At 42.3% G+C, this 576716-nt stretch overlaps 15 protein-coding genes across 27 annotated transcripts in view; 8 read left to right on the plus strand and 7 right to left on the minus strand.

Annotated features, from left to right (window-relative positions):
• Positions 1 to 753: 753 nt before the first annotated feature.
• ngfra (nerve growth factor receptor a (TNFR superfamily, member 16)) lies at positions 754 to 31404 on the minus strand. Its single transcript, XM_041956887.1, has 6 exons — positions 31097 to 31404; positions 27650 to 27812; positions 19340 to 19702; positions 11401 to 11641; positions 9678 to 9886; positions 754 to 4595 (listed from the first exon to the last, which is right to left on the minus strand). The coding sequence occupies exons 1-6, from the start codon at positions 31133 to 31135 to the stop codon at positions 4543 to 4545; spliced, it is 1068 nt and encodes a 355-aa protein (XP_041812821.1). The 5' UTR covers positions 31136 to 31404; the 3' UTR covers positions 754 to 4542.
• A 14449-nt stretch (positions 31405 to 45853) lies between these two features.
• si:ch211-214j24.15 (GTPase IMAP family member 8) lies at positions 45854 to 50415 on the minus strand. The gene is made up of 5 exons (XM_041956409.1): positions 50391 to 50415; positions 48724 to 49410; positions 47911 to 48621; positions 47133 to 47759; positions 45854 to 46566 (listed from the first exon to the last, which is right to left on the minus strand). The coding sequence occupies exons 1-5, from the start codon at positions 50413 to 50415 to the stop codon at positions 45854 to 45856; spliced, it is 2763 nt and encodes a 920-aa protein (XP_041812343.1).
• A 1672-nt stretch (positions 50416 to 52087) lies between these two features.
• LOC121621374 (migration and invasion enhancer 1-like) lies at positions 52088 to 54037 on the plus strand. The gene is made up of 4 exons (XM_041957813.1): positions 52088 to 52138; positions 52832 to 52929; positions 53090 to 53166; positions 53267 to 54037. Exons 1-4 carry the CDS (start codon positions 52110 to 52112, stop codon positions 53333 to 53335), a joined length of 273 nt encoding a protein of 90 aa, XP_041813747.1. The 5' UTR covers positions 52088 to 52109; the 3' UTR covers positions 53336 to 54037.
• A 2332-nt stretch (positions 54038 to 56369) lies between these two features.
• On the plus strand, positions 56370 to 58102 carry LOC121621235 (migration and invasion enhancer 1-like). Its single transcript, XM_041957628.1, has 4 exons — positions 56370 to 56501; positions 56726 to 56823; positions 56953 to 57029; positions 57127 to 58102. Exons 1-4 carry the CDS (start codon positions 56473 to 56475, stop codon positions 57208 to 57210), a joined length of 288 nt encoding a protein of 95 aa, XP_041813562.1. The 5' UTR covers positions 56370 to 56472; the 3' UTR covers positions 57211 to 58102.
• Positions 58103 to 63797: 5695 nt separating this feature from the next.
• Positions 63798 to 72390, plus strand: slc4a1a (solute carrier family 4 member 1a (Diego blood group)). The gene is made up of 21 exons (XM_041957647.1): positions 63798 to 63931; positions 64912 to 64987; positions 65194 to 65249; positions 66030 to 66124; positions 66212 to 66258; positions 66362 to 66527; positions 66612 to 66747; positions 66831 to 66900; positions 67009 to 67051; positions 67137 to 67321; positions 67440 to 67647; positions 67899 to 68102; positions 68194 to 68342; positions 68432 to 68626; positions 68745 to 68990; positions 69093 to 69182; positions 69967 to 70133; positions 70227 to 70468; positions 70565 to 70734; positions 71004 to 71177; positions 71270 to 72390. Exons 2-21 carry the CDS (start codon positions 64961 to 64963, stop codon positions 71345 to 71347), a joined length of 2748 nt encoding a protein of 915 aa, XP_041813581.1. The 5' UTR covers positions 63798 to 63931; positions 64912 to 64960; the 3' UTR covers positions 71348 to 72390.
• A 986-nt stretch (positions 72391 to 73376) lies between these two features.
• Positions 73377 to 84525, plus strand: ubtf (upstream binding transcription factor). Of its 3 annotated transcripts, none has more exons than XM_041957649.1 (21): positions 73377 to 73922; positions 76346 to 76404; positions 76735 to 76907; positions 76992 to 77075; positions 77179 to 77334; positions 77424 to 77488; positions 77610 to 77736; positions 77832 to 77942; positions 78042 to 78175; positions 78265 to 78406; positions 78486 to 78527; positions 78660 to 78770; positions 78941 to 79096; positions 79229 to 79375; positions 80242 to 80352; positions 80449 to 80537; positions 80640 to 80829; positions 80915 to 80962; positions 81068 to 81121; positions 81204 to 81344; positions 81433 to 84525. In XM_041957649.1, exons 2-21 carry the CDS (start codon positions 76368 to 76370, stop codon positions 81556 to 81558), a joined length of 2244 nt encoding a protein of 747 aa, XP_041813583.1. In that variant the 5' UTR covers positions 73377 to 73922; positions 76346 to 76367; the 3' UTR covers positions 81559 to 84525. The 3 variants fall into 3 exon arrangements, with proteins under 3 accessions (XP_041813583.1, XP_041813582.1, XP_041813584.1); XM_041957648.1 differs by lacking the exon at positions 73377 to 73922 and adding an exon at positions 74413 to 74578; XM_041957650.1 differs by lacking the exon at positions 73377 to 73922 and adding an exon at positions 74413 to 74578 and having other exon boundaries at positions 81436 to 84525.
• A 2224-nt stretch (positions 84526 to 86749) lies between these two features.
• Positions 86750 to 92868, plus strand: atxn7l3a (ataxin 7 like 3a). 2 transcript variants are annotated; one of them, XM_041958014.1, is made up of 14 exons: positions 86750 to 86979; positions 87757 to 87796; positions 87900 to 87999; positions 88128 to 88260; positions 88356 to 88527; positions 88619 to 88716; positions 88827 to 88849; positions 88959 to 89004; positions 89689 to 89726; positions 89833 to 89901; positions 90014 to 90057; positions 90685 to 90756; positions 91843 to 91979; positions 92071 to 92868. In XM_041958014.1, the coding sequence occupies exons 3-14, from the start codon at positions 87949 to 87951 to the stop codon at positions 92292 to 92294; spliced, it is 1107 nt and encodes a 368-aa protein (XP_041813948.1). In that variant the 5' UTR covers positions 86750 to 86979; positions 87757 to 87796; positions 87900 to 87948; the 3' UTR covers positions 92295 to 92868. The 2 variants fall into 2 exon arrangements, with proteins under 2 accessions (XP_041813948.1, XP_041813949.1); XM_041958015.1 differs by lacking the exon at positions 90685 to 90756.
• A 2330-nt stretch (positions 92869 to 95198) lies between these two features.
• On the minus strand, positions 95199 to 98997 carry tmub2 (transmembrane and ubiquitin-like domain containing 2). Its single transcript, XM_041958016.1, has 3 exons — positions 98924 to 98997; positions 97155 to 97786; positions 95199 to 96435 (listed from the first exon to the last, which is right to left on the minus strand). Exons 2-3 carry the CDS (start codon positions 97769 to 97771, stop codon positions 96042 to 96044), a joined length of 1011 nt encoding a protein of 336 aa, XP_041813950.1. The 5' UTR covers positions 97772 to 97786; positions 98924 to 98997; the 3' UTR covers positions 95199 to 96041.
• An 821-nt stretch (positions 98998 to 99818) lies between these two features.
• asb16 (ankyrin repeat and SOCS box containing 16) lies at positions 99819 to 104069 on the minus strand. Its single transcript, XM_041958013.1, has 7 exons — positions 103727 to 104069; positions 102149 to 102490; positions 101809 to 102076; positions 101044 to 101452; positions 100806 to 100889; positions 100220 to 100330; positions 99819 to 100134 (listed from the first exon to the last, which is right to left on the minus strand). Exons 2-7 carry the CDS (start codon positions 102483 to 102485, stop codon positions 99949 to 99951), a joined length of 1395 nt encoding a protein of 464 aa, XP_041813947.1. The 5' UTR covers positions 102486 to 102490; positions 103727 to 104069; the 3' UTR covers positions 99819 to 99948.
• hrob (homologous recombination factor with OB-fold) lies at positions 103316 to 116398 on the plus strand. 4 transcript variants are annotated; one of them, XM_041958009.1, is made up of 11 exons: positions 103316 to 104056; positions 104631 to 105810; positions 106967 to 107017; positions 107173 to 108171; positions 108454 to 108537; positions 109512 to 109646; positions 111146 to 111254; positions 112241 to 112326; positions 112402 to 112524; positions 112617 to 112842; positions 114853 to 116398. In XM_041958009.1, the coding sequence occupies exons 2-11, from the start codon at positions 105754 to 105756 to the stop codon at positions 114906 to 114908; spliced, it is 1926 nt and encodes a 641-aa protein (XP_041813943.1). In that variant the 5' UTR covers positions 103316 to 104056; positions 104631 to 105753; the 3' UTR covers positions 114909 to 116398. The 4 variants fall into 4 exon arrangements, with proteins under 4 accessions (XP_041813943.1, XP_041813942.1, XP_041813945.1 ...); XM_041958008.1 differs by having other exon boundaries at positions 103316 to 105810; XM_041958011.1 differs by having other exon boundaries at positions 103316 to 105810; positions 109512 to 109634.
• Positions 116399 to 124059: 7661 nt separating this feature from the next.
• Positions 124060 to 469437, plus strand: asic2 (acid-sensing (proton-gated) ion channel 2). 2 transcript variants are annotated; one of them, XM_041956982.1, is made up of 10 exons: positions 124060 to 124632; positions 443451 to 443601; positions 452851 to 452978; positions 459202 to 459352; positions 459639 to 459695; positions 465386 to 465539; positions 466001 to 466092; positions 466859 to 466938; positions 467593 to 467661; positions 469336 to 469437. In XM_041956982.1, exons 1-10 carry the CDS (start codon positions 124060 to 124062, stop codon positions 469435 to 469437), a joined length of 1557 nt encoding a protein of 518 aa, XP_041812916.1. The 2 variants fall into 2 exon arrangements, with proteins under 2 accessions (XP_041812916.1, XP_041812915.1); XM_041956981.1 differs by lacking the exon at positions 124060 to 124632 and adding an exon at positions 366173 to 366865.
• A 15545-nt stretch (positions 469438 to 484982) lies between these two features.
• mpp3a (membrane palmitoylated protein 3a) lies at positions 484983 to 500954 on the minus strand. Its single transcript, XM_041956898.1, has 18 exons — positions 500918 to 500954; positions 500683 to 500801; positions 499807 to 499884; positions 499310 to 499390; positions 498991 to 499128; positions 498806 to 498887; positions 496514 to 496599; positions 495704 to 495778; positions 495308 to 495504; positions 493677 to 493741; positions 492764 to 492784; positions 491708 to 491749; positions 489171 to 489326; positions 488906 to 488986; positions 488721 to 488814; positions 488524 to 488632; positions 488138 to 488266; positions 484983 to 487075 (listed from the first exon to the last, which is right to left on the minus strand). Exons 1-18 carry the CDS (start codon positions 500952 to 500954, stop codon positions 486896 to 486898), a joined length of 1770 nt encoding a protein of 589 aa, XP_041812832.1. The 3' UTR covers positions 484983 to 486895.
• An 18911-nt stretch (positions 500955 to 519865) lies between these two features.
• On the minus strand, positions 519866 to 539351 carry si:ch211-198m17.1 (mucin-2). Of its 6 annotated transcripts, none has more exons than XM_041957970.1 (16): positions 539214 to 539351; positions 529971 to 530606; positions 529173 to 529490; positions 526225 to 526938; positions 525325 to 525423; positions 524722 to 524820; positions 524493 to 524602; positions 524345 to 524403; positions 524096 to 524235; positions 523871 to 524005; positions 523107 to 523149; positions 522903 to 522940; positions 522732 to 522819; positions 521665 to 521848; positions 521176 to 521208; positions 519866 to 520855 (listed from the first exon to the last, which is right to left on the minus strand). In XM_041957970.1, the coding sequence occupies exons 1-16, from the start codon at positions 539263 to 539265 to the stop codon at positions 520727 to 520729; spliced, it is 2877 nt and encodes a 958-aa protein (XP_041813904.1). In that variant the 5' UTR covers positions 539266 to 539351; the 3' UTR covers positions 519866 to 520726. The 6 variants fall into 6 exon arrangements, with proteins under 6 accessions (XP_041813904.1, XP_041813903.1, XP_041813901.1 ...); XM_041957969.1 differs by having other exon boundaries at positions 526621 to 526938; positions 527454 to 529490; XM_041957967.1 differs by having other exon boundaries at positions 527454 to 529490.
• Positions 539352 to 548282: 8931 nt separating this feature from the next.
• znf281a (zinc finger protein 281a) lies at positions 548283 to 557748 on the minus strand. The gene is made up of 7 exons (XM_041956975.1): positions 557629 to 557748; positions 555515 to 555968; positions 553142 to 553243; positions 552689 to 552815; positions 551402 to 551485; positions 551176 to 551294; positions 548283 to 551085 (listed from the first exon to the last, which is right to left on the minus strand). The coding sequence occupies exons 2-7, from the start codon at positions 555917 to 555919 to the stop codon at positions 549487 to 549489; spliced, it is 2436 nt and encodes an 811-aa protein (XP_041812909.1). The 5' UTR covers positions 555920 to 555968; positions 557629 to 557748; the 3' UTR covers positions 548283 to 549486.
• Positions 557749 to 564186: 6438 nt separating this feature from the next.
• kcnj19a (potassium inwardly rectifying channel subfamily J member 19a) overlaps positions 564187 to 576716 on the plus strand; it is a 15016-nt gene continuing 2486 nt past the window's right edge. Inside the window, exons 1-2 of the mRNA XM_041956688.1 lie at positions 564187 to 564852; positions 574423 to 574639. Of these exons, the coding sequence (XP_041812622.1) occupies positions 564187 to 564852; positions 574423 to 574639 (883 nt within the window). The remainder of the gene's footprint in view (positions 564853 to 574422; positions 574640 to 576716) is intronic.

Genomic DNA, 576716 nt, shown 5'->3' on the forward strand with positions numbered 1-576716 from the left:
CTGGGAAGTCGCTGGCACATAATGTCCGTAAAACGGAAAGTTATTGTAGGTGATTGTAGGTCAGTTTTTGTAGGGACTGACAAACAACAATGGTTCTTTTGTGTAAAGATCCAGCCAATTGCAAACGATTGTGCAGATGACCGGCTCTTCCTATAACGAGGTATGCTGCTTCAGTGTGCAAGTTTGAAAATAGTAAATGGCCTCAGTTTAAAGATAAATAGCCTAAATGTGAATATAGATACCCGAAATATAAATATTGATCGCTTAAAACAGATTGTCTGAATGTATATAGTTATTTATCTGGATAGATATAATAAAAGGCCTTTTCTTGGAGAACATCTGGGCACATCATTTGAAAAATATGCAAAATATTATTTTTCTGGGATATTGCTGTCAGTTCTTGAGCTTGAGCAAGGACAGTGCTTCATGCTGTGGTCCCAATGTGTTTTCCACCAAAGGAATGATAAGAAATTTAAAAAAAGGAGATAAAATGTGTAAAATAGTGAACTTTAAAGGACCTTCCTCTTTCTACTCTTTATGCTAAGCTAAGATAACCGGCTGCTGGCTGTACCTTAACATTTACTGAACATACGTGAGTAACGATTTTCTCATCTAACTCTCAGCAAGAAAATGAAGTATATTTCCCAAAATGAAGAACTATTCCTTTGACTTGTCTGCACATGCAAATACAGCCAGTCGTAGCTTAGCTCCAAAAACAAACGGGACACATAATGCAATGACATCTCTGTTTATTGTATTATAGATGTCCACTTCATTTGCACACATTTTCTTTTTTTTTACATTTTATTGTGTCTTTTTGTATCTCGTATCAACTCTAAGAAATTCACATTTACACAATGCATTTTACATTAGTAGGTAAGTACAGGTGACAGTCAGCTTTTTCGGGAGCAGGTCCTGATCTATCTGGATCATGTTTGTAATAATAATATCACAGTGAACCCCCCCCCCATAGATTTCATGTTACGGCATATTACAGGTCGTGTCGCCTCTGAAATGGAGGGAAGTGATGAAACTTACTGTACATGCAAAACTCTGTACAGTAGAGCTGATTTCTATTGACTACTAGCATATGTGAGTTTTAGAGTAGAAGTCTTAGGTGACATGTATATGTTTCGTACTGCTACATGACCATATTAGTTACCAGTATTTATAGCATGTTAACATACAGTATGTGTTCACTGGCAACCTGTTTGTACTGTAAGTCTCTCTATACTGGTGCCAGGTTTTATACAGTTTGCTTGAGTCTCCAAGGTTCATCTTTAGCTCTGACTTCTGTTGGCTAAAAACCTTCATTAGCTCTCAAAATATCAAAGAAATGCGCATAAAATCATAAAATAAGAGGAGTAACTGCCAAAAATATAGTCAAACTTCTGAACTTAAAGACACCTGACACTGTACACAGGCACTTGAACTGTGGTACACTCTTTGAGTGCATTCATTTTACATCTAATAAGTGCTACAAAACAACATATCAGTTAGAAAAAATACTGACTCCAAAAGTGTAATACTATTCATAATATAAATCAACAGGAGAATGTAAAGACAAGAACAATTTACAACAACAGAATGTGGGCAAATTTCAACCATTTCCTTGAATGTGTCTTGCATATTTCTGTTTATATTCGGGTTGTACATTCTTACATTGTGGGTCTCATTTCACAAGCTGCTAGAGAGAGGGAGAATAAGTGGGTTCAGGGTAGATGAGTGCACTGCTGGAGGGCTGATTGGGCCTCGGGGGGGACAGAATCAAGCAGTATGCTGTTTCGTTCTTTAAATCAACACTCCGGTCAATCACGCTGTAGCAGCGTCTGCTTTAATGTCGCAGCCACAGCAAGCATCAGGATGAATCATGCCGGCTCTCTCAATAGAGGAGTGAATCATACACTGTTGCTGTGTGTGTGTGTGTGTGTGTGTGTGTGTGTGTGTGTGTGTGTGTGTGTGGTCACATGTCCACACTGCATGCCCACATCAACTGAGGAGCTGTAAGCAGAAATACAGCAGCATTTGATTCGTTTCCATTCAGAACGCTGCAGCGATACAGGATGAATCACAAGTGAAAAGAGCAAGAAGTTTAATTGTCTCGAGATGTTGGTGACCATGTGACCGCTCCACGCGGCATCGCACAGGATACCATGACTCACTTTCTCTGCCTGCCTGACATTTCTTATCCAGCCTATTGCTCACTAAACCCGACAAACTCTGCACACAAGTAAACCCGTCTCATTTCTCCTTTAAAGTAAGAGGTTGTATACTTCTTTACTTTCTTTCCAAGAGTTAAATGACAAGAGAGATGCTAGTTATATATTAAACAAATGTGATGTAATGTTTTAATTAGAGAACTTTAAAGGTCCTGGTAGGCAGATTTTGGTACTTTTGGACAAAGCCAGGCTACCTGTTCCCCCAGTTTCCAGCCTTTATGCTAAGCTAAGATAACCAGCTGCTGGCAATAGCTTTATATCTACTGTACAGATTGCAGAGTGGTATCAATCTTCTCATCTATGTCTTGGCAAGAAAATGTCAAAATGTCAAACTTTATTACTTTAAATCCGTCGGTGTCTGAATCATGTTAGCTAGTCTGCATGTCGACCCGTATCTTTCTACATTTTTCAGCTGCTTTACATCTTTATATCAGCTGCTTTACATCTCTAGCTGTCTACCTACTCCTACATCTACAGATTGTTTACAGAAATCCTCTACAGATCTCTTGCTATTTGTTTTAGTCACACCACAACAAGAGGGACCCTGAGAAAGTACCCCTATAGGAATGAATGCTAAAGCGCCGCAGTCAAGCTCGGCTCCGGTAGACCTCTTCCACAAGATATCTGTGTCAACTGCTTTTGCAGTTCCTGCAAGCAGCAGGGGGGCAACATAAAAGCGGTCCTGTGTGATAAAAGGTGCCACCCAGCCTTGCGGCTAAGTGCTTTTATATCACCATGGCGATATAGTAAATGTCAGTGGCCCCGGACTTGGATAAGGGATCTGTAATGTCATGTTGAGGCTTCAAAGAGAGCCGTGTCGCCCCTCTGTCGTCCGCAGCATTAATCCCGATGAGAAGCGGCCGAGCCGAGCCTAGCAGAGGGTAAATGAAGCTGAAGCCCTGAGGTAATTACTACCTGCCTGTCAGGACGTCTCTCTAATGGTCCCCGCGTTGACGTGAGCGCCGCCGCCGGTGCATTAGCGCCTCAGCCCTGTTTATCAGGCTCTATCATGCAGACAGAGCTGTAAGCAAGACTGTAATAGTGAATGTGGAGGGTGGGGGTGTGCTGAGGATAGTGAAAACAGTTGAGGGGTGTCCCAATTTTCCACTCAGTGAGTGTAATGACAATGACAGATGGGATTCCTTTGCCCGTGTTTTTTCAGTACCAAAATTCATTTAAGCATCTGTGTAACGAGCAGCTCTGTATGCTGGGTCACTGATGGCGTCACAGCTCCTGTTTTGGTCATCTTCGCTTCCCCTCAGACATGTCAACTCATCGCAGTGAGTCAGCAGAGCTCCACGGTCCAGAGGCGTTTCTCTCATGTCGCACATCCGGGCTCCATCGAGGACCGTGGAGGCACCCTGCTGAATCAGCCATGCAGCCGAAGCCACAAAATGCAAGTAATGCACCACAACGGGAGACAAACATTTGGGGTGCGTTGCATTATGAGCATGAAACTGCTGAAACACAATCCTGTAAAGGGGGTCTACGCGAGAGTGATAGATAGAGAGTGCAGGTAGAAAAATAGCTGATTACCGAGTGGACAACGCGGCGATTGACCTTTCTTCCCAAATATGAGTCACCTGCATCAGTCGGCTCAAACAATGAAGCAAACATTTTACAAGACGACATGCCATGAAATGCATCTGTGATTACATGATAAAAGAAACTTCAGATGAAGCTGGGAGTGACTCACGGCTCCCCCGCTTCTTTTTGTATCGCTGATGACGGCGGGGGTCTAATGGAGTGAATCCTACGGAGAAAGACTAGGATCATCTGAGAGCGGGACGCCACAGAGGAAGAAGTGACGGAAGAAAGGCGTCTTTGATGCACAGGGAAAGGAAAGGGGAGATAATGGACAACCTCTCTGTCTATTTACCTTTCAGGCACATACGTTTCATGGCTAGTGATCAAGGAATTAGAGGGAGAACGGAAAGCTTAGAAAGGTTACTAAATTGGCAGTTAGTGAGAATTTTGCCAATATTAGATACTGGAATAGTCAGTTAATGGCATATATCTATGGTTATGTATCTGCAGTGACATTAGTCCCGATCATGGTTGATATTGCCGTAGAGGTCGTGTCCAGGCACACTGATAGATAGAGTTGGACTCTATATGCAGGGATGAAGAGTCAAACTGTGACCCAAAGGTGCTGGGAGGTCCACACAAGTCAAGTCTGTGGCTACGTCACATACAGTATGAGTCAGAGTCGGTTTTACATTCCCACACGGGCCCCCCTGCTTTCATTCTGGTCCACGGTTCAAGTCCTCACTCTCTTCTCCCTGTCTTCAGCTCTGTCGCCTCCTCTCCTTCCCCCTCTTCCTCAGACTTCAGGGGGAGGCGTGTCAGGCTGGGGTCCGCCATCCACCCTCACCACTGCAGAGAGGGAGAGGACAGAAATATGTCAGCCTCTGGAGGAAGACACGGGTGATTTGTGGTGATATTTAAACCAGCGCTGGTTCATTTTTTAATATGAACCTCTTTCTCATCCACACAATTAAGCAGATTCTCACTTGTGTTCACAGTATTCTTGTGTTTCCCACTTAGCAGCTTCTCTTCAGTAAGTCGTTTGATTAAGTGCACTTAGATTAGTTTCTGATTCAATGTTTTTAATAACATTACAACTTCATATCCACCAAAACACCCACACACTCTAAGTCCCTCTGCATGGAAAACCCCCTGATAATCACACTTTTCCCTGCAGGGGGCCCTGTGGTGTCACTCACTCATCCGAACCTGTTAAACCGGAGTCATTAGCCGGATGAGGATGGGAGACAAATGCTCCCTTTTCCCACAAACCTCTTAACCTGCTGTCAATTGAGGAAAGCCATGGAAACGCCTCGGGAATGCAGAGGCGTTCCTGAGAGGACCCCCGAGTCCGGTGGGTGTATTCTCGTCTTTATAAATGCATCCTTGAGCCGAGGAAGTGTCGTACAAGAGGGTTTATTTTAAAGCTTCAGAAGAGGGGGCTTCTTTTGTCGACTTATAATGTCATATACTACCACTGTTTTCATCCCTTTTCCCTTTCTAAAAACATTTTGCACCTATTTTACTGTTATGAAGTACGCTTGGACTGCTGTGTCCTGCCTGTCTGCTCACTGTTTCTGACACCACTGATTCTGTCCACCGATGGCCGCAGTCCACAGCACTCCTCTCCCTTCCTTCCTGTTTAAACAGACACTCTACAGGTATTATCAGTGACAAAGAGCAGAGAGGCACTGATGCCAGCCAGTGCAAAGCCATCTGTAGCACAGTGGTCTGCACCTTCTGCCTCAGTGCAGCTGAGCCTGAGCTGGCAATGCAGCGTTGGTAATAATGGCCACGTGGAGTTCTGATGTTTCAAAGAGTCCAACCTCATTCCAAGAACCACCACCAGCTGTCTTTCCTGAACCAGCTCAAATCGCAGCAAAGCTTGTGTCTTCCTCCTCCTTTCTTTTTTCAATCGGCACATTCAGGCCATCCTGATTGGACCCTGAGTCACAATAAATCTTTCAAATTTGCCGATTGGGACTGATTTCAGGTGGCTTCATGGTGGTCACGAGAGCACCCGGAGAAAACTTACGAGATATTTGGATTGTTTTACTAATTTGAAAAACACATTACTTGTTTCTCATAATGCTCTTTCACTTGTCTCTCCCTGAGGGCAGCGGTCCTTTGCACAACTTGTTTAATTGCTTTTGCATTTAAACCCCAAATTGCGTGGACAGATTATGAGTAGTGGGTCCTGTTGCACCTACATGTAAATGCCCCTTCACTGAGTCATTTTGCATCTTTTGCAGAGGTGTTATGAAAGATAACTTTGACTCTTAAAGGCCCTGAAATCGTGTCTTTTCTGTTAGCCACTACACTGAGTGATGAGATACTATAAAAATTCATACAAGAGATTCATGCACTTCTTCTATGCTGTGGGAGGGGCTCAGTGGGTAAATTGCCATGTCACGTACTTCCGTGCACCAATAAGGATTGTTAAATCAGACGCTGTGTTCAAATGCTATGCTAACGTGCTGCCTGCTACACACTCAATCAGTAAGTACTGCATACTGCGTACTAAAGTATGCTGTATGCTCTCAACTAACACTTGCCTGCATCACATGACTGTTTCGATCACAACATTATCGGTCCGAGCTAACGTTGAATGAAAATAGTTTATCACATATGTAAATCAATATTACGTCTCCCACTCAATCATATTTTCCTGTATCATTTTAAGGCAATTTAAAGAGAAACTGGTTGAGTCGATTTTGACTGACATTTGCCTCGACTCCATTTTGTGTCGACTGTGAGGTCGAACACGGGACGGAGATGCGTGGATGGGTGACGTGAGGGCTTAGAGTTTTGTTTAAATTTTAAACACATCCGATATGCACAACTCAGAGGGGGAAGCAGGCAGCAGAGGAGGTTGTGGGGGGCAGGGAGGGCTGCTGCACAGATAGACGGCTCTTTTTCATGGAGATGAGCAGACAGAAATGAGGCCGAGCACCCTTCATGTAGGAGCTCTCACCCCTCACCAGTGACTGGTGCAAGGAATACCCTCTCTGAATGTTGTCAGTCAAAACACGGGACATGTTCATTGCTTTCTTTCTTTTTTTAAAGGCTTATTTGACTTGTTTTGACTGGAGGTGTTCCCATTATTTTAGCTGCCAGTAAAATATGGTTCATTGGAAACAGGAAACCCCCTGCGACTATCGTGGATTTATTGTGCATATTCTCACCCTCTCGCGTATTTTAACAGACCCAGTTGGTTGTGGATGGACCACCGACCCCCAGCCTGGGGGAATTTTCTGCCTTTTTAATGCCTTCCACACCCGCAGACGGTGCAAATGCCAATTAGCAGGTGCTAAACACTGATGCTGGTTTAGATTTTGAAAGGCAGTGAGACCAGGCCTGCGTCCCATCTCATAACACCTGCTAATGAGCCGATCAGTTATAGAGGCGACGGGGTTAACGGGGCAGTCATCTTCTCAATGAACCAATCCCGAGCTGTTCCCCCAAAAGAAATTCCTCCTTTTCTTCGACATGCAAGCAGGCTTTACATTTGTTCAGCGGAAGAATGGAAAGGGGGACTCAAACAAAACACAAAACAAAATAAGCTTTTCCCAAGCCTCATTAGAATGTAATGGGTATCCCAGAAAAGACACAGTGGTGGGGATTGTTCGAGGGAGGATTTATCAGCTGTTTGGCTTGTTAGCACATTATTATCCCCATATAGCCATTTTTTAGGCTGTACAATAATTCACAGTAAGACTTGGAAGGAAACATATGAGATCCTCACAGACAGGAGCATGAATGACTAAATGAATAACAAGATCATGACTGAACCCGAGACTCTGTTCTTCAGGTAAAAAGCCTCTCAGGTTTATGAGTATAGATCGAGTGAGAACGCTGGTTTTATCTCTGTACCGTAAGTACATCTATTCCCCGCAGCACATCCCTCTGTTCTCCAGGATGTTTAAAGGTTAGCCTCTTATTGTCCACCTCATTGTTTGTGTGTTGGCATTGAGTGTTGGCCAGTGACTGAAATCCCCTGATCACATACATTAATTACTAAAAGATGTAAACATTTCAACCAAGTAGTTTAAAGAATGGTGCTGATGTAGGTTTTTCCTCTGTGCGAGGCACCTCCACAGCTGTCCCAAAGCTGTTATTTGGATTTTGAGTCAATCCCACACACATCCTGACATCACAAATACTCATTAAAGCATCAAATGTGTTTTAATCTGTGGTTAAAAATAACCTCCAGCAAATGCATTTCCTCTGGTTTGAGTAACGTTTGCTAAAAGTACAAAAAACTACACCACCAAGCCTACCTGATTAAACTATATACTCTGGACCCATTTTGAAAATGCCATGTTCAGTAGGAACCAGTGGCCTTAGCGCTGAGACACATTGTTGGTTTTGCTGTTTTCATGGGATTTATTGACGATAACTTTCAATACAAGTATATGATTAATTACAAGAAATTGGGAAATTGTGCAAACTATCATCTTCATGTAGCACTGAAAGAATGGTAATAAAAAAAATAAAACTAGACGTTGTTTCTCTCTTAGTGCACTGCACTGAAAGAAGTAAATTAAGCTCATGGTAAATTGCTTTATAATAGATCAGTAAAGTGCATAATGTTGTTTTTATCCCTCCAAGCCAGACATGATCTACTGAGTTAATCGCACGAAAACGTTTAGATTTTGTCTGGCTTGCTTCTACGTGGCAAAGTCCTGCAGACATGCCCCCAAAATACTTCCTGAGTCCAAGAGAGACAAATATAGATACATGGTAAGAGCAGCAAAGGCAATTATAGATCAAACATATGCAGTTACATGGTCTCCTTATACATTACAACTCATGTACTGTGCACTAAGATAGAGGGTGTGTTAAACTGTGTCTGTCAGCAGTGAATATTTTAGCCTCATTTTGATGATGGACCTCAACATTTGTGACTAGGAACCATAAAGTCAAACTAATACATAAAGCATACAAGCAAAATGAGTTGAAAGTTCGGTACATGCCTCAAACTGATGCTACTGCAGGGCCTCACAATCATAATCCCCACATTCCTAGAGTCTAATACATCATGAGTGCGTTCGAGATTTGGCCTCACCTATCTGCTCTTGGCAGCGAGGTGTTGGTCCTGCTCACAGGAGATATATATTGTTTTTGATCTCAGTCCCCAGAAATGCGTCTGTGCTCTGAGGAAAACCACCACATGTGTTCACAAGAGCTCAGCAGAGTATCCTGATGTAATCGATAATGGCTTTCTCTGGCAGCTAGTACCACAGTGTGAAGCAGGAATAGATTCAGACTTGGGTCAGTGCCTTATGTTCAGTTGGAATTTCTCTGATGGATATAAAGTCGTGGGTTAAGGCCAGTTACCAAATGTATTTATGTTTAACAGATACTAAATGTAAATAGGTCGACAAACCATAGGGTTTGAGTAACTGACGCTTGGTATGGTTTTCCTATATCACTAGTGACCACTTTATTAGGTACACCTGTACAGTCTAATGTAATGCTACACAGCAGCCCTGTCCATCTATGGTTAATAATGTTCAGTTATACTGTATGTTTATTACTGAGTCATAGTTCAAGCTGGTGTTGTACTGGACTACATCATATTAAGAGGTGTTTCTAATTTTTTGTCCCTCCTATCTACATGCATGAAAGGTGCACTAGCAACGCCTCTCAATATAATGCAGTCCAGTACAACACCGCCAGTGCATTGCACTGAGAGGCGTTGCATTAATTTGTACAGGTAATCCAAAAAGGTGGACACTGAATGTATAAAACAATATGTATATGCATGCAAAATGTCCATATAAAATATTCAAACTGAAGATGGATGCATTGATTACACTAAAACCTGATCCACTTCAAATTGCAATGTATTGTGGCCCAGCCTTAACTAATGTGTGAATTCACACGCTTGTGTTTATCACAAATATAAAAAGTGTGCTCTCGGCTTACCTATCTGCTCCTGTGTGTGTGAGTGCGAGGGCTGAGCCTGGACTTCAGCCTGGGCCTGCTGCTGCTGCTGCTGCTGCTCCTGCAGACTCTGACTGTCCACCGAGATGCCGCTGTCGCTGTGCAGCTTCTCGCCCTCCGGCGTCACCATCTGGTTGTTTGTAGCCGCACGGTTATTAGCTGCCTGCTTGTTCTGCTTGCAGCTATTCCACCTGTGGAGGAGTGGCACGTCAGAGGAAGATAACAATCTGCCCAAAATGACACAGCTATGTGATGCTATCTGAGTTTTTCCAATCAAATGTCAAGCCAAATGTCTTCACAGCTACAGTGACCAGTGGCCCTTTGCAGCAGCTATACGAACATTCTCTCTTAGGTTAGGGTTCACACTAAACAATGAATGAAACTAGTTTGATACTTAAGTTATGTTGAAGTTTGGTTGCACCACTGAAATGTAAAGTTCGTCTTCACTGCTCTGGCATAAAGTTCAAGTTAACCAAAATGTTATTGCAGAAAATGATGTTGTCACTCACTGTGGTCAGTCAGTGAAAAACACTGTTCTTAATGCTGTGTTTATTACTGTGTTGTCTCCCATGCCCAATTGGTTTTGCTACGTAATAGCGATGAGGCTAACAGCTACAAATAGCTAAAGTTAATCACAAAACAACAACAAAAAGGTATGTAAACATAAGAAAAAGGCATAAGTATATACTGTTAGTATGGAGCATTTAAAGCTGGTTCAAAACAACAGTCACACTGGTTGATGAACACTGATTTACTCATGTAGCTTTACTAGCAATGTAACATACTGTAAAGCCATGTTGGCGTTACAGGAGAAGTTTGTATCATCCTCCAAGTTTTACCACCTTTCCAAACGATGCACCATCGTTATTTCACAGAGGACTTTACACTTACTGAGGACTAGAGGTAAGATTTAAGTTTCAACAACTGTTGAAATTTCTGTGTATTTCAATGGTAAATTGTAAACTGCATATGTGCCACATAAGAGCAGAATCTAAAACTATAATAAGATGCTCTAAAAATGTTCAGCAAGGATGGAAAAGCTGTTCTTAAGAAGATGAATCACTCATGAATCAATGACTAAAATATTCATGAGGCACAGAGTGGCACAGTTAACACCTCTAAGTGTTTACTTAGAAAATATTGGGTGTTGAAGGAAGCCACATAATGCTGTTCATGCATGACGATACGGACATGAGGAGCACCAGCCAGATGTGTGCGTGACTCTGCTGACGGGTCTGGCACTTGAGCTTCCTCTGGTCGGCACTTCTCAACAGTCACGGCCTCTAATGAGCTTGTTTACTTGCTTCAAATGTGTTTTAGCTGGAACTTGTATCTGTCTGTGTGAGTGCTTGCATGTGTGGTTGTGTGTACTCTCTAATGTGTGTGTGTGTGTGTGACCTCTGTAATGCATTAAGTGTTGTGACCTTGTTATTTTTTTTTTTTAGCAAAAACTTATTGTGGTACATTTGAGTGATTCTCTAGAATTGGGTCAAAACCTCTTCAACCATGGCAGGCCTGAATATTTCACCAACCTCGCTGCCATTTTAGCCCGGGGCACCATCCGACACCACCCACCACACCATCATTTCCATCAACCTCTTTGTCCTAGATTACATTGTGGCTGAGGTGCAAAACTCAGTGGCGCTAATGCAGGCCTACTGACGCACAAAGCAGCTTTTCACCTCCTTCTTTTCTACCAACTGACCTCTTAAAAACAATGTAAGCCACCAGGCCCACCACCACGGCGGCCAGGATGGAGCAGTAGATGGGAATGAGGTTTTCGTTGAGCCCGTGGCCGAGGAAGCGAGGAGAGCCGGCGCTGGATGTGGTCGTCTCTCCTCCTGGCATCGGGCTATTGGAGCCATCCGGGGGGAAGTAATTGGTGAAGGAGGGGGTGGATGGACTCATATCTGAGGTGGAAGTGAAATATGTCGGGAGGAGAGGATCTGCATGGGAGAGAGAGAGAGGAGCATCTGTGAGACAAGAAACTAAGAATCTACAGTCATGCTAGCAGCTCTGTGAGGCTGTGTTCACCGTTTTAGTTGAGTGTGTTAACATGCTAACATTTGCTAATTAGCTCTAAACATGATGCAGAGATGAGGCTTTCACTAGTTTTAGGAACATTTAGTCATCAAAGTATTGGACAAATTGAAATTGGACCTGATGATGAGAGAAGTTAAGAGATCACCAAAGGTATTATAATTCATCCTTAGGAACATTTTGGGGCAATTCTTGGACAGTTGTTGACAGTTTTACATGAATATGTACCAAATTTCAATCCTTCCAGCAGCTGTTGAGCTATTTCAGCCTGAAATAAAGACCAACAGCCCGACACAGAGCCAAGCTGCTAGCCTGGCTAAGAAGCACGCCCATCATGACGAGACACTTTCATATCTTATCTGTGAGAGCTTGTTTGCTGGGATGTAGTCACCAAGTCCCCGGCCAGATGTCTGATACACTGCACACATGCGGCAGCTGTTTCTGATAGACAGATGGGTTGTGGGTGAGTTGCTGTGTGCAGAGAGAAAAGGAATGCTCCTCGATGAGGGGGGCAAATATCTGTCACCCACCAGCCCACCACGCACCAGGCCTGGGTCCTGCACACCAGGTCCCTTTTCAACACGTCCCCATCTATGTGATCTCTGCACATTGCATGACATTAAGGCCATATGGATCTATGCAGAACAAAGTCCGGAGCTTTAAGGAGGTCATCACTTTGAGTTTAGCCATTGCCGAGGCCAGAGAGGCAGGAAGGCTCTGTGCTACTGGATGGATCTGGTTTCTATCATAGCAAAGCCTGGAGAGAGGAGTCATTTTCATAAATTGTCCTATTTCCTCTTTCTTTGTGAGATCCATTAATGATTCAGTGTAATTCCCCATGCTGCAGCAGCACCATGCCCACTCTGATGGGCATGACTTGTCCTGACAACACAGTTTATCCATCAGGTCTCTCCTACAGACCTGTCATATCATGCTTCTGTTTGGAAAAGCGCTGTAAGTAAGGCTGCAGTGATTCCGTCAGATGGCGGAAAAGCTCAAAGGGCTGTCATGCAGATTATTCCATCCCTCAGGGCATGGTACAGCAGGCTGAGGAGAGGGCCTGTCCAGCCAAAAACCAAAACTCCTCTGAGCTCAGCAGCCTGGTGGGGATGGAGAATGTGCAGCCTGGTTCAGATCTGAGCCTCTAATTCCCAGCAGAACCTCAGGCTGCTCCTCATTAGCTTCATACTGGTGCTCACAGGATTAACCCTGCGGAGACCCCTGAGGCTTCCTTCAAGGCCAAAGACTGGGACACTCTATCCCGAAAACTTTAGGGGTCGTCCTGCTTTACCATTGTTCAGGTTTTGATGGCTAAACCCAATACGATGATTACAGTGAGTGACTCAGATTGCTTACTGGTTGCCACGTATTGTAACTCGATTCAGCTTTGACTCCTCGCTGCTGATGCAGTACACTTAGTCATTTTGTACACCTTTGCTCACTGAGAATTAATACATCTATTACATGTATTAATACGAGGTCACATCTAAGTTAGTAATGACTCAAACGGTCAGTTCTCCGAAATAAAAATAATAATTTAACTCCTCTGACATCTATAGAAATGCAGATGCTTTTCTCTTTATTTGTCCAGGTTTCGAGAGATCCACCTCTTAAAACTTTGCCTCTGCGCCAATTCACTGGAGGTGAATGAAATTTCATTTGTGCTGCTGACAGCATTGAAGAATTACATTTTAATAATTCACCAGCAGTGTGTCTTTCCAGAAACTGTGTCGCGGTTACTCTGGATAATCCACAGACCTCACTGTCTGTCACAGCGCTCGTTGGAGCTGCTTTAAGCCAAAGAAAGAGTGTATGAATAGACTGCGGTTGACAGTGTTATTATCGGAGGTATTTGAGGACACTGCTTTTGCCAAGATATGTTGCTGTTTGAGTTTTTAAATGTCACTTTCACTGCTTTTAGCACCTCCACCTCAATGGAGCAACAACATAAATCTTGGATAAATAAACCATAAACCACTGACAAAAATGCTTTTATAACTACATTTAAGAGCTGTCACCTTATTTTTGTTTACCTATTAAGACCCTGAGAAACTCATTTAACTGTTTTTTTTAACCAGCTGGAAATCTACCAAAAATTAAAAGAAGAATTTTGGGAAGAAAAACTGATTAACTGACTTGTTTGAGCAGTAATGTGGTCATAATAAAGACAAAAGAGTTATTCAGTGGACCATCACAGATAGACAGAAAGACTGTCCACACATATATCCTCTTTTCACTGACATGGCAGATAGTCAAGTTTCTCCACATTGATTTGTTGCATAATTTACACACAGTTACTCACTCTAATAGTCAGATGGGACCTTGATGGGCAACTTATGTGGACATATTAGAAAAACCTCTGTTGGTCGTTAAGAGTCCACGTTGGTCTGTCTTTCTGCATGGTGATGACGGGGCATTCCTGCCTCCCGTGGGGCGGATTGGTTTACGGATATGGTAGAAAATATCTCTCGCGGACAGAAAAAATACAACACATGTGCGTGCCATACTTAGAAACACAGAAATAATGCAGAGATCTATTTAAAGCAGTGCTATTGATTCGGATCGGTCTAAAAGGAGGGCGCGTCCAGAGCTGTGGAGCACGGCTGTCTGTATTACAGGCGTTTCTTGACCTTTCCTGGGATGTAGTCAGGTTTCCTCAGCTCCGCCATACATCATCCAGCTAATGCAGGGCTGGCTAATGGTATTAGCAATGCAACACGAGCTGGCAAATAGAATAAATCGTGAATGGAAGGTGTGAAAGTGAGTGAGAGTGTGCATACGTTCTGGCCTTATATACGGTTCGTCAAATAAGTTGCAATCTTTACGGCCTTTCCTTTAGCCAACTGGGCTATCAGTCATCGTGCACTACTGTAAGTGCCTCTCTTTGCTGCGATGAATGTTCTCTCCATGCAGACGCACACATGCAGGAGTCGCACCTCAGGACTCGCTGTAAATTGTCTCTCTCGTTCTGAGCCAAAATGACAGCTCTCCTGAGAGTCTGCTTCACATAACACTGACTCAACACAGAGAGCGGGCGCAGCTTAACTACAGTACACTACCTCTTTATTGTAACTCCCCCTCTTTCTCTCTATTTCTCTGGGCTGATGCAGAAAACACGTCTGGCTGCAGACCAGAGGATAAACCCGGGGCTCCAGAGGCTGCATACCTCAGCTGGAACAGAATGGGAGCTTAAAGGCGGCGGCGGAGCTTTAACAATTTCATTTTGGCTTCGGTGGGTTTAGAGCACTCGTGAAACAAAATAAAACTAGCCCAGGTCTTTATGAGCGCTGGGCTGTGTGCAGGGAGATGTGTTTATTGGAGGGGTGTGGATGAGAGGGGGAGAAAAAAAAGATTTAATTTTTATGAGCCATTGAGGTCTTTATGGTGAAGTTAACCCCAGGGTCTCGCGCGGAGGTTGATGTCTTGGCTTCTGCCAGGTCAGGGTGGAGATGAGCAACTATCAGGCGCAGCACATGTACAATGAGCTCTTTATCAGCCGCCGAACACTCTCCCTCTGTCTCAGCTCGGCCTCTATCTCAATCTTCCTCTGTGTTTGTCGCCTGGCGCGCACACATCCATCAAACGCACACGTACTACAAATTATTCAAGTGAGCTCTCTGTCTTCTGTCAGGGAGGGTTAATAGGGAGAGCGGATGGAGGGGGGGGGCAGACAGAGAGGCAGAGTGTTAGGAGAGACTGGGGAGGGGGTGCAGATGAACAGAGAAGCTGCTGTAAAGTGCTCTGATTAGCAGGAGTAATTATACTGCAGCGGTGAAGGAACTGAATGCGCACTGGCCACCTTCCACCACTCTGCTAGCCCAGCCACTCGAGGGCCGCTGTGGGAAGAGATAGAAAGAGCAAATGAACAGAGACGGGGGGGTGGGTGGTGATGAGCGGAGCAATAAAAAGAAAAGAGGTCTGCCTTTATCTGTTTTTTTAATCTTTCCCTCTCTTGTTCTGGAGGACAAACACTCGAACAGACGCTCGACACTTCACTTTTGATGCAAATCTTCTCGACCGGAGATTGAACGGCACCTTTCGGAAGAGCCCTGCCGAGGCCGGGCGGACAGAGGCCGTCAATAAAAGATGCAGGAGGTGTTTTCAATTTCGGATCAAAGAGTTTCGCACATGTGCGGTGTCCGGAGTTTAATGAAAAATGTAGAAGTTAAAGCACACTTGGCAGGGGGACGAGCTTGCATGTGTCGCGTTAGCCTGCTATCAGCGGTATTGATTTTGGATGCTCATAAAAAGTGCTTGTGTGTATGAAGCTGGAGAGGGTTAGGCTATGCTTGTGTGTGTGTGAGTGTGTGTGTGTGTGTGTCCTGCAGTCGAGCGTGGGTGCTCATAGAGGTCATTCAGCGAAACCTGAGCACGAGCAGGAGAAATCCCAGGACTCGTATCGACCCCTCAGCATAGAATACCAGCACAGCGCATATGCTGCAGCTCTGCCTGTCTCTTTCCATCTCTATTTCTTCCTCTCTCTCTTTCTGTCTCTGTCATTGTATCGTGTAATTGACACTTGGTGACAGCTGGATATGAACTGGGGACTTAGGGAGTTGAATATACCCCCAATCATATCTTTTTTTTTCACCACGCGCAGAAGAGGGAGAAAGACAGCAGGATGGGAATTAAAAATTATCTCCCTTGCATAAGTAATACCCAGACTGGATGTTTGCTGCAGAAAACATATCTGAATGCAGACCCACCATGGACCACCATGGAGGGCCTGGAAACATCATCACCACCACATGTGACTACAGCCATTACCCACAGGCCCACTGTGACAGGGCTCTCCTTTCAGACAGACGTCCCACAAGATCACTTATCGTGCTGTTTCTAGTTGCCGCCGTTGCTGCCGCTACATAACTATTACTCAGGACAAGCCGGGTCAGAGGTGACACCAGCTGCATGGGTGGGCGCAAAATGGGCAGCAAAAGGCTGTATTGTGGCCTACTGTACGCCAGACATGTGTAGAATACAGTAGATGTTCTGGGGGTTTCAGGGGGTATAGGGTGCAGTTTGTTTTGCTGTCACATTAAAGCCTCATGAGTCTTTCCGAGTGGACACGGCTTCCTCCATCCCTGCTGGGGAACAGTGTTAGACTTGACTGATTACATTCCTGTGCGGTGTACGTCTAAGTTAGCATCTCAGCATGTGGAATCTGGTTCAACACTTGTTTCCCAGACTGCCGTCTTCTGCAGAGCTTCCAGCTTCAGACTCGTTGCATGATGCAGGAAATGTTAACACTGCAGGGATGTTTTTTTCCTCCCCCCCTCATGTCTTTGCTTCTATTCTGTGTGATTAACAACAATCAACAAGGCTGAAATTTGATCTTAGCTTGAGCTGGCACAGATGTGGACATCGCCTAGTGCAATAAACATCTGTCCACGCTCTGCAGCGAGAAGAAAGACAACAAATATTTGATTTGTCGTTGCTGCGTCACTTTTCCACTCCGCTCAATCATGTCAAACTGTGAACAGAACCGAGACCATGCTACCAGCTGTGAGCCTGTAAATAAGCATGTGCTAGCATGTTAACATGCTAATTGGCACAAACCACACAGTACGGCTGAGGCTGATGAGAATGTTATTAGTTTGTTCCAAAGCTATTTAACAAATGGAAATTTTGATTTTTTGTTTTTACAACTCATCTGGGGGTGACATTGATGTGTGTACAAAATTTCATGGCAATCCATCCAATAGCTGTCAAGACATTTAACTCCAAACCACAAATGTCAAACTCATGCTGGCATTAGAGGAAAAGTCAGGAGAACGCCAAAGTCAGAGGGATTCATCATCTGGGGACCATGAATGTCTGAACAAAATGTCATGACAATTTTATTCTAAATTACTGTGGTGGTGATGATTTATTGATGCTGAAAAATCTAAATGCAGCACCTTTGATGGTGTTTGGTAGACGTGAAAGGAAAGGTGGTAAGTTCTTCAACCTCATCTACCTTTCCTGTACTTATCTTTCCCCAGTCCACTTTTCCATTGCCTGTCAGTGCTAGTACAGTCTATTAAAACAGGAATTTGCTCCCTCCGTGTGGTGCTACCACATCCGCTGCTCTACAACTGGGTGTTGATTTTTGAGGTTCATTGACTTTGTGGCACCAAATACCTGCCAGCGTCTGACGCTCTGAAATCCCAACCACCCCATCCCCAATGAGAAATATCGCAGCTCAAAGCTAAATCCCACCACTCATATCAAAAGCCATCATAAAACTGTTCATTTAAAAATTATAATGTACACAGGAGATCAATAAAAGGCCCTGCATTAGCAAGTGCACATGCTATTAAGCGCTCTCTTAGAAGCATTTAATCACTCCAGAACGTAAGTGCCTTCTTGGTCAAAGTTTGTATAAAGAAAAAATCCACATGGAAGGAAAAGAGCAGTTCCCAGGAACAGACAAGGACCACAAACTTCTCCCGAAATCAGCCTTACGTTGACGGGAAAAGGTTGTTTTTGGGAGTTCTGAAGAAATCTTCACAGTCGTCACTTATCTGATGTTTTTTTAAAGAAAGATAGCAGACTTTGATGAAGGAAACTGATAGCAATGCCGCCTAAGACTTTCTACCTCCCAGATTCGAGCCTTGTGGCTCCCTGATGAGGTTGATTTCATGCCTCGTCCAGCCTGAGAGAATTTACAGCTTCCTTGGTTACGAGCTTCCTCAACAAGCTCGACTCTGCTCCTCGCATGCTGCCTTCCGCTTTGTGGGAGAGCAGGTTATTCATTGCCGTTGTGTTGACACTGCAGCAGTCTTTGACCTTTTAATGCTAAAGCTTTCAACTTCCTGCCATTTGAAAACCCGACCAGCGACGACCTCTGACTGCGAGTGAGACATATATGATGGCTCCAACACAGCTTTGAAATTCCTGGCAACCAGTGTGCAGCATGCGGGCTGTAACTGGTCTCTTTTTTAATGTGCTTTCACTCCTGACCTGTTTGATGCAGTTCAAACACTGTCACCTGAGCTCTGATATGGACCAATCAGCTACACCAAGCAACACGTCTCATGGCAGTTACTCACAAAATCCATCTTTCATGTCTGCGCCATCGTTCTCATTCCATGATCGAGCTCCCAATAATGCATAATGAAAATGCAACATCTGGTTAGACTTTCAAAATAAAGCTTGCCGAGAAACATTTAAGGTGATGGTTGCAGTTTGGTCAGGCCTAGGCACCAAAACTACTTGGTTAGGTTTCACAAAGGATTATGGTTTGGTTTAAAATAACTTCTTCCTTAAAACTATCAACACTGACTATATATTCCACACAGGAATCAAACCAAAGTCTACCGAGTTAAAATTCTGTCTTTGACCCATCCATCCACCCTAGTCACCACAATTAACTTGATTTTAATTAGGGCTGCAGCTGATGAATGTCGGAAAAGAGTAAAAGGCCAGAATTTTTCCTCAATTTTAAATGACTATTTTTGCCCAACCCAACGTTTCCCCAACGTGATGAGTCTGTTGGGGAAGGATGATGTCAGTCAAATGAGTCATGTGAAAACTGAAAGACAACAATATATGTCATTCTTTGGTCTGTACCGAGTTACCTGAACTAAAGGTGTGAAAGCGACCTGAGCATGTGGCAGACTTACTATGACAGACCGAGTCACTGGTCGGTGTGCACACAGCCATCTGTATCTCAGTTTCCTCATCACAGATGGTGCAGGGCAGGCAAGGGTCGAGGGAACTTTCCCGGTCAGAGAAGGTATCGTCCAAACACTCCTCACACACGGTGTCGTGATTGTGTTCGCAGTGCGCGAACACACCCTGGCCTGCCGGGCAAACCGTACACGGCTGGCACTGGCCCGACATCGCGTCGAAGAAGTAGTTGTAGTTGCAGACGCAGATGGCGTCGTTGGAGTCGGTGCAGGGCGTGTCCATTCGCATCAAGCCGGTACACTCGGTGCAGGGCCTGCACTGCTCCGTGTGACTGTAGTTCTCTGAGAAGGTCTCACCTGCAGACGAAAGGACAGGTCGAAGGAGACGAGACAGAAAAGCGAGAGGGAGGAAATGAGAGAAGGGGCAAAGAGTGCAGAGGTTAGAAGATGAAGAGAGCAGGAAATACGAGGAGATAAACAGGAGGATAAACAGTGAGTCTAATGACATTAATCATGTTTACTGCACATTCATTAGAAGGGAGGACACATTGATCCACTGGGCTCTTACTGATTTGTGCTCCGGGACAAGAAAGGTGCTCTTGTTGGGGAGCGAGTCAAAAGCCTGCTGTGCTCATTACGATATCGATCCCGATGTGTTTGTGCTGCGCTGAGTAAACTGCTTTAATCTCAGTTATACACACAGAGTGAAGTGCAGATGCATCGACATGCTCTCACTGATGCAGACATGGTGAAAGCCTCTTTAAAAGTGATCAAGAAATCACTTGGGTATATTTAAAGGCTGGAAAGAGTTTTAACGAGTCATTTCTCAGATACGTATGAATAAAATTTGTGTACATTTGTCATTCACGTTGCCCCATCAAAACTCATCTACACATAAATAAAAAAACTGTTTAAATCATGATTAATGACTCGGATGAAATTGATCCAATGAATTGTGTTCCTGAATCTATGTTGCCATTCATACAAAAGATAAATATTTGTTAAAATCATGTTTTGCATTGTTTAAATTGGTAATAATAACTAGGTTTTTTATTTCATAAGGAGCAGTAATGGCCTCAAAGAACTCTTGCTTATGATCTGTTAATACTTCATCAGTTTGGTTGAAGCTCAGGAGCCTGGAGACACTAGTCTTTGACTTTGCTTAACATCTTTGTTTATCGTGTTATCATGCTTCACTTTTAAATGAACTTACTTCAAGAACGAGCACTACAGACTTTTAAAGAAGTCCTCATCAACTATGTGCTATGATTTAAAGGAATTCTGGAAACTCACCACTATATAAATTTGCATGCTAAATATGAAGCTTCAGCCTGCACCAGGCTAGCTTAGCTTAGCATGAAGACTGGAAACAGAGGGAAACAGCTAGCCTGTCCAACGGTAACAAAATGCAGATGCTAACCTGTTTGAGGGCAATGAAATTTTCTGTCTTTCAGGGTTTAAAATGTTCGTTGACCATTCAATTAATCTGTATTTCAAAGAATATGGAATAATGTCTTATTTTGTTTAAGTTTTTAAAGCAAGAACCACCTGTCATCATTTAGACATTAACCACGTACACAAGGTAAGATGTCGACCCTGTGCTCATGAGCATTAACAGGTATCAATGCTGCCACAATTGATGTGTGTGAAAGCTAACAAGACTAAGAGTCTGCAGCCATGCTAGCACCATGCTAACATGCTCACAATGAGTCCATTGGCATGCTAACATTTGCTAACTAGCATAAAACAGCTGAGGCTCACGTAAATGTCATTTGCAGGCATTTATTCCTAAACCAAAATTACCATCCCACAGTGTCAGTGTGGCTGAAAAAACTTATTTTGCACTTCTTGTTTTGCACTTCTGTTGTGAATAATGCATCTCAAAGAACAACTCCATTGCATTACATTAATGTTGTGAGCGAACGAGATAGAGCACAGTTGAGTTGTGTTGACCAAAATTTGAGATAAAATCTGTGCTGACTAATTGCCTGCTGCTTTTCAATGACTTCAGACATTTCAAATTTGCTCTCCAGGAACGTTTGCATTAGGAGGGTTTGAGAGAGTTCATCGCTGAGGAAGTGATGACCTCAAATAAGCTTAGTCTTACACCGAGAGTTCCTAGGGGCACAAAGTAATCTATTAATATTGCATGTTCATATAGAATTATTTTCAGATATAATTGGATGCCTGCTGAATTATGCATACAGCGAGGGGGGGGGTGTCGTACGAGTGCGTTTTAGCGGTTGAATGAGATGGGGGTGCAGTAGAGTACAGCTCAGATTCCCTACAGAGGCAGCTTCACTGTTCTCCAAATCCCATTTTACTGTTTTTGTGGCATGATTAACATGAGAGCGGTCACCTTGCAAGTTCAGACAGAAATGGCACGATGTGGGCCGTTTTTCTCCCCGCTGCATGCAGAAAACACTGGAGGGCTGTCAGAGCGCTGCAGGAAGTTTAGCATCTATCCATCCAGCACAAACACTTCACAAAATACGATTATGAGACAAGAATGCATGTCGAAACAGCTCTGTAAACTCTTAAATTACCACCAGAGACTGCCTGTTTCTTTCTTTCTTTCACTAAATGAAGCATGCAGCTGGTTTAAACGCTCCTCGGCGCTTGAATGCCTTGTGTTGCTTACTGAAATAAATCATTGCGACTTGCCGTTAAATGTAAATAAAGCCACACGGATGCGTGCACAGCTCTTATCTGCATATGCATATGTCTGAGCGTGTGTGTTTTTCATCAGAAGTGCTTAGTGGGTGTCCCGTTGAGCAACAGCATATCGTCGGTGTGAAAAGAACTTCAGCAATGTCCCAGCACTTGCTTTGCGCTGTAAACACTGGCACAGACTGAAGGTCTAAACACCTTGTAAACAGCAGCACAGCTAAGAAGCCGTAGACCAGGGCTGTCATATTATACAGGCGGCCTGAGTGGAGCGGGCGGAGGTAGTGATTTAGAGACAGGTAGGGAGTGTGCAGATAGCAGGCTCGATTTGCTTGAATGAATCACTGTTTGTTTGGGGCAGGCTTCGAGGGTGGTCCGGTGAGTCCGACCTGAGACTGAAACACATGATTTAGAGATGAAAGTGTCGAGGAAGTGCTGATGTACGACTGGAAGGGGAAGGGTCAAGGGAAACGGGGGAGTCGGGGATGTAAGTGAGTTCAGTTTCCTTCTTGGATGGACACATGCACCGCCAGGTTCAGTGTTTTTTCTTTTCTCTGTCCGTCGTCACTCCGTGCTCTTATTACTGTCCGGAGGCAGAAGCGATAGAAGAGCGTGACGCTGACTGATCGATCCCGACCCAGACGAATAACAGACCTCAGGTCGAATTTGTGAGCTTGGAGTCTTTGTTTTCTTTGCAGTCAGGCTCAACCGGTAAAGCTCTCCTCATTCATTTCAATTATCCCGCAGCGCGCAGGCTTCCTTGCTAATTTTAGCTTGCATGCATGAGCCCCTCTCCGGGCCTTGTGCGTAAACACGTCTAAACGCGACCATATGCACCGAGCGTTCGACAGGCGAGGGGGAGGAGTGTGTGTGTGGTTTGTGCGTGTCTAATTTATGTGTCAGCGCTTTCATCTCGGAGCTAAAAAAAGGAAGTAAAAGGCCATCAAGAATCAGGTAGAGAGTGTCTTCTTTAATAAAATATGATCCTTTTGCTAATTGTCCCCAATTGAGCAATGATCAGTCTCAGATCTCAGCAATCGGTTCTCGCTTCGGCAGTAAAAATGGACGTTGGTAAAGGGGGGATGTGGCTGTGTACCGGGGGGATGACGCACTTAAAATGTGCCACTTCAGCCCGTGAGGACCCCCCTCAAAACACTGATGTGCTTCTGCCCCATTAGTGTCATCAATAATGTAGCTCTGGAGGGCCTTGAAACTGCCCGATGATCTCCACAATCAGCACTTTAGGTGTAAGCTTTTAGTGAGGATGGCCATTTCTCCCACTCCACAGCGCGTCAGCGTCCACGTTTCAGCCGAGACACCATTTTCTCCCTGACCTTTCGCTGACTGTGGATAAATTACCAACATTTGAAAAGCAGCGTGACGGCTTTATTTCTCTTTTTCAGCGTGCAACATTTTTGCGTGTAATTATCGCCCCGCTTCATTGGTCCACTTAGCTTCCCTCCTAATTTCAAACAGGTGTTTTAGGATATTAACAAAGCTATTATTAAGAGACCAAAGGAGGGAAGTTGTAATTTAACAACCAACAGTTTCTCTCATATCGTGTGCTGGGCTTTTGTTATTTGCCTTGTTGGGCTGCCATGTAGGGAGAAAGCTTCCACCGCTGCCGCAGAGGACCTGCCAGAGGAATATCACCATTTCCCCTTTCTTCATCCCTCAAGATCCAACGCTGGAAGCCATTCTCGGTGCTCTGTGTCAGCCTTCACCAGACGAGGCTGTGATTGTACTTTCCTTCCTCCTGTAAATCCCCAGTGATCCCCGGTCCAGTCAGCCAGCGGGGCTCTTCTTAAACGCCGCATTGACTCGCGAGGCTCGGCCTTTTTTCCTCTCAGATCTTCAATCAGTTTGCGGGGCGACTTTTTTTCTGAATGGTTCACTAAGTGAAGCAGGTCCGGTTGTCTTGTCTCCCATGACAGCAGAGAAAAGTGGAGGAGACTGATAAATATTTCAGCGCTGCTGACGCTGGCACTCGTCCCAAGTCGGGATCGCGAGGCCGTGAAGGAGAGGGGGGGCGTTACACGGGCAGGAAATGGGGAATTAAGGGGGGTCATGGTAAATAAAGATTCACCCATATTTACCATGAAACAGGAAATGGATGTGTTGAATTTTTTCTCTTCAATTATTCATTCCTGTACTTTAGAAAATGTATTTATAGCTTTAGTTTTTTGAGGTGAGGTCAGTGTTTCAGCTTCCATATAAATCCCACTCAGCCTTATGTTACTGTATGTGCTCCTGTGGGCCTCAGGTACATTAAGATTTTATCTGCTGAAACAAAAACAATATTGAAGCCAATGAAAATGCATTCGCACCGGAAATTAAGTGCGACCTCGTGGAGATTTGAGCTTAATTGTTGAGTGTTTATCAGCAGTGAATACTGTTCCTGTGCTGCAGAGCAAGATAATTGTTCACTGTTAGAGGCACAATAGGCTTTTCAATATGGTTTAATTAGCTGGATCAAATGAGTAAAGATGCACTGATGTAACAGTATGCATGATGAATGAGCAGATCGTGCCCTTTGGTGCCTGGCTCTCTAATACCATTTCATCCCCTAATACCGACGATGAGTCATAGGAACAGGGAGGAGGAGGGGAGGAGGAGGGGGATGCTGGATGAGAAAAGCACAGGATGGAGAAAAGAGGAGGCACGACAGGAGTTGGTGGGATTCGCTGGTGTGGAGGGGTGGGGGCGAGGGGAGGGGGGATGCTCATCAGAGCCGCAGTCCTGAGGGCCTGCCCACAATATAGGAAGCTGCGGTTCACCATGTACGCATCGCCCGCCACTGTTTACGACAGGAATATGAAAAGGAAAATGACGTGCGAGACAAACTCTCGGTGACGTCAAACCGAAGATAAAGTCCAGACGCTTGAGACGCTGCGACATGTTTCTCTAAAGACTCCAGGCACCTCCACTCCACCAATTTCCTGCTCCAGTCTAGCAGCGTATGATGATGACTATTAATTACCCTGCTCAATCACTCCTCATCCACCGGTGTGACTGGATTTTTAACAACGCTGATGCAAAAGCATGAGAAGTCCACTTTAATTCTCTTTTATTTTGCACACAGACCCATTTTTGTCAATTTCACGCGACTAACTTTTCTAACATTGGACTTTTTGACAACGTTGGTTTATGTGAAATTGACTTGAATTTTATTCACCCGGTGGCACTGTCGCACTCTGGAGGTAGAGAGCTGGCTCCCTGCCCCTGGACCCATTGCTGCAGCTCTCGAGTTCCTTGAGGCGAAGAATTAAAAACTTCAAAGGGGTGAAATCAGCCAGACTTGATAACATAACACATCACAGAGATTAGCATCTGTTGTTTAAAGAAGTTCACAAGTTCAAGGATAATCACAGTATCAGTTTTCTCTGGACAGAAAGCATTCCTGCCAGTCTGCAAACATTCCTCCAGAATTTAATAATTTCCCTCAAAATTACATCCAGTTCTTGTTTACATGCACCATTTGCGAGTGTTTACATGTGTTGTCTGACTGGATTAATGCAGTTAATCAATGTTCAGCAGAGAGTGCACTCCAAATGTCTAAACCAGGCTAATTTCAGATTTCTGCTCTGTCAGTCCCAAAGTCTCACACTGCCACAGTTTGCACCTGCATGTGCTTTTAAAAGGTAAGAGAAGGTAGCTCTGCAGAGTCCCGGTTCTTCAGCTGCTCTTGAACTATGCAGCGATTTTGACCTGTACTTTGCCGTTGCTCTGACATCGTTAAAGGGCAAAAAGAGCTGCAGGAACATGATGCAGAAAGACCCCTGAGCTGAGAAGAACACGTGTGTTTGTAGCATTGACTCTTCTGCTTCTTCTTCTTCTGCTTCTTCTTCGCCATGATGTTGAGTGTTGGCATCTCTCCCAACTCGGGCCTGTAGAGCGAGTGCTAATGGTTCGCAGCCTGAGCTGAGCTGTAACACATTTGGACCCACTTACAAGCATCAAACATACGAATTCCAGCCTCATTTCTCAGGACACTTGATAAAGCCAAAGCAGACACTTCATACAAATGAGAAAATTGGACGATACGAGTTTGTTTTGGCTTTAACAGCCTTTTTGTTTGGAGTCAAGGCGACGCACCCCCATTAAAGGCACAGAAGAAGAAGTGGATGTGTAAATACAGAAGATCCAAGAGCAGAAACTTTGCGTGGATCGGTCTGAGTGCGTATCATAGCGACAATGACGTGTCGTTTTGCAGCTGTTACATGTGTTTATACTGTATTTGATTGTCTCCAGATCTGATTTAATCCTTTTACTTTTGACAGGAAGTGAGAGTTTCTGCAAAGTCAAGTTTTAGCATTTTGGTGTTAAAAGTTACTCCTCCAACCCATTAAAGGGTCGCTTCACCCAAATGAACGAAATAAAAAACATATTTTGACCTGAGTGTGGGCAGATTGGAACCACATTGTAAAAGATGGGAACTGTTGCCAGTGAAGTCTGTTGGCAGGTGCTACGTTTGTGGAGAGTTTGTTGAAGTGAGATCATTTTACTTATTTCTCAATGAACAAGTTGTTTCTAAGATTTGACTGAATGAAGTTGCCATGGTTGTATACTCTTACAATAATGTGTAGAGGGGAAAAAAATGCTCTTTAAACTGAAATTGGGATGATTTGGGAGCATTTTTGTGCAGCATGCTATTGTGAATATGTAAATTAAAGTTGTAACTAAAAGCTTTATTAAAGTTTAATAAGTAACCTACTATCATTTGAATTTTGTTCAATTATTAAGTCATTCATAAAGCTTTCAGGAAAAATCCCTTTGGCTGGTGTCTGTTCAGTCTTTCTATTTGGTATAAATGTTGTTATGTTAATGTGAGTTTCTCTCTTTCTAATAAACCATCATGTCCGCAGTAATAAATCATAATAAATCATAAATGAAGAGTTTGTACAATATTTAATCAAGTCTTTAGTTGTAAATGTTAACAAAATGTCAAATGTGGTCTGTGGTCCAAACTCTTCGCAGGCATTTTTCACAACCTGGCAACCCGAAGGTGTTTATACAGTCCTGATTCGAAAAAAGTTGGGACGCTGAGTAGAACATAAATAAAACAGAATGCAATCATTTGCAAGTTAACTGTGTTTACTGACAACAGTTTTCCACAGTGTTCCTGAGCTCATGTAGTAGCATCTTTTATCCAATCATGTGTTCACAAAGTATTGAACCTCGCTCCATCCTCGCTGTGAACGGCTGAGCTTTTCCAGGATGCTTCATACCCAATCATGATACTATCACCTGTTACTGAATACGCAGATATTTACAAAAATTAATGAAGTTTATGAGGTAAAACATTAAATATATTATCTTGAGTATATGAGTATAAGTCAAAAAGGAAATCCTCACATTCGGTTTGATTTATGTTTTACAGTGTCCAAACTTTTTTGGATCAGCGTTACATGAATGGCTAATAACTGATCGATAAAGCAATATTTAATCATTTATTAAGCGTTAAGCCAGTTTATGCGACATATAAACCCTGTGTAAAGCTTTATAAGGAAGTGGTACTATGTTTGATTTGATTAATGTCTTAAGTTTAACAATTTTGAATTGAATGAACTGAGTTTGAGCAGTTTAGTGCACGTTCACGTACAAATTACATGCAAACAATATAAAATCTCTACTCACTGTCCAAACACTGGGCACAGACCGTCTGCGTGGCGCCGCATTTCTTCACCACGCCCTCTCCAGGTGGACACTCCTGGCAGCATTCTCCACTTCTGGTGTACTCGCCGGAGTCACAAGGGAGCAGCACCGCCCGCTCCGTCTTTGACGCCAACATTAACGCCACCTGGCACACCGGGACAGCGGTGCAGCACATCAGAGCAGAGCAAACTTTTCACACACATACAAACACACAGCGCGGGGCCAGTGTGACTTTAAACACACACTGCAAAACAAATTGATGAAAATTGCTGCCAGGTGTCCAACCTGTTCCTTAAATCCAACCGCTATCAGGATTCATCATAAATCATATTGTCTCCACCTATATTAGACACACTTTGAACACAGCAGCCGTCTAAACTGCCCTAATAGCTCCCCTGAAGGCACATCAGCCCTAATAGTAAACTTATGACAAGCTACGGCCGAGGCAGTTACCATAAAATGGTGTGTGCACGACATTGTACACATGCCCGTCCTAATTACTGTCTAAAGGTGAGAGTGGATGTGAACATCAAGCCCTGCTTCCGATCTGCACTGACACACACACACACACACACACACACACACATTCCCTCCGACCTCACTCCTGACTTCATCCATCACACTGCATGCTCACATTCATCCATTAGCCTAAATGTAACTGTAGCCCTAAATGCTAAAAGAAAAATGGTAATCATCTAACTGCACCATTTTCCAAAAATGTCCTCAAAGTCTAACACTCAAATTGGTCCTCACAAAGACAGAGACAAAAATATTTTTTGTCACTTCGGAGGACATTGCTTTGACTTATCTTAACTTTAACCAGAAAACATGTCTTAATAGTGCAGTTTAATGGTTTGCTTGTTTTTTTAACATCAATTGGAGATGAGTCCCCATAACGTGATTGTGTGCACAGATATTGAGACATTAATAAAAGTGCACATGCACACTTTTTTTTAGCAAAGCAAACCTTCACTGCTGAGGTGATAAAGCTGTTTCACATCAGATAATAAGACTCTCTATAGCTCTGTCATAATTAGCATATCAATCACAGCTACACATTTTAACTTTGCCTTAAATACCTGCAGTGCAGAACTCCCCCTTCTGGCAGTGAGAGGAAATACACACACACACTGTTGACGCGCCTTTGACGCCATAGGCTCCACTGTAGAGTTAGCTGCCGTAGACTACTCCGTCACTATGGTTGCTCCCTCCTTCAGCTCTGACAGACTAATTTTTTCTGGTTGATGTAAATCACATCATTACTGGTGCGCCAGCGTGGGAAAGTCGCCACAGACACCAGATATAAAAAACTCTAGTATACTGCGAAATACAGACAGATTTACTTGACGGTGACAGGCTTAATTAGCCTTTGTGGAAACTCATTTGGTGGGGGCATGAATGTAGCAGGCGTTCATTTATATGTAAAAATCCTGCGCTCCAGCTTTAAATACCTGCAGCACGTAGCCATTGTACTGTACATACGCATCCATTTGCTATTTAATTCATAATTAATTATCCCTCATCCTCTCTATCTGTGTAATCTACTCCAGTTGCCACCTTCTGTCTCTGCCTCCTTCTCTTGTTGCATCCTCTCAGTCCTCTCTGATATAAATGCCACGCAGCTCTGCTGGCATCAGAACTGAGGCTTGTTCCGCTGGTGTGTCTACAACAACGTTAAACAAAAGGAATTCATATCCTGACGTTTCGGAACAAAGAAAATGATTATACTGAAACACTTTTATGCCCCGTGGCTCTTATTATGTAACGAGCAGGGGCTCATTTTCACTTAATTCACATTTGCTGAGGCATCAATTCAATCTTTTCTGTCTTTCTCTCTCTCGTTTGTCCCTCCTCTCTCTGCTGGCCCTGCTTTCATTCAGAAACAGATGTACTGAGCAGCCAGCAGCTCTCTCACTCTCACTCCTCTTGCTCAATATTCCCCCCTCTCTGTCATTTCACTTTTCGCTCTCGAGGTGCGTTTCATCTCTCCCGGCTCTACAGCCAGTTATTCTAACATTTCTGCACAAACCATCCTTTTATTTGAGTGTATTATCAGCATTAAAGTCATGGTTTTATCTGTAAAAATGAACTCTGGATGCAGCCCAAAACCTCAAGAGGGTTGCCTCTTGTATGTGCAGGAAAAGGATTCATGTCCCTGACTGCTGCGCCAGCCCCCTTTCCTGTGACATCTCCCTGGAATATCACTCAGCTCAAACACAGATTAATGGCAAAATCAGCAGGAAATTAGTTCACCAGCAGCAGAAACATGCTTCTGCACGCACACACACTCGTACAGTGACCCTGCTGGGATATGCTTGGTTTGTGTTCTCCTCAATTTCATGCTCAATTTGAGAGTTTATTTCTAAATTTAATTCTACCAAAGTGCACCCGACCGTCACCGCCCTTTAAACCAGCTGTCATAACAGAGTGTCCCCTCACATCCAGGGCTGTTCACATGATGACTGAGCTGCCCAATTAGACCAGCTGCTGTGGACATACCAGGGCGCTGGGAGGATGCGCCCTCTGCTTCGTGCTTTATCGCCACCGTCCTCCACAATCAGCTTCTTCACATTATTAGAATAATCATGCTTTAAACTAGCCAAACAATTTGCAGCTCGTGTTGGATAAGAACTTAATGAATCAATTTACTTTCCATTATCTGCAGCATCTTTATCTCTTCTTATGTTGAAGTAACTAAAAACTAGAAGCAAATTACGTCTACTCATTAGTGCTATTAAACTCTGGGTCAAGGCGCCTGTCAGCAGACGGCTCCTGGATGTTTGGATGCAGCCCAATGTGAAGCAGAAATCTCAATTTTCCAGAAACGAATCGCAGCAGGGCTGTCTAACTTTTCCTTCCTGGATGAAAACCAAGAAGGAGGTGTGTGTGTGTGTGTGTGTGTGTGTGTGTGTGTGTGTGTGTGTGTGTGTGTGTGTGTGTGTGTAGGAGTGTGCATGCAGGGGCATGTGTACACGGGATATAATATAGCCCGGGCATAATAACAGATGCAAACCAGTTGGTGTTGCATGCAGTGCCTACATGTTCAGCAGGACAAAATGGCATATCAGTCCTTTACTGGGGCATTTTAGAGGGAAACATCACAGCACTCGCACAGCACACACTGAAACCCTGCTCACAATATTGGAGAAATATAACAGGCATCACAAAAGGGATTATAAACGCCATGAAGAGCTCTGAAGTCAAGGAAAACTCACGACAAAAGTCTCTGCAGGATTATTAGTTAGCAATATCAAAGGGTCCCTTCACACAATCTCAGCTCCAGCTGGGACATAGAAACATCAATGAAAGGATATTTAAGAAAAATAATATTAAGTGCAAAAGGTCCCTAAAACTCAGAGTACAGAGTAATAAAGCAGTTTTATAAGAATATTGCAGCAACACACACTAGTTATTGTATAGGCTACTTACCAAAGCGCACAGAATCACCAGTGATAAGGGAGTAGTCATCCTGTGTCGCCTGCTGGACTCACATAAAACAGATCTTGTGCAGAGAAGGCAGCGCTATGTGGAGGAGGAGAGAGTAGCGCTCATTTTAATTCCAGCGGCGCGGATTTTATCAATGAGTCCGCACCATCACGCGTCCGCCCGGGACCTCTGGGCTGGAGTCAGATGCGACTGTCGGTGCACCCCCTCCGCGGCAGCACCGCCACCACACACCACCTCAACAACACAGAGAGAGAGAGAGGAAGAGGAGGAGGAGACCGTCCTGTCCGGAGTGCTGCTCAGCTGCAAGTGCACTGCGGAGGAGGCGAGAGGAGAGAAGAGAGGGGGCACGTCCACCCTCCAGTTTATTACCCCTGATAGAACTGCAGTAAGACTATACAACCTGCTCCTCTCTCCCCCCTCCCCCTCTCTCTCTCTCTCTCCCTCTCTCCTGCTTTGAGGTCTGATTCAAAAGTGACATAAACATGATTTAAATCTATTGTCCAACATTAATGTCTGACACATCCAGCAGCATCACACCCCCTTCCGCCATCCCCTCTCTTTAACGCACGGAGCCAGCCTGCATTGTTTGCTGGGGACGAACTGAAGTGGGCTGCACGGATCCCTGACCCTCAACCCGATCCGGCACCTTCGGGATGAAGTGAAACGTCGGTTGCGAGCTCGAGTCTCATCGCCAAACACCAGAGGCTGACTTCACCAATGCTGCTGCGGCTGAATGGGAGCAAATCCCTGCAGCCAGATCCCAAAATCTGGCGCAAAGCCTGAAACCAGAAGAGTGGAGGCGGCAACAGCTGCAGATTAGTGGAATTACAAGTGTCCACATACTTTTGGCCATAAAGTCTGTCACCTAATCTGGATGAATTGTTGTGCACTCTCTCTCCCTCTGCACGACTGAGGATGGATTGCATTATCATGACATGTGTTTCAAATATTGTTTTCCTCTCTACATATGCAAATGAGGCAGGCAACATATTGCGAACGCCTTTCCATAAAATGCACTACAAAACAAGACCACCAAAAGCACAGCCACAAAACCCGTCCCGAGAATCAGGTCAACGCACGAGCACCTAAAGGAACCTAAATGAGTGCAGGGACAGCAGGTGTTTCTATTTTTCTGTCGACCTCTTCACTCTCCGTATCTGATCAATCTGTTGCACAAAATCTCAAAGTTTAAACGAACTTTGTGGCTTCATGTGTGCGCAAAATGCTAATTACCAGGCAACATCCAGGTCCGAGCGTCCTCATGTCAGTTTACAAGGTGCGCTGTCGTCATGCGCCACAAGAGGGCGACTCAGCTGAGCTCAGATCAGCTGCAGCTCACTCTGACTGTGTCTGCTGATCATGAGCTCAGCAGTGAAGGATGAGATTGTTCTTCACCAAAGAGGAGTCAACATGTTAGTGTGTCACACTGCTACACTTTTGTCCCTGCATGTATGTGTGGAGATCCAGCAAAATGTAGACCAGGATTATTTTCCTACATTTATCTTTTTTATTTGATTACAATCACTGACTCATTTATATTTTTGTACTGTTGTTTTCTGGAAACCTGCTCAGCATATTGAGGTTTTGAACCGCGTGCATCCATTAAGCATCTGTCCGCTGCATCACGGTTATTCTTTATTTATTTGCTTACTTTCTTAAGATGATACTAAATTTGGTGCGACCACTCCAAAACCACTAATGCACGTCTAAGCGCTGTAATTGTGTTTGGTGCTCGTCGAGGTACTCAGCCTTTACACTTAAGGAAGAGCCAGTGTTGATGGATATTGATCCGAGAAGATGCGACGATGAGTAGCTACCAAAAAAAAATGTACAGCTTTATCTGCGTCCAGCCTTTTCCAGGATCTCCTCCCTGTGCAGTCCTCCCGCCACTTCCACCTTCTGCACCCGATCATGAGCTCAGGGGACGCGGAGGCCGCTGCCCCCAAAGAAGCAGCAGCAGCCACAAGGTGATTCAGTTACACTGTTGAGATCCAAATGCTCTCCAGTATTGATCTTGGGACACATCAATTTTCCCACTTCCTACATCCTCCTTTGAGATCACCCCTGCAGCACCAATGACTAACCCCCGTTCTGATGACTCTGACAGCTCTCCTCTCTGTCAATAGCCATCTCTGATTTTGTGCTCACATGTCGAACCCTTTGAATCCACCGTTTAGTGTCCACCGCAGTCTTGAGTAAAGCCTCCAAGTCCTTAAATAAATGCTACTCATTAACATCAACAGCCACCTTGTTTGATTCGGACAACGCTGTCGCAGAGATGTACTACAACTCCAGGCTGAAATGTATCCAACCAACAGCCAGAAATAGAAAAATGTCCTCTTAATGTGAGCTCTGTTAGTTGTGTTATGGATCTATGGATATGTGCTGACGGGGCCTTTGGCGGGATACATGTATTTTTCCAGCTACGTATCACATTTCCAGCCATATGACTGGTCAGCGAAAGGAAATGTCATGTCAGTCTGCAAGGTCACCAATAAAATCTAATCTCGATGCGGACGACTCTCGACCCGGTGGAAGTCGTTGAGGAGAGTGAGTCAAGCGCCTTCGTGGGACGCTTTCTTCCTTTGTGAGTGTGGAAATGAATTTTATCACTGCTGTCAGTTCATCTTGCATTTAGACTGCGTTTCTGGCTGCTGCAAATACTTATTTTGAAAAGTGAAATGTAAAAATTAAAAAGGTGAAATGTTGAGTCTGGTCGTAATTGAAGTGTTTTAAATGTTAATGTTTTGCTTACTTTGCAGCTGTTGATGTTTAAACACACTTTAAATACCTTGATTCAACCTTTACACAGCGAGTTAAACACAAGTGAAGTCTTTTAAGTGATGGAAGAAATAAACTGTGTTGCTGTTTCACATTTGCTGTATTTCTCTTTAATCTGGTGCATCTCTCTCCTGCTGTGTGCGTTGTGTGTTCTGCGTTCTTGTGAGTCACATTAAAGACACGTTTCCATCTCTTGTTGATGTTTCTTCTGGTTATGATTCAGATTCTTAACATCTCTACATTGTTTGATTAGCCGCTGAGCTGCCTGCAGTTATGTCTCCAGTGTGGAGCATTTGGACACGGGCACAAAACGTGTAATGACTTTCAGCTTTGAGGGTCTTTGAACATGTTCTCATCCATGTTGGGTGACCAGTGGAGGAATCATGGGCCTTTGTATACATATGCCCTCTAATTTTCAGTTCATACTCCACTTTAGGCGCCTCAAATTAAAGCTGAGAGTCACATATTTATCCTGAACTGACTCACTTTCTCTGAAGGATTTTCTTTTTTTTGGCCAGAGCGTGGATGATCTACATAATTGATCACTTCCTGGTCGCTCACATCCTGATTGCAGGAGTAAGACAAACGCCTGCTTCATTAAAAACGTGGCTTGAGATCTGAAGGAAACCAACTGAGGATTCGAACTGGAGGAATGTTTTTCTCCTCTTTAATGCTCGTCTTGGTGCATAAAACACAGATGTTGTCCTGTTCAGACACAGATAAGTGGAGTCAAGACAAGCAGCTTCTCCTGCAGAGCAAAGACGGTGGCATGATGTTACAACAGTGCAGTGATTTCTTCTGTTTGTGCGGTTGGGGTGACAGTTTGGGGATGATATAAGAGTTGGATGACCACTGAATGAAAGTTATGGCCCAGCATGCATTGAGGGAGCTGCTGGGAGAGGCGCGTAGAGTCAAGAGGGTGGACACCACATGTGTTTGAATAGTCTGCCAAGCAGGGGAAAGGACGTCACCTGTGACTGGTTACGCATCTAAAAACAAGAATTATAGTTCCCGTTAAAGACAGAGGAGGAGTTGAACTCACCCGTCACAAATTGCCCGCAAATATAAACCGCGGAAAGCACTCGCTGAAAGCTGGACACGAGCCAGAGCTGTAGGGGAACGTACACTTCACTCCTGGCAGGCTGTCTTTACACTGTCATATCCATGGTCGGGCTTTTTTTCTCCCTGGTTAACTTTAGCTCTGAAAGATTGCCCATGTCCAGAATGTTAAGCTCAAGTATCGGAGGTTCAAAGAGAAGAATAAAAAGGGATTTTTCAGCAGCTGATCCCATCAGGGTCGTTTAACTGGCCTTGTTGCCGCTTTATTGCAAGAACCGGAGAGCTTTTCTTACAACAATGTCCTCATATATTCATGAAAAACAGATACAGATGCAAAGGCATTGTGAACGTTTCCATCTCTGAATTCGCAGACAAACTCAAGCTGTAATCGATGCTTTTGAATATTTGGCCACTGGCCGTGGTTTCTCCTTCCTGTGGCTTCCCTACAATGACTAACATTTCCTGCTGATATATTCATCCTGCCAGCACTCGCACAAAAGGCTGCGTTACATGTTCGAAGACACGTTACTGAGCTTTTTTTAACCAGCTCTCTTCACTCTGAGCAGTGCTAAGTGAGTTATTTAAGCATAAATTAACTCGCCTGCTAATTACAGTATGTGAGTGATTAAAGACTTCCACTGCGTCTGGATCCACTGAACAGGCCGAGCCCTAATTTCTGCTTATGTTATTTTCATGTGGAGGGTGTGTTTCTGTGTTTGTGAAGGAAACTGTCCCCCTGGGTAATGTGCTTCAATGACTCATGTTTACTCTGCATTTCTACAAAGCCTGATTTTTCTCTCTGAGTTCAAGAGCAATTTATTGGAAACGCTGCTCTGCGCAAAATCAAAGCGGGGAGTCGACATTCAGGACTTTTCATCACGCAGTTTCCCTCTCATCTGTTGTTCTTGGATGTTCAAAGCATTGTTTTCAGCTGTGTACGTCCAATGCACATTCCATAGTGAAGGAGCGGGAGAGCTGACCTGCAGCCAGCCAGACCGCTCATGTGGGACGCCAGAAAGCCTGAGCAGGATTAACAGCGTAACAGTTCGTATAGAAGATGGAATCAACTAACGAAGCACCAAGTAGCTCCTGAATTACAGACTCCAGTAGAACATGTTAGTATATGATGATCAGTTCAGGGTCAGCATCGACACATCGATATGATCTGCTAAACAAAAGCTCGGTACTTGGTACTTGGCAGCATTGCCACTTTGAGCATGATAGCATGCTGACATAGCATGTAGTTCACAATACAGATGTGCTTAAGCGTTCACAGATCTGCTTGCAAGCAAGGCCGTCGACTCTTCGTCTTGATGTCTTGTGTCATTCATTCCCAGGAGCAAGCATAAGTCCCCTCCCAGCATATGTGACCACTATATTAGCGTGGCTGATTTTCCAGCTTGACACAGTAAAATTAGTGCTTTGGGGCTGCATAAACTCATTAAAAATCTGGCTTTGATGACACACAGTTTATATACATACATCTGTATTTGTGTGTTTTCTGTTGAATGCTTTTATTGGGAGTTATTTTTCCAATCAGAACAATAATTCCGACTACAGTTGATTTACTCCAGCACAACTGCACACCAGATCCCCAGAATTTGTTCTTTATTTCAGCAGGAGACCAGAGGGTGTTTTGGAGCAAACTGCTCATTTTTCAGCCAACTTTCTCAGTGTGAAATGTGTTTTTTTTCCCAGTAAAAACTCTCTGATCCCCTGCAGAAAAAAATACTTCCAGAGATCTGCTGTGAGGTGAGATTACAACTTCTAAAACAATAGTTATAATAAGACTTTAATCAGTGTTGCGTTCAGGTAGCATCACTGATTGAGAGCAAATTACCTCAAGTGGCAAGTGTCCTGGCCACCATAATCACAGGACATTAATTTAGCAGCAGTTAATTCCTGATTTTCTTCCAACTCAGTGTAATTTTTAAGTTTTATATTTTAATTACAGGTCCCACATAAGCACCTCCATCAGAGTGGTACTTATGACCCTGATCCACATGTGCAGGATGACTGTATCTTGCTAGAAAGCCGATATTTCTTTACATGAGTGGGTGTATTCTCTGCAGACTCCAGAGGCTTGTGTTCTGAACTCAGCCACATGCAGCAGAGGTGCAGTAAAGCATCAGGGTCCAGCCTCAGCCTCGTCACAGTGCTGAAACCAGACGAAAGCAGACAGGCACATCTTTGAGCAGGTGCACCGTCGCATTCCCGGACAGCTGTAAAAAGGACACCAGCGCTCCTCTTGCTTCTTTCTCCACATGGCCGGTGGTCGGAGCATGCCCACCTCCTGGATCACCCTCAGATCCCCCCGCTGTCACGGCGTGGAGAGGCAGTAGCATGAAAGCAGCAGGTTGTAAAACATGTGACCCCCTCAGAACAAATGACCCTCATGTACCTGGGAACCAGAAGCTGAAAGGTGCAGCAGAACAACAAAGACAGGTTGTATTTACACAGGTGACGCTCGGGAATCATTTCACCGACACACTCACTGCAAAAAAATATCATTTTTTACCACTCATTTCATCGCATGTTTAGTTTTTAAATTATTTTTCTTGGTACAAGTGGAAAATCTCTGTCAGGATGTTATTCAGATGTTTCAGCAGTGTGTGTTTTAGACTAAAAAGAAAAAGGAGACTATTCAAACATTATTATTCAGGTGAATAATTAACACAACTGATTTTACGAATATCAGGAAAATGAGACTCAGCGTATCAGTTCACACCGTGTGAAACCAAAATGAAGATTGATTGAGTTAATGTTTTCAAGCCAAACCATGATTTTTTTTTTCTAAACCAAACCAAGTAGTTTTGGTGCCTAAACGAAGTGACCATGTGACAGGGCTAACCACGGCCAGCTTCATTATGAAAGTGTAACCAGACCATGCCAAGGGGTCCTGACCAACCGTCTGCATTGGTTTGGGGTTTTATGGCCTCATAATAGCCGTCATAGCCACAATAGTCAGGATGATACTTGGAGAAATCTGCCTTTTTCGCTGTACAGGTGAACTGTCCATTTAACACTCAGTGGTTAAAGCTGGGGGCCACACAGACATTGTTCTGCTGCGCTGTAGCTGGATGCAGATTCCCTTTTACAGTAAGCAGAAAGGATCATATACACAGATCACCTCCACAGATAATCAAATCCAATGAGAAAATCATTTAAAAGGTTCTGACGGGAACGTTGTGTGGAATTTCCCAGTGGCTAAAAGAGACTTTTTATCGTGCGTTAGATAAGATAACCTACATAAAACAAGCTGGATTAGTCTGTCAGAAGCTGGACTTGTATAAGTTTCAGTGTAACAGCAGATGACTGATCTGATACTGAACAGAGACCAGAAGATGCTTTAATTGTCGAGCTGCCTTTTTTCTTTTTTTCTCTTCCTGTATCTTATTAACTTTTTGATCATTGCTTCGTTCTATTATCCCACAGGGGTGCTTTACCTTTAATTGTCATATTTTATCATCTAATTGTCTGAGTTGCTGCCTTGATCATTTGGTTCCTCTTGAAAACGACAACAAAGATGAGTTTTATGAGGCGGTTTAGAGATCGCCCCTTCGTCTGAAGTAATAAAACAGTTTCTGTATCCGTCACCCACTCCTCTCCGGGGAGTGAAGTGAAGCACTGCCTCAGATAAGACCATTTATCCGCTGTAATCGAGAGAAGTAGTTCTTATCTGCTGTCGTTCCTCTTTTCTCCGTCCTCTTCATGGTGACGCTTCAGCTAACCTCTATAATCAGCCAAATGGATGAGCTGCATCACTCAAGGTGATGGTGATGGAACATTGATGGCGCTGTGTGATTTTAAGCCTTGACGTCTATCGGGACATTATTCCCTGCTCTGTGAGTGCATCAGGCACCTCACTGGATAAATGCTGTCTTTCCCCGGCATCAATCAGAAGAGCTATATTGTTATGATGCTCCAATATATTCAAATTTGAGAACTGCAATAATATTGGAGCTGTTTCCTCAAATAGAAGAAATTGGACATCTGCATAATACCCCTGCAGGCGGAGACATTTACATTTCACTTGCCTTGCGCACATTTTGTCTCATGCGGGCACAACATCCTGGGATCAAAGGAGTTTAATGTCTGCGAATAAAGCAGGACGTTGTTATTTTAGGCTTCCTTTGGTCTGCAGGAGCGTCCTGGGATCTCACGGGCCACCGCCGTTTTGAGGTCTACGGCACCTGGAGGGAGGCAGCCAAGGTGGAAGGAGAGGAGAGAGAGAGGCCACGAGTGAAATCGAAACAAATGAAAAGAGGTGTTAAGAGCAAAGAGGAGGCGAAAAGTGAGAGCAACCTGAGGATGAGTATTGACAGCGGGGCACAGAAAGGGGAGTAATACGATTAGCTGGTTGGATGGTATTGAATAGCAATCATAGATAACTTGATCCTCCTCCTCTACCTTCCTCCAAGCATCCTTTTCTTCCAGAACGTGATCATACTGAGCTCCGGACTTCCACAAACAGCTCAATACTATCATCGAGTAGTGAAGGCTTTAATTCAGATGCTTAATCACCTTTTTGTGCGCGTGAATCCATGCGTGCATCTCGACAGGATTTTATTTCAGCGTGCAGCATGTAAAGTTGCTTTCCGTCTCACCGATCAAAGGCCGTAACCTTGCGTGGGTCAGTCGCGTTCGCTCAACCAGCGTACATGGCTGGCTGCTAATGTCCTGGAAATCCTCGACACAACATAAACCTTCGCAGTGTGTGTCTGTGAGCTGTAAGTCTCAGCTCTAAACATGAAATCTGCATTCGCTTGCCTGCCTTTCTTTCCTGTTCTCATTTTTTTTTTGTTTTATCTTGTTTCCCAGCGAGCACCATCGCATATCTGCCCTTACACAACATGCATCCCAATAAGCTCTTTACATCCCTTCATGTTGTTGTCATTCAAGCCACAGAGCTCAGCTCAGCCAGGCTTTTCCTTCCAGCGGCTGCAGCATCATATAGCCACAGCAGATTAAAGTCAGTCAACCAGATATAATGTCAAGGATTGTATCAACGGCAGACTAAATTCATGGACCCTGCCATGTATAAAATAACCCTGATTATCATATTAATGGGGCACAGCAGAAAAATACATGCACAGCCTATGAACCACTTCTCAAACTTTTTGGCTTGTGACCATTAAAATGAAGCAATTTATGACTCCGTGGCACACTGAGAGAGTTCTCGCAGTTCTTGGTTGAAATATGTTTGAACGCAGTTCAGCCATAAACTGATTTTACCTCCTGAGACAGTTTCATTTGAATACATTTGGCGGTTCGAAGAGGTAAAACTGTGCAGCATTTCCATGAAAAGTGCAAAGATTCGAGGAAAATCCGAGTGAATCCATCAACCAGAGCGTCCAGGTTGGGAAACACGGTGAAAGTTCAAACAAGATGAGGAGTCTGCAACCACGCTCGCAGCTCTATGGGAGCTTAGCAGTGAAATGCTTTCTGCCAGGGAAAGAAAAAAAACTTACTATAGATTAAATAAAACTATTTTCTGAAAAGGTTTTGACTTTCTTCATGAAATGTTTGACTTTTAAAGTAACATGAGTGCAACAATGCTAACATGCTGATGTTTAGCAGCTATAATGTTTTCCATGTTCATCATCTTTGCTTATCCAGTTAGCATGCTAAATAAATTAGCAGTAACACAAAGTACGGGTGACACTAATGGGAATGCTGCCTTCGTCTGTATCTGAATAACTGAAGAAAAAAAGAAAATACAAATGTGGATCAGCTGGTGGCGCTATAGAACAAGCCGAAAAGGTCTGGGCACTAAAATCGTCCAAACAACTTCATGATAATCCATCCAATAGTTGTTGAGATTAATAATCCAGCGCTATACGCTGCTATCATGGCTACTGATGCGTCTCTCGGTTGGAAAACAAAAAGTAAAACCAAGGTGGTGTTTCTTTAGTGTGTTTTTTCTTCCTCCAATAACTGGAAATTATCCGTTTTTTCATTTATACTAAACTTTCTAATTGGTGTTTTTTTTATCTTAAACTGAATAAATTTATTCCATTAAGTCGACATTAAATATTTCCTTTCTTTAAAATGATTCAAGTTTTTTCTTTTTTGTTTTTTTTTGCTTAGTACAGATGTTTAGATTCTTTATGATATATATCTTATTTAAGTGCAGTAATAAAATGCTGTGAGGGCATTCTGCCTTTGATGGGAGCTAAATGTCTGAAGGTGAAACCGACTTCAGGGTCAAACCACAAACCCAGTAAGCCTCCATTGATTTGCAGGGGCTCTCCTCTCATCCCTCCCTGTAATAGCTCTTGTAATAGCCACTTGCAAAGCAGATGGAGTCTAAATTTTTCACATGCAACCGCGTTGCTTTTCCTCTCTTGTGGTCTCCAGTCGTGGGGTTAATGATTTAACGAGTGAGAAACAGACACATATTCTGAATGGAACTGGAATTCGGTGCGCTGGTGTGCAGTTATTTCCCTTAATTGTTTCCTGAACTTTGCCCTTGAGGTTTTCCCTGACCCGGCATATCCTGACGGGGCTCAGTGACAGACGTGGATTTGGGAAGATGGACGAGTGTGTGTGTGTGTGTTTGTGTGTGTGGCTGCTCTGGTCTGGGCCAGGTGGCAGACACTCCTCCGTCACCTCCGCACTTGAAGTCTGGACTTATTCAGACTATTCCTCAACCATTCCACTCAAATTGTTCCCAACAGACTAAATGTGACGTTGTAATGGGGGCTCAGCGAGACCAGAGGCTCGCACATTAATGCCTTGTGTTTAGTTGATTGATAATAGTTTGGGATCAGAGCTGAACTGAGACTTTGACTTGAGTCGGACTTACGTCACTAAAACAAGTATTGACATGGCTGCTGTGATTTACACCCGTCTCTCAGTCCGGCTATTCTCTCAGGGGTAACGTAGACCAGAAGTCTTCCCCTGAGGGATCCAAAATGTACATATACAGAAGTTCTAGACTTGAGATTTGCACTTGAGTCAAACGTAAATCAGAGGAATGAGGACGTGGACTTCACTGCTGTAAAAGCTTCAGTATGACTCAAACCATCCAGGTGGCAGCAGGTGTCATCCAAACATGATGTTTATACCTGTTCCCTTGAAGATGAGGGAAAAGCCTGCAGCTGTAGAGAGCGGTGAGGGCTTTCAGATACTCTCTGTTGCACTGAGGAATGATAGCTTGAGAGAGGAGTTCAAAGCCTTGACAAAAGGTGAGTGAAGTGGGCTTGACTGTCGATTTTAGAAAGTTAAAATAAAGATCAGCATCGGCACCAATTCAAATATCCTGGATGATCTGACAGGCACTTATTTTAAAGCCGTATAACTTACTTGAGACTTCAATCTCAAGATTTCAGACAAAAACATTCAATAAAAATACCTCACACTGGCCCACACATTTATTAGCTCTTAGAAAATTACTCTTAACATGGCTTCAATGTGATGCTAACGGTGCAGCATCCACAGAACTGGAAGGCTTGAAATTTGCTTATGAAGACTTGTGAGTTCTGGACTTGCCTTTAAGGACTTGAGACTCGGCCCAGACTTGACCACAAAGACCCCTTAACGACCTGGAAACACCCAGTTTTTGCAAATTACTTGAGATTTGACTTGATCTGCCCCAAAACCCTTGACGATAAAGCTCTGGTTGGAGAGAGCTGTCGACAGGTGAGACTGGAGCCTAAAGAGAAAGAATATGTTATTTGTTAGAAGAAATATCCCCTGAACAAACAGAGTCCCTGCAGCATCACCGAAGCCTCCCTCAGTTCTTTATCACAGCTTTGACCTGAGTTTAGTTTCAGTCTCAGTCATGATTTGCATCACCTGATCTCTGTACTGTCCTCCGTCTGTTTTAGCCTAAAGACTCTTGTGAAATCTGTAAAACTGTGAGGTCATGATGCAGACTGTCTTTATGGGCTGGAAAGGGCAGAAAAGTTCAGTCCTGCCGCTGAGTTCTACACCGCACCACGTCCCAGACATCACCCCCGGGGGACGTCATCGTATCGGAGCGCGGAGGGAAGTGGAGGATGGATGATTCCTATGTTTAAATCATCCCTTTCTTCCTCTTTCTGCATCCTCGTTCCCAGCCTCTGCCCATCTCTCCGGCTGGCTTTCGTTTTCCACCTGGAAAAATAGCAGGCGGTGAAACGTGATACAGGGCGGCGGATTGGGGCGGGGGGGGGGTCGTGCCGGTCGCTGCGTTGTCCGGCTAATGGAGATGGATGCGGGCTCAAAATTGTCTCCCGAACAGCCTCGACGATGGAGAGGGAGAGAGAGGAGATCCATTTCTCCTGAGCTCCCTCCCCCGGGCTGCAGAGCTCTGAGGAGGGGGCTGAGCGCTCACGACTTGATTTGAGAGGGGGGAGGACGGCGCAGAGAGAAAAGACATGGGGAGAGTCAGAGAAGGGAGAATGAGAGAAAAGGAGGAATGACATGTTCACAACAGAGGAGGATGGATGATAAGACAGCAGGGAGACGGGGGCTGATGGAGTAATGACATCCAAAGAGGTGTAATGCAAAGAGAGAAAGCCCCGAGATGAAGACCGACAGAGATAAATAGACCATGATTGCCTACAAATCACCCTTTTGCTATTATGCTTCCTGTAAGTCCATCCTCAGTACGTCTCCGTCCCTCTCCTGTGCCCCCACAGCTGAGATTTCTCTTATCTTTTATCAGTCCTCTCAACATTTTGGGAGTTTTTGGGTTATCAGTCAACAGCAGTGCGGATGATAAGAAAACCTTACTTGTACAGCAGGAGGAGAAATATACTAAGAGCTGAACTTCAAGGGTTTTATCTCAAAATACAGCTGTAACAGTCACATAGTGAGAACGAGTGTCCAGTCCTGAATCCACATCATCTCAAAAAGGTTTTTTTCTGGAGCCAGGTTCCATTTCAGCTACAGCAGCAACAAAAACAGAAAAACATGGTGAATAAAAATCAATATTCTTGACATACAGTTTCACTTCCAGTCCAAAAATAAAGCTCATTCACTTTCGTTTTGACTTTAGAAGTGCCAGTGCCCGCCTGTCTGTCATCTCGGATATTCTCCAGATGATGAATCCTAATGTGGTAATCCACAGATTTTTCCTCAAGCGCCACAGTGAGATTTTTTTTGACATGTGTTAGAAACGGAAACAACAACAGTAAAACTACAATATGGAGACCTTTTAATCTTTTGACATCATTTTGCAAGCACACAAGGTGTGTCCAAATACTTTTGGCCATATAGAGTACTACTCAACACACAGCTTTATCTCTGGATTGTTGTTGAAGAGGACACATATTTTCTTAAATTATTCCATCTGTTCACCACCAGGATAAGTGAAACAGGTGTGGAAAACAGAGCCAGAGTGTAGCCAGAAGAAGATTTAACTGACAGCGGAAGGAAGACGTGGCTGTACCTCACCTTCACAAACATTAAAGCCTCGAAAGTTAACTGTGTTCATCTGTGCAGGAGAGTCCACATGTGTGTTTCTCCAAGTCTACAGCCAACCACTCTGAAAGCGCTTTGATGTAGTTGAAATATCTGAAATATGAAAGCACATTTTTGTTTTCAGCTGTATCTTGGCTCAGAAACATCATCATGTTCCCTTTGAGTTTATTAAAGCTGCATTAGGCAACTTTGCACGTCTGCAGCGAGAGATAACCGCTGGAAAAAGTTCAACCTAAATAACCTGATTGTCATGAAAGGTGATGTCACACACAGTCTGCCTGCATCGTGGTGCTTCATGTGTTTGATTCACTGCTGCTCGGGAGTTTGCAGGGTTTTGCTTAGCTGGTCCCTGTGAGCACAGAGGTTTGCAGAAGGAAAACAAAGAGGAAAAATTAGGAGTGGCAAAAATTAAAAAATACGCAGGGTGAAATCTTATTGCACCAATGCTCTTGTCGCTGATCAGGAGCAAATCCCTGCAGCCAGGAAAGCCTGAAACCTGAAGAGTGGAGGCTGTTATTGTAACAGATGAACAGCCATTGTTCTGCCCACAATCACACATGGGTGTCCATATACTTCTGGCCGTACACTGAATGTCTCTTCATCACATCATCTAAATCTTACTAGTTGCTCACGGTGTGCCAAAAGCTGTGTTAAGACTGTTCATGGAGTTGGACTGCATTATGTTTCTCACATTCTTGCTTCTCCACTACATGCAAACAAACCGGCCAAAATATTAGAAACACCACAAGGTTCAAAGCTTAAACCACATTAGGGTCAACACAGAAACAACTGAAGAAATCTCAACAAAGACGAGAGGTGTAAAGTTCAAATGTAAATGTTAAATGTCAGACTTCACTACATTTATTTGATAATAACTCTGCAGATCGAGGTACAATCATAAAACATAATAAATACTTTTTTATTCATTACTGCAGGTTAAGATAAAGCTTTATTGATCCCCCGGGGCTAATTCACAAGATACCCAGTAGTGTATAAAGTAATTCAAATTAGTCACCCCTTTTAAAGCTGCAACATTAGAATGATGGAAACATTAATGCATCAACAAATATAATCCAGTAACATAAATTACTCTGGAAAGGGACGCTCTGCATAACATGTACTTTTACTTTTGGTATTTTAAGTATATTTTGATGCTAATACTGTTGTACTTACATTTTCAATGCATGACTTTTGCTTGTAACAGAGTGTTTCTGCAGTGTGGTATTGCTACTTTTACTTTAAATGTAAATGATCTGAGTACTTCTTTCTCCTCTGCAGAAGTGTGACGTTTCAGTGGCCACGTAATATGATTAACCTACTCCTATACAACAGCTCCCCCTTGTGGTGAAGTACCATAACAACACTGTTGCCCAGCCAGTCAAAGGAAATGAACTATCTACTATTTACTTCCTGAAATTAACTAATGGGAAAAATATAATTAATCTATACCTCATGAAGATAAATGACTCCATGATTATTTAGCCTTTATTAACATGCATCATCTTGTTTACTTCTTTCTCTGAGTTCCTGTATGGCCTTCCGGTTGTGCTCCAGACTGGTCCTCAGCTCTGCCAGATCCCTCCTGATCTCCTCAAGGAGGTCCAGCTTTGAAAGCCTTCTGTCAATGGATGAGAGCACTTCCTCCTGTGCAGCTTCCTCGACGGCAGCCTCCTGCTCAGAGGTGGGACAGTCGGCCTCAGCGGTCTGAAACAACCCCATGGTTTGCCCCCAAACCATCTCAAAGTATGAGTCAATGAAGGCTTCCAGCTCCTCCAGGGTTCTGTGGTCCCCCTGGTCGATCAGGGCCTGCAGACCTCCAGACCCACTGAGCCTCCTGAGAGTCCGCTCTCTCAGTGCAGGATAGCCGAGATCATTCACACTGATGAGTTTTTCCTCTGCAAGCTTCCTGCTTTGTGTTTGAGGTAAAGCCAGAAGCTTTGCTGGATGTCTGGGTGAGAACAGAGGCACCCGGCTTTCACTGCTCAGTCTCAGGTGAAGATCATCAGCAGAGAACCAGACGGGCAGATTTTTAGTCCACCACAGTCCCTGTCCACCAGAGAGCATACAGGACATGAAGCTGTCTCTGTCCAGGATGAGTCCAGTCCGTCCTCCTCTTCTACCTGCTGGTACTGCCACCATCTGACCACCATCATCTGAGCAGGTTAGTGACGTCTGAGCAGTGAAACTGGCCGATTCAGCCACTGTAAAGGAAATAAAGTGTGACTTCACGTGAGCCATAAAATTCCAACCATCTCCACCCATCTTAAGATACAAGCCTGCTTATCTCTGGACTACAGATACTGCTACCCCACTGTTTAAAACCATAAACCGCTTCTCACCCCACACCCTTCTTTTAGCTTTGCTGTGTGTTGCTCACTCTGTGCTTTCTATACTTCTCTATTACATGTTTTAATCAGCACCTGATAATAGAGCATAATGCCATTTGTAAAGTGCATTCTTGAATTCTGCATGATTGCACCCTACTTCAATAACCAATCTAATTTCACATTATTTATGACTTAGCGACAATGCAACATCTGCACAGGGACTATATTTACACTCATAAACATTGTTTATTAATGTGCACCGCCCCAGTCAAATAAGCCAATAAAGAAATAAATCTAATCATCTGATATTTGCTTATAACAGATAAATCAGTCCACATGTTGGCAGTTGTGCAGACAGATGTGTGTGTACTTGTTAAATAGGTTTCTGAAGTGACTGTAAACTATGTTGGGAAAACCATCGGTGAAGGAGGTCTACTTACAGTCATTAGGCAGCTGGTGTCTGCAGCTCATAAGCACTTCTAGATCTCTTCTGCACAGCGTCACTGTGTCTGCCTGCTGCCCTCTGTGAAGAACAGCCAGCCTTTCTCCTACCAGCATCTCCTCTATCAGCTCGATTAGCTCGTTAACCTGCGCCCCATCCCCGCCGTGTTTGTTGTCCAGCACGTGATACCTGCCTCCACACCGCTCCACCAGCCTCTGCAGCGGGCCCCCTTCGCTCTCAATGCGCTGCTCGATGCTGGTGTCGCCCAGCCAGTCGCCGTGGCTGAACAGGACCGCAGCTCTGCTCCACATCTGGCCTCCTCCTGCCTCCAGCTGTTTTTCCATCGCCTCCCTGTGGGTGTCTTTGAATGAGGAGCTCGCATTGACAACCAGGAGGAGAGCGCAGGGCAGCACGAGGAGGTCAGAGGTCACAGAGAAGCAGCCCGGTGTGTCCAGCACCACCACCGTCTTCCCGCTGATTTTGGCTCGTCTTTCGGAGCAGGAAGTGGTTTGTGTTTCTGTCTGGAAGCTCTCTTTGCTCAGGATGGTGTTTCCGCATGAGCTCTTGCCTGTTTTCCTGCCGCCAACGAGCACTATTCTCAGCTCTGGAAGAGGGTTGAGCTTCTCTGTTGGAAAGAAGTTTCACAAATCTGTTAGAAACAAACTCTTTCTGGTTGAACCGTGTCCAGAAACCAGCTGAATTAAATAGTGTTTATTAAAGAAGTAAGACAAGAAGACGGTGACATTGTTTATCACTTTTAAATGCTTCTAACTCACCCAGCTGAGACCTCGCCATCTGCCTTTGTTTCTCCTTCTTCATCAGTCTCTCCTCGGCTCTCTCCCTCTCTCCTCTCATCTTGTCCTCCATCTGTTCCATCGCTTTCCTCTCTATTTCGTAATGCTGGCCACCGCTGCAGCCAACCAACATTTCCTCGATCTTCCCAATCAGCTCTCTGACTTGAAACCCATCCCCTTTGGTTTTGTTGTTCAGGACATGATACCTGTTGCCGCATCTTTCAACGAGCCAGCGCAGAGGCTCCCCCTCGCTCTCGATGCACTGCTCGGGAGTCGTGCCACCCAGCCAGTCCCCGAAGCTGAACAGCACGATGACGCGACTCCAGATGTGCCCGGCGATCAGCTGGAGGTGCTCCTGCGCCGCTCTCCTGTAGGTGTCGGTGAAGGCCCTGTCCACACGGATCACCAGCAGGAAGACGTGAGGCCCCGGAGGACACAGGGACAAGCTGACCAGCAGCTCCCTGCGGTCGAAGACGGGACTCTCGTCACAGAAGTAGTTCATCCACCAGCCGGGTGTGTCCACCACCGTCACGTGTCTGCCGAACACCACCCCTCCTCGCACCTGGCACTGGGCGGTTCTCCTCGGCCGCTCGGCGCTCTCTCTGCTCAGGATTGTGTTCAGTGTGGAAGTTTTCCCAGAACCCTTTGCTCCCACCAACACAATCCGGATATCAGTAACAGGCCGCAGCTGCTCTGAAAGTGGAAATATGGACATTTTTTTTAGTTGCTCGAGTGTTTATTCAGACATTTTGAAAACATTCACTAAAAGCGTCTCAGATATCATAATGAACTCACCTCTCATGAGCGATCTGTGCTTCTTCGTTCTCGTAAACCTCTGCCGAGCCCTCTCCTCCACCCCTCTCTTCTCCTCCTCGATCGCCTGTAAAATCTCCTCCTGCATCTCAAACACTCTGTGTCCATTTTCTGTGACAAGTTTCTGGATTTTCTCCAGCAGCTCTGTGGCTTCAGTGTCATCGCTCAAGACAAGAGAGTGACACCTCCGACTGCACCTCTCAGTGAGCCAGCGGAGGGCCTTCCCCCCCGCCTGTACGAGCCCCTCTACCCCTGTGTGTTTACCCCTGTCAGCAGAGGTGAAGACCACCATGCAGTGACGCCACACCCTCTCGCCCAGCAGGGCCACGTGCTCCTCCACGGCCCTGCGACGCTTCTCCGAGAAGGCCGAGCTGGCCTTGACGGTGATTAGAAATACGTGTGGGCCCGGCGAGCACAGAGAGACGCTGCTTATGATCTCCCTCTTCACCAGCTCGGACGTGTCCTGAGCGCTGAAGTCGCACCACCAGCCGGGAGCGTCCACCACCGTGAGCCACCGTCCGGCCACCACGCCCAGCCTCCAGGAGCACGAGGTCCTCTCTTTGGTGTCAAACTCCTCTTTGCCCAGGAGTAAGTTCCCCACAGAGCTCTTTCCACAGTTTCTGCCGCCAAGAAGGATGATTCTTAGCTGTGATGTACGCCGGCCGTCCCCTGACAAAGACAAAGAAATGAACAGACGGGAAAAGAGGGAAACAAGGGTGAGAAGGGTTAATATTAAAGCTACGCTGCTTAAAGGTATACAGTGCAGGATGTTCCTGGACAGCAATGAGTAGACTCATACAGAAATAATGCCTGTCAATCATCACTTCTGACTCACTGAAGTGGATTTAAGACCAATGGATTCAAATGGATCAATTCTCACTTCAAGAGGAAAACAGCAAATGTTCTCATTCCATGCAAACATCAATCAAAATGTATAAAACAATCAAACATTGATTCATCTTTTGGTCAATTTACTGAAAATTAAGCAGCAAAAATTCTGATAATTGATCGTAGCAAAACTGCCAAGACTTCCCTGATTTCAGTTTCCCACACTGGAATATTTGCTGGTTTTCTTTAAATGTATTTGACAGACAATTAAGCAGCAACGATTCGATCATCTATCTTTCATGTTGTGTATCTTTGTGTTTTATGAGCAAAAGTCAAAAAAATTCACTCGTTTAAGCTTCTGAAAAGTGAAAATTTGTCTCTTTTACAATGGTAAATTCATATGTCAGCTCGGTCTCTGTTGGACTGTAATCTTCTGACATTTTATAGGCCTAACAAATCATTGAGAGGCAGATTAAATGATAATGAAAATCATTTTAGTTGCATCCCTAAAAATCTACATCAGTGCCCAAAAATGAACTACAAAAGGCACACACATGATTCTACTTTGACTTATAAATTTTATAAAGTGAACAAATTATAATATTTCCTTAAATCCTTCCATCTAAAATCATGTAACACTTCAAAGAATGCTTTGACAATTATATAAAAACAATAAATCTATTAAATTACAATGCACAATAACAACCACATAGCCACTACAAGATCAAAGCTGTTTGGGTTCTCATTAAAAGACCTTTAACAATCAAGACCTGATCATGACGTAATGCAGTTATTATGAGACATCAGGAATCAGAACTTACACACTGACGGCTCGCTGGTCGCCATCTCACATCATCTGTGAGCAGGTAGATTTTAAAACAGGCACCCTTCACTCACAGGTCACGTCTGTGTTTTCCGTGTTCTTCGAGAAAAACGTGCACAAGCAGAAGTTCGTGTTTTATGCGTTTATGAGTCTGAAGGTTGTGAGTAATGAGTAATCAGACACACATGCAGCAGAGAGGAAGAACCACCCCTCTCAGCCGCAGGTCGACAGTCCACTCGAGATTTTATCATTTACCAAACACAGACAGAGCAGACGGAAACTTCATGGTCTTCATCAAGTGAATTTACAACCAACACTGAATGAGACACTGGATGATTGATTAATGACTAATTTTATAAAAGTAGTTAAAACTGCTTTACTTCAGCCTGCTACAACATTTTACTCGTGATATGTTTTTACATGAAATGGTGTATTTTTACCATTTCTTGCAGCTGTTCATGTCTTAAATTACAGCAAACTGAATCATTTCGACATTTAGACTGTTGTTCGGACAAAACAAGATGTTTGAAAGGTGATGTTTTGAGCCCTCGATAATTATTTCTCACCTATTTATTGCATTTTACAAATAATGCAAAGAAAATAACCATCAGATTAATCCATGATGAGAATAATCATTAGTTGCAGCAGCCCAACATGAAACACTAAAATTCTGCTTAAACATGAATGCATGTTAAAATAGTATACATATATGGTCTGTCATACTTTATGTAAGCCTGATGATACTTAGGTTGGCAGTAACATTTTCAATGCAGGATCTGTAAAGGAGTATTTTCCCAGCCTGGTATTAGCACTTTTGCTTAAATAAAGGATCTGAACACTTCCTCCACCACTGTGTAACAGACATCCTCAGCTAGTCCACTGGTAGGGGGCGTACCAGTAGGTGTTACACTCAAGTGTACTTAAAGTACAGTTAAACGTACAAAATACCATAATAGTAACCTAGCAGTATACTTTAAAGAGCAAAATAATATATAAATGGCAAACTATAAGCATGATGTTAAGTTCACTTAAAGTATACTTGCAGTATAAAAACCATTGAACTAGAAGTTTACTGAGATTATACTTCAAAGTGTACTCTCATAAACTGAAACAACCATTTAAGTAGTACACTGACAAGTATACTTGGGAACTATACCTGAAGTTTAGTTAAGTATTCTTATGTATATGAACTTGAAGTATATTTTTTATTACTTTGTAAGAGATGTTATGTTTCAGCTTTTAGTTGAAGTGTTGGAAGAAGTATTTAAATCATTTAATTGAGTAAAAGTAATGATACCACACAGTAAAAATACTCCATGTTAAAGTTCTACATATTGTTATCAGCATAATTTAGTATTATAGTATTGTATTTTTCTAGGTAGTAGATTTTTTTCCTGAAAATCCAGGGTTTCTTTAACAGCCTGCTTCACTTAGTTTAAGAAGTATATAATACATGATAATAATATTGAAGCCATAAAGGAGCCCTTCAGTTCATCAGAATATTTCTCATATAAAATCAGTTTGTCCCTTTAACTCCCTCACTGCAGGTTCCGGTCTGACTACTGTCAGCTGTCTTCACACAGCTGACTAGTATCAGCTGTCTTCACCGAGTTTAAACTCCGCCCAGCTCGGCGGCCCAGACAAAACAGCAGCAGCGAACGCACCGAACCGCACCGAGCTCAGACCGGCGGAAAGAGCAGGAGCGACGGAGACAAGGATGGTGGTGACGGTGAAAGTCGAGTACTGGTATGCAGAGCTGCTGTTATACTCTTTTTCATTTTGTTAACGTTTTTAGCAAACCTGTTAGTGTCTGGGTCCGTCCCATAAATCCTAAATTGCTTTAAAACTGTTGTTATGTAGATTAGTGCTATAAGCAAATTAAGCTAAGCTAAGTGATTGACAGTCCCGTTTGAAAGGTATTCTGCTGACCAGCAGGCAGTTGGAGGGGGGGGTGCACGCCTTGTTCCCCCAGCTTAGCCTGCCATTAACTTCACTTTAATACACAGATATACAAAAACACAGTTATATTACAGAGAGAAGGAAGAAAACAGGATACAGCTGAACTATATAATTAGAAATGTCACTGTTTAAGTCCGGGTGTTCCTCAGTATTGTGCTTTGGGAGGTGTGCATGGGTGTGTGTGTGTTTGTTGGTGGGTGGTGTTGGGGCAGGTGGGTGCTCCCATTGGGCCACTTGTCATTTGTGATTTTGCATTTACAAGAAACATTTTACAAAAACATACCTTTGCTCTCACCACAGACTCAAGTCACGTATATTTGCAGGTTAGGACTGTTTGATCCGGATTAAAGCAGCTGCAGACGTAGAAAATGGGCGATAGAATCACTTTTTTGGCTTGACACCCACGATAATTATTAACAAATCACAGACTGCTGCTGAAGTATGTAATCGCAGCTTATCTGAATGTGTTTTTCCCCGTAGTGGCAGATGAGGATACGGGCCCCGCTATCAGGAGCTCGCCCGGGTCGTGAAGGATGAGTTTCCTGATGCGGAGGTGTCAGGCTTTGTGGGAAGAACAGGTACATAACATTTCACCTGAGTGAGCAGGTAATTGAACTCTGGCCAGCTGCTTGCCCTTGTTTGATCTGATCTGTATCGTTAATGTGACGCACGGGTTACTTAAGATAAAATTCACTCAGCAGAGCATGAAGCTGATCCTGCTTTGTTTTCATTCTGCAGGCAGCTTTGAGGTGGAAATCAACGGGCAGCTGGTCTTCTCCAAGCTTGAGACCAGTGGCTTCCCGTATGATGATGACGTGAGTAACATGCAGGCTGAACACACAACAAACTGTTCAATAAAAGTAAATCTCAGCAATAACAGTCTCTGATTTATGCCTCTCTTCTTGCCTGCTGCAGGTCTTGAACACGGTCCAGGACGCCCACGATGGGAAACCTTTGCAGAAGATCACCAGAACACTCGTGTAGCTGTGCGCTGCCGAGGCCACCTCTGGGTCCCAGCCCTGCCTCAGCGGGCTGGGATAAAACCTCGCTTCATACAAACCCAACAGAGATGCACGATGGCCACTTGCTGCTTCTTTCGATGCAGATCACCACACTCTGCTCTGCCTTTTGGCTCCCCTCTCTGTTGTCATGGTGGTGCTCCAGGCTGTTAATGATTACTGTAGCCTAAAAGGTTAAAGGTTGCAGTCTGATGAATCCAGTCCTGGAGCTCCCTCCTTATAGGAGCTGAGACAGGGAGAAGATGTTGCAGAAGCATTGGAGGGAACTCACTTTTTATTTTCCTACAGCCTCATTATTCTCTAACTGCCTTATTATAACAGTTTTCTTTCGAAGCACGGGCCGTGCACTGCGGTTGCAGATCATTTTTAAGCATGAATGCAGACTCTTTGTTTCTGCCTCTGCACTGCTCGGTGCTAAATTATCTTTTAAAAGTTTTTTTTTTCTGAGATTTAGTACCCATTTCAAACGCTGATTACTGGAAAGCAGCGTCATGTGATTTGTGGTTTGTGAGTTCAGAATTTGGCTTTTCTTTTTTAAAAGATGTCAGACTGGAGAAGTTTTAAACATAAAAATTATTTTTTTTGTTGCTGATGTCTCATCTCAATGAGCTGTTCTGCTGTCAGGTTTCTTTTAAATAATAAACTCTTCTCTTATTGAAAATGGTCAGAACTAGAGTGATCATCCTTCCTTAAATCGTTGTTTAAGTGCTGATCGTGAACGTATCGTGAAAACCAGTAATGCTTTATAATTGCTCTGTGACACGCTGCCTTTTCCAGTTTGACCTGTCTGTTATGTTAAACACACACCTTTTTTCTAAGGATTGCTAACTGGGTTTGGTGATGCTATGCTGCCTTGTGTAAGAACTGGCCACCTGCTGAACTCACCTGTTGTGATTTTGGAATTGAATCTGTTCATTTTTCAGACAAAAAAAGTTAAGCGAGTTTGTGAAACATAACAACCTTGCGTACATCTCCCATCTGAAACTACAATGGGCATTACTGTCGGATTATTTACCCTTAATGGGCCGCAGCTAGCTGGTTAGCATCAATAGATATCTGCAACACAATGCATGGAAGTTTTGACCCAACACCAGAGCTGTTGTTACTTCTTCATATTCTGCTGATAATGAAGTTTTTGAATGTTTTAATCTAAAATGTTGGCCATATCTTAGACACTGCACCTCTAACATAGAGCTGCTCCTTCAGGAGGCATCATAGGTGACAGGATGAGTCTTTGCTAATGTTGGCCAGCAGCTACTCGACCAGAATTCCAGCTATTTTACTGCACAGGTTTTGTCTTTGTACTGCCAGCAGACTGCATAACAAGTGAGATTCAAAGAACGCTCAACATAAACGACACTGCTATTTACATGCTTGAGATCCTTTCACCCAAATCAACTGACATGCTGTGAACAAGGGACATTTGGGGCCCTTTAAGACTCGAGCGAATTCAATTCTGGGTATTTCTAGAAAACACAATTTACACTTTAATGTTGCTTGAGTCACGTGATGCCCATCTTAAGGTAAGCTGCGATTGCAATGACAAAAAGCAGTAACGGGGGGATGCTGAGATTCCACAAACAAATGGAGTTCCCATGTGAGTTTAAGTGTGGCTCTCCACTCGTCTGGGCCCCCCCTGATGAGGTCTTTCCTGTCGCTGAAAAGGTTTCAGCCGCAAGGGGTCTTTCATTGAAGTGCAGATTGTCTCAACACAGAACTCATTGTCAAGACAAACAAAGGCAGGCATTTAATCGAGGAACACAAAGATCAACAACATCAAGATGTGAACTAAAGGCAAAAACTTTGACATTTTCTTTTAGTTCAGTTCGCTGGACTCTAAGTTTGATGCATTTTTGGTACGGTGCTGTGACTGAGTGCATTTCCTCAAGCACAGTACAATTTGAGGGTATTTGCCCTTTGCTCTTTATGCTTGTACTCCAGCTCACTTCAGAGGGAAGGATGCTGTGTTTTACTCCACTGCATATACTGAACAGCTGCAGTTGATGATCATGTTATAAGACATGATAGATAAACTAAGCCAGCAGTATACAAAGTAGTTTAAACTTGCTGTTAGTCAACCTCATAGAAAATTAAAATGTTGCTCACACACAATAATAATCCAATACTACATACAGCAATATAGGCCTGACAGAAGCCATATACTGCTGCAAAATTATTACTTTTATGTTTGATACTTGAAGTAGATTTTGCATGTAATACATACTTAAACTTTTGATTTTGAATGCTGAACTTGTAATTGAGTATTTCTACTACGTGGTATTGAAACTTTTAGTTCAGTACAGGATCTGAGTACTTGTCCCAGCACTGGTATATGGCCCAGTTAATGTTTTCATAATCCTGTTACTATGCGTAAATATAAAAAAGAGGAAAAACAGACGAGGCTTCCGGAGGCGCATTTCAAAATAATATACGCTTGAAAACAAAGTTGAAAATTAAAATCACATTTAAATGAATTCAACAATGTCACTCATTAAAATGGAATTTTTACTACAAGAAATTTCCAAATGATAAAATGATAACAATAACGAAAAGGATCTGAATACCTCCACCACTGCTTAACACATATCCACAGCTAACATTACATCTCTGCATTGAGCGGCAGTGTTTGAAGAAGTATTAAAATAATTTACTTGATTAAAACTGATGGTACTGCATGATGGTGAAAGTACTTCAGTTCACATAGGAATCCTATATTCAAAACCTTAATCAAAGTCTAAATAATAAAAGGTTTTTCTCTCTTTTTTTCCAGATGTTCTAAGGTTTTCTTATAATAGTTTATTTGAATTGAGAAGTAGGAGAATTTTCTGAACCCATAAAGTAGCAATTCATCCAAGTTTTCAGACACATTCAAATTTAAAATCACCAAATCTGATACATGGTTTTCACTGGACAGGAAGGGTTAAAAAAATTTGTAATCTGAAAAGTTTTTCACCTTTTATACTGTAAATGTTTCCCTCACTGTAGCTTCCGGTCTGACTAACGTCTGCTATCTTCACGGATTTTAAAATCCGCCCTGCAGCGAACGCACCGAACAATACCGAGCCCCGTCCCGTTAACACAGACGGAGCCACAACAGCCACGATGGGGGTGACAATTAGAGTCGAATACTGGTAGTTACAGCTTTTATAATACTCATGTTCAGTTTGTGTGAGTTTATAGCGACCCTGCTTGTGTTTTCCGTCTCCGCCCGTCCCATAAATCAGCGTTTAAAGACGGGCGGTGCGTAGATTAGCATCATTAGCCCGCAGCTAACATAAGATTAGTGAGGGCTGGTAGTAGCATTAGCATGTATCCTGCTAACGATGCTTTAAGTGAATGTGTTTTTCCCCCGTAGCGGCGGATGAGGATACGGGCCCCGCTATGAGGAGCTCGCCCGGGTCGTGAAGGGTGAGTTTCCCGAAGCGGATGTGTCAGGCTTCGTGGGAAGATCGAGTAAGTAGCGTTAGGCTGAAATGTCATGTCCGTACTCTAAACTTGACCGACGGCTATATGTTAGCATACGTAAGGCACAGTTCACTCCGCAGAGCATGAAGCTGATCCTGCTTTGTATTTATTCTGCAGGCAGCTTTGAGGTGGAAATCAACGGGCAGCTGGTCTTCTCCAAGCTTGAGACCAGTGGCTTCCCGTATGAGGACGATGTGAGTAACATACAGGCTGAACACACAACAAACTGCTCATTAAATTTAAATCTTAACAATAACAGTCTCTGGTTTATGCTTCTGTTTCCTGCTTCAGGTCTTGAACGCGGTCCAGGACGCCCACGATGGGAAAGCCGTGCAGAAGATCACCAGAAGCCGTGCGCCATGTGTCATCATGTAAACCTCCCTCTGTCCTGCTTTAACACCAGCAGCATCGATACAGACTGGTGCAGATGTGTGCTGCCGAGGCCACCTCTGGATTCATACAAACCCAACAGAGATGCACGATGGCCACTTGCTGCTTCTTTCGACGCAGATCACCACACTCTGCTCTGCCTTTTGGCTCCCCTCTCTGTTCTCATGGTGGTGCTCCAGGCTGTTAATGATTACTGTAGCCTAAAAGGTAAAGGTTGCAGTCTGATGAATCCAGTCCTGGAGCTCCCTCCTTATAGGAGCTGAGACAGGGAGAAGATGTTGCAGAAGCATTGAAGGGAACTCACTTTTCAATTTTCCTACAGCCTCATTGCCTGGCATTCTCTAATTGCCTAGTTGTTGTTATCTTGTTTTTCAAGGCTTTGTTTATTGATCTCATATGCACTTAACAGTTTTCTACTGATGCAAAGGCAGTGCGAAGTGGTTATGCATCATTTTAAAGCATAAATGCAGACTCTTTGTTTCTGCCTCTGTGCTGAATTATCTTTTAAAAGCATTTTTGTTTTTGAGGTTTCATGATTATTTCACACACTGATTACTGTACGGGTCATGAATACTGAAAATCAGTCTCATCTAATTTGTGGTTGGTGAATGCAAAACTTGGCTTTTCTGTCTTGATACATACCAAATTGGAGTAGTGTTAAACATTAGACTGGTTTTCACGCTGCAGTTGTGTGCAGCAGCTCCTCTGGAATTCAAACTGGTCAGTACTAGAGCGATCATCAAGAAGTGCTTCTGAAGACCAACACCCACTGGTTTGTCGGCTCACGCTAGTTAGATGTCAGCTCATTTTCCACAACTCGTCTCTTATTGTTTCCCTGGGTGTCAAAACTGTCGACTTTGAATAAAAATAATGGTTGTTCAAGTGCTGTCGTCACTTTTTCATGATGTCACAGTCGCTAACTTGGAAAATACTGAGAGTTGTCATGCAGGAATCTTTGGTAATAGCTCTATAATTTGGCTTCTCTTTTAGTTTTGCATGCTAGAGATCTGACAATGTTGAAACAACACAGTTGTTTTCTAAGAACTCCTAACCAGGTTCAGTGATGCTGTGCAGCCTGAACGCAGATCTGCTCCTGTGGGAGGCATCCATGGGTTATTAATAGGATGACTGTTGGCCAGCAACTACCAATTATCTGCTGCAATAGTTTTTGTTGTGTCAACAGTCTGCATGGCATCAGTATCAATGGCAACACTGCATGTGAACAACAGTGCTGTTTGTATGCTCGAGTTGCTTACTGCGGCTGAACAGAAATGACTTTTCAGACGATGCAAATGTAGATTAAAGTCAGACTTTAATGTCCAGTTGTCAAATATTTAGTTCAGTTGTGTGTATGAGCTTTTAACTCTTTTACTAAATCTTAAATTTACCACTGCGGAAACAAACTAAACTCTACTGAGTCAGTATTACAAAGCAAGACAAATGGAGGGAGATCATGATTTTCACAAACTTTTGTCTTGCAGGTCATGTGTGAAGCAGAGCAGACAGTTTTTGTGCCACATATTAGTTCCACTAAGGGGCGCCAAATTCTGCAAGGACTGCTGTCTTCCGTATTTGTTAGACTTCTGGCATCCCCTCCCTCAGAAACAAGATATCGTCATAGTGAAGTCAAACAGAGAGAGCTCAAATGTAGACACGAGTACGCGGTGGTCTGAAAAACTGCTACAACCCTGAAGGGTGTTTTCCACAATTTGTTCTCATACAGAAAATGATGAATTTTTTTTTATTTATTGTTGTTCATGAAATTTTGTTGCAACTCTGAAGTCACATGCAGGTTGTAACTGCATGCTAAAACTTAATCAGTTTTACTAAAGTTGTAGTTTTTCCTTGTTAGCCCACAGAAGTAAATCATTATTTCTGCAGGCAGCTTCAGTGGCACAAAACTTAGAAAATAGAAAACAGGAGTAATCGGTTATTCTAAATTTGATCCCCTTCAGTAAATGAAATAATGGTCAAACGCACTTTCCATGTAGCTGAAGTGAAGTCAGAGTGAGCCACACTGTTTTTGCTCCGTGTTAATGGGTTGTGTAGTTCAGAGTAATACACTGTGACTAGGTGGGTCTTTGCTGTTGCCTCTGGCCCTCAGTGATAACTCGCACCAGCCTGCTTGTTCTTGCTGATAGAGACCGTCTGTTCTGCCTCAGTGAGTTTTTAATTAGAGGTTTGAAAACGTACAGCGCCTATAAAAAGTATTCCGTTTGGACCTTGCAGATACGGCCGTATTTATCCTGCACTCAGTCCGTTACCACACGCAGGCGATTTCCAGTGATGATTTAGATGTGTCTTATGAGAGGTGCTGAATGCTTATGCAAACATCTATTTTGTATCTGCAAAACATTCAGATCACTGTGTAGACGTCAGCATTCGCTCCAGGGATCTGTGAGAAAACAGCCACATTAAATTAGTTTCCCTCACATCCTCTTCCTGTTTTAGATTCTTAATAAGCAGGTAAAAAGTCCACCTCACTTTTTATCCACATGCCGTCGGTTGTCAGTCATGTCCTTTAAAATAGATTATTCTAACATATCATATTTATCACATTGTCTGTTCTTTTACACATTTTCCAAATCATGCATTCTGTAAGAGATTTCCACTGTGAGCTTTACGTTCCCCACAACTCCTCAGATATTGTGTTAAGACTAAAGATTAGAAGCGTCTGTCTGGGTGAAAATGGCTATATGAAGACTGGGAGTGTCTGTAAACTTTATGTTGAGACACATGGACACGGCAGATAGCTTCCACACCGGTGATAACCGGCCTGTGGCACAGTGACTTTAGCTGGGGGCCCACCGTCCCTCACTCTGGGGTCTATGTATGTATTTTCTCTGTGTGGTAGATGGTGCCTCTCTATATGTGGACCATGAGGTTGATATTTCTGTTTTTTTATGAAAGTATCTCAATTATTATTGGATGGATTGGTACAGCTATCCCCAAATGATGATTTTTTTTGTTTAAAATTGTCCAACATTTTGGTTTGTGACCAAATAGCTGCAAAACTAATACATGAGCCTCAGCTGGACTTGTGTTTGGCGTTAATTAGCAAATGTTAGCATGCTAACACACTCATAAAATGGTGAGTATGGACATGCTGATATTAGCATTTAGCTTGAGGGATCAGTGTATCTGTGCAGCCTCACAGAGCTGCTAGCATGAGTGTAGCCTGACTTGAAGATGTTTCCTCATATTCTGTTTTAATTAACTTCCCTAAACAAATATCAACACCCACAAAACACCTGTTGCACTGTGAGACACATTGTTTGCCTGTCTGTATTCTCCTCTAAGTCATATATAATTACTTAAAGAGACTAACAAACAACTTTTATCTTATCAATTCCTCCTTCCTCCCGAAAACTGTGAACTTAACAGCATCAAACTCATGACTCAGGCTCGTTCTCCAGAGCTTCTCCAGATTTAAAGACAAGTTGGAATAGACGTAGACCGAAGTTACTATATCTACAATAAGACCCTGCAGCGCCCCAACAGTAACATCTGCCAGAGGAGTAGCCAAGGAGTTTCCTGTTGTGACAAAAAGTCTTCTTCACTGGAACTGAACACGCAATCAGCCTCTTCACAGTAAATGACCCAGTACAGCAAACAAAGCACATATGACTGCATGCATTCTACAAACAGCCACATGTCTGCATGCACATACTGACCGTTTCATCCATGCAGCACAATTCATAACGTGCAACTGGAGCATGTGACCTTACTGAAAGGCTGAAATGGATCATGAAGGACGTCCAGTTGGATTTCAGCGGCAGAATGGAGGCTGTTGTCTGTAAGAAGCTTTTAGAGATCACATTATACACGCTGCTGTGTCCTGATGCTGGTTTTTTCCAGAAGCTCTGACAAACCAGATCTCACTGACTCAGCCAGAGGGTCAGCACCCCCAGAGGATCCCATGATGGGTCTGAGTGGTCACAAGATGGTTAACCCTTCAGTGCATACATGGGTTCATACATGGAATTCCTTAATTTTTTAATTCAACTCTTTTATTTTAAATGAAAATTAAATGAAAATTAAATGTTTGTATCATTTCACCTATGCATATATATTGGTATTCTACATATATATTTACTACTATGCAACAGCGTAAATGCTGTACTTAAATTATCCATACCCACCATGTGCAATTTCAATCCATGTGGAATTTCTGTTAAAACTGTGAATATTCTATACAATGCTTGGCAGTATATATTTTTTATTTTTATGGCAATATATCTGCGGCAATATATATATTTTACATATTTTTATAGTTCTTTGTATAAAATGTACGTATATAGTCCGCTTTTATTTTGTACTTTGTATTTCTCTATCCTATTGTTACTTTCTTCTACTATTGCCTGCTGCCTGTAACACTAGAATTTTCCCGGCTGGGGATTGACAAATTCTTATCTTATTTTATCTTATCTTATTACCCCAATTTCCAGTATGTTTATGGGGCCAAATCTCCTCTATTTCCTCTTAATCAGTAAGAACAGAAAGACTATTTAACAGACATATGTTAAATAAATTTTCTATTCTTTTTTTTCCACAATTAATGTGGAAGAGTATCAGCTATTATAATCAAAAGCTAATATTAGTGTAGTTTTGAATTAACTTGTGATAATTAAGTAGCTACGCTAGTTTAGCAGCTAAGCAGCACAATTTACAGACTGTTTATTTGACCATTGTGATTACGAAAACAACAAATAAACATGACAAACATTAAATAAGGCTGTAAATAATTAAGATAACTAGAAAATGACAAAAAGGGAATATACTGTATTTATTTTTGGTTCTATCCCACTTATGGAAAATAATGCTCATTTTAATTTTTTTTCTCTCATTTTTGCTTTTCTCTTGTGAAACATTAAATACTTTCACATCTTTAGGCCTGTGAAGGAAAAACTAGTTCTCAAATTGCTTGGAAAGATGACAAGGTCATCAAACACCCCCCACACGCCCTCTGTGACAACTTAAAGTGGATTCCATCAGGATACGTTAACGATCGTTTGTGTAAAAACGGCGGTTTGGTTTTATTCCAGAAGATGTCAGACTTGTGAGCAGCTGACATCACATACTGATGTCATGTGTCAAGAACCGATCAGCAAAAAATCACAACAAATGCAAATTTGAATGAGAAAAATACAGATGCCTGCAGGTTATAATAAAAAATGGAGATTATGGATCCAGGAGGACACTGAGCAGCTTCCGGCATCACAGACAGAACACACAAACACAGAAGAGACAGCCCAGTATTCACACACACAGAGGGAGAGAGAGACCTGATAGCATGCAGAGAAACAAGAGACGAGGAGAGGCTGGATCGCCTTGGGGGGGCGATGATCCAGATCCAAACTTTTGTCTGACAGCCGGGACAGAGAGATTCCTGGAGAGCTGATGGTCCAGCACAGAGGAGGAGAGTGAAAAAAGAGGAGGAGGAGGAAACGAGAGGTGGAGATAAAAGAGAGAGAGAGAGAGAGAGAGAGAGAGAGGTTGGCAGCTTGTGGGAAACAGAGACAAAACAACAGGAGGTTAGAAAGATTCAGTGGTTATCAAACAGTTTGCACGTTGTTTGTTCACTTCTCGTCAGCAGGATAAATATGGACCATAACAAATAAAGTTAATCAGCTGACTGAGACTGAGACCAACCCGCCGTAAAGACGATGTTAACGGGGACAAAGGTATTGAAGGATGAGCACGAGGGCAGAAAGCTGAGTTTTTAGGCTGGATTTAAAGACCTTTTAACTGTCGAGTCTGAGCACAGAGCACGGGATGGGATATGAGGTCTAATGAAATCAGACACATCTGAAGGGGCGAGACCATTTCCAATTCCAAGTCATCAGAAGCACTTTAAAGTCTGAACTGGCGTGACAGGAAGCAGATGACGTGCAGCTGAAACTGATGGTCAGATTTTCTAGTTTTAGTTCAGGGTCAAGCTGCAGTGTTCCGACCGTCTGAAGAGTTTTTATACCAGCATGTGGCAGACCAGACAGCAAAACCTGACAGGAAGCAAGTCTGCATGAAACAACGGGGTGAATAAAGGTCAGCCGTGCGCAGAAAACACCTCGTTTCAGGAGGACAAAGGTGATCTGATGCTCGGAGGAGAGCAAACTTTGAGGAATCACACAGTCGTCATGTCACATGTTCCAGAGCCAAACACCAATTGAGCTGGAGGGCTGTAATAAAAAAAGAAATGATAATCAAGGGCAGAGGAACCCCCCCCCCCATCATGAGGGAATCCCCAGGACGTAAACATGATGACGTACTAAGATGTTCTCCTCCTGATACTCTACGTTGCCCCTTTTCCTACCCTCTTTACCCCCAGTGTGGCCCCCAGACAGGACGAGGTTAGGCCTGCTGGTCCAAACAGGCCCAAAACTCAAACCTGGTTCATGCTGGGAGGGCGGAGTGGGCAAACTAGGGTTGGGATATCCCCGTCTCAAGGTGTCTACGGCCGATAGGGCTGCTTCTCTGTCACGCAGGCCTTATCTCCCCCCGCCCCCCGCCAGGTCGCTCAGCAACCACAGCGGTTGTGGGGTACAGCGCTTCTTAGGGTTGACGTAGTTTCATATGGGTGTTCCCGCTCCTCTCGTTCTCTCTCTTTTCGCTTGTCCCAGGTCACTTTATCACCGGTGCTCGTCCAGGCTGACAGACGTCGTCCTGTTCCCGGCGCCGCAGACCAGGTGGGAGGACCTGCATGCAGGTAAGGGTGTGGCCTCCTCTGGACAGGGCTCAGACACACTTAATGGCACAACTGGACAAGAGGGTAGAGGTCAAACAGGACGGACATCCGAATGTACCCTGGCAGGAGCACATTCTAGCCTTTTACGTCTCTGCCATGTTTGTTAGATTTTCCTTCACTCCAAAAATCATTATAACATTTACTTACAAAATGTTTGTTGCACACATTTTCTGGAAAGACAATTCAAACATCAGTGAGGATTTGGATCATGTGCTGCGCTTTTAGAAATATTTCACCTGTTTATTTCTAAATATCTGCCAATTCTCAGCGTTACAGAGTCAACAATTGTTACCACTACATGGCAAAGTGTTACATGACGTACCGGCTATATCTGTAGATTTGTTTCTTATAAATATTGCAGTCAATCTTATCAAATTTTGTGCAACTGTAAAGGGAAAGACTATGTTTTTCTACTGAAGTGAGTGAGAAATATATTCAAATGCAATTTTACAAAAAAGTGCAAAGTTTGTTCAGTTGTTGCTGAAATTGAGATCTTACATTATGAGAAATAATATTATCATATTGTTGTGAATTTTGAATATTTGAGTGTAAAGGTGAAAGAGAACAGAGGAGTCTGACTGAAGGAGGGTGTAACCCAGAGATAAGACTCTGTACATCTTCTATTTGAACTATAACGTAGTTCACATTCTCAACGGCTAATTGACTATCTGCCCTGAGTGGTGGCTCTGCAGGCGGACTCAGAGCAGCTGTGCGATGGTAGATGGCGGTATCTTCATCAGCGCTGCCTTAGAAACTTGTTCCTCAAGAGCAAAAACACCTGCACAAGTTCACAACAAAATAATGGAACCTTTCTAGTGGGAATGATCTAAATTTATTCCAAATTCTGTGCTGTGGCTGCTGTAGCTGCACTGTCTGCATCAAAATGTGCTAAAACCCACAACAAATCACCAGAAAAATAAAGAACTCTTCTTCTGTTTTAGGGGATGAATAAAAGTAGCTGAGACATTCATCAACATCTGAAAAACATCAATGGAAAGCAACTTCAGCTTTGAGGAGGTTGGTCTTTTTTCCTTTATCATCTTAACAGTGCGGCATCTTCAATATTAAGATTCAGTATGTTTATTTTGCCATAAGAGAGATTGTAAGACTGAAGCTCCACAGTTGTGTGCTCAGATAACAAAGGCATCCTGGAACATGGAGACTGTGGGGTTTGATGTGCTCAGTATCTTCTGTTAAATATGTTTCAACTCCCTCTTGTTTAGGGCAGCGACATGTCCTATGAAGACAGTGACTCAGCCTTCCCCTCTCCAGTGAGACTGTGAGTCCCTTCTCTTGTTTAGGCCTCTCTCTTTCAGCACCGCTGGACACTGTACAGGCTGTACTTGTATTCCTACCGCCGCTGTGTATATGTGCTGTAAATGTGTGTTTGTCATTAGTGTTTTAACAGTGTGAAAGGGGTCGCATGCAGTGATGAACCCCCAGAGAATTATGACAGAGTCTGCGGTTCCCTCCAGCTCTACGAAGCATTTTGGCCTCTCTCAGCTCATTGTTTTGGTTTTGATTTGACTCAAAACAGCTGCAGCAGGCAGGGAGTTCACCACAAAACAGCAGACTAGGTCATGAACACATCAGCTTAACCTCAGCTAAAAGGAGAGTGAATATTGCACTTCTCCAAGCGAGGCAGTATTTTTAGTCAACTTGTAGTAACATACCTGAGTCTAAACACAGGGCACAAAGATCCTCGCTATGAAGCGGTCAAAGATAAGAAATAGCTTGAGCAATCGTGCCCTCTTGTGGCCAAAGAGAGAATGGCAGAATTTCACAGTAATGGAGAACCTGATCAGCCTAAACTGAGGCTCCTTCTTGGCTGGATTTTAAGAAATTTGCGAACTACAGTCACAGAATTCAAAGTAATTCAACCTACAGACACAATTATGTGCATATGCATTTTCCAAGAAATCAAAATTTCCTCTCTCTTCTGAGATGAATCACTTTTCAGGTTGTCAGAGAAGTTTGTAAGCTCTGGTGAGACATTAGGAGGTGTTGCTGAGGAGCACTCGTGCTCATCCCTAATGTTTCTGTTTCTCTACATCATCAGCGGCATGTATGACCTGGAGAGGAGGAGGCAGGAGGAGGAGGAGGAGCAGAACAAGCAACATGTGGAGGCCATCGGCATCCCCAGCAATTCAGAGGGTAGGTTCCCCTCGCAGGCCCTGCAGCTGATGGTGATCTGACCTTTTGTATCTGTACACAAGTCATTTTTCTGTCTCTTTATTTCAGCTTATCTGAATGTGAACACCAATGCCACCACAAGAGGGGACGCCCAAGTTAGTCGACATTCTTCACTCACATCAGATATAAAAGTTCATTAACATAAGTCAACATTAACTGCTGGTATGCTTATTAACAAACCGCACTGCATTATCACAGGCCTACGTGGAGCTGAATGAGCTCCAGGGCAGCTGCTGGCAGGAGACCGGCCGCTGGGTGGGCTATGAGGAGAACTTAAACCCCGCCACAGGCAAATGGGGTCCCTCTCATGTCTCCTATCTCACCTTTAAGAGCCTGATCCAGCTCCGCAAGATCATGAGCACAGGTGCCTTTACAACCTATAACGAAGCAGGAATTCAGAGTATGTTTGATGAATTCGTCCAATTAAAAGCAACTCAAATGTACTCAGGTGCCGTCATTCTCGACCTGAACGCCAGCAGTCTGTCTGCTGTGGCTGAGAAGGTGGCCGATGAGCTGCTGAACAAGGGCGAGATCCGCGCCAGTGATCGGGATGGCCTGCTGAGAGCTCTCCTCCTGAGACGCAGGTAATTCAATTCTCCCTTTCTTTCTGCACGATGACGATGCCATGGGAAAGTGTGCACCATGCTCATTTTACTTGTCCTTCCAGTCAGTCTGAAGGACCGGTGGTTACTCCCTCTGGAGACATTGAGATGAAGACCTTTTCTGTAACCAAGACGGTATACATTTTGGGTTTTTTATGCAGTTTTATCCATTTTCATGCTTTCATTAATATCATGTCTTAACATAACAGAGCTTACATTATTGTACTGCTGTTGTTTGTGCAGAGAGACAGCAGTGACAACATGGAGGCCTCAGTGGTCCTCTCAGGTATGTTCATGTTATTCTGATGCAGTTACGTGTCATTTACGCAGTCATGGGGCAGATGTGGTTAAATGAGGGTTATTTTCGATAGGGGTCCTGGACTTCCTGCAGAAACCAGCGGTGGCTTTTGTGAGGTTGTATGACTCTGTGGTGATGGAGTCTGCCCTGGAGAGTCCTGTTCCTGTCCGTTTCGTCTTTGTGCTGGTGGGCCCCAGCCAGAGCGGAGTAGACTACAGGGAAAGTGGCCGAGCCATGGGTGCCCTGATGGCCGATTGGGTGAGAGAGAAGAGAAGTGCTGCTTTAGCTATGACCTCACACTGTCCCACCAGTGAAAAGTAGCTTTGCCTTGTTTGGTACAGGTGAGGAAAATCTTCCTGTGTGTCTGCTCTCACAGGTGTTCTGTCTAGAAGCCTTCTTGGCCCAGACTGACAAAGATCTGACCAATGCCATCGCTGACTTCATGGACTGCAGCGTTGTGATCCCTCCCACTGAGATCCAGGATCAGGGACTGCTTCAGCCAATCATCAACTACCAGAGGAAGATGCTGCGTGACAGACTCCGTCCCACCGACAACCGTCTTGCCTTTGGCGACAGAGTCAGAGGTCAGCATACAGTGACGTACTTACAGTGCACAGCAGCCTAGATTAACATCTTAAATCTTAGTTTCATCCTCCAATTGTAAGACTTGTGTGTCTTTGTACTGCTAAAATGCATACTGAAAATGATTTCAATCTATAAGTAACTACACAAATAATTACACTTTTTATGATAAATCAAAAAGGAACATTGGACAAAAAGAGGCTTATTTAGTACAATTAGTATGAATGTCGCTTTTATTTGTCTGCTTGTCCAGTTGAGAAACCTCCAGAGGAGCCTCGGGAGGACCCTCTGGCCCGAACAGGCTATCCTTTCGGTGGGATGATGAAGGACCTGAAGCGCCGATACCGTCACTACATCAGCGACTACACAGACGCTCTGAACCCTCAGGTCCTCGCTGCCGTCATCTTCATCTACTTCGCTGCCTTGTCCCCGGCCATCACTTTTGGAGGGCTTCTGGGTAAAAGAGAGTTCCGTACAGAGAGATATGCTTTGCAACGAGTTATTGACCTTTGATATTATCATTAATTCTCTCTGTTGTTTATCTCAAGCTGACAAAACGGAGAAAATGATGGGCGTGTCGGAGCTTATGATCTCCACCAGCATCCAGGGCGTCATCTTCTGTCTCATCGCCGCCCAGCCCGTCCTTGTCATCGGCTTCTCCGGCCCACTGCTGGTGTTTGAGGAAGCTTTTTACTCTGTACGTATGAGTTGTCAGGTGTTGAAACTGCTGAATAAACCTTCATCAAGCTAGTTTTGCTTCATAACTTTGATTTTCCTTTACTCTAGTTCTGCAAGTCCCAGGACATCGAGTACATCGTGGGCCGTATCTGGGTGGGGATGTGGCTGGTGGTGATCGTGATCATCATCGTGGCCGTGGAAGGCAGCTTCCTGGTCAGGTTCATCTCCCGCTTCACTCAGGAAATCTTCTCCATCCTCATCTCTCTCATCTTCATCTATGAGACCTTCAATAAGCTCATCAAGGTTTCCTCACCTCATCTCATCACCCATGTCTCGTCACAGATATCATTTCCCTTCAGCCACAACTGTAAACGCCTCATTTGTCGTCCCTTATTTTGCTCCCTCTGACTTCTGCTCTCAGATCTTCAAAACCCACCCTCTGATTCTGAACTACGAACACCTGAACGACTCAGTTGACAACCCCTTCCACCCGGTCATCAAGGAGCACGTTGAGTACCATTCAGATGGCAATGTGACCATTCATGAGCTGGAGATTGAGAGGGCCTACCCCAACACTGCCCTGCTGTCCATGTGCCTGATGTTTGGCTGCTTCTTCATTGCATACTTCCTCCGCCATTTCAAGAATGGTCATTACCTGCCCGGTCCGGTAAGATCAACTCTGTGTGTCTGGACATCGTGCAGTTTTGAAAAACCCATAAGAAGATTCTGTGACTTTGACCATTGGGTGTCCTTTGCTGTCTGTCTCTAGATCCGTCGTTTGATTGGGGATTTCGGCGTCCCCATTGCTATTTTCTTCATGATTGCTGTGGATATCTGCATTGAGGATGCCTACACTCAGGTGAGTGTTGTTTCATGATGAATGAAGTCATGTCAGATAAGAATGTTCATACCATTTTTTTCTAAAATCAAAAAACTCAAGCCTCACATCATGTGCATTGAGATATATCTGAATGTTCTGCAGCTGAAGGTTATAAAGTGCAGGTAGTTGGAACAAATATAAACATGTCATGATTAAGGTAACTTTCTATGATTGTTTAATGGTTTGGAGCACATCTAGTTCACTATTCAGTGAACTTTTACTCTGTGCACTCAGGTTTATAATGCACACATTAGCTTTTTCAAATGTTTTGGCCATTTTTACACAATATTCCTGAAGAAACAAAACTCCACTTCAGCACTTTTTCATAGTTGATGAAAATGTGTTTAAATACACGAACCGATTCCAAAGAAGTTGGAACGCTGTGTAAAATAGAAATAAGACAGAAGATAATACATTGCTAATCCTAGATGATGGTATCATGTTTGGGTATGACAAGGGGCAACCTGGAAAGGCTCAGTTGCTTTTATTTACGCTTTCCACAGAATCTCCACTTGTTTGGAATGGGGCATGTATACGTATGAGCAAATGTACATTTTTAAGAAGATCTTGACTGTGGATAACATAACTGCTTAATGTGTTTAAATCAAGGACAGATTAATACATAAAACTGATAAAAAATCTCAAATCTTCATTTGAGAGATGCTATTTATTGGCATGTCTAAAAGTCTTTAAAAAGCTTTTGTCTTTGTGTGATTTTTTGGTTATAAATGATCTGACTGAATATCATCCTGCCCCCCTGCAGAAACTGGTTGTGCCAAAGGGTGTTGAGGTGACCAACCCCAAAGTCAGAGGCTGGTTCATCAACCCCATGGGAGAAAAGAAGCCTTTCCCCATCTGGATGATGGGCGCCTGCTGTGTGCCAGCACTGCTCGTCTTCATCCTCATCTTCCTGGAGTCCCAGATTACTACGTGAGTGACATTATAAATAATCGTATGTTAACTATCAATATCACTTCATGTGAAGTTGAGATAGGACTTTCAATGCTCTCTGTGAACCGACAGGCTGATTGTGAGCAAACCTGAAAGGAAGATGATGAAAGGATCTGGTTTCCATTGGGATCTGCTCATCCTGGTCACCATGGGGGGCATCTCCTCTATTTTCGGGGTGCCCTGGCTGAGTGCTGCCACTGTGCGATCCGTCACCCACGCCAACGCTCTCACTGTCATGTCCAAGGGTCCGAAACCAGTGATTGAGAAGGTGGTAGAGCAGAGGATCAGTGGCATTCTTGTGGCCATCCTGGTTGGTAGGTGCTGCCCTCTACTGTGCTGCTGCAGACACAGCAGGGTCACAATAATTTACCTTTTTACTTTATTAATCGTTCACATTCTGTGACTTCCAGGTGTTTCTATTTTCATGGAACCTATTCTGAAGATGATTCCCATGACAGCCTTGTTTGGCATCTTCCTCTACATGGGTATCACCTCTCTGAGTGGAATCCAGATGTGGGACAGGATGCTTCTGCTGATTACACCAAAGAAATACTTTCCCCCTGATGCCTACGCCACCAGGGTTCGTAGCCCCCTCAAATATAGTTCAGAACTTCCCTCTAAATATTTATATATTTTCATGTGGAACATGTATGTTTGGAGATAAGTCATTGTGAAAATGCAGTGTTATATCCACATATCTGCAAGTGCTTGCACGCTGTTGCTGTATAGGCATAAATATGGTCTCTTTGTGCTTCTCTTTTTGGTCACTTTCCTTGTTTTAGTCCTAATATAAATTTGCATTCTGTTCATTTTCCCTACTAACGCTCTCGCCTGTTGTCATTTGTGCAGGTGTCGACACTGCGGATGCATCTCTTCACTCTGATCCAGCTCGTGTGCCTGGCTATCCTGTGGGTGGTGAAGATCAGTCCCTTCTCTCTGGCACTGCCTTTTGTTCTCATTCTCACCATCCCTCTGCGCATGCTCATGACCGGCAGGCTCTTCTCTGTCATGGAGATGAAATGTGTAAGTAGCTTTCTGTGTTTGTTGCATTCATACTCAAGGTAAGGCACACATTATCGTGTCATTTGATGTGTAACTGGGTGTTTGTGCTGCAGCTGGACGCCGACGATGCCAAAGTGACGTTTGAGGAGGAGCCGGGAAAGGATGTGTACGATGAGTCCCCGCTGCCGTGAACAACACCGGATCACTAATGTGTCACTCACAAACTTACAAATGAACTCAATTCTTGACTGCCAGTATTTAGGTGTCTTTAAAAATCTGTATTTAGAAACACATACAGTTTCAAACTATTCTGTTATCTTAACAGAAATTTACCTCTCATTTCAAGAATGCATCCATTATTCATGCAGCTGAATCTGTTTGTGACCATGAAACACAACAGAGAACCAATAATAAAGTCCATAATGTCATTGAGATATAGAACATGTCCCCAGCCCACATTTTTTCCCCCACATTTCATACTACTACTACATTTTAAGTGACATTAGTTTGAGTATATTTACAGTGCTTCCCTTTTGTTTCTTATCAGGCTGCTTAGTTATTTCATGACGCAGGGGAAACATTTTATTTCTTTAAATGAGAAGTATTTCCCTTCAGATGTGAGATAAATCCATTTATATTGTTTTTCATTTAGTGCATCACTTCACTATAGCTTTAGAGTGACTGCCGAATATAATACTATGATTCCACCTAACCACTATTTTACTACTTAAGTTAAGCAAATTTGATCTATTCAGCTCTTTAGACATGCACAAATTAATGATTTTTTGTGGGATTATCACATCTGCCTGCGCCCCATACAGCAGCCTTTCCTGTTTAGTCTCAAATTTTGTTTTAAATTGTGTTACTCAAGTTTGCCTCATTTGACATATTGTGTATGGTTTACTGAACAGTTTGGTCTTTCCTGCTCAGTTGACCTCTTTAGAATGTGTATAGAGAGATGTGAAATGCACTTATATCTTATTTTAAGCGTGTAATTACTTTCATCATTATAAAACGGGATGAGCAGTAATGGGTTGATAGTGGTTAATGAGATATTTGTTTGAGCCGATTGTTGTAGTAATGATGTAATCAGGAAAAAACGTATTTGTAAATGTATCTTATTATGCCTTTTCATGTTGCCTATCATGTGATTGTGTGCTTGAAACACTGTACATGCTTTGGATTTTCATTTTATTAAAAATAAAAACAGCCTTTAAATGTGTTTTTTTAATTAATGCATTATAATACAATATATTTCACATCACTCGCAGCTCACTTTTATCGCTTTATCCTGAGTAGCAGGAGAGGGGTGTTCAATGGAGGAAGATGCCTGCCACTCCGCTGTATGCCACTTTCAAGGTTATCAAGTAAATGACATAATTTACTTTGTGCTTCAGCTGGCAAAATTTGCTCAGATGTGCATTTTTTTTTGTTACTTTAATTAAATCAGATATGATTAAGTAAAGATTTTGCATTACAAAACAGACTGAAAAGGTGCAATGTTACAAATTATTTTCACAGATACTAATAACATATCCAAATACATCATACATATAGAGGGCCACAGCTCAGAAATGAATAAGACATCATTAAATAATCACATAAATAACTACAGACAAAATATACAACATAATGGAAACTGTGAGAACTCATCTTATTGTTATGTTATTTCATTCTGCTGTTCTGATTACCATTTATTATAATTCTATTTCATAAGGCTTCTTTGATCAAAAAGTCTTTAACCGTCAATCAAAACAGAGGCAGAACCAAATACTGTATGACTGTTGCTTTGATCTGAAAGAGAACTCAGACATAATGAACTATAATAGAAAGAGTTTTTAAAAAAGATATTAAGACACATACTTTGGAAAAAAATATTCTGAAATCACAAACTGATAGAATTTAATAAATAAAACGACCAGATAAAACTCTAGATTGATAGTGTTATTTACTTCATTATGTCTGAGTGCTTATTTGAACACTTGAACACACCAGCCTTTATGTCTTGTGCAACGGTTGATACATTTCCGACAGCAAGCGAAGGCAGCACTGTTTAACAAGGCCGAGTGGCTGAAAGTCATTTGTTTCCCTTGAATCGGACGGACTGGATTGGACGGCCGCGGGTTCCGCCCACAAACACACAAGGTGGAGTTGAAAAGAAAAAACATGCTGGGCTAAAATGAAGCTGTCAAACAGGCTCGTACAATTTGCTAAATCAGGAATCGAGCAATGTGAAAATGCATGGAGGCTACTTCCAGGACATTTTAGATAGTTCTCTCTAAAGTGGAAACTGACATCGACAGGGGCAAATGATAAACTTTTGAAAAACAAGATTTTTAATGTTAATTATATTTACAAGTTATGGGAGTATGTGAAATAAGATGGTTGCACTTAAATTAAACAAGAATTGGCACAACTTTGGTTTCCATGAAACGTTCAGATACCTGATCAACTATGGTGGTGCAAACTTCGGCTGGATATCTCACAGGGTCCGCTACGGGAGTAAAATAATCGCCGTCGGTAGGGTTCAGAAACGGCGGTGCGAGGTCGGAAAAAATGTGGATGTCTCGGCGTAGCGAAATGGTTGGATGGAGAGAGAGGAGCTGCTGCGCGTTGAGTGGAGGGAGACGGCGAGTGAGATGGAGGCGGGGGGGAAGGACCATCTCTGCGGGGACTGGAGCCCAGGACCGACGGCGCAGTGCTGGCTATCGTTCAACCCTCCCCTTCTTCCTCCACAACGACACCGAGGCTCACGCCGAGAGACAGGTAAGCCAACCAAGCAGCCGCTCGGTTTCATAATACGGCGAGAGTACTCGATAAACAAACCCAAATAACCTTCTAAAACCTGCAAAATCGACCTTTAATGCTTGCTTTTGTTTTCATATAAAGCGGCTCGGTCCGGAGCCTCGTTGTAGTAGCGAAATAAGCCGACCGTTGTGGCAGGGTGCAGACGAGGTCGGCCATAGCCGAATTTCTTGTCCTCTACAGCGGGGAAGAAACTTGATGTAGGACCCGTAGGTAAATGTGGTATTTGCTTAAAAATACTCCAAGCGGCTATTTTATGTTAATTCCCTTCATCGAAACTCGACTATTCGTGGTGTAAGCGGGGTATTTGCGTGGGGGAATTAGCGGTGGTTTCCGCGCCGAGACCTCCATGCGGCTGTTGTCGGAACAGCCAGCCGCCTCTCTCGGTTAGCCATCAGGGATCTCGGTTTAATATCTCACCGTGCAGAGACTCGCCCTCTCTCTCCCCTCTCTCTCTCACTGACTATACCAGAACCACCGACGACCGAGCTCCGAGTACCCGCCTTCTTGATCTCGCTTGTACGCTTTTGGACCGGGGGAAGGGAGTCTGCAACGCCCTGGCTTTAGTTTTAAGCTCCGTTTTGTGTGTTTGCAGTGCGCCATTGGACCTTGTCACGGTAGGTTTCCTTGTAGAGCAGAGCTGAAGCATGGCGGACCTGGAGCTGTTTGTCGCGCCAGTGAAGCTGCTCTGCCTCGGACGTTAACATGTTTCCTTTGAGCACTGGCGGTAGATTTAGATGCAGTTTAGCCGCGAGATATCGTAGCCGAAACTGCTAACAGCCGCCGTTAGAGTAGCCTCTTTCTTTAAGTATGGTCGAGGATGTAACGTTTGGCCGTTAAAAATATTTTCCATTTTCTTCTTTCTTTCTGCGCCTCCGCAAGTGCTTCCAACCCACCACCATGAAACGTATCTCGGGCATTGTTACAATACGTTAAAGCGTGTTTTACCGGAAACCCGCCGCCGTCTACAGTAAACATTAAAACGCTTGACGTTAGCTAAAATTACAGCCGTTAACTGTTTAAAATGATTTGTTGTAAACAGTACCGTTAACTCCGGGTCTAAGTTCCCCTCTAGGACACGGGATATTCTTATTAATGTAAGTTTTAAAGTTTTGTATCAAATGTTAGTGTTTGTTAAATGTATGGCAATGAATATTAGATAAAAGTCCTATTTAATTTTCATTTGTCGTGCCAAGTCGCCCTTGGCCATGTAATGCTTCAGCTCCCAATTTTTCATCATCCATATGCTGTATTATTATGTATATTATGATGAAATTCAGGGTGTATTCGGTGCTCTAACGGCTCCAGGTACACGATGTGGCGGCTCTTTAGCTCCATAGATGTTGATAATGAAGCTTTTGATGCGGCTAGGTCACACCGTGGACACCACAGTGAGCTGGGGGCCACCAAGGACACGTTGAACAACGAGCAGCCGCCATCATTGGATCACAGCTCGGCTACGCCTCGCTGAAGAATGCACATGGTTTTGCTCTTAAATCGCAACATTTAACGCCAAAAACGTGAATAAAGCGGTCTGTACGCGCTCTAGGAACACATTTATTAACTGCGAGCGAATACTGAATCGATTTCCTCGCCCCAGCCTGAGCAAACGTTTGAGGAGAAGATTATAGGGTTGCATGGCGGAGCTAGATCCGCGTCCATCGGTGATGAGGCGCCTCTGCCGAGTGGCGCATTTGGCTGCAGTACTTCCAAGCCACCATTCCCCCTCGTCGGAGACCGAAAGCAGATCCCCCGTCCGTGGTCAGCTGGTCGCCTACAGCTGCCTGTCCGTCCACGTCCATTCGCTTCCTCCTTCCGTGTATCCTCCCCAACCTCCATTCCGACAGAAAACCCTCCATTACCGAGCGGAGCGAGCGAGAAAATGGTCGCTCCTGCGTGTCCACAATACTTTAGTTGTGGAATAAGGACGGCACTAATACGCCGAATTCCGGCTGGCGAAATTTGCTCGACGGGGACTCCTGTAGTCGTAGCTAGTTGTGCTAGTTGAAGCCCTCCGCAGTGTTATTTGAGATTTGAAGCCGTCACAAGCAATAGCCTATGTCTCACCATGGAGCGTAAACGTTTAAGGGGCGGTGTAATGAACATAAACCATTATGTCGAGGCAAATTTAAATGACTCGACTTTGAAGCAGACTTTTACTTTCAGATCACAAACAAACAAATTTTTTTTTAGAAATCCACGTCGAGCATATGAATAATTTACACATTAAAATAACATTATCATTAAAATGCCGTAGTTTAAAAACAGATTTTCTGGTTGGAGGAGCCATGTACGAACGTACATATTTGTGTATTTTAGTGGGTTTTTTTTCTTTTAAAGTTAATTTTACCGGTTTCATAACTTGATTTTTGTTGCTTTTGTAGATACAAGACAGTACACCCACAAATGAATGGAGACATGGAGGCAACGGCCCAAGTCCAAGGTGGGGGTTTGTAACAGCTTTGATGACATGTATCACACTTTTTATTCATGGAAATAATTTAATTATTGTTGTTTTTAACGCTCCCACAAACTTAATATATTAACCCTATCATGGCACATTTCATTACAGACACCCCGTGGGATTTAAACACATGCCAGAATGTATGATTTGGTCCCTGAAAATTAAAATTCAATACAAGAATATAATATTTTTTCTCAGGGGAAGCATTATTGCGCATTATTTTAGGCACGAAAAGTGATGTTGTAGCTAGTGTTGTAACCCAGCAGATGGTTGCACGTGGTAATTATCTTTTTTGTGTCCTTATCACAGCGTGGGCACAGGATGACCTATTAAAACTGCTGGAGGCCATGAAAGTGGCCCTGCCTCAGAAAGACCTGACTAAATACAAAACATCAGAGTCCCACCTCGACTGGCAGAAGGTGGCTTTCAATTCCTACACAGCAGAGATGTGTAAGCAGAAGTGGCAGGAGGTCTCTAAAGAGGTGAGAGATATTTAGTGATATTCATATTGGTTGTTGTTTATCGTCTTTTTTGTGCTCCACTTAATCTGTTCTTTGTCTGCCCAGATTCGTAAATTCAGGACCCTAACAGAGCTGATAGTCGACGCCCAAGACTACATCAAAAACCCTTACAAGGGCAAGAAAATAAAAGTGAGTAAAATTCATAGTTCACACAACTGTTGAAAAACAAGCCACCTGAGTGGCGCCTGAGTCTCAAGTCTTTTTGCTCCCCCTTTTTCCCTGCGACACACAGAAACACCCAGACTTCCCCAAGAAGCCCTTGACTCCATACTTTCGCTTCTTCATGGAAAAGAGGGCCAAGTATGCAAAGTTGCACCCAGAGATGAGCAACCTAGACCTAACTAAAATCCTCTCCAAGAAGTACAGGGAGCTGCCTGACAAGAAGAAGGTCAGTCAAAAACTAATGCCACCACGAGTACGCTCGACCGTCTTGATAGGGCCTCTAACAAAAATGTTGCTTTCTTTTCACTTCTACAGAAAAAATATGTCGACGACTTTCTACGAGACAAAGAATCTTTTGTGCAAAGCATGATGAAGTTCAGGTGAGATTACTAGCATTCATAACTGTGTGTTATAAAGGCTTGGGGATATTGGGCCTGCATCTGCAGCAAATTGAAGGATGGCGATTGTGCTTAAATGTTTGTTTGTTGTGTGTAAATGTAGGGAAGAACACCCAGATCTTGTGGAGAGCATGACCAAGAAAGGCTCAAATGTACCAGAGAAACCCAAGACACCCCAACAGCTGTGGTACAACCATGAAAAGAAGGCCTTCCTCAAGACACACCCAGACGTACGATTAAACATCTACAACACAACCAACAAAATGCAGCCCCGTAAACTGCAATTGTGATACCACAGATGTTAATTTTCTTTGTTTGACACCAGGCGACCACCAAAGACATTAAGGACAGTCTTGGCAAACAGTGGACGCAGCTGTCAGACAAGAAGAGACTCAAGTGGATCACCAAATCTCTGGAGCAGAGGAAACTGTACGAGGTGAGACCGAGGCTGTTCCCGTAGAATTGTGAAGCGCAACGATGACGTACCGTCCATCTTTCGCCAGTGTTAACCGTGTTTTTGTCTGCCATGTTCTAGGGGACAATGCGGGAGTACATTCAGCAGCACCCAGAGCTAAACATGACCCAAGACGATATCGTAAAGTCCACCCTGACCAAGGCTGAGAGACACCTGAAAGACAAATCTGACGGCCGACCTGACAAACCTCCTCCGTGAGTCGCAGATGCACGATGCTGGTTGTGGGCCGCTGACCCGTGAGCCAGTTAATTAATCATAATGTGGTATGTGCATACGCTTTCAGAAATGGTTACTCGATGTTCTGTGCGGAGTTGATGTCAAACATGAAGGATGTACCCAGCACAGAGCGTATGGTGATGTGTAGCCAGCGGTGGAAGCTGCTGAAACAGGCAGAGAAGGACGGCTACCAGAAACGCTGTGAACAGGTGAGTTCAGAACCAGCAAGTCATACAAAAAAAAAAAAAAAATCTACTTGGTCTAAAAATGTTGTATTTGTCTTTTCAGAGGAAGAAGGAGTATGAAATTGAGATGAACAGATTTCTCAGTGTAAGTCTCATTTGTTACTTCATCATATGTTTTTGTTGTGCACATAGTCTGCACGTCACAGCCGTCACTCTCCTCATCTGTGTGCTGCAAGACTTTCTTACGTATATTTCCCTCTGTCATTTGCATCTGTAGAGTTTGTCAGAGGAGGAGCAGCAGCGGGTTTTATCTGAGGAGAAGATAGGGTTTAAGAGGGGCGGTGGGGCCAGCAGTCCTGCCTCCAAAAAGAAGAACTCTAAAGCAAAGGTAAGACCATGTATACCGCAAACATTTACTCACATATAAACTTTGATTTCCAGTACGGAATGTCATATTGTACTTTTAGACTGTCAAGGTTCAGTATTTTCGAGGCATTTAATCGTTACTTAGACGTTGTAGTGTCCTTTTCTGATATCCCATTGTTCTGTAACTTGTAGGCCAATCCAGAGAAACCCAAAAGGCCAATTTCAGCCATGTTCATCTTCTCTGAGGAGAAGCGTCCTAAACTGCAGCAGGAGCGTCCGGACCTTTCCGACAGCGAGCTCACAAGACTCCTGGCTCGCATGTGGAACGAGCTGCCGGATAAGAAGAAGGTAACCTGTCCATACAGTGTAGTATTATACTGTAGAAGAAGTGTCAGGACAGTGAGTGGCTCACAGGAGCCAAATCACGCTGATATGTGCAGTTTTCTTATTTATTTTTCTCATGAACTTGCTGTCATTTAGGAGAAGTACAAACGTCTAGAAACAGTCCTGAAGGCAGAGTCAGAGAAGAAGGAGAAGGAGGATCGTAGTCGTCTGCCGGACCCACCCAAGACTGCACAGGACATCTGGCAGCAGAGTGTCATAGGAGACTACCTGGCCAGATTCAAGGTGTGCACGAATCCCTGTTCACACAGGGGATGAATATTGGGTCTAAATGTGTCGCGATCGGGTCTGTCTGACCACATCTGGAGGTAGTCTGACTTGAACTGTGTTCGGATGTTAGGTCGGTGTAAATGCAATCTGTTCAAAGTGCTCCGTTCACAGCAGGCAGATATTTGTTTTTTATCCATCATAAAATATAGGTTGTTCAAATTTGAAGAGCGAGCAAGCCAGAAGCCTGAAAGAGACACAGCTCAATTACTGATTATGTGTCTGTTCTGTGGCATAAAATGTGCATTATTCAACACGATGGTGTAAAAAATAAAAGCAATACAGGCTTGAAGTGAATGAAACACAGTGAGAAATAACTGTGTTCTGCACTCATCTGTGCATCTGATCTGCTGTTAACGAGGTGTATAATTTATGGAGTCACAGAGTAGCCTACACGCTGAGACAAACTGACACAGTATGTGTTAAACAAAGAAAGGAATAACGAATCTACAGGAGGGATATAATAAGATTTTTTTAAATGTAAATTTCCTGTAAATAATAACAGACCTCCTCACATATATCCAGCCTCGCAACATCTTCTGTTGAGTTTTATCCTGGCTGTCCCTTTCCCCATCACATGTTAAATGGAAATGGCTGAATCCTCACTATACTGCATCGTAAACTAGTCCGGGATCACTTGTTATGCATTTAGGAAGTGGATCTTTTTTTTCTTTTGTGTTTGTGTGGGTGTGGCTGCAAAGATTTCGCAGCCTGGCATGATGAAACATTACCAGAAGAAACACTGCTGTAATTGACAAAATCCTTGAAAACTGCACATCAAATTCTCACCACAAGTGGATTGAACGTGAATCTGTGCTTTGCAGAGTGACCGGCCAAAGGCACAGAAAGCTATGGAGGCAACCTGGAGCACCATGGAGAAAAAGGAGAAAATTATGTGGATCAAAAAGGCAGCAGAGGACCAGAAAAGATATGAGGTTAGTGGCAATTCACTGTCATTGTCCAGTATAACTCCACAGCATCTGTACACAGTACCAGAGAGAGCTAACAGCTGACCCAACTGTCCTCAACAGAGAGACCTGTGTGAGATGAGATCACCTGCTGCTGCCATTGCCTCAGGGAAGAAGATGAAGTTTGAGGGTGAACCCAAGAAACCACCATCGTAAGTTTGTTAAGTCCAACTCCTCTGTGCTTCCTGTCACGTTATGTGTGGATTCTATTGAAATCTTAACGTTGCGATTTCTGCACACTTTGGTCTTTCTAGAAACGGATATCAGAAGTTCTCTCAGGAGATGCTGTCCAACGGAGAGCTGAATCACCTCCCGATGAAAGAGCGGATGGCTGAGATCGGAAGCCGCTGGCAGAGGTTACCGCTGAAGGACAAGGACCGCTACAAGAAGATCGCCGAGGAGAAGCAGAGACAGTACAAAGTCCAACTGGAACAGTGGCTCGCTGTACGAAGTGTTTGTTGGTTGTTTGAGGGAGGTTAGTCAAGACATCTTGTCTACTTATCTAACATACGCTTCCTTCTTTCCACAGAGCTTGTCTTCACAAGAGAGAAACACTTACAAAGAATACAATTCTCAAGTAAGTCTAGTTATTTCACTGCTCTGGTCGGCACTGTGCTGCCACAAACTGCATAGAAATCTCTCATTGGTACATTTAAAACTGTTAAATTGCTTGATATTTCAGAAAAGACGAACCACAGCAAAACCAGGAGGCCCCAAGGCGAAGTCCAAGAAATCTGTAAGTGCCGACTCTGTCGTTCGTCTTTTTCTTCGGCTGTAGTGATGCTGTCAGTCACACCTGAAAACGTATCTCCCTACAGGACACAGAGGAGGAGGAGGAAGAGGAGGAGGAGGAGGATGACGACGACGAGGATGAAGATGAGGACGAGCAGGAGAAGGCTTCCTCTGAGGCAGACTCATCCAGCGAGGATGACGATGACGACGACGATGATGACGATGATGTGAGTTGCATCTCTGTTGCCACAGAGATAAAGACTAGAAGCAGAAGCTGATTGTGCTAAATCCACTTTCTTTATTGTTTGGTTGAAGAAGGAGGGGGACGACGACGATGATGACGATGACGACGACGATGAGGCAGAAGACAAGGAGAACAAGTCGGAGGACAGCAGCAGCGAATCGAATTCACAGGGGTCGTCGGACTCTGATTCGGACTAAAACGGGCCGACGTCGCCGGACGAACTGAGCAGCGCTGAGCTGAGCCATGAGTCAAGGGAGCTCTGCCACTGTGCCAACCCTGCTCTCCTCCCACCACCAGGGGGAGCCACTGCATTGCCTCATCCACTTCACACTCACCCATTTTGTGTTGCTGCATTGGTGATCTTCTCATGGAGGTACCCTGCCCTTATGTCCAAAATCAGTTTCATTCCCTCCCCGGTGTGATGGTCGTCTGACAGCACGGGCGTGACGTAATGCCAAAAACAGCATCCCACTGGTTTGGTGATGCCGTGAACATTTCTGCCGCTGGTTTCAATCTCGACCTACAGGTTCAATGGTTTAAGGTTAGAGTTTTAATGTCGAGGGTAATTAATAACTCTGTGATGTTTATTTTATTGTTCTGGTAATTAGTTGAAGACAGGTGGCTTCATAGAGCCAAAGAACATAGTATGGTGGATCACTTTAGGGAGGGGGTGGGGGTTGAGGTTCAGGGTACTGAAAAATTGCACTCTTCAGAATGTTTCCATTATTTTTTTTTTCCAGAACATTGTCGCGTTGTTCGCTATTCTCAATTTATGATGTAGATTTTATCATTTGGTTCTTAAAGAGGTGGTATTTTTTCAGGAAATTAAAAAACAAGCCATTATGAATGTCTTTTTGTTGCTGGAAAATTTCAGAACTGTTACTCACCCATCTTCTCATTTAAAAGATAACCTACAGAAAGTGTTCACCAGCTCTTGGACTTTTTCATGTTTTGTTGTTTTACACTGTTGAGCCGAAGTGGATGTAATGAGGCTTCAGCGCTCATTTAAAATGTCTCATTAAAGGACTGTTGCAACATTTAGGTGATTAAATTAGCTGAAAATGACTAATTTGCTGACCTGTCGGGCGTGTTTAAAACCGCAGAAGATATTTCAACACAGAACTGAAACTGAGGCTGATCTCAAGTGATCGTCAAGACAAGTTCTCCTGCAAAAACAAATCTTGACAAACGTATCTAAAATGTGAAAAACATTAAAAAAAAAAAAAAAAAACAACAAATCAGTCGATAATGTACATTTTCCAGTAGGAACCCCTTTTGGCAGCAGTTACAGCTTCAGTCTTATGTGGATCGGTCTTTGCAGCTTCGCCCATGTGGACACTGTGTTTCCTCCCATTTGTTTGTTGAGGTGTTAATGGACTGTGAGTGAGCAGCGGTTTCCTGCCACAGATTCTCTATTGGCTTGTGTTATTAGCAGTATTCTTTACATTGACCTGTTGTCTGCAGACTATTCTGTGCCTTGAAAATCTTCTCCTTCGCTTTCCTGTCAATTGCAGGTTTCAGTTAACTTGTTACATGTTTTTCAGAAAGTTCCTTTCTCTGCACCGTGTGTTCTTTAGTAGAAAATTAACAAGCTGTTGGAGCTTCCAGAAACTTTTAATTACACACGTGATCTCCATTCAACTTATGTGACTTACAGAAACATTTGCCTGCACCAGTCAATACTTCTGTCATCAGTCATTTTCGCTTTATATTCTGACTTAATTTGGACCAGTTTGTGAAGATTTCATGTCTGATGATTTGTGAATCCTGATTACATCCACTACCGTGTGCTTCAGAGCTGTGAAACAAAAAAGGAGATGAAGACTTCTTGTAGGATCCATTGCCATGTGTCTGTCATTTAAAGTGTCATTTAACTTAACTGACATGTCTTGTACACAGAAATCCATCAGTCTGAAACAATTCTGTGTGACTCAGCAGTTTGTTCTGGCCTGACAGTAATAAACAGTGTTTATTATGTGACCAGAGCAGTTTGTCGTTGAAGGGATAACACTTGTTTTCCGCATTTAGAGCTCAATGTGACTCGTTTTTTTTTTTAAAGGATAAGTCACACAGTTGGTGCATGTTTCTTCTCTGAACCGTTGTTTTACGTTTCATTTGTGGTTCATTTGAATTGTTAATAGGTTTGTTTTAATTGTCGTGTTCTGATCCATCTGGAATCATTTGTGGATGTCGAACTGAATGGTTTTCATCTAATTCTTTTTTTCAAGTTCGTTTTGAAATTTTAATGGTATTGACTGCAATCCGTATGGATTTTAGTCTGATGCTTATCCCAAAAAAGTGTGCACTTAACGTAAATCTGTCCCTCTGTGTGAGTTTGTGTGCATGCATGCACAGAACTGTGTATATATGAGGGTGTGAGTGTGTTTCTTTGCTTTAATGTGTGCTGTTTTTATTGTTTTTGTTGCATACCATGATGTGACTGCAGCATGCATGTTTGTGCCTGTGTGGGGACATCTTACCAACACCATGAATGTAGATATTGTTAAATTTTTTTTTTTTTTTTTTTTTTCCTCCAAAGGTCTTTAGTAATTTTTCTGCTCAGCGCTGTCGTGTCATTGGTTACCTGAAAATGGACTAATGACAAGACTTCCATGACTGTCATTTTGGGTCCACAGACAGATGAGTACATGGCAACTATTAATAATCTGTTAGCAACGGACTGATTTTGATCCTTGTGAATCTCATCACTGTCTGAAACAAAACCAGCGTGGACTATTTAAATAATTTGGGGAGGGACAAAGAAAGCGATTGCTGATATTGATCAATGGGCGTTTGTAAAAGGGATTCGTGGAACTGAGTTGCCAGAGGAATTGGGGTTAAAAACTTGTAATTTTTCTGTAAATACTGTTTTTGTATTGAGCGCTTATTGTTTTGTTAGTGCTTTAAGTTTGCAAACCCTCATCTGTGACTTCTGAGGCCAGTGAGTTTTTCACTCACGGGGGAGAGTTTTTGGTTTAATTCACCCGTTTTAGTTGTTTCTTCTCTCCCTTTTGTTGGTTTATAGAGATATCTAAGACAGCAAAGCTTTACAAGTTTGTACTGCTGATCATTTGACAAAATTTGATGTTTTCTATAGCTGAGGGTGTTCTTATGTCCTTGTAGTTCAAGTCTTTGGGCAAATAAAAAATGATCTTTAACAGTTAGAAGTGTGTGTTCTTTGCAGCCTCATCCAAGCAGACATCAGATCAGCACCGTGACGTGTGGGAAAATTCTCTGTATCTCAAAACGGCTTTTGGTTTTGGACAAAAACAATTTGTGTTGGTCGAATTGCTTTAAGAGAAATTGCAACTGAGCATTATTCACTTTTTTCTGTCATTTTTTAGGCCAAATGTTATATTAACAAATTAGTTTGATTGACCGCATGAACTTGCCACAAGGCCAAAAGCGAGCTAATGAGCCCATGTTGACCTCCCATTCCTCAAACTCTGCAACGTGTACAGTTTGTCTTTTATGATTATTCCCTCTTATTGTTTATTTTGAACAACTTCAAAGAAATAATCAGGGAAAATGGGGGAAAAAAAATACAATTTAATTTAGAAAATGTTTTTTAACTTACTCCTACGTTCATCTTGTAGCCACTTTCGGAGTCTGCTCAAGCCTAGGCCTCAAAATGAGGAAATAAAGCAGGACCCTAACAGTGCTGCAGACTCACAGTTCTCAAAATATAAAGCAAAACCATGTGTCAGCACAGGGGCTGTTAAAGTTCTGGGGTCCCTGGGACGGTTTCCCGTTTTTCCCTGGTGATAATGCAGCCTTGATAGTTTGGGGAGTGTCCTTTCCTGTTTCAATAACACACAAAGCCACGAAGAAGCTCAAAAACAAAATGCTTCTCCCAGTGTGGAGAGGAAGAACTTGACTCAACTCCATTTGGGATGAACTGGAGCAACAGCTGTGAACCAGGTCTTAACAGCAAACACCACACTTGGATCTCAGTATGCTCCAGTTGCTGCCTGGTAGAAAATTCCAGCAGCCAGGAACCAAAATCTGGTGGAAAACCTTCGCAGAGGAGTAGAAGCTGTTACAGCAGCAGATCAGCACACGTGGTTTTGGAATGAGATGTGTTGCAATTAAATATGGACAAGGTGTCCACATACTTTTGGCCACACAGTGCGCATTATTGCTACCGATGACCTCATTCAACCGCTCAGGCACAACTAACTGATCACAGATAAGAAGATCGCAGATAAAATCTCTTGTTCATTTATTGACGCCTTAAAGTGGATGGTGAAAGTCTCAGGCCCGCGTCAAGTTCGTCTGCAGTACCGGAAACACGCTGCTTGTCCCTTCAAAATAAAATCATCAATAGTGCCCTAGCTGCGTCACACAAGATCTCCTAGCAACCACAGCTTTTACTGGCTGGTCTTCAGTATCATTGGATAAATATAGATGGAGTGAGGCTAGCAGGGTGATATCTGAAAAGCATGTGTGTAGGATCCTTTTGGTAACATTAAAATATGTTGGTATGGTAACAGTGGGGGAAAGATTTACATAAACATCCACATAAAACAATACTACAGCAATATGATTCAACAGGAGCGTGCAGTTGTAGTGGACTGAATCATCTTGATAGATGTTTATTTTTCACTTATGTAGGACACAGAACATACCTCTTTTAATGGGAGAGATTTTGACAACGCAATGGCTGAATTCCATTTTGCTGCTTGGGTTCCTGATGGTGTGCATGCTGAATTACTGTCATGTTAACTTGCAGGGACACTTGATGTAGTAAAACCTGTGCTTTTCCTACTATTACAAGTTGAAATGTCTGCTGTGGGCCTATGTGAGAGACATGTGAAGCAACACCTTCCTGATGCATTGTGAACAAAGGCTTGATTTTAGTAATGGATAAAAAAAAAATCACTTTGACGTACAACTACAAATCCTGTCAAATTCTCCCCAGTTCTCTGGAGCCAAAAAAATACTTGTTACACTGAAAAATGACCCATATGAGCAATAATGACCCATTAAAATATCACTGCTGCTTTAATGTGATTATTGGTTATTTAATGTTGCAGCTGGCAGTTTGGCAGTTCACTCCATTACAATGCATCATCTTTTCTAAACTGATTCTCATTCTCAAAGGGACCATTATGCTCAACGAGCACTTTTACTTTTGATATTTTAAGTACACTTCGCTGATGATAGACTGCTTATCTTGAATGTAACACCTTTGCTTGTCACAGAGTATTGCTTCATAGTGATATTGCTACTTTTGCTTATATGAGTGCTTCTTCCATCGCTGGTAATGATTTGCATTAGACACATTTGTCCATCTCGCTTCACATTTGACAGCTCATCTCTGGAAGCAAGGCTTTTATTTTTAAGGTTCAAAGCGGAAGTCATCTTTATTTTCTGTTTGGATGGACGTTGGTTCGTTTGGTGCGCCTGGTTCTCGGTGTCAAGCGGGTTTGTAACGTTGATTTAATCGACACCTGCGACAGCAAAACACTTAAACCGAGGATTTTGTTTTACCGGCGATGAAAGGATGAACGTCTGCCAGGCTTCTTGTTAGCGCATTTTCTGTTGACTGACACGGTGATGTTGTTGCCTCCCTCACACAACCTGCCTGGCTCAGGCTGAGTTTTCGGTATGGCAGGGTAAGAGGAAATTGTTTTTTAGTGAAAATAAAAACACATTACACAGTATTTACTATCAATTTGCCACCTACACTTTTACTTCAGCTAGCTAGCAGGGCAGCAGCACGAGCTAGCGAATGCTAACAGTGAAAAGTAATGACGGTTGACGTCAAACGACGTTGAGTTTGCTAACAACTGTTACCTGCGTTCATATCGTGTCTGCTCTCCGCTTCCTGCTAACGTTAGCACGGCTGTTTGTGTTGGTGTTTCATGTTGTAAATTAAGCTATTCTTGCAGCGTTTGTAGTGTGAATAAAATCTCATTGTGTCGCCGTTAATCTCACCTGACGCATTAAGATGTAGCGTTAATGTAAGGGTTGCATAGCATTGATTTAAAAAATCTGCTGTAACAGCATGTGATGTGTCTAATAACATGTTAATCACTATTAGTAGGTGCATACTTAGTGCTGAGCTCAAAATTAGAGCTGCAGCCATTAATCAATTAGTTATCAGCTATGAAATTAATCAACATTTTATTGATAATCGATTAATCATTCCGAAATTCAGTGATTCCAGCTTCTTAAATGAGAATATTGTCTTGTCTCTTGAGTTGAGGAAAAAGCAAGACATTTGAGGGCGTGATCTTGAACCATGGGAACCATTAATGGACATTTTCTGACATTTTATAGACTAAACTAATCGATTACGCGAGAAAATAATCAGCAGATTCATCAACAGTGAAAACAGTTGTTAATTGCAGTCCTAAATGTTTACTTACATGTTTTCTTCTCTTCGACAGAATGGCGTATCTGCAACAAGTGTCGGTAAATGTTTTAAAAGTAGGTATTTCGCAGTCAGTTTGATTCATAAACCGGACCCTTGATTTTTGCCTTTTATCTGATAACCATGCTGACCTTGTTTTTGTCTGTTAAAAATTTGCAGGTCAGCATCTCATTACCTCGTGATCAAGATTTCCCATACAGATTTTCAAATGAAAATGGAGGATATGCCCCTGTCAGGCCCAGACAACACCAAGCTGGAGGTGAGTGAATGTATACTTTGTAAGTCTTCCTTTAACTGTCACCCAGACGCCGACGTTATGGGTTTCATCTCAAGTGACATCCAGTTTGTATTTGTTTTTGAATGATCTTATTATCTCTCCTGCTGTAGGCCTTGGTCCATGACATCTACTCTGAGCTGGTGGAAGACGCCTGTTTGGGCCTGTGTTTTGAGGTACATCGTGCTGTGAAACAGGGCTATTTCTTTCTGGATGAAACGGACCAAGAGAGCATGAAGGAGTTCGGTTGGTGCCATGACTTCCAGTTTGTTTTGGTCCACTGGTCGTCTCATTCGTCTTTGGTGTGTTTGCTTACAGTATTTTCTTTGTGATTCATCCAGAAATCGTGGATCAGCCAGGGGTGGACATATTTGGCCAAGTGTACAATCAGTGGAAAAACAAAGAGTGCGAGTGCCCAAACTGCAAAAGATTGATAGCAGCTTCTCGCTTCGCCCCACACTTGGAGAAATGCCTTGGCATGGGGCGCAACAGCAGTCGCATCGCCAGCCGCAGGTCCGTCAGTAAAGGTCATTCAGGTTTTGCTGATCCAAAATGGGTTTGAACAGCTGATCAGATTGTTTGTTTTGTTTTTACCTTTTAACAGGCTCGCCAGTAATAATAACATGAGCAAATCAGAGAGCGATCAGGAAGATAACGATGACCTCAATGATAACGACTGGTCGTACGGGGCAGAAAAGAAAGGTGCGCAATTACAAATAGTTTAACTTTAATTTACACTTGATTATTGTCTGTGAAGGAAAACTCCAGGTTGCTTCCACATAATGAACAAACTTCTTATTTCCATGTTACAGCCAAGAAGAGGAAGTCAGATAAGGTTTATTTCTTCTTTTGATTTACCTTTTGCAGATGATATAAGAGTACATTTTCTGTGCTTTGAAGTGTGTAATAAGGTTAATCTAATCTGAATGAGTTTTTCTGTGCAGAATCAGAATTCCCCAAGAAGATCCAAATCTATAAAACATAAAAACGGTGAGTCTATCTGGTATTTAGTTTCGTATTCGTGTCGTACAGATGATGTTTTGGTCCATGTACTGCACTGAAAGTGGTGTCAGTGTCAGGCTGATTCTGCTGCTGGACGTTTAGTTCTCTGCTCTGTTCAGCAGGCTTGAAGCTCAAGGATCAGGATGTTCTGTGTGCGCAGTAACAGGAAGTAAAATATGGACACCTGATATCTAATGTCAACCACAGTGTAGTGTAGAGAGGTTGTACCAGCAAAAGGTTCACATTTTTGTTATGACAGGTCCAGGCCCAAAATGTCAGCGTAATGCAATTCTTATGCAAGTCGTGGTGGCAACAGAATAACTTGTGAAACAATTCACTGTTCCTGTGCTGTTGAGTAAAAGGTTCAGGTTTCACATGATTTGTATTGTAGTTTTAAGGGAGGGTTTTATGGAGCAAGATCTTGCAGGAGTGTTGTGTTTGTAAGGGAGGAGGGAATGATCTGATGAGCGTTCCAATTATAATTGTTGGAGTGGTCGGGAATCCTCTTGATAATGGCAGGCAGTCATCTGCCCTGACATCATTTTTCTTCTACAATCCAGCTTTGATGATGATGTAATGATTTTACCTGCAGTGTTCAGATCATTAAAATAAATAAAGAAGATAAAAAGTGGTACAGATAAAGAGGATCAACAGTTCTGTTTATTTTTCCAGGTGAGCTTGTGAGCAGCGTCAGTTCAGAGTCTTACAAGGTGACAAATCCTTTTGCTCTTTTGCCTGTAAGACCACAAAGTTCTTCATCTTCTACTGTGCAGTGCAGAGTGTTGACGATGGTTCTCGGTCTGTCTTTCATTTCAGTACAACTATAATACTGGCATCAGTTATGAAACTTTAGGCCCTGATGAAGTCAGATCCCTTTTAACAACGGTGAGCAACTTGCATAAATGTGACCAGACATGTCAATGTTTTTCCTGTTTTTACTGTTCTCCTGTTTTAATCGAATAGATGTTGGTCTTTAAAATAGTGTTTGTTTCTACAGCAATGTGGGGTGATCTCTGAGCACACCAAGAAGATGTGTACCAGGTAATTATTGTATAATCCACTATCACACAGAGTACTGATCAAACTTCCCCTTTTGTCGTGCTAATGTCTGGATGATGCAGAACAGTTTCAGGTACTCTAACACGTGGCCTTAGGATGGTCTCACTTTGTTATTTAATCCAAATTCTGAGGTCAGAGTCGTCATGTCCCTCAGTTCAGCCCTTCTCTCAAACATCATAAACTGATTCTGGAAACATGATCAGCTTCATCCGTGTATTTATGAAAGTGATCACGTATGTCGGGACTAACTCGGGTACACAGGTGGCAACTCATTGTGTTTCATCTGGACCACTGATTGACTTGTTTTTCTCTCCAAAATGAAACCTCAAAATTCTGCAAAGATCTCTGAAACAACACTAATTACACACAGAGCCTTCATTGATTGATTGATCTGATTTTAATCTGATCATAGAGGACCCAGTCAGTGACCAACTTTAACATTTAATGCCTTTAACACCTCATTGCTGCTCTGCCCCATCTGATTGGTTACTGATTGTGTCCGCAGCCGTCCGTCCCACTGTGGCCGTACCCATGTAGGGAGGGCGTGAAGCTGTGTGCGGTGGACGGCCATCAGTTAGGGATGTATAATGCCACCTTGTGTCCCACCAGGTCTCAGAGATGTCCCCAGCACACGGACGAGCAGAGGAGGGCCGTCAGGGTGTTCCTCCTGGGGCCGTCCGCGTGAGTGTGCCCTGTCCCCTTCCTTGCCCCCTCCCTCTCGTCCACGAGTGTATTTAACCTACGTCATGTTTGAATGAGTGTTGTGACCCTCATGGTGCAGGTGTTTGCTGATACTGTTCACTGTTTCCTGATCAGTTTGCCTTTGCCAGAGATCTGAGCAGAACAGTGCTGCTGGTCAGTGTTGTGAATCCTCTGAAAGGCAGAGTTGCGACGATTCTCTAACAGAGGTGTGAACCCTGCAGCTGAACGCGGACTGAGTGTTCGGTGGCCTTTTATCGTTAAAGAAGGTCATCCGTTACCTCCAGTGTTTTCCCTGGACCATACCGGGTCTCAGCAGAGGAGCATATGTACTAATCATTATGTGACACATGATTCATAAAGCTCTGTGCTGATACCTGCATATTTCATGAAGGCAGTTTTATGCCACCTGTACATGTAACTTTCAACCAAAGACCCCCACATCATTGTCCAAAGAGAAGTATTCATTCATTATTATCATATGGTTGACATTTTGGTTTAAAGTGCAAGCCATGTACCGAAGATTACAATAACACTGAAACTAATATTCACAAGAACAATAAGACAAACAACGGTAAATATGTAATTATTAATGCATGAAACAACTGGTATGCCAAAAGGACTGAAGATTAAAAAAAATAGGTAAAATTAATTAAATAAAGGAAAAAAATAAGGAAGTACCAAATATTTTCTTACTGAGTGTAAAGCATGATGTTGTGAACCCAGTGTCCATGTAGTGGTGGCATCAGCTGAAGGAGAGAACAGATTTGGACCCACTCAAGTCAACATCAAAAAGTCAATGAATGGAAATGGCTCAAATTATTAATATTATTATTATTATTTTAATATATATTCTTGAGAAAGTGTTGAAGTTGTGGATTTGTAAAGTTGTGGATTGTCAGTCAGGTCCAGAGTGATTGAAAATGCAAGTAGGTGAGGAGCTTTTGTCAAAAAACGCCAATTATACGTAGAGCAACTCTGTGCCAGGAGCATTAGAAATATGTAGACATGTTTGTTCCTTTGTGTTTGTTCTCAGTTTGTTTTCTCTGTCTGGGTTTCATGTGATAGGCCGTCGCTGCCTGATGCGGACGCTGCCGTGGAGAACGACAGCTTCGACATTCCAGATGGACAGGCCCTGATGAGCCGCCTGCAGTGGGAGGACTCCCCTGATATTTCCCCCACTGACTCCGCCTCATCTAAAGCCAGTAAGGAAGCTACAGGCATAACACTGAAAGTCGTTTATTGATAAACCCTAAACACAGTCGATAGATGGGACATTTTGTGTCTCTTCCACAGGCACCAACCATTCAGATTCTAGAAGGCCCAAGAAAAAGAAGAGGACGTCTGTTGGTTTGAACAGTGGAGGAGGAGGAGGAGGAGGAGGAGGAGGAAGTAGTCTGACTGGAGGTGGCGGCGGCAGCAGCAGCAGCTCTCAGAGTAATATCAGCTTATCGACCAAAAAAAAGAGGCCCAAACTCTCAGCACCTTCTATTTCCAGTATCTATGATGACTTAAACTAGCGTAAACCCTTCCTGTCAGACCAGCTCCTGCCTCCTCTGTGAGGTCCCTCCTTTCATACAGTAACAGGCCTCAACAGGGATGAAACTTGACTTAGTAGTTCTTATTCATCCAGCCTTGCAAATCAGGCAATTTATTGAATGTTTCTCCTTCTGAATTATGAACAAAGTGATCTAAAAACTATTATTGGTCACAGAATCCAATCAGAGTATCTGCAGGAACTTACTGGGAAAATTCCACCCGAAAACTCGACCAGCTTATTCTGGTGGTTTCGAAGCGGTTCAGCCACAAGACCATTAGTGTGGTCATCACAAAGGTGTTGGATGGGGTCAGGGGTCTGTGCGGCCCGGTCAAGTTCTTCCAAAACCAGACAGGGAAAAGCATTTCTTTAAGGACCTGGTCTTGAGAACGGGTTAAATACCATGTGGAAACAGGGAAGGGCTGTTCCCCAAACTGTTGTTGCAAAGTTGGAAGCACATTATTAGCAAAACAAAAACAAAAAAAAAGCATCATATCACCATGAAAAACAGACTACACGTGCGGGGGTGTCCACATACTTTTGGTCATGTAATTTAAGCAGCTCTAGGATTTGTCTCAAATGAGTCAGTTCACACATTATAACTGAGCTGTATGATATAATAGAAGTAACATGAATATTGTTTGATGTTTGTTGGCCCCAAACTTTCTGAAACACAGAAAAGTGTTAAACTTGGCTTTCTGAGCCCTGCAGGTACTCTGTCACTGTTGGTGGTCCCGTGACCTGCCCCTCTTTCTAGACTCTGTTCATGGATCTGTTTTTGAGCAGACATGTGGACACTCGTTCCTACCCTCACCTATGGTCATGAACTTTGGGTCATGACCGAAAGAACGAGATCTCGGATACAAGCGGCTGAAATGAGTTTCCTCCGCAGGGAGGCGGGGCGCTCCCTTAGAGATAGGGTGAGGAGCTCTGTCACTCGGGAGGAGCTCGGAGTAGAGCCGCTGCTCCTCCACGTCGAGAGGAGCCAGCTGAGGTGGCTCGGGCATCTTTACCGGATGCCTCCTGGACGCCTTCCGGGGGGGGTGTTCCGGGCATGGCCCACCGGGAAGAGGCCCCGGGGAGGACCCAGGACACACTGGAGGGACTATGTCGCTCGGCTGGCCTGGGAACGACTCGGGGTCCCCCCGGAAGAGCTGGAGGAAGTGTCTGGGGAGAGGGAAGTCTGGGCTTCCCTGCTTAGACTGCTGCCCCCGCGACCCCGCCCCGGATAAGCGGAAGAAAATGGATGAATGGATGGATGTGGACACTCAACGTACTCATCAGTGGCTTTTTAATTCTAGCATTGTATTGCACAGTTGTGTGTGAGTGCCTCTGTATGCCGACTCGCATTCAGTGTGAACGTCACTTTTTCTTGTGTGTGTGTATGTGTGTGTGTGTGTGAGAGAGAGAGAGAGATCATCTGTATTTTCAGAAAACTATGCATCCTTGAATGTGACATTTTTGTGAAAGTATCTGTCATTTAAAATATTTAACTTTCTTTTGTTTACATCAACAGTATATTTAAGTTTTTATTGTCAGTGCCTATGCAGTGCTACTGTTTGTATATTATTTGTGTGCAAATGCAGACTTTGATATTCGATGGGCCAGTAGGCTTTTGGGGCACATGTACAGAACATGATGTGTGAGATGGAAAAGCGATCATGAATGCAACCCACCTTTCTTTCCTCATCACAAAACCTGTGTGTTTTAACTCGGTTTCTGCTTATAGATCACATCGTACGTTCAGTAGGTCAGTGCTGCAGTTCTGCCTGTTGTTCATGATTATGAGTGTTAAGTCTGTAACCAACAATGTCTAATGTTAAAGTTGTAAGATTTATGCTTTTCGCAATCGATGTCTTAGAGAAGCATTTTTGTTTCTCTTAGAATTTGGCTTCACAAACCCAAATCTTCAGTGTGGCAGATAGAATTGTAGAGTCAGCAGTGCAGAGTTGAGAGCAAAGATCATGTATTGTGTTTGTATATCAGGACGTCAGTGTAAAACTTAACAACTATATGAAAGTGATTTGGGGTTTTAAGGTGCCATTGTGCTTCCTCAGTTGCTGTGGAACCCCCCCCCCCCCTACAAAGCGTAACCCAACCACTACGCCTTATTCTGAAAGGATGGGTGACCTAATTTTTTTTTCATCCCAGATTATATTTTATTTCATTCTTCTCGTGATATTTATTGTTTTGTTTTTTTTTAAAGGTGGCTTGTAAAGGTGCATTTGGCGATATGTCTCTGTATCAAGGCTTCATTTGGTGGCTGAAATATCTTTGTGGAGGAATATTGAATGAGGTAAATAGTCATCATGTGTTCCTTTTGTTCCAAGTTAAAGGGCAGGTCCAGGGAGCGTGAAATATAAAGAGTCAACCCACCTCCCCACCCCAATAATCTTCATACAGTCCCTAAAGTCAAGTGCATTAAGCTGTATGTCTCAAATGTCATATTTCATTTCATTGATCATTTCCAGTATGATTAATATTTTCACTTTTCTGTTCAGGTCTGTAGTAACTTTGAACGTGCCCTTTTGAATCTTTTTCAGTAAAGTCTTGTGATGTGCACTAAAGGTAAATGGGCGGTTATTGAGATACTTTGGTAGATATGGTTAGATTCTTAAGTCACCGTTAGCAGATGAAGCTAACAGCTGATGTTCTCTGTGTATCAGTGCAGTACGAGTGCAATAACAAAGAACGCAATTTCGTGACTTTCCAATTTTTCATGCACACGCACAAATCTGTGCATGTGTGAATGATTGTTGTGTATGAACATAATGTGATATATTTTTCTTCACTGCCATGCATACTGGTGTTTGTATATAAATAAACACAAACCCCACCCAGAGGCTCAGCTGTTTAGACTACAGACAGACACTGAAACAGGTTTGGTTTGAAATGCTTTAATTTGAGACATCACTGAAGCCAGAGCAGTCCAGCATAATCAGGAGGGTTGTGTCCCCCCTCCAAATCTTTAAGTGCCAGATGCAGGTTCATCTGATTCATTCTATCATTTTATTTACAGAAAATACACAATATATTTACAATATCTTCTCAAAAAAGTATATTTTCATGTCTAGTGATTATTTAAATTAGCCTATTTCTACATAGCAACGGTTTTTGAGCGACAAAATTGGAAATTTTCAGCATAACACTGAGGCAGCCGTACAGTCCTTATTTGCTTACGCAGAGCTTGAATCATTCAGATAACACAAAATAATGGTAAAGAGTTAAACTGGCACACACAGCACAACAGTGACTGGTTCCAAAAGATTTTAGATTCTGGTATCTATCAGTTAATTGTAGTTTTTTAACACAGAAACAATGGCTTCAAAAACAATGCTGCACAGAAAAGTATCTTAAATCTTTAGCAACAATACAAGAGTAGACAAGAGAGAGTGTTTAAATATGGTGTGAACCACTAAGTCATGTTTGAGGAGAAGCTAAACTGTGGTTTAGTTTTAGCTTAACTTCACTCGCTGCAGATTATTATTTACCCCACGTTTACTGAACAATTGCTCATCTGTTTTTTTTTTTTATCTTGGTACATGCACAAACAGGCTCACCCAGCCACCCACACACTTGTTCACGCTCTGCAGGAACCCAATCAGCTGTGGCATCAGCTCCAAGCCCCCTTTTTGATTAGTCCGAGCCTCCAGACGCCACCCACTGCTGTAGTTATTTTTATTTTACCTCACAACATTCAGCTGTACGCGTGTGCTCTCTCTCTGCGTTCTCAGCGGCTGTGCATCCCAAATATCAGAAAGCTGAAGAACACAGTGACTCCCACGAGGGAGATGGTCGCAGGCGCGGTGAAAAACTGCCTGTAGTTGATGCGAAAGTACCAAACCACAGCCAGTATCACCACAAACACAGGCACCACCAGGCTGCTGGTGCTGATGGCCATGCCAGCAGCCCTGAATCCTCCAGAGACCCCAGACCCGACTCCTGCTCCGGCCCCAGACTGAGCCCCTTCCTCTGGAGTGGCCTCGTGCAGGGCCTGGGAAATGTGGCAGTGGATCACGCTGTTGTGTGTGATGTTTAAGGATAACAGAGTCCTCTTGGGATCCTGCAGCAACTGGCCTTGGTAGATAAGTTTTATTTGATGCTCCCGACCTGAGAAGTATTTACTGGAGGGAAGGAGAGATGAGAAAGAAAAGCTGTTAAAATATGTATTAAAGGAGAAGTACGGTATTTTAGGAAATGCACTCATTGCTTTCCTGCAGATAGTTAGACGAGAAGATCAATACCACTCTGTTAGGATCTGTATGATGAATACTGTATGAAGCTACAGCCGCTTAGCTTACCTTAGCTTAGCATAGCATAAAGACTAGAGGCAGGGGGGAGCAGCTAGTTTGGCTCTGGCCAAAAAGTAACAACACTGGTAGGTGGATTTTGTCACCTCAGCTCATCACTTCTAAAGCTGACTAACATGTGATACCTTGTTTGTTAAATACGACAAAAGCTCAAGTGTCAATAAACCGGCAGGGGACTATTTCTTCGACCTGAATTCAGCGCCAGTTGCCTGGCAACTTCACGCTGACAAGCCTCCAGGCCAAGAAATAGTTCCACACATAACCCAGCAAAAAACGTATTGTTTTTACGCGTTTTAAAAACTTTGACGTGAAATCACATGTTAATTACCAGAGCCAGGTCAGCTGTTTCCCCTGTTTCCAGTCTGTATGTGAAGCTAAGCTAACTGGCTGACGGCTGGAGCTTTGTGTTTACCGTACAGACGTGACAGTGGTATCGGTCGCTCTGCAAGCACAGAGGCATACTTCCAAAAATATAAAATGACTCATTTAACGATCTATGTTTAAGTCTGTGGGTTTGGGGAGGTTTTACCAACCTCTTCAGTCCTCCCACGGTATCCTGCGGTTCTACAACAGCTACCTCCTCCGTGTCGTTTAAAAACTTCAGACGGACAGAGATGCACGTGGTAGTGGTGGGGGAAATGGTGCTGGACAACAGTGGGATATGCTTCAGAATCTTTTTATTTTCCTCCTCCAGCTCATCATCATCATCATCATCATCATCATCCTCATCAATTTCATCGTCCTCCTCATCTGACGTATGCAGCATTCCAGCCTGTGGTTGTTTGCTCTGTATGTCCAGCAGCAGGTCTGTCCTGACCCCCTCAGCTCCCTCCCCTGTCCCCTCACCCTCTCCTCTCTCAGTCCCCGGCTCGCCGTCATCCGGCTTGTTCTCCTGCGAAGGTGGAGGAGTCTGCTGCTCGGGGGTGTCGGCGCTGGGAGACCCTCCGCTGTAGCTGTCGTGGCCTCCCAGTCCGATCAGAGAGGCGTGAGCGCCCACGGTGAGGATCGTGCCCAGTATATGGTCTCCCCGGTCGGCCACGTGGGTCGAGAGCCAAGCCAGGACCAGGGCCAGGGCCAGGAGCAACACACCACCTGCTGCTGTCACCTCATCCTCCATCCCATCCAACATGGTCAGTGCACACACTGCCATCTCTGTCCTCCAAGCCTGAAGTCATTAAGAACATGGCACAGAATGAAGCTGCAAGTCAAGTTAGGTTTCTTTACACAGCCACAAATTAACCTTAAATTTTTTACAATCTGTACAACGATGAGGCAACATTAAGCAAAATATATGAGCAAAATTAAAGGCAATGTTAAAGGCTGTCCAACTCTAGTCCAGCATGTACCATTCTCTAATATGATGGGAACATCTAAAACATAATTTGAATGTCTGGGAATATAAACTGTGTTTTTTTTTTCCACAAATAATTACAAAAAACAAAAAATGGACATTTACTTTTACATGACAGTACATTACTGCAACTAATGATTTCTGACTTTTCAGTGTATCTAATTTGTATGAATCCTGGAAAACGGGCCATGGTTTCGTCCAACTGACACTACAAACCTGAAGACATGTATTTTACCTTCACATAATAAGAAGATTACAATTACAAGCAGTTGAGATTAATTTTTTGAGGATCAATTCATAGATTGATCACATATACATATATGAGAGGAGATGAGTTATCCACGCATAGCCTACAGAAAACTTCAGCATTCTTCGACATTCATTAGTTTACACAACCCTCAAGTCTGCTCACATATAAACACGCTATAAACACAGAGTATCTACATACAGATGTTTTGATTACTCATCGGATAGCTAGCAGATAAACAGTAATCCTTTAACGAGGTGTTAGCATGAGGAAAAGTCCTGTGCTCTGCTGTAGGATGAAAGTTACTCAACACATAGACCCGCAGCAGCTTTTAGGGCTGGTCAACAGCTGTGTCTCGTAGCTGTGCAGCTACGTCCAAACACCCAGCTGTTCAAAGCCCTGTTGCAGACTTTTCCCGACCCACGCTACTCTTTCTACTCCACATTCAGCCCTTTAAACTAAGTATTAGCTGTTATGCGACCGCATCTTCTGCGCTGCTAACTTCTACTGTAACTTAGTTTACGCCGCTGTTAGCGACCTGAGCTAGCTTGCGGGCTAGCCTGCCGTGCTAACTGAAAAACGACCTTCGGCTGTTTACGACCCCCGCCGCTCGATTTGTTTCGCCGCCGACCGTTTTCAAAGCGAAGGCGGGGATCGTGTGAGCGTCCGCGGGCCTTCGCTGCGCGGATATCAAACCATCTTACCTGCCAGCTGTAAAATCACAGCATGTTTGAGGACGACGCTCAACGCTAGTTAGTTGCTACTGTTAACAACCACATAATAAACACAGTGGCGACGTTACGGCGTGACGTCATCACGCCAGTACGGGTCAACGGGGGCGCGTGTTTTGGAAATGGTCGCGCCTGTTGCCCCCCCCCCTCCGTGTGTGTGTGTGTGTGTGTGTGTATTTAGTAGGCTGCTGATTCAGAGATGTATTCATATCTTTTGCTTGACTTAGAGTAGAAATATCAATTTAAAAACTCTTTTAAGTAAATATGCACTTACAGCAAAAAGCAAAGAAAGTATCAGAAGTGAAGTATTTCATATACAGGCAGATTTGCCTCGGTCAATTTTGTATCATTATATTTATATATGTTGTAAAATAATCACGCTTTTTGTATTTATATCTTAATCTGGTAGGTAACAAGCAGCCATTACATTAATAATGAACAATAATTTCCTCTAAATTTAAATCAAGCAGAGGTAAAAAAAAAAAAATAGCACACAGCATTTGCACGCTGATCTTTTCATTTTTGTTCTGGCTAATTTTTCATCTGTGTTCTGAAATTTTACTTGAATCATGATTTAAAGTGCACGTGAGATGCATTCACCCTAATATTACTATTACTGTTGTTTTAAATTCTATGCTATAATCCAACATGTTTCTCATATAGTATTTCATTTGTGTGTATCGTGTAATTCATAGAATCTATGCATATAATAACTATAAGATTAGTTCGTATTACACTTTCATGCAACAATAATGCTATAAAGTTGTTATGCAAGCGCTTAGTTGCTAAAATGAGTGTAACAACAATAGTATCAGCTCAGAAATACAATATAAATAAACAAATATGGAGGATAAAGGATAAGGAGGTAAAGTTGTTTATTTGTATTTGTCATGTATTGCAAGTTGACAAGAAAGAGTGTTGGTTTAAAAAAAAGAAACACAGACAGGTTATTGTAATCTAAAATAAGTTGTTTCCAGAAAAGCATGTATACAATGAAGTCAGTGGAGGGTCCCGTCATTACACAGCAGCAGGTAATCCCTCACAGAGGTGGGAATGTCCAGTTTACTGACTGCTGAGTAACATCGGGCTCCGAGGCGCAGGCGTAAGGCACATCGACAGAGATGCTGCAGAGAGCGAGGCTGACCGCTCCGCTGACGCACCAAGTCGAAGAAAGCCCGGTGATCCTGAAGCAGGGAGGAACAAACAAAAACACTGAAGCGCTGCACCGCAACCAAGAGAAGAGCTGATTTAACACCGCCGACAGCTCACCTCGTATATCTGAGTGGGCACAGAGTCCATCCACTCACAGGGAGGGACAGAGGTGTACGAGTTCAGCATCACCTCCAGAGTGGCAGCAGAGAGGACGCACTGCTTCAGCGTCTGTCCAGAGGAAAGAAGACTGACGAATCTGTCCAACTTTTTACAGAATTTCACTGGAAAATTGACTAATTAGAGCAGAGGATGTTAAAAAATGAATCAACCACACTTCACGAGGGCTCACTGCCGTCTGTCTGACGTGATCTGACGTGTGCCAGAGCCTTTTTTTCCATCTTTGAGATTTTGATCATTTCTCGGCCTCATATTGTATTATTAGGTTATTTTCATGATTTTTCTTCCAACAACTGTTTGCACTATTTTAACGTTACATTTAACATGACTATTGCATTAAAATACTGGCCGGATGTCGTGTAACATTAGACTCTTAACTTGAAGCATTGATTTGATATTTTGTATAGTAATTCATTCTGTAGTTCCTGTCTGCATTATTATCACCTTTCGCCCCGGTGTGCATTAGAAACCTGCTCATTTTTCATGTATTTTATCACAGTCTGTCAGTGTGGTGGCGTTATCTAACCCTTGGGGAAACAGGCTTTGCTCCATGGTTCAGAAGTGACCGCGCTATTTCTTCCGGTCTCTGGTCCGGGTAATCTTCAACCACCTTAAAGAACAAGCAGAAAAGTGTTTATCGCACTGCCTGAGCTAAAATCTACTTAATCAATGACTTCTAGTTTCTAGACGCCACATCTTAGCTGTTAACATACATACATAACTCCAGCTACATTAACTTATCCTTGAAATCCACCCAGACCTACCTGTAACAGACAGTCCATCGGTGTGTATCCTGCACAGTTGGCAACATCTACCTTCGCTCCATGCTGCAGGAGGATGTCGACGATCCGGGGGCTGCAGTTTGCACAGGCGTTGTGCAGGGGGGTGTGCTGCTTCCTGCCTGCAGTTCTGGGGTCAGCTCCTGCATCCAGCAGCTTTTGAATCACACGCAAATAGCGGCCGGCCTCAGTGGGCCTCTCGGCTCCGGAGCACGCCGCGTTCAGAGGGGTCTCGCCCTCTCGATTTGTTGCCAATACGTCCGCTCCGTGGCTGAGGAGAAGCTCCATGTGCTCCTCCAGGCCTCGCTTTGCGGCCACGTGCAGAGGTGTGAGCCTGGACTCCCTCGTCCTCACGTTGACCTCAGCACCTCCCTCTAAAAGCAGCTCTGCACACCTGGAACAAAAGGCTCAGTATGTAGCTCATCCCGAGTCTTTTCTCTGTAACCTTATTTTAAATAAAATAAACGCAGGCCACTGCTGCTTCAGTTGTTTTGGTGACTTCTTGAAAGAAGTGATATCTTTTCTCTCAAAGTGTTAAAGAGATTTGAATTTTCTCACATTCTTGGCAAGCCATTTGTCTTATTTTAAGAAAATTTGGTTTTTATAACACAACTTTTATTACTGCAATAGGAGGAAATCACTTTTAAAGATGAACGTTATCCCAGTGGTGAAACTGGGGCTGGTAGAGAACCTATTATTGATAGTAATATATAGTAGAAATAGTTAGCTGTCAGCTCCTTCACCACTCACTGGAATGACTGGGCAGATGTGCAGAGGTGAAGAGGAGCACTGCCATCTGCAGCCAGCAGTTCAGGCTCTGCTCCGTGAGACAGCAGCAGCTGCACACAGACAGCATGGCCGCCTACGCAGGCATCGTGGAGGGCAGTGTTTCCTCCGGGGTCGGCGTTCACCTCAGCCCCACGAAACAGCAGCTCCTCCACACATCCTGTGTGTCCCCTACTGGCGGCCAGACGCAATGCTGAGGTTTGCTTCACCTTGGAGCTCAGCGTCCACATGCCTGGAAGAGAAAGGCTGTCGAGTGTTACCCGCATTTATGTGAGATCTTCAGAAAGAGGTCTCGAACTCATACCCATCTCTGGAGTCCACACCATCTCCTCATGCACCGTCTCCATCAGGGCGTTGACCATCCCGGGGTCCTTCAGCACCGCGAATATTCCTTTCATATCCCCACACATGAAGGTGTTGTGAATGGCCGTGTCCCTGCACCGGACCTGGGATGGAGGGGCCCGGACCTCCTGGAGCCGCTGCTGCCTGGGAGGAGGCCTCGGGGCCCGGGGCAGCGGGGCCCTGCTCATGGCTCTCCTGTGAGCCAACGCTCTCCGAGCATCCTCCCACTCTTGAAGGTCCCGCTCCAGTCTCAGAGAGCGCAGCGACGTAGAGCTGAACGGGAACGTGTCCTTTGACATGGCACCTTAAAGCCACCCCAGCAGAAAGATCAACGTTAGAGAATTTATAGAAAGACGACAGGTTAGATACTGAACAGTTCTCCTGTTTGATCCGAGCCACAAGTCCATACAGAAAACTATCTAAAGCGACAGGGTCTTGCCTCTGAAGCACTGGGTAGTACTGTTCAGAGAAATGTCAGCCTACAGCTTTTACTCACCCTTCACTGGGACCGCAGGGAGTCACACGGGTCAAAGCTGTCATCAAGCACAAACCCTCATCATTTAAATCAGCCTTACTTCCCTTTCATGTAAAATATCAAGGAAAACTCTTGAAATGTTGAGGACACAGCCGCGAGATTGTTGCTCAAACACAGCTTCAGCACTAGTTATTAATAGAGCAGAATGCAAGTTGACACTTGTATTACTCAAAATGGCCACCAAGCGGCGGTATTGATCCGGTATTTATGTCCCCAAACAGTCTCAACCAAAGAATCAAGACATGTCAAGATAGATGATGTTCCATTCACAGTTTGGTCACGTGTGAAAGTTTAACCTCCATTAACAGCCTCTATCTGATTTTAAAGTCACACTGGGAACCAGCATTGTGAGCTCATTCTTAACTTAATGTATCTGTCAACAAATTTGGACAAACAGAGAATTCACATTACTGAGACATATATGTAAAGATGTTCTGTCCATCAGGATGTAGCACTGATGGGATCTTCATTTGAAAAGATACTTAATTGTTTTTTTGGAGAACAGTTAATATGGTATCAGAAATTAAAAAGTCTGGTCCATTAGTAGCTAATCTGTAGCTTTCAACCAATCACATGAGCTTCATCAGACCAGCTGACCCGCACATGTTTAAAGTTTTCAGAGCATTTTAAGGACTTCTCGTCCCTGCTGGATCTTACGTTTTTTTTAAATGTTTGAATTAGTTGTTCACGCTTCATATGGACGTTTTGAAGCATTGAAGGGGAGTGATCCGGACCACAGGGTCGAAGGGGGGCGCAGACACTCCAGGTCGCGGATTATCACCGTGAACTCAAACTGAAAGTAAAACTAAAACAAGCCGTGAAAAAAGTCGCAAACGGAAACTAAAGGACACCTTGTAAGAAAAAACTTTAACTGGTTAGAAAACTAATTCAAATTAAATGAAATGAGCGTAAATTCATTCAGGTTTTAGGTTTTCAGCTTCAGTTTCTGGAGGTACCAGTGTTTGTCGGTCATGTCGCACATGAACATCTGACCCTGGTCATCACCTGTGTCCGCCTGTGGTCTCTGATGAGCACCGAGTCCTCCTCTCGTCTGAACCGGAGTCTGGAATCCTGTCGGCCCGGAGGAACCCGGTCCGGCCGCCTGCACCCACAGCTCGATCCGGGAGGTTGCGGTGGAGCCAGGTCTCTGTAAAGATGTCGGCGCAGCAGACTCTGTTTTGCCGCAGCTGGGTCAGCCTGGCTCTGCTTTCACCCATTTTATTGCAGCCAGGAGCCGGCTGAGTGGTGGAACACGGCTTGCGGCGGGTGTCGGTGGGGCTCCATCCAATCCCCGCGCTCCCTTTCCCAGTGACGGTGAATGTATACCTGTCACAGGTAACAGGCCAAAACTACAGAGGAAATGAATATGTGGTAAAGTGGAAGGAGCTACTGGCCGCCTCACTTACCTTATACATATTTCCCTGTATGATAAGAACAGTGTATAAATTCAGGGACTGGTTAAGATGATGCTAAATGTGAGCAGAAATTGCACAGGTGCAAGGTTCAGCTTCTATTTTGCACTACAGGCACAAAGGAAAATTCAACTGCACTTTTCTGTGAACCTTCTGACCTGTTCATGAGTTTACTGTGTAATAGACAAATGTGTGTTAATATAAATATTGTTTTTCATATGCGGTCTTGTCTTGTACACCTAAATAAGGACATGATATTAATATTGTTGTAGAATGCAAAGGTCAACCATGGCAGCCCATTCAGCAGCTCTGATGTTCAGTGTGTATATTTCTGTGTATTTGTAGCTGCAGACTTCTGACACATTATACTTGTAAACTGAAATGAGTGTAAAAGTAAAAATGCACTTTTCTGAAAAACTAAACCTGAACTAAAATAAACTCTTACAGTCAGAACTAAATTTAAAAAAAGAAAATTCAAAACTGTCACCGTGCTGCAGGCGCAGTTTTTACGAGAGAGCCTCAGTCCCTGTATGCCGGCTCATAAAGAAGACAGTGCACGTGTGTGTAGACTGAAGGCAACTTAATGCAGAAACACAAAGGATGTCTCTCCACGCTCAGGACTGAGGACTCACCAGCTGCTCCTACAGGCTCTCCACCCTATCAGGCTAGTGGTTACACTCAGGTCCTTGTAGTGACCTTTTGCAACCTTTTGCACATTCTTTGGTCTGTTTGAATTTAATAAAATGGCCTTTGGCCTCTGCAATGCTCCCAATACATTCTAAATGCTGATGGAAGGATATTTTGACATCAGAGTTTTCAGTTGTTGCTTTTATGTTTGGATGGTGTGATACATTTTTGAGATCTCTATTTGCAGAGCCCGGAGCTGGTGTTGCAACATTTGCAGAGAGAGAACTTGAAGGTCAAGTTGAACAAGTGCTGCCTCATTCAACAGCTACACGTGTGGAGTCTGCAGATAAGGTGGCAAACAGCCAGACTGGGAGTGATTCAACAAAGGTGGGGCTGGAAATAAGATACAAACCAGGCCGAGCAAATGCAAATGCAGATGCTTCGGCAAAATGGGAGCGCAGAGGAGACAGTAGCTCTTGCTCCAACATCATGTGCAGTACAAAAGCAACACTCAGCAGCCAGTGACTCCTTGTGAAGCTGGATCTTGCTGCCTTGCTGTCAGAGGACGCACTGACCCACTTCTTTTGCCACAGACAGCGACAACCAAATAAAGAAGAGAGGAAGAAAACATCATATATGGTGCTGAGTTTGGTGAAGCACTGGGGTTGATTAGTCGAAGGTGGAGTGACCAGAAGGGGGGACCAGCTTGAAATCAGTTGTTGCTTCCACAAAAGCTGCAGAGGGATGTCCTCCTCAGCAGACATGACATCCACGGCCACCAAGACCAGACCAGAGGACTGCTGCAGGTCGTGTGAATGCTGCACATAAGAAAGATGTTATACATATCCAGACTTGCGTGGGTCATTTAACAGCATAAAGCTCTACTGACATTTTGGATATAGACATGAAGGTCCTAGAACCCACATCTGATGGATGAGAAAAGGATGAGAAGAGTTGTCTAACTATGGAGGAACCATTCCTAGTAGAGACCAAATGGCAGCGACAGTGTCTCCCACCAGATATATTCTGATCAAGGAGGCTGCTTTGAGGGTAAACAAATACTGTACAGTTTAACTAAAACTCAGACAAGACCACACAGACCTCAGGGTAACAGCTAGTGCAAACAATTCAACAAAACCCTACATGCCCTATTTCAGTGTTGTTTGGTTAAAATTCAACAAAACACCAATCCACAGGGCTGACTGCTTGTGTTATGTTTTATGTTCATTTTAGCATGTTTACTGTTTCGGTAATGTATGGGGTGTAAGCATCCAGATTTACTGTACTTTTTGGCCGCTGTGCTGGGAGCCCATTCACTTTTGATGCTGATGTGGTTCGTGGAGACACATTTTATTTGTGTGGTTTACTTTTTGAAATGTGGATTTTTGTTTGTGCCATCTTGGTCACAGGTAGAATGAACCCCGTTGCTCTAAAAGTGGGTGGTTGACTGTCTCTCCTCTCCTCTTCGTTTCTTTTTGAATTTTAGTATGGGGCCTTTGCCGCTTAGCTAACCCACACTGACTGTTGGAGCCTCTTTTATTAACCTCCTTGTGTCTCAATTGAACTATTGAATCCAGGTATTTGCCACTTGTTGGCGTTACAATAATAATAATTCAATATAGGAAATAAGGTGTAGTTTAGCTAAAAATCAAAGAAACAGGAAACGACTTGGAATGCCGGTGCAGAAATGAGTAGGAGTGAATGCTCTCGCTTTGCTTCAACACTCTTTGTCTAAATAAGTGTTTACGTTTTTACGTCATTACGTCGTGTTTAAACGTGGCGGCGCGGCACTAAGCAGCAGGAAAAGCCTGTCCACCCAAAGTTCTGTATAGCTCGCTGGTAACAGCGTTTGTTTGTCGAGCTAAAGCTATCGTAAAAACAACAAATTAAATGTATACGTCGTTACTGAATGGCATTCGATGTCTCGATAAGTTTGGTGTACCTGCCCAAACTGATCAATCACGGCTTAAATCGCGATAACGCATGACTGCGATGGTAAGTGAACCAGTCGAGCAAACTAAAAACAATTTGAGCTAACTAAGCTAACATATGCTAACAAGACGGTTGCTGTACAAACGTAAAATAAAAAAGTAGCTAACGACACGTTTTGTGGTTTATTAAGCGATCTTGGTCTGCTAAATGTGGACGTTTATTGCTTCAGTTGCTGTGAATGCACTTCATCAGTGTGTTGTTACCTGTGTTACAGACCTGCAAACTAAGTGGCCTGTTCAGCATTGGGGAGGACTTTGACGATGAGGTGATTCCCAGCAGAATGCAACACACCTGATTTTAACTGCTACCGACCTGTCAGTCTGAGCTGCTGGCTTTCTGTAGCACAATGATCCTCCTTCTGCCCCCTCTTTCTCACACTGTGCGTGCGTGTGTGCGCGTGTGTGTGTGTGTCTTTCCCAGGACCTGCTGGGGACAGACTGGGCTGTCCGGTCAGCGTCTGGACCAGCCGATGTGGCAGCTGCTGTGTCATCTTGCGCTCTGCGGGCCTCCTCTGTTGCTCACAGAGAGCCGGAGAAAAATTGCTTTCAGCAAGCTGGAGAGAGATCAGCTGCCCTGTGTAATGGCACAGCATCAAGGAGCAGCACGCACACGGCTGCTGGACAAACTGTTGCTCCTGGTTTCAGGCGGCTCTCCTCCCCGGCTCAGCCTCCCTCCCCCTGTCCTCCCACACTGAATAACTCTGAGTCTAATTTGGCATCACAACAGAGTCGTGCTAACGCAGAGGGGCCGCTGAAGTCCTGCGTGGCTCAGGATGATTTTGATGATTGGGATGTTGACCTGGCAGACCTGGATGAGTGTGACCGCCAAATGGGGCAGCTGTTTCAACCTCCTGCTCCAACCCCACCTGCGCCCCCGGCCGATCCTGCATCTTCAGCCAAACCGCTGCGACCCCCGACCTGTGGAGGGATTCAGACACGACCTGATGGGAGCCTGAGAGAGCTCAGTACTGCACGCCAGGTTTCTGGCTCATCCAGTCATAACCTGCCCCCTCGGGCTTTCTCCACTCCTCTGCGATCTCCAAATCCCCGTCCTGCTTTTGTGTCAGCCCCTCCGCAGAGTCCTACTGTTTTCCCTGGCATCACTGCGACTTTCCCTGCCCCCAGCCCCATTTCCAGGTCACTCAATAGGCCCCAGCATCCGCATGGACCACGGTTAACACCAGGACCCTCGCCCCATGCTCGTAGCCTCTTTGAGACAGTCTCCCCAACACCCTCTTCCTCCTCATCTGTGGGCTCCTCGGCTCTGAGCCCTCATCCCCTTCACACGCCGGTCCTCACCAACCGCCTGGTCCAGCTGGTATCTGCCTCCAATAAGCTTCCTCGGAAGAGGCCTCGCTCTGAGCCTCATCGTCCCAGGACCCGACGCTTCCCCGGTCCTGCTGGACTGCTGCCACAGCAGGTTAGTCTCATCCAGCGCTGGTGCTCTTCCTCTGCCATGCACCTGAAATCCATCCATCTGTCTGGATCTGCTTGGTTGCAGTGGTTCCACTCTTGAAATGAAAGCATCAGAGCAGTTAAATCACATGTCATCTCACCCTCAGAGTCTCCTTTAGCCTCGTTCTTGCTGCTGCTCTGAGGTCGTGTCACCTCAGCTCTAATGAAATGACTGTCAAGGGAATCTAACGGTTATGTTTGTTTTTACGCCGCAGTGCCATGTGATAATTTAATTCTTCTCTTTCAGCCGCAGGGTCAAAGCCTGGACCAGATAGTGGTTTCTGTTCCTCTGACTCCTGCTCACGGTGTTGTGGCCCGATTACCAAGCCAGGTAATAAAGGCAGAGACAGCACAGAACACAGGAAAGCTTGTTTTTAGAAGGCTTTTTAGCACCATGTGAAAAAACATGAACTAAAACGCAGATGTAATCTAGAGCTGCAACCAACTTATGTTTGATATGATAAAAACTTATGTTTTTATCACCAATGGGAGTAGCTGCCTATGATGAATGAAGGAGTAACGCAGGAGATATTCTTGCTTTTAACTACACGTTCACGTATACGTGATGGGCGCCTCGTGTATTCTGCGTCTGTTTGCGTTGTTGGTTGTACACTCCCTCTAATGGTGGCATGATGGCCTCCTTCTCTGCCTCGCACCCAATGCATCCTGGGACAGGCTCCACATCTCTGCAGCACTGAACTGGACAAGCGAGCAAAGAAACTAGATCAATGTGCATTAACAGAATCGATGTGTTTGTCCTGTCAAGGCAATTGATTCAGTAACTGTGGCATAAGCACATTTCCTTGTTCATTGTATGTGAGACAGGAGAAGCGATAACTAGTGTTTTTCCTGTCTGCAGTTGACAAGACTTCATTGTCTCATGACGTTTGTTTAGTCTTCCCAACAACAGCTCATAGAAAAATCTGCCAGTTTTATAATTCAGTGGTTATTTCATGCTGTGATATTTGTGACATGACTTGAAGGCAGGTTTTGATTTTTCAAACATTCCAGGATGCATTTTCTTCCCTGAACATTTCCGTACCTTCAAAACCAGACATTAAAGAGTTCCAGCTCTCGGTGTGAAATGAATCTTCACGCAGTCTGACTGCAGTGGAGCCACACTGACCATCTGAGCACTGTAAACAGGCAGAGAGGATAAAAAAATACGTAGTAAAAACATGAACCTCGTATTTTCAATCCACATGTGCACAGTGTGATGTCATTTAAGGCTGCTTATTTTGAGTATGTCGCCAGCACAATAATGATAGATTTGTGAGCGTCTAAACTGTTTTAATTGATTGAAAGGGCTCCAGCTCACAGACTGAGGAAGACGACTTCAGCGGCGGTGCCTGGGCGGCGATGAAGGCAGAGATGGGACTGGATGACAGGAACCCCTCGTGCTTCCTGCACTCCTACAGCGTTGTCATGGTACTTCGAAAGGTGATCTCCCATGGCCGTTACATGCTTTGTTGTGCAGTTACGTCAATACAGTGAAAAAAGATTGGACTCAAACGGTTTCCCAGTTCAATGTCAAAGGTTCAGCTTTATTGTCATTGCACAACACAGGATTGCACATTGAAATGCAGTTCTGAATTCAATCCCTTCAAGCAATGCAATAAGTAAATTTTTATTCAGGTCAAGGTGTTTCCTTTATTATTTGTCCTCCATTATAACAGAGTGTGTGTCACTGCTGGAGGTCTTTTGGCATAATCAGGACAAATGAAGGAGCTGTACCAAGAGGTGTTTTGTAATTATAAACAGCACAATCACTCATCAATCACTCTAATGGAGACTCTGCTTCTCGTTTTACTCTCTCTGTGGGTCAACCTCTGTGGAATAACTTACCAGTATTTTTGAGTGTCAGTCGTTGCGAGCGCTGCATCATGTTTGTTTCCGTTGTAGCTGTAAACGTGAACAGAGTCGCTGGCAAGATGCCGGCTGAGCTCATTCAGGTGAGGTTGTTTACATGAACCCCAGCTTCCCCAAATCCCGTTTGCAATGAATAAATGAATTAACGCACAGCCCTCCTCACATCTGTTGACTGAATAATAACATGTGCAGCAGGAAACAGAAGACGATCACAACAGTAACTACTGCTCGCTGCTGTTTATGTACTGCCATCAGTAAGTCATCCAAACCCAGTGCAACACTGACGTTTGTGCAGACAGTGAAAACCAGAAGTGAGCGGGGTCAGCTTTCTTACGAGGTGGTAGGTAGGGACAGTTTGACAAACTGACTAAACTGCCTCTAAAATTTAAATAAATCATCTGCAGCAGTGTGCTGTTGGACAGTGTTATACTCAATGCTGCCACCAGATGGCACCAGAAAATGAAATGTTCAAATTCTACACATGGGTCACTTTGAGTCATTTTGTAAACAGATTTAAAACTGCTTGCTTACAGAAATGATAAAATGTGTACGTGTCTCAAGAAGCCAGACAGCACTGTTGTTATCGAGGATAGATTTCATGGCTAATATAGAAACATGCAAATTTGCTGTAAATACAGTTTGAGACAGTTATTGGGAGTGCAGGGACTTCAGTTATTTTCTTACAGTATTATTAACAAATTGATGCGATCCCAGTGTGAGTATTTCTTCTTTTATAATGAATTTAATACATTTTCTATGAAATGTAAGAAAATATTACCAAAAAATTATATATGTACAGTATACACTGAAATTGCTTGTTTTAACACTAAAAATAAAAATACTTTTACGATCATACTGTGTATGACAAAGAAAAGCTTGAAGTCCTGACATTTTAGAAACCTGCACCAGCAAATATTTGACGTCTTGCTTGAAAAATCAGTTTATCGATTAGTCAGTCATCATGTCTGTAAACATGCAGACACTTCAGTGACGTGGGTGGAAATTGATGCAAAGTTACCTGAGTTCTTGTAAAATAACAGAAACATGTTTGTTTTCCCTCATCACTGCAGGCTGCACTGAAACAGCTGACAAGAAACAAAGTGCCCAACATGGCCATGCTCCTGAAGAGCATCATCCACACACACGCTGATGCCAAGGCTGTGTTTAAAGACCCAACAGGTAGCGAAGGCTCTCGCACGCAATAGTATCTTGAAGCTGGTGAAAGCACTCAGTAAAGACAAGTGTGGAGGGATGGTGAATTAAAGACGGGGTGGGGAGCTGTGAGCAGTTTGCTGCACATTTGCTCAACTCGGCTCCACATGGTACCAGAGTACGAGTGCATGCTTGATGCTTGATTCCACACACAGATATACGCGTATATATGATATATGGACAGTCCAGTAGACATATTTTCTGTCCTTCCAGCAGGAAGGTGCTCTCTCTTAAGCCCCCTTACCTTTTTTTATCTGATCCACCTCTCAGCTGAGGCGGTTGCCATGGCCCCCAGAGAGCAGCCACATGAGGCGCACTGATTATTAACACTCAGGAGTAGATGTTGTGCTCAACATCGGACTTAAGTGCTTATTAGAGATTCAATTGCCGTAGATTGGCATCAGCAGTGGGAGGGTGTTAAGTGCTTCCAACACCACGAGGGACGGCTCTGTCAGCAATGTGCCTCCCACCTGTTGAAAGATGTGAAGCTTTTTCTCCAGCAGGCAGAAGCTGCTGCCAGCCTGTTGGTGGCTGTATGAAAAGATCAGTTGATTGAACGGCTGAAAATGAATCACCTACTTAATGGCTTGAGTCATTTCTCAGGTGGAAAGGCTGAACATTTTTTGCTTCCTGCTTCTCAAAATGTTCGTCTGTTAACAATTTAAAGATGCCATCTTGGGCTTTGGGGAGGTTGTGGACACTTTTCACTATTTTCTAGTATTTTATTGTCTATACTTGTGAGGACTCTCACTGGCATCAGGCATTCTCTTGCCCCTAACCCTAATCTCAATCATAGCAACTAAACGCCTAACCCCCAACCCTTAACGTTAACCAAACCTCAACCTCAAAACCAAGTCTCAACCTTCAAACAGCCCAAGGACCAACCTCACAATGCAGAAGTGTCCTCACTACGATTGTCGTCATTGTTCTGTTCATATTATTTTTGACTGAAGGGGAGATTCAGGGAACTGTGCATCGTCGTCTCCTCGAGGACCGAGTGGAGGAGCTGAAGGTCGGAGCCGTGCTGCTGCTCAAACAGGTAAGACTCGCTGCCACCTGCCGTTTGGCATTTTAGCTGAATCTAAATGTCCATCTCTGCTCCCGCTGTGGACAGGTGGGTGTCTTTTCCCCCTCCCATCGAAACCATTACCTGAATGTGACGCCCAACAACCTGCTGAGAATCTACGCCCCTGATGGAGTCGGTCTCTCCTCCACTCGGCTACCCCCGCTCGTCCTGGTGAGCGCCACGACCGTCAGCTGAAAACACAGCACCGTTGCATCCCAGCAAACGTTAACGGATCAAAACGTGACTTTTCTCCGTCTATTCAGGAGGAGATGTTGCCGTCATCCGCTCGGTCTTCGGGGGTCCTCCGGGAGCCCGTGTCTCAGATGCACCTGGTGTTTGACGAGGAGGAGGACGAGGGACAGGAGGGGGGGAAATGTGCAGAGGGGGGTGAAGACCCCCAAGCATCAAGAGACACTACAGCTGGCTCCAGCAGAGGCCCTGATGAGTCTGCTGGGAACCCAGCACCGCGGGACTCAGGCTGGGATTCAGGTGGGACGCCCCTCATATGTAATAACATGGTCATCAGAGAGATGAAGTCTGGTCTTGGCTTTGCCAAGTGTCACACTCCTCTAAACTCCTGTAAAATTCAGTTTTGCTGAATAAAACCGCAACATTGTCTGGTAAAGTTTTGAGATATCCACATTTGACTCAAAACCCAATCTGCTTCTGACTGCATTGTTCTGGACTCGAGCTGCAACTAACCAACGTTTTCATTTTGATTAGTCTGTTTTTCCTTTTTCATATCCAGTCAGTAAAATGTCAAAAAATAGATGCACAGATGATTCAGAATACAATGGAGCAGCGAATGAATTTGTATTTGAAATTACTTTAGTCTGATCAGCAGCCAACTCGTACATATTCATCTAATCATGATATGAAACATAAAGTCAAGCCAAGTTCAGCGTTTTTTTCAGCACAACAGTGAAATGGCTCCAGGGACCTGAATGTCTCTCCCTCAGTCTGTCAGTCAGAGACCACTATCACTAAGTGGCTGGTCAATCGTCTCGGGTATTTCACCTCACGCCAACAACAGATCTGAAATAATCAGAAATATTAAGGGAAGACTTCATAAAACACAAGGAGGTCAAATTCACTTGTTACAGCAGAAAAAAATAACTTTAAATTAAGTAGAAAATAGAAACAAGTTAAAGGAATCATAACAGGACACAGCTTTATTATTTACTTTCCTCTCGCCATATTTTACCTTTTTGCTAACAAAGTCTAATAATAGAAAAAAGGGATCACTTTGTTTTTCATCCATCCAACAGTTGGAGCTCTTGGTGTGTAACGACCGTTGTAGGCTAAACTAAAAACCAAGAAAAATGTTTGTTTTTCACTGCAGAGTTGACCCAAACAGAGCCTCCAAATTAGCTGATTTGTTTTCTGAACAAGTGACTAATGGTTTGAACACTGCTCCCCCCTGTTTCTCTGCTCTCTGGATGGACTGGATTGTGCTTCTGTTGGAGTTTGTGGTGATTTACGAAGTTGATCATTTGCATAAGTGACTGAGCACTGTTCAGATAAACACTCTGTACAGCACCTTATTCTACACACAGAACAACATTAAACTGCCTACAAACAGCCAAATGGTTAAGGCACAAGCTGCACACTGTCTGCTATCTAATAATAGCACATAGAGGCTGTATTATGCGTAACTCAGGACGTGTCCGTGTTTTTCTTGCAACAATCTGCTGATACAGTGGACTGTGAGCTGTAGTTTACCTGGCAAACACCGACCTGTTCGGCTGTTACAGTCCTTCCGTCCTGCCTGCTGCTGCACTCACACAGTCACAACCAGAGCTACATGTAATACAGACTAATACAACCTGACTGACGCCGCCACTTTGACTGTTAAGGGTCCAGTGTGTGAGATTTAAGGGGATCGACTCGCAGAAAACTGAAAATAATATTCATGAGTATGTTGCTGTCAGTGTATGATCACCTGAAAGTAAGAACTGTGTTTTCATTACCTCAGAATGAGCTCTTTTATATCTACTCCTCCACTGAGTACACCATGTTGCACCGCCATGTTTCTACGGTAGCCCAAAACAGACAAACCAAACACTGGCTCTCAAAAAGGCCTTTAGTAGTGAAGTTGCACGGCCATCATATGATCTACACACTTGGAAAGGGAGGCGAGGGTTTGCAATCTACTACTTCACCTCTAGATGGCACTAAATCCTACACTCCTTTAACTCATCGTTCTCCAGAATTAACTTTTCACATTTCTCAACACTTGAACAGTAAATTCATCAAAGTCAGTGCCCCATATCACCATTTTCCAAGCTCCACATAATACGTCTCTGCTTGACTCACGCTAACATTCTGACTAACAGCAAATTCTGTCATCATAATCTGAACAATTCAGAAAAAGATGTCAAAGTTTTGTTCTGAGGTGAATGCATTGCCCTAAGATCCGCTTGTTTCCATGAAAGCAACCTGTCAGTTGAATTTGATGCGAATTACACATTGCTTCATGTTTCCATGTATGTCGTGCAGATGATGAGCTGGATGAACTCCTGGGAGAGTTACCTGAGGACGCCTACAGCCTTTGATGTAACGTTACATCAGCAAATGTTCCGTACGGACCGTCTCCACTGACTCGAGTTATTTCACGACTGACCAGCAGTAAAGATGTTATCCTTTGCTTTCCTGACATCACCTCTTTGAAACCAGGATTCTCTGACCACTGAAGAACTGAAAATATGTCTATATTGTAATGTTTGTTTCCTACTAAGTCAACCATGTTTGATATCTGCTTCATTTAGACCACAGAGAATAGTCTTGAGTTAATTTGTTGTTGCTGTGTCATTGCTATGCATCACTGCTGACTGATGGGTTATAAGAAGACAACACATGCTTATTAATTACATTGCTCTAAAAATCAGCTGTTTGATTTCAGATTCATGTCTTGTTATATTCTCATAAAGACTAATTAGCCTGTGACACGGAGGCTGCATTTCCCTGTTCGTTCGTGTCTTTTCCCTCCATTTTCAGACGTGTCCGTTTCTCCGAGCCTCCGAGCGGAGTGGATAAACTGTGACCCGGCTTGTTTACCATGCATTAAGAGGTGTATCTGGGGGTGTTTCAGGGCAGGGATTGCAGGGAAGTAGCTCCAGCGTCCCGTGTGATTTCCCTGACCCAAAAGTGTTTACTCAGCCCTGTTTGCCGAGCGCCACAGCATCAGGGTGGAGTCGCACTGTGACTAACAGGCTCTTATAGAGGCTTTCCCAACAGGATCTCAGCCTCAGATCCAGACTCCTCCAGTACCCCGCCTCACTGTAACAGATTCAGGTTAATCTGCCTCTTTGTCATCTTGAGTAGAATGCAGCTGCTTAAATTGCCTGGTTTATGTTCAAACGAAGGAGAACAGATGATGAACTCCGGTGCATTTCCAGTCATCCCAAATGCTTCTTGTTGTTGAGTTGAGTTGTTTGCCTGAAATAAGTAAAGTTTTACACTTCAGTCTATAAATATTTGAACGGTGACACATTTTCAGTTAGTAGTTACTGCTGCAAATTTGATCTTAAATTATGTTTCACAATGACGATGAGGATAAAGCGTCGGCTTTCAGTTTACATTTGATGGGGTTTACATCCACTCTGGGTTAACTGTGAGGGAATCGTTGCCTCGATGTTGTCCCCCTGCTTCAAAAACGTTTAGAAGTTTAGAAAAAGGGTCCATCCCTCTTAACACCTCACAGCTCATGGCATCCTGCCTTAAAGACAGGTTTGGTTTTACTTGTCCAGGTTTTGAGTCTTTTGACTTTATTTCTGATGCTCTGAGCACTGGGAAAAGACATCGAAACAATTCAGCAGCAGCATGTCTTTCCAAAAACAGTCCTCTGGATAATCCACTCCTCTCACTGTGAACAGTTTTCAGTGAAGCTACTTTATACTGCAGATGAATGAAAAGTGTCGACAGTGGATTATCCAGAGTGACTGGGACACTGTTTCTAGAAAGATATGTTGGTGTTGTTTTTATGTTTGAAGCAGCACAAAGCTTCATTGTGTGGCAGAAATCACAAATCCTGAGAAAATAAAACCAAAACTATCTGCATGTTGGTTTTGTTTTTTGACATTTGGGACCAGCCTTGATTTGTGACTGTTTACATCCATAAGGAGAGAGCAGAGCTGAAATTGTGAACCCAGTATTGATGTTAACTGTCAAGTGTAAGATGAAAGTCAGTACTGTAACGTCAGTCATTTATTCATGCCAAATCCAACGGTCTGGGCCACATAAAGCCAAAATGACAAAAAAAATCTAAATACCATGCAGGCTGTGTCTACATGTAGCCCCTCATCACAAGTTATTTAGAGACCTGGAGTTAAAAGTATCCAGGAAAAATAGAGGGATTGAAGAAAGATAAAAATGGATAGCTACCCTGTTCTGTTTAGCATCTCATAACACGTCAGAGTCGTGTTGTGACCCCCTGGTTAGGAGCTGCTGCACTAGATAATTAAAGGGATAATGAGGAAGAAATCTACATATATATTCTGCTTTTTTCAAGAATAATACAGATACTTCGGGCCTCTTAAAATCCTCCAAAAATCCCTCTTTAATAAAGCTGCTCTTGTTCTCTTATTCACACTGAGGCCATTACCTGTGATGAGGGCTTACAAGTGAACACAGCTGTATTTTAGTAGGTGATGAGCCAGAAAAGTTGGGAACCGCTGCAGTACATTAGTGCACAGTATATGTTACATTAGTCTTAATACCAGCAGGGGGTAGCATTTAACACCCTTGTTGGCAGTTCAAGTCCTGGTGGACGTCATTAGTCAAGTTCATGAGCTTATGAGAGCGGAAGGACGTCCAACTCCCAGTTAAGAGGCCTGATGATAAAATTCTTAATTGGAGTGAAACTTAATTTGACCAGAACAAGTCTCTTTGAAACTGTCTGTCTTTGTGTGTGTGTGTGTGTGTGCAGAGGGGGTTCCTCCTTCCCTTATCTGCACATCTGCCAATTAAGACCACAAAAGAGGGGCTCAGTTGCAGTAAGTCTGCAGCTATTGCTCACACTCTGGAATAATTTTGCCCTTCAACGTCGATCTCCCCTCGCCAGAGGTAGTTATCAGCCTTGCCCAGTCTCAGCTCTGGTACTTACACATCCTAATTATCTCGTGGTAAGAGCTTATTATTTTTCATAATCCATTAAGATAGTGGGAAAGTGTAATTACTCGTGCAGTGTCGTTATACATGTAGTATAAGAAGTGATCCAAAAAAAGATCCAAAAAAGATTCTTATCTGTGGTTTACTTGAGTCCCAAGAGGGAAGAGAACTTTCTCATCTCTGATGTAAAGTACTGTTAACTCGCTGAGATTTGGATGGAGGGGCCTGAAATATCCAACACCAGTCTTTTTTTAAGTTCAGCCTCTATTGATGTGGTTGATGACTCACAGTGGGAGAAAAATGGATCTGTCATCACGGTGAAAGACTTGAATGTGCTTTTATTTTGGTACGAAAGGAAAAACACCATATTCATAAAAACAAAGTTTCCAAGATATTCACACTAATAAATATCGGACCAAAGAAGGTAGTAGAGTAACGTCACCTTATTCAGTTCTGGCCAAAAAAAGATTTGAGAAATGGGTCAAGAAGTGAAAGTTTCACCATTTAATTTCATGAAAACAGCCACAAACTACACAAAACATTGTTTGACACAACAATCTCATTTCAGGGCCAGTTTAGTAACTGTTCTGGAGCTTTCAGTCATATCACATGATCTTCACTAGCAGATGGAGTTTCCACAGTCACTGAATTTTAGCGTTTCTGAGCACTTAAATGACGCCTATGTTGGCTTAAATGTTGACGTTCAATTGCCATTCTTGACATTAAAAAAGGCAGTTAACTGAAGTAACTTCAAGATCCATTAGCTAGTGACTGAAACTTTTGATCTTATCAAATTCATGTTTCTGAAAAATACAAAGTCATGACTGATCTTCTGGGAGGGTGGTAAACATTTGCAGAAGGATTAGAAATCATCTAGAATTCCATGATGGTGAACTCAGTCTGCTGAAAAATGAGAAGAAACATCATAAAAACAGAGAAAATGTTTTGTTTGACTGTTCTGAGCACGTTCTAAGTTGTGCATATACACTTTATATTTACAGTGTACAGCTTACACACAGATGGATGACACATTAAAGGAAACCCTGAAGTGTGTGTGTGCTATTGGAGAAACATTATGCAGATGGTCGACAGAGGGCAGGAGGGTCGTTGAACTGTTTGAGGAGTATTCAAATTATGTGAATAATTTGTACTGCATCCAGCTGATCACTAATGGGAGATTTCCATGCAACATGTTAGAGATCATCAAATGAGGGAATGGACACTGTTCAAACCTCCAGTAGAGTTCAACAGACTTGGCTGCCAAGATTGCGACTCTGGTATACCATGGTGGGCTTACTAAAATACTTTTAAACGAATGTATGCATTTGCTGAACGATTATGCTGTCAATATTAATCCAAGTCAAGATGGCAAATTTATGCCTTTACTCATAAGCATTATAGCATTAATACCTTGCAAATTAAAAGAAGAATATGGTAAGGCTAACAGGGCTGGATGGAAAATTGGCTGGATGGATAAAGACAGATAAGATTGCTAAGCACAAAGCCTTATTTTCAACTCTGGAGACTGTTTAATCCCTGTAAAACTACGCTCATTACCTCGGTGGAAAAAGGGAGATTTGCTTAATTAAGTTGTTAAGAAACCAGCAAACCCTGCAGCTGTCTGAGACCACGGCAAATTTCATTTGGGAGAAAAAGCTGTGTGATCGACTGACAGTGTGTGTGTGCGTAAAGGAGTGTGAAAAAAATAAAAACCAAATACTCTTTTGTTTTTCTTTACTTTTAATTATAGTTGTGTCAAAGTGCAAAGTGATTGGCAGATGCCAAACGATGCACATGAAACACACAGCCCCATGCACTGTAATACACACAAAATAAAGGTACAAGTGTGTTTTTACATTACAGAGTTACTGAAGTTGAGTTTTGCTTAATGATACGATAAAAAGCCAACAAGCTAGACTTAAAAAAACAAACCCGCAGGCCATTCAATAACACTGTTTTTTAAGTCATTTTCAGATTTTTATTAAGGCTGTTATATTGATCTGAGGCAATGAACAAACAGAAAATAAGTCAGATGTTACATGTGGTCACACAAATAAAACCATTTCCCCAGTTGTGAGTATGGTATCTCATAGCTCATCATTAATCACGCCATAATTCAGTTTGTTTATATTAATCTTATTTTGTATGAACTTGTGTTTCTTGTCCTGCATCGAACATGTTTTGGCCGCCATGTTTGATCGGTTGATCAGTTGGCTGTCCTACCGGCGAGTGGATGGACTGTCCCGGAGTGCAGCTCATACAGGACTGTTTGGTAGCGCGTTAGGAGTTATTTACAACGCAGCATTAAACAAACAGGAATGGTACATGGCTAAAGGCTTAATTTATTTGGAAGACGATGAGAGGGGGACGATTAAAACAAGGTGCTGGGCCATCAACGTGCCTCAAACCACACCGAACCCTGAGCTCCGCAACGTCAACGGGTAAGCTAACATACGAAAGTTAGCTAAACTAGCCAAACTTAGCTAATAATTTATTTTACATTTTCAACGAGTATGACGCAAAAATGAACTTGTACCTTGGTAAAACATGATAATTAAAACACCATCTTTGTAAAATACTGGACAAACGAGTTAAATGTGGCAAAGTATTAATGTGGCAGTTACCTTGCTAGCTATACAACGATTAGCATACAGATAGCTACAGTGTCAGGTGCTCAGGAAGGAACGGCTAGCTAATGTTAAGTAACGTTAAAGCTTGTGTTTAATGACCAACACTTATTATTTACTACCATTAAATCCGGTGGAGAAGGAAGCGTTGCTCCTTGTGTATGTAAAAACAGTAATACCACACTGAAAACGCTCCACTAAAAGTAAAAGTCCTGCATTCAAAACCTCATGTAGCTAAGTATTATCAGCCAAATCTACCCAGGTATCACAGGTAAAAGTTGTAATTCTGCAGAAGAATAATGTCTGTCACCAGTTTACTGTTAAATATGATTTTTAAAAATTAATATTAAGCTTCATTAATGTGTGTATTGCACATTACAGCTTTAGATATTTAAGCTTAATTACTTTATTTATTGTTGGGTACTTTAATCTGTAGCAGTACATCATATTATATAAAACCATTGTATGTTTGTAGTGATGCTAACTACACTCTGAAAAGCCAGAAAAACAGCCCAGTTTTCATCTTTGTGACTGTATTTTCCAGCTGATCCAACAGGGCTGTTAGGTAGCTTATTTAACTGAGGGAGGAAAAATGTCTCAATCCATAAAGGAACACTCATCCTTCAGTTTATCAGAAAAAAACAAGATTCAAGCCTTGGTGATAGCCTCTATGACCTTCACTGGACTGGAAGGATTTGTAAAATTGTAATCTGAAAAGTAACTAGTAACTAAAGCTGTTAGAAAAATGTAGTGATGTAAAATGTGCAACATTTGCCTCTGAGATGTAGTGGAATAGAAGTCTAAAGTTGCATAAAGTGTAGATACTCAAGTATAGTGCCAGTACCTCAAATTTGTACTTAAATACAGTACTTAGTAAATGTAGTTACGTTTCCCCACTGATTTAATCTTTATTCAGTCAGTATTATTATCAGCCAGTTTACATGGTGGAAATGGATGGCAGTGCATGTAACATGACTTCATTAAACTGCCCTTCTCAACTTTAGATAATGAGTTTTTACGCTCACTTTTATGACTGGCTGTTTCATGTGGGCTGCCCATTACGTTTTAATCCTTTAATTATAGGTATTCAATAATTGCTTAATGATTTTAGAAAATTAGATTCCCAGCAAGTTGAGATTTGACCAAATATGAACATTAATTTTTAGATTGAGTTCCATGCTGTCTGCCTTCACTAACCGACAGTGTGTCGGAGACTGCGTGCTTGTTACTGTATTGACGAATACCAGATTAATGACTGTTTTTGTTGTGTTGGCATGACATAACTTAAGTAGTTAACGTAACTTAAGCTTTCACAGAAGTGGGAATTAGTTTGTTGTGTCAGTTAGACTTGCTGATGAGGATAATGATCCACATGACCTTTCTCAACATAATCATAGTTAATCTTAATATAATACAGTAAACATAGTGTGTACCATGCTGTGAGCCACTGATAGTATGTTCAGATGATGACCTGTACAGTCACTTTCTCCATCGAGGCTGATTGGCTGATTTTACCTGATCACAGGTATGGTATCAAATAAGTAAATAAGTAACAGTACAGTACAGTAATGCCAAAGTTTTATAAATGCATTTTTTTGATTGGAATACAGTTTGTTAACATAAATAATGGTGAGAAAGACTTTCCTTTTAAAAACATTAATTATTTATTTCTGACAATATGTAAATTATAATAATTATGCTAATGTAATTATTGATGCAAATTTTCTGTGCAGCTTCCAATTACCTTTTATATTTGCTGCTAGTGTGTTTTTTAAGCAATCCTTATCAAATATATTGTTTATGATATATGTTTGTTAAAAAACAAATATTGTCTGCCATCTATTATTTTGTGTGTTTTTTTTTAAACTCTCAAATGTAAGTGTTGGAATCAGCCCAAAAAAATCCAATATCATTCAATTTTATTTCTCTCTGCCTAATCCAGTTTATCAAACTTTGAACTTTTCGTTCACCTTAAAGTGATGAGGTGAAATTCTGATTTATTGTCATGTTGACCAACTGCCTATTTCCATTCAGTCCAAATACACACTGAAGCTGTTTTCTCTTCCGTTTGACCACCTTTTAACACTGTCACGCTCATATTTTATTTTCCTCTCGCTGCCTTCCTCCTCCTGTCTCCTCGTATCTCTTCACATGCTGGCAATTTTCTTTCTTTCGTTATGGATGAACACATAGCTACTCACAAATATTAAATGCTTCAAATTACAGATATAGATTCACAGTGTTTTATTACACATGACAAACACGCTCAGTATACTTATTATTCCCTTTACATCTGTATACCTCTCCTGCGCATGTGACGTTATGTGTCTGAATTACTTTCCTCCGTGTGACATTGCCATGCACCGTGTGACCACACTTCTTTGCTTGCTTGCTTTTTTTTAGTTTTCCGATCTTATTTTTGTCCTCATCCCTCCCTTCAACCTCCTCCTTCTCCACTTCTGCTTCACTTCCCATGACATATATCCCCTTGCCCGACTGAGAAACCACCACTGTTTTCCCCTCCGCTGTGTGTCTCTCCGACAGCCTCCCGTTTTTCATCCATTCATCACTCTGTTTGTGGTGACGAGATGTGGAAATATGAAAAGCTGAGCGACAAATGAGAGCGAAGGTGGCGGTGTTGGTGGAGGAGGAGGAGGAGGAGGAGGAGGAGGAGCAGGAGGAGGGAGGAAACATATTCAATAAGAGACTTTACTGTGGATAGAGCAAGGGAGGAGAGTGTCGTGTTGCCTCCTCTCTCGCCCTCTCTTTCTCCCCCTCCCTCTCTCTTCTCTCTCTTTCTCTCTCTCTCTCTCTCTCTGTGAGAGCATGTGTGTTGGTGTGTGCGCCTCCCGTCTCTCCCGGCTCCGCTGTTGTTCGCCGCCGCCACAGATGAGCTGGGAAGAGGAGGGAAAGCGGATGTATCTGGCCAAAGGAAAACAGGAGGAGTTTGGACCGGCATGCAAGACTAACCAGCGGCTCTAATCATCACCGTCTCTCTCGCTCTCTCTACCTCTACCTCTCTCTCTCTCTCTCTTTCTCTTTCACACACATACAAACACACACGTGCGCTCTCAGACTCACACACACTCGCGCCGGCTGGATGCCTTCTCGCTAGGCTGAACGAGAGAGGTGCTTAGGCTTGTCATTAGTTGGGGGACACGGGAGGTCCTGAGAAGCCTGGACTTGTGTGTTTGTGTGTGTGTCTGTGTGCGTGCACGTGTGTGCCAACATGCATGCACACTCATGCCTGAGAGAGTTACCGCATGTCTGTGTGTGTTTGTGTCTGAATGGAGATGGGTCGGGATGTTAAATACACAGCTTTGATTGGCTTGCGGTTTAAGTGATTCTCACCTCTCCCTCCGGGTGTCACAGAGGACTTACCTCTGGGATTTTTGTCAATGAAATCGAGCAGTCACAGAGGGTGACAGAGGATGGAGTGGAGGGGACTGTGAGATTTGGGTAGAGTGTGTGTTTATGCGTGTGTGTCTATGTGTGTGTGTCTGTGTGTGTGTTGGGGAGTGTAATAGGCGCCACAGGCAGGCTGGCAGCCACAGTAACTCTCAGCTCAAGGGAGTCATTGAGAGTGGAGGTGGAGAGGAAAGGGATGCCCTGAGGGAGCATCTTTCTCCTCTGTCTCTTACTCTCCGTAGTAGTTATTTGGGTTGTGAAGATCTTTGCCTCCATATGTATACTTCCTCTTCTTCGTCAGTTGTTCCATGTCTTTGCTGTTTTTCTGTGTTTTTCATGTTTTCTATCAGATCTGCAGCAGGTCTCTGTTCTCCTACTTTTGCCTCTTTGTTTTTTGTGCCTCTATTGTCCTTGTGCTTTCTTCTCTCTCTTTCTCTCTCTGGCTGCTCTCTTGCTTTATCAGTATGCTCAGTATGATTATGAGCTGTGAATCTAAGTCTTTTATTGACGTTCCCTCTCTGCCACTGCAGGTGTGAGTGCACTGTGGGTTGGAGGGCTGATGATGGATCTAAAGGAGAGCTGTGGCAGTCAGGGGAGCCAAGAGAGCTCCAGCCTGCACCCCACCTCCTGGCAGGCCTTCGCTCACTCCAGCACGCTGCATGGCCTGCGCTTCATCTTTCCTTATGGTCAGCCCAGTGCACGCCGCTTGCTCTGGGCTGTGGCTTTGCTGGCCTGCCTGGGACTGTTAGCCCTGGAGAGCGCAGAGCGCCTAGCCTATTTCCTCTCCTACCCTCATGTGACCAGCGTGGATGCTGTCGTGTCAAGCAGCCTGGTCTTCCCCGCTGTGACCATTTGTAACCTCAACGCTTACCGCTTCAGCCGCCTCACGCGCAACGATCTGTACCACGCTGGAGAACTGCTGGCCCTGCTTGATGTACATCTGACAATCCCCCAGCCGCACCTAGCCGAGCCTGATGTGCTGGCTTTCCTGCAGGAAAAAGCCAACTTCACTGCCTACAGGCCCAAGGCGTTCAGCATGAAGGAGTTCATCGAGAGGGTCGGCCACGACCTCAAAGAGATGATGCTCTACTGCCGCTACCAAGGCCAGGAGTGCAGCCACAGTGACTTCAAAACCGTAAGTCCATGTCTTTTTTTTCCTAAATGTCAGCTCTGGTCTGGGATCAGTTGGAGTCAGAGTAGCCTCCGAGCTCTCAGAGGACTCTGCTTGAGAGGTGTTCAGTTTGTGTGTTCTCAGTCTTGAGAGTTGGCAGAGATGGATGATTTTGCCAGTAAAATGACTTGATATATGCTAGTGCTGGAGTTGCTCTTTCCCTCCCACGCTGGTACGCTGGGAGTCTCTTGCTGGGTTTTTCTCCGTGGGACTACGGCTGCACAAGTTGACTCTCAAGCTTTGTTCTACAAACATATTCCCTGCTGTTACTTTGCTGTTGTCCTCAGCCTTCACATAATAACATTGTGCTTACTGGCACATACATTACTGCAACAGGTCTACAGTATTTTTGTCACTGAAGGCAAGTAATTGTTTTGTCTCGGGCCATAGTGAAAAGTAAATTCCCCCAAATCCCTCTGCCAGTTTCTTTATTTCTCCAGCCAGGGAGTATCCTTTCTTTTTTACAACAAATAAGAACATTCGAAGGATGTTTGTGTCCCTTCTGGATTGTCTGATAGAGGAGAAAAACACAGCCAAAATGTGCCATTATTTGGATGGTTGCTGGTGTTAATTTGTCTCTAATCTGGCTTGCTATTGAGTGTATCGCCCTGTTGTTTTTTTTGTTCGGTGTCTATGCTGTGCTTGTAAAACCTGACATAGACCAGACCTAGGTGGTTTTGGTCAAATGTAGTCTATTTAGTTGCACTGACAAAACTGAAATGCTGACCACTTAAAGCCTTTGTGTTTCAGCAAATATTTAACTTTTTGGATCAAAGCGACCAAGTTCTGGCACAAGCTTGTTTTGACACAAAACACTATTCTGAACACCCACTTGTTGCATACTTCAACTCCCTCAGACGGCTTGTTAATTAGGTCCATCAGTGAGTAGGTGAGGAGCACACTGCTTTTAGTATGTGGATGCTAGAAAAATGGAATATTGAAGCTTGAATGGCACAGCCTAGTTTCTCTGTTGAGAGAACTTGACCTTGTGAATAAAAATCCTGTCTGTCTTTCCTTCAATGACAAGCCAAATGTTAAAAGGCATTTTAGATCTTGTAAGATGTGTTGAAAAAGTGTTGTGAAGGATTTTGTTGGTGGTATTTTAAAGATTCCAGTGATCCAGTGATTTGAAAGGTTCACCTCACTTCCACAAGTCATGTATCCATTTCTGCAGACCATTGTGAAAAGCATGCTGTACACTTTTTGGATGTATTTATTGTACTGTTTTACCGTTTAAGACTGTTGGCAGACTCTTGAGTTGTTTAATCCATCACGCTGAACTCCTAAATCTGCATTAGTTTTGTTGGTGTTGCATTGTTATTGCCTGGTAATTCAGTTTAAGTGCTGATTTATTTTGTGAAGACTTCACAGCATTGCCCCATAATAATGATTCAACTATGAGTAGGGTTGGATTTTGATGGCATATATTAAATCCAGTAATCCATTGAATCTTAATGAATCTATATTGGCCGAGCTTTAAACATTTACAGGTAAGAAATATTATGAATAATTTTTAAGTGAAAACCTTCATTTGGTTCACAACCTGTAGCTACAACCTGAAAATTAAATGAGCACCATTCACACCTTATTTTTCATGAGCTGCTTTATTTAAATACTGGATGTCCTTCCTTAGAACTGTCAAGTTGACGATAAACTGAAACTCTCAGTATGCTCAAGGTTGTGTGAGACTCTGAAACGGTGCAAAAATGCTCATCTGGACGGAGAAAATTAAAAGGGATTAGTATGGGCATAGCCAGAGCCGCTTTGTGTGAGGTGAGGGTTTGCGTGAAGTGAATCGATGGCACATCGCTGTTGATACTTGATGGTTATAGTCATGTGATAAAAATCATGTCCCCAGCTTAACTTAAGTACATTTCTCAAAGCCTTCACAATTTTGTTTTAATCACATTTATAGTAAAATATTCACATTTTGCTAATTTCCATTGACAGTCACACATCATGCACAAATACGTATGTATGTATATCCAGTGTATCAGTAGGGTTGTGCAGAGATGCAGTGTAACAGTTAGCCATACTGATAAACACTATACCTGTTTTGTACAAGTGAAAAGAAATGACTCAGGGATTCATGTTCATACAAAAGATACTGCAATACTGCAAGAAGTGTTTGTCCCTGCAGTTTACCATTATGGACAAAAAAAAATGTTTGTCTGAAAGCGTTTCTTGTTGAGGTTTGGATGGTGTAAGCAACATTAACATCTTTTGCCAATCTCATGCCCGTTTCAGTCATGAATCCACTACTTGTAGTCGTTTTAAGAGATGGTGAGAGAAGTTTTATACCAGCTTGGAAAGAGGACATGAACAGAGGGCAGCGAAAGGTTTTACTTCTGTCCTGTTTTAACTTCACGCCAGAGGTGTTTGTAATTTCAACTTGTAAAAGTGACTGTGATAGCCAGCTTCAAATGGGAAGCTGCTAACGTTACCTGGATGTTTTTCATCCAGTTTTTCTTCTCAGCTATGAAAGAGATATAATTGATTCATGGTTTGGTCTATGAAATGTAAAAAATCTGTGAAAAGTTAACCGATTCAAATGTTTTGTCCAACCAAAAGTCAGAAACAAAAGGTATTCTTTTTTTGTTATATACAAGGAAGAGAAGCAGCAAATCCTGTCATTTTTGAAGCTGGAACCTGACAACGGTATTTTCACTTGTTAAATGAGTGAAATGATTATCAAAATACATAGTTGATGATTATTTTTGTGATGTTCAACAAAATAATTAAACAACTAATCATTTCAGCTCCAGTGACACATCTTAATGAATCCAGGTATTTTGCAGAACAGGAGCTGGATCCCAAATAGAACTGGCTACCTACAACCTTACCTTAACCACAACTAAATATAGTGTAGAATTGATGTGCCCTGAAACAGATTCCCTTAATCAGACACGCTTTAAGTTTCTGCCAATAGACTGCCAATGCATTCAAATTTCTACAACACAGTATTACATACAATATGTCTTCTGGCAAAGGATCATGTGATGGGCAGCCTGACTTTCTATTTAAAGCATGTCCGCAGATTGCAGTTGATACAGATCTGCATTAACGAGATGTTCTTGTCGTTTGTCGGCCTCAAAACTGACCAATGATGCATGCACAACGCAAACAGCACTATGGAGCTGCCTCTGGTATCTGATCTGCTGTGATGAGCTCTAAATTTTATGGAGAGTAAACTCTGCTGCTATAAACAGAGCACATCAGCAGCTTTATTGTGCCTCAGCTGTGTGTAATCTCAGACATTAAACTTTCTAGGTATTTGTCAGTTGCTGTTGGATTGGTGTCTTCATGTTTCATCTTGAGAGATACTCAATGCAGAGATGCTAATTGGAAAAACAACAATGGTGGCTCACATGCTGGCTGTAGTGATTTTCTATTCATGCCTTCAGATGGATGCTTCCCCTGAAGCTCTGATTCATTGCATGCATGACAGTGAGCTGCAACAAAGATTAAAGTGACCAGTTTCCTGCTTGTGTACCAGGAGAATATGTGATTTTCATTATTTCATTCTGTTGAATCTTCACGGAGTTAATGCAAAGATAGCTTGGCCCTGCCACTGCCTTACCGTGCATTCGACTCCCCTTAGTAGCCTCCTTGCATGCTGTGTGGCACGCCTTTGACCTCAAGCTGGGTTCAAACATAATCATGTTGACAGAGAGGCTACTAGAAGGCACTGTCATCCTCTTTGCCCTCTGCCTGTTGCTGCTGCTGAGCTCCTCCTGACTTCTCTCCACTCCTCTTTCGACTCGCTCTGTCTCTTCTCTGTCAGTGCAGCGACACACCTTCATATCCTTTGCCTTCTGAGAGAAAAGGAACCACCCACCCCCTGAAAAAAAAAAAAAATAGAAAAACACATGTGAGAATGCACACAGACACATATACAGACACACCAAAATACATGAATGAGTACACATACACAGAGGAACAGCATTACCATGACACTCCTGGGACCCGAGTCAGCATTTGACGGACATGATGATGAATGACCGTAGGGAGGATTGTGGGGACACGGGAGTCAGTGTGATGTGACTGATGGAACTGGAGCAGAGTGCTGCAAAAAAGGGAAACAGCATCAGTGTGCACATTTCCACGTATATGCATGTATTATGTGTCACCTCAGATAATTTTAAGCATTTTTCAAATGTGCAGACTGGTCATCTTGTTAATTTATGTTCATATGTGGGCACGTCTGCAACCCAGCTGACATAATTCTTCCGAAATAAGCACTTTGGTACACTTGTTTTTTCAAGGATGCCAAAAAGAGGGCTAATCACAAGCCAAATGCAGCATCTTCCCCTACGAGCAGAGCTTGTGAACAATGCAAGAGCCTGCTTTCACTCTGTTTAGAGATTCTTTCAATCCAGCACCTCTGCAAGGATGCTGACTGGTCAGAGTAGAGCTCCATGCCACTTAGGAAAGTATGACAGTGGATCAGCGACAAGTCTTTACAAGCACTATTGCTGAAGGGAAAAATCCAAGACTTGAATCATGTTGTGATGCCACGATCATACTGTGTTATCATTTTACCAAATTCTCATGTCCACATTATTTGATCCCAAGCAAACTCTTGTTAAAAAGGCTTATTGATGTTTAAGAAATTGAACGACAGAAATGCCAATGACACTATGTTAGGTAGTTTAGAAACAGCGACAGTGACTAGTGTTAAGTTGATACATGAATTTAAATACCAATACCACCTCATTTTGAGGAATATAGCGTTTCTACTAAACCCCGTATTTCATGTAAGAGTAGAAACCCAGCCCTACATTCACAATATTATGAGTTTGAAAAGGGATGGGCTAGGATTTTTGAATTTTCTAATAGTCATTAAATGATAAAAATTTGAATAGTCAATGTGACTATTGTGTTAAATGATATGTTTTCCCTTGTTTTTAAACTGTGTGGGTGTGACATAGTTCAGCGGGTGTTGTGGGAAGTAGATCTCTCTTGTATGGTGAGAGTGAAGAGTACCTGCATGGTATCGCAGCCACTGTAAAGTACATGTGACAGGGATTGAGTTATAATAGGCGTGTAAAAGTGTTCAAATAAACTCCGGTTGCAGCCTAGAAGTGGTTGAAGGCTGCGTGGTTGGTGCTGTAGAGGAAACAAAGTTTCTGTATACAAACAGCACCACAATGTCTTCCTACCATACTTCATCAGACCGCTCTGCTCCACTAGTTACTTGGTCCGCTTTGGCTAGTTACTTGTTATGAGCCAGGCAAAATTAGTGTGCTCCCAACTATTATAAGACAGGTAAAGCTTGCTGCTAGTATATCACAATTCTACAACAACTAGCCACTGTTGTTTGAGAGTGAAGCACTCTCATTCTGTGTGTGTGTGTGTGTGTGTGCACGTGTGTGTGTGCGTGCCTGCCTGCGTGCGTGCATGTGTGTGTGCGTGTACTATAAGAGAATGATATTGAAGTAGTTCCCTGTGAATATGGAATACTGTTTTTGCTTGAAATGGCCATCCCAAATATTGATATATATATTATTTACCACAGTGTTCAATAGAGGAGATGTGCCACCTTGCCTGAAATACAGATAAACTTTGCTAGCATCATAGAAAATTAATAGACTTTGAAAGATCAAAGGCCAAATATCATATGTTTAATGAGTGTGACGAACGTTTAGGTGTTCATCCATCATCATCTATTAAATAAATTGATCATGAGATGAGATATCTTAGGATCTGGGAGCCTTGTCACTTCACTTCTTCATGTGTCCTGCATACTTGAATCAGTGGGCTTGCCTCTGTTTGTTTTGCTATGTGTGATTACAACCATGATTAAATGCTGATTGATCACACTGACAAGCCACATCAGTGTCTGCCAGAGTGAATCAGCTCAGTGTGCCTGGCTTGCACTCGCTGCATGCTTCAATTATATACAGTATATATAAATACCTCGGGCACTGCGGGCCAGGGAGGACACTATCACACTCTCAGCCTTAATGTGAAACCTGATAGCAGCCAGACCCTGAGCTCTGTATCACACAGACACTAATTAGCCACTTGTCCATTCCTCTGACCAGAGCCTTGTTGGAACAGCACTGCAAATGTAACGGTTCTGGCTGTTTACAGCAACAACAATTAGCCGTTACACACAACCTGTGGCCTTAGCACTTTAGTGGATGATTATTGCATGGCTATATTTTCCTTCCTCTTGCCACCAGAGCAGCAAAAGACTACTGTCAGTCACCCATTGGGGAGGATTGTGTGCTTTCTAGTCTGCCCCCCCCCCCTCCGTCTCACTAACTGCATTTTATAATTTACAGATACATTTGAAAGCCCAATCATACAACAGGTCCTAGTGGATGTACTGTATTAATCACTAATGTGGCATTACCACGGTATTTTACAATCCCGGCAGGCATGATGTCTGGGTGTCTTAAAGGGCATGGAAAGCACCACTGCATCCCACATGCCCGCCTCTCTAAAACACCCTGGAGAGGCAGCGGTAACCTGTGCTATTTAGCCAGCTTGGAAGAAAAACTGGAGTACAGCCACAGACCGACAGCTCAGTGTGGATAGTGCTTATGTGGTAGACACTGCAGCTGTCTGCAGTGGTGGATTATGGTTGGCTGATGATATAGTGCGTGTTGTGGTGAGGCTTAAAGCAGCAGCAATTTTCCCTGAGGGGTTATCCTCACCGTCAGACAACTGATGCAGATTTTGGGCTGTACTGGAAATGATCAGCCTGGTGATCAATGAAATTATTAATTTGGTTAACGTGTTTAAACAGTGTAATAGATTTTGTCCATTTTAAAGTCCATTTTTCCGAGTTTTAATCATGAAGAGATTACACAAATTACTGACCTCCATAGAAGCATACAGTGTACACTATGTAAAAAAAGCTTCTCTTTTGCCCTGACCAAACCTTCCCAGGAAGTGAAGGGACTACAGCAAAACCATGAGCCATTGAACGCAGCTCTCCTCTTCTTCTAAGATGGTGTGAATGTAGCAGTCAACATTGTGGCCTTTGTGACCGTGGGTCCTGCATTGTGTTGACTAAATTAGCTCATTTTTGACCTATGAAATATTGGTAGTGTGGCTGTACTGATGATGTGCAGTATATGAAACATACTAGTGGTCAAACTATAGTGCATTTTAAAGGCCAATAACAATAGTTTGGGGCAGGAAAAAGCCAGAGGCTGATTAATCAGCCAATATCAAGCATATTTCATGTATGACGTGCTTAACTTCTGTGGCAGCCTAGTTGGCTGCTTTTGCAAGCACTGTTTTTAATAAACTGTTTTTTTTGTCACTCTGAATTGGATAATTAGTAAGAATATAACGTTAAGTGGGATTTCATGGATTACTTTATTGTCAAGACAACGTACTGAAGTGTAAATTAGTGGTTTATGTCTTTGGAGTACCTTCTATTTATTAAAATGGGCCATGCACTGTTCTGTGTCTTATGACTGACCAGGATTACTTTTATTGTGCTTCCTTTACATTGTAAAATGGCACTCTTACAAACATGTGTTTGTTTGCGTAAATTCTCTGGGTAAAGACCTAAAGTGTACAATTTCATTGCCTGTTTGCCTCTAAAGTATACAGCATGTAATGAATCAGTATTTACCTTATGTATTAGGTATATCCTGATGATGAGTTTTGCTCCCATTCCTGATTGGGGGCTTTTGAATTTTTTGGATTCTAGTTCCAGTAAGCTTACAGTTGACTTTTGTTGATACCTTACTTTGAAAAAATGTTTTATTCCCAGCATGAACAAAATATTAAAGCTCAAATGCAGTTTCAACCAAGAGAAACACTTGACAGGTGATGTGAACCTTGAAGTGACACAGAAATAGACATAAAACAACAATGCTGCTGGAATGCATTACATTGCTTTGTACGCTTGCTTCACTGTGTGGTTAACGAAGCACAGTGAGACTGAACAGTGGTTTAGAAATGAAGAGGGCTTTATGTAGTCAATATCAATCCATAAAAAATGCCTGTAACAGCCCATATCCTGATTTTATAACTTACTAATATGTAAGTTATATTTCCAGGCCTAGTTAATCACCAAGCGGTCTTTTAAACAAGGCGTAAAATGAGAGGTTTGTGACAGAGACGGAGAGCTGTGTTAGTGACTGAGCAGAGGAGAAGTCAGGACATGAAGTAATGCTCTTGGTCTGGATGTTGGCTTGCATTCACACCATCAAAGAAACAAGAGGAAGCTCGAAGAGAGGAGAGGCGTACGGCCCATTACCTCAGCAGCCTGTCTGGAGACGTACTTCATCATGATCACCAGAGAAGGAGGAGATGAAATGTGTGTGTGTGTGTGTGTGTGTGTGTGTGTGTGTGTGTGTTATTTCATGAGTGTTTTCTAATGTGCTGGAGGGTATGTTTATATTTTCATGTGTGTGTGGGTTTGTGTTGTAATGTGCTGTCACATGCAGTCAATCTTAGTTTATTCTCTCTCTCTCTGTGTGTCTGTCTGTGTGTCTGTCTGTGTGTCTGTGTGTTGCTGCTGCCGCTTGATGCACTAGTTATCAGTTACTTTCAGCACATATTGACCAACAGCTATGGAATCAAAGGTCAACTGGCTACTTAACTTGAATTGTCTTCATCTGTTTGGATGCTGCAGACTGAAAATTGTGAGCTATTTTCACCAGTTGTTAGCTTCCAAGAAACATTGTGCCTTGCATGATGATAATAATGTTACACTTTATTGGTCTGCTTAGCAAATCCTCTTTTTGTTGACCTACCTTTGCAGACAGTAAAGTCATTCAAACTCCATCCTGAGATGCCACATGCGGCACCGTAGGGCTACTAGTACCATTACTAACTGTCTCTATCATGTCACAGTCGACTTATTCTTATCTTGTCTATAAGGATATTTCCTTTCTTGACATTTTGTGATTTTATTGTTTGTTCATTAGGCCAATAAATAAACGTAGGAAGCCCGGCATCCACACACATCTCTCACCTGTGTGAATATATTGGCCATCGCAGTCATTTTAAACTTGTCGCCAACACTACTGTGCACTACCTGCTCAACACTGAGCAAGAGACTGACACAGTTAGCGATTAGCTGATGATGATGGTGGAACATTTAGCAGCTTAAGAGACAGATATTTCCCTCATAAGTTGATAGAGACCAGAAACAGAGCTCAAAGAGAATGAACATTGGATTGTCCAGAAACAGGACTCCAAATAAATGATGATGCTGCTTTGTAACTCCTGGATGTGTAAGTAAGCAACTGTTAAACAAGTTTGCCATGTCAACTTGTTTCCCGTTTTTCTCAAAATTCACAAACTAAAAAACTAACTGTGATGAAAGTAGAGAAGATTGCTGGATACGGAGAGCAGCTGCTCTGATGCTTGGTGTTCTGCTGTTGAATACAGTGAAATCCTCTAAACTTATTTTGAACCAAACGCTAGTACATTCTCCTCTACTGCATTGCTTCACCGACAGCATTGTCAACAGCCGTACAGGAGAGGCGCTCTGTGGTTCTGTGGTATGCTAGAATTTTACAACTCAAAATGACCAGGATGCCTGTGTTTTGTTATTTTTGACAATGTGAAAATGTGATATTTTAACAGATTAAACATAAGGCTCAAGTAGCTGTTTTAAGACTTAAGTGTGGGTCAGCTCGTCTGCAGGTGCACTGAACTGACTGTAACTGAGTGGAAGAGTGAATAATATATTTCTTATAATTGTAGGTGAAGTGTATTGAAGAAAAAACTATATATCTCCAGATAATAAAAAACAAGCAGGTTGTCTACTGTATAAATGATAGCTATATAAATAATTCTACTGTAGCTTGCAGACAGCTCTGTGGATTTTAACAGCATACTGGTCAAACATTAGATTTCATGCTGTCTGCAGTGGTACTTTGCCTCCTGCACTCTCTGTGTCTTGCTCTGTTTTTCTATTACCTTTCATGTCTCCATCTTCTTTCCTTCTCCATAATTTACCACGTAGTGTCTGACCTGAGTGTTAGATGCTCAAACCTGGCTGGCTGCTGTTGAAAAATCACATGCCTTCCTTATTAAGGATGGCAAACTTGTTTAGACTCCCTTTTTGTCCACCTGCATTCCTCTGTTTATCTCTGTAAGCTGCCCAGGAGCTTGTTTGATCCCACTGTTCAGACTCACTTGAGAGCTGTGTGCTCTGGCCCTCACAGCTCTGTTTGCTGTGGTAAAGATATTTAGCGGCTTTAATGGAAAGTGACCACTGCATAAAATGGATACCTCGATATGTTGAGTTGGAGTATCTTTTATCATCTTCACAAAGTAATTGGTGAGGTCTTCTTGCATATACTTCTGCTGGAATCAAATATAAAAGCTCACAAACCATTTTTAGTCAATTAGTCAGACCTAATAGGCCACCAGAATGTTAGGATGCTTCACAGTATTGAATTTGTTTAAAGATTGCTTTTCTGCAAGGCCTTCTTTTTGAAAACGCAGAGAATATTTGAAGAGATGCTCTAATTTGCAATACGGATGCATTTTTTCTACCTCGCAATGTGACCTCTGTTGAAATACAGGACTAAAACTTTAAATGTCAAGATATCCCTTCAGATGCTCCACCTGCCAGTGCTGGCCCTCCCTCTCTCCAGGTACGACTGCTGTCGTCCTCCTGGAAAGGATCTCAAATCGGTGTCAGGACAATGTGCGCTCTTTTTGTCAAAATGACACTTGTGTGCAGGACAGCATGACTTGAAATCACAGACATTGGCCCCATGAGGCCAAAGTTGGATTGATTCTCTGTCTCAGCTATTTCTTCATTTGAGTCTTTCTTTTCACTGTATATTGGGCTGCATAAGTCTGTAGAATAATAACAGGCTTAAGGCATGATAAATACACTTTAATGTTATTTGAACTCTGCAGTCAGCTGACTTCATTGTGTACAGTCATCGTAGTCCATTTAAGTTGCTAGTTAATGTTGGCTAAAGATCCATGAGCAAATATAGATTAGGGCATCTTGCATACATAGCCTACATAGATGCAATTCCAGTGCATTTAATATGAGTATTGTTGCTCACTAAGATCAATCTTTTCAACTATAATTTCACAAAAGAACAAGGTGATTCCTCTGTGTAGTCTTTTGTAATTTATGATTTAAAGTTACACTATTAAATATTTTATATGAACTTGGCCAATTATCTGCCAGCTCTGCACTTCCCCTCAATTCTACAAAGCATTTTAGGATCGTTCAGCTTTTTTCCTTCATCACCCTCATATTTACTCTTAAAAACCTACTGTATGCTGCTTGCTCTACACCAAATGGCTGACATCAACAAAATTGAAACTAGCTGGTGACTGTAGTAGAGCATTTAGCAGCTTAAAGACCAGACAACATATTTGTTACAACAACTTAAAGTTTTTAAGTGATAATAAATGAGTGCTGTCAGCTTATTCTGCTGCCTCCAAGCCAAAGGATCATTTTTCATTTAACAGACAACTTTGAATTTATTTAACACCCCATCATGGCCACTTATTGATTTGCAAGTGTTGTAATTCACTTTTTGGAGTACTTACTTTTTTAGTAAATCTTCCTCTTCTACTTCTACATTAGTAACACTACATATCCGATTAAGCTTTTTGACAAGCCACAGGGAGGAAAAGTAAAATTGTCACTATCAATCAAAAGTGTGCATGTGGGTGTGCAAATGTAACCAGCTTATAAATCTAATTAAGCTATTATCTAAAGTTATTATCTAAAAAATTGGCATCAGCTTTTTACTCAACCTCTTACTTTCTGTGTTGTGAGAGGCCGACCCCAAAACTTGATGTTTACTGCTGTTTTAAATATTAAAATTTTGTTCTGCTGAGACCGAGTAATGTCTCGCTTCCAGCTGCCTTGACTGCTTTCCTCTTTGGTTTGGCAGCTGCACTGTGAAGGAAATAAAGTAAAGCCTGTATGAAAAGCATTGTGGTTAATGTTTGTTTTTGTAATTAGAAACAGCTGAATGAATGGACTTTCTATTACTAGATGTGCAGTGTCTTCAGTCCTCTTCTCTCTTCTACAAGCTCACAGACCTTACCTCCAGGTGAACAGTCTGCACCAGCTGCATAAACCTTGTTACCACGGGTACCAGAGACAAACAGTGTAGCCGTATGAAGACACAAGTTGATAGCACAAACACAGCATGTCCTCATTTCCGCACTTAGAGGAGGCATAGTTCGGGCGGTGATGACACTGAATTTGAAGCATCTGCTCCTGAAATGCTCTTGTGTTTCCTGAACATCCTGCCGATAAACACGAAACCCTTCGATAACAGACTAATCTCAGATGTTGTTTCATATGCTGTCTTGCATAAATCAGAACTTCTGACCTTCCATGTAATAGGCCAGTGTGTGCTTGGAGCATCCTTTGAGAGCTCATTTGGATGAATATTTTACCCAGTCTATTTCTTTCTTATAATAAGGATAGTGGTGATAATAATCTTTATTTATGGAGCAGTTTTCTAAGCCCACGTTACCAAGTACTTCACACAAAGCAACAACTTCATAACAAGCTGTCCATAAAAATAATTTCGGTAGAGCAGTAAACAGCTAAGACAAATAAAACCAGGAAAAGGGCAGTCACTAAAAAGTAAAATCAGGAAATAGTAAAGTAATAATAAAAGTATGCTTCAAGAAGAGAATTAAAAGAGGTCACTGATTCTTCTGACCTGATTTTCTCCAGCAACAATGCTTAACTACAAGACTTTTTTCAAATAAAAATCAGGTATTTTAAAGAAAACATTCAAATCAGTTGTGTCAGTAAATCAGCAGCATAAAAATACTTGCCAGAACAGCCTTGTTTCTGCAAATGTTATCTCTTTACCTCTGTTGTCTATTCAGTGTTTCTCAGTCTAATATTACCTTTGCTAAGTTTGTCAGTCCTGCCTTCTTTACTGTCTCTTCTCAGCATTCACACTCTGTTCTGCTTTGGCAGTTGCCGCCTCACTTTCCCTCCCCATTCATTATTCAAGGAGCGCTTTCTTGGATGTCCACAGATCTGGATCCAAACTCCATCCTGAGATACCACATACGGCACCGTAGGGCTACTAGTACCATTAGTAACTGTCTCTATCATGTCATTCTACAACAACACTTCCTGTACCGCTGGTGGTGATACCTGCTGGTCTTCCTGACGTGATGAGTGCATCCCTGTGTAGTGATTGTGCCAGCTCATTGTCAGCATCAGCTGTGGTGCTGAAAGGTCAGTGGTTGTAGTAACTTGACTGGTTATGAATATGTACTGACAGCACACGAGCAGCAGAGGCAGTGTTTGATCTGGGATCTACATGGACCTTTACCCAGTATGGGGACAACTGGCAGGCAGGTGGGCAGGCGGCCGGGTGGCGATGGAGGAGTAGAGCAGGACTAGCTCAGTTTGGATGTGTGCGTTAATGTTACAGCAGGCTAGAAGCAGGACACTGACACCCAAAGTGGTGCTGTCTCACGCCTGGCTGACTGCATGATACGGGCAGGATGAGTAGAGAAGAAGGCGAGTTCGTGAAAGTTTGTGTGGTTGCTTATGTCCCAAGTGGAGAAAGAGAGAGCTACAGTGTCTGAGTGTATGGACATTTATACGGCAGTATAAGTGCTGTGTAGTCTATTACGAAACAATTATCAAAATAAGTGCTTGGTTAATTTTCAGCTTATTGACTAATGGATTAATTGACTAATGGTTCCAACTTTATATTGTTGCACCTTCGTAATATCAGAAGAAAGTGAGAAAGAATCGTTAAAGGCCTTGTTTAGATCCACATTAGAGCTGCATAACAAATTACAGTGTTCTCATTCATTTCAGTGAAGCTGCTGTGTTGTCACTGCTACAGAGGGAGAAACATAGGAACATTTCATGTGTCACAGTTACATAGAATAATGGGAAAAAAAATATCTACATAAAACAATAACATGATGATAATGACATATGAATAATAATTATTCATAAATAGCATACATGAACATATATACAGGTACAAGTGTGGACATACTGTATAGTTGTATATAGTATGTACTCATTTAAAACCAAAGCTGAGTAAGCTGAGTGACCAAAGTTCAGTACTTTGACAACAGCCTCCTCCACGGCCCTTTCATCTCATCTACCATACTACCTACCAATCATGCACAGCGAAAAAGTCAAACTTTTGACGCAACTTTGAAGTGTAATCTGAACGTCTGAATTGTTTACCTTGCATTTTACATTGAAAAATTTGTACGCAGATAGGTATTTTGCAGTTGACTCCAGTATTTTTACAAAATAAACACAAGTTGTATATACTTCTGTAGTGCTGGCTGCAGTCCTGGCCACTGTGCGGTGTTTGGCATCCGATAAGCTTTCAAACTCGTGGATGAGTTACTGAAACTTCACTTCCTGGACTGTATTTAATCCTCTCACTAGAACCTGTAGCAACACACCCACCCACACCGTCACAGCCTCCTGTGGCTTTTTTTCTAAACACAGCACTGCCTTTGGCTGTACTGCCTGCTGACAAAGTATTAAGTTAATAATGATAGAAAATGGAGAAAAGCAGAAATACTCACATTTGAAAAGGTGGCAGCAAGAAAATGTTGGGCAATTTTGCTTAATAAAAGTGTTTTTTAATCAAATATCTATTTATGAAAAGCAAAAAAATGCAATTGAACCAGAAATGGTCCGATCAAAAAATAAGTAAATGAGTTTACAAATCTGAGTTTGAGGTCACTTCAGGTTTTGATGCATTTTAGTTGGTGCCATGAACATACCGATGTTTGGTACCAATCTATATTCTAAGCCCTGTTGAAGGCTTTGGATACACAGGTCAATAAGTAGTCAGTGCATCAGCAACAGTTTGCAGTTACTTGTTGCTCTTTGAAATATGTACCTCCCCTGAATGACTCAAAGAACACACCTGCACACATTGCATGGATACATACACAACTATTATAGCTTTCCTTGAACAGGATCACACAACTGTTAACACACAGTCCCACCTTGTGCTCTGTCAAGTGTGAGCTTTCCTGTGTTAGTACAGTGGGTGTCAGCCATGTCTTCCCCTGTGTCTCATGGGTCATAAGCCTCAGTCAGTCACAGTAAAGCTCATCGGGTCTAATGAGAAACTAATTTCTAACTAATTCTCTGTCAAACCATCCGATGGCTCACCGCAGAGGACATAGTGTATGGTGAGAAAGAGAGAGAAAGAAGAGACCAGAGTGCTGCTAATTTTTCTGCTGTTGTAGTGCGTGGACATGAGTTAGTGTAGGACATTGTGTTCTATTTCTGTCAATATTTTTCATTTTGAGTCTTCCGCTGAGTATTAATCATTGTAGATGCTTGTTGATGATTTAAAGTAATCTTTGTTCCATACAGGAAAATGTATTTTATATAACTGTGTGGGGTGTGTTTGTATGTAGGAAACAATGACTCAAGCAACTTTCACAGCTTTTTAATGGTAATCTTGGATTGATTTTTAAAGTATCAGGTCAGAGACATTAGGAAAATTTCCAGTGAAGAGGTCTAACTTTAGTTGGAGTGTTGAAGTACTTTGAATATACATGAGCACAGCACATTTTTCATAGTTTGTTACTGTTGTTTGTTTTGTCCTGCTGGTAGTTACACATGACACCTTACTGACATAGTCATCATTAAGTAATGCACAGGCTTTAATGAGAATAACTGTTTATTAAGGAAATCTTACTTCAGATTATATTTAAACCACTTGAAATGAAAGACGGATCGTAGATACATTTGTGCAGATTTCACAAGTCGAATTGTTCATAGAACTGTAATGTGACTAAACAGAGAAAGCAACAAATGCTCTAATTTGGAAACCAGTTAACAAGGCCTTGCTGTCCAAAGAGCAAGGGATTATTTTCATAAAAATTCTAATTAAAAGTGAGAATTGATTCCCTCCCGTTGAGACTACGGCTTTGAACATATTACTGGTTGTCATTTGGACTGACCAAGAGGATTGTGAGAATAATAAGACTGGCTCTTCAGGACCTTCCAGCACTTATAATGTGCTTTATGAGCTGCATGCAGTTCTCTGTTCTCTGAACAATTGGTGTTAATACTTCATAATTCAGAAAGTACGCTCTGCACATCAATTACACCTTGAGGCTACATTTACATGAGGTCTCTGATGTCTTCTCCAAACAAGACTCTTGGTGCATATGCAGCTGAAGCTCATTAAACTGCACTGCAGTGTCATAGGGTATTTACTCGTAAATCCAAAACAAGAGGAAAATATAATTAAGCTACATTATGGATTGACTTAGGCAACCTACAGTGATTTCAGCAGCTAGTCTATGACTCAGTGCAGTGCTGTTTTGTGGTTTGACTATCCGTCTCATTTGGCTCAAAGTTGTCTGAAAGCTGTCTGCTGTGTTTCAGCAGAGCCTTGTAAGGACACTTTCTGTTTGATTCTGCAGGACTGGTTGAGAATAATAAAATCTCAAGTCAAGCTCTGGAGGACGTTTAGATTATGACAAATATCTAGATCAACAGCCTCATTTATGGTCCAAACGCTGACAACCGATTTATCTTTGACGACTCTCTCTAGTGTCTATTGTCCAAATAAAATTAGAGGTGATCTCAGCAGTCATCAGTTCATCTCTAGACAGACTTAACAATAGTGAAAGAACATGAAACTGACAAGCCACAGAAATTCTTAACAGCTCCTTAATGAGTCTGGCTTTGGTGATAAATAAAGACTAAAATGCCAAAATGCTAGAAAATACTGATTATTTTCCACATTTGACCAAACATGCTCCCACAAAAACCTATTTTTAACCACTATGGTTTCATTTTATAGTTTGATATCCAAAAGGCATTCTCCTCCACTAGTATTCACACTGACTGGTAACATCCCAAGTAGGGATTAATATTTTTCCCAAAAATGAGTCATACAATAGAAGGTAACTCTACTCAGGTAGTTCACTGGGTATAAAATGTTTCAAATGAGATTAACAGATTAGTAGAGTTACACATTTGCATACCTGCAACAACTAAATCTATGCCATCTGGCGCTGCACACAGGAAAAACATTTTTGGTAAGAAATCACTGATTATCTTGTCTTTATCTTAATATCCCTGTCACATAGAGACACATTCACTATCAGCCTGAATAAGACTTCCAAGCATTTACACTTCACGGCTCTAACAGCTGCCAAGAAATCTTCCTGCAAGCCTCATATTAACTGCTGCTCCTATTTTATCTTATCTGCAGGATCACCATCAGAGTCATTATTAAACAAACTCAGGCTCAATCCCATAACAAGGAAATAGAAAATATTAAAAAACCAGCCTTCTTCTCTACCATACTCCTCTGCTCCTCCCTCTTTTTTCTGACCTTATCAGTTCATTTCAGTATGGAGAGGTCAGTTGGTATAGAGGTGGTGCAAAGCAATATGTAACAAAGACTTTGGATCCCTCCATAGTACAGACACTGGTGGTGAAATAGAGTCATACAGGAGATAAAGATTTGAAACTCTCACTCTCTTTGTGCTGATTGGGAGGTCTTTGGTTACACAACTGGAGGTCTGAACAACAGAATGACAGGATCATAGTAGTATTTAAAGGCAGATTTGGTGACATAGAAATGATGGATGAAAGAATCTTTGACAACGTGGGAAAGCTGAAGTGACGTGAAATGTCAATTCTGTTTTGTAATTAGACTTAGATATAGCAGAAATTCACTAATATAGGAATGAAGTCGTGCGAGAAAATATCTTCCTTCTTGACCTTTGGCAAAAGCCTGATTTAAAGTGTCGTAACCTTTTTGCTATTACTTACATACTTTTTTTCTGTCTGCTATATGTTCCGTTATGTTTTGGATGCAAATCTTTTGTCTCTCATTTAATGTTTTGTTGTTATGCCCATTACAGCGCATTAATCAGTTGAAAATTGTCTTTTCATTTGCTTGAACAAAATGACAAATGGGTGTGGAATACGACTGATGATGATTGCAACTTAATTGCAGGGGATAATACAATCAACATTTCATTTTAATTTAAAAGTAAATATCTGAACTTTTTTGTGTTTTTGTGTGTGTGTGTGTGTGTGTGTGTGTGTGTGTCTCTGTCCTCTCTGGCTGTTACAGGCTGTCTGTGCTGCTCTCCTCTTCTTTGCTTCTTTCTCACCTGTAGTAGGTACATATTGATTTTCCTGTGCCCCCTCTAAGTATTTTCAGTCAATTAAAACCATGACAGAACCTGCAGTTTACGGGCCTTTTCACTGACCTGGTGTAAAAAGCTCACCATTCAAATGGCCTTCATATTAACTGTGCGTTTGTGCTCTGAATGAATAGCAGGTCCTCAACATTGGAGGTGATAAATACTTGAGCTGCTGGCTCAGCTCTCTTGCTGTCTCTCTACAAGGTCACTCGTGACAGACTTCTTTCGTTATATTAGGACACAGTCGGATGTTTTACCATCCTTTCGTATCATATTTGCTGGTCTATCCCACCATGTAAGCTCTCATATGCCTATTTTTTAGCGGTTTGATTCAGATAACCAAATAAACACACAGTAATATTGCCTGAAATAGGCATTAAATTAAGCAGCCATCCCAAGAGCAGTATCACTGCTCATGTTGTTGGTCAATAAATGAACTATGATTTGTAGGAATTTGCCACTTAGCATATGAGGACTTTAGGTGATAAAGTGACAGTGTTCAAACAGTCGATATGTGCACTATTAGATTGTTTCATGTCCATTTCTGCAGCATTTTATTTTTGTTTGGCATTTTTATGTCTCACCTGTAATTTGATAAACTGACTTGCGTACCAGCATCCTTCACTGTCATGACAAATCCATAGCTAAAATATTTGTTGGTCAAACTAAGAAACACACTCCTGCTGACATAAGAGAAAAATATATTTGTTGCATCACAAATAGTGTTGAGAGAAAGAAATTGTCTGGCCCTAAATGACGCACGTCATTCCATATTCTGATTCATATTCTCTTTTAACACTGTGAAACGAAGCAGAAGAAGAAACAATCCTCTTGACTAGAACATTTTTCAGACAGAATAAATGTAAAACAATGACAATAGATTCCAGGCATATGCAGGTTTAAAAAACTGATGAATACTGTGAAATACTGAAATCTTCAAATAGAAAAAGTGTTACTGATAACCAGGCCTTATCTATACTGTGTTCTGTGATGTTTTAACTGGCACAAGTTGCTCAGAATCAAATGATCGAATCAGATGCTTTCATATATATATTTTTTGTCTTTGCCCAAGAAGTCTACATTAAAGAAAGAAACCCTCAACATGCCATATCTCCATTTTTATTGCTGTGCTTATTCCAGAAATCTGGTGACTAGGCCTAGCTGTTACTGCTCTGATGTTTTTGCACTGCACCTCCCATAAATTAACTGTCAGTCACGCTGTGTGGGCAGTTGTGTGATTTTTCCTTGCATTATCTGTTGATTAGGTTTGGGTCTATGTGGGTGGCATGTTTTTCTTGTTCTGATTAGCCATGGTGGCTATCAGAGCTCCTTTTGGCTCCACAGTATTTGTAGCTCTTTGTGAAATGTATTCGTCAAACACATAATTTGTTTTTGTAATCAATCACTTGAACACACACACACACACACACACACACACACACACACACACACACACACACACACACTGAAATATGGCTTCACCTAATGATTATTTTCATTTGTCAGTTACTGTGTCATCATTTTCTTGATTCATCCATTTCTCACAGCTCAAGGAGATTTTTCTTTGATTTTGCTGGAAAATTGATGCATTTTCGATGAATAAAGTAGTTGACTAAATCCTTATACAATTAAAACACCAAAAGCAAAGTGAAGGCGGGCAGCTCTGGCAAAAATGTAACTCTTCATAGCCACCGTGGCTGAACAATATGAATGCAAAAATGCAAGGATGAAACCCATTTTTTCCCAGAATGTTTTTAAAAAATGCTCAAAAGAATCAACTACATGTAATATTACACCACATAGTGTGACACTATCCTTTGAAATACTATTTCCTTTTTCTGTGTGTTCTTCATTGAACTTCCACCTGCTAGCCCTAAAGCTGTGGTAGCAGCTCTCACAGAGGCTTGAGGTCAGGGGTTACTGGAGTCAGGTAGCAGCTGAGGTATTCATATCTTGCAGCCTCAGGGTTGAGAGCATTGATAAAGCTGGAATGGGTATTAGCCTCCCCCTGCTTTACATTTACACCATTGTACTTACAACTTTCCCCCGCCAGACATGGGCTCTTCTTTGCTCCTTGGCTGCACCGCAGTCATTCTGAGCCATTAATACTCTTACCATAATCAAATGTATTCACTAACAGAGAGCCCCAAACCCTGCACTGTGTGCATAAATATAAATGAATATTTGGTGCCACTACAAATACAGAGCTGCAGGCCAGCTGAGGAAAAAAAAATACAGTTTTCTGTTCTGTGTTAGTCCAGAGTAGTAAATGGAAATGTGAATGTGCTCATCTAGCCATGTGGGCTACTGGTATTGCTCATCATCATTGGAACTGTGTTAATAAGCATACATCCAACCATCCATCCATTCACTATACCTGCTTATACCCAGCCTTGGATCCATTAGCTGTACCCACTTATACCTAACCATCCATCCACTAGCTATACCTGTTTACATGTATCCAGCATTCATTCATGAGCAATACCTGCGTATGTCTATCCATCCATCCATTAGCTATACACACTTACCTCCAGCCATCGATCCATTAGCAATACCTGCTTATATTAAACCATACAACTATTAGCTATGTGTATTTATATCTAGCATCCATCCATTAGCTATACGTGCCAAAATCTAGCCTTCGATCCATTAGCTGTACGCGCTTATACCCATGCGTTGATCCATTAGCTTTATCTGCTTATATCCAAACATCTATCCATTAGCTTTACATCCATCCATCCATCCATCCATCCATCCGTCCGTTGTCTTGATGTGTAATGTTTGCTTGTTTGCACTTAAATTTAAGGCTATTTCATAAAGCTTTAATTTAATCTGACATTAGCTGAGGCGATCTGTATTTCAGGCTAAGCCAGCCTCTCCTATCAAACACTTTGGGAAACCTTGCAGATGGTCAGTTATTTGGTTAACCCATTAAATTAAATAGGTGACAAAAGAAGGTAAGTCATCACACTAATGTAAAAATTCTGCAGATTCAGTATTGCTGTAAACCAGCCATGCTCTTATGCAACATGGCCTTCGGTGGCCGAATAAATCTATATATATTAAGGGATAGTTGCCTTGCAAGAAACAGTGCTGATTAATAACTATCCTCCACCTCATGGAAAATATTGTTCTATCTCCTCACCCTGTATTGTTCTGTCTATGGTTAGCTTTTTGACATTTTGACATAAGGATTTTGATGGTGAAACAGCTTCATTGAAGAGTTTTGGTGAAAGCGACTGTTTCAGTTTTCTTTTTGTTTGTGCCTTTTCTGTTGTAAATTATACAGACCCACCAGACAGCAGACAGTATGGCTGATTGATACCCTTTCCTTGGATGGTTTGTCATTATCAGAGACAATCAATAGAACTCAAACCCAGAATTAATCTCATCTTAGACTGCTGTATGTGAAGGGGATGCTGAAGGCTATGGCATTGTCATGCAAATAGCAATAATAATTATTCCCTAAATGCCTTCATTGCTCACCCCAAATAGATTCTAGTCCTCCGTCAAAGAATCAACCAGCTTTAGGCAACAGAGAGATAGAATGAAAGACAATGTACATTCAAACAGTTACAGAGCCTGGTTATTAAAAATATGTTTTTCACACTGTGGGGTTAGTTCATGCCTGCTCTTTCTGTCTCTTGGGTGTCAAAACTTGGAGAAAAAAAAAACAGCATCAGAGACTGTCATTAAGGATGACAGCGTGACTCTGACACCCAAACTGTGAGTGTGTGAAGGAGAGATGGAAAGAGTGATAAAGTGAAATTACAGTACGGATCACAGTGAGACTGGGTGAGGCCATCAACATGGAGGGAATAGTTGCAGCATATAAGAGAGGAAGAGATGAGGAGGATTGGAGGGGAAGAGAGAATGGCATAGCACCAGAGAGAGGCTGTTACAATATACAAGTGACCAAATGCAGTGTGAGTGAGATGGGGCTCGGGGGGACTAGAAAAATGTCTGTAAGAGCTCCCTGCTGTTGCTCATAGGGCTATTCTGAGTGACTCAGGCGGTGGTGATAAACCTGTCAGCTTCTCCTTCCGCCTCTCCCTCTCTGCCAGTGCACCCATACACCTTCCTTTAGGCAAAATGATGGCAATTATCACATCATGCTGCATAACTGCGCTCCTCCTATTTTTATCAGAGGTTGAGAGAGATTGCTTATTTTCACTTAAGACACATGCAGCTTTGACCCTAAGTTGGGTTCTCTCAGCCTGAAACAGTGGGGAATGTGATGCAAGCTCAAATTATTTCTGTGAGTGTGCATGCAAATTAATTTTCGTGAACCATGTGAATGCTTGCATTTGTGTCCACATGTGCATTTTTGTTTGCATATATGGAGGTGAAGCCCACAGGCAACATCATTTATATTTATCTAAAACTGTAGCAGGCTGTGTGGATTAACACAATAGGTAGTTATGAGCTGAGAGAACAGAAGAAGGTATGAGCTCAGGGAGTGAGAGGATTAGTGAAGCAGGGTGAGATGGAGGATTTTTTTATTTTATTTTTTTATTTAGTTATTTGTAGTTATATATTGTAGTTTTCTCCTGTATCTGCTCCATATTACACCCAAGGACAGATTCTCTTTTATAGTCTCTAAACATCTTTAAAAAAAAGATCAGCTACCAGCAAAATGCTGATACGTTTCAGCACTGGTTGGTGAGTTTGTTTACCCTATGAGCAGTGTTGGTGCTTGATGTTCTTATTATATTTTTAAGGAAAACTCTACTGATTTTTACACATGAAAGTCAGTTTAATCATGAGAGGGAGTAATACTCAGCCTGTGGTTCTGGAGGAGCTTTGTCAAGACTGAGAAAATAACCTTCATGCCATTACCAGGATTTTCTCGGCTTGAGCTTTGAGACTTTCAGACCAGTGTGTAGAGTTTAAAAGATAAGTGCACTGACCAGGCAGAGAGGGTCGGATGATAGATGCTACTGAGTTGTGGGGCTGTCAAAATTGGCCAAAACACAACATTTGAATATTTTGTTTGAAAAAGCAGAGGTTCGAACCATTCAAATATCTGTTTTTGTCCATTATGTCCATAAGAGGGAATACCTGTACATTGAGAGACATACTACTGCTACTCTTATAGTATAGTATTTCAACATAAACATGTTTTTTAACAGATCAACATACCTATACATTATAAAAAAAACAAATAAAATAATCCCCTAGACTGTGTTGTTGTAATATGTGCTCATTTCAGCTTTACCTACATTTCATTGTCTTTCAATGAAAGTGATGATGTGTGTGCAGAGTTTCCAGTTGGTGCTGGTCCATGTGTCCTGGAAAACTTCAGTGTCCTAGTACACTGGGAGGAATTCTGGTTATTTTTTAATCATTATGGACCCTATTTACCCATTGTTTGTGTCCAAGTGGCTAGTGGAGACAGCAACTTCTGTCTGACAATGTCATGGAAAGGATCCTTACAGGCATACCTTTTTGTTAAAGAGTAAGATCTGTTTTGTTTCACCAAAACCACCAGAGTCCATTCACAGAAACAGTAATTTTATCATCGTAAAACACACTTCATTCAAACTCAATAAAAGAAAATAAAACTTGCCAAAGCCTTCTTGGTTCATCTCTTTACTGGGCCTACAATCATCACTAACTCTGGATTGGTGGAAAAAAACTCTTAATTCACAGAATCGAAAGAGGAGTGTGGGAGAGGGCAGACATCAGCAGCAGGGAAAACAGTGTATATTTTCCCATCCAACTCAGGATATATTTGCACCTGACATTATGGCAGGAGAGACTTTAATCCATCAATCTGAGAGACTCCTGTCCGTCATGCAGTACATTGAGTGCAGCTGCTGCAGCAGTGCTATATTAATTTTTACAACTGAATGTCAGGATTTTTTTTGCAATTTCAATATATGTATCCATGGTCTTTGGACCTTGACCTATGTTATTGACTACTATTCAATTTATGATTGTCACATAATGGGACGTTTTTGTATGCCTTATTCTTTTTTCCAAGCAGATGAGCACAATGGCATTTGAACTCAAATTGCACCAAATACCAGATTCACTGCTGAGATGCCTGAAAATAATGATTTGATATTTTTTGACACAATGCAGGCGTATGGTAGATCTGTATACTGCTTTCTCTTTTTAATAATATGTCAATTCAATTAGTAACAACATTTTGTGTGTGCTAATTTAAGCCTTCCTAACTTCCAATGTCTTTTGGGGGAAACCCTGCAAATTGTTGGTGTGATTGCAGTTTCCCTCCTTGGCTTTTATGGATGCAGTCCAACATCCATTGTACATGGAAAGATGCCAGGGACATCATTGACTGCCAGCTGGTTAAAGGTGATATTATTTTCAAATTCATTGAGAAATGTTAGTATAATATCTCAAACTGAATCAATCACTTTATGGGAAAAGTAGAAATAGGAAGAAAATGCTTTGTGAAATCTGGATACAGGTTGTTCTTAATCAATGACTTGTGCCAATAAAAGCAGGAAAGCCCTGAAGAAACCCAGTAATTATGGTGATCGAATGATTTATCCTTTAGCACCATCATCAGGTCACATGTTGGGTTTTTTTAATGAGCTTATATACCCTTTATACACACATGCACAAGAAACGTTGTCGATTTTCTCTCAAACTGCATCCACTGCATCACCATCGGGCCAGAACAAAGTGAGTATGGGGATTGTGAGAAGTTGCAGTAAGCAGCCTTTGTTTGCCTGACAGCGACAGAGAGTGAAGTGGATACGTGGTCAGTATCCAGGGGGTAAATGCAGTGTCAGTGGCTTGTCCTGCAGGATAACTGAAGGCTGAGGCCAGTGCAGTAACAGACATGTGGAGAGGGCAGCCAGAGTTAAAAGCCATGACGGCATTGGTTGGTCTCAAGGACGAGTACACGGGAATGCTTTTAACTACAGGTCCCTCTGGGAGAAAAACTGAAATTTTATTATATCAAATTAAGTGGCTGGCACGATGAGCCAAGATTGTAATGTCTGCAGTGAAAGAGCTTTGTAATTTGTGTGTCTGCTGTGTATGTACAAATGTCTAACCTTTTAAAGATCTGTGTTTTTATTTGTTCTTGTTATTGGAACAAGGACACATCGGGGAATTAATGCACTTGAAACCACAATCCAGTCAGTATCATACAACTGTTTAAAATTTGTAGTCCAATCTCTGCCACCTATAGGGAAGGGAAGTTGCTGCACTTTTGACAGAAGCTAATTATTTTTGCAAATACAGTACAGTATATGTCTAAATACAGCAGCAGCAGAAAATATTGTGATCACTTTGACAGATATTGTGCTTATGATATGGTGTGGTGTGTTTTTATATATGTCCTTTTCTTCTCCTGCATTGGGATAGCAGAGTCTTAATTTATTTTGAATGGAGGCTTGAGCAAAACTGGGCTAAGAGCATGGGTGAGTTGTAGGTCTGGACAATTAAATGTGGGGTGAGTCATTCTAGAGAAAGATTGTTGATATTGATCGATATGTATTGTTTTTCGGAGTGGTCCACTGGTTTGGGATGAGATCAGTTGTCACTCTCAGAGTACACAAGGACTGACTTGGAATGCCTTCTTAGTTAGTATACTTCGACCTCCCTGAGGTTTGGTGAAATAAACAAATAATACTAGAAATGTTTAGTTTTGTGGATCTACAAGATGTGTAGTTTAATTAAATGTTGCCTGAGGTGCATTGTGCATTGGGCCAGCACTTCCATCTTGGCTGCACATAGAAAGCTGGTGTTCATGTCAGCATATGGGCTCTGCAGATTCTATCACAGTCTGTGAAGTAGGTTGATCTTGGTCTCCCTCACAGAGCTTATGGTGTTGTCACTGTACTTGTAGTGGTCATGTAGACTGTCAGCTTTGACACAATAGAGGTTGGACAACCACATATTTCAGCCCGTTTTACCGTGGAGGCCTGAAGTGTGAGATAGCTCAGGTGGGTTAAGCAGTCATGCATACAATTGGAGAACATCCATACAGCAGGATCCTGGCAGGTTTTGAAGAAGCGGCATCCTTTGCTCCTCTGCACAATATTCACGGCCTCAGAATCTGGTGACTGAATCTTTATACAAGCACAACAGAAAAAGCAAAGAGTTTAGTGCAGTGACCAGTTAAAAGGTTAATTTTAATTCTGATATTACAGTGAAGTCAACTAACCCAGTATTTAATGAACCATAATCTAGACTGCTATTTGGACTACCTGTTCAAGGTGCTGAACAAGACCCTGGAAGCCTTGTAAAAAAAGGTCAAAGGCCCTCGACATATGACTGACCCACCTGGTGCCCCCAACCCTTGTGGGTACAAGTGACGCCCAGGTCAGTAGCCCAGCCCTAAAGTGCAGCTCTTTACTGAAGCTTTGAAAACCAGCTCTAGTTAGTGGGTCATGCGGTGGATTCCCAGGATATGATTATTGTGCTTTGCCCTTTGCTTGCTGACACGCACCTCTCCACTCCCCCATCATCACTGACTCACCATTAGTTGCACATGTAAACAGCTTTGCCTGCCGCCTGTCGTCTCCAGACTCCCCACTAGTGCAGGGTTAAAAAATCGATCCACCGATTTTAAATCGATTATCATTTTATTTTTTTAAAATCGATTCTCGCATCCAAAGATCGATTTTTTTATACATTTATATACGGATTTTCCGCACTATAAGGCGCACCGGATTATAACGCGCACCTTCAATGAATGGCCTAGTTTAAAACTTTTTTTTATATATTAGGCGCATAGAAGGAAACTACCGTACTGTGGTGTCTGGGGTTGCGTTATGCATCCACTAGGTCAGGGGTTGGTGTGTGTGTGCGTGTGTGTATGTATATGTACATATATATATAAAAAAAAACAGGCTAAGAAGGGGGTAATGTGGATGAATAAATTAGTAAACTTGGTTTACAGGCCTAGCAGAATTACATACGTAGAGTAGTATGTCATCAGTATACAATGATATTTTGTGCTGCTTTGCCCTAGTTTCAATGCTCCAATGTTATGGTATGTACTGTTTGGAAAAAGTCAGCAGCCCTGTGCAGTGCCCTGCCAAGACAGGAGAAAAAAGTTCACAAAGTCTGAAGACAGCAAGGACATCAAAAGCTTGTCTTCATCAAATGATACAAACAATGTTCGTCTTTTACCTTAGCATGATATTGTATTATTTTTTATAACCACCTTATATTATTGAATGATTTTCGTACTTGTATATGTTTGGACATATTACTGGTCTGAAACTACAATTGGCTGCAAGGTGGTATCGATACCTTTATTGTGGTGCTGTCCAATACCAAGGTGGTCTTTTATAGCCAAGACAGCCTGTGAATGTGAATGAGTTTTTTCATGCGCTAGATTCACAAGGTATCTTATTTAACTTAGAACTTATTTCTATACTCATAATTCAATTCAATTTAATAGCGCCAAATCCCAACCATGGTTATCTCAGGACACTTTACATATAGAGCAGGTACAGACCAAACTCTTTATCTACAGAAACAACAGTTCCCTCATATGGCATGGTATATGCCTATGTGATATATTTATGTATGTGATGTATTAACATATATGAACATAGTACGGCACTAATGATCTAATAAGCAGCAAAGTAGCATAGCTAATAACAATAAAGGTTGCAGTGGATGTCCGGCAGGGGAACTCAGTAGTCCAGGCTCAGCCGTTCTCCCTTTGGACCTGCGAGACGAGAAAGCACAAAGAAGCCAAACAGTCTTTGTGTACAGAAGAACAGTGACTTTGAGTCGCCGATGTAAGAATGGTTGCTCTTTGTTTAGCTGCTGTGGTTCAGTTGTTACGTGGAATGTCACTACATGAATGTCACAATGACTTTCTGTGAGTTGCAAGGAAAACAGCTGTGGCAGTCTCATCATACATGTGAGTTTTTGTGTGTGTGCGTGTGTGTGTGTTTCCACACAGATCAATGCACATGAAAGATAACTGGTTAGTCTTCAGTGACAGCAGACAGAACATGTGATGAATTATTCTTGTGTTCCCATAACAAAGCTTGTCCTTCACGAAGACATATCAGTATGAGACGATATTTCACTCTGGACCCACATAAAGATGAACATAACACAAAACCCAGATTGAGATTTGAAATTAAGAGGAACCATAAATGTGATCTACAAGTCATGTATCAGCTTCTGACGGTTACAGTGTTGCAGGGTGGACCTAAGCGCAGGATACAGACACGGGAGATAAGATGAAGCTTAAAAGGTTTATTGGGAGAAAATGGCTGTGAGCATAGGAGCAGTGGTGAATTGTGTGGGCAGGCAGGAATGGCACAAGGGTTAGGAGGCAAGCAGATAGCAGGCAAGTGAGCAGACAGGTAGGCAGGTGAGGAATATTCCTAAGCACAAGGAAAAGACAGTACAATCTAGGAATTAAACACAAACATTGATGGTTGTCTCCTACCATCATTTTTTGGTTTAATGATTAAATAATTACCTTTGCGAAACAAACGTGAAGTATATTGGGAACTTTTTTACGGCATTAGTCTGAGACTAATGTTAGTGGAGCGGATGAGCGATCAGCAGTAACAAACGAGACCATCTGACCAACACATACTGCAGCATTACAGAACTTCAACCAAATAAAATAAGCTCAGTCTGTTTCACATCAAAAACCATGCGCCTGCTCACGTCTTGTACAACGATGGCTTTCCCCGGAGCTAACATTGCAGCAGACAAGCTGCTCTCCACTGCTGGAGATGTAACATTGATAGCAGACAGCAGAGCTCTCCTCCTCATTTTGTTATTCACATGCAGGTAGGGTTCTGTATGGTGCTTTTTAACTAATTTATATATTAATGCTTTCAACATTTTAAAATAAAAAGCCTGTGCATCATTTATCATAATTGTCAGCTATGTTTCACACTGTATTTCAGCGGTTTAAGGACACCAGTGAATGGTTTGGCACGCAGTACACTGGAGCAAGAGGCTGAAAATAGGACCCCCTTCTCTGTTCATTCCATTGAGAATTCATTTTAAATTGAGAATGGTTTGAATCAATTCTGAATCAAATTGGACACCCAATAATCAGAATCGAACCATGATATCCCAAACATTCACACCCCTTGAAGCAATGATCTGGTGCCCGGGTTGATATACTGGAGAGGTGACCGGTGAATGGCAGGTTTGTAGGCTGAGAGAGGTGATGATCTGATTGATGGCAGGCGTGCAGGAGCAGCCTGGAGCCAGAAGGGACGCCACACCCACACCACATACAGTACACCCACACACAGACAGCATGATAATGTGTATTTATGTAAGTTACAAACACGCCCCTGTGCTGTTGCTTCTGTGTGGTGGCTTTACTGATTGATCATTAGCTCAGTCTTGCTTTCCTTACCTACACCTGTCAAGCCTTCTGTGCTTGCATGGCAAATAGTACAGTTTACAATAAAGACAGTGGAAGATTTGCCATTGAAATTCTTTGTAATTTTTGAATCAATGGGTCCTTGCTTTTGAAGTTGACAATTACTGCGGCTCACTTCTAGCCAGCAACTGTGGATTTTGATGCCTTAAATGACAGCTGTCACTGCTTAGCAAGCTAGCTCATAAAGCTTACATTAGCTCATAAATTGATTGACTTCTCAGTGTTTCCATTATGAAAGGGGTCTTAAATATGCACTTGTTGGCTACATACAAGATATTATGGTGAAAGATGAAGGCTAAAGCTAACCAAGGTAAAATGTAAACATCCTGACTAGTAGATTTATTATTAAGACATAAAAATAAAGAGCAGCATTGTTGTATTGCAGTGTTGACCTAGTTAACACATCACATCAAGATGAGGTAAGGTAGTCAAGGTAAAATCACATTCATGTTTCTAGCTTGAACATCAGCCAGTTAGGCCTCTTACCCTCCATACTTGCATACAACAGCATGTTCCATTTTAAACATCACAATAGAAACGGATGTTAGGATGAGGACTAAGTTATGAGTTTGGCAAACATTTTGTTCATTTTGCTCGTATAATATGTCCAAATATATAGTCAACTTTTTATTTTGTATTTTGTTTTTTGAATTTTCTATATCTCTGTTGCTATTTTTCTTTCCAATGCTATTACATGCTGCTGTAGTGCCCAGATTTTCCCGGCTGGGGATAAATAAAGTTTTATCTTATCTTATCTGGAGTGTAAACTTTCCCAATTAGCGGGACAGAGCGGCTAACGTAGCTGCTAACGTGGTAGGCATGGTAGAAGGTAACACTTGTTTACCACTATAGGAAGTGCTGGTCTAGTCTCCATTTCTTACCCTTTTTTGTGCTTTTGGTTTTTGAAACACTAAAAAAAGTACCACCCTCCAAACTCTTTAAATGTTGAATATCTTTATCACAGCTCCATGCACACCACTTAAACATGTGGAGAATCCAATGCTTGACAGGCCTACTGTGCCAAGTTATGGATGTGAAGGATTGTTGGACAATCGAAATCAAAGTTTGGAGAGGGGGAAGTAAATTGTCTTATTGTTGATTGGTCCCTGACTAGTCAGCATCTTTGTATCACAAGTTAATACAGAAATGTCCTTACTTTAACACGGGGACAATTCCTGAGGTGTTTACTGTATCTAGGTCACTGATGTAATGTCAAAAATAACTTGCCTTCCCCAAAGCAATCTTCCAGGGAAAACTACATGACAAGTGATGATGGCCTATTACCAAAAGCAGTCTGTCCCTCTTGTCTTCTCTTTTAAAGATTAATAACTCTGTCCTGATCTTTGAGTGCAGACCACATGCCTATTTTTGGAAGTCTGCATCAAAAGTGCCAAAAAACGAAGCTGATTGAAATTAACTTTCAGTGCTCAAGATCACATCCTCCTCCTTGCGATGTTCTCTCATATCCTCACTGTTAACAGCACGCAAGAGAAGCTGAGTCGTGGCCAATTTTAATTTAAATTTTTTCTAGATTCTCTTTTAGTTTTTCCAAAATTCTGTGTTTTCCGTTTTTATCTTAAATAGTCAAAGTTTTCAATTAAAGTATTCAAAATTTAAAGAATCTGTTGTTGTAGATCATCTGCGGGACAGCCTCCATATGTAGCTCGAACACATTGTGGGTCTGATGGAGGCTACTTTCAGGTTCAGGCAATGCTCTCTCTCTGTCTCTCTCTCTCTCTTAGAGGGCTTCTTTGACATGACTTCAAGTGTGTGTGTGTGCGTTTGTGCGTGCGTGAGACAGACATGATAACATAGCGCCATGGTTTGTCCCCTGTTCATTTTGCTATGGTGCCATGAAAAAAATGCTTACAATGGTAGCAAAAACCCTGATTTTTATAAATTGCATCTGCGTTTTTTTTAACAGTTGATTATGTTTTTATTCAAATTCTGCGATTCCGTCCTTGTTTTCTACATCGTGGAAATCATCTCTCCTTGAGAGACAGTAAGGGAGTTGCTAATATTCACCACTTTGTCTTCACACGAAAGTCAGACTACAAGTACAGTTCAACAGATTTATCTTCGTTCCAGTTTATTATCACTGCTCAGCTGGAAGGCAGAATTTTGGGAACACTTAACTTGTGTTGCCATGTTCTCTTTGCAGTCCCAGTAGGTAGCAATTTATGTGAGCACTGGTGGAGTTTACTGTTGTGTTTTTTGAAAAGAGCAAATATCCTATTCCCCAGTGTTATGGTGAATGTGAAATAATAATGTGAAAACTTTTGATGCCAGTTGGAAGTGCAGCTGCTTGCAGAACAGCTGTAAATGTGTCAACAAACTGCTGCTCTGCAATAATTCTCTGTTAGCACTCTGTTCACTGCAAAGGAAAAGGCATATATTCCTTATTTTTTCTCTTGACAACTAATGAAAACACCAAACCACCATTGAATTATTAATTAAGTTTATTTCACTGTGCAATAGAGCTCCATTCTTGTCCAAAGATGAGCTAACCACACAATCACAGTCCATGAACACATTGCCATGAACACTTGTACTGTAGTTTATTTTGGGTCAATACCAAACACGCCATCCAGCTAGTGTAAACACTCAACAGATTTTGTGGCTGAAAACAATCTCTGTCAAATGCACTAATTATACCTAGAGTAATGTTGCTCTGCTGTTTGAGGAAAGTTTTGTTATTATTAAGTGTAACACACGATGGCTGTGTCTGGGAGGGTCACGTCATTTGATCCACATCAATTGTAGCACAGACTGTGTTCATTTTACATTTAGTAGTGGAGCTGCAGTAGCCAGGATGTGGCGATCCAGGGACTGTATTTGATAAGTGTGCTTCTGGAGAGTTGATATGATAGTGGACTGACTTTTTCACAAGGCACTGACAGTGTGTGGCTTGTATAGAAAGCCACGGGTTTAGGTCTCTTGACACATCCCATAACAAGTTGTGTGTTGTCTTTAAGCCTTTAGAAAACACACACACACAAAAAACTACATATGGGAGTGTCATGGTGGCAGAGAGGTCTAATGCATTCTATGTAGCAGTAGTTTCTGTTTTGAATCTAGCCATGGACCTTTGTTGCATGTCCTCCCTCTCTCTCCCCATATTTCCTATCTACCTCGTGACACCATACTATCTAATAGAAAAATACCAAAGAAATCATGTATGTGTCACCTGTTTTTCAAGATTTACCCTTTTGGTAGCAACAAATAGACTCAGGGTTGAGTGCGTCTGACAGGCTAAGGAATTCAGAAGGTCTTGTTTTCATGTCTGTTGAGAGTGAGAAAAATATAGAATAACGCCAGCCTTATGCTTGACATGGTGTGCCTGTTGTTGCTGCTTTTCAGTAATATCAAGCCTGTCTGGTGTTTCCAGTGATGTTGTGGTCCAGTAGACCAGTGCAATAGTGTTTAAACAGGCACAGCCTCTCACCACGTAACCCATCCAGCACACAGCAGGCAGCTCAGCTCACTGTAGCTGTTTCATCCCAACACTGCCTCATCCGTGAAAATCAGCAGAAATGTGAATAAACGTTAGCTAACCTGTTGAGACACAGCGACGCGAGCAAGGATCGATCCTGGTGGTATGAGTCGCTTAAATGGTTATCTCATCAGCTTTGGGCAGCAGCACTGACTCACTGACGGAAAGGCGGATCAGAGACGGGATTACGATCAAACCATTTGCCAATTAGCACCCGCAGCACAGCACCCACCCAGGGTCTGAGACAGCGGACAGCCTGGGCAGACTGATGAATAATACAGATAGAGGCAGCAGCAAGATAATAACGAGCAGACTGAAGAGATACCAACGGCTACTCTCTCAGGCCCCACTGGGTGTTATACTGAGCCATAAGCCATGTGCATGTCCCATTTGCTTTTATTCCTCTTTTTATTTATTTTCGATTCACCTCACTCTCTCTGACCATTCCTCCTTGTTTACACTTAGTGTCTTCTGGTCATAGAATTGAAAATTGGCTACGGAGTGAATTAATCATACAACTAAATGGTGACTTGGAGGTGTGCTGAAGCATCCACCCATAGCTTTTAATCAGTGATGCCAGTCTAGCAATTATACTTGTGCATAAAGCAGGCTGTTTTGGTGCAAGATGCAGTACAATAGCAGAATCTCATTGTACCGTGACAGCGAGGCTGAGAATGGTTAAAAAAAACCCCTCAAAGCCTAAATTATTGATACTCCAATCAAATTAAAACTGCATTTCCAGGATAAAATGTCTGAAAGTGAGGCCTCTTTTGTGGAAAGTGACGTGTCGGAACAATGTTTTGGCAGCTGCGTGTTGTGAAATTGTTTAGATGCTTTGACCAAATGTTTCCACCACAGGAATGAAATAAAAAGGAACTAGAATAACAAGAAGACAACCTCGTCAACTTTGTGGCAGACTTGTGCATATAAGCATTTCTTGTGAAGTATTTTGTAGACCTTGGGTTATTTTTGGCTCTCATGTATCGATATGTAAATTATGGTATACAGCACTTATGAGCGGCTGCTGCAATTTCGATATTTAGATCAAGCGATTTAAATAATTGTGTTGCAGTTGTACCTTCTCTGGGACAGGAGTGGTCATGGAGTGATGACTCCGTAGTGTTTACATTTTTTCAAGCACTGTGTGTGTTTGGGAGAGGCTGCAGCCACAGCAACACTGCTATAGAAAATTGCATAATGCATAATACATAACCTACAGAAATAAAATCGCTTATTCACTGGCACATTACTGCAGGTAGAAGAGAGCTAATTTCCTGAAAGGTATTTCTTTTTCTCACCTCAGTGAAAAAAAACAAAAAGTAGACAGATGAGAGGATATATTGTCTGAGAGCTTGTGTTCTGGTTGAAAGTTTTATAAAACACAAATTTCCATATTTTCTAACACCCTGTGCTGTCAGAGTGGTTATCAGCGCTGAAAGCAGCTGGGTGAAACTGTATTGATCGAAAATGTCAGTTCAGATACGGCGTAAGAAATAATGAAAACATCCGAGCACAGACCCAAAAGGAAATGACTGACTTATCTTGCTTTTTCACTCTATTTGTCTCTTGCCTATGTCTTCACCAAAAAACTTGTAAAGACTGCAAATGTATCCATTACATTCACTTTATGAACTCCTGTACTCTCTAATCTCTGTAGCTTAGGTGCACAAGTTAGTTTGCCTTCTTCTTATCACACGTCTCGTCTGCTGACAGAGGAATTTCAAATTCTTAAAGGCAATGTAACCCTGTAACCCCTGTAATGTAGAATCTCCTGAAAACTTTACAATATATCAGTCCTATAATCTGTTTATCTCTAATGTGAAATTCACTGCTGAAATTCAGATGTAGCATAGAGAAAACTATGACATATCGGCCATATCCAGAATCCCTCCCTGGCTAAACCTAAATATCTAGATCTCCTTGCATCTAACATTTAAGTTTATGATTAAATTAAATTGTATTATTACTTCCTACAAAAGTACCACAACACAATAACACACTAAAAAATCCATTAATTCTGTCCTTTAGACTCACACAAAATTAGTGAAATGATCTATTCTATGAAGTTCATTGGTACATCACAGGTAGGGGTCTGCTCTACACCTATTACGACCACCATCTTGTTCTACGAAGTAGAGATGCTCAGCTTGTTCTGCTGGTGACCAGAATTCAGCTGTTTAGCAGAGCAGAGACAGGGGTGTTACTCGAGTCGATGTAAGGTGTGTTGTTATATACATCTGTTGCACCTATTTTCTTTTGGGGAAGTAAAATAAAATGGAATATACTGCACTTAATTTTCAGTTGGATTTTATTTATACATAATTTTGAGATTTGTTTGAGTGAGAGTAAGAGAACCTGGTGCAGTTTTGGAGAAAATGTAAAAGTTATTTGATCGTCAGTGTTTTATTATGAACATAATATTGAATTTTCCATTTAAGAAAAGTGTTTGTGTATGCTGTCAGTTATAGTTCTTAGAAAGAAAATTGGAATCGGCCAAAATTGGTATCGGCAGGTCAGGCAAGAAAATTGCAATCAGTGCATCTCAACTGCTAAACTTGTATCTTACAGGACTGATCAATGTTAGTGTCTGAGGGCAAATTGACACCCTCCCTACCACTTATTCATATCCCTTAATCTGTCACTCTGCTGCTTTTGTTGAAACCTTGCACATCTGAGACATGTTTGCCATTTTGGTTTGTTTGGGCTGGTGTGAAAGTCAGTCTACATAACTTTATGTTTACAGATCTTGGTTCATTTTTAAAAAGCCATTATGAACAAAAACTGGACCAGAACTTAGAGTGGAACAGTGTTGTTTTTTGCCCTGTGGTCCAGACTGGGGATGTCAATGGTCAACCACTGAGAATATTTTTGACCAGTTACGCTTGTCGGCCTATAGGTTAATTTGCATTTGCATCTATTATACACACGCACAAACAATGTGATGCACTGATGCAAGGCCATCACCTAACTGGTGCCATATGATTGGAGACCCACACACTGCCAGTCAGTGTGGTAGTGAGCGAGGGATTCACAGAGGTAGTTCGGTGTTGTGCCATTGAGAGCTACTGTGAGTAAACACATTGAAAACACAAGCTGAAATGCAAAGATGGCAAAAATGAAAAAAAAAAAATGCAAATATGTACAAGTATGCAAGTATGTATCAGTGATGAAGCAAAATGCTGATTCATGAAGAGTCCACGCTCGATGGGATAACCCACTGAGTCTTTATTATGTAGCAGATAGTAAATGAACAAACAAGGGAATTCCAGCCACTATGACAGAGAATAAGGAATGACACAGATACAGGAGCTGTGATTCTGCTGTATTTTTGTTATCACCAACATGTTATTGCACACTCAAACATAACATGACACCCCGAAGTCCGACTCTAATTCAGTGTTAAATGAGGACCTCTGGGGTTTTCATACTGTGACAGTTTCTGTTCTGTGCTTTGATGCTCACCATCGCTGACTGGGCTATCTTTGGATATACGGATGAAATGGAGAATTTTTAAATTGGATGATACTCCCCTTTAAATGTGAAATGATGATTTACCCAAGGGTCATGCCAAGTGGCTAAAAAGCCTCTAAATCCACTGGATATTTATGCCTTTTTCATTATGCAGTAGTGTGCGTATGTGTGTGGTACGTACATGTTTTCCCAGCTTGCGGATGTGCACAGCTGCACACATGATTATCCGTGCAATGTGCCTCTTTGTTTTTTGCTGCGTCTGTGCTGTGAGAAACAGGCATGCTGATGTCTGATCCAATCACTCTCAGCTCTGGTGGGCTGGAGGCCTGAAACAGCGAAAGATGGCAAGAGGAAACAACAGGAAACAGAGGAGGATGGAGAGTGTGTGGACTTTGCATCTGTAATGTGTTTGGTTTGAGTTATTCTACCTCAGTGTGGTCAGGTCCTATATGTTAACAGTGTAATCTATTACAGATAATTGCTTAGGGGCCCAATCAGACCGCACAGTTTTTGCAGTGAGAGGCATCTTTTTCCAGTTGCTTTCTATTGCCAGTAAGCGTTGCCACATATGTGCCCTGGGCGCCTCTGTAGCGCTCTGAACGCATGGAGTTGAAAAAACTTAGAGCGGAAAAGTGCCTGACATTATTTGCGTTTTTTTCCTCATTTGATGAATTGAGAAAAAGAAAGGAGGCCAGAGAAGGAGAATGAATCTCTGTTTCCCTGTATCCAAACTATATTCTTAATAACATAATCTTAACCCCCAACTCCCAGAATAAGGCATTAGTAAGTGCTTTATATTGACTAATAAAGGGCCAATATGCTATTGATATGGATGCTAGCAAGCAACTGGTTAAGGGTGAATATGTGTACCTTAACATAAAGCATGAACAAAATAATTTTTTTTATTGTATATGAGTGAGACCTTAATGGAAAATAGTGAGACACAGCATCCTGAACTTATAATTCTGCTGACAGCGGAGAATAATGGACATTGTGCTACTAGTAATTTTACATCTTCCTGTTTTTATCTGCATTTTCAATTTTAAAAAAAAGTGCCAAAACTGTGAATATCTTATATGTTAACACTTGGCAGAGGTTAAAAATTTGGCATGTTGACAAAGACAAGATGTGATAAAGGCTGAATGGAAGAAATGTTTTCAGTACACTGGCACCTACACATCAGGCATCTGCTTCTTCAGCTGTAGACAGGCATAGGCTTGCGTGTCGCTTCCCTCGCTATCAGTGTAGTGGCTGATTTATACGGCACTGATTAAAAAACAAACATCTTCCTATCTTAGATGGGAAGCTGCGTGAAATGCTTCAATTTAGTTACTGGTGCTTGAGTAATTATTTAATCTTGTCACTTCTCTTGAAAGTAATCACATAAAGGTAGATGATGCAAGCACTTTTTCACCTTTTATTTTGCTGAAATTTTAGACATGACCCTCAAGCTAAAAATATTGTAAATTGAATATAATCACTTTCAAGTTGTCTTTGTAGAATCTGCAGAAGTCTGTTGATCCAAAAGTTTTCTTCTGCATCTCAAACTGTTAGTATAGTGAGTAGTAAGGACAAACATTTACGCAATGAATTCAGTGTTAATTTGCTCATTAAATAATTTATTGTAATGTACACGTTGAAACAAATTTGCTAACAAATGCATTACTGACTGATATAAATACAGCAGTGAATCCACCTATGCCCAAAATTATATGGTTTTACTACTAGCCAGATTTATGTACCTGAAATTGTGGAGCAAATTTGCACTGCACTAATTCAATTTGTGTTCACAATCTGTCTGAAATTAGCATCTGATTTACTGAGGCGGCAGCTCATACTGCAATCAGTGACGAGATGGCCTTCTAGGTGCTTTCGGTGAGTGAAGATGAGCTCATCTTTCAGAGGGAGAGCTGGTCCTGAAAATAAATCACAGTGTAGAGATACTCACTAATGCAGTAACTTGTTAATTTACCATAAGACAACAATTAAACCCTGACTTAGAAAACAATTTGGACATTTGTTACTCATAATCAATTCAATACCACTCACCTCACCCCACTACAGTGGCTGCTAAAAATGCGAAAGGCCCTCTAGAGCCAGTGTTTGAGTTGTCAGTTCTTGGCAACATGGCAGACTCTGTGGATGAGTTATTTTCAAGTAATAATGAATGCCAATAATCACGCTAATGAAAATGTAATTATGAATATTCCGTTTCTGCCAATCCATCCTCCTAAATCCTATACATTACACTGAACCTTAAAGCCATTGAACAAACTCCTAAGAAAATGAACATGGGGTGACATTTAAGACACACAAATATTGCACATAAAAAAAAGAAGAAAACTACCACAAGATAACTCTCAGAAGAAAGTAATCAACATAGTGTGTTAGCAGTTAAGGACCACACAGCTCCCTATCTGCTCTTCATTTTGAAGTTATAACATAGTCAGATTTGTGTTAAATTTATTTTTGGCTACAGCTCCCTTTTTGTAATAAGTTTCTATTTTTGGTGCTTGAACTAATTCCGTGGAGATTTATATAGAATACAGGTTAGATTACATGTCTCACATGAGATCTGGTATAATATCCTCAAATGGGAAAATTCTCCCACAACGTACTAAACCTGTACACTACAGACAGTATGTTCTTGACAATTTAACAAAATTCAACATGTATAATGTATTGACAATTCAAGTTGGAGACATTTCGTGAAAAGGAAGATAATTTATGGACAATATTCCAAACTGCAGAAATAAAGGATAAGGTCAATATTGAGTAATGCTATTGCTTAAATAAGAATTAGCTGTCAGCAGTTAAAAACCTAACTTGAATATTGATTTAAAGCTAAGAGGAATTACAGTTGTTTACTTGATGTTGAAAGCATTGGGTGTTAACATGCGTTGATGTTCAGCCTAAGCAATCAGCTGGCACACCTGGTATTTATTAGCTCTTTTTTCCTGATCCCTCTTTCTGCTCCTGATGATATTTGACAGAAAAGTAGGATCATGCAGCAGTGCCTCTTAGATGAGCAGGAAACGTCAGCAGGAAGGCCAATGTGGGCTGTTGTTCTGTCTGTGTCTCTTGTGTAGCAGGTTGCTGTCTGACTCAGTGTGACCGTCTGCTCTGCCCATGATAGAACGCTCTTATACTGCTTTAGATTTGATTGGCTTTATGGAAATAAGGTCTCAGATACAGAATGGTTTTCTGTCAAATTAATGCAAAGCTAGGGGCGCCACCGTGAAACCAAAAATATAAAATATCAGTCTCTCCCTTTTGGTTCTTATTTTTCCTGAGAGGACAAACACAAGACAAGTGAGTTACAGAGGAGATATGTATGCTGTGGCAGACAAAAACAAGGCAATTTAATTTCAGAAGTTTAATACCAGTTCAGTTCAGTCATTTTATTATCCCAGATGGGGAAACTTGACTTGTAGTCAGGGAGACAAGATAAAAAACAACACAAATACAAAACCAGAAGTACAAAAACAAGAGGCACAGAAATGTTTCCTGTGCATGCAATATACAGAACACAACAATATTACAGCTTATCAATCTCTGAAATGCTAAATTACGAGTGTCTCATGCAAGTCTCGAAACTTTATTGCAAAATTAAGTTTTTTCAAAATTTTACAGTTTCCATCAACTTTTTCTCATGTGATACTTGTGCATAAAAAACATTGATAGAAACACAGCTACAAACTCCATCAGAATTTGCATCTTGGTTCAAGTTATTATCAATGACTGTTCCATGTTATTTATAATGTTCTACAAATGTAATGACCATATCCTCAGTTTTTATGGCATTTAATAGAAGGAAGTCCTCATCACACCATTTGACAAATTCATGCAATTCATGCATGTTCACATTCATCTTGATGGGGCAGGTGATTTCCTAGCAAAAACATGTGACAAGATGAACTAAAAACAGATGAGATATCCAAATGTAAAAGTCTGTTCAGTGTGTTTACAGGATGCTGAGTCATGTGACTGAGGCATCCTCTACTCTCATCATTGTCCTATATGCGAAATGTATGGGGTCCAGAGCCTCCCCCACCATTTCCAAAAACTGCCCTTTGACCAGCCTTCATGACCAGTAATGTCATTGCCATTGTCTGAAGTCATTTAGCTCCTTAGGGGTTCCGCTTTTAGACACCAGTACAACAATGGACTGCCTCTATTGTTGCTCCACAGACATCCTAAATATATAACAGAGCACCTGACAGACACGCTCTGAACAATACCCAAGCAATCGTCCCCAAGAACCCCATTTACCATGCATTAATCATTACTGAATTGGGTAGAGTGTGATTATTCAGTGTTTGTTAAGTGCGACAAAGCTTTAAACAGACTCCTTTAATGTAAGTACATAAATATGCACCTGGGGCCATATTCACAAAGGTTTTTTTTTTATTTTTACCTTGATGCACTTTGTCATCGTCTTTTCTATGTGAAGCACTAACTTGGTGCATGTGATGTGATTTCTATGGTGTGAAGCACTGTGAGCTGCAGTTTCTGTATGAGGTGCTGTACAAATAAAGTTTATTATTATTATTTAATGTGCACATGGTGAAGTGTTGAACAAAGTAGGGTCTGGAGAGCTATTTTTTGTGATTATCCATAATTCTGAGAGCTGGCTGAGGTATTCATAAAGTTCAGAAATGACTCACAAACAGCATTTCTATCATCATGGCTGATATCATTGGATTGTTTAAAATTTTTTTGAGCATGAAATTCCACGAATTAACTCTTGACATGGCCCACCTGTTAACTGAAAACTATTTTAGGTGGCTGCCTCATGATGCTGATTGAGAGAATGCCACAAGTGTGCAAAGCTGTCATGAAAGCAAAAGGTGGCTATTTTGAAGAATCTAAATCATAAAATATATTCTGTTTTGTTTACTACATAATTCCATATGTGGTTCTTCATAGTTTTGATGTCTTCAGTATACATCTACAATGTAGAAAATAATAAAAATAAAGAAAAACCACTGAGTGAGAAGGTGTGTCCAGACTTTTGACTGGTAGTGTATGTGTTTCATTATTCTCCATATTTCTCATCTTACCTTCCATGACCTCTCCTCAGCCATTTCATCATTTCAGGCCCTCTGTGACTTCTCTTGATTTGATACATCAGATGAAGCTTCTGAATCTATCTTTGAAATGCTGGTATTCAGGCTGATTGACTGTACCGCTCTCTTTACTATGTAAAAATGACTGGTATACCTGCACATTAACTATGCTTTCTGCTTAAATGAGCTGAATACAGAACCGTATTATTTTCGTATGAGCATATATGTCATGTTCACTTGGAGCTGACTATTTTTCATGGGTTAAAAAGCTAATGCTTCACACGTTCACTTTTGGTCAGACATAGGTCATGAAGTGTTAGATTTTAGAAGTGTTGAGAGTGTGGGCAGAAAGTAATGAAGACGATTTCTTACCATCCATACTGAAATAGACCTTGTCCTGGTTGCCTTTTTCCATTTTTTGTTAGCACACTGCCTCTTAATATTCATGCTGATTATGATTAATTGACGCAGAGCTTTTGTCGAGGTTTTGGAGATCCTGCTCTTCACAGTTTTGAGGAAACCATCCATCAGTCAGACTCTCTCAGGTGATTTGTCTTAAGGTTGAGGAGCAGATGCTGCAGTCAGGTTTGTCCGCCAGTATGGGAACGTCAGAATGAATAACGTGTTCAGGACAAGACAGAGGGTTGGTGGAGGCAAGGCCATGACAGGTGACAAATGGTATTGATAGACTGAGGGATATAGGGGCCGACTGGATAGCTTCCCCATCTCATTCTCTTCTTTTCTTGCCTCTCTCTAAGAATCGATCCAGGCCTGCAGGTTGACTGCAGTGAGCAGGAGAGTCTGGCATCCCTCAGCCCTTGTCCTGGGTATTACCCTGTCATCCACTAATGTGATACCCTTACCCTGCACCTGTCCTACAGCTTCTGCCTCACCACCTTGGTTTGTTCTGGTCGACAAAAACTATTCTGGTTGCTCCAAATATCTGCACTCAGGTGTCTGAAAATGCTCTCTGCTCCACATTAAGCAACTCTTTAAATGCAAGTGATGTGACTGTGTAATCTGAGCCAGTTCAGGAAATAACCTCAAAGTGCAAAGTGTTATGGATGTTAGTAGACAGGAGTTGACGTCTTGTAGTCAGCTAGGACCAGTCTTGGAATGCCTAACATCGGTAAACAAGGACAGAAAGCAGTTGAGAGAGATGTTCATATCCAGCAGTAAATCACAGCAAAGGGTGCAGGTAGCTACATCATGCTTAGAAAGTTAAAAGCACTAGTTTCTGTTTTATTTTGACTCCAAACCTCTAATCTGCCTATGTGACAAGTCGTCAAATACAAAGGCTGGGAATCGTTTGAAATGTTTTCTTTGCATTTCCAATAGAATACCTGAGTGTCAGTATCAAAACAGTGCTTTATCGAAACCTATGTCTTCAACCCCTTTTAAATTGATTAAATAAAGTAATATTTCTTAAATGTTGTAGCACTTTATACACGCAAGCAGCCAATTCAATTACTATGTGAGTCCATATGACTTTGTTTAGTTTACTGCTTCACTGATGGTTTATTTGCGCATCTAACCAAAAGAAATTACCCACACAAATGCAATAAAATACGTTTTCATTGTGGTTAAGATTTTAAGCTTTTAAGAAAAGCATTAAAAACATAATTCTGCTTTATATCAGTTTGGCTTTTATTATTATTATCAGGCTGTATAGTTTTGACCATCATTTTATTGGTTATGATAACAACCAAAGTAATTGCTGGGGAGACAGCAAAAATTAAGCTGAACGGTTTTGACTCAGCTCAATATTCAGTGTGTGATTTAGGCAGACCTATTGGCAGAAATGGAATATAATATTCATGATTATATTTTCCATTAGTGTATAATCACCTGAAATAACCACTGTACTGTTTTTGTTAGCTTAGAATGAGCCCTCCATGTCTAGATAGGGAGTGGGTCCCTCAAGTGGGCTGACTTTCAGTTTTACCATAAAATATCTGGTGATCCAAACTATTGGATGCATCTTCATAGGATCATCTGAACTGTCATGGTTTTTACTCGCACTTCTCAGATCTGTGTCATCATAAAGGATAGAAATGTTGGTCAAATATATATACGCTTCAATCAACTGGAATTATGTCTCTGATAACAGGAGATAAAACAATGGTTTTCTGCCTGGGAATTACCCAGTAAATGATTGACAGATTCACCTGATTCACCAACATAAATGACATAATGATGCGGCAGTGCAATATTCTCAGTGGCTCACAATGTGAAAACTTGTGACGTTGTCCTTGAGCCAGTTGAAGACAGCATCATGCTCTTTCTCTCACAATTACATTAAATTCATTGGGGATTTGAATTATCATTCAAGAACCATTCATTTACACTAAAGAAAGAGACTCTCACATCTCTATCTCCATCTCCCGGGAAGAAATTTGAAGACTTTGTGTTTCAGCTTTGATCCATTGTTGAGGGGGTTTTCCAATAATTTCAGCCCTCTGTTGTTTCAAATGACATTGCCTCATGAGGGTTCTGGATAAACAAGTGTGAGATGCTTTTCATGTTCAGTTTTTTTGAAAATAAAAGCAGTTTCAAGGAAGGGTATGAAACAGCCCCCCAAACGGAGGATGTTTTTGTCAGCCCTCCATGATTGATCAAACCACCTTTTCATTTTTTCTCCGTTCACTTCCCGACACATCCACTATGTGTGTGACAGACTCTAACTCCCTAAACTGCATGTATTATTTACAGACTCTGAGCATCCTCAAGTTCCCTCCCTGAAGCCATGTCTTAACACAGAGCTAGAATATGGATTCAGGTTCCGCTGTTAATGAGTTACTGCTACAGAGCAAAGGAATCATTGTGTGGAAGCCAAACGGTCGATTTCATGTAGTTTATTTGAGTTTGCTTTGGCGCTGTGTTCTACCCCACTGGCCCTCTATTGCAGTTAGTTTGTTTTCTTCGTTCATCTCATCTGTAATAAATATCTCTCCACCCCACTCTATCATACCCCTGCACTTAAAATGTATTAGGATCTTATCTTTGCTAATATATCAATTGATTTGATTACTGCAGGCCATTTGCCTTGTATTGAAAGAGAGATCAAGGGATGCAATCATGCTTTATTTATTTTAAAGGCTGATTAAAAACCCTGGGTGTGCTCGCTGGTGTCGGTGCAATGCCTCCCCCCAGACCCATTCAGCTATTAGAACCAACATAAAATAATACTACTGGAGCTCTCTGACAGTGCTGCTTCTGGCCTTTTCTTCTTTGCCCTTATTTATGCAATCTCATATACAGATAACCACAAAGCAGCAGAGGGTCTAAAGACAAAAAACAAAAACAAAACAACTAAATTCAAAACAAGAAACCAGACTTGAGTTTTCAACGGAGAAAAGCGGGAGGGATTTTGGGGCTTATGTTGGACTGTGAGAGTGATGAAAAATGTCCATTCTCCAGTTGTTTTTTTGTACTTAATTGACAGTTCGCTAGCAGGGATAATTTGGCAATCATAGCTTTGCAACTGTAACTAGGCAGGACTGACCTGTCAAGATATACATTCCTCACATGGATGTATGGTTCAGTACTCTGAATTTAAAATGTGTGCAGGGTTGTGTCTTCTTTGTCTTTCCAAAACTAAAAATGCAAGTCTGAATGTGTAAGGAATGTATTAAACAGTGTTTGTTTGTGCTAATGTTAGCTGCAAGCATGCCTGGATATGTGTTTTACGACCTACGACCGTAATAACATAGCGTTACTTCCTAGGCCTAGAGTTAGCATATGTTTAGCTGACTACATTATTATATAGTGTTACTGGTAATGTTAGAAAAAACAGACAAACAAACAAGCTAACAATAAAGCGTAAATAAACTACAAATGTGCAGTGCTCGATTTACCAGTAGCTCAGGGGAGTGGGTTTACTAGTCATCTGATAATCTGAATCTGATCTGAATTTACTGCATCTGCTCTTTGTATTCCACTGAGGCACAGAAATACACAGACGGACAGAAAAGAAGAACAACTTTTTTCTTTAAAGACGCAGTGTTTCTCTCAGTCACACTCTGGGCAGGTAATGAATCAAGTATCTAGTTCAGCTGAGGCAGCAGACAGTACAAACAGAACTTTATCCACTCTATCAGTCACCCACATCCCTCGAGCTCCCTTACAAATGTTTGTGCCACCGTCTGTCTGTGTGCTTGTGTCCCTATGTTTTCACAGCATCCACTTAAACGACACAGATACATTATTAATCTGCTCTGCCAGCTAGGTACCTTCTTATTTTTATCCTTTATTTCTTTTATTCATAGGTGCGTAAACAATGTGTAGGTATTTGGGTGATTCAGCTTCTCTGCGCCCGCATTGTGTCATCGTATTTATGTAAATCGGCCGTTTTGCAAAGTTGCATTCCAGGAATTTTACTTTTTAGGACTTTCCTCTTGTGTGCACTTCTTGCCTGTAGGCTTCTTTCACTGTTTTATTAAAAGCACTTTATAACAGAGCATCAGTTCTGCAGATGCACCACTATTCTCTGTGATCATTGGGTATTCCCTTTGTCTTTATCGAGTGTGAGTGATATGAGACATGGGTCAAATCTTACAACACGGTCTTTGTTGACTAAAGGCCCATCTACACATCCGAGACAGGTATCAGCAACGGCGTGAAATTAAACAAGGATGTGAGAGACGAGTACATGAGGTGGAGCAAGAAGGTGAGAGAGTAAAACAGGAGTGGACTGAGAAGCTGGGGGTGAGTTGGGGGGGGGGTAGACATTGAAGGTTGTGGTGTTCCCTCCAGCTCACCCCAGCTCATTAATTTTCTCATTTAGTCAGAACAGTGGAGTGTGCAAACAAGAACGGGGGCCTTGCCTACTAATGAGGACAGGAGGAGACGAGCAGACAGATTCTACAGTGTGGGTGTGAGACAGAGAGAGAGAGAGAGAGAGAGAATGAATGTGTTTGGGATGTGGAGAAAAAACAGGCACGTAAGATTTTCATGTGTGGAACAAGAAAAATGTGTTTTTGTTTTTTGCATGAATGGATTAAAGCACCTCATTGGGCACAATCCAAGGATAATTTTAATAAATCAAGTCTATATAATATTTCTCATATTGTTTGTTTGGGCGTGGCCCCTGAAGGATGGTGCATCAGGAAAAAGTTCAGGAACTACTGTTTAAGACAACTTTGTGAAATACTCAAACTGAGGTCCAAACAGAAATGGTTCTCAGTTTGGTGTGTAAGAACTAGACTGGTCCACAGATAGCCCTGACCTTGACCCAGAATCTTTTGGAAAACCTTCCCAAAAATGTGGAGGCTATTTAATACCTCCAGATTAATGCACATTAATGCCCACAGGGTTGTGGCTGCAAGACAGCAGGGGATGGACACAACTGCAGACAACTGAGGCAGAGCTTGAAAGAGCTTGATGCAGTTCAGATATTTATTAATCAAAACCAACAATTCAAAGGCTTCCTGTGTAGTGAGGCAGGCAAGGCTCAAAACTGGGAAAAGAGTCCAACAGGGCAGGAAGAGAAATGAAAGTCCAACACCATATAAAGCAAGATTCGAACGGACAGGAAACCTGTTTTTGATATACAAATACCAGGTTCCAGAGTGCAGCTCTTAGATACACAGATAAACAGCAAACCAGGCCTAGAAAACAAGAACACGAAGCACATGAAAACTAAAAGAAAGGCACAAACAAAGGAACTGAATTGGTATCTGGAAAGAAGGTTGATTAGGAAATGAGGTGCAGGTGAGGAAAGGGTGGAGTAGGCCAGGTAGCTGCAAGACTGATGAGAAGTGGGAATGGGTGTGTAGATGGGAAAATGAGCCTCAGGTGACATCCTCAAATTGCTGTTTTGTCTTGTCAGCAGTTCAATTCTATAAATATTTTGGGATTTTTGCTGAATAAATTGTGTGGACAATTAATTGATCATCAAAATAATAGTTTCTTAATTTTCTACTAATTAATTAACTGCCTAATTGTTTTTGCATTTGTGACAAGCCTATCTATGTCTTGCGTGGTGGCAGACAATGATGTAAAACCCTAAAGCAAGCAGACATAGTGATGCATTGATGTTGACACCACCCAAAATCACTATTCTATGGCTGTTGTTGAGTTTGTTTTCATGGTCAAAAAAGTATCCAAACATATAGACTCAAACTCTTGTCCGTCTGCATGCTCATACATTTCCAACAATCATAGTTATAACACACGCAGTTGCAGCCCTCTTTCAAGCCTTCAGGTGGGCGAGTGTTTGATATTTAAAAGATTGATTGTGGCTAGAGCAACAATTTCACATTATCGATTAGTGGTGATAGATAATGGAGGGAGTGGTGTTTGCATAAAAGTCATCCTAAAAATAAAGAATATTAAGACTACTAAACACCGTTTAAATATTTTGATTTGATGAATTCCTATTCCAATTTCCCAGAACTCACCATTTTCAAAATGACTGTCCAGCAGTCAAAAACCCGGTCAGTGTGAACCACTGATCATGTTTCTTCCTATCATATAGATCATTTCTGTTTTTGTATACGCTCAACATTATTAGAACCTGATGACTTCCCACATGGTTTGTTACACCACCTGGGAAGCTATCGTTGAAAACTGTTTGGAAAATGTGGGAGGCACTTTCAAAAAGTGCTTGGCAGGTGATTGGATGAACCAACAAACTCCTGCTAAAGCCAGTTAATACTAAGGAAGAATGTTTTCCATCAAACAAACCCAAACCGCTGTGATCGTCCACAAGCACATAACTTGAAACCTGGCGAGAAAGCTTATTGGCTCGCAGACCCAGCTGCCTTGTGAGGTAAACATTATTACTGATATCTTCTCTTCAGTACACCTTACCTATGAATATGAGAAATGCATTATTCACTCGATACACTGCCCTCTGCTTCCATCACCATTAGTTTTGTGGTTGATCATTTTGAGACAAAACTCGGTTTGTAAGATTTATTGGCTGCCATGCTGTTGCTCCTGCATTTTTCCGTTTACAGTGACGTGGCTAAAAGGAAAAAGTGCAGTGATTCAACTGCCAAAATGGGTTTCAACTTGGAGTCTTCTCTGTACTGTACTGTGGCTCATGGCTGCTTACTTGATTGGATCCGTTACTGTAAACATATTTGTTCTGGACACAGATTGGCCTTGGTTTGTAAAAATGTACAACTTTATTTAGGTCAGTCCATAAAAAACCCCTCAGCTGTTCCTGTCTTGCACATAATAGTGACTTGACACTGTTTGGGTTCTAATTTGGGCATTTTTTTGATCAGACTATATTTGACTATTTTTGTCAAATTCATCAGTACTGTGGTCTGTGAAGTTGGCTTTAAGCAGCCAGTTCAGCTAAGGGCAGCATGTGCCTTTTTTGCTGTCAGTTTCTGTCCTTTGCTTATGCCTTTTGATATATAGTTTTCTGTTCTGAAAAAGCAATATCTAAAGAAATCTTGTGTGAGAAGCTGTGAAACACTGGCAGCCATATCTGATTCAGCCGAGACTGCTTTAAAAGACATCACCCCTATGAAGGAACTCTGCTCTGTCTCTCTTTTAGATCATGTTGTCAGTCACCCACAGCCTAAACCCCACCAAACTCCTATGTTGTGTAATCTCAATCTGATGAATGTAATGGAAGAAAATCATGTAGTTATCATGTATTCTGCCTGTTTCTTTAATATCCATTGTGTCTCAGGGCTATGTGCTATCATTAGCTTGCATCATGTGGTCTGAGTGTGAGTGAGAAGGGAAATTAGTTTTTTAGTTTAATCATGGAGAACAGATTAACTCTGTGAGGGTCTTATTACTTGACCCTTGTTGATAGAGGGACTGTGTGGGTAACTGAGTCAGAGCAAGGGTTAGAGTGTGAGTCACTTCTGGATTTAAAGTATTCAAAGGAGCCGTTAGTTTCAAGTGGTGACATAGTTACGGCACCATTTTATGCAGTCTTCCTGAGTGAATTATGGACTCCAATAAATTAGGTACTTTCACCATTAAATGCACTTTGAGTTAGATACAAGTTAAACCGGGAACCTGCCAGTCCGGAGTGGCCATGTGAATGTGTATGTAGATCTGCAAGGGTTGAAATAACACATTATTATACATTTACTGCATCTACTGCATTTGAGTTGTTTCTGCTTTTTATTTCCATGCTACCAGTTTGTCTTTAGAGATGTCAATGTTAGTTAGTCTGTCAGTTGGTCCAGACTGAAATGTCTCAAAATCTGTATGGATTACTGATCATAATCGATCTGTCTTTGAAAGACAGCAGCCGTAACAAAACTTTTAAAATCACATAAGTAAAAAATTGATGAGAGAGCCATTGAGACATGCCACAATCATGTAAACACAAGCAAAATGACTATCACAAATGTACATTTCAGTTTTTCGGTCTGAATTGGCTACTTGGCCTGCCAGTTGCTGTTCACTGCTCAATGTTGTGGTCTGAAGCACAGTGCATTATTGTCATTGCTAACAAATCCAAATATAGTGTGTTCACAGTATTCATCCTCCTTGGACTTTTTGCATTGTTACAAACTTCAAATTGATTTTATTGGGCTGCTACCATTTGATTAACACAAGGCTTTGAAGGAGCAAAATAATTTTTTGTGACATAATCAATGATTACGACAAAAAGCAGACATCTGTTGAATGCACACGTATTCATCCCTCCTGAGTCAGTACTTGGTAGAGCCACCTTTTGCTGTAATTACAGCGGCAAGTCTTTTGTGCTATGTCTCGAGCAGCTTTGCACATCTATAGACTGCCATTCTTCTTGGCAACATAGCTCAAACACAGTCAGATTGGAAGGAGACCATCTTGCTGCAGATTTTCAGTTGGATTTAGGTCTGGGCTTTGACTGGGCCTTTGGAAGACAACATGTTTTGCTTTAAACCATTCTAGTGTTTCTCTGGCTGTATGCTTTGGGTCATTGTCCAGCTGGAAGGTAAACCTTCACCTGAGTCTCAAGTCTCTTGCAGACTGAAACAGGTTTTCTTCAAGAATTGCCCTGCATTTAACTCCATCCATCTTGCCCTCAATCCTGACCAGTTACCTGCTGATGGAAAGTATATCGATGGCATGATGCTGCCACCAGTGTTTCACTGTGGGGATGGTGTGCTCACAGAGATGTGCCATGTAGGATAGTGTTTTGCACCAGAGCCACAAAGTTCAATTTTGGTCTCATCTGATCAGAGTACCATATTCAACATTTACTCTGTTACCACATGGCTTGTGGCAAAGTCCAAAAGGGATTTCTTATAGCTCTCTTGTCAGCAGCAGCTCTCTTTTTGCTACTTTTCCATAAATCCAGATTTATGGAGTGCATGCCTGATAGTCGTCCTGCGGACAGATTCTCCCACCTGAGCTGTGGATCTTTCCAGCTCCTTCAGAGTCACCAATGGCCCCTTGGTTGTGTCTTTGATTAAAGCTCTCCTTGTCCGGTCTGTCAGTTGATGTGGATGGCCTTCTCTTGGTAGATTTGCTTTTGTGGCATGTTTTTTCCATTTTCGTTTCCCAGTCTGGTTATCAAACAAATAACCCAAGCTTTGAATATCTCACGGAGAACCACCTGTTCAGTGAAGGCCCACTTACATTAGTATTTCTTTTGAGAGTAAACTATACACAGGTGGACTTCTATTGAACTAATTATGTTACTTCTGAAGGCAGCTGGTTGCAGCTGGTCTTAGGGGTTTCACAGAAAAGAATACATATGCTTGCAACACTTTTTTGTTTTTGTAAATAGTTTTGAAACCCATTTTGTGTTGGATCATTACATACAACCCCAGTAAAATCCATTTTGATTTTCGGTTGTATCATAACAAAATGATGAAGTCCAAGGTGTGTGAATGCTTATGCAAAGCTCTATATCTCATGTTACATTCAGATGTAAGAAAACACCTAACATTATCATAATCACCATAAACGACAAACATGGCTATTGTTATTTCGAAATTTTGTCTGCTCTTCCTCTGCCATACTTGTGTGACTCACTTGGTATGCATTAGCTCTAACAATTTATCTGCCTGGCCTTGTGGAAGCCTCTGGTCATGCTCAATGACTGCATGCCTAGAGTGTTTGCAGGTAGGCAAGTAGTAAATGAGTGAAAGTAAATGAAATGATTGGGTGGGTTCCTTACAGGCCTGCGACATACAGATACTGAGTTTTTTTTCTCTTTTTAACAGAGCATTTCCTTTATTGATTGCTGTCGGGATGTAAAGAGAAAAGAAAGTAAGACAAAAAATCTTCTAAACTACTTCACGAACTCAAAGTCATGTATCAAGCAAAAAGCAAAATATTTTCTGGCTCCATCATTAAAAGTGTGGCTTGATGGTTGATCTACTTTCACTCTAGCAGCAACAGCAGGCTGACGTTTGTGGTTTTGAGTGAAATATCTCAACCATTATTTGACATTCAAGGTTCAGTTGTAATACTTTTTTCCCCCCTGACTTTTCCCCTAGTGAAATCATTTGGTGAAAATTTTCACAAATTCATTATTATTATTATTTTGTCTAAAGAAACAAGAAACAGCTGCTATATCACTCTCGCCAGAACCACCAAACTCATTTACAGAAACAGTAATTTTATCATCCTAAAATACACTTCATTCAAACTCGACAGAAACAAAATAAAACTCACCAAAACTTCTTGGTTCATCTTTCCACTGTTCCAACAGTCACTGCCAGCTCTGGTTTGGTCGACATAAACTCCTAATTCACGGAGTCAGGAGAGGAGTGTGAGAATGCGTGGACATCGTAGAAACAGTGGGGGGAAGCAGTATGTAGAGCTGGAACATTTTCGTATCTAAATGGGGAGCTATTTTTACTGGAGGGAGGTTTTGAACAGATTTTCCTCGTAAAAAAATGTTAATTACCGGATTAAACCCTACTTCCAGCCAGCGATGAAGAAGTGACAGGTAATTGTGATGTGGCTTCGTTTGTTAAAAATGGCCAGCAGTTGGTGGTCAGAGCTAGCTGGTCTGCCTTGGCTAGCTTAAACTTTTAGCTCATCCTTCACCTCACATTGTTTCTCAGTGCATTAAATCACAGTAGCTCTTGATGGAGTAATGTACTCAAGATATTCAACTAGCTCTTTGAATCCCTCATCCTCTACCACACAGCTTGGCAGCATATCAGTCTCAATCATTCAAATGCCAACTGGGCAACAACCTCAGACAGGCATTTATCACAATGTGTGCGTATGCAACATGTGTAACCCGTCAAAAATATTCTTGGTTAACAGATTAATCGTTAAACGTCAGCGTCCCTAATTGCTATTTATCTGATGTGTTTGAATCTTCAAGAATCAATACTGTATATCTGCTCAGAACATCAAATGGATGGAATCAAGATCCATTCCAATATCCAACCTGATAAATGACAAATAAACAAACTTCCCAACAGATCAAAATGTCTACTTATCCAACACTTACATTCATGACAGACTGCCTCTAGAATAACTTGGCCAGTCTCTGCAAAGTCAAGCCAAGCTTCAAAGCCACAGAGCTGCTGGAAGCTCAATAAAAGAGCAGCTAAACGGGGTTCAGTCTCACAAATTGAAGTGGCATATTAGGCTGGGGAGGGTGAGAAAGGACACCTACTTATGGTTAGAGGAATTATTAGCCTGAAAGGTGAGTGTGGTTAGCTTGTGTGTGAGCAGAAGATGGAGTGATTTTTATTTTGTGGTTGTGTGTGTATACAAATGCCTGCAGGTGTTTTGTGATTCACAACCCGTGCTGGCCATGAAAGCGGAGGTTTAGAGGAGGAAGGAGAGATTTTCTGATTTCGTTTTTTTGCAGAACGACAGAGAGGCAATATCCAACACGAGTGGCGGAATACATATTTACAGGAAATTGGAAAAATAGGTTCCAAAACAGTTTTCTCAAGTGTCGGTGCTGATGCAACACCCTGCCTCTTTTCACCTTCTCCGTTTTTCCCACATATTCACAGCTTGCAGAGAAAAGCACATATTTAAGTGCCCTTTGTGTTTGTTCCCAGGTGATGCACACAGGTTGCACAGCTCTTAAATGTTTTACTGACGTAAACTGGTTGCAGGTTGCCTTTGTACCTTTTGTCTTTATTCAGTAATTAGAGTTGAATGTCTGAGCTCTTACTGCTCACAAAACGCCAAAATAATCAATTAAAGTTTGTTGACGGACCCAGTAGTTAGATACTTCATCCTTGCATGATCTTGCACTATGAATTTGCAAATGCATGCCCTGAGGCTACCATGCATTTTTGAGACAGGTGCTGAGGGGAGATTCGTATCACTTACTTTTTTCTGTAGTTTATCATAAGTCAACTGAATCTGGCGTGTTTTTGATGTAAGTGATGCATATATTATTGACATACCTGTTTTTTGATTTTCTGTTTTCTCCCCTCTTGGGGGTCATGTTTTCCACTGTAGTTACACAGATATTGCAACACACTGTTGCATGATATATTGTGTATTGTACAGTCTGCTTTCTCATGATATAAGGATAAGTGATATAACCCAACATACATGTGTATGTCAATAACAATAACTTTTCTGTAAATAAGATGATGTTCGTAGCTAGAATAATAATCACGTAAAATTTCTCCTCAGTGCTGTGTGGAGGAGCTATTTATTCTCGTGGGAATTGCTTTAATCTTTAATTCCTTGCCTTGCAGTCAGCATCATTGCTTCGTGGCTTCATTTGATAAATATTGAAGACTGTCAACGTAGTACCAAGCTAGCAAGAGTTGCAGCTCTCCGTCAACCCTGTATAACTAAAATTACTCGGTTGTAAGCAGTTCCTGGTCAGTTCTTTGTTGGCTAGACACTTGAAATCCAATCAAAACATGAGGATATTAATGGAAATTTAAGAAAGAAATATTATTTTAATCAAGCAGATGTTTGTGGCTTTACCTAAAAAGCTCAATTTTTGTAGATTGTACCCTTTAATTTATTGTATTTGATGATAATATTTTCAGTGCATAAACCCTTCGACAGAATCGGATCTGGACAGATTACTTTGTAAAATCACTAAAAAATTGAAATCCTTTAGATTCATTACATTTTGTGGGACCAAAGAATCTGAGGACAAACATGTGGTCTACCCATTTGTTTTTGAACAAGTCCAACCAGCCCCTGCGGTGCTGTAGCTGACCCTGGCTTCTGACCTATCTGAGGCAGAAAGCAAGATAAAAATAAGCATTTTCCTGCAGGGTCAAGGGAGCATCACATTATATTTTTATACCTATTAAAATAAAAACAGATGGATAAAGCATTTTATTCATGTAACCCACCCTTTGTGAATGTAGAGTGGACTGGAGAGGTTTTCTGTTGGCTATTTACAAAAAGAGCAGGGCTGTTATACGCAGCAGGTGATGTAGGATGAGACGTGTGTGGAATACCTCAGTCTTCTGATACATCAGTCAGTCAGAGGGAGAGAGAGAGTTGGTTATCATGTTCTTTCCGTCTCTGTCCCAGAATAGCAAACAGAGCAGAATGGAACAGATGATTTGGATTCCTTCCTAATCCAAACAGCATTATTGGCATTAATAAACGTGTCTCCAAAATCCTTACATATAATCAGCTTAATGGTAAAACCAGTGCAAGCGAACACAAGACACAAGTCTCTCTAATGCGGCTAATGACGGTTTAGTGCCACCCACTGAAATTAACCGATAGGAATCTCTGTTGACTTTACTCTCCGTCTTCCCACAAGCGCTCCCAAATGCTGCAAAGAAAAGAGAGGGGATTTGCTTTTCAAACACTGGCGGCAGGACTTTTATCCCATATGTGAAGACAGGTGTTTTGCTCTTTTGTGGAACAGTGTATTTGTGTGTTTGTTATAGGTGTCCTTGTAAACACATTGACAGGGATCACTGCAGAGTGTGTGGTCCCTTCTGTGTTCCAGCTGATTGACCTGATGATTTGCAGCCAACCTTAAGTGTGTTGGCCTTCAAATGCAGGATCGTTGGTAATAGTGCTAAAGCACTTCGTCACTTATTGTGGAATGATTTTTCACTATTTCCCTGACATTTTATAGACGGAATGAATATATGCTTGATTCAAGGAGTGGAGGAGGAATGATCAGGAGAATTGATCAATCAATTCTCAGCTCAAATATATTAATGTGATGTTTTTATAAAGGGCACACATCAGAAAATATCACAAATAGGTACATAGAGAAGCCTTTTTTGAGTGGTTGTATATACTGTTCATACTTCCATTGCCTTCCCCTGAACTTTTAAAGAAACTTAGAAAAAGCTAAAAACCATTGGAAATGTTCTGAGCGGATAACCAGTATTGGGACATGTCCGATATGTTCCTGATTCATCTCAGATTCTTTAAATATTTGTTTGTTGGGTACACCACCTAGCCCTCTGCCAACTATTACAAAAGGTGTTGACATTGATCTAATTGAGTTCTATAAATATTTGCATATTGTTCTTGTTAACAAATTGTGTTTCAAATTCCACGCTGATGCTACCTCGAAAAAGGTCCAGCACAGTTTCTTTTTCCTGAGAAAAATGGACCCTTTTAATGTTTCTACTTGGATGATGACCCTTTCTCACAGAACTTATATTGAATATGTTTTAACCTTCTGTATTATTGCTTGATTCAAAAAACCTAAATTTGTCCAATAAGAATTGACTTGGAAGTCTTGTTTAAATTGCCAGTAAGATTTCGGTAAGGAGGACAGGCAGGTTCTTAGGATTGCTAATGCTATATTGGACTGCCAGGACCACCCACTCGAGAGGGAGTTTGAGCTATTGCCCTCAGGCTGCCGTTTTAGGGCACCTGTTGAGAAGACTAAAAGACTCCATGTTTCTTTCACCCCAGGTGCTATTGATGTGCTTAAGAGCAATTAGCAGTCTGGTGAAATTCTTTGCACTCCCCTGGTCACATCTGGCACACTTGCACATTTGCACTTATACATGTTCGTACTGGGCGTGAATTTCCATTCCCCTGTACTAGTTATGTGATTTATTGTTGATGTTGTTGTCAACGTTGTCTTTTTGGATTCTGTCATGATGTGAACCCTTGCTGCATAACAAATTTCTCTTTGTAGGACAATAAAGAAAACCTTGAACCTTGAACCTTAGACCAGAAGTCAAAAACACCCCATTGTGCACTGTTGTGAGTGAGCTGCAAGTAAACTGATGCGTGCATTAAATAAATACTGCCAGCAGTTTTAATCAGTGATATAATGCCAGCGCACAGCAGTGAGTTGTGTCAGCAGAGCTGTTATAATAATATATCGGCTGAAAATGCTTTTTGTAAACGAATGCATATATAGTCTTGATTCACATCCTTTAAATTGTGACCAATGACACATACAGAGCCAGAGCCGGACTTTTTACAATTGAAAAATCAGTTCGTTCCCCAATTGTCCCAAACATTAAGTTTAGTATTTGTGTACTGAAATTTCTTGTTTTTTATCAGCTGACATGATCATCTGATATGTCAGTCTAGCTCCAGTCGGGATCCGGTCCAAACTCTCCTCCGACAGTAACTCCACAGTGACACTCTTCACTCCATAGACATTATATACAAACCCTGCAGCACATCATAAAATGTTAAAGTAATACCAGTAAAGGAAAGCTGTGACAAAGGCTATAATTTCGTAATACAGAGCTATTTCCCCGCTTACACCTAGTCTGCTGTAGCCTATGATTTGAGGCAAAATGACCTGACAGGACATCCGTAAGAAACATATTACAAACATAAAACTTGTAGTCGACACTTGCATTGCTAAGGGACAAACAAACTCAAAATTTGATGTCTTCCAGAAGCAGATTGAAACAGGTCTGGAAACCAGCAACATATGGCTCCTTGTTCTTGTCTGAAAGGGGTTTAGGAAGTGTGTAAATGGCTTCAAGCAGCTCAATACGGATTCTCACACTCCACATTAATAACTCTTTTCAGCAGCCAAAGATAAGGCCCATCTTCTCACAGCTACTAAAGTCTCTACATTTGTCCTCTTCATTGAGAGAGCCTAGAGTAATTAATTTGTTGGTGGTTGCTGAAGGAAGAACGGCTCCCTGGAGCTTCGTCATGTTTCAAGGTCTCGTTCAAGCTGAAGTTCCCTGAAGCATCTTTCAAAAAAAAAGTTGAAAAAAAGACACTTCTCTGCATAAACGTTTTTTTAAGTAGCTCGGACCAATTTTTTTTACATATTCATGTGATGTGCCTGAACTGTAAAAACAACAGTGGAGTCTCGGTTCAGTGAGAGCTCTTGTTGCGTGTCTCACAACGCAGGTGGGTTCGCTGATTGGTTGTGAAACCAGACACTAGAGGGAAATCTCCAGTGTGAGAGGGCTGCTCAGCTAACTGAATACATCAACTTGCTTTGTGTGGGTGTTCTTTGAGTACCAACGAGTACTTTGGGCATAAACTCTTCATTAAATCGTCAAAGTGCTTTGATGGCAAGATGTGGCTACTGTATATTCTGCACTGTGTGGTGTTATAATTATCCAGAGAAAAGCATTATTTCATCACAGAGAGAGTTTTTCTAAGTGAGGGAAATGCACCATGTTGAAATGCAACCATGGAAACAACAGTAGAACGGATTTTCTCAGCCTAGTTAAATATAGTGTTTCCCAGGGACTTTGGACTTAACTGAAGCCTGCCTGTGTGGCGACTGGGATCCAACTGAGCCAGGACTATCATGCAACCATGTAAATTAGCAGCTGATGGTTGAGCCAGGATTGACTGGGAGGGGGTCAAATCGGCCCAGCTGTGCTTGTATACCCATTTAGTGCTACAAAATGATACCAAATTGATTTAAGAAATGATTTGTGACATATTATGGTAGACGTACAAAGTTTTCGATTGCTCTTTACAATTAAGAATTTTTGGATTAGAAAATACTGACAAATATACACTCACCAGCCACTTTATTAGGTACACCTTGCTAGTATCGGGTTGGACCCCCTTTTGCCTTCAGAACTGCCTTAATCCTTCGTGGCATGGATTCAGCAAGGTACAGGTACAGTTTGGTCCATATTGACGTGATAGCATCACGCAGTTGCTGCAGATTTGTCGGCTGCACATCCATGATGCAAATCTCCCGTTCGACCACTTCCCAAAGGTGCTTTATTGGATTGATATCTGGTGACTGTGGAGGCCATTTGAGTACAGTGAACTCATTGTCATGTTCAAGAAACCAATCTGAGATTATTCGAGCTTTATGACATGCTGGAAGTAGCCATCAGTAGATGGGTACACTGTGGTCATATAGGGATGGACATGGTCAGCAACAATACTCAGGTAGGCTGTGGCACTGAAACGATGCTCAGTTGGTACTAACGGGCCCAAAGTGTGCCAAGAAAATATCCCCCACACCATTACACCACCACCACCAGCCTGAACTGTTGATACAAGGCAGGATGGATCCATGCTTTCATGTTGTTGACAACAAATTCTGACCCTACCATCTGAAAGTCACAGCAGAAATCGAGACTCATCAGACCAGGCAACGTTTTTCCAATCTTCTATTGTCCAGTTTTGGTGAGCCTGTGTGAATTGTAGCCTCAGTTTCCTGTTCTTAGCTGACAGGAGTGGCACGCAGTGTGGTCTTCTGCTGCTGTAGCCCATGTGCCTCAAGGTTCGACGTGTTGTGCGTTCAGAGATGCTCTTCTGCATACCTCGGTTGTAACGAGTGGTTATTTGAGTTACTGTTGCCTTTCTATCAGCTCGAACCAGTCTGGCCATTCTCCTCTGACCTCTGGCATCAACAAGGCATTTTCGTCCACAGAACTGCCGCTCACTAGATAATTTCTCTTTTTCGGACCATTCTCTGTAAACCCTAGAGATCGTTGTGCGTGAAAATCCCAGTAGATCAGCAGTTCCTGAAATACTCAGACCAGCCCGTCTGGCACCACATCCATGCCACGTTCATAGTCACTTAAATCACCTTTCTTCCCCATTCTGATGCTCAGTTTGAACTGCAGCAGATCGTCCTAACCATGTCTACATGCCTAAATGCGTTGAGTTGCTGCCATGTGATGATTAGAAATTTGTGTTAATGAGCTGTTGGACAGCTGTACTTAATAAAGTGGCTGGTGAGTGTGTGTATATATATATGTGTATATATGTATATATATATATACACGTATATGTGTATATATGTGTATATATGTATATATATATATATATATATACACGTATATGTGTATATATGTGTATATATGTATATATATACACACGTATATGTATATATACGTATATATGTGTATATATGTATATATATATATACACACACACACACAGAAATGGACAGTTTATTTAGTAATGATTATATTCTGGTTTTATACTAAATTTTATGTGTACATATACATCCATATATCTATTTATAGATGTGAGAGCCGAGCTGTATGTTGAGGGGAAGGCAACATATATTGCCGAAGTTGCCATGGACAGTCTTACCTATTTCTATGGTGACAATCATGCTCTGTTTCCCTGTTACACTGTTGAAAATTCCTTTTGTCATAGGCTATGGAACACGAAAGTAACCGTATTTAAATCAGTCACTTTTGTAAAATGTGCAAAATGTGTATTTGTCCCTTATGGTAACAGTGACATACTGCTGGTAAGTCACATCTTTTGATTAAAGCTGAAGATTTCAGATATTGTCTAATTTGATCCTTTTGACAGGTCTCAGTCTCCTCTGTGGATTCCGAACTAGTGTCACGTTAGCTTATGTCATAGTTTCATAGACTGACAGAACAAGTTGCTGCTCAGCTCTGAATGTCTGCAGGTCCTGATTAATGTAATTAAAAAATTGATTTGATACGCTTAAAAGCATAACTGAGGGATTCTGACAAGTTTTTACTAGTGCCAGTGTTTGACTGCTACCTAGCTGCTTCAAGCTGGGCTGAAAAACAACAGCACAGTCAGTTGCTGCTAGATTGTTTGTTGTTTATGGTCTGTCAGTTTTTCTGAATAGCAAAAATACACACTACAACTTGTAGAGATAAGATAAATGAACCGGAGATGATAGAAAAACAATTATCAACACTAACAGGCACTAAGAGCAGTTTAACTATCAACCAAACTACAGCAGTTAGTTCCTCCAAAATAGTGTAGTATCCACAGGCTAGGTAGTTGAGGCACAGGAGTGCACCGTGACTCAGGTACATGACGAATACGCTTGATTCATCATCAACATTCCTGTTCATACTGGTGTCAGCGGCGGCTGAGACGAGTCGGGTGGAGTCAAGTATATTGGTTTGTAGTGCTGAAAGATCTCAGCAGTGAGCACGTTCAGCTACAGTAAGCACCAAGACGTAAACATGTCGGTCTGTCATTGCCCACAGTGCTTAAATCATGCTAAACTTTGTCACATAGTATTAAATGATGTTTTTAACTCAATGTTTGTACTTTTACCTGGAGGCTGCTTTTGACTGCTGCAGGCCTGTTACATACCCAACTAGAAAATATTTTTTTTGCCAGCACAAATTTGGAATGCACGTCTACTAAATAACAATAGTTTAGTAAGCTTCCTTATGTAGTGAAGCTCACTAACAGAAATGCTTATAGAGCGTAAAAAAATCTAAAAATGAAAAGTCTGCTAACAGCTTTGATTCTGGTCTTGATTTTATGAGTGAAAAATTGAGTAGATGAACATTATATTAACATGACATTTGATGTTTTAAGGTGGCTCAGTATCATAATGGCCTACTCTGGCTAAACCCCTGGTCTTTCAATTAACATTCACTGACACAATACACAAAACCAAATTTTTATATTCATGCTGTTACTCCTCCTTGATGACTTGCATGCCTCACATACACATGTACATGATGGTGACCACGCAGAGAGCATATATTCCTGTGCATGTTTTGCATATGTTTCTGCTCCTAAAAAATGGAGGGATGTCTAGAACAAGCACACTCGGTGATTAAAATGTCTTGTGGTGGTGCACCAGCAGATTCGATTAGCCAAACACAAATGCATACTTACACCCGTGCACACAGACATTCACACACAGACCCAGTGTGACAACAGAAAGAGAAAGCAACACAAACCCAGACCAACAAACAAGTCTGCAGCAGAAGAAATCTCACCAGCTCAACATCCCATCAATAATTCAACAGCCACTGGCGTGAGAGGCAACACAAGAGGAGAATGAGAGAAAGGAGGAATGAGAGAGAGAGAAGGAAAGGACTCGGCTTGGAGAAGCAGAACAAGAGATGTGATGAAAGTGAAGGATGACTGAGGGACGCAAAATGAGAAGCATTTGCGTAATGGTATTGTTAGAGGCAGGGGTTTGCCTGCCGGGAGACGTATCTTCTGGTCTCTGAACTGATCATCTTTCTGTCCTCAGAGGAGTTGACCTCAGAGCAGAGGCTCAGATCCTATTAGTCCAAATCACTCTGTCGTAATTAGTCTCTCACCAGCCATCTGACCTCTGCTCACTACATCTGCATAACTCCAATATGTTTTCCTTCACTCCTGTACTCTGCCTCACCTCAGGTGAGGAAAAATCTTTTCCCTCTGTCAGAGTTGGACTTGCTAATAAAAAAGTAAGACATCTGCACATTATTGTTTACTGTTTTTCCAATTTTAAATATTTCTTGCCTCAGAGCAGGTTTTAATCATACCGCTCATTGTTCTGCTCGTTACAGCCTACAAATCCTCCCTTACCATAAGAAAGCTAAATATGTCATCCCTGAGTCACTCATCCTCATTAACGTCTGTGTGAATGATCAGAGATCAAACACGCCGAGTCAATTTTCCTGCCTCTATTTGTGCAATAAAATCTGAATGTTTTCTGTCTAAACTGACTGTGACTACACTAATCACTGGGAAAGGTCGTGAGGGCTAAGGCAACCCCCTAAAAGGCAATGATTCGAGACATGAGTCGAGAAGACCCTGAGTCGTGACCCGTCAGTCGAGCCACTGCAGGTTGTATTACAGGCTGTAAACTTTACAAACCAAGCCTAGTCTCAAAATGACCGAACCTCAAGACTAACTCATGTAAGCTGTGAAAGGTAACAGAAAAAGAGGCCAACGCAATACTGAACAGCATGAGGCAGGATCAGGCACAGCCTTTGTCTGTTTGTTGCTCCAGTGCTCTGAGCTCTGGTGCTGATTGTCAGCGAAGTCGGCTAAACTACTATGAACCAGACGCCGGTACAATCTCCTTTATTCCTGTCTAGTGCCATTGACTGTTCGGGTGATGGTGCTGTCAGCAGCCCGGCAGGAGAGACGCTTTCTGGTGCGCTAGGATTTTATAACTGAACCATCACCAGGACGTACCTTCTCTGACTGTGGAAATCTGATGTTTTCACATCACATGCATCAAATAAAGGCATTAAAATGTGAGTCTTACTTGTAAAACATGGCACAAATGTAAGCTGATATAAAGGTTTAGTGTGTGGTGACTGCTCTGCAGGTAAGCTGAACCGACACTAACTGGGAAGCAGTTAAAATATTTATATTGGTGGTGTGTTGAAGAACATGCAATTCTGAGTGTTTATACAAACAAAAAATACCTGTAGATTAAAAAAAAACTGATGAACCTATGAATAAGCGCATGACAATTGCCTGCAAAGTCAAAGTGCTTTGATTTACACTAAAAACTACAAAGACACTTGACAGAAGTTGGTCAAAGGATGTTCATGGGGGCTATGCAGCAGCGACACTTTTTATTATCCTTACCTTATTATCTATTATCCTTACTGTGCAGATGATATTCTTTTTTATTCCATCTCCAAAACCTGAAACAAATTATTGGTAGGCGGCTAAAACGCATGGACTAAAAGCTGTCTGACACGGCAGCAGTGACTGAGGGTGGTGGGGGTCAACTGGTTGGTGGTGGACCGAGCGTTTATTTTGTGTTCCTTTCTAATCAGCGATAACAGTGTGTGTGTTGTATGGTACATTTTAATCGAATAAACAAATTCCCATTTTGACAGGCCTTATTCCTCAGGAGATGATGGATGATTTTAATATCACATTTGCTGATCAGTGATTCAAAAACTATCCAAAGTGCATGCGCAGGATTTTTTCCCCTACAGTCACCCCAATAAAAACTGGAGTGCCAAATACCTACTATTTCTTATTACAGTCAGATGTCCACGTCTGGCCCAGACAGATATCTTGTATTTTAAAGTTCATCTCGGGGATCTGGGGCTGCTGGTGACATGGGTCAAATTATTTTCCCTCAAAATACCCTGGCCAATTAAAACCTACTTCCTGTACTTTGTCATTGGCTAAAATGCCACCAGGAGTGATGAGTTTAGTAACTGTGAGGCTTGTCAAATATTTCATTAGGCAGCTCTCTCTGGACTACTAATCCCTGTCGATTGGGGTTAAAGTCTGTGTTTAAATTTACTGACCAGATTTAGTAATGCAGGGTAGCCCCGAGAGGTTTGTATTGAGCCTTTTGAAAAATAGAATTTTCCCCGCCAAATGTTGTCATGCTCTTTTGATGATTTTGAGCCTGCTCTTGAATTACTTTTCTCCCACTTTGCAGACAATTGCAGCCCCAATACATCTTGACCCAGAAGAGGAGGATAAAAGTGCTGAGAGATGCCTGTTAATGCAAGACCAGTATTACCAGTCACCTCTTTGTTTTGTTTGGTTCACTGTAATTTATATAACAATTTTTTCGATTCTGACAGAATACCCACCAGTCAATGCAGACCCCTTAGGTCTCCACGCAATGCAGCCATCCATTTGCCATCTTTGAAGATGTAAAAATGACTCATAGGAAAGTCACATATTTCGATGTGGGCATGGATGAAACCGGGGCTACAGTCTGGCTCTGCTTCAAGGTGCTGCACGAATTGCAAAAATGTATGAAAACCATTAGGAAGTCAACTCACAACCCCTCGTCAAAGGTTTCATTATGTCTTTGAGCTGTGAGCACTTCCAGTAAGCAAGGAGTCAGAGTTTAACTTTTCAGATTGCTTGATCTGAAAAATATTTTTAGAGGCTTTATATTTTCCCATAAAAAACTTAAATGTTTAGTTGAATCTCAAAAATAAAACAAATTTTATTGAGCAGAAAAGTTTTTTTGTTCTTTGCCAACTTCTTGCGACACCCCAGGTTTATTCTGTGAACCCATTTGGGTGGTCCTGACCCCTTGGTTGGAAACTACTGTTGTTGTGTTGTTGTTATTGTAAAACAATACTACGTATATAAATACTTGCAGTTATCTTCATAAATGCACCTGTAAAAACTAAGGCTGCATCTGATGATTATTTTCTTCTGGGATTAAATCCATTAATTGTTTGGTCTATTAAATGTCAGAAAGTGGTGGAAAATGTTTATCATACTTTCCTAAAGGCCAAGTTGATGTTTGATGAAGCAGCAAATCCTCGCAAATGTGAGTCTGGAACAAGGGGATGTTTGTCTTGTTTTTTTTTCATATTTCAGATGGAATTCCAAGCATTTCCGCTCTGCTTTATGTATCTACTACATAATCACATCCAAGTGATAGCTTGCTTAAATGTCATGTGGGATCTTGAGGGAGAAGTTGATAATGCCAACTTTATACTGAATGACTTTCCACTTTTGATTTCATATCTTCTCCATTATATGATTTCTGGACTTGGCTGCCGTGCTGACCCAGATGGTTGAGTTGTGACCTTTACCCTTTCAGCACTATTCAGCACAGTACAGTACAGCCAGCTAGCGGCCAGCCTAGCATTGCATCCCGTGGGAAAAATCTGGACCGATGTACCCTCCTGAGAAGTTTGACCTCACATTGACCTGGTGCAGAGCAGAAACATCTCACTATCTTCCCTCAGACAGCAGCACTATTTGACTTTCTCTGCTGCTTCCTCCAGTATCACACTGAATTGACTTGTACTTTCTTTACAATAGAGGTCTTTAAGATATACTTTCAGTGAAAGGCTCACCTATTGCAGCACCGTAGGTCCTCCACAATAAGGGTTTTTTTGCTGACTAGCTGCAGAGCTGTGGTCATTCAACGTGGCCGTCCCAGGGTCAGAGTAAAATCTGCTGTTACTGGAGTGTAATTACTTGCCTACAGCCCAGCACAAAAGGAATGAAACTTGCATTTTCCTCTCTTCTTCTTCCCTGCTCCAGGACATGACTGGGCATATGTTAAATCATTCACAGTGCTGGGAATGAAAAAGCCAACGGGCTGTGGGGTATTATGAGCAGGTCCGTGGTTAGAAAACATGGACAGAGGGGTAGGCGGTGGAAGAAAAGGGTGATACCATGTGGCTGGGAATTCAACAGCATCTGTACACGGAAACTGCGAGGAAAAAAGCAGTTACTCTGAAATATTCAAGTCTTATTACATAAGAGGCTCCAAGATGAGGGTTTGCACTTTCTGTGCTCATGTGTTAGTTCCAATGCAAATGCACACAGCAGCGTTCGTTGTAGTTCTTCACTGTTTCTGCTGGTGGCGACAGTTTTCATGCGGCACAATGCTAATAGTGTATATAGCAGCAGACTTGAGAATTCAGGTTGACAGAGGTCGTGTTGTCCTATGTACTGAAAAGCTGAGTGACAGAAAATCGATGGAGACACACAAATTAATGCTGTCAGTGAAGAATGTTTGTGTGCTTGAAAATGCTTTTAAAAAGGCAGTGCATTTGTTTTGCACTTTCTCTCAACCTGCCTCATTGACTTAATAGAATAGATATTGACTTCCTACGTGACCTTCAACAACCTTCAGAAAAACACTGTGAATGTGGTGCTTTTCGGCTGGCTTATATTTTTACACAAAGAACTACAAGTCTAATGCTGTAAGGCTCCTCTCTAGAGGATTTGTTTCTTGTGTGATTGCAGAACATGAATATGCGTCTAGAAAGATGAGCCAAAGAAGTTGCTGAAATTATAAGTCAGTTAATTACTGGGTTTAAATAGCCAGCAATTCTGAATTTCTATCAGAAATTTTAATAATTAATGGATCAAAATTGCTAAGCATTTCCTGGTTCCAGATTCTTAAATGTGATGAATTGCTGTTTTTCCCTGGTTTGGTCCTTTTTTTTTGGACCTTAATGATATATTGATTAATTTGAAAATTAATTGACATTTTCAGTCCTGGTACTGCTCACTGGTATTGTGACACATCCATCCATCCATCCATTCCCACAAATTGCCAATATTAATTATTTTGAGCTGGAGGATTGTCCACCCCACCAAATTTAAATGAGATGCTGTGTGCTGACAGGAGATGTTTAATGTGAAGTAAGGCAGTTGTTAGTGTATTTTTTGGCTTAGAACTGTTCTATTGGCTAGACTAATTGATTTGGCCATTAATTGACACCAGTCATTTTACATACTCATCGTTTTCGGTGGAAGTTGGCTTCAGTAGCAGCTGATGGTTGCGCAGCTTCCACCCGTCAAGCACACACATACAACACTGTTTTACATGTAAGTTAAAGTAATGTCATGCTCATGTCATGGGTATCAAAAACTGTCAGCTGTTGAAATTTGGCAATAAATTGATTTTCATTTCCAGATTCTTTGGCCTGAAATTTCAGATTCTCAGTCCTGTTTGTTTGTCAATTCATCTGATATTTTCCACATCGATTGATAATTTAGTTAAGATTAATTTAAGAATTTTGTCAGCGCAGTTCATGTGTCTCTGCTTTATGTTGAGACAGAACAAATGCATTCATTTAAGAAGTTTAGTTTATTTTGTTAAACATACATAATTTTACAAAAAATATTATTTCTACATTTCTAGTGTCATTTTTCAGAGGAAATATTTATATTTTTCAAAATAAGGTATTGGAAAATATATAGGCTTTATTATCAGAACTGAAACTCAGAAATACCCAGCCTTTTTCATGCCGCCATCATGTTTTTGATATTGTGATGTCTTAACATAGATGTGTGTATGTTCAGCTGTCGACAGGTGTTTTCTGTTCACAGGCATGCTGAAAACATGAACATATCCCTGTGTACCCCTTGGCCTCTGCTCTGTTAATCCATGCTTGGCTTGACTGAATGCACTTACTTACTTACACTTGATGAATACTGAAGTGAGCTGTGCAGTGGAGGCGAGGACACCGGAGCTGCTCAGGTGTGAGTTGTGTTGCAGTTTGCTGTGTTGAGATTAGGTGTCTCTCTGGACCAGTGACTGTTTACAACATTATTTTTGGAGATGGAGAAGTGATGACATTTTTATTTCACTGCTGTCATCTCAGTGTGGCTCTGCTCAGCTCCGGGTGACACCTCTTCTTCTTCACTGTGTCTAATTCAGCGCGGGGTGTTAATGGTTAGTGCCTGCTCAGTAAGCAGGCTTTTGTCTTAACTGCTTCTCTGGGAAGCGGTATAGTGGATCGGCTGCATCTCAGCATGTCCAAGATGTTTTGTCTCCATGGCGACAGTTTTTTAAGAGGTTTTATTTGCCTCCTCTTTTCTCCTCTCAAATGCTCCTCCACTGGCCCCATTGCCAGGGTCTTATCACGCATGCTGTCTGCCTCTCCCGCTTCGAGATAAATGAACTTCCTGTGAGTGGCAGGAAGTGCAGATTAAAGCTGGCACAAAGTATTTCCTGGAGAGGTGGGCAGCCATGGAGGAAATGAGCTGACACAAGGAATTTAATAACACAAAAGTGCATTGAATATGAGAGCCAGGAGGTGGACAGGCTGCTTTAGCTAGTAATGAATGCATGGTCATGCATTCCTACAGTATATCTGGATGTTTATGTCCATGGCTGAGAGGTGTTTTCCTGCACATCTCTATGTCATTAGTTGTGTCATTAGACGGTATCAACATTCATGTGTGACTCCATGAGATTGGGAAAGCTTTGAAGTATATAATCACTGGTGGCAGTTTGGGCTCTTCAGTCTGTCTTAGTCCATCGAGTCGATACTGATTGCGGTTCTGTGTGCAACATATGCTCTCCTCTGCCTCCCCCGTATCAGTGATTTTTCACACTCCCCATTCTCACACTTGTCGCCACAAGTTATTTAGCTGTTCCTGTACCCCCTTCTGTTTCTGCAAGTTTCCTCCTCATCTGTCACCCACTCATCTTTTATTTATTCCATCGCTGCCTCCCTTTTTTGCCTGTCAGTCTCTTTCCTTTTTGTACCCCTATTACTCTGTCATCAGTTTGATTTAGAAGTGGTCATAGCCATGTGTGGAACTCATATTTCAGTTGGTAAAGGAACCAACTGGAACCCAGTTTGACTGATGACTGCTGGACTGTTGAGGGCACTGGTGTTTGTATGCATCCACTTCAAAAATGCATATGTTCGATTAGGTGGAACAATAACACTATGAACACTAGTACAATGAAATGCAGTGTGTGCTTCTGTCCCATTGTAGATAATTGCTTTACAATTCTATATACAGCATGTCACCACATACACAGTAAATAGACACTATGCAGTAGGGGCTATATGCAAATTAATGTCCTCTGCTGTTTCTGCAGTCAGTATACAAGAAATCAGTACACACCACTGTGTTGTACTTACAGGGAATGATGCAATGCATGTGCTGACAGATGCCAAATTTCGCTCTGCCATTGCCAATTCAATTTCACAAAAGCTAAAGCAAATGGTTTTCTGATGACTTAATTCTTGAAACTCCAAACCGGGCTGACGTTCAATCTTATAATTCATTTTTTTAGGATGGCGGTCAGGATGCATAGTTTGGCGATACTATGCCCAGACTTTTTGCACCAGAGAACAGGAGTTGCTTCTGACTTTTTGTGAGGTTTAGGTTAGATAAGGGAAAGATTGTCATTTGGTTAAATACTGAAACAGTTCAGATTTCATTGTTGGCTTTGTCAGTATTCAAGTCAAGTCAAGAGTTTCCTTCACATATGTATGAAAAAAAACATGCTGTAGTTGTCAGGATGGATATTGTAGAGAAAACAAATGAAATATGTTGAACAAATATTTTGCTTTATGTTGTGATGGAAGTGAACATTTTGCAGATATGTTGTATTACTTTATTTTTATGTTGATTAATCATGTGATCTCTGCTGGCTGTGTCTTCCAAATTTTTTGCACATGAACTAGAAAGGTTTGTGACACCTCAAACCATGGTTTCCTTTATTGTAAAAGTGTAAATGTTTTTATTTCAAACCCTTGAAGACAGACATCATGCACATACATACAGATATGCAATAGAGATGGGTATTTGAAGCAAAATCAGTGATCAGTATTCATCGACTATTCTTCGACACCCCCCTTTTCTAATTGCTATAGATCAATAAAATGTTAGTGATGCTGAATATACAGTGTAGTTGGAGATCATCTGTCCCTAGGTGAATGTAGCCGATTTCCCTATGGTTGGCATTGTTGTCATGGTGACGTCTGAGTGGCGCTGTTGAGAGTGAGTGTTGTGTGTTGTTGCTGCTAAGTTCACACATTAACGTTATGGAAAATTTACTATCAGCTGCTAAATGGCAGATACAGAATATGTCTCCTCTCATCTAGTACAGAATGTCTGCAACTGGTGTAAATGTAGTTACAAGAATATGTCTGAGTCAGAAATAAATATAGACATACTGTCTGAGCCACGTCTACCTCAGACTCCTGCTGGCCCGATCACAAGAGAAGTGACGATAATTAATTGATTGAATATTTTATCGGCAGTCATAAATAACCTTGAATAAAAATCATATGTGGACTTTTGAGTAATAACTTTGAGAACCCCTGTTTAGCTGTTAATATAACCTGCCTACACACACACAATTTCTCTCTCTCACACACACACACACACACACACACACACACTCCCCTGTCCCTCCGCCATTGACCAGATTGATTTCTGCAACCATTAATAAAGATGAGGTCCTCTCTGCAGGTGTGATATATCAATGAGCAATAAGTGCTCAGCGTTGATACCATAAAAGTTGATTTGCTGGATTCTTATAGCAGTTGTTTGCTGCTGACTGGGGGTGTCAGGCACCTCGGGGATCCTGCTCCTGCTGCTGCTGGTATTGCAGTTTTAAACCCTTTGGCTTCTGGGATGGAGTGGATTTAGAGAGACTTTAGCCCAGTTTTGTGCTACTACAGGCACAGCTGGAATCCACAGGAGCCCTCCCATACTACTTCTTCTGTCTGCATGATTGGGGCCATTAAAGTACTGACGAAATCCTAATTTCATCTGAACACAAGGAGGTGAGAATTAAGTTGGAGCATGAAGGGAGGACTATGCATGATCAAAGAGAACTGTCAAAGTAATGGAACAAATTGCTCTTTCAGTTTCAGTTTCACTATTGTTAAATGGCTTTGAAAGGTGTTCTTTTTGTGGCTGCCTTGTAAGTGTGTAATTTGTGGTCTTAGGTGCAAATTACAAGCATCTAAAAATATGAAAATGCAATTATATTCCAATTTAGAAATGTTTAATTTTCCAGGTTCTTACTCTTTGGCTGCCACTGGCACTGTTTTTTCCACCCCATTAATTCACAAAGAAAAGTGTTATCCAGCGTTGACAAATATAGGCTGGTTGCTATTAAAAGACAGGAAAAAGCATTGACAGGGGTGCACTGTAAAGGCACAGATTAATTCATTTAACCATTCCAGAGGACTCATCAATTTAATGTCAACTTTGCTGTTTCAATCATTTTTAAGCTACTGTCAGTTGAACTCAACAATCTAGATGTTTCACAGTAATAGCAGGAATTAAGCTGTTTGGGCCAGACGCTTTTAATGTGAAATATCTGTGCTGTGTTAAATTTAACTGACAGTTGCTGAACAGCATTTGAATAAACAGCAAAGGTGAAGGCGTTAGATTTAATAATGGATGAAAACTGGGTTTTTGTTTAGAAAGAATCTCAGAAAAGGAAAGTGAATATGACATGAATGCGGTGTTGTAGTGATGGATTTAGTGCTTTGGAAATGCCCATTATTTTGAATTCAAGAATCAAGACAACAGGTAAGGCTTCCTACTAGAATATGATAGAATATATGTATAAAAATTAAGAACTAAAGGTCTGTTCACTCTGCGGCTGAGATAAGTAAAGGCGTTTATTTGAGTGTTTACAGTGTTCTCATATTTCATTATACATAATAATGATTTATTTCCTCATTTCCTCTTTATTTGTGAACCATGATGTGATGGATGAAATTCTTGAGAAAGTTGTCAAAAAGGCAAATAAGCTGAAGATAAAGTATATTTTTGTTTTGTTTTGATGTCTTAGTGTATGCATCAATTAATACTCATGTCTAAACACTTTTTATGATATTAACACCTGGGCTTAATATTCCTCCTAAATTTATTCTACTGTAAAAAATGAAAAAAGAACATCAGTCAACTTCATTGTTTGGCTGCCGTGATCATTCACAGGAGTGAAGGTACGAGAGAAAGAAAGTGCCAGTTTTTGGATTTCAAGTGCAAGTAATTTAACAAGTAGTGTGACAAATTATTGCTCCAAGGGGGTAATAAGAAAAGTAATAACATAACTTTGGAATTAGTTGTGAGTAATGACTGCTGCACTACTTAAGTTACAGTCAAATATTTTTCTCTCTCTCTCTCTCCCTCTTTTCCTCTTTCCAGCTACAATCTCTGTCACTCCCACTCTCATTTCTATCTGTCTTTCTCTATCGGACACCATTATGTTCCAGACAGTGAAGAATTAAAGCTTCTTGGTCACAGTCAGTGATCGTTTTCTTTCGTTTTTCCAAACTCTGTACCCTGCTGTTAATGAAAGTGAACTGATGAGCTCATTAATTTTAATTGTAATGTATGGATGGTTTTGCGTGTCATTCTGCTCTGATATCAAACTGACATGTTGTATTTTTTAGGAAGGTCTATGTGAAAACCAATATGTCTTTGCAAAGTGTTTTCAGCAGGATAAGGTACTGCACATACCTCTGTGGAGTTTCTTCCTGCAGGAAATGAGCTGAAGTTTATTCAGTGAGCTGCTGCAGTGTTACCTGGTGACTGTTTTTTTATGATTCTGATTTAATCGGTGCTGCATATTAATATGTGAAATCTACAGTAGAGCACACTGAAGGCTCTTCTGTCCTGCTGAGCATGCCAATGTGATTTGAGTTGTGTCTTTTATGCTAATTTTCTCTGTTTATGCAGGTCACTTTTCAGCTGTTAGAATATTGCAATTCCTTAATTCTTAGTTAGTTTTTAACTTAAATATTTTACAAGCTACATAAAATATTAAGTCACCCCGAGTAGCAAAGGAAGTGGCAAAGTGAAGTCTTAACTGTATGAGCTTTATTTTCTCATTCCTGCTTTGCTTTTGTTTTGTTTTGTTTGTTTTTTTTTCTTTTGGCCTGACTTGGTTATGATTGACAGGAAGTGGTTCTAATGTAGTTAGAGAAAATAACCATCACTTGACAGATTTATTTTGGAGAGCAAATTGTAGAAATTGGACATTTGGTCAGAGGCAGGAAGACCGTTAAGTCATTTACAACTTCTGTCATCAGCTCTGGAGAAATATGCAGACCTCTGAGCTCCAAAATAAAGTGGGACATGAAGTTGTTTGAGGAACATTCAGCTATGGGAGTGTGTGTGGTCTGAAGTTAGATTGTCTTGCAACACACTTGACATTTTTTGGGCATTGATGATGTAGTTTTTTTTTTTAGGCTACTTGACCTGGCAGGTGAATACACAATCTGTCATGTGTCCTTAATTCATATTTGTTTAATCAGGTCTTGATGATGTCTGTAACAGCTGTCAGCATATTTTTATATGCATTTTGGAGTCGCACCAGGAAACCAAACCTTAATCATAAAGGTAGGAGATCAAGGAGCGGTCGTATGAATTACTGCTGTGACAGTCATGTGTGTTTGAGAAGACCCCGGCAAGCAATGTGTTGAGAAAATGCTCCCGAGTTGCTTTGGAAGGCAGTGATAAACGACTTGTTTTCTTGTTTATGTTGGAAGTTGTTTTGTTCATGACGAGCATTTGTGCAGTGCAGTAGTCGGGTGGAATATTTATGTGGCTCCTTTTGCTCGTGCTGTCGATGATGTCAGATCAAACAACATCACACCTGTGTGTCACCCCCTGGAGTTTTGAAATAAGAAACAGTTTGGATGGGTTAATTGAAAGTGTCATTTATGAGCCTGAAGTAGTGGCATGAAATGTTCAATCATTCAACAGGGGTTTACTCATGAAATCCCCACCAGCGCTTGTTGAATGCATCTGTGATGTAACCTTGTTTATCCCAGGCTTTGTGGAGCTTATCGTCACTTGGCGGAGCTTCTAAAGGCATCAACATTCTGGGCTGTTTTGTCACCAAAGACCTGCACAGTAGAGAAACTCTGCCTTTCTCTGTCAGCGAAGTGTTGACTGACATGTGCTGTATCTTGCTGCTGGTGAGCCGTGTAGTTTTCAGTGTACAGCCTTCAATTCATCCCGGTCTTAATGTTTGGAGTGTCAGTCGGTGGCCTGCTGAAATCCTAACATAACTGCTTGATGAGTGTGCCCAGGAGACCGTTGTTCTCAGCTTATCACATGTAAGAGTCTCTTAGCCTCCAGTCTGAGCCTCCAGGTCTTCAGCCTTGCCTGTCCTCGTCCCTTTGCTCTCTACGGCGAGTGATTCAGACCCAGAGCGCATTCAGCTAGCTGGTTGGACAGAAAACCAGTGGAGCTGCAGTGCCTCAGGCTCGAATTTAAGCTGCTCTGGCACAGGACATGCTCTGCTGCTAACATTAGATGCAAAGCTTCAACCACTTTGTTCGAACGAACCAACACAGGGTAGACCCAAGCTTATACTGTGAAACTGGAGTAGTAATTCAGTCATTCAATATCCATCTGTACTTTCTGATCTGATAGTACAGCTTCCTGTGAGGTGGGTGCCTTGGCTTTCGTCTTTCATCTTGATCCAACCTTCATCTTTGTCCTCCTCATCCTCCTCCCTCCCTCCTTCGTTTATCTCAGCCTGAAGCACTAGTGGGTGGCACAGGGGCGTTTTCTCAATTTCCCTGTCCTCTCCTGGCTGCCGTCCTGTGGGATTTTGTGTTGGGAAGCACAATTTCCTCCACATCCATCTTTTCTTTTCTTCCCCTCTTTTATCCCCGTTCCCTCAGCTTCGTTCACCTGCAGCCTTGAAAAGCCACAAATACTACTGTTCCCATGATGCCACTCTCTGTTTGCTTTGCTGAAAGGCATTGGGTAAACAGGAGCACAGTGAGGAATTTTAACCAGGTTGAGGATGAGTCAAATTTCTTTGACCTTGGTTGTACAACGTGGCTTCAGGAAAATGACAAATGACAAGGACAGCAACCCATCAAATGCTACCCTCTCTTTACAGTGAGTCTGAAATTCAGATCGTCACTCCCTTTGAGGACAAACCGTGTTCTCTCCCAGCATCCTCCCGCCTCCTGCTTCTCCCCCTTCACTCTTCCTCCACTCCTCCCTGCCCCACACACATCGCATGGCCTCATTTGGCACAGAGAGAAATAGAAGATGAATACAAACACACCAAAAAATGCAGCTGAAAACCTGCATGTAGGGCTCTCTGTGTGAGCTCAGGCACAGATTTTTGTGTTATTGCTGTAGATCTGTTCTCATTACACACTTGTGCCCACGGGGCATGGAGTGATGATTGCTGTTTTTTCCCAGCCAAGAAGGCTGAAAAACATTTATATAGTGAAAGATTTGCATAAAATTGAGAAAAGTGAAGGAATGCTCTCTGAAGCAACATCATAATTTTTTGATTTACAATCTAACAGACATCAACATGTTTTTCATGTGCGTTTTTCCTCCTCATCTTTGTTGTTTTTACGTGTATTTGCTTTTCATTTGTTTCCTTATGGCCTCTGTTTGCCCTCTGAATAGACTCACCTGCAGTGGGTGCTTTAGTCATTTTGCATAAAAATAAAATGAAAAATATTGGCCGCTGGTGGTTGTGAGGACTGTTTTTCTGCTCGAGTTGATGTTCATTATCCTCTGACCTCTGACCTCCGTGCTGAGGTTTTGTCATATTACAGGTATAGTTATGAATCAGCTATTAAATTATCGTAGAGCTGACAACGACATCGGATAGCCATCTTATTTCAGCTGATTGAATGTAAAACAATGATTCTTAAGTTCACAAAACAAGCTTTCAGAGCCAGAGGTAATGTCTTCAAATGCCTTATTTTGCGCAAGGTAGAGCATTTACATTAGATATAGTTATTCATAGAGAAATACTTAGTCTTCAATTTTTTATGAGGTATCAATGTTGCGTCACTGAGATACAAAATAAAATCAGCATCAATGGCTAGCATCCTCCTCCATGGTGTCCAGAGGGCAGTCCAGGATGGAGTCTGTTCCTGTCCCTCTCAGAGCTCCCACAGCCCCAGCAGACCACTGTGTAGGAAATTGTAGATGCCAGCACAGTGTAATAAAATGTTCTTAGCAGTGTCATGCTCACTCTGAAGGACCTCAGTCTTCTCAACAAAATCAGAATATTGCTGTCATACAGTGTGGAGAAAATGGTTTATCTAACTCTGCCGATGTTTGAGGGCAAATTTCAATGGAAAACTAAAGTTAAAGATATTATCAGCACATTAACTGTGACAACCTTGGGAGAAATAATGTAAGCAAAACAAGTTTTTGGCAGTGGTTTTGTCAGTTCAAGTGTTTCTAATTAAAATTCAGAACTCTGAACTGCCATATTACCGAGGTCACTTTCAGTTTTCGTGCTTCTTGTCCTGTTTGTAGAGAGGTCTTAGCAAGTGAAAACATGAAAACAAAGTCGGAGTCGTTCTAAACAGAATCTTTTTGGGAAAAAAAGATGATGTTTCTGTTTTATGACAGCAGTTAACAGTTTTCTCTTTGACTTTGCCAAAGGAGAAGCATGTCAGGACAGAGTTTTTTCAGCTATCTGCCATCTGACACTGTGAGAAAGTTTCAGCTTTGTTTGGTGCCATGAAGCTCTTCAGCACACTTACTGCCAAATCTGAACCAGTGTCACATCATCTAACATGCAGTGTAGAGGCTGCCAGTCTGCTTGGCAGCACTCTTGTTTGCATGCAGTAATTATAGGAATGTCTCAAAATTAGCGTGATAATCTTTTATTGATGTGAAAACACTGCACTTAATGCCTTTAAATATACATGCCAGCATATACAATTAAGCACACACAAAGAAATCACAATGTCCTCAGGAGACACATGGAAATTAAGCCAATCAAGTAAATGACAAAGAAAAGAGACAATGTGGTCACATGCTGAAACTGTCAAAGCAACAATTAAGGAGCTAATCACAAACACCATCCGATATATTGTCACTGTAAAATCATTAAGGTTTTTAAAACTGAGAGGTGGTGTGGATATGTAGGCATTTTGTGAGGCTAAGCCTTCTTTAATGCAGTAATCTTGCTACTCAACCTTCCTTGGGGACTCGGCTGCAGCAGAGGGTTGGCTGTATGTGGTTTTAATTCCTCTCTGCGTTCATTGGTAATTGAATTCATTATGAGGACAGACACCGGGCCAAATCGGCTGTTATTCTGCAGTCAGTCGAGGTTGCTAATTAGAAATTAGCTCAAACATTCTGGTGCGCAGCCCTCGGGAGTGTCGTCGTCAGTCTGAATCTCTGACATACCTACCAATAGCTCATAATTACTGCCACAGCTTTGCAGATAAGCGCACTCTTATCATTATCCGGCTTCTGAGTGGTGATACGCTCTCACCCACTGTCACCCACATCTTTAACATACTGTAAATGTACACACTTTATAGTGTCCATATGGACCGCTCAGTGTGTGAATGGTTCTATAGCATGACATGAAAGATTTATTTTTTCCATCTCAGGATTCAGGGGATTTCATGCTCAGAGGCTCCCAGAAGAGGACCGAGGCTCAGGAAATTGTTGTAGCACTGTTATTCCTTGCGTTACATCGGGAGAATGAAACGCTGTGAGAGAGGAGAAGGATTGATTGAGAGAGAATCTCTGAAGCGCATTGCAAAGTCTTAAAATGAAATCTCCACACGCAAAATAAAAGAAAAGAAGTACACGTTTTCATTTTGACGGGTCAGCAAAATATCAGAGTTTCACCTGGGAGACTGTTGCTCATTTCCTGTTTCCAGCAGTCTGTGTTTTGTGTTATTGTGTCTCAAGCATGAACACAATTGCTTCCTATCTTTAATGACATGTTAATTTGTTGTAACCATGACAACAGGTTGCCTAACATGAGCGGCAAATTTGACCAGAACCACAAAGTTTCCCCAACATTGGCAAAAGTCCTTATGTTAATCCAAACGACGGTCTTTCCGTAAACCAGGGTTTCCCCTGCCTGTGTGACTCAAAGGTGGGACGCCGTCGTGTTTTTGGCCGCCTGCCTATGTTGAGAATTCAGAAAAAAACGCGAAAACTATTACCCCTTTTATCAGGAACTGCTTTGATGTGCTTATACCAAGTGCACACACGTTACCCACAGCACTGCAGTGTGGAAGCAGGCGAGTGATGCACTCACAATTTCTGCAAGATCATTTCAGGGATAACTTGCTGTTATTCATGAAACTAACAAATGTATTTGTAATGAAAGCCATTTTAGCTTAAACTGTGAGTTTTGTGCTTTAACTTGTCATTATGAAGTAAATGTTGATTGAACAATGTAATGGCTATAGAATAATGACAGTGCATTTCGACTGGCTCCTTATAAGCCCTACTTTCACTATATAATTTTGTCTGCCAACGAGTGCGATCTCCCGGGAAAATAAAGGCTGACTGGCGATACAGTCAGGCAGGCACCATTTCTATCTGCTTTCATGTCTCCATTACACACTAAATGAATGAATATATTCAGTTTTTTCTCCTGATGTTTTCTACTCCCAACTCCTGCTGTACTTATTATAGGACTATAGTACTTATTGTACTTGTATGAAGCAATACTCAAACTATTATTGTTTATTCATTAATCATATTACTGCATATAGAATTATGACATTTTCACTTTACCTCTTCAGTGAACATTCTTCTTCTCTCCTATTTCTAAAGTGGTGTTGATCATTTCTTCATGGAAATTTGGAAACTAAAAGTGTGTCTGTGTGTTTGGTAGCTGCTAGCCTCTGAGGAACAGAGAAAGTGATGTGGCACCAACAATAATACCACTTGGAAACGTTCGGCGGGAAAAGCTGAAAAGTTGTCTGTTTCCACTTAAAGTAACAAATGTAAATAGGACTGTAGACTCGATATCAAGACTTAGCAGTCTACTATTTGAGAGTCAGTACTTGATTGATCGGTTTTAAAAAACAGAAATTCACTGCGGTGAATTAGTTGTAAGTTGGATATTTAAAAAACGTTCACTCTGGATTCAGCTGCAGCCTCTTACTCAGTTTTACCCAGTGTTGGCAGTAAGAGGACTGTTCACATCCAAGCCCCCGTTCTTAACCACAGGGGCTTCACATAGAGACCATCAATAAATTCCAGCTTGGATAACACAAAACCAGTGTTATGTTCAATGCCTTCATGCCCATATTAGTAAAAATTATGATTAGGAAAAAAAAACACTAAATTATTCTCATGTAACACACCTGTTTTCATCACTAATGTGTAATTTCTTTATTTTACATAAATATGTAAATAGAATTTTTCTTTTCATTTGACCCACCTGTTGGTATCTGTTCACCTTTCACAATGAAGAGCTCTCACTGTGCCCTTGTGCTCTTTTCTAGCCCTTTTCATTGCCTGCCAGCAAGTTGGTGAGCAAAAAATGAAGTTGTTGTTATTTATTTATTTTCTTTTATGCATGGCCACGGCACACTAAAGGTGAACGCACAAATTGTGTCGGTCGTGCATACCACACACATTTCAGGGAAACCCTTGACCAAAACAAGCCCTTTTTGGGACCAACCAAACCTTCACCATAGTGTTGTGACATCATAAACCGAGTGGTTCGTGACAGTTTTGAAAAGCACAGAGAAATGTTGTCCTGCTGATGGAGGCATCAGGTTATATCATGCCCCTGTGTGTTTTTCTAAAAGGCATGGACAAACAATATTTAATACTCCTTGGTATTTAGCATCGACAGTTGTGTGGAACTTTGTATCAGTACATACAGTATTTCAATCATAGGTGTGGTCTTCAGTGCATTAACACACAGGTGCACACACGTTAGAAACATGGGCTTCCCTTCTGTATTTATGTCCTTAGCAAATTTTGGGCAGAATTCTGGGGAAGTACTTTGGTCTCATATTCTCTGTATTGAGACCTAAAAACAACTGAATGAAGTTGCCACTCAGTATTAAATATTATGTATAATGTCTGGCTGGAGAGCACAGAAAAGAGAATAAACAGCGGGTAGTGTATTTTTGGAAGGGGTAGAAACGCATGCAGGAAAAGTCGCTGTGTGTGAAGTTGCTAAGCAACTCCATTTACCCCTGCATGAGCAAACTGAGATATGAATCAAAATGCAAAATGACTGAGAAATGAAGACAGAGCAATTCAAAGGAAAACAGTTTGAAGTTGACATGTCTGGGAGAGTGTATGTGTGTGTAGGAGGGGTTTACACGCTCTGTTGCAATGGCCTGAGACGACGTTCATCCCTGCTGCTACCACCGCCGTGCTGCACACATCCCATCTGCAAAGATTAGCCTCAATTGTGAGACTTGTACTATTTTTAACTGACCTAGCAAGCATAGTGGCCAACAAAGAGAGGAGTCAGGTCTTCCTCCGTGAAACAAAGCTTATGCCTGTTCATCAGTCGCATCTTTCATTTCTGTAGCATCATCCTCTTCAGTCTTCCTCCAGTCTTTTTTTCTATCTCCCTGTGCTCTGCCTTCTCTTCATTTGACATGTCTGGGATATTGTTGATTTATTGTTTGATCATCAGATGGGTTCATTACCAACATGATTCTGATGTTTTTTTTTTTTAATTGAGTCTGCTGCAGCCCAGTTGATCTTTTATAAGAATAATCTGTTTCATTTTACTCAAACATAAAAAAGAAGAAAAAAATTAGCTAATTTTTTTCTCTCGTAGCTGCCTGAAAATAAAATATTAGCATTTTGCATTTTCAAACTTATGTATAAAATTATATCTCCATCACATATGATTACAGGGACAATATGTGGCTTCAGTTGAAGTCAAACATCAATGCGGTGATGAGTATCGGCCTGTATGTGAGTAGTTCTTTGGCTCCAGGTGCCGTTTTGTTCATGCGTGGCCTCAGTATGACCCTTCAGCACTGAGTCATGCTCTAACAGCTCACACGCTCCCATTACTAACTGACTAGAGCGTGTGCAAATCCATCATCAGCTGGCACTGCAATACTCACAACCCCCCTCTTCTCCATCTCTCAGTCTGTCTTCCTACAGCACGTCTCTTTCTGTACATGTCTCATTTTGTCTTCGTCCATAAAAGACTTCTTCTCCTCTCTCTCATGACGTCACTTAAACCTATTCCCTCTTCATCCGCCTTCTTGGCTTCCTCCTCCTTGCTCAATCTTTCAGTGGATCATCTTCACTGCTTTGCCCTCTCTCGCAAAACTATGGTCTTTACAGCTCATGTGAAGGGTAGTAGTTACATTTTGTATAAGTGTAGTGCATGTACCAGTGATGCCTGGACCACAGTTACATCATCTACATTTTATGCATTATTTTGAATTTGCAATACTCAAAACTGTTTGGCCATATGATGAGCTAAACTTTTAACCATCAGCGATTTTGCCATTCTGTTAATGCTGAGGAAGCTACTTTATAATATCTTATAGAGATGGGAAGGATTGGTATCAGGGCTGATCTGTGCCTGTTTTAATGGATTGGTAACGGCAAAAATAAAGTTGATTAAAATCTGAGCTTTTCTTTCCTATTTATACTGTGTTTTGTCCAACCCATCCTGCTAGTGTTGCAGCTTTGCTCTCTTCTAAGACAGCCTACAGTGAATATCCAAGTTCTGACACTAACAAATCTGTTACCTCGCCTTTTTTATTCTCATTATTAAAGAGTAGTGTCTAAAACATCCCAGCAGCAGCTTCTTATTTCCAGCTGGCACTGGCGGTCACTCTCACGGTTTCACAAACATCGCCGGCAGCAGGTCACATCATCTGTTGCTAATTAACGTTAAATTGTGTGAGTAACTTGGTGACAGGCCAACAGTAAACTCTTCTGTTGTCTGGTTAAAATGCTGGCTGCAGCCTGTATCCGGCCAAAGGTTGTTGGTGAGGGAAGAACCTTCACTCTGTGTACCGAGTGTAGAGTGAGACGTCTTCTCTCTAGTACATCACGTCAGGTCAATTTCAGCGGTTGCATTCAACTTTTATTAAACCATATTAATAATTTAATCTTATACCCTTTATAGTTTTAAATCGGGACATCTAGTATTTGCAAGTAGCTCATGAAAAATAAGGTCTGTTAGATCTGTTAAATCAGTTTTATTTATGTAGCCCAATATCACAAATTACAAGTTTGCCTCAAGGGGCTTTACAATCTGTACAACATACAACACCCTCTATACTTTGCAGTTTCCTTTAGGGGATCAGTAAAGTAGTAAAGGCTGTCTGTCTGTTTTTTTATATATCTTTTTTTTCAGCATCTGCAGATTCCCAATACTGAAGGACTCAGATTGGGATTAAGGCCAGAAAAAGCATGACTACCTTTATATCTTTGGTTGTATTTGGCCATAGTAGACAATGTTGGAAATCAATGGGCAGGACTGTGTTACGGCAGTATTGTATTTACAGGACTTGCATCAAATGAAAACACATTCTCATTCTAAATCAATTTATTCTCTACAACGTTTCCAGAAAATGTATTCTATCAAGATGTGTCAATAATGGAATCCGGGTCACCTGAATCTTTCTGATTCTGGAGATTGGACAGCACACTCTGTACTCACATTTCCTCCTCATGTGAAGTACGTGTGAATGTTACAAGATTGAGCTCTAGTGAGCAGCGACACCTCTATTTAACTGCAGCGTGACGACTGTGAAAGTAGACCGGAGAGACGAGACGAGAAATGAAAGTTGACCCAAAAATAAGTAAACGGCAGCACAGCACATCACAGACTGAAAGAAACATTTCTGATTTACCATGGGTGTTTGGACTTTGATGCAGACCATGAAGCAGTCATGTCTGTTTCAGATGGTATATATTTAGCGGTGTCGGCCCCGTTTTAAATTCCTGAAAAACTGTCAGCCCTATAATGATACAGAGACTTTTATCCCATCTGATTAAATAACGTGCTGCGTCTGTTTAACTTGCACAGTATTAAGCAATAAACAAGTCAGTTCATTAGATGGTACAAATGCAGCGTTTAGTCCTGTGGCAGTTGAGCCTCTGTTGCCATGTATGCAGAGCATATTTGCCGGGTCTTTGATTCTCCTCCCTGGTTGCTCCTCTGTCTGTTCGTCCCCGAGTGAACTGGTGAGCAGATGGGAGGTTGTGGGGGCTGAGAGACATCGGTGACAGTCGGGGGGGTTATGGCAGGCTGTGCTGTGGGGAAGAAAAGAGGAAGTAATGATATGCCATCTCTACTACATTAACAGGCCTTATGTTTAGGAGAGCAGAGCAGACGTTGCATGTGTATTTGTCATGCAGCCTGTCATCCGCTGTTAAAATGCACTCAGTGGGCCTCTTGATTCTCAGCACATCTTTATTTACAGTGAGTTTGACTTATAGATTTGTCCCCATCTTTGGTGCTGCCGTAGGATCTCTTTAGTTTTGTATCTGAGGTTAAAGTTGCTGCACGCTGAGGTTCAAATTATTCTTCTACCTTGTAGTATTGCATGAAGGCTAGAAGTGAAAATACTGAGCACAACTTCAGCTCCTGCAGATATGCAGTAGGTTTGGCAGGAGATCCAAATGAACAGTTCAGCCCCTCTCAGGAGTGAAGTCACCAAAGTAATAAAAGCAGATGCAATGCAAGACAGATTCCCAATGCAGTCTTAATATAAAATAATGTATGTGACAGATTAATGACACTGTATTAGAGTGTACAGAGGCAGAGTCATTGCAGGCAAAGAATGTCCTATGGTGGGATGCAATGTACATTTGAATGAATGCATTGAATGAATAGTTTAGTTAAATATGTGAGAGTTTTGACATAAAAAGAGATAATCTTTACAAGCTGTGTTTGAAAGAGTAACCAAACACCAGGCTTCCCTCTATTGGTTTAAATCTCGAGTGTAGGTGTGGTCAGACATGTTGCACCTGCAAACACAACCCACAGCGATATCTGGATGTACAGACACAGTTTGGAGTACACTTACCGTACATCACTACAGCGAGGTGAGCAGTGAAACTACTGGAGGGCGGTAGTTTGTGGAATCGGCTACGTTTGTTTGTGCTTTACAAAGTGCTGATGTTTCACCCGCAAAAATCTAGCAGTGAGTGAGCAGAAAGACTCCAGCATGTTTAACCTTTATTAGTACGTGGTAGACTGGCTGAGAGTCCGCAGCATCGTTTTTACACTGTTGTCGGAATAACAGAGAAGGAGGCGCAATGCAGGATCAGTTAAAATGTTCCTCCAAGACACTTTCATTAATTGGTTTTATTATCACTTAATTAATAGATAAAATTGTATCTTATGACCTCCTGTTTAAGATGACCAGTCTGCTTGTTTTGCTTTGATTGTGTGAAAACGATGTGAGAATAATTGAAAACCAATGAAAAGCTGTTATTAGCTGTTGTTACTATTAGTGTCTTCACTGAGGCTTCAGGACATATATTATCTCCCATCAGAATAATTTCATTAACACAGCACAGGCTCGCAGTGCTCAGGATGACATGACTCAGAGGACAAATTTAGCAAATGTCAAACTCAATGACTCTCAAGCCACCTTTTCATGCATAAATACACATCCTATATCAGCTTAGTTTAAAAAGAATATTCATACTGGCCTGTTTGCCTGTGGACAAGAACCGAAAGAGACAGCAATCCTAGCCTTTTATTTGTTTTTGGAGGGGTTTTGTTCTTTGTTTGTAGCTGCTCTGGAGCTCTGTGTCCAGGCTTTTGTGTGCTCTTTTCTGTGACAGATTTTCATTTTTCTTGTTTTGCAGTTCAGCCGCTGTGCTGTTCTTGTTTTCTCCCTGTGGCCTGTTGTTGATCCAGGGTGTGGAGAAGGACAATGAGTGGATCAGAGGTTAGCGACTGTGTCCTCTCTCCTGTGTGTGTGTGTGTGTGTGTGTGTGTGTGAGATCAAGGCCTTAGACCTTCTAATAGATGATTTTAGAGAACAATTCTGGACAGTCCCTTTTTGTGTGTCTCTGACGTGGATCTGTGTTCCTCTGGGCGAGGTCCGAGGGGAATTCATCAGGGAACAAAGATGGCAGAACAGGAGAATATTTTTAATAATGATTATTGCCGTTATCACTGATCTGATCTGAGAGATTTTGTTGCAGAAACTGAAAAACACACCCTGTAAAAACTAAACATGGCTGTGAAACAGTTAATAGTGATGGAGCTGACATTTCTGCTGTCGTCTGGGTGTATTTTTTTATATTGCATGTAATGGGCCAAACATAGCCACTGTTCCACTTTGAGATATTTCCAGCAGTTAAAATGCAGCAGCAGCCCAGCTTTTATTGATCCAAAACATCAACAGTAAATGTCAAGTTTTTGATGTCAGAACCGGAGAATCAAAGAACAGGAGGATCTTTCTCGACAAACCATTTTATATTGACTTTCTGTGATCAAATCAGACTACAGTGCTGCCCCAAGACATGTTTGTTTGCTGAGTCTGAACTGGGGAAATAGGTCTTACTCTGTGAATTTGTCAAAAGACTCCAGCTGGGAAAAGTTATTTATTTGTACATAATTAACATTAACACCATAGTACAAATCTTTAGCCATTCACAAGTTATAGCCATTTATTTAAATGACACACTTCTACTTTGCAGTTATTTTCATTGTGTTTAACTCTTATGTAAAACTGTGGTAACAGATTTCTTCAAGCAGCAGAACAAGCTGTAAAAATATTTGCATATTATCTCCTTATAAAGTTGATAAAAATAGAGATATGATAAAGAAGATTTTAGCAAACAGTTACCAGCAGACATGGTGCAACATAAGCATTCATTTGTGGCTGTGTTTCTGTCTACCTGATGAAAGTAAGTTCAGTTTTCGCCCTTCTCTTCACTCTGTTTTTGGTCTTACAGACTCCTGTGGGAAGTAGGTGTCTCCTTAACTACAAAATGCACCACTAAGTTCACCAACCAGTTGCTGTTTGGTGCATGACAGGTCATGCACAGTTGCTCTGTCTGGGCTTTTTCAGAGAAAACAGCTGCCTGCTTGTTGAAAATTAGTTGATGAGAGTAGTGAGAGTGAACCAAAACTGTCAAATCGTTGGCCGAAAAATGACCTGAACATTTTGCTGACCAATCTTTAAACGTTTATCAGATGTCAGATTTCACATTACATACGGTCATTTCATCCATTGTTCATATGAGAAATATTGATTCATGCAGCTTTGCGTGAGAAGATATTTCCCTTAAAAGTTTCCGACCAGTGCTTTGGAAACTACGAGACGTTACTTTATTGTCTTTGTCTTAATTGTCAGAAACTGTTTTGTCAAGGTGTTTGTTATCTCAGCCCTAAAAGAGACAATACAGCACACTACCTACAAACAGCGTTGACAAGACTAAACAGACTGCGAGAGAGTGAATATAAAGAAAAAGTCTCAAACCAAATATAGAATGAATTGATGATACAGTATGTATGACTTGCCAGTGGTGGTTTTCTCTTTTAGCACAGACCCATGCCTTCATCAAAACATTTGCATGGTGTAAAAAAAAAAAAAAAAAAGAGGGTGAAACATTGGAATGGAAATATCACAGCCTGGTTAGAGTGAACACAGCACAGCTGCTCCAGAAACAGCCTATAGTTGTATATTTTCTGTATGTTTGTGTGTGGATGCATCTCTACCAATTATTTTTTTCATTACTTTGGCACTACCGGGCATTTTCTGATAAACTTCATTCAGATAATATTATTTATCTGCAACTTCTGAATAATGTGAACATTCTCTCCCACAAACTCATAAAACCTCTCCTGTGTCTCGCCATCAAGCGTCTGTGTGTTTGCTTTATGAGGTTTATGTCCGACGGGACTGTCAAAATGGAGTTAGCGTGATGTAGAGCTCATTAACGCCACTGAAGGATAGCGTTATGGGATAAGTTCATGGCCTCGCTCAGATGGAAACGGACACACACACTCCTCCTCATCCCATTTGCTGGGTTAGCACATGTGAGTTTGACTCAAAACTCAGTGAAGATATTTTAGTTACAGCTGTTGAAGTTAGAAGTGGGGGGGTTTGTCAGCTCTAATCCATGAGAGAATTGTAAAAGTTGTTGACGATCTGAACACATTTTGGAAGATTGCTTTTTTTCTTCTGCAACCTGCAGGCCTGTGCGTGGGATGACTGTATGCTGCGTTGCTGCTGCTGTAGTTGCCTCAGGTTTTAAGAATTGATTTATAGTTATGAGAAGGATTTAGAACTTTGTTGTAGCACCACTGCAACAATAGATGGATTTGTAGTACACTATACCTCCTCTCCTATTGAAGGGTGTGCCTCAGGCTTCTATACAAGTGCCATTAATCTTTTGCAAGTGCTGTAATTAGATAATGTTTGTGACAACTTACCAATTGTATTGTGTCACTTTTATGCTGATGATACTGTTGGCTATTTTTCTTCCTCATTAGTAGTAAGAATTTGCATTTTATCTTGATATTATTTGTGGTCTTTTGTCTCTTGTGGCAGTTTTTGTCTGTATTGTTTGTAAAATGCTTATTTTTATGCTGCCTTCTTGGCCACATCTCTTTCTTGCAAAAGAGGCTGTAAGAGGTTGCGTTTTTTTATGTGGTTAAATAAAGGGAATTACTATCATGCAGTGCCGAGCACTCATATTACCGTGTTTACATTCTTTCATTTACTTTGTGGTGGAGAGTAACAATAAAGTTTACATGAGAAAAGACTTTACATAAAACTTTCTCTATCAATTATGAAAAGGGAAAAAGCCATTAAACATTTAGTTGATATGGCTGAATGTAATTTTTTATATCATGTTAACAGTATATATCATGGTATAATAGTGATGTAAATTAAATTAAGGAATGATTTAAAATAACCATACTTCACCAAGGCAGCTGAAATGCTACATTATGCTGCCCGACTAAAATATATAGCAGAGAAGCTAAAGCTGTTTTCTCATGTGAACTCAGGTCTAGACATCGTTTAGATTTACCCTTCCACACATGTAGCACATTTTTCCATGTCCGATGCGTTCTCACTCACTGGAAATACTCTGTTTGGAGTTTTTGCGCTGGGTGTGATGGATGTTGTATGTTTTTACAATACAGAAATGAATGACAGGTAGCTGGTTTTTATGGAGTGAGGGAAACCCTGATATCTTAATTGAGCTTAGAACGGTGATGTATTTGCCAGAGGGGTTAGCAGCATAAATTCCAGGATTGTTTGCTGTGATTTAAACTGTTTTTGCGCTCACGTCTTCGTCATGATGTGATTGTTCAGTTTAATCCCGCAAGATTTATTTCAGTGTTCGGCCTTCGAGGTTGTCAGCTGCTTCTGATTACTGACTCCTATATTGTCACTTTAGATGAGACATTGTTAAAATGAGCTGATTGAAAAATAATCAGGATGACCACCATCATCTGATCATTTTAGGCCTGAAAAACACAAATATTTCGATTTGTGTCTACTTTGTAGCTTGTACATTTGCAGAATGCTACAGAGTGGTTTTGGAAAGTTGAAAAATCTTTTTTATCAATGCCAATTTCATTTTGATCTTATCTAGTGTTTTAATAATCATTGGTACTCCTGCCACATTCATGAGCAATAACCAATAGGAATTTGATATAGGCTTGTGTCTTTATCACTGCTCACTCATCACACACTCCTGCCTTTTTCTCCCACTGAACAAGGACATTTGTTGGGTTCACAGGCTGCCTGCTGTGAGCTCTTATCAGTCAGAAAGGTCTAAAGGGAAATTGTGAGGAACAGAGATCAAACCTAGCCCGCTTAATTTGTTCACCTTTATTATTATGACTGTATCAGACACATCTCAAAGTGGGAGAGAGACTGCAGCCCGATCAGCAGCCATGACTGATGGCAAAGAACTGGCCACTCGGACTCAATAACGATGCCTCTTTTGGTGTGTGTGTGTGTGTGTGTGTGTGTGTGTGTGTGTGTGTGTGTGTGTGTGTGTGTGTGTGTGTGTGTGTGTGTGTGTGTGTACAGTAAATGAAAGATGCTGGAGCTGTACTCTTATCTCCTGCACTGCTCGGTTCTATCTTCATATCTGCTTTTCTGCCATTTGCAGTTTTCCCTCAGGGGGAGGTTGTAGCTAACCATATCATTAAATGTCATATATCGCTAAAAGTTACAGCCGTGCTGCCATACGTTGCTTATTACAGCATTAACATTAAGCTTTGCTGCACTGTTGGTACATTTCCTGAATGTTAAGTGGATTGTTGGGTGGAGGGGGTGTTGTGTAATGTTGAAAATGTTTATTCATAACATTTAAGAAAAAAAGGGCAAAAAATAGCCTAAGAACCAGAGCAGTCAGTGAACTGGTGGCCTAGTGGTCTAAAGATCAGGTCTGACCTGAAAGATTTTCTGAAATCTACACTGTTAAAAAGAAAACATATAGGAGGCTCGAAATTTTAAGGCAGCAAACCTCAATAAAGTTCTGAGATGGGCGATGTTATGGTAATTTGATCAAGGCTGGAACCTTTCCTTCAATATGAGTCTAGTGCAGCAAGTGTCTGATGAGCAAACCTATTCATCATGACTTGCAATGTTTAAAGTTTGATGAGAGAGACAAAAACACACAGTGCAGCCTCTAGCATTTTAAACTTCTTTCAGTGCATGCTGGGAAGTATATCCCAATAAGCCAACAAAACCTAATTTGATGAGTTAAGTAAATGATGCTTTGGTCATTTGGTCAGCTGAACTCGTGGTTCTAAGTTCTGAAAATGATAATGAAACAATTGAAACTTGAAATGGACAAACATATCTAATTACACAGACTAATAGAAGTTAATTTAATTTAAGTTATTGTGAGATTTTATAGTGCAAAGGATAAAATAAACACAGTTAAAACTGAAAAATAACACAGATTAGTTTATTAATCCCCTTAAGAGAAATCCATTTTTTTCACCTCATTGGTGACTCAAAATATACACACAAACACACACACAGGACCCAGAGACATGCAGTTGGTGGGGAAAGATTCCTCGAGCATTTAGGGGTTTGGTGCCTTTCTCCAGAGCCCCTTGGCTGAACTGGCACCTCTCCAGCTTCCAGTCCACGCTAGTGACTGGTCTGTGCTGGACTTGAAGTGGCCACCCTTCAGTTCCCAAGCCCAGACGAGTCCTGACAGACTGAGTTACTGCCGTTTTCTCTGCTTTCCTGAACACACGCAGAACTGTTTGGTTTCTAATGATTCGCAAATTAAGATTCAAAGTTATCAGGACTCTCTTTTGTTGACACGATAGACCACCTTGACTTGTTGGCACCATTTCAGTTTTTACAGTGTAAGTGTAAAATATACTCAGTCATATACTCAGCGACTGAGTTAATATACTTGTTGTAAATATCAAATGTGTTTAAAATATTTTTGCATGAGAAACACAGGCAGGGACTACATCAGAAGAAAAAAAAAAAACTGTATGACTGTATCATAGGCAGCTTGTAGACATAGACAAGTTGTTCTGCCCAAATCATATTGGTCATAATTGGCATCACAGTCATAATGTGTGTCCCTTCCTTAGGAACATACCATATGCACAGTATAATATATACAGTATACGTACATGCTATGTTGACGTAGTATTGGTAGTTTGTCCCCATCTGTCTTATGTTTTCTTTGCCTAATTATTGTTAGTGTCTTATTTAGTGAATCTACGGACAGAAATGCCACAAAAAGAAAATCACACATGTACCGGGATGCTGGGAACATTTTTCCTCTTTAACCTTCAGACACACTCTGTCGGACGTTCTCAGTGAAGGGTGGAAGCTGACAATTTCATACCTGGACAGTTGAGTTCAGTTCCATCGTCAGGTAGTAATATTGAAGTCCAGGACTTCAATTCGTTCACTCTTGTTCACTCTTGTTCACTCTCACTTCCAGCAGTTCATCAAACGTTAAATCAGCGCGATGTGGTTTTTCTGTTTCAGTACCTCACAATTTTGTTGTAAAATGTTAGAAATGTAGAAATAGTTTTTTATTTACATTGCCAGTGAACTGCCTTTACAGTAAAGCCTTGTTTTCAGCATAGACTCCTTTATATGCTGTATACTGAGCTCATCAGTTCTCTCTGTATCTCGCAGGAGGACTCTATCCATTCCCTTTAAAATTTCCAGCAGTGGCAACAAAGACATTTTTTTTGGCCTCTAGACCTCTAATCAGTCTCTTTACCAGATAAGGCAGAGAGTCTGGAACCAGGAAAATTAAGGCTGCAGTCCTTCGAGCTGCTGCTTGGCCCATGACTTGCTTTGCTGCCTTCAGAACAAAATGTCTTTTGAAGCCAGTCGCTTGTAGCACTGTTCCCTTCCACTGAGCTTTTAAAAGTTGCTGCAGTAGAGAAACATTTTTGTTCCTAAACAGAGTGTGGGGCTGAAATTGAGTTTTGAAAGCTACTTGGTGAAGTAATTGTTGAGTCATTGCTATTGATCAATAACCCTGTCAACTCCCTGCGGGTACAGTGTACAGGATTCTGATTATTTTCTGCATGGGGCGGTAAAAAATATTTTTTTGCCCCTGCAAGGGACAAGGGTCTTATATTGACACATTTTACAATGTGCCAGATGTAATCCATATTATATTTGTCATATGGTTTAATATTGGTATCTAACACCAGATGAATGCTTTCACAAAAGCAGTGGGCCGAATGCGATTAATATGGCATCAATACCAATGATGAAAGTCACCGTTGAAATGCATGTTTTAAATGTGTGTGTGTGTGTGTGTGTGTGTGTGTGTGTGTGTGTGTGTGTGTGTGTGTACCGTTTTATGAGTGTAGCACAAGCAGAAACAAGAGCAGTCACTGTTAAAGCCCCAGCACCTTTAACAGGCGTCAAAACAATCATCGCAAGTGCTCTGAGTGGATTCCCAGATAACCATGAATCATACTGTAAATACCTTGTAAGATCACATGGGGACACGCATCATCCCGGCAGTTACGAGGCAATAAATGTTCGCTCACTTGTCCAATCATGGCAATCATGAGCAATTGACCAGATAGAGAAATTAGTGTAGGAGCCTGTAATTGGAGAGATAAAGCTCTTTCCTATGGACAGTTTCTTGGGAGGTTGTCCACCTGCAGAGGATCATCCTCAACATCTCTGTTGACAATATAGTGAAATGGAAAAGTACCTGCCAAACACTATCATTTGCTTTACATTTTGTTTATGTGTTGTTGTGTTCCTTCCTCAAGAAGGTATGTTATTTGTCTTGTTTTTTCACGTAATTTTTGTTAAAGACAGCTTTTGCTTTAGATTTTTCGTCACAATTTGCTATTAGCTGTGGTTCTGTAAAACAACAACTGCTGACATAGCAGGTGAAGTTACTGTTTTTGTAAATATTACCTCCGCTTCACTTGGTCTCCACCGCAGCCTCTCTGCTGTCCGATCTGTGTGTGTGTGTCCCACCTTCGGTCAAACACACAGCTGAGAGGACTGAGAAGCTTGTGCGACCATAAATCACAGTTGAGGTATGACTCTCATAGTTTCTTTCTTTTCATTCAGCTGAGGCCCTGTGAGAGAACACTCGGCGTTCGGTAGGGAATCACTGCATCCACACACTTGCTTCTGTTGTTGTTTTTTCTGCCTTTCTCAGAGAGTGGTGGTGAGAGACTGCAGAGAATCAGCATTACTGAAAGTTTTTTCCTCAAACCTTCACAGGCCGACAGAGGACGATGAAGATGGTTGACTGTTGACTGACAGATCGATGGCAGATGAAAGTCAGCAGCAGTTTTTTTTCCTGGCTCTCAGTAGATGACACTGTACTTTGAAACAACAAAAACAATTTTCTGTGTGTAACACAGGTGAAGAGTGCAGAGAATCTTGCCTGCATGTTGCAGCAGATATATGAAACATGCACGGGACATTGAAATGTAAATGTGTGTTTAGAATTAATTACATACTGTTACTAGGAAGCAGTAGCACTTGCTTTAATCGGTTTAATTTTCAGATCTCTGCTGCAGTTCTTCATCATTTTCTTTTTTTTTCTCCAAAGATCCTATCTGGTTCCTCCAAATCCTCCCCCTCCATCTGTTCCTTTCTTCTCCATCAGTCATTACTTCTTGGCTAATTCAAATGCTAATTCCAGCTCATTTGAGAGATTAATGTTTTGACTGATAACATATTGTGCAGAGCTGAATGACTCTACCTGGAATCGTTCTCTCGGTGTCATTGAAGAAAATCTCCTCCACTTTTATGAGTCATAACTTGAGCTTTGCCACCTACAGTAAGATGAATTCATTTGTAATTCCCAATTGATTGTGGAGCTCTGTCACTGGGTGCATTTATGGCTCCTGGAACAATAAAGTTCTTATTCCTCAGCCTTTCTGCAGGATATAAAACATAAGTCACTCCATCTTTTGGAAGTCACCCTGTCCAAGTTTCCCTGCCTACTAGTTATATTACACTATCTTTACTTAACTCTGCTTCTAAACAGCATCTTGTTCTCTCTGCTCGCAGTAAAATGCACCTACACGTTGATTTCCTTCACAAGTGGAGTAGCTGTGCATTCTGCTGCCACTTTTTTTGCTTTCTAAGAATAAATGGTGTTCATCTGTGGAACGTTTTAGTGAAACAAAAATCTGAACTAATTTCTGAATGATTAGTTATTACTGTATAGACCACATGTTGTATAAAATGGGAGTGTTTCTCCTAGGTTGACAGCTTTGGGGTGACAGCTGAGGGGTCCAGGGGTGCCGAACCCAATTAACCCAATTAAACATTCATTCTTCCACCTACCACCACACCAAATTGTGTTCTCAAATTGAACACTTAACACACTTTAACACAGGTTTCTTTAATATTCAGCCGTTGCTTTTCTGAATATTTGTCAGTTACTTTTCGAAATCCACATCAACTAGTTTTTACTAATACGGAATGAATTAGGTCCACAGTACACCACTTATTATTATCTGTGCCCCTATTATCTGTTATTCCTGTTATTTTCTTTTTCCAAAACAGTGGTGAACAACACCAGGAGTGAAAGCAGGAGTGAGTTTTCATTAAACTAACTTCATTAACTAAATGCCAAACTAATACAGTACATAAGGCCAAATTGACCACTAAGTTACCATATCATCAGTTGCTGACAAGCAATGGAGCCTTTAAAAGTCACATTTTTTGAAATGGAGTCGCGGTGCTCACACCACATAAAATGCACAAACTACAGATCTGTTTCAAGCAAATCTTCTCTGGTCTAGCTCAGCTATAAACACTGACTCTGTCAGCACGTTAACACGTCATTCACTACCAAGCGTGTTTGTAACCATTATCTTCACTTCACCTGTCTCTTTGTGTGTGGACGTGCTAATCCTGCCCTCAGTGACATGATAACAGAGGATATTAATGACTGTGTGGTGCTGATGCCGCTGCAGAATGAATAAAGACAGGTAGTGGCACTCTCATCACATGAGCAGTTTCCCTACATCGTGCCGCACAGATGCACAAATGCAAATCATTGATCTGAAATGAGTAGATAATATTATTTCTGGCATTACAGTAAGATTTGTTCAGCGTTCTGTTGGTCTGGTGTTTTGCCAGGCCTGTACATTTATAGGGGAAAGACTAGTGTTCTTCAATATCTGAATCTCTGGTTTAAATTCTCCTCTTAGAAATATCAGGTCTTGTGCCCAGTAAAGATAAGCATGTTGGTGGTGTTGGCTCATTCACTGTACATGGTCAAAACCTTTGATTCCATTATTAGTATGAAGTCACATGTTAATGGGCCCTTCTTCCTCGCGTGTTGTTTCTGACCCATTTCATGAATCAAAACAAACACCTTATTGCGATGCATGCCTGAGCATGCGAACACCCTGTGAGACTCACATTTCACCGGATTCTCTTTGCTCTTTTTGATGGAAAGTTTCACCGTGCCAAGGTTGTTTTTGTCACACGAACCATTTTATCTGAGGTGTCTGAGCAGGGAGATTTTTCCAGAAGGTGTGATATGGCCTTATCTAAATGACAGATATGGAGAGGTGAAAGAAAACGAACAACATATTTTATTGAGTCTGTTCTGTTCATCCCCGCTAAATGACTTTGTTGAAAAAAAGGTTGTTTGTCTTTTGCTGTCTGCAATGAAAAGGTTTTTTGTAACAGTATTTTCTATCAGACACCTGGATGTGAGTTTGTAGATCATACTTGACTTCAACACTTTTTGGCACATACTGTACAGTCTCTGTTTTGTGAAAACTGGGACACAGTTTTGGTGTCACCTATTGGTCTTCTGACAGTGCACAGGAAGTAATAGAGAAAAACTGAGATTAGAATAAAATAATGCGGTTCAGGGGTTGAAAGGATGAAGTGTTTCCAAGGAAAATAAACTACTACATAACTGTTAACTGTCAACATTGCAGAGAATATTAACATGATTTTTAGAAATGCTGTAGTTCTCCGCATTAATTAAGCTGATATTTTAGCAGGGATTTGCTGCAGTAGATAAAAATCAAATCTTCCAGTCATTTCTGCATCATTCTCTGACTGTTTTTCATTTACATCAATTGAGACTGTTTCTGCAGTATTTTTACCAGGCTCCATTGTGAGACACTACGAGTACAGATTAGACTTGACTTGATCAAGCACTGAGCAATGAAATATTTAACATTCTCACTGATGTTGCATGCCGTCTTCATATAAATGCAATATACCATTAGAGTTCTAAAAAAAACCCCCTCGTCTTTAAAGCCAAGTCTTTGCTTGTGAGCTGCATCCCGATGTGCATCCCACAGTGCCCCTTCAGGTGAGGCCAGGGCTAAAGATGAGAGGGAATCACTGATTATTGTTGGTGCTGCCAATCAAACTCAAGGCGAGAAAGTGAACAGCTTGTTATTGTAGCAGGTGAGTGCATGCTGCGCATATTTGCTTAAATGGTGGTGTTAATATTCACAGACAGGACTGTGGGTTACTCAAAGCAGTTTGGGAGAAATCATGCAAATATTTCAACCAATATAAGGAAAATACCCCAAGAGTCAGCGAGAGCAGGGGTGGAAGATGACTCACAGGTGGATTGCATGGTAGCGAACAGGATAACGGATATGACTATGCCTTGGATACATGACTCAGTGAGGGATGGGGGCACGGACCCATCTCTTAGGGCCAGAGGTAGCAGTACTCAGGTGACAGGGAAGGCAACTAAGGAGAGCAAAAGTTGTGCAGCAGAGGATAAGAAGCTTCAAGTTTGCCCATGTGGCTGGCAGAAAATAACATCAATCCGAGGCCTTAGAACTCATCAGGGAAGGAGGAAGTGTTTAGCGGTGGAAGGGCAGAGTGGCCGCATCGACCAGTATTTCTTGAGAAGTCAGTCGAATCAGTCGGATGAAGTCCACAGGTAGAAAACCACAGTTCGCAGGATATCAGTAACACTATCCCTGGAGAGGAGGAGGTACGGAGAGGGGATGCAGTTGGTGTTGAGGGCAACAGGCCAGCCAAGGAGAGAAGCATGGAGCAGAAAGCTAGAGTTAAGTGGCCGAGGGCTAATGATAGCAAAGAGTGGGAGGCAGTTGATAGAGATTTATCAGTCATATTAAGCAGGCTTAGAGGAGATGTAGTGGAGAAATTGGATAAAATTGGAGATGTGATCTACTCCTATGGTCGAGAGAGATTTGGGGTGCTTGTCAAAAGGAAAGGCGAGAGGGTGCAGGTCGGCAAGTCTAGGCGGCAAAGAGAAATAGAGAAGTTAGTAAAGGAAAGGAGGCAGTTAAGAAAGCAGTGGAGGAAGGCGACAGAAGAAGAAAGGGAGGGAATTAAGGTGTTGCAGGAGGAACTGAGAAGCAGGTTAGCAGTACTCAGAAGGGCAGAACACCTTAGGGAGAAGAGAAAGAAGAAGGAACGTGCAAGGTCAGCATTTTTTAGGAACCCCTTTAATTTTGTGAAAGGCTTGTTTAATCAAGAAAAAGGAGGGCAACTTAAGGCAACGAAATCAGAGATTGAACAGTATTTGAAGTCGACGTATTCAGATTCAAAGGAGAATAGGAACATAGGTCTTCCACCTGACATGCCACCATTAGGGGAAGTGGAGCAGGAGATGGATGTGAGCCCACCTAGGTGGAGAGAAGTGGTGGAGGTGGTTAGGCGTGCAAAGGCTTCTTCGGCCCCAGGGCCTAATGGAGTCCCCTACCGTGTCTATAAGAGTGCACCTGGCATCTTAAGGACACTGTGGAGATACCTGAGAATAGTTTGGGAGAAACAAAGTATTCCAAGAGCATGGCGCAGGGCAGGAGGTGTCTTCATCCCTAAGGAGAAGGAGTCATCGGACCTTAGCCAGTTTCGGATGATTTCTCTCCTAAATGTTGAGGGAAAGATTTTCTTTAGTATCGTAGCACAGAGGCTGGCTAAATACTTAGAAAGGAATGGTATGATAGATACGACAGTGCAAAAAGCAGGGATACCAGGATTTGCGGGATGCTTAGAGCATACTAGCATGATTTGGCATCAGATTCAGACAGCTAAGAGGGAGAAAAGAGACTTGAATGTTGTATTTTTAGATCTGGCTAATGCGTTTGGGTCAGTGCCACATAACCTTATTTGGAGTTCCTTTGACTACTTTAAAGTGCCGGAGATAGTTGTTAACTTGGTGAAAGCATATTTCCAAGACATCAGACTGTGTGCAAGTATCGCAGAGCTCACAACAGGCTGGCAAAGATTGGAGGTTGGTATTATGGCAGGATGTACAGTGTCCCCGCTAGCTTTCACAATGGCTATGGAGGTAATTATTAGGGCTTCCAAGTGGGTCGTAGGTGGAGAGAGACGGCAGAATGGAATGCGTCTTCCACCAATTAGGGCTTATATGGATGATATGACACTGCTAACTTCAACAGTGCCATGTACAAGGAGGTTGTTAGATAAAGTCAATCAGAATCTCAAGTGGGCTAGTATGAAGATTAAGCCTAGTAAGTCAAGGAGTATTTCAATATACAGAGGGAAAGTAAGTGATAGAAAGTTTGCTATAGATGGTGAGGAAATCCCAACAATTAGGGAGAAATCAGTTAAGAGTCTAGGACGGTGGTACAATGTGGACCTGAATGATGTTGAACAGGTTGTGCAATTTAGAAAGGATGTTGCAGAAGGGCTGGAGAGAATAGATAAATCAGGGCTCCCAGGAAAACTGAGGTTGTGGTGCTTGCAGTTTGGCTTGTATCCTAGGTTAATGTGGCCAATGTCAGTATATGAAGTCCCATTATCTGTAGCAGAGAGAATGGAAAGGCTAGTTAGCTCTTATATTAGAAAATGGTTGGGTGCTCCCAGGTGCTTAAGCAATGTAGCTTTGTATGGGAAAGGAATGCTTCAGCTGCCAGTATCCAGTCTAACAGAGGAGTTTAAATGCACTAAGGTTAGGACAGAACTTTTATTATCTGGGAGTAAGGACATGTTAGTTAGCAATGTGGTTCCGAATCCTTCTGGGGGGAGGAAATGGAACCCAAGGGCAGCAGTGCAGGAGGCAGAGGCAGCTCTTAGGCATGCAGAAATAGTAGGAAATGTTCAATTTGGCCGGGGAGGCTTGGGGCTTGGCCCAGGCAAACCAGTGTGGAATAAAGCAGGTCTAAAGGAGAAAAGAAAGCTTGTAGTGGAACAGGTGCGTAGGCAGGAGGAGTTGTTAAGAGGGGCAAAAGCAGTTGGTCAAGCCAAACAGGGACAATGGTTGAATTGGGAAGGTGTTGAGAAGAGGAAACTTAGTTGGAGGGACCTGTGGAATATGGAGGAAGGCCGTATTAAATTTCTGATAGGGGCGACATACGATGTGTTGCCAACCCCGCAGAACCTAAGTCTCTGGGTACAGGGCGATCAATCGTGCCCACTCTGCTCAGGTACAGCAAGTTTAAAGCACATTTTGTCAGGTTGTAGAATTAGCTTATCACAAGGCCGGTATACATGGCGGCATAATCAGGTGCTGAGAAGCTTAGCCGCAGGCATTGAGGAGAGAAGGAAGCAGGTGAATTCTGGAAGTTCTAGAAAGGAGAGGTTAGATGTGCAGTTTGTTCGAGAGGGGGAGAAAAATAGAGCTGCTAAGTCAGGGAGAAAGCAGGGAGGTGGCTGCCTGGTAGGGGCTGATGATTGGCAAATGCAGGTCGACTTGGGAGGACAGCTAGTTGTGCCCCAGGAAATAATTTATAGTAATCTGAGGCCAGACATTGTCTTATGGTCCATGAGTAAAAAGACTGTGTATTTTATTGAGTTAACAGTCCCTTGGGAAAATTCAGTGGAGGCAGCTTATGAAAGGAAGAAGACTAAGTATGCAGATTTAAAGACAGAATCTGAGCAGAGGGGATGGAAGACCAGGGTCTGTCCGGTTGAAGTGGGGTGTAGAGGTTTTGTTGCAGGGTCAGCTGTTTCACTGTTGAGGGAGCTGGGAGTGCATGGGCAAAATTTAAGAAAGACAGTGAGGGAGATGTCAGATGAGGCTGCTAGGTCTAGTCAGTGGATATGGATCAGGAGAAATAATAGTAGTTGGGGGGTGAAATAGGGACAGTGGGGGGGCAGGCAGAGGACATGCATGCCTAACCCGGCAAGAGAAGAGGTTAAAGTCTGAACAAGACACCTCTCCTCTGCTCTGCTTTCCCCGCCCCATCTTCTCGCTCTGCCAATAGGAAGAGAACCAGGAAGTTTAGATAAGTTGGGGGTGTGGCCAGCTAGAGTCTCTCTTTGGGACCATGCGGCCTGTTCAGGTGAGTTTGCGTGGTAAGACACAGAGTTGGCTTGTTTTTTGATCTTTTTGGTTGTTTTCCTGTTTTGTCTGCTTCTTGAAGGAAATGTTAGGGTTTGTTTTCCTGCTCTGTTTGCTTTTTGAAGGAAATGGTAGGGTTTGCTGCTTCTTGAAGGAAATGTTAGAAGAGGCTGTTAAATCTAGTCTGTGGTTTAGGCCTCCACCTTCAGCACCTTCTAAATTTTCCACCCCCTACCCGAACAAGGGTCTGTATCCAATCCCTACTTTCATCTTTTGACTCTGCCTCTTTATTTTCTATCCCCTACCCGAACCAGGGTTTGTATTCCCACCCCGCTTTTTCTTGGTGCAGTTGGTGAGAGGCAGGGGTAGATGATGGTAGTGTGGCAATCGGCAGTTACATGTGGCATCTAGGCCTGTGGTAGCATTGTAGCAGCTAACAATAGCTAAAGCGGTGAGAGTATGATAGTATCTTAGCAGTTAGTATTGGTAGCTAGCAATTAACATTAACAGTATAGGTGAATCTAGCGTTATTGTCTTCTTCTGTTCCTCTTAGCAGGTAGCGGTTAGCACATAACATTAGCTAAATGGTAGCATCGGAACGGTATTGTCTTCTTCTGTTCTTCCTAGCGGTTAGCAGTAGCATTAGCAATAGTTAAATGGTAGCATCGGTACTGGCCACTACCTGGAGCATCTCTGGGTCAGTTGAACGTGGCGGTGCTGTTTGGATTGTGTAGGAGCAGTGTGAACTGGCACTAGGGGGGGTGACTCTGGGACGCCGGAGTTCACTGCCTAACCTCCTGGAGGTGTAGTGGGACTAAGTAGGCGAAACACTGTTGAAGGGATGTTTCCACCTGATGACCCCCAGAGACGTGTTAGGAATCACTGCTCTTTGGCAGGTATAGAGGCAGATTAGAGCTCCAAGGTTCTTCACTGAGAATGAATCCTCTTTTTGAGCACAAGTATCTTGTGTTTAAATTAACAGGTCCCACAGCTGGTACAACAGCTGAAAAATCGAGTTAAAGTTCATCAGCAGTGAAGACACAGATTGCGGCGTTCGTCTTCCAGACGACTTCATCTTAACGTCAGACAAAGTAATCAACATATGCAACATTTCCCTGAGTGCGTCAAACTCTATTTCAGTCCATTACAGTGATTTCAGCACATAAACATCCATAAGTGCTGAGTACAGTCATAGCTGTTAACATTGCACTTTGTACTTCTGACAGTATTCTACTTCAAGCTATCATTAAGATTAAGGACACATTATTACCTGCACACAAGTGATTCAGGGCTATTATAATCACATAATGCATTTACAGCCATACTCAACTGTACCTAAAGAAAGCTACAGTTCAGTCGTCTGAAATTATCCAGAGAAGGGATGTCACCTCAGGTTGATTTTGCAACCGTTAACCAGTAGCTAGCCGGATCAGTTTGCACTGAGGAACACGCTGGACTGCATCTCCCGGTCAGTCATGTTCTGGAAGCTTTTAATTTCCCAGCCAAACAGGAGAAATTCCAGTCAAAAATTAACTGTGGTTATGGACCAATATTTATTGTTTTTGTGTCCAAGTGACTAATGAGGACAAGGATTTATGAGAGTGCTGCAGCCGACAGCCGCAAAACGGGCCGCAATGTAATCCCTCAGTATGTTTGCACACCGTCAGTGTAGTCCACTTTAACTAGATGAGTGGATGGTGTAAATGCAGATGCCAGAAGTGCATCTGTAGCATGTGTGCATTTAACCTTAACATCAATGATTCATTGTACAAATGGTGTGAGGACAGACACCATGGCAGTGTTAGGATAGGGTAGCCGGAGAGAAGAGAGAGAATAATCAGGAAATAGATTATCCTCAAGTCTTTTGAAATGTCGCCTATAATCTCTGTTTGCTTCAAAGATAGAAATATAATTAGGAATTGAGTCTGTAGCAGTGATCAAAGGCTTAAATGTTCCAGTGACTCATTAGTATCACTTTGTGGTTGTCGTGTTTGAAAACCAGCACAACAGAAGAACAAAAGCCATGACCCTAGGCTGTATGCTGAATGCGTCAGCTTGTAAGTGTATGATACCTCGTATTAATTGGTTTTCTTTGTGTCCTCTTTCATCTGGCTGATCCCACACCACCTCCACTCTACTGTGTGCTCTTTCTGTACTTGCTGCTACTCTGACTACTGTTTTGCTCTTTTAAATCCATTTATGAATGGAAAAGTGTGCTGAAATCTGAGTCTGAGTCTCTCTAGCAAAGCAGACAATAACTAAAAAGGAAATGTTAGTGGACTTTTTATGCATCAAAGGGAGAAGCAGAGGGGTTGACGGCTGGGGGAAGTGATGACTGGCACAGTGCAAGTTTTGTGAAAAATGCTGCACCTCCTGACAGTGTGAAGCACCATGTTCTGCCTCCTGCTGCTGCCTGGCGGTCCGTCACGGTGTGCATTGAGTGCAGCAGAGAGTGAGTTGAATAGAGATCCCACTGCTGTGTTTGCCCTAAACAGGTAGACCAAATATGGAGCCAGTGGAGGCCAATTAGAGGTTCTTTTCATGCTTCTCCACTTAAGAAAGTTGACTCTCCCACACTTGTCCGTCTCCAGCTGTGATGAGACACAGCGGCTACACTCCTCCAGCATTGCATCTCCTCTCAGTGGATGCAACACATGAACATCCCTGACTACTTTTCCACACCCTCAAGCTTTAATTGGCTTTTCGCCAGCCATTTCGGGAAGATAATTACCTCATGATTTCTCTCCCTGTTCACATGCTGCCCATATGAAAGATCATGTGTGTTTCCATGCTCGTGGTGTGAGCATGAACGTCAGGGCCTGTGTGAATGTGTGTGAATCAGTGTATGTGGGGTGGGTGTAGGTGAAGGTGGGGGTACAGGGTGCTGAAAGGTCACTGCTTTGATGAGAGCGCTTCCCTTTGAATGGGCCTGTTTGATGTCACCCAGGAAGTGCAAACTGACAGACCTGCTTTTACAAACTGTGAATTAGTTTTTGTGGATGCACATTTGTTTGTTGTGGTGTAGTTCAAAAGCTGTGCTGGTGACAGATACCTTTCTCAATTTGTATGCAACAAACTTGTTGACAATGTGACATCCCCAAAGAAAAAAAAAGAAAAAAAGACTTTTTGCAGTGCCTGTAGCCATACTAGCAGCTCTGTGAGGCTCTATGCTCTTTGTAAAGAAAACCAAATATGGACACAAGTTAAGGTCCAAAGTTTATTATGGATCTTTTGCAGATGTGATGATGTCATTGCCAAAGTTATTGCAATTGCTTGTACCAAATTTCACGACGATCCATCCAACTGTCAAGACTTTAACTACCAAATGTCAAAGTGTGGCGCAGAGGGAAAGTTAGACTTTCTCTGTAGACATTACGATTCATTCTCTTGGGATAATAAACATCTGTGCTAGATTTTATGCCAGTCCATCGATTAGATGTCCGTACATTACACTGGATAAACTTCCACAGCCTTCTAGGTGAAAATTCAAGAGATAACCAAAGGTTTATACTTTCAGGACCTTATATACATGTAGCAAATTTTAATAGCAATCAATCCAATATTACATGTTCAATCAAAACCGAGAAATGTAAACCTCCTGATGGCATTAGAGGAAAAGTCTTTAGGATTCATCCTCTGAGAACCTCGTCACTTATTTGGACCCTAGTGATGGTACCTTTTTGTCTGGAAGGGTCGCGGTGTAACTTGGTAACAAAATGCATGATGATGAATCCAACTGATCCCCTGACATTTCATCACCCAGTATACAGAGCAGTGCAGTCCAGCCCATCCTGATTCTGACTCAGTCACTACAGATGGTGGATGAGATTTCTCCCCAGTCTTCTGTCACATTTTCATTTTCTTTTCATTCTCCCCTATTTGATTTGATGTTCACAACATCTTTTCACTTTCTCAGCGCTCTTGTGACATGTCTTTTCTTTATCAGCAGCTGCTGCCAGTTTTATGATGCTGAAATACATTTTTCAATTTGGTTCACTTGGTTCTTATCCATGTTGTTTATGTTCCCTCCTGACTAACTGTGACTGACAAGGTGTGCATACAGTAAGACTACAGTTTCTGCCAGCAGCTGGTTTGATGACTTACTTACATATGAACTTGGTTGACAGGGTTTCTTTAATCTACGTTCTGTTAATTTGCTGTTGTGCCTCCTTCTTGATTTCCTTTGATTGCAATCAGGGCTTATGTGTTTATGGCTTTCCATAAGACATGTTGTATAGCAATTATAGTAATTTGGTTTAAACAGGGTTAAAACAGGCATATGGACTTTGGAGAATATAAATAAAGATACATATATCTGGACTTAAAGGAAGATAAATGACATGAATTAGCTGCTTAATAGAAGTAGAAACTAATGGCAGATTAAAACCAGTGAGCTGTGATCAAGAGTATTTGGTAGCATTTTGGTACAAATATTTACAAATTTTCTCGTTGCTTATTAGCATGCATATTAATTGCATTTTAGCTTTTTATTAGTCCTTATAAAACCCTTCTTAGTACCTTATTCTGATCACCATTTTCTACAAATACTAAGTCATTAACGAAGAGTTTTCCCTCCATAACCTCCTAATTACAGCTTACTGATAGTAAGTAAGGAAGTTACTGTATATGAATTATGATCCTAATAACCTAACCCTAACCATTAATAACAGCGACCCCCAAAATATGGCATCAACAAGTGCTTTATAATGACAATAAAGAGCCAGTATGCTACTAATGTGCATGCTAATAAGCAGCTAGCTAATGGTGCATATGTGTACCTTAATATAAAGTGTTACTAAATATTTGAACCTAATGAAGGAGACTTGTTCTTAAACAGGTGCATATTTAAGTACATTAATTAAGATAGAAAGTAGAAATAGAAAGTCAACTTTTATGTTGTTTTCTTCTTAGATGACTGTGAAAATAATAGCTGACATAAAAAGCCTGCAGCTTGTGGCAGCTCAGACCTTTACCGGCAAACTCAGGTCCCCAGTTGTGGCAGGAAAGTGACTGCCGACAACTTCTTTGAGAGCTGTTTCAAGTTTTGACAGGGTGTATGACTCAGATCAGAGAAGATTATTGCATCAAATGGTTATACAACTGCAGTAAATGGAATATTGAAAAAAATACCACAGGCAGCCGGCTGAGTGTGTCATTTTGCCGGCTGCTACCGGATTTTTGTGAACCCCGGCTGGCGGCTACTGCTATTACTGAGAGTCCCAGTGACACATTTGACTGATCATTATAAAGTACAGCTATCCACCCCAGCATGGCACTGCTGCTCATCTTTGTCACATGATGATTAATAATGGAGTAGTAAGAGGAGCCATGATCTCTCATTAGTGCATATATGCATGCATATGCATGCAAACAGAGCATTGGAAATTTTAATAGCAAATTAATCTGTGGATAATTGCACGAGCTGTCAGGGTCATTAGTAGTCCTCCAGCCTGTCTCATTAATGGCTCGCAAAATTCATGCCTGTGTTATGATAATCTCTTTCTTTTTTAAACCTCTCTCTTTCTCAGCATGGGTTGACTTCAGTTTAGTGGATATTTAATTAGATTAGATATTTGCTACGTCCACAAATCCATAGACAGCGAAAGCCACTTACATACAGTATATGAAACAGAACTGCAACCAAACCAGCTGTGGAAGGATTTCTTTACTCATTTATTGATTAATTCTGAGTAATGTCTGAAATTGTTTCATTTTGATAATCAGTTAATTCTTTCAGTAATTTTTTCAAGGCCAACTGTTCATAAGCACATGGTTAGTGGCTCGACCTTCAGTTCCTACTGTCCACATGTTGCAGAGTATTTAAGCAAGACTGAAACCCAGGATTGGCCCTGGTGTGTGTTTGTTTGGGAAAAATGTCAATACCAAAGAAATGCAATGAAAAGTTGCTGGTCCCAGCTTTTCAAATGTGACCATTTTGATTTGCTGCTCTTCTCTGCTTTATACCATTATAATAAATAAGATCTGTTTTTTTTTTTTTTTTTTTGTTAAAATATGCAATAAAACAACATCTCTTTTGGCTCACATGGCATCTTTCATTTTTTTTTTCCACTTCTGTGGACTAAATTGTTTAGTTTAAACTATAATCAGTACATCTTGAGAAGATGGCTGTTGGAAAGGCTATTTTATGCCTGTATTCAGATTCATACAATTATTTTATGTGTCTACCAAAAGGTTTAAATGGTTTAATGTTCAAAAAACACTTTGTTTTTCTGACACCGTCCATTGCTGCAAAAACTTTTTTTTTTCTTCTCTGTCTGAAATGCCCTATTTCAGTTCCAGTCCTCCTTAAAGCCCCCCTCCCGAATTACTGTCTGCTCTAATTGGTCAGTTCACAGAGGCCAAAGCAGGCACTGCTTACCATGTTTCCCATCAGCTCTGATGTTTTTTAGCTTTCAGCTAGCTGCACTTCTGCTTTGAATATCATCCACAATAACTGCCTCTAAAATAAAAACTTCACCACCCACAGGTCTGAAATTAAGCCAATTTAAGGGCAAGGCCACTTTGGGCTTTGCTTTGACAAGTACACATTTAATGGAGCATTAAGGCCAAATTAAGGGCAAGACCGAAACCAGTGGTGCAGTAACAATAATTGATAATTACATACTGTAAAGACAAAAATGTATACAATTAACAATTAGGAGTCAGTGTATTGAAAAACAGCACTGAGTTTCTTGAAACTGTAACCTGAATGTTTGACGTTTTTACTAAATGCTGTTATGTTGATTTTTTCCAACATGAACAACTCATTATATTGCTAATGATAAAATAAAGTCTAGAAATGAGCAAAGAGTGATCAAGAATAATCTGAACACGCATGCAACTATTAGCTTTTGAGTCTGAGATCATAAGAGCAGTCATGAAAATGAAAACACTTTTTTTACCCATTAAACACATTGATGAGGAACTTCTCAAGGCAAGACTAGTCTCTTCTCATCACTGGATACACTGCTGACAGAGAGAAGAGGACATGTCATACAGAGAGATATTAACTGTTTCTGGGAGAAGAAATGTGAAATCAGAATCTTCGCAGACTGTTCTTCGCAGAAGTTTCACCAGGAGTCACTAATAGCACCATCAACCACATTGTGTTTAGGAGAGTAGTTTAAAACACACACACACACAGTGGGCAACCATGTACTGCATACTGCTGTTAGAAACTAAGTAAAATTAGCTAACAATAATAGAAATGCACATTATAAAAGTGTACACCATTAATCAAAATTCTAGCAAGGTGTTGGGACAGTCACCTAGGCGGAGGATGGTCCCCGAGCTGGAGGGGGTGCTGTGTTACATGGTAACGTAGACAAATAACACCCTGGAAGAAGAGGTTGGACTACTGACAGGGCGTTTCAGACATGTTTTCTATGGGAGAGAGTAACTTCCTTTGGTTTGGACTTGAGGCTTCGTAACTCTGCAGATGTTGCATGCTCATGCAGCTATCTAACACACTGAAGGAAAGGGAAAACCCATGAAGCATAATACAGCATCTTTAACTGTAATGAGCCAACTCAGTTGCAGTGATAAGCACAGGCGCAAATTAATCTATTCTTCAGAGCGATTACCTTCGCCTATCTGCTGCTTCATCATAATCACCTCCCTGGTTTGATGAAGGGCACAGCACTAATCAGCTGCTGCTGTCTGGGTCTGCTGAGGAAAAGTTTCAGATATTAATGATCCAAGAGTGCTCTGGCATCAATCCGTCGTACTTTTGCTTACCTTACCTTTCCTTTTGTCATTTAAAGCATCTGTGGTATTTCGTCAGTATTTAGTACCTGTTTCACTGGACGGCAGTCTGCTACATGCGTATGCCTGGAAACTTTAAGTAGAAACTGAGACATGATGAAACAGCATCAGTCCAGAACTGAAGCCCACCACCCCGCCGACTGTGCTGTAGCTGGTTCATCCATAGAGCTGAGCAGAGATACAGACTGACAGACAGACGTAAGCTGGGAGCTTCAGCTCACCCGATCTCAACAGACACACAGATGCCAGTTTTTTAGGTCCACCAATTTAAAACTCATGTGGTGTAATGAAAGTTGTAATGTTCAGTTTTTGTTCCAACTGGTTTAGAGAGGTGTTGATTCAAATTCAGGATTATTTTGGAGCATGTGGTTTGTGGTGCTATTAAATTATTTTGTATTATGTAATGAGGTGCCATTATTTAGCCTGCCCTCACTGACCTAATGGGGTGGACACAATAATAGAAACACTGCCAGTGTAATACAGTAGCTCTTTCTCTCTGACTGAACATTATAACCTTCATGATGGTAGGATTTAATGCAGGACTGTTGGATTAGACTGCAGTTGCTTTACAGCCTAAAGGACCTGATACACGGTTTGATTTTTTTGGCAACCATGATGTAAACTTAAATCATTTGTTTGTTGATCTAAAGCGATGGTCATAGACCTTATATCTATGTAGTCACCAATGACAGTCTGCCTTGAAAGTATAATTATTTTAGGACAGAAGGTGTGGTCAAATATTGAGCTACCAAGCCTAAATAAAACTCAAGTTAAAGTACCTCAGTTTGGGCCCACTAAAAATGTAGCTTGTTATTGATTCTGTGTTTTTTTTTTTTTTTTTGGAAATAAAAGTAAAAAAGATCCGAGCATGATGAATATAGATTCCGCTACATAGCCAGTTTTGGCTGGAATATCAACTCTTTGATGCTGAAAATCTCAGCTCTGCAGTCCCCACACAGACCTCCTAATTTCAACCAACTAGATAGCACCAGTCCTCCACAGCTCTGTTGAAAGTCTTTGGCAGCACATCTGATGTAATGTCATGCACCATTTTTCAACCCACTTAAATTTATTTTTTGGCTTTTCAAAGTTCTACTGCCAACCAAGGGGTTAAGTAGAAATTATTTCTTCCAGATTCAGGATTCAGGCTAAGGAGTTGTTTTTTGCTCATAGTGAGTTGTGATTGAGCCTACATGCCAACAAATGCAAGCCATTAGGTGACCGGTTACCGCGGTTACATGCAGTTATGCACTTGCACTTCCCACAGCTGTTAGCTGTTGTCATTTGTTATTTTTTTTTTAGGCAACTTTGAAATGCCGACTGGGTTCGTTAAAATGAATCCATTACGAATTTTATTAATATTGACTGATGTAGTATCATAGATAGAGACACGTGTCGTGGTTCATGAGGAAAATTCATCATTACTTGACCACTTCTGAATTCATTTTTGTGACCACTGTATAATGTGTCAAACACCAAGCACTTCTTGGGCTTCAGTATTCTTTGTTAATTAGACCCAGAACGTGATTTAACACTACACATTTTTAGTATTGATCATATTTACGATAGTTACTGTATCAATCTGTCCAAGCATAATCAATAGTAGCACTGACTGGCTAGGAGCTTGTCATTATGGTTAGAATTAACTAGAATCAGGTCCCACTTTAGGTCTGGTGTGTGGTACACAGCCATATTTATAGTACATTTTAATTTGCCAAAATGCCTGCAGCAGCTAATTGGCGAAAAGTTAATTTTAACTTTCTTCTAAGCCTTGATGAAACGACTCGCTCTCAACACTAACTGCCTGTTTCTCTGTTCATCTTTTTCTCTTCCTCTGTCTAAGTCTGGTTGATAATGTTAAACCTCTTAGACTTTGGGTTCTCAGATATCTAATTTTAAGCCAACCCCACATTGCACACACACACGCACGCAAACACCCCTCTTTCAGTGAGGATTTGTTGTGGGAAGAGCAGTTTACACCCCCCCGGTGGACTGCAAACTTGGCAGAGCTATAATACACACTGTCGTGTGACCGGCCTCCTCAGCGGTCCCTGTGCAACACTTGCTCTCAGCAGGCGGAGCATGTTGAGATGGGACTCTGGGGGATCGGGGCAGATCTGAGCGACTGCAGGGCATCAGTCACACTGTGGAATCAGCAGCAGACTCCCTATCTGGCGCCTCCAGCCTATCAAGGTGTCTGTGCTCCTAATGCCTGACTGTAAATCCAGCTCTCATGGCCCCTGAATGCAGCAGCTCAGCTAGATTCATTTTCTCTCTGACAGTGCTGCTGTGTGGGAGGATTTTGCAGTTTTGTTTTTTTTTTTGTCGTGAGTTAGCAGGTGAGAAGAAAGCTCTCGCTGGTAAAGGTGCCGGCTCAAGTGCGTAGCAGAAAACGGGGAGGCTCAGTGTTTACAGTAACTTAATTAATTCCTTGTGTGCATCTAACCTAGCCATCTGACCCTGCCGTGCAGCAGCTTTTCTTATCTCATCATCGGGCAAACGTGTAGAGGATGGGTGAAACTCTGCATGCCTGGGTGCTGCGCCGAGGGAGATAATTTCATTCAAGGAGGGTTGACACCGTGGCTCGTTTTTATGAATCAAGGTCTTTTTCATTTCAAAGCTCTTGAGTAATTACTTACTTACTAGTATTTATCTGTTGCATTCTTCTAAAGCCTCTTAATTATAAACTGTCTGTGGTGATAGAAATTACCATCTGCTCATGTTGCAACAGTGTGTCTGAGTCAAGGGTGAAACCTTTGTGTTTTTCCAACTATTCATTTTTTCTTTAGGGCTTGTGAACCATCCACGCTGTACTATTCTAAGTCCTGACCTTTTTTTTTGATGAATCTGTTTGAATTATTGCAGTAGTTGTTTTCCCACTGAGAGCTGCAGAGCATGCAGGCTGAGACCTTGTTCTCTCAACAAAATGTCCAACACTTTAATACAATTTAATAAGAGCCACCTGCACTGCTTTCACATAATGCAAAAAATGTCAGAATATGACCTTTCCAAGTCTTCCAAGTGTTAAAAAACACATTTCTCTTCCTATTCTAATCACTTTTATGTCTACTGCCACCACATTCAACAGGCTCTTTGCGTCCTGATTAATGCAGATAGTTCTTGAATGGATTCATTGGACTGATCATGTTCTCTGGTTGGTCATTTACGTGCTTATTTGCTTGCTTTGATGAATAGTGTTTTTTGAAATGCCAGGAGGGATTACACTGCAGCCTGTTTTGCAGCTGCTGGCTACAGCACTCTTGAATTGATTATATTAATATAATATTGATACCTTTACCACATGTGGCCATATGGAAAATCCATTGGTATTTCAGCAGAGCCTGTTACAAGACCCTAAAGTACAACATGCTGAAAGCTCTGTGGCCGTGTTTTAGATCTCAGGCGCACTCTTAGCACATGTGGTGGTCTTAAGCCTTACTCATTAACACTTCATATAGAGTGTTTCTTATTACACTGGCCCTGTTTTCTTTGAGTGCCACTCTTTATGTCGCTACTCTCAGAATTGTGGAGAGCACTCTGCATTTATTGGGTTTTAAACACCATTGTCATCACAACCATGTATCATAACAGCCATGTATGCTAACAGGCTACTTGCTTATTCAGCTGCTGCATTATATAGTATCCAGTGAACCCAAAAATAGTCCACACATGCTACTAAATAGCTGCCACATTCCTCTTTGACTGATGAATTAATTCACAGTTGTGGAAAAAAAATCCAAACAAACTGGACCAAGTAATGATCTTATCCTATTTTTAACCCAGCATGGATGTTATCATCATTATGTTTTCATAATCAGCCAGGCAAAGCTTAAAGAAAATTTAAATCAGGAGAGACAAGTGGATGAGGTAAAGATAATTGTTTGTTATGATGTTTGATGTGTGGTCCTGAGCAGCAGTAAGATAGATCCCCCCATGGAGTCCAGACACTGGTGGTGGTGGCTGAATATTCTTCTGAGAGGCTGATGGGGTTAATGAAATAATGAAGCTGAAGAATCTGGGCAGTGATGGGAAGGTGGAGGGGCGTGCATAACAGCAGCATGAAAGAACAGAGGAAATGAATCATATTTAAAATGACAGCTGCAAGATGATGATGAGGCTCACAATGAAGGTGTGTCACTGTGCTATTGGATAGAGGTGACCAGCTGATGAGAACAGCTGATATATCTTTTCATTTAATATTATGGTTCTGGCACCTATAAGAGAGATGTTATTTCAATGTACAATGTAAATGAACAATACTTTTTTCATGAACCCTTTCTACTCCTGACTGGATGAATGTATCATTTGGTCATACATAAAAAGCATGGTCGCACATTCAGACACAAATTTCCCCTCAGCTATATACCAACTGCCTGTCTGTTTCCTAAGAAATGAATTATTTAGTTTTTGCTCATTGCCTTGTTCTCCTCAGGCTGGCTGTTCTGCTGGCGTTACCTCGAAATTGAAGTCAGGAGGGAGGTAATTAGCTTAAACTAAAGGTGATATTCTGCACAGCATGACGTAATACACAGTATGGCTATTATTCCTAACTGAAGTGGTACTTTATCATCAGCTTCTGTCAGTTTTTTTCCCCTCTAATATCTGCCTTGTCTGTTTTCTCCTCTGATGAACCTCCTGCCTGTCTGTTGATCCAGAGCATATCCTGTATCTGCCTGTGTATCTGTCTACCACCTCGCCTGCCTGTAGATCCTTAATAGACTGTAATTTCTTCCATAATGGAACGTCTTGTTTTCAGTTAGTTATTATGGGACATTGGGGGCATAAGATTAAAACATCTTCATCTTGGCAGCAATGTGATTAAGGGTGCAGTTCTCTTGAGAGTGTGCAGTAAAGCATTCAGTGAATCTGTCAGTGAGCATGAAGTTATGCTAGTCTTTCTTTAGTCGTCCAGTCTTAGTCTCTGGGAATGTATGTTTTGATTTTGTTTGTTGTCAGGATCTTCACTGGAAGGAATGAGGAGTGTAGTAGTTGTACAGCTCCATGCAGATTTACTTTGTTGATTGCACCAACCTGAAAATTTCAGTGGACAGTACAGAAAGATATTAATGCTCGAAGAAAAGAAAGAGAAAACATTTTCAAGCTGATCCAAACATGATAACTACCAGGGCTGTGCAAAAGCTGAGACTAATTTTCTTGTAATAATGAAGGCCAGTGAAATCCCTCTTGGCAGTCTCTTTGGCACACAGTTAACAGCAGTCATTACTGTCTCTGGATGCATCTGTCTGCATCTCACTGCCTTATTTCCTCCTGTCACTTTCCCCTCCATTTGTCTCTCTGAGCAACAGTGGAAATTAACAAAAATCCCTTCGATAGGGGCTGTCTGGAGTTTCAATGTCCTCTGATGAAATTCATTACCTTGAGAGAAAAGCTCTGTGTCCATTTTCACAAAGTGTCTTTTGCTTTAGGATTTCACTGCGTCCTCTCCAATGCTTCTCCTGTATTAACTCAGGGTGTCAATCTACTGTACACGCAACAAATTTCTTGCAAATTAATTTAAGCTCCGACAGGCACAATAAGGCGATATACACGTAACCCAGCAAGAAATGTTGATATCAGTTTTCATGTATTTTTGAGTGTATCCAAAGACATGACAACCGTGGCATAATTAACCTAAACTCTTCAACTCGATTACAGAACACATCATACGAGTCTCAGAGGTAAGAGCGAATGCACTTTATGTGACACATCAAAAGGAATCGTATGTGATCTTGGCTAATTTTTGTTACTGTAATCATATTCTGACAACATACTGTGCCTGTTATGCAAATGTGCCAAGTTCAAATCCTTGCAGAGATGACATTGTACATAAATACTTCATTTGACTCAATGTGGCTGTCCTTATTCTAATCCTTTGTACTTCTGGATGCATGCACATAACGCACACACCAACACACACTGTGCTTCCTGTTTGATTAAATTGAGAATAACTGGCTGCCTTCATGCCTGCTTGTTTTATCACTGTGAAGTGACAGTGCTCAGTTGGAAGCTGATTCCAGAAGAAATGGTGCACTTTATCTGTTAGCAAAAGGTCGAAGTGGTGTCGCTCTTTATGGTCTGGATATGTGTCCTCGCCTCACACACTTCTGTTATTGCTTTGCACACTGCTGATGTAGTATGTGGTGAAATGTTGTTTATGATAAGGTGACACATATGAGAGGCAATGCCAACACACTGACACCACATTTATTTCGCTCTTTTAGCTCGCTGCACTGAGCAAGAATTTAGCGGTGGTGGAAAGTAAGACGTTATTAAAATGAGCTTAGAAACTGCACGAGCAGTGACAGCCTCCCACAGCCACAGAGTGTGTTGCACTGCACTTCATTACCATATAGACCCAAAGAAGATGAGAAAGAGTGGAAGTTATTTGCTCTGTGTTGAAGAACAAACTGACACTAAACAGAGAGAGAGACTGTGAATGCAATTTGTACAAGATTGTGACTGAGGACTACATTTGATGCCCCCCAGCTTCTTTTGAAAATGGCAGAATGACACTGGATAAAAATAAAAATGTGGCGCAGGAAAACATGCTGTAGCTCTGATTTCCACAGTGTTGCCATGAACTCCTTTTACAGCAGGAAGTCTGCTGCGCCTGACATTTGCAAATACATTTTACTCCTGCAAAAAAGAAAGAACCTCTGACAGAGGAACAGAGGGAGGTTTTGAAAGCTGTGAACAAAACAAAATGCATTATATATATTCTCCCCCAAGAATATCAACAACAATTTATATAAAGAGTCTAAGATAATATCTGACATTGTATCTTTCCTCTGGGGTCTGTTTTCATGAATCAAGACACTGAACTCAAAGTGCAGTCAAGTGTGCAGTGTGCACAGCGACTGATGGCGTGTTTTCTGTGGCTGTAGGCGCACAGCATGCTCAGGGCTAACCGTGTGGCTTAAGAAGGACTGCTTTATCAAACATGATCAGTATGTGCATGTCTTAATTAAAAGCTGGCAAATCCAGGATTCACGTTCCATCCTTTTAACCCCTGATAAAGCATCTTAATGTGCTGACAGTTTGGTTATTGCATTGTTCAGTGTTGTGTGGACCCGAAAGCGGGACACAGAGCCATTGGTGGGTGTTTTTATGTAAAAAATCTAGTTTTTTTTAATTAGACATCTAATTTTTCAGAAATCTGAAAATCTCAAACTGCATCATAAATCCTAAACGATGCTGTCGGATGGTTCATGTTTGTTTGTCAAACATTTTATTAATAAAAGCAAACAATCAGTTTTTATATGTTTTATAAATCAATAAATGAAAATAAAAAAAGGTTCATTGCTGTTGCTACTTCTGTTTTATTAAATTAGAAAGTGATGCATTAACATTATAGCTTTTGTTATAAATTAAGCTTTTCTCTTCAAATTTTAAACTAAGCTTATAGAACTAAACTTTTTAAAATCTCATTTGTGATGTTTAATCGTAGGGTTGCAGATGAGAACAAAAAAAAAATACAGTTTCTCATTTGCATTAAATAAAATTAAGTTAGTTTTCTGCATTTCAGATTATAGACATGTAGCTCATGTTCATATTCAGGTGATGAACAATGAATGAAAAGGAAGAAAAAGCTTAATCAAGGCAATCAATATTCCTTTGAACACCGAGTTATTATGCAATCATAATTGTATAATAATACACACACACACACGCCGTGCTGAAATGACATGCTGTGTAGACCACTGAGTCCTCATGTTTCCTGCTAATTGTCTTATAATGACAATAATCTTGCTAATAGCACTCCAACAGTTTCGATCATCTTCAAAGTGCTTTGTGTTTGATCTTTGGTGCCCCCTCTGTCTCCTCCACCTCACCCCAGTGCAAACAGAAGGGCCATGAGGTTAATGGAAACTTGATAGGTTTTTCACACTGTTTAAAGCAGATGTCCCCCTGGAAGCACGATCCAAGACCTGCTGTGAGGCCGTTCTCCATGCCGACACAACCATCTACTTTTCTAGTTTCTGGTTGTATCTGTGCTGCAGAACCGGGCCCAGAAGCACGCTTCGTAGACGCCAGGATGAGAGGATGCCTGTGAACTTTTGAAGAACATGCTGGTATTTTTGGCCACTGACAGGCTGACAGACCTCGCAACGCGAACACTAAACCACAAAGAAGCACAGCAGGCATTTTTAGCTTTGAGCAGATTTAAGAGAAATGACAGTCGAGGCAGAAGAACTAAGTGGAAGAGCACTGGTAGAAATGTCAGCACTGCTGGATGCATCTATCTTTGTGTCCACCACGGGACCGAAGGTGCGTCAGGGTCCTCACACTTTATAAAATCCCTCCGCTCTCTGCTGGTTTTCTCGCGGCTCTGCTGCCCTGTCAGCTTCAATGAGCGTGATGTTAATGTGATCCAGCAGGGCTACAGAGACATGGGGCCCTCTGAGGATGATGGGATTGGTCGGAGGCACCGGTGGAACATTCCAAGAAGGCAGATGCAGACGTCCTATTGGTGGGAAAAAACACTTCAGATGTGAGGTGGATGTGATTTTTCAGAGGCAGGATTAATGGTGACACTGACATTGACAGAAACTGTCCTAGATAGACAAAGAACTGTGATCTAATCCACACAAGTCACAGAGACTTTATTTGTGCTGATATACAGCCTGAATCTCTGTTGTGTTCTCTACCAGGCCGTTCAATAATTTGTGTCACCATAATTCCTTTTGTGGAACTTATTTTTGATACCCAGGGCTTGAATTTCAAGAACTCTAAACAGAAGCCTGTATAATGTGCATTAATACTGATATATAATACTATATACTGACATTTCCGAGTGAGAATTATTCATTTGAGGATACACATAGCTAATATGATGTTTTGTTCAATTAGAATGTGAAATACTAACTAATTGAATACAGCTTTACCTCCGTACCTGACGGGCTCTGTACTGATCGTTCATGAAGAATTTTGGAGGCACAAGCTAAAATCTTTACTCAGAAGCCCCGATCTCAGCAGCTGAAACTGCAACATTTTCCTGCAAAAAAGCAGTTGATTCCAGTGGGTTGGTAACAATTCGGTCAACTCAGGGATAGTTAAGTCTCTTTGCCTGTGAGTTCAGGCTTGATGAACTTCAAATCCTCTTCACTGTGTTGATCTTTGAGGTCACAGCGAGCGTAGAGTCCATAACAGTCCTATCAGCAGACTGCAGGCTAACTGTCAGCAAGCACCTGAAATAAGGCAAAACATGCAACTGCTGTGTGAGGTTCAAAATGTCTAGTTTAGTTGTAAAACTGCTGGATCAAGCACCCGTCACACCAAAAAATTTGCACAGCAAAGTTCGTCCCCACAACCTCATTAGCAAACAAACAAGCTCTGTTGTGATAGTAACAGGGATTCCATCCAACTCGTTTAATTTCAGTTGTTTCAGCACATACTGAATACGTCACAAATTTGCCCATAGATTTTTTAAAATAATTCTAAAAGGTAGAACAGCTCTGAAGGTAAACAAACAAGTTCGAGTGGCTCCAAGTACTCAGAAGGAGCTTGATAGGGAAAACCACTGCAGTGGTAAGGCAGTTAAGGAAATCTTCTGCTTGTCGTCATTACTGATCTTGCCAGCGAGCTTTTCATCCTCCACGATCAACTTCATGTTGAAAGCATGTGACTCCAGGCCGTTCTTTGCAGACACCTTGTCACGTTGGACATCGTCTTCAGCCTTGGACTTCTCAGCTTCCTGAACATGCGTTCAATGTCGTCCTTACTGAGACAACCCTTGTCATTGGTGATGGTGATCTTGTTCTCCTTGCCAGTGCTCTTGTCCACAGCAGAGACGCTCATGATACCGTTGGCAACGATATCAAATGTCACCTCAATCTGAGGAACACCATGAGGTGGACATTTTTGCCTTTAGCTTACCTTCCACAGTAATTCACCAACCCAGCTCTCCAAGTAGTCGCTATGTCAGAAGTTTGTCATTGTTCTTCAACTGAACTAGTCCACAAATTGATAGTCTGCAGTTTTTCTTTCTTTAACCACTTGTTTGAGCAACTTTACACCAGTTTTGCCTGACATTCACAATAACTGCACCACTACCTGTTAGAAGTTACTGTTATCTCCCTAATGCCATTGTCTAATAAAGTGTATTATTATACTTTATAGTTAAAATATTCTATTTAAAAAGGGTCAGGACTGAGTTGTAAGCAACAGTAAAGTAGAGAAATGTAATTTGCCAGAGCTCCTTACCAGCCCGATTTAAGCACAGATGATGCCTAATGTAAACAAGCAAATTACAAAAATAAGCATTAAACACATCTGACCTTATTACCGCGGTGGATTTATGGATTTATCCATATTAATTGTTGGGCATTCAACAAACACAGAGCAGCCACACACAGAGAGTGGAAGGAATAAAGGGATCATAATTGGAATTCAACACAGATACGCTTATTTGAGTCATTTGATTTTTTTTTAATGAGATGTGGAAGAATGGCATGATTAGTTTTTATCTGAGGAAGCATCATTCAAGTGTTAAACGGCACCTGGTTCCCATTTGTAATCAAGCTGTCGTCTCCTTTTGTAAAAATAGTTGTCAACCATGACTCCATGTTTAGGATTTTTTAAACTGTTGTAGTGCTACTTATGCTTGATTATTATGATTAACAATAATAAGATCAGCAGACGACATAATCCCCTTTACGTAAATACAATACACAAGAGCTCTGATTCGCTGTCTTTTGAGTAAAAAAACTTAATCATTTCCAGGTATCTGCTGTTTTATTATTCTTGTACATCTATAAAAGAACAGTTGGCATTTTTGCAGACATGTTACTATTCCAGACATGGACTGATACCTGCTTTAATTTGAGATCCAGTAATCAGATTGAAAGGATTAGACAGTTTATGAGTGGAGCAGCTGATGAGCCCTGCTGAAAGGTAATCCCAGTGTGACATGACATTCAGATAGAATGAGGAGAATATTGATCTTTATGGTGAGCAGCAACATGATGATGCTACAGCTACATAAACACAGATGTTCATGCATTCCAACAGACTGATCTGTACTAGTTTGTCTTTCACTGTCTCTTTCATTCTTTAAAATTATTTTAAAATGATAATGAGCTGTTGGTAGACAGTGGGGGGAAAAAAAAAGAAAAAAGTGAGCTTTGTTGCTGTCTCTCACGACGTAGGCCAGGAAAGAAACATGTTTTTTTTTTTGTTTTTTGTTTTTGTCTTTGTTGTTTTTGGCTCAGAGGATCTGTAGAACCCCTGAATACAGAGTAGGGAGAAAGTCTCGTCTGTTCACTTCACACCTGGCTTTTATGCATTGATGCAGTTATTGTGTCATTGTTCATTATCGTCATCATCAGTCAGAAAGTCTTTGCAAACCTGCCTACCTGTGAATTAAAAGAATTCCTGTAAAATAGACATTTGTGAATCCAGGCCACAAACCTCAGACAGAATAGTAAGAGAATGATTTATATGGCCTCGAGGCTTTAAAACCCCACTAAAAAGAATGCACTAATCGTGAGAAATACTTACTCTCCTGCAGAGGTGTTTTTTATCGCCAGCCACAGCTGCGGAAGTAATGTGAACTGGAGAGATACTTTATACTCAGCAAAGGACACTTTATTACACTTAATTCACACCAGCCTCATAGCATGGCTGCAGATGTATTCACTGATTGCATTGATTAAAAAGTCCATTCATTTTATTCGGGTTAAAAGTTAAACACATTCCAAGTGTTTTTAGGAGAGATAAGTTTCAGGACCGTGGATAGCATCAGGAAACAGACTCGATGAGGCAGTTGCGACCTTTTGCTACTTACCCATGAACGTCACCAGACTTACCACCAGACCACACGGGCACTTCTCTGAATCATGTTGTCATAGCGAGGTCGTCGGGCAGCCAGTGGAGATGCTGTGCAGATGTGCAGGGAGGACAGATACACTGAGCTTTAGTGGTGCTGAATATTTCCAGGCCAGCCTTTTTGCCTCCCTGCTAAGCTAAGCTAACAGAATTCTGTCTCTAGCTCTGTATTTCTCACACAGAGTGAAATTGATCTTCTGAACTAACTCAAAGGAAGAAAGCAAATAAGCGTATATCTGTGAAAGCAGACAGTGGTGTTACATAGCAATGGCATAATCCATGTTTCTTGTGGGTTTTGCAATTTTGTGTTCAGATATTGGAATCTCGAAGGCTCTTTTCCCCAGCATAATTTAGTATGTAGACAACTGTCTGTCTGTTCAACCCTGATTCAAAACAGTTAGAACTCTGTGTAAAATGAAATATGTAAATTATTAAACATGACATGCAGCTACAGCAGAGAAACAATATGAGTGATCAGTGACAGGCAGTGAGAGTCCACAACTATTCTATCACAGGATATTGTCTGTAATAGACATGGACGTTCCACAGGACAGAGAATAAAGAGAAAGTCAAAAGCCTCCGGAGGGGCGTGGGAGTGCTGAAGAGGAGACATGAGGCAAAGAATACTGTGTGTGATGAATTCATGACTCAGAGGAATCAGAATCAGTCGAATCCTTAAACAAGAGACATGAAAGACATGCTGATTTCATTCAGAGTTACACTTCCTGAGGGTGTCACCATGTCATCCATCGAATTAACCATCATATATCCGATTAGAAATCATAGAAAAAATAACATTCAGAACTTGCCTGAAAATGGTCACATTTTTAAGCTCTCTTCAGTATTTAAGTAATCCACTGATAGTTATCCAGAAAGTGCATCCATGCATACATTGCAAACAGGAACTGCTAATAGCTAATTCGTTACACTTTAAATGGTGACAGTTTGCCAAAATTTAAACAAATATATGATTTTAAGGCTCTAAGAAGAATACCATTCTATAGCTGTAGCTGACAGTACTGCAGCCCATCTGATGAGCCTTTATGCTTTTATTCATTCCCAAATAGACCTCTATGTCACTGTTAGCCTTTCCATCTATTATCATAGCAAAAACATTTTTGACTTATATTACTTACTTAATAAATAAAGGGAAAACCAGCTCTCCATGTGGGAAAAAGTAATCTTGTTTAAAGTATGGCCATTGCTTTTTAAATTACAGGGGGACCAGAGAGTTCACTGAAAAACATCAGGTAATTGCGGTTGTAATTATTACTGGGCTAGGAATGAAAAATTACTCACATGTGCTCTGAATAGGATTAAAATCATCGACCAATTCAGGTTATGTTGAAGTCACCCCACACCTCGAATCTGGTCTGAATGTTGCTAATGATTATGGATTCACCAGAACATATTATTTCACAGTTCCTGTTTAAAACAAGTGTCCTCTTAGAGCTTTGCATTTCTTTGCAGATCTTCTGTATTCCAACCCTCACGATATTTGAACTAATGTTCTGTCCTTGGACAGCTGTACAACAATGAAAGTGCCCCCAACGGCTCCTTGTTCTTATGCTTTGAAGGAACACAACAGGTCACCTTTGGCCAAGCAGAAAAGACATTCCCTATCGTACCTTGTTCTCATCCTTGATTCAGGGATTCAAAATCAGACATTCAAGAGTATGCCTACGGTTTTCTCAGCATTTTTACAATACTTGCTCTGTGCATTCAGGGTGAAGCATGTGCCAAGCCACCATGAGTCTGCTTTTAATAAGCACTGTACACCACATTGCTTTTTCACAATAGAGTACAGCAGATTGTCTTTTTAAAGGCACTATATATTTTCCATTTACATCCGTTTCTGCCTTCCCTTAATTTCTGTGCATCCAGCAGCTCTATACAGTGCAAAAAAGACTTGTGTTTCAGTGTCTTAGTGTAATGTAAAGCATATGAATGCTTTCTATCTCTTTCAAGTAGGACATGGTCAAAGTGCGTCTATCGTTTTTCCAACCCAGTTTAGATGAAACCGCGCCCGCTTCTGTATGACAAATCCCTCAACGGCTGTGTTCCCATGGAAACTATGGTCACACGGGTCATTCCTCCAGCAGTAGGAAACATGGGGCACTGGCTTTGATGAATTTAATGATAAGGGTAGACTGTGTGGCTATCCGGTGGTAATTGTTTAAGGAATTAATGGAACTGAACAAGAGACTCAGCTGCAAGCTTAAAAAGACAACGATTCAAGTTGTCAAGTTCAGAAAACTTTTTTTCGATCAATAGATTGCAAAGCTATGCAGATCTCCACAAAGAGGAAACATTAACCAGCCTCTGACACTACGCTGGAGGTAAAACTTTTGAAATGAAAATGGTCACGGCATATATGTAAAAATAATAATTAATGATAATGATAAACTATTTATCAATACTATTCACTTCTCTAAACAATGTTTTCAAAGTGCTTTACAAAATCAATAATAAAACAACATAAGGCAGAAGAAATGATAAAAAGGCCAAGGACAACAGCGCAGGGGAAATAAAGACAGTAAGAGGGAGTGAATAAGAACAAATAAATAGGATTAAAACAGCATAAATAAGACATATGAAACATTTCCAGAAGCTTTCACAAAAAGAAAAGTTTTAAAATGAAATTTAAAAGAAGCCAGAAACTTAGTGTGTCTGAGTTCAGTGGACAGAGAGTTATATATAGTGTGGGAGCTCTAATAGCAACAGCCCGATCACCCTTAGTCATAAACCGAGACCTGGGAGTACCCAGCAGGGCTCCGTCCACAAATCTTACCATGTCAGCAGATCAGCAATGTATTTAAGGCCTTAAAAGTAGGCAGACATTTTTTTAAATCAATTTGAAGTGTAGCAGCACTGTGGCTAAAGCTACAGTCACACACACATATTCAAAAGTAACAAGCTCTCTCTCCCCTCCCATTACGGATTTTGGCCGACCTTGGGTTTAGCCATGTAATTTATGCACTTACTCCCATCTTGGGAGTTATTTTCTGTTGTTGCCACTGTACTGATGCACAAAGAAGTAGTTAATTTGCCTAGTGATCTGTTTCCAGGCATTGTTTTTTTTTTTTTCATTTTCAAGGTCCTGGTCTGTTGTTTAAGTTGTATTGTGTTGAGTTTTTCCTCTATTGTGCAAAAACACCTCAGCGTAGTGCAGTGAAAAAGAAAACAACTCAGTCCATCTATTTTCTGTCGGGATCAAAGTAAATGCTGGTGGTGATCTTGTTTGCCAGAAGACATTTGCTTATTAATGAAACTTCTTCAACTCTCCGTGTTCATGGCTGAAATAACCTGTTTACAGGCCGCAGGGCAAAACTTTGCTGTTGGGCCCAAGTCCAAGTACAAACGAGAGAGAGCAGAGAGCAGCTTCCTTACATCTTGCACAGAAACCCAGACGCCAACTAGTGCTCCTACTGGAATGCTACCTTGTTTCTGATAGATTCAGAATTTCTTAATGAAACACAACTTTACAAGCACCATATGAGCGCAGTGGAAATTAAAATGATCACATTGTTGGAATCAGATTTGGATGCAGAGTCCAAGAGTTAGGGCCACAAGATCACAATAATAATGCAAATATTGCACATATGTGATACATATTCTCAAACAAATTTGCATGCAATAAAATTACCAAAACACGATTTACACAGTGAACCTGTGGCATGTTGGTAATCAAGCCGTGTTCATGTTATGCTGCTGAATCTTTCAATCTTGGTGGCCTGCACCAATATGGACACAATACTGAGAGCACGTGATCATAGTCCAAGTCATCACAACTCGCTGATGGTGCACAAGTTGCTAAAAGCCTTTCTGTGTCAAACACATGACCTTCCCTCTTCTTTTAGGCCTAAAGATTCTTAATGAATTCTTAATAAATATGAGGGCAGTTAGCTGCTATTATCTTAGACAGCCTGTAGCACAAGGCACAGAAATTTACAATAAGTACTTGAGAGGCAATTGTATAGGCAGTCAGAATTAAAGGGCAAACTGTCTGATTACATTATTAAACATGAATCTTCTTGTGACATGCACATTCCTGCCTTATCCTGCATATCCTCATTCACTTCACTCTCTATCCTCCTTCATGTAAGGCCATAATTCTCTTCTAATTCTAATCTGATTTGTTGCCTTCTACATTTTCTCCTTTGTCCTCAGCGTAATTCTTTTCTCTTTGTGGAGGCCTCATCTTCTGTCACTGGTTCCTGAATATGTGTCTCACCTCTTCACCTCCCTCATCTATCTACAGCTGAGTCTGCCTCTGTCTACTCATTCCTGTGCTATTTCTGGGTTGTGTGCGCAGACTGGGCACTATTATGATTAATGTAGCCTGTAAATGAGTGGGGATGTCCAAGGCTGGAAAACATTTTAAAGGACCAAGGTGAGAAGAGTCAGACATTACAGATACTGTGCTTTGACATAAAAACCCAGTACGCTGTTTGCTTTACAACACAGTGACATGAAAAACCAGGTGTCCTGTCTCATTGTTTAACAATTAATTAGAGGCTGATTTTGTGAACTCAATTGCGAGGTTCGCGATATGAGGCCAGAGTGTCATCCCCCTTGTTAACCCGCTCCCCCCTCCTCTCCATCCTCTAGTAGCAGACAGAGTGCAGGGGCAGAGGGGTTGTTCAGTTGAATATGTTAGTCTGCCTGACTCACGAATCCCTCGTCTGACTGAGGTTTGTGCAGGTTCGAATCTATGGCTCCGACCATGACTCTGAAACATCAGTACTCTGACTGTGCTGTGTATTGATAAACGAATGGCGCTGTCCGTGGTGCTGAAGTTGCAGACAGACTTGTGATTGCAGTGTTTTCCTGCTCTTCTGTCAGTTTTGTCTTAGATCTATAATATTCTCTAAACTACATACTAGAAATACTAAGTTCTATGCTATTTTGCAGCCTATGACTCAAGTAGCAATGTGTCGTCGCAGAACAGCAAGCGAATCTGAGAGAGACAGTACTGCTGTAATATTCCTATAAAATTTCTTTGATCATTCAGTACCATCTGTGCTGCTAAAAATACACCCTCGACCAATCCACCTCTGTGACCAACAATTTTAAATGAGTCATAACTACAGATACGGTTTTTGCTGTAGGTGTTTGGTGTAACCTGGGAGTGGAGAAGGTAATATGAAATTAACCTGTGCTGACCACACCACGCTCAACCGCTGCAGTTACACAGACCAAGGCAAAGCTTCTTTTTGTTTCAATTTGTCATTTTTATTTATATAGCACTAGATCACAAGAAGAGTTGTCCCAGGACACTTTCTTTATAGAGCAGATCATACTCTTTAATGTACAGAGACGCAACAATTCAATCAATTCAACTTGAGCAAGAAGTGGGAAATGGCAGTGAGGAAATACTTCTGTTTTAAAGGCAGAATCATCAAGCAGAACCAGACTCTGGGTGGGCGGCCATCTGTCTTGACTGGTGGGGCTAAGAGAGAGACAGAGGGAGACAGATATGCACAGCAATGACCACAATAATTAACAGCTATGATAATAGTAAGTTACTCTATGATAATATCAGTATATGGTATGTTTATGTATATATTGTATATGATATTATGCATACTTGATGATAATAATAGGAAAAAAACAGTTCCAAGGGGTTTAAAGCAGGGCCACAACAGTACCCACAACCATGATCCACAATCCAGGCACAGCCACAATCCATGAGAACCTGTGAGACAGGACGAGACTGGGAAAGAAGCCAACTTTGTAACATCCATTAATTGGACATGAATATGTACAGATGGAGATGGAGATGAGGAGAGAGGAGCCCAGTGTATCATGGGAAGTCCCCCGGCTGTCTGGGCCTATAGCAGAATAACTAGAGGCTGGTCCGAGGCAAGCCTGAGCCAGCCCTAACTATCAACTTCATCAAAAGGAAAAAGGTTTATGCCGTCAAAACTGCAGCGTGTTTTTTTAAAAGCATTATTAAAATGCTTAATGTCCACATCCAGTGAAAACCTAATTAACCTAATAGCAGTTTTAGTAAATTGAAATATTTCTTGCAAATATTATGTGTGCATGTGTGCGTGAATGTGTATGGTGTGGGGGCAGGGTTGCACCCCTTGAGCCGTCCCCCTTGTTAAAACTTTTGTCAGAAGTTTTATTATATTCATTGTTATGAGCAAGATGCATTTCTCAGATAACCTCTTTTTCTTCCTTTTTTCTAATGTGCTGCCATATTGCAAAGAAAGAGACAATAAAACGTGATTTACTGTGACTGTCCTATTTTACCGGCAACATTAAAAGTTGCCCAGCAATTTTCACTGTAAAAGTTGAGCTCTCTGTTCTCCACTTCATTGATTTCATGACTCATAGCCCATTCAACTTTTAGCACTTTTGTCAGTAATTGCCTTTTCAGAGGATGTAATTGTACTCAGAGGGTCTCTCATTCCATTTTTGATTGTGAGATTCAGACATACTCCACCAGCGACCGGTAATTCACTCAAGGCCTTCATGCACATTCCACTGCAATATTCCCATATTCTTCATTCCTGTAATGAACCTGGAAGGGTTAAGTTAATGAACACTGTTAAGGGACACTGGTCACTGTGGAGGGAAAGAGTGGAGCTTGACCGAATCTGAAGCAGATGGAGCTGCGTTGCTTTGGGCATCAGCTCTGTGTGACTGTGTTTATCTGCTCTTCTGTGTGTCTGAGCACATATGTTACAGCCTTGTGAGCCATGTGAGCATTTGGGAATTTGGATTTGCAGTGATGCATACATCATATTGTACACCTAACTGTAGCATTGTGCAAACGTGTGTATTCCAAATGCAGTGTGTGCAAATAAGTCTGCACTGACACTGAAAAAGTGATTGCACGGTTTAAATGGACGAAACATTCTGAGTATCTCTGTCGGCCTCCTTTAGAGGAAATTTCCTCTTTCTTGCCTCATTACAGAAGCACAGTGTCTAACTCCAGGCTTTAAGTGCTGAGAGGGCATGCTGCTGTCTGACTTTGAATATTCTGGCATGTAACCCCCATTGTCTAAACCCAGAATGCTTAGTTTACTAATCTAGATGATTTATCATTACTGGAAAGTGCACGCAGAGCAGAGCTTTCATTAGGCTTATTTTAAACCAGGCTGACAGTAAAACAATAGCAAATGCTACATTTCTGCAAATGCAATAGAAATGCATAAATGCAGTAATGCGTGTAGCTTAAAAGCTTATTTTTTTCATGCTTAAAATATATTCATATATGATGTGTGGGGGGAATGAGATGCTGAGACTGAGAATATGCTCTGTGTGAGTAATAAATAATAACTCACATTTGATAAGATTAATTTGTGGTTGATTCTGCACCATGGAATGGCGTTGAAACATGTTTATTTTCCCAAAAACTTTCCCAAGAACACAGTAACGACTGAGGTTATGTTTCAAATTGATTCCAGACTTTTGACACCAGAAAATGATTTATCATGATGTTTATGCATTGATGTGGACCATAGTGGACATAGACAGGACAGTGAGGTCATAAATGAAACATGTCTGTAGTGTCTCTCTCTCTGTCGTTGTATTATTGGGAGATTGACTGAAGATTTTGAAGATGTCTCATTGAGCTATTGGAAATTGTGATTTTGGGGGGTTTTCTGATGTTTAAATGTTTTTTTTCTTTTTTAATCATTTGAATAATTCACAGATTAATTCATAAGGAAAGTTATTTTCATTTTACTTGCAGCCCTAGACAATTTACTTATCTGTAAAGCTACCATAATTTTTCTAACTAAGGTGTTAATGGTTTCACCCAATCACCAAAATTAGTTTATTTTTAGGTTGTTGCCACATTTTGGCTCCTCAATAGCAATACAGGGGTTCGGTGTATCCCCAGATTCCTCTTTGACAGCTACTGATGCATGATGGGACAGCAGGGAGTGACTGGGTTTTCCACTGATCCCTGCCAACAAGTGAGCAGATTGCAGGCTGATCCCGGTGTGTCGTCGCTCCGCCCGGGAGGAACACTGTGGGTGGGTGGAGTGAATGGAGCCCTGCCAGACTCTGCTGTCCTGCAGTGACTGCAGCCCTCCAAACTGCCCGAGTACCTGGGCAGGTTCCAGGCCTCCTTGTAACGACAACTAACTGACTGACCTGTGATGAGAGAGTTGGAAAGGGAGGTCCATCAGCTGGTCTATTGTTCAGACAGGTGTTTCTCATCTGTATGTTTTGTAAAAGCACAAAAACTGCTTCCAGGTTTTTGAAATTCGCAGGTGTTGGGGTCTCCATCTGCTCTCACACAGTCAGAAAACCATAAACTCTGTGTTGAAAAGGCAATGAATAGAATTCATTAGCCTTGTTCTATTTGCAGTGAAAACCAGATCATCCCTGTCACTGGAGAAAAAAAAACCTGCACAGAAAAAATGTTAATTTCAATTGTGAGGGAACAAAACTGTTCTTTGTACTGGTAAGATTAGAAAGGTTGTTCACAGAGCTGCAGTCAGATTTATATTTTGTACCACATCCATTTTCATTTGGTCAGATTTGTCTTGATCTTACATTATCTCTGGACTCGTGAATCAAAGATGAGGATACACAGAGCACCGTTGATTGTTGATTGCTTAAGCTTAGTGAATCATCAAACATAATTCAGTGCAAATTGGACCTCACGGGTGCTGTGCATAGCCGGCATGGTGGCGGCTCAGCAGAGTGTGTACAAGTGGAGTTCAAACCAGGGTCGACAAGAGCTGCAGTAATGTAGTCTGAAGATGCATTCGATGAGCTGTAAGACTGCAGCTGAAAAATGTGTCTGCTCTAACAATTCAGATATTTTTTATTTTATTTTAGTTTTTTACCAATATCCTAGAAATTTAAATGTATTGATATACCCAGAAGGAAGTACTGTAACTGCCATACAGGATAGTGCAGTGACAACTGGGACTGTTATAAACTTCTTCATGTTATCTCATACTAGTTATCAGTACTGGAATTAGTTGTTGTTGTTGGGGTTTTTTTTGTCACAAGTTTGCCTTTTCAGCCAGTGAAGAGTTATGGTGCATGACTCAACCTGATAATTCATCTGAGACCACTGAACTACATTTTGTCTTTTACCTTAATCAAGTAGTATTATTACCACTGGATATTATAAGAGTAGTTAGCTAAAAAAAGCTGGCAGTCATGTAGAAAATGGGCTTGCTTTTTGCATCTTTCTTTAAAATTAGATGATTATAGGACATATAACACAAATTCCTTTTTTTGCAATAAAAGAAAATGCCATAAAACAGTAGACCGGGTTAAAGTTGCTTTTTGGTGTAGTTTGGGTGTCCAACAATCAGCCTTCACAAGACCGTATTCTGACAGTGTCATCCAGGCAAGTTTTGTGGTGAGGTTCGATTTTTCTTTCAATTCCAGTGATTCAGAGTTTGATACTGGCCTCTCTTTAATGATAGAGGACAACTGGCCCCTATCAACACCTTCATCACCCCCATTACCCTTGTCCATCCTACGGAATAAGGTCTGAGGTGGCCCAAAGATACAAGCAATGAAAGAAGAAAGAAAAAATGATTGGATTTTGACACACGAATACAAAGAAATGAGTCTTCTGGCACATACTGTTAAAATAAGTGCACAATGTGACTTGGGATGTGATCCAAAAAAGGCATTTATCTTAACTTTAATGTGGGACCAGCTGATGAAGAAAATAGTTGAGGTGCAAAGAAACAACGAGCTCAGAGCTACCTGTGCTGGACTTGTAAAGTGAAAAATATGCACTTTTCTTTCATTTTCTTTTTAAACTTTATTAGTGTAATTTGTAAAGATGCAGAGTCAAAAATAAAGGAGAGTGAAAAAAGTGACAGAAACAACTGGAATTACTGCTGAGTTATGAGTTATCAGGCTTAAGATATTGGTAGCTTACAGCTAATGTTAATCGGCTGTGTGGGACAAACACGGACTGTGAAAGCACTGCAGTAGTCAAATTTATGTGGATAATAAGGTAATTTTAGAGTTTAAGCAAATGTGTAAACAAGTCAATTAATTGGTCAGTCAGTAAATTTCAGACTGTAATTAACCTGATGGCAACAAAGTTATTTTTCTTATTTTAATTCAGGTAAGTTGTAAGAAATAATTTAATGTATTCCCACGTGTGTGAGCAATGATAAGATCACAACCCCAGCATGTGCACTTGCTTGTGGTAAATACCCGAGTGCCCCTCAATGATCCTTTTTTTTACAGAGAACAGTTGGAGCAATATTGAACCGACAACCTGACGCAGCTCATGTCAGACTTCTCAGATCAGTTGTTGACCTGGACTTTGTGTCGTGTTCCTCTCTGTGTCTTTATTCTTTGCCCTCTGGCTGTTCTGTGTAGAGGTGTGATTTTCTGAAAAATTCAGCCTTGGAAACTCTGACAGAAATATATGATACGCTGGCAGCCGAGCTCCAGCCTGGTAATTCGGCTCCCGCTGCTCTGTGTCCTAAGCAGCGTATTAGCCGACTGGTTGTGTCTAGGAGCACACAATAAAGAATGTGAGCCTCAACTATTTGTCTTTGTGTGTCACCACCATGCCATTATTTCCAGACCAGAGAGCCCAGGTGGTGCTGGCCATGATGACCAGTCCCCTTTTTCATCCTGAAATCTCTTTCTTTGTCATCTTTCTTCAATCTTCCTGCAGCAAAGAGCGAAGTCCAGCAGCTGGAGGCGGCTCTGATGGACAGAGAGGAAGTGTGGTATTAAAGGTTTCTTCTAGTGCACAAAAACTAATCACATTAGTTTTTACTTTCTAGTTTTGAGAAATATATTGGATGACATATTAGACATCACTGAAGCAGCGGAAACAAAAACAACTACAACCATCTGAGAATGTGCATACTTGTTATGATTTCCTTTACCTCACAACATTTGTGTTGTTCCAAGAAACACATTTTCTTGCAGTCACAAAGATATTTAAAGTGGTTTTAAGCTCACTTACTCACAGGCAGCTTTTGATCTGGAGGACAGAGATCTGGTCTTAACGAGGATAATGAGAACGCATTAAAAATACCAGGTGTAAATGCAAAGGCAAGATCACATTGCTTATTATTCAGATAACGTGTCTGGATACAGATGGCATTTTAATACCAGGTGTAAATGGGGTGTGTTTGACTCTTCAGCTTTATGTCATATTACTGCATGAGAAACCAGGCTGTGGTTTGGAAATAGAGCAGACCAGAGTGAAATAACAAGTACTCATACCCTGGCCAATGTGCTATAGGAGGCTTCATGCTGTGTATGTATTTTCTAATTTTCACCCTGTCCTGTTGTTTCGGCTCTCTGACCTCTAGATAAATCACACCTATCAGAGTGAGAGTGGTGTCATGCAGCGGCAGAGATTTTTTTGTGTTGGGGTTGTTCGGCTTTTCAGTTAGAGTGCCTTGAAATTTAGGGTTTCCCATTAATGTGCCACTCATCACGGTTTAATTTCCACTGCAACACCCCTGACACACGTACAGACCCCCACACGTACTCGTACGCAGTGCCCACTGTGCGACACTTACGGTGTCATTCCGTGTTAAACACAAGGCGAGATATTTAGCTCAAGGCATACAAATGTAAGGTTCACAAGCCTGCTTACATTAACACACCTCTGAGAATAACATTTCACACAGTTGTGCCATGGACAGAGCATGAACACAAAGAGCAAGCAGCAGAGGGTTGTGCACAATGCAGCCTCAGACATCATAAACTCATGCTATTCTGCTCCATAGGCTGAATGTTATAGCCATGAGCATGATGTAGAGATAACTATAAGGTGTCAGAATTTGTGCTTCAACCACCAAATGCATTAAATTTATAATAGGCAAAACAATCATGAGCTTACCTTTAGACATATTCACAACAAAACAATGCTCGGTTAGTTCGAGAGTCCCCACTGCTGTTCTTCAAGTTTTTCAAACCATGCAGACAAGGAGAACTGCGCTTACAGCTGTGACAGGAAGCGTGCACATCAGTTTGTACAAGTCTATAAATGCATCTCTGCACAGCCTCATGAGGCACAGGAACACCTGACTGCTGGTGACAGTTTGTCCCTGTCGTTTTTCGGTGAGCCTGGTAGAACGCTGCAGACAAACCATAATGACGGGCCATGGGCAGTATTTGTTGTTTGTCTAGAAAAAGGTGTGTGTTCAGGGTTTCAGCATTTCTCAGATCTCAGTACATCATTTGTCTCTGTCTAAAAGCTCCATTAACAACTTGTCTGTAGCAGGATACAAAGTGTGCGTATTCAGGTCATGCGTGTCATCTGAGCATGCTCTTTCTAAAAGATCCTCCACGACAAAACCCACCTTGTCGTATGGGAGCTTTTCTAAGATGGCAGTGATTTCAACAGTGGTATCACAGGGTGTGATACGTGGTGTTAAGGCAGCAACAGACACACATACAGACGCGGCACGCAGCACACAGGGCTTTCCTGTAACAACAAAACCAGCTCCAGTGTGTGTGTCTGCGATAGATGTTACCAGCCACAGTAGCTGCGAAACATGATAATGCAATGAAATCTGTGCTCTTGTTTTCAAAAATCCAGCAAACAAAGCTAAACACTCCATCTTTGGCTACGCCGTATTGTAGTCATGCATGCTGCTTTTGTTAAAACCTGGTTGTTGAATCAATTCTTTGATTCATAAATCAATTTTACATAAATATATGTACTTACTTAAGCCCATTCAATCAATGCCAACACATAAATTAACTTTAATTTTTATGAATGAGTCAGAAAGACTGGCCGACATGTGTATGATTCAACTAGTCCAGTGGTCTAGTGTTAAAAAAGCAAACAAAATTGTCAGCAAAACAAAAGTTTTAATATCCATTTAAAGTATTGATTGGATACTTAATTGATTTTGCAATACTTAAGAATCACAACATATCGAATCGGCACCCGAGTATTGTGATAGTGTTGAATCAGGAGATGAGCATATCGTCCCAGCACAGTAAACTAGTTACTGCTGCTGCCCTTTTTCTGGCGTCTTTTCTTTCTTTCCTTCTTTCTTTCTTTCTTGCTTTGCATGCAAGTATGTGCGGATTAGATAAAAGCTCTCTCCGAATCAAAATGATTTTCTCTTTATTGAACAGCGGTGTGGATTCTGTTTCCACTAAGCCACCCGCGTTGAGACTCACATTTAGTGAAGGAGAGAGAGTGCGTTAGAGAAAATAATTGGAGAGCTTCTGAGTTTGATTGAGTTTACACAGGATTGCTTTCCAACACCCGCAACACCACAAAAAACAAAACAAGAACAACATCAACAGCCAGAGAGGTGTGATTTATGGTTTTGACTTCACACCTAACCAAGTTTGTGCTGATGCCACTAGTTTGTTGTTACTGGATACTGAGAGGCAAGAGAGGGCTTTGTTTAAACAGACTGCTGTTTATTTGACACCCTTAACCCCAAATAGTTGAAGCTGAAATAAAGCTCCAAAAGCAGAGTTTTAAAAAGTACCAGTAAATACCGAGCATGGCAGAGCCACAACCAATCATATTACAGGGATTAGGCAATTCAGCCTCCGAAGCAAAAACATTTATGGTCCAAAATAGTGCTATCTCATGCTCCCATCAGCTGAGCTTGGGCAGAGGTTTACCTTCAGTGTGTTTGCAGATTACTGCCCTCACTGCTTCCTGGTGCACTACATAATGTAAAGTAAGATTTAAATGACACTAGCTGCATTTCCATTGCCCCTTGAAATGCGCAAATCCTAAATATCGCAATAAAAAAACGGTAATGGAAACACCTAAATTTCGAAAATCCTCTCAAATATCGCAAAAACATTTTTACGCTCTCATGAGTTGGTTTTTCAGATGTGTCGATATTAAAGTGTATCGCAAAAGTATAATGGAAACACTTTTTTCGCATTTACACGTCACCAAGGTCAGCGGACTCCCTGTTTCAGGCCGGCCGCATGCAGTCAGATATAGCGTCTTGACAATTTGAATTATAATTGTTTAATTATTGTTTTCTGGATCTCAGTAAGTAGCAGAAAAAAACACTACAGCTGTTCCAGCTGTCATGCTGGCTGATGTGTTAAAGACAATCCGACAGCTGTGATCTCGTCCTGTGCGCACTTTGCAAAATCTAATAATTCCGTTTTCATTAATCATGAGATGAACTCTAAAGACACATGTGCGCACAGATGTACAGCACAGTGTTTGCAATTGTGATGAGTGTGTGCACCTCAGCTATGTGGGAAACACGCGTGCATGCCATTGACTTTAATATTTACACATAATTGCTGATAGAAAATATGTTCAAAGGACACTTCTCAGTCCACCGGCGCGAGCTGACGCTGTCAGAGCGAGCCTCGCGTAATAACAAAGTGATAAATAATAGGCCATTAAAATCAGTGATCACTCTAACTCAACAGATCATTTCTTTATTTCACCTTTAGCATTTGTGCATTAGAGTATGCGCAATCCTACAAGGCCAGGAGCATGCATGTGCTTTTTAATTATAAGGCTTTGTGTTACGTTTTACCAATGCACAGCACGCACACACATCTCGCGGGACGTCCGAGAATTTACGAGAATTTGGGCTGGTTCGCAAAACACTGTTCAATGGAAACACCTGCAAGTCGCATTTGAACTTTGCCGAAATTTCAGAAATATCGCTTTTATTTTGCGAACAACTGTAATGGAAACGCAGCTACTGAGGCTGTACACACACACACACACACTTTTATTAGTTTTGCAAATATTTGGTCGTTAACCAAAGTATTGGACATATTAAACATTTGACCTGATGGTGGCGCTATAAGAAAAGTCAGGGAATCACCAAGCCAAGAGGAATGATCTTACTGGGACCTTCAATGTCTGGATCAAATTCCATGGCAATCCTCTCCAGCTGTGTTGTAGTTGTTGAGATATTTCAGTCTGGACTGAAGTGGTTGACCAATCAGACAACATAGCCGTCTGTAGGGCCATGCTGCTAGTGTGGCTAATACCACCATGTCTCTGATGTCGAGTTCTTCCGTACACAAGTGCTCTTTGGACATTGTTTCAAAGTTGCAGTTGAGTGTTGAGTGTGTGCAATGAGTTTGGCTAATGAGAAGATTATTTAGAGGGGTACGCTAACATTAAGTATGTAAGGGTTACATACTTAATCCAGTTTTCTAATTCAATAGAAGCTGCTTGGGAAATTTGGTCATTTAAAAGCAGTTTTAAATTGAATTCAGATTGTGGCTTTAAGGCAACACTTACAATAGAGCCATTTTTGGTTATTTCATTTTTAATTATATGCACCTTTAAAGTTTGTTTTCCTCAGACAGGCTGTTTGCTTGCCTCAGATGCTCTTTTGAGCCTGCGAACAGAGACTGTGATGAGACATTAAAGTACAACAACTCAGCTTGCTGATGCACTGCAACTGATGTGATTAGGCTACACCACGAACTCCATCTGTCCCTCAGTGCTTTTCATCCAGGCCAACTCCGGGCTTGATCTGATATCTCTTGGTGTTTCACTGTTCCATGTTCAAAAGGCACGCAGGATCTGATATTACAGCTCTGAGTGAGCGTGTCAGTGTGAACACCCCTCCGCTCACAGACTGGCAGATGGATAACTGTCACTGGTTTTCTGCAGGCTGACATGACTTCTCAAGAGTCCTCATCACTGCATTCACACTGTCAAGTAACTCTTATCTCTTTTCCTTTGGTGTTCTCTGAAGTCTTTCAAGGTTGTTGCTTTCTGCCAGCCACAAGTCCAGATCTGGAGCTTCTTGACTTGACTTTTGATGTTAGCAGCCATGAGGCGATGCCCTTGAATCCACAAAGACACACTTTCTATTTTCCAGTACATGCATTCGTGACTGTCAGTGTTGTGAAATGTTGATGGTAACCTGTAAGCCGACATGCCAGATGGGTTCTGAGGCAGAATTGTCTGAGAGGTCGTCCTTGGGAACAGTTTGATAGAGGTAAGGCACTCTCAAAAAATACTTTGCAGGTGATTGGATAAACGTCTGTCTATCACCGTCAGATCAACGAACCATACGACTTAGCTGAAATCAGTGCTGATAAAAGCGAAAGCCTCTTTTCCATCGAGCGAAGCCTTCAGTGCTGCTTTTCACTCTTCTTTAAAGAAAGAAATATTCTCCAGGTCTGACATAAGTGATGCTATAGCACCAGCTATGCTAACCTCTTTGGGAGCAGCTGTTGTTGTGTTCAAATGAACAGTCACCTTGTTGTCATCACACCTAAACCACGCCTGTCGCTGCAGTAATTCCTCACAGGAAGCTGATTGTTCCAAACCCATGGGGCTCGGCCACACGTGCATAACTCGAAGCCTGGAGAGCTGCCTCGTACGGAACAGTGACCTGTATAGTGTCTGTGTACGTCACCACCCTGACATTTACCTCAATTATTGTGAAGAAATATGCAGTCAAAAGGTTTTAGGAAAAGGAGCTTCTGAGAATGAAACAAGAAAAATCAATACCCCCATCAATTTAAGTTATAAAATATCCATTTAGTCTAATTAAAAGTGGACGTATTATACGTTGCCTCGGTGGCAGGCATGCGGTGTAACCAGCCAGTTTTTTGTGGTGTGTGCAGCAGCCACTGCGAGGAGAGTATTGTCTCGACTGTGTAATGACAATATGATTTGTACTGAGCCAAAGTATCGTCTGCCATCTTATTTCTTTTTATAAACTGCTGTAAATTAAGCGTGTGTACAGCAGAAAAAAACTTTTGCTGCATCAGAAATTAGAGGAACAGTCCGAGCTGGCTGCACTGGCAGAAGCTTTTTTTGAAAAATCCACAGTAAAGGTCTTAACTTCGCCAAACATTTTGTCGCTTTTAATTGCAAGACCTTAAAAAATAAAGAAGTAAATCAAATTTACAAGAAGCTCTTCTGGAGATTTAGTGCATCAGGTGTTGTTTAACTGCAGCAAAAGCCAACATTTCTATCATTATCGTGGTTTAATTTCCTAAATCAAAGTGCATTCATCACCAAGATTTAATTACAGCTTGAGTCTTCCTCATGAATCATCCATCTTCTCTCTGCTGGGTGAATAACATCTCAACTTGTTTTCGAGTGATAAACACCCTTATATTGTTTTAAAAAGGACATATATTTAGATTTGACCTGTTTGACATTTCAACATGCACAGAACAAAATTAAAGCTACCTTAATTCAACACTGTTACTACCTGAGCATCGGCTGTTACATTAGGCTGGTGACTGTGAACACTGGCTGGATATTTTTGTAACAGCCAATAGATGAGCCAAAAGAATCTCTGTAAGTAACATGCATAGTTTAGGTGTTAGTGTAGAGATGGCTCAGAGTAGATACAGTACATAGTTAGAAATGGTTTGCTGAGATTACGAGCTTGCACAAAGTAAAACACAGATTCATTTGTTCCCCCTCTCCAGGTTGGTAACATCATTTCTGAATTTTTAATTTGGAAATTCAAGCAGAATCAGACCAGAAAGCAAGTGTGTGCAAATAATGTAGTAATTGGTAGGATTTGTGTTCAAATCATTGAGCATGTCACTTCCAGTGTCTTCTATGTGCCCCAGGATGATATCAGTGTGTCGTTGTTTCAAAGCGTTCAAGTTTTTCTTTGCTACGAAGAGATTACATCTAATGTGCTGGAGAGGCGGTTTGGATTCTAGATACTGGAAAAGCCCACCTCATATGTGATTATGTTTGTATCTGAAACAAGCCTTTTCGTAATCCTTCTCATACCTGGTGCACAGTGCTCTGAAGTGTGAGGAGGTTTTTAGGTAAACATTCATTTCCTGCTGTGATGAGGACGCCGTAACTTGTCGGTTTAATGAGATTTCACAGGTTGACTTCGCTGCAGACTGATAGAAGGAACCTCGCTCATGCTGATGGATCAGAGTCGTCTTATGCAAACGTCATAATTCAGACGAGCAGCTCAAGGTGTTTTGCGCTCCGCAGAACTTTGTCTCCACAGTGTGTCACAGAGAGTGAGCGCGGACGGAAATAACTTAAGCAGGAAGCAGCTGCGAAGTGAGCTATAAAGCAATACTGTGACATTCCAATGGCCTGAAAATTATCCCAGGCTTAATGGCGCCTGCTAGAGATGATGAAGCAATATCTGCTAACAGCTGCAGCTATGTCTCAATAACATACACAACATATCATAAATATAAACTAATCTGTCTGGTCAGCCATTCCTCGTTTTCATCTCAAACTCCCTTCTCTCTCCTTTTTTATTCTGTCTTATGATCGACCTTCCTCTGGCATCGGCCCTCTGTGCATCACACTCTCCTCATGTTATTTCTACTGCTTTTTGAGTGCCACGCATCATCAGCTCCACTCCCCAGCAGCCGACTCCCGCTTCTTGTCTCGTTGGGAGTTGATTTGCATCTGGGTGAGCTGGAATACTCGAGTATCCGGAGTCAGCAGGGCTGTAATAAATTGAAAGGCTCTGGGTCGTAATCCTGCTCCTTTCCCCCCCTCCTGTGCTGACAGAGTGGTCCAGAGAGGATGCAGTAACAGATTAAAGAGGCTCACAACTTGCTACATACTGCTGCTGTGTGTGTGTGTGTGTGTGTGTGTGTGTGTGTGTGTGTGTGTGTGTGTGTGTGTGTGTGTGTGTGTGTGTGTGTGTGTGTGTGTGTGTGTGTGTATTTAGGGGTGAGAGGATCCTCATATATATCCCCTCCACCACCACACACTGATCTACTACTCTGGGTGAGAGTCAGCAGCATCATCAGGGCTCACTACTGTAGGGTCTCAAAGGGATATAATTTGTGCTACTCGCTCAATACAGAGCTGTTCTTTCATTTTTTTTTTTTTTAAATTGCCTCTGTCATCACGTAAGAGCCATAAAGACAGCAGGCCGTCCTCTCGAGAGAAAAATGACAGCATTTATCATTTGTACAAACAGAAAATCGGCCTACTCTGTTTTCACTGTCAGTGCCACCGATGGATGTACTGAGAACAGAGATCTGTGTTTGCACTGTCAAACAGTAAATGTTGGTTTTCTCAAACGTAAGTGTGATCTTTGCCCGAACCTTACGTGACCATGATCCTCCCCTGACCTTAACCCATTAGCTTTGATATCCACTTAACCAGAGCTTAATTGTAGAGGTGGCAGTTCACAAGCCCTCATATGAGACATTTTTAGAGTGACCTTTAGGTAAAAGCTTTGTTAAAGCAGAACCTTAAGCATGTTTGGAGACTGGTTGCACCAAAAATCTGCACAGGCTTTCCAGAAGGTGTGGATCTTCCCAGAATACTGCAGCTCTCGCAAATAAGCACAAAACACAAAGTTGACTTGAGATTGATTTTGTCATTTTTGCCAGCAGTCTGAAAGGTAAAAAATGACGCAAGTTCATTCTTTGAGTCAAGGTGAGGTAGCATATTTCTATGCATTGCCTAAAAAGCATCAACTGCTGATCATGCTGAATATCATTATGCTCCACCAAAAGGACAGGTTTGGATTAAATTTAAAACTCTCCAGGCTTTTAGGCATTTAAAAATCAGCCAAGCTGTTGTGGAGATGCAGGGGACTTTCTTGTTATTAGTTAGTTGCTCCTCCAGGCCATGTGGCCAAAAATGTTTTTTTCTCCTGATTTACCTCAGTGCGCTGAGCAAGAGGCTGCAAGAACAAAAACGCAGCCGTCTCATTCATTTGAATGGAGTCTGTTGACAAAGAGGGTGTGCCAGCATAGCGTCTTTTGGTTCTTCAGCATTGAAACATTTTCTGTTCTTCATGGATCATTTTTCAATGTCTCGCTGCTACAACATGCAACTCCTGCACCCAACTTTGCTGTTTTACGGCAGTGCTGTCCTACCTGCTTAGTGTCTTTCCCTGGCAATATACTTGGTGTGTACTTTGTCATCAGAAAGTGTCTAATCATGTAGTGGGTGAATGAAATTTCAACAATTCAATCAGAAAAGTATTCAAAATTGAATGAAGGTCAGCGAATTTGATGGAAAACAGCATCTTGTGCAGGACAGCCTCCATAATCTGCTCAGAAACAGCGGACAGGTGAGACTGATGGAGGCTGCTATCCTCCTTTTTTAAAATGCTTGACCAGAAACGGACGGAGTTTTTTTCTTTTTTTTCCAACAGATTGTCTAACTGCGCGCCACAGTCTTTAACAAACTCACGTCTTGTATCTTCTCATCTGTGTGATGTCAGTCAGCAGGGAGGGTGTCTAACCTCAGTTTTTAACCTGAAAAAAATTTTCCATTAATTCTAGACTTGTCTATAGTGTATAAGAAAGTGTCAACAGCTTTAAAAACTTTTTTTTTCAGTTGAATTTTGCTCGCAAACAATCGATTTTGAAAGGTTCACTCATTTGGCTTTGCCTAAAGCTTTGTCTTGTGTTAACCCAAACAGATAAAATACAAATATGCAACAACAAAATGTTTTCCACTGTGGCCTTGACTGACAACCCAACTGTTTATGCGATCAAACCTTCATTCTGAGCTGCGGGGAGACAGAATGTACATTATGTTGTTGACTCTGAATGTGTCCTTGCCTCTGCACTAGCTTTTTTTTCTAAACCAGCTTCACTCAGCTATTGTCTGCTTTTCTGTCGGTTAATTAAAGAGTGTAGGGCTTTGCCTTTCACACAGGCAGAGGAAAAAGCTTTTCTCCTAACGGATTATACAGTGTAATTCCAAGCGAATGTGTTTAAGGAAAGACTCTTGAATAGCAAGCAGGAGAAAAGACGTGGAACTGTTTTCACTTAAAGCTTTTCATCTGGATCTATGGGATCAGTGGAGTGGAGGTTTCAGAAGTCTCTGCAGGGAAAAAAGACAAATTCTTATTTTAATGATGTATTGTGTGTGTGTGTGTGTGTGTGTGTGTGTGTGTGTGTGTGTGTGTGTGTGTGTACACAGTAACGCACACGCACATTAGGTGGCTGGATATTGATATTGTAATGGTTTCTTGAATGCATGAATCGCTTGTTGGCGATAAGCTTCGTGATTCGTGATATTCAGCTGTCAGTAAATGACTGCGTCACCCTGAGTGCACCTCTGGAAAGGGATTCCTGAATGATATTGCTACGACACAGACTAAAGGCCATTCTGTCCCTCTTTGACACTTCAGTCAGTCTGACTCCGTGGTTTATGTGCTGCAGTATTGACTGCTTTCGCCTCCCAAAAGTGAAAGTCTGCGATCAGTTTGTCCACAGTTTGATTTAAAATGTTTGGTCAGTGTCATCACGGCTGACGTTCAGAGTGAACTGTGCACCTTAGTCAGGCTTCCTCATCTGTTTGGGTTGAAGTTAACCTCCAGGCCCTTTGTGCTACTGAATGAATTTGGCTTTGTAGCAGGAGGTGAGCTGGGCGACAGCTGGGCTTGTCAGAGGGCTACTTGACATTGACGTGAGTCAGATTGATGCCAGTCGTCCTTCAGAGAGCATTAAAACCTCCATCTTGTCATGTGTGGCAGGTTCTGTCATGTAAACAGGGCTTAGCTTGTGTCTGTGGAAAATGAAAAGTCTCAAAAGCAGCTCATGTGCATTGTACATGACAATGTCTGCTCAGCATAAAATCCTTATAGCCTTATTTCCATTTCATTGTCCTCAACCAGGGAAAGCAAAGACTCAAACACAGTCTGCAGCATAATGAACTGTTTTTAGAGAGAGGACTAACTCTAGTTTACAACTATAAAGCCATAGTTAATGTCTTTTGGTTTGTCAGGAAGTGCTCTTAGTGAATCTCTCTCCTCTAAAACACACACAAAACTGGAACTGCTCATAATAAGTTTGACTTGTTTTATCTGTGGACATTAAACAACAAACTGCTTGACAATTAAAAAATTATCAATAGCATTTTAACGCTATAGATTTAATAAGTTGGAGTGTCACAACAGACAAAGACAAATAAATGAGCAGTGTTTATATTGTGAAGGGGGCAGAAAAAAACTCAAAAACTGCATGTGTAGTCATTCATAGACTTTGTTTTTACTAGAAGCAATTAGATGGATTTTCTATTTCTTGTATCATTACATTAACATTCATATTGCATTGTAGTGGCTGCTGTATTGGATTGCATGCGTTAAATGGATGTAGCTCAACCAACTGCTGTGCCTAATTTGTGAAGTTGCATAATTGGTTTGATATAACTTGAAATGTATTTTATCCACTGTACATATTATTCCGTAAAGAATAAAATAGTATATACGGTACATTCCAGTAAATGCCTTGTCCAAGACATATTTCTACTATTGTCTCCTTGGCTGAAGAGAGGTTTTTGGCTGAAGTTTAGGTAAAACAAAAGAGTCTGGTGCTGCCAAACACCCCAAACGTTGTTTAAAATGCGGCCAGCCCTCAGAGCGATGCTGTGGGGATGCTCTGACTTGTGGGTGTTTTATTCACCCGTATTGTGCAGCTTCTTGTTTAATAAATTGGGGTTTTCACAGCGCCGTTGCTTGTTCTTTGTTCTGGCTTTGATAGTCTGTTGGAGCCTCATTGCTCAGCCTGTTGTGACAAGCTGCTGTTGTTCTGCTCACAAGTCTGTGATTCACCTTAATGGTCCGGGCATGTACAGAGGGATTTGTTCAACAGAAGTGGAGGTGAATAGGTATTAACTTTCACTGGTGACAGTGCTGCATGACTTTAAATCATTTTCCCTCAGGATCAATGTGAAGAGCAGCTCAGGCGCAAACCCACAGCTGGACAGGTAACATGACAACAAACATCCTCCCTAATTGGCTTTGATGGAGACTGAAAAACTCCACCACTCCACACACAGGTGTGTTTTTACATCAGCACAGCAGCTATTTAGTTTATTAATTAGATGCATACATATATGAAGTTTGTCAAATTGCGTCACATAAGAGCTCAAACAATATATACGTGTGCTGCTATGACATTGCTATATTTTTAGAATATATCATGGATATGATTCCTCAGTGTTTATTAACCTGTCAAACCCCTCTGACCAGTCAGTGCATCATTAGAAGGTCATGCTGTGCAGCCAAGCATTGTTCAAACTCACTCAGGATTTTCAATTCCAGAGTAGTATGATTTCGGCAGGCTGTGTGGAAAATGATGATTTTTAGCAACCCTGATGGGGCCCGATGATTTCCGTGATGCAGAAAACAGAGATGGAATTGCAGAATTTGATAATAAAAAAAATAACTAAAAAATTAGCCTCCATCAGACCCTCTTAACCCGGCATGCTGCATATTTAGGCTGTCCTGCAGAGGATGATGCTGATATTGTGTTACATCAAAGTCATTCTTCATCACATTTTTTCGTATTTCCTTATCATGCTTTTCAAATTTTACGCATCCACTACATGATCAGACACTCTGATTCGGAAATCAGTCTGGAGAAAATGAAGATTTCCAAGGGCCCTTTCTTCAACTTGCAGTTAGTAGAAACAAGTTGTGGACGCAACATTGACATCTTGGGAGTTGATAGAGTGGTATTTGTGCATCCAGCAGTTATAAAGCAGCATTGTCATTCATTTGGAGCCAATTTTGTGTCCACCTGAATTATGTAAATCCAGTATTCACTCTGTTTTAGCTGTTTTTGGTCTCTATCAACTCCTGAGGGAAACATCTGGCTCTTTAGCTGCTAAATGCACTTAAACTGTAAGTTTAAGTGAAGAGAAAGATTTAACAAAACAAATATGTCATTTTTGTATTTGCATAATGTTTACACATAAAATATTTTTAAAAGACAATATTTATAGATTATTGCTCCAGCTCTGTCTCTTTAAAGCATGTTTCAAAAAAGAGTTCAGAAAATGCTGACTGAAGCAAGTATTGATTAAAAAATGCCCAGCTCCTGGTTTTTATAGCTTCACCAGTTCAAATGTTCGATATGACTGGATCTCGAGGCTTCGCCGTAAAAGTACAGATGGAGTTCACAGCGGCAGTTTTCAGTGTGCTGTGTGGCACGTTAATCTTCTCGAAACCATTTTTAGAACTAAAAGAACATTGTGTAGTAGCATCATTCGTGAAAATAAAGCACATAAAACACAGCCATCTAACTGTCTACTTTTATATAAAAATCATCCTTTTGAACAACGGAGCTGGGCAGCAGGGTTTATAGTCACACATCAGGTGTGTTCTGTTCGTTTTACTGCGGAGGTTGTTTAGTGATATGCTTTTAATGTGTGTGATAAAACTGTATTGTTTCAGAGAAATTGGGTGCAGTGTGTGATAGATTGGGAGCAGTGTGATGGCGGCTGGAATAGAAAACCTCATCGACCTCAGGAGAAGTGAAGATGCTGACTGTTGAAAGTCAGCCTTCCCCTCTCTCCTTTAACAGCCCTTCGCTCACGTCTGAAGGGTTGAATGGTTAAAATGCAGGAGATGATCCTCAGAGTGTGTGACAGCAGTCAGGTCAGACGTGTGTGTGTGCGTGTGTGTGCGTGTGTGTGCGCTTGAGGGATGGGTGGATTTGAACAGTGGATGGATGTTGTGCTGCGAGAAGTATTTAATACCCTCAGAGGCGTGAGAATTTCCACAGCCTGCCTCTTGGCTGCAGAGAGTGATAGATGGTTCCTATTAAAGTTGGGAAGGCAATTAAAAAAGAAACAAGCACAGACAATCCCTCTCATCTGTAATCACTCTGCGTCTTTACACTGATGCTGCAGAGCAAGCATGTGAGAGATACACTGTTTGATTTTGCATTTAGAGAGAGTTTTGTCATCTGCCACGCTCTTGGTTTCACTTCATTTTGTTAATCACTTTTTGATCAGGCATCATTTTGCTTTGACTGTCCAGAGTTCCCTGCAGTACTTCTCTACAGCTGGAGACATTCCAGACAATGCTTGTGATTTCACCAGAATTGCCACAGTGCATTTCAGAAGTGTCTCAGAAGCAGCAGTCCGCTCTGCAGAGAATATGTACCTTGTCAGGCCAACCAATCAACATCAAGGGATCACTTAGTTATCAGCTGAAGACTGAGATCAGCTGATTAAATGGGTCCAGCCTGGTGTGCACCTCCTTGGTTGGAACGAAAACCTGCAGCCACACGGCCCTTTGTGGAATAGTTTGGACATGCCTGGCCTATGCAGACTGCCTAATGTATATCAGCAATAAACTATGGTTAAGCACAAACGTTAAGGAAAAAATGACAAAAATCAACTAAATCTGAGCAAGCAAACAAAACACTCTGCTTCCAAAACGCTCTTGGTGAGGTTTGAAGCCTCACAGACGATGGAGCGCCACAAGCCATGCCCGGTGGAATCTCCAGGTAAAAAGACGTTCTGCTCCCATTTAAGGGATTATCTGGACCCTTGCTTGTCTGTCTCTGGTTGGACAAGTATTTCTGTTGGGTCGGTTTATCTTCTCATGTTCCCGAGCCAAGTCTGTTCTGCCAAATGGCGCAGACACTCAGCACACAAGGGGGAAGAGGGGACTGTTACCTTGGGAACAACACAATCTGATAAACTCGTTAAATCATACTCTGCAGGCTCAGAACAGAGATTTCAAAGCAGATCCATTTTCCTCCTTAAAATGGCTCATTGTGTAGCAACAAGGTGCTGATGCACCGTCACCTAGCTAGTACCACTTCAGGGCCTGCGTAACCTTTCCTTAACAATGTCTGTTACTGATGTGCCCATACTTGTGGGGAGGACCTATTTGTACTTAAGTTTCCTGCATTGTAGCAGAAACAGACTGAAATTATATTTAACGAGAGGTTGAATCAGGCTAATAGACAAATACCTGCAAAACTGACACCTCCATCATCCTCAGATGTACTTCGTGTGGGCTGCTGAATAGCAAGTGTTAGCATGCTGCATGCTAAGCTATGATGCTGAACATGGTAAACATTACAACAGCTCAACATCATCATGTTGGCATTGTACTTGAGACCATGTTAGCATGCCAGTGTTAGCACTGTGCATCCTGCTAGCATGGCTGAAGACGCTTGAACAATCCTAATTAGTGTTAATTTTGTTGTAAATTGTTTCATCACTTCGTCATTTTATTCAAATGTTTCTAGGATGAAATGTGCTCTTTTGCCCTGAGTCCAGCTCTCATTTTGTTCCATCTTGTTATGTCATTTTCATTAACATTTCTGGAAGCTGGTTGATTTTGAACGAATATTGCAGAGAGTCTGGTTGAGCAGTTCACACTTCAACACTTTTGTTACCTGCTGTCTTACATCTTCTCCCTCTCCTGAGCTTCATTTTCTATTCTTTTTATTCAAGGCTGCGTCTGTCTCGCCTAAATTGAAAGCACTGACTCTTCAACTCCAGGTCTTTCTCCATTAACTACGATTCTATAAATGTGAGTCAGTTCAGGGCCTGTATTGTGATTTCACAATGATAATAATTTAAGAATACATTAAGCAAGCTGTTATATTGTTGGCATGAATGGCAGAAACAGTGAGAGAGCTCTGGTATGTTAATTTTGGAGGTTAAGAAAAGCTACACTAGCTTCAATCATTGCTCTTGAGTAGTGCTTCATGTGGTGCGCAACTGAGAGAGAAAACCACGAGTGAAGAAAGACACAATACAGACTAATTCCCCAGTGCCTATTTCTTGAATTGTATTCTGGTCGCATATATAAAAAATCATTAACAGCTAAACTTCAGCTTTGTAAGTAGCTCTCTTCGGATGTGTTTCTCGTGTTGCATGTTGGTGAAATAAAATATTTCTCAGTGAAAGGACCAGCCTGATTCAATGACAAATGGATTCTGTCTTCGATCCTGCAGATCTCTGTTCACCTTGATTTCACTTCCTTTGGCTATTAATATGTAATGACCATATGGATCAAAATTAATGTTGAAGGACATGTTAAATGTACATAAGTTTCATGGTTAAATGTGTGATATTTGTGTCGTCATCTACACGTTTCACTGCTTTTACACTTTAGCTGTTGTTACACAAGTGGTCAAACAAGCAAACATGGTTGCACCTCTGCTGAATTCTTCTTTGAACATAAGTTGAATTTACTCGAGTGTTAAAAATGTCTTTTTCATTACTCGCACATTTAGCTTGAGTTACACACAGAGAGGCAGATAAGTAGGAGCAACAAATTGCAGCCCATTTTTCACTTGAAAAGGGAGATTTTCTGTTGAAAAGCTGTCATCAAGAAGCAAAGGAATGTGATGTTGGAGACTCCAGCAATCTGCAGCGTAGGAGTTATTTTGTATTTTGCGTTTGATTCATTTGTGATCATTAGTGACGCAGTAAATCTACAAGGTTTCAGTCAGGGGCTCGTGGAATGCTTTTCTCTGTTGGCACATACATTTTTGATATGAGCTGAATAAGATTTTTGTGGGGTTGCAGCTAACCATTATCATGAGCACGCAGTATAAAACAGAAATAAAACAAAATGTGATCGTTGGCTAGTTGAACACAGCACAAAGACGATATATTTCATGTTTGACGTCATCAGCTTTATTGATTGTTGTAAATATCTGCTTATTCTGAACTTGATGCAGCAGTATGTTCCAAACAAGTTGGGACAGGAGCAACAAAAGACTGAGAAAGATGTGGAACGCTCCAAAAACACCTGTTTGGATCATTCCACAGGTGACCAGGTTGATTGGTAACAGGTGATAGCATCATGATTGGGTATGAAAGGAGCATCCTGGAAAGGCTCAGTCGCTCACAGCGAGGATGGAGCGAGGTTCACCACTTTGTGAACACGTTATTGTACAAATGAGATTAATACATGAGCTCAGGAACACTTTGTGAAACTGTTGTTGGCGAACAAAGTTCGTTTGCAAATGATTGCAATCTGGTTTTATTTTACACAGTGTCCCAACTTTTTTTGTGATCAGACAAATTGATTAATTGAGTAATTGTTTCTCTGCTGTCCTTCCCAAATATTTAATGAGAAGCAGTGAAAAATGAGACCATCTTAATGTGGATTTAAAGTCTCGCTATTGTGGGTTTTTTGTTTTAGATTTGGCTGTTGCACATTCTAAACATTTCTGTCTTTTTTGTCTCTCTTTCCTTGAATGCCATCCAATGCCATTGCTGCTGGGTCACCTTCGCCGTCTCCACCCCCCCGATCCCGGCTCCCCTCTGGGCTGCACCACCTCCTCTCAGGTAAGTGTTCTGTTTTAAAGTATTACTCACAGCTTGCCTCCCCTGGCTGTGGAGCTCTGTGGGATGATTAGCTCTTCCAGCAGCAGACTCTCTCTCTCACAGTTGAGGTAGGGCAGAGATTTACCACTGGACCAGACCAGACCAGACCAGACCAGGTCGGCTGGACTGGACTGGACAGTTACCTCAGAGCAATCTAAGACCTTACTACTCATTCAATGGAACAAGCATGTAGAGACGCGCTGTACCGACTAAGGAGATGCGTTTGATCCGTGTTTAGGCTACAAGATTACAAATCACCGGTGTACTTGTGTGGTGAGAAATGAAAATGAAGAAATTAGTTTTCACATGTTTTAGCAATGAATTTCAGGAAACGTGAAAATATATAAAATATAATCTTGTGTGACAATGGGGCAAAATCATGTCATCTTCTGTCAGAGACAGAAAACAAGGAAATGAAAAACATAGTAATCCCACCATGACCTCACTAGCCTGGATATTTTATTTACATGGTCTGCCAGCCCGGCAGCTGTTACAGATTGTGGCTGCTGTATAAGACAAGACCTTTGTGAGACGTGTAATCTGCCCATTGATACAGAGGTGAAAAGGGAAGATTGATATAAAAGTGACGAATGTGTGAGAGAGAGGGAGCAGGTCAGGAGGAATATTAAGTGAACAGCCTTTCCTGCAGACCGACACTATCTGAAGACGGGTTGTTACTGATGTTCCTGCATTTTTAAGCTTTGGCTTGACGACACAAATTCACTTTGAAGCTGTGTGACTTATACTGCGATGTATTCAAAGCCTCACACATCTCATGACAAGCAGTGCTTGCATGTTTGCATACCAGAAGCTGTCATGTCACCGGGGTGCGTGATAATGCACTGCACACCTCAGAGGCAGCGACACAAATAGAAAAATAAGTCTGACTGTCGGATTGCATCTGTCTTCGCTGGGAGAAACAATCCTTTAAAGTGGATTTCACTGTTGAGGCAGCCGGTGGTTTCCTACGACTCGTCTGAACCCTCTCACGCCTTTTCTTTGTACATACACACACTTGCTTCTGCTGGATAGATAAATCTATGTAGCATGGCCTTTTATTTCCAGTTGAACCTCTTGACAGGATGGACAGCGTCTGATCACTGCTCCCCCTGGTGGCGTTTGTTGACAGGACTGCCTCTCTGTGGTTTTAACATTTACTGTACAGGTATTGATGTTAACGCAGCGTTCAGTCGCATTAATGTATTGTGTTTACTCCCCTGCTTGTGTTGGTGTTTTCATAGTATACCATTTTGTCTCAGTCAAACCCTGCAGAGTTTTGCCTGCAGCCCATTATTGGACTCCATCACGCTCACAGTGGCAGGTCCACAGTTGGACATCTCCCGCAGCCTTTCCGCCCACCTTAACCTCGCCACTAAGAGAGGGCACTGTGTGCGGAGAAGCTTTCCACCCAGACTCACAGCCACAGCTTGATGCCAGCGTGGTGTTTCTGATCGATACTGAGATCTCACCCCGAGCTGCACTGAGCTCCTCCGCTTCGCCTCTTGCTCTACCACAGTGCTCCACTAGATGGTATAGCCTAGTCAAGAGTGAAACAGTAGCTGCTAGAGGAGAGGAGGGAGGGTTTCTGTGTGTGTGTTTGCGTGTGTGCGCTTCTGTATGTCTTAGGGTTTCATCAGATTAAGCAGCTCTTTATTCGGGAGACGGAGAGCAAACATTTGCTTTTGTCAATCCTCCCTTGTGATCCCTCTCATTGTCACAGCTTAGGGGTGAATTTGGTTCAAAGTCAACCGCGGTGCATGTGTGGCTGTGGGAGTGTTAGCAGTTGTGTGTGTTTGTGTTTGTGTGTGTGTTGACCTGTCAGTGTGGATATCCACCTATTAACACCTGTCAGTTGCTTCTGTGCTTGCGGTGTTTGCTGACACTGGCCGAACTGAGGCGATGCTCCTGGAACCGGCTCTGACAGTGATTGTCAGGTACGAGGAACGCGAGACGTGTTGTTCAAAGCACAGCGGCAGGATAACAAGACCTGACAGGACCTCGACAGGTTAACTGCTTAAAAATAATTGGTTGCACTTTTAAACCTCGCTGGTAACTGTGATTAGTCGAGCAGTGTTGCAGAAGCAAAGCAAGGTGGTATGACTGCATCACAATGGAGACGTTATTGTGGCCCCAACACGACATGCCGCTGCCTCTACATGATGACGGGTTACGTCAGCGCAGGAGAGGCTGAGACAGAGCTGTTTGGAGTGATTGTTCTTATTTTCCAGCTCACATGGCATATAACAGACGCTGTTTGGAAACTGAAATTGGTTCAGGGCCTTCATTTTGCCTCAAGAGCTGACCTGCTGTTGGCTTGTGCTTCTTTTTTAGGGTAATGTTTTAAGTATATGTCTGAGTTTAGTTCATGCGGTAATAACAGAGTGTGCTTGTGCAAAGTCCCTAAAAGAAGAAAAAAATATTCTGACAGCAGCTTAAATTGGCTCCAGGAAAACTTATTTCGTGTCAGGGCCGAGGCAGAGTTCTGGCATTAAAAATAGTCTCTCTCAGTAATATTCAGCGTGTTCCAGGCAGGAAGTTAGAGGCTCTCAAGGTTGCTAATTCGCACAAAAGCCTAAACAGAGTTCCAGGCTGTGTTGTTGAGTCTAATCAGTGTTCGTGTTCACAGTCAGAGATAATTATAACAATGAGTACTTGCACCAGTGCTTCTCAACACCTTACTGAAGGTCATTTACTCTAATGGAGGCGACCGCTGGAGAAGCGATATGTCTGCAGAAAAAAAAAAAGAAGAAAGAAATTTTAAAAATGCTCCAGACAGAGCGGTTATCATTATACAGCATTATGCACATCCAGCAGTTTATTAAGTGAACTTTTTTTTATGCAATACTCTGTAGAGTGAGCTGGCAAAACATGTTCATCATGAAATCTGCCATCAGTGCAATACTTTGTGTCACTCTCTGATAATGTTATGGGGATTTTCCCTAAGAAGTGTATTCACTACAACGTATTTTATATTGTTATGTTGGACAATGTGTCTTAAAGCTGCACTCATCAATGTTTTTCCAATATAGCAATGGATCAGATGTCTATGTATAATGCAAAAAGAAGCCATTGCACTGCAGCTTCCCTCAGCTTTACAAAGCATTTTGGTGTCTTTCAGCTCATTGTTTTGGTTTTAGTGTTTTGATTGGGTCTAAGCCCTGAAAGGTCGACTGTACGCTACCTGCCCACCACCAAGCCGAAGAAGCTGGCAACCAGCTGGTGAACATGCTGCAGCTTTTAGCAGCTAAGAGCCAGATATATTTCTCAGGAGTTAATGGAGACGAACACAGAGCCAAAATGAGAGTGAATATTGGACTTACATTCATGAGGTGGTCAGAAGCACGACTAATGAATACTAATTTTCCTCAGTATCTGCAGGATGTGTAAATAGCTTTTCAGAGATGATGAAATGTCAGCTTGATGTTTACAGCTTCTTCTGCTGTCCTCAGGAGACCAACAGGAAGAAAAAAAGCAAGTAATACTGTTTTCTGTCAGCTCAGTTTTGCCATAATACTCTGAAGAAGTTGGTTTGTAGCATTTCAGCTCTGAGCAGATGTTACCTAAACCTGCCACAAGTGCTTTTCTCTTCCAAAGTGATATTCTTATTAGAAGTGGTTATTTGTGTGTTTTAAGAAGCAGATATTGGACAGAATATCTTTACCAGAATCATTTTATTGTCAGCAGAGCAGGATTTTGGAAATGCTGTCATGAGTCTCCCCAAACGGTTCCCTTCAGAAGCCAAACAGAAAGCTTGATTTTTTTTATAAATAATTATCTGAATAATTTACATTACTAATGTAGATACACTTTCTGTAAACTTTGTTTCTCAGCATGAAGGTTTAAAGGCTGCTTCAAAGTCCTTCACACACTACTGGGAGTACAGTTCTTGGTCAGAAATGCTGAAGCCTTCAATTGAATATATTTAAGTATTTATTTTTTGGACTAAATGTACTCACATTGAAACACATTCAGTCTAAAAATACTAGAAAAACTGAAATCAATTGTAAACTACTCCCCAGGGTGCCAGTTAAGGAGTGTGCTGTGTATAAACTGCAGCCATAAAGCCATCACAATATTCAACAACTGAATTTTACTTTCTTTACTTGGTCCACTTTCTTCAGCCCTAGTTTTGCTAATCCTCTCTTCATCTGATTTGTGGATTTGGAACAAACCCACATACCGTGTACCTCAAGGCTTCCTGTAGGAGGTGCATTGGGACTTTGAGGTGATGTGGTCATTGCCTCGAGCAATTCAGTCCAGGTATCAGTCAGAGCGAGAGCTGCACTCACATTCTTAGTTGTAAAAGTAATTTAGGGTCGGCATCAGATTGGTGGGTTTTCTGCAGTTCCTCCAGGACCAGCTGAAGGAAGCTGCAAAGTTTTTGGACAGCTGTTTGTATTAAGAGAACATTAAACAGTGATGCATTGGAGAGGCCTGGCTTCTCGTGGGGTTTTAGTAGAAAAACAAGTTTACTCAGCAGAGTAAGGTGTTGAAAATATCCAGGGTTGTTATTTTCAAATGGAAAAAAACAAAATATGATAATTTCATGAAACTCTCTGTAGCCCCGTTTCTGCTCTGATTCTGGATCTGAATACTTCATAAACGCATTGCATAAATGTGCTTTTAAATGAAATGAGAAGCAGCCACAATGTGAACTAGTTTACCTACAGAACAGAGGGACAGTGTATCTCACATTTAGCAGCGGTCATTACTCGAAGGATGTCCACTCCACACGACAGCAGCTTGATGTATGCAACCTAAACAGGTCTAAAAAGAAGCAATAATAATTAAGTTTGAAACATTAAAATGCTTAAAGTCCAGCAACTATGAATCATCTGCCAGCTCATTTGAATTTGACCATTACCAAATGAAATCCTAAGTCCTAGTCTGAAAGGATGTAACACAGTGAGCTTGTTCCTTCCTTCCTTTCATCAAATCTTTGATAATTTGTCTGAACTGCAAAAAGACAGTCCACTAGCTTTTAGTGGACATATCAAAATATATAGAGTGGAGGTGTTCCAGAGGACCCAACTTTGATCAACTCTAGCACTCTCGACTAATTTGGTCCTTTGCTGTAGTTACTGATAAAAGCTGCCAACCAACTAAACAAACAGTGGCCGGCTAAAAATAAGATGCCCAGCTATTGTTCAGTGTCTGCAGGGAAACTCAGGTATGTTGTGCTGGTATTGAAAAACATAAATTATACCTAACCCACCGTTTAGCATTCAAACTCTGAGTACAAGTACAAGTAGTTGAAAGGCACCAGATCTGTAGAGTATTTATACTAAGCGTGCTGTTTCATGCCAGATTTGGAACTGGGGAGAAGGAGACAATCCTGTCTTCACACCTCAAACCAGAGGCTTTCAAACCGTGAGGCATGCCTCCCCAGGGGGCCAGAGGGAGGTAAGTGAGGCAAAGATGCTGTGTGATGTGAAAGAGCAGCTGCATGCCGATGTTTGAAAAACATCAGGAAGTTGGTTAGCGGGGTTTGGCCTGATGATTTGGCTGCTTACCAACAGGGTCAGCTGTTGGAGTTGCAGCAGCAGCGGCTGCTGCACGCAGCTCATGGAGTTAATTAACACACTTTCAAACACTTGTTGCCCAATTGCTGCAATTTGCTGAAAAATCATACTCCTCTGAGTCATGACAGTCAAACCTGAACAGACAGACACCATAGATGCACATATTCTTAGATTGAGTGTGACCTGAACTTACCGAAAATAGAAAATTTCTTCACATGAAGAAATCTGAGAATTTATAGAAAACTCCAGAACTTGCCTGAGAATCGTTGTTTGAAGTTTTCTTCAGTGTCAAAGTAATCCAGTGATAGTTGTTTGTCCATCGATCCACGTATCCTCTGCAAACAGGAACTCTCTCTGAAACTGATTCATCTTAAGAGTAAAGAAGTAAAGAAAGAAAACGTGATGTAAAGTACAACAAATCAGCCATATGGAGAAAAAAAAAGCAGCCCATGAGGTGAAACTGTGATATTGATGGTGCCCTGGGGAGCATTGACAGAAGCTGTGTAAAAATTTAGTTTGGCCTTGGCATGCCTTGGGGACCAGAGCCAACCTTGTTTTTGCTTTAAACTGCCCATTTTCCTGTGCAAGCACAATATGTTTGTTATTCTGCCACCTCAAGAATGGCCATTCTGACCCTTGGTGGTGTTTTTTGTTTTGTCCACTGCTTCCATACCTAAAGAATAAGAAAAGGAAGGCACTTTTGAAGTATACACCTTATTCACATTGTGAAAGCTGACGAAAGATTTCCTCACTCATGTCTCGAGGAGGTTAGTAAGTGCTGGGGGAAACTCGCTCTCAGCAGCTTTGAGCTTGATGAAGTAGACTGATAGCCAGACATTTGGGCGTGTGCACGTTTAAACACACTGCAAAGTCAGCTTCTTCCAAAACATCTATTCAGACAAAGTAATTCCACGACTTTGAATTAGTCCTCATTTCTGCAGGCCCTCATCAGTATCAGGGTTTTATTATTGCAAAGAGGAGCAAAAAGCAGAGATGATCCCTGAGGTGATCTGCAGAACAGATGATGTGACAGTTCTCAAAGCTATTCTCTAACCTGCCCTAGATTTCCATAATTGTTCAAATTCAGTTCCAAGTTACACAGACAGTCGGCTCGGCTTTGCTATTAATGAATACGCCGCGTCGCACAGTATCTCTGGTGCTTCGGCAAGTTTCTTGTCCATAGTTCTGAGAAGGAGTTTGTTTTTCCAATCTTTGCTTTGTGTCCTTGTGTTTGCTTTCTTGTCGTATTGTTCATAAATTGTTCATCTTGTGTTTACCCCAGAAAGATGTGCGGCCATGTTAGCAGCAGCTAATGGGGATCCAGGTAAAGAAGAAAAACTGCTTCACTGTTACTCTGCACTGCTGTGAAAGAAATCTCTCTTATCTTTATTAAGGTGTCTGCTCGTGTGTTACAGACTATCTGTTGGATGTCGAGCTGCTCTTGAAATTTGCGGTTTCATAAAGTCTCACGCATTTTTCTCTGTTGTTTTCTCAAGACCCGAGATAACCAAAGATAAACAGAGGACTCTTATGAGCTCCATTGCTCCCTTTCTCTTTCTCTGTCACTGTCTGAGGGTTGTGATTCACTGCAGGCTGCAAAGCATTTAGATATGCTTTATCCCGCCCTCTGTAAAACACACTTTTTTCACATTACAAGTGCTTGAAATGTGAAAAGAAATAACAGCACGGTAAATTGAAGCGGTGAAAAAAAAAATGTTGTAGAAAATGTAATACCGTTATGTGATAGAAGCATCAGCTATGCAGCCTACAGTGGGTATAAATAATTCTTCATTCTGTTGAGTTGAACTTGGCAATTCAGAGCCGTGAACAATGACTCAACACTACTTGTATCAGAATAGGTTTTGGGGGTTCAATAGCATTTTATCCAATCTGGATCCAGTTTTGAATCTCTTGGTGAATCTTATTGTCTTTAATTATCAATAAGATTATTTATACATGATCCTTTCATCTTGTGCTCGTGAGGAAGCTGGATTTGCGAGATCACTGAAGAACTGGAGAGTATTTCTTCAGTGAAACAAGAGCAAAGAACAGTGAATTTCTCCATTGTGAGATCAATAAAGTCTGATCTAACAGCACTGAAGGCTTTTTTGGATGGAAAAGATGTTTTTGTTCTTCTCTCCGCTGGCTTCAGCCAGAGTCCAACTGCATCACGTGGTTTGTTGGTCTCATTGGTTGAAGTTAGCCCATGATAGATGATGATAGGCAGATGGTTCATCCAATCCCTTGCCAGGGATTTTTTGAAAATGCCTTTCCTTTTCCAAACAGTTTCAGTGGACGACTTCCCACATGGGTCTGTGTAACAAGCAGTCTGGCACGTCAGATCAATCTAGCGCCATCATCAGGTTCATGGCAAATTAATGACAACGGCAATTTTGGCAACTAGATCCCAACTGCAATTTTACTAATATAACATGCTGAACGTTATACCTGATCAGCATCAGCGTATTAGCATTTTAAGCGTGTTTTAGCATGTTTTAGCATTTAGCTTAAAGCACCACCATACCTTCGTTTAGCCTCACAATACAACCCTGAGTTGTGTTTATTCCCTTGGTAACAAGTGGACGAATAGAAAATGACCATTCTCATCCCTAACACTTATTTCCAGTTTTTTAAATCAGTGAATCTGATTTACTGACATACCCGCTATTTCACAATTTCTAGCAATCTTCCATCAGACTGTTTTCAAAGTGAACTCCTTCACATGTCACAGTCTGTCAGTGTATTTCACTTGAATCAGGTGGGACCTCAACGTCAGCTTTGTGCCTGAGGCTAATGAGATAGTTATGAGCAATTTAAGGCCTGTCTGTGTCTCAATTATTGTTTTCCTTCCCTTCCTCTGATAAGATCTAACACACAAGTGATGAAGTGGTTTCAGACGCAGATTTCATTTTCATGGGAAATCCATTTGCTCTGCCAGCAGAGTCTGTCTGGCCATGAATGATCCTCTGGTACATTACAGTGTGCGGAACAATCAAATCACCTTAATAAGATTAATCACTCCAATAATTAAGGCTTTGTCTGTGTTCTTCCTAAACTGATGAAATACCTTCCTGTGCCCCCAATCTCTCCCTTATCTGCCATGACCAAAGCAGCTAGAACCAAATAAACCAATGTGCTGAATCATTTGCGAGCATTTGGCTGCATCTGGCTGCCGCTTTAAAAAAAACTCCACGCTGTTGTTATGTTCCTCTGAGGAGGAAAACAGAGGGATTTTGGAAGGGAAGGCAGTATCCAGCCATGTGTGTTGTGTTGTGTGTTAAGGCATCATGGAGAGTCTGTTGGTTTACTGGGTACAGATTTGTCCTGAAGTCTGGAGTGAGTCCAGATAGCCAGCCCTTTGAGTCTGGGATCCTGGGAGCTGTGGTGTACGCTGATTCTGAAATGATTTTAGCAGTAGCAGAGCTGTTTTATTAGTTTTACTAATTTAAATGCAAACAAGGACGCTAAAACATGCTCACACCCACACTTAAATACACAAAGTCATACTGTTTTTCTCTCTTTTTTTTTGACTCACTAAGACACACACACATATGAACACAAATAAACAGGTATCACACTGTTCTCCAACTCTTCCACTGTGCAAAAAAATCAATAAATTGTTTCTCTCAGATAAACTTTCAGTCCATTGTTCCCTGTTCCCTGTGGTGTTGTAGCAAATAAAGGCAGAAATCATGGAGATTCGTGTTGGCAGAGCAAAAGTAAAGAAGCCAATGTTTTAGCCCGTGGAGTGTTGAATGTATGTTACATATTGCAAAGGAGCAGAAAGCCAATTATTCCTGAATTAGTGTGCTGCAATGATCTGTTGTCTGCTGTTATTTACATGACTGCGCAGTATGTGGGGCGTACATTCAGACCACACAGAGTGGAGTTTGCGCATAATTTATACTTTATAATTTATACTTTGCATGCTGGGTGGTGTGTTATACAGTTCAGGATCATGGAGAGTGTTTTGTAAAAACCCAGCTCCTCGTGGACCACGAGTGGTTCAGTTCCAGCTCAGCTGCTTCCAAAAGCCATCAGCTCTCTAATGAAGTGACGCATATTGGGATTGCAGCCATTCAATACATACTCCCGCAGTGACCCAATATGAGTTGTCCTCTCTCTCCCGTCCTCCCACTCTTTAATTTCCAAGCCTGACATCCCACTCTCTCTCCATCCATGCTGAGGTGTCGGGGCTCTGCCAATTTCTTGCATTCTCTCCAGTAGATTAAGAGAGCCACGGGGGACGGCCCAGAATGAAGGGAGAGGAGCGCGAGAGGGAGAACAAATGCATCTAATACTCTAGCCATTGCCATCCTGTCTCTCAAGAGCCTAGCGAGTTGGCGTTTGAACTAAATGGTATGATTAGATTGGCCCTGTGTTCCAGCAGTAGCCCTGCCCACCGGCGCCCAGAGGCTTTATGCGTTTTCCACTTCCACTAAAAGCATCGCGGCTCCGCCTTTGGGTGCCAACGTGCCATTTGAGAGAAGTTGTTCAGTAAAGTGTGACTTGTAGTGGAGCCCTGCAGAGAGGGTGATGATTGAGGCTGATGTGGAGCGGAGGAGTAGCAGCGAGCGACTCGGCCCTGTGGGGATGCATGTTACACTGATGACATTATTAGAATGGATAGACGAGGAGCCCCAGGAACAGAGAAGTGTCCATGTTTGCTGATGCTTGTAGGGTACACATATACACGAGGCTAGTGGAGGTTACATACTCGATAATCTTAATACTGTTTGTTCAAGATCTACAAATATTAACTAATGTTAATTCATCATCCATTCATCGCTGCTGTTATCCTGCTCTGGGCCGTGGGGGCAGCAGTCGAAATATAGTGGCTTCGACACACCTACCTGCAGCCATGTCTTCCTGCTTTGCTTCTGTAATGATTGTCAGACGTTCTAAGACTGATTGATGCCGTTAGGTCTTGAGAAACAGTTCTAAATTTGTCCTCACTTCCTGGACATCTGTCTGCTATGGCTGCCGGCGTGTCAACGCTAGGGCTGAATATTGTGCTGATGCAACACTCGAGGTCCAGTACTTACACCGAAATTATACTCTCTAGACATCTTACTTTGAGAAATATATGTCAAATGTAAATGTTTACACATCCCAATGGAAGGGATTTATGTATCGTAGGGTTTCCAACAATTTTCTATAGCAAAGGTTTGGATGCTTTTTCACATCAGCTAAACATTTTCTTGGAGGAAATCCATTATTGACAATTTAATGTTCAGTTTAATCCAGCGGTTTGCATACTAAAAGTAAGAATGTTAACTTTTGTTTTTCAGGTTAACCCAGGTTGATGTTTTGGCAGCAGTAGCACAACAATCACACTGAGGGTTTAGAAGGAAGTGCTGCCCCTGGGCGAAGCACCTGTTCTCCAGTTTCTGCCAGGACTGTTTTGTATGTTGGTGTGTATGCGATCATATACAATGTGTTCAAATCCAGAATTATGAATATATTCATCCATCCGTACTTGTCTTGTGCTTTCTGGGTGTTGACTGGGTGGGCAGGAAAAAGCACGAGGGAGATTTCAGTGATGAGGAGAAGACGTGACATATATTTATCCACAGGATGTAATTCCCAAGCTGTCATATGAGTTGTTATTGTTGTTCTCAGGCTTGTTGGTACATTGCACCCAAGGTGATATTCCAGTCTGCACGGATGTGTGAAGCACGGCATGTGTTCCACATCCTAGGGCATGTGTGTCCCGGGTATATGAGTGTAATATTTAGTTATTTGTCCTGCTCCTGTGAAGGTGAGGGAATATGTGCAATAACATTTTACAGTACCTCAGGTCATAGTCGAGAGTATCTCTGCAAAAAGACCATTTTACACTTTTATGGTTTACTTTGTCTTGTTCAACAGAATGAACAGTAAATCTGATATAACAAGTACTAATCTTGCTGTGTTCATGCAGCCTCATTGAGTCGACATCCATGCTCATAAACATGTTCACCCATACAGCACTTTTTAATGAGTTCCATTTGTTTACTCTGTCTTACTGTGTGTGTGTGTGTGTGTGTGTGTGTGTGTGTGTGTGTGTTCGTGTGTGTGTGTGTTCGTGTGTGTTCAATGTGTTTTCAAATTCATTCTATTGCAAATGGCAGGGTTTTGAAAGGACAGTTTTCAAGTTGTCTCATATGTAAAGGATGCTAAGTTTAAGGCTCACATTTGTGCTTTATGCAGTTTTCAGGCGCTCTTTTCATTTTGGCTTAGCGTGTTATTTTATTTATTATTTTCTTATGTCACCATCTTGATGATCAGAAACAGCTAAATGTAGCAGTTTTCTTCTAGAAGTATTTTATTTATCGCAGTATAACAATAATGCTGCTGAATTAGAACTCAGAAAGACTGACTGACATGATGTGCATTATTTGTGGAAATATAGCTCATTATATAAATTCTCTGGAGATGTATGATTCACCTTTTCTCCATGATCTATTCTTAAAAGTACAAACAAATATCACACTATATTGTAATATTAAATCGTAGTACTTGTGGAATCGCAATGCAGATGGAATTGGCACCCAAGTATAGTAATAGTGTCGGATTGGGAGATAAGCAAATTGTCCCAGTGAGTTTTAGCGGAGTTGGTAAACAGTTATTGATCTGTAAAAGGTAAAATACAGGATATTTAAAGGATAACTTTCGTTTTTTTACAACCTGGACTTTATTTGTAGCATTAATTACGACCATTTAGACACCCAGACAACTTTGGTGGCATTTGGAGTCGTTTTGAAGAAATTAGCCCCAGAGTAGCGGCGCGTATATCCGTATAATGCAAGTAATCGGGGCATCCGTGCATAGCCTCTATAAACGCATAATCTGCGGCGAAACTCGTTCATATTCCAATATTTTGTTATGATATGCTGGTGCTATTCCCCTCTGAGCCCGTGGTGGCATGTTATCAATATACAGCGTCTCTAGACAACTACCTTTGACGCAGAGAGAGGAACAGCTGGCCAAACAACAACAAACGGCTGCGCGTCCACGAGTAGACGGCAACTGGTGGTGTTCTTGTGGATAATGATCATCGATGACAACAGAGGAGGAATGCCTCTGTGTCTCAGAGTAAGACTTGCGGCCAGGGGATACGCGTTTGTTGTTGTTTGGCCAGCTGTTCCTCTCTCTGCCTCCGCGTCCTCCTTTCAACAAGCTCCTCGTCCGTGTACTCCGGCTCAAAACGGTAAGGACAAATAACAAATAACAGTCGCAGACTACAGCTAAACTAGCCGACCGCTGCAGTTAGCCGTGTTGTGGCAGCGCTCGAAAATGACATCATCCACGTCAGAGGTAGTTTCCTCGAGATGCTGTATATTGATAACATGCCACCACGGGCTTTTTCTAATGCAGTTCTGAGTAATGACTGTGCAGCACTGTTCTGTGAACGAGTACCAATATTATGTGAATTCAGAGTTAAAAGGGATGGTGGAAGCATCTGTATTAAAGCTTTGTGAAACGGATAAAAAACGCTGGTGCTGCCTCACAGCCAAAGATAGCCAGTTGACCTTTCGGTAAAGGAGGCAGTTCTGAGTGCGGTAGGCATTGCCGCTCATAACGATTCGGGCTAATTGGTAGACAGCAGCCAGTGATGTCAAAGTAGAGGCAGGAACTTTTCCATGTAACACCCCCATAATCCAAAAGAGAGAAAACAAAATGTTTGGTTCAACTCTTTTTCTGTGGTAAATATGGAAGCAATTCTTATTTCTGTGCAAAAAGCCAAGTATTGTTCTCAGTTTAACAGCTATTGAGAAGATTATCGTCAAGCCAGATAGCAGGATATTAATACTGAGGCGCTCTCTCAGGAATGTTGTAGATTTGGGACCATGCGAAGGCCTAAATCCAGACTGATAAGGAGTGTATACAGAAAACAAAGAGAGATGGGACCTGAGCTTATTATTTACCAAGCGTTCTAAGATATTAGCCAGGCAACACAATTTGGAGATAATAATTAATTATTGAATTGTTTTTTTAAATTGGTTTTCACATTAGAGGTTATTTTCTCAATACTCACATCTCAGATGCAGGATACGACAATAATCACATGGTCAAATATACCACTGAAGATCTGTTCAACAGTATTTATTAGCATTTGTGGGCTATAAAAGGCTAGAAGTCATTGAGATTCTGAGCCATGGCAAAGTAAAAGTAAGAAGCCAACCTTTTAGCCCACAGAGTGCTGACTATTTTCTCACACATTGCAAACTGGTGTTTACGAGCATGAAACCAGAAAACAATTATTCCAGAATTGGTGAAGTTATAATGGCTCTCATTTACATGATTGCAAAGTATGTGAGGAGTTCACAGAGGGGAGCTTGCACGTAATTTAGATTTTTGACAGTTTTATTTCTTGTCAAGGCCTGGACACATCAGGAGCCAAAACAGCATAATTTCACAGCAAAATCATTCATTCCAATGGCGGTTTGACAATTGGCAGTGCTGACCCCGTACGGGCCAGAGAGCTAAAAATAGAGGAGGCTATCGTAGCTTATTAGCTGTGTTGCACCATACACTTTTATTTAACCTCCTCTGCTGGAGTTCTGCAGAAGAGACAATTGACAATCATACATGTCCTGCAGAAAGAGAGACACACAGAGAGACAGATGATCTCTGGTATGCGTCCTACAAATGCACATGGGAAGAGAACTGAATGAAAACACAAGGTGAGCAGTTTGTGAGTAAAAACTAAACTAAGGTAGAGAATTAAGTAGAATTAAAAAGGCAAAAGGGCAAAAAGGGACTACGTTCATACAACTTTAATTTCTAGGGGAAAACAGTTAGACTTATTACACTCTTTTATTTCAACGCAACATAATATACATTATTAAATTAATTATTTGTCCAGCAATACAATTTCATAGTCAGCATAGTTAAACTGTGCTCTCAGTCATCAGGTAATACTGTTTAACATATTAATTAACTTTGGGGAAAGAATTAACTTTAACTCAAAGCAAAAAAGGAATCAGATATGCAAAGTGACAAAGTGAGAGTAAAATACAGAAAACCAGGGTGGCAAGCTACAAAGGATCACTAAACAATGAAGCAGTAGCACACTAACTGTATGTACAATGATGAGGCAGTGAACAGTAAATGAAGGTGAAACCAGACTTGGCAGGAAAAGTGTACAGCCTCTGAATGAATCAAATAAAATTAGTAGTGGCCATCACTGGAGCAGCTGGTAAAAGCAGGGATAAATTTAGAATTGCGTCACAAATTCAGCCAGTTAGCAGAAAGAAAGGTACTACTCATATGACCCTTTGTTTAGTGGCTCGATGGCGTTAACAGGGAAACAGATGGTGTTTTTCTGTTTAGTTCAGGTTCTTTCGGTTTAGCAGTCATGTTGACAATTTTCCTCTTAATCCCATCTGTTGTTCCAAGTTGTTCCATTCTTGTCTATGATGAAGGTTTGATGGCAAGTCCTGGAGTTTACAGCTGTAGTGCCCTTCTCCTGCTGGGAGGGAGTTCATCTTGTCTTTGGTCATCCTAAATGATGACCATCCTAAAATGGCAGTCACCGTCACCAGCCGTGTTCTGCTACGGCATGGATTTCCCAAGACCGTCATTACGGTGGGAAATGTTTGAACATCTTAAAAATGTGCTTCACTGTGGCTGCGATAATGTGCAGATAGAGGGCTGTGCACATACTCACAGAACTGGAGTTACAAACAGTAACTACTGTTTTCCTCGCTACAACACCGACTTCAGTAACGCAAAGATGTAGATGGTAACATTACGACAATACGGGCAAAGCACGCCGATTTCTCTGTTGTTGGCTGCAAGAACCAACGCGAAGGTCTTCATCCACTCCCACCATCTGATGAAGTGAGGACCCAGTGGATTAGCAACTGAAAAACTTTAGGTTGTATGTTTGCAGTAGTTATTGTGCTCAGACTGCTTTAAAAGGGCCAATGCAAAGCAGGAGTTGCTTTAGGAATGAGGCTCAAGGATGGGTCAATACGAATTCAGCAGTAGAACATGAAGGTTTTGACCTTTTTGTGTTGCTTTACTCTTTATTTTGCTGGTTAGCCTGTTGACTTTGGTGTCAGACTGTGTCAGCATCAAGCCTCATTTAAAGCCAATTAAATTACCTGGGCAATAGCTCTGTAGTAGCTCAGTAGTTGCATTTTTCAGGTTTGTGTTATCTCCACACTTTTGTTGTTATGGGAAAGCCTCCTGTGCTGCGTTTTGCTTCGGTATGTATGTCTATTGCTGATGTATGTTAATATACTTGAAAGACGTGCCCTCTGGTACACTGACTGTTGTACTTATATAATATGCCTTGGGTTTTCGGCCAAATAATCCTACCCTTTGTCTAACTCTGAGAATGACTCACATTACATTTACTAATTAACCTACGTTGTGGGGCAATCCTTCTAAAACACGTGTAGGTGTATACTTCATTTTCATTCCTATTTGGAGCCAACAAACAAAGGTTTTTCAAACCTTTTTTCTCTTAAGATATGTTTGCTTACATTGCTAATAGAGTGAAAATAGGTAGAATCATGTTTTGAGTGGAGTGTCCCTTTTATTTTGAAATGCCATGTTATAATAGCATCACCAAAATGTGCAAAATAAATCGTTTCAGTTTATTTTAGGAGTTTATTTGCTGTATTTTTTACTGACAGTTTAAAAATAAATACATAAAAAATGTAGGAAAATAGAGCTGTCTGGAGTTTTGTTTAGCCTGCTGCTAATGAAACAGTTAAAGGCTGAGAGCAATACCTTATTCCTCAAAGACATGTTGCAAGCTGAATTCACCAGTGTTGTTTATATACAGAATCCATTAATCTGATGAAATGTCTCATCACTTTAAAGCCTCTGAGTCGCTCCAGTAAACAATTTGCAAGTACCCAGTGAAAGACAATACATCACAGACATCCGCCTAAACACTCTGGAGAGAAACACTGTCATTAGTGGCTCTGTAAGGTGGTTTTCAATTATGCCAGCTGTCAGATGCATTTCAGTGTTGGTGAAATGCCGAGTTAAAGGAGAAAGCATAATTTCTCATGCAAAGTTCACACTCAAGAGAAATGAGAAATTAACAGAGATGTTGCTATCATGCAGAGGATGTCTGCAGCATTGAGAATTGTCTCCACTTGTGTGTTAAATTACATGCACGTTTTCATTTGTATGGGGCTCAACGTCTGTGTCCAGACAACCAGCAACACATTTTTTCTACTGCTGCACACCAGAGGGGTGGAGGCTCTGCCACTTGAGATTTGGCTGCTGACAGGAAATGCTGTCTTTATCCATGGCCACTTTTTTCTGATGAGGAAACTACAGTGATCCATGAAAAACACAATTGAATCAGGGAATTGTCTCAGTCCAAAAATGCGCAAATGAATAATTCCTAGCTGTCTGATAGCACTATGCATGTGCACAGCATGATTTCTTTGTTCTCCAAAAGGCTGCTTTGCTGGCGGCATTACTAAATAGAAATACAAATTTAAATTCCATCTCTGCTATTTGTTTGTGACTCTGAAAACACACGCTTCTCAAAACAATAGCCAAACCTTTCAAAGACGGTTTTGTTTCAATAATACTGCTTCCGATTTTCTGTGAAATGACGCACAAAATTCACGCAGCTTGTAACATGTAGTTTAATGATTCATACATAAAGAATCCCAGGCTTAAAAGAGATAAAGAGGATAAGCTATGTGAAAGAGCTCATGCTGACAGCCTTGACTTTTTGTCGTGTGCCTGAAGTGGATGAAATTTGTAAGTGAAATCTGTCCTGCTTATGCAGCGGCAGAAAGAAGCTGGGAAAGCAAACACTTTATTCCCTCCAGGGTAGCAGATATAGGTCTTCATTTTCTAAGGCTGCACTGGACAGTTGTGAAAGAGAAATCATTACAGGCCAAAATGTCACAGTAGCTATGTGCTATGACATAGATGTTCTCAATAAATGTAGCCATTACAAATGACAGGAAATGGGCTGTAATAGACAGAAATTCTACATGAGAAAGCCAGAAGGGATAGTCGAAAGCCTCCAGGGGCAGTGGGAAAGTGGAAGGGGAGCGGCGGCGGAAGAGTTGTGAGGCGAACGCACTGCGTGAGGTGAAAATGAGTCAGAATCGTACTCCTTGATCTGAGTCATCACTCAGCAAAGTCTAAACACTGACATGAAACACATTTTTTTATTCAGTTACAGTACTGAGGATATCATTATTTCATTATCTTTGACTTGCCTGAGAATCATCACATTTCTAAGTTCAGTGTAAGCCAGTGATTGTTGTCTGTACATCCATGGACACGTTGCAAAGAGGAAGTGCTAATAGCTAATTCAGCATACTTTCAATGGTCCCAATTTACCAAATGTGAATACAAATGTTTGTTTTTTTTTTCATTTCATTTCTTTCAGTGTTTCTGTCATCATACTGGTTCCCGTCCGTTCGGCCTGTTGTCGGTGTTTCCATCTTCCACATTAGGAAAAAAACTTTTTGATTTCCTACATTTTAACACAAAAGTGACATTTCCCACTGAGCTGATTTTAAAAAGATTTGAAAAAAGAAAAATAGAAGGACAAGCAGCTCTTCATGCTGAATAAACTCCACTTTTGGTCCACTTCTAAATACAGGGACATCGTTTCGAATGGGATTTAAATCACTGACCGGTGCAGATAATGTTAACATCACTCCACCTCCCTTAGATGATTAAATCCCTGTCCAGATTGGTTAGATTTGTAGCTGTTGGGTGTTTTCTTTCTTTCGTAAGTCATCATGATATCAAGGCCAATAGAGATGTTCCATTATATAAAAAATGATAAAACCAGCCTGTTTGGGGTGAAAGAGTCTACTGCCCCTGCTTGCTTCTCAGTGAGCTGTAGCTGTTATAAATTGAGGTCCAAAATAAGTTTTTTGGTCTCGCCACAGTTGTGGTAAAGTAAATGTAATAATTGTCCAGAGGGTCATGTCTGATGAAAGGCTGTGACAGCTTTTATCAGAAGTGTTTATCATGTTGTGAGTATTTAAGTGAGAGCCAAGCAGCAACCTCTGGGGCAGAAAAACGAAGCCAATGCAGAAGTGCCAAAACTGCAGTTCCTCACCTCTTATTATTAATATTATTATTTTAACACAGACAGGGGAGAATAGTTGCATCGGTTTACCCCTAAATACCTTTTGATTTTGAATTAGTTTTCCAATCCAGAAAAGCGTAAGTGGCCCCAGATCATTACTGAACCACAGTACCGTATTTTCCGCACTATAAGGCGCACCTAAAAGCCTTTAATTTTCTCAAAAACTGACAGTGCGCCTTATAATCCGATGTGCTTCTTATATGGATCAATATTGGTTAATTATGGCTATTGTAGTCAGGGGGCGTGGCTGAAGCGCCCTATATATGAAAAAAGGTTTAAAATAGGCCATTCATTGAAGGTGCGCCTCATAATCAGGTGCGCCTAATAGTGCGGAAAATACGGTAGTTTAAACTGTGATTTATCAGTCCAGTCCATGACATTTTGAGCTTACAGTCCAATACCTCTAACCCCGACTAACCTTCTATTTTTGCATAGAAGTTTTAAGAATAGCCTTGCTAAATCAGTTTTTATAGGCATTATTGTGCATTTGACACTGATGCAGGAACCTGCTCTTATTTGAATCTGCTTTTGGTTTTGATACATAAAGCGAGTGTTTGTTCTCCATTTATGAAACATTGCTGCCACACTGACAGGGTGGCTCAAAACACAATTATCTTTTCTGTCAGACCAAGAACGTATAGAATTAAATGAGTTAAACGTCTCATTTGTAACCATTGACCTTTACGATGGAAAACTGTACAATTCATGACTATTACCCAACCAAATGTTTATTTACTGTTGTGTCAGTCCCTTATTGTTGCTGCCAAAGCCATAATGTGTTATGTTCTCTGTGTATTAGAAGCACTATTGGTTCCTATGGTGAATGCAGTTCTTTCTGTGAATGTTCCTACCTTTCAGACTAGCGTGCAGTCTTCACAGCTTCCTCGACACAGTTATGTGCCTCAATTGCCATTATAAAAAATTCCAGCTGAAATTGCGTGGTCGTGGAAAATGGGCACTTCCAGAAAGGAGTTCTTCACAGCTACTCTTGTGATTTTCTTGGCCAGTCAGCGAAGGCCAAATCTTCGAGGGCTTGACAGCTTGATTGGCGACGCAAAATTTAGACAAGAAAATTGCTCTCTGATTGGCTGTGATGCTCTCACTTGGTAGCAATTCACAATCACTCGTCAGCTTGTTTTCGTTTGAGCATTTGTGGACATGCATCTCAAACAGGGTCAAAAATCTTTAATGGAGAGAGAATGAAAGAAAACAACACATTAGATCATCATATGGGCTTGATTCCTGCCGCGGCCATACCATCTAAACATGTCAACTGTGTGATTTACAAAGTAACGTTAGATAATTAGCATGAACTGAGATTTCTGACTGAATGACAGAAAGCTCTGACATATTAAGCTATAAAGTCTAAGTGGTAAGTAAGTGTGATGTAAGATTGACATTTACTGCTGTGATCTTGCCCAAGTGTTGTGTATTAAATTAATATGAATTTTACCTTTGTTTGACCTCCCCTTGCTCAGCGCAGTAATGACACTAAGCCATCAGTACAGTGCCAGTTTCTTCAAGTGTTCTGTACTTGGTGAATTACTTTACACGTCACTTGAGCGTTTATCTTGTGCCTGCGATGATTGAGAAAATATAGTTGACTTAGTTTACTGGCAAGTATAAAACTGCAAATATTAAAATGCTTATAGAAAAGTAATGTGTGGGTGAGCTTAGGTTGTGAACCACACACTTTCTGCTGCAGCAATATTTGGAGTACTTGTGCATGAAGTTTGCTTCAGAACATTTTGCATATCAGTTTTGTTTTTTGTTTTTTTCATAAGATCCAATAAGTAGTTACCCTGTGGTACTGTACAACCATATACAACTCTGCACATGCTGTGAGACCAAATATTACTAATCCTAGATAATGAGAAGCCGCAGACAGTGAGGTAATGTTGGAGCTGCAAATGTTTTCTTCCTTGCTTAAAGCTGTGTGGGACAAGGATGCAACTCATTTCCAAGTTGTTGCTTCGCCTTCTTTAGGAGTGATAAACAGTTGCGCTCTGCGAAAACTCTGTGTTAATTACAGGACATGAGTAATTGTATTCAAGGGATTAGCTGCCTTGAGTTTTACCCGGAAGCAAAGTCACAGACAACACAGTCCCTAACAGCCTTGATCATGAATAATGCCTAGTCCCCTTCGCTTTTAAAAATAAAGGCGTGTAGGCCTAGCATGCCATGCATATCTGCCATCGCTTCGTGCATTATTCATGGACAGACACCTCTCTGTTTACTCAACATCAACACATTTGCAGATACAGTGGTGGTGTTTGTATATGTGTCATCGTGCATGGTCTGGTGAGGTTTATGTGAGTAAAGGCCACATTCGTCTGCTCCGTACCAACCAGAAAGAAAAGGGATGCAAGCAAAGAGAAGACAAATTAATCAGGATTTTTACTTGATGTATTTGTAACCCACGTCTACCTCAGACTAGTGCCATAATCAACCTGGTTTGTACAGTACAAAAGTGTCAGTTGTCTAATTGATAGACCATCTCCTGTAACATCTAAACTGGAAAAAGAAGAAAACTTTTCCTTCAGATTTTCTGATGGAAGAGAGGGAAAGTTGCACCAGCAGTCCAACAAGTATGAAGTCAGAAAAAGCTGAATTTGTACAATGGCTACATCGGTATGAAACAGACCTCTTCAAAAGGAAGCTCAGTGGTGGAATGCGTCTTTCCTCTCTTCAAAAGGAAACAGAAACCCAGTTTTCAAAAGGAGGATGCTTTTGAACAATACTGGCAGGGAGCAGAGATGGAAAGGGAGGCGATGGGATAATGAGGATTCTCACCAGTTACTCCTCCCAAATGGGTAATCCCAAATCACACTGCTGTACAGCTACATTCATATTATTTTATTCTATCTCTTAATCTTATTCATCAATATTTCATAAAGCCGCATCAACGGAAGCTCCAGTGTGAATTAGTGTGTTATCCAAATATTTTTAATGGAATCTTTGGAGTTAGTGGTCGTCTGCTTTAATTGCTGACTTGCCATGTTAAATCACAGCTACATGTGTGTTTCCAAAGCTCAGAGCTGTCAAAGCTCAAAAGCTGGTTACAGGGGGTGTAGCCTGCACATACAACAAAGGGCAGGTTGTTAATAAAGGATGCTGAGGGGGTTGTACTGAAGTGGTTCACATGTTTAATTGAGCATAATATACTTTTTCACTACACTAATTCCATTCGGGATGCGACTAACAATTATAGCTGAGGTCTTCCGAAGTTGTGTTTACACAGACAAACTGTCCAAAACCCCCCAAAATATCGATTTACTATCTTGAAGAAAACAGCAAATCCTTAAAATTGATAAGGTTTAACAGGAAATGTCATACATAAGCGAGTATTAGATTCTTTCAACTCCAAATTCAGTCAACAGCAGTTTTTTTTTTTTTTAAATCGCTGTCAAGCTACCGTCAATGATGCTTAACATTTCCTGCAGATGTTTCTCAACATAATCTTGGGACTTGGAACAGAAAGAGGAAGCATAATGCAACCAGAAGGCTTTTAATGAACGGATGCGTCTTATTTAAATATAATAAACATATGAAACAGGAAAAGTAGGAATAAAGAGCAGCCTCTGATATACTGAGGCTGTTTCAGATGAAGGCCTTTGAGAAGGTCTTAACTGCTTGCGAAATAACTTCTGTTTGAGGGTTAATCCTACCTGTCTTTTCTCAGAGTGCCTCTGTGTTTCCAGGCCTTGAGGAAAGAGCAGCATCAGGCCAGAACCTCTAAATTATTCATCTTGAATACAGCACACTCATTTAACGCGGCACAACAATTACTTAACTGCTCACTTACTTGACCAGTTCTCCACAATTACACCCTGAGCTGCTGGACTCAGACTCGCAGTCACTGGTTTAAGATTCTGGGGGGCAGGAATTACCTAAAAAGACTCAATCCAGTCAATTGGCTGATCTCTGTGATTCATAGTCTTTCCCCCCTTTGTCTCTCCCGGTAGTGTGATTGTTGCAGCGCTGCAGGAACACAGAGGCTCTGTTATTATGATGCATGTTTCCAATAGCTGCACCTGCTCGACCCTAAGGCTTTTACCTGCTACTTAGTATGACTGTCACATTCCAAGTCTGTTTCAACCCTCGCCCCCAGTGACTGCAGGGCTGGAAGAATAATATGAAAGCAGCTCTCTAAAGGTCTGCTTATCAACTATTATCAGAACTGACTCAAAAAATTATTATTTCCAACTTTTGCAGACGGTGAAAGAACACATTTAAGTCAGTCTAATCATTTCTTTTTTATTACTTTAAATTTAGATATGCAGAAATCTGTTGTCACACTGTGAACGGCCTGCTCGTCTTTTGGCATCACAGCAGGATTTGAGAGTGCATATGAGGGAGAAAACATGCACAGGTATTGCTGGAAACAATGGGATGGTGAAATGCCAAAAAGGGGATTTGCAGTCAGAAATGAATGATGCACATTTGGCAGCACTTCCTTTCAGATGGGATTCAGTGGGGATTTGTTTTTCATTAGTGTTCGGGTTGTAGACTTTCCAGCCTCCCTCTCTCTAGGTACGAGTCATTTGTGGCGTTTTGTACATTTTAGTTCGAGTGAGCGAGAGAAGAGGAAGGGAAGAAAGGGAGAGAGAGAAGGTGAGATGTCTGCTTCTAAAGTGAGAACTCATCGCTAGCTCGAGCGTTAGATGAGCTGGCTGCACATTGGGAGCAGGAGGCGATTTCCATGAGTGATGAACCATCCACTCGCAGCTGAGTGAAAATCATTGTCTTACCGACATTATTTGCCTTGATTTTTCCTCGTAAACATCCAAATGCTTTTTAAAGTTTCTTTTTCTAAACATGTTTCTGCATTTGCATCAGCCACAGCATTCAGAAACTTATGTATAAGATTTACGTACAAATAACCTTGTTTAGGATTATGTGACCCAGGTTTAAATGTACCATATGTCAGTGTAGTGTCACTGTAGTGTCACTATTTGAAGCTGTTTGAAAGTAGTGAGTTAAATTATTATTTATAGGATTGAAATTTTCCAGCTTAACTCAGGCAGCCAATAAAAAACTGGTTCATATGGTCAGATACATCTGCATTTTAGTGAGGTGGGATGGAAGTATTGATTGGCCCACATCTCTGGTCCAAACTGAAATATCTGAAATAGCTATTTATTCATGAATAATGTATGTAAGTATTTACGGTCTCCAGAGCAAGAATCCTACGGAGGTTGCTGGGGGACTTTTCCTCTACAGCCATCACCAGGTTGGCATTTGTAATTCAGAGTGAAATAACTTGTCAAATTCATGTTCATTTGCCACAGATATAGACATCTAGAGGGTAATTATGACTCGGGTGATCCTCAGACTTTTCATGTTCTGACAGTAGCAGGTTTAAAGATTCTCAACAGCTTGACATTTTTTGTGTTCATCAAAATATTTCAACAGCTGTCAAATACATCGCAGTGAAATTTAATGCGCATGTTCACAGTCCCCAGAGGATGAACTGTAAGAGCTTTGATCTCCCTGACCTTTCATCAAGCCCCGTCATCAGGTCAAAACGTCTGTTTGTCCACTGTAATACCAAATACCTGCAAAACAAACCACATTGCCATCAGCCCCAGCTGTACTTTGAGTTTCATGCTATTTAGCAAATGTTAGCATGATAATATGCTAATGTAAAATGCTGATAGGAACATCAGCTCAAAGCACTGTTCTGCTGCAGAACAGCATCACAGAGCTGCTTGCATGGCTGAAGAATCCTTATTTCCAGCAGCCAACAGCCGATTAAAACCAATCAAGAGCTTATTATTCTCTTTAAGCACTTTCAATTTAAACTTTAAATTCAGCTAAAAAGCTGAATTTGTTTTTTGAAAAGGCTAAGCAAAGAAGAATAATGAGCATCAACAATGAGCATGAAGCAGAGTGCTCCGTCTATAGTTTGGATTTGCTTTTGGAATGAAAAGAAGTCTCATTCTTGGAGGGCTGGAGGGACTGTCCTGGGTCGGATACACAAATAAGAAAACAATTTTTCTAAATGCAATAAAACTTGGAAAAAAAAACAATATTTCTTATGACAACTTGTGGAATTCATTGAACAGGACAATTTTATATTTATTGGATGATTCAAGGTTATTCAGCTTGCAGTAAGGAACAAAAGCTTGGAGCTTGCTGCATAATTTGTGGCAGCATGATGGAGAAAACTGAGAGTCTCTTCTTCCTTTGTGTTACAGGAGTATGTTGGAGGAGGCGAGTGCTGAGAATTATTAAAAGTATAATATCAGTTATCACAAGTGTGGTACTTGACTAATTAAAATGATATGATTGAGTTGAATGATTGTTTGGCTCCTGCAGCATCCACAGAAGTAAAATATGATTTCATGTCATAAAAGAACATCGAACATTGATCCACTGAGTTCTGTGTAACGTAGTGAATCCTGTGGTTTAGCTGTGTGATCCCATGAGGTTTCCAGTCACAGGATGTTTCAGGGGAAGCAGACTCCAGTAAAAATAAGCAAACCATCTGCTGACAGTATCTGATGCTGTCAAACCGAGTGAAAAAAAGCCCAACTGATAAAAATCAAACTTCAGTCTAACTTTATTCTGACATAGGCAGTGCTTCCTGTGCGCTTGTGTATGCACCATGAATTATTCCTCATATACCACCAGCTAATTGTAAGCTGCTTTATTCTAATATTTTCAACTGGAAAAAGTATTTTTACCTCCACTGAAACGTGCTGCTCTGACTCCAGAGTGCACAGTGAACATATACGATCTGCTGTCTGTGTTTGTGATTTGTTGTGAAACTGCACCTCACTCATGTCCAGTCTCTGTTCTTTCTAGCCAGACTTCTCACTGTGTTGCACACCCCACCTCATGAAAGCTAGATATGGCCCTGTGACGGCTGTCAGGTTCAAACTGCTTGTACATCGTCAGTATGCACAATGAGGGAAAACCGTTTTCTGCTTAATATCTGCCGTTTTAAAAGAGGACAAAAATCCCAAATTGAATTAGGCTTCTTGAGTTTGAACAGCACTAAAGTGTGCTACAAGGCCGCTGTGCCGTTTTTCATTCTCTGCGGAGAGCCATGTCACAACTGGTCTCAGAAAATAGCCTGCCAAGTTGCATGAACTGAAATACAAAGGCAGGGTTGTAGGGAAATAAAGGCGATTAGTCCAGATCACTGGATGAAATGGATGCAGAGGATGAAGCTCAGTCAAGAAGAGGTTCAAACAGCTCCCCTCTGTGATTCTTATTGCTAAATCTTTTCCAGAGTACCCTCTTGACTTGAGTCAGCTTGGTTCAGTTCATTGTCATGACTCATGTGTTCAATGTTTAAGCATAAATTCTCATAGACGAGCTGGTATTTCACACTGAGGGAAATCAGCAGTAAGAGTTACTCTTTTGTAACAGAAATAATGAAATAAAACAGCGCCCTTCTGTTTGGACACTGCATACAGACACATAAACTAGGGATCCAGATACTGTTTTGGTTCTGATCTTGTTTACCCAGTAATGGGACCTCTGGCCCAGAAAGTTGTTGTTCTCCTTCTAAATCCCACTGAATGACCAGATGTTGCATTTGGAAACCCTGCCTGGACTGACTGACCCTCACAAACAGCACATTGTTCCTCATGCTCCAAAGTCTCTTCTAAAACTAAATAATAATAATCATAATAAAAAGAACCAGCTTTTGAATTAGTACAATACACCTAAAAGTCTCCATCAGCTTGACCTCTAGCTTGTAAATGTAATCAATGGGTGTGCACTCAACATTGATTACACTCTACTGCGTCAGTGAGATGTGGATTGCAACCAAAAAGAAAGAGACAGCATCCTTTTTATCAGGGTAAAAATATCAACAGGCTTCTCAACAGGGAACGACTGGCACAGATTGATGTCTTGGGTTGGGCTCGGAACATTAAAAAGTGGCAAACAAAAGGCTGAGTAGGAGCTTTTGACTCTTGTCTTGTTTGTGTGCTTGTCTGAATATATTCCGCAGCGGGAGGAGAACAGATTTCATGTTCTGTTGTGTCGCATGCACTGTACTTTGAAGTGCACATCACCGTATCTCACAGTTTTCATTTCACCTTCTTAAAACACTGAACGCTCAAAGTGACAGAGTTCCTACCAGCTCTTCCCAGACGTGTGCCAAACCAGTATCTGAAGCAGTGTTAACCACTTCTGCGGCTGAAGCATTCGTCCACTAACAGATAACTTCTCATCGGTTGGAAAATGTCCTGGTTTGTCTGCTGGAGCGAGTTCAGAGAGTGGTAGACATGCTGCTCCCTCCCTTTGCCCATTAGGTATGGAACGTCTTTCTGCATCCCAGTGGCGTCCAGTATTTTCAGACAATTGCTGTGAGCTGACCTGGATTAGCTTTCCCTCAGACAGGAAATGTCAGCACCGAAAGGCTGGGGGGAACAATAGCTCGGCTTGTTAGGTCCCCTTGATGAATTTGTGATGACTGTACTCACTCTGTGCAAGAGGTTATTAATATTAATGTCATGAAGTGCTCCTCAACATTGATGCATGCCGGCTAAAACAGGGCTCAAGTGGCTGCGTGTGAGTAAATACTTGACTTTTTGGATGATTGAATCGCAATTACAAAAGCGGGTCTGCAGGTGATTCATGTCAGATAAAGTGGATGTCAGTCAGCAGCCTGTCTGCACTAAATGACCTCTCATAATCATTTCAGTATTATTGTTTAATATTGTTTTATCTGATGGTTATTTTTAGATTATTTTCTTATTTAACCTATTTGTAGTCACGTGAGCAGCATGTCTGGACGGATGGCTGTGTCAGTCTGTCAGTCACTTTCCCATGGAATGATATACAGGCATCGGTAAGGCAAACCTTTGTTAGATGTACGTATCTCCACATCTGCTTGACGATAGCGATGAAGTGGGCAAACAACATTGCGGAGAACCAGAGGCGCCCCCTTGCCTCCGTATTTTAATTGTTATTGTTCCCCTCTGTTCTTTAAAAACAGATCCAAGCATGTTCAGCTGCTCTGGTCCCTTCTTACAGTTTTTTCTTTTCTTTTTTCTTACTTTACTTCCACCTCTTTTGTTGCGCTAGTCTTTGCAAGAGCTGCCGAAGTGTCGATCCTTTCAGTCCACACAGACAGCGACCTCCATAGAGCCGGCCACCTTTGATTGATACCTTTTATAGTACTGATATTTGTTCCATGAGACGGGGAAGCGACGGACGTCACAGATGCTTTCTGTGTGGCTGCACGTTTCCCCAACGCCACCATGACGTTGACGTCGGTGGTCTTGGGTGAGATATCTCAACGACTGTTGACATTTCTATGCAATTAGGTAAAGACACTCATGTCCCTCTCAGGATGAATTTTAATGACTCTGGTGATCTCCTGGCTTTTTATTCCACACCATCATCAGATCAAAATTTCCCAATTTGCCCAGGACTTTGTTTTATGATCAAATACATTGCTGCCAGACTCTGGTTAAAGCTTCATGAAGCAGTTAACAAAGCTCCAAAGAGGCCAAATCTTGGCATTAACCTGAATTGTGGTTATATTGGCTCAGTCAACACCATGATAATGTGATGTGGCAAAAGAAACAGACAGAAAAATCCACAAATAACCCAGACAAACTGCATTTTTAATGAGAAAGTGGTGGGAGCATAGTTTCTAAACACCAAAATATATTGTCCCCAACAACTGCCATCTGGCAGCATGGAGCAATTACAATGAAAAGTCCATATCATTAGCTTCTGAATGGTGGGATCATTATACTGGGCTGACATTCAGAAACCTAGTGTATTCGAGGGGAATACATAACTGCATTTATCTAATATAAGTAGCACAAAATCCATCCTGAGCATCAGAAAGACGTAACACGGTAGAACGAATTGTCTTAATCTGTTTTTTGGATAGATTTATGTTAAAAATGTATTCTTTCAATCCCCAATACGTATGTAGAACCACAGTGTATAACCTGGTGGTGGGTCTGTAGCATGCAGAGTCTCATCATTTCATGTAATGGCTGCTCTGCATGGTGATGTAACATTAATTTTACAGACAGAAAGAATTGCACCTAAGGTACAAACATTCTTCCCTTTTGATGTTCCCACATTCCAAGATGACGATACCCCCTCACACACTGGTAAACAAATTAGGGGTTGTTTATGAACAGCAAGATTAAGCCAAACTGAATCTGCTGCCTCAAAACGCAGATCTAAGCGTCATTGAAAGTTTATGGGAAGTCTAGCGCCACTTTGAGCAAAGTCTGACGAACTGGAGCCACTTCCTCTTGAAGGAAGATAGAATATCAGGTTCAGATCAGGTCGTGTCATGACAAATATTCCTTATTAGTTACTTAATGCCTCTGTTCAATATTACCTTTTTTAATATGTATATAACGAGCTGAAAGTGAAATATTTGACGTTGGCAAGGCAACGGTACTGAGGACACTGAGGCTGAGTGTCCAGTTGTTCTCAGTGTGTGAGTTTGTCTTCTGTTATTGACAAATCGCTGATTGGCACAAGTTGTATGTAAGTGTGTTATTTTATACACGAGTCATGAGATTCAGGAATTAACACAAAATTTCTTGCACAACTGTTAAAGTCTCACCCCTGTTCTCATAATGGTACCCCCCCAAAGTAAAATTTTGATACAAATTTGTTTTAACTGATTATTTATGGCCATGTTGCAAACGTAAATCATACTGTGATCAGAAACGATAAACTCCCAATCGTGCTGTTATTCTGAGAATATTAGCATGCTGATGTTTGCTGAGGCAGAGCTCGCCGGCTGCAGAGTAAACCAAATGACCATGTCCAACACAAGCTATTCCTTTCCAACTCTTAATAACTGTTATTTCTTGTGTGACAAGGCAATTATGACCCGTGGCTCTTTTGCTTGTCAGGGATTGTTCATCAGCCCTGACATTTGTCTTCTTGAGTAGGTAATAAGAGGAAGCCGTAATACCATTAGCAAGCTCTTATCAGAAGGCAGACAGCACAGCCCAGATAAATCTGCAGTGTCTGCGCCCTTTTCTTCTGCCTGGTTCCACATTCTGTCTCTGTTGTGCCTCTTTTCTGTGTCACCTGCTGATGATTGTCGTCAGGTTGGAGAGCTATCGCAGTGCCTAATCCCTGAGCCGTTGGTCCATTGCCTGTCTGATAGGCCAGGCACCCCCTCTTTTATGTTAAAATTCTGATGCAGCTCTCTGCCTGCACTGTGTTCTCATGCACATCACAGAATCACCTTGGCTTCATACTCACCTTTTCAGAAATGTATAGTGGACTATACATTTCTGAAACGCTTTACTTGGCTTCAGTGAATACATTGTGTACCTCAGTATGGCCTTTTGCACTGGCACGGTCCATTCACAGTCGCAGTCTGAAATGCCTCTCATACTCCGCTGTTAATTAGGTTTGTCTGGTTGCAATACTATTATCATTAGAGTTTCCAACAGCAACAAGGTGAAGCAAATATGAGCTACACATCGCACTTAAAATCAGACAGAAGCAAGCACAAAAAACAATCTCCTTTTAAAAACAAAACGAGAGACAATAGCGGGCAAGTTGCAAAATTAGCACTATTGTTTGGGTAGTGCTATTTGATTTTAATCTTGATTTCTGGAGACACAGAATACATTGAGCACAATTATCCATTTGCAGCCAAAACTGTAGGATAATTGTTTGATGATATCATACAGTGGTGCTTTGTTCTGTCAGGCTGTGTAATAATGACGTTGTTTTAAGGAGATTTTCCAGCTAAATGACTTTGAAGGGAACTGCAAACACACCGCGTCTTTTAATCGGCGTGTTTACGTGGTTTGACTTCTTTGAAAATGTTTTCTAAGTACCACCTCTCAACTGTGTGACCCCGCTGAGAAATACAGCTGTATTCCTGTAGCTACAGATCACTGGAGGAAGTGTTGCCGAGGCAACATCCAGGGACTTTGGAGCTGCTCTTAAAGTCCTGCTGGAGCTGATGTGTGTAACGACACATCAGGACTACAAAGCTGTTGAAGTAACCAAGTGGAGACCACAGAAAGTTTGACTGTTTTATTGGTAGCACTTTATATTAAGGTACACATATTCAGCATTACCTTCTTGCTTATTAGCATGCATATTAGTAGCATACTAGTTATGATAAAGCACCTATTAATGCCTTATTCTGCATGGAGAGTTTTACCTCAATAACCTCTTAATTGCTGCTTATAAGGAAGTGGTTGTACACAAAATTCTGATCTTCATCATCTAACCCTAGCCTTTAATAACCCTAACCTTCAGAATGAGGCATTAATAAGTGCTTTAGAACAACTAATAAAGAGCCAATATGCTACCAATACAGTTTAAAGCTAACAAGCTGTTGATGGTGAATATGTCAACCGTAATATAAAGTGCCACCGTGCTTCCCTCTACATGTTTCAGATGCCAGGACAGATTGTTGACAGTGAACACAGAGCAAGTTAAGCAATGTAATTTCCTGTCCAATAACACTTGGCAGATTTATATTGTGTGATCTAGCAAAGTCATTTGCAGTCCAGTTGCTCTCAGTCATGAAGTGAATTAATCAATACAACACGACTGTCGTTGCATAATGATTGTGAAAGTCAGTAAACATCAGCCTTTTCAGAAGCTGGAGGAATGTGTATTTTGAGATGCAGCCAGATGAGACATTTTCAGTGCAAGCCTTCCCACCGCCGTGCTCTGTCACAAATGAATGAAGGACTAAGAGCTGTAACCACAGGGGTACAACGAATACACGACATTTGCTGTTCACCCATGTACTGTGTGAAAGTGTAGAGGTGTTTGGATGATCATAACTGAGCCATTTGTGTTTCATGCAAAAACTACATTGAAACTAAAGGTCAGAGATAAGTGCTTCAACCATAAGCCTGCACCATTTTTCACATAGCAGCGTTGAATGAATAGAACATAAACACTTTCCCCTTTGGAAGATGTACAGTATGTACGTTCGTACAAACCGTGTGTTGGGTCAGCATTTAACCCATGCACAGCAGATAATTGCAGGCAGTTTTTATCATCTGTAGCAGTTTTTTCAAACTGACATGAGCGAGAGAGCGTAGGACGTCAGGCAAAGGCGCTGCATGAGGTGAAATAGCCCGGTGTTTCCAGGGCTCTTAAGCTCTGTAGTTATTGTGTTTGACCTGTTGATTTTTCCCACTCACCAACATGTGCGTCAAAGATTGTATTCCTTTTCTGACTCAGAACTCTATCAAACCTTAACACGTGGACACGATGCACATATTTTCAGATTCCTTGTGCCTCGCTCTTTGCGAGTAATCTGATTTCTGTCGTGAATAAACAGCCATAAATCTGCTCAGAAATAATCGAAAAAAAAGGCTCTCCTTGTGTTCCATGTTTTTAAGTTTTCATCAGCTTCAAAGTAAACCAGTGATAGCTGTCTATGGATTTCTTTGGCTTTCACTTTTGCCAATTTGCTAAAATGTAAACAAATATAGGGAAAAAAAGGTTGTAGCACAAGGCTAACTGACTGACTCCAGGGCAACATTGCACTTAATGTTTACATCCCGCAAAGCAGCTCCAAACTTGGAGCATCATTTTCCACCAAATAGAAGACAAAAAAATAATAAGACAAGTAAAAAAAAAAACATGTTTCATGTTTTCAAAGCTCATCCTGTCCCTTCGACATAGTTGTTATATTCCAGGACCATGAGCACTTTCCTCGTAGTTTAGTACACATCGTCGTCTGCAGCCTCTCAATCAGCCTCTAATCCCGAGGTGTACATATGTATATTTAAACTCCTGTTGTCTCTATTCATCCAGCTGGATGGAAGCCACACGCAGGACTTGAGTTGAGTGCTTTCAGCTGATGGGCAGATGGAGCACGTCGGGTCTTGTTGGTACCAGTTTTATGGTCTTGAAAGCCTGGTGTGGATGGTCTCAGTTTACTGCGCAGGGCAGCATTTAACTAAATGAGGGGAGATATAAAAAGGTGGCTGACATCATGACTTTAATCCTCTGATGTGTTCTTCACGTTGTGAAGATGAAGATGCACATGCGCTGTGACAAAAGTAGCAGATTGGAGTTGTGTTTTGATTTGTGAATATCAAAGAGAAGTGCTAGATGTTATGAATATTTCATTTATATACGGCTGTGTGGACGCAGTAACAGATGTTGGCTCTGAGTTTGAGTTTTAATTTGTGGACATTTTAAAATGTTTGCTTTTTCACCAAATAAACATGATTATGTAGACTGAAAAGTGATCACATTTCATAAATAAGTATTTATTTTTCAGAGGACGGGTAGGCAGAATTGATATTTCGAGGTAGAGATGAGATTGAATCTTTGAAGAGGAGGTGTTTCAAGCATAAAATCAGGCTGTATCTCTGCAGATGGGTGACATTTAGTCCATGCTACATCTTAATTTATATGTATGAGTGTTCCTCTTTTTTCCCCCACTTATCTTGGCTGCACTCTAATAAAGTGACAACCCGTCTAAAATGTTCATGCAGACAACACGTATTTGAGTGTTTCTGTAATTTGTAAACGACCCGTCACTTCAGTTCCACACTATCTTCACGAGCATCGGGTGGCTGTGTGATTGAATGAACACCCTTTACAGGCAGTGCCGTGGCGATAAAGTAAAGCTGGAAAAACAAAGTGTGGTTCGTGATAACAAAAGCTCGTCAATCACTGAAACGACAAAACATATTCTGAAGTGATCGTTTATGTGTGTGCTTTAATAGAGCAAAAATTATAAAACTTAAACACTTAATCTTGCAGAAACGGCTCCTGACACAGCCGCTGCTCTGCACAAAGCTTATGAAAGGTTTTAAAGTTTGGCACATCATTTAGAAATGTAAATGGTCGATAAGGTTAGGCATATGTTTTATGTTGTCCTTTCTTGTTACAAGCTAATGGACGTGACTCATGCGCCGTGTCCCCCCAGTCTGACTGTTCGTTATATACACTTATTAGCATCTTGGCTGTGAGTTAGAGAGAAGATCTATGCCACTCTGCACTGTAATTATGAAGCTACAGTCAGCAGCTACTTAACTTAGCATAAAGACTGGACAATCTGGGAAACAGCTAGCCTGGCTCTGTCCAAACATAGCAAAATCCACCTACCAGTACCTCTAAAGATCTTTGCAGCATCTAGCAGTCCAACCCTGCTGTGAAAATGTCATACCATAATGCTGTTCCTGTGCTACTTTTGCTGCTGCACGGCATGTCTTACAGTATAATTTATCTATGGGTGGTGCTGAGCTTACAGGCAGCTTTGCACAGGTAAAGACCCCATAAGTAGCCTTTAAAAACGTTGAGAAAGAAAAAGCCACACAATGATGGCTTAACATGGTTTTATGTTTCTGCATCACCAATCTGTACAGTTCTGCTTGCAGCACGAGGTTGCTCTGAACAATCTCCAGTTTCCCTGGAAATAACAACATGAGCTGTTAAAATATAAAGGCTTAATGCAAAAGGTTAGCTTGTTTATTTTTACTGACAGTGTGTCTGTGTGCTCTGACTCTGTGTGTTTCTGTATTTGGCTGTGTTTTTGCACTTGTCACATTGGTCGCATGGTCACTCCAGACTAATTGACTGAAACCTGCAATGGCTGCTTTTAATGATGCAAACGTTTGGATTGTTTGACATGGTGTTTTCATGGGAAGACTGCATGTGAGCAATCGTTTTCTCCGGTTGTGCAGAGGATTCACACATTTAGCCTGTATTTTTTTCTGGGAAACAACTTCAGACTTCACTTTTTCCAGAGCTTATACCTTTATTTTCACAGTGGGGATCCACCTTTCCCCTTGTTTCTCGTTTGATGGACGCTGACAGTCACTGGTAGCTTCTAGTGTCATATTGACACAAAAGCATTTTTTGTTTTCTTTTCCCGTTGCACCACTAATGGCCCATTAGTGCGACCCTCACAGGTAGCGGGAATGTCTAGCCTTTGCAAACAGGCCCACACACTGAAATCCTATGTTAAAAATGAAAATTCATGGCCTGGACAGGATCTATCAGGCATGTCAGAATCACTCCCACAGCTTGTTGTTGCAGAGCATTATTTTTATTTCATAATTCAGCATAAATACATCTTAATGAGAAAGGCTGTGCGATTGGCTTTATTGGCATTTTAAATGAGTAAGCAGATAAAATGAAAGACAGCAGAAGGTTGTTTTCCTTACTGCAGGCAGAAGCATGAAGCATTATGCTCACCTGTTTTTTCTTTTGCTCAGATCAAATGCTTGATAGAGATCGCAGACATCAGACCTTTCCAAAATCCAACGCACTCTCCGCACAGCTGGCAGTGTGGACACGTTCATTCATTATTTATGTCTTTGGACAGACCCATGGTTTGACTGGAGGCTGACCTTGTGTGCTCCTCCAAACACATTTGTGTTTGTTTTAAAACAAATAGAACTGTTGAAGGACGTAATAAAGACTGATATGTTGGTCGAGCTGAACAGTAGGGTTCCAATGTATGACAGTCCTGGATTGCAAATAAGAAATACAAGGATGAATTAGAGCAGATGATGTTATAGCCTGATACGTTTACGTTAAAACGAAGCCAGGTACATGATGTCTGAGTTGCAAAACCACCGTCAAATATCAAAACAGTCTTTAATGACAATTAGTAGATGGGTAATAAGTGCGGCACCAGATGCATTTCTGGTTTTGCATGCAGCTGGTTTGGTTTTATGCACATCTCTGTAAATGTCTTGGTGATAGTTTGGTAACTGTGGAAGAACAGATGATGAAGTGTGTGAGTGCAGATCACTCATGGGCTGAAAATAATGTACTGCGTCATTAAACTCATCATTTTTGACAGAATGGTCAACCATCGATAGCTCCCAATGAAGACTCATTCTGTTTCTCAAAAGTGACACACGGGCCATGCTGCATACAAAATCCTCTTTTCACATTAAAAAGCGAAAGCTCCTGTGGACTTTTGTTGTTTTCCCTTGTGTTATATTTTCTGTCGTAAAAAGGTCAAAAGCAAAGGTAAAATGACTCCTTAATGGGATCACTGGCAGCTATTAATCATGATTTGTCCACCACTGGTTGAACAAGCCCTCAAAATGTCTTACGCCCTCAGCTTAACATTGATTAGTAATGAGCATGAAATCTTTAACAGGCCATTTTTTTATAGAAAGATCTGTGTCATTATGTGCATAAGCAGATGCTCGATGTGATGGTCCTCTCTGCAGGACGTGTGGTTCATGCTCTGATAGTTGCTCAGTGTTCTGTTTAATATGAGGTTCCTCTCAGTGTCATGGTGGAGTCAACAAATTGATTAAGTTCCAACTGAGCCCAGTGGAGAGAGGACTGACAGCAGGCGCTAACAATTAAGTCAAATCAAGTAAAAATGATTTCCATAGCACATTTTTTAGAAAACTAGATCATCAGACAACAAAAACCATGCATGTACCCAAGCAGAGATGAAGATACAATCAATGAGTGAAGTGCAAACTATTCAAACAACCATTATAGAAGCCCATTTAGAAGAAGCAATTTAAGTACATTCAAAAGTCAATAGACAAAAGTCAATAGAGTGGGCACACGTCTGATGTGGTGGGGCAGCTTGTTCCACAGACTGGGCCCACTACAACCAAATGAAAAGAATAAGGTGGAACAAAATGCTTATTCCTCTTTAACCAGCTCAGGTAGTTTGTTTCTCTTTAACCAGCTCAGGTTGTTTATTCCTCTTTAACCAGCTCAGGTTGTTTATTCCTCTTTAACCAGCTCAGGTTGTTTATTCCTCTTGAACCAGTTCAGGTTATTCATTTGTCTTTAACCAGCTCAGGTTGTTTATTCCTCTTGAACCAGCTCAGGCTGTGTTTTGTATGGAGGCAACTTAACTAATTGGTCTTACATTTACATGTCTGACCTCACATATGGTGTGAGAACAAACTCAGTAATCCACACGAACGAAGTTTTTTAATAACCACCCCTTTAGGTACTCACTTGCAAAAATCTATTCAAGACAAACGATCCTGGGAGACTGAGCCTTTTGCTCGGCCGCACCACGACTCTGGAAGAGCCTCCCAACCCAGCTGAGGGCTATTCAGAGCCTAGACTCTATTAAATCAGGCCTGAAAACTTTTTTATTCAGAAAGGCCTATGAATGTTGATTATGAACTGATTTAACCTGTTTATTGTTTTCATTGAGCATTGCTTTAACTTTTTTCTTTTTTTTTTTGTCTAACTTTTTAACTTTGTAGCACTTTGAGATCCTGCTGATGAAAAGTGCACTAGAAATTAAATTTATTATTATTATTATTAAAGAGAAATTCAGCAGTAGCAAGAAGAGAAAATAACACTTAGATAGGTTGAGAGGTAAAAGTGTGAGTCAAAGGTACTGAACCCTGGTTGATGGTGGTGGGTAACAGGTTGTGCTCTGCACCACCTGCATGTTTGGATTGTGAGCACATTTATATCGACCTACAGCAGAAGTGATTGAATGCTCCTGAGAAGTCAGAGTTATTAATTTTTGTTACACTGAAAATGGGCAGCACAGTTTTAGAATACATTACTATGTGATAATCATGACACTGCAACTCGGTGAGGACAGAAACTGTAGAAACTGTGCAGGTTACATCGCTGGAGACAGTTACAGATGTTGTGTTTCTTTCCGTAGTTCCTGACTGAAATGACAGCTGTGGGAATGTAAAAACAAACTTATCAAATCTTACCAAAGTGATCTTAAAATGCTGTGCTAGAACACTTCTGCCTGAAATACACATAAAAAAATCCAGAAATAGCAGCAATTTTAATAAGATGAATTTTTTGATATTCCTGTCTTGGTATGTAGTAACGTACCAGACTACTGTACCAAAACATAAGTTATACATAGCCAACAACATAATTAAAACATTGTGTTGTTGGCTACATGGCCTTTTCCTCAGTGCCATGAAAAATAACAATGTTTCCAGGACTAGAGACTTTTTTGGGGGGAAAAATGCAGACAAATCATGGAGTTTGCTTGTTGCATCCCAATTAGCTTTACTTTTTGAATTTAGATGAGTGGGTTTGCTTTGTACAGGATGCTCTGTGAAAAATACCAAATCCTAGCCTGACAATTATGTGCACTCTGTGCACAAAAGCAGGGAGATCTGTAGTTGCTACAGCCCGGTGCTGTCTACACAGGAAATAATCTTGGTAACCACACTGCATGATCACACTGCACTTTTTAACTTAGATGCTGCAGATGTCCATCTGCCTTCACGCGGTTTTACAGATTTAATGAACTGTATAACCAGTAGATTAAAGAAAATCATCATTTAGCCTAAAAGTAGCTGTGAATTACAGATGTTGGTACAAACCAAGTCTTAAGCAAGTATGAATTAGAACTGTCATTGTTGCCATAATCACATTAGACTCCTTTATGTGTATTTAAATGTGTGCACTGGATACAGAATGTGTAATCAAAGTGGAACGAGCGTAAAATACTTAGAGGAATTAGTGCAACTTAGTGCAGCCATCTGCAGCGGCTAAAGACATTAAAACAACAGAGAACATCAATGCACAGTGTAAGCGCAGCACCCAGTCATCCCTAACACCCGAATTTCCCTGTTGTATTATCTAATCTGTGCAGTATTGACTGTTACAGTAATGTCAGCCTCAGCTGCTCAGTCACCTGCAGTGGTGCAGCGTTGGCTGTGGACGTAGTGACGAACCGGAGAGATGATCAGACCTCTGCAGAGTCGTCTGGGCTTCCTTGTTGCCGTGGAATCAGCCTGTCTGTCTTTGATGTGTTCAAACTTATGCTGTAGATCCCTAAAAGTACTTGGTTATTGGTTTCCCTCTGATGACCTAAGTGTTCCTTAAACACTATATCAAATTATATTGCATATTTGATAGAGTTATGCAGCAGTCTTGCTTTAAATGAATTAAGTATGGTTTTGGCTGGGCTGGGAGAAGCGATACAGCCTCCAGCAAGTTACCGCGTTGGCAGGCAGAGCTTGTTTTCTGAGGCCAGGATATTTATTCCTGAAGATGTTTTCCTTTTTCCTCTTCTTTTTTTTTTTTTTTTTTTGAACAACTGGCTGCCTGTCTGAGTAAATTATTATAAGTCAGATCAGCATCCAGAAAAAAACAGATCAAATTTGGTACATTGGTGAAATGAAATCAAAATGCATAGTCATCAGGATGTTATTTTTCGCTTGAATGAGAACACACATGCACGATGTCTCCCCATTGTCAGACACACCAGGCAGAGATGAAGCCCAGTTAGTGGCTCTGTGAGCACAGGTTTGCTGACGACGAGGAAAACAGATGCAGCTCCTTCTACGGGAAGTTTGAAACGTGATAATTAAGATAATGCAGTCATACCTGGCAGACTGCACAGGGCGTATGGCAGGTTTGTCACCCAAAAGAAGCTCAGCACTGGGCTTTGATCAGTGTTAATCACTGCCCAGCAATGCTCCATCGCCTGTTTTTATCGAATTCTACACAGAAATGACGATCATGGCCCCTTTATAGAATACAGAATATTGCAAAATAACGCATTTAAAGTATATGTCACTTGTGTATTTTCTCACTCACATTTCCCCTTTTTTGTATTCTGTTGCTCAGAAATGCTCCTGTATGAAAGCACAGCTACAACTGGTGTTGCTCTTGTCTGAATCTCCAGTTGCAGTGGGTGTACTGGCATTTGCTTTCAGCAGTGCGTTCAGAGGCCTGTGAGAATAAGCCAGAATTGATTTGAAAGCAGTGCATCGACAGTCTCTCTTGACGTCTTTAACTGAGTTACTCAAGTGGACAGCTGGTGTTTATCCTGAAGTTGCATGTGGTATTTGAAGCCTAGAAGGAGGTGTAAAAGTAGGTTTGACAATGTTTGAAGGCTCATGAGGCAACAGGGAGGAGGACAATGAAAGATTGGGAGCACTACTCTCTTTCAGGTGCAAGAAAGCGATATTATTAGGACAAACAACAATGGCATACATGCTGAAGCAAAAATTACGACAGACAACCTGTAATCGGACCTGCGTGGGTCCTTTTTCAGTCCCTGTGAGAGCAAACCTCCCGAGTGTAAACCCACCAGTCCCCAACATCAAACTCTCAACAACTGAGTCACTCATCAATTATACATGAGTCACTTTTGAGCTGTCGGAATGGAAAATCTTCTTTCTTGGCTCGTTAACTCATTGAAACCAATGTGCAGCTCTGCAGACACCAGCGCTGCTTGACAGTTTGAGCATGGTAATTTCACTTTGTTTATGCAACTGTGAAACAAGTGATTAATAAGTTTTGTTTGGATTTTTTTTTTTCGGGCCAGTTATAATGACCTCTTTTTTATTGTGCGACAGTGCGGAGTTTAAACAAACTGTGGACACATTTCCGGAAGTCCTTTCAAAACTTCATTTTTGTCTCAAAGCAGAACAGACAGCATTAGCAGATACGCTTTGGCTACAAGTGGGAAACTTGTCTACTGGCTTGCCTGAAAGGCTGCTGCTTTTGAAGTCAGAGCTATATTCAGCACACCTTGCTCAATGATGAAATAATCAGGGGGTGTTGTCAGTCACTGTTAGCCTTTTAGACTAGAAGCTCTACAACACCAGTAGGGGGAGGCCAGTCATGCATAGACTTGACACTGATGGGCTTTGATGGCTCTTTGAAAATGTTGTTACTCATTGTGCGTTAGTGTGCTATTTTGGAGGGTTTATTTTTCCCCATGTTTGTTTTCGCCTCAAAATGTCCAGAACACTTTGTGCTCCGGAGCCTGTGAGGCGGCAGGCAGAAGCGATGACTGTGTCATGAAGGGGCTTCCATTAGCCGGCCATTTGAAGCATGGTTACACTACACAGCGACGTGTAACACACATGCTGCCACACTCGGATTTAATCAATGTAATTTATGAAGCCCCGAGGTTGTACTGTATGTGTGCTTGTGTATATGTGTCATTTTAGATTGTGTTGTGTGCTTTGTGTGAAACATGTGCCAGTGGCCCATCTGAAGGTGTCACCTCATTATGTCCTCTGGGTTTGACGAAGTCGTCCTGTTCTGTTTTTATACATCTCAAAGTCATCAGTTTGTAAACCTGCAGACTTTCCCAGGGGAAAGAATTTACAGTGTTTTAATGTAAAAGCTGTTGAAAAAGAAGACTCTCACGCTGAGCATTGTTGGTTTCTTTGTGCTCTGTCTGATTCTTGTGTACTTGGCACTCGGGGTGGGTGATATGGCCCTAGAATAGTACCACAATATTTCAAGGTATTTCTGTGATAGCAATATTTTTGATGATATAAAATACTGAAGAATGTCTTTGAGCTCTCCTCACAGGATTCCTCGAACTCTGAGACAAACTGGTTGTATTTCTCCCTTTTGTTCTTACAGTCTTCTTCTTGTACTTCTTACATTAAACTACTTCCACACTACTTAAGTTCCCTTTTTTGAAACCAACTCCTCCACTGTGTTACTTTCGCTTTATGTGTAACGATATGATGTCATTACATCGACAAGTCGGAATATTGACACTATCACAATATGATTTTCTGTTATCAACTTAAAAATTATACCACTGATATCGTGAACAGTATGATATGGTGTACCTACACTGGGTACACTGTTTGCAGAGATAACCATGCTGAGGTACAGTACCTTTTGTAGTAGAACTGCTATATATTTTACCGTCCCATGACTGTAATCAGATTGCATGTTTTCTGATAATTCTAAAGATATGATGGACTTATATATAGACTTGGATATATATGTATATATACATTTGTATTTTTGAGGTGGTCTCACTGCTACACAATAGGGCCAGAGATTCTTTTTCTCATTAGCAACAAATCCCATGGAGAAACAAAACCAAACCAACAATTAATTGATCTTACTGTCTGTGAAGCCAGAGCCTGATATACTGCACCGCTGTTTAAAACAAGGACTGATGCCATATCCTTTAAGTGCTTCACTGTAATGACTTGAGGCTTAAGAGGTTGCCTACACGTAGTTGAACTTCACATCAGTTCAAGCAGGTTAAATAGTGTCTAAAATGAAGTTGTGTTCAAAATTGCTGCTAATGTCTCGGCCATTTCATGTGAGAACTGCAGCTCAAAATGTTTCGCGTTAAGGACACCTCTGAGGGAAACTGCCTTGCACGAGGAGCTGCTCAGCTCACCACAGCCAAAGTCTGAATGTCAACCTGCACAATCTTGCTGATAAATCCCACTGCTCCCTTTTATCTCAAGTCGGGATACAAGCCTTTTTAAATAACTCCCAAGCTGATTTCGTGTTTACAACTTGTAATCCTGTGAACACTAAGCACCTGTGGGTTGATATGGAACGAGTAAATCTGTCACAGAGACACATGAACGCGTTGCAGGAGCTTCTACGGTGGGGGGAAAAGTTGACTCCAATGTGCATTTATTTTTTGATAGCTACTTACTTATGCTCAGGGTCAGGGAAGGTTTGGAGCCTTTCCCAGCATGCATTGGGTGAAAGTAAAAAAGAGTTTATTGGGTAAAATCAGTCAGAAACTTAAAGTAATTTCTGCATCCAGAACAACTGATCATCAGCTGGAATTTTTCATCACACACAATTCACATCACACCATAGTCTTCTGTCGAATTTCCCTTTATGTGCATTTTTATTTTAATATTTACTCTTTATTTTATCAGGGTCGTCTTTCGAGATGAGGGTAACATGTCCAAAACAGACAGCTTAGATTAACAACAAAAACAACAAGAAAAAAAGCTGTACAAAGAGGAAACAAGGAAAAAATACAATGACAGGTTAACAAATCATGCCAGTATAGCTCTGGCAGTGACCCGTTATAATGAATAAATCTACTGTTACTGCTGCTAACTGTTTTTCACGATCCAGTCTTTGTCCCTGCTGCACTATTAACTCCGTACTTACAACTAATGCCCCAGGCATTTGTACTGTATGTGCCATCTGTCCAATATGTTGTCAACCATGTGTACAGACACCACTGATGGCCACTGTTTAGGCTATTTGCTGTTATGTCCCATCAGGGTGTATTGTTTTTGCACTGCCTACTTCGAGATGGCTCTCTAATTTGGCTGAGGAGATGATTTGAATGAAGCCATTACACCAAACTTAACTGTTTAACATAATTGTAAACTAATTGCCTCGCTAACACAAACACACACACGCATGAGCACACAGGAATATTTGTGTTCCCAGGGTCCTATGTTCCCTGGTTCAATATTCTGCTAAAACACACACAGAGCTCCAGAATCACTGTTTCCGCTCGTAGCACTGGTACTCCCTACTAAAAATTTTAGGTGCACCAGCTCAAAATTTTGGAGCAGCACTTCAACATGCAATGCAACACATTTTTTTCCCCAATCTTAACTGTATTACCCATTGAGTTGAGGTCAAAAAACTAACCCTGGGAGCACAGGATCTTTGGAACATAGGACCCTGGGAGAGCACATATGTAGAACTGGGAAACATCCCTTTGTCATGTGTGGAACAGGAATGACTCTGAACACAGAGAAAACCTTATTTTTCTCACTTATATTACATGGACTTATATAAGCCATAGGAGCTATGACTCTTGCCCATCAGAAGCAAAAGGTAGTGTAACGCTGTTATAGAGCCACAAACAGTGGAGGTCAGGTTTGGATGGATGGGACAGTTTCTCCTACTGACAGTCAACATTGAATTCTTTAAACCTGTGGTCATTCCATAACATTAATCAGGTAGTTATTATTGTAAACGTGATGATAAAGGTCCCTAATCTCCTTACCTTAACAAAGTAGTTAAACCATCATCATCAATTTGTCATGGACAAGCAGTGCATTTTGCCATTTAATCCAAAAGACTTGTTGCCTTTACCATTACACATGGCCAGCCAAAGCCCTTATTCCTTACTTTTTTGTTCGAGATCCCATGAATTGTACTGTTCCTGGAAAACTGCGTCCTCACTGGTATCTCATGCTGTAAAAAGAGAAGATGTAACCCAAAAATTCTGATAAAGTCATCAGTCGTATTCACAAATCATTACACCCTCCTTTAATAGCCAATAGCCCATTGGTTCATACTTTAATTTGACCCTTTGCTGTCGTAGCCTACACAGCCTGTACCAACACATTAACTAAAGTTTCCATTTCATTGGACTTTTAACCAAACCCTCTGTCAGACAGTTGCTTTCCAAAATGTAATAGTGTATCTTGTGAAGACCAGCTTTAGAACAGACTTTTAGCATACTCACATGTCTTTCTAATGTGGAGGAGAGCTGGAGTAAAAAACCCAGGGCTGCTACCATGCCTACAAAAACTCTGCAGCAGAAAATTACTATGTATTACGGATGGAACTCACACAACAAATAAATCAGACAAAAGTGCAGTGAAGGAAGTAAGGACATACTTATCTCAAAGATGAAAGTCCTGTTTGATAAGCATAATTGTACAAAGTAAACAGTGAAGGTAGTGAAACTGCAGGAAGTCAATGTGAAGCAACAGAGCGGGCAAACCATAGAACACCTGACCCAGACCAATGAACCCGAGAGCTGCCCAGTAAATAAACATTGAAAAAGGCACCGAGCTGTGTTAAAGGCCAAGACTATACCATTGATTACTATGACAAAAAACAGTTTTTATGCTGTGACACACTTGCACTCACACATGCGCAGTTATAGTCACAGTTCAACTCCCACCGCCTATTTACCTCCACCCCCCCAATAATTTACTGCCAAGGATAAAGCCAACCTGTTATATACTGTACGGTATATCTGCCCTGCCCCGGTGCAGCACCCCATAAATCTGAAGCAGAGAGATGATCCGTGGTTTGTACAGTTTATGCTCTATCAATCAGCATAAAGCTCCGTAGATCTAATGAAAAAGCCATCCATGAGGGGAACTCCAATACACTAGAAATGAAATCGAACTTTGACGAAATGGGAGTGCTGCTGCCGTGTGAGCAGATCTGTGCACTGGCTGCAGCCGGAGTTGTGCTCATAAAATCATGTTAGATGACGGAGGTCTGGCAGTCAAAAAAAAAAAGAGCTGTAAGATATGATGAGACAGATAGTCCCTGTCTGCATGTTCACATACTGTACGCAAACATATCCTGCCCCGACTTTAGCCAAACGTAACTCTTCTCCTCTTCTGGGAAAGGAAAAAAAAACACCTTCCACCTACTCGATGATATTTCCATCTCCTAAAAACATAAATGTATAAAGGCGTATCTAATTGCTTGGCTACAGTTCTTGCCTGGATTGTGACGCAATCATAGGATTAAAACTGCTTTTAGGATCGACAGGTGTGTGCCACAGCATCCTGGCAGCTAAGAAATACTGGGTGTGTTTGGAAATGAGTGAGGTGTAGAGGCACAGTGTGCATGAAGCGTCCTCTCAGTGAGTTCAACCTTTCAGACCTTTCTCAACGAGTGAAACTGAGCATTTGGAGAAAACGCAGTTCCTACAGGCCTGATGCCTTGAAGAAGGCTTGTCATGTGGGCAGACACTTGAGGGGGAAGACGCTTGCTTTCTTGGATGCAGATGAGATCTGTCCTCAAAAACAGTGATTGTTTACTCTATAAATATCACCATGCAAATCAGTGACTTCTGTCTCCAATGTTTGTCCAGTGCGTTATCTTGATTGTGACTGTGCTATTCTCTATTTCTTTTATGCAGAGCTCAAATGATTAGACGATTAATCAATCAATCCACCGAAAGTTAATGATTTTGATTTTGATGATCGATTCATTGTTTTGATTCAACAAACTAAGATGCCAAATCTTGACCATTTCCAGCTTCTGAGTTGTGGAGATTTGCTTTGTTCCCTTCCTTCTTGTCGGACTGTTTCTAGGGAAAAAACAATATAAAGCTGTCAAGCTGAAGGTCGTGATAGCAGTAATAGTTGATTGCAGCCCTAACTTCACGTACCTGTGTTCAGGTCTTGGGGATAGTAACCTTTGATCCCTCATACCAGCTGTTAACACCAACACAGCTGAATGTCTTTTTGCCAAGCATTGCCTGAACCTCGGTGAACTCGACTGCCTTTCTGTGGTCACTCCACTCCTCCCCCAGCAGCATTATTTACTTGACTGGGTGGGTGGAACGGGCCCCAGCGTCCTCTTCTTGTGTTACCAACTGTGCGCTGAACTCAGCATTGGTTTCAGTTCATGTCGACTCAGGCAGAAACTGAACTGGGGTGGAGGGTTCACTTGGCCCCAGATGACTCCAACATCTCTACTGCTGTGACAACAGCCAGGAGCACCACGACCCAGGTGGTTTCAGCGACCCTGATGAGGACCCCACAGGGGTTAAATACCTGGGACCCCCACTAGGCAGTTAGGACCGAAGAAGCCCTTTGGATGAGAGGCGAAAAGTTTTCAAGTATCTACAACAAAGTCTGGTTGAAATAGATTCCCTCCTCTGACAGACCCTTACAAGACAAGCCCCCGCCCTCTTGAAGCTTTGCAACCAGTCAAAAATGTCAACCTGTAGCCATGAAAACAGCAGGAGAGAACACTAAGAGCTGTAATGTGGGGCAGCGTGTTCCCAAGTGGCCATTTTTTCAGTAATGAATAGAGTTATTGAGGAATATTCTCAAGGTCCACTCAGTAGCTTTTTCAGTCACATCTCATTGTTTTTATCAACAGATGCAGATCGCTCTGTTGTCATGACAACGCAGTAATGAAGGTTTGTTATGTGATAACAGATGATGCGGATCACCTGATATTCTGCCAACTACAGATATAATTACAATTTATTGTTAGATATTTGCATTTGAGAAACATTTATCTCCTACTATCAGTTTGTTTGTAAAAGTAAAAAGTTATAAATAATAATAATAATAAATGACTTCTCATTCATATCCATTTATATTATTTGTGTGTTTTCATCACAATTTGCGTGAACTCTATCCGGGAGCTAAACTGATGCAGTTTTTATTTTTAACATTTGTTGGATTATATTCATTATTTTCATACCTCGGGTGAGAACACTAAAAGATATACCATGTAACCAAGAGGCTAATGTTATTTTTATTTTAATTGGGGCTTTTCTGGCTCATACCTATTAAGATTTTAATTAGCCCCCCAGTCAGAGCTACATTAGATCTTGTATCTTTTAATCTTTCAGAAGATCAACTTTGGGTTTTGACATTTTGCTGAAAGCTTTTATTTGAACATTGTCAGTGCAGTATGTAACAGTTCCCCACACAGACAGGTGAACGTTCTAATGAATTCTCAACTTTGAATTAATTAGACCGTCTGAGGAGAAGTGAGGGGATGATGAGGCGGCTGGAATATTGAACAGCGTTTCTTTCAGGTCTTTCTGGGGTCAGATCTGAGGACAAATAGTTTCCTCCCTGTTTCCTCTGCAGTACTGTATTAGCGAGCTGAAGTCTACCCTGACAACTCTACATAATGAGGGCGAGCGAGGGTGTTTACTTGACTCCAGCCCCAAGGCTTTCATCCACTGTCAGGTCAGTGGCCGTCATGTTAGCCAGCGTGAATACCCAAACCATGGCACCGTGTTGTGTTAGCTGCATTTTTTTCTTGCCAGATGTCAAAGCTACTGCACTGCACACATGTATGCCCGGCTGAGACATGGCCGTTACTTAACATGGGTTCATTCACTGCTGCAGGCCCGGGCATCAATCATACGATGCAGCTAGCAAATCTGAATACAATGGACAGGAAATTAATTACAAAGAAGATGCAGAATTTCACTGAAATTAATCAAGAAATAATCCCAATCTATTTTATGTAAGTTATTCATGATTTAGGGCTGTTTTGTTGATTCAGTGAGGCACAACCAGAGCACAGAGCTCAGTCTTTTTATCCTGCATTCTCTTTTTTTCCCCCAATTCACCTCCCCCACCCCCCATTTCATGTCGACACAGTGTCTTTGGGTTTGAGGCAGGCAGACAGTGGACGTTTTCCTGACAGCTTTCAGAAAAACACGGCACTCCAGGCTGTATTATTCAAAAAGGTTAACAGCCCACTGAAATGAACGGGAACTTGCAGAAATGATCCGTTCTTTTTCACCAGCTACATGGACAGCAGCTCTTTGTGTTTCCCCTTTAAAATGTGTTCAATCAAAGAATCTTTATCCTGATCGCTCTGTGCGCTGTGAATGGCTGATCACGCCAAAGTGTTCTGCTGATCCAGTCAACTGATGGCAATGTGTAATTTAAATGAAATTGAATGACTGACAGCTAAACAAAGACCACCACAGGGGGAGAATGTTGCACCAAGGAACTGTTTGAAATATCCCATTAGAAAAAAGAGTTGCTGAACAGTTAAAGAAGGACATATGTGCTGTTTTCCAGCTAAGCTTTTAAGATCTAATGGCTTGTGCATAAAGTCTGTTTTCCTTCACACGGGTGACCGAGCTGCTGTCACACTCCCATATGTTTCTTTTCAATCAACCAATTAGCATTGACGAACAGCTTCACTATAGTGTTGTGGGGGTTTGTGAAGGTTGTGAGTGTCTGTCATACTGGACATGGATAATTTTAACAGTATACAAGCATTCCACTCTTGTTTATCCATATATATTATCACATTCAGGAACTGGCCGACATATGTTTATACTTCAATTCATCTGTGTAGTTGTGCATCTTCTGTATGAAATGTAGTTTTGTGTTCTGTCAACCTTTGATAGGTCATAATGTGTCACATTTGTTGGCCTTTTAGTGAGATATTTCGCAGGGACATGTTTGCTGATGTATTTTCAGCTAGTCTGTGAATCAGGGTATTTTTAATTGGTCTCTTTCTTACTCAAACAATTATCGTGAAGGTTAAAGCGCTTGATTTTACACTTTTCGTTTGCTTTTTGTAACAATTAAGCTGGTCAATTTTTTTTTTTTTTTTTTGAGTTTACTTCATAGTTTTACCCTTTCTTCTGGTCAGTTTACAGTTAACACATAACGGTTGTCAGAGTCCTAATGAGGGAAAGGCATTTATCTGCTCGTAACCATATAGACACCATGTGTATTTAGGACAACAGACAGTAAGCAAAGGAAATGTGAACATAATAATAAACAGAATAATTTGGTGGAATTAAGTTATATTCGTACCTAACTGTTATACCAGAAACTTTAAGCCTTCAATAAACCCGTAAAACAAATCTTAAGTATGTCTCTGTAGCATTAAGTATTTGTAATCAAAGCCACATGTTGGGAGAAAAAAAGAGATTTGATTGACAGGGGCCTGGCAACATGAGCAAACAACTTCCCAGCTATCGTCACAATTTGATTCCAATTGGTGCAGTGCTGATAGAGGCATCCTGATTGGTGCATGTGAGCAAGTGATTCACCTTTGTCCCACCTACTTCAAACCAGTGAAAAAAGAAGTTCAAATACAGAAATCTCTACTGTGAAACAACCAAAACTGCTCAGACTTTGGCAGAAAATGTGCTCATGTACAATCCCTTTGCACACAGAAAGAAGCAGATTGAAAAAAAAAAAAAATTGTGGTTTTTTTTAGGTTTTCATGGACATTAAATGAATAAAAATAATAGGATCAGCAATCTAATGTTTGGTACAAGCCATCTCAACTCTCAACCCGTTTCTATAACTTTTTTCCTGGTTTATCAAACATCAAAGCCAAATAACAAAAGATGTTTGAAACCTAATCACTTGAGACAAATGTTTAACTTGAGGGTTTGTTGCTTCAGAAGCAGTGTAAATGAGGTTTATAGAGAGACTTTCTTCCTCTAACAGAGTACAGCAGAGTGCAGTGTGGACCACACGCTCATCCTCAGCTTTGAAGTGCTTTGAGGATTAGACCGGATCTCAGCGTGGTTAGATAGCTGGTGTCAGATAGATCAGTGGTGACTAGATGCTCGTCTGAAGACGGGGGGGTGAGCAACTGCAGCAGAAGCTTTGAAAAGGGGGCCAGTGTTAATGACTTTGCCTCGTATCCATTCCCAAAGGATGGCACAACAGTGATGTAGTTCCTCCATCCGGAATGGGAGCTACAAAGTTGTGCTGAGTGCTGCTCTGTGAGCGCAGCATGATAATACGACCCGTCTCTCTTTGTGTTTGAACGGCATCGGAGTCCCTGAGGAGCTCCACAGACCTGCACTGTCACTGCCCCCCCCCATGTTCCCGCACTGCTCACATCCAGCCGAGTGTTTGCTCATTTGTGCATCTGTGTTTGTAAAGTGCAGAACGCGAATGGGATTCCTCATGAATGAATCAAGAAGATTTGAATCATCAGGAAGAGTTTCTAATCTAGCAGAAGGTGGTTTCAGTGCTTTTGCCAATCAAATGAACATAAAAGAGATATTTCCATCTCATTCAGACCGGCCTCTTTGATTTACACGTCTCAGCTCCATCCTCCATCTCTGAGGCAGCTGTCAGGTGTGATCTGATGAGTATGAGTGGCTCTGATTATTCTACATCAGATCTCTGCTCTGGAGCTTCACATCAAGCTACAGTCATTTTGCTGCTGTGTTGTATTTGCAGTTCTTTTCTCACTGCGAGCAGGACTCTATTCTGCCAGGTTCAAATTCTTGACCGTGGAAACAGCAGTTGACAAAGAATCAGATCAAAGTCTTTTTGTAGCTGTAATGGAGCTTTTGATCATATTACAATGTCAATCATGTAGATAGTTTGCTCTTTTAATTTTTTTTTCTTGCTCAGCAGAAAACAGTGTCTTTGCTCAGATAAAATGAGCCTTTTGAGGATTCCCCTTCCATGCATGATACTATCACCTGTTACCAATCAACCTGTTTACCTGTGGAATGATCCAAACAGGTGTTCAGTCCTTTGCACAACTTTCCCACTCTTCTGTTGCTCCTGTCCTAACTTGAAACAAATATATTGTGTTTGTACTGTTTCTTTTTAGCAGATTATCACTTTCTGTTATTTATGTTGTTCGCTTTGTTGGAATCAGGCTTGTACATAGTTTGTTCCTTTGAGTTCCTGCACACCTGAATATAAACATGCATTACACATTTTTAGGTGAAAAGAGCATAAAAAAAGGTGCATTTCAATAATATATCATAATAGTTGTATAAAATGTGCATATATATATATATATATATATATATATATATATATATATATATATATATATATATATAGTCAATCTTTATTTTGTATTTATATATTATCTATTTCTGTTGCCAGTTTTTTCCAACTGCCATTACCTTCTATAATACCTGTAATACCCGAATTTTCCAGGCTGGGGATTAATAAAGTCTATCTTATCTTATCTTATCTTATCTTATCTTATCATATCTTATTTTATCTTAAACATTCAATATATCATCTAATATTAGCAGTATTCAATTAAATTTATATTGATTGTATAGGATATAGGTCATATTCACAACGAGATGAGAGCATCTTGTCTCATGCTGCGTTTTTTACCTCTTTGAACTGGAATCGTTTGAGTGCAGTCAGAAACTGAAGCTGCAGCTTAAATGTGCGAAAACAGTTGCTCTTCCACAGCTCCAGCACCACAGCTAAACACAGTTATCAAGTGTTTCTGACAATCCCGCAGCGTTTGTAGCCTAAATGATTTGCCTTTGTACACTCAGGTGAACATTTCATGCTCGCCTAGATCAGCAATGTAGACATCCACCGCCGTATTCACTCTGCTCCCTCTGCTGTCTAAGTATTACTGTTCACTGCTGATGTTTCCACAAGCGGTTCTAGATTTTACGCCCGTGGACCGAGAATGTGAAGCCTCTCCGACCTCTGCCGCGTTTGTGGTGGTTATCTTTTGTTTTGTATCGCTGCGAATTGGTCAGCGATGTGTGAAATGAAACCTGGCCTGGCTCTGCTGCTGCCTTGCCCTGTCTTGGCCTTGTGGGCTGAGCGTAGTCAATCGAGGCTGGAGCTGTACAGCCAGTTTCTTGCTGCTGCCCGGCACATTGCAATGACTTTCTTTTTAATGTCTTTGAAAATAAGATACTAAGATAGGATATTTTTCTATTTTATGCTTCTACACAAACCTGCTCACACAAGGAGCATGGCTTCCAGAGAGCCTGTGATGATTAGAAGTCAATTAGAATGTATGAAGGCATTTCGAAGTGAAGCAGATTGCTGGCAGATATTGAAAAATGGCGACAGGAAGAAATAATTAAATCCAGTCGACAGGCTGTAAGTCTGGTTGGCAGACAGGTAATCACTGAAGCGTGTTGGCAGACACGCAAGCAGCCGACCCCCAGGGATCAGAAACTAGGGTAGCTGTAGCGCCGTGTTGACAAACAGTGCATTTCAGGCCATAAAGGTGAGGAAGGATTTCATATCTGTCTGCTCTGTGCTTCTTGTATAAACCTCCCTTAATACATCTTCAAAGAGAAACTGTTTGGAGGTTTCTGAGTCACCACAGGACACATAAACAACCACAACAACAGCAGTAGATTTTAAGTGCTGGTCTTCAGCTGAGAGTTTAGAGAAGCAAGAAGTTAGTTGAAAAATAAGTTAAAGTTGGTCTGATGCAGAGCAGCTATAAGGGCAGAGCCACTAATACAGTACACACACAGCTCAGCAGAGAGTGAATGTGAAGTTCGACACCTCCCAGGCCGGATGGGAACATGTTGTTCCTGACGAGGACGGATGACAGCTGCAATCCTGCTTCCTTTGGAGTGACAAATCTCAGATCACAGCAACTCACTCAAAGAAGAAAGAAGCACCAGAGAAGCACCACAGAACGATTCAGCTCAATCTCATCCACTTGGGAGAAAATGGAAGTTCGAAGTCTTTCAAGGGCGTCATTAAACGTCTGCATTTTTGTGACTATGCATGGAGTCAGAATAATGTTGCTATAGCACAAAGACTTTCCTCAGTAAGGAGTGTCACACAGTTCTTTTAGTCCCTTGACTCTCCAGCTTACAGTTAACCAGTACTCTCCTAACCACTTTTCTTTGACCCTGATGAAAACATCATGAGGTCAAGGAAAGGTGTGAACGAGAATTTGGAAAAAGACAACCACCACAATCTGACTTCACTGCACTTGGCAACGTAATTATGCAGTTTGGATCTGACTTGGGTCTGCTGTTATGAAACCACAACGTTTTAAATGCATCTAACCCCTAACTCTAACCCTAACCCCTAACCCCTAGACCGTGTATGTAGAGTCTGGAAAATAAACACAAAATGTGAGTCTTTCACAGTTAAAACAAATCCTTGAATTACAGTGTAACATTTGCACTTTTACACATTACAGGAAACTACATAGCATATGTTTTTTTGTTTTTTTTTAACAGAGATTGCACATGGATTGAATTGCACATGGTGGGTACGGATAAATTAAGGACATTTAAACTATTGCACAGTAATAAATATATATGTGTCACAGTAGAATAACAGTATATATGCAAAGGTTGAGTACTTAAACAGAATGAAAAAGTAGTATTGCACAAGGTATTTGGAGTATGTGATAGCAGGCTGAAGTAAGCAGAAATCACACATCAGTGCAGAAACAGTCTGAATATGGACCCAGTCCTGCTTTAAGCAACACTGGAGTTAGCGACAGACCCTGCACCGCTTACCAAGGGTGCAAAGCTTCTCAGACTCTTCTAGCCTCATGTGTAATATTAGCATTGCTATTTTAATGGACATTCCTGCTGAACCAAACACACTGACATGCCAAACGGAAAGAAAACACGTTCAGAGAAACAGTGCATATAAACTCTATATTCTGTATGAGTTCTAACAGAGCGACTGATGCTAAAGCTTCACAGCATACCATGCTAACACATGCAGAGACACGTGTGAGGTGAGTGATTACTGAATGCTGAGGCTCTGCGGTTTTTGCCTTACAGGCTCCCGTGTTGTTTCATGCAGGCTGTATAAACGTGGACAACCCGGTGAAAAATATTACTTCATTACCAAGGTTGGAATATGAATTTAAAAAAAGAATGTAGGTAAGGATGTGAGAAGCAGGGGTGCTGCGGGGGCTGCAGTGTTGATGTGATATAAAACCTTTCTTTGATCCTGAAGCCTAATGTTACTCTGCAGGTCTCTGGTTTATCAGTGAAGTGTGTGAAGTGCACTGCAGCCTGGAGTCTCTGTTAACAGTGACAAACTGGTCGATCCACGTTTTGGCTTCGCTTGTCTCCTCTATGACATGTCTGTATCCTCGCTGCGCTGCAGCATTATAAACTATGATGAACTGTGGGTCGTGCGTCCAGGCGCCGTCTCTTCATCTCCTTGCACTTCTCATGCATTAGTTGCCTGCTGTTGACTGTGTCATCGCTGAGGCTGCTTTAACATGCAGTATGTTGCTATTGAAATTTACAGTCTGCTGGAGTGTCAAAGGTTCTGCAGGATAAGCAACATGTTAGACTTAATAATCTGCTGCTGTACGTATCATTCTCAAGTTTCAAGTGTGTTGAATTAAAAACAGCATCTGGCTAAAAGCATCTTGTATCTGCATTACGGTTGCTATGCTGCTGATTATTATATGATTAACAGTGTGCACATGTAGCATCGTAAGAACAACAACACAACTCAGTACAAACCTGGAAATGTTGACTGAGGTTATGACTGATACAAGCTGTGGACGTGTAATGTGACATGTTCGCGTCTTGTTTTGAACGGCTGAATGGTGTGTTAAATGTTGCTGACACAAGGAATTCTGGGAACTAAGTCATCTCCTTTCTTTTTGTAAAGGATGGTCCAGTGCAGGGCCAGACTGGGACAATAAGTGTTTCATTGACATATATATTTTTTATGTTTGCTGTTTATGCCAGTAACACTTCTTTTACTTTTTGTAAAAAAACAAAAAGCCAAATTAGTTAAAAACAGACAAGTGTCGTCAGTTTTTAAGAATTAGTGAGTTGCACTTTGATAATTAAGGCAACAGGAAGACATTTTGTTTTACACATTTCCTCAGAGCCCTGACTACACTTACCATCATGAAGCTCTGGTATCTCCCACCAACCCCCAGTCTTTCTTAGCAAAACGAGCAGAGCATCATACTTGTTGTAACCCCAGAGGACATATTACCATTAAAGTTTGATGCTAGTATATGCTTCATTGTGGGAGAGGCTGCTAAGAGTTCATTGAATAGTTTCCTCTGTTATTTTTTTGTAATGATTTTGTGAATAATTCACACTCTTAAAGTTGACCCTTATGAAGACAGAAAGGTCAGTGACACGGTTTGTTTGGGAAAAAAAAACGAGTTAAGCTTTCTGGTTTTACTTCACCAGTTTTAGCCCATTTTATTTTATGATTATGAGGCTGTTGTAAATCCAGAGTTCCTGTTAGTTTCACTGAAAACCTCACAGATGTCAATGATTACCTGCATTGCTATAATTCATCATTAATCTTGAATGTAACTTGTCTCATCAAATAAATTCATTGTCAAGTAACCGTCGTCGTCAAAGTGTGATGCATCCATCTTTGACGTTACGGAGAGACTTGGAGAGGCTGATAAATGGAAGTACTACGACCGTTTCAGCCTGGGACTGAAAGGGTTAATCGCCACCAACACAGTGATCATGTGGCCACTTAATCATGATGTGTGTGGTGGAAAATGCGATCTCTGACACTGCTTCAGAGCCTCTCACGAATGCTCTCGGCATCATAACAGCTGTGGAGCAGCCTCTGGCACATCAGCTGCATCGAACCACTCATGCCAATTACATGATATCAGGGAATTGTCATTCTAGAGGCCATCACTGTCGTCAGTAGCACTATGAACAAAATGAACCCTTAAAAAAGGTGACTAAAGCATTTCCATCCCTCTCAGAAATTATTGATACCATCGTTACAGGATGCGTAGCTGTGCAGAACTCTTCATTAAGGTTGATGGTTGAACTGAACTGAAAAAATTGGAAACGATTGTAGTTTTCCTATTTTTGCATCCTCAAATTTACAACTGCACACATGAAGTGAGGGCTCCATTTTTTTCTGTATTTTATGACACTCAAAAAAGAGCTTGGGCAGCAAGTGTAAAATAAGGGTAAAAAGTGTTAAGTCATTTTCTCTCGGAGACAAAATGACCCACTCACTTCTTATCAGAAACCTCTGTCCACTCAGTTTTCTATAAATATTGACTCTGTTCTAATTTTTATGCTTCCGTCTCAGTGACAGTTGTGGCCAGAGCATCATATTTTCAGGTTGTCTGTCCATCCGTCACATATTTCACACCTCATTGGATACTGAATCGGTAATATCAGTCCTGGGTGCTCACCTTGTGAAGCTTCCGTGTTTTACAATGTGTAGCCTCTTTGCAGCAGCATCCACATTTGAAGCATTGTTGTCCACCACAAGCTGATCGGTTGTGCTGTTATTGATCTTCAGGTGATGAAGCTCTCTCTCAGTCCTCTTTCCTCCTCTGGAAAAACAGTCTCTAAGTGAAGACAGCTTGTTTCTCACTGGAAATTGCTCACTGAAATCATACTCGTCAATAAAGTGTTAACTTCCAGTTCCAGAACAAGACCTCTTATTAAATTACCTTATTTAGTGTTCAATACATACAGTATATTATACGAGTCTGGACAGACAAGGCTGGAAACTGCAGCTTGACTGGTTGGTGGAGGCAAACCACCATGGGGCACTAATTCTGGTTTGAACTACATGTGTTCTAAAGTAATGAATCCAGCTCTCTGAGAACTGTGCACGGTTACAAATGAACCTTTTGGCCACCAGCCACTCAGCTACTTTCTTGTTTTCGGCTGCAGCGTGTAACTGCATGTGAAAATAATAGGCTATTCTATTCTTAAGGTAAATATTTATTCTACAGAATTTGAGCCTCCGGTATAGTTTCCTTTTTGGTCTGTTACAATAGGATCAAGCAAGAAAATGCAACAACAACGAGAAGAAGTGCTGTGGAAAGGGCAGACCAGGAATAATTTGTGTGGATTGCTCTCCAATACAGAGAAGGTCTGATTTAAAAACGGAGCGTGTTTGCCCTCTTTCTACACACAGTTTTAAAGGTAACACAGCATCTGTAAACAATCGGTCCACAACAGAGCTAGATTGCACTATTGACCGGCTGCCCTGCCTGCATCACACCAGGGTTTGGCTTACATCGGTACACTGTCACCATGGCTTAAATCTAACAAATAGGTCTTATTTCATCAGCTCCCAAAGCTGTCTAGTTTTACACAGAAGTAATTATATGTGTTTTCTCTGTAGATTAAGGCTGAATTTAGCTGAAAATAATGTGACTGAAACAGGTTCAATCTGTGCAGCTCTGTTCCCTTCAGCAGAAAACATGTGTTGAGGAAGTCCCGGCTTCAAGCTGTTTTACCTGCAAAATTCAGAGAGGACTGAAGTATTATCAGAAAGCAGAACTTTTTCACCGTGTTGTTATTGTTCCTAAAATGTCTTCTTCTTCTTGTTCACTCCACAACACTACCAGCAAACCACACATTGAGCCATGTTTTCCTTTGTCTGTTTGATGTCAGCAGGCGCCATTGATTGTTACAACAGTGTGTGTCTGCAGGTCTGTGTTCAGTTTCCTTAAAAATGGCTGTAGTAGATAGTAAAAAGCACAAATGAATAAATCATTTTTTATTGTTTAACCCATCAATCCTTTTTGTGTCTCTTCAATGTAACTAATAATGTCATTAGGAATGATTGATACTGTCTACACTGCCAGGAAGTACTGAAAAAAGTACTGAAAAAAATGGATTGCAGTTTCCATACTTTGGTCATATGATTGTGAAACCGGTATTAAATGACAGTCTGTGTCTTAAATTTCATGTCAAAGCTTAAGGTTAGTCAGTCTTTGTTTTTGCACGTCTGTCTAACTTGCATTATGCTTCCAAGTTCCTCCATCAATTTTCTATATATTACCTGCTGATCTTGTGAAGGCTCTCAGAGGGCTGGAGCCTATCTTAGCACACATACTCCAATTCAAGGCAAAACCTGGCCTAACTCAAACCCGTCTGACATGTCGTGGATAGCTACTGCAGCATCCACAGGGCCAGCTGTGTCAGAATCAGAATTCTGAATTGATCCATGAGTTTCCTCAAAATCAGAACCTTGGACAGCTCCTTGATCCATGAGTTTTCTCAGGAACAGAACCATGGAAAGCTCTTTGATCCACTATGTTTCTCAGGATCAGAACCTTGGACAGCTCTTTGATCCACTATGTTTCTCATGATCAGAACCTTGGACAGCTCTTTGATCCACTATGTTTCTCAGGATCAGAACCTTGGACAGCTCTTTGATCCACTGTGTTTCTCATGATCAGGACCTTGGACAGCTCTTTGATCCATGAGTTTTCTCAGAATCTTGGACAGCTCTTTGATCCACTATGTTTCTCAGGATCAGAACCTTGGACAGCTCTTTGATCCATGAATTTTCTCAGAATCAGAACCTTGGACAGCTTTTTGATCCACTGTGTTTCTCAGGATCAGAACCTTGGACAGCTCTTTGATCCATTGTGTTTCTCAGAATCAGAACCTTGGACAGCTCTTTGATCCATGAGTTTCCTCAGAATCAGAACCTTAGACAGCTCTTCCAGGTTTCCACTCTCGATGTTTTATCGTGCTGCTGCATTCTCTGCCTCTGTTTCCTGTAACCTGTTCTCCGGTTGTTGGTCTGACATTTTCTGCTCAAGAGATCCATCAGTCATTAAAGGTTAAAAATGTATAGAAATCAAATCATTGTCAGCTGTCGTGTTTGTCTCCATTTTTGATCTGTTTACTCTACTGTGCTCTCTGCACATCCCCCACGCTGGCTCATCCATCATTCACTATATTCCTTTCATTTATTTCAGTTGCTTCCTTATACATTATTTATAGTCAGATTACATTGGAAGTCATAGAAATTCTTTCATGTCTGTTTTCCTTTTATGATACGGTTCTTTTAAAAGGAGGCTGTTATCCTGCAAGCCTTCTCTTCTAATGCGCCACTATCTCACTTCCACGGTATCACCACCTTTTCGCGTGTAGCAGCCCCAGAGCTTATTATTTTTCATTCAGTGTTGATAACTTTACTGTTTACTGCTGTTGATGAAGCTTAGTATTTTAATTGCAGTGGCGTGATAGCTGATTATTAATTGCACCATTATCTCTATAGTCGTTAGCTCTCTTCTATTGCCACTGTGCTGTCAGCTGGAGTTCTCTGTGACACAGATACCAGACCACCCCCATTTAACACAGTGACTTACGAAGACAATATTACTCCTGTGTGCCTCACTTGTGTCGGTCGCTCCCCACCCACTAAATGAGCAGTAATGCAAACTATACAGCACAATCCAGAAATTAATTGGCTTTGACTGCGACCGTTTGGTGCGCAATGAATGTGTAGCTTTATCACCCATCACCTTTCACTGACTGTTTAATGTCTTGCTTTGGTCTGTGATTAAAAACCAAGTTATTACCAAGTGTGTGTGTGTGTGTGTGTGTGCTTCACACACACACACACAAAAGCATAAAATACACAGGAAAGATTATAGGTTCAAAAGGAATGATGTGTTTATAGTAAAACACAGGTGAATGAGACGAGAAGGCCAAACATATTGGCAGCGTGAAAAGTTATGAATGACTTTGGTATTTACCAACATGTAATGGGAGTAATGGTTGTGTATCTCTCTTTCTTTATTGATTTATTATTTGATTCATAAATAACAAAATAACGTTGTTACATTGATACACTACTATTTAAAGATCATTTGTGATGATTCAGTTAAGCCATAATTTTGATTTCAAAGTTGAACTTTTCTTATTAATATGTGACTGAAATGAATTATTTATTTCCTCATTTTTGTATTTCAACTGTATTTCAAGTATGGCCTCCAGCACACTAACACTAATAAACATGGGCAGTAAAACACTGGATAACTTTTTAACCAGCCCCAAAGGAGAATTAGTATTTCAGTCAAATGCTGCTGCCTGGGTGTTGTTTACCTCGGTCTCTGGGTCAGTGACTATGTTAAGATGCACAAAATATTTTTGCCCTTATTCCAGAAGAGCCTGTATTCCTACTACATTGTTGATATGCCTCGTGAAAATGAACATTCCACTAATAATCCAGTTTAAATGCATCTGTGCATACTCCATTTACCGTAGTGATGTACTTGAAAAGGTTAGCATTGCAATGTTATGTCCAAACACCTGATCATATCCAAGACTTTCATTATGTTTTAAAGTATGTGTTCATCCATCTCTACGCCAGCCTTGCAAACTAGTTGGTTTGTTGACAATGTAGATATCTGACCATTAACAGGCAAGAGACCATGTGTCACTGTGGCAAAAACTGCAGTAAAAACCCAAATTAAGATATGAATGAAGTGTATACATGTCCAAAGATTGCTCCTAAAACCTAAATAACGTGGGTATATTCCACATCTTAACTGGACAATGTTCCATTCAGGGTCTAATTCTGAATATTCAACTGGAATATTGTCATATTCGGAATAATACTGGAATATTAGTCTGCATGTAAACATAATCGCTGTCATCCCTCTGCATTTACTATTTTTAATAACTCTGTGTTAACACGTCCTTGTAGATGAGCCAGCACATGGCCTCAGTACTCGGAGAACTCATTTAAAAGTAGCATTAGCTGCTATTGCTAGCACAGCCTGCCTTGTGTCGACTGCTGCTGCCCGCAACTACCGTCGGCGCACACATTGACGCACTCATAAATGAGTCGTGAGGTCCGGGGCGCCATCGGCATACCTCAGGATGCCGCTGCACATTTTAAAGACTGCAAATAGAATGTAAATGTCAGGCGCTGTTGTACACAGTCACCCAACGTTTTTTCAGTGTGGGAATGTCGTGGATGGCTTGAAGCAGGTGTGCATCTGCAGAGCGTAGTGGGTCACACACACAGTAACACACACAGGCTAGAGGCGCAGGACTGTGGAGAGAGATAGAGAGTTACTTGACAGCCGTATCATTTTCTTTTTCCAGGAATTTCATGCAGAGTTTGTGTCGGATCTGTGGTCGTTTATCAGTGGAGCTGAATCTCTGACAGTTTCCACATATGTTCTGATTGATCTTTACACACCTGCCAGACCGCATGTTAAACCTGAATCAGCCACAGTTTACAGTCTTTGATAACCTTTTTATATATATATATATATATATATATTTAATGCGGCACAATAATACACATCACAATATGACCTCACAAAACAGATGAAAAGCAAAAACAGTTGGACAAAAAGAGAACAAATAAATGAAAAGACAAAATAAAATTAGAAGGATCCCTTCAGTAACATGTGGAAAGTTTTATACATTTAGGACAGGTGGAGCATATTCAGAGTTTTATGTAGAGCCATTTGTGTTAGTTTATAATGGTTTGTGGCATTTTTATTATTATTATTATACAAAATTGTATTTATTATGTGGGGACATAGTTTAAAGGAGTAAGTTTAAAATATAAGATGTAAAATGACTTTAGCCGAATTTGGATGTTGGTCCACAAACTGGACTCTCCAACCTGAATGTTTTAAGCCTTTCCCTTGTCACAGTTGATTGTGGCTAACAAACAAACACCACAAGGTGCTTGTGATGGTGGGAGGATCCCTTGATGTGGATCAGGAGCTGAACTGGCTCCCGTTTGAATGCTTTGATTGTGTGTAGTCTTGCTCAAAGAAGTGTAAACATTTTTCCTCTTCTTCAGTGACAGCAAGAATCAAGCATTAGTTCAAACTTCATGATTCATTACAGGCTTGATTGAGTTGATCAGGGCTATTTCTTCTTTGTTGGATGTATTTCATTGTGTATTGACAATGGCGGGCGAAATATATATCTTTGAAAAAGCATATTTCTTATTATTCTTTCTCGACAGCTTGTTTTATTTTAGTGTACCCGCCCTTGGCAGGTGAGCCAAAATGTTAATTTCTGATAGTGTTCCCTGTCAGAGGGGTCTCACAGTGCCAGCAGAAAGACTTAAAACCAGAGCTCTCAGACACACACCTGACACTGTTGGACAGGGCTGCTTAGATTGATAACGATGGAGTCAGAGGGCTCCCACCTTCCTCCCAGTGGCAGCAGCGATCTCAGGGCTTAGCCAGTGTTATCTGTCCTTCAGATCCACCACGGTGACAGTCAGTAAGCTCATATCTGGCAGGGTCAGCTCCCCTGTGTTAGCACCGTACACATAACACTCCTCAAAAGCACACCACATATTAATACTTAGTCTACAACCTCGTATCTATGCACACTTTGTGTCAGAAGTGTCACTATATATGCAGCAGAAGACAGATGACTGTTTTATAATGCATCAAAGTTTTATGTTGAGGTCCAGGCAGGTGATCCGGGTTGTTGAGCTCAGCTCCTGAGGTACTGAGAGAGGAACCGTTTTAGCCTGTGATTGATGGACAATGTAATTCGATCTGTTCTATCTTCTGCTTCACCTGAACCACTGTTAATGCTGTTAAAACACATTTCTTAGGGCGTTGTTTGATGTGAAGTGCAGGAGTGAGATGATTGGACATGGGGGACGCGAGGTCAGAGATCTAGGATATCGTGCTCAGGACCAGAAAGATTAAACTGGTGTGCTGAGCCAGAAGGCATGAAAATAGTAATCTTTGAACGTCCCATGTGAGTCCCCTTCACTCTATGAAGGACCTTGCATTGTATTAATTGGGTTTCAGATGGGAAGTCATGGAGAATGTGCTGTTGCAAATACTGTGATACTTTAAAATGGATTCCTTTATTTTCTTATATATCACCACACCACCACTGAGATTTTTTACTCTGGTTTTATCGCATGAAGTTGGAGGTTATGAACCGTTTCTCTCAGGTGCATTCAGCCTTGTCAGTGTGTAGCGGTACAGGTAAACTTCCACGTTGCATGACTCTGAACTGATTCTGAACCAATCAGGGCTGAGAACATGTTTTTAGTTTTGTGTCCGTGATGAAATTGTATTTAGTCTTTCGACTGATTGATCCACACAGTTCGGAGTTTGACTGTGTCGTGCCCTCTGCTGGATGGGAAAGTCAGAGAGCAGCTCAGGGCGACTTCAGTCGCAGTTGGCTGGAAGCCAGAACAAATGAGAATACATTACAGTACATCGGCAGGTTTTACATTCATGTTCCATATCCTGGACTGAAATAATCAATGCACTACTCGGGCATAATTAGTTTTGGTAATGTAAATTTTAAATTGGAGCCAACCTCGAAGCCTGGAGCCATGCTAATCCTGGCCATACACTGCAAAAGACAAGATTGAAAGCAACATGCTGCAGCAGACATATCATAATATAATAAATATAATATAATAAATAAAACATATATAAAACAATCATTGTCACCTCAGGGCTGTTAGCAGAGACGTCCTGAAGCGACGGTAACCCCGGTGATTTAAGTAGCTGCTGGAGGAGCCGAGCCTCTTAATGAAGAGAACAGAGACTCATCCATCAGCTGCAGACAATGTCATGTCTCTGCAGAGTGGGAACAGAGGACTCCAGGGGAGGAGAACAGGGACCACTCTGCCAGCTGGATCACCTCATAAAAAGTTTAATTAATTAAATGCGCAACTGTGGCACTCTAAGAACAACTTCAGCCTTTCAGCAGCAACGTCCAAATCTTTCGACTCAGACGCAAAATGATTATTCAGATTCCAGATTTAGATTAGTTTTTCCACCAGCAGATGTTAATTTTATAATGTTGATACTTTCTTGGTCAAAACATATTCCTGTCCACAACATTTCACCTGGTAACTTTCCCCTTGGATTTACAGCATGACTCAAATATTGTTATAAAGCCTTAATACTGTGTGCTTATCGACTGTGCTCATGCTAATAATGATATATTGTTATTAAAGAAATAAAACTGCCATTTTTTCCTTTTACTGTGTAAACCTCACTCGAGTAGGAATAAATAATGGCATATTTTTCTCTTCTGAAAGTCATTTACAGTCATATTGGCAGAATTTGCTCAGTCACTCATTCTTTGGTCTTCAGCACTGTTTAGATGAGGAAGATGCACCTTAGATGACGCCATCAATGCCACTCTCTTTTCTTCCTGTTAAATATGAGGCTACAACCAGCAGCTGGCTAGCTTAGCTTAGCACAAAGCCTGGAAGCAGGAGAATCTAGCAAACAGTTTTTTCTCTTTGGTTTCTGTACGGATTAAATAAACGAGATGTAACGTGTGAATTGGTGATCTTTCGGCATGCTGGTAGGCGGATTTTGGCGCCTTCGGACGGAGCCAGGCTAGCCTTTCCGATTGTTATGCTAAGCTGAGCTAACCTGCCATCGGTGTAGCCTCACATTTAACACTAACATTAGAGTGGTATCAATTTGAAATGAGCTGTTGCTTTTGGTGCTGCGACAGCCTCCCTGCAGATTCTCTACCCTTCCCTTCCTTCCTCTTGCTTTGTTCATTTACAGCAGCTGCTCGACACCTACCAGTTTTTTTCTTTGTGTCTTAGGAACATTTTGAATTCATAATACTTCACTTGCTGTCTGTGAACGCCCCTTTGCTCAGGTAGAGAAAGATGCACCTGTCAGTGGGAATGTATTGAAGTGGCCATGAGCTGAATCACTAAAGTGTAAAGCCAGTTTAGTTCAGAGCAGAAAGTAGACACTCAGCAGTGTTTTGTTGACTGTTGCTTTCTGCCATGTTATTTCTTAACTAGCTCAATGCATGTGTGAAGTGGGAAACAGTAGACTGGACATGAAAGGCTTCTCTCTAAGTCAAACTTAAGTGATAATGCCTTCCTGTCGTTGTCAAGTTAGTGTGGTAATTTGTGACTTCGCTCAAAGCTATGCCTGATTTGGAAATCATCACCACATCTGTAGCGGCGTAATGGCAGTGATTTCTCTAAAAACATTTTAAATGTACGCATATGTCGCTCCATTATCATCTCCAGGCGCAGCGAGTGTGGCCGCCCCGGGCCCTGCACTTGAAAATGGATCCAACTGAGCAGAAAAGTGCCACTCTGACTGGCAGTCCCAACAGTTGTTACAGTAATTAGCTCTTTGGCTCTTTCCTGCTCACCGCTATGCATTTTCATGACTTTCCCTCCAGGCCTCGAAATCTCTCAGGTGAAGACAATGCCTGATGCAATGAGGGGCTTATTTTTTGGCTCTAATAAAAGCAAAAAATGCAAACCAGCACACGGACAACAAGCAATTATTTCTGTAATGCCTTACATCAGACCCGTAAGATTATAGTTGTTGCTGAGGAGGTTGCTAAAGCTTCACTTCCTGGGGGGAAGAAAAAAGAGTTTGCATCATTCACAAAGGAGAGTAAAACAACTTAATGGAGGGGAATGGGCCGAAAAAAGGGCAATGCTGATGGAATTAATATGAGATGCATTTGTCTGAATTTAATACATTAAGGTCTGGACTGAATTATAGGCTCCATTTGCAGGTTATTTTGGTCCCCACCACATCTTTTCTGATAGCACAGAGCCTTTCAGAGAGGCACTCACTGCTTTTCAAAAAATTACTTTTAAAATTGATTTTATAAATGCAGCACAAACTGTTTATGTGTGGTTTTTCTATGTTGTGTTTTTCTGACGTTCTGGCTCTTGTGCAGTCTCTAAGTGATGAGGGATGAAGCAGTAGGTCAGACTAAAGCATCAGCAGCAAGAGAAAGTCTGTAATCTGGAGTAGAGAGCCGTGCCGACCTCGCCATCTGTTGCAGTTATACGAGTCTGACCACACACATGCAGAGCTACCCAAGCGTCTCGCTGTTATTTGTCTTCCGGGGCGGCGTACCGCAGCCTCCCCGTGCGCCTCCCACCGCGCGGTCAGGCCTCAAGCCATGAGCGAAACGTGATGCTCGTCTCGCTCCAGTGGGCCGGTCCTGCACTCCCACGCCCTCTAATGGGGAAAACTTCCTGGAGATCTCAGTTAGGGGGCGATAAGGGAGGACGTGGGTGTTGGTGCTCGTGCACATGCTCAGACTTCATTGGTTCGTGCGTTAGTGGTGAGACAGGCAGTGCGAGCTGCTGCTTTCCTCATTAATCTACTTGTCTGGTTAACGATGCAGAGAAGATTCAGACCGCTGACACAAAATATTGGCTCAATGTATTTTCTTCCCTTTCTTGCTCTCTGATTCTCCCTGATTTCACTCCAGGCCTCACACTTACACCGTATCCAAGGAGCGTTGATCAATGGCAGCTTCACTTGGTTGTAGAAAGTTGAAACTCAGCCCAAAGCTCAGTGGTTCCTTCGGAAGACTTTTTCAGACCACATAGTCTTGAGTTTCGTTTGAAAAAAAAAAAAAAAAAGAAAAGGTTTCCTACAACACCTGGGTGCTTTAGTTTTATAGCAAAAGTTGCTAGAACAGGACGAAATAGTGCATTTGTTTGTTTGGGGACTATTTTCAGTGGCGGATTAATACACAGCATCGGTGCTCTATGAGTGTTGAGGCTGCTTGGCGGTACATGTGGGACTGACACAAAACAAAGTACATTTTTTTTTCAATTTCATGCTATCACCTGGTGCAGACATGTGGCTCATTGATGTGTTTTTAACATGGAGCTCAATGGCACGGAGGAATTAGATGAACTACACAGACAGGGCTTGTAAGAGCAGAATCAGTTGATTTTTGTGGTTTTGGTCTTTTCGTTGGATTTGTTGCCGAGAGAAATCTAAAATATCATCAGGCTCATACTTAAAAATAAACACGTCTGATGACAAAAAAACGCTGCAGCAGGCATGAGTGCTTGATACTTATGAGCTGAAGAAGTGGTCCATCTTCTTCATCGCTACGCTCCTGTATCTCCAGAGAAAGATAGGATCATTCAGCTTTCAACTTATTGAAATACCCCCTCCATGTTTGGAAACTGGACCTCTGCCTTTTTCCCTTGTATTGATTGATTTTGGCAGCAGTCTTGGTAAGCAGTTTGCCCGTCCCAGCAGGAGCCCGGGTGGCTGTCAGCCAGCTGGCTTCCAGTTTTCAGTTATTCTCCAGACATCCGCTGTGAGACTCCTCTCATTCATTTCTGTCAGAGGCACAACAGCCACTCAAGTGCTATTCAAGCATTTGCATTGTCTCTTTGTTCCCAATAAACTATTTTAACCATAGAATTGTGTGTGACTTGATGTGTTTCCCACTATGGTTCGGAAACAAAGGTCCACATAGAGGAGAGGTGTTTGTGCTGAACAGGAAAAGGCTCGGACAGGCAGCTCCTCTGAAATGCAGCGTGTTTCAAACTTGGCATTGTTCCTCACCTAGCAACCAGCGTGGATTCTCTCAAACAGCTTTTCTTTTGTTTGTGCCCTTTTTTCAGATTTGAAAATGTTTGTATTTTTCACCGCCCGCCACGGTTCTAAAATGTCTCCTCCTCTGAAGAGCTCCTGAACGCGCCCACAGCTATGCACCGGCACTTTCATGTTCACCCGCACACATGTCAAAGTGGAGCGCTGAAGCACGGGAGGTTGTGTATTTATGGCCTGTAATTGTTGTTGTGCGAAGCTGAAAACTTTGACATTCCAAACAAGATGAGACCATTTTGGCCTGTATGATGGGAAGAGAAAGGCTGGAAATATGAGACTGGAGCTGGTGTTGTGTTTTAAAAGCATTCCTGTGTTTTCTTGATCTCATTTCTGTCTCTGTGTCTCCCATCTTCTGTCATTCAGTGTTTCTTTTTTCCCTCTTTGACTGACACCTGAATACAAAACACCTCCGAGTGACCCGGTTTTGACTTGGAGCTATAAAACGCAAGCACAGAATTTTTGCCTCATGCATTGAAGGCACAGGTAGTGTTTCCTATTCAAATCTCTTCACTGCAGCGATTCACTGATTTTTGTCTTTTTTAAAAAACAAATTATGCCTTTTTTTTCCTTGAATCATTTAATGGAACCTGTGAAGCTTCTAATTGCTCAAGCAAAAATTGGACTTGGAGCAACAGCAGAACCTCCTTGTATAACTGTCAGATTTTAATATTACAGCTTGAGAAAACTCTTCCCGGGCAGCAGGTTTTCCAGAACTCGGTTTGCTGTTTACTGTAGGCCAGTGACAGATTGCAGGAGCATATGGTTCAGTCTTGTGCTGACGCTTAAGTTGAGTCCACACTGGCTGCACAATGCAAGCAGCGTGACGGCGACATGTGAATCCTCCAGCAGCGTCCACGCTGGCTGTGCTCAGTGATGTTTCTGTCGCTTATTTAAACGCGACAACAGTTTCTAAATATGCAATCAAAGTGTGGAAATGATCACTGAATGGTCACAGGAAGTTGAAAGCCTCAGTTATGGAAAGCAAAGAAGGATATTTACTCAGGTACTATATTTTTGTACAGTTTTTATATACTCTACTTTTATGTGAGTGCTGTATTTGAGGATTTCCATGTTATTCCATCTTATACCTCCACCCCACCACCGTACACCTCAGAGGCAAGAATAATGCTTTTTACTCCAGTACATTTATTTAGTTACTTTGCAGATTAAGATGTTGAATAAAAACACACACGTGAAACATACATTGAATTACCCAGCAGGAAATATTATACGTGCAGTATAACTGTATGAAAGGGACCATTGTGCATGTTGAATGCTTTTTGAATTTGTACTTTATTATTTCCACTATTATTTAAAGGATCTAAGTACCCTTTATATATATATATATATATGTATCTGATAAAATGCAGGAAATGTTAAAGCATGAAGAAGACTGCCATTATAGAAAATGATGTGTTGCCTGCTTTAAATCGTAGCTAGTTTAGAATTTGTTTACACATAAATGTTATGCAGAAGCTCTTTGACTTCAGCTCCTGTCAGTCAGTCTGTATTCACTCTTTGAGCTCATATCCGCTCAGTTTTAGTGTAATTGCCGAGCCCTCTTTGCGAGCATTAGTTCTTTTAAATAAATAATTAGCCTTTTTAATCTTGTTCCTCTGAGTCTTCGGTCCCATGTTGGCCATATTGAAGTGTAAATAATGTTGGAGACACAAACATCTCTTTGCAAACACACAAACATGTCTGCTGTTTTAATATCACATACCCAAGGCAGCAGCCAGATTTTCTTTTCTTTACATGATATTGCAATTTCGCCTTCTCTTTGTGAAGCTGTAATTTTCACACGGTAGAGCACAAGCTGCCACCCACACCGCGGTGCTCTCCTTTCACACGGAAATGTAACCATGGATTACATTCTCTCAATCAAGTGAGCTCCCCCTTGGGGGTGACCGGCACATCCTATCAAATTTCTTCCTTTTTTCATTAAAAAAATGATTAAACGCAGGGTCTCGATTCTTCTGCCTGTAACGACGAGATCAAAGCAGCTGAAGCGCTGCTTGTGAAAGTAAATCGGCATTCTGCGCCGTGCACTTTTAGAAAACGAGGCCACCTTACTTTGATGACTAAACCATTTCTCTCCCACTATTAATCTCACAGTATTGACTAGAAATACAGGAAAGGTATGGCTAAGCTCTTTCAGCAGGCGTGTGCGTACTGTGTGTGTGTGTCAGTGTAGTCAGATACAAAAAGGCTGTGCAGTATTCTCTTCTTTTGCACCATTAATTCTGCACCATTGTCACTTTTCTACCGATGGAGTCCCTGCTTCTTACGACCTTGTTTCCCTCTGGGGAGGTGTGATGGTAAAATATGTTTTGCAGAGCACTTAACAGGCATCTACATTTCCTCACCTTACATCAGTTTCCACTTTAAACTCTCGAGAAGCTCGTGGTCTTGCAGAAAGTCGTACTTTGCCAAGTCAGAGCTAGAATTCAGGTGGGCTTTGGTGCTTCTGGATGCTTCCTTCCTCACATCGGCTTTACTTTTACTCTCGTTTTAATTAAGTCATTACCTTGGCCCCAAAATGGAAAATTCCTCTTTGTGCTCCTCTCTTTCACCGTTTCTCAATTACAATTGAAGCTTTAATCTTTAGCACAGACGCACAAATCCTCCCAGGACTAGAGGGATTAAGGTCTGTAGGGAGCCATAAGAAGAGCAATGACTAGCTTTGACACTACTACTGTATATGTGAACTGCCACGTGGCTTTTCCATAAAAGGACCATAATTACTGCTTATAATTAGAGTTGAACATTCAACACCTGTCGCTTTAATATGCAAAGTAACATGGACTTGAATGAATATCAGTGGAGTGTATTTCACAGAACACTTTTTCCCAGAGGAGATGAATCGCACTGAGCTGAGGTGCAGAAATGCTCAGCTGAATAGACGACGGCACACTGGACACGAGCTTCATTCAGCTCTGTGAAGGACGCTCTGAATGAATCCCTGTGCAGTATCTGACATCGACGAAGAATAGACCGAATGCTACAAAAGAAATTTATGTGAGGGGGGTATACAGGTATAACAGACAGAACAAATCGACTGATTGGTGAGCCTGAAATACAGCGAGACGCTGCAAAGTTGAGCTAAATTTAAGGCTTATCGCTTCAAATTTTCAACCATTTTCATCCAACAAGCCCCCAAATTAAATGACGTAATGAGTTGGTTATAACTGCCCCTTAGAGCAGGATGTTTGTCTCTGCCTTAAAAAAACATTATAAAGTAAAAATGAATTAAAATGAAAAACATGGGGAGAGTCACAGTTTTAGTTTCAGAATCAGAAACAGAATTCACTTTAAGTGCACATACAAGAAATTTGACTCCAATTTAAACACTGCACTCAGTGGACTTGAAAGGAAGAAGGGCAAGTAGCTCATCAAGGAAAAAACCAAACAAAAGACTGAAAAATAATTTAAGCGGTAAAAAAATCTAAAATAAACAACATATACAAAGAGTGATGTGTCAATAAATTATTCAAACACATCCTGATGTCCAGCTGCTTGACGATGCTGCCAAAACGTTTCCCTGGGAAGACACACAGCACTTCCAGTCTCTTCTATCACAAATCAGTGCTGTCGCAGATTACTTAAATGTGAAGGAGACGTCTCCAGAAGCACTGAAGGGGGCTGATTGAAGTATTGTAGTCAATCAGATTGTGTTGTTAGTTCGGTACATAAAAAAAAAAATTAAAAAAAGTTTTTAGCTTTAACTGAAAAACTGGCCAAGTCTATCAAAGTAAGAGATGAGAGCAGTGGTGTGATAAAAAAGTAAATAATGCTCATAAAGCTATCTAACATCGCTCAGTTTTTATGCAAATACCCATATCAGCATTTGCTGTTGTTGATACACTGTAAAACGTACCATTGCACCAATGGAAGAGAAGAAGCAGAGGACCTCAAGCAATGTAAGCGAATCAAGTTTCAAAACATAACAATAGGCTCTGCAAATGTTTTATGAGGTCGGAAATGAACTGGATATGTTTGCTGCGCCTGAGGGACACACGCAGCGATATAAACAGAGCCATGTTTGTTTATGTGTTTCTCAAATTGTGTTCCTGGAATGCTCAACTTTTCTTCCAAAACTATGCACAAAACAAAAGTAAGTGGGACTGTTCCCTCTGTCTTCCCTTTATCACACTGAAGCCTGACCAGTGATTCAGCCTGGCCGAACAGCGCCTGGCTGTTTGGTATCAGCTCATTTAATGAGCCGTAAGAAACAAAAGACATGTTTGTGGTCTTTCGGAAACAGTGTTGCTGCAGAGTTACAGCAGAGAACGCTGACAAGTTGTTGTTCAAATGCCACAATTGTTTACCAAATTTAAAGGATCCTACTCAGACGTGTAAAAAGCGTCAACAGAAGAAGTAGAAAAGGTGTATTTTTGGCTCTGAAAGGTAACCTGTGGAGCTGCGCTACAAAACGTTTTTACATTAGAGTCCTGATTTTGTTGTTTTTCGTGCACACACACGAGGCCACGCAAGCACACCTTCAACACAATCCTGCCAGTGTTTTCCGACTAGTGGTGCATGCATTGCCTCTGATGTGATCTGCACCTCCACTGGTCCCTGTTAGTTGGCTGTATTTCCTTTGAAATACGTTTAGCAGCGGGACCTTTACAGGTGATCTCTTTACAGTGCGCTGTTTTGATGTATGAGTGTTTTTTTATAACGATTTAATGCTGAGAGAAGCTGTTTTCAGTCATTTTATAATTTCCGGGATGTCACTGCAGTGAATTATGAGACATTTTAGCAGCAAAACTATCACCTGTAGTCATAAACTAGACAGGACAGAGGAAGCAGAATTAAACAGCTTAAGTTTAAATAAGCTTAAGCTTCTGAAGTCTTTTTTGCGACAGCTGTCATGCAGTTAAGGATTTATCAGGAGGACAGCTGCTTTAATTTGAACAGTTTCACAGTATGAACCTGGACTGTGTGTGACCTTTTTGGATGTAAACTGACATTAGATCCTGATCGATCCTGTTGGTGCGTTACATTGATTTAAATAATCATTGAAGGTACACTCCTGTGCACCAGCCTGCAACCTTTCCGCTATGAATCAGAATGTTTATTTAAATGACCCGACCCACCCGATCAGCCGACAGCGGATACAACTGCAACCCATGCATCACTTTTTCACAGTTTGTCTCTGATCTACAGGTGGCAGCTATGCGCCAAGAAACAGAGCAGAGCAAAGCCAACAAAGGCAGGGAAGAAGAAGACTGAAAGCTAGAGCACATAAACGATTTTAAATACTTCAATATCAGCAAATGTTTTTGTGATTCATTATTGCAACTTTACAAGAAAACTCTACAGGGCATCTCAAATTTTTTATATAAATAATAGTCCAACAGCCCTGTGTTGCTTTCATCCAGCAGGTGTCAGTGTCATCAGTATGGAAGCATTCTTTTGATATCAGGAAATTAGCTCAGATTACCATTTGAAACACACACACCATCATGAACAGAGGAGAACAGGTGGGTTGCATTTTGTTGGTAGCATTAAACAGCGTGCAGTCTTTTTATTGTCCGGCCAGCAGTTCACTGGGCTCTCCAACTGTCATTGTTCCGTTCAGATGATAGATCCCTGTCCAGAGACATGACAAATCAAAAGAAGCTATCCAAGCCTGTATCCATCCCATAAGACTCACGTTGTTCTTTTGAAGTGATCCAGGACTGTATGCTTATAGGGGTCACCGCGTCAAACACTGGATCTCCCTCCAAGCCTATTCTATGATAATGAAGGTTGCTAATGAGAAATGTAGGCTAACAAAAGCAGAGTTAATGAGGACCAGTGTGTCTCGATGACTTACAGGCCCACTCATTAGGACTCCCTTTACAGCCCCTGGCTGGCCCACATTAGCAGCTGCCCCCTCTGCCAAAAGTGCACTGAAGGCATCTCAGCATGTGTCATCTCAGGAGATGAAAACTGACACCAGATCTGAAAGGGAAAACATGAGATCTAAGAGGGGTGTGTTTCCTCCAAGGGGAGCGGAGGTCTGGGTCGGACAATGACGACACCATTAAAGAAAACAGCTTTCAGAAGATCAAAGAGAGGATAACCTCCATCCTTCCAGGAAGCAGACGGCTGCAGTCATATGGAGCGTACAACAGAGGGAACATTTTATGAGACTATTTTTTTTATGTACCCATTAGAAAAGGTCGCCGGAGTCAGGTCATCAAATTGATGTGCGCTTGAATATGTGGCCTTTAGAGATCATTAAAAATATGAGGATGGAGTGTGAACAAAAGAAGATGCAGCAGGTTTTAAATTGTGTGGCTTTGCAGGCTCCACTTTCCTCCCAGCGCTCCATTCAAATGCAGTCCATGGGACTATTGAACATTTTGTCAGACTTTTGGAACAACTGCACCGAGATGCTTTTTAACACACGTTATCTGTGTTATTTCTGGCAGTCGCGTGTCAGACTGTATGCCAGCTGAAAGTAGTCAGCCTGAAGGTTTTTGAGGATAGAGATCATCTCTCGGGGAATTTAGAAATAAAATTAAAGCCGTGTTTGGTGGATATATTAGAAAAAAAAGCACATCTTTTGATGTTGAAAGAGCATACGTTTATCATTTTTGAATTTTTTTTTTGCTTTCTTGCTGAGCTCACTATGTTCCTCCTGATCTCTCTGCATCCGCAAAATAATGGTTTTAATGTTTTTTAAAAATACAAACGTAAGATTATTTTTAGGAATTTTGTGCTCCCTAAAGAAGGAATTGTTAGAAGTTACTTTGGTGCTGTATATAAGCCCAGTAGGATAGTCACTGGATCAAAGACATATCTTGCGGAGTTGAAATACACCACGTAGCTCCTGTTGGAAGGATTTTAATGCTGTGTAACGTTTCGAGTACCGACCTCTTCCTCAGGCTTCTCATAAATGCACATAATGCAAACTCAAGCACACTTGACATACCATACCTGCTGCAAATAGTCATCATCAAACCTTAGTGAGAAAATACATTATATATTAAACTTCAACATAAGAATATACTGTATCAAGACTGCAAATGTGCAGCATATGCAAAATGTACAAAACAAACATATAATATATGTATAACTGGTACCTTGACATATTATTGATGTATGTGCTCAAGTATTGTCTTACTGTGTGTGCTTGTGTTTGTGACTGTCTGTGTTTATTAGAAGTCTGAGGAAGAAAAACCCGTCTATCAGGAGCTGCCTCGTGTATAAAGATGAGCCTATTTTTATTTTGTATTTCATTACATATTGTAGCCTGTTCATAACAGGCAGCGGCCCTTAACTACATTTTCCCAAGAGGCAGAATTTTTCATAGCAGACACTTTGTTGGCAGGACGTTAACATTTTAAAAAGATGTTTATTTTCACGAGTTTATCACTGTGAACAGACTCCTGGAAACGGGAAATCCTTAATAATATACAGTGTATGCTTAACTAGAAAATGCTCTCAGACCTCCTCCAAGGAAGCAGTCAGTGCTCAGTCCAAAACCCACATTTCAACAGCCAATGAATGAGTCCTTACCTCAACAAAAACCTCCTCTTCAGGAACAAAAATACTCATGAGACTCAACGCAACAGCTGACCAGAATAACTCAAGTGACGTCCCCATCTAATAGACGGGTTTAGTGATTCTCCAGCGAGGTTGCCTCCCGTAGTCTGGCCAGCCGAGGACATGAGCCGCCCTCTCGACTCCACGGAGTCGAGAGGGCGAAGTTGGAGAATAATCTGTGAACTATGAATTGTCAGGGGCTGGCAGGCTACCCAACCCTCACTGTCAGGACGGACAGGCTTCCTCCACTGGTAACATTAGCTGGGCACATTTTCTGAATTCATCAATATTCTGTGGGTGTGGACCTGCGGGCCGCCAGTTGACACTCTTGAGTTATGGTCTGGATCCAGATTGATTGTTAAGTCCAGATGCAGACTGAGGTCTTGACTTTGACAAGCCATGATATATGGCATTGTGTTCTGAGAAATGCAATGATTAGCCTCCATGTGATGCATGTTATAGGTGCTGTGGATGCCTTCTCATAAACAGTGAGGGATTGTGGGTGGAGACGAGCAGCATCAGCCAGTTTAAACAGAGAAAAGATGGTCACATGATGCACCAGCTCACATGCAGTTTGTCTGTCCATTCGTTTTGCTCTGAATCATTTGAAGAAAGTTGTTTAATGTGTGTATATTCAGCAGAAGAATCTTTACATTTTATTGGTGTATTATCTGGAAATGGAGGTTCCAGTAAACAACAAACTTTTCCGACTTTTTGCAGCTTTTCCTCTTTCAGTTTATGACGTTATGACGTTACTTGCTTGGTTTGCACTCTGTGTCCTGCTGTTTTGTTTGGTCCAAAATTTATCAGAGTGAACTGAGAGAAGTGCAGCAGATCTGAGGGTCACTGCGGCCCAAACCAGAGAGCAGAGAAGACCGTAAGACTTTATGAAGCAGTAAAAGCAGTCGAGTGGTATTTTGTTTGCGTGCCTTGCTTTGATCACCGTCGCTGTAGATTTCGGGGGATGTTTTTGTGCTCTGTGTGCTGATGAGTTTGCTGAGGACTCCCTTAGGGTACGGACAAACACACCCACACTTGAGCTCGGCAAGGCGCCAGCAAGCTGGCAAAGAGTGAGACTGGTTCACTCGAAGCCTGTTTTCATTTACATCGCACGCTACTTCACATCATCCCGTTTTGTGTTTGACTCATTATTATTTTTTAGTCTGTAGTTAAAACCATCTGACAAATACATTGAAGCTAAAGTTGCATACAGAAGATAATCCTTCAAAAATCCCACAAATTGACTTTCAGGGGATTTTTTTTTAGCATGTGGTCTGTTGGACAGTGATGAAAGGGCCCAAGTGGAGCTTCCAGTTCTTTGGTCATTTTTGTCTTATGTTTTGCCATCTCCAGGAGTGCCGCGAAGGATTCTCTGCTGCATGACAAACAGTCGCAGCAGCTCCCCCCACTCCGGTGAATCCGGTTCAGCCCTGTAACAACTGTCTGAACAGTCCCCCCTTTCTCTCGGCTCATCTCTTATCTTTATAGCCCGTTGAGTACATTTTTAATATGGAGCCGACATCAAGGTCATTTATTGATGAGGCTGCTTACTGACAAGTCAGCATCAGCTGTGGCCAAGCCTGGCAGCGTCTCCACTGTAAACAATAAGTGCGGATTAAATGATTACAGCAGTCAATTGTGGGGCCATCTATTATGTTTCTGCAGGCTTTCTTGGTCCAGCTGCTACTTTCCTGGGAGGGATGTTATTCTATGGAAGAAGGGAGGAAAACAAATCAATAGACACTATAGATAAAAAGAATGTAATCACTCGAGTTGGATGAGGGTTTTTATTTGGATTTTCTTTAGGTGCTGATAATTTTGTAAGAAAAACAATCCTGGAGCCAAGCGACACCAAGAATCATCTGTAATCGTCTGTATGAATGAAACACTGTCGTAGTTTTTATTAAATGCCATCTGATGAAATGGAAATGTTCTGCAGACTGTTGTATCATGATGCAGCATGGCACACAAAGCCTGAATTCTCTGATTTCTATCTTCACACAGAGTGAAATATAGACATCATTAGTTGACAGCAAGCAATAACAGCAACTTGCCTCATACTAATCATTTCTCCAAAGACTCATTTGACTTCTGCAGTGTTTGATGCATTCCTCAATTCATATCTTAGACAAAGAGGAAATTAGTTTTCCATCTTTCAACACAAGTCCACACACAGTATATGTTATCTACATGCATACAAATCAGCAAATCCCACAGACGTTTATGAAAACAAGCACATCACTGATGGTTTAAGCTCCATCAGTACTGCTAACCTGCAGAGCCGTTTGTCATTTGCACCCTGCCAGGAAACAAACAGCAGCTGAGGCAGCTTTCTCTCTAAGCCCCATGCCTAATTTCTGTTGTTTGGATGCTGATGAGATGTCTCTGCTTTTTGGGGGCTTTTTGAGTTCCAGTAACGACTGGTAAAGATCATTCTAGAGAACTGTAAAGCCTAAAATCTGCTGAAGGACCTGCAGCAGTCTGTACTCAGTGCTGTTGATGGAGTCACTTAAATAATACCCTGAGGTACATCCCTCTTCAGAGATCATTATTTCCTCATCTCTGACTCCTTGGAGCAACACATACCTCCACCTACTTCATAATCATAGGATGGAGGGAGTTAAACTGTGATTTTTCAAACGAATGCAATGACTTTGATAGAGTTTATAGCTGCTGAAAAAGCCTTTTTGTTGCCTGAAAACATAGATCATACAAATCGAAGTGAAATCAGAACTTCTGAGCCTTGTGTCATGTGACTCTTTCTGCATTTTAGCGGCCTTTAAGGAACAGCATTTCCCATAGTCCCTAGACCTCTGCAGGCTTCTGCAGGCTTCTGCAGGACAGCTCGACAAGAGACAAGTCGAGGAAAATTACTCCAGAAGGGAGCTTTGGTGAAATTTATGATGGCTTTAGTACCTGTGCTGTCGTGCTTGTAAATTTTCATGGGAGTTCTAGTTCTGTGCTCACAAAGTAATCATTATTTATCGCACGTTTTTGTACTAGCAACTTCAGCAGTGGAAAGCAGGAAGTAACCTGCAGGAACAAGCTGAGCAAGCGTTCACATTAAGTCACGCCCTCGGACTGATGCGACAGAGCATTTCATTGGTGAATCAAGCTGGGGAGGTGAGTCTGAAAACATGAATGCAGTGAAGTTCAGTTTGTAAATGCAGGTTCAACATTTTGTTTGTAAATGAAACAACATCCAAATATCGTGGGATCAGCAAAGCTTTACTTTATCGTATGTTTTACATGAAAATTGCTAATAATTTTAAATATGTGTATTTGTGGGTTTAAATGACGTTTGTTTAAAACCAGAGATATTTGTGTGTGATTCAGAAATATATTTCTGCAGGGGGGCCTAACACCTGCCTCCAAACCAAATTCAGTTCTCAGATTCAACACTTTAAAGTTTTTTTGCTTACATGCTAATATAGACTTACCAGAAGAATGTGTATCAGCTACTTTTTGAAATCCACATGAACCACTTTTCACATCGGCATAAAATAGATCCAGCACAAAGCAATTAGTTAAAAAGCAATTGTGTCACGTCTATAATCTGGAGTCCATTATTTCCTTCTTCCAAAACACTGATGAAGAACACCAGGAGCAAGTTGAGTTTTCATTAAAACAAAATCATAACTCGTTTGTTAACTACTCGCCAAGTTAATCAGAAAACACAAAACCAAATTGCCTCTTAAGTTACCTTATGAGTGTTAGCTGACAAGCAATCTAGCAATTAAAAAGCTATTTTTTAAAACCTGTTACTTTACATCACTTTGAGCAAACTTCATGGAGAAATATGAGGGAAAAACAACATCACTGAACTGCTTTCACTGAATATTCTGTGGTCCAGCTCAGCTAAAAACACAAAACCACCACATATGTTAGCCTGTTAGCATGTTGTTCACTGCAAAGTCTGTAATCTATTAACTATTTAGTGCCACTTGAAAGTATTCTTTTACTTTACAGTACTACTCTCCATGTGGAGTGATGTGTTCCTGATTACAGTGCTTTTGAGTTACTTTCACCAGAATTTCCACAGAAGTATAACTAGCTTTATATATTACGGTTTGTAATAATAATGCTACCTACTGTAGTCTCAGAACAACCCGGTCTCGACATTAGCGTACTTTATGACTGCCGCTAACAGGAACTGTGCTGCCAGCTTTATTAGACATGTGTTTCCTCCTCACGGCTCTCACGCAACAGATATGATTTCATTTTAATCTCTGCTGTTGTCTGCGCCGACTCTGTGCAGGATCGCCCCTCGGCTCTGTCTGACAGGCGTAAACCACGACCTGAAGTGTGCTGTTTCATATTCCAAAATGCAAATGATACTTTCTAATACTAGTGTTTGTACGATAGTGTTTGTAATGTGTGTGTGCAGAACATGGTGGTTTTTGTTAACTGCCATTTTTGAGCTGGTTGAGTTTTTACCATTCGCTAGGTGGCTGGTAGGTTTCCTGACCTCAGCTGTATTGATTTGCCAGCTTGTGTCACCTCTGGTCAGGACCATTAAAGGGCTGACAATGCTGGTCGCTGCTAAGTGCTTAATAGCCAGTACTATGGTGAAATGTGATATGCTAATTACAATACTTTTGCTGTAATCTAGTAAGCAATGATTATATTACTTCGTTATCAGGGAAAGGTGGTGGTGGAGAATGAAGGTCAGAATAATCTGTGCTTTACTCAGCGCTTACCTTTCACGTGAAATTTTTGTTTGCATGAACGTACCTGCAGCCTCCAGTTTTACAAGGTATTGATGTGGAGATCATCCTCTGATTGCTTAATGAAACAACTACACTGCAGCTGCGGTACGACTTTCCTTTCACGGTTGTATCTGGGATCAATTGGCTCTGCAGCAAAATGGTAAGCATGCCCAAGCCATGTTGTAATGACATTCTGCAGATCACAAATAGTTTAAGTAAAAGGTCACCGGAAGTGGAAGGTAAGCAACACACAGTTGACATTTTTCCTTTTACCACCACGTATACACTATTTCTACTTTCATCTTAAAAATGCCAAACAGTGGTGTACGTGTAATGCAGGTGACTCTCAACAAATCTCATTACTGCTTTGCCCTGTGCCAACATGTCTGACCTTTAGTTCAAACTCCATCTACTGCATGTGCAAGAGAAAAAGGCTGGAAAGGCAAACACAGCAGATCACTGAGGAACAGCGTGTACATTTCTAACAGATCCTCACAGTGCCTCCTCTTTGTCTGGAGATCCAGTGATGTGGTACTCAGTGCTGTTTTCATCAGCTGTTTGTTCTATCTCTCTGTATGTCCTGAGGAGATAATGACCAGCTTTTGTTCCCTGACACTCATCCACAAAGCACACATCAGAACCAGGTTTTGGTTCACTTGGGACTTTGATCATGCTTGTAGGGACAGTAAGAACGCTAAAGAAAATACAGTTTGAAGTCAAGTGTGTGAACAGTCTCGAGTCTCGATGTGATCGCTAGCAGGATTATTTGGATTTAAACACAGTTTTTCACCAAACCATGCGGCAAGCTTAACATATACAATACATGCCCCGGCTAACGAGCCGAGCCCATTAACCCACATGGAAGGTGGCTGTGTAGCGTCTCATTAAGCTTAATGGGCAAAGCTCCTGTGACACTGACATTATGACCTACAGTAAGTCCCAATTTATAATTGGTCACCCCGGACCAGGCTGTTTTTCTTCACTCAAGCAACAAGACTGCCGTACTCTGAATAGAGCATGCTGCAAGAGCCTGCCAGCTCACAGGTCTGCAAGGTGCCTGTCAGTATAACAAAGACAGAGCACAGCCACACATTTCTTTCAGGTTTTCTTCCATTTTTCCCCTGTTGGATGAACATGAAAAGCATTCAGCCGAGCTGCCCTGGACCTGAGAGAGCTCCTGATGTTTCTTTAGGTGTGAAGGGCAGGTTCTAGGTTAGGTTAGCACTTCTTACTTTCTCTCTACTAAGCTCACTGCTGGGAGTAGCCTCCAGGTGATGTGCTGTAGTCATAGGCTACTCACTGAAAAGTAAAAGGTGATGGAACTGCCCATGACTTGCCCCGAGCAGTTGCCCAGCCGAACCAGCACCAACTCCTTTTAAGTCAGCATCCAAATCGGTTTGTGCACCGTTAATTCTTCTGCTTATCTGGAATGAGTTGGATATCCAGTTTTTAGGGATGGAAATGTCAGTCTGCCAGTCATTCTGTCCACCACTGTGGTCCAGACAGGAATATGTCTGAGACTTTTGGATGGATTACCATTGAATTCTGTACAGACATTCAGGTTCCCCAGAGGATGGATCCTAGTGATTTCAACAGACCTGTATTGGTTTATGAACTCTCCATCAGCCTCAACTATACTTTGAGTTTCATGCTAATTAGCAATGGTTAGCATGTTAACAGACCAAACAGTGATGGTGATCATGGTAAACAGTATTGTGTGCTGAACATCAGCATGTTGGCTTTTCACTGTGAGCATGATGCTTACATTTTGCTTAGAGCACAGTTTTATCAAAGCACAACCTCAGAATGGAACTACTAGCGTGGCTGTAGACTCTTCGACTTGTTCTTTTACAAGTACCAAGAATCAGCACGTGTAGGAGAATCTGTCTTTATGCTTTGGAGGAACTACATCCTTGTGCAGCATCTAAATCTTTCTTGAGTAGGCTTCCATTTGCTCTTTAAAATACAGTAACTCCATCACTTTTGTGCCTGGGGCCGAGAGGAGCGAAGGAAGGAAATAACCCAGGTGTAGTGATCCATTGGCTGTGTTAGAGCATGGCAGCGACACCTGTCATGGTGGCACTCTGCCTGTGAGTGGATCGTTGAGCCCTGAATTAAAATAGCTGGTCCAGGATGATGGCGGGCATTCCAGAACGGTGCTGCAGTTCAGCAGATTTTTGCTCGTCTTCCTTTTTAGAGTGACAGGGACCAATGGCCTCTTACACTGTGTCTGCCTTCACAACACATACGCTCTCACTCATATTCCCTTCAAGAGCGACAGTAGGGAGAGAAGATGGTGGCCTTGAGACTTGTGACCACAAAGACGTCCACTGTTCACACAGCAGCGTTGGTAACACATTAGCGACGAGGAGAGCGGCGACACCTTCTTTCGACTCTCTTTCACACGATTCATTTTCAACAAGTCAGGAGAGCCGTCGGGGGAAGGTCCCACTCCGGGGCAATTGACAGTAATGGGTTTTACTGCAGAAGCTGTGCAGCTAAAATAAGGTTGCCTGAGGCTGTTTTGTTCTTTGTTGATTGGAGATCCCTTTTTTTTGTAATGTGTTGATAACCATTTTAGGGATTTTTCATCCATCCCGGCACCACATACTGTTTTTATCAGGTTTTATTGACCCGTGTTCATTTTCCGTGCCTTGTTTCCTGCATCCTGCACTTTTAAAGTTCTTTATTTTCATGAGCCCAACAATTCCCCAGAATATAGAAATAATCATAATAAAACGAGAGAGGCACAGTTAATTGGTAGTACTGGTCAGGTCCAGAGTGACCCTAACACCTGACCATAGAGTGTCACATATGATCCTTCAAATGAAAGGACGTGATGGTCATGAGCTTTCAAATAAAATGCTAATTGGAAATCTGTTCCAGTCAGTTCGAGCCAGAAGAATAACTTGAGCTCATCTTTAATTCATGGGAACACTTAGAGTGCTGTGCCACGGCCATCTTCTTCCTGTACCCGGCTAAAAGCGGAGCTGGTCCGCCTTTCCTTGGGGTAACAGCTGGACACAGGCCTCCCAGTGAATGCTTTCCACAGTCCTCCTCCCGTTCTCCATCCTTCTCTCCTTCCTGCAGAAGAATCTGCTCATCATAAGTGTGAGGACATTTAATGATGTGTCCTATCACTGCAGCCCAGGCCGGACATTCTGCGAGATTCCTCTGCATCAGACAGATGTTGTCTGGGGGATGAATACTGTATTCTAGTCCAGCACAGTAAACACTAACGCCGTATCTGTTTGCTTTAAAGATGGAAGCTTGTTGGGGTCGGAGGAGAAATTCTGTTGTGGGTGTTAGGGGGATTTGAAAGGAAAAAGTTGATTCGACTGCCTGACTTGCTTTACCATCAGACCATTCTGACTTTATTCACATTTGAAAATTAATTTTCAGTTTAAGATCAAAGTCGTCGAGCTCATGCGTGCAGGCTTGCTGAGGGCAGTGTGGTTGATGGTGTTGACAGTGTGCAGCGAGGATATCCAAATCCAGCTACACCACCACCACCGCTGCTGCTGCAGCTGGTGGTGGTGGTGCTGCTGCTGCTGTGCACCTTCATTCAAAAAGCTTCTTCTGTGGTAATTTCCTCCTGGTTAGTAAGTGATGTACGTGATAAGAGGATGTTATGTCTTTGCTGAAAGTTGAAACTAACACAACAGATTCACAGCATTGGAGAGTGGCGAAGAATCCTCATAAGTGTGACTGATGTAGCTAAAATCCCCAATCACATGTGACTGGTAGTGTTGTAGCTTGAAGAATTGAGGGGTTTGCATCAAGTGCAGACATTGTAACTGATTTTAGTCTTGTTTTGTGGGCGATAACAGAAATGGCAAAACTGAATTTCGTCAGTTCCACAATAATCATTTGTCTTACCAGAAGTAGTTTGTTTTTGCACAGAATTTTTCTTCTTTACCTGTGACACTGCTGTTATCCTTCAGTAATGAAAAACCGAATGGGTTTGTTATCTGCAGAGCAATTATTAGAATCCATTTTTTTTCTCTTTACACACGCTTTTCACATAAATGAGGGAGTCATAAAATGGAAAAAACAGTGTGCAGGTGAGTCTTACTGGAGAAAAACATCTGTTTTTTGTGCACAGCACTGGCTTTATAAATGGCAAACAAACAAAGTGGCTTGGACACCATACCAGCCAATCAGGAACAGGTGACATTGTGAAGAAGATGGAGAGATGGTAATATCAATCTTCCTCCAGAATGACTCCCCCCACCTTTAAGGGAAATTGAGCTTTGGAATGTAATAGAGTCTAGTGACTCTCTTCATTGATCGAGGTGCAAAATGATCGAGGAAATGACAGATGAGGTAGAAACTAAGCAACACAGGTCTTTTCTTGTCAAATTAACATCCCTTCAGTTGTTCCTTTGAATGTTTTTTTTTTTTTCCCCTCAGTCAAGGATTGTTGCTCAGAAAAGGTTTTTGCCACTCGTCATTTTTCTATTCGGCACACTCTTTTGTGCGCTTGTGTTGAAGTGGGTATGAAATACAAAACCGGTTTCATATTCTGTCCTCCTCTCTGCCTGTCAGTGTTTCGTCTCAGCGGACACACCTGTGGCTCTAAAGGTAGACTGCAGCTGGAAATGTGACTGTTTGAAGGATGAACTCGGGATTCACATGACTTTGGTGTATTTCAGCTCTCTGAGTCTCATAATTCCTGCATCATTAAAATTGTATTAAGAATGAAGTGATCAATGTTTTATGATCCCTTTGCATATTCTGAAATATATTGAATCCCGCGCCTGATCAAAATGAAGTCTTTTCATTGACATTTACCCTCAGATTTCAAAATGTCAGACACTTCTGCTGCCTCTGCCTGACTCTGTTCCCTTCGGAGCATTTACATTAAATCCAGATAATGTCAAAGAAGTCGTTGCAAAATGTATTATTTTGCAGGCGTGATGAATTTTCAGCTTCGTGACTGTAGTGGTGGCTCACTTGCTTCACCTCAGCTCCCTCGTCTGGCCTGGCTTAGCGTCAGCTCATTCTGTTTCTGTGCTATATCCTCTGATATAACGATTACGTTTCTTTATTCTACAGCAGAGAGAGAGGAGACTTTAATCAATCATACAGATGAAGCCAGTGAAGACAGCTTCTACTGCACAGGTCACATAAATATATACAGTACATCAGTGCAGTATATACTTTATCCACTCTTTGACTGAATGTGGATGTTTAACTCGTGTCTGAACAGACTGCCATGAACACCAGATGCCACACACAACACTGCTCTGCTGTGTTACACATGGTCATAAAGGCCACTGGTATTTTGTCACTCATAATGCACTGTGGTAAACTGTTTCTTAGTGCGCAGGCGTGAACACGGTGCTTCTTGAAGGTTATACACAACACATCTGACTAATGGCCCAGCGCTCTGTACATGCTCATGCTAATCACTTCTCTGATTGATTGTGCTGCTGCGAAGCACTAATAGCATCGTTAGCTGGAACTGTTGTGGCAGTCTCGGCGCTGAGCTTTGTATTCCCTCGCCAAGATTTTCTTTATCCTTTCTTTTATTATTTAGAAAGTAGCTCGGGACAGCTTCATTTTACATATAAGTGTCTTTGACTCTCTGTAAAGTAAAACGGAAATCATAGATTGGTTCAGGATTCTCATTAGTCCCACCCATGCGTATTGGTCCAGCTGGAGCTGCTGTTACCTTGGAAACCCCTGGACAAATGCCTTAAAAGGAGGAATGATAACAGAAAGCAAGGCAGGCATACTGCAGGAAGACCTGTAAGTAGATGTCGTTAGAGGTGGGGATACATTAGCACCTGGATGCTAGTATTTAACCACAAAACAGGCGTATGTTCAGGAAAGCGTACAAAAGACAGCAGTGCGAGTTGGTTGTGATTTCATGCCAGTCAGAAATGAATTACTGGTCAGAATCCTCTACATCCATGTGGTGTCTTCGCCTTTGGCACAAAATGGCCTCCCTGACAATCTTGTCATGCAGCGAGAGCTGAATCTTCACGGGCACTAGCATGATGTCGCACATGAGCAGTCAACCGTCCGAACAGGATCAGCATGCTGCCCCTTACCAACTGTTAAAGCCGGTAAGGGGCTGATAAGTCCTGAGTCACAGTCTAACACACACAAGAAGCTTTGAACACGGTCGGAGTTCTGACGCTTGTTACAGCTGACGTGCTGCAGCCTTAAGCTCACGAATCCAGTAAGTTGCACAAAAAAGAAATAAGCAGTGAAGAAAAAGTTACTGATGTTGTGGTTCCTCGTACCTGACTCCACAGCCGTGGCATTGGTTCATCAGTTTGCTCAGTGTAAGTGGATATGATTTATTTGACAGTAAAAATGATTGGATTCTTTCAGGTGAGTCGCACACTGAAAAAGATGAGATTTATACGTTTTAGAAAGTCTGCAAAGACGACTCCATCTGTGGCTTTTTCCATTGACTGCATGAGGATATGAATTCATTGAGTTTAAATGTGTCTAATACAGTTCAGCATCATTTTATCATGACCATGACAACTTTGAGACTTTGATAAAAATTCTGTGAAGAACTGAGTTAGTCAAAGAGAAGCTCAGCCTCTACAGTACACTTACACCCGCACTGACGTGTTGCTCTGACAGGCTTAAACACAGAAGCATAGTAATGGACTCAACACCGGGGGAGAAGTTTTTTTTTGAATAAGTTAGGGCTGCAACTTAGTGATTATTGAAAATGATGAAAATTGTTTCTCACATTTTTCCAAGTTCTTAAGTGATGGTCCAAAAATTGCCTCTTTTGTCTGACAAAAAGCCCAAAATCCAATTATATTTCAGCCTACTCTCACAAAACACAAAGAAAATGAGTACTTGATCATTGAGAAGCTTGAAAGTTTTTGTATTTGTGCTTAAAAATGTAAAAATGAAACAATAATCAAAATCGTTGCAGATTAATTTTCTGTCAGTCAGCCGTCAGAACATTTGAGCTCTAAAATAGATAAACAGATAAATGAAAAGGACACACCGGGCACCACAGAGGTGCTGCTGAAGCATTAACATTGACTCAAACAACTCCACCACACATCTCTGTAGCTCTCTGCTGCCTTGAGCCTCCTTTAGCTCATTCTTTAGCTTTTTTGGGCTGCACACACTGTGTGTGTGCTGGTTGACTGTCATATCTGCCACCAAACTCCACAACAAAAAAGAGCTATTTTCAGCAACCCAGCTGCAATAATGTGGGTATAGTATATACTAACAGCCTAGCACAATGTGGCAGAGAAGCAAAGATGCTGGTGGAAAAAGTAAAGTATCTCTCTAGCAAAAGATCCTATTAGACCAAAAGCGGCCTGATATGCTGCTGAATAATCAATTTTCCAACACGCAACCTTTAACAAGGTGATGGTCTGATAGTGTCTGCTTAAACTGCAAGTCTTTTGACTCATGCAGCTCAGTTTGGTTCATTTTCTTTAGATTTCAGACTATTTTCAAAGACAAATCGTTCACAGCGATGCCTTTTTGGTGAATAATTGGAACACAGTGAAATCGACGTTTTTGTCTCTTTTGAAGCGAAGACAAAGCTGAAAGCATATTGATTATGCACGAATGTACTGTAGCAATTAATCCAGTTTAATTCCATATTAGCCAGCCAGCATTACTTATTATTAGGGGTGGTTTTCCCTTTATTCTCTTGATTAATTCAAAGGATGTGCACCTTCCTGCGCTTCCTGTGGACGGATGGCCGAGGGGAGCTGTAAAGGGCAGCAGTGTGTGTGCAGAGTGCAGCTGGGATGCTGCCAAACTGTCGGGGAGAGTGTTTAGGTACTGTCAGCTGGGGGAGATTATTAGTTTAACCAGAGCTAATGTTATAATCACCGGGATGGGAATCCAGCTGGATAAACAAACTATCAATTTTTATCATAACAAAGGTTCACTCATTTAAGCACATGTTTTAACCCTGTAATCAGCCCTGCAAGTGCCAGGTGTTCACACACACACACACACACACACACACACACACACACACACACACACACACACACACACACGCGTTAAAGCACCTCCACCTTTCAGTTGTGGTTGTTCTTCAGACTGTAAAAGCTTTGCTGCTCTGTCTAAATGTCAGCCAGGTGTGAGGCCTGATCCAAAGCAGCTGCTCCCAATGTCTTTAAATCAAAAAGGCGGTGGTGGATTGATAACGAAAAAAAAAAGTTGGAGCAGCATGAACATATGCCTAATCAGCCGTTAAATAGCAGTACTGAGAGCATGATATGAAAAACTATATGCACACAGTTCACAGCTCAAATTAAGATCGCATTAATATAAACAACTGTGAAGACAAGTGGAACAATCACTTTGTATTATCATCGATGTTGTATTCAGTACAGCTTATTTAGTTACAGGGATCTATTGAAAGAAATGACATATGATCATTAGAATCATTAGAATTGTGTTTTCATCAGTGTGCAATCACCTGAAACAAAGAATCATGCTTTCCTTACTTTAGAACAAGCGCTTCATATCTACAGTCTGCCATGTTGCAGCGCTGTGTTCAGCACATCGGGGGGAGCTGAAGACATGAAAGAAAGACATGAGCTTTCCAGACCTGTAGCTCCTCGTCTCTGCTTGAGGCGAGTGGCTCGAGGCTACATTAGCCGCTACTAACACCAAATTTCCAAGTATCTATCTTAGGATGAGTTGAATTGTGGGTATTGTATGCGGCAGGTCCATCATGAGTGCAGCTAAACACTGGAGTGCTCATTTAATCATGGATAAAACTCAGATAGTATTTTTGTAGCATTTTGGATTCATTGTTTTTAAAAGATTAAAAGGCAACAAAATATTTTACTCAGATGAATTCCACTATAAGAAAATGCCAAATGTTTCCACACCCAGCAAATAAGAAAACAAATTAAAAAGGCAGATCTGTCTGGTAAAGAGCAGAACCTTCTGCTCAATGTTGCAGGCAGAGAAACCAACAGTCCCAGAAAGTTACGCAGCAGCTGATACGACCGTTACCATAGTGACCCAGGGCAGGTGCAACCCGACAAGCCCGTCGACGTTTCTCGGCATGAGTGAGCCAGCTTTCAGCGAGCTGTGCTGTCTTCTGACCACAGTATGGATGTTAATCACATATTAATTAAAAACCTGTCAGTAGGGGATTGAGCACCGTTTGCTGCGGGAACGTCGCAGTATCAGCAGCTGCAGCTCTGTTTGGCCTCCAGGCCCCCCCGAGCCAGCAGGGCTGGAGTCACTTCACGTCAACCTTGACTGGCTAAGCTGAACATGAAGTGAATCTGCTATTCATTAGTTGTGCTAAAGTGTGAATCCTCAATTATTTCACAGTAGTTGTTGACTAAAAAGGCTGGCAGTAAAAATCCAGATTGTTTCGTTTGTTTTAATTCGTTTTGTTTTTTTCATTATGCCTTCTGCGTTACTCTCATGACTCTGCATATGCTCAGCTTCTTAGTTCTATCCCTCTCTCGACCCCAAAATCCCAACACTCACCATTAAAGCTTCATGAAATTTAATGCGATTTATTCTAAACTAGACACCTACCCTGCTCGTGGAGCCGCGTTCAAAGAGCTGCTGAGTTCAGCTGTTGTCTGTTCTGGACAAATCTCCATAAAATAAGTCATGTAGTGAAAGGGCTCTATCCAACGACAAACGCCGGGCCCCCCCGTGGTTTTCATCCCCTTCCTGCCTGAGGCTGAATTACAGCTCAGCTGAACGTCTCCACCGCAGTTAAATGTTCAGTTCTACCTGCGGAGGCTCTTCTTGAGTAATTTCCTTTGAGCCGTGTCACCTCCTGCCCCGACAGCACCGTCGGCGCTGCCGTCTAAAGGTAGAAAGAACTCAGCCGCTTCCTCCCGTTCTCTGTCTGAGTAGTATTAAAAACTTAACAATCAACACAAGTACACAGGCGAGCACAAAGGGCGGCTTTTTAATGGTTGATCTGTGCTTGAACTTCCTTTCTGTGAACTCGTCGTTTGCTCTCGTTTAAACCTGCAGGTGGCATACTTTACAGATCAGTGGCTCCGAACGCAGAGAGAGGTGAGAAAAATGTGAATCCCCGACAGTCAGCGAACAGCTCACGTTCACGGAAACAACTGTAAATGTGCTTTATATCAAAGGATACCAAAGAAAAATATTTATTCATCTCAGTCTTTACGAAAAGGGATATACTTACTTTAACATGGATTTAATTTGGGGAAAAAATTATTTCATCTTCATTTTGTATTTGAAGCTGCATTGACTGAAAAATACAGTGTTTTTTTTATGAATTGATCCGACTGTGTGTAATATAAAAGGTGCAGCTCGTTTTAACGGCCTTAAAATTGGCCCTTTCACAGTGTTTGAATGTATTAAACCGACTCTGTGCAGAGAATGACTGGAATATTACAGAAGGCGGAGAAGATGTCCATTTAATCTCCACTCCTCTGCATGTTTTTTTCTCTCTGTGCACGTCTAACGCTGTGCTGCTGCAGTCTAAACATCAATCTGACAGCATTCATTTCAGACTCGTGCTGTTTTGAAAGACCTGGTGACATCTGATCAGTCCCTGACGTCTTTTAAACAGAAGTGAACAGGGTGCTTATTCAGACATGAGTCGGACACGTTAAAGTGCTGTCGTGTTAGCGTAAAGAGATCCACGTCTGAAAGTGCGTACTGAGGTCCCCCTCATGCCCCCAAAGCTGCTCTGACCCGTGGAGGCCTGGATGCGGGGACTCAGGGGCTGTCCTCTGGTGTCTGGCACCACGACGTTGATGGCGATTCATTTGGGTCCCGTGGGTTGCAATGTAGGGTCTCCTTGGATTGAACTTGTTCCGGCACATCCTGCGGATGCTCGATCGGATTCAGATCTGGGGAGCTGGGGGCCAGGTCGGCAACTTGAGCCTCTGTGTCATGTTCCCCGAGCCAATCCAGAATGGTTTTCAGTGGTGTTTAGGTAGGCGGCACATGTCAAAGTAACATCTACATGAAAGCCAGAACCCGAGGGTTCCCAGCAGAACAGTGCATTTTAACGAGATGATCCATGTTATTCCCTTCAGCTGTCAGTGGTTTTAATGTTGTAGCCGATTGGTGCGTATCCCCCTTAATGACCCCGCCCTCAGGAATAGCTGCTAATGATTGCAGTAGAGCCATCGTTGATCACCGCAGTGCAACAGTCACAGCGACTCAAAATGATAGACAGGCCCCAGCGAAACCTCCACTGCCTCATCACAAAGGAAACCATTTCCAGATTATTCCATGAACCCTGACAACAACTATTAGATGTAATGACGATTAAATGAGCAGCAACCATGAGACCATCAATCTTTTCTCTTAATCTGTGGCTACCCAGGGATTTATCCTTTGTATTCATTTAAAAACCAATGAGCACAGGGAGAAGGCGGAAGGTGAAGCCACCCAGCCTAAGCTCCCCCTCACCCCCCCACTTGACAAATGTTACTGCAGTCAGAATAGAAAACTCATGAGGCAGAGAACAGCCATTGATTGCTTTGCCCGCCATCACTGTCATTTTAAATCAGACTGGGGTTTTGATGAATCGCGGCCTGCCACAAGATGGCTGACGCAGTTTTATCCACCTCGCTCATCTTTCTTCTGCTCGCAAGTGTCACGGCCTCACCTGGGCTTTCAAAGACAAGGCCAGCGTGCAGCTTGTATCCTTATGAATCATCTCCAACTGTCTCCTTCCTCGTGACGGGGTCCAGTGCCGCAGAGCCACTGTCGTGCCATGAAGCCGTTCTCATCCGGCATTCTCTGAAACGTTCTAGGCCTCATTAACATGAACCTATGAATGTTTAATTGTGTTTATGTTTACAGGCTGCTCTCTCACGACCAGATTACCGCTATCTGTCCTTTGATCTGACACAATGTTGTTGATGTCACTGTACGAGGATATTCTATGGGAAATGCGAGCCATGGCATTGCAGCCATAGGGTGTTGTGTAATTGTATCTGACGCTTGGATTGGCTACCATATATCCCTAATTAATCAGTGATTTCCCTTATGTTTTAGAATTGCAAATTGGATATGTTGAGCCTTTGAGCTGTTCTTTACACCGACTGCATAGCTGGACTGAGAAAACCTCTTTATGGCTCCAAGCTAATTATTCAGCCTGTGGATCCAGGCTCTGGAAGGCTGCCTCTCACTCTAGCTGTAGGCTGTGTGTGTGTGTGTGTGTGTGTGTGTGTGTGTGTGTGTGTGTGTGTGTGTGTGTGTAGCCAGCCACTGTAGCATACAGTAGGTGTTAGAGGGAATAAGTGTATGTGCATACGTTTGACATTTCTGCGTTCCTGTGCTTTTATTTCGGCCGGTCATGCATTATACATGGATTTGCTTTACTCATTAAACATTTTAATAGTCGTGGTTCTGCTGTTTGAGAACGGCGTTTTTCATAGCGTGTGCGTATGCTTGCTTTGCAGCCGTGCGTGCACATGCAGTTTCGGGTTGCTACGTTAATGTCTTTTGACAGTGTGAAAGGCTTCTTTAGGCTCATGTGTGGGCTTAGAGCTCCCAAGTTAAAAATGTCTTTTCATCGCATATTCAAAGATGAGATCACAGGGAGTTGTCAGGCAGTGTTGCCGAACAATGAAAAGCAGCACGGGTTCGAGTCAAAATAATGTCAAGCCTGCACATATTCGTCTCGTCCTGTGTTGTTACGAAACTGTATTATAATGATTCGGTTAGCCTTGGTGACTGATGACATGCAACCGCAAAAATGATCTGATTGTTGTGATCATGACTCAGGCTGGGACAAATCTAAAAATGGAGCCATATTCTGGGCTTAGATTTCTATTTTCTGTTTCTGGGAGCAGCTTTGGCGAGCTCAATTAAGAAATTTACAGAATGAAAATACCCGTCTTCACCACTCTCTGCTGTAATTGGATAAAGAACACTGATGAATGCCAGGGAGTAAAACCCTGAATTTTATGAAACCACGCACGACAGCATCGAGTGACCAAGAGCACTGACGCTGAGTTGGCTCAGAAGCTTTCTGTTTACTCGTCTTGGTGAAGCTTATTTAATTTGACTCTGTGATGTGATATTGGCAGACCAAATATGAACTAAAGCTTCACCACTGAAGGGACAAAAAGTGGGTTTTAAATGAGAAGTAAGGTAAAAGGATATCATCCTTGCACAGACTATTTAAGAGTTGATGTTGTGTTTGGTTTTTAATGTGTTTATACGGAGCCACTAAGGACACGCTGAAATACTGCTCTCATCCAAGTTTTAAGAAAATATAGTACGAGAACTTGTAGTTCACATGTTGGTGGCAGTTATCCAGTTAGCCTGCTTTCCTTTCTGTAATCTTTCTGTTTTTCTACATTTCTTTATCAAAGGTAATTAATGTGGTGGGTTTGGGTGATTTCCAACACATATGACAGCAGTTAGGGTCTTCCTGTGGTCATGGAGGAACATTTGTGTGCACAATTTAAGAAAACAAGTGACATATGTTCCAGGGATGATACAGAAATACAGGACAAATAAAGAGTGATTCCTTAAATTAGGCTATTAAAGAATCATGACCAACATTATGTACCAATTGAGACATTTTACAGCTGAAAAACCACCTTGTCAGTGTCCCCTGGTGGGCAAACTATGCACCTGCAACACTGTTTCAGTCAGCTGCCAATATTGGCCTCTCTAATTTATTGATCGGTCTCAAATCAAAGATGACACAACCAGGCTATATTTCAGAGTATTTCAACATATGTATGTACAAAATTAAAAATGAGGTTGCTCTGTGATTTGTACTCCAAAAGAATTAGAAAAAAATCTTCAAAGTCCTTACAAAACAGCATATGTGCCAGAAAATTCCACGAGCTCAGTGTTAATTTAGTCATTAAAAGCTGTGATGAAACATGTTTGTCGAGGACTTTTTCTTGGCACCAAAAATGAAAGTACAACTAAACAAAAAGCAATTTTTGAAAATGAGAACTACAGCGAAATGAATTGCAATTTTTGTCAACAAATAAAGCGTAACCTTGCGATAGATGAGAATTAACATCTGTAACCATGACAACTGTTCACATCAAGGAAGCCTCAAAACACTTAGAAGACAATAAGAGGAAAATTAAAGGACAAAACAAACAAAACAAGACTAAAATGCCATTTTTTTTTTACTGACGGTCAAAAAATCTAATAAGTCAAATTTGACTAAAACTGCATACATTTGATTAGGGGTTATTTGACTAAAGTTGTATGAAAGTGCCAAAGTTTAAATACTATAAAAATACATTTGCAAAAAACATGCACTGCATTGCAAAACAAACAGTGATAAAATGTTTTCTCTTCAGCTGCCGTCTTCTCATCTGCTACACGTGAACCCTCACATTCATGCAAACAGCAGTCTCTAGTTGCGCTGTGGCCGTGTGGCTCGGCAGCAGCAGCAGACAAACAGAGGGGGGCGAAGGACAGCACGAGTTAGCACAGAGAGAGACAGGCGCTCTCATCAGTGACGGGCTCACCGGCTGCGTGGACGGAGCTGTGGCGCAGGAGGAGGAGAGGAGGTGCAGCGGGGAGGACAAGCTGCCTGAGAAACGGAGCGAAACGCGAGGGACCACGAGGGAGGGAGGGGGCAGAAACATAGAGAGATCACTGAGGGGGGAGAAGTCATTCGCAGCAGGGACAGGGGAGCAAGCTGGATGAAGCTGACAAGGACGCAGAGGGAGCAAAGCGTCGTCCCTGACGTGGGAGAGAAGTGAGGGAGTGCGTGCACAAAGTGGAAAAGAAGAAGAAAAAGAAGCGGAGGAAGAGAGGGGGCTGACAGGAGGTCGAGCTTACGGGGCTTGACTGACACAAGAGCGATGAGGAGGAGGAGGAGCGTGAGGGCAAGTTGATGGATTTGATTTGGAGGGAGTATTTTTAGAAGGAGGAGCGGAGACATGAGAGGAATATTGAGATTAGAGATGCTGTCTTTGAGTGGAGGAGGAAAAGCCAGGGAGGAAGAAGAAGAAGAAGCGGGAATAACAGGAGACAGTATAAGAGGGAGAGATGTTGAGATCAGAGTGTGACAGAACAGATTATCTCTGGTCTGGTTCCCCGCAGGAAACTGCTGTGAGTGTATGTCCGAGTATGCGCATGAGCGCCTCCTTCTCCATGTGAAAGTGTGTTGTAGCATGTTTCTCGCTGTGGCTGTGGTGCTGAGGAGCAGGTCCGCTACAAGACGGAGCTGCCCCGTGGTTACCCGCAGGACCTAATAACACCGGTTAGAGACAAGTGGGGGGAGAGACAAGCCGCCGAGCAGAGACGTCACGAGGAAGTCAAGGCACCGAAAGTGAGATCGCGAAGTGGGACGGAGAGTAAATGAGCGTGTGAGACTTTTTGCGAATTGAATTAAAGCTTGTACTTAATAGTGACAAGGAACTGATTGCCGCCTCCGGCTGCCGAATGCCTCTGCAAGCCAGCGAAGCCCAAAAAAAAACACACACGTAACTCAGAAGAAGAGAAACCACAGCGCTGGAACAAGGCAAGCTCCACTCTAACAAACTGCACCACACCAACCGATTCCCTCCGCTCTCGTCTCATTATTTTAATTACCTTCCCTTCTTTCATTTGTTTTTTTTTTCCCTCTCTGCTTAGCCCTTGGTATTTTGTATTCCATCCTCCTCTCTCCCTCTCTCTTCCCCTCCCTCCTCCTCTTGCGTTTGCTCTCTCTGTCTCATCCTCTCTTGTTCACTGTCACACTAACTGCGGTGGATGCTGGAGTCACTCATGTAGAAGCCACCTTGCTTGGAGCACATTTGCCTAGCTGATTTTTTTTTTTTTTTTTTTTTGCTTCCCCTGCTGAGTTGAATGATTGCACCACTCTCAGATAGAGAGACCAGGAGAGATGACCAACAAGTAGCTGCTGCTGAGTGCGTTAGAGCTCCTGCACCACCAGGAGAAGACGACTTCAAAAGACAAAGCTTTCCTCGAGGGTACCTCTACGTGTGCGTACGGTGTATTTACAGTTAAGATCTCAAGGGTCGTTAGTATTTGTAAGGCCAAACAGATATCCAGGTGTGGATTACAGTAGTGGATTTATCCTGGAGCTACATGTGGGCCCCAGCCCCTGAGGCCTGGCTGGGAAATGAAGGCTTTCCCGCGGCAGTAGGCGCGCTGTGGGCAGCTATGGCCCTGGAAGGGCGCTGTCTCCGGCGGGGGTCCCCGGCCATGATCAGAAAAGGTCGTCAGCGACGTCCTACAAAGACGACTCTGGCTCGGGTCACTTCCACTCTGCTGTCAAGGACACGCCTGCACGGCCTCAGGCATGTTTGCGTCCCTGGGGGCTCTGTGGGCCGCAGGGCCTTCTGGCTACTGGCCCTCTGCACCTCCCTGGGGCTGCTTCTATCCTGGTCCTCCAACCGCCTGCTCCACTGGCTTTCCTTCCCCACGTATACACGGGTCCACACCGAGTGGGCCAAAGAACTGGCCTTCCCCGCAGTCACTATCTGTAACAACAACCCTATCCGCCTCTACAAGCTCACCAAGAGCGACCTATACTTCGCCGGCCACTGGTTGGGCCTGCTGCTGGCCAACCGGACAGTGAGGCCCATGGTTCTGGACTTGCTTCAAGAGGACCGTCAGGCCTGGTTCAGGAAGCTGTCAGACTTCAGGCTCTTTCTGCCACCCAGAAACTTTGAGGGAACCAACCTGGAGTTTATGGATAGACTGAGCCACCAACTGGATGACATGCTCCTCTCGTGCAAGTACAGAGGAGAGCCATGCAGCGCTCACAACTTCTCATCCGTAAGTCCAACTTCTCCGGAAGCTTTCTGCTGACTGCATGAAAAACACTCCGGTATCTCCTCCCGTACTGCTCCTTGCATGTTGCCTTTACTGTTATCTTGACATCAGCTGCAGTTTTAAAGTTGCAAATGCATTGCATCATGCTGACACAACATATTGCTTCATTTTATTATCTTCTAGTGGGGATTCTCCTGTGACTTACCTGCTCTAATGGCAAAGTTATTTGCCTGTAAAAACGTTGTATACAAGCTGCCGTAACTTCTTGTTATAGCTGATTGTTAAAGCTTCCTTAGTCATCACACAAAAAGATTAGCAAATGCTTTACTACATGGGGCAATTATTAAATCGCCACCACAGCTCTTGTTAAATGGATGCCTATACAACAAAGAAAACAGATGCATTAGGCTTTTATGGAGTAAAAAACTGCATGAACAGCATCCGTGGTCTAATAATAGCATGAATGAAATAGGTTACATGAAGCATAGCTACAAATCCTCCATATCAAAAAGTTCCTTTTGCAATACTGTGCAGCCCCCTCAGAGGAGTTCACTGCCTCCGTGTCTCATCATTCTCATATCTATCTTCTTTTCTGTGTGGGTGTTTGTGGGTTTGGGGATTTGTGTGCCCGCTCTTCCTTCCACTCCCCTGGCTCGCCTGAACCGTGGCAGATGTTTTCTCTGCGGTAAAGCAGGCGCTCAAACTGTCTTTGAAACTTTCATTTGGTTTGTGTTCTTTTTGTTCTTTGGTTCTGTGGCCTCAGTGTCAGTGACCGGGAAATGAGACAGCAGATAGATATCTGTTAGGAAAGGTTGTGCGTGCTGGTTCATGTTGTACTTTAAAGTTCTGATCATTAAGGTGTTCTTCAAACCCTACTTTGATAATATTTATAGCCAACTTTTTGGGCCTCAGAGGGAGCAACGGTTGGGCCTGAAGATCACAAGTCTGAAAATGAAAAGAAATCTGGGGATTTGGAGTTAGACAGAAGTGAGCTTTCCAGACCTCTTTAGCCCGCTCCTCATCTCTGTGGGAGGCTACTGGCTCGCGGCTACATTAGCCACTACAAGCATAACACCCCCAAATCATAGATCGAACAGTCAGGGGTCGAGTTGCATGTGGGCACTGTTGGCGCCAGGTTTTGATAAGGAGAAAGAATGTGTATAATAAGTCTGACAGTGTTATAGCGATGCTATGCTAAATCTACAGACCAATCCTGTAATGCAGAATACGTCATTTGATCATGAGTATATTATTGGCTGTCTTTGTTCGTCTTTTTCCTTTCAACATGACACGGTAAACTGTTTGGATGTGCTTTAAATAAAGTTTTTCTTTTTCTTTTGCATCTCTGGTTGAATAGCCACTCAAGACCAGTTTACTGCCCCCTGTGGTCAAAACCCATCTAGATCCTTTAAAGACCAGTGTTGGCTTTAGCTGCATCTAGAGCTGAGGCTGCAGATTGCAACAGCTGAATACCCCATGCGTAATATTTTATTCGATTTCTTCCATATTCTGATAATAGATCCCAAAATCTTACACACTGGTTCTATGTTATTAAAAAGCACCTGTCCTGACCACAGAATTCACCAAATCAACTACAGTTAATCTAAATTTAATTAGTTTAAATTTATTACACTGAATTTCTGGATAATGTCTGACTGGCAGGGTCTTCATATGGGCTGTGAAGGAAAGTCCATTCTAGTGACCCACAATTATTGTTTAATGGAAAAGATAGAAGTTCAAAGGTTGTGGCATTGAAAACAGCAGACTCCGCAGTTTCCTTTGTCCTCTACTGCTCTGCATTAGCCCGTTCTCTTGTTTGCTTTGTGGCATTGAATTTTACCTGTTCCTTTTGCCTTTTCATAGATAAAAGATTTCTAGTGCATTTAACCCCTGAAATGTCAAGCCTGTCATGCAGCTGACTCCCTGTTACTTAAACAAACCCGCGGCTGCCATTTGAAGGAAGCATGATTACAATGCACATGCACATCATTTTTTTAAGTCTTTTCCAAGCAGCAGTCAGCAGCTGTTATTGTGCGTACATGATTTGTTGAAAACTGGATAGTTCTTTCAGCTCTGGTGAGTGCTGCTGCTCTTTTTGTCCTCTCTGTTCAGGCTCTTCACCCTCTGTCAGAAACAGGACAAGGTGCCTCAGCCCGCCGCCATGCAAACGAAGTGTTGAGCCTGAACTCTGCCCTCAGCATTGTGTCCACTGACAATGTTTTGAAGCAACCACATTAATTTTAGTGCAGAGTGACATATTCCCTCTTTGTTGAGTTTTGATGTTCAGTGCAGCATTGGAAAGGTTGTATAAGTTTATTAACATGCGTGCTTTGTTGCCTCGATGTGCACGGGTCAGGCTTTATGTCAAGGTAAAGCATTCAAGGTTGTAGATTCACTGCCACAGTGACTACTCCCATTGTGAGCTGTTTGAGTGGACTGGAGTGCAGCAGCGGCAGCACTTCGCTCCATTATGAAGGATTTTCTGGCATTCAGTATGTCTGGACATTTTGTAGGAATGGAACAAGCTGCTGGTGATGGAGGGACAACTGTCCTCTGAGAGCAGTGATGGTGCAAACAGCCAATCTGTACAGTCCTTCTGAAATATCAGTAAATCCAAAGGGGCTGAGAGCATGAAGGACACTCTAACACTGAACAGTCCCAAATTCACTGAGATCAGTTTTAATATGTATAATAATATATGAACTTTAAGAGTGTTTCTAGTATATCCTGAATATTTTGGTTGTTACGTGGGCAGCGTGTTGGATATCGTCAGCTTTAGTTTGCAGATCAGAGCCACATCGATGCCCAGTCCTGCCTGCTTCCTCATCGTGTTCTACCTCACAGGGGGCCTCGTGCCGCTAACGGGCCCTATGTGGTTTTGCTAATCTCATTAGCCTGCTGCTGCAAGTCAGCAAAGACTCCCCGAGGCCTATTCATTATCACTACATTTAGAGCACTGTCACTCCAGGACCAAAAAGGATGCACAAGCCAGATTAAACGGGCGAACACACACGTAGACTTGAGAGTAAATAAACAGTCCTTGTCTTGTGTGTGTACCTGCATGCATGATTGTCTCTGAGAATAAGTGAGAAAGCCAGTGTTGATCGAGGTTGGGTTTCACAGGCTTAAGAGTACAGAGGATGCTTTGAACTGCCAAGCAGCGGGTGGTTTGGGGGGAAAGGAGGAGAAAGGCACAGCCAGAGGTTGGAAGTGAGGTATTGATGAAGAGCATCTGGTTGGGAATAAAAGTGTGTCCCATAATTCTGGCCAACCTCTTGCAGGATTTCAAACGCTGAATCTACTGTATCACTGAATTGGAACCAGTAGAAGGTTGGCCAATCAATAAATCTATTAGCTCCATGCTGTAGTTTATTGTGGTCTGTTTTGCTCCCACGTCTCTGATACTGATATCCTCTCAGCCACCCCACGGCTCGTCGCAGCTTCACAGCAGGATATAACAGAACTGGACTAAAGCGTTCCAGTCGTCCCCAATAAAATGTAAGTGATACCTTATCAAACCACAGCTAGCTAAGCCTCTCTCTGTGGAGCAGATACACATCTCCACCTTTTCCAAGCTCCATCGAGGGCTAGATAACTGCGCCTGCAATGACAAATTAAACAGCGCTCAGAGGTGGAGAGCAGCACCTAATCACGCTCTAGGAAGGGTATGAAAAAAGGTGAATCTCTTTTGCCCGGCCACTGTAATCTATCAACTCTCTCTCCAGAGAAATCTCATAACTGCAGAGCCACAGTAAAGCTGCACGACCGTCTTCAAGTGTTTAGCTTCGGCAGGTTTGCTCCTATGTGTTTTCAGATTGTGAATTATCTGGGGATAATACCGCGTGTCAGGCTTAGTGTTATTAATGTTTGTGCTTTTATTAAAGCTCAGGGCGAGACTAGCAGCCTCCCAAATATGAAAATGTGCTTGGGCTGAACAGAGATGGTCCCTGCGATGCCTCCGGGACAATATTTGTATGTGTGTTTAACAAACTGACCATCTGTGGCTACTATCGTCGGCCGGCTACTCGGCGCGAGACAGAAAATATGACACATTACAACCTGACAAGACGCAGTAAACTCACTATCAACAAGCGGTTCACTCTATTTATTCCCTGTGAAGAAAAAATCCGTGTTGGAATTGGTGGTTAGCTGGTAGCTGATAGTCCTGCAGTGTGTTGAAGCCAATAGAGCCAATGGAGCTAACAAGCTAACAGAGGAACAAGAAGCGTTAAACAGTGAACCGCCATTTGAGTTTACAATAAATAAATGTATTGAAGTACTTCTGCTGAGTAGTTTCGAGGTAAAAGTACTTTGAAAGCGAATAGCTTTAATTAAAAACGGCACATGATGATAACAATGTAAAGAAACACTTTGGGGGGAGATTCAGATGGTTAAAATTGGTTTTTGGGACGGTGGTGAATATTAATTGATCAAATGTGAAAGTGGTTTCTTGTGGTGATGAAGCCACAGAGAAATATTTCAGCATCTTTCAGCTCGTTTTTTTGGTTTTATGGCCTGTAACTCTACTGTTCCATTCAATTCAGTTTTATTTGTATAGCGCCAAATCTCAACCAAAGTTGTCTCAGGACGCTGTCCACATAGAGCAGCTACAGACCAAACCCTTCCTGTACAGAGAGCCAACACTTCCCTCATGAGCGAGCACTTGGCGACAGCGGCGAGGAAAAACTTGCTTTTAGCAGGCAGAAACCTCGAGCAGAGCTGGGCTCTGGGTGGGCGGCCATCTGCTGCTCGTCTCACCAGCGACGAGCTGGTCAGCAGCATTTAGCAGCTAAAGACACAGATTTCCCCCCCAAGAGTGAATATTGGACTTAGATTGATCAAAGGCCGGAAAGTGGCTCGCAGTGAAGGTCAGTGTTGTTCTGTCTGCATATCATCTTAAAAGGCTAAAGAGGTGTTTCTGCTGCCTGCAGGATGCCAAAGAATCAGTTCAAGCAGGTGTACTTATGTTAATGTGTGCAGATTTTTGGAGTTTTTATTAATAGTTTGACATTTAACTGAAAGAGTTTAATAAATGAAAAGTAAAAGTTGCTCACAGGGAAGTGTGCAGATTTAAAAACAAATCCTTTTTCCTCTACTGTCGAATTCACAATCGCACAATCTGCTGTGGTGTTTACCTGTAATCCTTTAAGCATTAGTTTCAGTTTGCAGTTTCCTTTTTGTGGGTTTTATTCGGCTCAGTTCTGCACGCAACACGTTCTGAGCCTTCCGTTGATGCTGCAGGTTTACAGCGGCAGCGATGAGCTCTCGTGTGCCTCAGTCACGTCTTGTTGCCTAAGAATCGGTGGTCTTTTGGCAGAAAATGTGAGGGTGGCTTTACAATTGATCTCTGCTGGTTAACTGATTAAAGGTTGCTGCTGTGTGCTCTGTACAATGTGTTTAATAAGAATATGTTCCACAGCTGAAAGAGGAGTCTTCCCTGCATTGTTCAGCCAGCTCACATACACATTGCATTGACTTATTTTCAGCTACGCCTTCTATTTTCATTCTTCAGCTCTAATTATTTGCAGTTGTATTGTGTGCACATTGGGAATACCGAAGGATCTGAGCCACCTGTTGACCCCCCGCCTCTTACTTTCCACATTATCCATATGAACACAAAGAGGAGACTGACAGAGGCTTATTTGCCGAGGGCCTCGTGAAGCCCTCCACAAAGCCTGGTCAATCACCACTGAGCCTGGAGGGGCTGGTGATTGAGTTTTAAGCACATCCAGGTATTAATGCAGGTCTCCTCTCCTCTCGTTCGTCATTGACCTTTTTAGTAGGATTCTGTAAAGCAAGACCATAAGCTATTGATCTGGCTTGAAATAAACAAGAGTGGGAGTCAGGTGCTCCAACTGCAGCAATCTCATTAACACAGGTGACCCTGCGCTTTCCATGCGCCGCACCCCCAATCCAATTTCCCCCCTCAGAACAAATAGCTTGAGTGGTTTCATGAGCTCCAACTTGCAGCTTACATTAAAAACCATAACAGAGCTGTGTCTTAATATGAATGGCCACCGCGCTGGTCATTGATATGCCACAGCCACTGGATGCAGCCGGCATTCAATAACTGTTTGACAGCCAGCCATGGGCCACAGTGAACAGCCACCTTAATCTCCCGCTGTAATGCAAGCCTTGAATGCAGATGAAAAGATGATACAAGGTTAGTATTCATAAGGTCACGTCGATGCATAAACCACAGGACTTGTTAAAGGTTAGTGTTTGAAATAGAAAGTTAATGGATGCCGGCCTCTTCCGTTAATGCCATTATACAGCTGAAGCTGTATCAAATCTCTATTGTGCCTCATGAGGAACATGCAAAAGTTGCAGCAGATGAGCTCTCACCTGCTCTGCCTGTTGTTGTAAAGGAAAAGCATCCGTGTGATGTCGAGTGTTAGACAAAGCGATGACTGAGGCGGTGATTGCAGTGTTTAAAAAACGTGTATGTACGGCTTGTTTGACCTTTTGTCTCACCGTTCAGTGTTTTCCCTCGCGGCTCATCTTCGTCATGCACACACAAACACATCCTGTACTAAAGATATGCATACTACCGCGCCCACGATTCCAATCTATATTCGCTGTGAGGACCTTTGGCCAGCAAACACCCACCTTCAGTATTGTCTCTGCTGTCTGTGTGTGTGTCGTTGAGAGGGGGGCAGGTATGTAAATGATAATGGATGCAATGTAAGTAACAGCCTGTAGCATAATGCAGAACAACAAACGCTACAACAATAAAACCGTCTCAAACATTTCCCAAGAGTTGCATCAACCCCTCACATAGGCAAGAAAAAGTAAACATGCTAAGATAAGATAAGATAAGATAAGCTTTACAGAGGTAAGATTTATTGCAGTGTGGTTGTGTTTGATTGCATTACATCGCTCCACTGTAACTGTTAAACTGTGCAGATAATTCTGGCAGCTTACTCGCTGCCCACACTTTAAACTTTAATTAAATTAACTTGTTAACTCTCTTTAATTGCCACAGATGAGTTTGTCAGTTTCAAGTCAGGTGAATTTAAAATATCTAATTATCATACTCAGAACCACTTCAGATATTATTATCGTCAGTTCAGTGGTGACTAATGCAACGTTCACATTATTTGGGAAGAATGGCAGACAGGGCTGTTTGTTGCCTTTGTTGGACACATAGCATGAGCATAAAACATCTGTTAACATCTGTAAAAACATCCACAAGAAGTGCAGACATGAGACAAATAATGGCGTTAATGTAGCAAACAGGGCGCCATCCAAACCTGAACAAGACAAGCATGGCACCTCACACTGTACAAAACTTACAGAAATGATGCTGCAAATAAGAATTTTTGTCAGATTTTACCATCCATACAATACCATTCATGTCTATTTATATGTTGGTCGTTCAGTATAAATCTGTTATGTGTTTGCCCAAACATGGGAAGCGGCGTAACGACTAAAAGCTAGAATCCAAAGAGCATGCAACAGAGTCAAGTCACCGGCCACAACTCGAGCCTGTGAGCAGACGTCACTTCATGAAAGGATTAATTATTTAAAGGTCGTCGCCTCAAATCTTTTCGGGATCAGACCTCCACCGACAGCAGAACGAGAGCTGCAGCTCCTCGTCAGAAGTTAGCCGACAGAATCGTTTTCCACTGTTTCATAGGGGTAAATTTTACCTCGCTCCCTTCATTTGCCAGTGTTGCATTCTTTAACGCAATAGGCTCCACTTATTTTAAGCTGACATGCTAGGTTAAGTGACTGTCCTCATATGAAGCTAAGCTAGCATATGTCAGGTGAAGAAAAACAACAAAGGTGAACATTTTAATTAAAGTTATGTATCAGTAACATGCTAAAAGTTATATTTACTGTATCATTAATCATCATCAATCTTTTTATACATTTATATGAGATTCAAGCTAAATTTGTGTTTCTCATCGCTATTGTATAAACATGCATCCCTAAGTCATTGAATTATAGATTCAATACATTTATAAATACAAACAAAAACAAAATGCGGAGCCTTTCAGAAATGTTCTTTTAATCTTTTAACTGAAGTGTTTGTTCTAATTAAGTCTTTTAAGTCATCCTTTATTTCTTAAATTATAACCAAATTATATCATGACAGCCAGTTTAGAGGCAGTCAGAAAAATGAATAAACAACTTAGGTAGGATAAGTTAATCTTAACTATAATACAATAGAAATGTTAGTGTGACTACCTACATAAGATAAAGGATTTTTTACAGGATGTTGTTAAAATGCTTTGAACAAGCATCCTGTATCTGTGATACATGTCTGGTATTTTTGGGTGGAAATTCGATTTATAATCTGTGATGAGTGACGATTTTATTCGTGGACAGACCTCCTGCCTTGATGGACTTCATGTATGCATTAGAAGGAGTGGCTTCCCTGTACCAATATGGCGTCAGGTCCCTAGGAATTGTGGGAATTAGCGTCATATGTACGGACACGATAGACTACGGCTACCAAGTAGAGCAGGGATTTTTTTTCTCCATATTCTTTATCTTTTTATGTTTCTCTCTTACGAAAATTAGAGCAAACGTGATGAAGATACAGCAGACTTTCCCTTCAACAACTGTGCCTTACTCTTTTTTTATAATTCACTACAGCCACACGGATCATATTGATCCGTACTGACAGTGATTTGAAGGCAGTTTCTGACAGTGAAGCCAAATGTGTAGTGATCAAGCCGCTCAGTTCATGCAAGATCAAGCTTGTAACGTCCATACATGTCAAAAAACTCCACTGTAACTCTCGCCTAACTAGCACCCTTCAACTTTATTAAACGGCTGCGGGCTGAATTATTTAAATTAGTCAAACTTCGGTTAACTCAGTGAGTTTTATGTTAGCAGAGCAAAGATTTAAGGCAGAAAGTTCTCGTTTTCTCTGTGGAGAAACTTTTTACAGTGTGGTTATAACACCTCTTTTTACTTGAGCCTTGTCAAGAAACACCAGTCGCACCACCCACTTTATATGGACAAGAGCTTGTAAAGCTGTATACTCAGTGACGTCTTTATGAACCTGTGCTTTTGTTAAAACGATGACAAAATGTGCCTGAAGGGCCTGAGTGTGAGAAGCTGCACTGCACCTGCACATAAACAACCTGTCAGTGCTTGAAGCAAAGCACAGGGACGGAGGACAGAGCTGGCCGTGTCTGCAGGACTTGTTTGGAGGATCAATCACCAGCAGGCGCGGCGCTGACACTAATATGGGCTTCCCAGCGTGTGATACTGGCTCTGTCTGGCTCTCCTCATAGGTGTCCCTTATCATGTGACAGGGCAGCCATCAGCCCACAGCCATAAGATACAATTGGAGTCAGGAGGAAATGGCCAAGCTGCCTTCTGCGGGGCGTGATCTCATTCTCCAGGAGTCCCGGCAGCATTCTGAGCTTCACACTTCCTCTCTGGCTTTTTTACACTAAATTACACAGAAACCTCGCCTTGCATAAAAGGTTAATTGCAGACGTGTTGAAAGGCACATACAAAAGACATCATTTGGCATTGGCAAAAAAATGCACTCCATTCTCTAACATGTTGGAGACGGGCCAAGAACATCTTTCTAATTCATTACATCCCACACACTTCTGATTCCACACACAGAATCTGAGACTGTCAAGGCATCGCAGTCCCCTGCGGTAGCATCCTTATGACCTTCCCAGTGCTGCTTTCTGTAATGTGTCAGGTATTCTGTAGCGTGGTGGTGCGTAGGTTGAAGTCTGCGGGGAGTAGCCAAGCTCTGAGGATGTTCAGGTCAAGCTGCAGCTCGGCGTCAGAAGACGAAAGTTCCCAGGCCCCGAGCAAAAAAATCGCATCGTGTTATAGGTATTAACCATGCTGTTTGAATCTCACCTACTGTAGCTGCACCCTCCTTCTCACGCGTGGTTCCCTACTGCGCATTACTGCCATGCATCTGATTTGATCAAAGACTTTTGGATCATCACTGGCGCTGGTGTCAGCCACCTCAGCTATGTGCAGCAAAGTGAAACAGCCATTTCATCTTATTGTTCCTGCTTTTATCAGATTCCTGCATGCGATGCTGCTACTAGTTCAACCAGGAAATGTGCCCGCTGGCAGAATTTCTATGGTTTCTGGGGCTATCTGTCAAAAACAGATAGGAGTTCCTGTACGCACCACTCGCTTTCTTTTCCAACTCCAAATCAGGAAGGACTCTCAAGGTGAGTGAAACAAGATTGCGGCCATTATGCTCCCTCCCCCTTTCAACTACCGCTGCCTTTGTGCCTTTAAGCAAGCACCTAATCCCCTGCTCCTCCAGTCAAACTGATCAGGAGTGAGCAGCACGAGGCTGCAGGTGTGCGTTTGAGCATGTGTGCGACTGCCTCCAGCCTGAAACTGTTGCTGTAGATCTAAACCTGTTTAAATTAGGGCTCAAAGAGAAGGACCACAGCGGAGGCAAGTGGATGTTTGTTCTCACTTTAATCTCGCAAGACTTTGAAGGAGGGATCAACAGAGGGATGCTCACATATTCTCCCACGAGTCTGTTTCAAGGTTGTGCATCACGGACGAAACCTGATCCACTGCTTCAGCCAGCACATCGCTCACACACATTTCACACACACACACACACACACACACACACACCGTGACCCTTCCTGACCTGTTGGTAAGTCAGTTGTGTTGAACTGGATGCTATTGATGTCTGATTTAATCCATATTTTATAGCTTTTCCACATGGCAGTAGCTCAGTATTGGATTTTCACTTTGCCATTTGGATCCATCAGCTGCCTGAGAAATGGAGCATCATGCAGTGCGTGTTGTGAAGGGGGGGCAGCTGTAAGCGTGGATTTAATCATCCTACACTCCGTAAGATTAGAGTCACTTAAACGCATCAGAATGCGTTTTCCCTCCTGCTTCGTCATTCGGGAATTCAGCAGACCTTAAATATTTTATCCCTCACTTCCAGACTGAGAGGAGTCCATCTTGTTCTGGAGGGAGGGGGCGCTGAGAGGAGGGGGGTTGGAGGTGGTTTTGTAAGTCAAAAGGAAAAAAGGTAAACAACCTGGAAAAGGAGGTGGGCATCGAGGCAGAGAACACAGCGGCTCGCCAGATTTAACCTGAACAGTATCAAAGAGAGAAAGCTCTCTGAGATCTCGAGGCTCCGTCAATAATGTAGCACGCTGAATGCCTCGCCGTTGTTTGTGCCTCTCCCTCAGACGTGAATACCTTTATGAATAATGGAAACACGAGAAGCAATTCACAGCAATTCATCCTGTCTACTTGACAGCGCGCTTTAATTCAGCTTTACCTTCTCACCCATATGCTGTTGTATATATAAATACAAAACGTGAATAATTTCCATTGTTTATATCTCCAGCGTGTGGCAGGTGGAATACTCCGTCAAACAGACTTAATTACTGTGCCCCTTTTTCAGCTTTGCAAGAGAATAAACAGTATATATGAATCTATATTTTATATTTTGTTATTGTTGTGTTTCCTCTCTGTCTGTCTGAAGGATATTATTATAGAATTAGGATATTATGTGTTAGAATTATTTAGGCTTAGTCAGTCTGGTGGTATTAATTTAATACTGCAGCATAGCAGAGATAAAACAATGCCTAGTATTAAACTAGAACAAAATTATAATAAAAACACTTTTTGAGTCTAAACAAAGAAAAGAAGTGAGGTGTCTTTATCTCTGTGTTTTTCAACTGTTTGTTTCTTTTTTAAATAAATCCAAGGTGTCATTTTTTTGCCCTTATCTTCCTGCTGCTATAGTGCTAGAATGGGAGCAGCACAAGCAGTCAGCCGATCAGACGAATCCCCAATTTTATGATACCATCTGAACCACAAGGTGCATATGAGCACAGTCCTGCCGAGATTAGCGCGGACGCGCTGAATATCTGAGGCTACGTGACGGTTGAATCGCGTGTTACAGTTGAGATAAGAAACGATTGTCAGCTAAATCCGTAAAAACACCAAAACCACGTGTTCTAACTGAAGGTGTAAATCTGTAAAAACAGATACGTGGTTTCATTCTTATAAAAGGCTCAGTCGCTTCCTGAAACAGCTGAACACTGAAGCTTTTAGCAACTTGACTCAAACCGGAGTATCTCCTCCAGTGTGTCCTGTGGGCCGTTTTCAGTGGCAGATTAACACATATTTGGTGCTCTGGTGAGTATTTCTGGCATCAGAGGGGTGTATGTGGGATTGACTCAAAATAAAGTACAGTGTGTGTGTGTGTGTGTTTGACAGAGGAATAAGCTAAATCAGGCTTTGGATAGCCTACACAGGCAGTATGAATAATTCCTTGTTGGTTGTGGTGTTTTCATGGGATTTGTTGACAGTAAGAAAAAATATGGCTGCTATTAACAGTAGAGCTTCATTGAGGAATGATTAGCACTTCTTACCACTGAGGAAATTCATTTAACTTTGTGATGGACATTGTTTAAAGGAGTATTTGCATAACACAACACTAAAAGTAGCTTGGTTTGTATTCTTACGTGCCACATTAAGTGTACCTCTTGATTCCTGTAAATTTACATCCATCTGTATGAATAATAATTTGGTGCATTTACTGTTTAATGCAGAAATTTCTCGTCGCAGCAGTCTCTGAAAGTTAATTGCTGCTCCCCGAGCACAGCAATTAGAAAGGCTTTTTTCATTCCCTCCTCACGACCGTGCACGTTCCCGAACACACAGCTAAAAGCCTGAGCACCGCAGCTCTGTGAATGTGCCGCTCACTAAACGAGACCCAGGACCCTCTTTCACCAAAACGTTGTTTTCCTTCCACTGTCCGGGCGAAGCTTTCCATGCAAACGAGTGAAACGGGAGATGCAAAGTTCGAGAGAAGAGCCTTTCCAAGATGGATGGAGATGTGAAGAGGCTGAGCGACGGAGCTCATCAGCATTATAGTCCACAGTGTCGTGGGCACAGGTGGCAACGGCTCATTACTCAAACCCCTACGGTCTGTCTTTCATGGGCAACGGGAAATATGGACTCCTATTAGCACACCCCCTGCTGAGCCGTGCAGTATTTGTGTGGGTCAGGACATGTGTGGGATGCTGCTACAAAGAACCAGCGAGGTGAATTTAGACAATCTACTATTTCAAAGAAAAAGGAAGATTTCGCAGCTCTGAGAATTGGAAATTTGCACTTCCTCTCATTATAAACAATGAAGGTAGCACGGGCTGCATACGTAAATTGAACCTGCATTGTGCACCCTACCCATCTGCACGCGTCTCTGAGGAAGATTTATTCAGACGGTGTAAATATAGAAGGGTACAGTGTGCAGGAAGAACAACCAAGCAGGTAAAAGCAGGCAGAGTGTGCAGGGAAACAAGGCTGGAGGAGCTAGACTGGCAGAGATTGGTGTCAGACTTGGCCAGATCTCACTCTCCGTCACATGCACATTATTTATGATGCATTCATGCTGAATGCTGAACACAATATATCATCACAGCACATATAGTGCACAGACACATAATGTTAAATCCGGAGATGCATCTGAATGTGAAACTGATGCGCAGTCAGCCGCGGGGCGTCGATGACACCTCTGTGTTGTCAGACTGCGATCGTTCCCTCCTGCATGTTATAGGTTCCATATGTTGGCATCACTCACAGCCGTGTACTCTTCACATGAGCTCTATCCACTGCCAGGGTAGGGAATTATCGCTCTCAACAGATGGCACTCAGACATTTTTGTCTTTGAACAGTATTAAATCTTCATCAGTGGCTGAACTAGAGCATACAATGGCTTCTGAGTTATCTGCTAACACAGAGGCAGATTATTAAGTGGTTTCAACAGGGCTGCTGGATGCATCCGTGTCTGCATAAAAGCCTAAGATTTGAGTCTGTAAAACACACATGTAGGCTGGATTGAGCTGAGCAGCTCTGCAGCGAACCAGCAAGGTAACTAAAGCGTATGCTTCAGTAACATCCCCAACCAAATTAAAATGTAGATTACACAAGCAAAACAACAACCCAAGCCTTTTGTTTTCTGCTCAAGCCCACAACCGCCGTCTGTTGCCCATCGAAACAAAATCAGATTCTATCAGCTTTGCTGCCTGGATTGACACCCGCCAGCCACCGTGCTACATCTGAACAGTGAAGTCAGTTTTATTTATATGATGCAAATTTGTCTCCCAGGGTTAGCGTGAAACCATCACTTTGGGACACTACATGCTGTGGCTGCTCTGAGCTGCATCTCTAGTAAAACAGTTTTGTTCTTTTGTATTTTTGTCTGTGCTGGTGCGACTGGTTTGAAGCGGGTGGGACCCAGTCGAGCTGGTAACGATCACAAAATGTCACGAATGCTCACCTGCTGTTTCTTAAGTGTCGCTTCAGAGAAAAGCTCCTCTGCTCCCTCGTGTGGGCCGTCTCTAAAGGCCAGCGTAAACCTCGCTGCAGTGATTAGTAATCGCTGGCGCGCCTCGCTTCCTGTTGCATGTCCTTTTGCTACAGGCTGCCCTTCCGCCACTCAGCATTTCAACCCTTCGACCTCGTTACGTCTTCATTTCCCCCGAGGCGTTGAGATTTGCAGATAGAACGCCGGCGCTGACAGCAGGTCTAGGACAGGTGCTTCTGGCCCCCAGGGGACTTGCTTGGACGGAGGACAGGAAAAGGACATGCTGGAGCCATCCTCACTGATGATGACAGCTTCTTAAACGCTTAAAGCGAACGCAGGAAGAGACCGAGCGAGCGGCCCAGAGCCGGAGTCAGGCGACTGCTCTGAGGTGAGTCCTGGAGGGAGGGCACGGGATCGGCCAAAGTCTCTGCTGGCTTAACCGGGCCGTATCGAAAGTTTCTCTGTAATCACTGATGACCGGAGGAGAGATCCTCCTTTTCAAAGTCAAGCATGCAAAATGAAAATCCCCCTCTGCCGTTTCACCATCGCCAGCAGGCAGCGCGAAAGCCTCGCTGGATTTGCGTTTTGTCGACTACGCTTCGCTGGACCTCGCGGTGTCGCGATGAGTAATGCACCTGCCCGTGGTGGTTCAGGCCGTTTGTGTATGTCTGCCTACCTCCTGAGAGCGGCCATTTTCTCCCCAGCTCTCTCTCCCGAAATATTCAGCTGCACGCCTCCCGTCCACCGGCGGTGAACTGATGGTGCTTATCGGCTCCTCTCGTGTATACTACACGCAACGCGGGGATGGTCCAGTTTATTCCAGATCACGCCTTCCCTCACACTTTTCGTCCTCCATCTTTGAAACAATCGTTCCTGGTCGAAGGATTAAAAGGGACATCTGCATAAATTCTGAGCTGCAGATGATGAAACAGAGCGATCGCACAGCGGCTCGATTTCACGGCTCTGTCGCAGACGGCGCCTCAAAGCAGCTTTGACATTCCATCATTTACTGAGGTCGTGATTGCATTTTACACCGATTCCACTCACGCAGCGCGAGCTGATACTGTCTGACTGTAAAACAAAAGATAATTTATTGAACGACTGCGCATATGATGTGTTAATAATGGTGCTGAAGTTAATATCCTGTCTTTTTGTTCACTTGTTTCACACCTGAAAGTAGAGAAAAGTTTTTCCTCTCACACTTTTGCTCTTCGTGTGTCCATGAACAGAATATTTTATGAAAGTACGTGAATGGTGACATTCATGTTTTGGAATATTTTGTGTTTTTACAAAATATTTCCTTAAAAATTACATTAGTTGCTATTATAGCGATGATGTAGCTGTTGATTTGATGAGTTTGGCAGCGAGCTGTTATTGTGAAGTACATCTGCGGGCGAGACGAACATAAAGTGTGCATGATGCAACATCATAGCACTAATCTATTAGTGTTGTGTGTGTTCATCAGCTGCTGACAAGCCGAATTCAGATTAATTCGTGTTTCATTGTACCACCAGTGACACGGGCTGTATTGAAAGTTACTTTCTGCCTGATAATCAGGGGAGAATAAATGACACTTACATCCGGCCACTAATGAAGCCGATGAAAAATACCTTAAATGAGCGTACAATTAAAGGGGATGTCGGAAAGCTGTACCAACTGTTAGCTGCTTCCCCTCCCATCCTTAACGATGCCATCAAAGCAGATGCTCTAATTGAAGGTGTCATCTGTTATCTGTCGCGTTTCTCTGAAAGTCGCTGCACCCTGGAACAGAAAAGTCTCATTTTGTGCCGCCCTGTTGCCAGGCAGGTAGCAGCATGTGTTCTGGTTGGTCTTCCTGCCCTGTTATGGCTGACTTCTCACACCTTTGCTCTCGTTTCTGTGCTCTGATTTTCTTTCTCATATGGCGCCTCTGTCTCTTCCCCTCTGTCTGTCAGCTTGAGTTAGCATCACAAACGGTCTGCGTGCTCCTGAGCCGTGAATGTATGATGGTGCTATTTTGTCAGTCGTGTCCAAACATCACCGTACCCTCCGGCCGCCCCACCTCGCCTGTGGAGCTGTGGGCATCTCTTCGACCTCCCAGCAGGCCTGCGGAGCTGTAATACGGGACAGCGTCAGTACGCTAAGCTGCTGTCCCCAACCGAGTCTCTCGGGACCACGTCGGAGTGATCAGAGAGGAAACTGTCAAATCTCCCTCCCTCCCGTCGTGGCTGAGCTGGTCCAACTTGTGTGGGTGAGGGGAGCAGGGAGATGCAGAGAGGGTGTGGGTGGAGGGCCGGATGCTTTGATGTGTTTCGCATTCGTGCACAATGGCGTCCATCTTTTTAGCGGCCCACCATCCATAAGAATTACATCCATACTGGATGATTCTGCACCGCTCAGCCGGTTGCCCTCATGGAGCGAGGGTGGGGGTGTGGAGGTTGGGTGGGTGGCGGGAAGCTAAGCTAATTAACATGTTATGTCTTCTTTTTTGTTTAATCTGTGGAGCATTATGTGCCACACTACACTCAGTTGGCAGTTTATTAGGTACACCTAGCTAAAACTAATGCAGGACAGTCATGTGACTCCTCCCTTCATGAAGGTTATAACTGCTGGTGTTGATTCACCTGTTTGATATCATGATTTAAAGGATGAAGTTTATGGTATTGTATAATATAGAAAAGGTATTGCTGTTATTCAGCCTGATCTCACTGATATATGTAAATGGGATGGACAAAATAACAGGAGCAATGTCAATCTTAGACTCTGGTGATCTCCTGAGTTTTATGTAGCGCCATCTGCAGGTCAGAGTTTTGACTTTTTTTAACTCTGCACACTGAGATGCCTCTAAAACAAAAGACCAATTTCCAGCACACAAGTCCCAAATGTTAGCATTAGCAATAAATACTGAGCACAGCCATCCTGCAGTTTGTTGTCTGAACCAAACATGAGCGCTGGAATGGAAACAGTGAAACAGTGGAAAGGGCTCATCAAGACAACGTCGTTTCTGTTAGTTAATCCTGCAAACTGGCAGATCAGAGTTTGATCCCACCTGACCGAGCTGAGGTCGTCAGACAGACGGGCTGAAGCGAAGGAGAGGCAGAGCAAATGCTCTTCTGACTGAATGAAAGTTGAACCAACTCGAAGGAGGTTAGCTTGACAATCTGAGACAGAAGTGGCTACTGCACAGAGGATTAAGGATTTTTACTTTCTGACTCAGACAGCAACACTTATGGATTCCACCCTCAGGCTAAACCTGACAATGTTGGCCCCTCTATGGATACAAGTTTCTTTCTCCATATTTGATCTATCCAGCAATTTTTGATTCTGGTTTTTAATGAGTATTATAGTCTCACGGGGTTTCTTCTATACTGTTTGTTTCATCGTTCACTGCGTTTCAAATTAGTCTGCTTCTTCATCAGTTGCCCTCATCTTGAACTGCGTAATGTCGCCTATCAGATTTTCTTGTGGGTTGAACTTCTAAAAGCTCAATACTGCTGCTCTGTTTTCCGTTTTAAACTCAGGGGCTCAGTATCCGAACAATCTGTTAGACGGCATTAGACGAAGAGCATTTTAAACTGAAAGGCTGAATATTTTTTTTCTTTTATTCATTTAGTGCTAATACATTTGGCAGATGTCGGTGGCTGACAAGGTGCTCTCCTCCTTCACACTTGCACTGGTTGAGCAGTGCATTAGCGTCTGAGGACCCGGCCCATTGATTAGGCATGCTTTGTGATGTGGCTGGGAGAGGGCTGTGCTAAATAATTGAGCTTGGTTTGAGTCTGACTGTGGGAATGGGAAAAAGGAAACTTTAGCACATGTGAAAGAATACAGTACTCCTCATACACTGTGTGTCATGTAATGAGTCAGTGCTGCTCAATTCTCGTGTTTTTTAGTCAAGTATTACTCAACTCATGCGATAAAGAAAAACAGCATGAGAGAAAACTGCCCCCCTGCTCATTAACTGTGGCTGCTCTATGTTTTATGTGCAGTGGCCTCTACATATTAAAATGTGTAATTTAATAATACTAATATTTATAATAATATTAAATAAAATACTATGATGAGCCCAGTGGTGGTGAAGGTCACAGAGTCTTCCTGTAATTTATCTTTGTATTCAAAACCTGTAAAATGCCGTCAGGAATTATGAGTCTAATTACTGAGAATAAGGTCAAATGTGTTATTATCCAGCTCCCTCTGTAATATTCATGCCATCCTAATGGAGCTTGAGACAGTAAAAAAAAATAATCTGTATGTTTACACATACAAATACATTTTTATACTCAAATATGTATAAATATGTAATAGATACACAATATGTAAGTGTGCTTAATAGCAGTTTAACAGATATATTTGAATAAGAATGCATTGATGATTAGGAGAGGACATTTGGAGGAAGCAGTTTGATGTTAGTTTCTTATGAAGCCACAGTCGCACAAAGTAGTTATAATTGTAACCATGACAACCGAAAGTCCCTTTACCTGAGATGAGTCCTGGAGGGAGGGCACAGGACCCAGGTCCCTTAACAAAGAAGCAATTTTAAATGAAACCCTGAACTTTGCCTGAACCATCTTTGTATATCTAAATTCAAACCTTAACGCCCCCCCCCCCCCCCACCCACCCACACACACATACACACACTCCTCTTCATTCACATGTTCTCCTTGAACCCTCTCCAGTGTTTGTTTCTCCAGCTTTTTCTCTGCCTTTGCATCACATTACACCGACTGACGTCTGGTCTGCTTGTTGCCTCTGTGCTCGGATTAAAATGTCACGGCGTCACCAGCCGCTGTGAGTAAGCGAGAGGGTTGCTTTAATGCAAAAGCACATTGATCAGTGTTTATGAATTTAATCAGTTTTAAAAATGAGACCCTGATTACCATACGATTAATGCACCGCATTAGTGTGAGAGTGTGTACTCCCACATGTGTGCACGTACTGTACTTGTATATGTCGCAGTTTGTCGCACACCAGCTAGTTGGTGCAGTGGTGGGGGCGTGTACAAATTCAACCCCATCAGATATCCATAATTAAACATTTGATCTAATGTCCTCAATAACTCTTTCCAACAACAGGCATGTTGCATAACTATTAGAGGGTGACATGGTGCATCACTGATTTCACTCTTGACTCACATGAAATTGTGCATGTTGCTAAATTTGATGAGAGATATTTTGAACTGCTCAAAAATGATTTAAATCTGGAAAGAGCTGGAGACAGAAATAGATGTGGAGTGTGCTTAAAGCGATCTCTGTGTCTGTACCTGCAGCATTCGTTCTCCGTGGTGTCACACGTAGTCGGTGATCATTTTGAGATGGTGTTATTTTTTTTATAACCATTAATGTAGACAGGCTGGGAAATCCATCTCCATATCTCTGAGCGGAGGCCCGTCTCCCTGTCTCACCGCCCTCATTAACAAGACACATGGAAGTCGCGGCGACTGTGTGGCACGTGTTGAGACGTTTATCACGGTAAACAACCCCCCTCTCCATGTTGAATACCGCTGTAGCTTCTGTCCGCCGCTGCAGATGCGGAGCTTCAGCTCGTCTGTTCGGCCGACCTGTGCCACCTCTCAGCCACAAGGAAGCAGGAAGAAGCTGAATGGCGCAGATAACTGGTTTTATTCACCCAGGGAAATAGCAGCCATTATGCTTCCCCTTCATGATCCATTCCCAGCGTGTCGTCCTGGGAGGTGACGAGCCACCTAGCAGCAGACTTCCTGTTCATCCAAGTCCCACTCCCCAAGCACGCTTCTAATCAACGCAACATTAAAATTGGCTTGAACACAGCGGGGATTGTAAATCTTGTGTAAAATCTTATAAATCAGCTGCATAAATCTCACCAGAGATTAAATCCAGAAACTGTATGCGAGCGATTCTTCCTGGCTTTTTATAACCGTCATCCATTTGAGGCAACAACATATCACGCGCCGTGTATCATAATTCACTCAGGAACACAAAGAACTCCTGAGGGTCGTCGGATAAACATGCAGACTGATTTTTGTTTGGGCCATTCGGTGGGACATGCTCAGAATACCATCCACACACATTTCTGTCTTTACATACAGAAAGCACGTGAGGCTGCTTCAAGGTTGAGTCAATGAGGTGCACCCATTCAACAATTGTTATGCATGCAGCATTGTGCCCGATGTGATCCTATCTTTCGGATTTATCGGGGGGCCTGTGGTAATTTGCAGCACGTATCATGTCAAGCTTTGCAAGCTAATAAACACCAGCGTGAACCGTGGGCCGAAGCACGAGGGAGCTCCGCACATTTTCAAACCACACGTGCCATTTTGCAGATTTTCTTGTAAACAGACGCTACAGGTCTATAATGATTGGCTTGTGCCCTCGTTTCCCAATAACAGGCATGACTTGCATTCGCACGCTGCAGTAATCGAACTGTCTGGGTCGTGTGAAGCGTTCCTAACAAAGTGCATTGATTAGATGAAGCTACATTCATTCAATGAGGAAATATTCATTAACTTTTATTCAATCCGGGCCAACCTAAGGAGACCTCCTCATTAACAAAGTTGCTCCGTTCATCAAATGAAACATAATAATAAAGGTAAATTACATGCAGGTATAGCAGTGCTAATCAAGCTGAATTTGTTGTTAAATCCCATAATGGTGTTCATCACACAGCATAAGCTGCTAATCACACCTCCAGTCAGAAATTTGAGTGATTAGATCATAATACCGGTACGTGGACTCCCTCCTTTAGTGCAGATCCTCGGGGACAAGGTGCAATGTATGATTTATTTCCCTGCCTCTGAAAAGTTCAGCGGCTTTGGAAGTTTCCAGCTTTATCTCTGCAGCTGAAAACTTCTTTTCATATATCCAAAGCTCATTTTAAAAACTTCAGAGCATTTTTATCACTTTCATGGTGCTGTTAGTTTTACTCGGCTGCTTCAAATCAGGCGTGATATTTCTGCTTTGGCTGTCAGTCTTGTTTATTATTTCTGGGTTTAGGCGGATTATCTGGGAAACCCCCAAGACCTTCACACAGCGGTAATTTTGAATTGCATGTATTGTAAAGCCATTCAAACCAAACGCCTTTTTCATTTTTGATGATCTGTTTTGTGCGTGATAAAGCTGTGGCTCCAGCTACAGGTACTGTGTCAGGTGTTTGAGCTTTCTTCCACTTTGGCCCAGTCCTGACCTGCACAGCACTGACCTTTGCTCCCATCACAGCTGGGCTCGTAGTGCTCTGTTCCAGCCGAGTGGGAGGACAGAACCATTGAGCCGTGACATTACGTTTTTCATCCCTCCGAAAAGTCTAAAAAGCATGTTGTCCTCTCGTGCTCTCTCTGCTTGCTTTTTTAAAAACCTGATTCATGAGATGCACAGCGCTGCTGGTATCGTCTCAAATGTTACTCAAGGTTATAGCGTCCTTGTTGCAGTGGTTATAATAATTCAATAATTCAAATCTCTGGATTACAGATGATAAAACAAGTGCTGCGTTTGCAAAAGTGCAAGATGAGGTCAGGAGAGTGATGAAAACAATGGAGCAGAAGAAAAAGTTTGAAAATGTGAAAAATGAGTGGAGCGATGTAGAGAGAAGAGGGGAGACGTGGGGGAGACTCGTGAACGCCGCTGTCGGCGGTGGCCTTTCGAGCCCTTGGTGCCGTAGTTCTGGTCCACGGCTGCTGAGTTCTGGTTGAAAATAGAAATTGTGTGTAGTGGTGTGCAGTTCACAGCCCGCAGCAAAGTCCGTTCCAGAAACCGTCCCACTGTGTCTTCCCCTGCAGTCCTGCTCAGACCCTCGAATCAGCTTTCAGTTCCGTCACTGAACCTGAATGTGCCAACAGTAAATTCAGCTACTTGGATGCGTGTTTACATCTATTTATCTCAACACTCTATCATGTTCAAGGATTCTGAGCCCGAGTAACAACTACAGAAGCCAATTAGCTTATAAAAAAGGCTTATCGGTTGTTTTCAGTGGCAGCTAAGCCCCAGCTGTCAGTAGCATTCACCAAGGGGATCGAGCTCTGGTGTGGCAGCCAGACGGGCCGCGGCGTGTGTCGCGTCAGCTAGCCGAACAGACAGTCCTCGTCTCCGGAGGCTTCTGACTGGAACGTAGGCTGCTTCTCAGGCTACAGACCAGAGCTCACCGACACCCCCGTCACTCAGATATTTCCACCCAGCTCGCCCACTGCGAGTGGTGTGTCCACAAGGGGAGCCTGGAATCTGATTGGCCACCCCAAGTGCTCCCCCATTATCCTAAAGCATGACTGGCTATCTGCCCAGTGAGAGGCGGGACCTCAGTTTGCACCAGCTGTCTGAGGTGCTCCTGCTACCAAACAATAAAGTATGGAAGCTTTATATTCTATTTGCATGGTGCCACTCTGTTGTGTTGTGATTGATGGGACTATTGATCTTTCAGTCCTTTAAATGAACTTATTGAAAGTCACTTTGGTTAAAAGTGTCAGTTTAATTAATGTAATTTAAGAGAAATTAACACATTAATGTGAGAAAGTGTCATGGTATTAATTGAAGTAGACATGAGAAATGCCATCCTTGCCCTTGTCAGTGGCCACCCCAGGCAGGAAAGTCCTGCGCACTGTAAAACCAGGTCCTGCTGTTGTTCTTGGCACCAGCAGACAGGATCTGACTCATCCTGACCTGCACTACACCAACACCAAAAAAAGCGGCTGAGATCATGGAGGAAAAAAAAAAAACGCAGATGATGCACCGCTAAGCTCGCATCAGTCTGCAGCATGTTCAGATCCGGATCCATGCGGACTTACAGAACCTCATGGCAGCTGCTGTCACGTCGATGCGAGTGTAAACCCTGCCGGTCGCCACGAGAAGACCTTTGCACTCGGCGAGGCTGTAAATGTTAACTGAGACCGTGCAGCTCGCCGCTACAGCCACACACAGAGAGAGCATAAACATTTAATTATGGGATGGAAATAGACCCCCCCAGTAAATAAGAAGCCGTTGCTGATGAGTTTATTACTCATGCTGCCATGTTGGTGATTTATCGACGTTTTTTACGCAGCTGCCCAGAAAAGCTGCACACGCAGGTTTTGTAGGGGTTTTATTCACACCTGGCTGTTAAAGCAGGAGGAGAGCTGCTTTGTTTATGTGACATTAAAATCAGGTGGACTTTCCTCTGCGTCGCTTGAGTTTAACCTATTGAGTTTATGTTAATAAGTTGAATTCACAAACTCTCCCTGCACTCTCCACAGACACCTGATGGAAAAACCATCGTATCTATTTGTATGTATCTACGGAAGCCGAGAACGGCCAGGTCCATATCATTTTTTTTTTGCCGTTTTCTCGTGATAACGACTTGTTATTTCGTTATCTCGAGATAACAGAGACCGTTTCCCCGTGATAACGAATTAAATTAGATGCTCGCCCTCTGGACCTCTTGAACTATGTCTTGAGTGACGCGCAGTCCAGCCAGTCTGCACCTCTCGTGCATCATCCTGTACCCGTGCAGACGACCCGGTCCCCTTAACCGGTGGCTGATGAAATTCACTATCTCAGCAGGATCACTGTACCGTCGCCTGTACAGTTGCAGCCGGGTTAGTCTCCTCCTCAAATTTCAAGGACTAATATGGATGTTGTGTCTCACAGACAGACTTAAGGCAATTTCTGTCTGTGTTAGACCCTGATTAAAGTAGGCCCTGATCCGTCGATCTCTCTCTCTCTCTCTCTCTGTCTCTCTCTCTCTGTGTGTGTAACGAGCAGTGGAGGCACTCACATGCAGCACCGCAGTCATCTGAGTTTAGCCCAACAAGTCTCCTGTAGGCTATACGAAAGCGGAGAACCAAATAATTTAATTCGTTATCACGGGAAAACGGTCTTTGTTATCTCGAGATAATGAAATAATAAGTCGTTATCACGAGAAAACGGTAAAAAAAGAAATCTATACGGACTGGGCCGTTCTCGGCTTCCGTAAGTATCCAACGCCAATGTTGACATTTAGCTTCAAATGTAGTCAGCAACTTTTACTGCAACTATTATAGAGTTAAACTACATAAACCTAACATGACTGTACATTAAATAAAACCTAAATAAAACCAGACATTTTTAGATTTGTTTTGGTTCCACTGACAACATTGGTGTTACTAATTTGATAGGTGTAATATGTGTTTGGGCAGCTGCTGATTCCAGCATATGGGTGTTGCTTTGTCCCGTCTGTGATTCCAGCACTCGACGCTCTGACAACCTTTTTCCACAGTCTAGTCACTGGCCATCATCACACCTGAAAACATGAAGAAAACGCAGCTGAAACTACTCGACTGCTTCCACAGTTCTTCCCAAAAAGCACTTTCTTACAGCGTCGAAAACTGTAAAACTATGAACAACAGCTCTCGTATATTTACGTTTTCTCGTTCCTTCACTCTATTTTTCTCATTGTTATGAGAAAATATGAAGTTGCCAAGCATTTTGAATTCCTGGTCCAATGAGAGCTATTACCATTCTGTTGTATAATACAAGATAAACATGACTCACAAGGTTGGCAGCTGAAATCCATAATAATGAAGTGTAATGATGTGGGGAATTCTTTCTAAACATAACCTCTCCTCTAGTCTCTCAGACGTCGTGATTCGCTCGGTATTTACTTTAGAGTGGTATCCCTTTGTCGGGTTTCGAAGCAGGTCAAGCACGGTGTTAGCTCTGCCCCGGACCTTGACAGCCGAAGCAACAAAGACTCCCTCCCTAAAAACGCTACCTAAAAATAGCATTTTCAGATGACAGAGACCAGACAGAAGAGCGGGCCATGTGAAAACCACAGCCTCCGACTCTCTCGTCTCCCGCTGTGAGTTACGGTTGTTGCATGCGATGTCAGCGGCGCACTTCTCTAAGAGCTCAGAGAGATGTGAGTGAGCAAACAGCGAAGTCACATTGTGTTTATTCCTAGCTTTAACCAACATGGACCCAGGCATCCCGACCAAACAGCCCCACTTGCACGTTCTGCATTGCTGCAGAATCCCCTGTCTCAGCTCGCTGCTTTAAATTCAAGAGCCTCTGTTGAATTTGGCTGTGAAGGATCTGTAACAGATCTCCTCTCCTTTTATATTTGGTAATGCTGTTTTATAGCCTGTTTGTCATTCTCAGTCTGTCGTCACTCAGCTCGCACCTCCCTGGTGGGCTGCAACGTTCTGATTGCCAGATCTGCTGCTGATGGTGGGAATGTGTGCATGTGTGTGTGAGTGTGTACATATGTATATGTATGTATGCATATATTGGGAGCTTGGTGTGCGCCCCAACGTGGGTATGCTGTGTGAATCCAGAGGGTGTGATGCTCCTGTCAGAACACATTATATAAAGTGTGACAGAGAAAAGAGGCTGAAGATTTTAAATGTGCAGAGCATGCCTTTGTGAGACTGCAAATCCAACTGTCATACATCCACACACCATGCAGCCGTCCATTCATCCAAACCTCGCTGATTTGTCTGCACTGTATGGCCAAGGTATGTAACACCTTCTGTTTTTGTTGGTTTTTGCCACATAGTTGTTATTACTGCAGCTTCGATGATGTTTTAGACATTTGTGTGTTTCCAAATCTGGGACAGCAGTCTGAGGAAGACCTTTCCTGTTTAGATATGCCACAGCCTCTTTGCACAAAGAAGACAGAGTCCATCGATAAATGTTTTTCCCCAGTTTGGGGTGAGAGAATTTGACTGGCCACCCCCCATCAGTGGCTGAATGGGATCAAATCCGTGCAGTCAGGTTCCAAAATCTGATGCAAAGCCTGAAACCAGAACAGTGTGGAGGCTGTTAAAGTAGTGAATGACAAGTTCAGCAATTACAAATGAGACTCGTGTTTGGGTGTCCACACACTTTTGGCCATGGGCCATGTGCTGTCAGCCTGAATTTAAATTTAAATTTCAGTGAGGAAAAAAAAAACATTTTGTGAGAGGACCACCATTTTTTTTAATCATCAATTTAATCATTTTAAAAGCCAAAACATGGCTAATTCTTGCCGTAGCTTTACTGTGTTACAGACGTAACAGACCTTCATCATACAGGACCTTCATCATCAAGCGGTTAAAGTAAAAATCCTGTGTTTGTTTGTTCCATCGGTCCACCCCACCTCTTCTCAGTGTGGACTTTCTTGCTCTCTACACTTCACAATGTCACCTGACTTCCATCTTTGCTCTGTCATAATTACTACGTCCACTAGAGGTCGCCACCGAACAATAAACGTGAACATGGATATACGTGAATATGTCTACTTGCATTGAGAACCTATGTGGCTGTTTTTCTGGTGAGGACGGGCTGGATTTTTCACAATATTCTGATATTTGTTAGGCTTAAGAAACCATTTTAATATTAATAAATCAGGAGAATTATCATTATTTGCAGCCCAACCACGATCTATAATTGCCTGGATGCAGGCGCTGCAGGCATCATTCAGAGTTCAGCAGACCACTGAATTGAACACTGTATGTGTTCATATAAATCCAATCATATTCCAGTCTGCTGAAGCTGTTGTTTCACTTTTAGGAAGTCTTAAAATAGTCGCCAGTCTCGGGGCTCATCATTATCATCTCTTCCCTCGCTGACTGCCTCGCTGTCGCCTTCTGTCCCCCCTCCCACCGTCCCCTTCACTCGCTCTGGCTTTATTTTCCCCCTCTGTTTTCCTGACGTTTTATTTATTCATACCCTGCAGTGCAATATTTTCTGTTTAGCCGTTTTATTATTCAAGCTGATCGAAGCAGATGTTTGTAAAAAAAAAAAAAAGAAGATCAGTCAATCCGTCAGCGGATGAAGCAGAAACCGTGAGCCTGTGCAGTGTGCATCTGTTTGGATGTGACTTTTCAGTGTATTAAACCAGGTGATGTGGAAAGAAGGATGTGCATGTCAATGACAGCGATGACAGCTGGCAAATATGAAATAAATCATAGTCCAGTTCACCTTATCATGAGCGCTGCAGCTACGAATCTGTGAGAGGGGGTGATTTGTTTTTCTCTCCTTTTTTTGCAGCTGTCATGCTTTCAGAGTGGAGTCTATAAGTAAAGAAGAAAAAAGGGGGGCAATGAGTAAGAAAGAGATCCTTTGACTAAAAAGAGTTGATAGTCAACCAAGTTGGAACTGCCTTGACACTACTTGTCATCCGATTGAAAGCTTTTGATGTGAAGAGAACAGCGCGGCAGAAAAAATAACTCCTGGCGAGACGCTGAGCCATGGGCTTACTTTGAAGGCTCCGGGTGCATCGCAACTTTTTTATATATCCCCGTGCACGTGCACGTGTGTGTGAGGGCAGTGCGTGCTTCATGTGCGTGCAGGTGCTGACGCATATATTCACCCGGCTCGCACTTTCTTACTCTTGGGCCGTGTGAGTAGTTTTGGATAGAAAAGGGGGGGGGGGGGGGGGGATAATGAACGCTCCAGTATTCACCTCAGTTACAATGAAGGATGTGGATTGAGGTCATATTGCGCGCCACTGCAGCAGAAACATCAAAGGCCCTCCCGGCTTCGCTCACTGATGTGCTGCGTGTTTACAGTACCCCCCGACATGTATCCACACATGGCAACCGCCAATCTCCAGGGACGTCTCTGTGCTGTACGTGTGTGTGTGTGTGTGTGTGTACTGCATCAGATAGATAGAGCATGTTAGATGGGGACACGGCGTCAAAAGAAATACTCTTCCCCCATATTAATAGACCTGCCTGTCTGTGTAATTTGAACCATCCATTTTCTCTGAGGACCTTCTTATCTCTTTTTTTCCATGTCAGTAGCAACTCATTCTTCTCCCCTTCATCTGGTGCTGCCGTGTCTCTGAAGGAAATGTCTCGGGGGCTTCAGCATGCCGCATGATTGCAAAGTAAAAGTGAAGGAAACGTACAGTCATGTTGCACGTTGGGCTCGGCAACATGATAGAAGTCTTGATTTGAATGATGACCCTGATTCGAAAACAGTTGGGAGGCAGTAAAACAGGATGTGATCGTTTGCAGCAGATTCACAAAGTGTTCCCGAGCCCACGTAGTACAATCCTTTATCCAATCATGTGTCCACAAAGTGGTGAACCTCGCTCCATCCTCACTTGTGAACCACTGAGCCTTTCCAGGATGCTCCTTTCATACCCGATCATGATACTATCACCTGTTACCAGTCAACCTGTGTTTTTGGAGCGTTCCACATCTTTCCCAGTCTTTTGTTGCTCCTGTCCCAACTTGTTTGAAACGTGTCGCTGCATCAAACTCAGAATAAGCAGATATTTACAAAAATCAGTGAAGCTGATGAGGTCAAACATTAAACATATCGTCTTTGTGCTCTTTTCAGTTGATTACATGTCAAACAGGATTAGCACGTTATCACATTCTGTTTATTTCTGTTTTACGTAGCGTCACAGCTTCTCTGGAGTCGGGTTTTTGGTCGGTGTTTTTAACTGGTCTTTCATGTTTTTAGGTTGTACAAAGTCCTCTTTACAAATAGATGTTATTTTGTATGAAGGGTCGTCAGATGCTTTGTGCATGGAGAACAAAATGCTGTAGACGGTAGGCTGCAGCCGTTCAACCAGATCGACAACTAAAAAGGTAAAAGGCGACGGGGATATCAGTTTAAATATGAAATCATGAATCATTGGTAAAAGAAATTGGAAGCTGAGCATCAAACAAACTGTGTGAAGATGTCTGCTGCAACATTAAGATTTTCCTTCATTCTGACCAAGGGGTTTGGCCCAAACTATGAAAAACAGCCCCCAAACATTATTCCTCATCCATCGAAGGTAGTTCTGTCCTGGCTAGACCCGGATTTGTCCTTCAGACAGCCAGATACTGAATTTTTGATTCATAAATCCCAAAAAACATGTTTTAGCCGCTCCAGAGTCGGCTGGTGACACTTGGCACTGCTTATGGTGATCTTAGGCTTGTCTGGCTGCTGCATGGTCATGGAAATCCATGTCGTGAGGCTCCCGAGGAGCACTTTTTGTGCTGATGTTGCTTCTTGAGGCAGTTTGAAACTTGGTCGAGTGTTGCAACTAAGGACAAATTATTTTTACACACTTTGTGCTTCAGGACTCGGCAATCCCATTCCATGGCTTCATGGTTGAGCTGCTGTTGCTGCTAGGTATTTCCACATCGCAACAACAACCCTTACAGTTGACAGGGGCAAAACTAGGGCAGAAATTTGACAAATGGCCTTAGTGGAAAGATGGCATCCTGTGACAGCGTGTCATCACTGTCATTAAGAGTTTGTCATTAGAGAGACGGGTGACTGAGACAGCTGAGCCCATTAATTAGAGGGGGTGTCCACATACTTTTGGCCAATCATGCATGGATATAATGTCGCAAAAATGTGTATTTCTAGTTATGTAAAACAAGTAAAGTTCACTGGCTCACCTGATGTTTTCCCTGCTTATTGAACATCCTGACATTAAATAGCAGACAGACAGAACAAACATGCCAACACGATGAAAAAAAAAAAAGTGTGCATGTTTGCTTGTTGGGTTTGTTTGGCCTCGGCTTGAGGTGTCTGCCCGCTGTGCATCTGACATTCCCGCCGTCTTCCAGTATGTATGAGAGCCTCTGTGCTCTGCCGGCTTTATTACCCGCCTCCTCAGCTGGCAGCACAGCCTTCGGTTGACAGCAGAGGTCAGGGGCTGCTGCTCCTGGACAGGCCAGAGGAGGATAAGCTGCCTGAAGCCGCCCTGAGACCAGAAGGGGAGAGACTTCAGTCCACCACATGTTATCAGGCACGAGGGAAGCAGAGACACACGTCTTAAGAACCGGACCCGGTTGTGCCTGTTTGCTTGAGACTTGAGGCTATTAGCTTTACAATCTCATCTCCTTAAAAGTTTCGCTTCCTTTTGAAGGGGGCTGTTTGTGTCGGCTAAAATCGCCGTGAACGGGAGTGCCGATAAGCCCGAATACTCCCAGACTGACGAATCAGCACTCTGAAACTAGGCGGGGTAATCTTGACTTCTTCTACACTTTGGCTCAGAGTGTCGCGGCTGTTTTTCTTTCCCTCTTGTTTAAGTGAGCGTGCGTGCAGAGGCTGTCCCCCAGCAGGCCTGTTAAGCCATTATCGGTCCTGTCTGGGCTTTTATGTTTGCCTACAGAACACGGACGGTGTGCCTCCGGGACAAAACTGCTGACTGCCACAAGCTCGCAACCTCGACCTAAAAGCTTATCGGCCTCGCTCTTCAGGCAGGGATTATGCAAATCAGAGACTCAGGTGAGGCATCAAACAGGCCAGGAGTTTTAACGGACTAGCGCGTCTCACACGGGCAGTCGGCGTTAGCTCGTGTGCACTGTGGCGGCTAACCACAATTTCTGTGATTCCACAAAGCCTCAATGTTCAGCAACAGGATATCAGCTTCCTACTTTTTCTGACTTTTTCAGTCATTCGCTGCTCTCTTCTCACTTTTTCACCCCTTTTTGCCGGATAATTAAAGATCCCCTCTGGACATGTTTTAAGATGTAAATAAAACACTGCACTTTGACTAATTATGTGTTTCTGATATGGTGTTTCAACCAAAAAGTTCTATTCTACTAAAGTCCTTAAAATTACAATTAAATTCTTCTCCGTCTCCCTCATTAAAAAACCCTGAATCTATGATTATGCAAATATGTGTCATCTGGAAAGTCAAACTACTTCACAGGAGAAGTCTGCCACTTTACTGAAGAGTTCGTTCTCAGTGTTTGTGCGTTAGAGGCTTCATGTTTCCACATCACACGTGTCTAAGTTGAATATTGGACCAGGATTGGCCCCCCTGCTGCTCATAGGCCCGCCTCTGTAAAACATGAGCCTCGTACCGTCAAACTCTGCACATGCAGCGTTCTGCACAGTGAAGCTCTACCATTCAGCTAGACTGGAACAAGTAGAAGAATATATTTATTTATATATTTATTGGTCTGACAATTTAAGGCTTTAAATTCTACACCTAGATAGAAATTGAATAAGATTTTTTTTTTTGGGCCGTTATCTTTAAATGTGACTGGAGAAACTTCAGTTAGAAAAAAATAAAGAGTTTATTCGGTGTAGAGACTTTTTTGACAGCTTGTACACCAACGAGGGAGGAAAATATGATTAAAAGAAAATATCACTGAAGTTAAATGAATAAACATAATGAAAGTGAAGTGTTGCTGGTGAATAGGCACATTTCTTTGGGTGAATGGGTGCGCTAGCTGATGTTTGGATTATGATCTCAAGGCGTCTTAAAATGGAAGCTGCAGCCTTGATTTTTATACTCATATTCTCTTTTATATTCTCATAAATCCATGTCTGCTTAATGCAATGCAATTCAATTCTATTCTATTTTATTATGAAAACAGCTTCAAACATTTATTCTTGCTCCTCACTCTTGCAGTGTGTTGCTCGCTGCTCAGGTTTTTCGAAGCACTTGCTCTTCGCACACAAATGAGGTGAAACAATGGGAACCAGACTGATGGTAGACAAGCGCCCAACAAACAACCAGTAAGAGAAAACCTCTGGGAGCGTCTAAGACTCTGAGGCTTCCTTCGTTTGGAAACAAACCCTCGCCCGGCCTCAGATGGCACCAGAAATGAGCGATCACTCTGAAAGATCTGTCATGTTTAAAACTGTATGAGCTAATGGAATTAAAGATTGACACGGTTCTCACATCAGCCACAAGCCACCGAACTGCTCTCAGAGCTCTCGTGGCTTCACTGGTTTCATTAAAATGTCACGAGCTAACGCTCAGCGCGGCTCACTTTGTCGCCATCCTTCAAAGACAAAAGTATCAGCCCATGTGCCGCTGCAACGGCGGGACGTCATCTCTCCAGTACCGCGAGCATTTCACAGAAAACACACCAACACAATCACACGTCACACAATACAGTGTTAAACCATCTGAAACTAAGAATAATGAGAGTTTAGGAATGTAACAAGCAACACATTTAACATAGGGAGGGTTGAGTTGTCTCTGCTCTTCTGGACCTGATCACATGGGTTAGATGAGGAGCAGTGCTGCATTGTGGAAAGTAAATATTAGGCCGTGTGTGTCCCACTGTTCCAGCTCCAGCCGGGATCCATCCCCTGCTGCTGCTGGACTTATTTCCTGGAGCCGGCATTCTCTCTCATCCCCGCTTGAGCTGCAGACACTCTGATTCAACAAAGTTTACTTCTGTTTCCCTCAAACTCCCCCTTCTCCTTCAATGCCCATATTTTTATTTTTTTTACCGTTTTTAGAAAAGTCTCGTTTTTAATCTCCACTTAGAGGTAAAATCAATCCCTCATCCCCGGTCCTCATCCACATTAAGAGATTCTCCTCGGCTCCTCCTCCACACCTCCATCATTCCACAACCAAAATCCATGGCACGCTCCCGGCTGGTTATACTCAAACCGACTGCTTCTGTCGTCCGTTTCATCTCAGGAATGTCAAACCCCGCTGCTCAGAGATCAAGGTGTCTCTCTGATTGTAGTTTCCAACGCTGGCACGTAGAAATGTTGGTGTTTAATGAACCGTACGTACAGCTACTAATTCATTTTAATGTTGAGATGAGCTCCATAATGAACGTATTGATTTGATGTAGCTTTGCAACATTAATATAGGAAATAGAAAAATGTGAAATAAAGACTGCTGGGCAGAACTAAGACGTTACGAGACAATGATTCTGTCAATACAGCCCAGACTCCAAAAAGCTGGGACGCTGTTTAAACCATAAATAAAACAGAATGTGATAACTTACTCATCCTTTTTAACGTAAACTCACCTGAAAACAGTACAAAGACAATATATTTAATGTTTGACTTCATCAGCTTTATTGATCTTTGTAAATATCTGCTTATATTGAACTTCATGCAGCAACACGTGTCAAACAAGTTGGGACAGGAGCAACAAAAGACTGGGAAAGATGTGGAACGCTCCAAAAACACCTGTTTGGATCATTCCACAGGTAAACAGGTCCATTGGTAACAGGTGATAGCATCATGATGGTTATGAAAGGAGCAGAAACTTGTCGGCTTAGCTTGTTGTGAACTTTACTTCTGTAATGTTGCAGCAGTGAACCCACACATTTCCCAAATGACTTCTCAATTACAGCGAGAGGAAAATGCTCAGAGATGGAGAGAAGGGTGGCGCCACCTCGCTCCTGCTTGAAACGATGAATTCTACGAGACGACGGCAGCTGGTTGGAATCTACACGACTGCCTGAGATGTAGCCATCAGATGCTGGTTCAAATGTCCAGGTCTCCACGTACCTTTAGCCTCTCGAGCTGAAATTACACCAGAGCTGTGCACCACCCCCCCAACATAATCCACCAGTCAAAATGCTAATGCTTTGGCGAGAAGGTTAAAGTGAGGTGAAATTCAATAAGAAGGAGAAAAAGAAGGGCCCAGGAGGCCTAACTCAGGGCCAGAATGTACATTGTGGAGCTCTAATGGGTCCATCTGGTCCCCACGATCGAGACCAGACATGGGACTGGGCTCAAATTATATTCGGTCTAATGAGGTTGGATAGAGTCTGGAGTGTGTGTAATACCTGTGCCATGTATGAGAAAATTACAAATATTGCTCATCTCTACGACTGTTAATTGGTGACATATGATGCTGCTGCTGCCTGTGTTGGTGTTCAGGGCTGCAATGGAATTATTTTCATCATCAATTAATCTGCACTTTAATTGATCAGTCATTCAATTAAATGTTTGGCCCGTACAGCGTCAGGAAGTGTCCTTCACAGTTTGCCAGACCCAGCGGTTTTCAAATGGCTTTTTTTATCGGATCCAACATGCAAAGATGTTCAATCTAGCAGAATTTACTCACTCTGACATTTTAGAAGCTAGAAGCGACATGTTTATGTACACAGCTGATTAGTTATCGACAGTTACCGATTCATTTTCTGTCAATCATATCGATCGAGTCTTTTAGCATTATTGGTGTTTTCTCTCAACTGCATGCTGGATCCGGTCTAATTATCCCTGCTTCTGTTCAGGTCTGGTCGGACTGTCCTCAGGTGAAGACCTCTAACACGTGGTCCTATTCTCAGCTCAGCTCAAACAGCAGCAAAACAGCTTCAACAAATACTGAACTTTATTCCTGAAGGTTAGAATTAGTTAGAAATCCTAATTAGTTTTAGCTCGGTGTGCCACTGAGAGCAGAAGAAAGAGCTGAGAAGAGGCTGAGAGCGGCAGGGACGATCACGTTGTTTTGATGGTGGGATTCGTGCGTCTGTCGGCATCAGCCGGCGCCGCTCTGAGCTCGTCTCTGTGCGTCAGCAATCGCTGCATTTGACAAGTGATTTAGGACGAGAGCTGAGCTATCGACAGCTTCCAAATAAAGAGGATGAGCTGGAGCGCGGAAGGAGAAAGAAAACAAGTTCATGAGAAAACAGCAACAAATGTTGAGTTGTGGAGTCGCTGCAGGCTGCGCTGTCAAAATTCAGCATGTGGGAGGTCACATCAGGACGAGACTGCTTCCCTTTCCTCTCCTGGTTTGCGTGTTTTGCTGCTCCATTGATTCTGCTGGAGGTCGGGTTGCGTTCGAGCACCTCAGCCTTGTGTGCTGCAGAAGTCACTAATTACTGAGTAAAGGCATTTTCTCACACATGCAGGTCCGGCGTGAATTTATCCAGAAAGGAGTTTTGCTGCAGAGAAAGATGTGAAAGCTGTGAACAGACCTCCCTCTGTGCTCTGTGAATGAGGCAGGAACTCAACCTTCATGTGTTTCCATTCTTTTTCTCTTTCCGTTTGCCTGCCAGCTACAATCACGTAGCTCTCTTCTTCCTCTGCAGTCTTTCAACATCCTCCACTGCAAAACGACAAAAACAGAAGATTGAGAAGGCATTTTTATGGAGTTTTATCTCATGTCTACAGTATCAACACCATCAATAATGTAGACAACAACACTGATCATTGCAATCTTCTGCCGTTCTTCACACGCACTTGTATTAATTGTGTGAAAGTTTCAGCCTTGGGTTGAGCAGGTTTTAATCCGGAGTCTTACAGGTTGGGGTTTGATAGCATTTTATTGACTTTGAATCCACAAAACAAATTCCTTGTTGCTCAGCTTTCAGCATTTGCTAAAGAAGTAAAAATAACTCAGAATAGACTTGCACTTATTGTTGGCTGAGGAGGAAACATTTTTCAGTGGCAGCCACTTAATTGTTTACCACCTGCATCTACAACCTGAGAATAAAATGAGCAGCAGAAGATGTGACATGTTGATGTCACGTGTCGGACTTAAAAAAAAACAGGTGTAGCCTACTTTTTCAAAAAGTTTTTCACACCCTGTTTTTCAAAAGCAACCTGATCCAAAGTGTGGAGCCTCTGGTGCAGAAGCAGGAAGTTGAAAGGCGTAAATTATTGATATGAAATGAATGAACTCTTAACTGTGAGAGAGATTGTTTCAGCAGAGAATATTCACCGCTCTGCTGACCTTGCTCAACTACAAAAACACTCGGCTCGTGATCGAGTTACAGTTTCTCTCACTCAAATAATCTTCGGCCAAGAGCAGACGCTGACTTTCAGAGTTTCATTTGGGCCTTTCTGGCAAGTAACTCATGGCATGAACACTCATAAGTTATAGCTGAAATGATCTACTGTCAGCATAAGATCATCCTAAATATGAGAAGCCTGCTTACATGTATGTTTTGCATGCTGCTAATACAACATGGAGCAGATCAAAAGTATGCCGAACTAGTTATTAGCAGTTCCAGTTTGCAGTGCACCCGTGGATGTACAGACAGTGAACACTGGGTAGCCTTGGTACTGAAGTAAACTTAAAAACATGATGATTCTCGGCCAAGTTCAGCATTTTTTCTATGATTTTTTAACCCTGTACAGCACAATAACCCCAAAGTTTGCAGGTTGTGTGAGTTCATGGCCTGATGGCTGGACCTCACATCACATTTACCATCCAATAGCATTGCAGGTTGAATAAAAAATTGAATGAATGAATAGGACCCATTGACTATGTAAAATGGTCTTTAAAAAAAAAAGCCAATTTTTTTGTTAGTGTAGCTAAAACTGATGTCATTTTGCAGCAGTGGGCCTTACAGGGCTAAGCAGATTCATGGACGTTAATTCACAATGGACATCAAAGATAATTATATCCTTGGAAAGTGGAACTCACACTGAATCTAAAAATGTGTGCATTCAGTTTTAAATGACTCACAGAAGGAGTAAAATTTTGACACAAATTGCAGCAATTACGTTAAGGGACAGCATGTGTATTAACTGTCACCTTAAGCTGTGTGTCACAACCGCTGCTGCAGCTCCAGCTGCCGAGCGTGTTGATGGGCGGCCTGAAGCTGGCCAAACTAAAATTACCAACTTCCTGTTTTCTTAGCACACCAGCGTGCACCTGTCCCCTTCACCTGATGCAGCATCTTTGCCTCGCTTCTTTCCCTCTGCAGCCCCTCTTCAGCTCTGCGTCTCATTCGCCTCACAGTTTGAAAAGACAGAAACGTTCTTAAAGCCAAGTTTGGCCAAATGAGCAGCAGTTACTGAAACGCTGGAGATCATGAGTTTCCTCTTTTGCTGCCGCCAGCTTTTTTACTACTCTGTAAGGCTGTGTGCCTGCTTGTTTTCTGTCAGGAGAAAATGCTCTTTTTTCCACTGAGAGGACACCGGCAGTAATACCAGCGGTCACAGAGTCCCACAAATAATTTATGTTGGTCCAGGGAGGGCAGTCGTCATAAGTATGCAGGTTAGAGAGTTAAATTATTGAGCTGTGAGAGGCCCCCTTCTTTGCCCTCTTCATGGCACTTTAATAACAATCAAAGTCATTTCTTCCATTAAATCCTGACAATAGTTCATGCACAATAAAAAGAGCAATTAGCTCTGCCAGATATTTTCTCATTTGTGCATTAAGAAGAAGTCAAAGCACTTTCAGAGATGCTGCTATCTGTACCTTAATGCTCTCACTGTGTTGAGCACTGAAAGCTTTTTTGGGCTTTGCAGCAGGTTTTCGCTTCTCGCCTTCTGTTTATGAAGGTGTATTTCATTAGTTTCTGTTTTGAATTTGCAATCAAGCAAAGGGTTAGAGATAATTATGGATGCCATTACTGATAAGGGCTCCCGTGTTAGTGCGTGGGTGTGCTTCTGCTTGAAACTGTGTGACGCAAACCTCTTTATCTGGGGGCTGGGAGTTCATAATACATAGTCGAGGAGTCCAGCAGTCACACTTAATGGAGTGAAGTTAAAAGAGGAAGGAGAAATAAAATAGCCCAGAAGCTGCAATCTTTAGTCTCAGAGGTTCAAAGACGATTCTGCTGGTTTGAAGCTCTTAATGTGAGAAGAGTTTCATCCCAAATTTCTTCACAGCCACGCAGGAAAAAAATCTGGCTTCTGGAATCAATATTTAAAAACACAGATGGTTCTGTCCTGAAAAACAGAGCTTTTTGTGTGTGAAAAGGTCTTTAGAAGACTCATAATTCATTAGCGACCCAAAAAAGTACTTTGCTTTTCTGCCAGCAGTCATTTTATCAAATGTTATACTTCTGAAATGGCGGGTTTCTTTTTTTAGAACCACTCGCAGTGAGGTTAGACGGAAGCTCTGAAACCGACAAACTGCAGCAGCTCTGAATGTCATTTCTGGACTGATGACTGGTGATTGCATGTGTCAGGATGACTTCTGTCAGGTCGTATTTTAAAACCGTATCTTCACGATGAACATTATTCGGGCTCGGTTGCTCTTTTTCTACGTGGCATTAATTAACAAGGATAGAAGAAACAGCCGTGTTGTTTTCCACAGTCAGTCAAAAAAGGAAGTGGAGCAGTCAGCCAATCGAACAGGTTGTTAACAAACGTCCATGTTATCACTTGAGAAAAAGCAGATTTTTAAATAGTTTCCCAAACCTTTTCCAGACTTACTGCGCCTGCACATACATCCTGTGCTCATTTTACCCACCTGGAAAGTAATAAATACATTTACTAAAGTACTATACATAAGTACAAGTTTGAGGTACTTTAACACTTAATTTTTGTGACTTTAGACTTCTACTTCACTACATTTAAGAGGGAAATTATGTACTTTAACTCCACTACATTTATTTAAGTTATAGTTACTTTGATTTTGCATATAAAACATGAGCTCAACTTATTAAATTTGATGCATTTTTATAAAATAAAAGCTCCACCTACCCTCACAGGTGCTTTCAGTTATGTTCCTGTTAGACTGAGGACTCAGGTGAGTTGTGCAAAGCTCTGTTGGGATGTACATGAGGTTCATACTAAGAGTGAAAAAGTTGTCCTGCAACAAAACTAACAGGAGAAGACACACTTTATCTTGCACACTATAAAAACTGAATGATCTTCATGATCTTTCGGGACCTTGACGGCTTTATAATTTAGCACTCTGAACTTTAGTCTGCTGGATTTTTATTTTTACATCGCTGTTTGGCTTCTGTTGCTGAAGGATCTAAGTACTTCTTCCACTGATCAGTGCTGACATTTCAGCTAATGCTCACTTTCAGTTCTCCCTCCAAATAAACATCATTTACATTAACGTGATACAGGGCGATGAATAAAAGAGAAGGCTGTGTGAGACTGACGGAAAAGATGCAGGTTGTTTTACCAAATACCTTAACAACAATGCATCTGCAGTACAGACTGTAGATTATTCATGTACCGTGGTGGTCTTTGGGGGACGACCACTGGACCGAGACAAGGCAGGATAGGAAAATAAATATCTGTAATCGCACATGGAGACATTGATAAGATATTGATGACTACCCAGCTTGAATACTCCACTGCAATGAATGCTGCATCTATTATACTCATGTATTTGTAAAGAATGTGTTGTGGAGGTATCGATTCAGCCCTGTGGTAATTTATGATGCTGTAGTTTACTGTGGATACTCCAAGTCATTCTCTCTCGCCATCGACCGAGCTTTGTCCGGCTTACTCGCTGCTGCAGCATCGCTCACGGTGAACCCGTGGATGTCACGGATGATGTCTGACCTTTGCTTCGGTCTTGCTTGTTGTGTCCTTGTGGTTGTAATTGGACCCCAGCAGGAAAGAAGATCCTCCCCTTCAACACTTTCATTAAAGATGGACTACAAAAACAATTCCACTCAGAAATGTCATTGGGGATTAAGGCTTAGTCTGACTGAGACATCATTAGTTTTTTCATCCTGCGCTCTGGGCAGCTGAGCTCCTCTCCGGCTGACAAAAGCACACACCTCCGACACACACACACACACACTGCTGTCACAGTGGTAGTGGATGGCTCTCTGGGCCCTCGGGTTGTCCTGTCATCCCTTTCCATTCCCCTGTGTGCGAGTGCGTGTGTGTGTTGATGCCGATGACGGCTGGACGACGTGTCACGGCCATTTCTGCTTCGGCTGGAGGCCTCCTCTTTTTTTTTTGACGGAGGATCTGAAGGTGCCGGGTGTCAGATGCTAATCCAGCAGGACTAATAGCAGCCAGCTCTCCTCCCTCACACACACACACACACACACACACACACACACACACACACACATACAGTACACACACCCGATTCTCCCCACGCCTCTCAGGGTCACTCCTTTGCTTGCTGCTGCTGTTGCCTGTGCTTTCTGCTCCCGCTGCTAAGCTTTAGCCACGTCCCCTCCAGCTGGAGCCCCGGCTTGGCGGCTGGCTCCGCCACAGATAGAGACAATCGATGGATAGATAGACGGCCACGCTTTGCTTTGCTTCCCTCGCCGTGGGTACTGGACGGAACAGAGTGGGCTGTTTATCATGCAATCTCGCCAAGGACCGAGGCATTTAATTGCGAGCACTGCGTGTACAAAGCTCTCCACTTTGAGCATCCATCTGCGAGTTGATTTCTGAAACGCAGCTTGCATCAAATCACATTCCAGTCGTTCAGGGAAAGGACGTAAGGATTATACTGTGTTCCCCCCATGGCTGAGTTGTCAGACCGTGCTCTGTAATGCACTCTGCCGTGTTACCATGAATGCGCTCTGATTAATTACCCATCTAATGGTTTAACAGTCACTTTCTCACTCTGACCTGCGAGGGCTCGTTCGAGTTAATCACCTGTGGGATTCTACCGGTCATGAATCACACGGATTCAAATCACATTTAACAATACAAATCCAACAAATGGATTCAATTAGCTGAGGCCGGGGGGCGAGGGGACAGTGTGGGAGCCACGTTCACATTAGACACACGGTGCATTCATGATTTGAATTTTCCTCTTTCCATTAATCTCCTGCTTGCTCTTTTCTCTCTCTCTCTCTGTCTTCATCCTTCACTCTCGCTGGTTGCCCCCCCGACCGGCTCCCTCGCCCTCCGACTGATCCTCCACCTCCATGTCAGAGATTAGAGCCTTACACTTCCTCTGCAGAGAACCACTCTGTATGATTTAGACGTTATTCATCAGCGACACAACAAGCCAGAGGCAACATGGTGACTTTGAGCTCCACAGGGTCAAAGGTAAAAAGAAAAACATGAGAGAGGAGAGTTTTGATAACACAAAATGCCGTGCGACTCGTCGATCGCTCGAGTTTTTACAAGGTCTTGTGGTGTTTTGGGACGCGTGAGCTTCGCGGTGGCTCACGGGTCCTCTTTGCCTGACAGCATCAGCAGGGACCGGAGGGATGTGTGCCACGAAGAATTGATCTGTGTTGGACGAGAGATGAAAGAGGCGAGGCAGAAAGAAAGAAGCACCAGAGTAGACAGACTTCTAATTAAATTGGACAGATAAAGGGAAGATGAAAAGCTGTGAGAGAATAAGTGCTCAGAAAGGTTTGACTGTTTGAATGCAGCTGCACCTTCATGCTGGAGATGTGAGGAAGGTGAGAGAAGGGCACGTGAGAGACTCGGATATTTGGAAGTGAAACAACAGACAAGCACCACAACTAAACCCAAGTATGTTTCAGCTAAAAGACTGTGACTTCAGAATGTGTCAGTAATATTTTTTCATAATCAAAATGGAAATATAAAGTACATTTCATAGTTTTTCAGCAACAAATCTTCCAAACCAAATGAGAAATCCAATATGTCCTTTGTCAAACGACCCATATGACGCCCTTATCTGCAGCTGAATGTCATCCAAAACCATTAAAAGTGATTCACACAAATCTGAGTTATGACTGTTTAATGACTTGCTGCTGCTGTGGCTTAGACTTGGTAAAGTTTTAGAACAAAGACGGCTTTGTTGGGGTTTGTGAAAGGGTATGGTCATGGCGGGAAGACACCGGCTGCTGTTGGGAAACAGCGTTTTACAGTAGTTAAACTGCAGAAACTGCTCATCCTAAAATGCTCCAGAATTAAATGAGGAGAGAGGAGGCAAATGAAACGTGATGCAGTAACTGCAGTGAGTCACAGACTGTATTTTGCCAACCATGACACTGAAGCAGCGGAGCTTTCTGGTGTTACGGCAACTTCAGAATCGAAAGAGGGCAGCGTTGACATTAGCGCACTTAGTCGGCGAAGTAATAAAATGTGAACTAGTGTTTCTCTCCTGTGCACATTTGTTTTCAAAGTGGCCTCTGGCTGTTTTTACAGCGAGGTCGTGTTGTGAATCAGCGTCTCTGCTCGGAGTGGTCGCTGCTTACATATTTTAAGTCAATTTTATTTATATAGCACCAAATAGTCAGAGAGGCACTCTCACGGCACTTTTCATATAGATCTAGACCGTCCTTGTTATGATATTATTTATAGAGGCCCAACAATTCCCACCATTAGCAAGGCAAAGAAAAACTACCTTTCAACAGGCAGAGACCTCGAGCAGAGCCGGCCTCTGAGAGGGGATTTGACTGCAGGCCGGCCATGATGAAATGTCCATCACGCCTGTTTTCTGTCCTGGGGTTTTCCCTGACTATGTTGGCCTCCTTTCTTGAGAAGTCTGATAAAAACTTTTAAAAAATCTTTTTTTTTTACACCAAAATGAGCCAATCAGCAAGTGCTTTGATGTACTTTTACCAAGCTTGTCCACGGTATATGCGACACTCGAGTGTCGAGGCGTCAGGCAATATGACATGTTCACAGTTCCTGCAAGATCAAGGTAATACAGGTAAGGGATGAATCGCTGTTGTCAATGAGGCAAACAAACGTGTGTTTGTAGTGAAAGTGGCGTTAACTCGAGAAAACAGGACTCGAGCTTTAGCAGCCCACTTCCTGAGCACTGTTACGGCACAGACGTGCTTTAAAAAGATGAAATGAAGTCAGTTTTTAGTTGGATATTTGATATTCACACTGGATTCAGCAGCACAGTAAATGAATTGCTGTTTGCTGTGTTATTTTCAGTGCTTCTCTGCTGACTTTCCAATATTAGTCACTCAGAGAGGAATTGTATTACAAATGTGGATGACTTTTAGACCTTCTTCTGTTTTATTTATCATAATTTTTTTAGTATTTTGTGCAGAATTAATCTTTTTTTTTTTTTTTTGTAGCTTCCATGTTATGTTACCCACCTGTTGGTATCTGTGTACTCTGTCACCGTATGAAATACAGTATGATGAAATGCAGCGGTTTGCATCAAATCACATAGTAATTAAGGGAAAGGACGTAAGGATTACTGCAATTATACTATGTTCTGAGTTGTTAGACCCTGCTCTGTAATCCACACTGCTGTGTTTCCATGTCTGTGCCCTGATTAATTATCCATCTAGTGGCTTAACAGACACTTTCCCACTCTGACCTTCGAGGGCTCGTTCGAGTTAATCACCTGTGGGATTCTACGGTCATGAATCACACGGATTGAAATCACATTTAACAATACAAATCCAACAAATGGATTAAACTAGTTTGGGGGTTGTTGTCCTTTTCTTTTTGTCAGTAAGCAAAAAGTGAAATTGTGATTTCCTTACCTCTGCTTCTATCCTATCCTGTCAAGTCCACACTGACGACAGAATTTGAGTGCATCTGCTTGACTGGTCAACAGTAATCAACACGTTTGGTGTGACCAGTAAAATGTTATTGACTGTTTTGCCAAAAGGAAGAATCCTATTCGTAAATCTGACATAAGCCGAAATGTAAGCTACATACAGCGTATGTGTCTTTCCCACACATACATTCTTATAGCAGTTTTAGGAAACTCATATCAGATTCCTCATCAGATTGCATTCAGAGATGTTAAAACTTGTCTTTATCGATAACATTTTGAATGAAACATCGTTTTGTCCGGAGCTGATGGTGGAAGTAGCTAATGAGTGAGTAATAAGTGTTACACAGTTTATTCAAAAGGAATTAATGCTTTTAGAAATGGATTGGTCTATTTAAGTGAAATCAGAATCCTGTTTTTTAATTTATGACCTTGGTAACTTATGACCAGGTGTGGAGAACATTTAGCAGCACAATGCAAGTTCCACATAGAGATGTATAGAGAGATGAAGTGATAATAATAAGAATCGCTTTCAAGAAAGAAAGTTTGAAATTTAGCCTGATGCAGAGGAATTGCAATAATCCAGCCCATGAGTAACAAGCGTATGGACTAGTTTTGTGCCAGATTTTTGGAATGGCCCTTGAAGTTTGGTTTATGTTGGAGTTTACCGAAGTATCTTCATTAAAGATGACCTGAGGCCAGCTACAGAAATTTGTAGATCATCCAGGTCTTAATGTCCTTCAGGGTTTAGTGAGCTGGTTGGTTCATCTGGTGTGATCGATGGATATGATTGGGTATCATCTGCATAACAGTGAGTGTTTTTTTCTCTAAAGGAAGCATATATAGGGTGAAAAGTATTGGTCTAAGCACAGAACCCTGAACTCTGTGACTATCTTTGGTGTGCATGGAGGAATCATCATGAACACGTACAAACTGAAATCAATCTGATGAGGACTTAAACCAGCTGGGTTCCAGTCTCTGTAACTGTAGACTGTTGATAAAGACAGATTGATCATATCGAGTAAAGAAGTGCCAATAAAGGGAAAAACTTCTTAAAGCAGCCGAGTTGGGATGAGACCCAGGTTGATGGTTTGGATGAAGAAATCGCTGTTCGTTGGTGAAGGTCGATGGGAGGAGAGCAGTCTACATATATTTCAGGTTTTAGAGCTGTTTTCAAGGTTCCTGTGGTTGAAGAGAAATCTGTACTAATTGATAGCAGGAGGTGAGGAATTTTGTCTTTAATATTTAAGAGTTTTATCATTAATGATGCTCGTGAAGTTGTTACTACTGAGGGCTATAAGAATACATGACATTTGGCTCAATACTGCTGACACCTGTGCTCGTCCTGATTTTCCTCAAATAAAACACTTCCATTCATAGCTTCCATTCATCCATTCCATTCATAAGTTGGAATACATTTAAGCCGCATGGATTAGTCGATTAATGAAAAATGAATGAACTATTTTGTTAGTCGATAAATCATTTTAGTCATTTTTCAAACATTGTCTGGTTCTATCTTACGGAAAAAAAGTGAGGACATTAACAGTGAGGATTTGATGCTTTTCTTTGTTATTTGTGATAATAATCTGAATATTTTTGGGACTGTTGGTCAGACAAAATAAGCTTCTTGTTGATGTCACCTTGGCTTTGAGAAATTCTGAGCATTTTTTCACAGTTTTTTGATATTTCATTAATCAAACAATAAGTGATTAATGAAAATAATAATTTGCTTGCAGCTCTAAAATGCATATCGAACAGCATGTGTACAGCCAGATGCACAGACAGGTGAAATCCTAATGAGATGGGGGCTCTGCGCTGAACTTCTAAACCATAATCCACCAACACCTCCTGATTTAAATAACCATCTTGCCTTGAAGTTTATTGTTCTTGTTTGGCTGCTTGTGATGAGACAACGTTTGGCTTCTTTTCTTAAATGAAAATACCGTTTAGCAAAAAGACTTGTTTGCATTTCTCAAACCAAGCTGTGAAAAAGTCTGTAGTTTTTGCATCACTTCTTTCCACTGACTCCCAGCCTTACATGAGCCCGAAAGTATCAAACGTTTTCCCCAAATAAACTGTTCTCTGTTGTGGGAGAAACACTTGTTGAAGCGAAACATTCTGCATTAAATTTCAGTTAGCATGGAAGAAATGAACATTTCTGGCTCATCTCAGTGTCTCATTGCGAGCCTCATTCAGTGAAACACAAAGAGGCTTTCAGGGAGAAAATGGTGGGGAAAAAGCTTTGTTCTCGTCCTCTTCCGTATCTGTATTCCTTTATTTTCATCAGCTGTTTCCCAGATGCGAGGGGATTGGTGGATTCGGTTTGTTCGGAGAGACACAGAGCTGTTATAGAGCCATCAGCTTCCAGGCCTTGAACCACTGTGTCTGCAGCCTCACTGTGCATTCACGCCGCAGACAGTTGGCTCCACATCACCTTTAATGGTTAAGCCTCATGCAGATTGCTGAGGTTAAAGTGGTTCTATGTAGTAAATGAACAGGTCAGCCCATGACTTTGTACTTGAGAGAAAATCAATTATGTCCTTAATGAGGGCTGGATTGAATGGTCTAAACACTGTTTCATGCTGAAAGTCAAGCATTTATTTATGCACCGAGCCTCTCTCGCCTTCCTCCCTGTTAATCGCCCTCTGTCTTTCTTCTCTCGCTCGTACTGTTAATTTAACTCATTTTTACAGGATTTCTCTCATCCTTGGGTCTATATTTAGCTGTGCTTTCCTTCATCTCCCTGCCAGCGTTTCTGATTCAGAATTCACTCAGGTATTGATGTGACTTTTCATCACTTTTCCATCACCTCAGTCTTCATGCTCTCCTCCCTCACCACTGAGACATCATTAACCGCTTGTCATGCACATTTCTCCTTTCATTTAAATGACACGAACTCGTATCAACATGCCATCTCCCACGCTGAGAGTGTTTTTCCAGCTGTTGGAGCAAATATTGAGATGAGATGGAGGGACAGGCAGATGTGGGAGGGGGAGTAAAGGCGAGATAAGGCACGAGTGAGTCTGAGGGGGGGGGGGGCGAGGAGAACGGGAACAGATAAAATGACGGATGAAGAGCGAAATCAACATGAAAGTGGGTGAAGGTGAGCGTGTGCACAACACATCAGGAAGCAAGGTTAGACTACCTGAGGACATTATTTGTCAATGCTGCAGTGGAGAATTCAGTCTGCTTTATGTCTCGCCTTACCTTGTCCAGGAAACGTGGTTTCAGTGTCACATGGCACCGTCCAAGGCTGGTTCTCAGTCCCTTGTTTTTACTGCAAAGAAATGGTCAAACTAAAAGACAACTTGCCAGTTTTCTTGATAAAAAATTATCCAAATAAGAACCACATTTACAAGGTAAAGTCAAATAAAAATCAAGCCTCAATCGCTTATACCTTTTGGTTAGTGAGCTGAAAGGACTTCACTAGACGTTGTTGAGAAAGAAATTTGGGGGGATGCTAAAAACTGATGCATGTGTTGAACACTTGACAATGATCCATGATATTGGCTACACCTACTGTAGCGTCAGTCTTTGCAAATTACTGGTGTGTTCATTGGTTTTTAGAGTCTCCTGTGTTGTTAATCGCTGAACGTGTTTGTTGAAATGCTCGCATGCTTTGTTTTAAATGTAAAAGTCTTGGATGTGTTTCCCCTGATTTGCTTGCACTTCACTAAGTTGCGCTCCCTTGACCACCAGACCAAACTGCTTCATCCATAAACCTCGGGATGAAGCGTGCACATGTCTGGATGTGTGCCTGCTGATTTAACTCTGACACTGAGCCGCTCTCAGCTCTCGCAGCTTCTCGTCGTCTGTTGTTTCTGACTCAAAATTGTTTTGCTCTCTCAAATGCCGAAATCTGACTGAGCTCCAAAACTCAACAAACCTTCTTATTTAAATCCTTCAAAACAAAGAGAAGACGAGAGCTGTGGCAGGTAGTGAAGAGGACAGTGGAGGAGCGGGTGACAGTCGCTGACAGTCGCCCCGAGCGGCGGCGGTATCAAGCTAAGAGTTTTGTCGTTACAAGGAGGCCCGAGCTGCCTGACACGGTGTCCTCAGAGCTGCGGTTCAAGCTGTCAGTCGAACCCTGTGGGTTTAGCGTGGAAGCACGTGGAATAATAAATACTGCACATCGCTTAAAAGCTGTAATTTGATGTTTTGATCACATTCTGCATTTGGAAGTCAACAACTGCTGACATGCCTGAGTTATTTTCTCCACAGTATTGACAAAAACACTTAAAAAGCACGTCGATCTTTATAAAAGCGAAGAAGTTTTATAAAAATAAGAAAATAAAAGTCGCAAGACGCGCCCTTTGAGCTTAATTTTTGATCCTGAAGCCCAATCGGAAGTCACTGAATGATTTAGCTCTCTTTATGCCCAGTGCATTTGTGGCCCTCGTGTACCCTAATGTTAGAAGCATGTAAAACTCAAGCTCGCCTCAGACCGTTGCCAGTGGCCTCCAGCCAACAGTCTGCTGTCACCCATAATTTGAAGAACAATTTGTGACTGCTTGACTATGCAATGAGGCAGGCTGAGTTGTAGGTACAGAATGGGCCCAGACACCCAGACACTGGAGAAAAAGGCACACACACCCAGAGACTTTTGAGAAAGGAAAGGATATATTTTATTTATATTTTCTTTCTGTGCGGTTTTTCACGGTGACAGGAAGCGTGAGGGGGGAAGTGGTGGCAGAGGAGCATGTGACAAACACAGAAAAGCTGCTTGGAGAATAAGAATCAGGCATTAGGCTCTGAGAAATATACAAAATACAACTTATGACTTGCAAATGATCAAACTGCACAAAACCACCAAAGTTCTGCTAAAAATACTTATGCAGTGTTGTGGCACTTCACTTCTAGAGATCTACATTAGAGTCCTCTTCGGATTATATATGAGGAAATATCACATTTATTGAGGCTTTTGTAGTGCTGACAAAAAGTATGTACAGCTCCCGTCGCCACTGTAAAGCTGTAAACTGAAACTTAACAGAGATGCAATAAGCTCAGAGATAAAATGACCAGATGTGAAGCTGGAGGACGGAGCGAGGCCACAAAAATTCAGCGGTTTCGGCTTTGACCGTCCTTCTGCCTGTAGGAAATACACACAGGAATGCAGTCTCGACTGTAGTATATTTTAAAAAAAAGCATTTTTCCTCTTTATGTCAGAAGGAAAAAAGTCATCATATCAGGAGCATTGACACATCCTGTAACAGCAGCGTTCACGCCTTCAATAACGCAGAAAAACAACTGTTAAAATGCAGATGTCTCATCTGTCAGAGCCGCCTGCAGTCTGACTCCTGCTTCTGCGAAATCAAAAGATGCCTTCATTACCGGTTATTCAAAGAAATGCTGCAAGAAAGAGGCAATATGATCTGGTGTGAATTTGGAATTTGGTGTAAAATTTTTAGTGTGTTTGTTAACTTCAGAGCGCTTCTATCTTTCATCTTTTCAGATTTTTTTTTTTGTTATGGGTTTCGAGTGTTCCTGCGAGAGAGGGTTTGTATTGTGTGAGAGTGTGTGTAGTTAATAACTTATGCAGCGGGGGTCTCTGAACGGGAGGTTGTTTTAATGATTTAATGGGCCATTCAAAGGATTCATTCCACTGGGAGCCATGGCGGCTATCTGAAAGATATGAGGCTGCCATTTTATAGCTGCCGGCGATTCAGAGGGACTCTTTCCACAGCAGCGTGTACCTGTGTTTACCCTGCATTTGTCCGTGTTTTCACGTTGCACTTTGAATATTGCACATTTCCAGTCTGGAATAGCTGAACAGAGTTTGCTCTGGCTTTGTTGCACGCTCTGACAACCACCCTGGAGGATTTTTACTTCCTCCTTAAAAGACCTCACACCTAGATGCCTCTCCTCCTCAAGGTAAAAAAAGGGCTGTTAGATTTCTGTGTCACTTCCTCCTCCCGAGTTCGTCTCGTCCTCCATCTCAATCCCCAGCTCACCTCATGGAATAGCAGACGGTTTGATACCAGAAAATTGCTTTTGCACATTAAAGTGGAGATTGAGAAAAGGTGTGTTTCTCTGCTGAATCGGCAGTCACTCCAGGGCTCCTGCGCCGGTCTGCTCTATGTGTTTCTGATAATGTTTCTCCAAAAATCTGGTTCAACTTTTGCAAAAAATTTGGAAACCAAACCAAAAAGCAGTTGTACGAGTGATACTAGTATTCATATTCCTGATGTTGATAATCTCTTTAAGGAACAAAGGTGTAATTTAAGCATTTAGAAAAGGTTTTTCTCCAAATCTCATCCACATAATGTGATGGACTTCACTCTTAATGGTATATTATGCGGGGTTTTCCTAAAAAGCAAGGTACAAACTCATGCAGAAATCTCAGAAGTCTCCCTCTCAATCATCACTTATGATCCAGGACAAATGTGTTGGTGCATTTGTATGCAGAGGTTCTGCCCTCGCCCTGTATTTTCTCATTTTCTTCTTATTTTTCTGTGTTCGGGACATTTCTGGGCTGCAACCCTCGGCACTGTGTGTGCAGCCTCCAGCCAATAACAGCGTGCAGGTGAAGTCGGGCCTGATGTTGTGATCTGTGTCATCTGTCTCCGAAGCTCCACATAATTCTCCTGTTTGGACCCGTAAACAATTAGCTAATGTTGCTGTTGGCTTGTTGACTGCTGCCTGTAACTCAGCAGATTACTAGGCATTGGATTTACATTATTATGATTCGTGACATGTTCATTAGTGAGCTAGACTGAAGGCAGCTAAACTCGCTGGCTTATTAGAGTCAGTAATCCAAATGTTAGCGTCGCCATTCCTTCATATGCACAAACAATGCCATTAACACATTATTTGAACATTTTCCAGATACCTCATCACTCATTGTTCTGCAGGCAGTCAGGTACGCCGCCCTCGAGTCGGTGCCAGATGTAGGTGTGAGTGCTGCAGGTGGTGCACTGGGCTGTGTGTGTTCTGGCATCTGTAGTCAGGGGCAGGCGGTGTGCGCTTCTGGTGGAGGAGGGACCGAGTGTCAGTGTTGTGTTTACTAACCAACAAGTCCTGCGTAGTGTGGCTTTTTATGTTAGCGACAATCAGAGGGTTAGAGCGGCATGTAGCCTGAGAGACAAAGCCCAGGGCAGAATAGATTACAATGACAATAGGAGGAGCTAGTAGACCATACCCATTTCAAAGGTTTCTTCACTACCGTCCTCCATGCCCCTCAAAACACGTCTCCTGGATAATTAAACAATTGAAGAAGTTTATGTTGTGGCTGTTTTCATCATTTCAACTTTGGTTTGAGAAATTGTGTGTTTTCCTGTTTGGTCTGCAGTATGATGCCCCTGAGCTTCAAGCCATCCCCAGAAGCTTGTCAGATGCACAAATTAGAGCTTGAGCAAACACATAAAGCTTCATCTTTGCAATTTGAACCAAAATATTGCTTCATCATTGCCTATTTTGTGCATGAAAGCGTCCATTTGCAGTTAATGGTGCATGCAACAGAATCCGAAGACGTTTCTTACCTCCGTCCTCACGTTGTTTGGCGTGTAGCCGTTTGGTTTTTCCCTTTCATCAGTAGGCCAGACGTCTTCTCACGCAGTAGCTCATGTTTTTCACGCTGCACGGATTATTCAGCTGGGACAGTTTCATGCTCCAGCTGTCACCTAACCTTGTCTATGCAGAGCATGAACAGGACGACATCCAAAATAACTCATCCCACTTTTGAACTCCGTCGCTGTTCGAGCGCAGTAGCTGTTAAGGACGATGCAGATGATGTCTCCAGAGGAAGTGATGCCTTGGATGACCCCGGTTAGGGCGAGAAGTGATGTGTCTGATCTTGACCTATCATGTTATCAGCGTCGTCCAGCAGGAGAGGATCCACCCAGTGGGAGAGTTGTTTTTCCACATTAAAAGATAATCAAGCAGGATATTTATGGGCAGCACAGCTCTGTGAAGCTGCAGTCTGTGTATAGCACATTAATTAATTGAGGGTCGTAGTGACATGGTGGCGCAGCAGATATTAATCTGGAGTTGTGTGTTGCCTTGCATCTGCTGCTGCGCCTCCTCGCTGTCCTGTCGCTGGATGTGACCGCTGCACAATGCGCCCAATTGTGGAAGGAGACCGGCCTGATTTCCCTCCACTTATTGCCACGGCCAAGTAGAGCGAGGCTGAGTCATCGCGGCTGGCCTGTGTCATCAATCGCCGCGGAGAGAGGTTTTTATCCCTGTCAGAGTTAAATGTCAATGACACTGCTGCCCAAGGTGCACCGCTCACGCTGGGAGACCACTATGCCTATTGACATTCACCTCATATGAGAGTACAATCAGACCGCATCAGACTCAGACGATTCATCCACGCCCACGCAGATACCTGGCAGAGACAGAGAATGGATGATATCATCTTCCTGTGTGCACCGCCGAGCCAGACAGACAGCCGCTTTAACTCTCCTCTTGTTTCCTTGAACGTCTTGTTTTGTGATTTTAGCGTGAGCCTCGTCACGTCTTCTGCAGGCGGCCCTGATTTTGAAAGTTGTTAGTCTTGGCCTCTCTGCTGTGTTTCACTGTCGTCTCCATCAGAAAGCCATGACCCTCCTCAACGCCATCGCGCAGGCCTCCCGCTGTTCAGACTACCTCCGGTCGAAACGAGAGGGGAGGACGGGGAGATGAAAGGGTGGAGAAAGAGATGGCGGAGTGACAAGAAGGAGAAGCAGAGAGTGGAGGAGGGGATGGTAGAGGGAAGCAGCAGGTTGAAGTGAGAAAAATGTCTTTTTAATGCTCATGTTGTCGTCGTCTGCTCACACTCCAAGAAATCCAACATGATGTCATCTTGGCCGCCCTTGTACAAGCCCTCCAAATTACACCGACGGAATACGAGCGCATTATCAGCAGAAGATTTGACATAAAATCCGTAATTCGTTGTCACATGTTTTAAGGTTATGGAACGATTGCGGTCGTGCTAAAAAAGAAGAAGTCAAGTGCTGAAAGGAAGCGAACAGCGTCCTCCTGTGTCGGGGTGTGATGTTTGGTTGTTGTCCTCATTTCTACACAGCTTCCTTCACCCTCGTAGACTGAAATTTGGGAAACAACTGTGCTGTTGATCTCTGTTGTTCTGCGTACAACGACGCAGAGCAAAGAAGTGGATTGACTTAATCAGGTTCAACCCAGGCGCTCCTCGACTAACGACTCAAATCATTGACATTTATGGGGCAGCGAGTTTACCGTTATACGGTGTACAGGGGCCTTGAAAGCCTCACAGTCATCCTGTAAACATCCGCTGCAGATGAGGAGAAACGTACCTGCTTTTAAAGATTCCACTCAAACTGCCTGTTTGGCATCAAGCACAAATCAACAGAAACATAAAATCAGACAGTAAAAGGTGAACTTTGAGCAATTCTCAGAAGAGAATATGTGCAGAACTGACAAAAGAAACGTCTCAAGGATTCTCAAAATGCTGTGGAGTGTTAGTGAGTGAACTCTGCCATGCAGCTTTCAAAGATTTCAGCATTTTTACAGGCCGAGGCTTTGAAAACCCCAAAGAAAGAATTATAATTGGAGAGGTCAGTTCTCTTTTAGCATGAATACCCACTGTAAACTGCATTATCGAGTACACCAATGCTTTTATTTTTTAGGATTTAAAAAAAAACAAACTACTCTGTATCAAAGGCTGTGTTGTGTTGCGTTGTGTTCTGCCCACAAAACCTTTGCTGTCTTCATTTCATTCACAGTCCAAGGAGACGAGGTGTCTGTTAATGAGTTATGAGAAGCAAAGTTCAAACATTAGTCATCCCAGCACCACTGGAACACAAAGCACGGTCGAAAAATAGTACAAGATAACGTCTTTTCCATGATTTAAACATCAGGCCTTGTTGTGAGTGTAGCTGGAAGCCTAATGTTTGAGCCAAAGCCCCTTCAGATGCATAGTATCTGATGGTGAAGGACATTTTATGATCACCTGTCATTACCCAACCCCCCAGCAGACAGGCAGCAGTATGTGTGAGTGTGTGTGTGTGTGTGTGCGTCGGCACGGCTGCATGTGCGTTTGATCAGACGTTAATTAAAAGTCAATTATCCTGCAGCCCAGTGGGTGACTGACCTCTCTAAACGCAAGGAGGATCGGGGATGTGAAAAGCTCCCCGAGCTCATTATTTACCGTGACACTGTCCTTCTCCCTCTATTCACTGCGAGCTCCTACTGTCTGTCCACCTGCATCTACCCCGACCATCATCACAGCTGAGATCTAAGACCGTCACCACATGGCTATTCTGAACTCTGATGCTCTCTAAATGAGCCATATAAGGGTCTCGCTTCATTCATTCTGTTTGTGCACTGATGGCGGCTGTTTTTGTCCTCGCCTTAAAAACACAGAGTACTTCCTTTCCCTGGGAACAAATCAATGGTGGATTGATTAAATCAGTGCCCCCCTGCTCGCGTTTGGTGGTTGGTGGTCAAGTTGTTGAAATTCCAGTTTAAATATAGAACGCTCTGTCTACCACCGGTCATCATCTACCACTAATACTACTTAACACTGCAGTTTATATTCCAGTTTAAGTACTTTTCTGCTGTTGCGATGAAAGTCTTGCTCTCTGTAGGATTGCTCATTAACTTACATATCTACAAGCATGGCAGCCAGAAAGGCCCTTGAAACTGTTAAACCTCCACAGAAACCAGCTGTAAACCCTGGCAGAGTACTCACAACCACTTCTGTGATAGCTCCTGCTACAACAGGCCCACATTCTGCCACCATGACACACACATACAGACTCGCAAGGTGAAAACAATACCAGCCGCGCTGTCACAGCTGGTAATTAAGGATGAGACAGATGAAGCCAAAGTGCGACTTGATTAAACCAAAGAGTGCATAACGAGGACAGAGATGTTACGGCAGGATTATTAAAACTCCAGTCTGAACTGGAATCGCAACAAACAGATCAAGGGGGTCAATCTCGATGTAATAACATGATGATTCACTTTAATGGCCACAGAGACAGAGAAGCAGCTTCACACAGTAGAGCATGGTAAAGATAAATACACTGTCAAATATATAAATACACTGTGAGATATATAAATAAATGTCAAATTAATTCTTATTTTACAGACTGTATTAGTCAGGGTCTGTCACTAGTGTTCAGTAACGTTTACATGTGCAGTATGAGCCTGTTTAAGATCCAGTGTTTGGACTATCATGGTTATTTTTGCACATGTAACCATCTTATCCTGGTTTTGAGAAACCTGGATATGCTGCCTTAAGTACTCCGATAGAAACCAGGATCCTGTGACATGTAAAAACCTGATCAAGGTCTTTGAAGCTTCTTTCTTAGTACAGACTGCAGTGGCTGAGACGATGAGAAATTAGGACACAACTGAGCACAGAAACCTGGATACTGATCATGTAAACGGGAATGAAGAACCAGGTTTCACAGCCTGCATGAGATCAAAACCAGAATAAGAGTGAAAACTGGGATGTTAATGTGCCTGTTAACACGTTTAATGGAAGACACAATGCAAACAAAGGCAGCAGTCCCAGGTAAACCGTGATGGGAAGTAACAGAGTATAATTTTGAGTAATTCCATTACTTTATGCTTCTACTGCAGATGCAAATGTTCTAAATTAAACACTACAACACCACTTTACATCTTGAGATTAGCAAAAAACAAAACATTATCAACACATAAAATCTGATATATTATTATAGATTAGCCTCACCTGACGCATCTGGATCTATTAATGAAAATATTCCAATAAAATGACTTAAAATATTTTGAAATGGGCCGTTCTGCATAGTGAGTACTTTCACTTTTGGTACTTTATTTTGATGCTCATACTTTTGTGATTTTACTTAATTAAAGTTTTGAATGCAGGACTTTAACTTGTAACGCAGTAATTCTTCACTGCGGCATCACTACTTTTACTTAAATAACTGATCTGAGTCATGAAATGAAATATCTCCTCACCGCAGAGCAGAGCTTGTCATGTTTATCAACCCGTCTGGCCTGTGATGCTTTATATTAAAAGATAACAAGAGATGAGAAGCGAAAGATCAAACCTCGGCGAGTCCATCTTTCCCTGGAAGCTGCGCGCACTCGCTGCTCTCTGGGAGACGGTTTGCATTTCCTTTATAAATTTGTCTTCGTCGCACGCTGTGAGGAGAAAGGTGACCGTGTCGAGGTGAAGCCTATTTTAATTTGAGGAAACATGAAATGTGTCCACAAGCTCTCAGTTGACTGGGAGAGAACGATTCTCACCTGATTTGTTGAAACGAGGCTGACATCATTGGCTTTACTACCTGTTGCAAGTTTTATTACCACATGAATTATTATTACTACCTATTATACCACTTAAATCATTATTGTTCTATTTTAATACAAACACGTCTTCGGTGCATCTGTAATGAGTGAGCTAATATTCAGGAAATGCACGTTGTAATATCGGCATTTCTTCATCATAAGTCTACACTCTGATTTTTTGCTGTTCGGTTTAAAGAATAGATTCACGTCTACTGTGTGTCTGTGCATCCTGGGAGAGGGATCCCTCCTCTGTGGCTCCTCCTAGGGTGTCTTCCATTCAAGAGGGTTTGTCTGGGGGGAGTTTTTCTCGTGTCTGGATCGAGGGTTTATGGCCAGGGGGTGTTGTATGCTGTACAGAGTGTAAAACCCTTGAGGCAAATTGTTATTTGTCATACTGGCAGATATAAATAGATCTCATATTGCAGGAAGTGTGAAAAAAAAGCCCTCTATAAGGCTGACTTTCAATTTCTTCTCAAGGATGAATGAAAGAATGAGAAAATATGCACGTCAGGTATTGAAAACTGTCTCATGTGATTTGACACGGAAGAAATATGAAACGCCTCCATATGTACAACATAAAATTATGCAAATCAGTGACGATGATTGAGAACAACACGTGTGTTGATGGGATCTGCAGAATGACATTAACGTCTAATTTGTGGCCTCACACTGAGTATAATTTTAGGGACTAGAGGGAGGGTAAGCACCTGCCTGTAAGTCCCATATCTGATAAAACGTACAAAGTGGGTTAAGAGTTTTCTGTTACGACTCTCAGAGGTTGGAAACAGGCTGTTAGTGTGGGTCCCTGTGGAGATGCAGTGATTGGACGAACTGAAGGACACTCCCTAATGGGTTACAAGCAAAGGAAGTGAGAAGTGGATCTGTGCTTCTTCTCACTTCAGTATTTGACCGCGGCACAACTTCCTGCAGGTCCGCATCTGATAAAGAACATTCAGCGAGAAGTGCTTTCCTTTATGCATAAAAGCGACCGGAGGAGAGCCTCTGAAAAGGTTGTGAAAAGGCTTTCAGTGTAGCTCCCGCTCTGATTCGCCACCGTGGGACATGCTGGCTCTCGCGCTCGGGCTGAAAGGCCTCATCGAGCACTCTCTCATTGGGCAATTACAGCAGAGCGAGAGCTGAGAGCCACCTGACTTTTTCTTTATTAATGAAGCTCCACCCTGGAGGCTGAAGGTGGCGTTGTACAAGGTGTTTTCAAGGAGATAGACATTTTTATAGCTGCATTATTAATACTTGCTGTAATATTAATTATTTGTTTCCAGGAACACCTGTTATTTACAGACTGCTGAACATTAGATTGTTTAGTTGAAAGGACTGCATGTGTTCCACCGGTACTCAAGCGATTTGACATTGCGCTGCTGTAACGTTATTAAACTCATAATATGCAACTTTCCACTTTAAAATGTCTAAAAACAACTAGACGACTCGAGTAACTGGATGGAAGGTAGCGGTGCGTTTCATTTGGTTGCCTGTCAATGCCGTCGTGTCCACTTTACTCCCTCTAGTTGCCAGACTTGTCAGGGAAACACAGGAAACACCAGTTGATACATTAGAGAGTGAAGAATATGGCTCATTCGTCATGGAGCATGATTATTCATTTTCATTGGCAGTGGTGGTTGTTTAACATTGAAGACAACAACTCCCATGATCCCATGCTACTTCACGACATCGCCAAACTCTGTCTTTTTGTGATTGTTTTGTTTGAGAGACCCCTAGTGGCAGAAATGGCATACTGTGCATTTAAACTCATGATGGACAATTTAGAGAAAGATCAAAATTATCGCAGCATATCTGGAGATACGCTATCTCCTTCCCTGGCGCCTACATTACCCACAGTGCAACTCGAATGTTATTCAAATAACTCCTGATGCAGCCTCGAGTTTCTAACCTCGAGCAGGTATGTGGAGCTACAGAGGTCTGGTAAACGTCCGTCTTTCTAACTCCACACCTCCAGATTTTTTTCATTTTCAATATTACGCCCTCAACCGCAACCGACGCTGCCTCAAGAAGAGCCACGAAACGGTTTTATATGACTTTACACCCCTAAGACCCTAAAGCAGTCCTTGATGTGTAAAATCAAGCTTACCTTTAGAAATAACTGATACTGATTAGTGGTCCCTTAACCCAGCTGATTCATTCCTCCAATGGTGATTTGTTGAAAATGCACATATCAACTACAGGAAGCAAACAAGCTCAACTTTAATATTGAAATACCTTGTTAACTAAAACCTACACATAGAATAAACATGCGCTCTCGTTAGCAGCCTCCGGTCTGTCTTCCTAAAGGTTCAAACGATGCATGCACACATTTTTGCTCTGAGTTTAACAATGTCTCATCACAGCTCATAAACTCGTTAGAATATATGTAATATGTGCAGTAAACGGTGGTCTTCATAAAAGAGGGACGCTGTGTCTGTCATCACCTCGTATTAGTCAACACCCACCCTCCCCTCCTCTCTCATACAATCAGGTAATTGGTGTTAGATGAGCCGACATCTAAGAGATAACATTACTCATGGAATTGACCTCGTGTGTGTGTGTGTGTGTGTGTGTGTGTGTGTGTGTGTGTGTGTGTGTGTGTGTGGCGTCACAGCACATGTTCGCTCTGTAAATACATGCCATTTTAACGAGTAGTGAAAAGACTGCGAGAAAGGCAGAGAGAGACTAATTGAAAAAATACAGATAGCATATCCGAAAGGGGGGAGAGTAATGGGTTCACGTTATCCCTGAACCTCACGCTATAGCTGGCTCGTGCTGCTGCCTTGTAGGAAACTTTAATTCAATTCACTCACGAGACTGTTGGTGAGGATGACTGTCCAGCACCTTTCTCTGCTCATTTGAATGTATTTATTACAACAGTCCTGAGACCAGATCTTCAGCGTTTCTGCTTTCTCTTGACAGATCGGACGCTTGTTTTCCGTCAGCGATCTCAGACGGCGCCGACTGGACTTGATGCATTCGCGCACAGACACACAAGACTGAATGTTCATATTCACGCTCATTTCACACAGCGGCACGTACACTTTACATTTCACACTCAATGTAAGCAGGCGACCACGGTCCTGCAGCGTACAGGAAGCTCATTAATCATCTGATTTCCAATAAAGATCATGATTCATCACACTGAGGCGTCGCCCTGCCCACATGCATGAGGCAACAATATATCTGTCAATATGAGCCAGGAGCTGTCAGGTTATTTATTTATTTACTGTTATTACTCCCGGTGGGAATGTGTTCTTTTATTTCCGACAGGTTGCCATTTTTCTTGCTTTGCTTGAGCTCTGCAGACACATAGTGAATGTTAATGTGAGAAATCCCACCGGCACACCTGCTCCTGATAATAAAGGCCCGCCGGAGGGCAGATATGTTGAGCGTTACCCCACAACGATGACAAACGCCGCACTGGCCGGTTCTCCGTGTACGTCAGAAATATCTGGGTCATCTGAAATGAAGGCCAGGGCCTCCAAATTTCCTTATGATGTAGCATTCAGAGTGCTGCTGCTGGAGGCGGCAGCAGGACTGATGACTCGCCTGCAGTTTCAACAAACATCATGTGATTTATACATTGACTTCTGAAGTCTCATCTCTCGATGACACCAAACTGTGTTATTTATAGACCCTCAACTGAGATATTGATTGACCCCTTTGAGTAGATTCATTCTTTTACCTTTACAATTAAGATGAGATAAGATAAGATAAGGCTTTATTGTTCCCCAAGGAAATAAGAAATTCAGGTGTTGTGGCAGTACAATGACAATGAAGTACAGATAGAGGGAAAAATATAAATAAATAAATAAGAAGTAGATAATAATAAGGAATAATAATAGTACCGTACCATCTCTAAGCAATTTTGATAAGTGATCACTATTTTCTGGCAGATTATAGACTTGGACCATGTATTGAAAGGCTTAATACTAATATTCATGTATTTGATATGAAAATAATAATTAGCTGCAGCCTAAACTGTAATTATAGTCTCGTTTAACAATAAATACTCAGTAATATTTTCCAGCAGGAATATCAGCTCATCCACATTTTATAGGATCATATAGAATAAAAAACCTCTTTAAGCATAGTAGATCCAAACTTTGGATTCATCATTTCACACTCTTTCCCTGTAGCAGCTTATTTACAGTTTCACTCTGCCAGTGCACGTCAATGTACAGCATCAGCATCTATTCAAAGTGCTGCTGGGGAGGCTCCAAGTTTAACCAACACATGCAGAGTTTGAGACGAAAATCATTTTTCACCTAAAATTGTTTCCTGAAGCTAAAACGTATTGAGAACTTCCAATTTCAGGTGTTCACTGTTTCAGAACTTGTCAGCAGGCTGCTTCAGTGAGTTAATTAGAGCTTCATTATAGTGTGTAATATAAAACCCAGCTACGCAGCCATCGGAACGGGCCGGTGTCGATGGTAATGCGGAGGGAAAGGATGAGTCTGTGGAGCAGATGGACGTGGACATGAACAGATGGACCTGCTCTCCACCTCTGAGCGCTCACATGTCTTTTGGGGAGAAGCCTTATGACTTTCTGCTGCTGCGGCATGGACTCAAGTTCAGCCAGTAGAAAGAAAAGAGCAGAATCAATACATTCGTGTGTGTGTGAGGGCGGGGGATAATCAGAGAGATTTCATTCAAATCCAGCGTTTGTCCTTGATTTGAGTGAGGTAATGTTGCGTGATGACTGCTACATTTAGTGGAGGTGATGCGCTGAAGGTGACAGACTGTTTGTCCAGGTGATTCTCTGCATTTCTCCCCCTTTCATCCTCTTTCTGGAGGTGAAACGAGTGTTCCTGGCTCCCTCGGCTTCGGAAAGGCCAGCAGCTTGTGATTGAAGGCCTGACATTTGTCAGTTTCCTCTGTGTGGGAGGTGGAATTCAGGGGAGTACTTGCTCTGTTGTTGACATTTTCTGGGACTGATAGGATTTTTTTTCTTGTTTCATAAAACGTGGAATGTGAGAGCTTGTCCTGTTTTGTCCAACAGCTGATAATGTCATGGGAGAGGCTTGGATATACTGACGTATTCCTGACGTAACGACATGACAGATCAGCATTACCAAAGGTGCTAAAGACCAAACCTTGTTCCAGGGTGGAGCTCTGAAGGTCCGGGCAGGCTTAAGAACAAAGCCCTCATGATCTGTGTGGTTTTAAATTCTTTTGCAGCCATTATTGTTGCAGCAGAGTCAAATAAATCACGCTGTGTGGAACAGCTTGGCCCAGATGTGTCTGCCTCACGTTGCAGTGGTTAATAGTCTCTTTGGATATCTCCCTCAGTGTTTGTTTCCTGACATGTGTGGAGCTCAGCCTGGTTTCAACCTTCAAATCAGCACTTATTAAGTGCTTTATAGTACAGATATATAAGAACCAGGTGGGAGTCTCCTTGAGGGAAACCTGCAAAAGACAGAACTGCAGCAAAAAGCTCATTTAGTGTGTTTAGTGTGTCGACGTCCATAATCTATAAGTCATAAATAACAAAGCACACCTGAAAGCACGAGCTCTGCAGTATCAAAGTGCACTGAAGCATGTGTAAGCAGCGAGGTAGATGGAGCTGCCGTAGTTCCAAGTTGAATCAAAAAACATTTAATGCATTCTTCTTTGCTTCTGAAGCCCGAGGACATGACAAATAGACTGCATCTTCCAGAGCTCCGGGGAGCTCCGGGAATTCAGGGGTTACACTGCAGCACCGAATGGCTTGTGGACATGTTGAGAGTGGTCGCATTCACCAGGTCCGTTCACCAAAGTCACACAATAACACAAACTAATCGATCGAGGCTGCGGTGGACCAGCAACTTCAGTTTTCTGCAAGGTAAAATGACAGTTTTTGTGAAAGTAGTCTGGTGGCTTTGAAGAGAACTGATGGACATAACGGCTTCAGTTCCCAGTCAGTAAAATCCACAATCGAGCTCACTCATCCCAAGTCACTGTTTTCACATCTTTAGACATGTTGTGTCGTATAATACAGGCTGATGAGGAGGACAAACAATTGTCATTAGGAGTTGTGACATGGCGTCTGTTTCTCGCAATATGATTGGTTAATGCCTTTATCTGAAAAATCATTTTTTTTGCCTCATAGTGTTTGCTTTCTGCGTGAAAGTACTGATGATAAAACCAGCACTTCCTAAAAATATATTGACGTCCGAATCAACTCAGCTGCAAAAAACAAATACGTTTTGAAGCAAACCGCAGTCCAACAACATTAACATAATGAGGAAATGTAGTTAATTAATGTGTTTTGCAAACTGCTAAAATAATGTTGAGACTGAATAAGTAAAATGTTCACCAACAATGTATTTTTTCCTGCTAAAATATTTGGTTTTGCAATAATCATTATTAAGTGTTTTTCTGGTTATTTTTCGTCAAGATTAAAGATTGTGGTTTAGGTTAATTGTTAATATGTCTATGTCTTGTTAATGGCCTAAACCTCAACACAAACAGGACTCTGGCTGAGAACCTCGATCCAGTGTCAAAGTGCTCAGCTTTGAATGGCTGCCCACCAGACCAACACCTCCCAGCAACACCCAGGACAAAGTTCTTCCGTCTCTTTAAACATAATTCAGCCATTTTTCATCACAACAGAACTGAGATATGAGGACATACTGTCATTTTTGGTTATCAGCTAATTGTCTTCACATAACCAGTGTCTAAACTTGCTTAACTTTAGTGGACAGGCAGGGAAATGCTCGTCCAGGGAGAGACTGTGATAACAGTGCTGCTTTTCAGGAGCATTGACACACCTCCAGTGATGGGAGCCAATCTGTTGCCCTGTATGCTAACTGTGTGCCGGCTAACTCACCCTCAATGTCAACTGGCTAACTAGAAGGCATCAGACTGAATAATGGAGTAGAAAGGAAGTCGTCTTTCAGTCTCAAGAGTAGTAGTAGTAGTAGTAGTAGTAGTAGAAGAGAGTATGAGGATTCTCTTCTTTCAGCAGTAAGAAGCATCTTTAAGTGCTTTTTTCCATTTTTAATCAGAGCGACATCAATCTTAATCTACTCATTAGATGCTTCTGAAACCATTTCATCTTCTCACACTCATAAACGCATGCAAAGCATTTACAACACACACACACATACACACACACACTCACAAGGAATGCATTTTCAATAGTGCTTCACGAGATGACTGATAATCTGTTGATTGGATGATTTCTTTTAGGGAATTTGAGGCTCTTGCTGCCTCTCTGCTTGTGTCTGTATGAGGCTGGATCCCTGCACACACAGCACATTGAGACTGCTGGCAATAATTCAATCTGATTTGACATCAGCGTGTCTCTCCACCCACTCTCTCTGTCCCCGCGTATGAATATGACAAACTAAGGGAAATGCCTTTTTATGTGTTTGGCATGTCTGTTCCCAGCGATTCCCAGCGTTACTGTTCATCTATTTCCCATCACTTTATCCAATTTCATGCAGCCGAACGCAACAATGCAGACATTATCTGATTTTTTTCTCTGCTCCGTCCATGAATTTACAGAGCCAAAGCTTCCATTGTGAGAACTTGGAATGGAGGACGGATTGTAATAGAGGGAGACATCGCACAGTTTTGACATATTGGAAATGCAAGATCAGCTATATTCATTTCTGCAGATGGCTCCCCAATTACATTTAGCTGTCCGTGTCACTTGTCATCTCACTGCTGATGTAATATTATCTGTTCTACTGCAGAGGGGACCCATTGCCATATTGTTATTTCATTTCACTACTATGCAAATCATATGCTCTTCTTGTGCAACCCTGCCCGTCCGAGACAATATGGGCTGGTTTAATGCTCCACACAGATCCCCACTGTTATGAGTGCAGGGATTAGTAGGAGCTCCAACCTCCCAGAGACACATCTTCTGAGTGTCCTCCTCCTTTGATCATCTATATCATACGATTCTCTGTAACAGTGAAAGCAGGATTTTTTTTTTTCAATTTGTTCTTTATGTAACCAGGAAATCCCTTGAGATTGAAATCTCTTTTCGGAGGCAGACCTGGCCGAGACAGGACAACAGTTCCAGTTTAAATAGAAATAAAACACAGCAGACAGGAAATACAAACATCAAACGAAGAGTCTAAATCCAGCTCAAATGAGACGGTTGCATTTCTCAGTTACATGGACTTTTGACATGGCCATGAAATTTTCAAGGGGGCTAGATTATTAAGATGTAGCACAGCTCGTCCAGGGCTTACCAGCAGACAGATACCTTCAAATGAAACGCTTAAATTCTGTATTTTGAGCATGAAGCACTCAACAGCTGTAGAAAGGGAGCTCTGCAGAGGTTTTTAGTTTGAAGGAGCCTGTATAGTCCATCAGCAGTGCTGGTCAGACAGTTGAATAGCTTCACAAACCCCCTGTCGCATTAGGGGGGAAAGCTGTGTCGGACCATTTCTGTAACGTGCGGGCGGTTAGACCATCTAGTACAAGGTACTCCTGTAATAATGTAGTAATGACTACTGAGTCCTCATGGGTCCGAGCTCGTTGCCGCCGGTGTGATCCCATCGCAAGATCGTCTCTAGTTGTACTTTTTACATTCCGACCATTTCTTTAACTTTCAGAAGTCAAAGATCTGACATTCACTCCCATTTCACGCTGTAAAAGGCCAGCTGTGTGGCAGTCAGCAGGCACGCAGCGTTTTAACTTCTCTATCTGGCTGTCTTCTTTCATTTCATGTGATTTCCATGTGTGCAACACAATGAACGTCCTTTATCCCCATGTTTAAACAATGTCGTATCTGCCCTCTCTCTGTGAGGGCCAGCTTTTCATTCCACCTGTTCAGAACAGCGATAGATCTGCCAATGAGCACAACACCGGACCTGTTTGAATCACTGAAAAGATCGTAAATGGAATACTTTTAGAGAACAGGTTGTGTTAGCTTTGGTGCATTGAAACGAATCATTCCTGCATCATCACCTCTCCGCTGCCAATCAATATGTGACAAAAAGTCTTATTTTTCTCACAAAACATTGCTAAGGACAGCTTTTCTGACTTAGTCCTCTCAAGCTCCACTTCAAGTTTCATCATAATGGAGCACCCTGCTCTTTGAAACGTTGTTTTTTGTGGATGGATGTGAATTACAGTAAAGTACAAGTTGTCTGCGTTGAGTGGTTCATCTTCCAAAGTGGAACATAAGTGATTCAGAGTCAGGCCATGTGCATTCGGAGCAGGTATTTACTGTTTCCATGGTGTTTTAGAAAATGTGTGGGTCTGCTGTATATCTGGTGAACTCATTTCCAGGGACGTGTAGCTGGGCGTCAGGCTGTGCTGCTAAAGCAAAAATCTGCTGTTTGTATTCATCACGAAATAAACCCAAAGCTGTGATTAACTCTGCGGCATGACAGGTGCCGCAGAGTAGCGCAGGTACTTCATTTAAACTTTCTGATGATGGAATAATACCTTGCAGGCTTTGTTTTGTACTCCCAGAGTCAGAGTAAAATACTGGGTGCTGTTAATGAAATCAAGCAGAACTTCAGATGTCTCAGTGAATTCTTATTGTGTTGGATCTGACAGAAAACCACCTCATCTTTGAGGCCTATTGTAAGCATCCCTCTTGGCTCCAGACAGCTTTATATTTATGTTAATTCACATGTGTTAAGTGTTTGTGGGGAAACGCCCAATTGCGCGGTTGCTCACTCTCAAATAAATGATGTTGGCGTGCAGTTGATTATTATTTTTGCTGATGTTGTAATTATAGTTTCACACAATAGCAGGCATTTAACAGGATCTTCTGGGAATCCTCCCACTCCTTCACAGTGTTTTACTTTCCTCTTCCTGTTTATTCAATATGACTAAAACAAAAAGGGCAAAAATCACCAGCGAAGTGAAGTTGTTGAAAACTGATTTTTCAGGCTAATTTGTCTGATTTGTTATTTCCCCGCCTTCTTTTCTTGACTGGCGATAAACAAAAACCAGACATAAATTTGGTGATACATATACAAACGCGCCGTCTCGTGCCTTCTCTGGCTTAATCACTGTCATACAAACGTAGTCTTTTAAAAACCGTGGCTCCAAAATCATTAGCGATCGCAGTGATCAGTAGTTATTTCATTTCTGTCTGCGTTATTTCATGGACCAGTGGCTCTGCTGCACAGCAGACATGAAATGCTGCTCCAGCATGGCTGTAAGCTGCTGTCAGGTCAGTACATTACATTGCTTTATTATCCAAGGCTTATTCTTACTCATTTTCAGACACTGAGCCAAAATCACAAATTCATTAGCGGGACTTACACAAGGAGGGGAATGTGTGGATACAAGAGGAGTTAATTCCCTTTTTTATCCTCTTTTGGCCCACTGTTATTTTATTTTTTTATTCTCCAATAAAAAATACCACCTTGTCAAGATACTGTGAGATATTTTTTCTCAGAGAGGCTACTGAGGCTTCTTATATAAAAGCTCGACTCTCTTTCACACTTTCATTCGATTGTGCTTGTGTGTGCATGTGTCTGCTGTATCTCTGTTCCACCATGAATAAGATAGGATGAAAATAATGTTTCCGGAGGGAGTTACGCGTTCTCACCTGAATTTCAACAGGAAATGCAATGAGCAAATAAATCAAAACATGACTCAAGTTTAGCTTTAAACATTACTGCCTTCGACTTTCTGCGAGGGCGATGGTTGTCATGGGCACACTTATTTGTTTTGGGACAAACTCGGGTATAGAGCCTCCTCGTGTACTGATATATATCGATATATATGGCTGTACTTGAGTCGGAGCTATATGCATCTATCTGAATGCTAACAAGCTCAGAATGACAAATTTAACATGCATTTTTTTTGCATCATCAAAACAAAGTTATTACGTTTCACCATGAGGGGTGCATGAATGTCTGCGCCCAGTTTCATGACAAGCCATCCAATTATTGTTGGAAATTTCAATCAAAACTACAAATGTCAACCTGCTAGTAGTGACAGAGGAAAAGTCAGAGGATCACCAAATTTCTTAAGAAAAAGTCTTTACAGTAGTTTACAGCAGGTTTTTACAGTCTGGACCACTGTGGTCGACCACCTGACCGATACCACATCCACAGAGCTGCTCTGCTAGCTTGGGCCTGTGGCTGGACACAAACTCAATGACAGTGGCGGCCCTCAGCAGCTCCTTCAGCAACAGATTGCTGCATCCACTCTATAACAGGAACGCTGCCGCAGGTCCTTCATCCCAACGGCCGTCAGGTTATTCAACTCAAGCGCTATGTAATGTAGCACCATGTTCACATACATACTGTTTTTTCTTTGCGCTCCTGTAAAACATCCTTCTGCCTCATACAAGCTCTAACCTGTGCAATAATACATTCCTTTTTCCTTCAATACAGCACTATGCATATATACTTTTATTTCCACTGTGACACAGTGACACATACTTATATTTATCTGCAATAGAGCAAATACTGTACTTAATTTATCCATAACCACATGCAATCTATGTTTCAATCCTTGTGCAATTATATTTCAGTATTTCTCAAGTACTTTCCATTGTGTAAAATGTACAAATACATAGTTAACTTCTTATTTTGTATTTTTTATTTTCCATTGCCGTTTGCTATTTTTATTGATGCTGCCTGTAACACCAGATTTCCCCAACTGGGGATTAATATAGTTGATCTTATCCATGAAAGACTGGCTTGTTGTACATATATCAGACCTCTACTCCCTCTCACGTTGCAGGGTGCTTTAGACATCGACCACTGGTGCTGAACGTTAGCACTGAATGTACAAGGTTGATCCCCACTTGGATAAAACATCGCATCTTAGGATGTAGAGTCCATGTGACCGTTGTTACCACACCGAACGAGTTGGCGGGTACTTCGTTTTCGATCTTTTCGTCTCCATTTGGAAACTCCACTGCTTCATTAGATATCGAGGGATAATGAGGCTCTGCTGCTGGTATTGATCACATCAGGGTTGAAGAGGCTCCACCGTCTTGCCAGGTCTTATATATCAATAGTACTTGTCGAAGATAGGAGCCGATGTGAAGAAAAGCCACACAAACCAGGAGAGCAGTCCTTTACTCTGAACAACAAACTCCTCTTAGATGATTCTTCTTGACACTCCTGAATGTCAGATGGCCTCCGTCTTCTTCAAGGAGGCGTTCTTGGAAAGGTTGCTGTGGATGACGGTGGCTGAAATCTTGGCAGCACATTTTAGCAGCCTCACACAGCCGACATCCACGCCACATACCGTCATCAGATAGACAAGACATGTCATCCAGATGAGTTGGCTTCCTGTCTGTGATTAGGAGCTGCCACAGGTCCTCCGCCCTTTGCCCATTACTCAGCCTTGCGTCAGCTCTGGCAGAGACAGCCAGACTGTGACAGGTGAGATAGAACCCCACCGGCCATCAGCGGGGGATGACTTATTAAAAATAATGACTGGATGTGTGATGTGATTGATGAGTTTGGGGTGGCAGCTGGTAGTACGTCGCCATATCTGGACGCCTTCTGCACACTGACATGACTGGCATGCCGGGAGAGATGGAGAGTGAGAGAGAACAAGCGATTTTAATGTTAAAAGTTTTCTGCACCTGCGAGAAGAAAGGGTGGTTGAAGGGAAGGAGAGCCGTACAATTATTATTCAATGAGTGCAAGATGTTCGACCCAAAGTAAAGTCTCTTTTATTTGATGTCTTTCTGAGGCGCTGTTTGAACCTCAGGACCTTCAGGAGTACACGCTCATAGAGAGAGGAATGAAGTGGTACAGGGACAGAGTCATAAGATAAATCCGATTTAATGCACCTTTTCTGTTTTCAACAGAATCTGCTTTGGAAGCTGTTGAGCTTGTGTGCAATAGAATACTGAACAGAGAAAAGACTGACACCTTTTTTGTGAAAGGAAAGATTTTCAAGCTAGAGGTGACTTTTAGCTTTAAAAAGCTGTTCAGCATTTTGAGAAATACGTGTATTTTCTTTCTGGGCTTTCTTACCCAGGGTGACATGAGAAGATTAATATCATTGTGAAAAAATACACCTGCCAGTGCCTTTATGTTTGCCTCATTAGTTTTATGCATATCTGAACAGAACTGGTTCGCATTATGAGTTGGAACTGTTGACACATTGACTTCACAGCGCCCTGGAGTCTTTTTGAGGTTGCCAGATTTGGTATCATTGTGCTGCAGAATCATTGTGCTCAACCACAGATCTGGCAACTGGCGGTCCTGAATGGATAGATAAGCTGTTCCATGGTTAGCTTCCACCAAAGGTTTGATGTCATGATGTCAGGATGCTCCTGCTCCTGCCTCACGCCGGACTTCTGCTTCCCAGGCCTGAGAGGAAAGGTGTGACTCACCTTGAGATGAAGGACTGGACTCTGCTCTTCCATCGAGTCATTATGTGATATGACTGCTGCTCTCTCTGCAGCTCCGTGTCTTACCACCGGCTAATAACTATGGCTCACTGATCCAATATCTGGGCTCAGTATTGGCACATATGCTCATGTTATTAAGTGGATCAAGTATCGGCCCATGACGTCACACCTGTTCTCATGTGCGACCTTGACCCTCCAGTTACTTTCTATACACACCCTAATATTCAACACTAAAGCTAACATTTTTTAGCAGGTAGACGTATTTTCATGCCTTCAGGAAAGCATCTTGACTCCAGCTCTGCACAGACCGGACATTTTTTTTAATCAAAGTTCTCATGTCACTTTTTTTTTTGGGGGGGGGGGCAAATAATCACATTTCCAAAAATGCTGACCCATTCCTTTAAGGCACCATTGAAGCTGATAGTATGGCCTTTACATAGTGGCCAGCCCGGAGCCTCAGCGCATGATGATGTATTGCACTGCAACACTCTCGTTAGATCCTGTCCTGATCCCCCCAGCTCCTGCTTCGTGCATTCTTGTCTTCTACCTATAGCTTCATAATGGGTCCGACATGAAACACAAGCTGATACTTGACAGCCGGCAAACTTTGTGGATATTCAGTTTAGGCTGCTGTCATTACAAAGGATAATTTAAGGGCAGAAGATGCAAGCAGTTTGATGATGATGAGTCTCAGATTCTGGTGAGTGGAAAACAAAGCTGAACAGAACAGAAAGCATCTCCGTTTCCAGAATGCTTCAACACACTATCCACGGTGAAGACGTTTACCCTGGTCAGAGTTCAGCCACAGGGGTTTGATGCACCTCTACAGGAGGACGAGTGTTTGTCTTTTGATTCCCGATTAGTTTCTCGCTTTCTGAATTTCCCTCCCCTCACTTTTATCTCTCTTGCTCTCTCTTTGTTCGCTTTTCTTCTCCCTTTTCCCTCCTCTCAGAGAGCATAAATACCAAGCCGGCAGCAGCGACCGCAGTCCTTTGTGTCCCACCGCTGCATGTGCTGTGTTGTAAAATAAAACATTATTGACTGGCGTGCTAAATTTACATTAGGGCGCAGTGGTAAATACGTTCCATAAAACTCCCAACACATAAACAGCTGAATTTGTTTAATGTGACGTGAAATATGTTGGGGATGTGAGGGTGTTTAAGTTGTATGGGGAGCTGGCTCGGCATGCAGGTAGTGGAGTGTCGTGCATAAAGCCATAATGATGAGTGAGGCTGTGTGTGGGTGTGGGTGTGTGTGTGTGCACGCTTAAACCCCTCCTTTCCTATACTCAGTGCCAGCCCTGTCGCTAACGCAGCAGCCCTCTGCATTATTTATACCCACAGCAGTACAACCACTTCTCGGCAGCGGAGAAAGTGCACACCTTGCAACTCAAAGACCTTTTTCATAAACTTTACTCCTCGCTTCTCCTCTCAGTAAGCTTTGAGGATAACAGGCCTCCCCTTACCTCGAATTTTCCATTTCTGCTTTGGTTTTAACATAAAACGCCTGCTAAATTCGTCCATAATGGATATTGATTTGTCAAAACAATAGCACCAGATCACAGCAGACAGCTCATGGGAAAGCAGTGTAACCTTGAAACTTGGAGCCACTTCCTGAGGAGTGATAAAAGTTGCTGGCTGACTGTTATGTTTAACATTTCAATTTACTCCTCAGTGCTTTTCACTTTATGTCCCACTTGCCAGCAAGGCAAATGGGATGAGCCAGAGAAGTGTCTTATTACCTGCTTATTCTGTAATGGAAAAATACAAGAGGGGCGACAGTGGAACGTTCATCCAGGAAAAAATGAATACTGATCTCAGGAACATTTCCTGCAGTTCTGTGGAAAGCAATGTGTTTTATAACGGTGCATGAACAACACAACTGACAGGAAGTAATAGCAAAGTCAGCATGCAGCACATGACGAACAAGCTCCTCGAGAAGCTCCGTCCAATCTCAAACGGGCTGTAATATTACAAACACAATGTACTCATTCTTTCTGTTTATTGATTTAAACAGAAAATGGCCTCGCTGCATCACTGAATCAGCGCAAAGAGTGAAAAAGATGTTTGCACAGGGGCCAGCGTGGCAGATATGGCGAAGCTCTTTCTTGTGGTAGATGCGGCCTTGCTGTGTCAGTGCCGTTAAAAGTTGGATTTAATATGGTGGCGCACTTCAGGGTATTTTGATGGCTTGAACGCTACGTGGACAGAAGGAGATAAATAAGGGAGGCTGGTGGGAATGGGAGCACAAAATAAAGAAAAGATAGCATCCCCTTTCTGCAGCTGTAAGCCGCCAGTCGTTTGGCGTCGTGTCAGCGAGCCATTTGCAAAACGCTGATAACAAAATAGGATTGTATGCAAGAGAGCAAGATGAATTCAGAATGGTAGGGGTCTCTGAGAGTCCAGCACAAGGGGCTTAGTGACTACTTCAGACAGCGTCAGATATGCAGAGATACAGGCATTTACCACCTATTGCACTTTCCTGCATCCGTGCTCTCACACATTTCCATTTCTTTGCATTACCCAGGAGCTGTTTAATAATCTGATTTGTGGGTGGGTTGCAGCTAACAACTGACCTTTCATCATGACAGGAAAATATGGGGAGGCAATACGCAGCGAGCGGGCGAGGTCATGCCATGTTTGCAGCTCCGCGCTCCCAGACATTCACACTCACAGCCGTGAATACTAATGAGATGTGTTTTGCTGGTCAAAAGGCGTTTTAATTGGCAGCGCAGCTTCATGCACTCTCACTCGCAGGTCGGCTCTCAGGCCTCTGTCTTGGAAAGGGAGAAGCTAATGTGATACTGGCAGCGACTGGGTTTGACTTCTCTGGCATTGCAAACAATACAAAGTTTAGATTTAACAGCAACAACAAGATGCAAGCAGCACAAAGTCGTCTTAATATGAAACTTTTTCTTATTTTTGTTGTTTCGAGGCCTGAAAAGTTAAAGCAGCTTTCATTTACTTTTCCTTTCTTTTGGCCAGAACAAGCTGAAAACACAGCATTGATAAATGATCACATCATAGATTTGTGGTCAGCGAGCACTTTCCTATTCACACACCCAGCAGGTGTGGAGAAACATTAGCACTGATCTGGAGTCATGTTTCACTTTTACCTCTGTTTTGTTCTCCACCAGCCTCTGAGGGAAATATCCAAATGCTCGACTATGTTAACGAGCTGCTTTGTCTGATCTTTTTTTATTAGATCTTTTTCACAGCTGCCTGTTGCCGCTGGAAACGAGGTTGATGAGAGCGCTGACAGAAAACCAGTCGCTCAGACCTGAACCAGCGTCCTGTTCCTCAGCTCAGACGGTTTGCCGTGTGGTTCTGGGTTGTAGCTATTTCTGGTTTTATGTTGTGATTTCACTCTCCTCACATTTTTGTTTTACTTCCTGTGTGTTTTCCCTCCTTTGTGAGTGTTGATTAGTTTCACCTTTCCCTCATTAGCCATCCCCCTGCAGTGTATTTAAGTCAGTGTTTTCCCCTCGCTCCGTTGCCAGTCCGTCTGAGGACCTTGTTTGTCTGTCGTTCCAGCAGCTTCCCGCCGTTTAGCTGCAGTGATTTGGGATTTTTGCTGAGTTTACCTGGACCTGGCCTGTCCCTGCGTTTGACCTTTGCCTGCCTCACAGTCCTGCAAGGCTTTTTGTTTTTGGATTTTTTGCTTCATAAAATAAATTCATTGAACTGCCTCTGACACATGCGTTTGCTCTTACCTGCATGCACAAGTGTTGGGTGATAATTCTTTGTGGGCTTGCCACTACAAGCAACCTTTGGCGTTACACACAGTAATCTGAGCAGTTGTTTACATGAAAATATTGATTAGTGCAGCTTTAACAAAAGAAGACATTGCACCCTATAATAGAGAAGGTTATGTGCACAGCAAATAATGAAATAACAGCTGCGAGTCTGTACTGTCTCACTGGAATTGATCAAGTGGCGCCTGAGTACAGGTTATCATGGCCTTGTTTGTTGCAGTCTTCTCCCTCATTGACAGAAATGACAACTGGGAGAAACTTTCTGACGCAGGCAATCATAGTTATTATCGATACATAGATATTATCTATTTGCCTTTTCGCGGGTGCAGTTTACTTACTGATAAGTCTTTTTTGCCATTATACATTTTTCAGGCGCAGCAGTGTTTCCTGCACTATTCTACATTTCTGGACAGGTTTGAGAACTCATTAACTTCTCCCGTCTGACAGCTCCACCTGAGGCAGCAGATCAGGAGGGAGGCAAGAGAGAAGGGGAGAGACAGAGGCAGGGTCAGCGGTGAGGATTTTCAGAATAACAGAACCCCGCTGTCAAGGTTTTTGTTAGCGTCTTTGTCATCCAGTGGCTGAGGAGGAGCCTTTGTGCCTGGCTGAGGTCTAATGGGATGTTGACCCAGCCCTGGTTCTGTCTGTCAAACCTCATCACTCTTGACAAAAGATGTGAAAGAGGGGCGAGCAGCGGCCCCCTGAAAGCTATTCTTCCCTATATAAGAGAGCCAGGGGCGAGGGAGATGTTGAGAGTAGACGCTCGGGAGCCAATTGCTTCGAAAAGAAGAGAGGGGAAAAGCTATCAGTGGAGAATATGGAGTCCAATCTGTGCTTTCATCATACAAACAAATATATAATGGAATAGAAAATTGCAGTTGGGTAATTACACTTACTGCTACAGTCTTCGACCAATTAGCCAGCGAGGGTTAAATGGGACACTGCTAATGAAACTGGGATCCGTGCAGTAAAGTCGTGGTTGGACTAGCTGGCCTCGGCAGACATGAAAATGAGTGTTGGACCGCCGCCATGTGAGACCTCTGTGGCGTCTCTGGAGCCTGCAAAAGCCTGACAGGAAAAAAAAAACCCCGCCACATCTTTTACCTGCAAACGAGGAGTGATGGTGTCATGAATATTTATCCGCTGCCCTCTTCACTGCACTCCGACACTCCTAGCGTGTCATTTATTTTGTGCAGATACGTATCTGTCGGGAGCGCCTCTGTTTAGCATAGGTGAACGAACCTGTAATGTGGTACTTCATATTCCTCCGATCCACACCGCCCCCGTGGCGGTATGGCATTAGCCAGTCGATCAGTCATGTCAGTAAACCATCCATGAGAAGGCCGGTGTCAATAAAGGAGGAGGAGCATGAAATGAAAAATCCATCCAAGCCAGCAGCGAAAGAACAGCTATTGGCAGAGCATTTCCATTTTGTTGTCTTTTTCAGCGACATGAAATATGAGTGGTAAACATCGGGTCTGGTTTCAGTGTCTCTTTCTCGGCTCAGAGGTTCTAACCGGTCCTGAACATTCAAGGAAGAAGACTTATAAATAAATAATAATCAGCACTGACACTGGCCTTGAGAGACCACAATCCAGCGCCGGCGAAAAATGAGATGCCATTTTTTTTTCGTAAGAGGCGCAAATCCCATTTTTGTGGACTGGAGTTCGCTCGGTTTATGTTATTGCCACATCTGTCTACAAAACGTTGGAAACCCTACAGCAGGCGATTAACAAACACCACCCAAGAAGCTTAAAGACAAAAAGAACCCTGCTGGGGGCGTCTGCAACCATTAGCTCTGGGAAAATGTCATTTAGTTAGCTTTGATGCTCTCCACATTCATCTTACGTTCACACAGCCAACGCGGGGCCCAAAGCATCTTGGGTGCTGCGCCTGAGCCTTACATCAGTCAGGAAATCTTGATCTTTATTCACACATAATTATCACAGTTATGATTTCTGTTTCCATCGACAAGCGGCTGCGTCCAACAAGTCTGCAGCTGAGTCAGCGTCGTGTGGGATGAACGGTGCTGATGGAAAACATATCCGTGTTTTTGACGCTATATTTGCGTTTAATTGCCTTGAATAACAGATGTTGGCGACACTCACACTTGTTTCCTGTTTCACGCACGGCTTTATTGTTTATCTGGATACATCAAAGCTTTCATAGAAATGTGACGTTCCAAGTCGCAATAATGACTTGATGTTGACGGAAACCACATCTCCGAGTCAGAACGTGGGAATTTCAGTAACTCTCACATGAACGCAGCGTGATTGTTTGAAGGTTGTTGAAAGTCATGGTGGGAGCTGGAGGAAACCGCTGACTGGATACTGACAAATGATCTCATGCCTTTGTAACACAGCTCATATTCATTTGCATGTTTTTGTTCTCTTGATTCTGCCGGTTGTGTGATTGGGTCTCAAAATGCAGATTAGGTGGGTGGAGCTGGCTGACTTTTTATCAAACGCTGGCATGCAAGGCAAGGGTCACACGACAGACTGCTTTTCAGTAGCCTTGCTAACTTGGCTTACCTTCCTCAGACTGTATAAACCTGCGTTGTGTGTGAATACCAAGTGTAAATGGAGTCAAAGTATAAAGGTCAAATGAAATCACAACCATCGTGGGGAAAGAAGAATAGAACTTGCAGATTGGACTCTAGGAGTCAATACGAGAACATCATATTGATGTTTACATTTTTATTTTGCTGATAAGGACCCACAGGCCATCGCTGCTCTTGTTTTTTTCGATCGGTCATTGCAGGACTGAAGTGGATGGTTGTTATGGTGATTACTATTCATGAGTGGAGACCTCACAACTACAGCCTCATTTACATGTTTGCTTGTGATACACACACATGCGCACACACACATTTCTCAAGTCACTCTATTATTCATAAATGCCTCAAAGCCATTTGGTGGCTCTTGGTGAAGCGATGGTGGTGCACAGAGACATTTGTGGAGGAAGAATTGTTAACACACACGGAGACATAACAAGGAAAGAATGGGTTTCTCTAATGTTTCCTGGTAATGGCGGGATGCTCTCTGCCTTTAAGTGATTTCTGTGAGCTCTACAGTCGCTTGGCTTTTCTTCACAGAGACACACGTCACAATAACACCTGTGATCATCAGGGCCTGTGCGTATATGGTGTGTGTGTGTGTGTGTGTGTATGCAGTGGAAAGTCATTGAAGACCTCGGACATTTTTCTGACAGAAAAAAAAAAGAAAAATTACAACCACCACTGCAAATTTGATCACATTTAAATGACTTTAATCTGCTGACCTCAACTGATGCAACTCGGGTCAAAAGTTGAACAAAGCTGAGAAAAGACTGCAACGGCCTCTCTCCAGTGATATGAGACAAGAGGAGATGGAAGTCAGCGTCCACGTAGGAATGTTATAAAAAGGCTTTAATTTTAAGATCTTGCCTCTGAATTGTCTCATTAAGACATCCAGTATCAGAGGTAATCCCTCTGGCTGATATCTGTACATCCATGGCGACAGCGCATAGCAACATTACACTTCTGGTTTACATCACTGAAAACATGGTCAAGGTCAAGGTCAAGGTAACTTTATTGATACCCGTAGGTAAATTTGTTTTGCAGTCTGGAGAGGGCATCTCAAACATTATACACAACATTTAGAAACACAGGACACATACAGAAGACAGATTAACAGCAGACATTGACAGGTACTCCCAGCAGCTCACTGATCATGGTTAAAGGACATGATGGGAGCTGTGGCAGCAAAAACTCAATGAATCCTCAATGAAAAACAAGAAGGTTGAAAATTAAATCCACAAAGATTCACTTTTAATTTGGTTTTAACTGTTAGCAAACTTTTTGTTACACAAGGTTGTAACCCTGTAACACTAATACTGTTCTCTCCATTCACATGCAGATATTTGGGATATTTTTTGACCATGTCGACATTTGGAGGCGAAAAATTTTCAAATCTCTGACCTTTTTCCCCAAAAGCAGTCCTGGAACATGCAGGGTACCAATCCTATGCATTTCAGAACAGCCTGAGTTATCTGGAAAATAACAACTTATAGCGTGCAAAGCTTTAACATGCAGTGATGATGCCATAATCTTAATAACACATGGATAGTGTTTGGCTGCTGGGGTTCCATTTTGTCTGAACGTGTTACATCAAGCTCTGATAATGTGAGAAAACATTGCTGCTCATCATCATACATCCCAAATGTATGCTCTTGGCTAAAAAAACAGTTCCTCATGCATGGTAATGAATTTCCTCCATCGATGTGCAGCTAGCAGCTATCCTCTGCAGTGTGTGTGCATCAGGGTCAATGAGTCCTCGCTTATCAGTCCTTTTCTCTGTGCGTCCCCTCCCAGGTGTTCACCAGGTATGGAAAGTGCTACATGTTCAACGCTGCCGAGGAGGGGAAGACGCTCCGCACCACCATGAAGGGAGGGACGGGAAACGGCCTGGAGATCATGCTGGACATCCAGCAGGACGAGTACCTGCCGGTGTGGGGGGACACAGGTAGGCATGACCACCTCCTCACCTCACCCCGTCCTGCTGACTTCATCATCCCTCCACCCCGAATCACACCACCTTCTTCCAAACTGTCCGCCTTTACTCAAGAAGGAGCCAAAAAGTTCCAGGTTTAAACCACCCAAACTGAGCGAATGCATTAATATCACAGCCTCAAAGTGAATTTGAGACCATGATGAAAATCAAATAAAGTATTAAACATTTTATTTCCCCAATTGTGTCCCGCGCTGAGCCTTTGGGCCACAAGTATTTTTTCATTCGCTTTATTTAATTTAGCCGTAATTAACACAGAAGTGATTCAGTGTCCTCCTGATGAAATCACTTCAGGGACAGCTCCACACCCAGAAACTCTTATTACATTTTAAATCAAATAACGCTCCAGAATAGTTTAAGATTAGCAGATGTGTGAAATGATCTTTATCAGCTTTGGTTTTTTATGCGATGGCCTTCAAACAGCTACAAATATCTTCTAGAGTATGATACATGTACATCAGGTGAAATCTTATTACTGTGGTTAACAGCTGTTATTTCAAAGAGCTGATGTTCTTTTTCATCACCGTTCCCACTGGTGGCGTCCTCCCTGCCGAAGGATTCTCCTGCCCGATTGTTAAAAGTCTGATTGTGAGAGCATCATCTTCATCACCAGCTTAACTCACACCTGTTTGGATCATTCCACAGGTAAACAGGTTGATTGGTAACAGGTGATAGTCTCATCATCGGGTACGAAGGGAGCATCCTGGAAAGGCTCAGTGGTTCACAGCGAGGATGGAGCGAGGTTCAACACTTTGCGAGCACATGATTGGATAAAGATTACTTTATCCAATCATGGAAACTCAGGGAAAACTTTGTGAAGCAACATTTTTGTACTCAAGTCATTGTCAGTCTCTGCAGCTCCCGTTTTGATTGGCAGTGATGATTATTTTCCTTAAAGCACGCAGACATCTCAGTGATCATAACGCATACTCAATATTTCAAGTCGAGCTCCGGAGCCTCTTTGATAGTCTTTAATATAAAGTATTGCAGCTTGTCTTTCATACTGATGTGCGTGTCAGAGATCTTGTTAGTGGTTTGGTTTCGGTGTTACAGGGAGGCTGGGCTGCCTGAGCGGTTCCACAGTGAAGCTCATTGAGTGGCCAGCTCACGTCCGAACCGGTGGAAGGGCAGACGGGAGTTCCCAGAGCTGCTAGCCAAGCTACAAGCAGCCCAGCAGATGGACGTTATTTACTCTGGGCTCAACTTAAAGAAGATCCATCATGAAAAAGTCTCCTATCAATCCTCCTTATGTTCTTATATGGACAGCAGGTCCCTCGGCCCCCTGTCCTCCACTCCTCTTGGTTTTACTTTTGTTTGTACAGGCAGTACTCCAAACCACCCTGAGAGCGAGTGGCGCTTCGCCTCCCAGCAGGCTCCAGCTTCCAGTGCCCTTGTTTATCCCTGCGTGGTTTAATTAGCCCAGATTAGCTGAGTCAGCCTCGGCAGGGAGCGTCGTGTCTCCTCGGCCGAGCCAGGTCCCTACGATGTGCCGACACGATGGGCACACACTGCACAGGGACTCTTCCTCCGTCCTTTGCCACCAATTACCTCTTTTTACAACCCACACCGTCTCCCCTCACATGTCTTTTCTGATTGTCCATCATCCGTAGGCCAGCAGTCGGTGTCTGGGGTTCTATTAGCACGCCGCTCTGTCCAGGGAGCTGCAGGGCAGTCATGATCCTCCTCCGCACTTCATCGTGATGGATAGACATTAAAAAAACGGCATGTTTTATGGCATGAGAAATGAAGACGTATATAAGTTTGAGTGGTGCGAGAAAACAGATGGCCTGTTGCCTGGATACCCAGCTTTGTCCTCGCTGTTCTGCGGACCGAACCGTGATGGAAATGATGAATCGATTTCATGTGTCTGTCTGTTATTTCCATCCGTACTGTGAAACAGAACATATTTTTTCAAGCGGACCGTAAATATAAACACGGCAGGCACAAGGAAATCAATCGCAGAGATTAAGACTAAACCTGACAATCGTTGGCCCACAAGTCGTGTTTATGCCGTCAGTGTTTGTAACATGGAGGCCAGCTGAGAGCGGCCGAGTGCGACCCGGCGTCAACGGCCTGCATCTCTGTGAAAACACGTCGCCCTCTCTGAGCTTCCATCCCAAACACAAGCTTCCTGTTTCTGTGGCTGCTAATGTCAGAAATGCTTAGAGTTTTAACTTAATTAAAAGTACAGCAAATGCTTGCTGACAAGCAGCTTTTGTTCCATAAAAAATGTTTTTTGCACGCTGTGCACAGTCAAAGCTGCTGTTTTTTTTGGATGGGGGGTTAATTCAGCTCCGTCTACACACTGACCTGTTTTGAAAAGTCGTCTGAAGTTTCGGCGGGGGAACAGGCCTCTCCCGTATCAAATTCGTCAAGCGGCGTTGAGGTGCTAAACTCCAGTCATGCGCCTGTGCTCTTTGTGCCTTGTGGTATTAAATCAGAGCGATGTTAAAAAAGCACTCTGAGGAGCATCTGAGAGGAGCAGCAGGTTGTTTGTTCAACAGCAGGTTAAACTGAGTGCAAAGTCGAAAGTCCTTGATCCTTTTTTGTGTTCTACTTGTGTTACTTCCCTTTGTCAGTGCGATGCTCTCCTGTGTGTGTTTGTGTGTGTGTGTGTGGCTAACTTTTGCTTTCACTTAAAAACTTGAAGCTGCAGCGGACAGTTTCTCACATTGGCGAGGACAAATGGCTGCAAGAAGTAACTGTTTAATATTTAAGCGTCATCCTAAAGTGATGCATTTTTAATTTGCGCTGACGTCGGTGAACTCCAGCCGCAGTATGACGAGTGACACAAGCTGTCTCTGGATGCACTGCTCATTTGCTGCTGTTTAGAGGACGTTTTCTGTCATTTTCAGCAGACCTGTCAACAGTGGGATTTAAAAAATAATGGAAATTTCCCATTTGAATGAGTCCAAAAATCAACGCCAGGCACTTGCTTTAAAATATCAGCGGAACATGGATCGTGTTAACTAGTTCCTACATTAAGTGACTGCAGTTGAAATGAGACCTGGTTGAAAGTGAAATGCTGTGAATATCACTGCGTTACAGAAATGAAAACATAGAAATTCAGCACTGAATCTGAATATTTTACAAAAAGCACGACTTTGACCGACGTTGCGCTCCACGTACAGGTAAGCTTCCTCCCATCTGTGAGATACTTGCACAAACTTTTAGCCTTTTTGGCAGCTACTCCATCCCTCTCATGTCCATCCTTTCTCTGCTTCTTCTTCTTGTAATTCTTCTAATAGTACGACTTGTTTTTTTGAGTGAATGACTTCTCGTCACTGGAGGTTATGGCGAATGTTCTGCATACTGCCACCTGCTGTTCCAGAGCAAGTTTTTTAATTAGTTTTTTGTTTTTTTGAAAGGTTAAATCTATCACATTTCTGGGGGAAAAAATGTAAGCGCGGGACAGCAGGAGAGAAGGGTAAATTATGAGAGAAACCCGTGGAAACGGGAGGGTTGACAGGTCTGTCTTCAGTCTTGTGTTAAATTGTAAAGTTATTAGAATAATAGCAGCATGATGACAGTTTCTCTGTTGCAGCCTCAGCTTGTGAATTAAGCTGAGCTGAAGTGTAGAGAAGCAGAGTAAGAAGTAATAAATACCATGAAAAGTCATTAAAGTGCTCAGAAAATATGGAAATTTGAACATTTGCATTTCCATGACAAAAACTCGTAGACCGATGGAGATCATGTGCTGTGAACGAAAGCTGCAACACAGCTGCTAAACAGACCTTGTGAGATTTTCAGAGGTCAGGAAGGAACAAAACTGTGTGTCCTTGTTTGTGTGAATCATATATTTAGTTTATAAAACAGTAGTTTCAGCAGAAAGAATTACGTAAAGACTTACTGAGGACATGTTTAAGTTGGCTTTGACATGAAATTGTGCTTCATCTTATAATCAACACGTGTCCAACCCTCACACTTTTACATTAGACACAGAACATAGACCAAGCCTGATCCAGGCCTGATCCAGGCCTGATCCAGGCCTGACATGCCTGGTCCTGATTGTGATGGAAATTGGAGAAATGTGAGATGGAGGGGAAGGAGTGCAGGACCACAGGGGTGTCGTTCGCACACGAACTCACACCTGCAACAAGCAGGAAGAAATACCAGAAAACGTTCATGCGTGCACAGATCAGCTTCCTCATTTACCCCAGTCGATCCTCTCCTCTCCCTCTCATGTGTCCCACTGAGGGAACCACTTGAAATGCTGAAGGAGAGCAGAGCTGAAATCAGAACGCCACCTGAATTTATTCACTGTCATACAAAGCAGCGAGATCTGAGCTGAGATCGTAGCAGCAGATAGCATCGTAATTTAGCCGCCATCTCTTACATTTGAAGCCAAAAGAGTGTGATAACGGTGATGAAATACATGGTAAGTACAAACCTACGGAGCCGTGGTCACATACAACCAACATCGTTAGCCAAGATCCTCTTGATCATGTGTTGATATGGAGAGCTGAACTGACTGCAGCACAAACAGGCACAGCGAGCCCTGTTTGCTCTGATCTCTCACACGCAAACACACTTTCTCATTGTTTCTTCAGAAATACAGATGCAGTGTGCAAATACAAATATCTAAATTCCGCTCTCAGTCAGAGATTATTGTCTTTTTTACAACTGCAGAGGATTTATCTACAGGCTGACCAGTTTGTTCAGTGTTCTCTGTGTTTGTATCGCCTCTGTTTGATCTGTACGCTCAGCACATTTGCATAAGCATGTGTTTGGTCATCTGCCTTAAGTATAACAGGCGAGAGTAATGCAGTAAATCTGGATGGGAATTAGAGCTGAAACAATGAGTCTATTAAAAAGAAGATGGAGCCAGATTTCATGCAAAAATACCAAACATCTGAGAGTTTAAGCTTCTCAGGTGAGGATTTGCTGCTTTTCTTTTTCTGACGTGATAATGCTGAATTTCTCTGGGTTTTGGACTTACTGTCAGACAAAACAAGACATTTGAAGATGTTAACTTGCGCTTTAGGGACGTGTGATTCATAACTTTTGCTATTTTCTGACATTTTATGGACCAAAAGATTAATCAATTAATCTAGAGTATAATTGTTCATAATAGTGTTTTCTTTAAAACACCCAGGGCCTCTTCAGTCCTGACCAAAGAGCTTCATGGGTTGAGAATTTTGGACCTGGTCCAAAACAGGCCCATAATAAAAAACCTCCTGACGTGCAGAAATTCATTTTCAGAGGATGAAGCTCAATCTGTGAAGGATCTGAGGACAGTCCGACCCAGTTCCAGACAGACGGACGACACTTATGCTGACAGCAGCGTGATCCGTGAAATAACGAGCAGGTCGAGTAGCGAGCGCACATCTTAAAGGGTCAGTTTGGCTCTAGCTGAAGTGCTTGTTGGGTAATCAAACAGTGTCTGAAACCCCCAGCAGCTTTCTGTTACTTCCCAAAACCGATAATCTGACTTTCACTTCACGCTGCGATCGTGCAGGTGTGCAGAGGTGAGAAATAAGCAGCGTTTCAACTCCTCTCTCAAGCTTTCTTCGTTAATTCTCTGCAGGACTGCTTCACTATGAGCGCCTTCCAGGAACGATTGTCTGAGCCTTTTTTAATGGTCATCGTGTCTCCACCCTCTTGATGATCGCCTGCCTTTTTGCACCACCTTCAAGTTTCAGATCTGAGACCCACAGCAACAGAACCAGATCTTACCCAGTCAGATCAGACTGAATGTAATCTTGATCCGGGCTAGAGGTAAGATCTTAAGCCCAAGCCCAAGCCCAAGCCCGACCCAACCCGAATTTCAGGCCGGGTCGGGTCTAAAATGTCAATCATTACGTTCGGGTCGGGACGGGTCGGGCTTCTCTCTCACTGACTTTTTTTTTTTTTTTTTAATTAATATATGTTTATAAAAATGTATACTAAAACGATACTAAACTACAGAATACTTGTTATAAAATAAATAATTTGGATAAAACAGAGAAGGCTAAACAGGAGCCGCAGAGCCAGAGCATGCTCTGCGCACAAGAACGTCGTCCTCTTAAAATTCTTCCCCTCCGCAAGTCCACATCTGACCTGCTGGTATCCCCGATATGGAGCAGCAAGAAGTGAAGGATAAACTAAAGACAGGGGAATGGAAAAGGCAAACATGCACCGGTAAGAGTGAGGTGTGGAAAAGCTTCAAATTGATTGTTGAAAATGCTACAGAAACTTGCGCTGATAAAGCTTGCGTCTCTGTCTCTTATCTATCCGTCATTGTTCTTCTTTGTCTCTCTGCCTCTCTCTCTCTCTTAAAGTGCCGCGCTAAATTCTTAAGGACGTACTGCTGCTGTGGTTTATGGCCCAATTTTCAACCCGTCAAAATGACGGACGGCCTTAAATTTTTCCCATCAACTCTTAAAAAAATCCGTCAATGATGGAAAATTGTCGGTTAATGTAACCTCTGCAGACACAGAAATATAAAAGATGTAAATGTTTATACAGTCTTGTTTAACTTAGATTTCGTTACAAAAGACAGGCTTTAATTTGTTATCATCAATCACCCCTCCTCCTCCAGAGTCCTCACAAATAAAATATGATATTTCAGGTTTGCTTCGGGCTCGGGCCTGCAAATCACGTTAATTGGTCGGGCTCGGGCTGGGTCGGGCTTTAATACTCGCGGGCCTGGGTCGGGTCGGGCTGGATTTTTTGGGCCCGATTTTACCTCTAATCCGGGCCACCTCGGGGCCTGGGTAGTCTTGGTTACTAGTAGCTAAGCAGATCTGTGAAGACCTCCACCACTGATCTTCGGCCCCTGTGAGTTGTCTTGGTCACTGGACGCCTCTTCTTGTTCCGGTGTTGTCATGTGGTTCTGAGTATGAATAACAGTCCATGACATTTTCAATGTGCCTTCATTTAAAGGTTTCACATCATCATCGATGAAAACAGAAATGCAAAATGCCATGTTTGTGCTTGAAGTCACGTTCAGTCAGGTTCCTGCATTTGTTACATTAGCCAGTATTCACTGCAGGGATCCGATCCCGTGTGTGTCCATGCAGGTTGTTAGCATGTGAATGTTTATGTTACAGCAGCTGAACAAACAGCTGATACAACAGGGAGCAGGCAGTTGAAACAGTGAGCATCCTGCTGCTGCTAATTGGTTGACAAAACTACGTTTAGCAAGTATAACTACTACAAAGACTGACCTGTTTTTAAAGGATAACGTTCAGTTTATTTGATCTTTTTATTGTTCATCCCTTAATAAGACCAAAACCACCATTGGCGATGTGCTACTACTGCATTTGCCACCGCAGCCTGACGGCGTGTACCTCTCTGCTGGGCAACACGATTAAAAACACACTAAAGAGCCATTCAGGGTGACATATTCCTTTATCTCTGTGAGCAGCTGACGTGGTTAGTGTCTATATTTTCACGCTGTGTAGACGTCACCGTGTAGGCTCAGGGATGCACTCCCTTGCTGACGCTGTTTAGCACTCATTTAATGAAGGAATATGTCACCAAGCGCAACAGTGTGGCTGTTTTATGTGTTTTTGAATGTGCTTTTTTTTTGGACAACAGTGTCTGATTATTTAAGATGTAGCTGTGCTGTGGCTGCTAATGGAGCGTTAGTCCAACAGTTATTATAAAGACACACAGTAGTTAAGTGTGATCTGTTTTCTTTTACATGCCACATTAACATTAGCAACTAAAATACATGACAAATTATGATCAGTGGAATTCAGTCACCCAACGGCAAATGGCATTTTTATGCTCGTTTGGTCAACGGCAGCTTGTCATGGTTCGCTTCTAATTAAGGAAACATTTAATGCTTCTGCATATAAATATAATTTAGACAACAGTGTGCTTTCAGATTTGTGGTTTAATTATTGTGTGATTGAATTTTGTCAACTTTATCTTTGTTTGGGCTGCTTCACCTCGTTTAGTCTGCTTTGCTAAAGTAAGGCCAAACTGCACATTGATGCTGGTTTATGACCTGAATTTAGCTTCAAAACATTCAATAAAATGCAGCCTGGTTTGGGCCCAGAGGACAAGATAACACTATGTGGCCAAAAGTATATGGACACCTTATTGCCCGACATCGCTGATGCTCTTTTGGGCCAAATGGGAACAAATCTCAGCCAAGTTCCAGAAGAGTGGAGGCTGTAACAGCAGCAGAGTAATTGTTTAATTAGTTTTTAGATCAGATTGTGGTGCTGCAGTTGCCTTTCCCTGTGTGTAGCTAGGTTTGTGCTAAATACACAGAAAGCTAATAGCTTCTTAATGGTCCAAGGAGTCACAGAGCTGGACAGTCTAGGATGAGACATAAAGGACCTAAAGATCTTCATTCAGTACAAGACCTTCATTATGAAGACATGATAGTACACTTTACAGGACAGAATGGACACTGCACAGCACATTAAGATGAGTCCACACTTATGCAGTGTTTCTTTCATACTCCTTTACACACACACACACTTACTATGCTCTTACAGACACATGCAGCCAAAAAAGCATGTTTGATCCCTTCATCTACTCCTTGGAGTGGATGCATGCAAGCTGTCGCAGTATCGCTCACTGCAGATGCTTGATCGATGAGCGAGGGGCGATGCTGCTCCGCGTCTGTGCCCGTATTCGTGACGCTGGTCGTGCTGAAAGGTTTCGATGTCTTGGTTGCAGAGCAGCTCGAGGTGTCGGCCTGATGGGCCGGCAGGAGGAAAGCCTTGATTGAATGTCCGGGAGCACGCCGCTGAATGTGAAGACGTGGAGAGTGAACCATATCGATTTCTGCAAAGAGTGCTCTCGCTCTTTTCCCATAAATGTTATGGCTCTCCTCATCCATGGCCATGAGCGCGTGTGTGTGTGTATGTGTGAGTTCCTTCTCTATGTCTCCTGTCTATGCTCCTCCTTCACTACCTGTGTTTGATGTCAAGACAAATGGGATGCCACATCTCTCACAGTGTGTGTTATAATGAAGACGATTTTAAAAGCCTGTGGCTTTGAGTCAAAAGCTCCAATTTCATTCGCCGAAAGGTTGTTCCAAACAGCAAATTTGTTTTTTTCTCCCCACTGCAGCAGCATCTGTTGAGTGTTAACAGCTTTTTTTTTTTGCTCTTCTATTCCCTGAGTAGTTTATCTGAACCAGTCAAAAAGCCAAAGACATTTAGGCTGTTTTCCCTTTTTTTTTTTTTTTTGCACATTTCTGTTTCCTTATTGGCTGAATAAGCCAGCTAACTGGGTCTCTCCATCTGTTTTCCCTTCCAGAGGACACCGCCTTCGAGGCAGGTGTGCGGGTGCAGATCCACAGCCAGGCGGAGCCCCCTTTTGTTCATGAGCTGGGCTTCGGCGTGGCCCCCGGCTTCCAGACTTTTGTAGCCACACAGGAGCAGAGGGTAGGTGTCCTTTACTTCCACTTATACACAGTTAATAGCTTTTTTATATCATTTGTGCTGTTTTCCACTTAAACTAATCAGCATGCTCAGTTTATCGCTCAGAGATTAAAAAAAAAAAAGAACTTATGTGATGAATAATATGATGTGATTGAGTGCATGTATGTGTGCGAGTGGATGAGATTGTGGCTGTATGTGTGTACCTGTACCCTCTGGACCCTCAATTGGCCCTTGTGGTCTCTTGGTAATTGTTGACTGACAAATGATAACTTCCAGTGGCTTTGACCTTGCTGGTAGAGCCAGAACTCAGACCCACTCAATCATACTGAAGCTTTGTTTCATCACACAAGGCCAGCGTTAGATGCTGCAGGTCTCACAGATACTATATAGAGCTGAAGGTATTTCATGTATAAATAAACCTTTCTCTGTCATCAGAGGTTCCCACTTCACATGGTTGTTTTTCACATCACGTTTTCCACCCTGTTAGCCTAAGTCGAACAAGCCTCAGTGAAGGTGCTTCTACACTGCTAAGCTGCATGTCCTTATATTGTGACTCCTGTCAACCGTGTCAGTTAGGAATTGCCAAGGTTATTAGTTCTGTAAGTAAGTTTATATAGTTTATTTATATAGCAGCCGTCACACAGTGCTTCACAATAAAAGAAAAACAAATGCAAGAGAGCAACAGACATTAAATGTAGACATCAAGCTGCAAGCATAAGCCAGAACAAAACAAATTACCAAAAGCGAGCCGATAAAAATGGGTCTTGTGCTGCTTTTTAAAGGTGTCCACAGATCTCCAGTGCTTTGGGAGAAAGTGCCAGAGTTTAGGAGCTACAGCCTCAAAAACAAAGTCTCCTTTTGTCTTGAGCCTGAAGCCAGGAGCAGCTAACAAACCCTGATCAGGGCATCTCAGATTCCTACTGGTATTAAATCGCTGCAGTAGCTCTTTTATGTAGGCAGGTACAATGCTGTAAACAATGCTCTCCATGCAAGGCGAATCTTGAACTGGGTTCAATGGGAAAGTCAGTGCAAAGAAATCAGGATTTGTGTTACCTGAAACCTTTTGGAGGACTTGTTCAGAAGCTTGGCAGCAGCATTGTGGACCACTTTTAAGCAGTTCTTGGGTGTCTTGTGAAGACAGGTGAAAAGGGAATTGCAGTCATCAAGAGGGAAAGAAAAAAGCGTCTCAACTATGACCACAATGGGCCTGGACAACCCCAGCTGGGGCAGACATGAGAAAGTCAGCTTTGTCCATGTTCAGCTGTAGAAAATTCTGCCTTCCAGTCTTTTTAAGTTGAGGCAATTCAGTAAAGCAGACAGTTCAGACACATTTTGAGTCTTAGCTGAAATACGGAATTGAAAATCATCTGCATATCAGTGGTAGAAGATACCTTTAAATTGACTTATTATCTGCCTGAGAGGAAGCCTGTACAATGCAAACAGCATGGGGCCCAGGACAGAACCTTGGGGAACACCACAAAACAGAGATTCAGTTAATGAGGCATAATTATAAACTCAAATCGAGATGGTCCTGTCTGACAAGTACAAGGAGATCCAGTCCAAAGCTGATCCAGAGATACCCACCCACCACCTGAGCCTCTGAATAATATACGGTGGTCCTGGTGGTACAGGACTTTCTCCTGCATCACCTTGCTTTAACAGATCATTTGAGAAAGGTGACTCTGTTGAATCCAACCGACAGAAACTAGACTGAAACTTGTTGAAAAGGTTGTGCTCATCGACCACAGCAGTAAGCTACTTAGCAACAACTTTTTCTTTCACCTCAGCCATAAAAGGTGACTCGGAAATATGCCTGTAGTTCTGGGACAAAGAAGGATCAAGATTTGTGTTTGTATTTTTTGTGCTTGTTTGAAATAAGCCGGGACATGACAAGCACACAAGGACCAATGGAACCAATAACATTTTTAAACAAGGAAGTGGATGCAGTGTCAAGAGGACTGGAGGAGGTTTTCATATGTTTTATCGCCAGTGTTTTTGTCTCTTTCTATTCCTTTTTTTCAGCTGTTAAGTGAAGCTTTAAAAAATGTACTGTCTGGCTCAACAGTGGGAGTTGAGCAGACAGATTTCTGTCAAGATAAATTGATTGCCCTCTCGTTTTTAAAATGGTGCTCTGTCTCTGGCATACCTATCACTGAATTGCCTTTTCTTTTGGCAGACCCAGGCTGTCACTGACTAGTTGTTATGCAATTAAACCTGCAATAAGCGATTTTTATGTTTTTGGCCACTTGGGGGCGGCGAGAAACAAGCTGTGAAAACAACACAGACATATCATCAACTTTTTAAATCAATACTGGGACCTCTTCAGCAAACAGTCGCCAGTTTACTCATCCAGTTAATACAGAGAAATGTGAGTGAAGTATTCCACATAATATTTGGCTCTATAGCTGATAAATGGTCTGCTATGTTCACCAGCTAGTTTCTAACGTTATGTGGCTGCTGTTTGGTGCTGGACAGGTCGTGAAACCAGCTGCAGCCAACAGCAGAAGTGTGAGAGCGGTCAGAGTCAACCAAAACAATAAAGTTGTGGCCTGTAAAACCAAAACAATGAGCTAGAAGTTGACATAAGGTTCGTAGAGATCAGTGGGGTGATGGTTCCCTGTGGGTTCATCATTATGAGTTAAGTTAATTTAAACACAAGATACTTCATTCTCAGTGAAGAACCTTGGAGCTCTAATCTGCCTCTATACATGCCAAAGAGCAGTGATTCCTAACACGTCTCTGGGGGTCATCAGGTGGAAACCTCCCTTCAACAGTGTTTCGCCTACTTAGTCCCACTATACCTCCAGGAGGTTAGGCAGTGAGCTCCGGCGTCCCAGAGTCACCCCCCCTAGTGCCAGTTCACACTGCTCCTACACAATCCAAACAGCACTGCCACGTTCAACTGACCCAGAGATGCTCCAGGTAGTGGCCAGTACCGATGCTACCATTTAACTATTGCTAGTGCTAGTGCTAACTGCTAATCCGATGCTACCATTTAGCTAATGTTAAGTGCTAACCGCTACCTGCTTAGAGGAACAGAAGAAGACAATAAAGCTAGATTCACCTATACTGTTAATGTTAACTACTAGCTGCCAATACTAACTGCTAAGATACTATCATACTACCACCGCTTTAGCTATTGTTAGCCGCTACAATGCTACCACAGGCCTAGATGCCACATGTAACTGCCGATTGCCACACTACCATCATCTACACCTGCCTCTCACCAACTGCACCAATAAAAGCCCTAACATTTCCTTCAAGAAGCAAACAAAACAGAAAAACAACCAAAAAGATCAAAAAACAAGCCAACTCTGTATCTTACAACGCAAACTCACCTGAACAGGCCGCATGGTCCCAATGAGAGACTCTAGCTGGCCACACCCCCAACTCATCTAAACCTCTTTCAGTAACCTCTTTCACATGATCCATTGTGATCCGTTGGTCATATAAAAGTATTGATTAAAGCTACCAGAAGTAATCAGGTTACAGTCGGCCACTGTATCTCCAGTGAGAAAGCCGGCATCGTGTTTCCCATCATCAGGTCAGGGAAGAGCTAAATCTCTCCTGGAGAGACCTGATTTGTTGGCCTTGTAAATATGTCATTTGGTTTCTAATAAATCTTTTGCAAGTATGCATGACAAGGACGGATCATTACTCGCAGCGATGTATTCTCAAACTTAAAACTCCATCTGAAGTTCAACGAAAGTGCTAACTAAGTGCTATCATCACTGATATAGATAAAACCGAAACCAAAGGTTTCCGGATTAGAGATTCAGAGTAAACAGGTTTACAGTGAGTGTAAACACGTTCTGTGCTAAATGAGAGTGAATGCAATTGAAGGTGATAAAAAAGTAGTGATTTTTAGAGATTTTTCTCTCTCAAAATTCAGTTGGAGCTTTGCCTCCCTGCATCAGCTCAGTGTGGTGCTGCGATACAAAGAGTCATCTCAGCGGTGGAGAAGAGATCTGGTTAGATCTCCAGGGTAATCTTTCTCTCTCCTCGTCTGTCAGCACACTTTTGCGACCCAAGGGGCAAAGCCAGGCCCTCCTCTGCCTGCCTGCCCGCCTGCTGTGAAAACACTGCCCCTCTCTGCAGGCTGGCTCAGTGGGAAACTGAGCAAATTTAGCTCTGGATAATTAATGCAGACCTGCACTTTGTATCAGAATCCTGGGAAAAAGCCTCCTGCTGCGAGACGTTCCCACCTGTCTCTTCAAGCCTCATGTTCTGGAGAAACCCGGAGGGCACTTTCAAACATGTCCAAAAACAATCACGATAATGATGATTGGGTAGAGTATCTGGGGCGAAGATTTAGGATGATGGGGTTGGTGGAGCATGTTAAAAAACGAAGTCGTGATCAGTGGATCTTTATAACGGATGCCTGTCAAAATGACTTTGAGAGAGGGTTTAAATGAACTCATTTTGAATAATAATAATAATGGATCAAAGCCGCTCAATCAAGTGAGCTGAAGGCACAGAGTACACAGGATGAGTCCTCTCATGTAAGCAGGCAATTTTAAATTTAAGCTCTCCAAACATAGAAATCACCCCTCTGTTGGTTTTTGACTGGAGCTAAAAGGGCAAGTGGTCCCAAGTGGTTGAGAAAATTCATTCTTCCCAAGGAGCAAGAAAACTCTGCATTAAACCATTATTCCTTTGCTGTCTCTTGAGCTCTGAGGGTCTTTGCATTTTGATATAGCTCCTCTGCTGCCAAAAGAGAGCGTTGATCTTGAGGTCCAGCTCAAACCGGCACCCTACAGTGACCTCTTTACACCCAACCTGTTCTCATATCCAGCTTTTTTTAACAGTGTCCCTCGCTGACCAAATTGTAAAGTCTAATTAAAGCATTGCTCTGGTACAACAGAGGAACATTGATTAATAACGCAGAGTGGGGAACAGGGCTTGGCTCTTATTAGATAGACCGTAATCAGGTCAGCAGGTCTCAATGCAGTGAAAAGTGATATTGAGCACCTTGGATTATCTGATTACAGAGAAATAATCAGATCTGGAATCAGCCCCAGATGACTCTAATTAGGCCAGATGTGAAGATTAGCTGAGGTATGAAGGTGACTTTAAAGGTTAAGGATTGCTGAGAAGCACCTTCCTTAAGTCCCTTAATAAAATTAACAGTGTCTGGATGTCGGTATTCATTGCTCGCGCTCGCAGGTGGCATCAGGGAGGGCATGTTTAATTATCACAAGAGACGTTTTAGCCCAGAAATGGCCAGAGGCTTTTGGATGTTGAAATATTCAGCGTGCTACATTACTGTTTGGATTACTGTTTGATTTTATTGTCCTGAGTGTTAGTGAAGCGATTGCATCTGCAGACCTAAAGCATAAAACTCCCAGAAGCACAGAGACGTGGCCTGATAGGAGGGGCAGGCTTTCAAGTTCTGTCAGTACTAACAAGCAAACTATGGCCAAATTTCACCTGGCAGGATGTTGTGTTTTGCCTCATCCAAAAAAAATTGCTCTCTTGGCAGGGGAAGCGGCCTCGCTTGGGATGCATTGTGATGACAATGAGGGGAACTGGGGAACAGAGGGTGGTGGGTGATGGATACCGAGAGCGTGGTTGGAGTGCGCCGCATGTGCTGTGGAGCAGATGGGCCTCCGCACTGCTCGGCTCGGTGTCCCTCGTTTCTCATCTGCTGTCCCAGTTCTCAGAGCCGCGGGAGCAGGAGGAGAACATTTGGAGTTTTTGTGCTCCCGTCGCCGGGTGTTGTGGGATTTCTCCGACAGAGTCTGGCTATCTGTTGAATTGTTTTCCGCACCACCTGGTTTGTCGTGAGGCTCTTCTGCTTCTCTGTACTGGCCGGGTTTCAAGGACACGTTTTGGAGAGCCGCCGTCAGGATCTGTCCACGTTTCCGGCTTGATACATGGATTTTCTCTGTATGTGCATGTGTGAATGATGTCTGCAAGTCTTCGAAATTCTTTAGTTATTAAAAAAAATCCTTAAAAATAGTTTTTCCTTGCTCACTGTGCACAGTAACATTAGTTCTGCATTTGCTTTTTTTACTATATGTGGTTGCTGCAAGTACTAAAAAAAGATGTGTAATTATTGTAATACCGTATTGTTTCTATTGTGTTAAACTGCATTGTGTGTAGTATTAATAAGGTCTTAAGAAGTCTTAAATTGAATTCAGTGCACATTGCAGAAACCCTGGTGGTGTGTGTTTGAGAAGAAACGCTCTCCAACTTAACCCCACACCTGCCTTCTCACCTGCAGCTGACCTACCTGCCTCCCCCGTGGGGAGAGTGCGAGTCGAAGGCTCTGGAGTCGGGTTTTTTCCAGGTCTACAGCGTGACCGCCTGCAGGATCGATTGTGAAACACGCTACATCGTGGAGAACTGCAACTGCAGGATGGTGCACATGCCTGGTGAGCACCACGGCTGGTATTTGGGTGGAGTATTAAGCACGAGGCCAGTAACAGAAGTTTTCAGCAAGGCTGCGGTACTTTATGTGAGAATTAACTGCGATGAGAGGCCTCGTATTGATATGACAAGTCAATACTAGATTAGGTCTTGGCATTTAATAAAACCCCAGGATTATGTGTCTGCGTCTGCTGCGCCTCGCATATTGTTTCTACTCTCATCCAACTGTTTATAGTTTGTTTGTCTTCCAAGAACTCTGCCATTGACTGAACTCGTTCAAACTGTTCCCAGGTGATGCTTCGTACTGCACACCTGAGCAGTACAAAGACTGCGCTGAGCCTGCCCTTGGTAAGTGTGCACACACACACACCCTGTATTTCCTGGTTTACATATCATTATTTTCCTCAGCAAGGATGAGGATTAACGTTTTCCCTGTTGATACAGAGCTTTAATGTTAAACCTGCTTTAAAGATGAGCAACACCAGAGAGAATGTTAAGCTTGAGACGGCTCAAGTGAAGCCGAAGTACTGAAGTAGGAAAGAAAATACTTCAGGAACGGGTCCGCTGTCACACTGTATGTCCTCTCTGCCCGTCATTGCACCTCATTTAAAAAGGAAATTACACTGTCAAGGAATAACTCAGCATATAATTCTCGAATAACTCTGTGGGCAACCGGTCCGCTAATTAGACTACAGCCCTTCATGGTGGAGAGTGAATGTGTCAGTACGTAACTTTTTGATTTATCAAGAGGACGGGATTCATCTCAATATTTCCCCTTGTGTGCGAAGGGCTCATCAAGTCTGTAACCAACATCAGAGCAGACAGGGACTGCGGTGTTAGAGTTCAATTTAATGGATGGATGGTCAGATAGATAATGGCTCATATTTCCTGCATTGAGCTAAACTATACAGCCAGTTAAGAGGTTTTTGGCAGCCTTCATCCAGCCCTTCAAATTCAAGAGTTTATATTAACTTGGTCACTTTTATGAACTGTTGGCTCATCCAGATGTTTTAAGGTATTGATCTGATTGTCTTTGTTTTGTTTTTTATGAATCTGCCTTAATGTCTTTGTAATATTTACCTTTTGCCAAAGCCGCACCGGAGAGAGACTCATGAAAGTCAGATGAGATTGTTGTTTTGTGATTTTATCTAAATCGAATTCCTTGGAGTGTTTAAAAGTTTTTAGCCTTCCTAAGCAGCAGCATCATAAGGACTTTCTTCTCACTTGTTTCCTCTGTTTGATTATCGTGTTAAGGATCACAAGGCTGGAGCCTATCCCAGCATGCCTTTTAAAAAGTGTGTTAAACCTGTCTGATCACTTGGCACGTCACAATAACTGCAGGAGACAATTCTGGTTCAGACATTTTCCTCCTTAAAAAATGCAGTGCAGGAACTGTGATTGGCCAGCTCGTGTTTTCTGCTTCACGTTTTGATGTAGGTGGAAGTTATTAAGAGCAAAGAAACCGTTAAACGAGCTGAAGACAGACTCTCAGTAGTCTTCCTCGTCTTCAGTGACACACATCCAATGCAGTTATCACCCTGCAGACCTTGTGTTCACTGTGATGACTGCTCTGTGTGGAACATTGAACAGAAACACAGTGATTGCACAGCGGTGGTCTCCTGTTCAGTAATGAGGTGAAGTAAAGTTAGAAGTAACCTGGATGTGACTCCAGTGCTGTGAGTATGTGTGTGTCCCACCATCACTGTGTATCACAACACGAATGAAAGGCCGTAAACACAGCGGGGAATCTGATTCGGCCGTGATGATCGCGAACCGCACATCCATCCATCCCGTGCTGTGGAGATCTCAACGTATGAAACCTGAAGCAGCTTTAATTGTCCTCGAGCATGTCTGGACTGCACGGGTCCACTTCAAAACACAAGACCTGTACTAAAAAGAAGTTCCATTTACCTCCATTGATTTGAGGCAGAAATCTTAAAAACATCTTAAAACTTAAAGAATAAAATAAAACCAAAACTGTTTGTTTGATTCCATCAGGTAAGTTAGAAATTATGGGTTTTTTGTAGCTTGTGCTTACTGAATATTACATACTTGATATTATTAAGTTAAACCAATATGGATTTTTAACAAATAAAAGCCAGCAGTCAATGAAAACATAAATAACACGTATATAATACAACCCTGATGCTAAAGAACATCAATGCTAATCCTTTTTGACATATTTTCATTTAAAACAGCCCAAATACAATATATGTAATGTTTAACCTCATCAGCTTCAGTGATCTTTGTAAATATCTGCTTATTCTGAATCTGATGCAACGACACGTTTCAACAAGTTGGGACAGGAGCAACAAATGCTCCAAAAACACCTGTTTGGATCATTCCACAGGTAAACAGGTTGATTGGTAGCAGGTGATAGTATCATGATTGGGAGCATCCTGGATAGACTCAGTGGTTCACAGAGAGGATGGAGCGAGGTTCACCACCGTGTGAACATGTGATTTTAGAGAGGATGTTAGTACATGGACTCAGGAACACTTTCTAAACTGTTTGCAAATGATTGCAATCTGTTTTTAATTAGTTCCCAACTCTTTTGGAATCTGGAGTCGTACGTTGATCCGAAAGCAAGCTCAGTAATTTATGACCTTATCAGCCAGAGCTGGAGGTCAGCTGGAGTTTCAGCAACATCAGAGAAACCTTCTCTCCTCCCACACCAGTCTCTCTGCTCAGCCTCCACCCCGAGGAAAATTATTTCTAGAGTCAGAACGCTGCAAAAAAAAAAAAAAAAAAAAAACGTAGCCGAAGGCAACAAAACTTTCAGGCAATCAGCATCAAGGCTGCAGGCTCCCACACCGCGAGAGCATCCAGCGTAACTCACCAACGTGTCATTTGCATGCACTCGAAACCACACGTTACACTGTACGAAGACTTTGCTGCTCATTCCAGACGGCTCTCTCTTTCCTGTAATTGGCTTCATTTCTGGAACAGTCGGGCTTTCACATTCCCAACACACACACACACGCACACACACGCAAACACACACATTCACTCAGCTTGGATCATTGAATGCAAATGAATTCTCATTTTAAACTCAGTGCCAATTTGCTGTTCCCACCAGAGGACATTTCACACTGCAAAGTTTGATTGGGTTTTTCTCTCTCTCTGTAACTGTGTCACTCAAGTTTTGGAGACGGCAGCGAGAATATTTTCTGATACGAGGCTGCATCTGTTGTCTGTGCACAGCCCGCTTATCAAGCCGCTCGCTTTTGAGGAAACGCGTCTCATATTTACACACCCAGACAGGAAGCGCAATTATTACCCATTTTTTTTAAAGGTTCAACCTACCAAAGCTGTTTTTAAATAAGTGCTTATGTCAGTCGACTTCCTGCCAGAAAGATATTTATTTATGCTTTTTATCAGCTGCTCATATGCGAACATGAAGAAAAAGTTATCAGGAAGAAATGTATGATGGTAATTTGGTATTTTGGATTTAAATGTGTGTGAGAGAGAAGGAGTGAGGGCGGTGGACAAAGGTGAGAGGCTTAGAGAAAGAAATCAATCATTTGAATGCGCGAGGCCTTGCTCCTGTGTATCCAATAACGTCTCATTTGAATAAAAATAAGAGACCACTGAGAAGCCATATTGAATTTCGCCTTGCAATTACGTGACTGTGCGGCCTTGCCGGCTATTAGTGCACCGTGGGGGATAGCCGCCTCGTGCTCTGTGATCTGTGGGTTCTGCCACAGAGGCCCGTCTCTGTGAGAAATAAGCCCGATAACTCCCCCCCTCCTTCCCGTGCAGAGACTAAGAGGTGGATGTGCCGAGGAGATTTGAAAGACGATTTTTAAGTCCGGCGAGAGAAGTTTTTGGGAGCGAGAAGGGACTCGGTAATCTCTGGTGAAAATAAATGAGATCTGTTTGAACTTTGCGACTTCAGAAATTCAGTCTTCAGCTTAAGAAAGCGATTTGCGAGGAGCGTGAGCCGCCTCGGTGCCAGAGAAGCTTCTGACGGAGCTATATTTGACAAGCTCGTGTCGCTTAACATTACCGTCACCGCGAGCGAGTTGGTGTTATCTCGGAGGCTGCGGGCTTCACACGAAATCATCCAGTGCATTTTAGTTTTTTTTGCTTTGTTTTGTTTTGTTTTTCGGTCTCTGAGTCAAACTGACAAAGCGGAGCCGTGAATCGAAGCTGGCACTTCTGCATCAGGACTTTGTCTCTGTTGAGGTAAAGGCTGTTTCACGGCTGCTGCTTCGGGGGCCTCTCGCATTCTCTCCTCTGTGACTTTGATAATGACATTGACTTATACTCTCGTTAGGGCTTTTATGGAGCAAACATCCTCTCGACTCAAGACGCAGAATGAATGGGGCCGCGTGTGCAGCCGTGTGTGTCATTTGAATGCCTGAGTGTGTGGGTACAGTGTGTGTGTGACCTCTGCCTTTCAGAGTCGAGGTAATCTTTATTATCCAGACGGGCAATTTGTCGCACAGGTGGCAGTAATCATCACACCAATCACCACACAGTTTTCACAAAAAAACCCCAAAATTACATTTTTACTCAAGGCACCAGTGAGTTCTTTAATCTGTTGGCAGATGCCCTGAACAAAGGCTGGCTCAGGCCGTTAAGACTGACTGGGCCTTGTTTGTGGCTCTGGCTCTGCACACCTGGGAGAGGTCATTTAGATTTGTGCCTGTAATTTTACCGCACATTCTAACAACACCGTCTAACCTTGTTTTTCAAGGGAAGTGGCTCAAACCAGCAAACAAAGGAGAAGGTCGGGGGCGCCCCAGGAGCTCAGCTGGCAGAGCGTTCGCCCCATGTTCTGAACAGAGGCTGCTTCCTCTCTTTCCTGTCCCTCTACCGCTGTTCTGTCCAATAAAGCTTAAAAAAACGCCTGAAAAAATCTTTAAAACAAAGCAAAACAAAGGAGCTGGTCAGAACAGATTCAAGTTTTTAGTCAGATTAAGAAAAGACGCTAGATGCATTTTCCTGTGGCTCTCAGAAGATGTACAAGCCCGGCGCTCTGAGCACAAAGCTGCAGGAGCTTCAGGCTGATGCTTTGCTCTGAGCACAGTGAGCTTTACTGTTTATCAGCAGGGGAGAGCGGTGGTGTGCAGCTGGCTGTAACACACTGCAAACATGTGGCTGCTCAACGTAATTAGCTGTGCACTGTGTCCGAACCATTGTCGCAACGTAACGTAACGTTTCCTCAGATTGTGAGGTTTCAGTTCACCAAATCCAACACAACATATAAAACATACTTTTAAAATGATTCAGCTTTTTAAACTGTTTAATCATTTTAAGCCCTGATGAATATTTCTATTTGGGCAGAATTCATTAATTCGTGTTTTCATTGATTTTCCAATATATCCAACGTTCATTCAGTCCAGAAAATGTCATGTTCGGAGTCCAACGATAGAAAAGCAGCAACACTGAACACCATCAAACATTGAGCAGCAGTCAATATTTGATATTTTTGCTTGAAAAACTGGAAAAACAAGGTTATCATCTGTCACTTCCTGTAGTATTAACATTTTCCTTCTGATTTGATCAAATTTGATCTTTCTTCATATCGCACTTTTAATAACACATTCTGTATATTGTGCGCTCTCGACAGTGAGTTGATTTTCTCATAAGGTCACAGAATAATGAAGGCACTGATTTGTGCAGATGACTCCTCTCCTGGCCTCTATATTGAATTTCATTATCACGCCAGCACAGTCTGTGCAGACGGTCTCCAAATAGAAGGAAGATTTAAGTTTGCCACTTGAATATGACTTGGTGAACGTCTGAGTCAAAACTTGCTCAAACTTGCTTATTGTCAGCTGAATTTTCAAAACCACATCAGCAACCTTACACCCAAAATGGCAAAAAATCTGGAAATCTATTCAGGGAATCTGTCTATTTGGGATGTTTGCTGCCTTCATGGTGGAAAAATGTAAAGAAAAATCTCACTTTCTGTCTAAAAGAGCATCTTTCCCTTGTGTTCATCATCCCCAACCCATCCTCCCACACCTTGTTCCGTTTTACCCCCGATTTTACGCTCCCTCCCTCTCCATCGCCCTTCCTGCGTGAAGCTAAACTGTCGGCCGTGGAGAGCAGCAACTGCATGTGCAGGACACCGTGCAACATGACCCGCTACAACAAAGAGCTGTCCATGGTCAAAATCCCCAGCAAGACCTCGGCCCGCTACCTGCAGAAGAAGTTCAATAAGTCAGAGAAGTACATCACGTAAGTAGCCGCAGCCTCAGCGGCAGGCGGTGCGAAAGGCTGTGAATGCATCTGATGTGTTGGTCGCTGCTGCTAAGGGCTTACACCAGCAAAAGATGGTACTGTCGTAATGTAAGGATGAGAAGTGAAAATAGCATAGAATCAGCATAAAAATAACTTTTAATACATTTACATTAAGTATTCCTGCATTCCTGAAGCGTTCATATGCACAGATTTGATCTTTCCCTACATGATTGTAGGTAGAACAGTTCTTTATACGGTTTGTTTTATGTGCTGAAGGCCCTGAAGAACCAAAATACCCCTGTGTTCACGACAGATCATCCACAATCCAGTTTAAGAGCTAATTCACAAAAATATTTCCAGGAATCAGATGTCTAGTATTTTTCTTTATGTTTTTACAAAGAACGCAGCTTTTGCCAAGTGGCCTGATTTGGAAAACTGAACTATTTTGCCTTTTGCAGAGACAACATCTTGGTGTTGGACGTGTTCTTTGAGGCTTTGAACTACGAGACCATCGAGCAAAAGAAAGCCTACGAGGTGGCAGGTTTGCTGGGTAGGTTTCACTCAGTGTTGATCTTTTTTCCCAGTCCTGGATCCGGTCTACGTTAGTCACAGCCGGGGCCCACTCTGGCTCACAGCAGCAGATTCGGATAAGATAATTGGATGGTCAACAGACTCAACGTGACAAGACATCAACGAAATGTTGGCGCCGTGTTGTGACTTTAATGGCAGGAGGATAAATTTGTTGTCATTTCTTCAGAGACAAATCAATAAATGAAACGAGCAGCGATGAGCTTCTCCACAAGCTTTAACCAAACACAAAGAGGTTTGTTCCTGTCACTTGTTTTAATATTGAGAACTTAATTGAGACAAGCAATTTATTTGAAATCTGCCATGAGTGATGTATCTTATGAGGAAATCTCTCTCTTTCCACAAAATGTCCAATGAAAAGACAAACAGACAGAAAGTAGACAAGGTGTAGCCTCACAAGCTAATGGTCAGTAATAGATAAAATAAAGCCAAAATATCACCTTGGCTCATGTTCAGGTCTCAAATTTGGCATTACACATTGGCTTCAGTTGAGTCAGATGTGTGAAGGATTTAGTGGCATCTAGTGGTGAGGTTGCAGATTGCAGCCAACTGAGTACCCCTCACCTCAACCCTCCCTTTCCTAGCATGTAGCTAGCAAACTCAAACTGAGTGTGCACTAGCAAGCGATGTTGAAACTGTCATTAATCGTCAGTTTAAGCAGCGTACCTGCGTCACGGTGTAACCTTCGCTGCTCCTCTTCTGCTCTTCCCCTCTTCTCTTTCCGGCAGGTGACATCGGTGGTCAGATGGGTCTGTTCATTGGAGCCAGCATCCTCACCATCCTGGAGCTCTTTGACTATGCTTATGAGGTCAGTCAGAAGTGGCTGTTTTTAACACTTCCACACCCGTATACCCGTCGTAACATATAATCACACCCACACATCACTCCTCTTCGGCCTCTCACAGTGAAATAAGCGTTTGTATGGGGTTTTCCAATGAGGAGCTAGAGCGCCAACCACAGAGGCTGACAACAGAAACAATGTCACTGATACAAAAAGCAGATAAGAGCTGGATTCACTTCCGAGCTGACGGAGATGAGAGAGTGTGTGATGCTACTTTTCCATTACCTTTGCTCTACTGTGGGCCCGTCTTTAGAGCTTCTCATGCTGCTTTCAGCTGCACAGGGTTCTGACAAGCACATAATAGTCTTGGTCTCCCCTAGGGTTTTGGAAACACACAGAAAAAGTCATTTTCAAGAGATTTTTTTTTTTCTTGTTAATGCCCATAATGGAGTAACGGTGATAAGAAACATTCATGTCGCTGACATAAGCAGTTCTAACTTTTAACAGGTTTCATGCTGAAATAATTGTGATGGCGTAGTTTGTTGCTACGTTTGCCACCTAATTACTTTCTACTTTGAAGTTAAATGTTCCTCTGCAGACAATAATTACAAGAGGAGCTCTTGGAGATCTCCTCTAACAGACTGAGTAAAGTCTCTCTGGCTTTTATTTCCCGATCGGCAGGTGGTGAAAGACAGATTACTGGATTTACTGAGCAGGGAGGACGAGGAGGAGAGTCATGGAGAGGATGTGGTAAGAGCGGCCTTTAACCTTTCGCTTGTCTGTCTTCTTCAGAGTGAAGTGTGTAAGTGGAGCGTGTAGAGTCGGCGAAATTCCACTCACTTTGATCATGCATGTCAAACCGACCCCCGCCCCTCCGCACAAGCGTGCAGGGAGAGCATCCCAGCAGGTCTGAGGCGTATTCACCCATGTCTTGTCTGGAGGGCTCGTTTCACCCCGAAACATCGGTTTGTTTGAGCAAATGCGAACACAGCAATCGCACTCGGATGTGGGACGAAACAAGCTGGCCGACATCGCCAAGAACGGGCGGTCTTGGCTCGGCTCCAGTGGAACCCTGGAGCGGTTTGTTTGTGGCGTGAAAGGAAACGGACCACCCACCAGACTTCTGTGGTGGTACAAATGTGATTTAGCCCAACTTCAAAAGCCGAACTACTAATAAATCCATCCGCTGATCGTGAAATCTGCTCAGTAAGCAATCCCATAATTGATCTGTATTTATGTAAATATTCATGCAAATCAATTGGTAACCATAGTAACATCAGCACAGGAACTTTCCCTGATTAAATGGATAAAAGCTGTGAAAACTGCTGTGCTTGTATCCTGCTTCATACTTTGTCAGTTCATTAAGTCCGTTTAAAAGTGTGTGACAGTGATTCCTCTGTAATAAGTCCAGAGTGATCGCTGTGCTTGACGCCTCCTTTTCATCCTGTCTCTACCCGTTAGTCATTATTCACAACATGCAATCGATTTTCAGTGAAATGATGCTAATAATACTTAGAATCAGTGGTTTCTTTGTGACACAAAAGACCAAAAATATGCACATCAGCCTCTGTTGCAAGTTACCTGTTGTTACTTCTCTTCTTGGTTCATCTGTAATGCAACAGGGTGTGATTTTATCCCCTGAACTGGACCAAAACACACGAGCTACACGTGTGAATGCACCTGAGGACAGACAGTAGCCGGTTAGAAATAAAGAGCTCTGCTCTTTGAGGGAGTGCTCAAAGAATCAGCAACAAAGACTCCGCTGAGAGCAAATGATCCTGAACAAACACACGCATTAACATCAAACCCTCGTTAAATCATCAATACCCAGAGATTCAGTCTAGAGAGAAGGTCGTGGCGGTGGAGCGAGCTGCAGGAGCAAACATTTGCATGAAAGTATCTGCAGAGCAGTCAGTGAGATGTGTCATCTTATAATGGTCAATGTGCACAGCAGAATATTATTGGACTGTTTTTAGTCAAGCAGCAGTAAATAAGACACTGATGGTGAAGCCTGAATAAAGCAGCGCCCTGCTGAAAAAGGACCTTTCACTGCTTGATGCATAGTTTTACTGTTCTCAGCAGGAGTTCAACAGTGCACATTTAATTTGCGGACAAACTGCAAACCTTAGCAGCGCTTAGCAATGAGCTCAGAGGGGCAGAGAGTCTTAAATGCAGGAAGATGCTGTATCGTGTTATCAGAGCTGATGGTTGAAGATACATGTCTTGAATAAAACTTCTCCTGTTAACAACCAAGGTGTTGTGACCGGTTAGCGATAGCATGTTAGCTAGTTAGCACATTAGTGGCTAAGTCTTCAGCTGAAGTAGCACAGCAGTCTGCTCCACAAGTCTTTCACAAGGATGTCCATATGAACACACTCCAGTCTGACCGAACACTCAGACCCTTTAAATCTTTTTGTCCTCCAGAGCTCCTGTGACCCGGTGGCAAACCACTCAGAGTCCATCAGCCACACTGTGACAGTCCCCCTGCAGACGACGCTGGGCACCCTGGAGGAGATTGCCTGCTGAGGCCCTCCCCCCTTCCCCTCAGAACCGCACACGTCCAGATGCCGCCTTCGCAGGGTGGCGCTACATCCTCTGTTAGGGCACCCTGCAGGACCTTAACAGGGGAGGGGAGGAGACGAGGACTAAAACAGGGGCTGGCCTGAGGACAGCGCTGCGCTCTGTCACACCGCCCTGTCTGAGGCACTAATGGGGATTAAGGAGGTGTCGGCCGGACTTATCGGCCCTCTCTGTCACCCTGCACTGTACTGTAGTGGGAGGGCGGCCTCCACTGTGCCAGACCTGCAGCAGGGTCTGTGTCTCCACATACACGGAATCATGATTTCCGCACACAGAAAATCAGAGACTGGGTGGGGCAACTACCCACGAAGGGGGCTCATCCCCGTGCAGCATATCTATGTAACAAACACATTCATATGTCGGTCACTGCCAAACGAACTGTACAAAATTGGTTTTGAACTGTCCAAACTGCATGCGTCGACCTATCTTGCTCTCTTTGCTGATGCATACGCTGGACTGCAGTGTTGCTTTACTGTACATGTGTGCCATTTGTCTCTCTATCTGCAGGGCAGGCCTGTGACAAGAGCCCGGGTGAGATGTCGAACTTCGAATGTACAGATTGAACATATGGTTGTTTAAAATCATAGTTCGGATGTGACCAACCCTTAGAAAATCTCTCCTGATCAGCGATTTATCATTTCTGAGTTAATTGTCTTGAAGGGGAAGAGGCGGGTGATGCATCAGCATTACTGAGGGGGGGGGGGGGACAACACCTGAACATTTAGCTTTGTTTACTGAGAACAGATTGAAATCTGAACATTTTGCAGCCCACGTTTTGCTTTTTTTTTTTTCACCTGTCGGTTTCAGTTTAATCAGTTTACTAAAAGGCATGTTCGCTACGTGATTCCCAGGGCGCTAAGCTGTTCCCTACAGACATCTTTAAAGGGATGTCATACTCTTACTGCTAATTTATGTGAATAAATGACTGGCTTCTGGCTGCTGCACCTCACTACAGCACCCAGCTAAGTCAGGTACAATCTGAATTTATTTGCCTGCCAGACAGCAAGCCGTGTACAAGGTGTTGTTAAACCATTATTTCATTAAGAGAGCGTGAGGGTGATATTTCAGACATTTTTACCACATTATTAAGGATGGCATCATCATTTTGTCCTTTACTGAAAAAAAAATCCCCAGTCTGGACAATTTTTAAAAATTAAGTCATGATTATGAAAAAAATTCTTAAGCACCATGTGGAAGGTTCAGGTGGAGATTTTTTTTAGGATGCAGGGACTGCTGTGTTGTGGTGTAAATATCTGTGTTTTTTTTTTCTCATAAAAACGGGTACCACGCAGACACGCCTGAAGCAGATCTAATTTAAAAGAGTTTCGGTACAGCGTCAGCTCCAGGTCCACAGGTGACTGCATATTTATCACATCTATTCATAACATTAGTCGATCTGCGGCTCCCTGTAGGTGAGAATGTTACGTAAGGGGCGGTAGCATTTTGGGGTAATTGAATGTCATGCTAAAAATGAAGGACACACTCTGCTTTGAGCACCAGGCATCCTCTCCAGTGCAGGCTTAGCCGAACCAGCAGCATCCTCAGAAGCAACAGTTACATGTATGTGGCTTTACACCAAAAGCTTGCGTGAGACCACGTGGAGGATTTAATGCATTTGAGTCGATGAGCATCCCAGCGTGGTCTCTGTCGTCATGATAATGTACATTACAGGTAGGAATGAATTCAAGTGCTTCGTGAGACTGTTTGAATCATGATTTCCCATCTGTGGCTCAACCTGCTGTCTCTGTGTACTCATGTCGTGGCTTCGGACGAACACAATCCTCAGCTGACCTGCAGGGTGTGCGAGACGAGCGCGTCCCGCTCCTCCCGGTGGCGACAACACTGGCTGTTTCTTCTCTCTACTTTGGCTTCAATTGTTGTCGCAGGGCAGCATCTTCTCATTTTGTGATGCGGCATACAGTGTGTGTTTTTAATGTGAAACGATTAAATTAAAAAGTTGTTTTGCAGTGGTGGCTATGTTGAGTTGTATCAACAAGAAGGTCATTCAAACTACTTCACAGATGTCATGATATGATAGAAGCATTAAGCTGGGCTAGAGCTACGTAGCAACCTCAACATGTTAATGTGAAAATGCTAATATGCTAATGTGTAGCAGGTAAAATGTTTATCATGTTCACCATCTTAGTGTAGTGTGTCAGCATGCTAATGTTTGCTAATTAGCACCAATCACAAATACCACTGAGGGTGATGGGAGTGTCATCCTGAGACCATGAATGTCAACCTGCTGGTGGCGCTAGAGGACAAGCCAGGGCCTCACCAGAGTCAGTGGGATTCACCCTCTGGGGACCATGAATATCTGTGCAAAAGCCATTCAATCCATCCAATACTGCCTTCCTAGAGCCGTGCCTCTAGTGTGGGTAAATATGATTTAAAAGAAATAAAATAAAGCTAAGCTAAATTTGAACATGCGGATACAGTGCAGTGAGCGATATGAATAAATAACCCCACATTTAATCTAATGAAATGCAATGGCAAACAGAGGAGCCGAGGAGTTTGGAGGCTTGCAGTCGCCCTCACTTAACGTGTCATTTCTCGGGAGGCTTGGACATCGAACTGTGAACTTTACTCGGGGACGTCCTCAACTTTTATAAGTGGGACTTGAGTCGGCACACAGCGCCTGACAGCTCCTGCGGAAAGAACCGGAGAGCAGCAAGCCACGCCGGATCAAATGCACAGTGGCTTGGCAAGGTGCAATTTCCCTTTGACGTCCGTGCTACATGCTCTTAATAGCGGCTGAAATGTTCCCCCATTCAGCCTGAGATGATTACAGCAGTTGGACAATGGAGGAGTCACGCCACAGCGGCGGAAAAATCCGCTTGAAACCTGATTTAGCTTGACGGTCAGGTTTTATTAAGCATCGCTACTGCTAAGAAAATCCTACAGCAGAAGCAGTGAGCACTGGAGCTCGGAGAGTGTTGTATCTGTCCGTTCTCCTGGCGACACATTTGTTCCATTAATTCAGTCTAATAAGGCTTTTGATTGCAGTCAATGGATGAACAATACTGTGTGGCTGAGGGAGTTTCCTCATAGGGACTCAGGGTTTAGTTTAACGTCAGAGCATAGCAGCAGCTGCCTTTTTTGAGTTAGCTGTTATAGAAAATGATCTCCGGTTTAGGTTTGCTTATATTAATATTCTAAACATTGCCAGAGACTGTTATCTGGGAGCTGCTGCAGGCCGGGTTTCAGCCTCAGTTGAGTCTCAGTTCAATTAGCAGATATTTAGGCAGCGGAAATTGCCTGCAGGTCAGCCATAGTGCATCAGCAACTCGTTGTAAACGCACCGGTTGCCTCGGTAGATTGGGGACTGGCACGCGGCGGAGGCTGCACAAGTACTTAAAAGAGCGCTGTAGAAACAATAAGGATGAATACTTCAGTGCTGTTAAGTGTTTTGTGAATCAGCTTCATGTGCTGAAGCAAGAAGAGGAACAGGCTGTGCTCAGCCGAGGACAGGAAGGGAGCTGGGGTGTGTAACTCCCGTCCCGTCCCCTAGAGTCCAGCAAAGAGTTTGTGCATCAAAGTCCCGTCTGGATGCTCTTTTGACTTCATCTATTTATTTTTTCTCGGTTTTTGAACGGAGAGTTAAATGCAGATATTTTAGCTCTGCTTTATTCACTTTGCAGTCGTCTTTTAGGCTGCTTGCATCCTTTCACTCTATTAACAGAGGGACTGTTGGTAGCTTTAAAGAGTTGCTTCTGCATGAGCAGGCGCTGTGGATCCATCTGCATAAAACAAGCTCTTTAATTGCGCATCACTTAAGCAACTTTTGAATCGCACTTTTTCCCGAAAAGGATCGATTCTGTTCGCAGCCGCAGATGTTAAAGCTTTGTTTAAAAGCTTCGTTTCTGCGCCTGGAGCTCGTTTGAAGAGATGAAAAATTACATCTTGTACAATGTGGCCTTCAGAAGGAGAGATGGGTTTATCCGTTCTCTCGTCCTTCTCTGTCCTTGTTTCACAAGTCGTTGAGTCTCTGTGTGATGAAGATGAAGAGCGGCTGTGTGACAAATTGAAGGGACTCAGCCCTGAAGCTACAGTAAATGCTGAGGACGGCAAAATCAGAAATCTCTGCATTTTACTCCCCTGTTCTTTCCATAGACACAGAAAATGAATCAGAGCTTTCTTATTGTCGTGATTTGTGTTGTGCTGAAGCGAGAACACCTGAACCTGAGGCGTCCAGGTGTCCCAGCAGTGGCACGTTGTCTACCTCCACTGATACACATGGAGCCACCAGCCTGGCAACCAAGGAGATCCACATACGTCTGTAAGTCTGTCAACATGCATTTTATCTTGACATGAAGTATCAACTAAAAAACGTCACACAAAGTGTTATCATGTGCAAACCAGTGCGAAGTAAGGCTGCAACTCCTGCAACTGTTATTTTCCTTATTATTTATTTCTCATTTATTTTCTCGATGCATTAATTTAACCATTTGCTCCATAAAATTTAAGAAAAAAAAGTTCAAAACAATGTATTTACCCTGTAACATTAACTTAAGACTATTTCGTCAGGAGCACTATTTTCATAATTATATGTCGGGCAGGTCATTGTTTTCCTCTTCTGAAGCTTTTTTTTTTTTTAATTTTTCTATAGCCACAGTTTCATTCAATCTTCATTAAAATCGTTCCATGAAATACTTGGATCAAAACCATCAGAGCACATACGTACGGACACAATTTGCATGTAATAGTTAATAGCATCTAACATAACTCTGGGATGGATTGTGCAGCAGCATTTACAGGATGTGGATCCTCCGAAAATCAACACAATCGTCTATTTAAAGGCAGCAAACACAGATGAAAAGCTTCTGTTTCCTTGTTGAGAGCTTTCAGTCTTTTTGTAGTTAGATTATCTGAATGAGTTAATGAATTCAGACTGTTTTCATCAGTGAAAGAACACGAGATCAAGCTGAATTTGAAGTCGGTTTGATTTAATCTCCCCGGCGTTCACAGTCAATCAGCCATTACATGCTTGTACTCTTGGTTCATGTCAGAGAGAGAAAGGCAGTTTGTGCAGAGTGAGCAGATTAAAGAGAAAATGAGAGATGATTAGAGTTTGAACAAAGAGGCGCTCCTAAACCGACAGTAAGACAGCCACTGGAGAGAAGGAAGTGCAGAAGTTATCTGTCGTTTAGGTGTGAGGACGTGATGGAAGGTTCAATTTTCTCTTTTTTGCCTCTTCTACCAACCATTGACGAAGTGGGAACAGTGTGTCAACTCTCCATCCTCCAGCACAGTCCCACAGCGCTCATCTCCAACCTGATTTCTGGAAGCCTTCAGTTCAGTCCGGCTGCTTTGAGGACTGTGCCTCTAACCCTGACATCTATCATTAACGCCAGCGCAAATTTGAATTTCTAGCTTAAAACAGACAACAAATGTGGAGAGCTGTTGACGGGATATGATCTGTGTGAGCTCTGAAAACTGAAATTATAGTTTACACTTACGTTTGTTCTCCTAACAGGTCCCTGAATATACTCACCCAAGCCGACATAACGCACACACTCACTGGCTGTTACCTGGGGTTAAATCACATTTAATTACCTGTTGACTCTGTTTATTGCTTAAGCAAGTTGATTATTAGTTTAATCACAAGCCACAGACTCATCAGGGCGGTTTTTCGCACGCTCCTAACGAGCCTGTGGGAAATCAGTGGCATTCCGTACAGATAGCTTGGCTAATAATCCTTTCGGCTAATGAAACGACACACGCATCCACCTGACCGGCTGTCGAGCGCTAACGTTCCAGAGATCCTTCAGGACAGCTTTGCAGACGTGTCGGGGAGCGCGAGCGTGCCGTGATAATTACTGAAACAAGGCTGCAACATCCCACATGCCTCTCGAGTCGTCACGGCCTGATGAGCTAAAGCCCCGTACAAATTCCCTTAAAGAGATTTACAGGAAGACTTTGGAGCTGGAGTTATAAGGCGACGTGTGTGTTGGGTCGCGTTCGGGTGCACAATAGAAGCGTACCTTCAGATTTCAACTTGAACTTCAAACGCGTTTGGTCCGATTAGGAAAGTTGTGGCATTTGCGGCGAACCCCGGAGACGGATTTAAAATCAACTCTGTGGACGTGAATCCTCAGGCTAACATGTCATGGTATTATGGCCGACTCTGCCATAAACGCTACACAAGTTTGTGCCTATTTTTTGTCGACAGTTAATTCGCTGAAAGCTTCTGAGAAGCTGAGAGAGGAAACGTCTCTTTGCTGAAGCTGCAAACAACTTGTACACATCTGAAACATGACAAGGAGCCCCAACAGTGCTTCTATATGAAATGTTAATTTAAAAAGTAGTGGCAGGACTAATTACAGCTGTGAAATAAATGTGGTGGAGTGAAACGTGCAATATTTTCCTGGCAAGTAAAAACAGTCTTAAGTTGCTCCTGTGCCGACCTGTCTGAAACGTGTCGTTGCATCAAACCCAGAGTAAGCACGAAAATCAATGACGCTGATGAGGTTAAAAATCAAAGTCAATCATTGACTGTTGGGTTTTATTTATCAAAAATGTTTATTATGTCATATTTAATATAGCTAACTGTGGCCTAACTTCAATCATATCCTCAATCCTGTTTAATTACAATGCCAGATGGGTGTAGCCCTCAAAGGGTTGCTGAGCCTAAACTACAAAAAAAAAAAACAACAAACTGATTTTCTTCTTTCTTTATTTTATTTTTTAGGTTTTAAGATGTTTTTAAGATTTCTGCCTCAAATCAATGGAGGTAAATGGAACTTCTTTTTAGTAAAGGTCTTGTGTTTTGAAGTGGACCCGTGCAGTCCAGACATGCTCGAGGACGATTAAAGCTGCTTCAGGTTTCATACGTTGAAATCTCCACAGCAACACCAGATGGTTGTGCGGTCCGAATCATTCGTGTTGTGATACACAGTGATGGTGGGATACACACATACTCACAGCACTGGAGTCACATCCAGGTTACTTCTAACTTTACTTCACCTCATTACTAAACAGGAGACCACCGCTGTGCAATCACTGTGTTTCTGTTCAATGTTCCACACAGAGCAGCCATCGCAGTGAACACAAGGTCTGCAGGGTAATAACTGCATTAGATGTGTGTCACTGAAGACGAGGAAGACTATCACACAATCACAGATCACAGATGCTTCTCCAGCAGTTACTGTGACGTACAAAGTGAGCAGAGCCGACAGCGTATCTGTGACACATTGACTCGTCTCGGTAAGGTGTTTGCCACCACGTGCTGCCAGAACAGCTTCACTGCACGTTGGCGTTGACTCTCCAAGTCTCTAGAACTCTACAGGAAGGATGAACACCGTTCTTCCAAAAGATATTCCCTCATTTGGTGTTTTGATGATGGTGGTGGAGACACGTGGTTGCAATTCTCCAATAGGCGTTCAATTGTGTTCAGATCTGTTGACTGCGAAGGACGTAGAATGTGATTCGCATCACTTTCATCCTGGAAGAGACCGCCCCCATCAGGGTAGAAATGTTTCATCACAGGATACAGTTGATCACTTTGTATTGGTTTGCAGTGACCTTTCCCTCTAACGGGACACAAACCATGCCAGCAAAATGCCCCCCACTGCTTAACAGAGCCACCGGATCCCCTCCCTGCAGCATTCGTGCCTGTACCGTTCTCTTGGCGTTCGCCACACATGCACTCGCCCACTTGATGAAGGATGACTCATCTGACCATTTCACTTTTTTTTCCCACGTCTCTGCAGACCAGTGTCTGCGGTTTTCACACCACCGAACTCTCAAATGTGCATTCATCAAGGATTTATGCGCTGCAAACAGACCATAATACCCCTCTCTGTGCAACCGTCGACGGGCTTTTTGCTGACAAAGTCTGATCACGTCCTGCTTTGACGTCCTCGGCCACCTGAGGAAGAGCTGCTGCTCTGTTTGTATTTACGTATCGCGCTAATGCGCGAGCATCGCGGCCGTCAGACACGGTCTCCGACCTTGTTTACTGATGTCTTTCCCGTAGATCTACACGCAGATGTCACTTCAGGCCCTTTTCCTGCTGGAACGCGAGTCAGCTGAGCAGCCTCTGTGGCTGAAGCTCCTGCCATCCCCAACCATGCCCCAACCATGAACCCTCTTTCAAAGTCACTCAGATCTTTCCCTCTTGCCATATTAATAGAAAACCAGAACAAGATGGGCCTGCTTAGCATTTATACATGCTTGACTGGATGTTAGCTGCTTTTTTGTGCCATGTAGTGCACTTGTTATGTTTCTCCTCTCAGTAATTCACATTTTTCCTTTAATTTATCACCCGTCTGGATACATCTCTATTGAGTATACGTCAAAAAGGAATAGCAAATGATCAGACTCTGTTTTATTTATGTTGCACGCAGCGTCCCAGCTTTTTTGGAGCTGGGGTTGTAAGAGAATGTGTCTGTGACGTTATTATCTAGATGGTAATTAATGGAAACCATTTTCAGATGTAATTTAAATAAAAGAGCGCGTGGGAAACTTTTCTCTTCCCTGAAATAACACAAGAACGGGACTGAAGATGCTGACTGTCTTCACGTCGAAACCTCGACAGAACAACAAAGACGGTCCTCGCACGTCTGGCATCTGCTGGCGCCACAGGTTGCAGAGCTCGCACATTGTTCGACAACTTTCTCTAGAAATAGAGTGTAAATTCAATCTTGCCGGTGCAAATGAAAAACCCGAGTGAAATTCTAATTTTTACTTAAATTGAAATTGACAAATGAATAATAAAAGAGGCTGCAAATCCCAAAGCAATCACAGTCATAATGGTGGAACAGGTTGGGAAATGAGTGCGAGTGCACGTGCGTTCATGTCCGGGTGTGTGCTGCAGCGCACGCCCTCCTCAGTAAAATGCATTGTGCCAAACTGTGATAGATAACAGTACCTGCGGGGGGAGATCCGGGCCAAAGCAATGAAACCAAGGACATGGGGGGGGGGGGGGGCCTTTGCAGAAGAGCCTCCACAATTGCAATCATTTGTTCTCGGGCTCATCCATCACTGAGGAATCTGCTTGCTACAAGTTGTATTATGAAAAAAGTCATCTGGGGAGATTACCGCAAGGCCCTCATGCTGTATCGTACCTAAGAGGCAGCACAGATTAGATTAGATCGCCCGATAGCGGGGAAGCAGACCGCTGCTGCGTGATATCATGACCAGATGTGGAGCTCTGATTCAATAACATGTGGCCTTTATCAGTGTCACCCCTGAGAAATATGTATTTACCAGCTTTTTATTTCATCTCATATCTCACAGCGCGAGTGAGTAAACAGAGTGGAGTGTGACACGGCTCCCGCCGCCTGAAGGCAGTTAGAATCAGGATGTGAACATGATCGTCACAAAACAAGTTTAGGCTGAGAACATCTTTAACACCATCGCCTGCCAAATATAAGTGGCCCGCGCCGCGCCGCCTCGTGTTCTGCTTGTGCCATCTTGTGGTGATGTAGCAGCTCACTTGATATGACCGGTAATGTGATGTCTCTTCTGTCCTCTGATGACTTCATGAAGAAGCCACATAAACCTTTAAAGTCATGACGGGATCGGGTCAGTTTGGTGAAACAGATTAATTTAAAGGATGAATAATCCAAAATTCAATCTCAGAGAAATCATTTGTGTAGCAACCAGCGAACCACGTCTGAAAAGTGTTCCTGTGAAAAGTGACTTCCTATTCTGATACATGGCCAAAAGTATGTGGACGCCCAAACATTCACTTTCAAGGCTTTCCACAACATTTTGGAGCTTTTCTTTAGGATTTTACAAGTAGTTGTTGTCTTGTTTGTCCGTGAAGTTGCTGTTGTATGCACAGCTATAGATGGCAGCTGAAGACAGGATTTGGTGTTTGGGGTTTTTACCAGAAGAGTGAATGACACACAACCGTTCAAAAGTTTTCAATCACCTGCTATAATGATGTTTTTCCTCTTTCTGGCTATTTTAACACAGATAAAAACGGTATAATTCAAAACTCCAAACATATGGCCGACATTTGAAGTAGTTTTGGTTCCAAAAGAAGAAGAATTAAATGATTAAAATTTCACACAGTTTGTGATGCTCAGCTTTCAGTTTCCTCGACCAGTGACTGGAGAGTTCTTATATTATTTAAATGTCGGTCAGCGGTCTCTTCGTCTCTTTCTGCCCTTTCAGTCAGTCTGGTTGACCCGCTGTGCAGCATTTTGTTCTTTTGCAAATGCTTTATACAAACTAAAATCTATTCATAAATAAGACTTCCTACAACCTAAAAGCATGAAAGGCCATTTAAAAATGTGGAGTAATCCTCTCACCCATCTGACTGTACTAGTAATACTAGTTAAATAATCCATTTTACCATCTTTTACTTGCAAAATGTAGCAACTCTTCCATATTTTTAACATCTGGACAGCTGGAATATTTTAGTTTTTTTTTTTTTTTTCAAGCCATTTCTTTTTAAATTAAATCTGATCATTTTCACTGTGCAAAAAGAAAAATGAATGAAATTGTCAAACTGTCAATACAGGATAACAGTTTCAGTGAGAGTAATTCAGATCCAATCAGATAAAGATGAGAGACCATAAACAATAGTTGGATTAAAGGTAAAAGTTAAGTTACAAATGTATACCAGGGACAGATAAACACCAAGTATCCAAAGGGGGTACAGCAGAGTACTTAATCTAGAAAAAATACACAAAATCCAGAAGAGCAAAGGACAAAGAGCACAACACATAACAGTTAGCCCAACAGTAAATTAATAGCTAGCTAGAGTGTCATGTTAGCTACACATTAGCCTCAGACAGCTACACATAATGCTTGAACAAGGGCATTTGAGGAGTAGATAAATATTTGTTTGGTCACATCTGACAAAAGTAAGCACAGCAGTAAAGTGTGATGCTGCAGCAGCGGTGCTGACGGCTGAGGTCAGGACTGTGTGCAGGCCAGTCTGGCTCTTCCCAATCAAACTGGGATGTTTCTGGATGTTCAAACTGGTGCCACAAAGTTTTATGTAAAATATCATTGTGAAATTCTTCAGATGGCTGAAGCTGGTTTCCCCTCGTCGTTCAGCCAAGATGAAAGTTTCATGTCTTCGTCAGAAATCCTTGCAGCCATGCGTAAATCAAGGCAAATGTTTCCTCTTCATGCCCAAGCATGAAAATTAGGCTCCAATAGGAAATATATCCCTTGTGCAGGTGCGGGAATGGCGGACCCCGCCACTGACAATAAAAACTTTATATAGAGAAAAACTGTGAGGCAGCTAATGATTGCAAGTACATTTAACAGAACAGAATATACAGTACCAGAAATGTTTTGCCCCATAGGTAGCATCCAAGGGTCGATTGGTGTCATCAATTATTACTTTACTTAAAGATTTTCTTTACTGAAAGAAGTGGAACTAGTCGAAACCATGACAAACATCCCCAGACCAAAACTACATAGCTGTCCACATACTTTTGGCCATATTGTGGCTTCCAGGAAGCATAATAAGGTGTATTATGTTCATATTTGGCTCAATTGTTGAAAGTGTGTTTTGTTGTTAACTGAAAGGCTTTTCATTTTGTCATTTTATCTGTTCTTTGTTATGCTATTAGACGTGGTAACGCCTCCAAATTAAATATATAGATTATAAACCTTTCAATATAACGACAGCATCTGGCAGCAGCTCCTGTGGTTTCTACAAAAGACAGCAAGTCCCTGGACGACGTGACTCAGGCTGCAGCTGACGAATCATCTCATTGACAACAGCTGCCATCATCTGATCACACAGAACAAACACACACAGGAGAAGCAGATGGGTAACGGCTTGATTTATGTCAAATTATCGCTGTTTACTGACAGCGAATCAAGCATCTGCTCAGAGAAAACACAGGTAAGACAATACTTTTTTATACTTTAATGTATAAACTCAGACAATTAACTCAAATAATCTGATTTTAATACAAAGAACAGATCAGCAAAGCACGACAGGGTCTGCAGACGTTAATGGAGTCCCCTGAAATCTTCCTGCAATCCTTTTTATAGACCTTTTCTAATTCACTCTCTGTTAGGTTATCTCCTCTAATCCCCTTTCGTTAACACAGTGAGTGATCTGCATGTCGAGCCCACAATTCAAACAGGAAAATGAGCGTGAAGTTCACCCTCTTTAATCTGACGGTCATCTCATCCTCCTCCCTCGAACGACAGCCGTCCTCCGAATTCAACTGTGTCTTGATCTGGGCCCTAAACCTGAATTACATCAAGTCTCATACCGATGTGCCGCTGTGCCGAACACCATACACCTGTAATTGAATTCAGATTCAATCACAGCTCAATATATCATCATAATTATAGCCGCCTTCAAGGGCCAAGTGAGTTTTTTTTATTATTTTTCTACTATCCATGCCTGAAAACACATGACTACTTCACTCCATTACACATGAAGTTTTCTGATGTCTTAAACCTCCATTTGATTAGGTTCTTCTGTCAGATAATTAGGTTTACAATGTTGAAAAACTCCCCTAAAAAGCCTCATTATGAGCAAACGGAGAGCATTGAAACCCCATCTGAAGCTATTAGAAAAATCATTAATCATAAAGTAAAAATAAACACACTTCTAATTACAATCCTCTGCATGGCTCCTCTCTCTGCACGCCACTGTTTCTTGGATTTGTCCTCTCTTGTATTTGTTTTCTTTTGTCCTTGAGGAAAACTCAAGCCCATTTCAACTGCTTCACGCAATTTAATAGATGCTTTCATTTTGCAGCAGGCAGTGATCTTCTGTTTGCGAACAACACGATTAAACCAAAGTCGAGGTTAAGCAGTCTTTCCTGTTGAGTTGGCGCTTAATCGTTTGCATTAGCGCAACTTCTTAGAGTTGAAGCCTCCATAGGAAAACAACTGGAGATATAGATTTGACACATGAAATAATAATGAACCTGAAAGCGGATTTATTTCCACTTTAATTAATCGAAAAGACTTTAAGGCCATTAGGCTGTAAATCATACAAACGCTCACACAGGAGGAGAGTGAGTCTTTAAAGACAACGTTTCTCAACATTTGTGGAATTATTTTCCTTCTTTCTGACAGTGTGGTGAGGGTTCGATGGTATCAGTCTCATGTCTGTGTGATCAGGACACGTTCAGGCGGTCTCAGCTTAAAGACCACGTTACAGGCTGAAAACTAAAGCTGTCTCATTAAACGGTTGGTTGTTTAATTCTAGCAGCTTTTAGGCCGAGTTTACGTCTTGGAGCTATTAAGTGTCTCCATCTGGACAGGTCGTCTGTGCAGTGTCTCCAGCTGTTGTGCAGGTTGCCAGATACAGTTAGGGACTTCAGGTTTTGGACTCTGTACAAGCACCATGGTGTTAAACCTCACTGTGGCAGCAAGATAGTCAGGACGAAGTCTCAGCACATGAAAACCACAAAATGATTTTGGTTTTTAGCAGCATGGCTCTGCAAATTCCTGCAGCTAATGGCTATATTCATGTATTGTGTTAGGCTAGCATGCTAATGAGATGGTGTCAGCATGGCAAACGTACCTGCTAACACCAGCATGCTAGCGCAGTTATTGTGAGCATGTTAGCATTCATGTCAGTGTGGCCTCACAGAGCTGCTAGCATTAGCTACTAGCATGGCTGTAGACGTTTAGCCTTGCTACATTCTTGCTTATGTACGGGTTGAACAAATTAAGTTTAGAGATACAGCTTGATGTATTTTTGTGGTTAAGACACAGGCAGGCTAGCTGTTTCCCCCTGTTTTTAGTCTTCATGCTAAGCTAGAGGCAAAACATATCCTGACTCTCTGGGAAAGACAGCAAATCACTGTGCTTCCCTAAATGAAAGCTATTCCTTTCAGAAGAAACAGAAAGCCACTGATGTCGGATGGGGGAAAAGCTTGAAAGTGAATCATATTATTGACGAATGCAGTATTTATATATTTTTTTAATGAGTCCAGCGCCCTTTAAGTGCCTTCAAAACTACTGATTCTTGGGAATTCGTGCTGAAATTGGCGAAGCAGCGAAGAAGCAGAACAAATCTTTCTATAAACATTTAAACCGCCATAATTATTTTTTAAACAGGTTCGATGTTTGTGGCAGCTTGGCAGAAGCTCTCCTTCAAAACAAACGCGCTTGTTTCTGTTTGGCAGGTATGTGGCCTCCATATTAACCGCTGAGCTCGTGAATCACGGCATATTTAGTCTGCTCATAATGAACGTCGGCGGATCTATGTGCAGCCTCAGCACACCTTCACACTGACACAGTTCCATTTTCTCTGTGGAGCAGCTCCACTAATTACAATGATTGTTACCCGGTTTAATTGCCTCTGTCAGCATCAGTCTCAGGAGTCGCAGGATGCTCGCAGAGGTAATTGCATATGAGAGAGAGTCGATGATGAGCCCTCACAAAACTTACTGCAAAACCTGCGCTACACAGACAGAATAATGGGCTTCCTATCTTTTTCAATTACAGAGACTGGAGACCGTAATGAGAAATTAGTGCAAAGTCCAAAAAGGTGTTTACTGCAGAAAAGTCATAAAAAGGAAATAAGTTTTTAAACTCCACAGGGAACAGTTTTAATCATGGAAGCCAGCTATAAACACAGATGATGCTTTTACCATTTTCTAATATCAACTCTAATATAATATTTAGATTTATTTATAAAGTAAAATCTAGTTAAGTGCAAATTTGAGATATTTATATTGAGTATTTTCATTTAAATTCTACTCCCCTGCTTAGGGAATATTGTACTTTTTACCCCACTGCATTAATTTCAAACTTATGGTGCATTACAGATTAAGATTTTATATGCAAAATGTTAATGATATGTTCTTATAAATCAGCCCCACAACTAACACAATAATTAATCTAAAACACAAACATATTAGTTCACACATAAACATATAAACGAGAGAAAAAGGCTGCCAATTAATGTTCCGTCAATGGCCTTAATGTTTGAGCTAATAGTATGTCATTACATAAAAGTAGTGAAATTAGCTCCATTTCCACCAGTCAACAGATGAGAATATAATGATATTGATATTCCCATTACTATTATCTAACTAGTATTCATAGTTGTTGTATATGTCTGTTCTGAAGTGTTAAAAACTCCAATGAAATAGTTTGAACTTGAGGCTCTTTGGTTCCTCTGAAGTGCATTTAAATTCTTTGCAGAGCTTCCATTTGTTTTTGCCTGATCTATCACTCTGACAACAATCTGTCCCCAGCGAACCACCTGGACAACACCGCTGATACAACAGAGACGTGATGTGTGGAGTGCTTTTGTGGACACGGGCCGAGGACTCCCGGCGGTGTTTTAGGTGCACTTAAATGGACTGGAGGACAGCCGGGAGGTAAACACACACATTAAACACTTTGACATCACACTGTTAGTGAAACTGCAGTCTTACAGAGTTTTTAAAAGCACTGTTGTAATGAAATACCAAACGTTCCATTCAGCTAGCTTTATTATGGCACTTTTTACATGTCACGTTACAAACTCAACATTCAGGGATCATACAGCACATGAAGAGATCAACAGAACGCTAAAAAGAACAGAAGGGATCTGGAAGCTGCTTCATTTTCAACACATACTGAGAAAATGCCAGCGAGGGATTAATAGTTTATCCTAAATGTTGTCATCCCATACAGATCTGTGTCATTAAAGGACAGTTTCACCTTTTTTTCAAGTCAATCTTGACGTAATACTCACATGCCAGTGTGTACCTTGAAGGAGCTCTTGGTCGCTGTAATAATTTCTTTTTCCTGAAGTGGTTAAACCCTTCTGTTCTGTGCAAAAATGACTTAAGGTCAGCCGAAGCTAATACGAGGCTTCCGCAGAGCAGCAGCAGAGGAAAAACAGATCACTTTGAAACAGAAAGGCTTGGCTAACTTGCACCTCTGCTGTCAGATCCCGATCGCTTTCATTAAAGTGGTTCAGAGGGGATGTTTTTCACGGCCATTTGAGAAAAAAGGAGCAATTACGACGACCAGGAACTCTTTCACTGCACATGTGGGGATTTCTCAGTGTTTTTAAAGTAGGTCTGGAAAAAAATGACTGTATTTGTCTTCTGCTTATGCCAGGATGATATCAGATTTATCCTGTCTTAGCTCAGTGTCAGACTAAATTTAAAATAGGGCTGCAAGTCATTATTTTCTTTATAAAATGTGAGAAATGTCACCTTAAAACTCAAGGTGATGTCTTCAAATTGCTTGTTTAGTCTAAGTTACTCCAAAACAACAAACAAAATCCCTACTGTTGAGAAGCTGTAGCAGGGAGTGATTGGCTCTTTTACTTAATAAATGAATTAACAGAATATTGCTGATAGCTGCAAATTAATTCCCTGTTGATGGATTTATTCACCAGTTGTGTAAAATCTTTGGATGTTGTATCTCCAGTCTGACGAGACATCGCTAAAACAAAACCCTGATTATGAAAGAAAACAGACATCTAGTACCCCTCCCTTCTTCTGCAGTCATGTGCAAGGAAACTGTACAAACCCCCATTCCTGCACATCGGAGAAGCATCTCAGGTTGGCGTATGCGAACACACACTGTGACATCCATCCGCACAAACTTCGTGCACAGCATTATTCTACACACAAACAGACGCGGGTTCCCGGGGATCGACGGTAAACAGGTTGCATTGAAGTGCTACGAGATCTTTCGTTGGCACACGAGGAGTCGCATTTACAGTATGTACATCTGAGATTAAATAATCAGTTGTCATGCGTTTCCTAAAAACAAACAGCTCTGTAGAAAATAAAATTCTCACATTCCATTTGGATATAATTTTGCTTGTGTCAGTGTGGAAATCATGGTTTTAGCAAAAAAAAATGGCATTCACTTGTATATAACAATCACTCCTGTTGAATCTATGAGTGGTTCTTATACTGTACAGGATGCAGGAGCAGTCACAAGTAACAGGAAGCATTCGATTGGCATTGAGTTGAATAAAACTAAAAAAAACATGCTACTAAAGGTACTCCAACAAGAGTCACAATAAAGCCGACTGACTGAGCAATCCTCTGAGTGGGATCCCAAACCTGACACCCTCCAGCAGCTAGAAAGAGTGACAGCCTGAGGAATAAAACGCTTCTTCAGCCACAAACCTTCATCTGTCCCTCGTCTTTGAAGTCAATAAATAAATTAAAACCGAACCTGAATAAATTTGACTTGAGGAAGTGACAGTAAAGACTCCGATTTTTGGGCATTTAAGCGGCCGGGAGAGCCGCCGATCTGCTGCGACACCCCCATACGATGAGGTATTCATCTGACATCATCCCCTCCCTTTGGTGCCTCGGTTTCACGGCTGTCTGATCAGCCTTGCATCAGTCACGTGGAGGGAGTCCAGCAGACTCCCAGGCTGGCCAGCAGGCCTTTTGGGGTGGAGGGGGATCAGCTCGTTAGGAGAGGACCGGTGCAGGATTTGGGTGGGTCGTTCGTAAAGTTCTTCTGGAGGAAGCGGGGGGGGGGGGTAAGTTTAGGTCCGCACCCAGCTGACAGGCACCCAGAAAGACTCTCGCTCCAGCCTTTCCAGGATACCTCGCAGTTCTGCACAGGCACTGGCCGAGTCCTCCTTGATCAGGACTCGGTCCACCAGGTGTCCATACTGCTGATCGATCTGAATGGCAGACTGACGCATCTCCTGGAGGTCTTCGTCCTGTTGCAGAAAGCAAAATTAAATGATTTATACAGAAATAGAGACATGTGCAGAATCACAGCTTGCTGAGCAGGTCTGCCCCTAAGCTGAAGCCTCTGAAGGATGCATCCCTTAACAAGAGTCCTGCAGAAGACCTGAAGGCCAAATCCTCCACAAGCGAGACCGTCTAGCGTCACAACTTTTGGTTTCTCCTTGTAAAACTGTCACTTGAACTGCTTGAAGTGTCGACTATGTAGCAGCGCCATCACCATGACAGTGCTCCACTTACGTGTGTGTGTGTGTGTGTGTAGTGAAAACCTAATGACAGAGTGTAAAAACTGAATTTCCCCAAGCTGAATTAATAAAGTGCTAAATTAAACTGAAATGAACTGTTGCCTACAAATTGCAGATAAATTTGTGAGTCGGCTCTTGCATGCTCACGCACGCGGCGCGACAATTTGTTTTTCAATAAACGTTTGATCAATAAACAACAAGCCTGGACGTTTCAAATTTGGTGAAGCTGGCCCTCGGCCAACAGGTAGCGACGAGTGAGGCCCGAGTTTGCCTGTTGTGACGTTAAATGTGCCCAGAGGTTAGTAACCAAAGCGGTAAATATTCACGCCTGCTTCCATTTTTACACCCTGCAGGACCTTTTTCCACTGGTCCTGTTTATGTCATATATTTACCGGCAACTGACGACCACCTGAACACAAACACCTGGACATTAGGAGACATTATATATTATTCTTGGTATTATTATAGTAAAGTCGTAACAGTTGTAGTATTCTAGTTACTTGATATAGAACTTTGCACAACAGATATTTCTGGATAGACGGTCACTTTCTATTGTAGCGTAGCACACATAGTGTCTATCTTCATATTGCTTCCTATTAAATGTTGATTTATATTATATAGTGTACATATTTTTTACATATTTCTTACATTGGAACATTCTCTAAGATATTTCTTATTCCCTTTATCTATTTTATGTTGTACAGTGGAAGCAACTGACCCAATTTCCCCTCCACTGATACCCAGTAAAGTTTATTCTGTATTATATATAAGATAAAACTCAGAACTCACTGTAACGCGGCCATGGTCTCCCCCTCCTGGCGAGGTGGCAGCGCTGCGGCGACGTCTGCTCTCGGGAACACGAGGCTTGACAAATATCACATAGGGCTTGAACTCCGCTGTCCGCAGCCTCTTCAGGGCCTGGAGCGGTGGAGGATTTGCATACGACAGAGCAAACAGAGGTCAGAACTCAGACATGATAGGAGGAAGTCAACAGCGATGCATCAGACTCTCCACACGGTGAGCAGATCTGATGCGACCGCCTGCTCTCATGCACCCAGCAAACTGCTGCCGCCTGCAGGATCTGTAACTCGTGACATGTTAACAGAGCGCATTGTGATGAATGTGGATGCACTTTAAACCAGATGTGCTCAGTGTGGTTGTTACGTGACCCCTACCTCAGGCTGCACGTCCACTACACACATCTTATTCTTGGCCTGTACAGAGCGGATAGCCTCTATACTTGTGCCGTACTGGTTCTCCTTGTATTCCCCGTGCTCTATGAACCTGGGGGGAAACCACAAAACCTCAACTTCAGCAGGATGCAAATCATAGAAGTCTACACAAAAGCACTGCAGCACCAGTGTGAACATACTTGTTGTTTAAAGCATCGGCATCAAATTGCTGTTTGGTGACAAAGTGGTACTCCACACCCTCCTTCTCGTGAGGCTTCTTGGGCCTGGTCGTATCTGTGGGAAAGCAAAAGAGGGATTTACTTGTATGTGTAGTGTAGTGCTGGGTCATTGATCAGCATGTGTGTATAAATGTTTAGTGACTCACGTGGTACAGCCACTGCAAAGCGATGTGGGTTTTCAGCTATCACCCGCTGCTTCAGTTCATTGATCCGTGCTCCAAGAGACCCTTTGTGAGCCGATTGTGTGTTTAAAGGAGAGAAGAAAATAAAGCTGGTTAACTCCTCATGCATCATCGTGCTGAAAAAGCTGCAAGAAATGGGTCACCTGTATGTTGCAACACATAGTTTGATCCACTAGGTGTCACTATCATCACAGGAGAATATTTGCGCCTTTCAGTGGCTCAGTCTCACCAATCAGGACCACCAGACGGGGTCTCTCATGAGGCCTCTGCTGGTAGCGGGTCACCTCTTCGTAAGTCAGGAAGTCGGGGTCTCCGGGATCGGAGCCCTCCCCGGAGGATCCTTGCCGGTCCTTGCGACTCAGACGGAAACTCCTCCGTAAACCAGCTGCAGCGAGGCCAGAGATGGAAGAAGGAGCAGAAAAAAAAGCAGGTCTTTGGTCAGACTGTCGTGGAAGTTATTTACACAACAATACTTAACATGAGTGCACTACTTCACTTCCATGATGCAGATACAATCTCTGTTATTAGATAAGTGCACTGAGCAATAAAGTCAAGACCAACTCATAGATAATCATGCATTAAAAACCTTTGTACAGTGCACATGAATGAAAAACGCTCACTCTTATCTGCAAGTGTAAATAATGTGAGATATTAGCTGAACTTAGAGCCAATCATGCTTCAGCTGAAACCTGGATTACATGCAGCTGACAGTCAACTCTTAAAAGCCTGAGACTGAAGCAGACAAACATTCTTTGGATTCATTCTTAAAAGTGATGAAGACTCTTTCCGCAGTTCAAAACGGATTTCAGTGACCCGAAAACACACATCATTTTCCAACATTATGGTCCAAACAAGGCATGCTGCTTTGAACGAGGCTACGGTGCTGAGGCAGGACAGACAGGACAGCCTGGCCCTGAGAAACACCTCGTCAGGAGCAGAGAGTGACTGCGAATCAGCGTCTCCCATGGCCAGGACTGTCTGTATACCCCGTCAGTGGTGTGTACCTGAGGGAATGAGCCGGCCACTGTACCTGAATAAAATTCCCAGGAAAACACCTGGCCACAGGAGGGCGCCACTGCTTTACACTTAGGAGAGACTATAACTGGCGTTAGAGCATCACACAACCCAGCCTCACACCTCCACACAGGGTGAACGAGCAGCAAACGTGCCTGGTGGTTGAGTGTGCAATGCGTCCAACGCAGCAGGGCCCTCATGGGGGTTGCGGGGAGGGTCTTTTGGGAAAAGGGGGAAGCAGTGCACTGGCCACAGCACGGCAGCAGGGGCGGTTAGTCAGATGCGGGGTGGGCGGGAGGGAGGGAGGGAGGTTTAGGAGGATCCAAACACTGCAAGGTGGAGGGGGCGGGCGGAGGGATGGAGAGCTCAAAGCAGAATGCACGACAGGAAGCACAGATAGTGTTTGAACATGTGTCACGGTGGGGAGGTGCTGAAAAGCTGTGTTTAGATCACTCCTTTATCATCATTCCAGCAGCTCACAGGATGTGGGGGAGTAAATGGGGGTCAGGTTGGGCTGAAGAGGGGTGAGGGAGGGGAGGTCAGTGGAAGGCTAGAGAGGGGTTGAGGATGAAGGGGAATCACGTATTCCCTCCACCCCAATTTCAATTAAAATGCCTGTCCATTTATTTAAGCTCAACAAGTACCAACACTCACCATCACTGTAGTAATATATGGTAATATTTTATTTTACAGGTTCGTACTTTCTAACAATTTACAGGAAAGTTTCTCTCTACAAAAACGACCATATAGGTTGACTCTGCAAGCAGGTTATTATGACCCATATTTAAGTTTAGTGTCGGGCGGTGACCTCTAGTGGCCGTAGTAATTATGACAGGAGCAAAGGAGGAAGTGAGGTGACGCAGTGTAAAGAGCAAAAAGTCCACATTCGGAGGAGTTAGACACACAGAGGACTTTCACCCTGGAGTCTGCCGTTTGTGAACATTGACCCGTTTCAAGTGAACAGACTTATGTTACAACAGTGATGCACTGATTAACCCTGACACTTAGTACTGTTTTTTGCCCTGACCAAGTAGTTTTGGTGCCTTAACCTCTTCAAACTGTGACGGTTTCATGATGTTAACGAAGTGAGGATGAAGATTTCACACCATGGAGGTCAGCCTTCATCGTATCGACAGCCATATGTGTCATTTTGGGAGTCAGCAACAGCAATAAATACAACAATAAGAATTATCTTCAAAGAAAGCTCCATTTCAACCCACCTGATTATTAATGTTTTACTGGTAATTATGTGATGCTAACTGTGCTGAGTGTTCGTGGACTCATTGTTTCTCAAGTAGCACCAAGTGACACAGTGCTTTTCAGGAAACTTCCTCAGAAATAAATTACAGACTCATAATGTTTTGGAAATAAAGTTTCCTTTCTGACATCTGACACTTTGAGCGATCTGTTAGGTTTAATTATGCAGCAGAGCCTCTGAAGACGCAGATCTGTTACTGGCACCTGCGGAAGTGTGAGCCGATACCTACACATTTTTTCTACGTCTGCACTCGTCTTCCCTTTGCCCAAATAAATCGGGAACCCTCATCCATCTTCCACCTCCGGCACCGTCTTTAACCCCATCATTTAACCTTCCTCTTATCCCTCAACCCCCGGCCCCAGACAGGTCAACCCTACAAGCAGTCATTTTGACCCCCAGCCCAGAAGCACCCGGGGAACCAGCGGACAGCCAGGCTGCAGCAGGCAAAGAGCAGATAGGGAGAAGGAGGTGGAGAAAGGTGTGCACGCTCTCACCTATGTACTGTCCATTGAAATAGCCCTCACAGTCACAGTCCTCTGTAGGGAGGCAAGCAGGGAAAAGAGGGGGTAAGCACAGGGTAAGAGACCTGGAAGAGTTAAGGAGTAGGGGAGGTGGAGTAGTTAAAGAGGGGGGGCGGGCCACGGGCGCTGGAGAGGGCAGGCGACAGGCAGCAGGCAGGCAGACAGGAGGCGAGAGCGGAGGGGCAGCCGAGAGGTAATGAAGGCCGCTAACGAAGGCTTGATGGAGAGATTTGACAGGACGAGACGGGAGAGGAGAGAAGAAAGGAGAGGAGAGAGCTCTCCTTCACCTGGAGGGGAGCAGAGTCACGTGACCGCCGCACATACGGAAACAAGCCTGCACACCCCAGCTGAGGTTCAAAGTGCCTCACACACACACACACACACACACACACACACACACACACACACACGCACGCACGCACGCACACGCAGACACACACACAAACCTACAAATCCACATTTCCACAGCAAAAGAAAAACACTGATCCTGGCTCAGTCTGTCTACAGTCTTTCTTTTCATCAAGTCTAATGTGTGACAATATGCGTTGATTTTAGAAAACACACAAATGAGGGGTGGGGGGGGAGCTCTTACAGCACAGAAAGAAGAGGAAACAACATTAAAAAAGCAGCTGAAACTGCAGCAGAGCAACGAGAAGGAAATATAACAGAGACTGAGCATGACGCAAAAGAAAAGAGGAGCTATTGTTATCTTTAACAACCTCTGCCTGGTCGAGCTAAAGTCTCCAGGGATGCTGCTCTGCCTGCACATCACCTGGTACAACACACACACACACACACACACACACACACACGAGGCAAAGAATCTCTATTCTGGTGCACTAACAGCAGGGGGGGAGGAATTAAGCTGGAAGCAGTAGAAATCCCAAATGCACACCCCACTCAGACACACACACACACAGACACACAAAACACACAAAAACACACAACTAAAATGTTCATAGAGGCCTCAAAGCCTCTCTCTCTCTCTCTGTGTGTGTGTGTGTGTGTTGAATCGTGTTTGTTGCCCACCTTTATCACATCCTTGGTCATCTGACATCGTTTGCAGCAGGGAAAGACAGAGTGTCAGACATCAGCGTTAGAGACGGTGAAGGACAAATCAGGTGAAGATGAAGATGATGATAAAAGAAGATGAAGATTTTTTTTTTTTTGGTCGTCGTTAGTGACGTCACAGACGAGACGAGATGAGGGTGTGGGCGGGAGAGGGGGTCCACATTTAAAAAGCCCCTGCTGGGATTTAGGGGAATTAATCAGAGAGCTGGAGAAGCGCGGAGGGAGGCCGAGACAGAAGAGCCCCCGCAGGCTCGCTGCTGCGTGGCGTAGCGGGGCTAGCTGCCATGTTGCTAAGCTCTTGTTGTCTCCCCGTGGCTCGGGCCTAATCGGATCGCACGTAGCTTACGAGCCACGAAGAGTAACGCTCACATTACCCCCCTCACCTGTCTGTTTGCACACCTCCTCTATACTATCGAGCGAGAAAGTGAGACGTGCAGCGTATCGCTGAGGCTTTTTTTCTCAGTGGGCGCAGCTTGTAAAGCTGTCTGGATCTTCTTAAGCTGAAGTGCTCGCCGGCCAGATGGACCAAACATGAAAGAGATTAATTCATATCTGTGATCCCTCCCTCCATCTCTGTGCCCCCCCGCCGTCTCTCCCTCATCCCCTTTAAAACACGTCTACGTCGCAGCGCGGCGAGGACGGACAGTGAACGCTAATGCCTCTCAGAATGCCAATTACCAGCAAAAAAGGTCAATAAATGTCAATGAAAACACTGCTGCATCTATCCAGCGGCGATATTATTGTCCCATAATGACAGTGAGCGAGTGCATCAGTGGGGAGAGGAGAGCTGACAGCGAGCTGAGAGATGCTGCAGGTCGTGAAGTGTGATTATGAAACAGATGCAGAGAAATCCTGCGAAGCAGAAACTTACAGACGGGCTTTTTGGGGGATTTGGGGTTCGGGAGCGTGCCCATTTTCATCCTGTAGGCCAGTCGCCTGGAGGACCGCGTCCAAAGACAAGAGGAGGCAGGAAGACAATCATCAGGTCAGAAAAACAGCGAGGGGAAGGTGAGCGGGGAGAGTCAGAGAGGCGGGAAACAAAAGAGTTAAACAGGAAAGAGGAACAAACATCAACAGTTCGTGAGACAACGAGCCGCTGGGCTCAAACATGTAACACCCACCTGCTGCTACATATGAGAGAGACCCCCAAACTGAGGGGGACACAAAGCAACCACAGGATGTCTCTGTGTCGTTTATGTCTCTTCATGGTCATTTTATGTCTCTGTCGTTGTTTTGCCTCCGTTTTCAGTCATTTTGCATCTCTATGGTCATTTTACGTCTTCTTGTGGTCATTTTGTGCATCTTTGTGTTGGCTTTATGTCTTTTTGGTCATTTTGTGTCTCTTTTTGGTCATTTTGCATCTCTTCATGGTCGTTTTATGTCTCTTTCTGTTCGCTTTATGTCTCTTTGTTCTTGTTTTCCTTCTCTGTTTGGTCGTTTTATGTCTCTTTCTGTTTGCTTTATGTCTTTTTGTAGTCATTTTGCGTCTCTTTTTGGTCATTTTGCGCCTCTTTTTGGTCATCTTGCATCTCTTCATGGTCGTTTTATGTCTCTTTCTGTTCGCTTTATGTCTCTTTGTTGTTGTTTTTCTTCTCTGTTTGGTCGTTTTGTGTCTCTTCATGCTCTTTTTGTGGTTGTTTTGCATCTCTTTTTGTTCATTTTGCGAGTCTTTTGGTCATTTCTTGCATCTTTATGGTTGCTAAATATCTCTGCATGGTCATTTTGCGTCTCTTTGTGGTTGCTTTGTGTGTCTTTGTGTTTGCTTTTTGTCTCTTTGTAGTCGTTTTGTTCATCTTTTTGGTCGTTTTATGTCTCCTTGCGGTAGTTTTGTATCTCTCTGTTGCTGTTTTCTCTGTGGGTCTTTTGCAGGTTTTGTGGTTGTTTGACTTTCTAACAAGAAATATCACTAAACAGAGGCTCTGTGCCCGGTAGGCTGTCTGTCATTCAGCAGACCGTAGCTCATGCTATTTTGTTCAGTCTCACTGATGCATTTAAAGACATTTTTCTCATTCGTCATTGTTTCAACCCAAAGCTCAAAGTGCAGCATGAACCCACAGCATCAGCAGAAAAGCGTTATTTCATCTTAAACATTTACTTAACCTATGGAACTCCATACTGGAGCTTTTCAGAGCTCGGACGCCCCTCTGGCCTGTGTCTTTCTCTGTGTTTAAGCTGTGGTTATTAATCCAACAGACGCTGCAGTGTTTGGCAGAGACCTCCCAGCCCGCTGAGATCATCTTACCGACAGATTATGACACTAACACCATCAGCATGCACCTATTCAAGGCCGTGTTTCGATTCATTTTTTTCCACGCCGCTTTGATGCTCCATCTAATCATAGTTGACCCCTCAAAGTGGAACACATGAATGTGGGTTTAACAGATTACAAATGGCTGGATAAAGCGAGTATCAGCACTGCACAGGCCTGGCACTGGTGCGACTCCACACGGGTTGTTCACTCGACGCCTGCAGACACATGACGCGACCCCCGGGTGCTCTCACCTCTCCTGGAACTGTTTGGAGGGGACGAGTCCGGCCCGCAGGTTGCTGTCTCCCACGCGCTTGGCCTGCCACCACGTGGGGTCATCTTGGGTCACGACCTGGAGGATGTCGCCCCGCTTGAAGGGAAGTCCCGCTTCCTGGCAGGGAGTCGCCTTGTCTTCCAACGGGATGTAGTCAAACAGGGCTCTCATGTACACCTGGAATCCAAAACCAAAAGATTTACGGTAAATAAAAATGGACAAAGCTGTTTGTCTGTCTGGTTGCGTGGACCTCATGATGATCTTCAAATAGCCCACTGTTGGCAGAAATAATCTGGAGTGCCACAGATTAAAAACCGAGCGTCTCCTCTCGGCTGCAGTTTCACTGAGCAGCTCAGTCACTCATGCTTCGTCTCACCTTGCTCTCCTTCAGGCGGTCCTCCTCTTTAATGGCAGGGATTATCTTTAGAGTGATGGAGCCCTGGGACTGGGACTAGATCACAAATAGACAGAGGAAGCAGGGGAGAGAAGATTGTGACTGCAGCCTCGGATTAAAGGCAAATATACTTGAAGGCTCCCTGAAGTGGATTTTGCTTTTAAGGGACAGCTGAAAATACTGCTTCATAACACAAAGTAAGATGTTGGGGGTTTTTAATTGGGTGCAGAAACACACACATTGAGTGCTTTTCTGGATATCTGAATGATTTTGCTCTTATGTTTGTGTTTGTGTCGACCTCCAGCCTCACCGAGCTTCTGACTGTGGTCAATACATCAGTGGGCTTAGACTCCTAACCCTAACAGAACCAGAACTATCTTTAAAACAACGAGTTTAGATTAAAAAATCCCTGATTTGAATTGTTTTGATGCAGTTTGATTTGGTTCAGTTTCACATAGAATTACAATTATTGCATAAACAGGATATGAAATTCAACAAGTATAGCAACACTTTTTTATTTATTTTTTGGATATGAAATTGCTTAAAAGTACAAATTATAGGTTTAATTTTTAAAAACATTCCATTATAAAATTATGGACCAAAGAAGCTAAAAAGGAAATATTACAATTTATAATACAGTTTACAGTCTTACACAAAGAGAAGGAAATATCAATCTTTCAATTAATTAATTGGTAAATTATTCTTGCACCCAGTCTTAAATTGTCTTTTTGAGAACTTCTATATCGCCGAACTCTTTACACGCTGAAAGTAAAGCAGAGCCGTCTGTCTCACCAGCAGCTGACTGATCTCATCAGGCCTCTTGTGGATCACAGAGACTCCGTTCACCTCCCTGAGTTCATCTCCGACGTGGACCAAACCTGTGAGGAGGAGAGACCTTATGAGGACGCAGACCGAGTGCATCAGTGACAGCACAGAGACTGTTCAGGCGGCTTCCTGGGTCTTTGGGGTTTATCGGTCGTATCTAATCATCGGTGTCGTTGTCAGATCCGCAGATACAGATCCGCCTCTCTCCTCAGCTGTGATCTGTTTAGCTGCAGCCACAACAATGAAATCAAAGGCTGAGAGAAGTCAGATCAATATTCCCTCAGGACGGAGCGGCGCATAGCAGACACACTACTGTGCATCCATACATGTATAATGTAAGCAGACATACAAAGAGACCTGAGGCTAATTCTGAAATCTCTCTGCAGCTTCAGACTCCTCGCTGACGGCAGCTTTTTCCATCACTTGACACAGCAAGAAAACGGAGGAAGACATAAATGATTAATGGATATGAACATTGATCAGTTGACTCTCCCAGCATGCGTGTTTCTAATGCCAAATAACACACATACACACCTGCATGTGGCTGATATTTCCATGGTAACGCCCACGACAGGATCTGAGTCTATATGGTGCGTGATTGATTCTCTGGGGACTCGTGGTGAGCGTTGGGTTTCAGCAGCTACCACATCATCCCTCTCATTTATCTCCTCCTGCTGCATCTCGCTCTCACTGTGGCTTTCATCTCACTGGCAGCAGAGGATCAGGTTTTGATTTGTTAGCCCGTACAGACCGTACACGCAGAGTTTTTGTGAAAACTGTTTCACCGAGACCGTCTCACTGCGGAGCCTCCTGGGGCGTCCTGGCCACTCAGCTTCCTGAGGGCTGTGCTACATTACTGCAGCGTCCTGGCTGTCGTCCACATGAGCAAACTTTTTTTTTTGCACGTAATCTTTGAGTCTTTCCCATTTCTTTAACTATACAGCAAAAAAAGTCCCAAAGCCTCATCTTTAACATTCGCAGCCACTGTTTAAGTCGGTGATGATTTGCACGTGTGGTTTGGACGGTTTGAAGGGACAAACAGATGAGCACACCTGTGCAGGTCAGTGTTTTTTTTAGCGTTTCTGCTTGTTGCCTCTTAATACAAATCAATATGTACTTATGACGCCTGGTCAAAGGGTGCATGTGCAGAAGTTGTGAGCAGCACAAAAAAGTAATATACTCAATTGATAAGTATTAAGTATTTAAACTTAATACTTAAATTAGACTTTTGAAGAATGTACTTAGTACACTTTGTACTATTTTTGTCACCTTCAAGAATACTCAAGAATTCTCAAGTAGTCCTTGAGTACCACTTGAGTAGTACTTGAGTACACTCGAAGTGTAAATAGTTGCTCAATTACTGAAGTCCACCAGTGGAAATCAGGACTCATGACGATTAAAACACACTTGCAGTACAGTTGTATTATATCACCAGTGTGTTGGAAATATACTTAAATATACTTAAACTGAAGTGAAATTAAAGTACACTTTAATGAAGCTGCTAACAGTGTATCACAAAGCACTTGAACATTAGTATACTGTTCATAAGTACACTTTAGTACTATTAAAAGTGTTTGTAATAAAGTAAACTTTTTAAAAGTGCACTTAAGTACAATTTGTAATACACTTACAATAAAGTCACTTTTAAATACCACTTTAAGTATTGCAGAATTAGTATATTCATTTTTAATACATTTAAGCAGAACTTCTAGTCTACATCTAGTTAGAAGACGTAGGTGTACTTCTAATGACTTTTCTATACTTTAATTATATTTCTAATACACTAAATTATACTACTTTTTGACTTGGGACTCTAATGATAACATACATGCAGGCACACTGTATATTATGGTTGACTTCTCCTTTTCTCCATTATGTCGATGTAGACAGTGATGTTCGCTCCTGTTCAGTATCTCCTCTGTGCTGAGGTCATGAACGCCACATGACCGTTTTTTCTTCATACTTGAATAATGCATCCACAGGCGCTTTAAGACAACACTGAAATACATTTTACCAGACATGATTAGGGATTGTTTTCAGTGTGCACTCCAGCACCATGCTTCCTGTGCGAGAGAGAGATGATGGCGGTTCACAAAGGGTGAATTCAGGCTCATGTCTACAGCCCTGAATGTGAGCAGTTGAATCAGTCTTTCAGTTTTTAGGTTAGTTCACGTCCTCGTGTCTGTGTTCCAGCCCTCAGGTTTAGAACTGCAGGTTGAGAGAGTCCAGAGCGTCAAAAAGACAAGAAGCATAATTTACCGCTTCGGTCAGCTGCACCTCCTCTCATGATTCGAGCCACGATCACCGCCCCGGTAGCGTCGTCCCGCCTGATGGTGGCTCCCTGGACCACAGACAGAATACAATCATTAACAAAAGGAGCAAAGGTCCCTTTTCTCCTGCAGGCTCTGATGTTCACCTCCCCACTCTCATCCATCATAGCTCACCAGAGGCTCCTTGTTCTTCACCAGCCGCACAATCTTCACCGACTCTTCCTCCAGCTCGTCCTCGAAGTCGTCCGGCAGCGGCGGCAGCACGGGGTCAAAGTTCTTCTGGGCCACGGTGTCGTGCACGGAGAGAACGGCCTGATGGGACAGAAGAAAGACGTGCTGCAGATTACAGTGCTGACGCTGAGCTGCTGAGAGAAGCCTGACGTCTGCCAGAATCTGCGAGCGGCCTCAGAGATGAAGTTACAGGCTGATGTCGGGGCAGATAAAATGTCTGCATGAACGTACGCCAGCGCCACGTCTCCTCCTGTGTGTTTACCTTGAGATGCGGTGACGTCAGCAGGTGCAGCAGCTCCTTCTCCTCGGTGCTCATCGGCCCGCTCTGCAGCTCCTCCGCCACCTGCCGACCACAACACACACGCGAAGCATGAAGCGTGAGCCCCGACCTGGTACGAACCTGTGCACGTGTATGTCGGTAATGCACGCTGCGGTTCAAGGTAGAATAAATGCAGACGGATGCACAGACGGGCACGCAGGGGGAAGATAAGCAGCACGCAGCTAAGGTCAGCAGTTTCCCCCACTGATGACTGGTGAGAGCGAGAGAGCGGCAGGATATGGAGTTTCATTAGATGAGCAGCGGAATGATTCAGCACTTCGAGAACATTAAAATTCACTTTTGATACCTGCGCTGCTTCTCTGTGGGAGCTAACTCATTGTGACTGACTGCTGTGCCCAAGTGGAAAACTAATTTCGGGTGTGTGTGTGGGAGGATTATGTATGTGTGTGTGTGTGTTTGTGTGTGTGTGATGAACTCACATCCTCTGCCAGAGACGAGGCGCTGTGGAGGACGGGTGTTGGACTCTGTCGCTCATACTGTCTCAACTTCTCATGAATCTGTAACACAAACCCGTGTACTTTATTACATAAATAACATCACATAAACATTCATCAAAAAACCTGAAGGTTAAAAGGTGCCCTCAGGAGTTTTCTTATAAACAAATCCAAGTTTATTTTCCCTGATGTCTAAAAAATGAACATTTCACTCACTCAAAACCTCAGAACCAATTTATCCTTTAAATCCTGGATTGTTTACATCTGTTTTCACTGTCACCTGCGTGCACATACAGTATGTGTGCACGTGCATCCTCGTGCACGAGACAAACAAAAAAGGAACCCACTCATTAAAAAAAAGCTCCTTACAGCGGTTTTAGAGCAGATCTGAAATGATATCGTACATATGCTTAGAAAAAAGTGCTCCATTAAGACTGCACATCTTTGAAATTTGTCACGAGTGTCATCGGACACATCTGCCCTATTTTTTCTGTATCCAAATAAGTGCTGTGGTGCATCAGGATTTGCTCCAAATATGTGTTTATTGAGCTAACTTTCTACCAAAATCAAAAAATCTGTAATCTTCTGTTTTTGAGACATCGTGCAAATGAGTAAAAAGGGAAATAAAGGGGACACAAATCCTTGGTCGAGGAAATCAAATTATTATTATATATATTACAGTCTACATTTCCACCAAAAACGCCTCCACTGTCATCTCTTCTAATGTCTAACATGACTTATGTTTACAATTTCGTGTGCATATTCTAAAGCTGCATACACACATTTAATGGCACATGGCTGCATAACACAACTGTGTGTAAACAATGATGTTACTCATGGAATCAGGAGTGATACCCTCACCTTCATGAGGTATCCCAGGCTCCTCTCGCTGAAGACATCTTTGAGGAAGACCATGTCCTCTTTGTGATTGGCATCAGGACGCAGCTGAGACGTCAGCAGGGCCAACGTTTCATGCAGCCCTGCAGAGGAGAGGAGCAGGGAAAGCCTTGTGTAGATTAACATGAGCAGATGGAGCACAGCAGGTTTCAAACAGTGTGGTCAGTATGTGTTGAGCATCGGCGCCAACTCATCTCACCCGCTCCTGCTGTGAGGACCGGCATGGCTTCTTTCATGGGTCGGTGAGGTGAGGGGTGGGGGCGAACCTGGGAGGAGGAGAAAGAGATGGATTATAACCTCCATACAGATGCTGACTGTTGCTTTCTGTGAGACTTCTCTGTTTGGGAGGATAAAAAAAGATTTGTACTCCTCGCAAATAGCGTAAAAAGAGAAGGGTAATGGCGTTTTTGTGTTTGTGTGAGTGTGTACGGCTGATATAAAGGCATCTGGAGACCCATGTGCGGTAATTATGGCCATAAATCATCTCCTTGTAGGCTTCACTCGATAAGTCCAGGCTGCATTTCCCATTTTCCAGTGCAATTACTTCATCTGTGAATGTGCAGGTGTGTACGCATACGTCTGCTGGTATTATAGAGGAGTACTAGTAAGATAAACAGTCACTGCTGGTTCTATTAATCACAGCGACTCTCAACACGCCCTCCAGGTTTGCGTGAAAGGTAACAGGAAGAGGGTGGGATGATCGGCACAGACCTGTATGAAATAAATAAAACATTGTGCCATACAGCTCTGACGGACGGTGGACTTCAATATAACTGATGGCTCGTTACTCTGTGGGATGCATGTCATCACACATGTGACTATATAGTTTACAGTGTGAGTTGTGTTGTAAACTTGCCCTTTTCGCTATACCCTATAAAGCTTCACGTAAAACATCCACGTCCTCTTTCTGTAGGACGGGAATACTTTTTATCTAAGTGGAAATATCTGCATTGCATGTTGTGTGTTTTATACATTTCCAGTGCCAGTACAGTTTTTATTGTTTCACGAAACTGTCAGTAATTTGAAACATAACAGGACAGAGTGGGTGAAGTTAACTAGTATGCTAGCAGTGCTAACATGCTGATGTTAAGCGAGCGTAACGTTTACCATGTTCACCATCTCGGTTTAGCATGCTAACCTTCTGGCTATAAACCAAATGTTGGCCTGATGATGGCGCTAGAGGAACAGTCACAGGATCATGAGTCTTCAGGATTCATCCTTTGGGAACCATGAATATCTGTGCAGACTTATATTGCAATCCATCATGTAGTTGTTGAAATATTGTCATTCCCAGAGCCACACTGCTCTAGTGTAAACCACTTGATTTGTATTGAAAGGAATTCCAATGTCGTTATATTATGATTTAAGAAAATCATTCTCAGCCTCAGTAATGGGCTAAAAAATATGTTAAGAGTTGTTTCTGCAGTGTCTGCTGTACAGTAACTTTCTATATATCCATATTCACATGCCGGCAGATCTCTGAGTGACTCAAAGATACAGTCGGCTGAAGTGCTGCGCAGACTGCTGGCTAATCGCAGCCCCTGCCGATCAATATCCCTGTCACTCCACTCAATAGTCTCCATACTTCCTACCACTGGAAACACGGGTCAATAACATAAACCACAGACTCCATCATACCGCTGTGGTCCGAAGACAAGAGCAGAAAACATCACAAAGCCAGAGCAACACAATTAAGAGTATTAACATTTTTATATAAGTAACATTAAATGCTGTAATTTCATCTTTGCCAGAACAGAAGATAATTTTTTTAAAGATGTGACATCCACACACTGTTTTATATAATCAGACGTCACCAACGTATTTCCTCTGGTGAGATCAGGCTGTTTAGAAAAGGGGCAGAGGCCCAAGTGCTTCACCTGCTTTGTATGTGTAAAATAAACATAAGCATTATGACGGATGTAGTCAGCACAGGGCTGTTAATGTCACAGGGTCCACCTCCTCATGGAGGCCTGCTATGATGATGCATCATTTTCTGGTGTATTACCTTGCACAGAGACTGTAGAGTTTATATCACTCATTATTTATGAATGCTCTTTAGTAGTAATTCAGTGTGTGGTTGGTTAAACCTGGATATTTTTAGTGTTTTCCCCATTTTTTTCATGTTTGAGATGTTCCTGCAATAATTGCTCAAAAAGCCCCCAATCTAGAAACACTGTTCCAGGAAGAGACAGTGAAGCTAGAAACCAACGAGCCTGTCAGAAACACAATATTTAAGATTACTTTTCCACTATCTGAAGACATAGAAGAGAAAAAAAAAAAACGCCAGTGTAACACTGAAGTTCGATAGCCTGCCAGCCACTGAGATTACAAGCTATGGAGTCATATGCAAACTGGACAAACAGGTGCGTGGCAGTGAGGTTAAAAAAAGTTTTTGCTTGTTCAAAAGGCAGCTTACAGTCAGCAAGGTGAAGACCAGACGGCTAAGGCAGATGGCCAGAACAGGAACAATACTGGAAACAACTGACAGGGAACATCCAGTTCGTGGTGGAGCTAACGTGCAGCAGCTGTGCAGGAACATGATTTAGTCAGGTGGTACAGAGGAGAAGCAGAGTCTACAGTGGCATCTAGAGGACAGGTGAGGAATAGCAGGTGTGGGATTGGAAATGGAGATAAACTTAAGTGGAGTAAAAAAGACAAAAGGATGGAGAAGATAAATAGAGTCCCAGATTATGCCAAACAGTCCATCAAGACGAGTGGGAGGAAGGCGTTCTTTCAAACATGCAGCTTTAAGGCAAAAAGTCATATCATTAGGATGATTTTACTATCAGCATATCATCTTAAATCTCATCTCATTAGAGTCTAATGTCTATACGTCTTTTTGCCATCGTCAGTGCTGATTAGCAACTATTAGCATGCTAACACATCAAACTAAGTGGATGAACATGGTAAACATCACCATGTTAGCATGCCAACATTAGCATTTAGTTCAAAACACCCATGTGCTGTGTTGAACATGCTGTAGACTTGTCTCATAATGTACTGTACACTTTCATAATCCAATATTCAATGTAGAGCCAACACTGAACCACTGTGTGTGTTTTATCGTGACTTAAAATGGGATTCAGGTTATCTATGATACAGAAACATTAACATCTACATGTGGTGCAGATAGTGAAGAGTTCCTGAACGCGACATGAACAAACTGCAGATGTCTAAATCCTCATCAGTCTCCCTTCATCCGTGCTGTTGTTGTAACTCTGCAGTATTTTGATGCTACTTTTGCCCGAATGTAACGTTGGAATGACAAACAGTGTTTCAGCTGTTTAAATGGTGTCTCCAGGTTTGACTCCGATCAGTTATGACACACAATAACACACAGACACACATACAGTATTGTTTCATATCTCTGCAAGCTCGCTATGTCAGCCTGAAATTTACTTTAATGTTTCTATACTGCAAGCTTGCATTTTTCTCGCTCCTCCTAAAGCATTTCTAAAAGTATCCTTGTGCTTTGATGGTACACAATACGAATGATTAGCTGAGACGTACAGAGACAGCAATGAGCTCATGAATAATGAACAGAGGGGTTATTACAGAGCCATAAAGAGGGATGAGGAGAGGATGAACGAGGGAGGCAGCACTTCTTTTTTTTTTGTTCTGTCAGGAGAATCTGTGGGATCACACAAGAGACAATCTCTTTATTCTCAAGCGTGTCAGTGGGGATTTTCTCTATATAAACTCATTATATTTAACTCAGAGAGGAGGAAAAAACACTGTCAGGACGGTGTCTCAGGGAATGATACGAGCTTCAGTTTGTACTGTGCATCAATATTCATTTTTCAATGACGGTTTGTTTCACTGATGTCAACCATCTCCAGCAAAGAAACCTGTTTAAAGTTTCCTTCATCCGTCTTGTGACTGACAGAACTTGTAGACAGTAGAAATAATCGACAAATAAAGATTTAATATACAAGTGCAAATATATAGTAAAGACAAGGTGTGAATGGATTGATTCATTATGGACTGGACAGAAATGCAAGATTATTTAAGTTCTGGACTCATTTGATGTCTGTCCATCACTTTTATTTTATATTTGTACTATTCACATCCAGCTAAAATCACATTTAGTCATCCCTTTTTCTTTCTTTGATTGACAGCAGCTGACAGGCTGCCAATGTCGATGCTACAGCGTAGACAAAGAGACAAAGTAAATCAGCTCACTCTGTAGTCCCATCATCATCACGGTTTTTAAAGTGTTCTTGAGCATCAAAGTAACCCAGTGTCTCGACATCCACGGGTACATTGCAAACAGAAACTGCTAATAATGGGTTCGGCACACTTGTAATGGTGCCAGTATCAAATTACATACTACACACAATGCGTCTACATGTCTAATCCATAGCTCAAGAACTCAGGAATACATGGATTGGATATTCAAGTGTCTGATTTTGGTGGTTTACGGGGACATTTTACTTGAAACAATGACAGAGACCCAACTTTTACTTTTTAATGGAGACAATTGAGAGCAAACAGCTGTCAAGTAGTTTCAGGAAATAAATTCAGAAATAAATTGCAACTAAAGGGTTAAGACATCTAGATGCATGAGTATGAGGACTATGAGGACTAGGTTCTTGACCTGATGTAGACTAATGAGGACCATGCTATCTGACTCTGGGTTTGACTTGACACACAAAGTAGTTCCAACATGTAACATGCCTCCCTTTGATGAAGAATCTCTTCATCATTGTCATCATTCTTTACATCATCAGCTCCTTTGTTATTTCCACCACCCACGCTGTCAAAATCAGCTTGAAGAAAACAAAAGCTACCGAAGAGAGAAAATAAGTTCATTAATGTTAGATTAGATGAGAACTGCAGCCACATTGTGTTCTTCTGAATAATTAAACTGGATTCGGATATGTTTAGAAATTGCAGCTTTTAAACAATCAAACGTGTGTGTTGGTTCGTTTCATCTCCCTCTGCTGCGGCTGAAGAACTGGAAGAATGACTTCATCTGCTGAGCTGCTCTTACATTGACGTTGTTGAGGTCATCAGAGAGAAGCATTGTGGGAGCACCTCTAACTGGGGGAGTTAGGATCAAGCTTGTTCATGTTCAGCACTGTGGTTTGTAATTGGTCAGCAATGCAAATTTGTGTGCCAAAGTTCACCAGAGTTGAAATTTACACTGATGCTCCACATAGATTGATGAGAGAACGCATTCAGTTGCATTGTAGGTAATCTGGACAGTAAAAGAGGTGGAACGAATTGGCCTAAATGCAATCAGCTACCATCCGGCAATGAGTTAGCTTTTTATCATCTTTTTATGCCATCGTGCTGGTGACACCTGAGGCTGGAGGCATTTCTGTGTTGTCCATCTGTCCCTCTGTCCCATTCTTATGAATGAATTTCGTTAAGTTCTGCAGAAACGTTCACTTGGACTAGAGGATGAACTGATTAGATTATGGTGGCCAAAGGTCACCGTGACCTCAACTGCTGACTCGATGGTTGGTGCAGATATCTGTTTACAGAGATCATCTTAAAAGTCAAATTGCTAATCAGACTATAAACAATGATAGACGCACAGAGGAGGAAATCTTGACCCAGATGTCCATTATATATTACCTGGATATCTGCTGGGTGCACCAAAAGCCTGGAAAGATTGGCTGTTTCCCATAGACGCTAAATTACTGTCAGGCCATAACCAGTGGGTTCTGAAATTGCATTGTGGGTAATGTGGGCCCAGGAAGAATACTGCGTAGAATAAATAAGATAGAACGTTCGCTCTATCAATTTTGACTTATTTTTTAATTGTCCGCACCGAGTCGAACAATGTTTTGGGAATACAATGCTAAATCTATACTCTTTTATCTTGGTTGGAAAATGTGCTGTTATGAATGCTGCTGTGTCTGTGCTCTTACAGTATGTATCAGTGCTAAGGCCAAGCGTGTTCATAGATTTTCAACCTAGGTCAGTTCACTGTGTGTTCTCGAGAAAAGCGAAAATATTAACATGACGCTAATATTAACAGGTAATGATTATCAAGTCAAGTGATGAAGCTCCATTAGCAATGTTTTTGTTAACAGTGAATGAAACAGCTAAATCCCATTGAGAATCAACACTGCAGTCTGCTTTAAAGAAATGTTCACTAACGCCTGCGGGCAATATTTGTAATATTTATACACACTTTCTCTTACGCGACTTCAGAAAGCACCACATTCCTGCAAAAACACGACTACAAACATCAAATCGCCGAACGTCACCGATCCAGAAATAGACTCAGACATCACACTTTTTGCATCTCGTCCCAGTAAAAATGACATTTTCAGTTCAAATCTAGTTAAGAGCTTAGCTGCAGATCACACAAACATGATGGAGCCCCGGTGAGGTCACGGGAAAAGCTCACAAGTCAGCTGATGAGATAACAGCCATCGTCATATAACGTTCATGTAGACACATTTAGCTGAAACGCAGACGGATCAGCCGTCACGACCGCTGTTACAGCATTAATAACATGATCCTGTGTTAAATAAGAGTCATGTAAACCCAAATAACACTGAAGGGAGTTCTGGGTGTTGTTCATGCACACTCGATACACTCATTCATAAATAGGTAAGTAGTCTGGACTCAAATATGCACTCAGAGTACTCAACTCACACGAATACACGACCAACACACTCAGACATCCTGTCTCTGTGCTCCTCCCTCTTCATCCCACTCTCCCTTTTCTTCCTCCCTTCTGTTTCAGGCTTTTTATCCCTGATTCATCTTTTTCTTTGTCACACAAGCTCATGCAGAAGCACTTTATTCTCCTGTTTTCAGTCACGAGCCCTGGAGGTGGCGTGACGTCAGGAGGTTCGGCAGTGCATCGGCGGCCCTCGCTGCGATCGACACAGCGCCAAGAGTTTCCTCAGGTCTCCCAGAGTCCCTCATCCAGTAAGACTTGAGCCTTAAGAGCTTCTAAAGGTACCGCAGAGCAGCCACTGCTGTGCTGAAGCTAAGCACGGCTATAAAAGCCACCAGTGTGTCAGATATTCAATTCACAGTTACATCAAACAGATGAAAGTAGCTGATCGTCACACTGGAGAATCTGAAGCCAGACAATGTTTGACATTTTCACCTGATAAAGAACTTAAATGATCGAAGTAGTTGCTGATTAATTCAGCGATTCCCAACCGCAGGTGTTTGTACCACATGATAAAAAAATAAAAGAAAAGAAAGTACGATTTGATTAAAATTACATCCACATTTTTGAGTGAGATCCATGAACCGACCAGTGATTTCAGCCTTAGTTGGTTTCAAAATGTTTGCATTAACTTTTTCTAGATGAAAGTCACACAAATAAAGACTTTCCTGAGCAGAAAAATGGCTAATTTACTGAGATCACGTGTTTATGTTTAGAAACCAAGAGGGAAGTACTGAAGAGGCTGGGATGTAGAAGCAAAAAAAAAAGGGTGGGGTTCACTTACTGTACCCTCTTAAAGGTTGTAGGTAATCCTTTAGACCATTAACCAGACCATCAACACAGTGGTGGCAGGTCAAAAAGAAAGGGGCACTCACAACACACACCAAACACAGACCACCACCAACTGCTCCACAAAATTAAACAACAAAATACCCTGTTTGTCATGGTCTCTACAACAACACAGCGTCTGATCTGATGCACCATCGGCATTGCTTCAAAAACGGCTAAAAATCACTGTTTGAAAATCGATTTCATGCTGCGGTGATGCTCTGATTGAGGTTTGATTAGTTTTAGGCACAAAAACAACTTGATTAAGTTTTGGGAATGATCATCGTTTGGTGACTTTCGTCATCATGGTTACTATAACATGTGGTTAAGGTTAAAGAACGCCTGACTTCCTCCTTTTTCTCCGGGCCTCTAGAAGACTTTGCCACTTAAACATATGTCATTTTGGACCAGCTGCTATAGCGACTGATGCTGTTGTTCATCCTGGTAGGACAGTATACGCTGTTTATGATCTGCTAGAATACATCTTATCTCTCCACGTATGTCTAAAGATGCTATCACACTAAATTTGCCATCTGGCGTGGTTACCGCGATGCCTGTGAGGGTATAGGGAGCGCGAGGAACCCCCCTCTCAAACATAACGGCTCTTAATGAAAATGCATTGTCCACAGCGCTGTGAGAATGTCTTGGCATCGAGACGCTAAAACAACAAATGCTCGGTCAAGCTGTTCTGAACAGGCTGCCTTTCAGAGGGTTGACTGCTTCGGTTTGCCAGATGACGGGAGTCAACCCCGCTCCTGTCCCTCCTTCAGGACCGCTCGCCCTCACTCTGAGCTACATGCCTCTGCAATATGGTGGAGGATGTTATTTCTGTATCAGTCACCAAATGATGAAAGTGAAGAATCTGACGAATGCCAGGAGCAGAAGGCTGGATGAGTATTTAGCACTGCAGCCTTTTGTACTACAGCATTTTTCACGTGTGTTTTTCGCGTACTGACACAACACAGGCACATAAACACACACACACACACACACACACACACACACACACACACTGGCAGAGAGTATATATCTATGCAGGCGTCCTGAGAGTCTCGGTCAGTACATGATTGAGCGTCTTGGCTCGCCTCCTCGCCTGCCTCGAGAATGAACGCTCACACACAGCTAATCCACTGCCCTGACAGTAATGGGAGGCAACACTGAGCATGTTTGGCCAGCATCCAACACACCACACACACACACACTCACACCGATGCAATCACAAAACCATCCGTCATATAATCTGATCTCATATGGGCGAGCAGAGGGTGTGGTCAGGCAGAAACTTATATCATCTCCACCATGGAGGGGAACTACTGATGTTGACGGCTGACACACTCCTGCACGCTGTCACTCAAACGCTGCACCCCCTCCTCAATCCCCATACACCCACCCCCTCACTGCTACACAGCGAAGCACAGGCAGATGTTTATTCCCCTCCATTTCCCCTCCTCTTCCTCTCTATTCTTACTTCCTCATGTCTGTGGAGCATAATACCGGCCCTCCCTCCATCCCTCTTTCCCTCTCCTCCATCTCTCTGCATCACTCTGCAGTGCTACGCTGCTCTGCTCTCTCCAGATACAGCATGCCGTCAGCTGGCAGGCGGAGGAAGAAAAGCAAACTGGATGCTCCGCCGTCTCGTGTGAGCACAATACGTCGTCCTCAGGCTGAAGGCAGAAAGGCTTTAAAAACAGACAAACGTGGACAGAAAAGAGCAAATCTACCTTCTCACCTTCTCTTCTGTGTCTCCTCCTCTCCCTCTCAGTGTTTGTGTCCCTGCTGACTGCAGCCACACTGTTTCTCTCGCTCTGATTCCTCCTCCTCCTTCCTTCTTCCTCCTCCTCCTCCTCTGGCAGCTGCTCTCACAAACCTGCTGCCGCCGAGTGTCCGCCTCTTCCCCTCGCTTTCTCTGCCTCTCTCAGCCCCTCCCCTAACCAGCCTCCTCCCTTTACATCTCTGATGCTCTCTCTGGCCACAGCATCAGTGGATGAAGGGTGCCGTAGGAGATTTGTGTTGCACTGCCCGCGAGATGCGTCGCCCCAGTTTGTGCATCGTCTGTGTTATCATTAAATTCAAGTCACAGAGTTATGCATCTGTTTGCCTTTTTTTTAACCTAGAGGGTCATTTAATATTAACAGCAGCTTTGAAGGTATCACCAAAATCCAAAAAGACACTGCTCAAATAATAATAATTTGTGTGTATAATAAAAAAAATGTTATTGTGAATAAGAAATAAAGTAATTATGTGCACCTGTAGCTAAAACTAGTTCAGTCTAATACAACAGCCCTGCAGTAAACCCTACTTTCATGACCCAAGCTACTTTAAAGAGGTGTTGATTCAGCTGTAGAATCATTTCGGGGGGTGTAGTTCAGATTTGTATGATTGAGGTGAGGCTAAACAAGAGAAACAGACAGTTGAAGCACCACTTTTTTAAATAATTACAACCTTCATGAAGGTGGGCTTTATTTGAAGGACTGCTGTATTATGCTGCATTCATTTTAGCTAGGCGTACCTAATAAACTGGCAACTGAGTGTAAACAGCAAAAAAAAACAACAAGAAAGCTGCATGAATCAATGCTTGAGTTAAGTAATACGCAGGGGGGGGGGGGCACAGGTAAAGATGCATCACCTGGTTCTGCAGGTTCCTTAATCTGCACTGAGCCTTTTAGCACCTTTTAGCTCACTGTTTTGGTTTTCCTGCTCACAGCGTTACAGTTTTTGCCCACTATGTACCTACTGTACACCACCTGTCCAGCACCAGATACCTAACAGACAAAGACAGCAACTAGCTAAGGGAAATGTAGCCTGTGCTATTAGCATTTAGCTGCTGCTGAGATAGATGTTGCTTCTGAGGAGCTGGTGGAGAGGAAAACAGAGCTACGAAGAGAATGAATGTTGGATTTACATTGTTTATATGATGTTAAAATAACCAACTGTTTGCTAACACCTTTGCCAAATCAATTTTGTAAGGTGATAGTAGAGCAGTGTTAAAAATATATATATATATATATAAATATCTCTTTATACTGCTTTAATATGAAAAAAAAACTATATAAACCTGATGAAACTTACATTTTGTTCATGCAATCAAACAAGCAGGCATGGTCTTTGTTTGGATTCTGGAATAAAGTTTCATCTTGGACAGCTGGTTAAAAATCTTCATTGTGCAGCAGATTATTTCAACAGCGTCGCTGTCCTCAAAGATCTGCAGGGATTTCCGTGTTCGCTCTGCAACTCAGATGGAATTATAACCAGGGCACAAACTGGGCCTGAAAGACGCCACCTCTATGGCCCCCACTACCAGAGCAGTATATTCTCCTTTCATTTCGGCCTGAATACACTCTCACATGTTGCGGTAGCTAATTGCATCCGATAGGCTGCGTCTGATAGCGAGCTCCCCTCCCCCTCCCCAAGCCTGGCAGGACTGAGCTGAGGTTGTGGTAGCCCACCTCCAGCTCAGGAGTGGCTGCTCGCTCTTTGTCTGCCTGCATGTAGCTCATGCAGCAGACACACAGCATCTTAATGATGGGTTACCCCCCTGCACACACACACATATGCACACAACCAAACCCTCCACCTCACCCCTTCATTCACATGATAATTGTGGGTGTTTCCATCCTGTCTTTGTGCCTGGTCCCCCCCTCCCTGTCCAGACCGCCAAGGACTTCAGAACACAAAGAAGTGAACTGCACACACAAACATGCCCCGAGCATGCACGCACACAAGATTTCATCCAATTAAAGTGAACTCAAAGGCAATCCACGTGTTGTTCCTCATACTGATGTGTGTGCACATGCTAGAGTCAAAACAAAGGGGAGACACGAAGGTCAGTGTCCCAAACTGATCAGGTAGCAGCTTTGTGGGCAATCTGAGAGGGTACATTCAACGAGAAACCCATCTAACGTCAGTTTAGTGAATCTTCTGTGTGCAAAATACAATTTCCTGTCGACATAAATGATTAAAACAAGATTTTAAAGAAATAAATGTGCAGAAATTAAACTTTTTTTTATTTAAATAATTTTTCCTGATTTTTGTTTAAACCTGCTTGATTTTCTTATTAATGATTACCAGCTGGAGGTTTCACATTCTGTATGTCTATCACTGAAAGTTTCTGGTCATTTATGCTGCAGATTGTGACAATAAATATATAGATTTTCATATTATTTTCATAATATTTTGTCATGTATCCCATGTTCTTGGGAGAACAGTTAGAGATGTCATTTCACATTATTAGAAATGTTGATTATTATATATTGTTCCTCTAAAAAAGTCCTGACCTTTTGCAGCGGCGCTCTCTGGTTGCCAGCTGGACAGAGCGAGTGTCTGCACTCCAAACATCCCCATTAATTACAACAGAGGTCGTTACGGGTCTTCGGCCAAATTGATTCAGCGGCATCTGCTAACCTCCTCCTCCGGGGAGCAGGAGAGTCCACGGTGAGGGGTGGAGCGCGAGGTCCAAGCTGCCGTCTGACCCCACAAATCGGTCACAAACTGGGTCTGTGTGTGTTCAGTGAGCTCCAGGGGAACCACACGGACAGAGCTGACTGCAGATAATAGGGCACATGCCGGAGCCATTATTCTGTGCTGAGTGCAGATGTGTTGTCCTACAAAATGATGCCGCTTCGCAGAATGATGAAGCCATGTATTTACTCACTAATAAAAGTGCAGCAGAAGCCAGACGTGGCCTGCAGCGAAAGACGTCTGCCTCATTAGCTTTGCGTCACGACGGTCCCTCGACATCGCTTCTCTTATTCATCCTGAAAACACAACAACAAAACAGCAATGACTGAAATATAGTAACTCATAGTCGTGTATAGTACCCATACATTCTCTCATGATGGAAAAAATTCCCAAACAAACCCAGCTGGTGAACCAAAAACACAGACGTTGTCAGACATTGCCATTTATAGCACTGATAACAAAACTAAATATTAGTATGTGGGCTAGTTTGCAGAGAGTGTGCTGCAATGCCAGAGTTTAAGGTAATAAGCAACAAGAAGAAGAAAAACAAGCACAGACAGTGAAGCCAAGCAGTTTGGATTAAAGAGACTTGACTCCAACAGCTGAAGGCAGACAGAAATCCCAGAAGTTCAGGAGCACCACGGCAGGTCAGAACACAGGCAGCAGATCACGGACAAATAACAGTACAACAACACTAACAAAGACTGAAGTGACCGGGCAGGTGGATGTGGGGCTGTTCATATAATGCAAAGCATTTAGAAACAAGAGCACAATAAATTCATACTTGGAAGAAAATTAAATACATAATTGAATATAGAATAAACACACACATTTATTTTTGCTTTGCATTCACCTGCACACCAGAACCATCTGTAAGTTATTATAATGGGATATTTTCCTCGGCTCTCTACCTGCTCCATGTTTCACAAAATGTGCAGTCAGAAGAACAGTCCCAAACCACAGAGCCCCCTGGATTCAAAGATCACAATCTGGGTTTAAAGTGTGTGACCGAGCGAAGGAGAAGGACACAAATGTAGGTAAGAGCGGTTCAGTGTTTTTAATAGTAAAAAGACGATGAACAGCCAAAACAAAGGTCCAACTAGGACGAGCCCAGAATCCCCATGTTCACAGGAACTGAGGTGGTAAAAGGTGCAAGCAAGCGAGTACAAAGGAGAAAAGGGACTGTTATATATCCACAGGTGAGCAGGTGGATGTGTAAGTCAGGTGACCGGGAAAGGTGGGAAAGTGTAATGGTAGTGCAGAAAAACACAGAGGGAACAGACGGGCTGAGCAAAACAAAAACAACTGAGGCAGCCGTTGTGACCAGACATTAGAAACACTCTGTTTGGAATAATAATAAGGATGTTATGTGTTTTTTCCCCACAAAAAAAAGTTAAATTTCTTTCTTTCTGTTTTTAAACTACAAGGTGTTCCTGCTATTTCGTCCACCCTGTATTCGTGGATTTTTATGGGTCAGCTCGACCTGCAGGTGGAGGAGGACTAACAGAGATGAAGGTATCACCTCTCGGCATGATATTAACTGCAATCATATTTACTGCTCTCCCTCTATCAGACCGTTGCTGTTTGTCTGGAGGCTTAATGTCCTCTCAGACTAACGTCCACCTGGCGCCACGACTTTCTCACCATTCTCTCAGCTTCCAAGAGTCATCAATATGATCGTCTGTCTGGCCTTCACTGCATTATCTGCTGGCACTCAGACTCCTCCACGGCCTCCGACTGCTCTCTCCTCTCCACCGTCTGAGATAATGACGGGAGATGGGAGGATAACAAATCAGGTCGTAGCCAATCAGGTTACAGACCCACTCTGAAAGAGTGAAGTAAAGGATCAAAAACAAGCTTCAAGAGCTCACGTTTCTGGGAACATTTAGTTTGTTTTGTACTTTGTTTAAATCAGGTAATCTCACCAAGCAAGTACGGGGTCACATGGCTAAAAAGGCCCCGCCCAATTCCAGGATCTGATTGGCCAGCCTTGGTTCCACTACCACCAGAGTAGGAAGGTGATAGGTAGCTGGCTTGTTAGTATCAGAACCACTATATGAAGTAATTTAATACCTCTTGTTGTTGTCAGTCACCACAAAAGAGATGAAAAATGACCACAGAGAAGCGCAAAAACAACCACAAAAAGACTGAAAATTACACAAAATGACTCCAAAGAGACACAAAAACAACAACAAAGACACGCAATGATGATCACAAAGAGATGCAAAAATGACCTGAGACGCAAAGACGAGCTCACAGAGATGCAAATGATGACAAAAAGACACAAAAACAACCACAATGAGAGAGAAAATGACAACGAAAATCCTTAAACGACTGCGATGACACCAGAAAGACACAAACCTGATTCTGTCAAAGGCCGTGAACTACCTGCAATTAAACATAGCAGCTTTTTATTCTTACTTCAAATGAGGATAATTTAAGTGTTTATTTACCTGAAAAAAACATTTCTAGATACTACTAATGTCACCAAGAACACATTTATTCTCATCCTCTCTTATAAAATCCTTAAAATGTTCAGTCACTGCTTCAAACTTACTTCCTGTATTTATATATGAAGGTTTCAGTCTAAACAGGTTTTTTTTTTTTTTTGCAAAAGTAAATTCGTAAACCAAGTTTAACTGATTTACCCTTCATCACGTCTCTGATTCTTATTCTATCAAGCCGGTTTTCGGCTGACGAGGGCTGTGGAGTGGTTTCTTTTTTCTTGCCAGGTGTTATTAAAGATCTATACGGTTGCTGGGAAGTGTTTCATAATTTTATGCTGCTGCTGCAGAGCAGAATCAGCAGAAGTGAATTACAGCCTCCTGTGTGAGAAAGCTGAGGAGGAGGAGGAAGGCGGAGGGAATAACAGAGGCGTATTTCCACTCATTCGCAGCAGTAAAGTGGCCGAGCAGGTGGCTTCAACTTCCTTTGTGGGCCTTTTGGCAGGAATTTATTAGATTGTTTTGTTGGCGATGGCTGATTGTAAACTTAAGTGTTTGCAAACTATCATCTCCATCTGCTGCAGTTAATAAGCCTCTAAGCTTCGCCTCAGACTGCTTCATATGCTGCAGTCTGTCTGCTGTTTGGTGTTGAGGTCCCAGAACTAAGCAGCACGCCCGTGCACCGTCCTCAGACAGCATTTTTCTTATGTTTATGAACTCAGAAATAAACTCTCGTCATTAAATTTCATGCTATGAGTAGCTGTTATTTCAGGTGCTCCCAGGGAGGATTAGACAGATTTACTGATTATGACAGAAAGTAGAGGCAGCTCATTCTTCGTTGAGAGTAATTGCATCACATATCGTATATATGCTGTCTTGTGAAAACCACAAATCGCCAATAACTTCCAATCAAGTCAGAAAAACTGCTCCAGATATCTCCTGGATGCTCCTCCCGGAGACCAAGAGTCCATCAGAAACACAACAACCCAACTGTGACTTTTTCAGGTGTGTTGCTGGACAAAACATGTATTTGACTTGTCAAGTATACAGTAAGTTTAAATTGTAATGGAAGTATGTGTCTCTGTCTTTCCCAGCACTTAAAATAAAGAACTGGGTTGTGGAACTGTTGCAGGCGGACAGTTTCTTCACAAACACGGGGGACAGAATCAGCAGCTCATTGAGGAGCTGCTTGTTTATCTCACCATAAGTGTGTGACTGTAGCTGAAACAGGCCTGATCTGCATCGGGAGGTTCCTCGAGTTGGCGGTCCAGCTCGCTTGTCTCAGTGGTTCGATGCTTATTGGATTGCGTGCCTATTCCCACAGCTCCAGCAGGTCAAATGACTGGGATGTGTGTAGCTCACGGCTGCTAAGTGGTCCATCGATCAGTCAGCCGAGCCTGCGGGCTGACGGGATGTGCTGCAGCAGACTAGAGAGCCCGGAGCTGGCTGGTAAAATACGAAGCATTCCTGCACAGACTGAAACCGCCGCCTTGGCTGACATAGACGAGAGTTCATTACAAATGAGAAAATCAAGTGTACAGTGTAGTTGAAGCTAATGGGGGATTCTGATTTGATGTCTCAGGAATCTGGAAATGCTGCTTTGTTTGGACCTCGGCCACCAGAGTTTATGTTACACGCTGGTTTTTAAGAGAGTTTTAGGGTTACAATATTTGCCTGTATCACACAGAGGTCAAATAAAGGTAGAAAAGGAAATTTAATAAAAGATAAAAGGTTTTCAAAATATATTCCTCTCCTCTCTCTGCACAGCAGTTTTATACCAAAGCCAGAAATCTGAATCACTTCCATCGTCCTCATCTAACATGTTCAGCTGCTCCGTGTCTCCATGTGTGATTGAACACAAGTGAGCTTCAGTCCAAGCGTCCCAATACTTTTGACAAAATGCATCAACAACCAGAAAAAGATAAAAAAAAAAGCCAGAAGAACTTGAGTGGTCACAAACGTTCACAGCAGCTGCAGGCTTCAAGCCAAACTGAGACATGATACATCTTTGCAGGCACCAAGTGATTTATTCAGTTACAGTAAACAGAAATGTGATGATCTTCAACACAACACCCCAACTTTACCACTTTAATTCACGCAGAGGAGCTAAGTAGCTCACACGCTGCCGCTTGAGCCTGATTTTCTGAATGCACCTCAGTCAAATAGCACGTCCTCTGTCTCTTATTTCACTCACAGACAGATGAGTGTTAAATCCCAGCCCTGCCACTGATATTAAGCTACAGATCAGGATGCTGCACAGTACACACACACACACACACACACACACACACACACACACACACACAGACTTTATTCTGCACATGCAACTACATATGAACACGCCACATGTGTATCTGATTTGTACCCCCTGTATGCCAGTCACACTGTGTTCCAGTGACCCAGTGCCCAAGATTAAGGCCTGGCAAAGCCAGATTTAGCCTCCCAGCAAACCAAATCCCAGCTTTTAAGAGCCTGTAAGGAGCAGCCTCCCAGGGTGTAACGCCACGGCAGCACACTGCCAGCAAGTTCAACACAAACACCAACATAAAACTCGTGAGGCCTTCGAACACCTCGTCGCTCAGGGTGACAGAGTGCTGCAGAGCAGGCAGGGTGATGCAGTGTTTCTGCGTAAGATGCAGCATCAACCCCACCTCGAAGAATAATCTCATCAACACGGTGATTCATGTGGCCATTCATTTAGGTCCAAAAGCCTTCTGCTGCTGCTGTGATCTGCATAATGAACTGCACCAGTACTATTATTCAGTTTAAATGAGAGCGGTGGTGTTTGCAGGAGCAATACAGCAAATTAAATGTTGAACTCTGCATTGATTTCACAAACAGTCACTGGTTTATTAACATTTTGACTGATAAAAGCAAATGAAGAAATCATGCAGGCAGGCAGTTATTTTCCAAATAATTCATTTTAAGAAACAGGAAGTCTTGAATCCTAAAGAGGTGAATAAAACACGTCTCAGTGATTCTGAAGAAGGTAAATCTGAAGAATAATGCCAGAGACAAAATGTTGTGGAGTCACAGGACAGATTTACTCAAATAAAAAGGTAATTTCACTGCTATGTTGTGTTTATATTCAGTGTTACTCACCAAAATAGCTCATCCTTGAGGTCTAACTAATCTGCTGTATTGTTTTATTAAACTCATTAAACATTTGCAAAGCTGATTTACCACTATTGTTTACCTCCATGTGGTCTAGCTTGCAGTCTTCTTCTTCCCTGCCTTCACTGGTGTGTCTTGGCGTGTTACCGCCACCTGTTGATCAGTGTGATATTGTGACACCGTTGGTGGGACTGTGCAACCTCATGCTTGTGTGCATGCACGATAAGCAAAACAGAAGCAAGTCTAAGAAACCAGCTCCATAGTGCTGCTGGAGGTCAAAACCTCCACAGAGAACCTTTAATCTTCTGCACTGGCTTTACTTCCTTATTGTTTGGGGTCCCAAAGACCCCACTGTTAGATAGATAGATAGATAGATAGATAGATAGATAGATAGATAGATAGATAGATAGATAGATAGATAGATAGATAGATAGATAGATAGCCAAAATACTAAACAGTAGTAAAAGTATTGCACAAAAAAGAATATCAAATGCAAAATGAATATCAAAATAAGAATATCAAAGAAGAAGTAAGAAGTATTGTATTATTATTATTAGATTTTTTAATTAGATTTATTATTATTATTATTATTATTATTATTAGTAGTAGTAGTAGTATATGCATAATTCCATAAAGCATGTCATGTTTTATATGTTCTATAGGCAATATAGGAACAAATATTTTCATTTTTTTTGGCTTCAAAGTCAGTCATTAGACAAAAAAAAAAAACATGCAGTCTAGAGTCATGGTTGATGTAAATTAGACACCGAGCAGGTCAGACATTAAGAAAAAACAAATGTCATTGGAAAAGTCATGAAAGTATCAAGCTGATATAGCAATGTTAAGTTTATTTTTGAGCTCGTAAAGGTGCAGTGTGTGAGAATATGGCCACCTGTCAAAGGTTTCTCCAATAATAGGGGGCAGCATATTAGCACAGTAACCACTAGCTGCTGCTCACTATACTCCCTGCTAAAGCTGTATAAGGCTGTCGTGAGCTATTTAGCTCAGTGAGAGCTGCAGCAAGTCGCCCTATTAGCTGGCGGAGTCTACCCAGACCGGGAGGACCCGGGTAGACAGGGAAAACAGCACCCAGGTGATTCACAGCGTCTCTGACCAGGACTCTGACTCTGGAGACGATGAAGACACAGGAGGCCAGACAGGAAAGCCGTAAGAGGAAGGTCGCTCATTACCAGCAATGTTTTTTTCTGTGAATTAAGTGTGTATTTCTGCCAAACCAGAGCAGGTGATTGTTGCAACAGTTGGAAGACAGTTCAGGTGAGTTTCATTTTGTTGATGAAGAGTGTTTACAATCAATTAACTTAGCAATTAAGATCGACTTAGTTTGGTAAAAGAGGGACGCTTGAATTCAGGTGTGTGGTTGTATTTTACTATTTAATGAGGAAAATAGGTGTAAGAATATTTTCCTTTCTTGACATTTTGGAAGTTTATTTTATTTATGAGACTAAAAAAAGCTAATAGAGCTTGTGAAACGTCTCCCAGGCGACATCTCTGTTGCCTCTAGAGGTAGGAAGTGGTATCACGAGACAGGATAAGCCGAGGCTAGCTGGTTAGCATGCTAACTTCAGTAGATATCTTGAGATATATACATATACATATACAGATACATCGACCAATGATGAGAAACAAGAGCGCTGTGTGTAAATTAATTTATTTCCATTGCACTCACTCACTCACTCACACACACACACACACACACACACACACACACACTGCCCAAAGTTAATTATTTACAAAACGTTTACACACATAGAAAATAGTGCACTGTCTCAGAGGTTAAAGATAAATATATGTATATAAGAGCTTTGAAAGAAATGTATAGAAGTGGAATTGGCACATCCAGGAGGCAGGCTTCATCAGCAGCTCTGCATGTTTCTGTCCAACAGGCACGTTCTGCAAGTGCAGAGAGTACACAGCTACAACATTAATCCCTTTTGAAATACCTCAAACCAGGGATCCAGCCCCTTTAGTCATACAAGATTTTTTTTTTTTTTTTTAACAATCACACTCATGAGAAAAATATCTAATAGCCCCTGAAAAAGCCACATTCAATTTACCTTTGATTTGAGAGGAAAACTGGTGGTAAACTTAACACACATTTTAGTGCAATTAGCAATGTAAGACGCTTCATTTTAAAGACTACAATGATTTCTTTAAAGCTTAAAAAAAGGTCAAATGTACTTAAAACATCAGTAGGATAATTGTACTGAGCGATGGTGACATCTACTGGTTGGAATTAGCACCATTTAGCTCTTTGCAAAGAACAGACATGATGAACTCAACCTCACTTTAAACAAACTGCTCAAATGTTTTTGCTCGTATGAAAGAACGTCTTTGGTCGCTGTTTTCCTTTGTGATTGAATCCATGCAAGCTCGAACATGTTTAAATAACCCGGTCCTGCTCAGGAAATGTGCCTGTAGACCCACAGTGTTGTCAAATCTGTAGCTTGTCCCATGTTCCTCATTCCTGCATGGATTTCATCCCCAGCTGGCCTGGTGTTTTTCAGTTTATCCTGTCATCTCCTGGTAAGAAGTAGGGGTTCTCGTGGCCTTGAACCAGGTAGGAGTACCGGGACGGATTTTTACCTTTGAAGGTCCTCATTCCATCTGGGTTGAGTTCGTATGACCCCGTCTGAAATGTCAGTGGAAGCAGATGTAGAGGCTCACACATTCACCACAAACACAAGAGAAGCACACACATGAGTAACCACAGTCACCAAGGTGGATTGAAAACTAATCGTTACTACTCCCAAATTACCATCAGCTGAGCTTCTTTGAACCGTCGCACACTAGATTTAACACGAAGATGAAAGCAGGTGGCTTTCCACAATTAGAGATCTCTCACGAAGCTTCCCATCACCTGAAAACACTGCAGATTCTCACGTGGCCCGTCTAAATTATCACAAGGGGAATCGAGGAAAATCAGAAGCTAGAAGCAAAGCCGTGCCTTACCTTTTTCCATCCTCTCTGCTTCCGATGGAACCCCTAAAGCAACACACTGGGAGTCAGGCAAAGCAGGGAGCTACATGCTAGCATGACTGCCTTCGTCATACTGGTGCGCATCGGATTTAAAACATTTCATTAAATAATTTAACCTGTGATCTGAAATCATACAAGACGATCATGTGCACGGTGAGCATGGATTTGTTGAATTTGCTGGTCAAATAACATCAAAGTGTCAAGATTTGGTGGAAAAGCATTGGGTGTGTAGCAGCCTGAAGATTTTAACCTAGCCCCAGATGTGTTTTGCAGCTGCAAATGAGCACATCCACGCTAACTGGGCGGGTTTCAGGTTAATCATCTGATGCAATCTGGACGCAAGATGGGCAACATTGAACAAACTGATTTAGTGGATCGTCGACACTATGCGTGACTCTGTCTGAGGATTAGTGGGAAGTAACTCAGGCGACGGAGACGATGGAGGAACATGTGGTAACTCACCGCTCCGTTTTGATACGTTCTGTTCCCCGCGATATTGGCGTTGGCCCCTTCTACCATCTCCACTGGACGGTCTGAATTCCATGAAGTGGTTGCACGGGGGATGGAGACGATGCCGGCGGGCCAGGACTCACTTGAGGAGTATGGGCTGCTGCTGAGGTCTGGCTTTCTCTTTGAGAATCTCCTCCTGATGTACCGACAACAGGGAATAAAACAATTTTCTCTTTATGTTTTCAAATCCAACAATGAATTGATCGCACAAAGAAGTGCTGCTTTTGTATCTTTTGTAAGTCTGAAATATCTGATTCCTCTGGATCATAGAGCTCCACTAATCTCCAAAAACTAAAATAAAACCCAGTGAAAATGTTTTCATTTATGTTTATGTGTTTTTAAGTTTTTGGACAACAATGCAGCAAGCTAGTGCCATCGCATTTTATTACGTATTCCAGTCAATCCATCACACATCATCCGGCTGCCATAAGTACTCACACCAAACCAGAGTAACACACCACATCTGAAAATAGTCCTCAACACATGCCTTATTTACCCCTGTTTACCCCTGTATTGCATTTGATAATAACTATACAGCTATTTTTTATTTACAAAACTATATATACTGTATATATACACACACTACATGTGACTATTGTTGAGCTAATGTGCTTGAGTGCCACAGAAAGAGTGGATGCTGGAACGTACGAAAGATGCATTAACACTTTGTTGGTTTTGGTCTTTTCAGTGGATTTGTTGACAATAAGAAAATACTGAATACCACCAGCCTTATCCTTTAACCTCCTAAAGTATTCATTAACACAATAATACATTAACACTGAGTTAAACCTAAAAAGTGACCTTTTTAGACATCTAGGCTACATATAACTGCTGTTTCATCAGCATTTCAGTGATTACATTTCAATGTGAAACAGGTCTGAGCTACACATTGATTCATAGAAATTACTGACCTGCAAATAACCAGAGTGATATTTACAGGGCTAGAGAGCCACTGTATGAGTTGGGTTTGTGCAGACGCAGAATTAGTGTCAATGTTGGGAAAGATGTGAGGACCTTACCAGCAGAAGTAACCGAGCACAGCAAGGACCAGGATGAGGAGAAGTCCTCCCAGTACAGAGGAGATGACCACCACTGCCAGCAGAGACGCTGTGAACACACACAGAGACATATTTAGATTTTTACGGGTCAGTACGTGACTGTCGTAACTTAGAAATACTGTTGTTACTCACAATCATTACAGTTGAAGCCAGCATATCCAAAACTACACCTGAAAGACGAAACAGAGCAGTTAAACACAATGAAATGTGGATTTTGGGGCTGAGTTTAACACTGAATCCACACGGGGGAGCCAACTTCACATCATATGCAACACACACAGACACCCCAAATGCAAAACGTACGCTGTTAACAGAATTAAAAATGTGTGTGCTCACGGTTTGCATGTGTCTCCATCTGGCTGCTGCCCACTTGGACACCCTGCAAAGGGAAACAATCACTTAAACACACACAATGTTTTTCACAAAGGGACTGAAATGTGAATAACAGGCTACAGTTTCAGGCTCAGTCACGGTAGATGGAGGCGTACAGTTCGCCTGGTTACACATGCAAAGAAAACACGAGCACAGTGAGAGCCTCTTTATACTGAGGCTGCATGATGAGCATTACAAACCAGCACATAATTGCACATTATGTTGTTTTCCTGGGAGAGGAACTGTATGCAGCACTTGTATGAAAGTTATTCTTTCGTAGCTCTCCTTATAGCTGATCTCCTTGGTCACGAGCCTCCAGGGAGAAAGAAAGCTGTGATTCTTCCACGTGTTTCCAGGGAAACAACCCCGTTAAAAAGAAATAAATTACAGAGATAAATGAAGTAAGTGGCAAGGGTCGGCACGGAGAAAAGGCCACAGCTCTTGACCTTGTCTCTGAGTCTCGCTCCCTGTTGCTTCTCCCCCTCATTCTCACACCCAAAGTGTAACGCTGAGGATAAGGAGGTTTTGTTAAAGCTCTCTAAAACTGCAGATCAGCTGGGAAAACTAAACTTGGGTCATCAGCTCTTAAACTCCATACATGAGACTTTAGTAACATGGCAGCAGAACTTTTTCAAGATTACACATTTTTGACCATAAAAGACACAACATCGACTACTGGAGTGTGTTCTTAATGAAGGAGATGAAGAATATTAAAGGGTCCTTTTTACCGATGCAGGTGGTGTTTGAGTACAGGCTGGCGATGTAGCCGTCTTTACAGAAACAAATAGCCCGGCCGTTTCTATTTTCACAAGTTGTAGAGTAGATTTCACAAGGAAATGGCGCCTGATCACACAGGTTTTCACCTAAGACAGAGAGGATATAAAACTGGTGTATGCGAAAAACTCTTCTTGAAACAATGTCGCCTGTGGCTCAGTTTCTGCTCCAGAACTTACCTGTAAAAGCAGCACCAGCCAATAGTCCACCTGAGTCAGCTGAGTCATTTATAGCTTTCTCAATGGACTCTTTGATAGAGTCTTCAGTGGCATTGGTGTTTTCAAAGATGTTGTTTACAGTTGCTCTCACGCTTCCTTCTCTAGAGAATTATAGAGAATTATAGAGAAGCAGCAAAGACGATACAAAAAATCTATCTTTTAAAACATGTGGCATATCTTTGTGCAGTAGAAGAAGAAAAAAATACTCACTCAAGTCGCAGAACCTCAGACCTTTGGTACCCAGGCACGTCTTTGAGAGCTTCAAAGAGCTATGAAGCAGAATAATCATGTGGTTTAATGACAGAGAGAGGAGCATCTATTTTAATGTTTCAACATGCTTTGTGAGCTCACAACCCACCGCTTTTGAGATATTAAGTGCTGTTTCCTGGAATATTTTCGAGGACCTGTTGTTCATTTCTGGCTCAAAGGTAAGGGCGATGAGGTGAAGCTCGCCTGCAAACACTTGAGCTGAGTGAATAAGACAAGAGGAGAAAATAAGGCAAAAGTCTCACTGTCACCACCCTCTTTGGGCTTCTGTTATTGTCATTCTTCATCTGAACAGACATGAAATGTTGCTGCGTTCTTACCGGGCGTACAGACGCCATTCTCCATGACGGTACCAGTGCGACACTGGCAAGTGCCATCACTACAAATGCTGTCAGGTGGGCACGGGACAGCAGGACACACTGATGAGAGATGGGAGAAAAATGATGGATTAAACAACTCCTTAAGCTCTGTTTTTGGTCTCCACCAGCTCATGAAGGATATATCTGGCTTTTAAGCGGCTAAATGCTTCATTATGTTCACCAGCTAGTCTATAACTCTGTTTCTGGAGCATCGTCACTTAAAACAGCTGCCTGCTGCAGCCGAAAACGACACTATAGAGCAGTGAGAGTGAATCAAAACAGTGACACTGTGGCTAGACAGCTAAACAATGCCATAAAGCACCTTTTACACTGTTTTCACATTGTCATCTGATTTTGTTATGACTGAAATAGCGATTACGGCCACTTTATGATGCAACAAATCTTCTGTTTTCTCCAGCAATGTGGGTCCTTGTGTCTGCAGGATTTAATTCCAAACATGGAATTCGGCCAATCTTTTTTGTGGAAACCTTTTTTTAACTTAATCAATAGCTTCGTGGACAACCGCACAAATGAACATCAAAGACTTTGGTGGAATGTACAAACCCAGGACTGGGATGGTGATGAAGGCGGTGGAAGCGGTGGTGGATGAGACTGTTGTAGTGTCAGCGGGTGGTTTGGTTGACATAGTCAAATTGGTGGTCACTGCAATGTGGCAATGTAACATCAAAACATACATAAAAATCAATCAAAGGACACTTAAAAAGACAATACAGCCATCATCAATGTCTAATAGTGTTACTATGATTACACACATGCTGCATCTCTAATTATTCCTATGAAAAGCTATAATATTTGCAACATATTACAGCCTGGCAAGGCTTTCATATCGTCTGCAGTTTGCTGATAATACATTAAATTATTCCACAGGGTTAAATCTTGAAAACAAACCATCCTTTTTAGATTGATTTCCTACTTTTCAGGCGACTGCAGGTTTCAGTTCATACTGAGATAGTTGGAGAGACTTGACAATTGCTTCTGATTAGTAATACAAGAAGATATTGGCTTTGTTTTTCAACTATTGATACATTTTTGTCAAATGTATCACTGTGTAGTAATTTGACAATTATTAAAATTGTCATTTAAAAAATACTTTCTTCACTAAAAAAGAAGAAGAAGAATCTCCAACATAAGGACTGCATTCATATTTCACCTGCCTCTGAGAGCAATCTATTATAACTGGTTTTAATGCCTGCACAAATAGCACCACTGTGCCTTAGACCAGCCTCAAGTCTGCAGACTAGGTCTTTTAAAGGACTTTTGTGGTTGTTCAAAGGCTGTGTCCTTCAAAAATCTGCATTCAGAGACCTGACAAACAAGCACACCTGTAAAATCAGCCAGTGCGGCTTTAACTTACAGTCCTCACTGAATTCCCTCTCACCTGCATGTTGTGGTAAATGATTTTGTAAGAACAAACATCAACACTCATCATGCTGTTAGTCCTACCTCCTGAGGTCGTTGTTGAGGGACTAAGGGTGGTGGTAACTAAAGTGGTGCTACTGCCTGGGGAGGTGCTCGTAGGGAGAGAACTGGCGGTGGAGATGGAGGTAGGTGAGGAGGGTGTGGGTCCAGCTGTTGTGATTGTGGTGATAGTGGAGGATGAGGTTGTGGTGGTGGTCTCATGCGAGGTGTTAGTAGAGGTTGTTAGTGCAGTTGTAGTAAGCACAGATGTAGAGGTTTCTGGAGTCACTGTAGTTGTACTTGCTGGGCTGCTGCTGGTATGTGCAGTGGTACTCGGGGTACTTGTAATTGTGTTGGTTGTGTGTGCAGCGGTTGAACTTGCAGTTGTGCCGGTGGTTGTGTGTGTAGTCGGTGTACTTGGAGCAGGTGTGGTAGTTGTACCGCTGGTTGGAGCTGATGGGGAGTCAGTTGGACTGCTGGTGGTGACTGTGGTTACAGTGGTTTGAGGGCTTGCAGGAGTGGTGGAAGGTTTCATCGTTGTAGATTCTGTTGTGCTACTTTCTGTAGTAGCAGATACTGAAGCTGTGAAGTGCTCTGTGGTGGATGGTGGTGGAGCTGTTAAGGTGCTGGTTGTGATGCCGCTGCTTGGAGTTAAAGTTGGAGCTACAGTGGTGTCAGAAACTGCAGGAGTAGTGGGTGTGTCAGTGCTCATTCCTCCGTCACTGGTGACATCATGTGTGATGGCTGCTGTCGTCATTCCTACAGTCCAAACAGAAGCACAAAAATAATCAGCCCATCACTTTCTCTCTATGGAGCACATCTCATTAAAGTGTTAAGACAGTTTAAATGTGTGATGTAAATTACCACCTTATACACTTGACATTGTAAATGCATGTCTATTAACAAATCAAGCAACATTCACATTCATTTGAAGTAGATTTTGATTGATTTTATACTTTTCAGGTGACTATAGGTTTCAGTTCATAAAAAGCAAGGAGAGTTGGAGAGGCTTGAAATTTAGTGAGTGGAGTGGAAAATGAGGACTCAAACAACCACTGTGCAAAAGTACAGCCTCACAGAACATGTCTGTGGACTTTTGAAGTTGTTCAAAGTAAAAGGTTCATGCATTCAGAGACCTGACAAACATGCACACTTGTAAAATCAGCCAGTGCGGCTTTAACTTACAGTCCTCACTGAATTACCTCTCACCTGCATGTTGTGGTAAATGATTTTGTAAGAACAAACATCAACACTCATCATGCTGTTAGTCCTACCTCCTGAGGTCGTTGTTGAGGGACTAAGGGTGGTGGTAACTAAAGTGGTGCTATTGCCTGGGGAGGTGCTTGTAGGGAGAGAACTGGCGGTGGAGATGGAGGTAGGTGAGGAGGGTGTGGGTCCAGCTGTTGTGATTGTGCTGATGGTGGAGGATGAGGGTGTGGTGGTGGTCTCAGGCGAGGTGTTAGTAGAGGTTGTTAGTGCAGTTGTAGTAAGTACAGATGTAGAGGTTTCTGGAGTCACTGTACTTGCATTTGCTGGGCTGCTGCTGGTGTGCGCAGTCTGTGTACCTGTGTTTGCATCGGTTGTCATCTGTGCAGTCGATGTATTTGCTGTAGTGTCAGTGGGTGCATGTGGTGTTGCTGTGATTGCAATTATGTCAGTGGTTGAGTGTGCAGTCTGTGAGCCTGCAGTTGTGTCGGGGGATGCAGGTGCAGTCTGTGTACTTGTGTTTGCAACGGATGTCATCAGTGCAGTCGATGTACTTGCAGTAGTGTCAGTGGGTGCATGTGGTGTTGCTGTACTTGCAGTTGCATTGGTGGTCGAGAGTGCAGTCTGTGAGCTTGCAGTTGTGTCGGGGGATGCAGGTGCAGTCTGTGTACTTGCATTTGCATCAGTTGTCATCAGTGCAGTCGATGTACTTGCAGTGGTGTCAGTGGGTGCATGTGATGTTGCTGTACTTGCAGTTGTGTCAATGGTTGAGTGTGCAGTCTGTGAGCCTGCAGTTGTGTCGGGGGATGCAGGTGCAGTCTGTGTACTTGCATTTGCATCGGTTGTCATCTGTGCAGTCTGTGTACTTGCATTTGCATCGGTTGTCATCTGTGCAGTCTGTGTACTTGCGGTAGTGTCAGTGGGTGCATGTGGTGTTGCTGTGCTTGCAGTTGTGTCAATGGTTGAGTGTGCAGTCTGTGAGCCTGCAGTTGTGTCGGGGGATGCAGGTGCAGTCTGTGTACTTGTGTTTGCATCAGTTGTCATCAGTGCAGTCGGTGTACTTGCAGTAGTGTCAGTGGGTGCATGTGGTGTTGCTGTACTTGCAGTTGCATTGGTGATTGAAAGTGCAGTCTGTGAGCTTGCAGTTGTGTCGGGGGATGCAGGTGCAGTCTGTGTACTTGCATTTGCATCAGTTGTCATCAGTGCAGTCGATGTACTTGCAGTGGTGTCAGTGGGTGCATGTGATGTTGCTGTACTTGCAGTTGTGTCAATGGTTGAGTGTGCAGTCTGTGAGCCTGCAGTTGTGTCGGGGGATGCAGGTGCAGTCTGTGTACTTGCATTTGCATCGGTTGTCATCTGTGCAGTCTGTGTACTTGCATTTGCATCGGTTGTCATCTGTGCAGTCTGTGTACTTGCGGTAGTGTCAGTGGGTGCATGTGGTGTTGCTGTGCTTGCAGTTGTGTCAATGGTTGAGTGTGCAGTCTGTGAGCCTGCAGTTGTGTCGGGGGATGCAGGTGCAGTCTGTGTACTTGTGTTTGCATCAGTTGTCATCAGTGCAGTCGGTGTACTTGCAGTAGTGTCAGTGGGTGCATGTGGTGTTGCTGTACTTGCAGTTGCATTGGTGATTGAAAGTGCAGTCTGTGAGCTTGCAGTTGTGTCGGGGGATGCAGGTGCAGTCTGTGTACTTGCATTTGCATCGGTTGTCATCTGTGCAGTCGGTGTACTTGCAGTTGTGTCGGAGGTTGTGTGTGTAGTCGGTGTATTTGGAGCAGGTGTGGTAGTTGTACCGCTGGTTGGAGCTGATGGGGAGTCAGTTGGACTGCTGGTGGTGACTGTGGTTACAGTGGTTTGAGGGCTTGCAGGAGTGGTGGAAGGTTTCATCGTTGTAGATTCTGTTGTGCTACTTTCTGTAGTAGCAGATACTGAAGCTGTGAAGTGCTCTGTGGTGGATGATGGTGGAGCTGTTAAGGTGCTGGTTGTGATGCTGCTGCTTGATCCTGAGGTTGGAGTTACAGTCATGTGAGAAACTGCAGGAGTGGTGGGTGTGTCAGTGCTCATTCCTCCATCACTGGTGACATCATGTGTGATGGCTGCTGTCGTCATTTCTACGGTCAAAATAGAAGCACAAAAATAATAAGCTCATCACGTTCTCTCTACGGAGCACATCTCATTAAAGTGTTAAGACAGTTTAAATGTGTGATGTAAATGAACAAAAAAAGAAGCAATTGCAATTTTCTGACTCTGGCGTTCCCCAGGGGCGGCATCAGAAAAGACACTGTGACAGACCAGACAAAAGTCTGGATACATGTGCTGACAGCAACACATAACTGCACCAGTTTTCACTGAGAGTGTCTCATTGTTCAACACACAAAAACGTAGTCCATCAGCATAAATGTGAGGATGCTGCTTAAACATTTTGTGGCTTTAAACCACAAACTTTTAGAGACCTGACAAACATGCACACCTGTAAAATCAGCCAGTGCGGCTTTAACTTACAGTCCTCACTGAATTCCCTCTCACCTGCATGTTGTGGTAAATGATTTTGTAAGAACAAACATCAACTCTCATCATGCTGTTAGTCCTACCTCCTGAGGTCGTTGTTGAGGGACTAAGGGTGGTGGTATCTAAAGTGGTGCTACTGCCTGGGGAGGTGCTTGTAGGGAGAGAACTAGTGGTGGAGATGGCGGTAGGTGAGGAGGGTGTGGGTCCATCTGTGGTGATGGTGGAGGATGAGGGTGTGGTCTCAGGCGAGGTGTTAGTAGAGACTGTTTGTGTTGTAGAGGTTTTTGGAGTTGCACTTGTTGGGCTGTTGCTGGTGTGTGTGATTGTTGTACTTGTAGAAGGGCTTGAAGCAGGTGGGGGAGTTGTACCACTGGTTGGAGCCGATGGGGAGCCAGTTGGGCTGCTGGTGGTGAATTTACTAGTTGCAGTAATGGTGCTGCTGTCTGCTCCTGCAGCTGTCCTGGACTCTGTGCTGGACTGAGATGAGGTCATCTCTGCAGTAGAGGTCGAAGGTTTCATAGTTGTAGATTCTGTTGTGCCTTTTTCTGGAGTAGAACTAGATCCTGAGGCTGTGAAGTGCTCTGTGGTGGATGATGGTGGAGGTGTTAAAGCGCTCGTTGTGATGCTGCTACTAGAACCTGAGGTTGGAGTTATAGTGGTGTCAGAAACTGCACGAGCGTTGGGTGACTCAGTGCTCGTTCCTGTCGCTGTCGTCGTTCCTACAGTCAAAACAGAAGCACAAAAATAATCAGCTCATCACCTTTTCTCTCCTTCCCATATCTTGCTAAAATGCTAACAGAATCTAAATCTGTGACGTAATTGACCAGAAAAAGAAGCAGCTGTGTGCCGGTGTCGAAAATGTCTGTCTCTGGCGCTCCCCAGTGGTGGTAAAGAGAACAAAAAAAAAAAACATCCATATGTCCCATTCAGAAAATTAAAATTCAATTGTGGGGAAAAAGCAGCTGCACTAAAGATGAACAGAAGCTGAACAGAAGTTTCCATTGTGCTGTTTTTTGTTTTGTTTTTTAGTTTGTTTTGTTGTTTTACCGGCAACATCTGTTGAATCCGACATATTTAAGTCATAATGTCAGGTGAAAATGATTTTTTTTTCAACCAATCCAAAGTTAGTGATGATTGTCTGACCAGTGAGAAAAGGAACCAAGAAGGTTTTTTGTCATGTTTGACTGAAGCCTGTGTTACGATAATAAAATGACTGTTTCTGTGAATGGAGTCTTGTGGCTTACTGAATACTGAAAAAACCTCAAAACCTGTTGCCTCCATGAAGCACCTGGACACAAAAACATGAATAAATAGGGTCCATAATCAGATACTATGTGACTGATGTGACTGAAAGTCCTCTCAGTTGTCTTCTACCAGGACACGTGCACCTGCACAACCTCGCCCACATCACTGTCATTGATTTGATATATAATGTAGGTCAAGATAAAACGAGCACATAATTGTTTTATTTGTTTGTTTTGGAATGTGTGGGTGTGTTGATCTTTTGAAAGACGTTTGCGTTGAAATGATATACAAGTAGTATGTCTTGTATTGGTTTTCCCTCTTGTGGATATAATGCGCAAAAATAGGTATTTGAATGGTTCGAACCTCTGTGGTTTTTACAGAAGGAATATTCTCCTAGTTTGAATGGAGATGTGTCAGTCACAAGAGCCGCCACCTTCATTTGACCGTCTTCGAGGAAAGAGCTGCCTCCTGTTTCCAATTTGGCCTGCTCCTGGTCTTGGCTTTGGGTTTATGGGGGGACAGCGGAAGCCAGAGGGCAGCTTGAGGAGTGGTACAAACAGCAGGAGGTCTTTGATAATGGCTTAGCCTGTTTACCTCAGCTCCTCATCTGGATGCATTGAATGATCACATTTAAAGCCCCGTTTTCAGCAGCCAGGGGGTGTATATGCTACTGACAGCCAGATGGTTGGACACCTCGCACAGATTTCTCCTGTAAATCATCTCAAGAGCATGAGGAAGTGGTGAGAAAAACAGGACTAATATCAGATCTTGAGGGTGATTAGATTATTTTCATTGTGCAGAGCACTGAGTGACCTCGTGTCTTTATCACTTGGTAAAAACCACAGGCTGCACACACCTCGTGGCATGTATCATGGGACATAAAGCAATCAACAATGTTAGATGAGGAAGTGACAAAAGGTCGTGAAGATGTATACAGTCTCACGTGATCTTTTCAATGATCATACAGGTCAATTCGTGACTGGCTCGTCCACATTAAGTCGTCAACGGATGACTGGAGATCAAGATTATGAAAAACCTCTTAAATCAGCTCCAGTTGACCCCGTCTTGATTAGCACTGTTACATTCCCCGGCTGCTACATTTCAGTAGAATATCCACTGCAAGGACTTGTGTGTTTCCATGAATAACTGAGTTGAAGGTTAAATATTTCACCGTGCACCTCATTCCTGCATACCTGACATTCTACTAAAACCTCAAAGTCTGAGGTTTTATCTGCTTGTATCAAAAATAATCACATTTTAGCCATTTTTTAGACTACTGTTGGTTTACAGAAACCGGGCAGCCAGTTTCATTTTACACTCCGTCTGGCAGACTAGTCCGGTGTGTGTGCAGCTCCACTACATCAGCTGGGTGTCATGCCAGGGTCAGAGGGGGCAGGTAGACCGATGAGCTGAAGGCAGCGGAGGTCCTAAACATTTTGGAAATACAGTTCTTAACGCATGCTAACGACCAACACATAATCAGCCAATTATCCAAGAAGCTGCAAATGTTAGCATGTCTGGCTAACTAGCTTACTACCAACATTAGTGAGTATCAAGGCATTCAGCATGTATTTTATGGGGTTACAGGTCACATTGAAAAAATACCTGTTCGGGACCAAGATGCAGCTAGATCAGAATTTAAAGTGATGATAGATACCTGCAGAACTAATGGCCAACCCATCAACCTCAGCTGCACTTGTGTTGAGTGCTTATTAGCAAACATTAGCATGTTAACACACTAAGATGGCAAACATAACACTCGCTAAATATCAACATGTTAGCACTGTCATTTGTAATGTAATGAAAGGTAATTTATTTATTTCAACAGGGACAGCGCACAATAAGACATTAATCCTGTACTGGTAAATAAACAATATTGATGCTGAAGAATTCAGCATCAATATTGGCAAATAAACATTACAGAGTTAAGACGCTAGACGCTTAAATACAGAAACCTCTCCAAAATCAGAAGACATATTTTAAGTTTGCTGAATTTAGCCTCTTTCACATGTTGCTGGTTGCTTGTATATTCACAAGTGGAACTGCAGCTGCTCGGCCTGATCCTATCACTACTATCATCTGGCATTGCAACAGGTTTTTGGTAGGATCGGCAAAGTAAGTGGCCCTGTGTGAACACATTTATTGGCTTTCATGTTAACCAAGCTTATCAACACAATGACCTTGATAATCCTATCATTCCGCTCGGAAAGGCATTTCATTGTTTACAAAATCATAAAAGGCAGCTGGTACAATGGTTTTGTTTGGTGATGCGTTCTGTAATCATCATGTGGGGTACTGTTGTGCTGCGAGACTTCAGGCTTCAGGAATGTTAAGGGTTAGTTCACCCAAATTACTATTTTCTCAATAATCTCTAGTGGCACACACACACACATGTTTCCATCACTGTTGCAGACATTACATACATTTAGGTCAATTTCCTGGAGACTTTCCTTTAACCGAACCCTAACCATAACCCCCCAGTCTTCTCTCTAAACTTTAATGATTTGCATTATAGGGACTTGTGTTTTGTCCCCATAAGGCAGGTAGGAAGGCGAGTCCCCACAATGTGACTGTGTGAACAGATTTATGTCCCCACAACGTGAGTGATACAAACACACACACACACACAAACAAACAAAAATTAAAAATGCAATCTTACTCAACTGACTGTCAGAAAAAGAGTCAGAGGAGTTTTCAACTGAGCCTTTGAACATTAGATGTCTGTACAGCAGTGATGAATTATGTTGTATTTTATCCCTGTAAATGTTTTAATATGTAAACTATTGTCATCCTTATCTTAGAGCTATTCCTTGGAGGTAGTAAACCTTCATTCTTTATATAGTCTCACCTGGAAAACAATGGAAAAACAAAGATATGAAGGGGTTTTTTGGGTGTGATGGCATTTCCAAAGTTATCTAGATTGTTGCGATAAGACATTTTGATATGAGATTAGCATTGATGTCATTTACAGTAAATCCACATTACTGAACTCGCCCCATTATGGCTCTGTTTTTTAAAGCGTGGCCGTCACATGTAGTGATCATGGTCTGACTAATGGCAAGATGCTGAAGCTGAAACCTTAAAAATGTCCCACAAAGGCTCCTGGCGTGCTGAGGTACTTCTGTAATGTACTGTATTTACCTAGAGGTCGTACATAACTCAGATAAAGTCACCGGTTACAGTCTCGTCATAAAAACACCTACTGCTTATTCTAGAACACAGGGAAGTGATGGACAAAAGGGAAACTGTCACAGAGAAGAATGTGTGTTGTTCTCCCTCCACTGCCCTTTTCACAGTGATGATCGCTTCAGAGCTCAGTGCTGCTTCTCTATTTCCATTTGCATGGAAATGTCAGCAAGTTTCAAAGACAATCTATGTCACCCTGGTCTTCTCCCACTTCACCAAATGCACAGCATTTCCAATATTACATGCTAGCAGCCCGACACCTTTGTTTTGGTGACTTTGACAATGTTGGTAAAGTCATCCTTACTGGAAAGGTTTATGAAACCCATATGAGACAACGTAAAGAGAGTCAGTCAGTGTGATTTACTTGAAACAGTGGAGTAATTAAGAGCACACTCTGCCTTGCACGTCAAACAGGGAGCCTTGTCTCTGAGGATTTAACCCAAAACCGGATAATCCCCTGCAGACACAAAAGGGATGACTGGGTCAGGCAGGGTGACAAGTGGGTCTAAGGTCGACCTGCGAGCGCACACTCAGGAGGATGTGGATAAGAAGGTCCGGCTTTACCCTCCAACTCTCATAAGAACGCCTGCTTGTTGGTTTACAAACTATCACTGCGCTGACGCGCCGCTGCGCCTCTTTTTTTCTCAGCACAGAAGTCGAGTAAGCGCGGCGTGGGAGTGTATCTGTTGATAAGGAGACGTCTGCTTCCAGCTGTCAAAGCGTCGCCTCACTTCATATCACAAACAGTAGCAGAAACAAAGAGAGACGGAGCCAAACTCTGACGCTTGTGCCTCAGCGCTGCGTTGCACTTGAGTAGATTTTTATTCATGCGACACAATAGCACTCCTGTGAAGTACCTGCTCATGAGCTGTCAGATCCAGCTCCCCCAGCCCACATCCTCAACGTCCTGTCCACACTGCCACTCCTGGAGAGCAAGTCCTTGTCTGTATTAATTAAACACCAGAAGGAATCCTGAGCAGCCCACACAGCTCAGCTGGTTTCTCACCGTTGCCATGAAATATTTCCAGTTTACTGCTGGCGTTGGGGGAAAGAACGTTCCTGAAATAATTCTTTATCGCGTCCAAGCAAGAAGGACGGGGCTGATTTTTAAAGAAAGCACAGAGAGCAGGAGACAAACTGACAGGTTGTGACCCAACAGTCAGGAAGAGCCTGAGGCCAAAAGGCAGCATCTCATTAGGAGGCAGAGGAGTCATGTGGAGAGCTGACCTATGGTGATGTGTGTGTGTGTGTGTTTGTGTGTTTCAGAAGTCATGCAGTATGACATCTGAAACAAGCTGATTAAAGGCAAAAATGCTGGAGGCACGCTGGACTGCAGCCCACGGCTAATCACTGGTCACACTTTGGGTCCCTTTGCCAGCTAATGAGAGCGAACATTTCTTACAGACTGCTTTATGACCTCCTGGTATTTAAAGGAGCCCGTCCCTGCGTTAGGAAACCTCCTGGTCCTCCAACAGATACACACAGGTCAGTTTCCTTCAGCGCTGAGTGAAAACCAGGCCTGAGGGCTGCCACATCAAAGCCACACAGCTGACGCCGGGTCACCAGGAGCGACCTCAGAGGACTGAGAGGAAGCTTTTATTTTCACTAACCACCAGTCTGTCGTCCTGCTGAGGGCCTTGTGTCAACAGTCTGATCGGCGATACACCGAGGCCTCATCCTCTGGAGGTGAAGAATATGTCCCGATATTCGTCAAAATATACTGCATGTTTTTCACTACAGACGTATACAGCACACTCTAGAGCTAGAGCTGAAACCATCAGACGACTACTCAGTAAATTACTAGCCAACGTTTTTGATAATCAGTTACTAGTTATAAGTCATTTTCAAGCAAAAGCAGCTCCAGTGTCTAAAGCATGTGTTGCTTTTCTTTGTCTTGTATGATAATGGAGTAAACATCTTTAGGGTTTGGACTGTTGGTCCCACAAAACAAGACACAGCATAACACTATTTTGACATTTTATGAAACTCGCCATTTTATTAGGCACACCTAGCTAAATAGGTATGTATTCAGATCCTCAACTTGGGTAAAAGTAGCGAAACAAAAAAGTCCTACTTTGAAAATAAGTAAAAAATCAGTAAAAATGTACTGAAGTGTCAGAAGTCATTATGCAGAACGTCCCTTTCATATTGTTATATTATTATATATAAGTGGATCATTATTGATACATTAATATGTAAGTGGTGTTTTAATGTCATAGCTGGTCGAGCTGGAGCCTATTTTAACTACTTTATATGCTCTATTGTGCAAAAATGCATCATATTTCATAAATAAATCCGACAGACTGTTCAGTCCACTAACTATACCTGTCTAATTAATGTGGCAAAAGTACCAGTAAGAGTATTTTTCTTATCTGTTGAATCACTTCCATATTTTAATCACATGACGTTTTACTCTGCTAACAATTAACGGATGAGCCCTAAATTCCATCTCACATAAAGTTCATCTTGGCTGGGATTGAGGCTCATCCTGCTGCTGATGAGACAAATGTGATGCCTGACACACACCTGTGGTCCAACACACACACACAAAATCTCAGGTCATTGCATAAGGACGCACTGAGTAGCACAGCAAAGACAAGAAGCTGATGAGATGTTGAGTCTCAGCCTCTAGTTATTCTGGATGATTACGTCACTCTGTAGCTCTTTACCTTCGTTGAATGGCCTCCAGTTTAAGCAGCGTCCCCAATAAGAGGATAGCAGAGCCGAGTGGTCTGCATCTGAGCAAATAGAGCTCTTATACTGTAACTCTGAGGCAACAGATGGCTCCCTGGAGCAGGGCTCAGTCGCAGGGCCTGTGCACATATCATATCCAATTAAAGCTCCGCCAGCACATGCTTTCCAATTACAGAGTGAGATTTACTGCCCTGGAGCAGGTCTAATCCAACAGGATACAGCAGGGACGCAGCGACAGAGGGAGGGGAAAAAAAGAAGAAGCAACAAGTGTGCATGAGAAGTGGATGCAAAAACAATACCAGTAGCCGAGAGAGCGTCCGGTGAGGAAGATGAGATCAATTATCGATACGAAACAGAGGAGGAGGAACTGAGATGCATGCAAACAACGAGCACTTCATGTCCTTCTCCCACTGACAACATCACCACAAATGAGGGTTTAAAATGTGCACGAGTGCATGAGCATAAAGCTGCAAAGATTAGGAGAAAGAAAATTCACATTCCTACAGCCGTCTGTTAACCCCGAGCAGCGCTTGCATGCTCTGGTGATGACCTAACGATGACTAGCCAGCAAAGCATGACACGTGTCACGGAGATGCGACAATCTATAAACTGCATGTGGGCTCAAAGAGGAACCCGGAGCACAGATTTCTTAAAGAGGGCACGAGAAAATGTGGCGCCAGGCTGAGAGGAGGAGGATCACGACCCTCAGGAGGTCTTTTCATCTGGACCTCTTTACTGCTACTTCAGACGCACTCAGTTACGCCCCGTACTGGAGCCTCCATCACCTCCCCGTCTTGCTCTAGCTCCATCTGACTCTGTGTTTCTATAGAAGTAGACACATGACAGTGGGGGAATCACACAGGCAGCCCGCAGGCTTTCAGCGAGGCTCCGGCACATGACAGCGACTGACTCTCTGGGAAGGTTGAATCACAGAGATGCACTTCAGACCGGTCCAAAACAATACAAAGGGTGACCAATGGATTTAACTGCAGCTAAGCTTAGGGAGTCTGTACAGTGGAGAGCTCATCAAAATTCCTCCGGGCGGCTTCGCCACGCTGTCGAGGGGGTCCGCCTATGCACACACAGAGTACACGTTGTGTGTGGAGTGTGCTGCGCTTCGGGGGGGCCGGCTGTTGTTTGGCCAAAGCATCCTCGCGGGCATCCATCTACCCCCAGAGAGCTTTGAGTCACACTGAAGGAGCAGTGAGTCAGGGGTTAAGACTATTTGGGTAACCTCTCATGAATGTGTAGAAAAGAAGGCAAAAGAAGAGGAAAAGGAACATTTCTCTTCAGAAACTTGAAGAAATAGCACAGGTTTTTTCCTTTAACTGCACTCCTTGGAGAAAAGGTCACAATTATTGTTCGAGTGTCTCTGTCCTCCCCTCTATACGACACAGATTTGTCTTCATCTTGATAAACACTCTGTAAACAATGACAAAAAGTCCTGAACTCTTTTAGAACTATTGTTTTATTCCTGATATGAAGACTGATGTGTTGTACTTTCATAAAAATATAAAAATAATGTCAACAATCATCGCTTTAAGTGTGAATACAGGTTTTTGGATTGTTTTCAGATATAACTGTGATCTGCCTATACATGATGTTCCATCACTAACCACATAACATCAGAAAATACAGCACAAAAATATATAAGAATGATATTTTTGGAAAAGATTGTTAAAGTATAATAGTTTTTGATATTAATTTCTATATTATGGGTATATTATTTGCAAGACTTCCTACTGTAGTCTTCCTGTGTATACAGGCTCTAATAATGAGGGCATGGTTCAAGATGCATCCTAAAACTAAGCTAAACAAAAAAAAAGGGTGAAAAAAGAGCAGAAAAGTGGCCAAAAATACCCCTCATGCACGGGAGAAATGTCATTTTTTGACTGAGTCACACTTTACTTTAAAGACATATGATGATAAACTAGCCAAAAGTATGTGTGGTAGTTACAATTATTCATTTTTCTGTATCAGAAATTTTACTTTTGATATTTTGGTACCTTTTGCTTCTCCTGCACTTCTTAACACTACGCATGGGGCTAAAACCTGTGTTTGACTACAGCTGAACCGGTGAAAAGTAACTTGGAAATGTATTTCCGAGGTTCAAGTCAAATTTCAAACCACATGTCAGCAGAAATTCACATTTACAAACAGCTTGACTGAGTATTTAACAGCGTGGAATAAACTTCACTCACCTCTGACTGCAGCGCTGAGCACAAACACGACGGACACAAAGCTGAGGAACATGTTTCAGGTCTCGGGGTGTGGACTCCTGGGGGGGACCAGCTGGCTGTGAAGTCCCGTATCGGGGAGAAGATAACGGTGCGGTGTGCTTCGGGATGCGGTCTCCGCGGCAGCTACAGGTGGCTCTAACTGGGAGCTGCAGCCTCTGACAGCATTAAAAGCTTTAGTCCCTCCTCTGATTGGCCCGCTCGCCTGTCACTCATTATTACTGCGCTGGAGCTGCATGGCTCAGCCTCCACCCATGGACCAGCACCTGAGCCAGAAACCTGGCGTGTCGTCAGCAGTACAGAGGAACCACCAATTTTAGCTGATTGTTTAGATAAAGAGAGAATAAAAGACGCATTTTGCTATAGGAACAACCTCAATACTGGCATGAGTTTCACATAACAAGCAAAGCCACCATGTATCAAAACACAGCCCAGGTAAAAGACAGAGACCATAGACTGTAAACCCAAGCACCGTGGGTGGAGCTGAGGGGGGCCAAGTTAAGCCTGGTTGCTGATTTTTTATGAAAATACACCCCTGCTCAATTGTCATGAATGGGGAAATTCGATTTAGAGACTAAAACTGTTTCAGTAGCAGTCTGTAAACATGTTTATTCCTGCTTTAAAGTCATGCATTTTAACATAGGGGTCTATGGGGACTGGCTTGCTTTTGAAGCCAGCCTCAAGTGGCCATTTGAGGAACTGCAGTTTTTAGCACCTCAGCGCTGGCTTTATTTTTCAGGCTGGCAATATCGAAGAGTTTCCAGCTATGCTAACACTAGCAGATCTGTACCTGTGGCTGTAACTGCAGTGGTTAGCATGCTAACATGTTCACAAACACCCAACAGCCTAACATGCTGATGTTTGGCACATTTATAATTTCTTATGTGCACCGTAATTTGTGTGTAAGTATTTGCTAATTAGCATTAAACCTAAAGCACAGCTACATCCACTAGGCATGTCTGTTTCTCAGTGTCAGTGGCTTTATACAGCAGGATAGTCCAGAACGACCTGCCAGGAAACTCACTACTGAAGTTCCTGCAAATTTTTCTGATCTCCCTTACGTGACACTCCTGCAGACATGTTCCTGTGGACAGCTGACTATTTACAACAAGGCCATTAAACATGCAAGACAAGCGTGCTCCTCAACATGCATAACAGGCAATGGGAATTTTCTTCCTCTTGATGGTTTAAGGAACCATGTTTACATGAGGTCTAACAGTATGTTTACGAACTGGTGACACGCAGCTTTACATCGCCGTGTCTCCCAGTGACTCGGGACCGATAGACGCCCTTTTTAACTGTATTTTAGATATCAAGCTCTGGATAGTGGCGCATTTCTACAGCTCAGTCAGGACAAAACTAAAAAGAAGTTTTAATCATTGTTACTGAAGCTCAGAGGGCCGAACTCGGGGCGAAACTGCAAACGTTGGTATAAAAAACCTGTAAAGAAATAGTAAAAAAAAAAGTAGTTAGTAGTTATCTTATCAGTTATCTTTGATTGAGATCTCAGCCTTAACCTGACACTAGGAAGAGTTTTTTTTTAATCGTCTCACTGCTAGAGTGTTCCTCTCTCAAGTTAACGATGAATGATTGACAACTGTAATGCTGCTCCTACTGAAAAGAATACGGGAAGTTTACGATTTCCTCCAAACTCAGCTGCATGTGTTTTGAGTGCCAACACTGCAATCTTAAAATCTCTGCATCCTGATCTGCATTTTTTATTGGTGTTGAGAAGATCTTAATGGTCTTGTCTTATTTCCTTCAGTCTGTGAACCCTGAAGAACCCTCAGGTCTTCCGGGAGTGGCCTTCAAATGATCCCTAAAGTCAGAACAAAAACCAGCGATCAGGCATCCTTGTCTCTTTATTCATGTATTTTATTTATGACGGCGTTTCTTTACTTCCTGTTTTTTATTGATTGCCTTGTGTGTGGATGTCAAGTCTGATTGATTGATTGCTCAAGAATATTTCCATACGATACATAGATGCATCTGATGTTTTGAATTAAGTTGATTCAGTGTAGACTTAAGCTGCAGACACACTTTTATCTTATAAAGTGCAACTGATAGAGTTCACATAAAACATAATTTGATGCATTTTATTTGAACCATCTCAGTTTTTACCCTGAATCCCCAGAATGTCACAGTACACTTACTGTATCTATTTATTTCTGACATGATATTCTTATAATTACCTTAACCTCCGCAGGATCAAACAGTTTTTGTGGCCTCAGAGTTTCGAGCTTACGTCAGCAGATTTGTATGAAGCACTTAACCCTGAACAGGTCACCTTGACTTTGAGCTGAATTTGAGTTCTGTGGAGTTAAATCCAGCCTGATGAGAAACTCTATGTGATAGATGTTTGATATTCAAACAATGGATGTGAAGCAAATGTTTTGGTTGGCAGTGGGAGGCGGCGGTGTATTCATTTGCTCTGAAGATAAGCAGCTACAGAGAGAAGAGCTTTTCTTTCTTTCTTTTTGTCCAGAAAAGGGAACACAAGAGTACAAATTCATTCAGGAAAACATAATCAAACATGAAACCTTCACCATGTCAACCCTTTTCTTCATGTTGTTATTGTGGACTTCTTAATGGGCTCAACCATTTCAGGCTAAACGGGCAGCTCCTTAAAAGCATTCCGCTCTCTTTTCCGTGGTTATGTAACCTCTTAGGAAGATAACATGCAATTGCTGACTGACCCTTGTTATTTGTTCCAATCGAGACGGTGCTTAAAAGTTCAGTTTATCCAAATCACAAACTTTTTTCCTCCGTTTTAACCGTTTTGACCTCCACCCCTGATACTGCATGTAAAAAAAATGACATTTGAAACCTCAAACACAGTGGAATCAATCCTCATAAAGGCCTCCCCACTCTGATATCATAACTAAATAAGTAGCGTTTGTATTCTTAGAAACGTCTTCAACAATGTCGTTATTTAGAAAATCCACAGATCTTGATACAAACCAAGACAGTAATCTAGAAATAGTGAAAACTGTGAGAACAGTAAGAGAAATATTTGTCTTCTATGCTGATGACACAGTGTTATGTGTTATATGTTATTTTAGATGAAACCGAGTGAAACCTCAGCAGGGAAAGGAATCAGAAAAATGTAGCATTAACATCCATTAGGAGAGTAAACCTGATGCATTTGGTTGGTTCAGTAGGTTGGGGCTGAAAGCTGTCAATTTTTTTCTCTATGTGAAAAAAAACTAACCAAGTTCACAAACTCATCAACTGATGCGATTCCAGATTAAACAAATTTTAGGTGTGAAATAGTCTGAGGTGATGACCATCGGATGAGGGTTTAGCATCACTTTTAACAAGCTGTTCATTTGCTTCAAGGATAATATGTGAATAGCTGTAGAGCTCTAGAAAAAAAAACAAACATATGGATGGAAAACTCAGCCTGATGTCTTTGCAAGTGATTAAGATCCTGGATCATCCAATATAGAACTAACATTCAACTGTGAGTCAGAGTCGGTAGTCTGCAGCACGGGAGCACCCCAGGGCACCGTCCTCTCACCTTTCCTCTTCATCCATGGCTGTGAGTCAGAGTCGGTAGTCTGCAGCACGGGAGCACCCCAGGGCACCGTCCTCTCACCTTTCCTCTTCATCCATGGCTGTGTGTCAGAGGGGAACGAGCTGGAGTACCGGTCCGTCATCATGGACTTTGTGGACTGGTGCGAGCGCAGCCACCTGTGCTTGAACACCAGTAAGACGAAGGAGATGGTGGTTGACTTCAGGAGGAGGACACCGCCACACTCACCAGTGAACATCCAGGTGGAGGACATTGAAACAGTGGACAGTTTCAAGTACCTGGGTGTTCATCTCAACAATAAATTGGACTGGTCCCACAACACTGACGCCCTGTACAAGAGGGGCCAGAGTCGCCTCCACCTCCTGAAGAGACTGTATAGTTACTATGTGCAATAACATTTGTGTCTGCTAATACCTGGAATCCGTGTCTCTTCATCAACCACATCTACCTCCTCTGTGATTGCAAACATCCATAATCCACTCCTCTTGCACTACAAGGTATTTTTATACCCTTTGCCATAGTTATATTCTATTCTATTATCGCTAAGCAAAACACTTTTTCTATTTTTTCTTAAATTCATTGTGCATAGGATACCTTTTTTTTTGCACAGTAGCATTGTTCTTATTTGCGCCCTCCAACGCTGTTTGCACCCCCTTGTGTAACAGCTAGTGTAGCAGTGAATTTCTTTCTTGTGAAATTAATAAAGTCTTATCTATCTATCTAACCTGTATCAGAAACAAGGGTGGGTAGTGTTAATAAATTAGGTTAATTAGGTTAATGAACCAGAGCTCTTTCACAAGCACTCCACACCCGTGCCAGGTTTTAATAACACAAATAGCGGTGATCAAAGATCCCCTCTGGTCTAATGCAGCCAGATTTATTTCTCACGAGATCCTCTCAGAAACAGAATGAGGCACAGTCATAATAAATTTATACACAGGGCATTTATGACCAACCTTTGCACTTTTGTTTACAGGTACTGCTGTACAACACCATCGTTTGTGCTCGTCTGAAGCACGTATTGAAGCAACACAAACAGATAACATTAAAGTAAAGCTACTATTAAAGCCTTATGAAACCTCTGCAACGTTATACTTTTTGAAACAGTACAATTATAGGCCAAGTGGTCATCCCATGAACAACTAGGTCAAGTGGTCAGTAAGTATTTTGCAGATTTTCTTGTGTAACTGCTACAGCGTGTTTCACTACGTGGATTCGTCAGAGTGTAGTACAGCAAAACATACAGCGTGACAGTATAATAGTAAATAGTAAAACTCCTAATATCGTCATCATGACAATCAGTAACAAATTTGCTAGACAAATTTTTGAAAATCTCACACATGTTTTTAGCCACATGTCTGAAGATATATTTCGTATTACGATTAATATCTATATGTGCAGTTTTACAGTGTACGGTGCAGCAAAAAAACTACCATTAACTAGTTAACTATCTATTAAGTAGTTACACAACATGAAGTATTTTAAAGGTGAATATTCCAGAACCTGACCAGCGATCGAGAAGTATCCTTTTTCTGACGCCTGCATGTAGGATTGTGTTACTGTTTAACTAAGGTGTGGGCTTTACCTGAGAATGTTAACATCGCTGGTTAATTTCCCATTGCAACCTTTCAACTGTATAAAATATTCACATGAAGCAGGCAAATTCTCTTCCCGTTTTTACATGTTGCCATAGCACAGCTTTTACAGCTCTGCACCACAGCGCTTCATTAGAGACAAATGTGTATTAACACACAAACACGGCTGACCTCACTCTTATCTCATGCAAATAGTCGGGGACATTGCAACATTTTGGAATACCTTGTGTTGATTTTCAGTCCGGCAACCGCCGGGAAGAATTCCAGACGCCTGTCAGCGCTGGTACAAGCGCGTCTTATTTCAGGACTGGATTCTGGGGAAACGGCTCGCCGTTCTTAATATCGTACAAGGTCATTTTTTAGATTAACTTTTATTTTCCGCTGTTGATGGATTACTCCATCCTCAGCTGTTCCTTAAAGGCAAATATGTCCGAGGAGATGACGCTTATTTGGAGCAACATTATAGCATTGATTAAAGTTTTTGTATGTGGCATCTGCAGCCATGCTAACAGCTGTGCTAAAGCACAGTAGTGCTTCTAGCAAAATGCTAACAGGCTGATGTTGAGCAAGTGTAACGTTTATTAAGCATGTCAACATGCTAACATTTGCTAACTAGCAATAAACCCGAAGTACAGCTGAGGCTGATGGGAATGCCTTTAGCTTTGCGGGAATTTTACCACAAACCACACTGTATTGGAGAGGTTCGACCAGAACTGAAAGAATTTATCCTGAAGGGGACACGAAAGCCTGAACCAGGTGTCATGGCAGTCCAACCAATAGTTGTTGAGACATTTCACCTAAAACCACTAGCAGAGAGGTCAGCGAGTCAGTGTGAGTCATATGTGCAGAACTTCACAGCATCCAGAGGTTGTGTCGACACATTCAGACTGCTGTCTTTGTTTTGACTCATCTCACCAGCAGGATGTTCCAGCATCACTTAAACTCCCCTCCCTCTTTTATTGCTATTGTTCTGTTCAGTCTCTTTCCGTGTACACAGGCCGATCTGTCGCTTTCATGATAAGAACATCATGCACGTCACTCTCGTGTCCACTCTGTCAACAGACCTGTGACCTCAGGAGGAGCCGAGACGAGCGGCCAGAAAGCTCACTAATTAACAATGTTTGGGAAGCCGCCTCCCACAGGCTTCTGCCAAAGACACCTGTGCTGCCCTTATCAATACAGGCTCATAATGATGTGCAGGAAGGTCTGGCTTCTGAATCACGCCACCAGTTTACAGACCAAAGTACATTAAGCGAGTGAAGCAAAACACGTGAGGTGCAGGTTTTGCCATGATGGGAAGACAACCCACTTCCCTTTTTAACATAAGGAAGTAATTTCATTCTGCAAACAGATACTGAAAAGGAAATAAATATGAAATCATGTGTGACAAAGTAACGTTTATTTGAATCTCTGGCTGAGCGGTGGGGACTTCTTGTCATAGTAAACTGCTTGTAAAATGACATTTCTTAACGTTGATGACTTAAATGTGTAATATGACACTTTAATCTTCCTTTTCAGTGATTCTACTGTTGATTTGTTGACTCAAAAGCATCATATGAATCGTATAACATAGCACACCATTCTACGTATAGGTACACTGTATTTCTAGGCCATTCGTGTGGTTGCATTCAATGTTGAATAATTGGTTATATTGTCCTCACACGGATCCTGTACTGAAGCACCACACTGTGAAAATACTTTACAAGAGAAAGTCCTGCATTCAAAACTTAAGCAAAAGTATGTAAGTATTTAAAAAAAAAATAATGTACTTAAGGTATCAAAAATAAAAGTACTAATTCTGCAGAAAACCTTGAGTTTTGCTATTACTTATAATGGATTCTGGATTAATTTTGCTGCTGCAGATATTTAAGATTGTGCTAATTTTAATGACTATTTACTGTTGGGTAGTTTAATCTACAGCAGTGCATCACATCCTATCAGATCATTGTGTGTTTGTGGCATCGTTGTCCTGTGAGAACCTCTGAAAAGTCGAAACAGCCCAGTTTTCAGCTTTGTCACGATGCATTTTCCAGCTGATCCAACAGGAGAATTTCCTCAACCCATAAAGGAGGAGTTCATCCTTCAGACTTAGACTACAGATTTGACTTTTCCCTCAAAATCTGAGGGAAGTCCAACTTGAGAGGAGATCATCAGTGGACTCACTGCTGACATACATTTAGTTTACCCAAGTACTAACATGCATCCAGTTAATCTTTGAGGAAATACATCTGATTTGAAAGATCTTAAAAGCTGGATCAGCGACTGACTCATCTGAAGGTGAAGTTTCAGTACTCGTGTTCCATCCTAAAGCACCAGATCGGTGTTTTATGAGGTGTGGTATGATTTTATAAGAGTGAATGAAAACTGTCTGGTTCAAGAAGCCCTCGTCAGAAAAAAAAACATGCTACTTTTAGCCAAACTGTTGTTAAAAAGAAGCCCTAATTACTATATAAACACATGACGCCACAGCCAAAAGGCCAACAGAAACTCACTTGTAGAGGAACATCGCCACCCAGTGGTGTAAATGAATACAGCCACATTAAGCCTCAGTAAGCTTCTTATGAGCTACTGGGCACTATTGTGCAGTTTATAATGACAGTAAATGACATGCAGTCATAAATAGCATGAAGGATCACAGGAGCAGCTCTTGATAACAGTATTTTTTTTATTGTTTTCTCCCTAATCAGTTTTAAATTCATTGGACAAGTACAGCCTTGTGAAACACGTCACAAGAACCCAAAAGAACATAAAAATGGAAGATATCATCAGCTACAAAATTTGGCGGTGATAAAAAAAAAGGGAAAGAATTATAGTAAAATAAATTTTATACAGGGGGGTCAAAATTCAGCAAAGGAAGATTTAGTGTTTTGTACATTTTTTGTAAACAACAAGCATATTGAAACAATATGGCAAATCAGATGTGGAGGAGAGAGGTCGAACTGAAGCAACTGAACACTGGCTGGCATGACGCATTTACAGAAACCCTTAAGCAACGACGCCTCAACGGGTCACAGAAATGTCACGTACACAAATGTTTAAAAATAGTCACACAGAAACATGACATTTGTTTTGTTTTTTTGTTTGTTTTTACATACAACAGCATCTCTGCTACATACATCAAACCTTCACTCCTTTGTCCCTGGTTTATTATGATATGAGGTATATGCGAGGCCAATTCTGTTTACGCCTCAACTGCTCCAACATGGCAACGCAAGATATTACAGCATTGCATTCACTCTGCCATGTTTAATGATTGCTTAAAACAACACGCCATCTGGCTGTAAAAGGGGTTTAAAGACTCATTCAGCAGAGTGATATCAGTTCCAGCACTCAAGGCCAGTTGTAGCTATGGAAGACAGCGCAATTATTGTTGTCTTTACAAAAAAAAAAAAAAAAAATGTACAGCATAAATACATTTAAAAAATCAGCAAGAAGTTACATTTAACATTTACTAGACAATATCTCGCACCCGTGCTTCTCGGGAATAGGCACCCAATTTCTAACGGGACACATATGCTCGGTACTGCCAGCACACGCGAAAAGACCTAAATGCATACAAATGTTTGGTCAGCCGTCTTTTTTTTTTTTTTTTTGCTCGTACTGCGTGAGGCTGCCTCGGTAACAGCTGAAGAAATACTCGATCACTAACACGTTTGTCATCAAATTCAAGAAGAAAGCAACGCTGCTAAATTGGGTAACAAGTCAAACTAAAGCTAGGGGTTTGAATTACATTTACATTATCCCGATTAAATGTTACTGTATTTTAAAAGCCCCCCTCCCTCCCTCGCTAAACCCTTCCTAGAAGTAAGGAGAAAGAGAAAATGTTAATGAAAAATCCCACTTTCACATATCAGCCCTGCCCCCCTTTCCCTCCCCACCCACCCACCCACCCACCATCCCATTCAACCCAAACAAAGGATACACCCCATCATACAGCCAGAACATGTTCAACCCACAAACCCCACCTGCATATGCCCGAACAACAGCACAGTCCACTCCTGGCGTTTGAGCTTCCTTGATCCGACGGGGTTATTTTACTCAATGTAAGAAAACGGCTCAAAGTGCTGATTGGATTCTTTTAAAGAAAAGAAGGGAACTGAGGAAGAAGAGGAGGGCGGGAAACGGGGAAGGCCATTCTACCGCTGTCCAACAGCAACCTCTATTGGCCACAGAAAAGCCCAAACATCACTTCTGTTCTCCAAAAATATACCAAGGACAACATCTACCCCCCGGACCAGCCCTCATTCTTCCTCTACTTCAACTGGCAATTCCCCAGAATGATTAAATCTGTTATTTTACATTAATATATATATTCTTATAAATATATATAGATATATATATGGCCCTTATTGAAGAAAACATGAGTTTCACATTGACACGAAAGTACCATAATCTCTATATAGCCGAGTAGAAAGTGTTTTCAGTGCTCAAGTGAGCTGGCAGCAGTCTGTTATGTCACACTCATTCAACAAGTAATAAAACATAAGAAAAATCCTCTCTGAAGTCGCAAACTTAAACTTCTGAAAAGAGCGCTCACTGCACCTCGTAGGCTTCTCCTTTTTCACTTTTTCCTGAGTAATACTTTCAACCTTGTAACAGACAAGAATTTTTTGTTGTTTTTCCTTTTCTTTTCTTTTTTTTTTTTTTTTTGCTATTTCAAATCTGGGCTATTCCCTGCCATCATGGTTATTTTCATCATTATTATTATTTTTTTTTTAATTGTAAAGTTGATTGCTCAAACACTTCAGCTCATTGGAAGAGAAAATACATCCGGTGCTACTCTACGCTTTAAAAAGTACTTTCAGTTCATGATTAATGACCAGACCTAATGTCACTAATAGGACAAGAATAAACAGTAAATACATATTTAACTTAAAAAAAACAGATACTTTAAGAAAAAAAAATTGCATTTGCAGGAAGCCTTGCAGGCTTATTGTAGGGAGAGGAGTGGGCACAGAAACAGAGCATCAGTATAATTAAAAGATGTCACTTAAAAAAATAATAATAACAATAATAATAATAATAATAATAATAATAAAATAGGAGCACTAAAAAAATGAAAATAAGAACAACTTTAACGACAGAGTGTTCTCTCCCTCTCAGGCTCTCATCTGTAGCTTTGGCTTGTTGTAGTTTTGGAACCTGTACTTACTGGCTCATTGACATCAGATAACAAACTACTATACCCTGAGAATTCAGACACAGGAGTCCGTATCCTGTGATCCACCTCCCCGCTAGAGTCAGTGCCATAAGACAAGCCGCGGCCGTCTGACTTGAACTGGGAGCCAAAGGCCTGAGCAAAGTTTTCTATCTGGTAGGAAGGCTTGGAGGAGTCCAGAGAGGCCAGATCCTGCGACGGGGCCAGAGGGTAGACCGCCGTGCCGTTCTTGACCGGCCGGTGGTCCTTCTGGCTGCTCAGGTCAGACGGGGTGATCTGGTAGGAGGAAGGGGGAGTGGAGGAGTGCTGCTTCTCCATCTGGTCGGTGAGCTCCTGAGAAGGGGTGAGCTGCTGGTGAGTGGAGGCCTCCAGGCTGCTCAGGTGGAAGCTGTGCTGTGGCGAGGAGTCCGTCAGCATCGCAAAGTGAGACTTTGGCACGGAGGCGGGCAGCGAAGGCGAGGCCACCGACTGGCCGTACCCACACTCCAGTGGGGACATAGTGTAGATGTTCTTGTCAGCATAGAGGGGGTTTCCCGAGTGGGAACTGGTGAATGGTCCTGAGACGGGAGCCCCGGGGCCCAGGGGGAAGCTGGCACTGTGGCTGGTGCGCTCCAAAGCCTGCAGCAGGAAGCGGGAGTATTCGTGCATCATGACGGTCTTGTCTCCAGATGGGCTGGGGGTGTCAGTGTTGTGGCCGATGTCGGGGCCGTCGGCCGGGGCGGGGTTCAGCCCCACGTGGTGGTCACTGATGTCAAAGTGAACGTCGTGGTGCGAGCTGTCGGGTTTCTGGGCGTAGTGGTCGAGGATGCTCTGCAGAACCTCGTCTGGGATCCCTGACTTGTCGAGACTCAGAGGCGCCTCGCTGTCCATCACACTGGAAACCACACCCTGAATGACGGACTGCTGGGAAGACAGGTGACCAATGCCGACGTCATACTCGCTGCTGGTTCCTCCTACCGCCACTGGCCCTGACGAGGTTGCATTGTTTGCTGCATGAAGGTAGCGTCTTTTCTTGAGGAACTGCATGGCGTCATCGTAGTTGCTGCTGGTGGGCCCTACTTTAGCCCCGTTACCCTGCATGAGGCCAAGGTCGTCCATGCCCCCACTCTGCTCCAGTGAGTCTGCTTTGGCCTGTCCCAGACCCGCTTTGTCCAGGCTCTTACGATTAGCCTTCTTGAATGCCATCTTTGGAGCGCGGCCGTGGTGGACCTGCTGCATGCTGGGTCCTGGCTCAGTAGAGGAAGACACTGTTTGATTCTCCACAGAGTATTCATGGATGCTGTAGCCTCCAGATACAGCCCCGTGAATGTGCGGCACCCTCACCGCTCCTCCATCCCCCTTCTTCTTCTTGCGCTCCCCTCCCTCTCCAGCATTTTTAGACTTCCCCCTCTTCCTCCCAGTACTCCCAGCATTTCCCTGAGTGATTCCATAGCTGCCGTGTCCCATGTCTACACAACCCAAGTCCATCATCTCGGGATCCAGCACCTTCTTTATGGCTTCTTCACAGGTTCGCTTGTGCTTAAGCAGTCTGTCTGTCCTAGAAAAATACTGAAGGGAACAAACAAATGTTGTATTTAAAGCGAATATTGAAGAGTTTTACATTAGAAAGCCCTGCAGGACACCGAGCGGCTCACTAACCTGTTGGCAGGTCTCACATCTGTACGGCTTTTCTCCGCTGTGTGTCCTCTTGTGCCTCTCCATGTGGTACTTCTGAATGAAACGCATGTTACACTGGTCACAGCTGAATGGCTTCTCTCCTGATATACAAAAACAGGTCAGGGTCAGTTGACATTAGAAGCGCACGATGAATCTCTCGTCCAATCAGGCCGTTTGGTGATATGAATGCTCGTATGCCATCACTCACCACTGTGGATTTTCTCGTGTCGCTGGAGGAGGTACTTCTGAATGAAACTCATGTTGCACTGATTGCATCTGAAGGGTCTTTCCCCTGAAATGAAAACCCCAGAGATTTTTGCAGTTTCTATGTTTGCATCCCCCAGATGGTCATTAATTATGTGATGAGTTACACTTAACTGTAAAATAACACAAGCGCCTGTACAGTGTAATGCAATCCGATGCAATAATACAACTGATTTTGTTGATAAGGATCGTTTGAGTGTTGACTTGTCTCCATGGTAACTCTTCAGGCCAAAGTCAAACACTTCACACGCTCTTCACTAACAGCACTTTGTGTTGCATTGCTATTGCAAAGGATTGCACTGTATTTCACAGCCCTTTCTAATACACTGTCTATTACTCTGTCTACATTGACTACATGGATAGATTTTCAAATACTGGTGCATAAAAAAATAATTGATTAAAATCTATTAATCCAACACAGATGTCTAAATTTAAAAAACCTTTACCTAACAACATAACTGAATCTAATGGCTTAAAGTATTCTTACACAGTATTTGTAACATTAATATCTGTGGAGAAGTTATGAGAAGAGCACAAAATAAAATGTGCCGTACAGCAGATGTTTCATCAATGTGGAAGAAAAAATAAAGTGATCAATAGTGCATGGCCTCTGGCTGATTTTCCACTTTTAAAATCAATTTTCGAAAAATGACTGAACTCTAACAGTGCTGTGACGAAAGCTATTATCATCTAACAGCTAATCATTCTGACTTGTTCATCATCTGTGATGTGAAAACATCACATTTCCAGACAATCAAAGAAGTAAACAGTGAGCATCCTGCTCATAGATCATTTATTAAATCCCAGCGCACCATGAAGCGTCTCGCCTGCTGCTGAATTGATGAAAGAGTGATTTTACTGACGAATCCTACATCTGGCCTCTTTATATCTGAGACCCGTGTGTCTCAATAACTATTTGGAAGACCAAAACACTGTCCTCAAGGACCAGAATTTATTATGGACCAACTACTGGGTTACTGCTTCTTCAATATTAGGACAACAGTGATGCTGAAGGCCAGGGATTATTTCAAACAACCTACATATAATGCAAAAAAAACGTGTTTGCCAAGTACACAGAGAACTACCCGAAGACAGTGTGAACTGTACAAGCAGTAATGACGTTATGTCGTTAAGATGTCAGCATGTTTTTTTTTAAGTCATGAAACGGCACATCAAGAAGCACAGAGCAGAAAATACGAGCATCGCAGTGGAAATTTGCGCCGTTCTGTACCTGTGTGAATGAGGACATGTCTGCGTAGGTGATAGGAGCTTCTGAAGGATGCGCTGCAGTGCTCACAGATGTGAGGCTTGGTTCCCGGCGACAGGCTGCCTCCATCTACATCCAGCATCATTGATTGCTGTAAAACAATGACAGAGAAACACAAGGGTCAGATTCAGTCAGCTGTCTTCTGAATGTATTAAAGGATCGGGAATCATTTTGTTCATATGGGGTAAAATTCGTGTATGACTAGCACTAATAAGTGTTTAAAAGCAAGCTAAAATTTACAACAAAATATACTAAATTATACACTATTATAATTAAATAAATATTTACTAATAAAAAAATATTTTAAGCACAATTAATAAAGCATTACTCTGTAAATGAGGCTCATTACTTTCAGTTTTTCCATTAACAACAACTATTGATATATTATATTAACAGATATATAATGATATGACAAACCTTTGCCTCGCTTCTCTTCTTTCTTGGTTTACCCTCCTGTCCATCACCATTTGACCTTCGACCTTTTCTCCCACTGGGCTCTTTTCCTAACTGACTCGGCAGCTGTGAGCATGACAAAGGAAGAGGGAGTGGGCCGTGAGAGCGAGCCACGACAAGGAAATCACTTGATTGAAGGTTAAGGGCCTTCAGTCTGAAACTATCGCACAAACAAGTCCATGTTCACTGCTGCAAACAAACACAACACTAGGACAAAGTCTAGTGATTGTCTGTTGGAAACTCATTGTCCAAGATGTGGTTATAGTGAGTGAAATAACAATTGCTAAAATGTATGCACAAGCAGCCTGTAATTCACCGTGAGAGCCTCTCATTTATTTGTCTAAGCAAAGAAATGGACAAAGTACACACTTCACATGCTAAACTAAACATTCAAGATTATTACTTTTGACTAAACTTGATCAAAAACAATCTGTAGGGTATCTCTAGGGTATTCACACTTTTCCTCCACCGTTTACCATCCCTGCACCGCCTTTTCTTTCTCATTTAAAATGCTGCACCTCAGTGCCATATGGAGACCGACTGGATGCACCTGCTGCCCTCAAAATCAGCCCAATTTTGAGGGGCTTGTGGGTGAGAAACTGCCTCTAAAGACTCCACACATTGTGTTGATTTAAAATCCTCAACATGAAATTGTCCTTGAGCAGACAATGAGAAAATGACTCAGTGAAAACAATAATTCATTCTGCTTCTCAACAAACATGCATCCACAGCCTTGATGACCTCTGATGCCTGGCTATTGTTTGAAGTGTGTGGTTGTGTGTATTTCTATTTAAATGAGGACAAAAGACGTCTGAAATGAAGTGCAAGCTCAAACAAGACAGCTGTGTCCTTGCCATGATGTTTTCATTCACGCTGAGCTGGATGACATCATCCTCCTACCCAGAAAGAGAAACAGAGGGAGGGCCAGGGGGGCTCTTTTATATTTTGCATCTCGAGCCGTCGATTTATGTCGCCATAACCAGCTTCACAGACGCTCCACCCAGGCACCCGTCCCCTCTCTGGCTCCTCCCTCTCACACTGTCAAAATACGAGCTGCTCGGCAACACAGCAGGGCTGTTTTTGGGGACAGATTTTTGTTAGCTAATCTGGGTGTATATTGCTCATGTCTGATACTCCATCGGCCATGTTAACGAACAAATAAAAATAATAAATAATCACACAATAATGCAGGACTTTCCTCCAAAGACAACTTCTGGCCATAACACCCAAACTTGGTGACCTTCAGCTCACTATAATGCCACAAGCAGGTATGATTTAACAATGACCATTCACTTTGTTGCACACAAAGCAGGAGAAATCAAATCAAATCAAAAAATTTAAGCTGGATATAATGTATGATGTAAAAAAAAAAGCATATATGCTTGATCATATGTATTACTGCAGAAGCTCCATTACATCGTATTTTATTACAACATATGATTTGTGATGTCTGACATTTGTTTGCATAATGGGTCAAAGGCAAACAAAACAAAAGCGTTCTAGAACATTTTAAACTGTGAAATTACAATGTGAGACAAGACCATTTCCTCATATGACACAAGCTTGTGACTTTTCCCCCCATCTGTCCAAATCAATGTAATTCTTCACATGTTTTGTCATCAATTACGTTGCTAATATCGGTCAAACGCTGAGGATGACTCTCAGCTGAGCGTGCACGCACACACACACTCACATAGATGTGTGTATGCGGGGGCGGGACCGGTGCACAGATGGGCACGTTTCTCTATCGTCATGCTTGCATTGTTTTTAAGCAGAGGCTCATGGTCGTAAAATGTACACACACAGGGAAACTGCAACTTATCAATCAAATCAATCATGTTTTATTAGTCAGCTGTTTGGCCAGCAGGCACAGCTTATCTAGCGCTCTGATAATGAACAAAAGGAAAAGCCTATACACACCATATCTTTCCCTTACAAGTGAAGTTATTAAATTATGATTGTAACTTGAACCTGACCATGTCTCAAAGAAAATTATGGCTCACTGCATGTACCGCAGCAAAAAGGTTGATTATTTTCTTTATTAATCAATTGTTTGGTCTATCAAATGACAGAAAATAGTATAAAGGTTCTTGTTTGTTAGAACAAAGATATTTAGTTTACATTGATATAACACAGAAGAAGCTACAACCAGAGAATGTCTGGAGTTTTTGTGTGAAAGTGAACTTTTCGATTATTCAAATCTAAAAATACTTGACAATTACTTTTCTACAAGTTAATTGTCAATAAATCCACGAATTGTTTCAGCTCAAAACTCAATTAATAGGGGAAATGTAAATGTAAGGAATCACACAGCCTTGATAGCACAGTAGTACTTACGTTGCCCATGTTGAGGTCATGCACCAGCAGGCTCTGGTTGTTGCTGACTGTCACCTCCAGCAGCTCGGTGCTCTTCCCCAGCCCTCCAGGATAAACCGGCAGGCGATAATCGTGCTCTGACAGCTTCTCCTGCTTGATACCCATGGCGTGAACATAGTCTCCCACACCTGCACACCCCATGCGGCCACCCTGGGTGCCCATGCTGCAGTCAGGCGAGTCACGCTCCTTCTTCAGGATCATTTCTTGCGGTGGAAGCTCCTGCATCACGGAGTGGGCAGCCAGCCGGGTGAAGCTGGTCACCGGAGGGAGGTGGCTGAACATAATCATGCCAGTGCCGAAATTGGAGTCCATGCTCCCGTTGGACCGCAGGAACTCATTGCCTAGTTTGTCTTGAATGATGCTCATGGTGGATGCCGGCGGGCAGGAAAACTACGGGGTGGCAATCAGTGTCATCCTGTGAGTGGAAAAAACAGCAGGAGCCAAAGTTACAACATACTCTTTAAGGCAGCACTGTACACACACAAATAATAGCCAACAGACAACAATTATGGAGCCAGTTAAGCTCGGTCTTCAGGAATCAGTGTCACGGCCTCTGATCTCACAACTGGGCGCTTAGTCGGATTAAAACTGACGGTTTGTGGGTCAACAAAGGGCTACAGTCTGGCACAATGACATGTGGAAACAAGCTAAACGCAGCAGCTACACTGTGCAAAATTCTCTCTGGTTGATTACAGTGTGTGTGTGTGTGTGTGTGTACAGTATATTACAGGGCGAAAAAGGTCACTGTGGCTGCAATGCTAGACACAACACGAGATGAGGAATGAGAGGCTTGAAGCTGTGTGTTAATCTGTTTGATGGGCCTGTCTGACCCAGTCATCCTATTTGCATGAGCTTATCTGCCAATGAGAGTGCACACAGGCTGCATTCGAAAGACTGCTGGTTTAACTATGTGTGTCTGCTGCATAAACAAGTCAAGCGCATGAGTTGTAATGGCTCTGAGGTGATATTTGTAAGAGCTAATGAGTTGATCTAACATGCTAATATTTAAATTAAATGCAATTAGCTATGTTTTAATACAGTGTATGGAGGTAACCAAATTTTAGGAAGGTGTCTCTTCGAAGCTTAATTTCGCATTTTTTCTTAATTTTTAATTTAAGTTACATTTAAAGTCCTGCTTATGTGCTCTACAATGAGCTCTGGCCATGAACGACCCATCCGGCTAATGAGCGCTATCTGACTGCTGCCAAATGCCTTCAGCTCTGATGGTGCGTTAGCAGCAATAACCTCCTCACGCTAACACAAAGCCAACTTTTTGAAAAAGGAAACGACACTTCGGCCACTCAGACTAACTTCGGCTTTCTCAAACACGTTAAAGCAGACAAACAGTGTGTTGAGTGGAGCCATTGGTCCGCGTACGTTTGTGAAAACTACCGAGCTTGTTCGCTATGCAATTAGCTACCTAGCTCACCATTTGGCTAACCACTCTTGCGGGGCCCTTCTTTGTGATGCAGGATCAGGCAATAATTAATATGGCCATGCAATAACAGCAGCACATCGCCGCTGATGAACGCTAAACCCCACAAATATCAACAAGAAAAGTAGCTAAAAGCACAGCAAAAGTCGGATCCTTTTCTACACGTGAACAAAGTTAGTTTGTACTTTTCGAAAGCGAAATTAAAGAATTTAGTGGCAGATATTGGCGCACACTAGCGTTAACGTTACACAAGACACTAAATCTACGAGCTGGGGAAATGATCCAAGGACGAACGCTTGTTTGCGCCTGAAAAATAAAACAACCAAATATGACTTCTTACTATCGCGCATCGTCTGAGCTTGTTCGCGACAGTTTTCTCCAAGTTTCTCGCTTCGTTTCCTGGACAGTGACCGGACTGTGAGTGATGGAGCGACAACGCAAGCATGACCCATAACAAACGGCCCATACAACTCCAGCGAACAATGATGCTCGTCCGACTAGCCGAGGAAGCTAGCTTAGCTGCTAACTAGCGGTAAGGTAGCGTTAGTGCGCTGCGCTTTGTTGTCTGTCCCGTACGAGGAGTTTAACAACTACAGCGAACGACTCGACTCCAAAGTTGGATTTTGTTCATTCTCCTTACCGTAACAGGACCATGACCTGCTCTTTTGGCTCCTGTAGCTCACCCTCAGCGGTCCGTTTCAATATCTACAGCCAAAACATTGTTCTCCCGCAGCTGCTGGGTTCTTCCATCTTGCCTCGGCGCAGGGGATTCTGGGTCCGGTAGGCGGATGGTCCTGAAAAAGACACGGGATATTTGAATCAATAATTAAAATGTAATATAATAATATATAGCATTATCATATGTTATGATTACAATATATTATTCTTATCATTTTAATAGCACTTCCGAAGAAACTTAAGCAATCCGGAAAAAACATATATATATATGGAATGAAATGGAATTAGCCTTGTTTTATAATGCATGGCAATAAACACAGTAAGAGAAAATTAAAATTATAAGCAAGTTCTGTAAAAGTAAAGAAATATAAATAAAAAGATTCATTCATATAATCATTTAAAATAATTGAAGTATGCAAACTATTCCTGTTTTTTAAATGAAAAGAACTGTTTCAACAATGAGGATAGAATGTGCAAAATAATGGCTATTAGGATGTGCCAAAGTATTAAGTATAAAGAATGTGTGAAATGTACAGACACATTGCACAATTTGTCCATTTGTTTGTCACATGATTTCATGATTATTTAATGAGCTATACTTCCTGCATTTATGTCTTTCTTGCATTTTGTATGGCAAGCTAACAATGCAGTGAAGAAGAAGTATGAAAATAACACCAGCATACTAAATGAAATTTTTCTGAAGTGCATTACTTGCATAATTGTTTTCCATCACCGTGCACAGGTTATAAGACACACCATATCCAGAATACAGTGTTTCAGAATGATAGCTGTGGCATACAAAGAGCAACTAATGGTTGCTTTCTTCTCTCACTGCCTGTAGTGTTTACTTCAGTAATGTTTATCTAGGAAAAATAGCTTCGGCCTTTTTATTGTTTGTTTACTTTCAAGAAATAATGCGGTGTTATTTCAGCCATTAATGAAAGAAGGAACAAAACCTACCTTGAATGGCAGCAGTTAATAAAGATTCCTAAAATTCAAATAGCTGCGTTGATTGCTCAAACCACCAGAATAACAGAGCGAGTCTCAGACCGGCCATTCAGCTGATCCTGACAGATGTATTTAGAAGTGGAGCTCTCAGATCTGCCGGATGAATGACTATGTATACATCTAAAAGCACATCAGAGTCTGGACTCGCGCCCACTCTCCTAATTGCCTTTGCTAATGAACCAATTAATTCAGAAAGCAGAGCATAATTGAAATGCAGACAGTAGAGAAATGCAAAAAAAGGTCAGTGAGTGCATTCTTGATGTCCCTCTCCTTTCATATGCCCATAATGACAACCCACACAGCTGACAGTGATAATCTTTGAAATCACTCTCATCTTGGAGTGCTTAAATATGTATGATGGCCTGATGAACTGTGTCTAGATGAAAATGGGTGATTAGAATTTTAGAATATGGTGGAAAGTAAAGTTCATCATTTTACAATCTGAATTTAATCAGAAACATATACTAATTGAGTGATATTTTGCCTTATACAGCAATTTTATGGAGGATCTGGGAAAAGAACAATAGCAATTTTATTAACAAATGAATAATGTTTTATATTTAATATAAATTGTGATCTTGGTTGTTCGCAGACTTCAGAGTCTGCAGACACTGAGGTTATGTCCTCTGTATTTTTTCAGACATTTTATAATCTTGGAGGAGTTATATTCTACAATTAAGAAACAAATATATGCTGGTATTTTAAAGGCTCATTCCAGCATTTTTAGGTTTGACAACAAAAAATAGCTGGAAGATGCTAAAATGGAGCAGGAACATACAGCTAGACACGTCATCCATTGTTAATACAAAAACATCCACTGAAGATGCTTTGATGGAGACGAGATGATCATCACCTGACACCTGATAACGGTAACGGCTTTCAGCGTCTTTCAAGTCCGTTCAACCCGTGGCCGTAAAATCCCGTCAAGATGGAGCACAAACACCCACACATCTGGCATGCATACGCTAACAGACACAGAGAGAGGACTTCCTGTGTGTGTAGCGTTATTTCAATGTCACGTTCTCAGCTAAAGTCAGAAAATGTCACTATATGGCTCAACTTTCCATCAGTGTCTGCTGACGGCTGAGTGTTCGGGACATTCAGGACGGAGACATTAGGACACCTCACACGAACACCAGAAACAGGCCAATGTTTTCATGTCTGGAATCTGCGGTAATTTGTGTATCATATGACACAGATGGTTATCAATTCTAACTGCTCATCAATAATTCAGCCAGGGTAGCACGTCTTTGTTCCCTCTCCCTCCTCCACTGAATGCATCCCAACCTCACACACACACACACACACACACACACACACACACACACACACACACACACACACCACAAATAATCTGGATGTGAATGTCAAATCTCTTTCCTCGTCTAATAATGTAACCCATGGAAACTGGAATGGTGGCGAGCCAAGGTTTGGTGACTGTCTGCGATTTGGACTCCTCTCTCTGGGAGAGCCTGATGCCTCCACATAACAGATGGCGGTCCTGGCCGTCTACACCCTAATCCTCAATTGTTAGGAGGATCACAGCCGCATACGAGTTCCTTCTATCAACACAGAAGTCCCATGTCAGTTATTAGAAACCTGTGCAGTGGGGAGACTTGTGTTGTGGGGATAAAATAACGTCCAGATGATTTTATTTGGTGCATTGATAGTTGATATTTGGTGGCACATGCTCCAATTCAGAAACCCAGTCAATATTATACTCAATTGAGCCTTAGTCTGTGTTGGTAGGAAAGTTACGACATTACAGCCTCCTATATACACATGTAAATTAATTTGTGGACATTTAAAGATGTGGTTCCACTTTTCTGTGACAGGACATTTATTTAAACTCATCATGTAAAAAAAATAGAAAGAAAAATAGATAAAACATTTAAAGCAATAGTTTGACATTTCGGTAAATATGCTTTTTCCCTTTCTTGGGGAGAGTTAGATGAGAGGTACCACTCTGTCTATATGGTAAATATGAAGCTACAGCCGGCTGGTGGTTAGCTTAGCTTAGCATTAAATCTGGAGGCAGTCACAGTGAGGTTACCATGCAAGCAGCGGAGTCTCCTGGTGGTCACTGGATCTCACAGGGAAACAGTTTGGCACACAACGTTTGTCAAAGCACAACTTATAGTTTTTACACTATAGTTTATGTATTGATTTTTTTGGATTGTATCGTGTTAATGCATGAGCTAGGTGCAGGTATGCTGGACTTTTAACCTTTAGACAGAGCCAGGCTAGCTGTTTCCAGTCTTTGTGCTAAGCTAAGCTAGCCGCTTGTTGGCTGTAATGTTGATGCTGAACGTGTCAGTGAAAACAACGTCTGCTTGTAGTGACGACAGCAATGTTTAACCTGTATGGTTGTGTTCAGGCGCCGGCAGCACTTGGTTAAAGTCAGAGAAAGTCTCACAGTGACCTGAGACATGACATGTTTATTAGGATTTAACCAAATCCTTTGTTTTTGTGGCCACAGAGGGGAGTCTGGCTTTGAACCACCAGTTTCTGGAGATGAAGTCCTGCAGTTTGTCCACCCACACATTGATCTGCAATGCAACTCTTCATTCACTCAAAAAAAAAGGTCTCTGAACACAATCCAGGCAGCAATTACATTTGCTACCATAACATAATTGATCAATATAGAATAGATCAGGAGCAGGTTGACTGCAGAGATTTCAAATCAGCACATAACAGCTCATTTCAACAGTGAACAGAACAACAGTGGGAGTCAGGATAATGAAACCACTACTGCATAGTCTTTTCTCTTATTAAATGAAAATGTCTTTGTTAGGAGTATCTTTGGATAGTTTCTTGTTGTGCGTGGCCCCGTGCTGTTCGTGTGTTTTTCCTAATGAACAGCCACTAAACGCTGCGCCTGTGAGACACGCAAACCTTTTCTTTCGCTGCGTTCGGGCATCTGTGATGCAAATGCTGCTTTACGGCTTTCATTTTGCCTTTCAAAACAAATGTTAGATCAGTCTGATAGCTACAGTTCAAATGCCATTGTTGTTGTTTGATGTCAGTTTACTCACCTGCAGCTGGGATGGTGAAATATCACATCTGTGCTGCACTGCAACTGAAAGGTGACACACTTAAATAAAACAGATTCTGATCTTACTCACCTCTTTGGGAAATACCCAGCAAAGCTCTGTTGATATTTGCACGACTTTTTCATCCTCTGTGTCTAAAGCTTCGTCTATAGGAGTCATCCTCTTTTTTTATTTATGACCTGAAGAAATTGGATAATTGTTGTTCAGATAACTGAGAATATTTGAGCTGCTTGTTGTGTGGTTGTAAGTTAATAAAGACAACTGTATTCTTGTTAAAGTTCATTAGATTCCCTGAAGTTTTGCTTTCCTTTGTTCAGTTTTTCTGGGATTTAACATGGTTTAACATAAAATGAAGCTCCTATAAGGCCATGAAACATGCTTTTATTATTGCATCCACAGTATATTAAAGAGTATATCAAACACTCTAAACTGAACATTATAACCTTCATGACGTACATAGGATTTATTGCAGTTTGTTGTATCAGGCTGCATTGGTTTTAGCTGGGTCTACCTAATAAACCAGCTCCTGACTGAAGGTTTTGACTTCTTTAGAGTCACTTGGAGCTCTTGATTTACTCACACAGACATGTTTAATGGTGCCATTTAACAAAGGTAGTATTGTGTGAGAGAATACTGATGGAAAACGGCAGAGCTTCTCATTTAGTATTGATCTGAAGTCTGAGTTTATGGACACATGAAGAAAATGTTTCTGGAAAAAGCGCCTTGACCCACAGAAACTCCCTCGACCTGTGATGTGTGAGACTGCACAACTTAATCTAACATCTGTGCTGGTGAAGCTTTGTTTAAGTCACCGATTCCTCATCAGCTCCAGTCTGTCATCACTGTCATTTGTGAGGTTTAAAAAAGTATAATGAATACCTGTTGCTTTATTGAACTTTCCCCCTAAAACAGCAACTAAAAAAGCACACCGAGGCCGACACTCTTGAAAACTAAAGATCCAAAATGAGTTCGCTACATCACTTACTGATAAAGTGCTCGAAATACCTTCAAAGAGAATCTTGAGAACACTTTGTGGATAAATTATGTAATTAACTGATGTTTGATCTTCATTTTGTAAGAGTGCTGACCTCGTTCATATCAGAAATACTCCTGAACCTCAACCCAAATGAACGAAATCCGCTTGAGACGAGTCAAGGGCGCCTTTATGCTACCTGTGTGACTGGAGCTGTAGTTGTGCATTAGTTAATAATAGTATGCACTTACATGCAGTGCAGACCTTTGTCTTCTATCTAATTAACACAAGGGCAAAAAGGGGCAAGGACGAACCATCCCATTTAGGACTGTCCTCTGAGAGGATACGAGTGCAGGAAATCCACCACTGTAGTCGTCATCCAAGGTCTAAATCAATAAGAAGCCTTCACAGGAAAGAGGAGAAGCACAGATTTAATGTCAGACTTAAAATGGGCAAAGCCTTTGAATGGTGAGTTGTAAAACTATTTATTTAAAGCGAGTAAGCAAAATGCAAATGGAAAGATTTCAGGAAAACATTGAAAACTCAAATGAGTGCTGTGGAATTTTTTCCATTATTGTTAATTTACTCAACATTATTATAATTTGACAAGCCTTTGCAATTTGGTGCAGGTCAACAGAAGCACAAAGAATCACTTTAGCCCATCTGCAATTCAATTAGTCAGTGTCCCCCCATGTTGCCCCTGTTAGACCAAGAATTAGATCAAATATGCACATAGGTGGAGCTTCCAGTAGATGGCACAGTTTAACTAGAAGCACAAAGATCCTCCAATCTCATTGTAGTGGATCTCAGTATGACTCTTGCTGTTAATGGTACAAAGGATCACCTACAATGTAAAGACACTTACGGTGAATGAATAAATGAATGAGTTATTCATCCAATTAATCAAAGTATAAATTAAGTCACCCACTGATTGAAGTGACCAAATTAACTGCGCGTGAGAGTCAAACTGTCCACCTGTCTCTCTCTCTCGCTCTCTCTCTCTTTCCACACAAACGCAGTCTTGTGTAACTCCCCCTCCTCCCTTCCTGCCCACTCCCCCCCCTCTCCTCGCATCTCTCCCTCACACACGCTCACACTTCCTTCTTCATCCTTTACTGCCCACCAGGAGCTGTGAATGGTGAGACGGCTCCTCGTATTTCGCTCCGCTGGTGAGCAGAACGCCAGTCAGAGCGGAGTCCGAGCAGAGCGCACAGCCACAGGCAGCGACCTCCTGATGTCATGCCAAATAACTGGGAGAGCAGTGGATTTTTTTTAAATAAACGGGTAATATCAGTGCTTTAGAGGCACTGAGTTGACATTTGTTTTTCTTTCTTTCTTTCTTTCTTTTTACTCCTAGGATTTATTGTGCGCGCTGAGGTGGCCATGGCGCATTTTACGCACTGCAGGTAACCAGTGTTCAGGCTCAAACAAACAAAAACATGGATTAAACAGCAGGTGATTTCCCTTTTACTGCAGGAGAGCTCAAATGGCGGCACTTCGTAGAAAATTTGGTGAAGACTACCAAGTGGTCAACACAAATCGGGCCACCACTTTTTCCGCTCCGGTCAAGAAGAAACGCCAGCGCTTCGTGGACAAGAACGGTCGCTGCAATGTGCAGCACGGAAACCTCGGCGGAGAGACCAGCAGGTACCTCTCTGACCTCTTCACCACTTTGGTAGACCTGAAGTGGCGATGGAACCTGCTCATCTTCATCCTAACCTACACGATCGCTTGGTTAGTCATGGCATCTATGTGGTGGATCATCGCTTATATCAGAGGAGACCTAAATCACGGCCACGACTCGTCCTACACCCCCTGCGTGGCCAATGTTTACAACTTCCCCTCAGCTTTTCTGTTTTTCATCGAGACTGAGGCCACGATCGGCTACGGCTACCGGTACATTACCGAGAAGTGCCCGGAAGGCATCATCCTCTTCCTGTTCCAGTCGCTGCTTGGCTCCATAGTGGACGCTTTTCTCATCGGCTGCATGTTCATAAAAATGTCTCAACCCAAGAAACGCGCAGAGACGCTCATGTTCAGTCAGGACGCGGTGATTTCTCAGCGAGATGGCAAACTGTGCCTCATGTTCCGTGTGGGCAACCTGCGGAACAGCCACATGGTGTCCGCTCAGATCAGGTGTAAACTCATAAAGGTAAGTTAAAGACTCTCTGATGATAATTACTCCAGGAAACTAACTCAGAAGTGTAGGAGCTGAAGTCAGGCACCTGCTGCACCACCAATAAAGCAATACAATAAAGTTATAAGAAAATAAGCATGCAGTATAATTAACTTCTTGTGGAGTGTAAGGGTCCCTGCTGCTGCATCAGATTGCACTATCTTCTATCAGCAGTGTGGAACACATTTAAAATCAAAGTGCTGCTTATATATGCAAACAGTGGAAGCTTAATAAAAGTGAAACAACAGCCATTTCTTTTGTGCACAATGACTGCGCTCATGCTGACAGCTGGTATCTGAAGCATCTTAATTCCTTCACTTTCCTCTCCCCTGAGCACACAAGGAAAATGAACAGTTGCATATTAATGGTTAAAATCAACCTTTTTTTTTAATTGCAGAGCTTAAATGTAAGCAGACCCCACTACACAATATGCTCTGTTAAACAAAAGTGGCTTAAGGTGGCATTACCATAATCCTTCAGCTGCAGGATGTTGAGGCTGAGTGGCAGCCAGGTGCATCCCAAACCCCTGAGATAAGAGCGGAAAGGCTGCTGGTCTTTGTTGGGAGCGCTGTGGTGCGGACATCCGACACCGTGTCCAGCATCAGCTGCTCTTCAGCTGGCGACACCTGGACAGAGAGGTGTGTGTCAGATCTTGCAGAGAGATTGGCCCCCGAGGAAGGTTCAGTGAGTCAGGAGAGACACTTACCACAGATCACCAGTGTCAGTAAAACAGCACTCCTGAGAGGGAGCGCGCACACATAAAAAGTATTTACGGCTTCCATAAAGAAATGCATTATTTCCTTTTATTTCCCTGCCCTGAGATATAAAATGTGTTATAAAGCATCACAACGTTTGAAGGCGGCTCAGCAAAAAGACACAAACTCCACTGTCCAAGACACAGTGTCGTGGCGTTGAATCCTCCTTATCAACTCTGCCACGTTGGTTATCCACTAATGAAGAAGTCAGAGGATTTTGGGGGAATAATGAACCTCACAGTCTGAAAACAAGCAACAATGCAGAAAATTGCCACAAACAGTAGCAAGGTCGACTGGCTCCTCTTTTAATTATCATAATAGAGCTCCGTTCAGCCACATCCACGTTCCATGTACAAAATGGGCCATAAAGAAGACAAACAGCATTAGTGAGGTGCTTGGAGCTTGTTTATGTCTGTGTTCTCCCCTGCAAAGCCACATCGAGCACAGCATTGGGCAGCTTAATGATGCATGCAGGCAGGGAGAGGGAGGCAGGGACGACCGAGCTGGAGGAAGTGAACAGCCCCATAGGCGTAAAGTACAATCACACATGTCGACGCTGATTTCCCTGTGATGCAGAACTTCAGGTTACCAACACAACTGGAACTCATGCTAAAAAATAACCCACTTTAAATAAAATGCACTCAACAGGATTTTAAAAGCAACCTGACCAAAAGAGAAATCATCAGGATTTGTGTTACTTTAAAAGGAAAAGGCAAAAAGATTCAGAGCCATTCTCCTTTTTCCTCCTTCTGGACTGCAAGAAATACAATCAGTATAAATTCCAAGACCTCTCTGCCAACGCCACATCATTTTTACACTCCCTCTCTCTGTGAAATACAATAAATACAGCATCCACTGTGTGCTCCTTAGTATTTTTTTTTTTAGTTTTGCTTCAGGGCTTTGTGCTCTAACCTTATTCTTTCGCTTCAAAGACTCTCTTACCAAGACAGAATTTTTGCAGCAGCTCTGCCAGAGTACAACAGAAGAAATTACAAAAATAAGTGAGTCATTGTGCATGAACAATGGCATCGTTTGGGCCGAACATACCATCACATGACACATGCAATTTTTAAAACCACTGATATAAGAAAGTCATTAGTGATATTTCAGGCTGAATGCTTTCAGTGCAGTCCCTGCGTAGAAATGTTGGTGGTGCTGTTGAACTGTAACTCAAGTCATGCCTCGTCATATAAAATCCTGGCAGAGGAATCATTTTAACTTCTATAAACGCTGAGTGTGTTAGTGTGTGTGAGTTTGTGAAAGGGTTTTTCTGATGACTTGTTCATTAGACTACATCTAACACAGAGTAACTGAACAGCTTCATAAAGTCAAACAACTCCTTGACGGCACCTTTTTGATTATTCTCTGAACCCTTCGCTGTTTTTTTATTTTCATTAAATTCTAACACTGAGGATTATATATCGTAAACAAAGTAACACTAGTTCTGAGAATACGGTCCACATCCTCTTCTGGGACTCACCTCTGCAGGTGTTAGTACAGAAGCTTTGCATGTATAAATAAATGATGGTCTTTGCTCTGTTCCCTACCTGTTAGTCAAAGCAGACGGCTCTTTTGGCCCTTCTGAAGCTTTTGTGCAAGGTTTGAGCATGTAGTTTAAATACTAACCTCTGATTGGGCAGTTAGTTTCTCCTGTTGCTGCAAAAGTGGCTAAAGTATTTAATTTCTCATGTTACTTGTGTGCGAGCAACGTTTTTCTTACTGAACTTGTGGAAGTTATATCATAAAGAATCGGAAAGCCATTGATCCAACAATCAGCAAGTTCTGAGCTGGAGTAGAAAACACCCATGTGGTTCTGGTTCCTGAGCGTCTCCAGGTCCTTGCTCCTTCTCATCAAAGGAAATTTGCATGAAGTTAAACCCTTCTCAAGTTCCTCACCACTTTAATGCAATCTTTCTTTCAACACGCAGGGCTCCACAGTCGAGTTAGCAATAATACATGCCCAGTTAGACTTGAGAACAATGATTAGCACGTGGTTAATGTCGGACTTTTGTTCGCTTTAGGCAACAAAACTACGTGGATTAGGAAAAGATTAAAGTTTGTCTTAAAATAAGAATGTCAGTTATGTATGTTACGTTACTTAACTTACAAAAGCAATCAATGCTCATCTTTGCTTTCACACCGGACATCATCCATCCGCCCACCCCAACGTTCTCCATATGCAGACTTTTCTTGCTCCTTATACTACATCATTTCACACGACAACAGGCTGTCTACAGAAAACTACCCTGCACGTTGAAAAATGATGCTAAAGTTGCCTTAAAAAGTGATGCTGAGGCGTCTCAAACAAGCGTCCATATGTGTCAAGCTGGGTGTGAGAACAGTCTTTTATACTCCACCTGTTTCCATAAAGTAAGGGTTATAATATGCAACCATTTCCTGTTTCACGCAGGCTTTGCCCCGTACTGGAGGGTAAGATAGTGCCTTATCCGAGTCACAAGCCTGTTGCTTCTCACCGTGTCGGCTAAAATGACCACCACACCAAAATTCAGGCGCTTTCACATCAGCCTGCTTCAGTTAAAATGAACCCTGGTGCATGCGCACGGTTAGCACAGTTATTTCGTTTGGCGTGAAAGCTGTGGACCAAACAGCTGGACCGAGATCATCTGAACTGTCAGGTTCAATGATCCATGAAGATGACAGGTTAAATCTGCAGAGCCCTGTTACAGTAGAAGACAAGCTTGTTTAAATTGGAGCCACTTGTTTGCGCTGCTTTGTTTGGACTGTAAGTCGGCGCGCCAGAGCTCTGCTGAACTGTCGTGGGTGATTACTGGATGACAGCAGACAGCAGAAAGAAGGGAGAGACAGACCAATGGAAGCTGTCATCCAGAGTCCCACCATAAGCAGCTGAAATGCAGCTTTGCAGGGCATCCATGACAGCCTCAGAGGGCATCCTGGTGGAACATCCTGGCTGAAAATACGACTGTGGTATTACTGGGAGTTTGGGAGGAGGGCGAGAGTGAAGGAATTGATTGAAAGTGATGGAAAGTGGTGAAAGAGCTGGAGAGAGGCTCGCAGTAAGAGAGAGGAGACATAAAAAGAATTACCGACACATTTTTTTTCTTAATATTTTCATTGTATGAGTGGTGCCTTCAATTTCAGAGATATACAAGAGAGAAAAACCATCCCGACAGCATATCTCCTCAGAGGATTGCAGAAGGGGCTACATACACTCGTCACAAGAGCTAGAATTGATTTCCATTCCTTTTCTAATAAGAATAGAGATGCAATTATACTATCAGGTTGTGGAGGGCTGGAGAAAGGCATGAAGCCCTGCAGCCATTGATTAGTGAGCCCCAAAGCCAGAAAGCCTTAAGACTCTAGACTGCTCATGCTCCTCTCTTGAATAATTCAAAGTCTACACAGATATATAGGATGTGTGCACGCTCCAAAATGCGCAAGCACACACACACATATAGACACAGAATTTTCAACCTGGGTTTACTCACTAAGTTCTCCTTCTGAGGCGTTCAAAAGAAGATGTGTGAAGTGGAGTGTGTGTTGGTTGTAATGTCTTAGCCATAAATTTACAAGCGCTAAACTACAGCATTATTATTCTTGAATAAACACTACATCCTCAGGCTCCTGACAACAAAAATGTATGAGCCTCGTTACCCTGCTCTCCACACCCAAGAAGAAGAAGTCAGAGGCGGCACAGTCGCAGCAAAACACATTTTTGGCCAAGAACATTGTGACACCATTTCTGTCGCCAAAGTCACCGAGTGTCACGTTGAGGATTTAAACACTTCACAAGGAAGAAAACAAAACCAGAACATAAACCATACAAAGTGCGTTTCAGGCTCAGTGTTTCCAGACAACATCTAATACGTCTTTTTCCTGGTTTGACAAAGTAAACTTGAGCAAATCTTGCACTTTTTCACCATGTTGCTTGTCCTGTATTTTCAGAGCATTAAAAAAACAGCCCATCATCCATAAAAATGACCTTCATGTTACGATTCTGCAGGCGAAAATTTATGTAATATTATGCCCTTTATGTACCAAGGTGGGAGGTTAGAGTGTGGAGGTTGGAGTGGTGGATGGGTTTGGAGTTTGTCTGACTTGAATTGCAGAGGCTTGAGTTTGCATCCAATTACTGGTGAAATAACACTGGCCCTGAACAGGGTTTTGCAGGTGATTGCATGTGCATGTGATTTCAGGCAAAAAGGCGGCCTTTCCTGGACTTCTGATGGACCAATGTCATTTTAGTGAGTTCTAACTTGAGCGAGTTGGAAATGTGAAACAATAATTGGTCGGTCAGAATTTGGATGGGTCATGATGCAGACGTTTTGCCAGCAGAAGATACAGCAGACGACTCAGTCATGTGTGTGAACAGCTGTGCCATTAATGCACACAGGAGCCTGAGAAAAACAGCTAGCAGCATTTTTCATGGGTTCGCTCACAGCTTTCTTTTTATTGTGTAAATGTTTGTTTAATGTTTATTTCTTGTGGATTTCGGGAGCTGTGTGGCAGCACAATTTAGCCTCAGAGCCCCTTAATGATCACTCATTTTAAATGTCAGTGTAGCCATTAAGCAGCATTTCTGTTCATTATGTCATAAATAGTGAATCATAGCAGCGCAAGAATATCTGTTCACCTGGTCAACAGGTAGCTTTTGTGAGGTGCAATCAAATCACTGATTTATGCTTGTTCAGTTTTCTGACAACTTCATCCTTCAAAATGATCACACAGTTGAATAAAGACCTCTCTAAAACAGCTGCAACAAAAACTGAACAATATGAATGCAGGATTTATTGCAGGACTGTTGTATTAGGCTGCATTAGTTTTAACAAGGTGTACCTAATAAACTGGCAACTGAGTGTTTGGCTCAAAGTACCAAAAAGTACTCATTTTGTATCATTGATGCATTAATGTGTAAACATCATTTGAATATTGCAGCTAAGGGGCTCATACAAATTTCACCTTGGGATATCAGTGAAGTATTAATGACATAATAATAAAGTAATTTGTTTGTTGATTATATTTTGTATTGTTAATCTGAATCTTGAAAGCAACTTGTAAGTGAGTAAGTAAGTAAGTTTTAAATAAATGTAAAAAGTACGATAGATGTAGTGGAGTAGAAGTACAAACTAGGAGGAAACGGATCCTTAAAATTGTTCTTAAGTACAATATTTGAGTAAATATACTTAGTTACTTTCCACCACATGTACATGTTTGCATATCTTACGAGAGCAGGAGAAAACTGTGCAGTGCGCCCAACATTGGAGAGTTGAATTGAGTCTTGATTTGATTTACCCAGTTCATCTCACTCAGCCTTTGCTGGATTGGGTGGAGTCCGGCCTTTCTCGGCAGGTGTGAAAGCCTGTGTGAACCGGCTGGCTTGCCAGTCAACCTTACAAGCCCCTCTCAGGCTACTGATTGATGAAGGCCCAGCTGAACATGGAGTGGAGTTGAGTAGGAAGATCAGGGCACTCTAGGTCTAATCAATTTTATTTATCACCTGTCTTCATCCATGAGCATCATTCCCACCACTGAAACGCTCCTTTTGTGAGCGCAGAACAAAACCGCATTGCCTTTCTCATGATAATGAGCAGCTGACAGGTTGACTGGGATGGTGAGTCGTCGGGTGTTATGGGTAGAATTTTGGACAGAAATGGTTCCAGTTTTTTTTCTCCAAAAAAGCATTGAATAAAATGAATACATGTCCCTCTCTGGATACGAAAGAGCTCGGGCAGAAAAATCTATTAGCTGGATTGTCAGATTTACAGAAGAAACAAAGCTCAGCTATCTCAGAATCTTTGTGCATGAAGACGTGTAGGAGGGCGCCAACGGGGCCTGTTTAAGGAGCTTTGCCTGTCAGTGTTTGCATATAGCCATCCATCTTTTTAATCTTAAGTGAGAATAGAGAGTGAAAAGCAGAATTACCTAGCATGAGATAACCCACGTGGAGGAGCGATGCCGTCAGCGGCCCGTAAGCATCCGCCAAGTCAACAATGCCCCCGACATGAAAGTCATTCTCCAACACAAATCTGAAAGAGCTTAGCATTGATATTCACAGGCGATATAAATAGAACACAATGTTTTCTGGCAATGCAAAGCCTGTTTACTCACACTTCATTCACAGTTTGCATCTCACGGGGATAAAAAATAAGGCAATGTCACTGGGAGGTCAGGATGGAGCCGGCCAGGAGCTGCAGCGCAGCAGCGGTTTGGATGGGTGGATGAGAGATGACCAGAGATGCAGTAAACCAACTGAAATCCAATTTATTTAGAACTGTATGAATGTCAATCCTTTGCTCACCCTGTGAAACATCCCATTAACCCGAACACATTAAGAGTCACAGAAACGCTTACGTTTTTGTCCTTGACACTGCAAAGCTGTATGATGCCAGAAGTGTGCTACCAAAGCCATTTTATGAAATTAGAGCACAAATATTCTGACATTAGTTGAAAATAGCTCTCACAGTTTAATCTCATTATGGCTTTAGTCTTAGTCTTGTAAATAGTTTCACTACATTTTCAATTGGCCAATCATGGCCAAATGTCTAGTCTACCATACCCTGCAATTGTTAGCATGTCCAGAGAGCTAGCCCACTATCTACAGCAGTAACCTAATCTAGTTGAGTACAAGGCCGATGAGCACATCGTTAACTCGTTTGTGGGTTTTCAGGTTCGTCCCCTTCATGACGGGCACATCCACTGTGTGGAAGCTGATCCTGTATGTTATTAGAGAAAGGCTAATGTTAGCGGAGCTGTCTTTCTCTTTAGCCTGAGAGATGTTTCCTGCAACTCTAGCCAACATTAACACCTCAGCTAGTCCACATCTAGTCCATCAGCTAGTCCACAAGCTAAGCTTCTAGCTAACTCCTCAATGCAAAATATGAACAATTTTATTTCCTTATATCTAACTGAGGATGCTAACTGTTTGCCTGATGCATATAGCCAGCTTTAGCCTCAGTGTTTTAGCATGCTCTGTAGGCTATGTAGCATCCAGTGCATATCTAAGACTGTTTTAAAAAGCGATAATTGAAAAATGAGTCAGGTGGAAACATAAAGAATTTAGCCAAAGACAGGGTTTTCAACCAACTTAGAGGGCTAACATTAGCTTAATTAGCTACAGGCGCTAGCAGCAGTTGCCATTTCAGCCACCAAAATGTGAGATGCTACAGATGAGACTAGAAGCCTGTTTCTGTCTGCCACAAGTGTTATTGCAGGCATTACACCTTTATTCTTTATTCTGCTGCTGTCTGTAACAACATAATTTCCCCAGCATAGGATCAATAAAGTTATATCTTATCTTATCTTATCTTATGTGCAATCTATGGCTCCGCATGAGGCCGGAAAGGTGTAGCAACAGATGTAAGAAATTAAACCTTTGAAGTTACGGTGCGCTGAAGTCAAAGATGATCCACTTCTCTGCTTTATTATCACCAGATGACTCTGACTCAGAGATAAAGACTGAAAGAGGAAACTGCTTTAGTGGGAATAATGTGTCGATTATTTTAGGATTTAGAACGAGAACAAAAGATCCAGAAATGGCAGAAAGGGTTGTAGAGAAGGGGGTGGGACTGTGTGCGTATCTGTGTGGGAGATCATTATGAAGCTGTGTGTGGTGGAGGATGGTTGGTGTGTGTGTGTGCGTGTGTGTGTGTGGGTGGATGGCTGGATGGCTGACGCATCCCAATTATTAGCTGAAGGTGTAACAATGTAAAATAAAAAGAGAGAAAAGAGTGTAAGAATGAGCTTTTGGCCATTAAGTCTTTTATAACAAAATCAACTTGACACTGATTTTTGCTGTTGTTGTTGTTACTTGAATGTTAATTGTTGGCTTAAAAAGAAAGTTGTGATGCTATTTTATGGAGAAAAGAAAGATGTACTTTAAAAACACAAAATTAAGTTTCCTATCTCACCGTTACGACCGAAGAAATCCACCCTGCTCCTTCAAATATAATCTTAATATGTTTCTATTAAATGACATGAAACACATAAGCCTGTTTTTTGTATTGAAATATTATTAATATAAAAAAGCTTTTTAAGAAGAAAACGGGCAAAAAAGTTACAGGAAACAGGAAAAAACAGACTGTTAAGTGAGAGAAGCAAACAGGAAGAGGAGAGGTGAACAGATTGATTAGACAGAAAAAGACAGGAAAGGGGAAAATACATCCAGGACCTCGGTGCTGTTCTTCAGCATCATCTGGGCAATTAAATGCTTCCGCACCAGTTAACCCTCTGTGGGCAAATCCTGTCCGACCACGGCCGTCTCATACGTTTGTCTGGTAATCAATGTGAAGTGCCAAGTCTGTGGCCACTGCAAACCGGGAGCCAACGGGGATTTGAGAAAGAGGAGAGGGGGTGGAAAGTAACTAAGTTTTGAGGTACTTGTATTGCTTGAGTAATTCCACTTTCTTGAATTACTCAAATTGATCTTGTCTCAGATTGACCAGCTCCACCTCGACCAGCTGCAATAACAAATTAATATCAATAGTCTAGTAACGTATGTATAGTAATATATCAGTCACATGAGCCTTTTTTCCTGCAGAATGAGTCCTTTTATTTTTGATACTTTACGTGCATTTTGTTGCTAATACTTGGGCTTGTAATGTTATGCATTTGTAATTTAAATTGCACTATTATTAATGTTTTTGGAGAAAAAGATCTTAGCATTTCTTCCACAGCTGGATTGAAGATTTGTGTCTTCTTTTATTCGAAGAAAGGAAAACAAACGTCAGCTCGTGCATCTAATCCTCTTTCCTGTTTCTTTCTTCTTCTCTTCTGTCTTTATTTCACTTCCTTGGCTCTGTCCCTCTACCTTCAGTCTCGTCAGACGCCTGAAGGCGAGTTCCTGCCTCTGGATCAGTGTGAACTGGATGTTGGTTTCGGGACCGGTGCAGACCAGCTCTTCCTGGTGTCCCCTCTCACCATTTGCCATGAAATCAACCCCAAGAGCCCCTTTTTCGACCTGTCCCAGCGCTCCCTCATGAACGAACAGTTCGAGATCGTCGTCATCCTCGAAGGCATTGTGGAGACCACTGGTGAGGGGATTCCTCCAGACTTAAACCATCCCTTCTTTCACCTCTTTCCTGTCATGCTTTTTGTATCCAGCCCGTCTCACTGCTTCTTTTCTTCACTCCTCTCTAAATGTAAATTCACATCAATATCAACCCACATAACAGTTCTGTCTAATAGACACTCGTAATCGAGTAAATCTCATTTCCCCGCCTTCTCAGTTTTGAGCTGAAAAAAACTGAGAATGAGAACAACACACAAGAATGACACCCTGATTGAATTATGAGGGCTATTTTATTACTGCAGAATTGGTTTATGCCCACCCTATGCATAATAAAGGCCTGTGGTCATAGATGTGCATGTCACTTTGATGAATGAGATGGGGCTTTAGTCGAAGTTCCACTCCATTTTTCAGATGACAGCTGAGAGCAGAGGTAATTCTGAGCCTGTGAGACACTGCTGTACAGCTACTGCTGTAAACTACAGGCAGCCATGCTGGAGCACTCTCAGCACCGACGCTGTCCTCTCTGCTGCATATTTAACACACTGATTCTTCCCTGAAGTCCAATACAAGTAAATCTCTCTTGCTCCTTTCTTTTTAGCTCTGCTTCTATCCATCCCCCATAACCCTCAGTTTGCCACTGCTGCAGAAGAAACCACAGAGCTGAATAGGCTTAGAGCAGGAGGGAGGGATCAGCAGGGAAGCGTAGCGGCATGCAGGCAACGCGATCTGTGCTCTGCTGATAATACCATTAAATCAGGGTGAAACCACGAGTTTATTGTCACAGGGCTGGGGTACTCCGAGCTGAGGGGTAGAGGAGGGAAGCCCCGGCAGTGTCACCTTCAGCGGACCACGACGCACATCCCATTAACCCGAACACATTAAGAGTCATCCTCTCACATCCAGCCGCTGCTGATACAGCTGCTCAGCTAGTCGATTGTCTCCCCAACTCACTCCAATTACATTTCAACCAGAATTGACAGAACACTTGTCAGATTTAGTTCACATCTTGAGCCCTATTCGCCCTGTATTAGTATTAGCAGGGGGCCTAATGGGATTTAGAAATTAACGCCACGTCAGCGCTTCGTGCTTTGCATTCACATGTGAAAAAGCAATGCATCAAATTTACAAACGTTATCCCTCAGATATGATCTCAAGGCTCTGCGCAGCATCACAACATCAACATTTCAGCATCTGCTCTTCTGCAGCCACGTTAATGATTTAGTTTAGAGTTGTTTTGCCCACTCTCTGTAGGTGTTACAAGCATAAAACAACATTGCAGCTCATTGAGATCAAGTAACAGGTGCTTTGTTGCAGTATTTGAACCTTTTGTTGCTCCGAATCGCTCATTTTAAACATCAATAGAGCCTCCCAGCACAGGCTGACCGCTGTTCAACAAATTATGATTTCATACCTGACAATTAATATCTTAACAGAAAAATATGACCCCAAATCACATAGATGACAATTCCCACGGGGCTTATATTATCACACTCACATGGGACACGGCAGATTCACACAGGATTAAGATAACAGACCTCCGCAATTAGTCTCCAGGTAAAACTATTTCAGTGCAAATAGGTCATTAGAGGCAGCACTGACTCTGCTTTTACACGTCAGAAGAAAAGCAGAAAGATATATAAGATATACAAAACTAGCTGAAACATCACCACTTAAAAAAAAAAAGAGACAACTATTCAATCTAGTCCTGAAATCAATGCTCTTCATCTGGAAAACAAATGGCACTCATCACAATGCAGCCATGTAAGACACTCTAGAACATGATGTATATAAACTAATTTTCAGAAAACAGGCCCAATCTGAAAGGTCAGCCTTTGTCTGACCTGAGGATAGCTTCCACCAAACCAAACTGCCATCACCACAAACAGACACGAACAGAGAGAGAGCACCGACACTGGCAGCAGCATGATTCACCAAGTAACGAGCAACCGAGGCCAAAAGTTCAGCAACACATTCCCTTCTCTCAAAAACTACATTTCTCTCCCGTGATGATTATGACTACCACATGATCCGAACTGATAATGAGTCTGCTCAGATCCAGCTGGGTATGAGACATGCCTATCTGGACCCAATTAGACTGA

Source organism: Chelmon rostratus, chromosome 17, assembly GCF_017976325.1.
Source record: "Chelmon rostratus isolate fCheRos1 chromosome 17, fCheRos1.pri, whole genome shotgun sequence".
In the NCBI taxonomy this organism is placed as follows: Eukaryota; Metazoa; Chordata; class Actinopteri; order Chaetodontiformes; family Chaetodontidae; genus Chelmon; species Chelmon rostratus.

What these genes read in the sequence shown, in the direction of transcription:
- ngfra (XM_041956887.1), bottom strand. Translation starts at nt 31,135, where the DNA reads ATGACTACTCCCTTATCACTGGTGATTCTGTGCGCTTTG. An exon ending in GCTTACATTGTTTTTAAGAG is followed by an intron (nt 9,887 to 11,400) that starts GTCAGTTGGTAG and finishes ACTCCTCCACAG; the next exon opens with GTGGAATAGCTGCAAGCAGA. An exon ending in ACACACACAGGAGCAGATAG is followed by an intron (nt 4,596 to 9,677) that starts GTAAGCCGAGAG and finishes CCCTCTCTGCAG; the next exon opens with TGGTGAGGGTGGATGGCGGA.
- si:ch211-214j24.15 (XM_041956409.1), bottom strand. Translation starts at nt 50,415, where the DNA reads ATGGCGACCAGCGAGCCGTCAGTGT. An exon ending in GACCAGCGAGCCGTCAGTGT is followed by an intron (nt 49,411 to 50,390) that starts GTAAGTTCTGAT and finishes TGTCTTTGTCAG; the next exon opens with GGGACGGCCGGCGTACATCA. An exon ending in GATGGCGAGGTCTCAGCTGG is followed by an intron (nt 47,760 to 47,910) that starts GTGAGTTAGAAG and finishes TCTTTCCAACAG; the next exon opens with AGAAGCTCAACCCTCTTCCA.
- slc4a1a (XM_041957647.1), top strand. Translation starts at nt 64,961, where the DNA reads ATGGAAAGCAACTTCAGCTTTGAGGAG. An exon ending in CATCCCCAGCAATTCAGAGG is followed by an intron (nt 66,125 to 66,211) that starts GTAGGTTCCCCT and finishes TCTTTATTTCAG; the next exon opens with CTTATCTGAATGTGAACACC. An exon ending in CCTTTTCTGTAACCAAGACG is followed by an intron (nt 66,901 to 67,008) that starts GTATACATTTTG and finishes TTGTTTGTGCAG; the next exon opens with AGAGACAGCAGTGACAACAT.
- ubtf (XM_041957649.1), top strand. Translation starts at nt 76,368, where the DNA reads ATGAATGGAGACATGGAGGCAACGGCCCAAGTCCAAG. An exon ending in ACAAGGGCAAGAAAATAAAA is followed by an intron (nt 77,076 to 77,178) that starts GTGAGTAAAATT and finishes TGCGACACACAG; the next exon opens with AAACACCCAGACTTCCCCAA. An exon ending in AGAAGAACTCTAAAGCAAAG is followed by an intron (nt 78,771 to 78,940) that starts GTAAGACCATGT and finishes TGTAACTTGTAG; the next exon opens with GCCAATCCAGAGAAACCCAA.
- atxn7l3a (XM_041958014.1), top strand. Translation starts at nt 87,949, where the DNA reads ATGAAAATGGAGGATATGCCCCTGTCAGGCCCAGACAACACCAAGCTG. An exon ending in AGAGAGCATGAAGGAGTTCG is followed by an intron (nt 88,261 to 88,355) that starts GTTGGTGCCATG and finishes TGATTCATCCAG; the next exon opens with AAATCGTGGATCAGCCAGGG. An exon ending in TCAGTTCAGAGTCTTACAAG is followed by an intron (nt 89,727 to 89,832) that starts GTGACAAATCCT and finishes CTTTCATTTCAG; the next exon opens with TACAACTATAATACTGGCAT.
- tmub2 (XM_041958016.1), bottom strand. Translation starts at nt 97,771, where the DNA reads ATGGCAGTGTGTGCACTGACCATGTTGGATGGGATGGAGGATGAGGTG. An exon ending in ACCGTGGGAGGACTGAAGAG is followed by an intron (nt 96,436 to 97,154) that starts GTTGGTAAAACC and finishes CCTTCCCTCCAG; the next exon opens with TAAATACTTCTCAGGTCGGG.
- asb16 (XM_041958013.1), bottom strand. Translation starts at nt 102,485, where the DNA reads ATGTCAAAGGACACGTTCCCGTTCAGCTCTACGTCGCTGCGCTCTCTG. An exon ending in CGATGGACTGTCTGTTACAG is followed by an intron (nt 100,890 to 101,043) that starts GTAGGTCTGGGT and finishes TTGTTCTTTAAG; the next exon opens with GTGGTTGAAGATTACCCGGA. An exon ending in CAAAGCCTGTTTCCCCAAGG is followed by an intron (nt 100,331 to 100,805) that starts GTTAGATAACGC and finishes TCCTCTGGACAG; the next exon opens with ACGCTGAAGCAGTGCGTCCT.
- hrob (XM_041958008.1), top strand. Translation starts at nt 105,754, where the DNA reads ATGGCAGCGACAGTGTCTCCCACCAGATATATTCTGATCAAGGAGGCT. An exon ending in TGTGTTTAAAGACCCAACAG is followed by an intron (nt 111,255 to 112,240) that starts GTAGCGAAGGCT and finishes TTTTGACTGAAG; the next exon opens with GGGAGATTCAGGGAACTGTG. An exon ending in GGACTCAGGCTGGGATTCAG is followed by an intron (nt 112,843 to 114,852) that starts GTGGGACGCCCC and finishes TATGTCGTGCAG; the next exon opens with ATGATGAGCTGGATGAACTC.
- asic2 (XM_041956981.1), top strand. Translation starts at nt 366,173, where the DNA reads ATGTGGGCCCCAGCCCCTGAGGCCTGGCTGGGAAATGAAGGCTTTCCC. An exon ending in GCCGGTGTGGGGGGACACAG is followed by an intron (nt 443,602 to 452,850) that starts GTAGGCATGACC and finishes TTTCCCTTCCAG; the next exon opens with AGGACACCGCCTTCGAGGCA. An exon ending in AGAGTCATGGAGAGGATGTG is followed by an intron (nt 467,662 to 469,335) that starts GTAAGAGCGGCC and finishes TTTGTCCTCCAG; the next exon opens with AGCTCCTGTGACCCGGTGGC.
- mpp3a (XM_041956898.1), bottom strand. Translation starts at nt 500,954, where the DNA reads ATGAAAGAAGCCATGCCGGTCCTCACAGCAGGAGCGG. An exon ending in TGAAGAACAAGGAGCCTCTG is followed by an intron (nt 498,888 to 498,990) that starts GTGAGCTATGAT and finishes TCTGTGGTCCAG; the next exon opens with GGAGCCACCATCAGGCGGGA. An exon ending in ATCCCCCAAAAAGCCCGTCT is followed by an intron (nt 492,785 to 493,676) that starts GTAAGTTTCTGC and finishes AAACGATGTCAG; the next exon opens with ATGACCAAGGATGTGATAAA.
- si:ch211-198m17.1 (XM_041957967.1), bottom strand. Translation starts at nt 539,265, where the DNA reads ATGTTCCTCAGCTTTGTGTCCGTCGTGTTTGTGCTCAGCGCTGCAGTC. An exon ending in GCTCAGCGCTGCAGTCAGAG is followed by an intron (nt 530,607 to 539,213) that starts GTGAGTGAAGTT and finishes TTTTGACTGTAG; the next exon opens with GAACGACGACAGCGACAGGA. An exon ending in GAATGGCGTCTGTACGCCCG is followed by an intron (nt 524,603 to 524,721) that starts GTAAGAACGCAG and finishes TTATTCACTCAG; the next exon opens with CTCAAGTGTTTGCAGGCGAG.
- znf281a (XM_041956975.1), bottom strand. Translation starts at nt 555,919, where the DNA reads ATGAGCATCATTCAAGACAAACTAGGCAATGAGTTCCTGCGGTCCAAC. An exon ending in ATGACCTCAACATGGGCAAC is followed by an intron (nt 553,244 to 555,514) that starts GTAAGTACTACT and finishes TCATGCTCACAG; the next exon opens with CTGCCGAGTCAGTTAGGAAA. An exon ending in ACATGTCCTCATTCACACAG is followed by an intron (nt 551,486 to 552,688) that starts GTACAGAACGGC and finishes TTTTCATTTCAG; the next exon opens with GGGAAAGACCCTTCAGATGC.